This window comes from Anser anser, assembly GCF_964211835.1.
Source record: "Anser anser genome assembly, chromosome: 9".
NCBI lineage: Eukaryota > Metazoa > Chordata > Aves > Anseriformes > Anatidae > Anser > Anser anser.
The window spans coordinates 26,654,999-27,126,805 of record NC_139729.1 but is presented as its reverse complement, the minus strand read 5'-3'; the positions used below and the strand labels follow the sequence as shown (position 1 = coordinate 27,126,805).

The 471,807-nt window shown below is 44.7% G+C and overlaps 13 protein-coding genes and 8 long non-coding RNA genes across 55 annotated transcripts in view; 13 read left to right on the top strand and 8 right to left on the bottom strand.

Moving 5' to 3' along the window:
* The window catches only part of RSRC1 (arginine and serine rich coiled-coil 1), a 145,184-nt gene extending 121,675 nt beyond the window's left edge, over positions 1–23,509 (top strand). For all 6 annotated transcript variants that reach the window (XM_083848076.1, XM_083848072.1, XM_083848074.1 and 3 more), the window contains 3 exons: positions 19,425–19,531; positions 20,469–20,615; positions 21,851–23,509. In XM_083848076.1, the coding sequence (XP_083704202.1) occupies positions 19,425–19,531; positions 20,469–20,615; positions 21,851–21,943 (347 nt within the window). In that variant the 3' untranslated portion in view covers positions 21,944–23,509. The remainder of the gene's footprint in view (positions 1–19,424; positions 19,532–20,468; positions 20,616–21,850) is intronic.
* Positions 23,358–28,359, bottom strand: LOC310903965. The gene is made up of 2 exons (XR_014587974.1): positions 26,818–28,359; positions 23,358–24,719 (listed from the first exon to the last, which is right to left on the bottom strand). It is a non-coding gene; the product is annotated as an uncharacterized lncRNA (long non-coding RNA).
* A 5,292-nt stretch (positions 28,360–33,651) lies between these two features.
* Positions 33,652–48,968, top strand: MLF1 (myeloid leukemia factor 1). Of its 4 annotated transcripts, none has more exons than XM_083847966.1 (8): positions 33,652–33,847; positions 37,986–38,148; positions 40,727–40,771; positions 42,927–43,016; positions 43,879–44,007; positions 45,108–45,267; positions 45,832–45,964; positions 46,771–48,968. In XM_083847966.1, the coding sequence occupies exons 1-8, from the start codon at positions 33,840–33,842 to the stop codon at positions 46,871–46,873; spliced, it is 831 nt and encodes a 276-aa protein (XP_083704092.1). In that variant the 5' UTR covers positions 33,652–33,839; the 3' UTR covers positions 46,874–48,968. The 4 variants fall into 4 exon arrangements, with proteins under 4 accessions (XP_083704092.1, XP_083704091.1, XP_083704094.1 ...); XM_083847965.1 differs by having other exon boundaries at positions 33,652–33,859; XM_083847968.1 differs by lacking the exon at positions 40,727–40,771 and having other exon boundaries at positions 33,655–33,847.
* Positions 48,969–49,999: 1,031 nt separating this feature from the next.
* On the top strand, positions 50,000–73,009 carry GFM1 (G elongation factor mitochondrial 1). The gene is made up of 18 exons (XM_083847963.1): positions 50,000–50,154; positions 50,629–50,781; positions 51,426–51,558; positions 51,768–51,972; positions 52,721–52,837; positions 53,414–53,564; positions 57,743–57,897; positions 58,982–59,066; positions 59,699–59,836; positions 60,523–60,624; positions 61,291–61,347; positions 61,737–61,874; positions 62,869–62,951; positions 69,142–69,304; positions 70,228–70,372; positions 71,071–71,231; positions 72,110–72,163; positions 72,632–73,009. Exons 1-18 carry the CDS (start codon positions 50,095–50,097, stop codon positions 72,761–72,763), a joined length of 2,232 nt encoding a protein of 743 aa, XP_083704089.1. The 5' UTR covers positions 50,000–50,094; the 3' UTR covers positions 72,764–73,009.
* LXN (latexin) lies at positions 63,062–68,845 on the bottom strand. The gene is made up of 6 exons (XM_083847964.1): positions 68,305–68,845; positions 67,513–67,575; positions 66,769–66,943; positions 66,045–66,181; positions 63,873–63,935; positions 63,062–63,283 (listed from the first exon to the last, which is right to left on the bottom strand). The coding sequence occupies exons 1-6, from the start codon at positions 68,767–68,769 to the stop codon at positions 63,194–63,196; spliced, it is 993 nt and encodes a 330-aa protein (XP_083704090.1). The 5' UTR covers positions 68,770–68,845; the 3' UTR covers positions 63,062–63,193.
* A 2,684-nt stretch (positions 73,010–75,693) lies between the features above and the next one.
* Positions 75,694–84,174, bottom strand: RARRES1 (retinoic acid receptor responder 1). Its single transcript, XM_083847969.1, has 6 exons — positions 83,833–84,174; positions 79,179–79,241; positions 78,074–78,248; positions 77,255–77,391; positions 76,363–76,425; positions 75,694–76,269 (listed from the first exon to the last, which is right to left on the bottom strand). Exons 1-6 carry the CDS (start codon positions 84,064–84,066, stop codon positions 76,111–76,113), a joined length of 831 nt encoding a protein of 276 aa, XP_083704095.1. The 5' UTR covers positions 84,067–84,174; the 3' UTR covers positions 75,694–76,110.
* Positions 84,175–84,321: 147 nt separating this feature from the next.
* LOC310903912 lies at positions 84,322–98,649 on the top strand. Of its 2 annotated transcripts, XR_014587919.1 has the most exons (4): positions 84,322–91,345; positions 91,500–91,551; positions 92,851–93,050; positions 95,887–98,649. It is a non-coding gene; the product is annotated as an uncharacterized lncRNA (long non-coding RNA). The 2 variants fall into 2 exon arrangements; XR_014587920.1 differs by having other exon boundaries at positions 84,322–91,551; positions 95,887–98,648.
* Positions 98,650–107,635: 8,986 nt separating this feature from the next.
* MFSD1 (major facilitator superfamily domain containing 1) lies at positions 107,636–120,181 on the top strand. Of its 3 annotated transcripts, XM_083848037.1 has the most exons (17): positions 107,636–107,807; positions 107,933–107,985; positions 108,442–108,554; positions 108,891–108,933; positions 109,239–109,306; positions 110,083–110,191; positions 110,386–110,488; positions 111,225–111,323; positions 111,956–112,067; positions 112,903–112,959; positions 113,448–113,604; positions 114,125–114,222; positions 114,531–114,643; positions 115,153–115,200; positions 115,927–115,987; positions 118,335–118,449; positions 118,703–120,181. In XM_083848037.1, the coding sequence occupies exons 1-17, from the start codon at positions 107,672–107,674 to the stop codon at positions 118,760–118,762; spliced, it is 1,545 nt and encodes a 514-aa protein (XP_083704163.1). In that variant the 5' UTR covers positions 107,636–107,671; the 3' UTR covers positions 118,763–120,181. The 3 variants fall into 3 exon arrangements, 2 of the variants coding, with proteins under 2 accessions (XP_083704163.1, XP_083704164.1); XM_083848038.1 differs by lacking the exons at positions 118,335–118,449; positions 118,703–120,181 and adding an exon at positions 117,333–118,150; XR_014587931.1 differs by lacking the exons at positions 115,153–115,200; positions 118,335–118,449; positions 118,703–120,181 and adding an exon at positions 117,333–118,150 and having other exon boundaries at positions 114,531–114,674; positions 115,909–115,987.
* A 21,377-nt stretch (positions 120,182–141,558) lies between these two features.
* LOC310903937 lies at positions 141,559–149,903 on the top strand. Of its 2 annotated transcripts, XR_014587933.1 has the most exons (3): positions 142,261–142,464; positions 145,656–145,810; positions 147,403–149,903. It is a non-coding gene; the product is annotated as an uncharacterized lncRNA (long non-coding RNA). The 2 variants fall into 2 exon arrangements; XR_014587932.1 differs by lacking the exon at positions 145,656–145,810 and having other exon boundaries at positions 141,559–142,464.
* A 2,671-nt stretch (positions 149,904–152,574) lies between these two features.
* Positions 152,575–292,570, top strand: LOC310904274 (schwannomin-interacting protein 1; the record flags this gene model as incomplete). 9 transcript variants are annotated; one of them, XM_083848752.1, is made up of 12 exons in its annotated part: positions 156,573–156,775; positions 184,844–185,028; positions 195,224–195,288; positions 196,169–196,249; positions 198,088–198,235; positions 256,467–257,060; positions 284,314–284,432; positions 287,397–287,514; positions 288,201–288,398; positions 288,519–288,642; positions 289,639–289,732; positions 290,328–292,570. In XM_083848752.1, exons 4-12 carry the CDS (start codon positions 196,182–196,184, stop codon positions 290,377–290,379), a joined length of 1,515 nt encoding a protein of 504 aa, XP_083704878.1. In that variant the 5' UTR covers positions 156,573–156,775; positions 184,844–185,028; positions 195,224–195,288; positions 196,169–196,181. The 9 variants fall into 9 exon arrangements, with proteins under 9 accessions (XP_083704876.1, XP_083704878.1, XP_083704877.1 ...); XM_083848751.1 differs by lacking the exon at positions 184,844–185,028; XM_083848750.1 differs by lacking the exons at positions 156,573–156,775; positions 184,844–185,028; positions 290,328–292,570 and adding an exon at positions 152,575–152,631 and having other exon boundaries at positions 289,639–289,736.
* On the top strand, positions 257,474–268,270 carry LOC310904275. Its single transcript, XR_014588174.1, has 2 exons — positions 257,474–257,781; positions 257,816–268,270. It is a non-coding gene; the product is annotated as an uncharacterized lncRNA (long non-coding RNA).
* Positions 290,822–297,016, bottom strand: LOC310904276. Its single transcript, XR_014588175.1, has 2 exons — positions 296,057–297,016; positions 290,822–295,293 (listed from the first exon to the last, which is right to left on the bottom strand). It is a non-coding gene; the product is annotated as an uncharacterized lncRNA (long non-coding RNA).
* A 246-nt stretch (positions 297,017–297,262) lies between these two features.
* IL12A (interleukin 12A) lies at positions 297,263–307,605 on the top strand. Its single transcript, XM_083848160.1, has 6 exons — positions 297,263–301,228; positions 301,334–302,156; positions 303,459–303,566; positions 303,674–303,715; positions 303,819–303,914; positions 304,280–307,605. Exons 2-6 carry the CDS (start codon positions 301,932–301,934, stop codon positions 304,433–304,435), a joined length of 627 nt encoding a protein of 208 aa, XP_083704286.1. The 5' UTR covers positions 297,263–301,228; positions 301,334–301,931; the 3' UTR covers positions 304,436–307,605.
* Positions 307,157–319,263, bottom strand: LOC310904009 (uncharacterized protein). Of its 6 annotated transcripts, none has more exons than XM_083848157.1 (17): positions 319,150–319,263; positions 316,922–316,953; positions 316,624–316,711; positions 315,911–315,976; positions 315,341–315,391; positions 314,813–314,842; positions 313,577–313,627; positions 313,430–313,497; positions 313,276–313,325; positions 312,691–312,911; positions 312,361–312,611; positions 311,648–311,782; positions 311,188–311,326; positions 310,619–310,672; positions 310,414–310,497; positions 308,870–309,142; positions 307,157–308,324 (listed from the first exon to the last, which is right to left on the bottom strand). In XM_083848157.1, exons 3-17 carry the CDS (start codon positions 316,661–316,663, stop codon positions 308,308–308,310), a joined length of 1,530 nt encoding a protein of 509 aa, XP_083704283.1. In that variant the 5' UTR covers positions 316,664–316,711; positions 316,922–316,953; positions 319,150–319,263; the 3' UTR covers positions 307,157–308,307. The 6 variants fall into 6 exon arrangements, with proteins under 6 accessions (XP_083704283.1, XP_083704284.1, XP_083704282.1 ...); XM_083848158.1 differs by lacking the exon at positions 319,150–319,263 and adding an exon at positions 317,398–318,802; XM_083848156.1 differs by lacking the exon at positions 316,624–316,711 and having other exon boundaries at positions 319,150–319,231.
* A 3,608-nt stretch (positions 319,264–322,871) lies between these two features.
* LOC310903906 lies at positions 322,872–331,486 on the top strand. The gene is made up of 2 exons (XR_014587917.1): positions 322,872–323,990; positions 326,169–331,486. It is a non-coding gene; the product is annotated as an uncharacterized lncRNA (long non-coding RNA).
* On the bottom strand, positions 331,173–378,443 carry IFT80 (intraflagellar transport 80). Of its 2 annotated transcripts, XM_083847956.1 has the most exons (20): positions 378,284–378,443; positions 376,244–376,328; positions 375,284–375,506; positions 367,623–367,733; positions 365,256–365,324; positions 360,187–360,296; positions 359,520–359,609; positions 358,553–358,690; positions 349,489–349,668; positions 346,781–346,899; positions 345,838–345,912; positions 344,077–344,240; positions 341,609–341,673; positions 340,916–341,051; positions 340,212–340,359; positions 339,252–339,423; positions 336,743–336,832; positions 336,472–336,644; positions 335,222–335,345; positions 331,173–332,414 (listed from the first exon to the last, which is right to left on the bottom strand). In XM_083847956.1, the coding sequence occupies exons 2-20, from the start codon at positions 376,277–376,279 to the stop codon at positions 332,301–332,303; spliced, it is 2,337 nt and encodes a 778-aa protein (XP_083704082.1). In that variant the 5' UTR covers positions 376,280–376,328; positions 378,284–378,443; the 3' UTR covers positions 331,173–332,300. The 2 variants fall into 2 exon arrangements, with proteins under 2 accessions (XP_083704082.1, XP_083704083.1); XM_083847957.1 differs by lacking the exons at positions 367,623–367,733; positions 375,284–375,506; positions 376,244–376,328; positions 378,284–378,443 and adding exons at positions 361,149–361,229; positions 362,598–362,746.
* Positions 378,444–379,016: 573 nt separating this feature from the next.
* Positions 379,017–415,843, top strand: SMC4 (structural maintenance of chromosomes 4). Of its 6 annotated transcripts, none has more exons than XM_083847953.1 (25): positions 379,018–379,229; positions 380,224–380,407; positions 380,991–381,182; positions 382,321–382,499; positions 383,105–383,296; positions 385,027–385,203; positions 398,482–398,646; positions 399,696–399,823; positions 400,318–400,458; positions 401,279–401,429; positions 402,708–402,872; positions 403,081–403,314; positions 403,889–404,074; positions 404,930–405,091; positions 405,744–405,969; positions 406,068–406,147; positions 407,218–407,370; positions 407,518–407,644; positions 409,039–409,228; positions 409,569–409,713; positions 410,388–410,561; positions 411,766–411,948; positions 413,059–413,291; positions 413,921–414,104; positions 415,480–415,843. In XM_083847953.1, the coding sequence occupies exons 3-25, from the start codon at positions 381,053–381,055 to the stop codon at positions 415,651–415,653; spliced, it is 3,879 nt and encodes a 1,292-aa protein (XP_083704079.1). In that variant the 5' UTR covers positions 379,018–379,229; positions 380,224–380,407; positions 380,991–381,052; the 3' UTR covers positions 415,654–415,843. The 6 variants fall into 6 exon arrangements, with proteins under 6 accessions (XP_083704081.1, XP_083704080.1, XP_083704079.1 ...); XM_083847952.1 differs by having other exon boundaries at positions 380,986–381,182; XM_083847955.1 differs by lacking the exon at positions 380,224–380,407 and having other exon boundaries at positions 379,017–379,229; positions 382,324–382,499.
* A 1,519-nt stretch (positions 415,844–417,362) lies between these two features.
* On the bottom strand, positions 417,363–423,299 carry TRIM59 (tripartite motif containing 59). Of its 3 annotated transcripts, none has more exons than XM_083847960.1 (3): positions 423,159–423,299; positions 421,673–421,809; positions 417,363–420,662 (listed from the first exon to the last, which is right to left on the bottom strand). In XM_083847960.1, the coding sequence occupies exon 3, from the start codon at positions 420,657–420,659 to the stop codon at positions 419,424–419,426; it is 1,236 nt and encodes a 411-aa protein (XP_083704086.1). In that variant the 5' UTR covers positions 420,660–420,662; positions 421,673–421,809; positions 423,159–423,299; the 3' UTR covers positions 417,363–419,423. The 3 variants fall into 3 exon arrangements, with proteins under 3 accessions (XP_083704086.1, XP_083704085.1, XP_083704087.1); XM_083847959.1 differs by lacking the exon at positions 423,159–423,299 and adding an exon at positions 422,807–423,106; XM_083847961.1 differs by lacking the exons at positions 421,673–421,809; positions 423,159–423,299 and adding an exon at positions 422,807–423,107.
* A 15-nt stretch (positions 423,300–423,314) lies between these two features.
* LOC310903905 lies at positions 423,315–425,997 on the top strand. Of its 2 annotated transcripts, XR_014587915.1 has the most exons (3): positions 423,315–423,522; positions 423,810–423,895; positions 425,255–425,997. It is a non-coding gene; the product is annotated as an uncharacterized lncRNA (long non-coding RNA). The 2 variants fall into 2 exon arrangements; XR_014587916.1 differs by lacking the exon at positions 423,315–423,522 and having other exon boundaries at positions 423,529–423,895.
* A 6,146-nt stretch (positions 425,998–432,143) lies between these two features.
* Positions 432,144–457,307, bottom strand: KPNA4 (karyopherin subunit alpha 4). The gene is made up of 17 exons (XM_083847958.1): positions 456,966–457,307; positions 449,620–449,664; positions 448,758–448,847; positions 448,642–448,671; positions 448,508–448,560; positions 446,756–446,851; positions 446,551–446,636; positions 443,890–443,976; positions 442,852–443,021; positions 442,709–442,753; positions 441,212–441,343; positions 440,849–440,977; positions 439,132–439,236; positions 437,463–437,534; positions 436,606–436,768; positions 435,855–435,949; positions 432,144–434,053 (listed from the first exon to the last, which is right to left on the bottom strand). The coding sequence occupies exons 1-17, from the start codon at positions 457,032–457,034 to the stop codon at positions 433,955–433,957; spliced, it is 1,566 nt and encodes a 521-aa protein (XP_083704084.1). The 5' UTR covers positions 457,035–457,307; the 3' UTR covers positions 432,144–433,954.
* A 226-nt stretch (positions 457,308–457,533) lies between these two features.
* LOC310903907 lies at positions 457,534–469,148 on the top strand. Its single transcript, XR_014587918.1, has 4 exons — positions 457,534–461,776; positions 464,250–464,429; positions 464,753–464,823; positions 468,140–469,148. It is a non-coding gene; the product is annotated as an uncharacterized lncRNA (long non-coding RNA).
* Positions 469,149–471,807: the final 2,659 nt, after the last annotated feature.

Sequence of the window (471,807 nt, the reverse complement as noted above, 5' to 3'; positions counted from 1 at the left end):
GCTGTCCTACAGGATTTATACGTTTTTATGTGATTTCCCACCCACTGTTTCTAGATTTAGATGCCTTTAATAAGCTCCAAATTGTGGGACTTGCAGCGAAGTATGCTGAATGTATTTCAAAACTCTAATGTAATCTTTATTAAAAATTCATGCAATTGATTCCCTTCATCTGTTGTTTGTTTTCCAGAAAATAGTTGAAATTCTTGTTTTGCATTACCAGGTTAATCTAAGGGAACTAGCACTAAGGGAACTGCTTAGAAAACAAGCTAGAAATCCCCAAGTTCACCCAGCTGACAGAGGATGAAATGGGCACCTTTGTTTCTTCAGTTTAGCCGTGTGCTGGCACGCTTTTGCCAGCGGTGTGCGATGGAGCTTTATTCGGTGCTAACCGCTGTCCACCCGTCAGGCTCAAATTCGGAGGACTGGTTAATCCAGCAGGAAGCTTTCGCTCATATCAGGTTCCCAGTAATTACAGGCTTATTTTGTTCCTGACAAAGTTGTTGCTGCTGGCCCTGCATGGTTTTAGGTGTAATATTCAGGTCTCACTGAGCATCTTGTACCTAGAGCCCCCGCTGTGCTTGACAAAAATGAAAAATAGGACATAATTATCTTTGAAAAATTTGAACTAATCAATTGCATTTCTTTCTCTGTTTGAAAGAGGTTGGAGGTGTTCACATTTAATAAACTTTTAGTTTAATGATGTTTAAAAAACAGTGAGATGGATGCTAAGCTTTTTTTCACTTCAAAGAGTATTAGGCAATCATTACATCTGAAGGGAACGTTTTCTTTTATGTTAATTTTCTAATTATGTTATCTGGGATACTCTGTGAGAACGTGTTATAGACACATCGATGCTCCTGCCCGTTACACCTAACTGGGACAAATGCTGGTGCACACCCAAAGCAGCATCGCCACCTCCGCGCCAGCCAGTTCACCCACCCGGGACGGAGCTACGGGGCTGCAGACCCCTCTGGGAGCTGGGCTTCCTGGGCAGGGGGGCTACAGATTAAAGCGAAGTTGGGAGCAATTTAGTATCTCAAGTAAAACTTGCTAACATCATAGGTTCGTGGACAACCGCAGCTTCAAAGCAGAAGGCTTCTTCCTGCTGCTTGTCCTGCAAGAGTTGCAGGCGCTGTAGGTGGCTCGATCCCTTTGAAGTCTATATTTTTTTTTACTTAAGCCACACCAGGAGTGTATTAAGCTCTCCGTATAGCTCTTTAAGTAGACACTTAGGTATGAAAGAGGTCTTTTTGTCTGTAGGATGCTGATGAATCCAGAAAAAAAGTCCCACATTTGCAATGATGGTGTTTCAGATCTGTGCTGCCCTGACGCAGCCGAGCATTATAGCTCCTCTCATACTTCGTGGCTATCTAACAGAGCATCCAAACCACTTGTTTATATACATGTAATAAGATTTGGACATGATTTATGGTGATTTTCCATAGGGAGTACACACCAAACTGCCATGCCGTGTCTTTAAAAAGATTCCCTTGCTCTGAAGAGGCTTCATAGCATGCATTTTATATATATGTGCGAGTTATGTATGTATAAATGAAGACCTGTAAAAATCTGTATGAATTATCTAGCCTATCAAAATGGAAAAAACAAACAAAAAACCACCTATGTGTTCCCATACACCGCTCTCCCTGCATCTAGTGGCTCGCTGATGTTTGCTCCCCTCTTTTTTTAGGAGCAAAGGACCGCTCCTAAGATGAGGGCTGGAAGCGGGTGTTTTGCTCTGTTCTCTAACAGCCTTCGCGCTGCATCTTGCCGCTTCCATCTGTCGTGCGTAGGCTTTCGGTAGCTTTCTAGGAGGATTAGGTGGAGCAAGATTATATGAATGTCATTTTAGCAAATTGGTTAGTAATCTAGGAACTCAGATTAATGAACTGTTCTCGTGTTCCTGTGTGGTTGCGTTCTTGCGGGAGAAGTCTCTGTCTTGTGATGGCTCCAGATGGCTCAAAGTTCAAGTGATCTCTCTTCCTACTTGTCTGCAAGATGGTACTTGAAATCTTTGTAATTCCCCTTCTGATCATTTAAATGGGCTGTGAATGAGCGGAACTCATCTTTTCTGCCACGGTGCTTATGGAGGATGGAGGTAGAAGTTCCTTCAGATTTTTTTGCTTCTCATAACTTCTTCCTAAGCTGGTCTTTTTGGAGTATGGGCTAATTCAAGAGGTTGCCAGTAAGCTCTTGCAGAAGTTGTGGGTCCCCATTGATCTCGCAAGGCACTAAAGCTGTGTTACGTTGGGGGGAGCTGTCCTTAGGTCCGCTGCTCGCTGCTGAATTGCTGAACTTTGCTGAGGAGCACCAGACCGCACGGCCAGCTTTAAATTCTTCCTCACAGACAACCGGAATCCAGCAGTACGGTTCCTAAGGAAAGGATGAGTTATGTGCAGAGCAGCGAGTTTTACAGATCAGATTTCCTTGAAGCTTTTCGGCGCTCTGAGTACCGTGCCGGGTCCGTTCGGGATGGAGGTGGCAGCCCACGCGGTGCTGCGAAGCTTTGGTCTGCCTCGGGGAAGGGGAGAGCGATTACTAAACTGTGTTTATCTCGACCCACGCATTTTTTTTGCATCTTTTCTTCCTTTTCTGTCCCGTCCCACTGGGGCTGAGCGCCAGAGCCGCCGGCCGGGGCCAGCCCCCCGCAGCCATCTGCCTTCTGCGTGCGCGGCCGTGGGGAGGGCTCGCTCGCCGCGCGCAGGAGACGTTCAAAAAGCAAGCGGCTATGACAGACGATCCTATAACCATCCATCTGGGACTGATCTGTGGTTGATTATGAGATTAGAATGTGTAACCAGGAGAACGCAGCCGTCTAAGGCCCCTTGCCTTAGGTGACCCCCGTACCGAGCTGCGTGGCTGTTGCACAGTGTAAATTCCCCTGCTGCTGCGTTCGGGCTGGAACATTTCCGGGCTGCATACAGGAATGTATTTCATATCGTAGTGATGAAGATAGCGTTTTAGCAGATATCTAATGTTCTTGATCCGGGGATCTCTACCAAGTCTCTCAAAATGAAGTTACAAGCTCTGCGGAGTTAAAGCTTTGTGTATGCTTTGAGACTTCACGCAGGACCAATTTCCCGAGGAAGAATCGCGTTATCCCCACTCGATGACCCAGACGCAGTCAGCATCCTGACCAAACTGATGTTACTCACCTAGAGGTATAGACAGCTGCAAAAACAAAGCATCCTTCCCAGGTTCCAGACATCTCAGTTCAGCTTTGAGTCCACACGGTGATGTCTCTTTGGAACTGGAAAAAAAGCTACTTGGTAAAGTATGGTAGTTTATCTTAAAATACCTCAAGCTGGCTTTTCTGGTTCTGAGGAAAAAAAAAATCATTTTTGAAACCCTTAGCTCTCAGGGTTTCAAAGGCAATTCTGAAAATTTCAACTTCGCAGAACAGTATCTATCAGGAAGGAAAGTTTAAAAGTCTTCCACGCAATTTTCCATGTAAGTTTGGATTTATGTCCAAAGGAAGCTCAGGAAAATCACCCTTCTTTCGATTCGTGGCTATAGTTAATTTCATTCAAAATCAAAATGTTCTCATTGTTTATTTTGGTTTAGTTTGGGACTCCGAGATGCTAAGAGGAATTAATTTTTGCTCCCCCTTAGAGAACATAAGTATGATACTGTGGAATAAATGGGAGATGGAGAAGTGGGATAGCCGGGGCCTTTTGTCTGGGCAGGGAAGGGAAGGAAAGGGGCGCTTGGAGTTTGGGATAAGAAGGGGGGCGCAATCGGTGGAAGTCAGGCGGTGTCGGGATTCATAGCAAAGCCCAACCAGGGCAGGAGGTGAAGGTGGAAGGGAGCTGACTCGCGGCAGAACCACAGACCTGCACCGGTGTGTGCTCACAGGAGCCTGTGGGTTGGTGAGAGCACAAGCAGGGAGGATGCGCCTCGTCTGTCAGTCCTTCGGGGAGGCCTCACTTCTAAACCATTCAGTTTGCCAGCAAAATAGGGCAGCGTGTGCCCCTTCACAGCACGGCAGCCGGGAGGGGCTGAGCTTAAAACCAAACCAGGAGATTCGCTGCAGAAGAGTGGGAGACAGCCTGCCGGCTGGAGGCCGAGCGGCCCGGCGGCTCGGCCCTGGTGAGGTGACTTGGGCTGCCCTTGGACACGTTAGCAGGCTGTGTTTTGGAAAATACATGTGTGGTTTTTCCTTATATCCCGTTGTGAGGAACTCATATGCTAGCAATTGTTTTGCCTACAGGAATTTTAAAGGGTGAGAATAGAAAGGCGAAGGAAAAAATTGTTGGTTAGCAAATTAGAAACAATGGTAAGTTACAGCAAAAGCAGGAGGTAAGCTGCTTTTCAATTTATTAATAAGCGTCGTAAAAAGCGTCCTGTGGAAAAAGTTCTGCAGAGAACAATTATGTGTATTTTTGATCGTGGGATTTTTCCTAAATTAGCTTCTATTGAGTAAGTGGGGAAAAAAAGTGAAAAATTATTTCACGTTGATTTTTGAATACACGCAGTGGTTTTATTTTGTGCTCGATTGACCATAGTGTTTCCCTGCCTGCCCTCCCAACCCTTTTAGCTGAAATTTTAATAATGAAATTGTATAAACCCTGCAAGGAATGCCCAGTTGTAAAAGTCACCCTGCGTTCTGGCAGGCGCTGCCTGGTGATCCTTACTCTGTCTGCTCATATTCAAGCACGAGCACTTGCCTCGGATTGCCATCGATTCGTCACCAAAGCGTGGTGAACCATTTTCAAAGGTCTTAAAAAAAAAAAAAAAAAGAAAGAAATCAAAATTACTAATTCTTCTAATTATTGCGTCCTGGTGTTCAGCGTGTTGCATTGTGAAGTGCAGCTCTCCAAGCTGGGAGCGAGGACCCGCAGCACGACCGGACCCGGTGCGAGGGAAGCGCGGAGCGGCAGCGCGGCAAACCCAGCGTGCCACCGAGCAGCAGGTCCTCAGCTCGTCGCCACCAGGCGTTCGTCCCCCGCCCCATCGCGAGGGTGTCTTAACATTACTTTTATTGTAATGTTATTGCCGAATCAGGTGTGAGATTAGATGTTGGATGTTACATGTAATCTGCTCAGAAATCAAATTATTTGACCTCCAAGCCCACCAGTACACCCTCCTGCTGGTTTGCTGTTAAATATGCAGCGTTTTCCTGTCATGAATACAAATAGAGGACAAATTAGAATCTACAGACAGCTGACCTGAGCTCCAGATTAGAGACTAGGGGCTTGTGCTGTTTTAAATGTTTTAATTACCATAGTCCCTATAGCCAGTTGAAGGACACACACAAAAATCATTTTATTTTTTTTTTGTGACAAAAAAGCGAAGAAAGAAAGAAAAAGGCTCCCTCCTTCTCATTTGAATTTTTCAGTTTGATTACATTTGCACTTCCATTGGCTCTATGCTAATTTGCTGCATGAAATTAGGTCTATTAATAAAGAATGCACTAGTTTAGCAAGAGTATTTTCAATGGAGGTCTTTTTCTACTTTGTTTTTGTTTACTTGCTTCCATTTGGGGCTGCCTGAAAATGACATCAGAATCTGGAGGGAATTTTCCTGCCAACCTTTATTTAACTCCAGGCCTGGCAAGGCAAATTCAGAGTAGCTGACGTGTGTAATAGCAGCCATGGAGATAATGCGTGCAGCGTGCTGCGAAATAAAAATGTGTGTCCCTTCAGTAGTCACCCAAGAACGTTGGACTGCATTACTGCAAGGTTTTTGGATCGTCTGTCCTAGCGTATCGTGCATAATAATCCTATAATTTTTTTAATTTAAAATACAAGTTGTCGTGAAACACGGGTTCCGCAGTTGCACGGAGAGGCAGAACCGGGGACCCTGCGAGGCAGCCGCCGCTCACAGCAGTACGTTGTCCGTAGTGGGGAGGCACAGATGGAGGGGTTGTGGTGGATAACAAGGCGAAGAAGTTTTTTTAGAATGCAACTAAATAAGGTTCGTTCTTTTTGAACCAATCAATAAATAAATCAATGTGGCTGTGGTGCTTGCACCGGGCGGATATTATCCCCATGCCTTCATTCTCGGATTTGCATTTTTTGTTTCTCATGTGTGTTGGCCCAACGCTGAATTGATTAGTTATGCCTAGCTAGTAAGCAGTGAAACATTTTTATATACTCTAGGGAAATAAATTTGGCAGAAAATCAGCATGAGTAGATTTAATTATCACTCTGAGACCTTTTCCTTTTCTGGCTTAGTGATCCTGAAACTCTGTGTGTTTCACTGAAATCTGTGTGGACGCTAAGCTTCGCTTCCCAATTTGTTCCTCCACGCAATGATAAGCCAAGCAATTACTGGTTTATTGATTTTTCATCATGGCAAATTTAAAGTTGATTTTTTCCTGAAAAGGCAGGGGTGATTAAGTGTTTCCCCTCGGTTTAGTACAAGAGAGCTATGTGGCAGAATCTAATATCCTGAGGTCAACCTCTGCAGGCAGATAATACGGTGTCTTGGCCACGTGTTAAGGAGAGAAATCAGGGCTACAAATGTGATAGGATATATGTGGAGACAGTTTAATTTGCTCCATTTATATGAACAAGTCATGTGGCACATGCTTGGAAAACATCATTTTGAATAGGCTTGGAAATGAAGCCCACGTGGGTAGGAGGAATGAGGAAATGCAAACAAGAGAAGCATTAAAGCACTTAGTGTTAGAAGAAAATTGACTTTTAAACAGAAATAAAACAAACCTTCAATGCTTAATTCAAAGATTTTACTGAAATTTTTGTGTTACTGTAGTGTCACCGATACTGCAGGTTGACCCTCGCATTAAAAAATAAGTTAAACTGTTCGAGTCCGAAAAAGATGGGGTTTGTATCTGAAGGATTCTCGTAGCAATCCTGGTATGGAATGGCACCAAACATTTTATGGCTTTCTTGGAACATGTGGGTTAACGGGATTTAAATCAGAATGGGAAAATTGTGCTTCACGCAACAGATGCAATGCGTTACCCTAGCCTAAATGGACTTGTAGAGTAGTGTGTTTTATGGATTGAGATAAACGTGTATTTATCTGTGCATGCGGTAGGTTGGTTTAAAATAACTTTTCTCCTATCTTTATATTCTAGATCGAGTAAGTATCTAAATCTAATTCAGAATATTTTAAAAAGAATGCTAACTTGCATGTGCTGAAGGAGGTGTTTTGATCAGTTTGGGAAGAACCTCAACACTTTCCCAACTCTCTTCTGGCATTTAACTCAAAGCTGTGGAGGACAGCACCAGTAGCAGGTTGCAATGAAGGCGTGGTAGAGAAAAGAAAGTAGTAGAGTTTTAACAAATCAACGTAAAACGTGTGAAATGTGGCTTATATAAATGTGATGGGCCCAAGCTATAGTATTTGAATCCAGATTTGCAGTGCCTCAAAGTCTGTATTTGGTTTGCCTGAAGCTTTATCATTAAATCAGTCTGGATTCGCGTCCTGAATCAACCCCATTCGTTCCATAGCCTCAGACTGCGCTTTTGATCGGGAAGTCTCGTGCTCAGCTAGTCTCAGTAGTAGTGTTAGAAATGCAGAAGTGCCTGCACACAACTCGCTTTTTACTAGATGGTGTGAATGGAGTGCTCTTTTACTAGGTAGGACAGTTTAATTGCATACTGAAGGCATCAGACATTTGCTTCCGCTGTGCCTTCTGTGTACGTGTGCTGCCTGGTATCTCGCCAGCGTGATGCAATTAGCGCTATCCTTTCAGCTCCCACCGGCTTGCCGAACTCTTCAGTGGCAACAAACTGAGATCAGAATTTCCTACCAAAAGTCCTCCCTCGAAAGCTCGATCTGCAGGGAGTGCTCCCCTCTGCCTAACGCACGGGCTGAATTCACCCAGCGCCTCCACCGAAGTGGGTACCGGGGAGGCTGAGGACATAAAGCCCGCGTGGATTCTCAGGGATTTGGTGACACAAAAGAAAAATTGTTATGTACAAGAAAGCCTGGAGCACTGAACTATTGGAAGATTATTTAATTTTAAATTCTGCACATATTCCAACCTACAAGCTCTAATTTTTATACCTCCCTTTAACCTGTTGGACAAGAGTTTTCGCAGAACGAATCTAACCGGTAGGGTAGTGTGTCCACGGCAAAGCCACGCATGGCACACACCATTTTACTTAACACTTCCTTCAGTAAAAGTTGAAAGGCTGTACCTTGGTATAATTGATAGGAAAACCACCGGCTGAATCTGCTACAAAAGGATTTGATTGCATGAGGTCAGGCCGTGTAGCTGCAATAAGTTAAAGTGCTTTACTCAACGATACAGAAATATATTGGGATGCCCTTAAGTTCATTAGGTATTGCCTTAGGTCATAGCTTACATTCAGTAAATTTTATCCAAGTTCATTTTTCTGGCAGTGACCTGAACTCAGTCTGTTGAGTCCCCAAGTTATTTAGTACAGATACCGTGAACGAAATGCAGCGCCTGCTTTCATCCGTATGCCGAAACGCTCCGTGGTCGTCGCCCCGCGCTGGGTGCCTCGGGCCGGGAGGTGCCCCCGTCTGCGAGGAACTGTTGGACTCCCTCACACCGCGTAGCTGCAGGAGGTCGCAGGGTGAGATTCTGCAAAATGAACGATTGAAACGCTTGCAAACATTGTTTTATTCCCACGGTGAAATTTCATCCTGTCTTATCACAACTGTAATTTCAAGTCCTTCCAGATTTGCCTTCGTAATGGCAGATTTTGAGCAAAGCGCAGGTCTCTGCAGCTCCACCCTTCGCGTCCCTTGGGTGCGGATGTTGCTTCATTAGGCTGACACAAACACCTGGTGTTGCGCTGCCGGTCTCTGGAGGCAGTTTCAGCATCTGGCACGCACTGTGATCTTTTTTTATGTGTGTTTAATCTTTTTATTGACGTTTTATAATTAAAAGTAAGCAGAAACAAATCAAGGATAATATAAAAAAAATGTGAAGTTTTGTGCAGTTGCGGTGGCAAAGGACAGCATATTAGGAAAAGCATCTAAATAGTAGTTAAAAACGCGAATGATAAAATTGCTGTGTGAACCTTGGCGTCCTTATCGGCCGTCTTCCACAGCGCAGCTGATCACCATCACTGGGGTCGATGCACCCCTGAAGATAATGGCTTCTTCACTAATCAATCCCGGGGTTTCTATTAAAGCTTCTGTAATTAATAACCACTTTGGAATGTGTTTCTTAAATTCGGGGCTGCTTTGTGCCTGTCCTTCGTGCAGAAGATGGTGGCCTCCTGCAGCTTCCCGTCTCGTGCCCCCCTTGGCCGTGCGCCCCCGCAGGTGCCAAGGCTGTGCCCAGCTGCGTCCCAGGTCCCCTGGCAGCCGTGGGGGCCTCTCCCCACCCCATCCCAAGCACATGGGCACGGTCCTGCTTCGTGCCGTGGTGGGGCAGTCGGGCAGTGCCCAGCGGGGAGGTTTGGGGGAGCCAGAGCAACGCCAGGGGGTGGCAGCGTAGGGCCTCCTTGGCTCCCGACGCCCTGATTCAGCGGGGCGTGACGAGCCCTTGGCCTAGAAAGTGAGTTCATGTCTTCGTACCACCAACACAGTTCCCTAAAGAGCAGGTGGGATGTTTGGTTGAGTAATGGTCATCGTTCATGTTGTGCAGGTGGTGCAAATTATTAGTGATACGGTAAGGTAAACGTATGGGAAATTATTGCCTGTTTGGCCATGCAGGAAAGCAGGACTCCGCGCTGGCAGCTCCCCCACATCTACCCCTTGCCTAACTCGGGTGAATGCCCAAGTTCAGCGAGCTCCTTTTAAAATCGCCCTGAAACGATGGGTTTTCAAATGGCACCGTGGCCTTTTGTGAAAAACCGTGGGATCTGATGGGCTGACACAACTGCGGTTTGATTCTAGGAAAAGACAGAAGCACGGCTACTGGTCACGTAGCGCACAGCTCCTAGCGTCAGTCAGGCTTGTGCCCACCTGCAGGCAGCTGCACTTGGTGGAGGGAACTGACGCTGCTTGAAATATTGCCGCGCTTTTTCAGTGTTATGAGCGTTCATTCTTCACCTGGGAAAGAGGAATGTTTTATTTTAATCCTTGAGTTTGCATATGAATAGTCTGAGATTTGGCTTTATTGTGTGCATTAGCTGAAAACCCATGGAGCAGAAAAGCAACGCACAGAGCCTGTGGATAGTTAGAGGGAAATTGCAATGCGCCCTTATTTGAGGGAAAAGTAGATTAAAAATAACTACTTCCCTTATATCATCTGTGGAAGTGTCTTGTTTTGCTTCTGTATTAAAATACAAAGCAGCATTTATCTGTTTTCGTACACAGTTATGGAGGGAAGAAATCAGATAAATTTTCCTTTGGAATGAAGCCCATTAATACAGGGGATCCTTTAAGAGAGACGGAGTATCAACAAGGTGTGCAGAAATATTAAAAATATTTTGCAGCTGGTATTTGAAACGTTTTATTTTAGCAAGGACTGTGGGTATAATTAAAGTTTTATTATCACACCCGGGAGGATCAAGCCCTTCATAGGTAGGTAATGCAGGTTCAAAGCTAAAACCTCACCTGACAAAGTTATTTTCCCTTCCCTCCTATCCCCCAAAAGAAAAATGCTCCTTACTATGGGCATGTACTATATCATCAGCATCGTGTTAAAAACGCCTCTTTCAAATCTCTTCCAAATCCTTTCGAAGGCGTGCTTTAGATCAACCAGTTAGCACCTCAGTTCTGTTCCGTGCTGTCTTTGAGAAGGTGCTGGAGGGTGGCACACACGTACACAGTTGCAGAGGACCAGCAATATTCCGATTTTAACTGCTTCTATTCTAAAAGTGGGAATACAGATAAACTCATGTTCTGTCTCACAGGGCAATTTATGACTTTTTTTTACAAATTAAAAGTCTTGAAATTGTCTTCAAAATTTAAGACAGATGAAAAATAAGCATTGTGCCTGTATTTCATTAATGTTGCGTATTTTACCGTCGTCTTCATGGCCTTTCTTTGTGCTAAAGGATAAGTCTGAGACAAGCATCAGTTAAGGTAATGGGACTGTAAAGCAATCACGTAATTAGTTATCTGACTTCAATCATTTAAAAAAATTTATAGCTATATATTGAAAAGCTGCGTCTAGAAGGGAAAATAAACAAGGGTGTGTGAGACGGAGCGCGGGGGAGCCCTGGCAAAACCGCCGGCAGCTCCCGTCCTGCCGAGCCAGAAGGGCAGCCCCAGGCCCCCAAAAGCCCTCACGGTGGGGACCGCAGCGGGGTGTCCCCCGAAAAGCAAAAAGGGCGGTGGGACATGAGGGCACCAATGCCGTCATCTGCCCCTCCTCTGGGTTACGCATTTGTTTTGCAGAGAGGGAGAGAGAGAGAATCCTGCTGAAGGGGAAGCTGAAGTGCGTATTTGTACCGCTTCTTCTTAGATTCCAGCATTATTTAAAAATAAATAAATAGAGCTCGGAGGTAGGCGGGGGGGTTGTGAGCTGCTGGTTTCCAGCTGGTAGCAGACATCAGCAGCCAGGGGACGGGTAAGTACCGCTGCACCGTGCACGTGGTTCGTCTCTGCGTTGTTCAGAGAGGTTGGTTTTGCAGCGGTCCCTTTTGAGGAGCTGGCATCTCGAGATCGCTGCTCCATGGCGCAGAATTCCCTGCCTTGGGGTGCCAAGAGATCAGCATACTCCTGGGAGCTTCCCTCTATTTACTTATTTCCCCGTGCAAGAACCAGAATTCTCCAGAAACGTAAGGCATCTCTGTTCATCCATTAAATATTTCTCTTAAATCCTGAGGTTTGGTCTTTAAATTTCCATTAATTTGCACTGTTTGGTCTGTTGAGGTTTTCATTTGTCAAAATTGTTAGCTCTTGGGTATTAGTTACGCAAATATTGATGTGCAGCTTTGGCCTGTTGGCTATCAATTGAAATCAGAAAATCAATGGACTTAATAGCTGCTCATTACGCAGTTGATGCATTTGCAAGGCTGAGCCGGGTATTGTCAGCGAACAATCAATTCAGTCAGAAACTATTACATGATCACTGCCAGAAACGGTTTCATGGTGTTTTGGTGTGTTTAGAGTTGACCTTAGCTTCCGCAGCGCTCGAGACACAAAATAACCCCCCTGGGGGGTCCTGGGGAGCAGCACGGGTGTGCCAGCGGGGGCTCCACAGGGGACCCCCGGGGACCCACAGCGGGGAGAAGGCGAAGGCAGAACCATTTTTTCGGTCTCATGTTTATGGTCGCGTACGGCAGCGCTGCCTTGGCTGCCCGTTTCAAGAAGCGACTGTAACGCAGTGCGTGGCGCTGGGCCTCGGAGGCTCGAGGCTCGCATGCCAGAGGACACGCGTTCCTTCCTTCTTTGCACCTTTGGGAAATCACAGCCGAAAAATTGTCGGCGTGTTAAAGGGATGCTTCCTAAACGCTGTGGGTCGTTTCAGATCGCGCAGCCATCCTGGCGAGTTAGATATAAGGAAGGCACCTCGTAATTAAACCTTGTGAAATAGTGAAAAAGCAGGAGGAGTCAAGTATATCAGTAATATACCATAGCTGTGGTCTAACTTTCTGTCAAAATGTGTTCTTAGACAAGTAATGAATCTGTTGTTCAGCTGAGGAATGGCCCTGTGGATTCTAAATGAATTACTTATTTGCAGCCAGAAAAAACTTACCTTTGTGATTTGTACTGCAGTCCTGCAGAAACACACGCATTTGGTCGAAGTTCCCATGCAAGTCCTCACACCGAATTGAAAAGAAATCCATCAGCTCAAAGCACCAAGCATCTACGTATCTGCCAGTTGTTATTTTTAAGTCTATACCACTGTTCCCCAAAACAATTGCTAGAAAGTCGTGTCCTTCATTTTAAGCAGGTATTTTTCCCAACTGGAAATAGATTATTAAGGGTTATATAAAGTAATGGGTTATTAAAGTCAAAGAAAAATCCAGACACTCGGTAAACACGTAGGATGAGTGAAGTACAGACTAAATTAATGATACTTAAGATGACATACATAATTATAAGAGAAAGGTCAGGGTAGGTGGCAGTTTTCCCAAGTATACAGAGTGTCAGAAAAATCCCCCAAGTATATATTTTAATTGAGTTATGTTTTCTTTCCTTCACGTTGAGGCATTAAGGTATTACCCCATTGCTGGGTCTGCGCTCCTAGAATTTACCATGGCAAAATTCCCAGAGCTACATTTTGACAGTAAAACCACATCACGCGTAGGCTCCTTCCAGGAGTGACATACAACCTTGTATTTGCCTCCAAATCATCGCCGTCATTTTTTGTTTTTAACAAAAATAGATTTAATACACAGGAAAACAGATTTGACAAGAGTGAAGAGGAATCGGAAGCTAATTAAGACGTGTGAGAGACCTGTGAGAAGTGTAAGAAGCCAGCAGCTCCGACACGAACAGAAAACTGCGGCAAAGAGCGCACGAACCGCAAGCAGACGGCGCGGCGCGAGGAGCCGGCTTGGTCTCAGAGGCGCCGTGAGCCCCCCGCAGCGCAGCACCGGCGCTCCTCTGCTCCGCTCCAGCGTCGCGCCCAGGTCCGGCACCTCCAGCGGGGCCGGGGCCAGGCTGCGGGTGGAAACCCTTGCGGCAGCAGCCAGCCACGCGCCCTCCTCTTGAAGAGTTACGCTTACTGAAAAGGAAAACAGAATAGAAAAAAATGGCACAGTGCCACAGTCAGCCGCTCGGGCTTGGTTTTCCTGGACAGTCTGGCGTGAAGCTTTTGCGCCAGCAGAAGCAGAAAGCTGGAGGAGCTGGAGGGACGTTTCACCCAGCCTCAACCAGCGCCAAGGCCTTGTCTGCCAGGAGGGGAGCCCTCAGGGGCTCCTCGTACCGGCACATGGGGAAACTTGCCTCGCTACACATACTCCCCAGAGGAGGCAGGTATTAGAATTGTTTTCTCCAATAACAATTGTAAGAAAGTGGGTTTTTTTTCATTTTCTTTTAGCCTTTGATTTGCCGCCAGCCGCCGTCCCACGTGCGCTTTGCTGCTCCCGCCGTGTTGAGGAGGAAGCGCTCGGGGCGTGTGTGCGCAGCTAAAGCACACCTCTGCGCTGAGGGCAATCGAGCACGTGGAAATCAAGGAAAAAAACCACAGAATTAAACATTATGACTTTTAAGTCCATAATTGCAAATTATCCACTGAATTTCTCCCTCAGTCAGTGTTGCTTCCTCTTGGACAGTTCAGTTAGTAGGAACTATCAATTATTTTACAGTCTCGTTACTAAATAGGCAGATCCGTACTTTATTTCACTGTAGCTATTCAAACCTCATCTTAAAAACAGCATTAGGAATTTGTTCACAGGCTGTTCTGGGGGCTCACCACTACAGGATCTGCGTGTTCAAGCTGTTGATGTTTCATCTTGCGACGGCCCTGCGAGGTGAGCGAGCGTTATTCCTTCAGGGATTTTAAGAAGAGAGCAGAGACAGCAGCATAGCAGGGCGTCAGGTTTGGAGAGCTTTAAAGGCAGAGCGTGCCGTCTTTCCTCACCGTCATCTGCAGCAGCTGCATTTCAAGTAAAGTCCGGGGGGTTTAGCTCGTGGGCGTGCTTTGGACGTGATTGTGCAAGGCTGGGTACAGGAGCTGGGAAAAGCTTAAACCCACCTCAGAGTTCGGGCAGAAAAGTACGACGTCTCGGTAAAGCAGGAGCAAACGGGATCATTTCCAAATGTACTGATTTGCCTAAACAAAGGTGGATTTTGACTCAGAGGAGAAAAGCATTCTTGGCACTTGGCCAATGGGTTGAAGAAGCAGGTTCGAGCCTTTTTCCCCCTGAAAAAAAAAGGCACGAATTAAGGAGCCTGTGAAGTTAGGGGAGACTGCGTATTGGCTAAATTCATCAGGAATTGGATCCATTTGTATGAACCACAGCCCCTTGTGTGGAGCCTTTTATATTCTGTTAAAAGATGTTGTTTTGTTGATCTCCATGACTGTGCCACTGTTACACGTGTACTTACCACGTGTCAAATGCGCATTTATTTGGACAGCCAGAATGAGTCCATGGGATAAGTGTGAGACTTAGCTGAGAATGCATTTTCTCATTTATGCTGGCTGATGCCTCAGTGTGGTGGGATTTTGAATACATGCGCCTAGCACCAGTCAAACATGACATATGTTTAGTTGGCATGAACGGCGTTGTTTCGTGTACCAACTAAAGGCCTGGCCCAGTGAAGAGCTGGAAAAGTAATTTGAGAAAAAAATACAATTTTTGCTCAGCTATTTTTCATTTAGCCACTTAAATTGTGTTCGGTGTTTGAGGGTAACCAGAGGTGGTTCTTGCTACTGTGCATTTCCCCTGATGTGTTACTGAGAATCAATATATGGACTGGAATAAAAGCCTGGAAGTTACTGCTATTGACACCAGCATCATCGTGGCACCGTGTGTCAACGTGCAGTGCTGTGGAATTGTTAAAATACGCATATTTCATAGCTTCTCTGTAAAGCCTCCGCAGACGGTACCGCACGCTGCAGCGTGCAGGAGAAAGAAATCACGGGGCGTGTGCAGTCGCCCGTCCTCAGCTTTCAGCACGACTTTCTGAAGAGCAGACAAAGAGAGGTCCATGAAAAACCCCGCGAGGGGGCACGGGCCCAGCGCTGCTGTCCTGCGTGTGCAGCCGTGTGCCTCGCCACGGCCCACGTCCAGGTACTCGTCCCGTTCCCTGCAGGTCTCTCATGCACCCGTCTTTTTCCGCGCGCCCAGCGCACAGGACCAGAACGGGACCGACTTCGATTCTGCTGGTTCGGTGCGGCTGCATCCCTGCCTGCGACGGGGTGTGGCTGGGCGTGGAAATACTTTTATTTATCCGAATGTGTCCGAGAGACGTGTGTAAGCTCAATATAGACAAATTGTTACATATTCAATGTATATGCAATATATCCACTCGTTAGTTTGTACATACAATACAGAGGTTATTTGGGATACAGATATATAAAAGATAGAAGAACCCAGTAATTGCCTTTAAGATCAGAGCACAAAGCATTACCTTGGATTTTACAAGGCCAGCGAGCAACAAAAGAGCAGTAATTTATGAGCTCAGCGTAAAAGAATAGCATAATTGCATTAAAAATTAATGCTAATGAACACTAAAATGGGGAAGGTGGTTATGATGAAAGTTTGTATTCATCTTCCCTGGTTTGAATGATGGCTGGTGGCTTGATTAATGGCTTAATTTCTATCAATTAGCGGGGAAAAATCTCCTACGAGACAAGGGTAAATTGAGCATTGAATTACATATCTTGCTTTTGTGTGCGGAGAAAAAAGAGCAGCGTACCCCTGCTATTAGCCACAGTGACAAATGCGGTGTGCCCTGCGACGTCGGCAGGCCCTGCGCAGGCTGCAGCGCGGGGCTGGGCTCGGGGCAGCCCCGGCTGCCTGCGCCCTCGTGTAGCTGCTGCTCACCGGCACGGCACGAAGCATCCACCGCGTTCAGCGCCGTGTCCTAGCGCTCTGCGAGCCGACTTTGGCTTGCTCCTCGGTATTTGTAAATGCCCTGAAAGGCTGCGGGGTGTGAGCGGACGTGGGGAATGGCGCACGTGGAAAACCCGCAGGGGTGAATTTAGCGCGGGTGCAGAAAGCCGGCTGTTCGGAGCTGCCTCTTCTGGACTTCGGAGCTCAGTTGCGAAAGTTTCCCCATTTGATTTGATTTGAGCCCTGCTATGTCTGTTCTGCTGAAGAAAGGATGTTACTGTGCAGACTTGTTTTAAAATACCACAAAGGGTAGATTATATGGCTATAGCATATTTAAGCAGTGGATCGTAGGTGTGAGAGTACTTGCAGCTGAATTACAGCTGAAGCAGTACGCATGCAGTAGGATCAAGATTCTGTGGTATCACCTAAGGGCACCCAAAGTAATGCCAGGTGAAATGTAAAATAATTTCCTCTTCAGCCGATTTGTCTGTTTGTGCTTTCTTCTTTTCATCCTCAGCTCATAAACAAAAGAGCAGAAAAAATAGCAATTTGTTCCGCAACTATTTCCAAAGATTTCACTTAATGTGTATTATATTTTCAGTGGGTCAGCTAAATTAGCCAAGTATACCCCTTTAAATGAAATTAGTTAAATATGAAGAAACATATATTCTGAGGAACATCTTAGGTTTATTTTGACGTTGCCTTGATTCTTAGGGAGTTTTCGTCAAGCAGGTCTAGCTTAGGTAAAGGGATCGGTTCATTTTCCTAGTCAGGGCTATAGATTAAAAATGAATCCAGTGAGCGTTTTACATTTGCACCTGAATGTCATACAAGAAATATATAAAATAGATTTTTATTTGATTTAAAACAGTTTAATGGGTCACTGACAAGATGCTAGGTGCTTCTGTTCCAAAACCTGTTAAATTCATAGCAGGATTCATCAGCGGTTTTGTCTTTAGGAATAAGCAAACAAATGGGAATGTGTCCGGTGGAGCTTGCAGGCAAGTTGCTTCTTCCTTTATCTGAGTCCCTGGCGTTTCTAATTACTGCGTGTGTAAAATTGGGGGATAGCATCTCAGGGATTCATCCGACAGAGGTATGCATTTTGTTTCTAAAGGGACATTTCAAATCACTGCTAACACGGACTAACCCAACATGAGACAGCAGCCCCAGAAACCCCGTGTGTGTTCGCGCCCACCCCTCGCGGGAAGCGTAAAACACCAAACTGCCACCGGTGCCCGACATCAAATCCTCCGTGGCTCGGGCAGCCGAGGCACAGGGATCCGGAGATTCCTCTAACATTAGGTTAGGTGAAGGCTCCGTAGCAGAGCCGGCTTTATGGTGGGAGGCAAAAAGAGCGACAACGGCCACTGGTGCCCGCACGGCGCTGGGCAGGGCCGTCCGCTGCCCCCGCTGCTCCCGGTGCCGTGCGTCGCGGCGCTCTGCGCGGCGTGCTGTCAGCGGGCCCCGGCTGCTGCCATTGATCATCGTTCTTGCTGCTGCTGGGATGGCCTATTTATAAAAAATGGCCTCAACAATCCCTAACGCGATATTTAGCTTGTTTTTTTCACGGTAACACAGTAAAAAGACTTGCTGGGCAATGAGTTAGTATTGATTTATTTTTTTTTTGTCTGTAGCCTCTTAGCTTTCTGACTCCATTATTTTTGATTTTACTATGAAATACATATCCTTTCCACTGACATCTGACAAACAACATATGGAAGTCATTTTATCTACCAATAATGCGTTTGTCAAAAATATCATGCGCTAATGGGTTCTGCTTCCTCCAGTCCATTTTCCCCAAGTTAATGTCACTGATGTAATTCTAAACATTTAGTGATTTTTGCCCCCTTAATAATTTGTCATTCCTATAGGTTTGGGTAAGAGTCGCATAGGATACTGTAGCAGGCTGGGAACTGGCCGTAGGTTGTGCGTAATAAAGCGCTGAGCAACTGGTTTTAAAACTGCATTCACTGGCTTATCTCTGATCCTCGGTTTCAGTCCTGTGGCTACCAGGACGCTCACCGTTCCTTTCGTACCCTCAGACCAGGTGTACCCAAGAGCTCGAGGAATTACGATTTCCTCTCTCTAGGAGGGCATTGGTATATTTGGTTTTGTACTTCCCATGGGATCTTTAGAAATCTTTTTTAGAAAAGAAGTCCTTAGCACCAAGCCAACAGAACTTTTAAACACAAGGTTAATTGTAAGCAAGCAATTTTTTCCTTTTTAACCCAAAAGAATTACGCTTAAGTACGAACTCAAGCTTTGCTGTAGCGCAGCTGCTGGGCTGAGCTTTGCCAAAGCTGGAGCTTTTTGGAGGCTTCCTGCAAGTTGTATCTCTTTTGTCTGCCTCACCTGTGCTATAGTGCGCTTCACAGAGACTGCCCGCTGCTGCCCGACACTCCGCCTCGACCGTCTCAGGGCGGCCCCAACATACGGGTGCAGAAAGCATCTGGCGTTCAGAAGTAAATAAGCTGGAGATAAACTGGTTAACGTTGTAAGCGGGAGCATGCAGTTAGAAGAATGAATTCCAGATTTGCTTGTCACTGCAGTTAGACACAGAAGTTGGTAACGAAGATTAACTGAGCTCTGAATCTGAAGAAGCAGAAAATGAAACCGGCAGTAAAGCAAACACTTTTTTGTCGGCTGTACTGCAATGAACAAGCCGTACAGAACTCATGATGTAGCTTGTCACGAGAACAGGGGTGGTGGCACGTCTCTGGGCATCCACAGCCAAAGCAAAATTCCCCTTGGTACAAGGAGAAGTAGTTTTACTACTGCACGCAGACTGGACTCCACCGTGTTGGTTGTTCTGGCCACGATCCCGTACCTTCTCTGGGAAATTCCCATGCCATAAATCTCGCAGTTGTCCTGCAAGGACTTCTCCAGCGAATTCTTAAGTTAACATCTGGAATGGTGTCGCCTTCAATGGTAACGGCCCACTCACTGTTGTTATTTTTACTAAAGGAGAATGATTTTTTGTGTAACAGGATATTTTAGGCTGCATTGCAAGTTGTTTTTTTCCTTTTCCTGGTATGCACTGCAGTAAGATATATTCAAGACATTGCTTAGACACGGCTTTTATCCTAGGCTTACAGTAATGTGTACTGACATTGCACCTTCTTTTTGTAGACCAAGCCACCCTAGTAGAGCAAGTGAAACGAGTGAAAGAAATTGAAGCTATTGAAAGTGACTCCTTTGTTCCACAGACATTCAGATCAAGTAAAGAAGTCAAAAAGGTAAGTTTTCAATATCCTTTCTTGGTGCATAATCCTTTCAGAGTCAGGTGGAATCTACGCTATGAATACAGTTTCCACTGATGAAAGAGCATCGATGTTGACAACCCTAAGTCCCACCACTGGAGTCAGAGTTTGGACAGCGACTCTCTCGTGTTCTTGTGTGGTGCGCAAGGAAGAACACATCTAAGTGTGTAACAGTTTCGGTGAAGTCCACTGGTTTGATTGTACATTGTAACTAGGCTGCACAACTCCGGTTTTTAAAAATTATTTTTAAGTCATATCAAGTCATGAAGATTTTTTTAAGGCAAAGCAGAAGGATTAAAATCCAAAAGTAATCAGACACTTACATTGCAATTAAGGGTAGAGATCAGTGTTTTTAATTCTGCTGAACTGAAAACAGAGTTCAAGACCATTTTTACTCCCTGAAATGAAATGGCTTCATTTTCAGACAGCTTTCCAAAAACCTAATGTGAGACATCCAGGCTTCAGAACTCTGCCTGCATTTTGGCTGCCAAGTTTTCTAGGGAACTCGGGCACTTTTGTCTTTGGCAGTATGTAAGCAAAGTGTTGGTTCAGTTTTTCCACCTGACAGCAAAGGATTTTGAATCATCACTGTATGTTTCCCCAACATGCAGTTTATTGTTTTTCCAGAAGTATCTGAGAAGTTCATGCAGCTTCTTCAGAAGGCGATCCAAAAAATAAAACAAAGGTACAGTTCTGCAAACTCTCTCCTTGCCTCTGGCAGTACTTCTTCCTCTCCGTGTGTTCGGTCCGGAGGTGTTAGTCCATGCCCAGTCGGTTCCTGCTAAGCACGCTGAGAAGTATTCGCATGAGGATCCTTTTGTGGGCATTCAAAGAAAGCTGAATGCTTGGTTAAGATCCTGTCATGGTTGGGAGTTTGAGGATAAAATACTCAGATGTGTTTCTTTCTTTTTAGTCAATAGAGCCTACTGAACTAAAACACGAACCTGTAACAATAGGAGCGGGAACTGTTGAAGCATCTGCTCCCGAAAAAGAAACAGCACCTGCCAATATTCCTACTGCCATCAAATACCAGGACGATAATTCCTTAGCACATCCAAATGTAAGTGTGTCAATATTGACGTTATCTGTAGAACAACGCAGCCTGTTCAACGAGAGCAGGTTCACACGACCTAACAACAGTTTTGCCCATCAAATAATCTGTGGTCTGGAGACTGTTTACTAATGGGCCGCTCACTGGCTCAAAAAGGATTACTTTCCTTGCATAATCCAGCAGAGGAAAATGACAAGAGGAGGTTCACCAGCTTCTTGGCTAAAAGCCATGTGAATGCAAGTGAAACATCTTTTTGTCTTTTTTCTTTTAATTAAAAAAAAAAAAAGAAGACTTTTCCCTTGCATTTTAACTGATATGTATTTTAACAGACATTGCTGCTAAGTCCTGTTACTGATTGAGTCACACCTGACCTGGACAGTAAAACAAGTGCTTGGCAATAGAAATGCAAGAACATATACTTAGGGATTTAGGAAAGTTAGATAGGAAAACTAAGCAGTGAAAACCTGTATGAACGTTTTAAGATTTTCTTAGAGGGAATTGTGTTGAGAAGCTATCTGAGCATTGTAAAAAAAATTAAAAAAAAAAGTTCTAAGTTTTATTTTCAGCTATACAATGGGAAAAATATACAATCAATCACACTCATTCATCCAGTCAAAACACCAAGTTCTGTTAAAAAATGATGCAGTTTTTGAGTTACAAACACATTTTATAACCAAGTAGCTCACTTGTTGACTGTAGGGGAATTTTAAATCCTTTCCATGTCCATAAAAATTCAGGAAAATTGGTTTTGGTTTGTCCATTTGGAAAGATGATAGAAGACTCAGAACTTACCCATTTTACCAAATCCCAAGGCTTTAACTACCTGATAGAGTTAATAATATTATATTATTGGAGCTAAACTTATGCAAATTCCTTTGTGAACACTTTTAATTGGAAATACGAGTATTTATTTATTTATTTTTAAGAATTAGCAGGTTAAAAATGACTTGCAGTAACTAAACTAATGCAAGTTTTTAATACTGGATATGGTTAACAATGATGCAAGACCTACACAAATCAACAAACTCACTGTTTCAGAGGGAGACAATGTAGAATATCTTGGCTTTCAAATTATTGGAGTCTCAACCTTTACTACTGTGTTTATTTCACTATTTTAACACCCACGTGCAGCTGAGCTTCTGTTCTTAGCATTGAAATAGTCAGTATGTATTTCAACACACTATAACAAACAGAAAGTTTAACGACTTTTGACTACTTTTCTTCTTCCCCCCTTCTCCTCTCAGCTGTTTATCGAGAAGGCAGAAGCAGAAGAGAAGTGGTTTCAGAGGCTGATGGCACTTCGGCAGGAAAGGCTGATGGGCAGTCCGGTGGCCTGAGCAAACTCCTGTGGCCATCGTATACAAGTTCTCGATGAATGCTAAGAAATTCTACCATTAAATGTTTTATTTTTCTCTTTTGAGGGGATTTTAATACTCAGTATGAGACGTACAGAGAATAAATATTTCATCCGAATAAACAAGAGTGTTCTATCCTCGGTTTTTTCCCCTAACTCATTGCTGGGTTACTTGTAGCGCTGAGAAGGGAAGGCTATCGGAGCAGTGTAATTTGCTTTTTCTGTACTGGATTCCTCTTGGGTGCAGACTTGACAGCCCAAGGAGACGTAGTTTTATACCTCCCAATCCCCCCAAATATATAACCGTGTAGCAGTTTAAAGATAAATGAAAAAAATAAGACTGTCAAAGAAAGTTCAGATTTACCAGTGCGCAGACAGCAGGAGTACAAATGATACCGCCCTGGGCCGTTAGATCTTTTGCAGCCGAAGAAGGATTCAGGGCAAATTATGCTGCTGTTATCTCGTCTTGCTTCCGCTTTGCGTTACGGGAGCAGCTTTTGAATCCTGAACATCTGTGGACGGTCTCCTCGCTGAGGGGCTGTTCTGAATTGATGCGCTCATCCGCCCGCTCCAGCCTTGTCCGGGGTCCTCACTTCTAGTGGTTCTGAGTGGAAAGAAATGTTTTAAATTTCCCTGAATATCTGCCCGCTACTGTTAGCATCCTGGAGCAGATGTAAGGAAAAACTATGTTAACCTTTTAAATAAATTTGTTACATTTTCAGCAGTTTTCAATAACTATTTCCTGTGCAATTTTAAGCATATTAAAACGATCGATAATAAGGAAAAGAGAGTCTTCTCTGAATTCTTAATGGGAAATAACATAAAGAATGTGTCTTCTGATACAGACCTTTGTCAAAAAGACTAATGAAATACCTTTTACTCTACAGTTTTCAGTATATGAAGTTTCCATTTGTCCAAGTGTGACTTTAAAATAATTAGTCACATTTGACCATATCAAGCTTATCCCTCAAGTATATTTAAAAAAAAAATCTGTCCATCATCTAACTAAATACCAGAGATCAACCAAATAAAATACAAAAGTATTTCTTTTGAGGTGTCTGGTAAATCTGTGAGAAACCTATTCCATCAAGGGAAGACTAAAATAAGCCTCCAACTACTGGACATAAATATCTCATTGAATTACCTGCCTGGGCTTTCCTTTGGGAATGAAGAAATTCGTAAGGCCTTTTTTTTTTTTAAGTTTACTTTTCCTTGTTCTCAGATCTGCAGTGAAAACAATCAGAGGGAAAAAGATTCTGGAAATGTACTTCGGTCGTCTTATTTTTGTTTAGATCATTGATGGGAAATGTATTAAATTTGCATTCTAACATGTTTTTAATTTTTCATTGTGAACACTGTTAGTTTTATGTGGTCCTGCATTAAAATGGCTATCTGTGTTTCAAGACTATCTTGTCTGCAACAAAAAGTGGAAAAAAAGTTGTTTCTCTTGTTTCATTTCAGCATTTTCAGTGGCAAATATCTGTCATTGTCCTGTTTTCTAATTGCTTTCTATGTTTCTTTCATAGTAAATAAAAAACTGTGTGATCCCTACATAAGGTGCAGGATTAAATTCCTCTTTTTCACACATCATGTCAGATAATTCCAGTAGTTTTATTTGACGCAAAATGATTCTTTTTATTTAATTTGCATCCCTACATGTTATTAAGAAAATTCTACAAACCAGTCAAAGTAAATAAGACTTAGTGGTAATAACAGGGTGTACGTACTATTTCTAAGCAATTGATAATTAAATTTGTCCGTGCTGAAGGAGAATTGTGAGCCAGATCTGGAAAGAAAATGGAAATAGCACTTAGATCTTCTGAAATGCCCTGAAAGGCTGAATATACAGTCCTGTACTGAGATATGCCAAACATAATTTGAGACACGGAGCAAATCCTTGTCAAGTTGATTTCTACAGTTCCAGTTGCAGACTAGTGTTCAGAATAACCAATAAAAGAACCATTCAGAATTCGGTAGTTTTAATGAAATATTTAACTTGTTTATTGCCCCGGTGTCTCTGTGGAAACAGTTCATTTAAGAAGCAGTTTCTTCTGCTTTAGGCCCTATATTCTCTCACCTTCTCCCAACTCCTATTTTGAACATTCATTACGTGTACTTACGTTTATGAAGTTGGTGGTGCTGGGAGAAGGACTTGTCAGGACTGGGTTTTTAACTTGGTACCATCTGTTACAAATTAGCAAGTGCACTATCCTTCTTGTTAGAAACCTGTGAATTCATACCATACAGATGCTTACAGATGCCTAAATCGAGTCGGTGATGCTCAAGTGTGCGATTAATGAAGGTAAGGTTTCACACGGAGTTGAGTAGCAATCTGAGCAATGCCAGGTGTTGCATCTTGCAGGTGAGTTGCAATCTTCTTGTGGCTCCCTCATTGCCTTTGGTGAAGCTGGATGTTCAAAGCACCGATCCTTGTGACGTTCGTGGCCTTCTGCAAAATTCGTTCGCAGTGGCTCTCGGTGCTTTCCAAAGCTGAGCCTATTAAGGGGCGCTGGATCAGCACTCCGCCTTTCTGAGAACCTGCCGTTGCTGATTTTACAGCTTAACTTTCAGCAAAAATAGAAGCTGTTCCACTGAGTTTGCTCTTGTAGAGTAAAATAAAGGTTGTATAAGGCCAATCCGTGGGGTTATAAGTGTAAATGTTTACCACAGCACTCTCGATTCAAGTTGTGTAAACTCTCTATTTCCTTCTCTTGCTTTTACTTGAATAGCAAGCATCCTGTGATAAATTATTCATTTTCCTGTCAAAGGTAGACAGATATTTGAACATCAGAAATGAAGTATGGAAGAAGGCAGCAACATTACAAATAAACTTGATTCTATAACCAGCACTGCAAGACTAGAGAGAAATTAGAAAAACGTACTACTTAAAATTATTTTATAAGCTTCAGGCGCATTTTCAATGGTTGTGTTGAAATACATGTGCTCTCCACAAGTTCCACGTGTGGGGTGTGTTCACTTTAGGAAAAGACAGAACGTGTTACCTAATCAGATAGCCAGATACTAATTGTATTAACTGTGTTGTAACACGGGCATGAAACTCGTATCAGTGTACACCGGTGTAATTTAATAAGGCAAGAACCTCTTGCCTGTGAAGACCTTATTTCTTTGTGTCATATTTTGCCATATTTTGTCATATTTTGATTAAGAAAGGGAACGAAAGAGCTGTTTGTTAGCTGTCCAGCCAAAACATAGAACTATTAGGAGGACTGTGCAGCCCTGAGAGACAGCTGCGATAAGGTTTTGTCATTCAGGACGTGTGACAGTGTGTCTCTGATACAATTGGCTGTAACACAAAGTTCTTCATAATACCAAAGTACCTTAAATCTGACTTAGACAAATCATGTGTAGGAGTGAAAAGATAATGCTGTAACTTGATCCGTTCAGACTTCTGGTAGTCAGCAAAGACCTCTACCCCTAGAAATTACATTAGCAAACTCATTTCACTTAGCCTGCTGAACAGCCACCATCAATTAAAATCAAACTCGACTGATTTTGATTTGATAACTTTCAGGTAAAATGTTTGCTGGCCCTTTCTGATTTCGTCAGTCATCCAGCATCTCCACAACTATTTTTTTTTTATTATGATAGTTGCTTGAAAATTAGCTGCGTTTACTTTTAAATTACGGTGGTTACAATATTTTAGAAAGATTTTTTTCTACTAAAATAATGTTAGCTCCAAAACCACTGCCAGCCAGGAGATCAAATGTTGCTACTTCTGCTGCAACCTCTCAGATATGAACAGGACTGAATGATCCCGAAGGCCGTTTTGCCGTCAGTAACCCAAAACCAACCTCCTTGGTGATTATAGTTTTCCATTTGTCAAGTTACAAGAAGCAGGTTATTTTTAGTGGAGATCCTTGAACTCTAGAAACCTGTTTCAGAAGAGATCAGCTTGAACCCATGACTTAATCCACCTATGATACAAGGCTTCAAATAGTAGCAGTAATAAAAAGCAATGCTGTGAGTATTATTAGGGCAGAATTTAAAGTTCACCATTTGTAATTTCGACTTAATGTAGTATTTCTTAATTATTTTTTTTCCTGACTCTGTTCCCTTCCCTCCCTGTCTTCCTCCTTTGCTGAGACCTAGATTAAAAAGAGTAGCAGTGGCCAGGCCAGATTATGTGACACAGGGGAGCAAGACTTAGACACTGAGTCACTCTGGAATTGCCACTCCAGGATGAGATGTGACACGATACTTGCACTCTTTCTGACACGATACTTGCACTCTTTCTGGAGTTGAAGCTCAGCCCAGAAAGGGGAGGAGGGAGCTCAGCTCCTAGGGCTAGTGCAGAGCTGTCCTTCACTCCTAGCTGGGCTCCCACCCATCAGAGCGTGCTTCACAAGCTGATTTTTTTTTTCTAATGTTACTTAAACCCAGGTGAAAATGAAAACCGTTACTTGGCTATTGCTTTTGCTTCTTTAGAAATACAAGACGGATTAGGACTGCATAGCTGTAGTGCTGTAGTGGTGATACGAGAAGCCTTTCAGCCCTTGGGGACCATTTCTGAGCGCAGTATTTTGAAAAGGCTGTAGTTTAAAAGGTGCCGTCTCGCGCTTGCTGAGCTTCCACTGTAAAAATCTCGTTCCCACTAGATGTCTCTGCAGTCCCAGCGCAGTTGTCGCACGAACCTCAGTGGCCATCTAGAAAGGCTGTATAAATAAATGCACGTAAAGCGAACCTGCCTTTTTGTTTCCTAACTGGAGCTGGAGTTCAGGTATCAAGACAGAGCACTGCTGCCTTAGAATCTCAATCTTTTCAAATAAGAAATACTGATCAAACAGGTAAAACCCAAGCATGTACAATGTATTCAGTGCAGTCCCTGGGGGACTTTACCGGAGGAAAATGTATCCTCTCTGTCCTAAAGCAGCTTGCCACAAGGTCAGGCAGTGAGCTCTGTGACGGGCAGCTTCTGGCACTGCCTGCTGGGGACAGGACTGTCACCTTCCTCTGGGCGCCGCAGGTGCTCCCGGCTGCTGGAGGCGACAGCTGGATTTTCAAGTTACAGTTCTGAAAGGAAGACATAAACAAACCTCATTCATTATTATTAGTGGGACCTGAATGCTGCTAACATTTGTAAAAATGTCGAATGTGGGTTTTTTGGATACCTTTTCAGTGATTTCAGAGTATTTTTCTGTAAGTTATAGCCCTCTCATTTCAGTATTCATACGAGTTACAGAGCTGGGTGACTATGTGAATTGATTATACATTTAAATAAAATATTAATGTAAATGTTATTACATGTCTACCGCTAGTTGCTTGTAGTAGAATGATGCTTTTATCTGACACTTACCAACAATTTATAACAAACTGCTTTTGCAAAATACTCTGCGTTGGGCTGACGTTACAGATGGAATGCAATCAGTTTTTTAACAACACTATCAAAAGGCCACTTCCACTAAAAAATATGCCTAAGCCTCTGGAAATTGCATTGCGTCTTTAAGCCTACCTGTAAAAGACTTTAACCGTAAAAATGGAAGAAGTAAGGATGCCTCATTTATGCCAATACATTTTAAATTTAAATAGTAACTGCTGAGCCTTACAAAACTGACTGGGGATTGAGCACTGATTGTCTGAGTCCTCTCAAATTACCTTCAACCTTGCTTCTGACATTGCTTGGTTGTACAAGGAAGGCTACAGTGCAGAACTGATCGGAGCCCCCAAGTGACCTGTTACCAGGTTTTTTTCCAAAACAGTTCAGAAAAAGGACTTAGTTTTAATACACTGTGCTGGTCCTCAACAGATAATCAGAACTAAACTTTCCCTGCACTTTTGGAAGTTAGGGGCTGCAGCAAATGTAATTAAAAAGTAATTGTGTAATAAAAGTTGGCATTTTCTCTTTAGAACTGATTAAACCTCTTCTTGACAATTAAAATTGACAATTAATTCTTGCCTTACCTGTGAAACTAGTCATATGCCGTGATCATTTCTGAGCTGTATAAACGTGATGTTGTGATAAGATGTGCATTTAATAGACTTGTTTTCTACAGGGCTAATTTAAATGTGGCTCTCATATTCTCTGTTCAACGAGCAAGATTCGTTTTTAGTTTTAGAGACAAACAGCCTACGGCAGGCAAGACCTTTCGAATTAGTTCTGTTATTTGAACAAACAAACACGGCACTGTCTGAACTGTGGTCGCCAGTTTTAGGTAGTGGAGAAATCTGGCTCCAGGTGGTGCAAACGGCCTGAAGCTGGGAGGAGCCCGGGTTTAGATTCCTCTGGAGGTTGGCTGCTGCCGGCAGCAGGTACATCAGGCGGCGCTTGCTGCCTAGCTGTCCTAGCCCCCGGGTGTGTGACACCATGCGATGTGCACTTTTGTTTGGCTGACTTTACATCTTGGTGGCCAAATCCTCAGCTCAGTTTTGGCAGCCTTCACTACTCACCCGGTACAGATTTTGCCGCAGGAATACGTTTGCTGCGTTCACTCCTGGAGCCAGCGGTTTGTGAATCTCAAGGCAGAACGCCTCCAGTTCCGGCGCGCAGAGGAGCCCCCATCAGCTCTCACACGCGTTGCCGTTGGCCACGTGCACTGCTGAAGGAAGCATCAGGGCAAGCACCAAGTGGCTTTGCCCCAGTCATCAGAAAAAACATGCGGCTGCGATGGTGCTGCTAGTGGAGTATGAGGTTGTTTTTTTTTTTTTTTTCTCTCTTCTTCCCAGTGCCAGAAAGATCAGTCGCTGCGATTTAAGAAATACATACGTCACCTCACAGAAGACTGCTCAGGTTCAGCATCTTCAACATTTATTGTCTGGTGGTTTGGCCATTGGGAACAGCAAAATGAGATAGCTGCGAATTACTGGAGTAACTCAGGAATAAAATCCCCTCTGCTCCCTAATCCTTTAATGTGTGCTGCCGTAGTGCTTATAATTAAATAGTTGCTGTACATGATGGCAACGGAGCCCACTTAAACAAATATTATTTTTGGACCAAATCCTGAAATCAATGATAAGCACTCCACTGCGACCACGTTTTGACTCTTTTGTTTGTTTGTTTTCTTAATTTTTTTTACGAATGAGACTATATAGATTTATATGCCTCCATTTTCACCCTGCTATACAAAAAATAAGAACAGAACAGAAAATTAGGGCTGGTTAAAACATGCAGTTTCACTTCATGAAAAATAAAGCCAGGAAATCATTGCTACAAGATGTACTTAACGTCAAAAGCTTAGAAACTCTCAACTGGGTTTATAGTTTACACAGAGGATGTGAAAAATGACATTGCAATAATTTTTAAAAGAAACAAAAAGAAAACCTTAAAAGAAAGGTTTCTTAAAAGAAACCTTATCCTGCAGGTCTTGGAAATGAATTTGTATTACAATGCTGAGCTATTGTGAGGGCAGGCTGTGTCACGTACCGCTGTTGTGCACTTTCTAGCAGTTTCTTACGGAACATCTAGATCTGGTAACTCACAAATAAGACACTGGACACCACACATTCTTATAAGGTAATCCAATCTGGCAATTCCTACAGTTCTCACACTGGTATTTTGTAAACAGCTACTAAATAAGTAAATGAAATCAAATATAGATTTTAAAGAGGGAGCAGATCTCTGACATTTCTCTGAATCTAACAGAATATATTTCACCAGTTCTTTCAACTATCTCAAAGAAACACAAAAATCCCATCCTTTTACTTCGCTGAAGCCTTCCAGATACGAAAGACTTCAAATGTACTTGACACAACGCGAGGACCTGTCTCGCAGTCTACATGATATTTGCTGCCCTGACAGCAGCACACAAGCATTAGTTATTAATTCATACATTATTGATAATCCTCTAATTTGTGTGCGATGGGAGGAAGTTGGTCTGCAAGTAAGTTATAAATGGAAGGTTATCAACAACTTGCAGAGGCCGGTGACAATGCTATATATAGCTCGTCCCAGCACACGCTCTGTTGATGCCACAAAACACGTTTCTTACCCACCAGTGGTGCGAGTACAGAGTTAGGAATGAGCTTCTACAGCAGCTAACGTAAAATACTTGCTCTTTTTCTTAATCAACTTCAAAGACAGAACAGTTGCTTTAAAGGTTATTTCCTGATGGAACGAAGAGCACAAAGTGAGTCTCAGACTGTACCTGTATACAGAAGTGTTTGCTATCACAGTAGTACGTGTACGTCTTAACATCTAGCCAGCAGCATCGTCCTTTGGTGTACAATCTTCAGATGGGTTCTGGCTCTCATTCCAACAAACCAGTTGCTGGCTGGCACTTTGCCTAGTTAAACATGTATGCAGTTAGGCAATTTTCACCTCCAAGTGTTAAGCATGCCTACTGCTTAAACGTAAAGAAAAAACGTAAAGAAAGCTACTGTTTGTAGAAAAACAGTAGCTGATGACTACACAGATAGTCAGAAATATTTCTGTATTTCTCAGCAATTGCACCAAATGTCTTTCACATATTTTAATATACCTTACATAGCTCTACAATACTAAATAAGTTGATCACAACCGGGATCTCTTTTCAGCCTCGCTATAATTGATTTGTGCTCTGGATGGAACAGGAAAAAAGCCAAAGTGAAACTGCTCCAGAAAGGAGCCACTCAGCGTGAAGAGTTAAGGTGAACACAAGTGTTAGTAGGAAATGTTTGGGGCAGGAACCTAAACAAATATCTGCGGAACTGAGAGAGAACAGAGCATTATAAATACCAACAAGACGTCAATATGGCAAAATGACCTTTTGTTCTAGATGAATATGTTCAACAAAGCTCTGAAGTCTGAATCAGATGTAAACAGTCATATCACCAAAATGAATAAGAATTAAGAAGGTAAATTAATTCCTAAGGGAAATCACTGTAGATCTCATTAGTTCAGGAACAAGATACCTTAAAACTTTTAATTAAAGATAATATTTACTGCAAATGAATAAGAGTTGGCAGGTTTCAGCAGAAACCATAATCTCATTTATGCAAAGTTTTCTTATATTAAGGCAGACATCATTAATCTCATTGGAGATGCCCTCCAGACTGACAGTGCTGTAGCGCTGAGGTGATTTCTTACAGAAGTCTTTTTATCTACACAAAAGAAATCTAACTCAAGCAGACACAAACCATAAGAAGGCCTGAGCAATTAGAGATATCACTCTGTGCAAATAGAGTACTGACTTTATCGTGTTAGTGAGCCTCTCATAATGAGCTGACTTCTAACGGGGCCCATCTTCCCACTAGCAGCCAAAAAATTAACAATAACTAGAACTCATATTGCTCAGTTATCTGCACAGTAATCCATCTCAGGATCTGCTCTGACTTGGAAAGAAATTTCATCTTCCAGAGTCTGACTCCATAGAAAATTAAATAACAAACTGTAGATGATACGATGCACTCTCAACAGCTGTTGGAAGGCTCCACATTTCCTTTTTATCATTGTACAGAAGAGGCAATGGGTTTCTTATTACAAGGCAGAATTCATACAAAGGCTGCCCGGCACTAACTGAACGTGCAGTCTGTTTTGTGCCATGTTCAGAAACCGCAAGAAAATATTGTCAAAAAATAGTTAGTTAGGTTTTGGTAACTGAAAACAAGTTAACCGCCCTAAAACATACATTTTGAGAAGATAAAGCTCCACGTGGGTAAGAATTTGCAGGATTTTATATCTGACGTGCTGGTTATGTTAAAAAAAACTCGCCTTGCTGGTTTGTAGCAGGTATTAAATACCCACCTAGCACACCATGTCATGGATATTAATGAACTGCAATAAGAGCAAAAAAAAAAAAAAAGATCCACGGTATCTGTCTATTAATCAAAATATAATGACAAGTAATTAATAAATGAGCACTGTATATGACCTAGTCACTATGGCAAAGTTACTGCATACTGCATTTCCAGTACAAATACAATCTAGCTTCAGAGTTTTAAAGAGCTTTAAAATCTGTAGGTTGAAAGACTAACTAGAGTGCAAAAGATATTACAACGTTTGTAATATTTTTTGTGTGCGGTTCAAAACAAAGCTTGAATTCTGTCTCTGAGCAATAAAAAAGTTCTTTGATAACATCATAACTGGCACAAGATTTTGTTACAAAAAGCCCCAAAGCACTCGAGTTCACTTCCATGACTACAGCCTGATTTGTTTTATTTGCTAATCTTTCATCAGAAATGTACAAACAGTTCACAGACTTCACCTGGATAATCAATGTGTAACCGTTTTTCTGTCATGCTTCCCTGCCCACCGGTCAGTCAGTATAAACATTTTCACTGTAACAACTGTTCAGACTTGGAGTGCATCTTAAGGCTGCAATATCACCACTTGCTAGGATCTAAAGAGAAGTCTACATCAGTAGACAGCAAAATCAATGCTCACCCGATTACAGATATTTTTCAAAAATATTGCAGGCTCAGTTCATTCATCTTTTATGTCGGTTTTCCACTTTGGGCCAAATACCAGCAGGGCTGCTTCTGCAGTATGATGGATCTTAGGGGGACTAAGGATCTGCTTTCATGACTGCCATATAAACACTCTCATGCTCTCTCGTCCCACCTCGTTGTCCAGGGCACATTTTTTGTCTTTCCCCTAAAAGCTGGGAAATTGAAAAAGAGGTGAGGAGGGGAGGAAGGAGCCTTCGCCGCCTCTCTGCAGGAGATGTGAGAGGAAACAACCTGGGGTGCGCAGCTCCGAAAAACTTTGCCATTTAGACCAGAAGAATGTTTCCTGACACACACACATTTTTCTCTGTAATTCTCCCATTTTATGAAGAACAGTGAGATTTCTGTAAGCCTGATTCCTGAAACTACCCTCTTTCAGGACTAAGTTTATGTATAACCGCAGCTTTCAAACACACCCACATGTTCACAGCCACTCTGCTCCCCAGGAAGCCTAGGTAACGCTCCCCATATATTTGCTCCTCTCTCTTACTGAAGCCTTCCTTTGAAGCCCAAGCCCAGTGACAGGTTTTACTGAGGGGTTTCTCCCTTACAGAAGGCCGTGGAGCTGATTCTTCCTGCGGAGAAGAGCTATATTTCCCTTTCTGTTTAAGCAGTAACCCTAGGCATTTTCGCTCTCAGGGCCGCACAGTTAGGCAGTACAGCAGGAACTGCCGGGCAAGGTATGGAAGGGAACTGCTGCAAAGCCTCAGCATTTGGATCTGTCTTGTGAGTGCCTTGGAGATGTGGAGTGAAAGGTGTCGGGGTGTACACTGCCTGTCCGTGTCCCCGACAAGCGGGTTTTGCCCGCCTCGGCCTCGCTTTTGTGTAACGCTGCACTTTATGCGACAGTTCGTCACGGCGCGTTTTAACGCCAGGCGGTGTGAGGTGTTTTACCGCTGCCCTTCCTGCGGCAGGCGCTGCCGCACCACAGCCCCTCAGCGAGCTTTGGGGGGCACTGCCTTCCCCTCACGACGCACGGACTTTATTTGACTGCCACCTAGTGGAAAAAAATTAAATTGAAAAACAAACAAAACCCCACGATTATTTTAAAAAGTACTCCAGCCACGCTCCCCGCGGCTCCCGAGCGCAGGGAGCAGCCCTGAGGGGCCCGTCCCCTCACGGGGCTGACCGGGTCCTCCTGGATCTCCCCCTCAGCCCCGGGCCCGCCCCGGGCGCCCCCTCAGCCCCGAACCTTCTGGAGCGGGGCCGCGCGCGGGAGACCCGCGGTTGCCATGGCAGCGCTGCCGCGCGTCACGTGGCCGGGGCGGGGCGGCGGGCGCCATGTTGTGTGCCGGGGGCGCCGCTCGGCGGAGGGGCGGGCGTTAAAGGCGGGGCCGGAGGCGGGAGGGGCCCGGCCGTGAGGTGAGGTGCCGGGACGCCGTCCCCCTGTCCTTCCCGTGCCGCTGTCCGCTCGTCCCGGCCTCGCAGCGCCGCGGGGAGCAGCCCGCTGAGGGGACGCCGCCAGCAGCCGCCGCGCTCCGAGCAGCGGGGTCCTGGCGAGGATGGACAGGTGCCGCATGCTGTAGGTTTTGTGTGGTATTTATGTGGGTTTTTTTCACTACGGGGGTGTTTGCGAGCTCCTGGGGGGCAGTGCGGGTGCGGGGGGGCCGGGCCCGCGGTAAGCCCCCAGGGCTGTGCAGGGGGCCCGGGGCGCACGGTGGCCTCGGCGGTTCCTAATGTTTAAATACACGGCACTTAGTATTGCCAGCAGAGGTAAGGGCTGTGAGGGCGAGGGAGGCTGAGCGCCAGGCCCCGTGGTGCGGGTTTGTTGCCGTATCCCCTGGTGACCGGGCGTGCTGCTGGGCTGCCCCGGTGCATCCCTGGGGGGAGCCCGGCCCCGGGACAGCCCCTGGGGCTCTGCGGGGCTCATGGGCACGATTGGCTTCTCGGACCAAGCCTGCTGTGCTAGCAGCTCTTCGTTAGATGTGGGACGTGCAGGAGACTTGGCTGTGTGGATCCTCTGCATAGCGTGACAATGTTGATGGAGATTAAGCTTTGTTTGCAGTGTGGTTCTGTGATCCTTTGATACATCAGCTGCTCTCCTTCTATTTATTCACTTTATTCGTTTTATCCTAGCTCTTTTAAAATGCCTCATGCAGTTCAAAAGTGGAGGAAAAAGATTGTGGAAGATAGAGGAAGGGAGCGCGTGTGAAAAAGATCGATGTTGAAATTCATTTTCTTGGCACCATCCTCGTAAATCTGTTTTACATATAGTTAAGGAAATGAGCTTCTTACTTCAGATAAGATGAGCTTCCAAAGCAGCCTAACAGCAGGCATCTGTTGCCCCACAAGGAGAGATTTGGACCGCTGAACTGGAAATAGTGTGTGGGTGAGAAGTAAGGTCTCCATCTGCGAGCAGCTGCCTGGGGAAGCAGCAGTCACTCAGCCCATGTGCTGCCCGGCCAGCTGAGCTCTGGCCCTGCTGCCTCAGACAGGTGCAGAAGGTGGAGCTCCTCTGCCCGGTGCAGCTGTCCCGTGTATTTAATTTACTGGTAAGCAGCTTTTGTTTTATTGCTGCAAGTATTATCGTCGGTGCTGTTCTGCAACCTCAGTCTTATGTTCTATCCTAACTTAAAAAATGTGGTTAATTAAAAGTGCAGTTTTCAAAAATCCTGAACTGCCAATTTTTTTTTAACTGAGCAGGAGCATACACTGAAGTAAGAAGTAGCAGTTGCAGTACTTCTTGTAGTACTACTTGTACTTCTCCTGTGCGCTGTAACAGGTTTCAGCAGGAACTTTGGAGCTTAAGCCTGAATTGTACAAGACCTTACCAAGTCAGCTGCATCTTAGTGAAAATCCTCACTAGCATATGTGCTAGCAGCATCGGTCCCTGCATTTTCAGCATCTATTTCTCCATGTAGACTTACTTACTTGTTCGAGACCTTAACGGCCTAAGAAGCTGAACATTCAGTTCCCTTTGATCCCTTCAAATATATATCAAGTAAAAGTCAAATGAACTACTTACAAGACAAAAGTGCAGGTTCTGTTACTGCAAATACTGGAATGACAAATGTACAAATAGTTTCCATTCAGAACTTAATGTTGTGAATAATTTGTGGTGCTTAGCATGTGAAGTGCACAGATTCAGTGTGTGAAATCCTTACAGAGCTTCTTTTCTTTTTCCTCCTCACCTTTACAGTATAATAGTGCAAAGTCTGCAGAAGTCATGTGTGTCTCAGCCAAAGTACTTCCCCCACCCCTGCTCAAATTTAAAATTGGGTGTCATCAATGGTAATTAAACAAGGTTGCTCTACACCTGTTGCTGTCCTATGGTCTGTGATTGGGACAAAGGACTTAAGATCTTGCATCCTTTATTGGGGATATTAAGGAGACTTTGACTTGCCTTATATATATGTTTTATAAGGGTGATTATATTCCTTTTGTAATTTGAGTTTGTCATAAGAAACATCAAGAGGATATGGTTAATTCTTTTGGAAGCCTTATGTTCCAAAAGGATTCTGACTTCCCATTGTTTGTGCCCTGCTCCAGAGCATACAGAAATTAGGCTATTTCTCTGGAAGCTTGACAATGCTAGATTTTTTTTAATAAATGTTTTCCTAAAATCTCTTTAGGGAGACTGCAGTTCCAAAACAAGTTGCTGCATGGTATATATCCTGCTTCCCTGTCTCTGGTGCTTAGAAGTTGTTTCTAAATTCTTTCCTAGACCTTTTATCTTACCTAGGACAGAAAAATATCCCTCCCCATTAGTTTTCCCTGCAAGTATGAGTATATCAGATAGTTGTACGAAGGTGAACGGCCAACAGAAGTTGCCAGAGATATTGAAAGAAGGCAAAAAGAAAACTTCACAAGGTATCAAGCATTGCTTTGTCTGGTGACATGTATTACTACATGTTATGCACAATAAATTCAACCAATTTTTCTTACCTAAATTAAACCTATTGAATCTTATTTCACTTGTGTTGTGATAACTTAATTGTGGGTGTCCTAGTTCTGAACTGGAAGGGAATGGGGAGAAATTTTCTTCTAAGCTATTGATGGAATGCAGTTCATATTTAGTTTGCCTTAATAACCACACCAGTCTGAAGTTTGTGGTGTTGAAAGAGACTGGAGGCATGCACACGCTGCGGTGGTGTGTTCATGCTTCCCTCCTCTTGGCTCGTGCAGTGACTTTCTGCATCTGTTCTTCATCCTGTGAAAACCAAGCTGGCTGTATGCAAGCTGCTTATCACACTGGATTGAAGTTAAAGCTGGCTGTCATGTGAGTGGGGGAGATTAGGGCCTGCTTATGGCAGTGGAAAAACTACTTCTGGGCTGTAACGGCCTGTCTGCACCAGAGTGCGTGCGCATCGCTTAAAGGGATACTGGTGGGTTAGCATCTTGTTTGGAAATTAATCTAGCTTTACATTCCTAATCTAATTTCTGTTAGTGCATTTCTCTTCTTTACTTAAAAGGAAAAATTAAATTACATGCAACTTTCTCATCAGAAGAGACAGCAAAGGGATCAGAGTGGCCACGCGGTGTGGAAACTGGTACTTGTGGTCTGGAGGAGAGGGGTGGGGATCAGAAAGCCTGCTCAGGAGACTCGCAAGGGATGAGTGGGTACTAAAGAGGTCAGAGGAGCAGCCGGGAGCTTTTCTTAGGGGCACGGGATGTTACAGGAAAGGTGGTGGTGCCCTGGAGAGGAGGAGGGTGAGAGGTGTCCGGGGAGTGCCAGGAAATTGGTAGGAAAGAAGATGAGGTGCTGCTAAGCCTAGGTAACATATCTGGGAAATGACTGGTAGTGCTAATAAAGCAGCTTGCAGTGGGGAAACTAGACTGGAGATGAAGGGAGGAAATGAAACGTGGTTTTTGTATGAAGTAATCACTTCCAGCATTTGGACCACAGGCAGCAGTGTTATTCATGTAATGTCATATTTTGTCTGACAAAATCACACTTTCTTCCTCTCCTGGCCTCAATTTGAACTCCTTAGTTGTTGGCCAAATTAGAGAATGCAAAGAACTAAGTAATAAGGGAGAGCGACACTAGCAATGTTTTACCTGCAAGGCAAGCTTTGGATTACTGCTGGGGTTCTGTTGGTTTTGGGAGATAGATATTGAGTGTTTAGAAAGGGGATGAAAAACTTTTATCTCTTTTTTGCTTTTCTGTTATTCTTCCTGAGTGGAGGAAAGGGCTGCGAGAATGTAATTTGTGAAGGTAGAGGAAGGGAAAGGCAAAGGTACAATGGGTGGGGGATTAAAATAAAGGGGATGGAGTTGGCGTGAATTTAAAGGATGGTATACAATATCAGGGGTTAGAGGTAAAAAGCGATAAAATATAGGTCAGTCTGTAGTTCCTGGCAGATAGGAAGTCCAGGATGGAGTAAAATGTCTGCAGGGGACGGGTTATTTTAGAGATAATGCAGTGTGGACACCTGAGAACACAGGAGAGCAAGGAAGGCATCTGATTAGACAAAAGAACTAAGACACCCGCCCACCCTGAGAGATGGGAAAGACTGTGAAAGAAGTGGCAGCTCATGAGGAACAGGAGGGTAAAAATGACTGCCCTGTTGGGTCCTATTCTATAAAGAATATGGATAGGGCGCCATATGGAATGACATGAAAAACTGAATTTTAGAAATTTCAGCTATTTTACATTGTTTGGAATTAAAAAAAAAAAAGTGACTTTCTATGTGGAATGTCTTTTTCAGTGATCCTTTTGCCGCACATCATGAATATATGCGGCAGATGATGAGAAGCTTTTCTGATCCCTTTGGACGAGATCCATTTTTCAGTATAACAGATGGTGGGGAGAGAACAGTAGATCGAAGAGCGCGCCAGGATTCTCAGGTTGCTCTGAGAGGAAATCGCAGAGTAAGTCTTTTCTTAATCTCTAAGGATTGCTACATGGAATTTACATTTACTGGTAATATGGCTGGCTTCACATTTCCATACCTACTAAACTTGGACCAGTGGAAATGGAGCCAGGCTCAACTGTTACACCCTTGGTCACATTGTCGTATCAATGAGTAAAATGTGAATATATTTTTGATTAGTTAATGGCCTATATTGTTTAAGCATTTATAACTGAACACTGACAAACTTGTTATGATTTTAGTTTTGACAGGACCAAAATTGTCTATTATTGAACACTGTTCATTTAGTTGTGTTCAACAAATATTTATCAAACACTTGTTTTAATGAAGATGAAGTATTAAATGTTTCTATTGTAGAAAGGCATTGAAAAATCCAAAGCCAGAGCCTTCTCTGAACATGCATTTCCTTTTTATACTAACTTGACTTTAAAAGGTACATCGATATGTTGGTGACTTTACGCTTGAGTTATCTTGTGTCTAGTTATTTATGTTGAAATTTGATTTAAGCAAAACCATAGTTTCAGCCACCTAAATAGTTTCTATACAGGTATGTTAAACCCTGTTTCAATTTCTTTGTTGTGAATAAAGGCTTCATGTTTTCTATTTGGTCTGATTCTCTTTGGTCTCCTCTGTGTACATGGCAGGTAAGTATTAAAGATCAGGGGAATTCATATGGAACCTAGTATTTCTGTAACTACCAGCTGCAATTCAGAAGTGGGTAATAATGTTTTGCCTGAAGTACCTTTTCAACTGTCTGGGCATTCAGGATAACTATAGCTTATGCTTCTGTAACGAAGTCTTTTCTATTTTCTGTATTTAGAAAGAATGTACATTCAGTGTTGGTCCCTTTCCTTCCACCAAGCTAAATATTTTGCCTTTGAATGATCTCTTAGTTTAATGAACAATGCTTGGTTTTTAAAAAACTATTGGGACGCAACACATATTGCAGGGATTTGTGGCTGTTGTTATTCAAACCTAGATGTTAAGAGCTCAATAAGCACAGTTGAAACACAGACTGTCACCTACTTGTCAAAAGGGTAACTGTCAGATTCCTTCCTCTGAGCTCATACCTCACCAGTTAGTTTCAAATATAGAGTCAAATATAGATGTCGCTGGATCTAATTGGGGCATGATCTTTTTCTCTACTCAAGCAGATTCTCAGGCCTTGGTTCAGTAGATGCAGAAAAACAGATTGAACTTCTTTTTTCCTTGATATCTTAAGGGTTTGTATCCCTTATTCTTAGCAACGAGGCATTAAAGCATAGCATGCTTTGTGGTTACAGAAGGGAACTGAAGGTGCAAGAGCACTGCGTTATTTGGCTAAGCACAAAAGAATTCCACATGTGCTAAAATCTTTCCAGTATCTTTTAATGTTCCTCATCTTTCACCTAAGAGGTGTAAGTTGTCACAAAAACTATACTGATTATTTGAGCCTTGTAGTTGTCACAGACTGCTTTTATTGGCAGTTGCCTAATCTAACAGCTTTTAGTATGTCTTATAGAATAAAGACTCCATAAACTTTGACTATGACTTAATTTCTGATGATATCCTTTTGTACCTGATACTATCGTACTCTTTTCTGTCACTAGTACATTAGACAGCAGTCTGTAAGAGTTCATGAAGTTATTCAGGAATTGTGTAATTCCGTAGTTCTCTATTTACTGTGAAGAGCTTGGTGCTTCTGCCCGACTGCTCTTTCTTTAGATAGGCTTTTATGTAACCCTCCAATCTTAGTTTCCTGGAAACACCAGTTTGTTTCCCAGCACTTAATTGCCCTGTTGTGTAGGGTTATTCAATACGAGTTGGTCAAACAGGAACTGTACTTGCTGGTGTTTTTAGCTACGTCTATTTATACAGCTTCAGAAGCATGTAACTTGCTCGTGGGGGATAAGCCTTCAGGTGGTTCTATATATGATGATAGACTTACTCAGACCTTCTTTGCAATGACCTTTGAAACTGCTGACGAGTTAGACTTCATTTTTTTTATTGCAGGAGATGTATGGACATTTTAGAGAAATCTTCTATATCTACATTAGTCTGTAATACATAGTGCTTGGGAACAGGTCAGCTGTATCGCTTTGGATTTTACAGCTTAAATATGCTGGTCTTTTGAAATTACATAAATTTACATTAAGTGGGGCTATTGATTTGTTGTTTTAATCAACTTTCAGTGATGGATTTCTATTGCATGAATAGAACAAAGTGTTTTCAGAGCAGTAGGTGATGTCTGAATGACTGTGCCTTAACGCAAATAATTTTAGTACACAGGTTATGTTATACAAGTGTTTCTCAACTTCTAGCTTTAAGGGCTTCTAGTACCTACATATGAATACACTTAAAAACAACAGCTGTCACGACATTTAAAAGCATAACTAGTATTAAATACTTCTATATACCCAGAGACTGCTTCGTATTATGTTGTCATAGCACTCTATGAATTACCAAGGTCCTCTTGAATGTTTTAGTTGATCAGAAATGTTTACTGTCACTTGCTGTATGTGAAGGTGCAAAAGGTGTTTCTGCTGTGTCCCCTGATAGGTACAACAGCTAAAAGACACTTGTCCTTTTTCTTCCAGGCAACAAGCTACTCCCTCATGCCCTTTGCAGGCTTTGGTAGCATGGTTAGTATCCCAGGAGAAATTATTGTGCCTTTTGCTAATATGTGCATACTGTCTGCGTAACTGAAGCATGGACAAGGGCTGGTGTTGGCGTGCTTGCAACCTGCTCTTACTGGTGCTGGGGTATAAGGCACTGTGTAATTAGTGATTGTTTCATATTCAGTGAAAATACCAGGTGTAGGCTAAATATGCTGGTGTGGAGGCTGGAAAAGTTACTACTTAGCAGCTTGCTTTTCTGCTCCGTGGTGTGTCTGTTAGGGCTTGTTCCTGAGTGGAGTTGAATGAAGTAATACCTGGAGCGGGACCCGTACCTGAGTGCTGCCTGTGGGTGACCACTGATGGCTTGGAGCGTGCTTGTGGCCGTGGTGCTCACCAAGAGCTGTAGTGCTGCTCGTGGCTAAGACCAGCCAGCTTCAGGAGACAGAATTTCTGCAGGGGCTGGGCTCAGAATGGTTTTGAGCTGCAGGGTTTGGGGCCTGAATATCGTGTAAAAGATCCATAACACCTATCTGAGGGAAAGCAAATCTATTATTTGCCTCAGAGGTTTTTGCTTCCTTTGGAGGGCTTTAAAGAGTCCTTAGGTTCAAAACCAGTAGCTTAATCAGTGGCTTTTAATTGCAGATCAGGTAAAAATAAGCATGAGTATTTTTGAATGTTCAAATCTAAAAATTACTTGTTTAACTACCTTTTGCAGAGGCACAGAATGGTAACTTGCTCTGCACAGAAAGTGCATCAGCTAATCAGAGCCCTTTTGCTATTACACAGACTGGTTTTATCCCACAGTCTGTAGTGTGTCTGTAGGTACGGCTGACTCCTATGTAATGTTGTTGGTTCAATGTCCAGACTTTTAACTGTAGAGAGCAGTTTTCTGGAGTTACTGATGTTTATAGGTAGTTTGAGGCATCAAATCACAATTATTGCATAGAGGTTTTGATAGCCCTTAAGGATCCAGATTTCTTGCTGCTCAGGACAAAACTTGAAGATTTTCTGTACCTGAATTTTACTGAGCTTTGTGCTTATACTGCAGATTTTTGATTTTAAAATGCATAATTATTTAAGTACGTTTAAACCTAATTGCACATATTTCCAATAGTTGGAAGAACTACAGTCAGTAGCACCTTGGTGATGCCGGGGACCTGCTACGTGCAGCCCTGCACCTGCCTTCCCCTGCCTGCTCTGCAGCCTCCTGCTGAAGCTGAGCCTCCAACCAGTGCTGTGTCTGCAGCTGATCAGTGTGCTCCGGCCTGAGCCGCTGGTGTCAGCGACTGGGCAGCACGGTGGGGAGTTAGAGCAGCTCCCGACTAAAAGTTCACAGTACGAGGGGAAAGGAATGGTGAAAATCATCTCTACCATCCCCACCTGCTGCACTGGAGAGGAGCCCAGAGGAGCATGCTCATTTATTTGGGACTGCATTGCTAGCTTCCCAGGTGGCTGCTTAGGATAGCCTACCCTTTTCCCTACTTTTTCTGTCTTTTTGGTATTTTTTGGTTTCTTTTTTACCAAAGATAGCTTTCATCTGTACAGGCAGTATATGCCATCAGCTACAGACCCTACTAATAATATTCTATGTGTGTAAACCTGTCTTAACACCCCTTGTGCAACACTGGGTCTTCTGCTTTCATCTCAAAATAATGAATGTTTTGTTGGATGCTTCTATAGCATCAGGTAATTAAGTTGTCATTAGGATCCTGAGTTAGGATTCTCTGATCTTTCCTTGTTGCCAGTTTTAGCTGAGTAACCACTTCTGAAAAGGAACTGTGTCATCTGGGATGCATTTTCAGTGTGATTCCGTATGTATTAAGGGATTTGCAGAACAAAGATAATTTGATCTTCAACAAGTACGTAAGGTATGGAGTTAGGTTAGAGCGTATATGGCAATAGTTCTAGCACACTAGCCACAATATGAGCTTACTCTGACATTCTAGCATCAGAAATCTTCCAGTTCTCTTTCCAGCATCTCCAGCTTAACAATTAAGTTCTTTGTGCTACCTTTCATTTTTTCACTTGAGAAAATGCAGTTTGGCTTGTTTGTCTATTAATTGCAGGCTATGAAATATCCTGTTGGTCTGATTTGCAGAAAAAAAAATGCATGTCAAAAACAGCCTCAAATTGAAGAATCACATTTTGTTTTAATTTTAACTGTTGTATTGTCTTTCAGCACGATGCAGATTTCGGGGACCCTTTTTTTGCAATGGACAGAATGATGTCAAATATGAGAAACAGCATGTTGGAGATGCAAAAAAAATTTGTAAGTTTTTTACATTTGTTTTAATTCTCTTTGTAGTGGAGAATGACGGTTATTTAAAATGTTACTCCAAAATTCCTGCTAAAAAAAGTTACTAGTTGGAAGCAGATAGTAAGAAACCACTACTTCCCACACCCACTCTGAATATATAGTGGTGTTATTTCTGTGTTGTCACTGATTATTTGCCAACAACAGTACTTCAAATGTATACTTGATTCTCTAGGGCTTAAAACTTCTCAGAGTTATCTGGTCTCTGGCCGTTGCCAGAGCTGACACCTTAAGTGAAAGAGCTGTCTGAAGTGTTACTGAATACTTAAACAACAAAACACCGAACACCTAAATGCCGCCCTGCATCTAGATCTTCCAGTGTGTTTTATTTTCAGTGCGGCTTCTTTCTTCAGTCTTTGAAGATAACACCGATATCTCTTAAGTGTTACTGAGTGTATTTACTGTATTTCTCTGGCCTTGTAAAATGGCTTGTTACCATCATTGCTCAAGCCCTGTTTCACCTGAACTCTTTGTGTCTTACTGCGTACTGTATGGGGTAAAACTGGCCTTACAGGTTATCTTCATTACTAAATTAAGCCATGCCAGAACAAACTTCTGAGCAGTTGCTTATTGCTGCCCATGCTCTTCATTTGTTGACATGCTTCCTGGCATGGGGAGGCCAGTGCCCAGACAACGCTAGGACAACAGTAGGAGCATATCTAATGCCTGGGTCTGTTCTTGACAGCCTATAACTGTGGTGCCAGGACTTGAGGATTAATTTATCAGGGCTATTCCTTTTATTGATAATCTTAGAATGTGAGAAGTGTCTTATCCACAATATTAACTCTTATTAATAAGAAGTCTGTATTGCTTGTAGGATGAGCTGTCTGTCCATCCAGATGCACACACCTTCAGCTCCTCCTCTGTGATGACATATTCCAAAATAGGGGATGAACCACCAAAAATTTTCCAAGCCTCAGCTCAGACGCGCACAGCTCCAGGAGGTGTAAGTAGTCTCGAGGAAAAGTGTGGTATGTAATTATCAGAATCTAAGTTCATCTATGCCAAACCCCAGTTTCCTTCCAGTTCTTTCTGCTGGAGACAGTTACTCTTATAATTTAGAAAAATGTCTGTGTAAATATAGTCTTTAATCAAGTAAATATAGTATTTAGTAAAGGGTGCTTATACTAATGTGCTGTTTTCTTCCTTGTTGTTTGTATATTTCTAAGTATACAGATAAATAAATTGTATACCTGTCAAAGACTGGAAAACTTGAGTGCCAGAACAGCTGATTTCTCAAGGAGGTCTTGAGGTGTCTTTCTCTTTGCTATAATTCACTTTTTGTGCATTTAAAACTAAAACTGTCTACAGTAGAAGATAGCAAAAGGCAGTCTACTTATGCAAAACATCATTTAAAATCATTCTCTTTACTCGAGTACTTTTAAACGCTTATGTAAGGCTTCATATGAAGATGCCCTTTCATTGACTTCGTCGCAGCTGTTGCATCTAATTCTGCTAAGAAATTTGAATTTGAATTTGAACCCTGAAGCAAGGTTCATGAAAGACTATATGTGAGCAGTAAAGGCCGTTCAGCATGATTGGCTGTGGGATATGTTCAAGCTCAAGCAGACACTCAGTTATCAAAAAGGTTCTAATAATATACTTATGAACACAGTGATAAGTGGTTGCCTGGGTTTCAAGCCAGTCAACATGACAACCTAGTAATTAGTTGTCCCTTCGTGCTGAGAATATTGGCATCAGCTATTACTCATTCTGTTGTCACGGAGAATGTTGAAGACTTGTCTGCATGTAGTATATTTAGACTAGGCTTTTTTCCCAACAATTAATATCCAGCATGTGCGTTAGTTATGGAGCTTTAGATGTTCTTGTTTAATCTTTCGGTCTGTTGGCAGAAGGAAAATAGACTTGATCTGTGTTGTGGTGCATTTCCAGCCAACCCAAGAAGTAAGGCAACTGGAAAAGCAAGTAAAACCTAACTTTTTCAAAAGTCAGATATAAAAAAAAAATTGAGGAAGAAGAAAACTGATAGATTTGGTTTTTACCTTTTTGTTGTTGGAAGGACACTTATTTCCCTTTTTTGTACAGGTTAAGGAGACAAGAAAAGCACTTAAGGATTCTGAAAGCGGACTGGAAAAAATGGCTATTGGTCACCACATTCACGATCGTGCCCATGTCATAAAAAAATCAAAGAACAGGAAGACTGGTGATGAAGAAATAAACCAAGAATTCATCAACTTGGATGAAAGTATGTCTTTATGTGGCTTTCTGTTGTTTTACACTGATACAAGTTTTGAAGTAGTAGTTCTAGTTCTAGTTCTTGGCATCTTAAAAGGGCAGTTTTTCAGAAAGTGCTAAGTCTGCAAATCAATTCTTTTACTCAAAAATTCAAACATCTGAGGCTAAGGTAACCAGTTAAATTTAAATGTTCTGTTACAATATACCAGCAAATAGTGCCAATTATAATAGCTGTTTGTATTTGAAGGTACTTCAAACAATTTTTCACAGAATATTACTATCTGCTTTGCATTAATTTAAATGGCTATACTGCTCATGTTGGTAATAGAAAAAGATATATTTCAGAGATGTGATTAAAATGTGCAGGTACTTTCACAACACTGACTTTTCTTTTATCTTCTAAACTTAAGCCCAGCAATATTTTAGTTGTCTCTTACAGATACCTTAGAAAAACTTTGTAGGTTGAGTACAAAATCATGGACCATACTGTGCAAAAACCTGCTTTTGATAAATGTTTTTTCCTATCTTGCTTGCATTGATTTAAAGATAAAACTAAACTTTAACTGTTTTTCAGCTGAGGCCCAGACATTTGATGAGGAGTGGCAGAAGGAGATAACCAAGTTCAAGCCGTCTAGAACCAGATACAATTTAGAAGCTCCAAAATACAGAAGTATTCAGCACATACCTAGGGAAGATGGATTAAAAAGGTAAAAATAGTTTCTTACTAGATCAGGGAAATATTAGCAAAAATGAAAATTCAATTCTGAAGCAAGTTGTTTATGAACAAACAATCCTTACTGGCAATCTGAGGAGAGAGCACTTTTTTTGCTCCTGCTTTTCTGATGCTACTGCAATTAATACAAAGCACTATTTTATGAACTAAATCTTGAAGTTAGTATTTTGACTGTGCAAGTTACTTTGAGTTAACAGGCTAAAATGTTACAGGACTTTTTTTCTAGAGCTGTATGCTAGTGCTCTTAGCTCAACTATATATAGATGCTAACATCCCCTCCCCGAGTCATTAAACTGGGTTAGCTGCATTAAGATAAAATCCTCACCGAGGACTGGGTTAATCTGTTCTCCTGGGTAAAAGGAAAGACACCTTCCATACAGTTGAAGACAGAAAACCCCCTCTCTTCTGGGTTAAATTTCAAATGAGACAAAGGTGTAATGCCTTTATCAGTTGTGTCTTTGGTAGAGAAGAAGGCTGCCGAAGAGGAATATTCCTGTTCTGTAAGCTACACAGCACTTCTCTTCTGGCACCTCTTCAGTCCTAGAAGCTTACTTAAAGGGGCTACTTTACCTTCATTTTTCAAACTGAGCTGTTTCATTCTTCCCATCAAGTGTGCGGGAGGAGGAGGCAGTTCAACTCTGTGGTAGTAACAGCACAGGTTTGGAGGGAATCTGTTTTACAAACAATAACTAGACTTCTGTATCAGTAATAAAAAAATGTGCATTTCCCCTCCCCTGTATTGTATGGTGGTTGTGATTTTGTTGTGCTTCTTTGTTTCAGAGACAAACCACTCGTATCTGTGGGTTCCAGGGGGCCCAGAGTTTCCATGGAGAACCTCAGTGTGAAAGGAACACATGTCCCCATCAAAAGCAGCAAAAAATAAAATCTTTCCATTGTCCATTTGGATGGAGATTCTTCAGAGAAGATAATGGTGCTGCACTGCTTATGTTCATATAAGTATACACATGTATGACCAATCTCTGTCTTTTGTTTTAGTGTCTTGCTACTCTAATCTATTGACTGTTGAATGTTTAAAACTTCAGCTCCTAGGTTAAGTCAACTAGTGTCAGTAAATACAGAAAAGACAACAACAACAACCTTTCTACTTAAAAGCACTTTAAACAGAATTACTGATAAACTATTAAAAATATATGCTTTGGTTAGCAGAGTCTTTTCTCCACTTAAAACTGCACCAGTCTCAGACTTCTAAGCCTGATAATTAAACTTTTTTCCCCCCCCACATTGTGTGACTTGCACAGAAAGCAAATTCTGTTCTTACTTTGTGTGGCCAAAATAATTTGTTCTGGTGATACAGCAATCAATAGCCATTTCAGTACCCGGTAGCCACTGTATATAGAGCTTTAAATTCATACTTTAAATTGGTATAGAATCCCCAGATTCATCTTGATTTTTAAAATAAAAAGTGAGAGGAGTACTAAAATAACAAATACTACTTTTAAATTGTTTATCAGGTTTATCAGCATTCTTACGTTCATAAGCTGCACTTGCATCTCTCATCTCCATCTCTAGCCTGTTAATCTCATATTTCTGGTCCTTTGTATGTTTCCTTTGGAGGTAGCCCATTATTCTTCATTCTTGAAGGTTCTCCATTGAGGTTTTCCATTACTCTAGAATAAAATTACTGTGTCCTAAGAAACTCAGATGTAACTATCAGCTCCTAATTGGAAAAACATGTGAGAATTGGTTTAGTAATGTGCAACCATTCATTATCCCATTTCTTGTTCTAAAAAGCTAAAATATCCCTACATGCAGGAAACCATCTCCCCCCTCAGCTGAGATGAGTTCTTATATTATTTCATGCCCTGATTTAGTGGATGTAGAAGAATCCTACACCTAACATTTGACCTCCCTTGACACTTTTCTCACTGTTGTTTGGTGAAAGGGTCTGGTGTTCTATAGGAAAGCAAACTGTGACTGAGAACAGGAAGTGTCTCTGTATTAGAAGTGTTAAGTTTGTGTGCTGTCTCGTTACTCTGATCCCATGTTGTAGAATGTTGTATCTACAGAAATTTACTCTAGCATTAGCACTAAAGCATATATTTCAAGGCTAAAACATAGTGTAGCCTTCAAAAAAGTCACTATGTTAAAATTGTTTAAAAAGTTTAATATTCATGGCTAAAAGAAATGGTCTAGGTTGTATCTTTCTGCAGATTCTTCAGATTATTTAATGTTGCTTATTAATGTGTAAAAAAAAAAAGTACTTTTTTTGAACTGATGAGAAAGACAGTAGTTTCTCTGCTTGTTTAACCCAGTGGCCTTATTTCTATTAGAGCAAATACTAGTAGCAATAATTTTTTGCTGTTGCACTGTTCCACCAGCAGTCAAGGTAAGAGGATTTACTGTAGTAGGCAGCGTGTGTTGTAGCTCAGACATGCGCACATCCCTTCTGCTGCCGATGCTGTGGGAGCTGAAATCTCTGACAGGAAAACAGGCAGAAAGCCATGTGTACTACCACAGTAATAATACCTGCGGAGGATGTCTGCCAGAACCCTTAATCTAAGGATGCTTTTATTCTCTTCAGAAGGTAAGAGTACAGCTTAGGGCCTGATCCTTCATTCACTGAAGACAACATCAATTTTGCAATTAATGTAAGTGAGAATATCAGGCCATAGAGGCATTTTTCAGGCATGTCACTTAAATTTCCTAATGATAAACAGCAGAAAACAATATGTTGTAACTTCAGCAGAAATCTGAATTTTGAGAGATGTTGCTATTTAACAGAAGACAGAATTCATCTGACTGCTTGTATTTTTGCCTATGCTTTACTGGGATGGATGAACATAAACAATTGAGAAAATGAGAACATCATGGGTTATAAAAAATCTTAGTAGAAAGGGGCTAATAGTCATTATAGACTACTTTGTTATGCAAAACAATGTTAACGTTATGCAAGAGAAATTGTTCTACATAGGAACATCTGAAACTATAGTTCTTTAATAAAGAGTTATTTATTATTTATGTTTAGTGTTTGGCTTACTTTATACCACAATGATTTGTGCATTACTTAGTTTGGGCTGCTCTAAAATATTCTTCCATGTGACATCAGTAGCAACACAGCAAGGGAAATGGGTCTCTTTCCAGAAGAAAAACATGCATTTACTACAAACAAAAAAAAAAAGCTTTGCAACAAGAAAACATTTGGTCATGGGCCAAGTGTTTCTTACATTAAAGACTAACTATGATTATACCAGGAAAGAAAAGTATCTCTACTCTCAAATATTTAAATAAAATTTGCTATATACATTACTTCATTGAGCTATCATTTGAGTGTTAGAATGTCATCTCTTCCAGCTGCTACTTTCCAGTTTAGACCATGTGACTAAGTGCACAGTCTGATCACTTCTTAAATTCAGACACGCTTGGTGCAGTGACTACTTCACTGGGGAGCCTGTTCCAGTGTGCGTTTTTTTCATAAAGTATTAAATAAGCTCAGTCCCAAGAAGCCCTTAAAGAGCAGGCCAACTCTCCTGTCCCTCTCAGTCACTGCTGTCTCCCAAGTCCTCAGGCAGAGAGGTGCTGGTTACCACAGTCCCATAAGTGCACACTGAGCCTTTATATGCCATAACCCAGGCCTGTCTACAGCCATGGTTCCCTAGTATAAGTAGCCCTTATTTTCATCTGAGTCAATATCGTTTTTTGGGGGGAAGATGAGTTGTATTCTTTTTAGGGTCTCACATTTACATGTCAAAGCCCCCCAAAAGCAGGAGCCGCCTTGCACCTCCCATTACTCCCCAACGTGCCCGTGCAAGGTGAGGGCAGGGCAGGGTGAGGAGGCTGGAGCAGCTTCAGCATTGGTTTAAAACCGAGAATTCCGGCAAACGTGGGAACGGCGATATTTGAACACCCCCGCTTTCTGCGCTTTTACCCTTGCGCTACCCAAGGAAGCGCTCAGGCCTCCTCCTTGCCGGCGCTCGCCGAGGGCTGCGCGTAGGCGAAATCCCCTCAGGCGGCCCCGGGGCGCCCGATCCCGGGGGCACGCAGCGAGCCCCGGCCCCGCTCCCGGCCCCGCTCCCGGCGGCGCCGGCCCCGCATGCGCCGCGCTCTGGAAGCGTCGCGTTGAGGCGGCGGCGGGCGGCGGCGGCCATGCTCCGGGCGCTGCGGGCCGGGGCGGCGCGGGGCCGCCAGCAGCGGCGGCGCGGGCAGGTAGCGGGGCACGGGCGGGGACCGGCCGCCATTTCGCGAGGGGCCGCGGCGGGGGCCGGGGAGCGCCCTGACAGGGCCCGGCCGCGGGGACGCGCTGAGGGGGAGCGGGCCTGCGCCGGGCCGCACCGTGACCGTGACGGGGCGGGAGGGGGATTGGGGAAAAGAGGCCAAAAGTGGCAATTCTGGGAAAAAAGGGTTGTCTGTATTCGACCTCGAGAAGTCCCTCGTTGGTCTGAAGGCGCCCGACTGGCGGAGGAAAGCTGGAGTGGCTCTATCAAGGGGATAGGGATAAAGGACAACACGGCGGGCCTTGGCCTGGGGGGCTGCCTGGTTCCTGGGGGCTCTGGAGGGCTTCAGGATGCTCGGAAAGGCCCCCTGGGAGCAATTTGCTGCAGAAGAGCAGGCTGACCAGAAGTTTTTTGAGCTGCGTTTGTATCTGCTCTTCCCTAAAGCAGCAGTGATCCTCTCTTCCAGTTTCTCCTGAACGTCTGTAGGCACTGCTCCTCAGGCATCCTTCCCAACGAGAGGATCCGCAATATCGGCATCTCCGCCCACATCGACTCGGGGAAGACAACGTTAACGGAGCGAGTCCTCTTCTACACTGGCAGGATAGCACAAATGCACGAGGTCAGTTTTCGGGGGATGCCAGAGCAGGGTGGCTCTCTGTGGGCTGTGTTGGGTGCCATCGCAGCGGTGCTGGGACTTGTTCATCTGCAGCCTGCTGTGTGGGGTCAGGGAGCTGTGCCTACAGACCCGGTGGGCACGCTGTCCTTGATGCCCCTTTAAAAATAAATGGAGAAGAAGGGAATCAAAGTGATCCCTCATTTGCTGCAGTGTTCTCCCTCTTCCAGAATACTTAAAATCATATTTCAAGACTTCTCCCTATCTCTGGTAAATATACCATGGGAGATACATGTTTCTTTTAATATTGTCAGAGAAGGCTGTGAGAAACTGAGAGAACATAAGGATATAGTTTTTACATTCAGATATATTAATTTATTAAATTAACAGTGAAGCTTAATTTGTGGCAGATTTTTGATAACCTCTTTCAGGGTGATGATCTTCAGGAGAGCAAAACACATTAGCGTAGTAGATGAAGCTGCAAAAAAATCAAGCTTCTTTGCACTTCAGGAATTAGTGATTCTCTCACATCTCCTTTTCATTGCTGCGTGGAGGATGATGCTCACTGTATGAAGGATCACTCCTGCTCCTGTAGAATTCTCAGTAAACTCTTGGAATAATTTTTATTTATTTAATTATTTATTGCTAAGGTGAAAGGTAAGGATGGAGTTGGAGCTGTCATGGATTCAATGGAGCTAGAGCGGCAACGTGGAATCACGATCCAGTCTGCAGCAACGTACACCATGTGGAAGGACACCAACATCAACATCATAGACACGCCAGGTAATGGCAGTTCTGAATGCTTCAGGGTTGCTCTTCCTTCGTATATAAAAAACATGGTGCCATCTTTGTGCTCATTAGTGACTGACCTTGAGATTCGGTATGTCTGGAGACCGATTTCATTGGGTGTTGCTGTTTTCTGCAGCTGTGAGAAAACCATTACTACTTTTTATCATCTATGAATAACTTTTTCTGTTGTTGTTGTTATTTAGGACACGTAGACTTCACAATTGAAGTAGAGAGATCTTTGAGAGTTCTTGACGGAGCTATTCTGGTTCTCTGTGCTGTTGGAGGAGTTCAGTGCCAGACAATAACCGTGAACAGGCAAATGAAACGTTACGGTGTGCCGTTTGTAACGTTCATCAATAAACTGGACAGACAGGGCTCTAGTCCAGCCAGAGCAGTCCAGCAGTTGAGGTATCTATCACTTTAACTTACCTGTGAAGTAATTCTGAACTGTTCACATAGCAGATTAATACTAAAAATATTGAAAACATTCTCTTGTGGAGTCTGTAATCCCGTTTTGGGAGATAATGCATGGCTCGAGGTTAAATCTTACTCTGACCTATAACAACTCTCCCTTTTGTCAAGAAAATGGGAGCAAAACAAATGTTAGCGTCAGCCCAGACTTGTACTGTCTGAGAGTTGGGTTTTTGGTGTTTATTTTGATGCTGGAACTATATTCAGAGCCACTTTAAAAAACAGCCTTTTAATTTTTCCTAGGTACTGGTAGGAAATGTCGTGTAGCTCACAGCAGGGCAATGACACAAGGTTGGGCAGTGTCTGGTTCAAATACCAGAAGTTCCGCGTGCCTCTTACCTGCCACCTTTCTGTGCCTAACTTCATCTGTGCGATACATATGTTAATGTGCAGCAAGGGAGAAGGAACTCCCGTAATCAAGTAATTAATCTGAAAGCAGTTTGTGCTGCCTTTTTTCCCATGGAAGTTGCTCACTGTATCTGTTGGGATATAGAAGTCAGGCAGTTACTCAGGTTAAAATGCAACTAGGCGTTTTTCATCAGTATTGGTAGTTTTTGGCACTGCTAAAAGAACAGAATATGGGGATACGGTGTAGGAATGGGGTGTCGTTCAAAGACTATCTGGAGCACATGTATGGAAGTGACTGTTTTTTCTTCAACTAATCGATGTTTCCTCACTTTTTCAGATCCAAGTTAAAACACAACGCAGCTTTTGTTCAGATTCCAATTGGTTTGGAGGGAAACTTTAAAGGAGTTATAGATCTAATTGAAGAAAGAGCTATATATTTTGATGGTGCATTTGGGTAAGGTTTGGAACTTGCATATTTCTTGTGCTGAAGTCACTCTTTGAATGTGTGATGCTACCTATACTTTTTCTTCAGAGATGAAGAAGTCTGCTGTTTGGAAAGTTAGGGATGCAGCTTGTGCCAGGGCTGAGCTCTCCAGATTACCGCAAAATGATTCTGCAGTCAGGTTTAGTGACTGGTCGCTTCAGCATGAATCTCTGGCTAACTGCGGCGGTGTAAAGGGGTGGTAGCAATACATGCCACCCAGCGAGCTAGGAGACTTGCTTCATAACGGAGCAGATAGTGTAGATTTGGCGTGAGCTTACTGGGATGAAGATAAGATGTGGGTGAGCTTGTTGATCAGGTTGTCCTGCAGCCTTGCAAACTCCTACCGTGAGTGGGAAGAACGCTTTCCTGCTAAACCATCAAAGCATCAAAGATAGCGAGTTAATAATGCAGTTATTTATTTATTTTTAATATCCATGCCAACGGTAAATTTTTCTCGGTCAAGCTGGTCGTCACGATGACTGCTGATTGAAAGGCTGGCCCATGTGGTATTCCTTCAGAGTGGTTGTATTATTTGTGTGTTTTTAGCCAGACTGTTCGGTACGATGAAATTCCAGCTGAATTTAGAGCAGAGGCTGCAGATCGGCGTGGGGAATTGATCGAGTGTGTTGCTAATTCGGATGATCAACTTGGGGAGCTGTTCTTGGAAGAAAAGATCCCTACAGCTGCAGACTTAAAGGTAACTTTATGGTGTTTCTTCTTAATGTCGTGTTCTTTCTGATTTTTTTTCCCTTCTCCCTAAAACATTTCTTGAAGTCTTGAAGAAATTCTCTTTGGCTGAGTTCTGTAGGACGTCACCTCCTGCAGGTGGACTCCCAGTCCAATCCCTACTGAGGGCCCATTCCAAATTTGGCTTTTGATTGGAAAGTCTGAGCTTGTGGGTGTCCCTTTGAGCCATTTGCTTACCTCTAAGGTACATCTGCTTGTTTTTGCCATTCTGTTACCTGCCTGCAGTGCAGCTATTGATGTCTGTGACTTACCTCGTATCCTGTAGTGAATCAGTTGTGAGATGCTGTAAGTCTTCTTTGGGCCTAGGAAATCCTGCCTTGATTTGTATTTGTGTTGATGACATCCATCTGGGGTAAAAGGAGCAGTACACTAGAAAGAAATGGGAATGACTTGACTTGGAGACTCCAGAGGAAAGGAATCTAGGTCAAAAAAAAGATTTTCAAAAGAGAAGAAAAAACTAATTTCTTGAAAGATGCGGAAGGCTTGTACGTGATTTATTTTATGAAATACTTTAAATACCAAATGGCAAACATGCCAACACAGAGAGATGTGCACAGAAGTGAGGAAGAACACTATTCTTCCTACATCAGATGGTCATAGACTGAAATTTGTTTGTTCCCAGGGCAGTTTGGTATCACTGTTTTTTCAAGTGCATGTCCCCGTAACAAAACGTGGTGGGGAGGCCTGCGAAGCCCAGCTGCTGCAGCTCTGCGTTATTTTGCAGGTCCTGCAGCCGTTTGCTCCTGGGTGAGATCTGCTTACACTGTTCAGTGGAGGCTGGAGAGTAGACACAAACGTGTTCTTTGTTTTAGGCTGTTTTGTGTCAGGCTTGGCGACCTGCACGTCCTGTAACGGCTTGTTACGTGGATCGCAGTCCCTTCCCTGAGGACTGCAGATGACTAATGACTGTGGTGTTAGCTTTAGTCAGGACAGGCAGAAAAGCTTGCCTACCCCAGTCAGCCAGAGACAGCCTGTACCACACGTGGGCTCGCTTTTCCTGTGCTGTGAGCGGGGGGTGGCCTGAGGACAGCTACCTTAGGGCACTGCTCAGCAAGTTGGCATGCGCCACGCAGCCCCCGCAATGGGTGTGCAACTCAGGGCAACAACGTGCAGCCGTTGGCACACAGCGAGCTGTTGGGCTTCGTGTCGTGACAGCCGGTAGCATAAGGGAGCCGTACTGAGGGCTGTATTGCAGGCACAATTCCAACGTGGTCGCTTTCTGCCCTTTCAGCTGTGTTATGGCCATGCAGATTGAGTTAATTCACGCTTGGTGCAAGTGTTTGAGTATTTGCCGCTACCTCTTGCTACTCTCAGAAGTCAACTTGAACACTAATCTTCCAGTGGCTGCTATTAACAGTTATTAATCAAAGATTGAATACTGCCACAGGGGACCAGTTCCTTCATGTGATAAATAAATAAAAAATAACTACAAAAGTGCTGTGTGAAGTGCCGGTAGCCGTGGCAGAAGTGTCGCAGGCAGACTGCTTTTCCTAAGAGAGCTGCTGGTGAAGTTCAGGTCAGTTTGTCTTAGAGCAGCGGAGCGTTGCACAGAGCCTCACTGGGGGCCGAAGCCTGCCTGACGTGACACTTCCCACCTCCTTTTGCTTTTCCCCGCTGGGTGCTCAGCGGGCAGCTGCAGGAGCCGAGCCGAGCTGAGACGTGTTAGGAGCAGGAGCTATTTCTGTGAGCGGAGCCCGCCAGGCCAGCTGGGCTCGGGTCAGGTGTGATCAGAGTGTTACTTTAAACAGAGCTGTGACATTGAAGTCCTCTTCTGAGCATTTGTCTCCTTGGCAGGGCCTGCTTGCCTTTGTGCAGTAGTCCTTTTTTCCTGGTAAGATTCGCACTGCTTGCTTTCCTGGAAGTTGCCCACTGTATCCGTTAGGATATGGAGGGCTGGCAGCTGCTCAGAGCTGGTGGGCGCTGCAGGTCCCCCAGGGGTAATTAATTTGAATCTTCATGGCCGCTAAACTTTGATCATTTTTAACTTTGTAACAGGCCTTGGGTTTGAGTTTAAAAAAACAAAACACAACCCACGCGCCTTGTTTTTGGCTGTCTGGGTGATTTACTGGTGGTGAGGAGTAGGCAGGAATCTGAATATCCCCACCTGGCTCGAGGTGTAAAAGCAAAGGGCCTTTTTTCAGAAGTACCAAAAAAATGTAGCTCTTATTGATATAACCATACATTTAGCCATTCTGGTAATCAAATATTATTTTATGTTCATGTTTCAAAGCAGCCCGTCTCTCTTAGGTAAAGATAGAAATAGAATAGCAATTCTGGAGACCTGCAGGGACCAGCCCTCCACCTAGAGGAGGGAACGGTACAGCTGTGAGTACACCAGCACCGTGAGAGGTGGCAGACTTTGAGCACCGAGCTATTTTTGATAGCTCCTGCTGGGATGAAAATCTGTTGCAAAAATGAATTTGTCTATTCAGCATGCATCTGCTTCCCACTTCTGAAAGCCAATTAATTACAGCTATAATGGCTGTAGCATTGCAGGCGCAGGTTAATTCGTACTAATACGTCCCCGAAGATGGATTTTCTTTCAGTGGCCAGCAGCCAAGTCTCTGCTGAAAAGAATCTTTTCGTAGGAATGATGCTAAGTGTTGCTCCTGGATGGCACAGTCCTCGCACGCGGTGGTTGCTGCAGATCAGCTGGCTCGACATCACCCGGTTTGCTGCCGTCCGTAACGCTGCGCTCAGGGGGCTGACGTGCCCCAGCTGCTCAGTGGGGCACGGGGTGACAATAATCTCTGTAAGGAAGTAAAAGGGCGCCTCCCCCGCCCCAAAGATAATTGTTGGTGAGGGTAAATTGCAGTCACGTTGCTCTATTTGAAAACACGTGGCCAAATAGAAACGCTGGGCATCAGCTCAGGGGTGTTTGCAGCGTTGCAGTGTGTAAGAGCAGACGTGGGCCAAAGGAGCAGAAGTGCTGATGTAGGAACTTTTTCCTTGTATCACTTTTGTGAAATCATTAAATGAACAAATCGAAGGAAACACTTACCTCATTCTCAAAATGATTTTAAGGAAGGATATTATGTTTGCTCTGTCAAAGGTTTTTGTTTTTTTCCGTTGTCACTTTTGGCTCAGACAGCCCACGCTGCGCTCTCCCTTGATAAAGATAGTTGAGCCTTCTCTCTTCAGGTTCTCTAAATAACTCCAGGTTAGGTGATGTGATATATCTTAGTCTGTTGAGGAGAATCCATTTATCTCAGTTTATCAAAGCAAGCAGGAGCTGCTTTCGGTTGGAGCGAGGCCGCCGTGTCCGCGGGGAGGTGGCATCCTCTAGTGGCAGGGAGAGGTGAGGCCGAGGAAGCAGTCCTGGCTTCAGTAACTGACTGGGGTTAGTTCCTTCCTGCCCACCTTTCCAAACCTTTACAGACAGCAGCGATAAAAGCCGTTCTGGAAGCTGTTGGTGCTCCGTTAAGCATCGCATGACATTGCAAAGCGTGGGTGGAAGGCACTGAGTAAGCAGGAGGCTGGTGTGCCATTAGGTTTTTTCTCAGCCCCCTAGGAGATCCTGGAAGGATTCCCGAGGCAGCCACACAACTTCAGCAACTGCAGATGGATGTGAATAGGTTCTTCTGCTGTGGTGTTAAAAAACTTCTCATCAAAAAACGGTGATTCCTTGGGCATGACACTTATCCAAATATCTCTGTACTACCGAAATTTCTCTTTCAGCAGAATTTTCCATATTTTAGAGAAGCTGAAGCGTCTCATCTTGCTTTCACAAATATCCGTGTATTGTTTCCCAATGAAGTTAAATATGGGGAATGAGAGGCCTTAGACAGACTTGAAGAATCCTGACTTTATCAATGCAGAATCAAGGACCTTTTTCTGAATATTTTGGGGTTACCATTGTATTTCTTAAGCATTATCAATTCTAAGTTGAATTTAGGTTGTTGGAGGGCGTGGGGGGGAATTCTCTCGCTTCAGTAGGATACCAGTGAGCAAGGTGTCGTGGGGGCTTTTGTGGGGGGGCTCCAGCAGGCTGTGGGAGTGGCTGCTTTACTGCAGGAGTAAAGATAGCCAGCGTGGATGGAGGGGATGTCTGGAATGCTTCACGTTGGTGCTGCATCAGACTCCTGAAGCTGTTGCAGAAGGCCAGTAATGCACTGATAATTTTTCCAGCTTGCAATCAGAAGAGCAACACTGAAACAGTCCTTTACCCCCGTACTTGTGGGAAGTGCTTTGAAGAACAAAGGAGTACAGCCACTGCTGGATGCTGTCTTGGAATACCTCCCAAATCCTTCAGAAGTTGAGAACTACGCTATTCTTAACCAGGGGTAAGTACGTTCGTTAACCTTCGGTGAGGTCTTAGAATAAGGTTTGAAAGCAGCGCAATATATAGTGGGGAACTTCAGTAACAAAATACACGGCCATTTACCATTTGCATTAATTAATGCAATTATAATTCTGCGCCACATTCCAAAAGTAGGAGAGCTCACCTGTCATTGCAGGGTTGCTGTTTATACTTGTACTTCTAATGCGCACTAACTATTTTTCAAACGTAACATTTATATGCTGAGACAGCTCTTATAAATTAATGATAACCCTTGAAATCATGCCTACATTAGAGGAGAGAGCACATCTGAAATACGTTAACTGATGTTTTATTCATTTGGACGTGGCTGTTGAAGTAGATGTGCCATCACAATTAAGAAATATGAAACCCGACATCAGAGGCAGCAAGCAGCCCTTCACATTCCAGTCGTGGCTTAGGGGTGGTCACCAGGCCTTCTTAATGCATTCGAGTTGTTCAGGCTCAATGAGAGCTAAATAGAAATGATGCTAATAAATACAGTTTATGGCTTTCTCCCAGCGGTCACCTGAATTTTTGAGTCCTCGCTGCTGCTGGGCCATTCCCTACATGTTAACGTCTGCCTGCTGGGACGGGCTGAAATGCCTAATGTGGCTTGTGGGCACTGGCAGAGGAGTTCTGCAGCATCCCTTCCCTGTGCTTCTGCTTCCACATTGCAGTCTTACTACAAAGCTGCGTTGCAAAGCCTCGAAGATTGGCATGTTCAGCTGCTTTTAGGTCAGCCGCTGGCTGACCATTTCCTGTTATATGCCTTCTTCTGTACCTGCCGGTACAGACAAGTTAACCTGTGACATGCAAGCTGCAATTCAGTGTATGTAACGTGCTCTTGTTTTGTGTTTTGGTGGATAATCCCCTTGCTGGCACTTACTGAAACCTTCCTGTTTTGCAAATGCAAGAACAGAACAACCCAGCATCTTCTAAGCCTCAGCTATAAAGCTGTGAAACCGAGGGCCCTTGGGACTTTCCAAGACTGGACTTGTGTTTAGAGGAGACTGCTGTGTTTTCTTCTTAACATAAACTCCATTTCCATTCCTGTTTTTTTTTTTAAGGGATTCTGAGGACAAAGCCAAGTTCCTACTGAACTCTGCTCGAGACAATTCCCAGCCTTTTATAGGCCTCGCTTTTAAACTAGAGGTAAGCTGTTTAATGTTTTTCTCCAATGCAGCAAAAACAGTAGAGAACAGTAGAAAACACGAACCTGGTTTCCAACCATAATATCCACAAATGTATCAGACACTGCCAGATTTGGAAGTCTTAAAATGGATTGTGGGCCTCAAATACTTCACAATTCTCTTATTTTTCTTAGTTAAAACCTGAAAGTGTTTTTTGTTGGGGTAAGTTTGGCTTATTTCAATACTTTCAGAGAAAAATCCAGTTTTTGTTTAAGCTGAAAATAATGGAACATGAGAGAGACAAAAAGGAAAAAATACAGTTTTAACCAAATGGGTTGCTTGCTGCCCAGATAGTAGCAGTTCAGATTTTCATGTGGAAAGTGGCTGACCAAATTGTTAGCTAATGTGTGCCTCTGTTGGGAAGGCTCAGCACTGCTAAAATTGGTGAAGTAAAGAAAATAGCCAATAAATGTCAAGCTCCTTTTCAGAGCCAAGTGAAAGCTGAGACTATGCTAAACAAAATTTCATTTTTGTATCTAGTGTGTAAATTCAAAACAGAATCGTTTGGTCAGTCAGTGCAGATCATACTTCACATAGTAGTTGTCTTGACTCCCAGAAGGATTATGTTTGATTTTTAATGAATTTTGATTTCAGGCTGGCCGTTTCGGGCAGTTAACTTACCTTCGAGTTTATCAGGGGATGCTGAAGAAGTCTGATTATATTTATAACACTAGGACTGGGAAGAGAGTGCGTGTCCAAAGACTTGTCCGAATGCATTCAGACAACATGGAGGTGAGTGAGGGGCAGTCCAGGCACACGGGCCACCTTTTGAGATGCTCTTACTAAACACGCTTCTCACTTTTCAGGTATCTCTGAATGATGTGGTATGTCAAATTTCTGCTTTTGATGTTAATTCGTATTTGCCTGTAGCATTTAATAGACGTCTACAAGAAACTGAATGATCTTCAGTGTATTATTCCCACTGAAGTGGAATAATCTTTGCCCGGGAAGCATTATAAGATGGCTTTGAGATGACAGCTAAAGAAAACTAGCTGTGGTATTATTCCCATGTTCCATGCTTGTGGGAAAAGGGAAATAGGATTGGCAAAACACAGAGCAGTTTTCTTTCATGTGATTATTGAACACTATTCTTAAACTGAAAATTGATTCTCAAACTGCTGCAAATGCAACCCATTCCTGTTTAAAATTCCTTAACTCTATTCCTTAACTTAAGCTGGATCACGACTGCCTGTAAAAATGTTTTGTTGCTTGCTTTGCATCCTTACATTAAGTTAGCATCCAAGCTGAGATACACTTTTTGGGCATTCGCTTTGAAGAAATGGATAGGGGAAAAAAAAGGAGCTTAACATTAGGCTTTTAAATATGGTGTTTATATCTCTGCTTAAAACCAAATGTAGTTTGTAATACACTAATATCTTTTTCAGTGTCCTCTAAACAGTAAATGTTTCTTTCCTAAGGATGTAAACGAAGTTTATGCAGGAGACATATGTGCGTTGTTTGGAATTGATTGTGCTAGTGGGGATACGTTCACTGATAAAACGAGCACTGACATCTCCATGGTGAGTATGCCCCCTCATCTGTACGCCTCATCACGTACAGTAATTTACTAGGATTTTGTTGTAAATTTTTTAAATCATTTATCCTGTTTAAATATTTTTGATGTATTCACAACTGCAAATATTTTTTGTGATTGTTATACCTCAGGAAGGCTGTATATGTAGAAGTATGGTACACTCAAGAGATGCACATTTGTTTACTACACTTGACATCAAATCCACTATTGCAGTGTTGTCAAACTGTTCAGGGCTGTTGGAAGCATTACTGCATCATTTGCTGTCCGTGGGTAACTGGATACTACTGAGCTATGTATTTGTATACAGATGTAAAGATATCATTTTTATTTATACATACATTTACAAAAATTGATGGAAAGCAGAGTCAGAAGTAGTGTGAATCCATACAGAGACCAGCTTGCCTCTAGGTAAGTATTGGAAATGCTGTGGTTGGCAGCATGGCATTTATTAAGCCATAGCCTTGTAGCAATCCTGAGGAGAATTACATAATTTTGTTGTACTTACACAATGATATTAGATTCAGGTTGCTAAGTAAAGCAGTCATCTGTTTGTGATGAGTTCAGAGTTCTTGTGATCAACATTTTCTGTAGAAGTTGTGTCACTAGGTGTAGCAAAACCTGACTGAATGATCTCTTCCTTCATGACTTGCAGGAATCAATTCACATCCCTGATCCTGTCATTTCGGTAGCTATGAAGCCTTCCAACAAGGTAGGAACCTGTGAATCAACCCTCTTCTGACCGAGTTGCCTTCTTTCTGCCGCTTTTATTACTTTGTGCTGGTTAGCAGTCAAATACAAAATCGTATAGACTAAGGTGAGCATTGTTGTGAAATATTCTTTTGAAAGTACTTAAGAACATATCCACGTTACCTGAATGATGTGTTACTTAACCATAAAGAACATGTGTGTCTTTGAGCTAGGTAAACATGGACTTCAAATAACTGGAGAAATAAACGCAGCTCTAAATGCCTGGCTGTTTCAGAAAATAATCTCGTGAGATTAGAAGTGCTAAGCAGTCGACAAGAAAATTTCTGGTTTCTTTGTGTGACTTCTGGATGTTCAGTTAATGTTTGCTTTGCATGTGTAATTGTTTTTTAGAATGACCTCGATAAATTTTCAAAAGGTCTGAGCCGCTTTTCAAGGGAAGATCCCACCTTTAGAATCCATTTTGATGATGAGAGCAAAGAGACCATTGTTTCTGGAATGGGAGAACTGCACTTGGAAATCTATGCCCAGGTAATTTGGAAAGCAGAATCCATGGACTCTGCTTTTGACTATTTTGCCAACCAACAATTCTTCCTTTCTGGTGGAGACATTGCATCGCTATACAAAAATTCATCTGCAGATAGGATAATCGATGCCAGTCTTTAGGCGTGATTTTGGCATTGAGTACTTTAGGTCTCTTCAAATTTGCAGGATTCTTTGCAGGTGCACAACTAAACTTACTTTAGTGTAAATCATGGTTCTCATGTTACAGCTATTTTGAGGTTTTCCTAGCAAAAAGTACCACGGCATTAATGTGACCACTAATAGCTGCTTAGGGAAATGCTTAACTTCTTAGTCCACTTCTGAAGACTCTTTCTCTCTAGTGGATCTATTTTGAAGGCTTATAATCTATTTAAATGAAGCTTCTGTCTAGAATATTTTTACTTTTTTTTTTGGTTCAAAGACATTAAAATGTTGTATTAAGCACTATACTTTGCTTTAGCAGCCTTTGCTTATAATGAATTTTACTGTTAATTATTTCCTACAAGAAAAGAGAAATATTCTGTTTCCACCTTTAAAAAAAGGTATCATTCCATAATGAGAGATGATGCAGGCAGGAGGGAATAGTTACTTGCAGTGATTTATTTGTTTCTTTCAAGTTGATACCTATTCTGGATTTTAGTCTAGATACAGCAGATGTATCTGAAATGTTGAAAGACTGAAGAAAAGATGGCTTTTGTTTTGGAAGACGTAAACTTGAATAAAATAATCACATGGTTGCTTTTCCCTGTGTAAAGCAATAGCCCCTAAACATGAATGACTGCAAAACGACAGTACATAATTTTTAACACTGTTTTCTTGAAGGAAAGTAAAAGACAAAAACAGAAACTTCCCAAATCAGTCCACTCCCAAACTGAAAAACTGGTTAACCCTGATCAAGTTTCTCATTTCAAAAAGTTTTGTAATAAAATTATTGCTGTGGTGTAGGTACAACTCTATTTCATTCTTTTTTTTTTTCCTGCAGCGAATGGACAGAGAATATGGTTGCCCTTGCACCATGGGAAAGCCAAAAGTTGCCTTTAGAGAGAACATATCTGCACCTGTGCCGTAAGTATTCTTTTTAGCAACAACGGAGTTTTTTTGTTTGTTTTGACACAGAATTTGACTACAAAGTAGAGAAAGTGCCAGACTGAAGCACAACATAGAAGGGGAAAATGTTTGTTTGAACAAAGGCTCTTTCTTCATAGCTTTATTGTGTGTCCACCCCACCGACTTACATATCCCCCTCTTGAAATGCTTATGGTAGCATCTGAGCTTCTTCCATTGCTGTATCAGATGCTGCAGTCGTCCTATACGTGTTGTGGCTGACGGCTGTTCTGTGTTACTTCTGTGCCATGCTGCGGATGCCAAAGAACTGTCATTTGCCAGGGAATAATCTCCTGTGGGTAGAAAGTAAAAATGCAGGAAGTGAGAAGGTGTTTTCTTTGAACAATATCGAACTGGAACTGACTGCTCTAACAGCCATACCTGGGCTGGCTTTAACTAGGTTGATCCTGTACCAGTAATGCTGCAGAATAAGCAGCACAACACACAGTCCTGTCGAATTGTTCAAGTGTTTTAAGTTCTCCTGCAGGAGCACTGTTCACAGCTCCAGCCAGAATGCAGTTAAGCAGTCCAGGATGCTGGCAGCTTCTTCTTCCCTTTATCCCTGGCCAATAGTATTTCCCAAGAGGAGGGAGCTGTGAATGACCACTGTATTGAACCTCTGCCATTTGCAAGAAACAGCAGGAAATCGGTTGAAAATTAGTCTCCTGACACAAATTGGAGACCTGTTCTCCCCTGCCTGCATAGGGACAGATGCAGGTAATGCTGAGACAGATGGGTGATCGTTGCCCTAACCTCCCCCGTTTCACCAGCTGACCTCCAGGCACCAAATCTGTGAACGCCCCACCATCTGCATGTCCAAGTTGGACATTACACAGCTGGCAGTCTCCAAAACAGAAAAGCTTTTTAGAAATAAGACTTTACCTGGGACACATTTTCATGAAGTAGAATCTTGTAGTCAAATTCAAGATACTCATCACTTCTTTTCTGGAAAGATAAGATGAAAAGGGCTGAACTTAAGACTTCCCCCTTCCTTAAAAGTAGTGAAACAGTTCGCTTTGGTTATAGTAAAAAGTCTCTGATACATTTCAGATGAAACTGGCCGCTCATGTTAATGAATAAAGCAGATGTAGCTTAGTCATTACAGTAAAACAATAATGTTTTGTTTGTGAACTCTAAAAATCACTTTTGAGACTGTAGATAACATTTAAAACCACGCTAATTCCCCCTTTAAAGAAGCTAGACACATCATAACTTTAGGAACTTACTTGGAAAGGGAATATCTGATTCTATAAGGTGTCAGTTTAGCTTGAAAATTCATGAATAAAATTGTCAACAGAGTAAGATTTACAAGACACTCCAAATGCTTTATAATGCATAGGAAGTTATCAGTGAATAACAGAATACCTACTGACCTTTGGAACATGCTCTTTACATAATTACTCATCAGGCAGAAGGAACAACATTACTAGAGAAAGATTATAGCTGGCTTAATAGCCTTTTGTCTTCCTTATCCTTAAATTCACCTGGTTTGTTAAAGAGGGTTTTAAAATCTTGCACGTGTGTAGCCCTGCACCATCTGTGAACTACTTTAAGATAGCCATCAGAAGGAGCAAAGTGTTAACAAATCCTGCTCCCAAAATGAGTTTCTGCCTTGCCTTCATACCCAAAACTTCATGAGAATTCACTGGCTGTGCTGGGTGGACAAATACTTGGGCTCTGAAAGTCTTTCTTTACGGAAGAAAACCCAGTATATTGAAAATCTAAACAGGAGGTCCGCTTTCTCAGATCTAGCTTACATACTACATTTAAAGTTGACCATCACTGTAGGAATTATTCTTAACTCACAGTATATTTTCGCCTGTTTGAATAGAGTAGAACTGAAAGAATCTACAGAATTCTATTAAATTAAACATTTTTGCTCTGATAGTAACTTTTCTGAAAACAGGTTGCCTTTCCAGGTAGAAAGCCTTCAAGGCCTGTTGATGATGGCAGCTGTTGACTCAGTTTGAATAGCTGCATTAAGATTTGACAGTTGTATTTATTTCTGAGCTTAGGGTAGATTTCTGAGCTTAGCTGCTCGGGATTAACACAGTACTTGTCATCACTCAAAAAATAGTGAAATATAAAACATTTAATCCTGAGGTATTCCGTTCCCTCGCCGTCTTGTGATGTGTTTTCCTGAATGCAGTTTCCGTATCATAAACTTAATTGATGCTTATCATGATGATTTAAGTCTAGGAGCAATGCTCCAATTGACTGAACTTTAAACATCAGGTAGAAAGCTCACCCTGAGGTAAGTGTTATAGAAATTGTTAAATGGGTCGTTTAACTCTTTAAAAAAAAAAAAAAAAGCTTTCCTGCAATACGAATGTCTCATCTAAAAATTAATTTATTCCACTCCCCCCAAGTAAAAAGCAGCATTACTAAGGATAAGTTTGGGGAAAAAAAGTTGTGTGGAATTAAATCAGTATTTTCTTTCTTGATTAGCATTTGAACTAGCAAATGAATGGAGACTGGAATAGTATAAACAAAAAGCAACGTAGATTGTATTTTATTGAAGTTGAGATGCAGCCCATTGCTGTTTGGCTAGATCTTGGGTACTGCAGAGATGTCATGCAGTATTATGGTGACTGATTGCTAGATCTTGATGTAAATCAAGATTATTCCAATGCCTGCTGTGCAGGTGCAAGATTACTGGCAGATCAGCCTGCACTATAGATGAAAGGCAGGAGTAATGTAAAACTGTAAGCAAAGGGATGACCCCTAAGTGGAAAGGAAATTTTTATTTTAACTAAATAAGCATAGAATACTGCTCTCGCAAGAAGACTGCTTCTAGAAACAAAATTCAGGAAGAGAAGAAGTAGTCTAAATAAACAGGCAGTCCATCGATGAAAGCATTCATGACTTGGTAGAGGAAAGGGGCAGGTGGAACAAAAAGCTTAAACACTGGCTTCAAAATGAACCAGACCAAGCAGCTGAGACACAGCTGAGGTTTCTTGCTTAAGAACTTTGCCTCAGCTGTAGTTCGGTACATGCCACAATTGTTTAGCTCCTGAATATTAAATTTCTTTCAGGGCACTGATGGTAACTTACCACTTGCTTCACGTGTTTTATTTGGGCAAGTTGGTACTTAGTATTTTCAGTTGAGTTCTGCCATATCACGTAGCCAGAGGCAGCCCAGGCTAGCGCTCTGATGGGCTCCATTTCTGGGGGCACATTGCCGTAACTGTCTGGGAAACAAAGCAAAAAATACACATCAAGCAAGATTCATGGAGTCGCAGTCATTAATGGGATGATACAGCTTAGTAGATAGGGTCTGGTGCTAAAACTCGGGGGACCTGGCTGATGTTTCTTGATGTTACAGTCCTATATGATCTTGGAATAGCTGCTATACCACCCCTGTGCCCCACTTCTTCCTCTTAACACACATTCTGTAAGGTCTTCAAGGCAGGGGTTGCTCTAAAGTAAGCGCAGACCAGAGCAGTGCAGTTTGGCACCTGGTGTGCTACCAGGAACAGATAAAGAAGAGGTTAAGAGGTAACACGGTTTTCAAGGAGCAGTCACGTGCAAATCATGTATCAGCTCTGCAGTTCAGAGCTGATGAATGAACTTGGCGATGTTGTAATTGACACACCATGCGGAATAAGGAGGAAGCGTGTATTCAGAGAAGGGCTAACGGCCCGATCCCCCTTGGTCCCAGCTCCTATGGTACGGGCTCCCACGTGGATCATGGACCACCACCACGTTAGCTCAGGTTTGCTTCTGGCCATGGAACACGTTCTCTCGCTTCTTTCTCACCCAGGTCCCTTCTTTGTACCTGGTACGTTCTCTGCCACAAGCTCGTTTTTCAGGCTCTTGATTCGATTGTAGAATAGGTTATCTGCTTCATCTGTGTTCTTAAGTTCTCCTTCAATTGTAAATTGCACATCTGGAGCAGCGTTTTTGTTGCCCAGATGATAAAGAACCTCAGCAGTGCAGTTAACAGTACTGTCCTGTTACAGAGTTAATTAAGGTATTAATATTTGATTAAATGCATGTATAATATTAGTAATTTGCATTTTAAAATGTATTTTTTTATTTTCTTAGAGTATGGCCCACAGAGATTTGTGATTATTTAAGACAAGATTACATTCATAGCATTTCCGTGGATATACTTTAAAGGCACTTTTCCTTCTGTAGAGTTCTGTAAGGCAATGGTTGTGCAGAATGTCACTCGTGTTACTCGGGTGGAGTCACGGGTTCTCATAACTTCAATTTGAAATTGAATGACATTGTAATGCCCTTGTCATTTCCCTCAATTTGATGTCACAGCAGTAAGCATCAGATGCTCAGGGCTTGTATGGTGTAGGAAGTGGTGATTCCCTTTTGGTAAAATTCAGCCTTTTTTTCCCCCTCCCTCTGATTTGCAATGTAGAAAAATCTGAAACACAATCCCCAGGTATTATGGTGTGTCCACTGGCCTTGGCTAAGATCAGCAGCCTGGAGTTTTGGCTGTTCAATACACATCAGTAGTGCCAACTTCTGCCCGCAGAATGTGTTAACGAAGTAAATCTGAACTCACTTTCTCAAAGATGTCTTCTAACACAAACTCCAGATGGTATTTATGCCCGACGTCATCAATATCCTAAATAAGGAGAACATTAAGAACATTTATTTTGTAAAATGCTGAATTTCTTTGCATTCTGGAAAAGTTTCTAGTTATTATGAAACAGACCGCAGCAGCGTCACTCTGTAATATGCATACAGAGCTGAGCTATTCTTTTATTTTTTTCCAGCCGTTGTCAAAATTTCTCATTCAACATGCACCTGGTGCAGAACCCGATTAGTACCGCCTCTTCCCTTTCTAGTCTTGCACACTGGTATCCCGGTATGATTCTGTCCTGTAACGTGTACTGCTTGGTTAAACTCTGAGACAAGAATCTTACTTGGGCTCCTTACACCGCATACATTTTGCATTTTGTTAGGAATTGCATTAAGTCTTTTTACAGGACCGGCTATCTACAGTTAAGCAAGCGTGTTAGCTTTGCTAGAGCACGGGTTATAGCAGGCTTAGGGGCAAACCAACAACTCTGTGGTGAATTTTGTCTCCCTGACAGCAGCAAAAAGAGCATCCTCCTCCAAGTGAGCGTGCTTCGGAGGTTCTGTAGGTAGGGCTTCCTTGATGGAACACCGTCTGCCCGGAGAAGGGCCCAGTCACTGCAGCAGCATTGTCAAAGCGGGCAAGGACACAGCTTCTATTTCGTACATCGCCCCCGGGCGGCGTCGCCTCGGGGGTGCCCGCAGCTGAGGGAGGCGCCGCCCGCCCCGCCCCGCCCCGCCCCGCGCCCCCTCAGGCCCCGCGGCCGGGCCTCACCTGGCGGCGGGCGCGGCTCAGGGCCCTCAGCGCCGGGCCGCGCCCGGGGCTCCCGCGGCGCCACGCGATGAAGGCCGCGGCCAGCGCCGCCGCCCGGCCGGGGAGGCAGTGGGAGGGCGGCAGCTCCGCCGCGGGGCTCGGTCCCTGCGACATGGAGGGGCGAGGAGGGCGGCCCGGCACGGCAGGGCTGTCCCCGCCGGCAGCAGGAAGCGGCGGTGTGGGGAGGAGCGGTCCCGGAGCCGCCCTCCTCCTCCTCCTCCTCCTCCTCCTCCTCCTCCTCCTCCTCACCACCACCATAGCCCCTCCTAACATCCTGAAACCACACAGCCAGGGTTGAATATCGCAAAAAAAAACTAAATCCCTCTCAAATCCCTCTAGTTTCCTTAAAAAAAAAACCAAAAGTATACCACAGTTTGGTGTTTTTTTTTTTCCCCTAATCACTCTTGCCCAGTGTGCTCCTAACATCAAAGTACTTTGTGGGAGGAGACCGTGGGTACGCGTGGAAATAAGAGCTTGTGATTCAGGCAGGCAAGGAGCCCGAAGGTAATCCGGCTTTATTAGCGTTGCTTGCCATATACAGAAGTGTTTTGAGTTGTTAAATCAGCACAGGCTCGTAGGTTCCAGCTTGCAAGATGAAGAAATGCGTTGTTCCTCCTTTGAGCACTTGAATATTCTCAGCTGTTTCAGCCACACAACATTCAGCCTTTCTGATTAAGTGTAGCTAAACGGAGTGGAGCAAAATGCACAACAGTAACTTCTTCCTTATAAAACCATGGTTAGAGCGTAACTTCTGTAATGAATAACATAGTGTTCTGTGGGGTTTTTGCTTGGTTTTAGGTTTGAATATACACACAAGAAACAGACTGGTGGAGCGGGCCAGTACGGCAAAGTTATAGGAGTCCTTGAGCCCCTGGATCCTGAAGACTACACAAAATTAGAATTTGAAGACAGAACTATTGGCACAAATGTTCCAAAACAATTTGTGCCCGCTGTTGAAAAGGTACAAAGCGATTTGTGTATGTCTGTGATATAAGAAATACTGATTCTTGGTTTTTTTTTTTTTTTTCCCAATATTCTGTTAACGTTTACTATGACTGTCTTGCCCCAGGCAAGGAGACTTTTCCCATTATTTCAGTGGAAGCAGAATCAAATTTCTATGCTTTTGCTTAATATCTTACATTCCTAACTTTTCCACTTAATTTAGAAGCTGCTGTTTGTTTTCTTTGGTAGCGTGTGCTTGCTCTATTTCCATAGCAGTGCCTTAGTACGAAAGGTAGGCTTTCGTTTCTGACAGTAAAACGAGCCTCCTTCTGATAAATCTGCTTTTTAATTTCCATGTTCTGCTTCTGATTGTGGCCGTATAATTATTATCCTTGGTTCTGAAACATGCAACTTTTTTGTGATTTCTCTGAAACCAAATACATAGATAACTGTAGTTAAGTTAACTTAATGTATGAGTTACCAACTATTCCTTTTTTTTCCTCCACTTCTGTGGGTTGCTTCTGTTCGTGTAACCGTATAATTTATCGTATACAACTTTAATACTCTTCTCTCGATCTTGTCATGATCTTTGAAATCCTCAATCAAACTAAAAGAACTCTTTCATTATTCCATGATGCGACACTTCAAGATTTTTCCCAAGTCCTGGAAAAAAAAACCACGCAGTCTCAAAAGAATCTTGTTTTTCAATCCAATAGTTGAAGTAGTCATTTTCCACGTAAAGCATTCTTTCAGTCTTTGATCATACAGCCCCTTAACAAAACAACGTCCTGAGTACTTTCCTTTTCCTTGTCTTCTATCTTATTACATGATTTCTGTTGTTAAGGTGACCCAGTTTAGTGTCTTTTATAGGCCGTTGTTAATAGCAATCTTTGTAAAGCTTAATCTCAGTCTAAAAACTAACTTTAAGATGTTACTTGACAGGGATTTCGGGACGCATGTGAAAAAGGTTTAACGTCAGGGCACAAGATATCTGGAGTCCGATTTGTCTTAGAAGATGGTGCACATCACATGGTGGACTCCAACGAGTTCTCTTTCATCAGAGCAGGAGAAGGAGCCCTAAAGCAAGGTATAAAACTAGTAGTCTGAATGTGTAGTCCTACTGGCTTCTTTATTGTTGGAACAAATTTTAACGACATCATTTCTTTAGGTTGGTTTGTTGCCTGGTGTATCCATACGTATATTCAAAGTCTGGCTCGTTGCGTAGAGCAGAATATGCGCAAGAATTCATAGAAATTTTGAGGAAGGCAAAGTAATCTTATAGTTGTATGAAGAAAGTCCTTTTTCCTAGGTTAGATTAAAAAAACACCAAAAGCTTCATATTTATTAGGGTAAAAAAATGAAAACATTCTATCAAACTACGTGCCTGACAGCATTACCATCTCTGGAATAAAAGGTAGCGGGGCTGGAATTCCAGGTAGTCAATATTGTTCCCCCCCCCCCAATAAGAAACATTCAGCATTAACCATTAAACAGTTCTTTGCTATCCATAGGGGTATTCTGAATGACACCAGGCTTGTTCTGTAGTTTACATAGCTGCCTGTGAATTTAGTTGGAAGTTAATTTATGCAGTCTTGCAAAGCACAGCTTAATGTTCCCGCTAACTTTTGTTGTCCTGGATCCAATAGGAAGCATGTCTTAGTTGTCACTTCTGGCCTTACCACAGGAGTGGCTTTGGGTGGCTTCTTGCAAGACCAAATTCAGAATCATTTAATGGGTACGATTTAGATAGGATTAAGAGTGTATTTCATGTTCTTTTTACTCCAGCTATGGAAAATGCCACTGTGCGTATACTTGAACCCATTATGGCCGTGGAGGTGATGGCACCCACTGAGTTCCAGGGAGCAGTGATAGCTGGAATTAATCGCCGGCATGGAGTGATCACAGGGCAAGACGGCTTGGAGGGTTACTTTACTCTCTATGCTGAGGTATGTGCTGGTAGCTGCTTCCTGACCCTTTCTTCTCCACTGTTTTCTTTTGACTCTGTTACTGGTTTTCTTACTGGCTAGAATTTTAAACGTTTTAGTCAAGTTATTCAGCGGATAAGCTTATAATGAATTTTCCATTTGTAGAAGCATATTGTGCAGTGTTAGTAAACCTATTGTAAACCTGTCCTGCTACAGAGAAGTGTATTTATTAACCTAAAATCATGTAGTGTCAGAGAAAGGAACAGAACGTGATTTTTGTCAAGACTGGCTGGCTGTGCTGCCTTGGAGTGAAACAAATCTGTGCAGCAATAGTGATGCACAGAGTTAAGGGGGATCTTTTTGGCAGCTGTCTTCCTTCAGCTGATAACTGCATTAACTGTAGTAATCGCAGATAAGCGCAAAGGATTTTTCTTCACACCTTTCATGTCCCTTATAAAATATATTCGTTCTCATGTTAGATCATGTGAAATGTACATCTAACAGTGGTGGTAGGGTAAATCCTCTCAGCAAAGCTTTAAGTAATGACAAACGATACTGTGCATCACTCCTGCTTCGTAAATTGTATTTAGAGCTGCAGCCTTCGATACTTCAAGTGTCGTGATCTCTTGCTAGGTGATGCAGGTTACTGAATTTGGCACACTCCAGTATCTGGTACGTTCAAACTGAGATTATGGGGATTTTCTGCTGAAAATACATTGTGAATATACATTAGTTGAAATATGAGGTATTTACAAAAGCAGATAATAAAATCAGTATTGTTTACAAAGACTGACAGGTTTTACTGTCTCTTCATATCATAATTGAGATTAGTTGGATGATAACCAAAAGTAGATGGAAAAATATTTTGTTCCTACAAGAATAATATGCTTGGATTTTAGGTGCCACTGAATGATATGTTTGGATATGCCACTGAGCTGCGGTCTTGCACAGAGGTAAGTACTCTAAGGATTTTTCACTAGAAGATTCTTACTTCTGTGAACCAAGTGTGCTAATTTGCATCAGCGTTGACCTAATACATGCAGCAGGAAAAGTGATAAAAATGGAAACAAATAAAGAATAGGAAAATATCATTAGAGCTATTACTGTTACTTTAACAGTTTTTTAATTAACGTAGCTATCACTAGCTGTATAATTATCAGACAAAAAATCCTTGCATACTTCGGGGAGGGAAGACATTCAGAGTTGTAAATAATACAAAGCAACAATATCAAAGAAACAATGTTCAGATACTGTTCGTTTATTTTCGTATCTTACATCTACATGCCTCAGTATACAGTGCTTGTATACTTCGTTGTAAGTTTTTGCTGCATGTTATTTCACAGATTTGGGTGAGGCCTACAGCTAAATAAGGTTACTCGTTTAGCATCCTAACTTTGACTATTTTCTTTCCAACTCTTCAGGGAAAGGGTGAATATACAATGGAATACAGTAAATATCAACCGTGTTTTCCCAGTACTCAAGAAGAAATAATCAACAAATACCTCGAAGCAACAGGACGACTTCCTGCAAAAAAGGGCAAAGCAAAGAGCTGACTTTTTTTTTCCTCTTGAGTACATTGAACGGTTTTTCACAATCTTCTCAAAAAGCTCAGTTGCCCAAGCCATACGAGCAGTCAATCCTGGCTGGGTAAGTGCAGGCTTCAGTGGGACATGGACTTGTAATTTAACGTAATATCCTTCCTTTGTGGTATGCTCAGAAGTCTCACCAGGAGATTACAGCTGAATTGTTCAGATGTAAATGCTGCTCATTAACAAAATACAGAAATATTATAACATTGATAATAATTTGTCTTGAAATTTGTCTCAATCCATTAAAATAATTTTATTTTTTTACTTGATAAATCATTGTTTTGTAAGTAGGCTAGTTACTACTTCTCTGTCTTTGAAAGTTTAAAAATTTTATGTTAGCGGGCTAAATACTAACTCTGGATAGGCACGGAGGATGAATTGTCATCCAATACCGAGTATTTTTCATGTCAGTGCTCCAAGCACAGATCCTTTGCTCCTGCAGCTCACTTACAGCATATAGTCCAGAGGAATGCCAGTATTTCTTCCTTATTCTTCAGAAACAATGCAAAGAACCTCCAAAGTCGTAACGAATTGACCAAGGTCATCTGTCAGTGCTGCTTGCTTATCACCAGCTCTGCTTATCACTTGCTGTACATGGCATTTGAAAAGAGTTGACAAGAACGTACATACAAGTTAACTCTTCACAAAATTATGAGCAATATGGTTTTATTTTATATGCTTGCTTTCTTGGCTCCTTTTCAGAAAGCCAAACAAGAGATTACTTTTTTTAGAATTTTACAGTCAGGAGAGCATGTTGCTGATGATGCTTAGGTCGCTAATCAGTTAATGAGATCTTGCTTGCTCATAAAGAACAGATAAAACAAGGATGTTAGAATTAGGTGAGAAAAAGAAGATACCATTTTCATTTAATTATTACCAGAAGATCCACTCTGCATTTTGTTTGCGTGCTCTCTCTTCCTGACCTACTCAGCTTAACAGCATTTTTGCAGATTTCCAGTAAACAGAGGAGGAAGTTCCAGTTCAAAACCAACTACATTCCTGGCACAGGATCATGGTTGATGTTTACCAGACGCAGAGAGAACTGCAATGGCTGGGCTTCTTTTCCTCAGCATTCACAGAAAGACAGTGAAAATTACTCATTTTAAACTTGGAATGCGTACAGTGTCAGAGATTTGTCGGTGGCATGTAAATGCTAACTCAGTGCAGGCATAATGTTGTATGTAAGTACGGTGTTGCTTTGGGCCAAATCCTTCTTGATTCCCTTACATCCGTAGCTTTTATTTTTGTGAAAATGTTCAGCTGGAACGAGTTTCAAGAAAAGCCCTGCAGGTTCTCTGACATTTGGAGATTTCCTTAAATAAGCAAACGTTATAGCACGTTTGCCAAAGTTCAAGGATGCCTTATGCAGTGTGAATGCAATGTAAGGAAAGAAATGGGGGCTAGTTATTATTTTTGGTTATATTTATGGCTTTTATGTTACGCTTTTTAGAGGCCAGTCATGATGTGAATTCTTGGCTGATAGATTCCGCCAGATGTGTGCTGGTTCTCCACAAATCTAACACAGATGATTAGACCACAGCCTCAGGTTGCAGGCACGATGTAGGGATAGCTGAGGCACGGTGAGGTCTGTTGAACTTAAATATGAGGGAGAAAAATCTACAGGCAGGCGGGAAGGCTACTGGATGTGGGGGACAGTGGACGAAAGAATGATGAAGAAACACTAGCAAGAGCTTTATTTTGGAGATTTTATTTCTTCATGTGTGTTTTTTTTAACATCAAATTTTAGGTAGCACTTGTAGTATACGTGATGTAGCTGAGCTCTTTGACATATGCTGTTCTTTTTTTTTTTTGTGTGTGTAAAGCATTCACTGTGAACCAGCTTGAGCCTCAACACACGTAACGTCTGCGTTGACTTAACCAAGACTTTTGCTTCAGTGCAAACTATGTCATTTCAGGTTCTGATCCATTGAGTGAAATCTTGGCCCTAAAGAAGTTGGTAGAAGTTTTGCCTTTGTATTCCAACAGGGTTGCTGCTTGCCCAGAAGTTACTATGTGCAGGTGCTTAACTGCCCTAAGTTGCATTATTCATATGGAATCAAAGTAATCCTGGTCTGGGAAGTTGACTGTACATGACCCTCTGTTCTAGGTATGGAGAGAGTGGCAAAGACACAGTAAGGAAATTAAACTTGTGGTTAAGTGCATTGCTGAAGTAGAGCCCCAAAGTGCAAAACCTATGCTATTTTCTTGTTTTAATTCTAAAATATATTTTAATCACTGTTTAGTTTTTTTAACTAATGTTGCCCTTAAAAGCGCTGATTTCATGCTTTTGATGAGAAGTGTTTTGCTAGGACAAAAGAAAACTCAGTATGTAAAATGCTGCTTCACTGAATGTGTTGTAATGGCTGTTATGTGCTGATACAAAAAGCTTGTCAGCAGAAGTTGTATCGGGCACTGATACGCCTGTGTAAAACACCTGAATCTGGGGGGTTATCAGATCTCCCAGCCTAACTATCCCCCAGATAGAGCCTTCACGTTAACTCCTGAAGGTAAGAGCAAGAATTGCATCTGTAGTGCAAACAGACTAAGACAACATTCCCAATTTCCGTCTGACTAACGCTGCCTGGCAGTGTTCTGGACTGGTGAGAGATGTGGCAAGACGACAAAACATGTTTTTCTTGTATCAATATTTTTTGAGTTGACTTCACAAATACGAGAGAAGAAACTTTCTTTTTATGTAAGCTTACAGAGCAGGGAAGAGCCGTGCATCAGCAGGACTAGGACAGGGGAGGTGCTGGTTACTGGCTTCTGGGTGGCTTTGTGGGGAGAGGTTTTGCTGCCTCTACTCATCCACATCCTTTCAAGTGCCTTGTACTGGGAGAAGATGGAAAATTAGGGTCAGCAGCATCGTGAAAGAAAACCCAGCTTCCACCATGTGTAATGGTATTTGTTTTATTGGAGATAACTTAAAAATCATATAGCATATATCTACCTCAAAAAAAGTCAGCAAATATTTCTTAGTGACAGATTAACACTTTTCTCAAGATTTTTATCCAAATATATTACTTTTGTTCACAAACTATGTTACTATAAGTAACAGTAAGTTAGTGACACAAAATCAACTTGTGTATGTTTATCTGTATATATATATAGTAGCAAAGTTTTAGGTAGATCTCTAGAACATGAATTTAGAGAAATATATTCATTTTGGAACAAACAGACTAGTGGAAGCAGTCGAATTTCCTGTAGTGAAATTTACTGTAGTGAGACTCGTATAGAAGAATTACCACAACTTCAGGCCTATTAACACAAAGGTTTTCTATTTAATATGTGCGTAAAGCTGACAATCTCTTTTAAAAGTTTTCTTCCCTTTCACGTATAATTCCAGCAGCCGATCCAGATTCCATTCCAGATCCATCTTCGAGCCGATGATTCTCTGAATCACAGGTGTATTTCACTTTCAGAGGGTGACCAGGAAGCCAAATGAGGCGCATGTGACACGAAATCATTTCCTGGAGAACAGATTGTAAAATATTTGTCTTTTATTGTCTTCATGCTGCTTTTCTGTTGGTGAAGGTAGGCATTATATGAATATGCGTTCTTACCTGTGTTGGCATTTCATGGAGCAGGATGACGTAGTCAAACTCAAGGGAATCATCTTTCCTCATCTGGACATGTAAAGGAAAATAAACAAACAAGAACACAAGTTATATTGGTGAAGTTCAGAATTTACCCTGATTTACTTGACTGCAGTTAGCTTGCTTTGGGAGCGAAATGAATAGGGCTCACTTACGGTAGCTGGCTGGAGTAACACAGGTTTTTGTATATGGACAGAAGGGGAATTAGGAGCACTCACTGCGTAAGAACTTTGAAGGCACTAACTACAGTGTGGCTGTAGCCTGACATGAAACGAGGCTTACACAGATGGAAATGAAGTGAGTTAACTGTCAAATAAATTTGAGAGTTTTGGCTGACTATTGAAATCGACTTTGGAAAGATGCCATTCTATGTAACGTGGGAGTAACAACTGAACACACTGTATATTGATCACGGATGAGAGGAACAAAGCTTTGGGAACTCCTATCCCATGTGCTGTAGGTGTAAGGTACGTGCACCAGAGAGCACTAACTGGACTGATGCTCCACGTAAGCTGGGCTAGAAGGGCAGACAGCACCAGGAGTGACTTAGTGTGGAGCCGATGAACTGCAGGACCAGATGTTCAAATTGTCTCCTGATTAAACCTGCAGAAAGCCAACAGACCCACTCATGCGAACAAGGAAGACCAAATTTTATCCAAATGACTTAAGTTTTTTCTGCCAAAACCTGGATTGGCAAAATAATTTATTCTGATGGAGATACTTGTATGTTGTGAAGCCGCTGGGATTTCGGAAGAATCACGCCTGTTGCAGTGTGTGAGGCTGCTGACAGCCGTTTTATTTTCTGCTCGACAGACTGTCAGCTTCTGCAAGGCAGACGTGGAATTTCCATTTCACTTACCCACTGCTTCACAGACTTGACTTGTGTCATGAAGTAACCCACTTTCTCTGTTGATTTCTCCCACATCATGTAGCTGCTGCCAGCAACAGCCAAAGCCCACACTGGCTCAAGGGCAGGTTCAATATTTCCAAAGCTGTCTGAAAGACAGTAATATAAAAATGATTAATTCTGGCTGTTCCTTAGAAAAACCAACAACCACAGAGCACTTTTGCCTGGCATAGCACTACGCCTGCAAATTGGTTCTTTTTTCAGACACGTTACAATCTTGAACAGGGAGGAGAATGAACTGGTGCTAAACCTACTGCAACCACAGAACTATGAGAGCATGATGGAAGTGAAAATTTCCAAGAGACATTACTCACAGGTTCCCCACGGGGGGGTGAGGAACCCAGTGTCCACAACAACAGAGGTCATTGCCACCTGAAGGAATGGAGAGAGCAGGGCGCTTGGTTTCCAGGATGGAAAAATTCTGTTGGTCGTCCCTTGTGAATTTCTGTCCACAGCTGGGGAAGGTGTGTGTTGAGGCAGTTGATACTACTTGAGGACATTTTGCATTCACTTTACTGTAAAATTGCATGGTCTTGTTTTTAAATCCAGAACACCCTCACAACATTGTGGTGACTCCCACCGTTGCTAAACATGGAAGGTCTTTTTCTCCCCAGGAACTGCTGGCAAGGCAGTTGTTTTGATAGCTTTATAGTTTTGGGGTTCCACTGCGTGTTTCTGCTTTTTAAAACACACACATGTTTGTTTGTATCCTCTAGTGTCCAAACTCTTTGATGTGAAATGAAACACAGCTGATTATTTGGAGGAGCATACCTGGAATATTGCTTCCAGTTATTGGTTTGGTTTGGCGCTTAAGTTTTTGGTATAATCTGTTGTCCTCTTCTTGGATTTGCTTCTGGTCTTTGGTGTTTATGCACTTGATATTGACAGCAGGTGGAGACTTTTTCTTCGGATACAAGACTGTAGCAAGGCAGCTCCCAGCATTTTCCTATAAAGGTAAAGATAAGTTTTAAATTCTAATTAACATTTTATTTACGAGCAACACATTCTTAAAAGAAAATCTTGGCATTAAGATGTCAAGTATATGTATGGACTAAGTACATGAGACACTTCGTATGAAGCTACACAGAGGTCACAGAAAGCCTTTAGAAGGATATCTTTTTTTTCCCTCCAGAAAGGTAAAGAAGTTAAAACAACAAGACTAAACTGATTTTTTTTAAAATATAATAATTAAAATGTAGCAGAAATGCACCAAGTAATCTTGGAAATTCATCTGCAAATTCTCAAGAAATAATATTAATTGATAATGGGGACTTTGATTGTATGATACTTCTGCCTTGAAACAAAAATGCTTCATATTATGTGGTACTTAGGGACATGGTTTAGTGGGTAATATTGGTACGGGGACGGTTGGACAAGATGATCTTGGAGGTCTTTTCTGACCTTAATGATTCTGTGATTAAATTCTAAGTATAATTTGAATTGTATAAGAAGCATGCAATAGAAAGATATATGCTTATAGTTAAATTGCTAGCGACAACTGTGACAGAATGAATGGAAAGAGAGTTATAAGTAAAAACGAAGCAACTGTCAATATTTACTCTCTTTGGTGCGTGGACACAACAGGAGCTACAACGGGATAACGAGGACCATACTGTGACACTGAGTTTGGATCACCACAAGGTCTGACTCAGAAGCTTGGCTGCTTGATGTGACATAGGCAGGACAGCCTCTGCAGGCAGTGAGCAAAGCAGCTAACTGCAGTGCCTGCAAACCACGGCCCGTGCTGGGAAGGTACAGCCATGAAAGTAAGGCCTAAGTTCCATTTACAGAAGCCCTTAAATATACTTTGTTCTGAAGGAGTTGGACTTCATGTAATGCACACAGTAAGAGGAAACGGGGGGGACTGCAAACTTACCCTGCTTCTGTAGTCTTCGGTAGTGAACTGCAGGTAACACTTCTGACCAACTCCTGGAATGCTCTGAAAGAGAGAAAGAGAGGAGTCAGCCCACAGGGTAGCTGTAGTCTTACGCTCTGTAACTCGCTGAGGTGTGCTACGAGCACGGAGGAGGGAACCTGAGGGTGCCTTGGCTACCTCATGCCTTGTAATGCCACGAAATTGGCCAGGTGAGGGCCACGGAGCTGATCCTAACAGCGAACGCTAAGGATCTTAATAATAAATAACCTTTATAAAAGGATCTTAAAAACAACAATAAATAAAGCAACACCTCTGTTTGGTAGTCTGATCTCTTTTCTAAAGACAATACTCTTCAGGTAAACAGGAGGGGCATTCTGGCTGTTTGCACAACGCTGGCAGTTAGAATCCAAAGGAAATGTGCACGTATTTTATTTATCTACACTTGGCCCTTTGTGTTCCATCTCATACTTTCTTCCACAAAGCCATTAATAGCGTACTGTTAGCAGAGTTTCATTTACAGGGCAAGGCCATCAGCCCAGCACCTGCCTTTAGTACATACACGTTAGGCACTGCAGATAAGAGGAAAAATTGGTTTAGTCATTTGCTCTACCTTCGGGAAATCTCCTCTTTAAAGAGAGCCAAGTTTGGAGTTGGGCCACGTAATACCGTGAAGGGAATGAAAGAAACGGAGGATGAGTTCAGACCTTTATAACCTTTTCTCTGCCCTTCTCTCCTGCCCTCATTTTGTGCACTGGTTAAAACATTGTCCTGATCTACTTAGTCTTCAGTCAAAATGACAGGTTTTTACATGTTAATACAGTACGTTTTAATCTTAGCATAGCAAAATGGTAAAAACTAGCTTTCTGAACTGCAGGTTTATGAAAAGGGTCTAATCTCTTGTAATCGCTGCGGTTAAGTCTAAGTCTCTAATTACTGGAAAGCTACCCAAAAGATGTTATGACTACAGCTTTTTTTTTTCTAGCATTCTTCATTTGATCGAGTATTGGTATTTTTAAGCACAGTGACCTAGGCTTACTCCTTTTGTCATCAGTACTACAGATAAGAGAACCTGAAATAGAGTCAGTCAGACTACGACACTCCTGAAGCAGAAGCTTAGCTCTGGATTAACTGACGATAATGGAGGGGTTTTCCTGCTGAACCTCTTCCTCAAGCGGCACAGTACAGCGCCCAGACTGCACGCTCCCAGTTACAACATCAGGGACTTGGTCCTTAACAGCAGCTCTTCTATAGTTAGGTCAGATCTTTGCAGTCCAGCATATTCAGTCATTAAGAAAAGTGTTCAGCTTTTCTTCCAAAATTACTTCCCTTGCACTGGTTTCACCTGCCTTGTCTCCTAAAGAAAAAATAATTTTTATGGCTCTGATAACTTTGACAACAGTAACCATATTCTGACAAAATATCTCAGGAGTTTCATTTCACTTGTTTGATATCGCGCTAATAAAGAAAAGATACAGTGGAACTTCTTATTCAGTCTGATTCTTCTTCAACAGAAGAGATTAAAAACTCTTCATGACTAATGGCTTGTTAAACGCTTACTTTAAAAAAGAACACACAATTCTGTGCTTGTGTGGTTTTGGAGTTGGTATTCTGTCTTCAACATCACCACCACAGCAGTACTGCTCACCTAGGAAGCTTTCAAGTGGCACCACGCAGCTAAAATACATAGGATATGCATACCTGAGAGCTTCTGATCTCTCACCGGGGAGATCTTACATTTGGCATGAAATAGTTTTATTTTTTACAAATGTATTTCTAGTTTCTAAGAAAAAAAAAAGCACTTCCACAATTACTTTCACTATCACCCCACAGTGCGTTACTGTGAACTGTTGCATAGTGTGAATTAAATAAGGGCTGAGGGATGTTGTACATGACACAATGATGGCAGGCTGAAAGTAGCCGAAGATAAAAGCATCCAAAAGAAAAGAAAACAAGTGAGTAATTCATTTTTCCACTGAATAGCTGGGTCACGGGATTGTTTTATTACCAGGCTCAAAATTAATGCAACTTTCATCGCAGATTTCTAGTACAGTAAAGGCCAGAGCAGCTATTTAAGAGCAGTTTCATTCCAGGTCCTGAGGGAGGCAGTTTGACAACGAGTTTACACTGCTCTAACCCTCTGCTGGCACAGGAAGGGGCGATCCCTCTCACGCCTTGCTGCACATTCCCATCTCCTCCGTTTGCCCACCGGCCTGCGTTCACTCCCAGGGTCAGGGGGCTCACCCGACCCCAAAGCACGACGCAGCCGGCACTGCTGCTGCACACTGCCGCGGGGTCCTGGGGGGTCCCCACCTCGCAGCCCTCCACTGCCCCTGCAAGCCGGCTCAGGTGGCTTCTCCCCTGGCTACTGGGGAGGGAAAAGCCAGCAAGGATTGCCATTTTCCTCTGCCTCTCAGTATTTTGCTTTTCCTAGACAACCTACCTACCCTGCCACTGATCTTACCTTCCCCACCCTAACTTGGGGTCCTGACAGCTGGGAATTCACAGAAACCTTTTAACTGACTTTAATATCGGGACCACAGTCCTGACGTTACACTCTCTTGTATCAAGATGAGCTTGTGAAGAGAGACTTCCATCCATAAATTTCTATTTGTAACCCAGTTTAAGCGGTTGCAGTTCAGTCAAGGGATCACCCGGCATTACCTCTGCACCTGACCTGCTGATTCACCGACCTGACTGCGCAGTTATGCTTTCCAGGTCAGGGGTACAGGAGACTGTTTTGGGGAGCCAGCGTTCTGAAAGTTTCTCTCTTGAATTCTAGGATCTTCAGCTGGCACGCACTAATGCTTCTCCTCTCAAATATGTATTTCAAAGCACAACTGTCAACAATTCCGTGAGATGCATGCTGCTGTTCACTGAAAGATACTTATTTAATTAAAAAACTCTCACATCGATGGGAAGGGACAGAAAGAAAAATGCAACCAATAGCAAGGTAGGAACCATCATGTTAAGCACACGCCTGCTACTTTTTGCCAGAAGAGGAAAGCACTGAAGTCTCCTTTTATCTGAACTTGAAAAATCCTTCACATCTAGCAGAGTTACTGTCCTGGACACTGTTTCCACTCCTGTTTCCAATTAACATGGTTTCACTGGTCAGTGGGCTAACAATGTTTGTTTTTAAATGCAATGCTCATGATTACATTTAATAATAAAATTATCCTATTTTTGCTAGATCCAATAATATATTAGCAAATAGGTAACTAGCCTTCTTGAAAAGAAACAATATTTCTGTCTCTTATATTCACATTAGATAGCACATTCCTTCCAGGAAATTCTTTTCATTTTTTACAGTGGAGGACAGGAAACAAGGCAGTGACCATGTCTGCAGCGTTTCTTCTCTTGTTTTTACAGAGTATGCAGAGAAAAAAGGGAAGTAAACGGCATAAATCGGTTACAGCAAGCTCCTACAGCATCGAGTACTGTGAGGAAATAATGAGGCGTTTCATTTCTCCATAACGAACCAATTTTTTCTTTCCTGTATTAAAAGGCAGGTAGGCAATGCTAGGTGGAGAAACTCCTTTTCCCTCATTCCAGCTGAAACTACCTCGCAAATACCCAGTTACACTGGGGCTGGAAAGAGGATCTGCACCAACCACCTCCTTCTGATACCTGTCGGTTTACAAGGGAAGTGCAGTGCTCCAGCAGCACACGCTGCTCCCAGAGGCAGTGTTGTTGTGCTTAAAAGAGGCACAAGCATCTGTAAGTGTAAATATGTACGTATGCATGCATGGTACCTTGTAAAGTGCCCGGTAAATACAAAAGGGCCACCGGTACGTTTCAAGAGAAGCGTCAAATATTGTAGTCAATTTCTGTCACTGATTTCTGCAGCAAGTTCAGAGGAAGAATGAAACGTCACACTAGCACATCCATCTTCAGCATCTGTTAAGCCGTACGTTTACCGAAGCATTTGAGAGCGATGATAAGCACAGTAAGCTACCTACAGGCTATGGTCTCAGGTAAATCTATACTGGGACACCTCACTGGCGTTCCCAGACAGGTAACGTGGCTAATGCTATCGTTCAGCCTCATCTTACACAAGGTAATACACAAAATCCAAACTGTTATGCAGTAGTTCACGTTTTGTCAAATTTGTGCTGAAAACCATAAAGGATAAGAAAGCTGAAAATGTTGGCTTATCTACCCCCTCTCCCTCAGGAGCACGCCCCATGCATCAGTTTTCCCCCTCCCATCTGCGCTGTGGTGCTTCGGGTCCCAGCTTGGGCCACTCAGAGCTATCACAACCAGCATATGGGGCTTGAATTCAGGGGATAGTTAAGTCATCAGGCAGCTAATTAATGACCTTTCGGCAGATCCTCCCTCCCTGCTGGGGGACCCGGGTGCCCTGACCCTGTGAGGGGAGAAGCAGCGCCCTGAGGGGACGTGGCCGCGCCGAGCCCCCTGAGGGGAAGAGGAGGCGGGAGCGCGCCCAGCGCCTTAGCTCGGGGCGCCTTCGCTCCTGCCCACCGCCCCATTCTCCTACAATAATTATTTTACTTTTTCGTTTCCCGGCACCGCTTTCTGCCCTCGCAGCCCTCCAAGCGCACCGCTGCGGGGCGCCCCCCGCGCCCGCCCCGCGCTCCTCAGGAGCCGCGGCCACCCCCGCGCCCCCTCCGCCGCCCCGCGGGGGTGCCGGTACCTTCACGGTGGCCTTGCGGACCTGCCCCAGCGCCCGCAGCCCGCTCGGGGACGCCGCGTGGAAGTTGTAGTTGTGCAGCGCCACCCGCGCCGCCCCCACGGCCAGGCGGCTGCTGGGGTCCAGCGCCCGCTCGACGCCCGGAGCCCAGGGCGGCTGCTCCGCCACGGCCGGCCGCGGGAGCTGGGCGCTGAGGAGGAGGAGGAGGACGGGCAGAGCGGCACCGAGCCCCTGCATGGTGCCCGGCAGGCGGCGGCTGAGCACTGAGGCGGGCTCCCGGCAGGGCCGGTACTAATAGAGGGGCCCGGCCCGCCGCCTCCCGCCCTCCCTTCCCCGCCCGGGAAGCGCCGGGGAAAGTCCGGGCTCGGCGGCTACTCCCCTTCCCCTCAGCCCTCCCACCTGCTCCGGCCCGCCTGGCAGCTCTGAGGGGGCTGAGGGCAGCCGGGGGGCCGCAGGGCTCCCCGCAGCCCCCCGGGGCTCCCCTCAGGCTCCCCCAGCCGGAATGCCCCCCCCAAGGTGTGATGCGGCCCCCTTCTCAAGTACCACGCGTGAAACACTTGTAATGACAGATAGCAGAAGAAATACAGACCGTTGTGCTACAAAAACCTGTTGTCTCCACCATTATTACTCTACGCTTCCCAAAAGCTAAACCTGCTCTCTCAGAGACACCCTGAAGCCGTCTCTCCAAGGCACAGCTGAAAAATTCTGGGAATGACACACAAGAAGCAGTTAGACACATCGCCATCCTGGCAGACTCAGGCCATGAGTTCACCCAGCCCAGTGTCCTTTGGCAGTGACTACCCAGAGAAGACTGTAGGAATGAGGAAGAAGAGGTGACGCTTCCCAGGATTACTCCCAGCTTCTCACCACTTACAACTCCGGGATTTCCTGAGGTGCAAGAGGTATTTTGTGTGCTTGGTGACCTGCAGAAGATTTCTCATCTGCACCAGAATTGTATCCCATATAGAAGGGTTAACTTTTGGTTAACTTGCCACCTCTCCTGGTTTCACAACGCACTGCTTGACTTAATGTCATATCTGGAGTGATTCTGCCGCTTTTCAGAGAGAAGTGGCATTTTTCATATATTTTGGTTGGGGAAATGTTTATAGAAATTTGCAGAGGGAGCAGGCAAATTATTTCCTTACGCGAACACTTGCCATGTTTGTCTCCAATATTTTCTGTTTAGCTGGAGGAAACCACCACGTTCCAGCCTTTCCTCATTTATCTTCACTGCGATGACAACTCAGATGTTACTTTTAAAACGAAATACAAAGCATCATTCTCCTTAGCTGACACTGGGAGCCTGAGCAGTGCCAGTTGTTTCCTGATGCTGCCAGCTTGCTTCACGCACTTCGCTTCTCACAGCAGCGCTCCGGAGGTAGGACGAGCAGCGGAGAAGTCACTTGGGCAAAGGGACTGCAGGCTGCTGAAAGGCCTCAGTGAGCCACGGCGTGAAGCAGGGATATCTGGTGAGAAAAGCTTTGGTGCAAGAGGCGTAACAGGGTGGGCAGGGAGGAGGTTAGGACTGCTAGGTGCCGCCTTCTCCAACACACAGCATTAGTACGCTCATGTGCCACAGCTGTTCCCGTTCAAGGGAAGAAGTTAGAACCACCAGCAGAGGCTTCACATTCACAGTTTTGGTGACTTGGATTTTGTGGTAGTTCAGAGTCCTAAATATGAGGTAAAAGTTTTAATTACCTTTTGTAGATCTGGGCCTTTGTCACTAATGCTGGAAAAGCCTGCAAGTCCCTGATGTCTCAGTGCTGAGCCTTGAGGCTTTGACCCCATCCTTAACTTCCTATGTGCTTCCTTTTCCCTCATATGTTCTCCTCCTTTTCCTGCTTTCTCTGTCAGCATCCCTGTCAGTGATACGGTTGTTTCCTTCCTCCAGAGCACAACAAAGACTGTGAGTAACTGAGATCTGGGGTCAATACGGACAGAAAACCTGTATCACAGAGCAGGGACAAAAAGGAATTTCCATGGCAATTTCCTAAATTGCTGTAGAGATTATGTTGCTATAATTTGCTGTTGATCTAATATGACTCCAAATTTAAAAACATTTTGACTTGGAAAAATAAAAGCTCAAATGCTGAGTAGGTCTAGGTCAGGGTTGGGGACATGTTCCTAACTAAATATATACAAACACAGGCGTTTGCTGCTTTCACAAAATTTTGAAAATGTATTTAAAGCCCTTATTGTAAGGGAAGTTATGGGGCCCTTAAAGGTGGAAAGTGCCTCCTGTAAGAGGCAGGCCTCAAGCTCTGCTCTGCTCGTTTGCTTCAGGCTTTTTGGTGACGGCGAAAATGAAGCTCTACAGTGTGCAGTATCTGAACAGAGAGAACAGAAGCTAGCGATCCAACTCGAAGGGGTATAGGTACTCCAGTTAGCTGGAACGTGGCGCAGGCAGTTGTTGTTCTATATCTTTATACCTCTCATCCCGGTTCACTTGGTCCAGGTTGAGACAGGAGGGTGGTGGTGTAAGTTACATGTTAATAACCCCCCTCTCACTCTTTCCTCTGTAACGAACGGTACGTTATGGCAGGTTTCCCAGCGTCAACGCTGTGCAGTAGTTTACATCACGCTTATGTCACGTCTGACTTGGGCCCTTCAGAAATGGAAGCGAGGGTTGTTTTGGGCAGCTGGTCTAAAAAGCGTTCTGAGGTTTTCGTTTTCTTACCATCTTTTTCATACATCAAATACTTGCTTAGAGGCCAGTTATTCCTAATTTGTTTCATATTTGAAGACTATTTCTATATCCTTTGTAAGCATTTTACAACAGACCTCACTGGCTCATAATCACTAACAGATGACTGTAATATAATACACTGAATTTGGACAAAATTCAGTTTATTTTGTTTTGCAACTTTTCTAGTTCTAACTTCAGTGTCTTGCTGTAGTTAAAAACAAGCTCTTTATGGCCCTCTTACTTAATTTTAAGGGAATTATGCATAGCATTTTTTTTACACCATCAATAACTACATCTTGATTTTTACTCTCAATAATTAATCACAAGACCTTATTTTCTGTGTAATGTCTCTTTTTATTTTTTTTTCCCCCCGATAAATAAACCTTTTAATAGTTGATCATTTAATGCATTTCTAGGCTGACCTTGCCTACGGTTAAGCTCAGACTTAAAAATATGTATGTCATTTTTAGTGTGGCTCATTTTTTTTCAGGGAAATTTGGTTTTAAAGGCTTCTGACTATTTTTAGGTCTTTCTGATCATAGATAAGATTTTTTTTTAAAAGATGAACGTATATATTAAGTGTCCCAAGCAACAGTTTCCATTTTTGCACATCCAGGTAGCAGACTTTTCCCAGCGGTTTGTGTGTATGTGACTCAGCTCAGACTGTGTTTTCCTGCAGATGTTAGTGCTTAAAATTCTTGATATGTGTTGTATTTTTCCGAAAAGGGAGGCAATGTTAAAGCCAAAGTGACACCTTCTATACTTTAAGTGAGCATATAGTAAAAAACTTTTCTAAAAACCTGTGTATAATGTGTGTTGATTGGACTAGGAGGAGGTTTGCAGTGTAGCTGTAATAGTTCCATAGGGAACTAAAAAAAAAAAAACAAGATGAGAGAAAGCAGTTGAAGGTAATTCATGTCACAGTGAATATTTATTGGCTTCAAGGACTCTGACTTGTTCTCCCATTAAATTTATGGGATTGTTTTTGACCAGAACTGTTGGAGCTGGGATACGAAGAGAAGTGTAAGAACTTGAAAGCTGTTCATTACTTAAATACAAGTTGTTTGGGTCAATACAGGGGAATAACGCTTGAAATGTGAGGGATTTTGATATCTGTGTCAGTCAAGAAGGTCTAATAATCCATAATCCCTCCTAGCCAAAATATGCAAATTGATCAGTGCTATCTGCTTGCATTGTTTTGTGTATTTTGTGTATTGCCTAAAAATGTGTGCCAATATCCTCTAAAATTCAGAGTCAGGAGTAAGCTTCAGCGTTTTCTTTTAACTGCTCCTGTGCTGTTGGCAAACTTCTCCAGTGAATTATCCATCAGGACTTGGAGGCTCCTCTAGTTCAGAGGCTATGTCTGGTGGTGTAAATCACCTTTAATCTCCCACCGTACTCTCTTCTGCACAGCTGTTTGAAGCCATGTGGCATTTCTTGCAATTTGCTGTAGCCTTAGTGTATCAGATCAATACCTTTGACAGCCCATCAAACATTTAAATACAGAAAAACTTTGTGAACCTAGTGAAAGAGGAAGAACACAGAAATTCTCAAGCACACTATAGGATTTTACTGTGTCAATGGATTTTAGCCACTATTTGTATTGTCTTCCCCAAGGTTAGCAACATTTCTTCCCAAAATACGAACAGTGGTTGCAGTATAAATGTGCTAGCATCAATTCTAGTAACAGAAAGTGCGTGCAATTTGGATCCATTTTCCTCTTCATTTAATGGTGGTATCTCATGTATCTGGGGAATTCAGCATGAAATTGCTTATCGTTGGGCTGCATCTTTAACTATTTCAGGTGGCTACGGCAATACACATCACCGATTCTTTGGGATTTTCTTGAGGGTGTACCTCATAATAGGACCACGTTTAAAGTCATCTACGCTGGGGAATAGTCCCAAAGCTACGATGTACCACTTTTACAGCTACTGTTAATTTCTTAACCTTTGTAAAGGATCAAGTGTGCAGACTGATGCCACACGCCTTGCACTGCCAGCATCTGCGGAGTCTGTCTGGGAGAGGGGTAAGCTGCCCGGGCTGTCAGCAGGAAAGGTTTGCGGGGAATTTCCTGGCAGGGACATTGCCTAGGGGTTGCTGGGCTTGAGAAAGGAGAGGAGCTTACAGCAGATGGCTTAATTTAAGACATAAACAATGGAATCAGAAATCATCTTGTGCTAGAAAACGGGAATAAATATGAAATGACTTAAACCTGAGAAAAGTGAAAGGCTGTATGTTACAACAAGGGAGAGTAAATGATTGCAGCTTATTGCTACTATTATTCTAACATTAAAAGGGTGTACAAAACATTTTGCTAATCTGTTTAGATTTTCTTTTGATTATGGAACATGTATGGCATTAACACGCTTGGGAGAAATGTCAGTTTATAGACTGGCCCCAGCAAGCACACCCCTTACATGCCCCGTGAGATATAGTCACTACAGAGACAAGCGTGAGCAGAAACAATGAACAATGCTTCTTAATCACAGTTCTAAAAACTGAACGGATCTAGGGCACATGTTCGGGCCTGTTCAAAAATACATGGAAATTAAAGCAGCCATTTAAAGCCGAAAGTATTGCTGATAGAAGAACAAAGGTAACTGAGTGCTCTGTGCTCCTGGTGGTCACCACCGGAGGAGCTCAGCCAAAAGGCTGGGCAGAGCCGGGATGCTTGGGGGCTCTTTCTGCCCTCTGTGCGGCTCTTGCAGCCTTCCTGCCTCTCCAGAGACACGGAGACAGCGCTCCAGATCTCCGAAAGATGGAGTCTAAAACGAAGCTTCTAAAAGCACTGCTCGTATGTAATTCCTCCTGGCAGGTCTGGGTGGATGCTAAGTCATGACCCCTCGCCTCACGCACACGGTTTTATTTTGTTTGAGGTTAACATTTACCTCATAGCTGACAGCAATAAAAATCACCTCGAAACACAGGCGTTTCTGACACTGTTTTATTAAAGAATCAGTGTATGTCACTGTTAAATAAGCATTGCAACAGAACAATCATTTTTGAATTGTTTAGTTGCTCAATGTTTAAACAAGGCATTAAATGTTTGCACAATAAGGGAACAACGGCTCAGTTAGTGTTTTAAGTAAGGTGGGGACAAATGAGCGAATTCTTACACCGGATTCCTTAACACTGCATCACAAGTTGTCTTCTTGCAGGTGACGTATTCGAAAAGATCCAGCAGAGGTAGGAGCTGAGAGGAAACGCATTTTTCATGTCTTGCTCACTCTGTCCTCCCTTTTCTCCTCAGGTTTGTGACCGCTGCTCTCTGGGCAGGGAGCATTTCCAGGTGTCCGCTCTCACCAGGAGCAGGGGGTGCCTACGTGGCAGGTCCAGCACCTGTACGATCGGAAGGCAAAATGAGCAAAACACTGGTGGAGGCACAGCCGGGGCCAGCCCTACAGTCATCCTGAACAGACGGTGCTGGGCAGACCGAAAGCCTACCCTCATTCTTTTTTCTTCCCCAAAGTTTCTGATGTCTCCCAGAACAAAGATGAAACACACAAACATTCCTCATTGAAAGGTTCCCCAGGTCAGTTAGTGATTTTGACAGGAAAATGAGTAGACTTTATTCGTAATTCTCCGTTAAGAAGAAAGATACAGGTTTGTTGCAGGGAGACATTTCAGAGATCGGTTGATTCATATGTGGAGTCTTATATTCACATAAGGAATTTTGAACTTATTTTTTTTAAGATATACTCAAAGTGAAACACTGTAATCAGTGTAATGGCGTGGTGACAATTGACACGTCCCTGGTTTTACTGTTCTTACGGTGTTCCCTGTAACTCCGGGTGATTCAGTCCTGATGCAGACCCTGAATAAAGGCAGGTTTCTCATCAGGACCTTCTAAACTCATCTCACAGTACTGTGATGTTTTTTCACTGGGAGGCACCTATGTGGTTATCACAGATGCTACTTGTGCAGCTTAAAAAATAAACTGGAGCTACATTTTTACTCTGAGCATTAGATATATAGGGAATAAAAACATAATTTTCTTTAAGAAATTCAGATATACATTACTCCTTTATGTGCTAAGGAACAGTTTGTTCTCTCAGCACTCTCCGGCTGGTCCATGGCAGTTTCCTTCCCATTGCTCCATCTAACGATAATCTCATTTCTTGGTTCTGATTAGGGATAATTCCTTCTTTGTTCCTTTCTGCATCACTGTGCGTTCCCAGAACTTCTACGAAAATGAACTTTTTACTCGATTAGTCATTCTGTTTTGACAAATGCGTACTCATTTCCTCGCGTATACGTATAAAACTGTTTGTGTTTATTTCTGCACATCGTGCCGTTGGGTTTAACCAGCAGGATGATAGTGGAGTCGAAATGGAAATCTCTCTGTTAGGTTTGAGGATTAAAGAAAACATGGAGAAACAACATTGCTTGCAGAGCGCAGACTTCAGAGTGGCCAATGTGGTGCTTCTCATGAGCATTATAGTCTCTTAAACACTGTTTATACTGAAAAAAATCCAAGTCACATTTGAAAGCTATGATCTCAGCAGTGGCTTTGATCCCATAATAAGACTGAATAAAAGGCTCAACAAAAACACAGTGTGTGAAGAGCAGTAGAGGAGCACTACCCAGTAATTTTCAGAGACATTAATGCCAGTTGGAGTGACTACAAGGAGAAAGTCCTCCAACTTTCAGTGCCATTGAATTTAAGAGAACTTGTGTAACCTGGCAGATCTCCAGTGACACGAGCTGAGTGCTGCAGACCCGCATCCCATCACAGCAGACAGCGAACTGACCATTTGCATCCTCGCCTCTCTCTGCATGCCATCGTAAAAAATGTTCTTGTGCATTCGGTCAAAAATGCTCAAATAGGTATTAATGTTTGGTATTTTTCCTTTATATTATGAGCTTCTATGAGAAACATAGCAAATTAAAATAAGTGTTTAATGTCAAGTATAGTCTAAACAGTTGTTCTGTTCCGGAATAATGAGCCTTCGATATATTCAAATGTTCCATATTTTATCAGATTGCTTTGGAATTCCACAGCCTGGTCTCTAAGTTTACACATCAGCAGATTGGTAAGTCAAGCTCTAACAATTTTATGGATTTTTACTGATACTTTACTGATGGGGAATGAGACATTAAATCAGTTTATCTGGTAATGATTGGCGCGTTAACATAGCTCAGGAGACGGTTGTGCCCAGCCCCAGGACGAACCACAGAGCTGCAGTCACTCTGACATCTCGCATAAAGGCGAAGTCACTGGGCAGCTTGTTGTGCTTTTTGCATGCCCAGGGCTGAGCCATAAAGGCACGGAGCAGTCACCAGGTTTCTCCTGCAGTTTGCTGAACACATTATTTGTCACCCGATGAAATGTCCTTCTAGCCCCGTGTTTGTTACCACCGACTAAAAGCCACTAATTCATTAGCTAAGCTCCTTCCAGCAGGGGTTATAATATGATCTAGGAAATTATTCTGCTGTTTCACTAAATCAAAGTGAAATGTCAGGGATTTTGGTTTGATACCCTCCCACGGCTTTAAGAAAATGCAATTTATGGCAGAAACCAGATTAATATTTTATATTTCACAGATGCAAATTTGACATTTTCTGTTGGAAGAGCTCTGGTTCTCCTGCTGACACTAATGCATTAGCAATGAAAGCCTGGGATGAGGGAAGTTCTGATCAGCGGCTGCGTGCGATGCATAAAACAAAGCCCTCTGCCGTTCGGTTTTGGCGGGGGGCAGGGGTTAATGCCGGTGTCTGTACTGAATCAATGTCAGCACGAGATGTGCCATTAGGGTTACAAGGTAAAGCTATCTTCAGGATGCTTCTGTTAATATTTTTAAGAAAAGGTTCATCCGCAATTGGGGGATTTTGCCCTGCCTGATATGACTTACTAGGTGTTTTTATAACGTGCTGAGGTGTTTCTATCAACATCTCGGACGAAAGGGCCTGCTGCCAATTTAAGAGCCCGATGCGATTCCGCTGGAAATCGGCAGCAGGTCTGCTGCCAGGTGGGAACGGGGCTGGGCTGCGGAGCTGTGACACGGCCATGGGCAGCACACCCTGCCACATGGGCACGACACAGAGCTGTAACACACAGAACTGAGGCACTGCTGTGAACACCGTGTTTAAGATTTCCTTCCTGAATCCCTTATCCCATCCACCTGTCCCAGTAATTTTTAACCAAGACTGGTATTCCGTGCTTGGTCTGGTCCCAACAATCTCCAAAATGATTTGAAGAAAATGAACGAGTAAACAAAAGAGAGGGAGAACTTTTACTTTCTTCTGTGTAAGGTACGACTACAATTGCAGCGTTTTCCATGCGGATGGCTCAAGCACATACTGAAATTTTCTTTTGACTTTGTTTTAAACAGTTCTGACTGACCCTGCTTCCAAAGGTGAACATGAAGAACAATGGCAAGAGAGCGAGTGCTGAGCGTATTTAAAGCACAATAATGGGAAGTGCCGATGACCTCCAATTTCCATTGAGCCCTTTTCCTTCCCCTGGCAAAACCTATGTCGTGTCACTGTCACTGCGCGACTGGATCCTGGTGCTGTGAGCCCCTTCAATAAGGTAATTGTTATCAATATTAGGAACATTTATATTTGAGTGGTAACATTTTCAGGGTACGATGATATCTCATCACAATATAAATAAACCTTTTAAACGCATGCATAAGTTGCTGCTTATGAGAGACGCAGTCCAATCTTAAAGAGCAGGTTTCTCTCAGTAACATCTTCCAGCTGAATTTCTAACGAACACTTGGTGAAGTACTAATAATGCGCACTTTGAATAAAAACATCACTGATTGTATACTTCCTGAATTTCTCCTCCACATTTGTGAGAAGCAGGATATTAGGTTTTAAGAAGTCTATATGCTTTTGGCTTCTATGTAATGACAAATCAATTTTAATTTTAATAACTGGACCTTTGTACTGACCATGTTAAAGTATTTTCCAAAGTAATTTGATGTAACACAGCCATGATTTACACTGGGTAGCTGAATGCCAGTTCCTTCATTGCTCCTGTTTCTGTGTTTTCTGCTGCGCCATATTCTGCCGGCTGTCTTTGGGAGGTTAAACGTGTTATTTTTAACTGTTCTAACTTTGCCATAATGCACGAACTGCAGACAGAGATGGGGAAAAATAAAGTGGTCCCATAGCAGCTGGGTGCTTTCAGCAGTCAGCGCTCAGCCCTGTGCAGATTGCAATTGCAAGTTTGCACAGATAAAACGCAGGCAAGGCAAAATGCGTTAATGGACAGAGAGGAGAATGCAAAGGATTTTATAAAGCACTTGTGAGAGCAATTTAGTTTTGCCTAGTAATACATCACTAGAGACAGCAAAAACGGGGAGGATGGTACTTTTTAGCCGTATTCCCCCATGGGCATACGTGCAATCCCCTCTGTGTATTCTGACCATTTGTCAGTGCAGAAGATTTCAGATTTAGCCTGGTGTAACTCGTGCAGGGCTCCCATGCAGCCTTCTAGGTGAAGCCCGATGTAATTATGTGGTTTTGTAACATTAAATCCACGAAGTGTGACCTTGTTTAAAAAAAAGCCTCCGTTGTGCAAGTGCCTCATTGTGACCCTGGCGCTGCTCAGGGAACCTGATTGCAGCGACACAGCGAATTCTCAAATCTGCACGTGTTTAATTGCAGCTGAGGAATTAGCAAAAGAAAAGACTCAGAGGGACGTAGTGCATACAAAGGTAGAAGGAAATGCCTCCCGTTTGCTTTCACAAGTGATGTTGCAAACCAGACACGCTTACTAACTTCTGCTGAAGACAAATAAAAATATTTTTCCATATGCAACCTTGCAATTGTAAAAAGAACAAAAACCTACTGGAAAAGATTAGTTTATGCTGAGATTATGCAGCTGTTATGATTTAGGTATTTCTTTTTAATGACTTGGTTTTTAGCCTTCTGGATGTAACAAACAACCTCGTGTTTGCAGTGAAGGCAGCATTTTAGAAGGAGCAGAGAAAATTTGACATTGGCTTGAAAACTTGCTTCTTAGGCCTGAAGCAATTAACTGCAATAATTAGGCCACCTAAAATGGAGGGGCCTTCGACACAAATATTTCACTTATGAAAGCAGACTGTTGATCCAGAGAGGACCCAATTAGAAGAACATATCGTGAAGGGAGGTCACTGAAATTAAATTAAAGATGATTTGAAATGAGGTAGAGAAAGGAACAGAAATTTGCAGTTCTGTGTTATAAGATACAAGAGACGATGGAAGATCAGCACCAAAAATTACAGACAGCGGGATGGGAACGGACCCGGGGAGGTCGTGCAGCCTGTCCCTGGCTGATTGACCTCCTGAGAACAAAGGTGATTGTTTATCTCAGGAAAAGCCATGGCTTTGTCAGGGCAAACATCATAAAACTGGGACTGGTGATTTAGCACCCGATCTTAAAGCTGAGTGATTTACTTTTCACCTGTGTGCTTGTTAGGGATGCCAGCGCGTCTTGGTGCTGTCAGCCGCAGGGTCAGGGCCCGCAGTAATTGTGTATTAAAAGCATTAAATACACATTAATAACTTGGGTGCACAGAAAGGCACGACTGAAGGCCTAAAGTCCGCAGGAATCTTCCTCTTGCTTTTGCTGGACTCCGAGTAGGGTGTAAAGTAAAAAAACAAACAAACAAAGGAACAAACACACAACCTCCCAACAAACCACTAAAGCAACCCTTTCAGTGTCCCCCAAGGAATGATTTCCTGCTGCGGGTTGACATGGAGACACAAAAAAGATGCAACTCCCACAGTTTTGTGTATTCGGGCCTGCATTTGGAAAGAGGAATATCTTTGCTTCCCTTGTTTTAGTATCGTTATGTTCCCTAAAGCCGTGTTCTCGAGGGTTGCAGCACCAGGCAGACGCCAGTTTCACATTTTCCCAGCCTCGGTTTTGGGAACACGCTACGTATGGCTGTGCACAGTGCGCACTTTTAAAACCACCTTCCTTCTCAGATGTACCAGCTTGGATTTGAGGAATGGTATTTCCACATTTGGGCCCTTTCCCTAGCTGTTATACTAAAATTTTGAGCACTTGGCATGTTTTTGTTTTTTTTTTTAACTAGTGCTTTGACCACCATTTGTCAGGCTCTACGGCTTAGCCTAAGACTACAGTGTCAACAGTAAATTGTCACTTTGGGGGCAATATTGAGTGCTAATTAAGAGGAACTGCAGGAGTGTGGTGGCAGATTATTAATAGTGAGTGTACAAAATCAATCTCAAAGGAGGAGTGTATCTGAGTTTAACAATGCCTTGTTGCTAAATCCGTATTTGCTGAGTAGCCAGTGCACACACGAGTGAGGAAAGCATTGCAACAGCACCAAGATTTTCTTACAGAATCAACAAATCGTCTGCGGCAGCGAGTCATTTACGTCTGGATGCTGTTTCTTTTCTTACAGACCCCCTGCCCCAACTCTCGCTGCGGCACTTGCTGCGTCCAGGCGGGGTGGTGGGGGCTGAAACCTGCCGTAGGCTGCGGCTCAGGGTGCCCCTGGCCCCGGGGAGCCGATTATGACATTTTGAGCCCATTCATTGCCCCGTTTATTTCACTGTTGGCTTCCTTGAAGACATGTGCTGTGAGTGGTGAGTCAGCCGTCAGTTCTTCCCAGTCCCGCAGGACCTCTGGGAGGCTGGTTTCGATCGCAGCGCTGCTCTCCCACGTCCTGGAAGCACTCGGTGTTTGGGGCAGGTTGCTGGGCTGCATGCCTCTGCTGGACACCTTCCACGGCCGGAGCCGGCGATCGAAACGTTATCTCCCGGGCGTAACGCTTGTGACGTTATCTGCCTGAGAAGCCCGGCGCTTCGGCTTTGTAGCGAAAGGACGCTGGGCGTGAGGCTGCCGGTGGGAAATATTTCTGGGGAATAAAGGCCGGAAACGTGCTGAGAGGAGCGCTGCTCTTTCAGGTTTTTGTAAGAAACTTTGGCCCTGCTTGTGAGGCAGAAAGTGCAGTAAATGGGGAGCCAGGGCTAGGAGAAAGGAGAGCAGAAGCTGAAATGATGCTGGGACGGTTAGGGATGGAGACAGGACGGTCCTTTTTGGCAAATCTATACAAAGAGTCACACTTCAGAGCAAGTTTACATCGAGGTGTTTTGTTCTGCTGTAGTTTACATTCAGGAGAAAGCAAAGTCTGGAAGCTTACACCTGGAGTGTGTGTTCCTGCTCCGCCGTAGGCTCAAAGCCTCTTCTGCAGGCTCGCAGGGATTATCGTTGTCAGGAGTTTGGGATTCCCGGCTCTGCTTTCCTTTTCTGTGGCACAAAGTAACTCTCAGGAGCAAGTAACCAGCGCTCACCCTGGGCGTTTTGATGCCACCGCTCTGCCTGGGCTGATCCGCACCTTCCTCGTCATGGTGGTTGCTTTGGTAATTAGCTAATTAGCGGGCCGGCAGTGGTAATAACCACCGATGTAGTTTTATTTTGAGCCTGTTCTTCACAAGGCTCACAGCAGACAGGGATCTCTGGATGCTGTAAATGTTTTTCACGTTCTCAGTCAAAATATTTTGGCATATGTAATATTTTTAATAACCGTGACGGGGCTGCTCAAGCGTGCTAATACACCGAGAGCGATTTGATCAGTGCTCACCACGAAGAGTAGCGTAAGGCACAGAAACGGGCAGCCTTTAAAGGGAAAAGAAAACCTGCAAAAGCAGATTCCAGGCAAAAATGGGTACACAGACGAGGAGCTCTGAGTAGTTTGCAGTGTGACTTTGATGCATGGGAACTCTGGAAAATTTTGGCTCCTACATGGTGCAGATTTTCAACACCTTACTGTCAAAGCTAGAGTTTTGCTCAATGTGACTACTTGTTCACTGTTTTCTTCTTGTTGTTCAGTAGATATTTGTTCACAAATATCTGTATAGTTGTTCACTGTTTTATCTAAATCTTACCCAGACACGCAGGTCTACACCCTCAGTCCCACTGAGGTGCCTGTCTGGATCCAGGACTAAATTACTGGAGAAAACGTAACCCTTGGGCAGTACGTGCTGCTCCGGGCTGAGGAGTGAACGAGGACAGTGCCACTTTCTATGAAAGTTTATGGCACAAAAAATGTCATGGCAAAATGTTCCTTTCTTTCTTTAAAAGAAGAAAAAAAAAAAAAGATCCTGGCTCCTTTGTGAGATTAGCCCTGTGTCTGTTGGCAGCTTGGCTGCAAGAGGGGAGAAGGAAGCACGCACGCCTTGAGCTTGCTGGTCCCAGCCCTGCATAGCACGTACCAGAGCACGGCTGGGATGTGAGAGCATTTGTTCGACCCCTCTCACCTCTGATGAATCTACTGGCCATCTTATTCCCTAGAAAAATCAGGTTTTAAGATGGTAAAAAACCACTAATTGTTTCTTCTCTTCTCGTAGCGATGTAAACACTCCCATGCAGCGCAGGAAAGCCATCCAAAATAACACAGTGCTTACCGGTGCCTGGTAAGACTCCAAGGGGCACATGCCCCAAATAAATTAAGTCAGTTCGTTCACTGGTGGGTTGTATGTAAATTGGTTACCAGGGCAGTTGCCTGGAGCTCTCAGAGGCTAAGCCTGTCCCAAAGCACTTATTGTTAAGAGTGTAACTATAAGCTGGAAGAAGTGTGATTTCGCACAGCTCGCCAAGGGAAGCAAACTTGCCAGGTCTTGTAGAGGGGCCGGGATGGGATGTTGTTACTTGGCATCATTCTCGAAAGCAAGATTTTTATCTGTTCCCTTTCCTGAGTTCAGTTTTCTCTTTCCATTTTACTTCCCTATAATTTTACAAAGCAGTGTGCTTGGCATTTGTTGTTAGATGGTAGATATTTGAAATAAAAGTGTCACATCACTTCACTGTGTTGCTGTATTTTATTTGAATATGTTGTGGTTGTGGCTCACATTGTAGATATGTCACATGAACTGACTGCTCACGTTTCCAGAAAAGAAAAAAAAAAGAAAAAGCCTTTACTTTCCAGATAGGGGAAAAGAAGAAAACTTCTTTTTTTTTTCCTCTTCAATTTCTTCTACATTATGACTTCATCCGATGGTTACAGTGCAGACCCTGGGCTTTGACTGAGATCATAATAAAAGGTTGCATCCCTTGGCGTTGCGTTTGCAGGATTTGGTTCATAACTGCTATTTGTAAGGCAAGTTCTCACCCAGTGCTGCGGGATGTCCTGTTATTGCTGCCAGCCTTTTGCAGTGGAACTCAATATTAAAAAAAAAAACCTCCCGTGTGTTGCTGCAACAGAATTTATCCAAGAAGTTTCCCTTCTGTGAAGAACTTGAGAACTTTATTTCCTGGCGGTGTACATGAGTATTTATGAGCCTGTAAACCTGTTTTAAACTTGCAGTGCTTCGGAGATGTTCAGGTAGGCTGAATTAGCAAGACAGTGCTATCAAACCCTGAGGCTCCTGGAGCAGATCTGTGGGAAATGCAAGCAGTTAGAGGCACAGAAACAGGTGGGAAAGAGGAACTGAAAGAAGCAGTGGATGTGCAGGGGAACCCCTAACAGCGAGCTGGGTTTCACCCAGCCTCTGTGCCGGGTGTGGATTGCCCAGGTGGGGCAGGAAAGGAGCTGCAGCCAGTGCTGGGGCACAGGGCACCTGAGCGGGAAGGGTTTTCGGCAGCCTGGGGTCAGAGAAGCCAGCACAAGCCTTGGGCTGATTCCTGGGCTGGGAACATTCAAAGAGACAAAGAAGAGTTTCCAGTACAGGTGTCTGTGTGGTGTGAGCTCTTCCCGAAGATCAGCTTCCCCTTCAGAGACTTTGGTTCTGTTTAAATAAAGCAAATGACTCATTATAGATCTGAAAGGTATCCGCATGTGTGAAGTCCAAAGAAATGTCCCAAAGCAGCTCAGCGCAGTGCCATTTGCCTCCCTCATCCCGGTGAAATCATGGTTTATATGCCCAGTTATGGTAATTTAGGCATTGACATTGCTGGGAACTCCGTTCCTGACGACGCAGGGAGAGGTAAGGTCACAGCCTTCCCACGTCACTGCGATTCGATTCTTCTTGTGTTGCCCTTCTGCAAGGTGCTAAGAGGATGCCGTAATTGAGGGTTCGCCTAAACAGATGTCTGTACATAAATAAAACAAGTCGTAAGTGCAAGATGATACAAGCAAAGCGCAGTTTCTGGTAAGAACCCTCTCAGAACTTATGTTTCCCCCACACGCTTGTGCTCACACATGGTCATTTCCAAAAAAAACCCCTTTGCTCCTTTTCCCCTTTCCAAACAGAAGCACCCAGAGCCCAGGACCGAACTTGCTTTGCTGCGGGCAGGTCGGGCTCAGGGTGCTGACGGGCGCCACGCAGCAGGACTTACGGGGCGGCAGGAGGGCATCGCTGCAGCCCCGGCCCCGCACCCTGCCCGGGAGGGTTCCCCGCTCTGGGTCTGGGCTGGGGCATTGGCTCTCTCCAGGCACATAAACACACACACGGACACGTCTCCAGTGTAGATGAACAGCATGTAAGAACTGCAGGCAGAAGTATTTGCGATATATGCATATTACCCGTCGTGGGTATATGTGTGTATATATATATATATATATATATCTTAAAGTAAAAATTTAACAAAGCTAGAACGTCTCTTTATTGAAACTTTGGCCTTCGGCCATTGAGGCTTTGGGACAATATTAACTTTACCTTGCATTTACGGAGTATTGATTACCTCTGCGTGCGGCAATGCTGATATTTCCATAGTGCCAGGAAATGGGATTGTTATATTTCAGTTAGTCACCCATACAACTTGTATTTATTCACTTGTCATTTACATGGAGGAACATGAATCTGCCCGATTTTTTTTTTTCCTAATGCTCTGAGTAATATTTATGAAGTTGTTTGTACTTCGAAACCACAAGGTGGTGAACTCAGAGATATAAAAATGCAACGAATGGTAATCTCTAAGGAATGAAAATGTGAAATCAAGTGTTGAGCAAGATGCTTTTAAAGGAAACAATATATTTTCTGAATTATTTTACATGTGGTTCTCTTGCTGTGCAGAATAATTTTTCACTCACTCTTTGAAGGAAAGTAAAAAAGAAAACTGTGTATTTCATCCCCTTCCCCAGCCCCTCACTTTAACAAATGCTTAGGCAGAATATCATGTCCTCATTTTATTTTTGATTATCTGTTTGTGAAATTTTCTCCTTCCCTCTCTGCGTAGATAAACTGCCGGCTTCCAGTTCTTTGCCAATGAGGAAAGAATTACGCATTTTACTTTTATTTTTATTCATCTGACTAACTGTCCTGAGTGCTTTTTGTGATTTTCTCGTGGTATCACTTTCCTGGGGTGACGAAACAGAGCAAAGCCTCATGCTCTCAGAGATAAAGCTGGACAGGACTCAGAATTATTGGCATGATACTGATTTTGCATTTCTTGTTTTTACTTTGAAAAGTCTCAACCCAGTAAGAATATTTAACGTATGCTTGTCAAATACAGGTATAGAATATTTCTTTTTTTTTTTTTTTTTAATAGACTGCTAGGTGAAATTATACCACACTTGTCTTTGTTGGTCTCTGCAAACAACAGGGCAAGATCACCGAATTTTGAGAACACCTGGGGTGGATAAAATACCTTTGTACACTATGGCACCTGCTAGAAGTGTTGCAGCTGGAAGGAGAACTCATGTAAGTGCTGGGGCACTGGAGCAAAGGGAAGCGACCACCAGTCAGGAAAGCAGAAATTGCTAGCAGGGTTTCTCCTAGGATAACAGCAGCTGGATAAGCTCGTGTATAGAGCTGGGCACTGCTTATCAGGGTGTTGTCAGGAAAGAGCCCTCACTGCGAAGCAGGCTGTACCTAGATAAATAGATCCCAAGTGGGAGGTTGCACAGGGGAAGAGACGTTCCAGACAAACAGCCTTGCAGCTCCAAAATGGAAAGCAGCTCCTTGGGTTTGGGGCCTAGCGGAGATGGTGAGAAGCAAATTGCGTAAAGGCGAAATGAAATGTTCACTGAAATGGGGAAGGGAAGCAAGCCGCAGGGTCAGGCGTACCAACAAGGAATGAATCCCAGAGTTCAGAAGATGATGGAGCCACGGGGTAAAGCTGTGTGCTCGGGAAATTCGGCTCGGCGCTGGGCTGCTGTCTGGGGAGAGGAGGAAAAAACCACCTTGCCCTTGGCTTGGAAACTCTCCAGAAAAGTTCAATAACTTGAGGGCAGAGGAAATGCCTGATGAGGAACAGCTTGATGTGCATAAAATACTCGGCCTCGGTGGGGGGTGGGGGACGGGGGACAAGGCAGGGGACGGGGGGCTGAAAGGAGATCTGTATTTGGAGTACGAGTAACTAAGGGAGATTGGTAACTGAAGGCCTTGGTTTGGAAATCACGAGGATTTATGCTGCAGTTTTAGAGTGGGTTCTTGCTGGTTACTTCGCCTGTGTCATAGCCTGCTGCCCAAGTTACCGGGCGGTGGTACTGGTATACATCCACTGAAGAATGGTGCCTGTGTGGTGAACCGTGCACATCGCACATCCACAGGCCTACGAAGGGCAGATGGGAAGGCCTGCAACGGAGTCAGCGGGAACCAGCTTCTTCCTCCTGCCACTTCTGTTACCCTAAATGCTTGTGTTTCCAAAAAACGAGTGGTTGACAGAGAGCCTTTACGCTGCTTTCTGCTGCTCTGTGGCCCGCGGCAGTGACCGCTGTCCCTGGCAGGGGTGCGGACTTCCTCCAGCCCCGGGCGGCCGGGCAGAGCGCGGTGGCGGTGTGTTGCACTACCCTTTGAGCGTTTCAGTCAACATCAGAGCTTCCTTCCTACGCTGCTGGGCTTAGTTATAAAACATTTAGTGTCCATCCTGTTAAAAGAAAGAGTATGCTTCTCAAAAAAAGTTTAAATGTTATGAGAATGCCTCGTCTCACTGACGGAGCATCCGATAAACGCTGTGGTTCAGCGTTTGTGTTAGAGCGCTTCACAGGCATCTCTGCTCGTTTCAACCAACTAACCAGATTTTTCAGGGTTAGCACTGTTAACATACGTTGAGCAAAGTCGAAGTGTTATCTAGTAATTCAGGCATAGTCCTTGAAACCAAAATTCATATTTCCCTCCCCAGCTCTGGACGCTATTTGGCTCTAGCTGCATATGGGTGTGCTAAGCAGCCTCTGATGCACTGTTTTTTTTTGGCTTTGTTTCTTGCCATCCACCTTGGTTAAAGTATCCAGACAGTAATACTAAAGGAATACCTTTAGTAATAGTAATAAAAAGTAATAGTAAAGGAATACCACTCGAAGTGCTGAAGAAGCTGCACGTTGTGAATGACTGCTCTTACGCTCTCACTGCAGGCTTTTTTCTTATGCATTACCTGAGCAGATTTTGCTATGAGAGGTATGGCCTGATAGCCACTTCCCTTAGGGAATGTATAGGGGCTTTAAATAATTTGGGGAAATCTAAAGAGCACTTTTTCTTGACGATCTTAGAAAAAAGAGCAATAAACCCGCGACATTCGGTTCTGTGGTCTGTTGTCTGACTCAGCTGAGCCCCTTCGGCTGAGAGGGGAGGAGGTGTTTGCTTTGGCAGAGTCGCTTTCTGAGCTTCAGGAGGTTTCCTCGGCCAAGATCTTTGGTCTCACGTAGATTTATGGTGCAAAAATGCTTCCTCAGCCTTTTTTCAGCTTTCTCTGATGTAAAATAGTTTACAGAAATTAGACACATCTTAAGGAGATTGCATATAAGTCCAATAGCACTTGAGTGAGACAGGAAGAGCACAGGACGCAGCGAGCTTTATAATAACACATCCCTTACCACATGAGGTGATTAAAAAATGTTTGTGTGCCTGTGTACAACAGATCTTTCGTAAGAGGTTGCTAGTGCACAGCGGAGGCAAAGCACAAGATTTTTCTTTCAAAGAATGGCCAATAGGCTAACGATGGTGAGGTAAATTTAATCATGTTAAATACACTTCCTGCGTCTTCGCAATTTTGTCGTATTCTGAAGCATTTTTGCTGAGGACAGTAATAACTTAGAAGAACCAAACTGTGAAAGCTAATCGTTGCTTCACGTGGGTATTTACTATCCAGAATGTTCAGTGAACTTGATTGATCTGGGCAATGCAAAAAGGTGAGGCCACAAGCACAAGGATTTTATAGCATCTATAAAGTACTGTACACAGTTTTTGCTCAATTTTATGCTGTTAAACTAAACATTTGGTATCATATGGCACTTTAAGTACTTTGATTTATGGTAAGACAGAAATTGCATCTGTAATAAACATTCTAAAGTATGAGGTTAAGAGTAATCCACTGTATTTATTTGTGGCATAAAGTCTCACCAGCAATGCCTTTAAGAATCATCTCAGGCTTAACTCACACTGCACGTTACAGCCACACCGCGCTCCAGCTCCAGCAAGGTCACATCCAAGGTGAAGACTGAAGTGAATGGGAAGAAAGGGGTGGCATGGCAAACATTTTATAATAGCTAGTGGAAAAACACTCTTTTTCTCCAGTTAAATATTCCAGATACATTAATGTAATTTCTTACTCTGCTATAAAGGGCTCTGTGTTATACCTAACAAGACAAAGTACAAATCCAGTCTTGTCTAATACGAAAACATTTAAGCACACAGACATGAAAATAACCTGAAAAACCCACTGACATCTTTGAAAATAAATACCATAAAATTAAATGTGTTTCAGGTTTACAAAAATTCCCTCAAGGATGAATGAAAGCACAGAAACCCATTGTTGTACTAGAGCCTGCCAGGGCCGTGTTCCACGGGAAGAATCTTCCCACCATTAAATTTACTATTTTGGTATTGAATCAATTATACTCGGTGGATCCTGTTTACGAATAACAAATTAAGTAATAATTTTAAATGATTTAGGTAGCTTTTAAAGTAGCTTATCTTAAACCTTCCATCTTTGCATATTTTTGTATGCTAGTAATAGAATGGGAGAGTGGCAATATTGCAATTGGTATTGTAAGGGATGAATGACAAAGGCTTCGTTGGCTTTAACTCCCCTGCACCTTTTTCATAGGAAACCACAGAATAATTGAATTCAGATAGATCCCTTGTGTCCAAAAGCAGGCAGAACAGAGGACAAGAAAAAGCAAGCCACGTTATGAAATCATGAAGTTTTCAGGATAACACAGCTTAAATAAAAAAGACAAATCCAGGATGCCTTTGTATAAATAATAAAATTAGAGAAAGATTTGACCTTTGACGTGATATGTTCTGAAATAGCCTTCTGTCTCACTGTTTTAACAGGAAAAGGAGGGATATGTTGCTGTCTTTCTGTGTTTCCGTTACCTATGGGATCAGCAGTGGCATACTGAATTTCTTACGATAAGGAGACTGTAATGTTACGGAGAGCTGTATAAACTAAAATGGGACAAAAACATGGGAAACCAGTAAAATCCTACTGCTCGGTTAGCAGAAAGTCATGATGATGTTCTTCGCTGAGTACTCACTTTTCCAGGAATACTTTGTCATCATACTTGGCAGAGGCAATTGCCACGGTTGTCAGAAGCTCTTAAAAACACTTTTGCAGAGTGTATTTTTTGGTCTGTAGCATACAAAACACTGCAACAAAGAACCCGGGAAGAAATCCTGATCTGCAGCCAGCTTTAAAGACTGCAGAATATTTGTGTGCTTGTTGATTGATTAATCAAAGTCAGACAAACAAGAGCTGTGGTGAGGATATCTGCAGAGCCTCTGAAAGCTTTTCACTTCTGTTCTTCACATTGACGTACACAGCTGAATCCAGGCCGTAATATCATCATCCTAAATCACAAATTGCACTTTAATATGTTTACTTGCTTTGTGTTTTTGCCTGTTGCTTTGGTTATGGGGCTGGAGAGTCTTTTTGAGACTTAGAAAATACAGTCTACTTTTCTAGATCTTCCTCTGGATATCCTTGGTGATAAAACTGATCAATAGTTACAGGAAAGTTTCTGTTGGATCCTTTAGTCAGGGTGCTGGTATCATGTCACTGCCCATGAGTTACAGAATCATAGAATGGGTTGGCTTGGAAGGGACCTTAAAGTTGAATTCCAACCCTGCTGCCACAGGCAGGGACACTTTCTACTACGCATTGTACCTTGGGTTGATTCGATATTGATGTAAGAGTATTATAGTTTAAAAAACAAAATCACACAACAACGATAAAATATTAAAATGGCACCTTTGTGTGTGTGTTGGCTACCTCTTTCATCTTTAATCATCAGTTCTATTTACTTGTGCCTTCTGAACCAACATTTTAAAATAGTTACAGGGAAAATGGCAATGTATTTTTTGATGGTAATATTCTGGCTCTTTACAGATTTATTTTTTTTAAGTTTAACTTTGTGGGGTACATCAGCTTTGAATTGGTGTCCATCATTTTGCAGAATAGACTGTGCAGTTCGTTTAATATTTCTGAGAGTTTTCTTCCGTGACCAACACTATAATGTCTCAGAAATTCCTGTGGTCAAGATTATGCTCTAAATGGGGCAGAAGGTCTTGGGGAAGCAGCCACGAGCCATAACGAAGTTGGTTCTGTTGATTCTGGCTCTGTACTTCACGATCAGCGTGGCTGGGGCTCCCTTGCTCGTCTCTGGCAACGGGTCCAGCTGTCTCCTGAGGTTTCTCGGCATTTTCTTTCTGAGAATCGTGGTGGGAGGGCAGTTTGGGAATTTCAGACTTTTGCAACATCCATGTTTGCGTTCTGGAGGGAAACTAGAGTGTGAGAATGACCAAAAACGTATTTTCTGTGGATCAGAGAGAGCAAGAAAAGTACTGGGTGACATGACATCGGACTCCTCGAATAATGGGGATAGTTAGATAGGAAATAATATTTTTGTTTTGTTTTGTTTTTCTTCCATACACAGACTTTCACTAGATATAACTTTGCTGCCCAAAGTTATCCCTTTTATGCTTGTATAGGACCGACCTGCAGCTAACTATGCCCCCCGAAAGCTCATGGCAGTCCGTGTGGCCGCACGTTGCCCTCCAGCTCCCTCCAGCGGCCCTGAAATCGGGTTTGCTGGATGACGCTTTTGCAACGAGGCCGTGCAGGTCAAGACCAGGTTTTCAAGAGCAAGCTGAAAGAGCTGCACTAATTTCGAGTAATCTAGACTAGTTTAGGGTGGCTGAAAATGTGACACAGTGATTTCTCTTTTCTGGGAAGACAGGCATTCGATAACATAGCTGTCTTTTGGCAGATGTGTAGCTTTTAGAAGACACACTTTGAGTGAAACGTAAGCAATTTACTGCCAATAGTATTCTGCAGTAGATGCACTACAAGCACGCTATACCAATGTGCTTTGAAAACTTTAGATTTTCCTGAATGGTTACTGATCAAATTAACGACAGAGCAGATGGAAAGTGGGCCTCAGCTCAGAGCAGGCCAGGCAAAATGCAACAAACGTGCGTGCTGTTGATTTGCTTACTGTAGGCCTGCCATTGAAACCCCTTTAAATAGCAAGGGGACTGTGTATATGCAAAAAACTGAAAAGTCCTTCCAAGACTGTGCCTAAGACCCAGTTTTATCATTGCTGAGATATCAGGGACTTTTTATACAGCCGACATCCTGCTGTGTTTTGTGCAGGTGACTTTTCTGATGTTCTCACATGAACCATTACAGTACAGGTTCGCTGCACGGCCCTGTCCAGCGGCGTGAGTGACACAGGACTGAATACCCAGCAGAGGGGTAATACACAGTGTGAGGAAACACACTGGAGAAGGTGGAAAAATAAAGAGGGGCTCAGAGAAGTTGTGAATTTAATGAGAGATATTCCTCTCTGTCTCTTCGCCCAAGTGACAGGCAATAGGACAAGAGGAAATGGCCTCAGGTTGTGCCAGGGGAGCCTGTGTTTGGATATTAGGAAAATATTGTTTGCTGGAAGGTTTCTGACGGGTTTTAAGCGGCTGCCCAGGAAGCAGTCGGTCACCATCCCTGGAGGTATTTAAGAGACCTGTAGGTGCAGTGCTTAGGGGCACGGTTTAGCGGTAGACATGGCTGCGCTAGGTTAACACTGGGACTTGATGACCTTAAGAGGCCATCCCAGCCAGCAGGCTGTGCGGGCACATCTGTGAGTTCATCCTGAGGCAGTGCCCGGGGGTCGCCACCCCCGTCCCCGCGCCCCGTGTGAGGCGCGGCTCCCGCCCCTCAGCCCCCTGAGGCGACCTGGCGCAGGCCGCGCGGGCCCCGCCCGTTGCCACGGCAACCGCCCGCGGCGCCTCGCGGGGCCGCTCACGTGACGCCCGCGGGGAGGAGGGGGGTGCGATCACGTGGCGGGGCGGCCACGTGACGGCGGCGCGATGGCGGACGAGGAGCGGGCGCTGCTGGGCTCCGAGGGCGGCTCGGGGGGGGCCGCCCGCCGCCTGCCCGCCTGCCACCCGCAGCGTCTGGCGCACCGCCTGCTCGTCCTGGCGCTCATGTGCTTCCTGGGCTTCGGTGCGGGGCTGGGCGGGAGGGGGGGGCAGCCCCCGGGCAGGGCCGGGCCGGGCCGGGTCGGGTCAGGGCCTCCCCCCCCTGAGGCGTTCCCCCCCCCTGAGGCCTCCCTCCCCTTCTCCCCGCAGGCAGCTACTTCTGCTACGACAACCCGGCCGCCCTGCAGACGCAGGTCCAGGCGGTGAGTCCTGCCCTCAGGGGAGGGCTGGGGGCTGTGTGGGGCTCGGGTGCCCGCCGGGCTGGTGCTCCGTGGGGTGCTGCTTGGGGGGGGGGGGCTGCCTGGTGTGTGGTGAGGCTGGGTATGGGGGGGGGGGAGTTAAAATAGCAGTGCTGAGCCCGACAGAGGTGCTGGCGGCGTTCATTTACCACGTTCTGGTTGAGAGGAGGTGGGTGGTTCTCTTTTAGATGCCCCCGAGAACATCTTAGTCTCTATGCGGTAAAACAGCGTGCGTCAGTTCATCCTAAAATGTCCCATTTCCAGCAGAAATCTTCACCAAACCTCCTCTTGCACTTTCTGATCAGAAAGCGTGCTTATTTCTAAGTACTCCTACATAGATGCTTATCCCATGACTTTGTAGTTACCTTAAAAGCAAATTATTTACTTACCTATTTTCTATTTCTCCTCCTGTTCCTGTAGGATATGAAGGTGAACACGGCTCAGTTCATGGCGCTCTATGCCTGGTATTCCTGGCCCAACGTGGTTCTTTGCTTCTTTGGAGGCTTTCTGATAGACAGAGTATTTGGAATACGGTAGGTGTGGTCCTGCTGTCGTTGGCGTTTAGCGGATGGTAGAGTTAAAGTGCACGTGGAATTCAACACAGCGTAGTTTTTTCTTTTTTGTTACGCACCACCTAGGAACTTCCACTGGTACAACCAGTTTTTGTTCCTTTTATGTCTTCAGTAAAGTAGCTTTAAAAATGCCAGTCTGTATCTTTTTAACGAAATTGTCAAGCTATAACATTTATTACAGAGAATCTTTATTGGACATCAACCTCCCCTTTTTCCTTGCTGTAGGTCTAATATTGTGTTTTACAGGGGGGAAAAAGAATCTAGCTGTTCATTAAGTTGTTTTATTTTTTCTTACAGGTTGGGCACTATAATATTTAGCATCTTTGTTTGCGTTGGGCAGGTAAGTGCAAATGAGAGGGCGAAGGATGATACCAGAAGCATCTCTGCTGGGAGTGGGATGGAGAAAAAAGCTCGGATGGCTTCGCTGATAGTAGCGTGTATTCAGGGTGGGTCAGGCTGGATTTTGTGTAGCCAGCAGGATAGTGCATAAGGCAGAGGAGTAAAATAAAAAGGAAAGAGCAGGAAGTGGATGTGAAACAGTTCTTTAGGTCCAGAAAGGGAAAATCATCTTGCTTTGGGATGGTTCTAGTTTGTTCCGTGCTCCATATTTGAGATGATAATTTTTCTTAAATGTTTGTTCGACAGGTGATCTTTGCCTTGGGAGCACTGCTTAATGCTTTTTGGCTGATGGAAGCAGGTAGATTGGTATTTGGGTAAGTCTAGAAGAGCGTGCTATGTGCCCTATCATGTAGGATCAGCCTTCTGTGTCCTAGAAGGCTGCTGCTGTGTTTGTGCTCCGACAAAATCGTTGGGTGTTGAGGCATCTTTGAAGCTGAGACGTGCAAAAAGCTTCAGTCGTGTTCGCATTCTAATGTAAGGTTAGAAAATAAGTAGAACTTCTTGGTTGTTCTTCGTTTGGAAAATCTGCCTGCTGATTTCAGAAGTTACGAAACTCCCCAAATAAAGACTTGGCGCTCAGTAGTCTGACAAAACTGGATTAGTCTTTCTCTAATTTTTACTTTCTGGAATAAAGGGAATTCTTAGCAATGACAGATACAACAGGGCTGCTGTAGTGGCAAAAACAAGAGCAAATGTCAGATTGCCTCCTAGTTTTGAATGTTCCACAGAACGAAAATGTTAGAAAATCTGACCAGCTCTGCTGGAGGTGGGCAATTGGCTTTGGGTTCTGATAAGATGCTGCTTTCGGTGTCGTTGGGGTCAGCAGCTGTGCCGCTTGGTTCTTTAATGTTTCTACCTCCGGAAACGAGAAGCTGCTACTCATCAACTCGACTTCCATAAATGACTAAAGACAATTCTTACCTGAATCATGTCTTTAAGGCTTCTGTTGCCTCGTCTATTTGCATTAGATTTGCCTGTTCATAGGGAAATTACTCTGAAATACTGTCACGCTGGTATTGATAGCAAGTGATGGGCTGTTTCTTGTTACTTCCCACGTTAACATGTTTTGTTTTGTGCCTTCCTTTTTTAGAATAGGTGGCGAATCCTTAGCGGTGGCCCAGAACACGTATGCAGTCAGTTGGTTTAAAGGCAAAGAGCTAAATCTCGTGTTTGGATTACAACTAAGCATGGCCAGAATTGTAAGTTCAAAGCTGTGTAGCTTTAATCCATGGACTTTAACGGGCGTGGCTTGTCTGTGTTGCTGGTGCCTTTTATTCCCCGTGTAGTTTTATCTGTCTCTAACCACTGTTCAGTAAGCAGTTTGACTAATGTTGCTTTTGAATTTGCATTATTGTGGAAGACATCGTTCTTTACGTAAGTCTGTTCTGCCTAGGGAAGCACAGTGAACATGAATATCATGGGATGGATATACTCCAGAGTTCAACATCTTCTGGGGCACAGTGGTCACAGCACTCTTGGGCTAACTCTCATGATAGGTTTGTAATCTTGATGTCACTTGATGTTTTGGGTTTCTGAATTTGAGCAGTACGCATATGCATTACTGATTTCCTGCTGACTAGGAAGTACGAAAGAGGCATTTGGGACTGGGAAGAGCGATTCAAATAGTGTTTGTATCAGTGCTCAGTGCCGTGCTTCTGCAGAGCGTATGATTGCTGCTTCTGATAAAAAGCTGTGTGATTTTTCTGGCCGCAGAACTCAATTTTGTGTCTTACAGCAATGAAACGTTCAATGTACTCTGAGTAAAGGGCAGGCTTTGAAAAAAAAATTCTGAAGGGCATCACATCACAGATTGTGTGTAGCTGCCTGATGTGTAAAAGTGGAATTTCAGCTCCCTTTGGATCGGCGTTCCCTTTCTTCAGAGCCATGTGTGTTAGTGTTAACGCCTTGGTGGTGTTAACGAGGCCTCGGCTTTGGTTCTATTATTGCAAGGCGCAGATAAGGACTTCAGCTGTACTGAGTGGGAGCGGTGGTAATATTTGTAGAATAAATATAGTTGGTGTTTGTACTGCAGTTCCGAACAGGTGCCTCATCTGGTAGACTTCAATACTTACACCTTATTCTGAGCTGTACAGCTTGTTGAGTCTTGTGCGTAAACTGGTGTTAATCTGACTGAGCTTGCATTTGATATGTGAAGATATGTTACCCTCTGTGTCTAAAAGCCGAATTACTGCTTGGTTCAACAGCTAACCGTGTTGTGTTACCTTCTTGCAGGTGGCATAACGTGTCTCTTTTCACTGGGTTGCGCGCTAATCCTTGCTTATCTGGACAAGAGAGCAGAGAAACTCCTTTGTAAAGAGCAAGGGAAAACGGGTGAGTGGTGCAGGTAAACGTGCCTTGGACTCGATTCTTTCGTTCTAGAGCAGATCGTTCCGCTTGCTCAATGCTTTATTTATGGAGCTTGTGGAGAACCTTCCAGTTCACACCAGGCTGGGCAGTGCTGTTGCCAGCAGGACTCTGTTTTGTTGAAATCAGTCTTATTTCCTTCAGTGGGTGTGCAGAAACGTGCAGCTCTTTTCCACCAGCGTGGTGTTTTGAGTTTTCCATGTGGGAGAACTTAGAAAATAAACAAAACTTGAGAACCAAGTGTGAGTATATAGCGTGACGTTTCAGGCACTAATTTCACAAGCTGATCAAACTGTTCTTTCAGGGAAGTATTTATATTTAATTCTACTGCACAAGACAGCTTTAAAAAAACTTTGGAGAACTTGTACATCCGGCTTAATGTAGGACATAGTTCTCCGCTTTGGTGCTGTTGATCTAGGACCTGTATTCTTAGCTTTTGCTCACCGTGTGAACTTTATACAAGAACGTAGATAGTGGCAGGATTATAATACTGCAGTAGTGACTCTCGGTCACCTTAATGTTTATTCAGTGTGGATGAATTTCAATTTCAGATACGTTTGTGCTGACTGAAACAATATTGTCTTTTGCCTCCGTTCCAGGTGAAGTGATTAAGCTGACTGATGTGAAGGACTTCTCTTTGTCACTGTGGCTTATATTTTTAATCTGTGTCTGTTATTACGGAGCGGTCTTTCCTTTCATCGGACTTGGCAAGTAAGCACCTCGCATAATGCAGCTTTTTCCCCTTGAGTTTGGCCAGGGTTTCACTGCTTGTAATGTGGTTTACAAGGTAGGAGGTGCGGCTAATGTTTAAAAAACGCAGATGGCTGCAGAACCACTGGTCCCCTCGTAAGTCTGTGCTGCACGCAACTCTTACCCTTCCCTTATCTGCTGAGCTTTGTGGGAAATACCATTCGTTTGTGTAGGTGAGTTGTCAGAACTCAAAAGCATAACCCGTGTTCCATTGCCAGATTAAAACTCTATTTAGACCTGAAGCATGGCACCAATATTTGGTGCAGAAAGTTGTGGACAGTTGTCATATAGAATTCCTCCAATGCTCATTCACCGTCGATTCTGAGGTGGGGGCTTAAACATAGTTACAGCTTTGGACTGAAGCTCTTTTGCTGCTAATTTTAATATATCAAGCTGAAGCTTGAAGTGTTTGTGTGCAGATTTTTTTTTTCCGTGTGACTTGATGTAAGAACTCAATCAGATTTTGAATACAGTTAGAAACAGACCTTGTGAGCTTCATGAGTGTTTTATGTTGTAAAGTGGAGATTTTGAGATTACTTGAGATGTTTTAACAGCCAGCAATGTAGGTGCCTATTTTTCACTTGTGCATGTGTTCCAAAACCTCTTATTGCTAATGTCTCACTACCATGTTATATATTGGTTATGTATTTTTAATGTTTTCTGCAAAATGCAATGTAAATAGTCCTTTGACAAAAATCTTGAGACTCTTAATAGTCTTCTAAATGAGATCTCTTTTGGGGTGTTTGATAATTATTCATGTATGCATCGTTCTAAGCTTGTACTTCTTTATTTCTAGGGTTTTCTTTATTGAGAAATTCCAATTTTCGTCTCAAGAAGCAAGTGCAATTGACAGGTATATTTTGGTTAGTTTAATGAGTAGATGTCCTACTGTTGTGCTTTAGGTGTATATATGTATCTGTATTTTGCTTCAGTGGATAGGTAGAGTTGACATGGGCTGAGGAATAGTTGGGAGACATCTGCTTAAGTAAAGATGTCTTCAGATATGCTGGTTGAGGGATCTGAAAGAAAAAGCTCTATCTGAAGGGAATTACTGTGGAATTTGGTGATTCCCTTCAGAGTTGATGGAAACAGTTTAATAGCAATGCTAAATAAATTTTCCTTGTTTGAAGATGAATTTTGGATCTGGCAAAATGGAAAACACTAGATGGTGTGTGATTCCAAAAGCTCTAAGTACGTTGCTGTTTCCTTCTTGGATGATGAATGTTTTCATGTCCTCAGACGTTTGGGGAATTTTGAGTTCTGGAATCTCTTTTTCTTTGTGTGTGTGGTTTTTATGGCTTCAAGTTACAAGGGAAATTCTCTTTTTTCACTCTTTTGTAGCATTGTGTATATTATATCGGCACCCATGTCCCCTGTCTTTGGACTCCTGGTGGATAAAATTGGAAAGAATATCATATGGGTTCTATGTGCGGTGATAACTACGCTTGCTTCTCATATTATGTTGGCGTTCACCTTCTGGAACCCCTGGATAGCAATGGTAACCAGTGTCTCAAAGAGACTTTGATAGCTAAATCTGACAAAATAAGAAATTTTGCTGCTGATGAATTATTCTGCATGTTTCCTGTCTTCTGACTACGTAGATAGCTTCATAACTACACCAACATAACAAGGGAAAATTTAAATAGGTTTTAAGACTATTAATATCATAATTAAGCCACTTTTAATGGTTTTAAACTGTCTCTAGTGTGCTATATTTGATAGCTGTAAACTTGAAAAAAAGTTTTTGTTGTGAATTTCCTCTTCCTAGTGCCTGAGAAATAGATTACAAAATTAGGCTTACAAATTTTAACGCTCTGCCCACCAGTGTTTCCACTTCTGGAAAAAGTTCTCTCTCCTTCTAAATATGCATATTTATTTAGAAGAGCATAGCAAAAACACCTTACTTTTGCTCTTCTTTTCTGTTTTTGGAGAAGGGGAAAACTAATACATTCATTTATTAGAACCTTATAGCAAAAACACATTTCATCCAGCATCTTGTCGCTTATTTATTTCACCAGAGTTTACTAGGAGTGGCCTACTCCTTGCTTGCCTGTGCCCTGTGGCCCATGGTGGCCTTTGTTGTTCCAGAACATCAGCTGGGAACTGCTTATGGCTTGTAAGTACTGAGATCTGTCGTCTTATGCTGCTCTACAGTGATGATGTCCCTGTACTGTGGAACCACTTAATAATACGAAGTAGTTGTAACAAGTCAAAGGTTGGTGGTTCTGTTCAAGTTCAGTCTGGGAAGAAGTCTCCTGTAGTTTCAGCGTGTGGTTGCAGCAGATGCACAGTAACTTCTGCAAAAACAGAGTCGTGACTCTGCCTAACATATGGAGAGAAGTTAATCTTATCGTTCGATAAAAATAAAATATTGATTGTTCTTGAAAAAGCTTCTACACAGCGGTAATCCTTTGTTTGTGTTAGCATGCAGTCTATCCAGAATCTTGGTCTGGCGATTATTTCTATAGCAGCTGGGATGATTCTGGACACAAGAGGATACTTGTTTCTTGAGGTCTTCTTCAGTGCTTGTGTTTGCTGTAAGTAGTGAAAACACTGAAAATAGATTCTGTACGTTGAGGAGGCTTTGGCTTCTCTAAATATTTCCTGTAACACGCTAGTGACTCCTTTGTGTCCGTGCAGTTGGATAGACGTCTTCAGCTGAAGCAATGTTGAAAGAAACTGATACCTAGTGAAGTACTGTGTGTTTTTTTCTGAAGTGACTTAGTGTGAGTAGTGTGGATGTTTGGAAAAAACGCAGAGTGAGTGAAAGGGTAGGTGAATGATGCTCTTAAAGGCTGTGTTTATATCAGGGGTCTCTATTAATATGAAAAAAAAAAAAACCCTTAAACTTTCTCTGAGTTACCATGCTGCTTGTGAGCATAGTGGAATTTTCAAAAGTGATAGAAATGCTGCTGGCAAAAAGCTCCCTTTTTGTTACAATTGTCATGAAAAAAATCTTAATTGTTTCTCAGTGGGATGTTAAAGCTGCTTTTATGTTACTGTGGTAAACTTTCTGTCAGCTAAAACTTTTTTATTTTATTTTTAGTGTCACTGATAGCTGTAGTCATGCTGTATTTTGTGAATCATCTCACAGGTAAGTGCTTTTAGTGTCTCTTGATGTTTGTTTTCAATCATAATTCATCAAGTTACTAAGACAAACTGTTTACAGTTGGTGGTGTACAGCTGGGCGTCAGATGCTATAGCACATGGATTTGGTGCTGTCCCTTGGATGAGGCTTGTCCTCATCAAATGTTTTTCCTTGGTGCTGTAGCGTGAACCTTGCTGTGATGTTAAAGCTGATCAGCAGGGTGAAGTACCTGCCCCTCCAGCTAACGTGAACAAATGTGTAGGATATTATGCAGATAAGCAGTTAAAGCTATTTTTATGTGTAAACTGCTTGATTGTATGTATCTGCAAATATAAAAACTTGGTAGACTTTCCTTCAAATAGCGTTCTTTCTCAGCTACTTCTTGAAGCAGTAACCACTGAAAGATCTGGAGGGGTTACCTTAGTTTGTTTCTTTCCAAGTTGCTTTCACTTTCTCTAATTTTATGGGGTAGTGTGATGAGTTGCAGAGAAACTTTGTTGTTACTCAGCAAAAACCTGAGTCAGGCTTGAGAGCTTAGTGTAGTTCCTGATTTTACTTGCTTATATGATTATGAGGAAGTTGCTTTCTTCTATTTACATCAGTTTTTATAAAATGAGTGATCTCTTCTGTCAAATGCTGTGAGAATTTCTGTAATGAGGTATGCTATCAAAGATACAGAATTTGAAGCTTTAAAAATTGATGTTTTCTAAGTAGATTTGTCATCTATTGCAGGTGGTGATCTTAACTGGTCTGCAAGGAAAAGGGAAAAGCTGCAAAAAGTAGCTGCAACCGAGTAAGTGTAAAGAACAGCGTCCTTACAAAATGTTGAACCTGAAGTAATTGGGTATATTACTGGCAGACCTACAAAAGACTAAGTTCAGACATTTGTATTGAAAGTCACTTTCTTTCCTTCGAGGTAGTAGGATTTCATACTCTTGCCTCCTGTGAATAATTAGAGGAAGTAACAATGAACCAGGTCTCCCTTCCTGGCACTCCTGCTTACTATTTCTCCTCATTAAATTCAGTAGCCTTCCAGCTCAGCGGAATAGAGGTGCATTTTTAAAAAGTTTGCATCATTTATTTCATAACGTGCCCTTTTACGTGGTGTGTTCCTGACTGAGTCAGCAACAAACATTACTTGGGTTTATTGTCAAGTGATGCATGGACTAATTTTTTTAAGAGTCACATTAAAAACCAGATTCCTCTTCAGAAGAAAGAGAGTCTGCACTCTGGTCCCTTCCCATTCAGCTTGCTCCTTGTGCTGTCTTATTTAGAAGTCTTAACTCAACATGTCTCTGAGAACTGTGGCTTGAGTTTAAATTGCACTGGTAATGTCAAGCTCAGTTTGTGGTCAGATCTGTGCCATAAATGCTGGCTGCAGTGAAAAGCTTTTCCATGACAAATGTTAATATGGAAGCCAGTCACAGCTTTCAGGATAACTTCTGTGGAATTTGAGCTGCTTACATATAAACAATGTGGAATTTCTCTGATACGTGTTCTGTTCTGACCTAATTCAGCTCAGTGAGTCCCTTCAGATCCTGCAGTTTGTTTGCACGTATTGTTGAAATGCTTTACCTTTTTTAATAGCTAACAACACTTTACCTGCAGATACTGTGCATCTCACAGCTTGTATCTAAGTTCTTTCCAGATAAATACCTTGATAATAAAGACACTTTACATATGTACTTTATGGACCTTTATAAAATTTTGCACACGATGATACTTAATATAGAAAAAAAAACACAAACAGCCTGTCAACAAAGTCTTGCCAGGTGACTTGTGGTGGCACGTAACATTGTCTTGATTGTTGTCCTGGTTTATGTTATATATCAGTCATGAGGAACACTGAAGGAAACAAAAGCTTTCCAGAGCTGGTGAGCAGGCAGACTTAATTGTGATGAGTATTGTCCTTGAGGCAAAACATCACAGCCATTTTTTAAAACAAATGAAAGAACAAAAGAACCTACATTGTGCTCGGGAGCAAAGGAGACCTGTGTCCAAACAGAGCCACTTTTCGGTCTGCCCTGACCACGTGCATAACACTGCCAGAATTTACTGTGAAAGATGTCTTAGAGTATACTGTGCGATGTAGTGCCTTAGAGTTATATTTTCAGTAATTTTTACAATGTTTTTTGCAGAAAAGAAAGTTGATTAGCAAATATCATCCAGAAGTGGGGAGCATTTGATCAGCATCATGTCAACTTGAAGAATTTGTGTTGCTTAGTTTGGTGGTCAGCACTGGACAATAGTTCTTTTTCAAAAAACTAACGTTCTGGGAATTTTATAGGAAATGGCTAAGATTTATGCTTTGTAACCAGTTTTAACTAATGCCAACTTATCTCTTAACACTTGAACAAAATCGGTTTACAGTGTTTTACACTGTTTAAGCTGTGTCATTGGAGAGGGCACTCTGCAGCCCAGGACAAACACGTTCATCTTAAAATAAAGACTAGCATAAAGTGCCTGTGAACAGCACTGTACCATTTTGGTGTGGGTGGAGACTTCTTAACAGCATTTTTTGTACTGGAATAAGGTTCATTGCCTTCCTTAGAAGTGGGTCACTGTGAGCTTGGAAGTGGGTCACTGTTACTGCCTTTGTCACTGTCTTAATGCAAACCACTGTCTTAAGCTAAACATGTTCAGAGCTTTGTTCAGTCCTGTTTCCCTCTAAGATTGTGTAGGAAATGACTGACTGACGATGGTCTGGTCAAATAATGACTCTTGTAGGAGACTGCTATCAATTCTGAAGACTGCTGAGCAGTCTTTTACTTGCATTTTTGACAATTGATTCTTTTTGTATTGTAATCTTATATTTTAAGGAGTGAAGACCTGTTCAATAAAGGGATATTAAATTGTTTTTACAAAAGCTCATTGAGCATGTTGTAATCTGTGAAAATCAAAAGATTTATCTTTCTACTGAAGTCTTGCAATCTAAATAAAAGGAAACTGCAGAAAATAGCCTCTCTCTTTCTTTACACTTAGTGTAATTCATTCACAGCTTTCTGTTAATTTAATATCCAAAATTCATCTACAAACATTAGAAGCATTTTTATTTGTAAGAAATAAAACCACTGTACACAAGATAGTTGCTGAGTTTGCACTCTTCAGTGCAAGTCTCTTAAATGAATTTTCTTTTCCAGAGCTGAAGAACAAGAGAGACTCAGACGTCAAAATGAAGATGACTTGGCTAAATTACGGCCAAAAGCTGATGACTTTAGTTTCAGGAATAAATACCTCTCCAAACTAGGCGCTCAGGTATTAGTAACCAAGTAGGGTTTTTAATAGTAATGAATAGAAGACTAAAATGGCTGTTTCAAAACCTCGGTTTATTGTTTCGAATAGCCAGCACATTAACCTCTGAGTAGAATGCTTAATGTATGCTTGTTCTCAGAAACAGTCTCACTGATGGTAGTTAAAAATGTAATGAGGAAAATGGAATTGAATCAGACCAAATAAGCTGAGGAGCGTGCCTCTCATGATGCATGTTTTTAATCTTATTTTTTTGCAGCTACCCGATAATTACTCTTCCTATTTATCGACAATGGCACACAGAAGCGTGTTGAAATAGCATCTTGCCCCACTTGCAAAAGCAGAAACACATTGAAGTTCCTGTACACACAACTTTGTTTCCAGTACTGAGAACTAACGCTGCAGAAGCAGAATCATGCACCACATTTTTCTGCAAGCACAGACCCTATTTTTAAAGTATTTGGCTTAAGCTCCCCTCTGCACTTTGAGGTAAATAACACAGATACTGAGGAAGAATCACCTGGCTGTTTATTTGAACCCGTGGGCATGTGCTACACCCTCCTAAAATACTCAGTGAGTAGCTCAACTCAATAGCTAAGACGTGATCTCCTCTCAGTATACAACCATGGCTGAAGCGTGGAAGCTTTGCTGCGGTAACCAAGTTGCTGTGAAATGAGTCGATGTAGTCATGGAATATTTAACTTCTCAAGTTGGACAGCTTTATTGCCGTATTGAAAACAATCTGTTTCATTTTTATCGTAGAAAATGTGAGGGAAGACTACCTCTTTTATTTTTGGTCTAAGCAAATATTTCTGAAGAAACTGAACCATACAATTCTAATGCTTCTATTCAAAAAGTACTAGCCCTGGAATTTAATGTTAGATCACAGACTTAGCAATAACCTCATGTGAGTCATGATTGACGTGAAAATTGATGTATTTAAGAGGTTGCCACTGAAAACTGTGGAAAGAGTTAACTGAGTTTTGGCACTCTTGGAAAAATGTTCCATTTCATCATGAAAATTACGCTTTTTCTGTAATTTCTGTGGAAGGCTTGTTCCTGAACAGAGCTAGTTTCTAGTAACTCCTGCGGAGTGCTTTATCAGATTCTTTTGTTTTTGTTAACCATAAAGCCTCACTTATGTAATTGGACATAAGTTCTTTCTTACACTAAACTAATCGTACTCTAAAAGGGAAGAGCATCTGGCTTTCTTAAGCACCGGCTGCACCGAGCGAAGAGCTGCTATATGAGTAGATGATGAGGTGCACGGGGGTGAGTGAGCTTTTGGCTGACTTCAGGGAGTTCTTGTGTGCCCCAGTGCTTAAGAAATTTAGACAAGTTGCTTGACTGGAGAGAAAATATTTTGTTAGAATAAAAATGTTATATTTATATTACTTTGCCTGCAGTAACTTAGCCCTTCTGCAACTCATTGTTTTAATTTTTTTTTTTTTTTTAAGATATGACTAAGTGGAGATTTCTTTCATGTTCTTAAAAGGCTAACAGGTTTATGAAAGACTAAGCCAAGACTATTTTGATTAATAGTAATGTATTCTGAAGAACAATCTAGGAAAATAAAGTCGCAGATTGAGCTTACTTCTGAACCGGAGCAGTACGCTGACCTGTGAGAACTCTTACTGGTGCTTTCTGTGCTCCCTTAGAGAACCAAACACTATCATGGTTGATTTTTGTTTGTAGACTTGTGAATTATGGGTCTCTTTTAATAAAAGCTTTAAATGGATGTTGGCACTTGTATTGTTCTTAGTGTTCTGTGATGTGTTGTTGCCCTTGGAGGTAGTTGAGGTTTACTTTTTTTTTTTTTTTTTTTCAAACAAGCACAATTTCTGCTTTCCCCTGGGAAATACATAGACGAAGCGTCTCTTTGAGGATCCAAAGGAAAAATGTCCCCCTGGTTCCATTGCTGTTGGGTTGATGCATTTGTCCTTTTTGGGAAGGGAAGAAATTAGATAATTGTTCTTGTACTGCTCTTTCTCACTTCCTTCAGCTAGCTGCTTCTGCCAGTCACAGATCTCTGCTTCTGGGCTAATATTGGCATGTTGTGACGATAGACGGCTGTTCTGCCGTTACCCATGGATCAGCATTTCATGCAGGACAGTAATGGGGAACTTGGTGTCTTGTTGAAACTTTCAGTTCCTAAATTCTCTGTACTCTTGAGCATCTCGCTAAAGTACTGTGGTGCATTTCTGTATGTGGTGTAACATCGCTGTCAGCTCAGCGCCAAACAACCCAGCCTTTCCTTTCTGAGGGGTTTTCAGCTCAGTGATTAAGTGATTTTTTTATTTTTTTTTTCACCTCGCTTTTCCATTTGTGGCTGTGGAGCATGGGAGCTGTCTGGCTTTTGTTCCTTTGTCACCCGTTCCCCTGATAAATGGAGCCTTCTTCTCACTGCTGTGTCGGTGCTTCAAATTTCCCATGCATAATTTTAGATTCAGGTTTTAATTTTCAAACAGAAAAGGGGAAAAGGGATTTTTGAAATCTGAAATGAAGTTTCTTTTTTGTCCTCTGTACAGTTTTAGCGCTGGGTGACTTTTCCAAGCCTCACACTCAGTCAAGCAGATAGCATCTGCAGCCGGGACGTGCTTCCTCAGCAAGGGGTGAGTCTTGTTGGGGCGCCTCTCCCCTGTGCGTTCACGGCAGGCCTGGCAAGGGGGCCAGCCCGGTGCAGCCTCAGCTCCAAGGCGAGCCTGGCTCAGTTAGTTTGACCAGAAAGAAAGCAGAAGAGGGGGTTGAGGCAACCTTTTGGGCTCCCCAGTGGCCTCCAGATTTTGTAAAATAATGCAGCAGTGTCCTGCTGCATGTAGCTGACGATGAGCAAGGGCAAAGAGAAGAGGTAGCGCAGGTCTGCCACGGCCAGGTTCACCAGGCAGATGGTGGTGCAGGCTGCGGTTGGGGTTTGCTCATCCTCCCAGCGTAGGGGAGATGGAGCTGGACCAGGAGAAGCAATCGAGGGGGAAGATGTGAGCAGGGTAGTTTATCCCAACAAACACTCCTCTGTTCTGGGGTACTTGTCACTAGAGGTCACTACTGCAACATCAACATGCAAGGAAGGTTTTCTGCGTTAGGACAAAAAGTCTTACTTCAAGGCTGCAATTGCTGCTTTTCTGTGATTTACTTACCTGATTCTGGAGGCTGCTTTCAAAAGGCAAATGCTAATACCAATAGTCTTCAGCAGGAAGAGGTCACTTTATTTCTTCTCATGCAAGTAAAATAGGGTAGGGTAACAAAGTGACTAAACTATATAAACATACCTGCACCCACATGTGCATATATGTATATTTAAGCTGAATTGCAGAATGGCTGAGGTTGGAAGGCACCTCTGGAGATCATCTAGTCCAACCCCTGCATTTATAACTGCATACGTCTAATTTCCTGAAATACTCGCACGTTGATGTCCCCTGCCAGATGCCTCAGACTGCTGTAGTTTGCTGCTCTGACTCTGGTACAATTGCCTTTGGTCGAGTTCCTGCCCAGGACACAAATGACTGAAGCTGCTGCCATTCCTCCGGACACGAATGCAGTGAGTGTGGTGGCTGTTGTGTTTTCTATTTGGTGGAGGGGCGGAACCATGATCTTCATCCCCAAACCTGAACTCTTGACTGGCAATGTTAGCATCCTCAGCAAAAATCCTTTTGACCCCAACCTGATGTGTTTTGTGAAGCCTGAATTTGCATAAAATGGCATAGGTTTAAGTCTCTAGCTGAGGTGATCCCTGCCTTGTTGTCTGTTATATATACAGAGTAAACTTATTTAAAACAACTATATCAAAATGCCATCTGATCCATAGATGGAAAGGAAAGTAGTGATCAAAAAAGTCCTCAAATTTTACAGACTAAGACCTAAATTGTGTCCTCTATAGAGAACTGTGCTGTGAGCTCGGTGGTTTCCTATACAGATGTGTGTTTGAGCATGGTGAGCGCTGCCAACCCCTTTTCCAATCAGGATGTGGTGTCCATCACAAAGATCTCTTGATTTCTCTAATTTCACATTCTATTAAGAGCTCATTTTCGTGGCACAGCCTTGTTGGATTTCAGCAGATTAGGGGTTTCTGAGCGGTTCTGGGGTGCATGTTGTCACATTGGGCTGGAGTGGTGCTGCTGGAGAGGTTCCAGCTGGGCTGTGAAAGCAGACCTGACCTGCGACGGAGAGTCTGCTTACCCATCCGAGGTCATCTGTGCATGTAGGGCTGAGTCTTTTTGTTCTGCACGCAGAAGGTGGGGCCTTGCAGCAAACAGAAGAAAATAGTTCCTGTTCTGTTTCCTCCAAACAAGCAAATTTTACTCTTTCTGGTATCTTTAATTTTTATATAGTGTCTGCAGATCTGAAAACATCAGGATGTTCCTCAAATTATTAAAATCAATTTTACTATAGTATCGTAATTAATTGACTTGTTTACATGTTTGCAAAGCTCTGTCTGTAGATATAAAACAGCTGTTAATGTCAATAATTCAGAGAGAGTGGAGTTGGCATCCTGCATTTCTCTTGTCAGCTGGAATGATGATTGAACATAACTGGCCACTTCAAATTAAGGTAAGTGAAGTAACTGCCTTATGGCATCCTGGGTGAAATGGGTCACATATGGCTGTTGCAAATTGCTGAAAAAATCTCAGATGTCACTTATGGGAAATTGGTTAACCTACTTAATACTGAAGACGTCAGGCCATTTTTATATTCTACTTTATTCACTGAGCTAGTCAACGTCTTACAGATTGTCTTTACATTTTTTTTTTGGATATTTTATATTTTTAGATGCATTTTTTGATGGAGTAGCAATGAAAACATATCAGCTTATGTCTGTTGCTCAAGATGAAGTTTGTTGATAAAATCTCTCTTAAAACACTTATATGGTGCCTCTTCTATACTGGATTGGTTTGTATGGTTCCTGAGCAATCTCTTCTGGTCACTGTTTTGGGGTGAAACAACCTGGTAGCCAGAGCTGGAAACCAGCTTGTTCACCTCTGCTGATGCTTCAGTGCAGCCTGGCTGACTCGGGGTGCCCCTCATTTACGAGTGCGCTGGCCTGCAATTCAGACCTACCTTGAATGAGGTCGAGAATAAAACTTAAGCTATCAAAAACGGTACTGCTTATAAAAAGAGCTCCCAAAAGCAGATTTTCCAGTCTCTGTGTATAAAATTCACTTAGAATAGTTTTTAGTGAGACTAGAGGTGATATCCCAGTGTATGAAATCTGTCAGAAATGATTGATACACACATAAGAAGCTGAGTGAAAATTGAAGGAAAGATATGGCATTGCCAGGCTTCATTTAAATACAAAAGCTATGCATTTAGATTGATTTATTTTTATGCCGATAGGTTCTGACATAAATATAGTGATATATAATGTATTGACTATAATGTCAACATTATTCTAAAGCTGACTCAAGGAAAAATATCTCATTGTTAGTGCTGTAATATAATGCTTTGTTCTGCTGAAGGGGAAGGCCTATAGAAGTATGATCAAAACAACCTCTTTCTTAAGACCCTTTGTAATGCCTCTTAAAATGACCTCAGGTTTTGCTAGTCCTTGCATCCGCACTTCACGGCACGTTGGCCGTTAGGTTGGTCATTACTATTTAATGCTCGTCCCAGCTTTGTAATGAGCACTGTGCACTTCGTACTGGTTAAACTAACGGGTTACAAGCCTGTGGGCTGTGTGCTCTTGCCCTAAGCCCATGCTAATACGTCAAATGACCTTATCTGAAATTTGCAATGAGGCCTGGATGATCTTTTTCCCTTTTTCTGTTTTCTTTTTTTTTCTTTAAAACTTGTTTTGGAACTGACCTTGCTAAGGAGGAATTACCGGGTGTTTTGGGGAGAAAAGACAGCCGTTCACTGAATGAACAGTCTAATGGAAATGGGATTCACCCTTTTTCTTCAGTGCTTCTGTCAAGAGGCAGGGCCTGTCCCCACAGCTCTGTTGTTGTCCCTGCGGCCTGGTGGCGCTGGGCTTGGCTGAGGCGGCCTCCAGGCCCCGACACGCCGAGCACCAGCGGCTCCAGGAGCGGCCAGTGAAGGCCCCACTTGACCAACAAACACTTCTGTGGGTCGCCATGAGGTGACTTCACCTCAGTGTGTGCCTTAGGGGGCTTCGGGATGGCCGCAGCCCAGCGGTGAAGCAGGGCTGGGGCGAGGACGGCTCCCCGCTGCTGCCCCAGGCCCTGGCTGTGCAGGGAGCCCTCGCGGTGGGACAGGTTCTGCATCAACCATTGACCAACGCGTTGGTAACAGCACGTATACGACCACCACCGTGAGCACAACAACCTCAGCGTCACTCCCGTAACGCTGTACATTTTGGTACGTCGGGTCCGGTGACGTTTCTGTTCGTGTATGAAATGTTTTTGAAGTGTGAGATGGAGGGTGCTACAGATAGATTTAAGTTTTTCCGTTTGTGTGATATTTTTTTTTTTTACTTTCTAATTTTCTCCTGCATTTTTCTACTTTCGTTTTGTACAGGCTGCTGATATAAAGAGTTTATTCATGAGGTTAACCTAATTACTGTCTTCAGAAACAAAGCCTGTTTCTACAGTGAATATCCTTTTGAAATCCATCATCTGAATATTGCCTAATAAAGTTAGCAAATGGCCTCCAAATGAACCAAAATGACTCAGTATCTCGTCTAGCAAAGAATGTATTATGGTTTTTCTGATACTGACAGAAATGTTTAAAATTCTCACTGCATTGCTTTGCTGCTGGATTAATATGCATTTTTCTGTCTCGAGATGAAAAACACCGTCTAGATTTAATGCAACACTTACAAAATTGCTGATGTGAGTCTCAGTTAAAACTATTTTATATACACGCTGGAGAGCGTACTGGAGACAACTGGAAAGTTCACTTTGAGGAGCTCCAACATTTGTAATCAGTAACTAAAATATGTTAGTGGAGTCGCAAGACTAAAAGGCACGAATTTAAGTGCCTTCATCTATTTTCCGTGCTCGGCACAAAGGTGATACATTTTTCATGTAAGCAAAGCTCCTTGGAGTAGAGAGTGCTCTGGGGAGGTGATTAAGGGGGATGGAGATGTGCTGGCTGATGGAGCTGGGGTCCGAGCATGCACTGTCGGCGTGTCGTGACATATAAAAGCCTGTTTTACCCCTTCCTGTTGCTTGTCTCAAGACAAATATTCCTTGCTCTATTCTTTGTGTTTTCTTTTTGGGGAGAAACAGATTTTTTATTTTATTTTTTTCTCAAAAGGCCATCATTTCTAGTAAGTGCATTCTGGGACAGCGGCATTTAAATTTAACTTTCCTCCTCTGAAGCAAAAGCCCCAGGTAATCCTGCTAAAAAGAGAGTAGTTGGCAGCCTTCGATGTTCTCGCTGCTGACTGCCTGCTCGACTCTTGCAGGCATTCATGGGGAAGACTGGGGTGGCCTTTATGCTGTTCTTAATTTTCCATTTCTACCTGGACTGGAACTTTTATAAATAATTTAACTTAATTATAAGATATCTTTCTATCTTGGAAAATATCAGTTTACAGAAAAACATGACAGCATACTGAAGAGCTGCCTTGTTCCACTGACTACAGGAATCCAGCATGAAGCAGTGATGGGCGTTTGATGTGTCCAAAAGAAAATCATTATTTCAGTTACTTCTTAAATAGCTCTCTGGTTGGGAAAGAGTATCTGAATTAATGGTAGCTTGGACATCATTATATATTAATGGGCTCCAACTGATTTATTTTTTCTGGCAGTTATCCATTTGCACAATGTATTATGCCTGACTGATCCATTTCCCCTGCTATTGAGTGGTAGATTGTGGATTAGTACCTCGAGCCAACACCAGTCTGCATGGGAACGTAATAGGATCTTGCATCATTTTTAATGGTGAGTTATGGGCTGTCACACAGAATATCTGGACACACTTAATAACTTTCTGACGACAACTGTAACAGACGTAATGGTAAGTATGTGTTGTCACTGAGCTGCTGGAGAGGCAGGCTTCTGCTCGCCAGGTGCTATTGCAGTGCTCTGAATTGCCTTTGTAGATACTTCTGTAGTTACAAACTTTTTCCTAGCTCCAGTAGTGCTTAAATAAAAAATTGATCCCATGGAATTATATTGCTGAATATTAAAGTTGGTATTTATTTGCAAGAGTCACTTTGGGGTGCCTAATTTGTCCGCGAGAGCAAGGTTTTTTGCTCAGGCTGCAAAATGGTGCAATAAAAATCAGTGATTGATGTTTATTATCAGATTAAATGGTTTAGCTGTGGGGATCAAAGTTATAAATTACAGCACTCCCCAAGCTGTGATTGGCCACTAGAGATCTTTCTAAGTGCCAGCGTTTTTTAATGAGATCGTATATTTTCAAGCCTCTAACAGTATCAACTTTTGTAGTTTATTGAAACTGTGTTTAAAATAACAGCTTACTGGGTGTCAAAAATACTGGATGTGTTTTGTATTTGCGTGGTTAAACGTCCTGGGGGGAAAAGCCATTGCTTTGAAAATGGTGATTTTGATTCCCCACTGAACATTGCAGGTTGGTCTGGGGACCTAAAGGAGCATGAGGCCTTGTAGCATTCACTTTGGGTTTTGGTCATTTCATTTAGAACTTGGGGCTGAATCTGCTCTGGGGCTTTGGTTGGATCGAAGTTTAATGGCCGGCTTTTTCCCTCTTGGGAGTTTGGCCGCAGGGAGAGAGGGGTTTTCCTCCACTGTTCATCAGTGTAGAGGAGACTGGAGGCTGCCCCACTTGGGAGAAAAAGGTAAACACCCCAATACCGTTTGCTTATTGCTGATGGGGTATGACCCTGAATGCCAAAAGCCTAATACTCAAGTCGGAGGCATTCCAGGAAGGGCACACTGAAATAATTGTGTGAATGCTCTTAAATTCTCTGCCTGAAAACTACCAGTCAAAGCATAGCTAAAATTTAGTCTGCCATTAGATAAGGCTAAATTATATTTTGTTACTTGCTAAGGGAGATTTATAATTGGGGTAAAATCTTAACTGTGCAACCATTGATCTCACGAACAGTACTGCAGCATCAAAAGCAAGACGTTGTCTTCCTGTCCCCAGGACGTTCTTTGTCAGAAAATCATTTGTTTAACTCAAAGGAGGCCTTTTTCTCTTTTATGTTAAAAAGTTGGTCTTTTTTTTCTTTTTCCTGCTGGCTGCATTTACTCCTGGGAGACTCTGATTAAGCAGCTGGCTTCAGAAGAGCGTGCGCTGCGTGGCCCTTCTGGGGGGAGAAGTCGCGGGGGTGCTGGTGGCAGCGCAAAGCAGCTCTCGTCCGTCTGTCCTCCTGTGCCGGCACGCCGGGTGCTCTCCCCTGCGCCTCAGGGAAAATGCAAGGCTTTCCAAAGGTGAGAAAATGTTATTTATGGCGATGTGCAAGCATGGGCCGACTGATTTGCAGCCAGTTGCATCTCGTGATTACCCGCATTTTATCAATGTGGCAAGGGGGCGCAGGGGGGTTCCCATTTCTGCACCTTGCTGGGTGCGCCCTGTCTTCGGCTCCCCTGGGAGGACACTGCTGAACGAAGCAATGCTCGCTGTAATTATGGCAGCTTCATGTGTCCTTCATCGAGTCACATTGGTCTGCCTTAATTTTAATTCATTTTTAAAGGCCAAAATGAACGGAGGGGATCTGCGATGGCTGCAGCGCAGGCAAAGCCCGAAGGTGCAGCCCGGATCGGCGCTTAGTGGTGGCAGCACTGCCACGGGGCTGTCGCGGCAGCCATCCCTCCCTCCATGCGAGCAGCGGCCTTTTCTGCTGTAATTGCACCTTTACCTTGCAAGCCCTAGTGGAAAATAATTAAATTTCATGAAAGCTTCGAGCCCCTGAGGGCGTCAATTAAATGTAATAATGGTTTCTGCAGCTTTTAAGCAAATACGTAGTTTTTTTTAAAGAAAGAAAGAAGAAATGAGATGAAGTCTTCTGCACAGCGTGGAGCTGGAGACTTTATTTCCATGTTCTTAACCCTTTGCTCTGAGCACCACTTCAGCAAAATGTCAGGAGTAGCTGTTTACACCCAGGAAGCAGAGGCAGGGAGGATCCTCAGGGTTTCCTGGAGCCACCAAGCGATGCCTGTTGCTTTATGGTGTTCAGCTGGGATAAGCCTGAAGCTGCCTGGGCCAGCTATTGCTGCTCGAGGGGAACTGCTTGGTTATCAGCAGCATGGGTTGCTTTACGGAGCAGTCGAGGAGCAGCACGCACCTTCTGCAAGGTTGTGTCGGATGGAAATAAGGCACCGAAATTATCCTAATAAATTATAATAATTGTGCCTGGCAGCATGCAGTAATTTAAAATAGATTAATCTAACAAGCCTTAAATATGAATAAATAATAAGCATCTTCATGCATTGGGAATCTCATTCGGCCTAATCCTGAATGAATATTAATTACGCCTGTAAACCCAATGCAAAAATCGATCCGTGCGGAGGAGGCACAAGGTATTCAGCGCGCCGAATTGGACGGAGCCCAGCTCGACCTTCTCGCCATCCGTTAAAGCCAGATTACAGCGCTGCGAGGCTCCGCCACCGGCTGCCTCGTGACGAGAAGCAGGCTTTAGAGCGGGGGCTGCAGCCTCGCGTTTTATGTCCAGTTTGGCATTTGGGTTCGTGGCGGGGCTGAGTGGCTGGCTGCTGGGCGGGATGCGGCAGAGGCGCTGTGTCCGACATCCCCCTGGCGTGGGTACCCGCTGGAGGTGGCTGGCTCTCACACTCTTTGGCCGGTCCGCATCAAATCACGTCCTCTACCCCTCCTTTCCTCCCAGGCCTTTGGGTTGAGCCTCCCATCGCAGCCTCTGCACGGACAGGTGCCCCGGGAGGCTTCCTCGCCCGGCAATATGAGCCCTGGGGCTGCGGTGACGGGTGAGGAGGAGACGCGGTGCTTGCCACGTGTTTGTGCCTCTCGCGTGGCACCTGGTGCACCCGTAGAGTGCTGTTTCCACCGGAGTAAGGCCGCAGAGCTGTTGGGTTTTGTTTGGACATATGGAGAATGGATGAAGGGGAACATCTGCACCATCTGCTGTAGGGGAGCGCTGTCTTTGATCCCCTCGCCTCGCCGCCTAGCTGTTGTTTTGGATGACGTCCTTCCTTCCCTCCCATCATCGCCGGGCTCGCAGGGCCAAGCTTGCCTTCTGCGAAACACTTTGCTTCCCACTGGGGCTTCCTCGTTCGGGGTTTCCTCTGCCTCCTTTTTCTCTGCTGGGTTTGGGGTTCTCTGCTCGTTTGGGGTTTCCTCTCCCTCCGTACTCTGCTGGTACGGGTGGAGCGAGGCTCCCGCAGAAAGGGGAGCTGTGGAGGAGAGGGATGAGCCCCACGTGGGCTCTTGGTGACCGGCCGCATCCTGCTGCACCGTGAGCTGGCGGTGGTGGGCCCGGCCTCCATCCACAAACCTCAAATCATGGAGTGAAGGTCGCTCGCTGTAAGGTGCTGGGATGTTTTAAGACCTATCGTAAAATAAGCTGTAGCCTAGGAAAAGCTTGCGATGGTATCTGCTGCAGTCTGCGGCCTCCCCTGTAAGGCTGCCTTGATCTTTGCACGTGGAAGCAATTCGCCACCGTCGTAACGCACCTGAGATGTGCAGATACGGTGCCTGCAAGTGGTCGGAGGCTGCTGGTGTTTGCAGGGCTCAGGGATGAGAGGGGAGGGAGGGAGGGATGGGGGAGGAAAGAGAACCCTGAGCCCCATGGCAGCCATCAGCAGGCTGGGATTTAGTCTGCAAATAAGGCAAGAAATGCTGAAAAACAATTTGAAGAACTGGAAAATGTTGTAAAGTGGCAAGTCACAAAAATAGCCAGTGCCCAGCAGCTCCCCAGGCGTTACGGAGCATCCTGAACGGCGCTCGCCTGGGCGGTGACTTGGTGCCTTGGTGAACCCGCGTACGCCTGGAAAGCCAGAACCCCATGGGAGCGGCATTGAGTCGGTGGCAGAAAGCCAAAAAACTTGGGCAGCTCATGCGCGTGCCGAAGTGTGTGCACGGCTTGGGGACGTGAGGCAAACAGGTCACAGCGTGCATGAAACGCAGGGCATCTTAAGCACTAATAGTGCAGCTCGTCTTCACCCAGGGATTTCTGCACGTACCTGAAATCAGGCAGTTCCCATGAAAGAAAAATTTGTGTTCGCCATGCTACCCTGGAGCCCAGCGGCTGTTTTTTGGGGTACATGGCTCACTATCTGGGGGACACGGCCGAGCCCAGAGCTGGCATTCACCCTGGCATCATGCACACTGCCTGTGTGAGGGCTTGGCAGGAGCAAGCAGCAGCAACGCCACCTCGCTGGGCTTTTTAAGGGCGTTTTTATACAGATCCGTGAGCGAGGACCTCGCGGAGGCTGCCCTCCGTTGGGTGCCTCGGAGGGAACACAGTGTTACGAGTTCGACCTGTCTGGAGCAGCAGTTCCAGCGCCTTGCTGCGAGGCAAGATTTAAATCTGCTGCCGTACTGCATCGATCCCAAGTAATTGCTTTAATAGCGGTCCCGGTGTAAGCAGTGAGTGGGTTGCTGTCACTCAAGAAATGAAATTACACGTACCGGTGAAGGAATTTACCCTGCTGCTCGGCGTTGTCTCCCCGGCCCGAGGATGCTGCGTGCATCCCCCGGGAGAAGAGGGCTGGGGAGAGATGGGGGCAGAGGCTGGGCAAACAAATGATTTAAGACGCCGGGGCAGCTACTTCTGTTGGGCAGGGTGACGGCGAGCTCTTGCTCGTACCGCAGGCTGTAATTCCGACGTGTCTTGGCCACCCGTTGCCTTCCTGCTGCCCGCCTCCTGCAGTTGCTGCCCTTTGGTGTCCCCCTTACGGAGCCCTGCCTGTGCAAGCATGTTGCTCCCGGTGGGAAACAGGTTTGGGAATCCTGCAAGCTCTCCTGGGAACCTTGCAGAGAGCTCTACCCTTCGGCGGAAAGCAAACGAGGAAGATCCCAGCACAAAAAGACCGTCACGCCGCCCCAGCATCTCCCAGCGTCACCACCGCCTTTTAATGAAGGAGCGATTTCCAGTACAGCACTAACTGGGAAAATGTGTACTTCTGGGTCCTAAATACTCAGTAATCTGGATCTCTGAACAGTTAGCAAAATTCACCATGTCTCTATAAAGCACGGAAAGTATATTTAAAGTGTATATATATATATTTTTTCTACAGCATGGTAGTTTCATACAGTTTGATCTCCTGCACGCGGGCTGTTTGCGCGTGATTTAGTGCAATATTTATGGCGTTTCTCATTGGCGTAAGTAACTGAAGTAGTGCTGGCAATCCTTGTCATTATTATTAATGCCAGAAGTAATGATTCTGTCCACCAAGCTGTAGGTTTCCAGCGGGCAGATACCTAGTTAATATAATGTATTTGACCTTCACGCTCGGTGGGGTGAGCTCCGATGGTCTATCTGTTGTGTAATTGCTTTTTGATTATTACTCACAAACGCCGGTATTGTTTAATGGGCAGATTGGTATCTTGCTTGGGAGCTGGGGCTCACGACCACGGCCGCGCTGCACATCGTGGGGTTTTGTCCTTCGTGAAATTGCCATAGTAACATCGCAGGGGAAGCCGTGTGCCTGAGAGCTTCATCCTGTGCTGAAATATCCGGGCTGGCTGATATTCGTCTTCTTTTTTTCCCCGTATCATCTCCAAGACCCCCGTGCCTCCGGTTTGGCACGGCCGTGGTTTTTCCGTGGCTGTGGGTGCAGCCGCGGGGGCAGACTGAAAGCCTTGTGGCAGCAAGCAACCTGTGGTCAGATGGCACCAAACGAACCCGTTTGATGTGATCGGGGGGCTTGGGCTGAGTTATTTCAGTGCTGCTCCCCGTGCCCTGGTGGCACCATGCCCGTGCCATGGGGCAGCCACCGCAGGGTTCACCTCCCGCGGGAGATCTCGGCAACAACTTCCACGGCCCCCGCACCACCCGCACACGTTCGTGTTGACGTTCGAGAAGCAGTTGTCCATCCAGACGGGTGTCTTTGAAGGTAAACTTATTTTCCTCCCCTTTCTTTCAGGGAGATGGAGGAATTGAGCTCCCCAGCAGATGTGTGTGTTCTGGGTGCAATGTGGGTGTGTGAGGCGCTGCGGGGTGGCACCGCGCGTTATGGGAAACGGGAGCGAGCTTCTGTTCAGTAACGCGCTGCTGAGTTAAACTCCGCGAGTCCGAAACCAGTGGTTGGGTTGCCAGTGTGTGTTTAAACAAGGGGTAAATTATATGTGATTTTGGCATGCAATTTCACCCCTGCTGGTCCAGAAGCTCATTACCAAGGTAGGCACGATCACTAGCCAAGGGTTCTGGCTTCCTTTCTCTTTCCAGTATGACTTTATGCCGTTGCGTTATCATCTTCGGCTGATATCAGCACGTATCATGCCCTGGCTGCCACGGGCGATAAAACGTTTGACAGTTTTCCACTTCCCTGTTAAATTAAACTGCAGAATTGTAAATCCCATGGAGCAGCGGGGTGCTCTGCCCAAATCTCTCGGTGATGCGAAGGCGAGCGGTGGCTGCTCCCAGCGGTTTGCTGACTGTTCTGGGGGTTTCTGTGTGTGTTTGAGGGGGAAGGTCGGGATATCAGCTAGCAGAAATTCAGAGAGGGGAGAAAGCAGGGGCAGCTCCTTGGGCTGTGCTGGACTTAAACCTTTCCCGTCCTGTGCAGAAAATGCTGCTGGAAGCCGCGATCCCCGAACCGTTAGGAACCCGTCTGCAGAGCTGACGTTGGCACAGCTGGCGGTTTTGCTTCGGCTCCTGATTAATCAGCGGCAGATCTGTTCCTGCCCCGCTCCTCGCGGGGAGCAGCTGTGCCGAGCAGAGCGCTGCGGCGGTGCTCGGGGCGAGAAATCCTCTCCTCCCGCAGCAGCTGGCGCCGGCTCCCGCTGGGTGCTGAGACCAGGCCAGGGCTGCCCGCGTGGGCAGAGCCAGCTCCCACCACAGCGAGCCCCTGGGTGAGGTAGGAATGACTCGATACCAGCCCCAAAATCACAGAAAAACACTCAATGTGTGAGTGCTTAACGTCAGGGAACTCGTGCATCCTCAGTGTTTAAAAATCGTCGTGCTTGTTGTTACAGCTTACTGCCGTTCTTTTGCTCACTGCTCTTCTTTATGCATTTTGGTTCGTTTGGGAAATGCATTTCTAATAGGCTGCTCCAGCCAACAGGTGGGTTTATTTGCAAAAGCTCCCCTATAGACCTATATCCTACTTCTCTTCCTTTTTTATTTATTTATTTATTTTTTCATCCTGGTGCTCTGGGTTGCTTGCGTTAGTGAGTTCTGCCTCGGAAACACGCTGAGAGAAATGGACTTAGCATAACGCATTCAAAACGGGGCTTAAGGATCTTGCAGAAAAGTGAACGGCGCGTGATTTCATTCCCAGGTCACGTTAAGTGCAATTACATTTATGCGGCTCTGAATCAGTTTCCTTAAATATCTCGGCTATATATTTAACTTCCCAATGAAATGGCTTATGCTGTAAATATTGAGGCCATCCGGTGTGATTAAATATTAAAAATGACATTTAAAGAAAGCCCCAGCTGCTGCGTGAGCTGAGCTCGCCTGGCTTTTGGCAAAGTGCAAGCTGAGAGCCGAGCTCCGCGTCTGGCCACTGGTGCTTGTTTTGGGGGGAAAAAGCGAGAAATCCTCCAGGAAATCCCACCCAGGGACTGGGGGTGGGCAGCAGAGGACGAGAGCAACAGGTCCTGAGCTCGGATGGCTTCTCACTTCTGCCTGGCGCAGCCAGCACCTGGCCAAACCTGCCCAGCGTCGCAGAGAAGGAATAGAGAAGCAGGTCCTGAGAGCAGTCCCGGGGAGGGAAGGGAGCTTTACAGGGAAACCTTAAGCCAGCATTCTTGCTCCAGGTGTTGCAAGGTAATTCATCCCCCCAAGGTGCGTAGGAATAAGGATGAGCTCTCCTGCCCACCGCTTGGCTTCTGGAGGTCAGGGCTTCCACGGGGAGAGAAGCTGCCGAGCAATAATTTGGGGAGGACGTGCCTTACCCCAACACCAAGTCCTTCTGTAGGCAACAGGGACCCCGTGCACGTGCAGATCAGAATTAAATCACCTGGCGGACACTGCTTGGGGTTTGAAATTCCAGTTGTACCGTCCCGTTAAACTCCACTCCCGGGCTAAATGCGGACAGGAGGAGCTGGAGGGGAGGCAGGGAGGGAGGGAGAATTCCTTGGGGGGTTTCCTGTGGGTCTGTGCATGGGGTACGCAGGACGCTGCCCAAATGGGGGGGGTCTCAAGCAGGGGCAGGAGGGAGGTGGGGTGGCTCCAGCACAGCGCTGCGCCCTAAATCCGGCCAGGGCCTCCTGGGGACCGAGGGGCGAGCAGAGGCACCAGGAGAGCACTTCTCAGCAGCGTCCGGTGACACCGAGCATAACTTCCTTAATTATCCCCTCTGACAGGGCTTGCTGCTCGTCAGTCGTGAAATAAAGTAGTATTAAGTCGGAGATTTACGGGATCTGCGCGCCCATGGGAAGGCTGTAATTTCAGGGCATTGATTTAAAGGGGTATAAATCCCGAGGGAAAAATAAATAGAGTGGATGTCAAGTTTAAGATTGCAGGTGACACGCATTTTATTTGGTTGGGATTTTTTTATTTATTTTATTTTTTCTTTCTCTGAACAGTGCACAGCCATCATCTGCCTTAAGTGGAAGCCGTCCTCGCAGGCCGCCTGCTGCGAGCCAGCCGCCGACCGCCTCTGCTCCTGGCGACCCGAAGAGACCCGTGGCAGCTGCCGCTGTCACACCAGCCACGTACCGATGGTGCACATACCCGACGCAGCCGAAATGCTGACATGTAATCGTCTAATTGTTTCGGTATTTACTGGCCATGGGAGAGAATAAAGACGTTGCTTGCTTTCCGTGTGGGTGGTGGCATTCGATACAGCTGTGCTCACAGCAGCCGCACAAGTGAGGTAGGGTGAGTGAGTGCTGGCTTTAATTCTCCACCTGGAAACACCCCAAGAGAAATGTGAAGTGTCCTCACCGCACTTTATCGCGCCACGAACTACCCGAGGCTTTTGGAGGGCTCGGATTTGACAAGACGTTCACAGAGCGGCTGAAAGCCATTTACCAAACCAACATCAACACGCACGTTAGATTTTCAGGCTTACTTCTGGAGCCAGAGGCCTGCCGACCGTGCTCCCCTGCCTTTTCTGGATCACTTCTCGTGCTCTTTGTGGCCACCCAGTGTCCCCCCGGAGATCAAGAAGCACGGACGTGCTCCCCCTTCGATGGCTTCCCATCAAGGACAGTCATGAAGCATTCAGGCTTGACCTGGATCTTGTGCTAGAACATGGGCCTGCCCCCAGCTCCTGGTATTTTCTTTACTCTTTTATTTCCAGTATCTTTTAAAAATTCATCTTGCCATACATGAATAGAGTGAGCGCTTTTTAAAAATCTATGTATTATTTTTAATTTATTCCAAATGATCTTTAGATCTGCAAAAGGAACTGCAGGCTTTTTATGCTGTTGTCCCTTCTCCCATGCCCCTGTGTTAGGTCTGTGCAAGTGCTGGGGTCACGCTGAGCCCTCCTGCCTGCGCCGGAGTGACAGCAGTGATGCTCCCCGAGGCGGGGAGCAGCTCCCGAGACCCGCTGCGGTGCCAGCCCCTTCCTTTCAGGGCTCGGCCAGGTCTGCTCGCAGCCCCCAGACCCACATAAAGGGGATTCAAACCCCCCACACCAGGGGCTTGCTGCTGAGTTGTCCCTGGTGGCAAACGAGCCGTGCAGGTGCGTAAAACCCCCTTCTGCGGGGGATTCCCCGCACAGGAGAGGTGGCCCCAGCCGCCCCGCTGCTCTTTGTGCTGTTTTGGGGTGAATTCCTTCCATTCGCACACATTGCTCTGAGAACTTGCTGAAAAGTTGTGTTAACAAGATTTTGTTTTCTAGGACTGCAGTGCGAGGACAGATGTTTGCGGCCAGTTTCTGAGCTGAACGCTCCCTTCCCAGGGAGGAGCCATCACGAAGGTGTGTGGGCACTCCCGGGGAAATGCCAGGAGGCAGAGCTGTCACAGCACGCGTTTCCTCGTGGGGAGGAAAATAGGATTTCCTTGCTTCTGATCTGAGTGGTCTGCAGAAGGAAATCTGACTGTCAGCATTAGCAGGGACTTCTGCCCAGCTCCCCCCTTCCGCTCCGTGGGACCACCGAGGGTGGCAGCTCCTCACGCCTGCCTCCCTCCCTGCCGCCAGCTATGCACGAGCAAGGTGGGAAGTGCCAGATTTATCTTAACAAACACATTTCAGTAAATGTTGCTGGTAACACTGTGGGTTTTCTTTTTTTTTCTTTCTTGCTTTTTTTTTTTTTTTTCCTTGTAAGGGTCTGTAATACTGCAGAATCTCCTGGGGTTGTTAATGCAGTTTAAAAAACAAAACTGAGCAGGATAATAGCATTTAAAATAATCCCAACACTGCTATTTAACGTGTGAAGTTGCCTCTGGCTTTGTTCCAGTATAAATCTACCTGGCTATTAAATCTACCGTGACTGATGCAGCCCTCATTTTTCAAGGATGCATTAAGGGAGCTGTGATTGAAAGATGACACACAAATTACGCGGTGTTGCTGCTGAGATGGCTCTGATTACAGCTGCCTTGTACATCTTCTGTAAATTCCCGCGCTCGCTGTGTTATTCCCCTGCAAGGGTTTGTAAGTATTAAATTAATTTGGCAGTGTGGGGTTGTAAGGAAGGAGATGTTCGCGTGCCACGAGAAGCTGCGAGCGCCACCTTATCGGAGCTTTGTCTGCCCCTCGGAAACCTTTTTCCTGCGCTGGGAAATCCACAGCCTGTAAGAAGCTGAAGTAAAGGACCTCATTCAGGGCACAGCTGGGGGGCTGCTGACTGAGCCCAAGGGGATGTGCTAGGGCAGGAGTGGGTCCGATTTAGTTAAACTTCATTTTTCCTTGTGTAGTTTCCCTGAAATTTTAGGGTTTATCCAAAGCACTCTGCAAATGCTGCATATTTTCATGTACATGCACTCGTGCCTCGTTTGTTGGCTGCTTCTGTGGAGTTTCTTCCCTTTGATATCAAGGACATGGGGCGGCACCAGGGGGGTTTTGATATAAAATGCACGTGACGCCGGTCACTCCGATATTAATGAACAGTTTTCTGGCACACGCTGGGTTCGTCGCGGCTTTTTCAGGAGGCTGACATCGAGTAACAGGTGAAGGTCAGAGCCGTGTAATTGAAAACTAAAACGTGAGCCCAGCATCTGGTTTGCTCTCTGCTGCAGTGCGAGACCTCACCTCTAACTCGCTAAATAGCTCTTAAGAGAGATTATCATTAAAATCTGGCAGCAACTCAACTGGAGTACATCTGTGCGCTGTAAAATAAAATCGTATTTAATGGCGGAACAGTTGGGCCAGCTGACGGCCACGCACACGGGTTAAAACCGAAGGAAACCCGTAGAAGCGGTATTAAATAAAGGCGATTTTGGGTACAAAGCCCAAATGACGAAGGTGAGGGGGAAGGAGCGGGTGCTTGGCGTGGTTCCCACCCATTTCCCACCTCTGCCTCCACCCAAGGAGCAGGGCCCTGCCTCACTTTGGGAGAACCTGGGCAGGGGGAAGGAGTGGATTTTTCTGTGTGGATTTAAATACCCGACTGCATCCACACCTGAGGCAAAACTGCTTTTGTCACCCCCAGGACTCGGTGTCATGTACTGTGCTACGTGGTTGTATGTGGTGTAACAAACGGAATGCTTTTAATGAGGTAGCAGCATGGGTTATTAACTGGCCTACATGCGGGTAACACGCGTGCCATTGCCTCTGCACGTCTTATTTAGCTGAAACTCTTCTTACAATTAGAAAATTCGCTGTAGCAACAATTTCTTTAATTGCTGGGCCCAGAGTCCGTAATTAAATTGATTCAATGAATTATTATTGTGAGAGCAGAATTACTGTGTGATTAAGAACATAAATTAATTTTTGTGTTGATGATAATGCCCAAACTTGTGTATTTGGACTCAACAACATTTGCTTTTAATATTTCAAAGCCGTTGGCTTCTGAACTGTGTGCCTACAGGAAAGGGAACGCACTTGGTGCCGAAGGCTGTGCGGCGTAGTCTATCCCTTGTCGCTGTCTTTCCCCTATTCTTCATCTTCAGATAAATAAATGGAATAAAAAGGGAAAAAGCAGTAAATGGTTGAACAGAAAACAGTGGAAGACAGTTGTTCAGTCTACATTTTCACTAAATAATTAAAGAAGCTTTTCCTCTTTTTAGATTTTTTTTTTCTGTAATATTTTTCCAGTTATCTCAAGTGTATTAAATACATTTTGAGTAGTTACCTAAATAATGGCAATCTGCGGAAGCTAACATGCTTGCAACTGTTTTTTTCCAGCAGAAATAACCCCAAATTTTGTGGATGCTGAAAGTTATGAACCTGATGCGTGCAATGAGGCAGAATGCTGTATTTTAGGTACGTGCCAATTTAGTAGCTGAGAAGAAGAAATGAGGGATGAAGAGTGCTGCTTTTGAATAAATATTATTCCATTTCCCTCACTGACTCCTGACCTACTGCAAAATTTCTCTTTATGAAGATTGGGTCATTAATTGTGCATAAAAATAAGATCCCGCTACACGTCCCATCTTTAGCGAAGAAACCCGGGACTGCACGAGCTTTACCCCATTAAAAATGCAAGCTTTTCAGCTTCTTGCTTCACCACCTTGTCAGCTGCTGTTGAGCTGCCGTGGGAAGGGGAGGGACGGCTCTGTCGGGTGTCAGGCTGGAAACGCCTCGCCCCCACGGGGGTTCTCTGAAGGGAGGCTCTGCAGCGCTAATCGCTTCGGGAGGAAAGCCTGAACGCTCCTCGGCTGGGAGGAAAAATTATAAATACAGATATCGGAGCAAACACATTTCTGATGAGAGAGGCTTTAAGACCCCTCGGAGGCGAGAGATCCAAGTCATGATCGGGCAAACCTCGTCTCTGAAATTAATTGACGGGCAAATGAGAGGGAACGCTAATGTCGGTGGAGTCCTTGGTGTGACACATGGTTGCTGAATTCCTGGGAAACGTGCAGCACTGTCTTAGCAGTGAGCTCCTGAAAAGCCGAAAGGATTAGATTCGGGGAGAAAGACGAGATAAGAGCGATGAGGTGGCTGAGGAGCCCGGCGGAGGGGGTAATTGCTCACTGTAATTGAGGAGGAATATCAAAAGAACTTGACACGAATGCTTGACTTAAAACAGTGGGTAGAATTATGAGACTTGAGGAAAAGTAATTAATTAGGGGGGAAATTCTGTCTGTTTTGTCGCTGGAAGAAGTCATTTAGACATTTAGCTGGTCCAAAAACCTTCTGAGCTTTATCCTGTAGACAGGTAACGCAGCGTCCCTCCAGTCGGTGCCAGGCGCCCCTGCCCCGCGATGGTTCGTGGAGATGCAGCTCGGGAAAGACCGGGTCCAACCGCATTATTCTTTGAAATGGCACTTCCCCTGTGCCACCAGCTTTTCCCCCAAATACAGCCCCAAACGCAGAGCTTCCAGTGCCTATCATCTTTTCCTGCGAAGATCCTGTTTGAAGGGAGATCTCTTTAGACATTTCGCCTCGGCAGTGTAGGAACTGGCTGCCTGGGAGCGTGTCCTTGTGCCTGACAGCACGTCTTCTCCTCCAGACGTTTGGGCCACCGCCGACCACGCTCCTGTGCCTTGGTGCAGACGGAAGGAGGTGGCGCCGGGGCAGCCAGCCTTCGGAGGTTGGGCTTCTGGGCTGAAGCTTTCCTAACGAGAGCGAGTGAGAAAGTTGGTGAGATGCGCCCTGCATCCTATACACGTGTACACGTGTATGTACACACATGCATAGAAACCAAAGCAAAGACCGTGTACGTATGTATATGCGTGATTATAGGTAAATATAAAATAAAGTAATTCTTGAAAATGACTTTGTAGTCTTGTGTTCCCTCTGCTCCCCTCCTGTCCCTTTCCTCCGCTCAGCCCTTCCCCTGCCGTAGTGCTGTGCTTGGGGCTGAGCGATCAGCAGCTGCACAGGACTCCTTCTACAGGTGAAAATCAAGGGAAAACGCAGCTTTTTGTATCCCCAGGAGAGAATTAATGCCCATTGTTCAGAAGACAAAGGCAGATCAGTAGATTTGCTATGATGAGGGCATTAGAGATCATAGCTTGGCTTTGGGTGCTGATTACGAAGGGGGCCTCCCCCCCTTCCCTTCTGCGGAGCACGAAGCACAGCTAGGCTCACGAGAGAAGCGGGAGGAGACGGCCACGGGCGTGTTTTTAACAAGTGGGTTTCCTGGGCAAGGGCTCAGTGCTGGGCTCGGCTCCTGCTGGCCTGGGGGCCGGGCACTGGCACCGGCTCAACGGGGTCCTCAGCGGGCAGCAGGGGACCGTGTCCTGCTCCCCTGCTGGCTCCTGGGGGCCGGGAAGAAGCCCCTTTCCTAGGAAACCCCAAACGGCACTGGGAAGAGCAGAGAGGGGAGGCTGGGGGCAGGTCTCCTGCAGGAAAAGCTAACAGATGATGTGGCAGGACGGAGCAGCGGGGACATAAGTCTCTTTGCGTCTTCACCGCTGGCTTAAGAATCGTGAATTTAAACAAATTTGGTTATAGCTCAGTCTGCTGCTGATGCATGCTGCAGTTCAGGTCTTTTGCATTTCAGTTTATAAAGCCCTACTTAACACACAACAGTCAAGCTGTCGTCGGTCAGCCACAGATTTATTGTTCAAACCACAGTTCATCACACGTCTTACTTCCTTCCAGACACTTCCAGGTTTGGGCATGAATCTTTATCGGTCCCCGTAATGAGAGCTGCGAGGATTTGCAGAAGTGAGGACTAGTTCACCTTGGCATTGATGAAATGTCAGTAGCAATAAATGCCTCGCTTTCTTCACGGTGGAGGAGAGGCCGTTTCCCTAATGAGCTAAGATACAAATGTAATAAAGAAGCTATCACAATTTTCTTTGATACATGAATTAACGTGTTATTTAACATTGCTTCTGTACATTATCACCCGTGGTGATTTATGTTCTGAAGCATCCACAAGCACGTTTATTCAAGCCCTCCCCAACCCCCAGCTATCTGCTCCTACAAGCGGCTATTTTTTAAATACCAAGTCTTCCATTTAAATTCTATCAATATCTGGTGTAACTATAAATTGCCCCTTATTTGGCTGATAATCTTCAGCTGCTCTCTATGGTACTTGAATGCTGCAGCAAATTATGAGAACAAGTAAGTATTGCCATAGCTGTTGGGAGGTGTTGGTCTTCTGAGTTTGACTTTGGAGAGACTTTGTGGTATCGTACGTGCCTCACATCCAAACCCTTAGAACAGACTATTTCATATATAATTTTGCGAGGGGTTGTTCAATAATACAGGCACAGGAGGCAAGTCTGATGGAGAAAAGATAGAACAGTCCTCAGAGTGAAAATTAAAAAATAAAATAAAATCCAGAGCTCTGTAAAGAACAAGCGGTTGTGCAGAGAAAGGGCAGATTCATCACAGGAGCTGGTAGAAAAACAAGAATTCAGTGGAATACAGTCACGCTTGCGTTTTGGACTACCAGCTTTAAGTACTGATGGGGTTTATTACCATCTAAAACAGCAATAGGATTAATTAGGGGCTTCTCTGGGGGCCTATTGCTATATGCTGCTGTGGTCGGAGAAGCGTCCTGCTGGGAGCTCCTGTTCCCCACCGTGTCGTTTTCCCTGGTGTGCCCAGGAGCAGGTGCTGAGCACAGTTTGCTGCAGATGGTGGTGGAGGTGGCGGCTCTTCCCCAAACGTGGCATTGAAATTGAATCAGAAAAGATGTTATCACGACTCAAAAAATATCAGTATTTTTCTAAATTAGAACTGATATGGTGAGTTTTCCCAGGTGACATTTAATTCACATAAACAATAATGAATTCAAAGTTTGCGCACCTGTTACTCCATAAAACAAGGTGTCACGCATTAGGTTTGGCTTCGCTCTGATTTTATTAATGAACTCGTTAGCGAGGAGTAGACACAGCAGTGAGCCTCATCTGCACCTCGTGAGGCCGCAGCTCTGGGCTTTGATGGAGGGGAACCACAACGAAACCTTCATGAACACCTCGGTGGAGGTGCTCTGAGTTCTGCTGGTTTTTGGCTTAACACCCCTGGACTTGTGCTGCTCAGGGTATGGGGTTAAGGGGGGAAGGACGGGGAAGGGGCTGGTGCCGAGGTGCGTGCTGGGGTCTGCCACGGTCTGTGCTCTGCTGCATGCAGGACCCTGACCTCGTGGGGCTGGAGGAGGGCAGCAAAATATCTGCGTCCCGAGGCACGTGCCGAGCAGAACACCTGCGTGCCGAAATGATGATTTCTTTTTTAGCCCGCCACGTAGCGTGTAGTAACAGACCGCCTCTAGGAAAAAACCATCGGTGCTGTGATGTGAAAGCCGTCTCTGGCGTTAATCCAGGCTGATCTATACGGATTAGCATATTGATCCCAGCCTTAGATAAAGGAGAGCCTCTTGCAGGGGTGAGGGGTGTGAAGAGGCGCGCAGAAATGGGTGGTGCAGAGGTCTTTGTTCAGTTTGCTGAAACTCATCATGGGCTTTCTCGCGTAATCCGGCATTATGCGATTTCATTAAAAAGAAAAGTTGAGTATCTCTGAGGGTGGTTCCCATAATTACCAAATTTCTTTGAAAACTCAGTTAAGAAGCCATCTGGCCTAGGGATTTTATTGACCTGTCACTGGCTAATTATGTTGAAAATTTAATCTCTTATGATTATCATTAATAACTGCCCAGTGCTTTGAAAAAAAACTTTTTTTGTCTTCAAGTGTTGCCGTCTTTAAATTTCAAAAAGTAATGAGGGGAATGTTTTCTCAAAATTAGAGGAAATGTCCTCTTACGAGTGAAATCCAATAGATTTCACATATAATTGAGACGCGCAGCAGTCAGGAAATGCGGAGGTCTGGTTTTAGAGCCTAGCGCAGCCGCCACGTGAAGGGCCCGGACCTGCTGCGCTTTCCCATAAAAACATGGGGGCAGCGGGAGCAGGGGGGGTGATCTCTGAGCCCGGGGGAGGTCCTGCTTCCAGCCTCAGCTCTGGGTGAAGGGAAGCCGCCTGTCTGGGGCCGTGGGCTCCGTCCCCAGCCTCCAGGACCCTGCCAGGCCCACTTCAGGACAGCTCCATTTCCCCGCTCGCTCCTCTGGTGCTGATGGTTTGACATCCCGTGGAGAGTCCCTCTGTCCCCTTGCCGTTAATTATGAATATTGTGCCGGCATTCTCAAGTGTAAGCTAATTAAAATAATTACATTCAGGTGGGCATTAGGGCATATTGCTTTTGTTGTGAGGGCAGCCTGCTGCCGGCTGTGCTCCCTGAAGCATCTCCGAGCATCTCACGGTGCTTCTGGGCACCAGCACCAGCTTCTTCTCTCCTCAGACCCCTTTCGTGTAGCTTGCAGAGGACTTCCCGAGGCACCGTTTTGGAGCGGACGGTCTCACCACCAGTTGCTCCTCACACACTGTGGTCATTTTGGAGGCACTAGGGGTAGGCGGTAGTCGATAACCATCTCTGCAGGCCCAAGGGCTGCTCGACAGGGAAGGCTTTCAGCTCTGGTGCTCCACAAACAGGTGGAGCGTGGCAAATTATTATCTTTGGTAAGGATTCTGAGGAAAAAAGGTTTCCATCTCACCTAGCCTTAACAAGTATTGAGCAAGGCTGGACTGCACACAGCAGCCCTTTCCCTGCTCTCCCATTTACCTTGTTCACCGTGTACTGAATGCCTTGCCGAAATCTGACAGACACCTCTATAGAAGCAAGAGTTCATCACAAGGAGGTTTTGTGCCCATTGCCCATCGTTTGGGAACCCCGTGCTGCCTCATATCCCCTCGTCCAGGTGTTCTTCCCCCTCCCCAGTCCTCTTGGGAAGTCTCACGCATGTTTGAGGTCAGCCTAATGGGGCCCAAGCTCTTTCCCTCCGTGTCTAAATACACACGATGCATTTGGAATTCCTCACTGAAATACGGGAAATCCTCAGTTTGCCGGATGCAGAACCAAGTGATGAGTTCTGGGCTTGTTTTAGGATACATTGGGTTAAAATATTTACCGATTAATGACCTATTATCCACTGGAGTCCTTTAATATGGATTGCTATTATCAAAGAAGTACTATTTTATCTGGGTTTACAGTTAGCCTTCCTCCACTGGCTCCTTAGTGCAGCTAATTTAGCAAAATTGCATTTAAATGAGTCCCTGATGAGAGACCCAGAGTTCACATTTTTCTTTTAATAGACATGTTAGTCTTCCCGCATGCTGAAATCCCACAAATGGCCCTTCGCTCCTCACCAGCAAGGCAGCTATTGTGTGTCAGCCGGCGCGCTCTGTGCCTGGCCTCCCCCTGGGGAATTGCCCAGCAGTCGTGGCATTTCTTTGAGCTGAAAGACAGCGTTTAAAATTGGGTAATTTATATTTATATAGCGGTTGGTGTCCTTTATCAGAGGAGTCTTGCTATAAGCTTCTTTCAGCAAAGTTCATTTCAAAAAACAAATTAATCCAATACAAATAAGATTGTGCCTTTCTTCAGGCCGAGGCCTCTGAAAGTTAAATTGTTTAAATTTGGGGGCTTGCTGGGACATCACGCGGTCCCATGAAATCCCACGGATTCTGTGCGAAATGCTTCTAGCTGCTAAAAGCAGGGGGATGCTGCCGGAGCCCTCCCCTCAGCCCCAGGCAGGTTCCCCATCCTGGCTGGGGACAGAAGGCGTGAGCTGGGGGTGCCTGGGCCCGCTGGCTTTGGAGCCGGCAGCAAGAGACCGATTTCTTTTCCCTGTTCCAAATTGTTTTATTTCTAGGGTGACCACCCTGTTCACTGAGGTTTTGGTCATGGAGTTCTCGTGAGCCGTGTTAAATTTGTGTTTGGCAGATGTGGATGCCTGTAAAAGATCAAATTAAAAAAAAATAAATAAAATGAAGAAATATCATCCTGCTGCAAAGAGCAACTCCCTTGTCATTGCATTTCCTTCCTTCTCCTTGCATTTCCTGCCCCCCGCTTTGCTGTGACATCCTCGGGTGTCCCTTCAGGCTTTAGTTACGCATCACACGGGGATGCTTTGTTTGCCAAGCAGGTGCCTGCTGCCCTGCCGGTGCCAAGATGTGCACCACACCACCAAGTTGGCGCTGGGTCCCGCCGTGCCCGGTGCTCTGCGGGGCTCCCGGCGTGTCCTGGTGGCCCCGGAGCTGCTCCGGGCAGGGCAATTAGTGGCAAGCTAAGGTTTTATGCTGTTTAGACCGATGCAATCTTTTACATTTTATAAATCAGGAGAGACCGTTTATCTTGTTCCCCAGGCGCCGCTAACAACTAATTAAAAACCATAATTAACAGGAGTGAAGCCACCAGAAGATGGGAGGCAGAGGGAGGGCTGCTCCCAGCCGATGGGAAGAGCACCTGGGGGCTCTCCGAGGAGGGGCTAATAAATACACTCAGCACTGTGACCTCTTCTGGCCGTTTGCTGTCCAGCATGAAGTTTTAGTGTCAAAGTAAGCCAATTAATTTTTTCCAGATCAGTTTTGGCTCAAAATTCAGCAAGGATGGTGGACTTAGTTCAGAGTGCTTAAAGTAATAGAGCCGATGGGCTGCTCTTCCCTGAGCAGGATAGTTACGCAAGTGTACGGTGATGTCTACTCCCAGTTATTTAAGGGCTTTGTCTCCCAACAGCAGCCAGAAGCCCTCCAGTAATGCTCCAGTAGCTGCTCCCTATGGGCCTGAGACTTCGGGTTCCCTTGCAAGGGGCTGGTGCGGGCATTTTAGAGAACTTAACCGGTGTCGGTAGGAACCCGGAGGGCATTTTAAAGTTTTCCATTCATTCTTACTCGGGACTGACAGATGTGATGTCTGGATTTGATGTAAGCTCTGTGGGAGTTAGCGGGGATCTCGCCGAGCGGCCGGCGGGAAGACAAATGCTTGCAGAGTGCTTCCACTTGCTTCCTTGCGCAGTGCGAGGACTTTCAAAACAAATATTCTTGAGATAAATGAGCTTGTAAAATGCATTCTTCACTCAGTGTAGTGTTACACGCTGCTCCGAGAAGCCTCTCAAATGAAAGAGCACTGTAAAGCTTTAGATAGAGCAGGATTCACAAGCAAATCAGAGGGATGGAAGCGTTGCTGAAATGGGCCTTGGGCAGGTGACTTAATTACAAATGGCCACTAATAAAAGGGGCGGGAGTGACAGTGCTGACTTTAAAGAGAAATTACTGCGACTCTACATTACTTCTGCTGCTTTTCCTAGCCAGGCTGGGCTTTGCACCATGCTGCCCTGAGGCTGCAAGGGGCTTTTGTGCTACAAATGTGTTGGTTTAGCAATGGAGATGTTGAAAATGTACCATTATTTCAAAAAAGTACCATTATTTCAAAAATTGGTCCAGCTGTGGTTGAACCAACAAATATATAGCAAACCGAACCAGCAACAGTGCCGTGGGAAATGACTTCTAAATTAGTTGTGGTGTTAGAAGAATAATTAAGCAGTATTTACTTACAATTATATCCAATAACTTTTTAATGCTGTGATTAATTAAATTCTAAGATTTCCTCATAGTCTCTGCATATATTACAGATGGAAATTAATTTTCTCCAGCAACTCATTAAGGTCCTGAAATGCTGTGGATTCCTTTTAATCAGTTATTCTTTGCTTTGCATTGTAAATCTTTACATGTGCATCAATCAGCCCGAGCTCCCAAACCGAGCCACGGGGAGCTGCAAATTAGGGCTGGAGCCGCTTACCTTTGCTTTTATAAACTAAATTCTAGCTCTGTGTTACCAGCTGTGGTTTTTCAGAAAATAAAGCCTCTTCCTGCTTTAGCCAATAAAATCTTTTGGAACATTGGGTTTTAGTAAGCTGAAGATAGGGTGGAAGGTGGATTTCATGCCACCAAAACGCAGGCACTGAAGGTAGCTGCTGATGGAGATGGGAGCACGCAAAGTCCTCTCCAAATCCAGTATTTGCCAGGTGTTTCTATGTGAAATTGCTTCATTTGATATTAGCTGTTTAATCATAAAAGCTTATTCAAATACACAATACTTCTATATCATACATGACATAGGAGAAATCTGTTTTTTTTTTTTTTTCATCCAGGCAAGGCAACCTGAGGCAAAACCTAGGGTTTGAAAGCAGCGAGTAGGAGAGCTGGGGCTGGGGCTCTGCGTACCAGAAGAGGAGTTTTACTGCATGTGCCCCAGGATAGGGGGTGATCCCCACGGCTGCCGGAGCAGCACCTTCCCCGAGCATCCTCCTCCCATCCACTGAAATGAACGCCCAGCACCAGGGACATCTCCCAGAGAAGCAAAGCCGGATGCCGTGATGACACCGGTATCTTCTGCAAGCCTCTGTGCACTCTAGGAATCCGCGTTCTCCAGGCTTAAAATGAAACCTGCAGTTCTGCAAGGAATTACGGATTCAGACCGATACCCCGGTGTGGCGCTGCCAAAGCGAGCCAGATGCAGGGCCCTTTTTGTTGGATAAATATGTCTGGAAGCGACTGAGCGCGGGCGGGATGAGAGAACTTCTGCTTAGCAAAATATTTGAATTAGAGAGGCAGTTCAGTAATTGCATTTTTAACTATATTAAAGCCTGTTCCTTGAAATTTGATGAAGGCTGTTGGAGCCCTCCAGTAGCTTTTGTTTGGCTGTGTTATCCAGGAGTTGAAATCACAAACAGATACGGTAATAAGAGATTGCTGTAAAATTTCGGCAAGTGCTTCCTGGCTAATTAGCTCCCCAGAGGGATGGGATTTGAGCGGACAGAGCCAGCTTTGCTCTCCTTTTCCATTGGCATTCTAGGAGTGTGTAGCTGAAAACCTCCACCCATAGCTGATCTCCATAAAAGATTAATATGCTATTTATAGGATACGTTTTCTTTAGTACACAATAAGCGCGTTTTAGCCAGCCTTTCAAGGCTTTTAAAACCAGATTACATTGAAAGTCTGCTTGTTGCGTCCTGTTGGCTAAGACCGTAGAGCAATTCCCCATGTAGCCTTACAGCCTTGGGAAGATGCATCGGCACAGCACATGGGACACGGCCCTGCTCTCCTCCTGCTTCGTGGTGGCAGGGATGGACCCCACAGGTCCCCGTTTGCCGGCAGGGAACCAGGGGCCCAGGAGGAGCTGTGGGTCCCACGGGTGACCCAGCAAAGTGGGGTGAGATGTGCCCGGCTCCTGCCCGAGGCCTAGAGACTGCGGGCACACGGTGCTCCCTCGGGATCCGCAGGGGTTGGGGATGTCGGGAGGAGGGCACGGAGAGGGAAGGGAGCAGGTTCTGCCTCTGATGGACCCGGTATCTTCATAGAAAGAGGTTCTCCTTGCCTGATTGTAACTAGCCTTCTTTAACTTACATTAACTGGCAGTTAACTTTAATATCTGATAAAAATTGGATAATAAAAATCAGATCCTTTTTCTATTGAGGTATTATGATCTTACAGATAGAGCAATTCAGCTTATTAATTATTCGAGGACACCCAAAGCTTCTTTCCCTTGAGAAGAAGAAAGTCCTCTTGTCCTTTCCTCTGTAATCGTGTCTGGGAAAGATTTTGTGCAAGTTGCCACCATAGGTGCCGTGGAGCTGTGTTTTGCCCAGTTCAGGTCCCACGGCTGGGAGGAGAAGCAACAGGCGACACCGGGTGCCTAAAGATGTTTGGGGCCGGGGCCCAGGCGTAAGCTCACTTCCACGCGGAGCCCCAGCCGCCCGCGTTTGTCACGGTGGGGCCACAAGAAAGTCACTTTCCTTCTCTGTGCAGGTACTGGCACGTGAGAGGGCTCAGCCGGGGCAGGCAGATGGTTGCAGCGTTGCTGTCTACTTTGTTCTTTCTTTCTTCTTCTGAATTGTTTTTATTTTTTTTTCGTTTCCGTTTCAAAATGCAGAAAGGTGATTATGAACAAAAGCTCAGAAAACTGGTGAAATGCAAATCCTTGTGACAGGGTGCGTAATGCTAGGCAAAGCCGTCTTGCCCCGTTTTTGACAGCATGGGAGAAGTGCAAAAGACGTTTTCCTTGTTGTTTTTATCAATGATACCGCTCTCTGCTTTAGTCGTTAGTGAGACTGCTCGGAGCGGGGAGGCGGAGGCTGTCAGTCGGCTGTGAGGGAAGGAAGGGCACTTCGTGAAGGGTCTGGGGGCAGAAATCCAAAGCCCAGGGAAAAATAATCTCCCATAAAGGATGTGTAACGGAGACCTTGACGCAGTTTCAGTCCAAGGTGCTTTGAGTTCTGTCTTTGCTGTGAGAAAGATAATTGTGCGTCCAGCTAAACGACGTGCTGGAGCAGTGTGGTTGTGGGGACACCGGCAAAGAGAAGCGGTGTGCACAGCAGACTGTCAGGCAGCAAATACAAAAACAGCAACAAAAATAACACTCAAATGGCACTGGCTGGGAGCAAAACATGCTTCATCAGCCTGGCAACTTTCATTACCTCTTGGTAATGATCTCTCTTCAGTCCCACGGAGACAAAGGAGAAATTAAAAAAAAATATACTGAACATGTTACACATTTCAGACTTTCGGTGCTATATGGAACTTAGACAGACTCCAGGTCATGAAAATCCCTTGTGTGGCTAATGCTCCCACACCTCTCTGCTGGCACAGCACCACGGAGCGTGCAGCCCTGACGGCTTGTGACAGCTTCAGCACCCTCCCCGTCGGAGAAGTCCGTGTTTCCTTTCACACGCCAAAATAGTTGTCAGGACCAGGCGTGCTAATGCACGACCACTGCAACAGGGAGCAGTGCTGGGGACAGGATATTTGCAAAATATTTCTTCCTCCTGCTCGTCGCGAGGCGGTGCTGGGTTTGCAGGGCTGGGGGTCAGGGCACGTCAGGCACGGCGCGTGGAAAGGCCTCGCGGGGCCTCGCTGTGCCGCGGCAGTGCAAGGCATCTGCAGAGGCAGGGAGCTGGCAAAATAAGATGTATGATCCTCCCCTTCCCGGGTCTCCCAGGCATCGCTTCCTCTGTGCAATCAGAGCTTTCATCCATCTTTCTAGCCCTGATGCTTTGTCTTAGTTTTGGCTGAGGTTACTTGCAGATGGTGGAGCTGGCTCCTCGGTCTTCGTGTCGGTCGTCAGAGTGGTGCAAATCAACCAGGGCTGAGGGTCCTGCTTTACGCCAAATATCTGCAAGGTCCCCACGTGCCCGTGCCCAGGGGAGCAGACAGCCCAGCTGCCCTGTCCCCTCTGCCCCGTGCTCTGACAGGAGCTGGAGGTGCAACGTTTTCCAGGTTTCAGCCATCCCTTCCTCCCATCGACGCTCCGTGCCCATTTCCTGCACTGTGCAGAAAAACCCACGAGCCCCATCTTCAAAGTGGAGTTTGCCAATGGTTTTAGACAAAGCACCCAGCATCAAACTGGCCATGGCGGTACACGGACTGTCCGAATCACCACTTTGGCCATGTGGCTGGACCAAGTGCTTCACGTTCTGAAACGCCTGATCTTTCCTACCTCGTTAGGCTAACGATGCCATGAGCACCAGGCTACCCACCCGCAGAAACGCCCTTATTCCCTGGAAAAAAGTGCCCACGGGCGACGCAAGCCAGACAGCAAGCTTTTGGGGAGCTTATCTGGCGCCTGGGGAGCTGCGTGCCGGGGGCTGCGTCGTGGTGGCTGGGCTGCCTCCCCCTGCCCGCCTCCCCGACACACTGCAGTGGTGGGGACACCGGGGCTCTGGTGCCCGACAGCCACCGGGAGCCTTGGGAGCCTGATGTGGGCACAGCTGGCACCTTTCAGCCGCCCCATCTGCAAGACTGGGTCTGAAAACCATAGAGGAACCCGATGTCGCAGCACACTGACATGAAAGATGTCGCTGCTTCTGTGTATCCAAAAATAAGAGGCAAATACTTTGCTCTTTGTCTTGGAGATCTTCTGTTTTCCTCGGCACTGCCTTCTGTGTCACTAATGAATTCGTGTTTGTTTGTTACTGTTTGATTTTCTTCCCAGAGAGGACTGATTTATTAATAGGAAGAAAACAAGCAATAGAGAATCCCTCCAGTTATTTAGCCTAGCTTGACTTCTTACTCTTCTTTGTTAGCTAAATTAAAAGCAATCCAAATCTACAGGAACCTTACTTCTAATTTTGAGAGCTGTAATTATTAGTAGCTATATTTACCAAGACACTGTCTGAACTTGTAACTAGATTTTAAATTAGTGCATTATCAGTGCAGGGAATAAAAGAAGCTGAATTTGGCTACGCAGTTTAACCCACACTGCGTGGCGCCTCTTTTCCCTTTTCATGCCAAGGAAGTGTTTATTTACAAATTTTTTATGAGTTGACATTCATTTTGCATACATGCCTGCAAAATATCTAAACACAGCAGGCTGCGCATTCCTGAGACGTTCTGGGGCTGGGGTTCAGAGAGAAACACCAAACTTACCCATTTTCATGAATAATACAGTTTTTTACATTTTCTACAGGTCCAGGTGTACACACCAAGTGATCTTGGTTACCTCTGCCTTATGGAGCCTTCTGACTTGTGTATGAAAAACTTGTGACTAGCAGTATTTCTTGTTATTTCAACTATGGACTTGGGTGTCTTGGTTCTATTGGCTTAAAACGCGTAAATATTTGGACAAGCTCAGTGTCAATGTGCTGACACTTTTGCCATGTGCTTGAAAACATGTGAATTATCTTTATAAAATGGATTTTAGCTTCCTGGTACTGCTGAAAACCCTGAAAACAAATTTGCTTCTGTGCCTAAACAGCGCTACGAACCGCTGTGAATCCACCTGGAGACAGAAAAGGAATTTGAGTTACCTTTGTGCCAGACGTAATAACCTTCACAGCAAATAGCTGATGGAATCACCATTTGAAGTTTGTGCTGGCATCCTGGCTTGTAGATATATATATATATATATTTATATGTATTTGTGTGTGTGTGTGCGTGTACCTTCCGTGCTGGTTAATTTCTGATCCAGCATTGTTCCTGGATGAGCACTATAAAATGAGCCGAGCTGCAACCTGCACATCTTTGCAGAACGATTAGAGCAGGATCCAGACCCATCTGTAAATCCGAGTTTCCCTTCATTTCCATGGCTATACGTCTCTGAATGACAGCGAATTCATTCCTGCGCTGGAGAGTTGCCAGAAGTTTCTCATCTCGCTGTCTGTGGGCTGCTCGCTCGCGCTCTGGCTCTTTTTTTTTTTTTTTTTTTTTCTTTGAGGTTTTCTGATGCCTATAGAGTGAGCTCAACTCCAAGGTTTGCAGCTTCGCTCTCGTCTGCTATTCTGTACGAGCCAGCCTGGGCGCCGCTACAGTCGGGAGTACTGCGTGAACGTCAGATTTCTCTCTCGTTTCCCTGCAGGTGACTCAGAAACTTCACAATGCGTCTGGTAACGTATTTCATTTTCTAAATAAATACCGAAGCATTTCTCTTGTGCAGCTTTGTGAGCTTTCGGCTAGACGAGTTTCCTTAGAACTAATTAAATGAAGCGATGTCGGGGGGTGGCGGATGCCTACTGGGACATGGATGCTGTTTGTTTTACTTGCCAGCTAGAGATGCACAGGCAGATTTCCTTGAGGAATCTTAAATCAAGCAGCACTTTTTCCTTTAGATAAGGAGGCTTGCACAAATACAGATTAGCAGATGCAATTCCTAACGTGCACAGAGCTGCAGTAAGTTTATGAGAGAAACTGAAATTTAAGACCGTATTATGTTGTAGGCTCAGAAATGAGAGCATCATCTTCACGTGATAACGATTTATAACGGTGCTCGGAAAAATGCCTGAGGTTTCGGAGGGCAGTGGTCATGCTGCTGTTGCAGAATTCCTCTAGGTTTAACTGCCCTTTTATTTTTGCTCTGCAATTATTGGAAAAAAATGTGGCTATGGTTCATGGGGTAACCCTACAGGGCTTTTAAGCCTCGGTGTTCAGCAGGCATTTCAGTTATTTTAACTACGAGCCCTTGAATAGTAAGCAGATCAATATAGGGCTCCTGTAGCCCAGAGTTCAGCTGTTTGTCAACATGTAAAACCTCACGGATTTTGTCGTGTGCAGTACAGACAGACTGCTAGATTCGTATGAAGTCATCCAGGAAATGCTGCGCTGACCAATCCTGGCTATGACAGTGGTCAAAGAAATGAAGTAATTAATCTTTGATTGATTTTTTTTGGCATTCCTAAGACAATAGTTGTAAGAGGCAAAGATTTATTTCAAGGGGGCTAGTTTATGCATTTAACGTCAGAGCTCTTTTTAGATCAGATTCTGTTTTTCTTCCTTTAGAAATACTTCCCCCAAGACCAGCTTACACCTGGTGCAAAACTATACATCATTTCACTACAATGCAGAAATAGCCCATGAGGCTTTTTCATTTTCTTCTCCCTACAAGCAGACCACTTAAATGTTGTATGCATCATTAAAAAGCTATCCATCAGAAGGCAATGCATGGAAGCGAATATATGTAAACACCACAGGGTAACAAATAAAACAAGGTGCTATTAACTCTGCAGAGAGATAGTAGATGGAGACATTTCTGAGGCAACCCGTCGGAGTTAAAGCTGCCTGTGGATGGTAGCACAGGCATTTCATCGCGGGGCCCGGAGGCAGCAGGTGAGGCTGAATCCTGCCCGGGCGACACCTCCCCGCGTGGCATCCTCTGCTCCTCGTAATTTAGTGGGAGAGGAGGAGGAGGAGGAGGTTTAGCATGTTGGTATTGATGTATCTGACATAGCACAGAAGATATGGCTCTTAGCTCTAGCGTGGGTGGATGTAAATAAGCAAATATTGAATTATAATCCCTACAAAGCTAAAATTAATCTGAGCTTTTATGTTTTCCAGGACAACTTGTCAGACAATGTAAACTAATTTGCCAAATTGCACAGGAAAAAAGAATGCATTAGGAATATCTAATTTACCTGAAGCTGAATATATTTTGATTCCCTTTACTGCCTGCTTCAAGTTTTTCAGCCTTTTGGTAGGCTTGATGAGCTCTATAGGTAGTCTTGTAAATGAGAAAAGTACATAAATAATTTACCTTAGTAGTAAGATGCTGGAATTCACTCGATGTTCACAAAGCAGTGCTGTAAAGCCTCGAATATGGTGCCAAACGCTTTTTCCACCTGCTTGCACCGTGCATTTCAAAGTACAGATGTTATACGTGACCCTCGCTTGCTTTAAAGCCCTGCCCTCTTAAAACTCCAGGTTTATGTCACTGAAGGGTCCTGCAGGTTCTTACTCTTGCGGGTTGTGGATTCACATAACCTTAGTAAATCTGAAGGTGACGGTCGTACTGTTTCAAAATGCCTTTAGCTTCACACAGACCTGCAGCTGTGCCTACTCTTCCCTGTCAAAGCAGCATTCAACATGTGGAGAGCCTGGGCTGTAGCTGGCAGCGGTGCGTGTGGCAATGGAGGGGAGCAGTGCCCAGGGCCCTGCCTGCCGCTGCTCACCATCACCACGGTGAGCAGCGGCACCACACCTCGTCTTCTTCTGGCCTCGTCCGAGAGCCCCATGGGGGCCCGGTGCCCGCCCAAAGGCAGCTTCATACGTGTTTATCCAAGTTCAAACACGCCCCCGTGCAGCAGGTTTGATGAGTAAATACGGTATGCAAAACCACCCAGACATAACGTTCACGTTTCTGACAGAACAGCATTGTCAGGAGTTTAACCGGGCTTTGGTCGAGGGACGGGTGAGGCGGGCCCTGCTGCCTCTGAATCCGGCAGAGGTTAGATGTGGGGACGTTTTCTCTTGGTCAGGTCGGGTTCTTCGAAGCGTACATGGTGTGTTTTTGGAGAAAAAGCAGTGCTAGGGGAGATATCTGCCGGGCAGGAGCAATGATGAGCTCTCTTCTACAACATCTCTGCAAGAAAGACAGAGTCAATTGGACTCAGAGGATACTTCATTTAAAGGTATGTCAAGTAAGTGAAGACAGACGTAACCTAAACCAGTCCTCAGGAAAGCTGTGAGCGGTGATAAAATGGCGTTGGTGGAACCAGGCTAACGTGATGTGGTTTGTACGGAGGAGCCGAAATGGGCGTTAAATCGGACTGGCCCATCTAGACGGAGCTGTTGGGAGGCAGGGAGCAGAGAAGCTCCCAGCCGCAGGCTTGGGTGGTTTGCGCCCCATGTGTACAGACACCCGGGAGCAGCAGGCCTCGAGGCGGTGTGGCTGCCTTTGGAGGCGGTGTTTCTCTTTGAGCATCCACCTCGGCTGCCCCCTGGCCGCGGGCAGTCCTCCCGCCAGCCACGATGGCTCAGAGGAGCTGGTTTTTGGGAAGACGCTGAGTGAAATACGTACAGTTTAGCTAAACAGGGAAGGGCAGGGAACAAAAACTACTCAGCAGTCTGAAACTGTTCAGTTTTTGAGGAAGGGAGAGGAATTATTTATCATATTATGAAGAGACATAATGAAAAAGATGATAAAGGCATAGTTATGCTGAACAGAGGAAAACTTTCCTGCTGTAGGGTCTTTTTTTATGGTATGCAAAATACCCTCTGCAGGGAGGCAAATGAAACTTTACTGCTTTAGTACTGAAAAAGAGCTGTGACAAGCTCTGTCCCCGAATGAATATGGCACATATTGGATCAGGAAACTCAACTCATTTTTTAAATCTCTATTACCATTCCATGGCAAAAGAAATTTGTAGTAAAACTTGAAGTTATTTTCAGAATTCAATGAGGTGTTTAAATAGGGCTATTAAATTATAAGTGTTTAAAACACCTATAAACTGTAGGTGTTCAACAGAACTGTTAAATGCAAAGTGTAGCTGAGGTGCATTTCAACGCCAGCAATGCCATCCAACCTTCCTGGTAAGAAATCAGACTGATAAAATCAGGAGAACATAGTAAAGTTCTCCAGTAATTCTTGCACAGGTCAGCGAATATGCTATCTGGACGTGGAGATCGGTGCAATCAACCCTCCATGCCCAATTTTAACTGACAGATCTGAGAACAGCCGAGTTGCTTAAATGTGGAGGTGTTCCCAGGGAAGTGCTTCCAAGCCCTTTGCCTGTCCGAGGGGTGGCCACACGGTTGCCGGTCACTTGATGGAGTGACCAGAATGTATTTGTGCAAACACTTTGTATGGCCAGCACGAGTCACGGTGGTGTAAGCTCACCGCTCCCCCCAGGAAGAGATTGTGCTGAACTTTCTCCTAGACAAACAGCACAGGGGCAAGAGGAAGCCAAACCATCCAGGGTATTGAAGCAAGGTTTGGTTTTGCGGCAATCCTGACTTTACCTCCCAAGGGTTTATGAAATACCCTCCCCTACCTCAGTGCATGGAGCCAGAACTAGGCGAGATTTCTGTTGTAACGACTCCGCTGCTGCACCTGCCCGGCCTGTAACAAGCCCCGGCTGGGCGGCAGGAACCTGGCGGTGGGGTGGGACCTGCCGCTGCTTCCTTCCCTGCCTGGCCCCGGTGAGAGCTGGTGGCTCCAGGAGCTGGGCTGGGCGGCTTTCCCCTTCTGCTGCTGGATGCTGAGGTTGTCCTTTGTCTTCTGTGTTGTTGTTGCACCAGAGCGGAGGTGGGGAAAAAGAGGTAAGAACCCCCTCTTGGTGGGGCTGGGGGAGCTGCACCCCGTTGCAGGGGAGGGGTCTCCTGTGTCTGTTTATCTTTCACGTTTGTGCTTTAAAGTGTGTTGGGGAAAAAATACGTAACTTGTCTTATAGAAACATCCTCTGGGCAAAGGAGAGGAGGTGAGTGCTTTCCTCCAGCACTCCCTGCCTGTGCGGGTCCGAGGACTTGGTGTGCTGCTGCATTTACCCCGGGGCTCTCTGGCGAGCAGCCTTGCTCCCCAGCGTGCGGTGGGCATGGGAAAGGTGTTGAGGTTGGGCAGGACCTGCCCAGGCAGACTGGGGAGCTGAAGCAGGGGGTTTGGTTCCCTCTGTAGCTCCAGGGCAAAATGTTTTTTCGTTCCAGCACCAAAGATACGCTGGGTAGTGCTGTGCCTTGCTGAACAGCTGCAGGGGTTACCCGCAGTCAACTTAATTGCAGATAAACTAATACTTCTTGTAAGCTGCTCTGCAGTTACGTTTGAGTGAGATGTGATATGGTGTAGCACTGTAAAGCCTGATATTAATTTTTAATAATCTTTGGATATGCTTTTGATGGATGCCCTCTGTAGAATATTAGTCCTTGTCCTTCAAAGCCCCAGCTTTCCTGCTGGATAAGCTGTACCGAAGCATACGTCCTGTTCCAGGTGCTCGCAATCAGCTCGTACTTGTTAGGAAGTAAATGGCAAGGGCTGTGCAGCTCGTGTCCAGAGGCATCTGTGGTTACAGCTGGTCAGGATGGAGGCTTCTGGTTATAGAAAACAGAAGTTGTTCCTCGTCTGATAGGAGTGTTTTGATAAGCTCCTAAGGAAAAGGTAAATCAGTTCATAAGAGACTGAAAGATACTTTTTTCCTTTAAGGATATTTTTTTTCCCTTTTGTAGCCTTTTCTGTACTTGCTTTGTTAGCTAGACCAGAAACACCTTTATACAATGATAAAATATGCCCAAAAATGCAGATTCATACAGCTCTTAGCTCTGAGAATGACCAGAGATGAGGAAAATCCTTTCAGAATGACTGTTCCCTCCTCCCTTCCCCCCGACAAGTTCTGCCGTACGCTCACCCACATTAGTGAGCCCTAAGTCTGGTATGTTAATTTAGTGCGTCTTGCTTATTCTTGATGAGCATGAAACAAATTAGTGCATGTTAACATCTACTGCAGCGCTGCCTCAGGTTGCCTCTTGGCAGATATCCCTGCATCAATTTCTGCCGCACTGAAGGTAGCTGAGATTGATCTTTCTCTTGCCATCCTGGGCATAATCCCAGAAACATTAGGCTTGGAAATCTTTCAGCAGAAATGACTGGTGATTACGCTCGCTGCCTGCCAACGCAGCCCTCACCAGGAAGTGGCAAGGATGACGGTCACACCTCGACAAATGGCCTGACGGTCTGAGTCCGTGTCGGTTCGGAAACAGGATATTTGTGTGCGTGCAGCAAGCCCAGCAGCTCCTGTGGTTTCCGTTCCTCGTCAGTGCGCTGTTCTCTGGGTTGACCGCTTCTGAATAACCAGCGTTGACCACTTCTGAATAAACAACAGCTGCTGCGGTGGCACCTGAGCACCGGTCAGGCCCTCCTGTGGAGGGGCTCGAGGGCTGACCGCTTGTGCTTTTGCTGGTCGCACAACATAGGATATTGCAGGCTTTCCTATTTAACCCAGGAAAGAAATTACTCTCATAAAATATCAAGGAAAAAAAAATCTCAAATGCTAGCTCAGTGGTAATGGATGGTGGTGGGGCATCACAAGCTGTAAAACAGCAAAGGAGAACCAAGGCGATGTTCTTTGTGGGCTGTTCCCATCGCTGACCTGTTGGTGCCCACTGTGGATATGAGGGTGTGCCTGTGTCGCCAGCTGTAGGGCTTCTCTTCCCCTTTTTGTTCTCACGTCCTTCTCCAGGACGAAGCTGCAGCTGCAAAGGTCACCAGCCGTCAGATGTTACGAGTCAGTGTTGTTATCCTCGGAAGAAAATTGCATCACTTAAGCTAATTACCAAATGGCATTTCTCCTCTGAAAAATTGCATACCTGGGCTCTCTAGGAACACAGAGTGCAGAGCTTTGAAAGCAAAGTCATTCCGAAGGCTTTTTGAGCAATGAGATTTTGTTAACCCGCTTCCCAAGGCACGATCGAGCGTAGCTGAATAATGGCTGTACAGGCACGACCTTCCCTCACAAACGCCAGCCCTCGCGCGTTTAGTATTTCATTAAGCAGGTTTGTGCAGCGGCTAATGTAAAGTCATTGCTCAAGGAGGCGCTGAAGTTACTCCCTGGGAGGGTGAGCTAATCTCTGCTCTCGCTTTCGGGCTGGGGTCAGGCTGGCTGGCCTGCGGGAGCCGATGGGCATAGCAGCCTCCCTTACATTTCTCAGCCTAGTGGAAAGCAATAAATTAAAATGTTTGGGTTTCAGGGGTAGTTTTGCAGAGGTGGTTGGGAGCGCTGGATGCTCTGCAGGTGTCTGTTGGAGGGGGGCAGGCGGAGCAGCTTGTGATGCTTGTGCATTAGCTTTGTTTTGTGATTTATTTATTTTTTTCTTTGAGAGGATGGGTGAAAGGACTGCTCACCTTTTCATGTGTCCCAGCAATTCACATCTTGCATAAATTCCTGCATAAGCCTGGCTGCTAACAGCAGTGGTACAACCCAGTAAAGTTTGGTCCTATTTCTGAGGACTTCGAGGAGATCTTAAAGCCAGATCCAAAAATTCTTAATGTGTCCAATTCTTTCATGTGACGCTTCCTATTAGAACATCCTTCATTAATAAAATAAAGCTCCCCTTATCAGTACAAATAAACAAATATTGAATGCAGCAGTAAGCAAGTAAAATAAATAATGTAACCACAGCTCTTATTTGTCAAGCCAGGAGTTTGTCCCCAGGTCTCTGGTGTGAATCTCAAAGGCAGGTTTCAGAGTAGCTTTATGCCATCTCAGAACAAACAAACAACCCCCCCCAAAATCGCAGCAAATTATGGAGAGGGAAGCTTGGCTAAAATCACACTCTGCAGATCTGCAGGGCTTTTTGCCTCAGACTCGCTCACAGGATTGGATTAGATATTGTTGATGTGACTTCTTGCTTCACACTTTTAATGAAAAATATCTTTCTGTCCTTCTCTGTTTGCAGAGGATAGCTTACAAATGTGAAGTCCAAAGGCAAATAAAACACCAATATTTACTGCTGTTCAGAATCTTTTTTTTTTTTTTGAGTTTCATGACATTTGGTGTTTTGCTTTATAGATTTTAAATGATAATATATTGTCTTTGAAGTATCTTGCAAATCACTAAAACTGCATGAGATTGTGTAAGTCAATCATAAATTTATAAACCGCCATTTGAGAAACATTGATTTTCTTTTTCTAATATAGAATTATATCTTCTGTTTTGAGAGATTTCTTCCCATCTCATATTACTTGAAGGTTAAGGAAAGAAGAAATAGAAAGTAAAATTGGAGCCTTTGATGTCAGTTTTCCTCTATTTTTATCTTTCTCCTCTCTCTTTCTCTCCTTACCATTCCAAGATTTTCATGCAATTACTGAGGACGGCATTTCTCATCTTTCGTTAAAAACGAGCTCACCATCTATTACATTTTATACAATTGCTATATCGTCTAACCATCTAGATTTACCAGATACTATGTACATTTTACTGGCAGCGCGCTGTCTTCAGGAGGAAATTAAAAACTAAAAACCCGTTCCTCTTATTTCCCATTTGTTGCGTCCCATCGTTCTGGCTCTTGCTGGAGCTGCAGGCTCGGGGCGCCGCGTGGCCATCGCGCAGCCTGGGCCCGCTGCTGAGCCCTGCCTCCTCCCAGCGAGGAGCTCCAGGCCCGCTGGGTGGGAGCGTGCCTTCTGCTCGTACGTGAACTTGCTGCTTCTGCTGCACTGAATGGCAGTGTCCTGCCCTGACCGTCGCTTGCCTACGGTCCCTGTGACGTGCCTTCTGACGGGGGCAGCTCCAGCGCTCCCTCTTGGCAGGAGAAGCTTTCTCCAGAGCTTGGCCATTGCGGTGACTTATCTCCAGGGTGCTGAATCTCTGTGAGCCATCCTGGATCCGATATTCCTGCCACACCAAGCGTTGCCTTCGGATGCAACAGTGATGGGAGGGATCCGGGCTGGTGTCCTCCTCCTTCCCTCCCCGCCTGGCAGGGCCCTGTCTGCGGCGCTGTGGGGGGCAGAGGTGCTCTCTGGTTTAGTTCTGATTTTATTTTTTTGTATCCCTCAGGTCACAATGCAAGTAACTTAAAATCAGACAAGTTTTGCAAATAAATCTGATTATATCTTCCAGTTTCTTTTGTGGTTCATTTGTTAATAGTGAGTTTAATCTGGCCTCAAGTTCACGCAATTTCAGTGTTCTTTGTAGTCTCCATTAGGTTTGACTGATTGCTGTTACCATCTGCAGATCTTGACCCTTTGCTCATCCCTTTCTCTACATCAATAATAGAAGTAGTACCATGGAGCCTGTGAGCCCAGGCTGTGAAAGTTTTGCTCATTTTATTCCTGAATGCTGCACATGTAAGTCCTGATATTCAAGCAGGGAATTCATGTTCATGCTATCAGCTCAACTACCTCCATTTTATCCATTTATCGTAATATTATTTACATTTATTAAAACCCTATTGGACTATGTTTTTCTAAGCTAGTTTCTTAAAAAAAAAAAAAAAAACAACTAGCTGCTTTCAGAAATATATAGGCGCTTTGGATAAACTTCCCATTAATACTTTAAACCACTTGAATTTAACTTATTTTAAAGCATTTTACATGCTCATATCTTAGTAAATGAGCAGTTCTTTAAGCAAGCTTTTGTTTAAGATAATATCTGCAACTGGGGCTTCTATGGAAATACGTTGTTGCAGGATGAGAGTTATTCCAGGTGATTCTGCATTTGCTCTCTGTAGCAAATAGTCTTGATTCTGGTAAAAGGTTACTGGATTTTAGGCATATCTTCTCTCAAGGAATTTATTTTCCTTGAGCAAAAGCTTGTTGCGCGAGGGTAATTTGGTACCAGCAGCACTCCTGGAAGGACAAGTTTTGATTTATATGGAAATAAAAGTGGCGGAGCAATGTTATTTCCCACCTTAGGAAGCATCTCCCCTGCCGTTCCGTCCTCGTGCTGAACGAGGCTGCTCCTGCTGGTTCTCACTGCAGACGCCGAAATGCTCAGAACCTCGATGTCCTGGCCCTTCTGTACCAAATCAAATGCTCGAGTTGCTGCGGAGCTGTGCTTCACGTGGGAAACGTGCCATTGTCGCTGTCTGGTCTATGCAATGCTCACCTGGATTTTAGGTGTGTAAATGTGCTGCACAAAATAGGTGGGATCTCACCGTGTAAGAGAGCTTTTTAAAAAAAAAAAAGTCAAGTGATGAACAGTAGCCCGCAAGCTTCTCATTCTCTCTGTTCTCACTGAGGTTAATGCTGATTTTTCTGTTAACCTTCTCAGGAACAGGCTAAGGCAAACAGTGAGAGCATTGGAAATTCCCTTCAGAGTATTTAATATAATGCTAAGAAAGATGTCAGTGTCACAGGAAAAATTAAGTATATCTTCTTTTGGCTTAATTTTTGCGGTAAAGCTGACGTCCTGTCATAAATCGCACAGCAGCTGAGCGATCCTCTGGCTTTCTAAGAGCCATACGTGACCATAGGGCCTGTCTGGCATGCCCTACGTGCTTTTGTGAGGCAGGAGGCAGGCCGTGCGGGTAGGCTTCTCTCCCAGAGCTGGAAGTCAGCCTCGCGGCCTGTGTAGACAGAGTGGGATTTTGCTGCTTAAGTTCTGTTGGTGATTTTCAAATGTAATCCAAATAGCTGAAGTCAACCACCCTCTCTTGTGTTACTTTGGATGCTAGCCTGGTGTGGTTTTGCATCCTCCATCAGCGTGATGGGTGGGAAAACCCGGCTGGGTGCAGAATGGGCCCTGCTTTCAGAAGAGCCCTTAGGAATCAGTGGGTGCCTTCCCCAGCTCTTGTCCTCGGAAAGGCTTTCAGATGGCCCACAGCACCTCCGTTGCAGCTCGTTTACCCCCTCTGCTCCTAAAGGGGGACGCGTGTGTCCCCAACGCCTGACTGGAGACTTGCTCGTGGGGGTGCCCATGGGTGCCGGGGCAGCGTGGCGGCGGGTGGGTGGGTTTCAGGGGCGCTGTCTGGTGTCCGGAGCACGAGGGGAGCGACACCGAGGCCTCACATGCTGCTTCTGCTCAGGAGACGACAGTAGGACACTGCTCTGACCACTTTTTGGTTTGCGTTTCAGTAAACTCTTAGTCTGGTGTCAAACTCCTCATCCCTCTGATCCCAGGAAAATGGGGTCTGCTTGCACACGACAACAAAAAGCTGCACTGGGTAACGTTAAACTGGGATGTCCAAACTGAAGTGTCTGTCCCAGGCATAACAATCAGTCTTAAATTATCCGTTTAAAAACATGCAGCCGTAACTTTGCCTGCTGCTAATTGAAAACAATTCTCCGTGGAGGCCTTAGTTAAATGCAGCATCGCAGGAAACGTGTGGACGTGAGATATGACTAATTGTAAAGTGATTGTGACTTTGGGCAAACTTATCCTTTCGTGAAGCCTGAAAGAAAGGTAACATCATCTCTTGCTTAGTACGAAGAGCACCAGCAAATTGATGTCACTGAAGCAGGGAATTTAATGGCTGTTCTGCAAATTAAAAGCTACATTCTCCTTACGTTTATGATGAGAAGTAGCGTTCCTGAGTGGAGCAGAGTAATTAAAAGTAAAACAGAGGCCTGAGGATGATGGATGTGACCCGTGGCGCTTGCACGCTGAGAAGTCTGTATGATTTTTCCCCAGCAGAAGGTAAATGGGAGATTCATCATCAGGACAGCAAACATCCCCAGGCGGGGGTGGGGGATGCAATCACGTATAGACCTGTCACTCTAAGAAGCCTATGAATATTCTTACACACATTTTAATTTAAAATATTGGTTTTACTGTCAGTCGTGAAACTTCAGGTTCACTTCATAAGCAAAGCAATGAGTTCAGTGATAGATGTGCCCCGTCAGACTGGGAGGTGTTCTCTGCAGGGAGATGAAGTGGCCAAAGACACTGAGTGCTAGTGGAGCCTGTCACAACCCCAAAAATAACAGCATTAAGTAATTTAGCGTCTTACATTTATAATTGAGTATGACTTATCCAGTGATCTGTGACAGTGTAAATTGTATTGTACTACAGGAGCTCAAACCAGTGGACAAGATTAATGGTCATATAATGGAAAGAGATGTCTGAAAACACTTTCTTCCTACAGAAATTAAGAAGCATTAATTTAGACATAAAAAGCATAAATGTTTGAAGACATTGGCTTCCTAGGAGTGATAACATGTATAATAACAGCACTTTTCAAGTTTATTACTGTTTTCAGTATCACAGATGGCTGCAAATTGTAGGGCTCTCTCCTATTGTGTATTTCCCCTCTGCCAAATTAACAAAAGAATGTTAAATCTTGGCTACCCTTAATATAGTGCATATGTTAACTATGGAAATTACTTCATTGTGCTGCTAAATTGAAGGAAGCAAGACAAGATGTGGGGAAATGTGTGTGTTTCAGTTGGTACTGGGTATTATTTTGGGATTCAGACTTATGTTCTGCACATAGTGGGGCTCTTTGGCAATGAGTACATTTGCATTTCATGTTTGCCAGCACATTTCTGTTTTGAGTGCTTTCATGTTTCAGTTGCTACTGGGTATATTTCGGGACAGAAACTTATGTTCTATATAAACCGGAGCTCTCTAGAAGGTGAATAACTTCATATTTGGCAGTAAGTTTCTGTTTTGAGTGATTTCATCCTGACTGGCCATGCAGACGCACATTTTTCTGATCAACGTGTTGCTTTGAATTATAAAGAGGAGATTGCCCTGATCTCAGTCTGGCTTCTGCTGATGGGGGAAGCAGAGTACGAACAAGTCCTGCAGATAAAGCAGGGCTATAATATGCTGGAGGTTACAGCTGGCAAGGCCTTATTTCACTTGTTGCAGATCCTGGAAAGTGCGTAGGCGAGACAAGGGTCTGCCGGCAGATGAAGAGCAATATCCTAGCTAATGGACCCGAATGCTACCGGGGGATCTTGTCTTCTGAGCTTGTCTCAATGGCAGCACTTGTGTGAAGGTCACTCCAGTCGTGTGTTTTGGAAATCCTCGTGTGATCTGTGGTTTTCTGGATGCTCAGTTTATGACCCTGGGGCCTGAGGACTCCCAGTTCCATCTCAAATCTGAAATCCACAGGTACACCCGAGCGTTCCCCAGTTCTCCCTCCTTCCCTCCACAACACAGACGGCATACCATAAATGAAGGGAAAACTTTGCTCTTGCTCTCACCTCTGAATCACTCTGAGGAAAGGCAATTTCTTCCCCAGAATGGGTAATGAAATGCACTGATGATATTGCGATGAGCATATAGGAAAGATCAGAAAGAAGAAAAATGATTCAGAGCGAGGTTTGAACTGTGTGTTCAAAGATGTTGGTTCCCTCACCAAATAATGAGGAGAAAACAAGCCGTGGAATAGTTTTGTCTGTTATGAAATAAAAGCTTTTTTGTGGAATATTCCTATTTTCAATGACTCCATCCTATGAAATAGGGTGGGGAGGAAGAACTGGGTTCTGTAGTGTAGGTTTTTGGCTTTTTTTAAACAAAAATTCAGGAATGTGTGAGGGGGCTGAGTGTTTGGGTTAGGCTACTTTGATTCAGGCATTTAATTTCAATAACTGTTAATTCCGACATTTAGCCTGACATCAGCTTTGTGCTATATGTATAAGGTCTGAGAACTTTCCGCTCATCCCAGCTTTCCAGGGAGGTGTGCAAGTCACATCTCTCCTAGTTAATTACAACTATCTCTGGATATTTGCAATTTCTTCCAAACAGACCTGCCTCTGCTGTGGGGAAGTGGTTCCTACTTCTCCCTGCCCCTGGGCTCAGAAAAGCAGACCCGTGTGAGAGCGTCGCCACTTTGCTCTACAGTGCTTTAACGTCACTTTTGTGCAGCTTAAGTTGTCCTACTAAAAGTCTTGAATCATGTGTTTAGCACTTCCTTTTTCCTCATTTTATGCTCAGCGGGAATAATTGGATTAGATTTGTCCATGATTTCTTGCAGAGTGAGCAATTGGGCTTTCTTGCAGCCAGTCGCCCTTAGTGTTCGACAAAACATGGCTCTGTTTTTACTTAGTATGCACCTAAACCATTGTGAGTTTTGACTTGCCAATCACAGGGACATTTTCACACCCGTGCCCATGTGTGCATTGCACAAGTCTGAGCAGATCTCCTTTCAAACCCCATCTGCAGTGGGAGTCTGACCTCCTGAAGATCCTAATGGCTCTCTGAGATTTTTCTTAGTTTATTTGGAGCTGCAGGAGCATGATTTTCCAAATAAAGACCAGAGTGCTATTCAAAACCTGACACAGATAGGTTTCAATAGTTTCAATGACAAAATATTTTCAGGGAGGTATATTGCATTTTCTTGAAAGCCAATAAACAGAGCTCTAAATGGTAAACCTGTTTAAATAATAAAGAATTAATTACATTTTGTGTAGGGATAGAAAGGAAGAAGATAACCGGTATTAAAGCATATTTTTTTCAGCCTGCTTGGAACATTACCTAGTTTGTATCTTTGCTCGGGAGAAAATCCAACTGTGTAACCAGAGGATTCCCTTGACCTTCTTGCACCCAAGCAGCCGTGCAGCTATGTCTGCTAATGGAGTTCACTTTAACACCTAACGTGGCTGCTTGGAGCGTGTTCAGATATGAATTATGGCCACCAAGAGATCTCCTCCTGACTCAGCTCCTCCGCCTGCGGAGCTGCGCCGTGTGCTCCCCGAGGCCACCTGCGATCCATCCCCGCACCCGGGCACCGCCGAGACCTCGGGGAGAGCGGCATGGGGAGCTGGAAGGAAAACCTGCGGTGTGTTGTCATGTAATTTATGCTAGTAAGCAGATTTAAATTATGTAAATTACTGTCTGCACCGAATCTGCCATCTGGAAAAAGTTATGCATACAAAAATCTGTCGGGGCAATGCGAGGGATGGAGTATCATTGGAAGGGGAGAGGGTTTGATGGAACAAAACCAGCCCGCTCCGGGAAAATTTATTCACCTGCTACAGTCCAGTGGTAAAGCTATTCTTCTGTAATAGCCTGTTTAATTTAGTGGGACTGAAGCGATTGTTTAAACCTACTTTGTAGTTTGAAGACCTCCTTGTTATCAGGACCAGAGCGATGCTGGTTAGCATGCAAAGAAGCAGCAGGGCCAAGCTGGTGTAGCTGGGGCTGCGGGTGCACGGGGCTGGTCAGCACCAGGAGGTCTGACTGCGGAGCTGGGGCAACAAGGGCTGGCTTAAAAATTTTTTGGGGAGGGCACGGGGCTGAGGATGGGTTCTGAGGATGCATTCTATGCATAACAATTCCTGAAGGAAGAAAAAGAAAAAAAAAAATAAAATTACAGGGGTGGAAAGCTGCAGTATTTGTTGTCTCCCAGGCACATCAGCCTTCCTGGTATCTGGAAAGTGAGAGCAGATGCTTTGGGTGAGAAGAAGAATCCAGTCACAAGAGCTCCTAATGCCATATGTAATATGTTTTCTGAGCAATACATCCCTTTGTAAGCAGTTATTGCCTTATCTTCTGCTCCCAAGAGGTCCCAGGGTAAGAGCATGGTCCCAGGTCTGTAACATGCAGAGCATGTTACAGAAATCAGTGCTAGCAGGGGAATAAGGACTTGTAAGGGCGCCTGGTGAGGGAGAGTTTTTGTTCTTAACATAGGCGCAAATAGCAAAGCCTCTTGTTCTTTCAGCAAACCCACTAACATGTTTCAACTGGGCTACTTCTGTGTGACTTCAGTGTAAAGAAGCAGCAGGCTCTCGGTGACATGTCATTCATTACAAGAGCAGCACAGCACGCGTATTAGTAATATTCCGTAAAGCAGAGCAGTAATTACAGAATGCTTTGTCAAATTTTATTATCTGCTACTACAAAGTGCGGTGTGCGCGGTTACAGGAACTTACAGAGGATCCTCAGTGGCTGCGCTCCTGTTAGCTCGGTAGGCACGGCGTTTAATTTAAAAAAATAACAGTTGGAGGCTGTCAGCGATGCTCCCATAAAAAGTGCGCCAGCTTCTGCTGCAATGCAGAAGGGAAACAAATGGTTCCCATTTAGACTTGGCATACTGTAACCCTACAGAGCTGACTTTACCATGATAAACTATTGTCATTGGATTGTATTCCCACAAGCCATTACTACAGCCTATTTAAAAAGCGTAACGCAATCTCATGTATTTCTAATTATTTGTAAGATGAAGGGATAAATGCTTCCCAGCGCTATTTTTTGCTTACCGTTCTCAAACTTGCAGGGCAGCACTGAGTGCTTTGCTTCGTTCCACTGCTGTTTATCAAACTGCTTTTTAATGAAATGGGTCAGCGATATTTGTGAGACACCGAGCTTTTACCTTGGGCTGCCAAGTCTGTGTTAACAGCTGCGGCGAGCGGCTGCTGGATGGCGGAGGAGCAGCAGCAGCACTTTTCAGGCAGCGGTGCTGGTTAAATCGAGGGCTTCAAAGCTTGGAGGAGGGCCGCAGCAGCTCGGAGCTTTAGCAGGCTCACTCTTCACAGCCTACGCTCGCTTCTTTGAGGATTAGCTTATATGTTGCCGAGCTAATGGACTGGCAAAGTTGGGTCTGTCTTCTGAGGCCAGCTCTGCGCGGTGGGCTTTGAAGAGCATGTCAGCAGAGCGGCGGTGGCGGGGATAACAAGAGAGGGCACGCGTCGCCCCGTGCCGCACGCTGAGAGTCACTCCCGGCTCCTCCAGAGCCTGGGCAAGGCGGAGCTGGACGGGGAAGGACTGGAGGGATAAATCGGTCTTGCGGGGAGGCGGCCTGGCTGACAGTGCAGGCTCGGATTCCCTGGTTCAGCTTCTCTGATCCTTTGAAGAGGCTAATCACTCGCCACCGTGCGTTTTGTGCTTACGGTGGGGCGTTTTCTACTGGATCCTATCCCATCCCAACAACTCCACGCAGGGAGGTCTGTAGTCCTTGCAGGCAGCCCCAGAAGGATGCTGGTTGTGCCTGCACCCGAGCTCCCATGGGAGAGCCCGGCTGGGAGGGGTGCTGCAGCGCGTCCCCCTCGCAGGGCGCGCTGCCCAGCTCACGGCTCTGCGCTCCCCACCGGGATGGGCTCACCCAGACACCCCTATCGCAGCTGCTGGAGGTGAATGCAAGTAGAAAACAAGGCGAAAATAACACGAGCTGTACGGATAACCAGTGCCCAGAGCCATACGGATGGATGCGGTGCGTCCTCTCTAACTGGAAGCCACCTCGCTAAGCTTTGGTACCTTCCTACCAGTGGCTTCTTAAAAGGGGGTTGTGTTCTCCAGTGCTGGGCTGGGCAGGGGGATTTCTGTGTGCTCTGCCAAATAGGAGGTGAAAATAAACAATCAGCATTGCTTTGTGTCCTTACAAATCCGCTTTACAGAACTGCTATGAACGGTTTACTTGGTGCCTTGGTGTAAGACCCAGCAGCCTGTTCTTCCAGCTGGGTCAGCGTCTGGATCCTAGACGGGCGAGGGTCTTAAAGGTGCTTGGCTGGATTTATAAATGTGTTTTCCAACCTTATCCCACCAGGTCCTTCTATTTAAATGTAAAGGTAGAAAAGCTCGTTCTACCCGTGGGAAGAATCAGGGCCAGCAGAAAGCTCCTCCATCTGCACCGTGGGCAGGGCTGTCACTCCAGGGTGTCTCACAGCGCCTGTGCTACCAACGCTCAGGTTCTGAAAATGTGCGCCAGCCGAATTATGATGGCAAGGAAAGTGATGGCTCTACCGTAGATACAATAAGTATTGATTAAATATATCGCACTGCTTCTCTGTCTGGTGAAATTAGAAAGGGAAAACGTAAGATTTAAATAGAAATCCATTTACTCTCTCAATAGGTTTACTGCCTCTGTGCTAAATTTAGTGATAATTAAGTTCTCTGTGCTTGTAACAACGCACTTCCTTCCCCTGGTAGCTCTTTCCCAGTGGTCAGTTCTTCTGCTGAAGCACAAGTGTTTCTCAGCACCACGTAGCACTGTAACAAGCAATAGTTCATGTTATCCTGCAGTATGGGGACTAGAGTCTGGAACATATGATCCGAGAGAAACCTCTTCTTTTTATTTTTTTAAGCGTTAGATTTCTCAAGTAGGCAAGAGAAGCTCCTTGAAAAATTCCTTCATTTTCCTCTAAGCACCCAACATTATTCTGGATGTAATGTTTATAACACAAATTCAAATATTTGTATAGCCCCTTGTATTCTGCCCTGAAAGCAATAAATCATAAGGAATCCATACTGATCTGGACAGGAACCTTGACTGATGAGAGCCAGGCTTCCTTTCGGTACTTCACACTTAAAATGTAATTTCACTACTAAGTAAATCTCCTCTTCTCCGTTGTGGCTGGCCTTTTTGGGGCAGAGAAGGGCTTGGCTCTGCTCATAGATGAGGACGGCAATTTTTATTTACCCCGTAGGAGGCCACGAGCCCCCTCGTAAGGGAGCATCAGAGCATCGGGCTGGCTCTGGGGCTGTTCCTGGCTATTCGGGAGGGGTCGGGGTGGGAGCATCTCCCCTTCACATTCCCAGCCCCAGAGGGTGCCAGCGAGGCTCAGGCGCGGGGCTTGGCTGAAGTTGCTTGGGTTGGGATTGTGCGGCTTTGGGGTCGTGGTGCTTTTGCATCTTGGGTGTTAGCTCCCTCTGCCTATAAACGTGGATTGCCTACCAAGCGAGTGCTCTAAAATCCAGGGAAAACCTTTACCTCTGAGAGCCGTTTGATACAGCTCTCCTTAAGTCCTAGCCTTAGGGCTTCTGGTTTGTGGTTGCCTGTAATGCTTTACCAAAGGGTGTGATGGAGAACTACATGTTTCAAATTCACCTGGTGCGTATCCCGTTCACCCCAAGAGCTCAGCAGGGGTTGTGGAAGGGATGGCTTCCTTTCCGCATCCAGTACCCTTGTGTGTTCAGAACTGTCCCAGCAACGAAGCAATCTTTGCAGCCTTTCAGATGGTGAGCATTGGCTGGCTCTGAGAGATTACATGGCATTATTGATCTGACCTTTCTTTCCCATCGCCAAAGTTTATCCACTTGTAAGGAGTTTTCTGCAGAAGTAGTGATTTGACCTTTACCGCTTTCAACAATCCACGATAAATGGAGCAGATGAACACCCAGTGCCAACATTTGCTTTTTTTAAAACCTGAATCTCCCAGTTTTGACAGATATATCCTGTTAATACCGCAGTTTCCAGAGAGATAACCGTAGCATTAAGGCAGCATCTTCAACTTAACATTTATATAACATTTCGCTATAGCTTCCACCCTCACCCCACCATACGCACACATCCCCAGACTGAATCTGGAGGGATGCGACTCCTCCTGACCGTTTGAACTTTTCTGCAGCTTTTGAGTCAATAAAGTTCACTTCTGTGACCTTATTGTAGCTTGGCAGTGGTTCTTTGTTATGATAGTGGTATTTCTTACATCCTCGTAGCATTAAACCTGGTGCAAATGGGACGTTTCACTTGTAGGTTCAGCTGTGAAAGATCTTTGGTGTAATAGGCTAACTTCAAAAATTGGAGGCAGTATAAAAGCACCTTGAAAAGAAGATATATAATCAGGCGGGTTCTTTCATGTGTGAACTGAAGGGCTCTATCTTGCTTTCTGATGACAGGAAATTTCAAACTTCTGGTGAATTGATTTTTTGTCCTTTCTGTCACTTAGCTGGGGGAAAGGTGCAGGCATTTAAAAGCAAAGTTTCTTGCTGTGCTCTGCCCGGCTTAAGTTCAGTCATGCGGTTCTGCTACTGGGAACCCAAAGCGGAGGCTGCCATGTCCTACCTGGCAGAGACCTGTGCAGTGGTACTGGAAATTGAGCAAACAGATTTCCATGTTGGCAGGAAGTATCTGGCTTTTCTTTCACCTGGAAGAATTATTTTAACACATTTGTTTAGTTTGGAGAAAGGGTGGCTCTGGAGCAAGGTGACGCTGGTATTTTCTAATATAGCTAACACTGTTGATACGGTCCCTGGGGTTTTTCAGTGAGAGAAGAGAAGTGAGGTGGTATTTTTGGTGGTTTGTAGGGTTGTTTTTGTTGGCTTTTTTTTTCTGAAGCCATCCAAAACCTGAAATTACCGTTATCGCAGTGTGCAAGCTGCAGCTGTATTGCATCTTTCACAGCAGAGTGAAATGGCAGTCCCAGCTGCACAGAGTGTCTCAAAGCAAACCCTTATGAATGTCCCCTGGACTATCTGGCTTTGCACGCCGCATCAAAGACTCCAGTCTCTCTTCTTCTCATTGACCAGCCAGGCTTCTTTTAGAGTACAAATTAATAGGCTCATTAGTGGAAATGGAGACTACGTGTCCTGCCTGCCTGATGTGCTAATGATGCTCAGGTGTCTTTCTGCTGATGCTCATCACTTAGTGAAAGAGATGGAAAGTATTTACAAGAATATATTGAATTGAGGCATGTTTCTTTTTGTCTTTGCCCTGGCTGTTTCTCAGAAGGCACGTTCACTGTGGTCTTCTGCTTGCCATGAGGGAAACGTTGCTTGGAGCGGTGGTGGGGCCTACGGAAGGATGACGAAGGCCTGGATGCCCACCAGCAGCTCCAGTAGGTGCTTGAGAGTTACCCAGGGCAGTTTTAGGCTCAGAACAGCTCCCTTGCCCTTTACCTTGGGGCCCTAATGGACCTATGGCTTAGGTGCCAATTCACTTCCCTGAAATGGTGATAGATTTCAGTGTTAAAATGGATGGGCTGTTCTTACCTTTCCTAGCTGATGCCATCTGGGGCTGCTTAATATGTGAAGTTTTTTGTTTGTTAATACCGTGATTTGATTTTCTTTCCTTTTTTTTTTTTTTCTTCTTTTAATCTGATTTTGTGATGTTTGAGAGATGGGGTATTAATTTCCTGTCCTGCTTAATCTGCGTTCCAAAGCTTCCTAGGAGTGCATGTTTTCAGAAAAGTGACAGCATGAGAAGGGCCCTTATGTACATTCCAGCTGCAAAACCGCAGCCATAAATCTCAAATAAGGAGTGCAGAATCAACTAATTAAATCAAGATAATATTGTGTCTGGCTGAATTAGCTGAAGGTACTGCAGGTCCTGAGGTCACCTTTGGATTCCACAGTAAGTAAATTCAGTGGACCAAGACGGGATGCTGCAGGAAGCCAGCAGGCCTGAAGGACAGGCTTTTTGCTCTGTGCCTGCAGAACCGAAGTTCCCTGGTATGTCTCAGCTGGGATTATTTGCTAGTAGGTTCTTGGCCAAGCAGCAGCAAGTGCCGTTTTATCTCTCAGGGAAAGCTTTCACCTGCTTAAAAACTTGAAGCAGTTATAATCTCATCGTACAGGGGACTCCCACAAAGGCAGGCGTTTGTAGCTCTGCTGGCATTGCAACTGCTGGCTAGGGCAGAGGCACGAGTGGGCCCCAAGGCAGGCTTGGTTGATGCACTTGTGTAGAAATGTAACATTGAGGCTCCGAGCTGCGTGTTTGTTGGGGTAGAAAGACCTTGAGGAGGAAGAGCTTTTCCTGAGGATGGAGCAGCTGCAGAAATTTAATGAGATGCTGAAGGAGCGTTCCTGCCAGCTCTGGGTCAGCCCAAGCAAAGATAGATAAAACTCCTGGAAGCTGAGGAGCGGGGTTAGGGGACCTAGAGACTTCCGAAGAGAAGGTCCGTTTTAGTCTGCCTCCTGTGATCGTGATCTGCTTATCCTCACTCTAGTTCTTCAGAGTGGCAAGTCTGCAAAGTCAAAACAAAATTGCTCTGAAGACAATCCTATTTCAGCATCCCATTAAACATCAGTACATGTTTTTGTATTACTTGAAAACATGTGAACAATTAAATGTTGGCATGAAATAATGTGTGGCCAAGGCTTAGGGATCTGTACACTTAAAGGAATCTGCCAAATGCTAATACCAGGACTAGGGTGATGTTAAACAAGTTGTTCTGGAGTTTTCTTAAATCCAGTCAATTCTCAGTGCCTCTGGCCCTGTCATTTCAAAATCTCAGTGAATCCTACCCAAAAAAACAAACAAACAAACAAACAAAAAAAAACGTTGACAGAAAAGTCCAAAAGGAGCTGGGCTGCTGCAGGAAGCCTTGCACCAACTCTGGGTGCTGGGGAATGGGTTGGGTGGCTGGAGTTACTGGAGCCCCATGGTGAATCAGGGCTTTGGAGAAAGGATTCAGTGTCTTGCTGTTGTGAGTCTTTCTTCCTTTTTTTTTTTTTTATACTGGAAACTGAGCTGAAATGGAAAAAAAAATCTTCATACAATGTGCAACAGAAAGCCAAGTGATTTTTTTTTTTCTCTTTTTAATCAAGCAGAGCAAAACGAACAAAACCCCTGTGGCTCTATCAGATTGACATTGTCTAAAGCCATAAATATCTACAGCTCCATCACCTGCTGCTTTCCAGTAGGTGCTTTTCAGGCCCCAAGCTGCATTTCAGCACTGCAGGGGTGCTAACCCTTACGCCAGCCAAATGGTGGCCTAAAGACTTGCTTTGTGCTGGAGGGTTTATTTCCACCCCCCTCCTCTCCCTGCTGCTCTCACCTGAAATGAGGTCTGGATGGGTGGATTTACTTCAAGAAGGCCACAGAAGAGTTGATTTTTATTATTGCTTACGCACATGCACACACACACTTGGTGCTGGCTAATCTGCTAAGCATGCTGATTTATACAAGATGTGTTAAAAGATTTGCTGGAATCTTCTTAGTACTGTACACCTACATAGCTAGAAAAATAATTGCAGCACAAATAGCAGTCCTTCTTGAGCCACTGCTCTATTTTGATATTGTTTCCAAACGTGCGTTGACAAATGGTGCATTATAGCACGTTGCAGTTTGACATGGCGTAAACTGCGTACCATGACCCTGACTTAGCAGTGCAGGGTCTTAGATTATTAAAACCCCAATACTCTCGTCCAGGGTGACATGTAGGAATGTACGAAAGGAAGACATCTGCAGGGGAAAAATGTCTGTGTGCTTCCACGTGGCCTGTGGATTTGTTTCTCTGAGGCCAGAGGCTGACAAGATCTGTAGCCCCTTTTTGGGTGTGATTTATCCTCCAACACGACCGAGCAGTTGAGCCGGCTCATGTCTAGACTCAGCCTGTCCCCGTTGTGCTCCAAGGTTTTCTCTCCGTGCCTCCCTTTTCCCCCAAGCCCTCCTGCAGACCCACGGTGCTTCTTGCTGCCCCCCCTCCGGCTGCACCATGCGGAGACCTCTGCAGCCGCTCATCCCACAGAGCTTGGGCTCCATTTCTCTGGGGACAGGCAAAATATCGCAATATTATCAGTACATGTTTCTCAGTAAGCACTGAAGCAAAACAGGATATTAGAAGTCAAAACAAAAAAATCGTTTTTGCTCTAAGTCAGGATAAAATATCAACACCAAAATGAAGAATTGCACTGCAAGATATCAACAACTTCCAAGTGCACTTCAACTCCTGCCTCAAGCAAACTGCAAGATGAAGCTCAAAACTTGTTTTTAAATATTGGTTTTTAGCTTCTTTTGGGGCTGTTCTGTAGGTACAAGTCTGTTTTCTGATGTTAGGACTGCAGGAAAAATGAAAATCCTTAGACAAGATTTTAAGTTTCTAGAACAGTTTATTGCAATGTGAAGAATAATAATTTGGGGGGGGAGGGGAGGTGATTCAGGCTAGAACAAGGGCTTTTCAGTAAGAATTTTGGCTTGCACTTACAGAGCTATGTGCAGGTCTGGATGTACAGTACAAACACATGCACAGATGTGGTGCAAATGTGTGTTATGTTTGGGCATAAAATCCAAAAACTGAAAGACGGTAACAGGATGTTTCTTATCAGGCTCGTTCTCTCTCTGAGGGGGGAAAATAACCCTGCAAGACGATGTGATAATACTAGTAAAAATGTATTGTGGTAGTGGATCAACCAGGTTGATATTGATTTGGTGATGAATGACAGGATGCGTTTTCCTATCGTGTTTAGCCTGGTCTTGAATCTTGAGTTATGATACCGGGATCTCAAGTGTAGCTTTCCTTTCTGTTTGCTGTGCATACCTCTCATCTTCCGACTGCACAGAATTTCCATTTTCATAGGCAAAATCAAATTCATTCTCCTTTTAAAAATGGAGAGTTGTGGGGTTTGTGTTGTTTTTTAACCAGGAATATGCTTACTATTTAAGGTCCAAATGATTAAGAATGCTTTTCCCCAGGTGTTTGAAGTCCACATTTCTGTTATTCTTCAAACATTTCTCTTAAATGCTGAGTGGAACAGATACCTCTGCTCAGATCGATGAATGATGAATAATGAAGCAAGCTAGCCTATCTCCCTTTGGAGTTCTGAATTAAAATAAGCATGATTATCTAGTTGTAAACCTGCAATTAGGAAGTATCAGTGTATTAAATGGTACTAGGTGACAAACTAGATATTCTTCTTTCCTTTGAACCTCTTTCATAAAAATGTACATGTCTAATTAGAATCTAATTTCTCTGCAAGTCTGTCCTGAGAAATGGGCTTTTACTTCAAGATTAGGTCAATAAGTAGGCCTAATTACCACTTTGAAGTTTCAGCATTGGATGATACAGTGACACTAAGCTTTGAAAAATAAGTTGCTGTTATCTGAAAATTTATTTACTGCCTTATCACCTGTCAATGCACCACCTATTTTACCTCAAATTTTAACATTTTTCCATGACTTTTGGAAAAAAAGAGGTGACAAAGGTTCCCAAGGGTGCTATGTTGTTCAGGTTAGTAAATGTGTTTAATTACGAGGAGCAGCCAAATGAGCCTGTGAACCTGACTGGCTGGGCATTACATTTGCAGACAAAGTCTGTTATGGAGAATGTAGATTGATGCATACCTTGGGGGAAAATCTACTTCACATATGAAATGTTTAGCACTAAGATTAGTGTATAAAATGATTAGTGAAAAGACACTAGAGTTGCAATAGATAGCTCTCTGAAATGTTAACTCAATGCTTGGGAGGAGCAAGAAAGGCAAAGCTGATACTAGTAATTATTAGGAAAATAACAGAGGAGAAAACATGATGCCGTGATGTTGATGTATGCAGTGGTGCCCCTGTGTCCCAACAGGACAGGGCAGAACCAGAAACACTTTAGAGGAAGGCAGCAAACATGATCCCATCGTGAATACATTCATCTTCCTCCAAATTAAAAAAGAATAAATTTTGACCAAAGATAACCATATGCGTGCCAGTCACACTTTCCCCAGAAATCCCAAAAAGGAGTCAGCTACTTCCATAGCTCAGAGCCTGACTCTTTCTGGGCAGCGAGTAAGGTTCAGGTTTTTGGAGGTGAGACATTCTGGGCCCGTGTGAAGGTGTTACTTTAAATAAATGAAATCAGTCAACAGAGCATTCAGAGAACGAGGTTTTCCTGTTAGCAATTATAACTGTAAATATAAAGAATGAAATTGTTTGGATGATTTGTGTGGTGTCAGTTTGCTCAGCATTAAGACTTATTAATAGGGAAGTGGAGATAAGGCAGCTCTGGTAATCCAAATGATAAATTATTAAAATTCCCATTTGAAAACAAGGAACCAGTGTTCGGAGTTACGCTAGTGTGCTGGGGAAGCTCCACTTGTAAAACACCCTTCAGTGCAGTGTTGCTGTCTCAGGATGTGTAGAAGCAAAGGAAAGTCAACCAAACTCTTGAAGCCAAGGTTCTTCACGTTCACAAGCCATGGTACAAGCAACCATCACCTCTGATGGTACTCATTCCAATTAGTGAATTTAGCTGTTGGGAGGTATGCAACTGCATGTGAATATTTTCAAGTTCCCCCAAAGTGCACATTCTGCTCCAGCAAAAGCAAAAAGCAAGAAGCTGGGCAGTAGCAGAAGTACTCAGCTTAATGCACGGGGTCTTTGCAGAGCTTCCATGGGTGGAATTCAGCACAGCTGAAAGGGGACAATCCATAACTGCTGCCTAGCAGGATTTTCATCTTGGGTGACTTCAATAGAAGAATTCAAAGAACCGTTTTGAGTATCTTGTTCTCACAGCACTGAAAGCCAAAGAGCAGGGAGGTGGCAGTGCACATCACCCAGGAGCTGTACTCAATGCCTGGCTTCAGTTTCTTTCATTAAGCAAATGTTTAAAATGGTAGATTACGGAGGAGCTGTTTAAGCCTCAGAGAGGGTGCAGAGAGCTGAAGAGAGCAAATGTTGTGTATAAAACATTCCCAAGTGGCAAAAAGGTCTCCTCGGTGTCTGAGAGCTCGATGTTTGGTTTAGTGGAGGCCTAACGTGGCGTGGCCTTTGAGCTGCCCCGTTGCATTAGCCAGCCTAGCAGAAGTAGAGGCTACCTGTGGCCCTTCATCTTCTGCCCTCCTGGAAATCTGACCTCTAAAAGAGGCAGCAAGTCCCAGAAAAGAATACCTTAAACCATTGCAAATTGTTTTTGTGGGCACATAGAGGATGTGGAGCTGTGCAGGAACTGATGGGCTACGGAAACCTTCCTTTTTAACAGACCCTTTTGTATGAAAAATCAGAAATTCCTATTGCGCATCATACGCATCTGAATGAGAACACATCCCATAAGGTTGTTCAGATTTATCAACCTCATAAATATTCACCATGACAACCCAGTTTCTAGAGTTACAAGAAACTGTGAATTCATTTTGGGAATTAGTGTTGGTTATTATAATTTCAGTTTGGGGCCCAAATATGTAAATAACTTCTACAGAATTCTGATGCTAGTTATTTGTATCTTGTCCTTATACAGTACCAGTTATGCCAGCTAAAAGAAGCGAAGGGTTTCTGCTAACACTGCCAAGCCCTACTTATAGTAGGGGTAAATTGTTATTCAAATTAATAGATTTTTTTTTTGGTTTTGTTTTGTTTTTCAAAGATCTGATCTGAGAAACACAGAGTAAGTAGCTTGGAATCCTCCTTTTTCCATAGTGTTAGAGAGCAGACCTTGATAGCTGGTCTTTCTAAAGGTGAAGTTCTATTTAAAAGTTACCTGCATTTGGGATTCTTGTTTATGAACACACTCTGTCCACATTAATTTTCTTTAAACTACTGTATTCACACAAGTCCAAAGGGAAAGCAATCCATGTGATGCCAGAACAATGCTTGAAACTATTTAAATCCATGTTTTTTCACTTCGCAATGAAGGCTGCTAGAGTTCATAAATTACTTCTGTCTTCTGAATGCATCTGCTTCCTGGTGGCAAAGTCTAAATTAACACAAAACTTAATTTGTATGAAGATATTTCTAGTTAGATGGAAGTTCTCCTTCCTCATTATGTTGCAAAAGAAGAGAGGGGAGGAAAAATTCTTTTTCCAATCTGCTTTTACAACCTTTACCATGTGCTGGCCTTAAATGTTCTTGGGTTTATTTTTGCCGTATGTGAGAAATCCTCTTTTCCATTAAAAGTGCTTTGGACCTTGATTAGTTTCATTATTTCAAAGTGAACAGAGATGGGCTGGTTTCCAGCCACAGGGACATTTGTGGGCTCTTCAGTTCATGGCCAAAGTGTCCTGGCTGCTTGATATGCAAGTCCTTCATTCGGTGTTTGGCCAAGGGGTTCAGGAGTTGCTGGACTGATGCACAGGTGCATGAACATAGGCAGTGTGGTGGTTATATCAGTGATGTTCCTTTTTTTTTTTTTTAAATAAACAACAACAACAAAAAAAGATTGTTCAACGGTTGTTTTCCATATGTTTTTTCAATACGCTGAATTTCTGCGTATACAAATGCACATACACTGTCTACAAAACTGTGCTTGAAAATACGTGGGTATAATCTTTTCCTTTCCTCTCTTTTCATTTTATTAAGGTTCAGAGGAGGACTTGCAATTTGTCACAATAGGCATAACGTGAAGTTCAGGATTTACTTGTGGGCAGCCCTGTTTTTTTCTACCCAACCGGCAGGGCCCTGGGGCCCCACGGAGAGGCGTAGCAAGGTCACTGTACCTCTCTGTGTAACGTGGAGCATGAATCATTGGTTTAAGCTCACACTTGGGCGTTGTTTCTGATGATGACTTTAATGTGCTGTATTTGCGTTAAGCACAGGTCAAGGGAGGAAACGTGCTTTTAATGAACTGCTTAATAAAAAAGGGCTTCTGCTTTCTGCCATGAACTAAATTTTAATTCAGAATTGCAGTGTATTTTGGAGGGCTATTTATATTAATACTTATTATGCGGCAAAATGAACGCAGATAAATGGATGAAATTAGTCTGCCTTGCTGTCTTGTAAGTACTCTTAATGCAGGGGCCAATTCTGCCGCCAGCTCCAGCGAACCTCCCCAGCTGCTCAGCGCCCCGTGCCTGCAGCACGGTGCCACCTCCTCCTGGGCACCCGCGCGTTCGGGTGGCACCAGCTGCTGGAAGGACTCGGGTAGCCCTTGCTGCTCTTTATTTCTCCAAACCCAGGCTCACTAGCGCAGCTGGAGGAAGGAACATGCGGCATTTCTTTTGAAAAGCTGTAGTGGTGCTGTTTGCTTTGAGGATCAACCCACTGTAACTGGATTAAGGTGGTGCTTGTACCAATGTCAGAGTTAAAGACTCGGGAAAAAAGAAAATTAACCCATATCCTTACGTGTCATGTTCAAATTAAATGCCAGAAATTCTTTTTGACATAACTTTCTCTGTGGTGTGTTGGGCTTTGGGGTTTTCTTTCTTTGTTCTCATCTTAACACCTTAGGAGACGTTATCTTGTAAACAGCTTTAAATATTTGGGAAAAGAGGGACTGGCATTACAAACGTGATTATGGTTTCCATGTATTATTTTTCTTCTTAATTTGCTGATATCATTAATTATCTGCAGCCCTCTGTAGCTGTCATGCAGCCCATAGCACTGATTTTTACATCCAAAGTAACTAGGAATGTGGGGGGGAATGTTGCGGATTTCTTTTCTAACCTAAGATGACCTTTTAGGTACCGGAATCGCGCTATGTTTGTGGTTACTTGCTTTCCTTGGCAGCCTATCTAGGACATTTTTGTTTGATTCTCATCTCTTATTGTGTATAAAAATTGGCTGTATAGCTAATCAAACAGCATAGCTGAAGACTGACCATGAAGGACATGTTCCTCAGTATCCAGCGTGTGGTGATGGGGGACACAACCTCGGCACCCACAGAAAGGGCCATCACTGGTTGATGTCTACCCAAACACACTAGGACCAGGTGAATATTGGTTTTATTGCAAGTGAATGACGTATCGTGGAAAAATTGCTTGGCGAGTGTGTTTGGTTCGCCTCCCCAGGATCTGGGGCTGGCAGCAAGTGCAGATGGGCTGAATAAACCCGGGTGCCCAGGCCATGGTGGTGTGGGAGCTGAGCAGCACCAGCCCCACAGCTAACTGCAAAACGTTGGTCCCGCTGTTCTGGTGTGGAGGGTGAGGCACAGGCCTCGCTTCCCAAAGAGAGAGAGCTTGCAGAAAAATGTAACAAACATTTAAAAGTTGTAATGGATAAACGGCCCTGAATACGTGAATACCACTCGTGAGCATTGCCTAGGAAGCCCACAGCGGTTCTTGCTGTGCGGTGTGGGTTCTTGCTCTGGGTAACGTGGTGACACTTAGTGCTCAGGTTTTTCTCCGAGTGGCTAAATCCAACAGCGGATATTAAAATGGAGGAGATCCGCTGTCTCTGAAACCTAGCATCAAAGAGGAATGACTGTGTCTTAATTTGGAGGTAAACGTCCCGTGGGCTGGAAGTTCCTCGGGAGGTTAAGGGCACAGCAGCACGCTGGGGAGCAGCGGCTGAATTCTAGCATGGGTATGGAAACGATCCTTGACTTCATCTGTAGATAAAGACCCAACAGCCTATCTTCCAAAGCATAGCTGAAAAATATCCAAAGGCATATCTGCAATTTAGAAACCCAGCATATGCCACAATGTCTCGGCAATGGATCTGGGCAGTAGAATCCTATTTCTATAGACATTACATAAAAGTAGCCATAGCAATGCTAATTTGTGGGTTGTCTAGGGAGCAAACACAGATCGTCAGAACAAGACTAATCTCACGGTGTTTTTTTTCTAATAAAAAGGAAGAACACTAAATAATTAACATAAACAAATGAAAACTAATTTGCCAATTTTTAATTTTTACCCAATTGCATGATCCATGTTAATGAATAATTTACAAGTCAGAAATGAATATAAAATTAAACTATTTCTCTGGGGTCTGCTGTATATGTTATCTGAACATCCTATCTGACTGTTCGTTTATACAAAAAAAAGAGTGAAAAATAACCCCAGAGAAAACAGTATTCGGCATGAACCAGGCTGTAATAAAAAGAGCTGCAGACTCCAGAGGTTTTACTATTTCCTCATAGACCTGGGATCATTTGTCTGAGGCTGTTTTTGAATTATTCATATAAACTGTGGCTCTTTGCTTTCAGAGATTGAATGCGACCAGCTTCTATCATATGGTTTCACATGCTGCTTTTTTGTTTGCATTTAAGTTTTTTATAGGGTGCCCTTTATACAAAGGCTCTGCTGGATGCTGCAGGATTCTATCAGCTACGCATTAAACATTAAGAACCTGCATTGTGGTTAATACTGAGGGTTTCACACAGCAAATAAGGCATCTGGTGGGAGGGTGAGCCAAGGAAACAAGGGAATGTAATAACTGAAGAGATAATAAACCTTGGAAATAATGGATAATAATAATAACCAATGGAAATTATTATAATGGAAATAATAATAACCGATGCCATAGTTCTGCTTTGACTTTGAACTGCTACCACCAAGAAAAAAGTATTTATTATTTTTGTTCCAAATGCAATATGTTGACTTTACAAATCTTCTGCATCTCGATGCCGTAGACCTACGTAGGGCTAAACGGACATTAGATTGACACCGGTAGCTCAATGTTTGCATTTTAGTTTGGATCAGGAGGGTGTCTTTGAAGCAAGTTTCCTGATGGCTCTCCTTTACTGTACGTGGACTCAGAACATTTGGCAATGCACAGATTACATTTGTCACGGCTGTCATGGATGGGATTATCAATACCCCAGACTGCTTGTCAGACCCTTGGCTTTGCTGTGCAGATCTGCTCCTGTTCCATCCCCTTGCTAATGTAGACATCACAATGTCTACGTGCATGAGGGTGTCACACCACCCCTCCGACCTCCCCACAAGAAACTTGTGACACTACAGGGATGCAGTGCTTTAACTTTCCTACGTTACAGCAGCATCCTCCAGAAACTGGACTTCAGCAAATAGCTCAAACTGCCGCTGAGCTGGTAGGGATGTCCTGGGCTCGCTACTTTGGAGTGCTATTAGGAGATGTGGCATTCTCATCATGGCTGGGACATGTTCCTGACTTGCAGTGGATGGGAAAAAGCACGTGGATCTTTTTCTGGGCCTCAAAGGGTTAATTGGTCACCATGCACTGGACCCCGATATAGTAAATCACTGAACACAGCTGAGTAAGATAAAATGTTAACATTTATCCTAACATCATGGTGCAAAGATGTTGGAAGTGAACTATCCGAGGGCTTAATACCTTTTGCTAGAGACACAGCAGTAGCACAACAACCGGCTCTTAAACAGCTTGTAAATGCTAGTACAGCGCAAGTCTTTAAACAGTAATGTCCGGTTAAGAAAGTTATGGGGAAATCTTTTTCTCTTGGTTCTAGAAAATGCCTTTTTTTGATGCTTTTCAAAGAATCATAGGCCTGTTGAGAAAAACATCTGTGCATGGTTGCAACTCCTCTAGTATTTTAACATCACGTGTACAACTGCAATAAAATCTTTCGAGTAAGAAAAATCCTGCCAATGCTATCTCCCTCTCGATAAGCTCCAGTTGTGAGAAGCAGAGGGAAGCATTTGCTGGGCGGGAGGAGAAGGGAGCTCCTCTAACCTGAGAATGAGTTTCATTGGGTTTTCCCTGTTGATGGGTATCAGGTTAGAAGCATAACTTCTGCAAAAGCACTTGCAGTTTACGCTAGCCAGCTATTTCATTGCCCCTAATCAGATCTGTAAAGTGCCGTCCTGATGTTTATCTGCTCCAGGTGAAAGGCATTGCTGCGGCACACGGGATGCAGTTGCTAAGCAACTGCCTTCAATTAAAACATCTTCGTAGATATCTGCAGTATACAAGGAATTAGATTTAACTCCTCAGGAGCTCAGGCAGGAACAACCCCTGGACCTAGCAGGAACTGCTGTAGATCCCCCCTCCTTTATGCCGGCGGTGGCTGTTGTATCACCAACAATGCAGAGCTTGGGAGTGTTTTATTCCTCCCTAGGCTAACAATGCGGCTCCTGCACATACTTATCATTAAGTATTTTCAGAGTTGCAGACACCTGTCTAAAATCAGACAGCTCTGAAGAGGGAGAGGTGCTGGAGCCAACCTCTGACCTTAGGACTTGGGGAGTTTTGTCCTGGGAAGCACGGCTATCAGCAGGCTCACCCCCAGCCTCAAAACCGCTCAAATCCAAGAGCTGGAGGAATGCTCATTTTAAGTAGGCTCTGAACAGATCAACTTTTCGAAACAAATTTTTAAAAGCCTAGATTTTGATAGGAGTTTGTGCAAGCTGCTCCCACGTGGAGCCCATTGCTGTGGGTCAGGGTTTGAGCTGCCAGACCCCCCAGCATCTCCTGTGCCTCAGTAGAGATCGCTGCATATTGTCACAGCCAAACGATGACAAACGCTCACAGCAGGCTGCTTATGTGATCCAGCACTCACTGATGCACACCTTCACCTAAAATCTCGGAAGCACAGCCTCCTGCGGGCCACAAACTCCTGGGGCTTCCTCCCAAAAGCAGCGCGAGGTCGTTTGTTGGGAAGCCCTGGCAGTTTTAGTGCGCCTCCCTAAAGCTGGAGCAGAAATACGAGGGGGTTTCTGTTACAAACTAGGGGCGCTTGCTGCCTGCTTTTGCAGTGGCTGAAATTCCCCAGCTGGTTTCTTGTTTGTGGAAGACAAAACAAAAGCAAAACAATGGAGAGCCCTTGGGAAGGTGATGTGCTGCTGCAGGGTGAGGAGGGGTGGAAGCATGAGGATGAGAGGCCTTTTACACGGGGAAACTCAATAATTATAAACTCTGGAAGTCCGGTTTTCTGATCTCCAAAATGCTCAAATACTTAAATTGTTTTGAAAACAAATAGGATCTCGGTGTTTTTTCTCGTAGCCTATGAAAACCTTACCTGAGCTGCCTGCAGATCCCAGGCAGGACCGTGGAACTGTTGTGGCCAATGTTTCACGATGTTTTTGTGATACCTGGGTTAAAGCAGTCTCCAAAAAGGAGCTGATGTTTCATACTTCTGCATGCTGGATTTTGGAGACTGATACTAGGAAGCCTAAGTACAGAAAAAGGTAAACATTTATTTCATTATATTTTTACAAGGTCCAGTGCTTTCACCTTTTCCATTATTTTGAAACTCCAAATACTTGCAATCATCCTGCACCATGACAGAATATAATTTGAATGCTTCGTAGCAGGAGAAATTTAGCATAAGCAGTGAAGTAACTAAATCCTAGCTTTTTAAATGAAAGAAGTTTGTATACCTTTTGCCCTCTTTTGGTACTTGTTCTGCGTAGCTATTCAGAGAAGAAAAAAGGCTCTGTGGTTTTCTCAGCTGCTGACCAGAGAACCCCACAATCTGCAATTATATTTAATATAATAAAAATGTAAATGTAAATATATTAATATAAATATATTAAATGTAAATATAAATTAAACATAGTTGCAGAAAATCGGGTTGATTTCGATGGGTATACTTGCTCTGAAACCTGCTATGTTCAGTGACTTTTTTCAGGATTCATTTAGCTATAGCCAATGTGCTAAAAACACAGCTGAGGAGTTTTGTAATTTGCCTCTGAGACTTCTCTGTGGCTATCTTTTTAATGGGATTGTAAATTATATGCACTTTATAAGGGGACTACAGTAGACTGAACAATTGTGTTAATGACTCTTATCAAGTGATTAACTAGGAAGGCAGGGTGTAGAAGATTAGATTATTTCACCTGTGAGACTGCCAGGGGAGCATCTTTATTACTTGTCTAATTAGCTTGGTACCATTTTACAGTGGTTCCCAGTAGTGCTACAAAAGTTAGAGGAATTTCTGCTGCCATCCCCTTCTGAAGTCGCAGTGCGGCCATTCCAGTCACGCTGGGGTGAAATGCTGGGGCATTAAAAAATAAAAAATCTTTTGGAGGAGCTTAAAAGAATCACTTAGCAAGGTGCTCAGTGTATATGAAGCCTCATACAGGCAGTGACTTTTATCAGAGTGGGGCCCCTACCTTGATGAATTTGCCACCCAGAGCAAAATGTATGGCATACAGCGAGCTGGATACAGGAGAGGAGAAAAGCAACCTCTGCTAAGTCAAACTGATCATTTTGGTGGCTTTTAGCTCAACTCTAAAATGCCGTCAGTGCTGGGATGCAAGAAGGACCACGGGGTTCGTGTTAGCCCAGGCAGCCCTTTCGCTAATCTTCTTCCCGATTTAATTGACCTGTGCATCTCTCTTAACATAATTATGCCCATCCTTAAAATGAATATGATGCAGATTTACTTCTTGAGAGTGCTGAGAAAGCTTTAAGGAACTTGTGGTTAGATCTGCTCGGAAAAATGTGAATGTTTGTCAGTGTCTGTCTGCTGGGAGTTAAGGTCTGGGGGATGTTGGTTGGGCTGATGCGGGTGCTGTCCTGCTGGAGGGATTTGCCTTCGGAGGACTTCTTTCCTGTTGAAGTTGTAATGATCTTTATGGCTGAGCAGTTGCTGGATATTAAATATAAACCACTTTCTACTTGTATTAGAAAATAGTATATTATATGATCAAGAGATGCTGGGAATGGACAGGAAGGTAGCGCAGGGGTGGAGGCTGACATAACTTGTGTCTGCTGCCTCTAGTGAGCACAGCTCAGCTGGCAAATTAATACGTGCATCGCTGCCTTCTTAGCACGTTTGCAGAGTTATAAGCATCAGAATGAGCGAGTAGTTTCATTATTATCAGCGTGGAAAAGCTATTTCTCATGTTGAAGACAAACAGGAGAGCGTGTGGTGGAAATTACAATATACGTAGAGATTAAGACCCTCATCAAAACTGCTCGGTCTGTAGTTCATCACAGGGGAGGAAATAATGTTTCTGTGGGTGTGCAGGGTCCTCCGTGAACCTGAAATCTGTAGCTCCAGCTGCTCTTCTCTGGGTCCTCAACAAGAGGCTTCGAGTGGCCCCCTCCTGACCAGGGATGTGTGTCCCCATGTGTGCCATGTCACAGGGCAAAGCTTCCTGGCACCAAACCCCATACATGAAACCCCATAGACGTGTCCTACAAGCACAGGCGGTGGCTGTGAGGGTGGTGGTGTGGGGGCCATTGGTAGGTGCTGCCACAGCGCGGTGTCACAGATACTGGTGCACCCTTTCCTAAAAGCATCGCCTTCGGTTATGGACCAAATACATCGTTCTTGGCCTAAATGAGACTTTCCGAGATGTGAGAAGTGTAAGAAGGCATTTCTGTAATAGACGTGTGGTTTTTTGCACAGCAACCTCCTGATTCCTAAACTAGTACATCCGTCTTCTCTTTTGTGCAAATTAGTAGACAGAACCACATGCTGAAAAGCTGAAAATTGGATTAATATCTTTCTTTTCAGTTTTAAAACAGTCATCTGTTGTTGTCATTAGAAGTAATAGGCTCACGAGCTATAAAAAGAGCTGCTTACTTTTTCTGGGGGAAACGAAACCTCCGCTGGGAGTTCGGGAGATGGATCTGTCATGTCAGATTTTCCCCCTGCCTTCCCCTTCCTGGCATGCTCAAATCCACGCCGGCCTGGTTGCAATCTCATCACGTGTCTCTCAAAATTAAGCTGGACCAGCCGTAACTTGCGATGAAAACCTTCGTGGGTTACGGGGTGCTGGATGGCGGGGGTTTCTTCCAGGGGGTTGGCTGCAGATTTGTGTTCTTCGTTTGTAAAGGAACTCGCTTTGAAAAATCACTTCCCTGCAGCACACCAGTTGCTGTCTTGACCAGCTCCAGCTCCGTGGAGGCTGTCACGGTAGTAAAGAATAGTGGGCAACGTATACGCAGGTTATTTGCTTAAGCATAGCTGCAACTGATGAGGCTTTGCACTGCCACGTTAGGTCTCCTAAAATGGGATTAAAATCCTAGAAGGGGTTATAGCATCTCCTCCTTGCATGAATGAACGATGCGGTGCATGCTGCCGCTGGCAGGGCAGCTGCCGTGTCTAAGTCCAAAGCTTTCTGGCCTTCAGCGAGAAATCAGCTTTCTTGCCATGCGCTTGAATCCCAGTGTGTATATTTGTGTGCACATGTACAAAATATATATATACGTACCTATATTTTTGGCTTGACACGTGGCCTCTCAGATGCCTTCCTTGCAGGGTCTCCTGTAGCACTCGCGTTGTTCCCGACGTTTCCCTCGCTGTTCAGCCTGGCTGCAGTTTCAGAAGCGCTGCAGCTGCAGAAAAGCCAGGATGTCAAGAGGCTTCCTTCTCGTTAGGTGGTTCTGCCTGCAAAAGTTAAAAGCTTGTGTATTTTGAGGCAGAAGTGGTGCCGTTGAAAGCCTTGACCACAGTGACTGCATCAGAAAGAAGAGGCTTTTTAAAAAGAATCTAACCTGGCTTCTTAATGGTGGTCATCCCTGTGCAAGGTTTCCAGAGCTGCTGCAACTACGAAATAATGCTCCGTAGCCATGATTCAATAGATTACTCTTCCTGAGGGCAGATCTGAAGGAAGAAAAAAAAAATAAAAAAAAATACAACAATTTATTGATATCACAGAAAGTGGAGAAGAGTTCCACGGGTCATCCTGTGAGTGCTCCTGTCCCCTGGGAGATATCACCAGCTTCGCCGCGTTTCCGTTCTGGCCTTTCACCATCGGAGGAATTAATTTATCAGCTGACCTGGGCATCCTTGCATAGCCAGGATCGTAGCAAAAGGATTAGGCACCAGCGTAGTTCAAATGTCTGAAGGCCAGGACTTTCAGCAGTTTGTTCTCTGTGCTCGGTCTACATTTAGTTGATGCAGTTTCCTTTCAAGCCCTATCTTGATTAGATGACGGTGAGGAGAGAGCATCGTGATTTACAAGATAGGGAAGAGAAACAATTAGGTAGTGTGTCCATGGGGTATAAAAAGGAGGAAGGGGGTTTACATAAAGAAAATTAAAATATCACCAATTCATGTATTGTGTGATGGAAATGTCCTGTGGAATATGAGGCAATCGCATCCCATGGGAACTCTAAACAGCAACGAGTAAAACTGACAAATGATGCAGTGTGGAGTTTACTAGAGCAGCAAGGTTACTGTTCTGCCGAAGATAAACCCAACTCATTGGGTTTTCAGAGAAAGGACCGAGGGACATACCCACAACCCAGCATTGGTTTCCAGCCTCTGAAGCCCCAGACAGCCCCAGCACTGCTGCCTGGGTTAGTAATTTGAATCCTGCAAAAAGCAGTCCGGGAATAATCAGAAATGCTGGGGAATTTTGGTTGTGATTGTTTTTTTTTCTCTGTGGGACAGTCTTACAGGAATTCCTAATTGAAATGATCCCAGACTTGCACCCCTAGCTCCACCCTGAAGCCCTGTGGGTAACCTCAGAAGCCAGTCTGGGAGCAGTTCAGATCAGCATGGTGCCTGCAGGGACAAGGAGTCCCTGAGGCAGAAGGTTTCTCAGTACTGGCGTTGTAGGCAATGCTGGATGTGTGGGGACATCATATATATGATGGAAATGACCAAAACCGATGGTGCTGCTGGATGTGTGGGGACATCATATATATGATGGAAATGACCAAAACCGATGGTGCAGCAGATTTCTAAACACACAAAATGCAGCAACATCTGTAGCGGAGGGACTTTGGTCCCCTGCGCTGAGGATGGGACGTGGATGGGAAATGCAGGCGGTGTTTGATGGGAGAGTGATAGGAGAGCCTGAATTGCTTGCTATTAATTAGTGGTTAATAACCACGGTCCATTTTAGCTAATCAAGTTCAGAGCACCGATGTACAAGCAAACAATAAGAGCTGCTCCTTCCGTGAAGGTGTCCTGACCCAAATGGGCAAGATGCACCCAGAAAGAGTGGGGGCCCCGAGGTGCCACCGAAGTCAGGGACAGGCGAGGGTGCAGGATCCGACCTGGTCGCCCACGCTGCGGCTCTCTGTACCAGCTAGCCCACTTCAGCAAGGCTAATTCATAGTTTGTTTCTAAATCTGAATGCGCAACTTGTTTAAGTAGGTTTAGGTAACTCTGTTAATGGCATGATTTTTTTAATGTGGTCTGGTAAATTGCTCTGACAGCTGTGGATCGCAGGGCCCCTGTAGCTATGTTAATCTCGTGCAGTTAATGTACTTTTCTTGCATATTCATAGCTAAAATGTTCAAGGTCCCTATTAGGTTGCCTGGTAGGGTTTCCCCCTCCCACCCCCGATATACAAAAGCCACTATCATCTGATGTGTCTTTTGTTCTGAGATATGGAGCTGTTGCCACCATCTGACATTTAATTACTGGCTTTACCAGATGCTCAGCGTACTCAGGGCATCGCATTAGCTTTTATGCTCCAGCCCCTAGATGGGATGCAGAAGGCTCCCCGCATCCCTGAAACGTGGGCATTAACGCAGATCTCTGGTGTCTGCCCGAACAGGGGCTCCTCGTGCCTCTGCTGTAGCCCCACTCTGGCACACGGGTGCCACCAGAGATGCTGCTCCGGGGACAAGCACCCCGATGTGTACAGAGAGGTGGCAGCAGCTTTAGGGGGCTGCTCATGAAATCCAGCACGTTTCCCATGGGAGCAGCCCCTCCACGCCAGCCCAGAGGAAAGTTGAGTAAAAGCCTTCACCACAAAGGATCCTGATCTTCCTATCCTCTTTAGACTTGTCGTATCACGCTTAGAAGCTTAATGAAGTCGCTGTTTTACAGACCCTGTCAGACTGAAACGTGGACGCTGCATCATTTAAAACAGGGGCCATTGTCTTCCATGGGAAAAGTGAGCAAAGCATATTTCTAGATTTTTTCTGGGGTGTTAGAGAAGCAGCTGAGGCTGCTGCTTCTGTGCTGGGATGCGAATGGCAAAGGGATCGGAGCTGGTGCCGAGCACAGCTTTGGTGACGTCGTATGGAGATTCTGCACTAAGGAACCAAATAACATGTGGCATTTTTTTTTGGCTATTAGCTCAAGTCTAACCCAGCTTCTCCCCTCCCAGCCTGAGCATGGGGAGCAGCACAGATGAGCAGCACGTCTGCGTTTCATGGAGAGAAAGGAGCAGAGAGCCCGGGATGCTCCTGGGATGCGGGAGCAGGTGGAGCAGCGGCCTCGGCTCCCAGCTCCCCGGGCTGGGGCGAGGGGCAGCAGCAGAGGGGATTTCTTTGTTCTGTACCCGCCTCTGATGACCACGGGAGAGGTAAATGGCAGGAGGCGACGGTATTTAAGGCTATAAATTGGCTTCCTGATAGGTGAGGGGAAGAGGCACCAGGTGGCCTTGCTCGGGGGAAGGATGCTGCCCAGCTTCTGGTGCTGGCGGCCACCAGCGTTCAGCTCTCTCCTACCAGCCGTGTCGTGCTGGGAGAGGGACCACCAGTGGGTGAGTGCTGTGGGGAAGTCGCAGACGTGCTTTAAAATGCCGTGGAGTGTTGGGATGGGGTGCCGAGCTCGCTGGCAGGAGCAGCTGAGAGCACTGGTGCTCCCCGCTGGTATTTGTGAATTAAGGTCTCTGCGTAGCGAGGTAGGCTGGTGACACGTTCTCCTTCGTGGTCGTGGTTGGGCTGAGCCTGGTGGGTAAGGGGAGGAGGAAAATGTGTCTGAATAACCTCAGTCTAAAATAACCACTGGACAAAATTTCAATTAAAATTTGGAAGCACATCAGCGAAATAGAGAGCTACCCGAAGCTGACATGTTTGAATAATTGCTGTACTTGCTCTTAATTATAAAATGGAAAAACAAACCTTTTCTGCTGCTATTTTCGGGCTGTGGTTCTACTAAAATGGGAGCTTTCTGCTCCAATCTCCATCTCTCTGACCTCTCGGGAAGCACCGTGGTACCTTGGCTCGGCAGCGATGGACAGACCTCTTAGGCAGAGATGCTCAAACAATAGCACGCGTGTCCAAAAAGGATTTTGAAAATTAATTTTTAATATGTGGCCTCTGCCCTGATTTCTCTGCGCTAGTATAAACCCACGAGTATAAATAGCTCCGCTGATCTGAACGGATATTTTGGGGGCACAGCAACAACAAAGCCTCGTTGCCTGCTGTTCGAGGTAAATATGTATCCAGGCGTGATTTAATGTCTGCACATTTCTTTCCTTTGACTTTACACCAATAACAGCTTTTTTTGAAGCATGCTTCTCCAAAAGGAATTTAGGGACTGGTGCCTTTCGATTGTTTGAATATTTATTTCCCAAAGGAACCCGTGGCCTAGAAACATCCAGGAAACGCGTTCCTTCCTCAGTGGCCCTGCGCACAAGTCACCGCTCTTTGCCTCGGCCGAGCAGGAAAGGGGAGCCCCGAGCACGGCGGCGGCAGGATTTGCAAACTCAGCACTGGGGGGGCCTCCCCACCTGGGAGGTGTCGATGCAATGCAGCGCGTGTTGTCCGTGGGCTCCTGGGCTTTACGGCTTCAGCACCTCCCAAACCCACTTTTGTGCTCCTCAGCATCTGGTCCAGCCCCAAGCACCCCTCATCCGCCGTCTCCACGGCTGGTCAAAAACATGAGACGGCTTCACCGTGTGAGGCTCGACAAGGAGCAAAGTCTGTGGCAGAGCTGTTTTGCTCTACCTGTAAGCTCTGGCAGCAAAGCCCAGGCAGGTTTTTGTAGCATGAGGACAGTGCTGGGGCAGCTCAGTGTGGCTCAGGACGGCTCCTCTGTGCTGGGTCCTCCCTGGTGCGAGGCTGCAGATGGAGCGCCGTGGGCTCCTCTGCCCGGTAGGGTTATGGGCTTCCCCCTCACAATGTCATTGCGAGAGCCTGGGTTCCTAAAAGTGCACATCTACCGGCTGAAAAATAATCAATGCATAAACAGAAATACACATTAAAGGCTAGAAGAGCCATTTTAGTTTGCTTTCTAAACCAGTCTTGCACTTCGGGCTTTCACTGCTTTCTCTTCCTGAGGTGCCCACGTCTGTCTGCAGCTCCCCGAGCGCCGCTGATGTCCGCATCCAACTGGAGTAGGAAAACGAAAGCCGCAGTAAATTTTACAGTATGTTTACATTATAACAAGGTTTATAGAGGCACGGTAATTCATGGTGTGTTCCAACAGAAGTATGGATCTCTTCCAGTTCAATTTTCCGAAGTCCGAGCTTGCAGCTGGGTCGCTCCTGGCGAAACGTGTGCGGCGCCGACCCGGGGCTGCGAGCCCCCAGCAGCAGCCGCAGGCACCGGGTGCCACGGCGGGCCCCAGGGCACGGCGTTGGCCACGCTTTGTGCGGACTGGCTTCGTAAACCTGGCTGCGAGGAGCAATAATCAATACTTCGTGTTTAATGACGCAAAACTGAAATTAGTATGGATTTTGTGTCTCCTTCTCTTCCCAATTATGCAAACGCTGCCGTGCCTCTTTTGTCGCTGCCTTATGCTACGGCTTTTATACAGACTGTCTGGTGATGTTTAATTGAAAGACTGAATAGTCAAAAATGTCACAACCAATTTTAGTTTTTACTTTTTTTGTTCAGTCTTCACCCTTAGGTTAATAGAAAATGATGTCAAACACAAGAAATGATTTATGTAAGTCGTGCAGGTTTCGTCACCCAGGGCTATATATAAAGTCAATTGCAAATTGTTTTCACATTCTAAATTACCTTCCATGGCTCTGGGATACACTGAAAAAATGACCAGTGGAATAATAAGGGAGAGTAAAAGGCTATCTTCTGAACTGAACTCTGCTTCAAAGAAAATAATTTTGAAAGTTGCTTATTCTTAATATGTCAGGAGATGAAGTTCCTCAGAGCAGGCAAAAAATAAAAATATATTAAAAAAGGAAGGCAAAAATAAAAAGAAATTTCACGTCTGCATCATTTCCAATGGTGGATTATCGGGAAGCAGCCAGGCCCCCCTGAACCACGCGTGGTGCTTTATCAGCTTCGGCGTGTCAACAGGACGGCACTGCAATTAGAGGCCCAGAGGGCCAAAGACTGGGGCAAAGACGGAGGAGAAATCCAACTTGTCAGCTTGACAAATCTAGGTTATGCATAAAACATATTTTGCAGTAATAGCCCGTCCAAGGCTGTGAGGGAATGAAAGTTGCATTAGGAGTAAATCAGCTACCAACTGTGATCTCGTTTCATGTCGAATGGCGCAGAACCTTGTACAAGATTAAAAAGCACCAGGTAAAATTTCTCTGTTTCACAAAATCAGCTGTATTTGAGAAAGCAAGCAGTAGTGCTGGCTGATCTGCTGGGCCCCTGGAGACAGCAATGGTCTCATTGGAAGCAAAAATGCTGGATTCATCCCTGGGTCCGATGAGCTATACGAGGTGAAAATACCCTCATTTTTTCCTTTTGTGGTCTCAGCCTTCCTAAGAATCCCACTTCTGCCTGCAAGCTGTCGGTCTCCTGGCATCATTTTAGCACAGCTAAAAAGCGACAGTGCTGCCCCTTGGAAATTCTTGAGCAAGATATTTCTTTTATGTGTTACGATCAGGGCAGAGAGATGCACCTTTAGGAGTAAATTGGGTGGGAATGGGGCAGGCAGCCACCTCCACCGGTGGCTTTGGGAGCGAGCCAAGCCAACGCTGCAGGAAACGGCTCTGCCACGTGGCCTGGCATTCCCCGTCCTGCTGTGAGCCACCTTGGTGGCCCACAGGTGTGTTTCGGTAACAGGAAAACAATGTAATATGGAATACAGCCTGCTTTTAGAATTCTGTGTTTGTGCCTGCTTTCTTTAAAAAAAATCTTATTTATTTTTATTACATTTCATCAGTAATTATTTGCAGCATTTTTCAGTTTTAGGTCAGTTACAGATCTCCCCCATCCCTCAACTCCTACCCCTTCTGAACAGCAAAGCCAGGCACAACTTAGTTTTTAAGCCCTATCTCTGTGCTGAAATTCACGGGGGGCTTTGTCCCGGCCCCATAGCATGGACGCAGGGAACCCCAGCTCCGCAGTTCAGTCGGTGGCATCTCTCCTGTTGGAACAGGATCTGATGCAAATAGCCTGGTAAAGGTATCAGGCTGTAAATCTCAGCCGGTGACACTCTTAATTATGCAATTGAATACAGTTTGATTGCAGAACAAAGAGAAGCGCCTGTCAGTACGGCTGGTGCTCGCTTGCCTCGTACCAAGACCATCTCCTCCCAGATCAAAGCAGCCACACACTTAACACATGGAAGAACACTTTCCTCTTTCGCCCTGCCTATTGTCTTTGTAGGTCTGATATTTTCTTTCACAGTTACGTGCTGGATATGCTGATAAATGCCTTGGTTTCTGCGTAGCTGGTTTGGATGTGCGGCTTGGGAATCGCACCCTGCAGACGTTACCCGAGGGAACGCAGCGGTGGGAGCTTGAGGGAAAACCTCTGGTGTCAGCCAAGGGCACCCCGCAAGCACACTGAAACCTTTTTTTTCTCTTCTTGTAGGAAGAACTCAAAAGGCTCCAGAACACCCTGGAACAGGTCAACGATGGCAAATACTTGCTTCAAAGGTAACTCTGTGATTTCCGCGATATCGCGCTTGTGTTACAGTGAAATGGCTTCTATAAGGCAACACGTCCTCTCTGAGGCCTTTTTGTTGTAATTATTTCTCACTAGCTAATATACTGAATATTCAAGATTTCGCATCTATTCCATAAACGATTCTTATTTTTAGTTACAGGAGGATAATTTCTGAAAACTGCTGCTGACTGAGTGATGTAATTAAGTGTCCAGTAAAGTCCCAAAAAAAACTCCACAGGTTGGGGTCTAATCTTACAAATTTCCATGCAAAGGCCTTTCATTCATGTTTCCAGTCCCATCCTAAGCAGCGTCCCAAGGTGTTTGATTTTTATCTTCTAGCATTTTAAAATTGCTTTCTCAAAGCAATCAGTTTGCAGCGCCGATTCCTTGGTCATCATTTATTACAAAGAATTTTTTCTTCATATTCTTGTATGGCTTTTGCTGATGTAATTCATTTGCTACCAGCATTACCATTGTTACCTTCCATTTTACTCTCCAGCTTTTCGAATGTAGCCCCAGGGATACAAGTTAATTTAGCAAGAATATCTACTATATTTGCCAGTGTTTTTATTTGCAGCAGCTTCTTTGCTGGGTGTGCCTGTCTCTGGAGCTGGCATCTGGAGGGTTTAGTGCAGAAATCTGCAAGGATTCAGGGAGGCTTCAATCTGAAAAGTGGGTCCAAATTCCTACTTTTTGTTAACAGCCAAGCGGGGCTGGACACGGGGACCCAGATGCCTTTCCCCAAAGACAGCAACACTTTAAAATAAGCAGCTCTTGTATGGGCCTGTCAAATTTTCTGAATTAATTCACAGTGATTGCAAAAGTGTCATGCTGAGATGCATTAAACCCATTTTCGTTTCTTTTTCATAGCCATCAGCTTGCCATGGATGAAGAAAATAATATTGAAAAGTATCACGTCAACTTACAGCCCTTGGAATCAAAAGTGAAAATGTAAGTACCCAAGAATGGGGTTTCTGCATTTAAATGCAGCCGGGTTTGTCAGATTCCTGAACCTCGGAACCCAGATTGTGTCCATCCCAGATTTCTGTGTAACTCTAAGTATAAAAAAGCCTCAATTCAGGAAGGTAGTTAAGCTCTTGGCTGGAAGGCGAAGCAGCAGCTAGCACTCAGTCACGGCGCACACCTGACGCTAAGAAACTCCTCCAGCTTCCCAAACGCCATCATTTTATCCTTTGTAAAACATTTCCCATGTGTTTGATAGTTTACCACGGGGTCAGTTATTCTAAAAGGCTTGTCTGTGCTGTGTCAGGACACGCGGAATACCAGGGATATAAATTAGCACGTACGCAGGTATCCATCAGAGCTCTCTGCTTCTGCTGCTGGTCTTCCCAGCAGAAAGCTGGAAACCAGGCTTCACTTGCCTCAAAAATATGAATGCCTTTATGCTGAAGCCCTAAACAATTCAGTAGCAAAATTCTGAGATGACAGGCCCGGGTGTAGTGCTGCACAGAGCCGTATGCCTTGCTGCAGCGCATGCTGAAGTTTGCTTCCAGTTGAAAACTGCAGCTAACTCGCTGTAAAGGTGGTTAAAATATTAATGCCGTGTTAAAATATTTAAAGGACAAGAAGTTTCGAATTAAAATCCAGCCAGTGTCTTTTAGTCATGCAAATTTAAGGCTGATGAAAGAACAAATTTTCAGAGAGCTTTTGAGAGGGGTAAAAAAAAAAAATATTACTCATTTAAAATGGAAAGTGTGTGTAAATACGTAAATACTACTTGATTATATTTTGCAGTGGAGCACGGAGCTGAGACAATGCAAAGTATAAATGCTTGAGGTGTGAAGGTGTGATTTTTATAAAAAGCAAAGTGTATTTACTGCAATACAGTTTGGCTGGGTGCTGAGCGTGCCGAGGCCATTGGGAGCACGTGGGGCTGGTGCCCACATTTATATTAAATATTTTCATATTTATTTTGAATAAAATCTCAACCGCTTAAGCATCCTGCGAGGAGCTTTTTCAGCCCTGTTATGCTGCAGCAGCACAGCTGAGTCTGGGGTCAGAATTTAGCTCTGCGTTCCTGCCACTGCTGTTACAGGCACGGATTTGCTGGGCAGCACCTGCACCAGGAGGGTGTTGGAAATCAGGAGGAATTTCTTAGGAAGAGCGGTCAGGCACTGGGTCGGGTTGCCCAGGGAGGCGGTGGAGTCACCGTCCCCGGGGGTGTTCAAGGAAAGGTTGGACGTGGTGCTTAGGGACGTGGTTTAGTGGGTGACATTGGCGTTAGGGGGACGGTTGGACCAGATGATCCTGGAGGTCTTTTCCAACCCTAATGACTCTGCCTCTGTGATTCCATGATCCCGCACTGCCACCTGCCGAGCCCGGCCCTGGCTCCCCGCTGGCGGCAGGTTTGGGGTCCCCGGCTACAGCAGGAGGGAGCCGGCTGTGAAGGATGCTGCAGTTCCAGCCCGGTCTATGTTGCGGTACTGAAAGCTGGCGTGAATAAAAGATTTTGAAGGCTGTTCACTCTTCTAAGCAGATTGTTGCCTTTTTCTTTGCAAAGTGTAAGAGAATTGCTGAGCTAAGCATAGGCTCAGATTTAAGTCACTTCTGTGAGTTTAAGGCTTCGAAATAAAGAATTGCTTCCACTTAACAAGTATCTCTAAGTAGTGGCTAAGAAAAGGTAGCCGTGTGTCCTAATTTCCCAAACAGGAAAACAAAGTGCGCAAAAGTAAAACCGCCAAAAACCACCTCTTTCATTGAGAATGTGTATTTTAAATCCTTCTCACTGCTGCGTTCTCCCTAACGCTGTGCTTTGGTGTTCGCCCCAGCATCCAGCGAGCATGGCGTGAATACCTGCAGCGCCAGGACCTACACCACGAGCAGCTGGACAAGCGCAGCCCCTCGCCGCCCTCGCTGTCCTCGGACAAGATGAGCAGGTCCATCAGCATGAACACCTTTTCCGACAGCAGCACACCGGTGAGTGCCGCGTCTGGGCGCGTCTTCCTATTCCCTCCTTTTTCCTGGGTTCCTGGACTTCGGATAAATGAAAGCTGAATTGTTGGCTAAGCATTAAGGAGGGACTTATACGGCAATAGTAGTGTCTCAAATGAACATGCAAGTAATGTGCCTCGTTCATGTAGGGCAAAATGTGTGACCATGCCTTGGGCTTGTGTAACTGGAAGACAGATCTCAGCAATATGTAGCAAACTGTGGTGTTTTTCCAGCAAATCAACATGGTTTCTGGTATTGTTTCACTAAAAGAGATGTAGAGAAGTTGATCTGGGGGTTAAAAATTAAACTTGTTTTTGGAAGAAATACAACACCTTGCATACCGGGTGGCAACTGGCTGCAGGCTGTAGTTCTCCTATTACAGTGACTCTAAACTGGAAATCCAAATATAAAGCCAATTTTTGAAAATATTACGTGGCTTTGTGACTGTCCCAGGAGGGGGATTTTTAAGTCAATAAATCAGCAGAGAGATATAGACTCTATAAACGTTGCTTTCAGCTTTGAGACAGAACACATCAGTTTTGAGGAAGCTGTGGACCAGAGTGCAGAAAATAATTCAATCGCTTCCAAAAAACACAGGAGATAAAATTTGCCATGGTGTGTGCTAGACAAATAAATAAAAGAAGATCGATGGCACCATTTGACTGGGCCACGCAGGATGGATATGAGCGGGTGCTTTGGGTCCTTGCTACAAGTGCGTGATGGTCAGCCACGTGAAGCTTTGTTGGCAGTCACGGGGCAGTGCTTGGTGGCTTCCAAATTCACTAGAAGTCTAGAAATCATTGCTAGCGGGGTTCTCAGAGCAGCTGAAGCCTCTGCACAAGGAGGCGGTCATTGTTAGTTTAACTCTGCCTTCACTTTCAGAGTCAGCCAGTTCAAAACTGAAGCTAGGTGGACTGTTTCCAGCTGCCATTGTTTTTGTGACGCCTCGGTTAGGTGGGCTGCACTGGATTTGAAAACATTTACTGAAATATTACCGAGCATCGTTTTATTTTTAGATGCTTCGTGTTCATAGCTGGAGGCGGGGATGATAAACTGTGTCTCAATATTGGGCTATGCGCTGATGTCTCTTGTATTAAACGAGCCGAGCTGCCGTAATGAGAGAAATAGATGTGGGTCTCGTTTTTATCCGCCTCTGGAGCGGCTCGGCCACCACAAGAGGTCCCTCAAACCCAGCGCAAGAGACTCCTGGAAGCTCTCAGGGCTTCTCCATCAGCAGCCGCCTTTGGAAAACCGTTTTCGATGCTTTCAGGTCTTTCGGGAAAATGAGTGCATCTGGGAGTTGCATATTGGTGTGGAAAATGCAGCCGGAACGCCGGCGTTGCCGCTTAGTTGGCACTAAGGCGGCTAATCGCCTCCCTTCTGCATCGCGCTCGTTTAATGCAAAGGAAGACGGCAATATTGTTTTACCCTTTTCTAGCACCGAGTGCCAATAACCTTTGAAAAATCAGGGACCATTGCTGAAGGCCAAGAAAACCCAGTCCATTTAGTGTGTCCTTGACAGGTTTCGGGCAGGGCGGGCATAAGGCCAGAACAAAGCAGGGACAACTAACCTTGAGCTGCTGAAATGTGGATGGGAGAGTAATTGATTGTCTTAGACAAATAAAAAGGCTTGGGCTGAATTAAATGCACCATTTGGAGTGTGAGCTAAGTTTTTTGCTGTAGCATGAGGTAAATTGAGGATGGAGAAAGAAACTTCTGAGCAGAAAAACCACTGCTGGAGCAGTCTGTAATTGTGCACTCTTGAAGTTTCATGTTTAGAAAATCCAAGCTGGAAGCAGGTGAGCAGAGTAAGGAAATTACCAATCCATTTGCCAAGTCCTCAACTTGGCCTACATTCCAGAACAAGGAGTTTGAGAAATGGGGCAAACTCATTACAACTCCATTTCTTTCGCATAAGCAGTGTTGCTGGTGCACTAAGAAATATACTTATGGTTAGCTTTTTGTGTAAAAGTACACTGTGCTGAGCAGTATGGAGTCTCCCAAACAAATATTGGGAGGAGGGAGAAAGTCAAAATGAAACCTAGACCCTCTGGGGAGGTTTTCCTTCTCTTTTCCAAAAAGGCAGAAAGCAACTATGCCAAAACTAACATCCCAAAATATGTTAGCAATAAGCAGTTATACAGATGGGAGAGGGAAATTTATGAAGTATTTTGAGAAACCACTGTCACAACAGAGCCACTTAATTCAGCTGAAATCTAATCCTGGTTTTCAATTTCCTTTCTCAGTACAAGCCTCCCAGTGCTTTGCTTTGCTGGGTCCTCAGCTGTATCTTCAATGGCAAAAAAGGTGGTCAGCTACTTGAATAATGAAAGACAGAAAGGATCTCATGTCCATAAAATAAAAAATTGTTATCCTACAAGCTAACAAATGCAAATTACTGCAGCAGGATGTGTATTGAAACTGTGCACACCAAACATCTGTTTGTACCGGAACGTGGGACCAGCAGTTGTGGCAAGGTAGAATTTGCAACGCTGGCCTGAGCCTTGGCAGATGTAGTGCGGGCACGCTGGGCATTGCTAATATGCTGACACTAATTCATTTGTAATCATTAAAACTCTGTGATATTCCACAACTTCCATGTTAGCGGTTTTCATACGATGGAGATAGCTGGCAAGTGGGCTTTGTCTCTTGCCACTGTGAATTGCCAGCCATGTAATCAATCCATTATATATGGACTGATTCACCGATCTCTAATGTATGTGGCTTTGAAAAGCTGTAGCTTAGCCCTGCTGGCTGTGGTTACCACAGTTCAGCCCAGGAAGACAACCTGATTTGGTGTTTCTAGGACTCAGAAGCTTGATAAATCATTAATTATGATATCATTGAATTGACGTGCTTGAACTTGTTTTGGTTCAGCTAGCTGACTCCACAATTGCAATAAACGTATTTACAGATGAAATAGTTTAAGAGACAGAAAGATTAGTACTACTTTTCTGGGATGCAGTGACTGAGAGAGCAAAATGAATGATTACTATTCTGAAAAATTACTTTGGGAGCATATATATATACGTCATATTTTTAGCTTAAGTACACTAGATTTGATCTGATAATTTGTCACTAAAATATTTTTTCTTTGAGACTCATACCCAATCTACACATATGTCTGTTTAAACTTAACATGCATTCATCTGCCGTCATTCAGGGACGTAATGCAAGGCATAATAAAATGGCACAATGAAAGGCACTAACAATCCCCTATCAGGTATGTAGAAAAAAAAAGAATAAAATGGTGTACTTAGTGATCAAACCCACAACAAGGTAAAATGATTTTAACCCAAAGGTATCAATACTTACACGTGGCTGAGAGTAGACAGGAAAAAGTGAACTTAAATATCAAAGGCATAGAAAATTTTCTACTCTTTGGTCATACAAGGTACCATAAACCACTGAAGGGCAAATGAATGCCTTCTGTGTCATTGCTTATAACTGCCACTACAACATTTTTATATCCATTGTAGAGTTTATGAAGTCTAGAATTTCACTTTTTAGTATTTTGGAGATAAACTTAAGAGGATAAAGATCTGTAAGCATTCACAGTGTGATTTCATCTCGTGTTTCAAATAAATTGATTCTCTTTTTAAATGTCAGGCCAAATTACCTAAGTGTCTGCTAACCTGCTCTTATGTGGATTTGACTCCACTGATTTCACCCATAATTTATACCAGTTATATATTAGTAAAGTCCTACCTGATACAAGAACAGATCTCCCTCCTTTTTTTCTTTTTTTTCTTTCCATTTGGCTTGCTCCTTTGTTGTAAACTACATTGGCCAGCCACAGCAGGACTATCGCAAAGGCTGTCACTGTCTTAAAACATGTTCATGTGCTCAGTGAAAGCACTGTTAGCTCCCTAGCCTCCTGCCAGAATGCTTACTAACCTCTTACTACAAGAACCTTTCAGGTAGATCAAATTATCAGGTAATGGGTCATGCTTTCTGCGTACAAATGGATAAATCATTCTTGACAGTGGGGGAAAAAAGTGATGAGGCCAACTCAGGGTGTTTGTGCCATAGTACACAGTGTTCCCTTGGGCCTGCCTCCCAGTAGAGAACAGATATAATGGGCAGAATGACAGAGAAAGGACATAGCTTGAGTGGTGAGAAGGGAAACACTTTTCCTGTTAGGCTACTGCTTTGTAGGCCACAAAGAAGGGATTTGCCAACAATGTGTATGTAGTACACAGTACAGGCAGTTTTCTTACTGTTGGAAAAGACCTGTTGTCAATCACTTGTTAGATTATTGTATCAGGAGTACAAAAGAAGTAACTGGACAATCTTCAGTTGCTTCTGTTTCCCTTTTGCATTTTATTTTTAATAAGATAAATAGAAGTAACAAAAATAATAGATTTGAAAATAATGTTCTTTATTTCTTATTACTGTGTAGAAAGGAAGCAAAATTTACCTTCCTGTGTGGTGTGTGGCTACATTTCTGCTTTTTTCCCCACAAAAATAAACTGTATCTATAGTTACTAAGAAAAAATGATGATGCCAGATATGTCCTCATGAGCATGTGGTTGTGGTTATGATCTGTCTTTGTGATATCATCCTTGTGTCTCTTCAAACGCTTCGGTCTCAAAGACATAGTCTATGAAAGCCACAGAAAACCTGATAGTCCTCAACAGACAAACGAAAGCTGGTGTGAGACATACCTGCATCCAGGTATGAAACTCTTAGAGAGTTTCTGTGGGATGAAGATTTTTTTCTTAATTTTTTGCTCAGCACCACGGACAGCGGCCCCGGGCCCTTCTTCCGTCCCCACACTCACCTTCCCATACCAGGTTCCTTCTGACGTTCCTGAGGATGGAAATTATTGACTCTGTAGAATGGTCATTTCTTACTGGAGCACGGTGCTTGGGTAGGCTGCTGTCTACTATTAAATCCTCTTCTTAGAGGTATAAGCACGTTTCACGTGCTTTTCCAAATGTGACCATATGATTATTTTTCTAGGCTTTCTCCACTGGTTGAAGTCACAGATAGTAATTTCCAAGGTTTTTCTCCCTCCCTCCAAGCTGGAGTAGCTGCAAATTCAACATAAAACAAATCCACATTAAGCATGAGATTCTGACTTGGTCTCCCAAAATGTCTCAACAATAAAAATAATATTATTGTCTTGGCAATGAAAGTAATGTTTAAGTCCATTGCAGTGTCCAGTACCTAATATTCATCCTCTAATGTTCAGGACAAGAGGCAATGAGCACAAACTGTAGCACAGGAGATTGTGTCTGAACGTAAGGTAATACTTTTATACTGTGAGGGAGACTGAGCACTGGTACAGGCTGCCCAGAGACATTCTGGAGTTTCTCTTCTTTGAGATATTCAAAAGCCATCTGACATGGTCCTGGGCTACCTGCTCCACGTAGCCCTGCTTGAGCATGGGGTGGGACCAGGTGACCTCCAGAGGTGCCTTCCAACCTCAGCCATTCTTTGAGTCTGTAAGATAATGGGAATGAAAGAGTCGGACTTGGAGCATAATATTGAATCAAAGGTAATAAAATGTTTGCAACTGATTGTATTCATAATTAGGTCTCTTATCTGGCTGAATTTCTTATCTTGTAGCCTTGGGAATTTGAGCTGTAATAAAAAAACATTTCCACTTAGTAAGAATTCGCAGATAATGTATTAAGCTTACTATTGGAGGAGGAAAGGATCATCTGTAAAATAAAAAGACACAGGTGTTTGATTTCTGTATAAAAGTTTGTTAATATTATTTTAATACTGGTGCACGTGCAGATTTGCTAGGTTCTACCACTTATCTTGTGCGTATGTCATTTTCTATACTACAGACTTGGAATAGTAAACTTTTTGTGCAGATTTACTAGTAAAATCCATAACTACTTACTGTGGGCAGAATTTAAGTTACTATTTTTCATTAAAACGTAAAATTTACAATGCGCAAGTACTCGCAGTGTGTGGGCGGGTATCTCTCCAGAAATTCAGCAGTTCAGAACATTTTCTTCATAACTTCCAAACTTCTGTAGATGGAACAAAGAAAAAAAAAAAAAAAACCAGCTAGACTGTTACCACATGCTGATCACTGAAAATTATTTAACTCTTTAATAGCAGTTACCTTCCCTTTTAGCTATTTTATCAGCCTATTATTTTAGCTATTTTATCATGCTATATTTAAACCCTGAGTCTCGCTTGGATTAAATATATTCCCTTGTTTTAGTACTGGTTACCTCTGGTGATCTGGGACTGCAGAGTAGCCTGAGAGTCCAGAAATATGACGTTTTCTAGAAGAAAAAAAAAGTCTTGCACAATGCCATGTGTTTTCAAATTTAATTTGCTCTATTAGAAGTTGTCGCCCTTGTGGCTTAGGAAAAAAGTGTCCTGAACAATTTATAACATCATATATTTATAAATCATGTCACCTTTAGCTAAAGTGATCTTGGCTTTGTATACTGCAATGCAGTGCTATTTAGAAGCAAGAAAAAGGTCTGGTGTAAAATGTAGCCTCCACTCACAGCAGCCTTAAAACTCCTCTTGACTTAATGTGGCCAGAGTCCAGCCCCCAGGGCCTGTGTCTGGAAGATGGATGTTGGGATCTTTTTACATTAAAATTGCATATATATTTAAACCAAAACCCTTCTGGAATTTAACATACAAGATTGAAGAGATCCTTTCAGTTCATGAATTCATGCTTTTTTTCTCACGCTGACGGAAAATCATACATCATCCTGCCTGACATAATTTTAAACAAGACATTTTCAAAAGAAAGCTGCCTTCGATCAAAATACTGCTTTTGAGATTTAAAAGAAAGGACTTGCAATAGTGGTATTTCTACCCTGAACTTTCTGATGGGGTTTGGACCCTCTGGCCTGTAGACAGATCGTCTCATTGTTCCCATTTATAGCGTGGGTTGCTTGAATGTTCATTTCGCTCATTTTGGAGGCTAAAAATATTTCTGTGTGTTGCGGCCATGAGACTTTCATGTGTCCTGCTTTATCCTGTCTGAAAGGAACTTGCAACACACTGTAGTTAAAACAGAGGTATAAAAAGGGGAAGTGGCAAACCCAGATGCCACCGTGTGCTTGCTTGCACAAAAGCCTTAACAGACGCTACGCAAACTGAAGGGTCCTCTCACCTCTATCGCTGACTCCCCTAGTTGTCCCGCAAAGCTGTGGCTGTGCTATCCTGCTCCTTAGTGTCTTCCTGAACTTTAATTACTGCTCTGACATAGGACTCACACCCTGACACGACGACACAAACCGTGGAGCTTTGTAGTTCTTACTAGGTAGATCGGTGCAGGCCCCTGAGCTTAGAGTCCCTTGGATGCTTTGAAGCTCTGCTCTAATAACTGACTGAAGATGGTGCAACAAGAAAAAGGCCAGGTTAATCAAATCTGGTCTTTGGGGCTTTCCTCCACATTTACAAAAAAGTAACTGCTTTTTCTTAGCCACACCTCACTCCTCCACCTCCCATTTTTCCTCCCTTTCTGTTACTCCCTACCTCACTGCTTTCTGCAGCCATGCAGTAACCCCCCGCTACATCCTCCCCCTGTGTGAAACTGAATGTTTTCTGTCTTTATTTGACTATAGCATAGGTACTAAATAGTCCTCTCACCACACGTTCTCCCTCTTGATTGAAATGGTGACCCTCAACTGACGCTTTCCCCCTAATTGTTTTTCTTGTGGAGTCTTTTCTGTTCTGTTCCTTCCATCTGCTTAAGCAATTCGTGCCGATCCTGCCCTTGTATCCTGCTCAAAAATGAACAGGAGGGTACACTCTAATGCATTAATAAATACATTGACAAAATTAGAGTTCCACATTTGTAACCAAAAATCATTCTGAATTTCCTCGTCTAACTGAAGTCAGTGACTTTCCCCAGGCGTGTGCTGAAACTGGTTACAGAGGCACATTTTACACGTGTAGAAGTGATGAGAAGACAGCAGAGGTGAAAGGGAATATCAAGTTATTTAAGCGAGTGCAATCATAACAAGTAATGCCTTGTGTTTACAAAGATAGGCATAAAAGGAAGGGGAGCATTACTATGGAGAGCAGTGTCTCGTGTCTATAAGGCTGGCGTTGTGAATCTGAGAGCAGCAAGAGGGCAAAGGAGCTGTCTTTGATAAACATTTACAAAGTGATTTCTGTAGAACGTAAGAATGCAAATCTTTGCTGTTGAATAGCATAGATGGAAATGTAATTAAAGATCAGGAAGACAAATCCAGCACCGAAAAGAAAAGGGTTTAATTAGAAATCAAATATTTGATGATTTTGTGAGAAACATTAGTGCTGGTGTGGGCTATAAGATAACGTTTGAAATGAAGTGAACATGGAAACAAATGTTATTTTCAATCCCTTTAATTTGCTTCAGATAATTTTAGCCCTGAATGTGTAAGAGAGTCTATGTGATGCTTCTGGCCTAATATGGCATTTATCTTTTGAACAGGCATTTTATGGAGAAATAGTTCCTGCCACGTGTTGGTTTATATACGTGTACACACAGAGTCATTCCAGATTGTTATATGTACATCTAACGCTCTTACAAGTAATTTCCCCTGGGGCTTTTTAATGCTCTGATACAAAGGGACCATCTCAATCTGTTTCTGCTGGTGGTAGCAGAATGCCAATAGATTTCTTTTTCTTTGTGTGTGTATATTGAATGTTGACTATTGATGTGGTTAATCAATTTGATACATTTCAGTTTAGTAGCAGCAAAATCAATTCAAAAATGATCTCAGTTGATGACAAAATGTCTAACAAGACATTTCTGTACTACGCTTCTGCAGGAATATTCAGCAGGGGCGTGCTGCTTGAGAGAATTAAAACCTGTCCCAGTGTACTGGCTGGCTTTGGTGTGACATCTAACAACAGGTTTACCGTGTTTGGTATTGATGCGTTTTAAAAATAGCAAGTTTATTTGAGAACTTGGCACTTTAGAAAGTAAGGCTGAATGCTTCATGTATGTTTTCTACGCCAAAGAATTAGAGAAAAATGCTAACTACGGTATCTGACTTATCCCCACTTATAATCCACTTTCTGAGAGCTGAGTACTCTGGTGTTCAGTGGCAGTTTGGGAGCCAGGCAAGGATGAGGAGGGAATACAACAGAACAAACTAATCCCTGTTCCGGGGATGTGCTGGGGCAGAAGAGGCCCTGCCAAACCCCAGCCAGAGTGCCCTGGCCCTTCCCACACCTTGCGGCACAGGAGGGAGACCAGCCAGACCAATTCCCACAGACAAAAATTTATGTAACAGGCAACGCAGTTATGATTAGCAGGACCAGAAGGAATTAAATATATAAAACACATGTAATACAAACTTGTTAATATGCAGGGAGAAGCCTGTTGGAATAGACAGAGCCAGATCCAAATTAAATCAGTGGCTGTATCAACACTGAAATGTGGCAGCATCACTTTAATGGTGTCTGTTACAAAAGAAGAGCGTATCTTTCCAAGTGCATTCAGCTTATAACCTCCCAAAGTAGAGAGTAGTTATTTCTGCTCATAAAATAAATTTTATATGAAATATACCGGGAAGGTGTATTTTTACCTGAGTAAATACCAACAATGTTAGCTGTTTCTATCACTGTCACAAAATTAAGCAACCATATAGCAAACACTGTCCTGATCTTCAGGAGATTCTAAATCTATCTCAGTAACTGCATTTTTCGAGCCAGCTTTACTGCTTATGCATATGAAATAACTTCTTAGGGTCAGCTAAAGTTCATTAGTACGACGTATATGACATTTTGGGAGGAAGAATGTGCTGAATGTTTCTGCCAAAAGAACATACTTAAGGAAAAAGCCCTTATTTTCTTAGGTAATTTCTCTGCAAGCAGTGAATTATTTCCCACTGGAAGAAAAGCCATTGTAACGTTAGCAGGGACAAACCCAGCGCAGCGGAGAAGTGCCTCATTGCCGGTGATTCATTTCCCATCTGCTCCGCACACTGCAGAGGTAAACCCAGGCCAGAAGGGCGCTGATTTTGGGGAGATGTGGCAGCTCTGCCAACTGCCGAGCAGCTCAGCGTGCCTCCAGCATCACGGCCCGAACGTGGCTCTGCTACATCCACGAGTGCACAGAGAGCAGCGGAGGTGATCGGCCGGCCCCAGCACAGCCTAACCGAGCACAGATCGACTTTGTATGAACAGCGTTTTAGGAGCTCTCGGTACTTTTGAAAAGGTCTTAATTTTAACATTAAGATGATGCATAAACTTTCTGTGCAGGAATTATCCAATCTTAGTCACAACTCGAATTCGTTAAGTGTAAATTGCTGTTTGGTTGGTTGGCCTCTTAATGTTATCTATCCATTTTTCCTTTGGTCAGATTCCAAGAACAAATTACTTTATAAAATCAGCTTGATCCAGACTGTCTGTCAGTTTTTCTATTAAAAGTGATCATACATTATTTCTCTGTGCCACTAATGTGCAGCAGAGAATCGTTTCAAAAATGAGTTCTTGCACAACTGGGTGCCAATAGTAATAGGTTTGCGAGCAGGGCCTTTCCTGAGGTAATAACTTTTTACTTAAATGGATTAAGATACAATTTTCTGATGTATTTGGTCATTGTTTTGTTTGAGAAGTGATATTGTGGATATAGGATATGAAATTATCACCTAATTTCCCTGGTTCGCTAACACTTGTCATGGATACTGTGTCAGAGATGACCTGGGTTTAAATAGCGTATATTTTGGCTCCATCACCTCCACCCTATGCATACAGCCACTACACCACGTAGCTCCCCAGCGTGGAAAGCAGCAGCACGTGGGGGTAATGGGGGCACAGGGGGCCGTGACATTTTGTTGGCGATGGCCAGGCTGCCTAAAACCATACTCAGGCTGATGGCACAAACGCTTGGCTTCCTGCACAAGGAAGGAAACGTCAGGGGTGTCTTCTGATATTTTAGATTTCATTCTGCCCTTTTGGAGTGGTTTTATCCTTTTTAACATCTTACCCTTTTACTTGGATCCCATCCTGCACATTGCTCTTTGCAGAGGCCTGTGTTGCCTGCTGGGTTAGCCGTGCCAGCTCTCGGCCCACCTGCCTGTGAGACAGCTCTTACGCAGGGCAGGCCTGGATCTCTCTAATTGTCCCTTGCTGGGGACATTTAATTAAACAGCATTCCTCCTGTTGGACCAGGGCACTTGCAGGCGCAGCAAAACTGAGCAGTTAACATCGGGAGATACACGGGTACAAGGTATACAAAGAGCCATAGCTAAACTCTAGAATATTGCTGTATATATTATATTTGACATTTTACTGCTCTGTCTAATAATGCATTCCTCGCATCTTGTGCAGCAGTCATGTTACTTCATTATTTCAAAATTTAGAAGCTTTTGTTTTTCAAACTAAGACCCATGTTTCCAGTTCCTCATTATGGTGCTGGTTTAATTGCATTATTCCTCTCATTGTGAGATTGAATATGGCCATTCAGCTCGAAAAATGCTGCTAGAATAATGTAAATGGTCGAGCTTTGGTCTTTCCAAGGTATTTAAAATTCTATTGCTGTTCCCATAAGCCACAGACAGTGGGTTATTTTTCATGGACAGACAGTACATCCTTCTCTTGGGGCTTTTACAGACAGACTGTATAAAATGATAACGCAATGAATGGGGCACCTGCCATATTCTATCAGCTGCCTAAATCAGATGTTTCAGACAGAAATTCAATACAGTAGAATATGTTTCAAATAGATTTTCAGGTATAAGGTATAACAAGGAATTTCAGGAGTGTTCTTGATACATTTGCACCAAGATAGCTCTAAAGACATTTATGTTGCTTCAATAAAGATGTAGTTAAGATGCTTTCAAACCATCTTCAAAATAATAGAATGACTTTGGTACTCTGAGGAGCTAAGAAGAATATCATATTATTATATTTGACTATGATAGTGTCCAGAAGTCTTAGATATTGTGCTGCCTGTTGGATAAAATATTACCATTTTAGTGAGGAGTAAAAGGAGCATATTGTTCTAAAGAGCACTTTGGGGATGGAAAGGAAATGAAGGTTTTGCATGCAGGAATAAAACCCTTCCTTGTAATTTTATTTTTAAGTAAAATAAGCGCAATGGTGAACTATAAGTAGATCAACATGTGGTAATACTTTACATGCTAACTGCATGGTATATTTCTACAATGCAGAGCTGTTTATCCTGGCTTGTAAAAACCTGCTGCCCACGTTCCTGGTAATTCAGCAGCCCAGAGTGCTCATTATTTACATTGTCTCCTGTGTTTGATTTCCAAACTTGGAGTGAAAATCCACAGACTGAATCTTGAAGCCAAATTTCAGAAATAGCCTTCCTACCTGTAAGGAAATTGAAGTGTAATATGGATATGCTGTGGAGAAATCAGAGGTTTGCCTCTGGAACTATATTTGGCATCATGCAGAGTGGTGCAAATGATGACCATGACTTCTCTACCAAAGACAGGCAAAATGCTGCAGACAGCATCACTGGAATTCCTGGTGTGGCTTCTTGCCCTCTTGGTGCCCATTGTGTTGTTTCTCTTCCTGATGGTATGATATTTTCTATACTTTGTTCTGAGATCATTTTAAGTTTTGAGTAAGTACTTCATGAGGTTGAGTTACCTTGGTTGTCAGGTGACTGTGGATGTCTATCGGTCCTTCCCCATTTCATAGCATTCTTGAATTTGACAAAAAACACCACCACCAACAAACAGACCTTCACTGAGACATAAATCTTCTCTAAGACAGCATGGTAGGAACCAGTGAGGCTCAGAAAAGCTTAGATTTTGCACATACAAACCACTCACAGTTCGTGTTTTCCTTTTCCATCCAATATGTTTAATCCAAATATACTTAGTTGCTAATTATATCTGCAGTGACTTCTTCATTCTCTTCTAATGAAGCAGATCCTTTCATGATCCTTAACCATAATGAGAGGAAACTTGGCAACTGGTACTTTGAGCACTGCTTGTGACCTTTCCGTCAGGAGAAACTCTTGCTCCCTCCTGGAGAAAGCTTTTGAGGGCACAAATCACCTGCAAATGCAAGCTTGAATCATCATGTTACTAGACATCCCCAAACCCAACTTGAAGCAGTAAAAATATCCCAAAGTTTCTTAACTGACTTCCCAGAAGGAGGATTAATGATCCAGAAAATTAAGAATATTCACATTTTGTCAATGAAGAGATACTTTAATTTTAAATGTTCATACTTCATTTCCCTCACAGCCTTCAGCATAAGCACAGAGCTTTGTTCCTGAGTACTGTCTGTGGTATCGCTGTCCTTTCAGCCGTCCTTGTCTTTGGGAGCGTGTTTCTGCATGCCCCGTGCCACGGGCCTGGCTCTCACTTGGTCAGAAAGGCATTATTTCATGTGTTAGGAGGCACACACAGCAGAAGAGTTGGGTTTCTGTGTAGTCATGCCAAAGAAATTGGAGGCTGTTACTGCTTCCCTCTCACTGCAAAAAAAAAAAATATATTAAAAAAAAAAAAAGTGCCAGCCCCACTGGCCTTCAATGCGTGCATTTTCTAGCATCACTGAAGGGCATTGTTTGGGCCTTCCACAGCATCACTGTCTTTTCTCTTAAGCATTTGCTGTACAGTGGAACTCTTGGGCGATCAAATAGTTGACGCCAGCAACGTGAAATGTGCCGGGAATCGGTGGGATCTCTTTCTGGATGCTTGAGCTCCACTGCACGTCGCGTGTTATCGCATCAGCACGAGCAGAGTGCGGTACTGAGAGAGGCAGGTTGGCAGGGAGCGCTCGCTCAGGACATGCCAGAATTCACCACGTCTGGGCAGGCTTGTTTCAGCCTGGGTGTCTTGGTTTATTCTCAACCGTGGCTCTTCAAAGAGGGATTTATGTTGTTTTTTTTTTTACCATTACCATTTTGTGCAAGGCTAGACTCAATAGGTGGTGGGGTTAAAAGTAATTTTTATCATAATCTCATGTTTTTCTCCTGTTTTCCCCCTTGATTAGGACTAAAAAGGAACTTGAGTGTAAGTCTGATACCGCATCTGTTGTTTTATTCTGCATAGGGTGCAGTTCAGCGTGTGCCCTAGTCCCTGTGCAGCAAAGCCAGCAGGGATACGCGATATTTCCAATTCTCTCAGTGCTTTTACTGCAGTGCTGTTGACTGGGTATTGTGGATTGATTGCTCTCTGAAAGTGAACTCCTACTGTGCTGGCTCTTTGGCTTCTCCTGCGTGTTTTAAACACGCTGTCAGCTGTCCCCTCGAGCCCCAAACCACTCCTCTGAGTTCAGGCATTTGTACTAACCGGGCATCCCTAAGGAGCTGGCAGAGAGTCTCTGCGTGTTTATCTCCTTTGGTAAATAACGACTTGTGCCCGAGATAAGTCTAATTTCTGTGGAACTTCATTTAAAGCATGAAAATGCATGAGTTTTTGAGAATTAACCTTGATGTAACCAATTGGAAAATGTAGCTGTATTTTAATAGAATTATTTATAGCTGAGAAGTAATTTATAATTGCATGAGCAAGATGTTTTCCTATTCCATATAACCTGCATGGAGATGTGCAAAACACAAACTTACTTTTTTTTTTTTTCATTTTTTTTCCTCCTTTTCTTAGGAAGTTGGCACATAATCACGTAATCGTAGAAAGGATTAGGTAGATGTACATATGAGAAGAAAGAAAATATGTTTTGCATTAAAATTCCTAGTCTCTGTGACAGAAACACACATGACCTTTTTCTCAAAGTAAGCTCTGAACAGAACCAGCGTGAATAACGTTCCCAGACAGCGCTGCAATGCTGTGTTATTTACCTTGCTGCCATGTGGCCTTTTCTCCAAGGTTACAAACATCGTACTCGTATCACTGTTGGGCTAAAGAGGTGTGATAGCAAGCTCCTGCCCAAGCTAAGCTTCACTCCTCCCCAAAATGCGACCAGGGCTGGTCACCTGCCTCAATACGAGCAGGGTAAGCGTGGTGGATGTGGTACAGGGGTCCCCAGCCCCCCTGGAAATACAGTATTTGGAGTCTAATGCTGTGACTTAGGGAATAACAAGTTAAACGTTAACTTGCAAAGATGCGTCTGTGAAAATTTAGAGTTAACGCAATAGATTAAGTACCAGGAGAAAAAAATGACACTGTGCGCCGACTTGCTGCGCTAATTTGGCAAGCCTAAATTGCAAATAATCAGTGCTGGAGGTAGGACTGAGTGTACAAACAGCAGCGAGCAGCGGAACATCAGTTCATTTTTCAGCCTCTCTTCATTGATTTCTTATAGATTTAAAACCCCAAAATCTTACAGATTTGAAAATCTAGCCAGACGTTTTAGTGCAAGACAGAGAAGATGGTGTTTTTCTGAAAGAGTTCTGAAATAGTCGGAAAAGAGCGAAGTCGTTTGCAGCAGTAGGGTTTCTCGGCTTATACAATCGTGAGGAAGTTATCTATTTGGAACTAATGTAAAGAGTTTACATTTCATAGTTTTTCTTTATTGCAGAAATATTTTATGCAAATATTCGGGGTAGAAAGATGTTGCCAGATGGAAATGCAATAGTTGTGGAACTCTTCCTGGCGCTTTTGACAGAATATATAATGCCGAATGGCTTTATGCTAATGCCTTGCTCTGGAATTCATATTTTATAGCTACTTTGAAATGCAAATTTAAAAAGTTTTGAAACTGAAAACCTTGCCCTCTAAGAAATACAGTAGTATGCAAAGCAGTATTGAGCTGTGTTGGCTCCCAAGTATTGTCATGGCAGTGTGTAAGGGGATGACCATCGTGGTATGAAAAGTGAGCTGGAAATCCTGAATGCCACCTGTCCTGCAGGGACTTTCTGCTTTGCTGGGCAAGTGCCACAGGAAGCTATCGAGCTTTGGAAGAGCACCGCTTCTTTCCAAGGGGGGCTGCTGAATATTAAGGATCCAAGAGATGTGTAAATACCACCAAATTAACGTGCCGGGTAGTCAGCAACGACCTGATTGTAAAACGGCCAGCGTGGGCACGCGGGGTGTGCTCGCGGTGATCCAGCTTGTAGGGTCAGGGTCTCAGGTGTCAGCTAACCTTAGATATAGTATTGCAGTGGCAAGTATCACGATATTGAAGATCTGGTTTCCTACCTGTTATATCTTATGTGAATTACTGCTAAGGTGAAGCTCTGGGCAGAGTCATAGAAAGAAATAACAGCTGGAGGAAAGCTAAAAGGCAACAGCACTTCACCCACTCACAGCCCGGTCCCATTCCCACATCTCTCCGTTCTCCTGCTCACACATAAAACACTAATCCCTCAGTGCATGTGGTCAGATCTGTTTAAGAATTATTTACTCCCTAACATAAAAACTTCTCAAGCTAGCTTGAGTTTATGTGGTGACTGCAGCGAGTTTCCCTGTAACCTAATGGTACTTAATCCTGCCCAATTCTCAAGCCCGTATTTACCAGAGCAGCAAAGGGATTTGTAGCCTCTCCAGCATTTATTGTATCCTGGCCCCTTGCTGCAGCACTGGCACCAGTTCTGGCAAGGCAATTATCTTCAATCCTCGGTGTTTAAAAAAAATTATTATAATCCAAAAAGTGGAAATCTACACATGCCATCCCGCTGAGCAAAGGAGAGTCTGAAGTATGCTGAGGGTGATCCAAACTTGAGAGTTTTTGGACTGGCATTCAGCCACGGCAATAAATTGCAATTCATAATCTGCTAATATAGTGCCAAATCATGGCTGTGTTCTCAGTTTAATTTATAAAGCGACTATTTCACTGATGTGTAAGGGGTATTTTACATGCTGGAAGTATTAATGCTCATTGTGTGCATGATTTGCTGTTTCAGTATGGTGCAGTCAATTCATTCCCCATCAATGAGCACGCAAAATTAAGAGCTGACAGAAATGAAAGTATGTAAAAGTGGGAGGAGCCTTCTAATATTCACCCATATTGGAGCACAGATTTTCCAATTACTTCTTTAAAATTGTTTTGCTGGAGCTGAAGTTGTGAACTCCATGGGCCACAAGCAGAACTTGTACAAATTACTCCAAAGCAGAAACATGATATATGAGGAAATATGTTCTGTATTTATATTTTATTAAAGTCTTAACAGTGGGAAAAGCTGAAGTCACATTTAAGTTGGTTCATTGCAATTTTTTAATGGAATATAACTAGTGTATTCTCTGCCAATCTGCAGATGAGGAGCAGAAAGGTCTCACAGCATCCTTAGTTGCTGAACCAGTTATTTGTCACTCCGAAAGTCTTAGGACAAAGTCAGAATTCCCATTAATTCTTAAACAGCTCAGAAAGCAATGGAAGAAAAGACCCACCTGGTCATTCCGCGAGGAAGTGGGGATTTTTCAAATTATTTTTCATAGCAGAACCATAATTTCACACATCTGACCAACCTCAGCTAATCAGGAATGAATCGTGCTGCATTCGACACATTTGAGGTAAATTAGGGATCACCATCTGGCAGACAGATTCCCTTAAAATTGTTCTCCTTTTTTAATTAAAACATGCTTTAATTAAAAGCAGACATGTCAAGAAGTGCTGTGCGTCAATTACTTTAGTGACAACAGTTTCCAGTTTTGGAGGGGCACGTGCACTAGGAAAGGATTTTTTCTTGGGTAATATTGTATGCGATCAGGACAAGCATGGGAATAGCCTACTTCCCCTAATCCTATGGCACATTAGCATAATATGTAACATAATCAGTGACCATTTACCAGAACCCAGACTAAACAGGACATCAGGGATATTACTAGTGAGAAATCGTAACTCTATGTTTTGCTATCTTGATCTCAAGTGCATGAGACTAAAAGTGAGGGGGATGGATTCCCAGTGCTCCAACTGGCTTTAAAGGGCGTAGTGTGGGGGGAAATGTGCTTTGGACACAAACTATGACCAGAATTATTAAGATAGCGTGACATTCCTAGCAACCAAATGTGATTTTTTTTACACATTTCATTAATCATCCCGCATGCACAGTGGCTGCTGCTGCCCACGCGAATAATAGCTGTACATGGAAATTAGGCAGGGATGTATGTACGTTCTGACATGCATCGCTTTCAGAAAAATTTCTGTTAGGTCCGAAGCTCTGCAGCAACATCCCCGTTTCATGTTGGCACAGGATGCTCCGTATCAACTGCAGGGAAGGTGCATAAATGTGTGCGTGTGCTTCTACAAACACCAGGAATATGCCATTTTTTTTTTATCGTGTATAAATTATTCTTCAACAACCCACAGAAGAGTGATCTCACCTCATCCAAACGTTAATGTTTTGCTCTCCTGCTGTGTTTTATAGCTGACTACAGCAGGCTCCAGGACACAGCGGGGCTCGTGTAACGCCATCCTCCCAGCTTTGGTCATCGTGGTGATGCCCAAGCAGATAAGCTCAGTGCACTTTCAGGTGCGCCATCTCCATCTTTATCTCAACCCACCAACTGCGAGTTTCCCGTGTTTTCTGTGCCGTGGTCATCACAGTGTTAATTAACCCTTCGTCACTCAGAGCAGGGAGAGGGTAAATCTAAAGGCAAGCTGGGGCTGTGGGAAGGGAGGCTGCCCACTTGCTGACGTGTTTAAGGCAAGTGCTATATGCCCTGAGCAGTTTATTTCGGCAGTTCCTTTTGAGAAAGTAAGCCTAAAATATCCTTAATTGAATTAACAACCTTATTTATTGTTGGTGGCACCAGTCGTGAAATAAGAGGACCTAGATATCATAGCCTGGAAGCAGATTTTTGAGAGCTGGCAATAGGATTTTTATTCATTCACAAAATGCTGATTTATAGCATTTGGAAAAAACATGACAGAAAATATTAAAATCCAACTGTTCATCAAGTGTCCTGGTGCAAACAACTGATCTGCTGGTGAGAGCGGGGGGGATTAGGGTTGTTAAAAGCAGAGCTATCACAGTTTAATCTTCCTCACTAGCTGAAAAGGTTTGAATGTAGAGTTATATTTATTCAAATGACCCTCAGAGCTTAGGCACCTTCCCTGTTCCTCCTTGTGCAAATAGTATTTCATCTTCTCATTTTAGGAGAGTGAAGCCAATAAAAAGGAATAATTTTAGAAATATCCTGTTTTAAAATATTTTCTCACTTAATTACTTGGGATCTTCAGAGTAACAAGGTATTTAAATACCGATGAGAAACTCACTGTACGTATTCAATTTACTTCATACCTGTTGTCCTGAAAGCATTTTACATATATAGGTATAGAAAGGGTTTGTGGAGCTCTCTTGTCTTTAACGGACTTGCATTTCTCTCCCTGACGCATTAAAGCACGAGGGTGTCTGCCTGGTTTCTTGTCTGTCAGGCAGATCTGTAGCACTGTAGTAGTAGTAGGTCCTCCACCTGCATGGCAGTGGCGTCTTTTCACTTGTGGATGATTCTTTCTTGTACGTTTCATAGTTCTCCAACATTTCTGCGTGGATCAGAGGTAAAGAGGTGGCACTTCTAAACTCTGAGGAGTTTAAGAAAATCAATGATTTATCACCAGTGCTTCTTTGATGTTGGCGTGCTCTGAGTTCTTTGCGTTTTCTCTTAAAAGACAAAAAGTGCAAAGGTATTTTCATAAGAATATCAGGCCCTTTTTTCCTTTCTTTCATAAAGTTCTGAAATACAGGGCACGAATCGATGGCATTGGGAACCAGTAAAGATATCTGTCTTGTTGTGCAGGCTGACGAGATGACTCAGACAGCAAGAAATAGTTATATCAGAACAGAGTGAACAAAAGGCATCCATCTTGTCATTATTACTCAAGGAAGTGATCTTATGTGTCATCACATTACGCTTTCTGAAGAGCTCTGAAATTCATTTACCAGGTGCAGGCCTTGGGAACTGGGAAACCACCTTTGGAGCCCATTTCTCATCCCTCTTCCCTCCCTCCGTCAGGGCTCGCCTCGTCCTCTACCTCCGCACAAATTTCTTCCCTCTCTGCACCCATCGTGCACAGGTGAATTGTCAGCGGGAAAAGGGCTGCTGCATCCCTCTTCATCCTCTTCATCCCTCTGCATCCCTTGAGAGAGGTACAGGAAAGAGTTTGAATCTGTCCCGGGAGTGGATTTTCACTTAATACCTGAATGCAGCCCACGGTGTGATAGGTAGAACTTCATGGAAATTGTTAAAAACATGAGGAGAAAAATACTGTTCTCAGAGCTGACAGCGCAACGCTACTACTCTGTTACCAGCAAGTCAGTTTGATAGCCAAAATTAAAGTGCGCGGGAGAAGCAGAAATTGATGGTTGCATGGGCGTCAGGGAGGCTGGGGTTTTAACCTGCTGGAATACCTTCATTATGTGAAGATTTTTATCTTTTCTTTGGTTTCCATCCAAAACTATTTCACTTTTTTCATTGTGATTGATGCTTTTACAGTTGAAAAGTTTTGGTTTTAGTATATAAATACTAAAGATAGAGCACATGAAAAAAAAAAAAAGGGGAAAGTTTGGCTCTGCTGTCCTTGCAGTAACCCAAAACGTCTTCTGCAAATGCAAAGAAAGAGCAAATCAAGAAAACCTGTATGAAATTGAGATTAATGGGAACAGTGCGTGAGCAGAAGAGGTTTAAGTGATTCAGACGAGAAAATCCCCTCCTTACAGGCCAGAGAGCCCAGCCAGGGGTGGTCAGCACCCGCTGGCCTCCCACCGAGCCTTCCCAGGGCCTGGCAGCGGGATGGTGTCGGACCAGGGCTTGGGATGAGTTCTGGGACGTGCTCACCTTCATCATCCTCCTGCCTCTGTAACGCAGAGACCTTTCAGAGCAAGCTGACCTTGCCTGGTGGCTGGCAGGCAGCTAGACGTCCCACATCTAAGCAGCTAAATTAAATGATGTCAGAGCCCTTCTGTGCGCAGCTTGGTAACTGGGACAAAGAAACCAGAATTGGAAATTATAGCTCCTGCAGCTTTTGAAATGTTTGCTACGCTCAGTATAAACTGAAAAACCTGAATGAATTAAATAAGTAAATAAAAAACAGCTGGTTTCAGTGATCAGCAAGCTGGACAAGGATACGGCCATGGTGTGGAGGTGGGGAAGGTGCAGTGAACCTCTCTGATCCTAGACATGAAACCTAGAAAAATGTTTCCACAATGATACTAAAATCTTAATAACCTGTCAAACGTGCTGTTCAGAAGACATTTGGAATGAGAAATAGCTCAAAGATTTCCAGCTGAACAATGCGCAGTTCATTATACATCCATCAAAAGCCAAACTGAAAGTTAATTTAGCTCAAGTCGCTCTGCTGATGAAAGCCAGAGCCTACCTTTTAATGTCAGGGACGAAAACTGGTGGCTTCAGCTGGGACTTCCTCGCTGCCCGCGTGTACAAGGATTATGCTAAGTTCAGGGAGAGAGAAACCTCGCTGGGAGTGGCCAAGTGCTGGGAGGTGTTGCCGTTTCTAGAAATAACTGCTACCTAAATGCACAGATGATGGCGGGGAGAAACAAGAAAGGAGAGGAGAGCTCTGTGAACTGCTCCGTTAACTGCTTCATGGACCTGACAGGTTTAGCTTCGGAATCGCACCCCTCAGGCAATCCTTTTGGACAACCTCATTAGCAAAAACTGATCCTCTAAAATATAGTGCTGAGACTAAACAGAGGAGAAATGCGGAAAAAATTCCGCTGCCATCCGGAATGGCATTGGTACGGCGGCTCTGCTGCATGCCCGTGAAGCTGGCTGGGCCCTCCCGGCACCACGAGCCCCATGGGCAGGGCAGCCAAAATTTGTGTTGTGTGTGATCTGGGGGGGGGGTTGGCCCCAGGTGCTCCAGGCTGGGCACCCGTCTTGTGGGTGCTTTTGGAGGTGCTTCAAACTATCGGGCGAATGGGGCTGTCCTCGGGGAGTTTGCCCCTGGGGATGGGAAATCCATGCCCTTCCCTCCTGTTACATTTGCACAGACACTCGAGCTTTGCGTTTCTGCCTGGTGTCACGGTGTTTTACTTGCAAGTCCTTACTTTGGTTTGGGAAAGCTGATGTGGTCGTGGAAATATTCTTGCTTTTCCTTAGAAGTGGCGTGTTTGTAACAGGGACTTCTTAGCAGACCTGCTGTTCCAGAAAAGAGGCGTTTTAGATCCAACCGAAAGATGGTTTTAGCGAGAAAACTAACAACAGAAGCAGACACACTCCTTGGTTATCCCATTAAGGACAGCAGAAGATCTCTGAATGCTTCGGTGCCATAAGCCCCGAAGATAACTTTTGCGAAGGGAATCTTTAGCAAGGCGGTATGGCCAGATCGGTGACTTACCTTTCGTGTAATTAATAGCCGCTATCTCTAAAGTCTTTGGCAGGGAATAAATTAGGTGGGGACCGAGGAGAGGAAAGAGCCATTACTCTTTAAACAGGAGGTTACATTTCTGAAGTGCGCAAGTAGTTAATTAGGATGTGGAAGCTAATTTAACAAAACAGGAAGATTAAATGAAGGTGCTTCGGCTGCAGATGAAGCCAGGAAATTTGAACTCCTGGAAAAGTACAAATAAAATATTAACGCTGAGGTTGCACTCGCCACCCGCAGTCTCCCCATGCCCAGGGGGAAAATATCCGGAGCAGGGCTTCCTCCTTCCTTCCCGCTTTTGCCTCGCCAGCTTCTGAGTTTCTTTTCCCCAGATTGTTGCTCGTTGTTTGTACGCATGGGACGCAGAGATAGCTAAACTTACGATGAAATCTCTTATTACAATGCTTGTAGAAAAGGTGCAAATTAAGGGTTTGTGCTACGCGTTGCGTGTGAATGACAGATAGATCCTGCCTTGGGCTCTTGCTTTATAATAAAGATATTGGGGGAAGAAGCTGATTTAGTTCCAGCGCACAGTATTAGGTACAGTACTCGCTATATTTCAGGAGATAAACCACAGCTAGTGATGACTCATCCCCGCTGCAGCAGTAATTATAGTTCAGCCAGAAAAGATGTAACAGAATTAATTCAGGAATGTTTAGCCTGAAGGCATCTGACAGCATTTAGAAAACGTGTGAAATGCATTTTCTTTGGGCAGCGTTTTTAGAAGGAAGGCTTTTTGTAGATTGGCTAATCTGTGTGGAATGACCTAAAAAAAAAAAAAAAAAAGTTTCCCACCTACCCGGCCCCAAACCAACTCTTTTTGCTGTTTTTAATGGCATTTGTCATCCTCCGACCACGAGCATGAGCAGCAGCCCGGGGGGGGCTGTCTGCAGCCCCTGATACAACTAAGTGTTTTATGGGCACAATTAAGTGTCTAATATCTACAAAAGCCTTACCTCTGTGCTATGTATTTTTGTGCTAGATACTTCCCCGTTTCCTACATAAATTAGTTGATGACTGTCTTAGCTTTGCCTTTCAGTAAAAGGATCTTAATTACACAATAGACGGAGCACAAAGCCCTGTCCCGGTGCCCTCCCGACAATGGAAATCGGTGATAAAATGCATTAAAGCCTTCACTGGTATTGTTTACACATTTACAGCAGCGGTTGTGGTCTCCAGCGATAGAAAAGGCAATAAATAAAAGCTGTTAGGATTGTTCTTTTCATTATCATATGATTTTATTGCCTTTGGTGCCTTAACCATCCATGCGTAGAATTGACTGATATCACTCGTAATTACTGGAAATAACTACTCTTAATTCTCCCGACCGGTAGTTAAAGCTTTATCTGACTTGGGGAGCCCACCAAGCTGGGAAAAAAGAAGCCAGAAGGAGCGTGCAAGTGTGCAGGCGATGGTGGCAGGCAGGCGGGTGGGTGTGAGCCCAGGCACACTGCAGGGGGGAAGCGGGGGCATGGGCAGAGCCCCCTGCATCACACACAATCCGAAGCTCAGGGCTTGGGGCTTGCTAGCTGTGCCTGGAAAAGCAGTGGAGGATTTGGTTTTTAATGAAAAAAAAAAAATAGGTTTTCTAGGAAGAAAGCTACTTTCTATGCATAATTTCCATTTTCTTTTGAAAAAAAATCAGGAATTGCATTTTTTTTTTTTCCTAGGCTTTTTAAAGAAAACTCAGGAGTACAAATAAACCCCATAATCATCAGCTTTTCTCCAGCCCTCCCAAAGAAGTCTCCTTGCCTTGTACTTGGAGTAATTGCATTTGCAGTTGTTTCTGAAGTAAAATGTTGAGATGTTTTCACCCTGACACCGTCCCAGTTCAAGCCAGGACCATACGCTGAAATGAGGGTGAAGCCTCCATCAATTCCCTGGCAGACCATAATTCTTCGTCATTGCAGATTCATCCTTGGATCTGTTTTATGGCTGATGAAGAAGGTCTGATCGTTCTAATTCATTGATTTGTTTCCACCTTATCTGTGGCTTTGATATAATCATCGTAGCTTTCCATCCTGATAAAATTGCAATGAATTAGCCAGATAATAAAATTGCTTAAAAGCAGATTAATTTATTTAACCTATTTAACCTATTTTATATGCTGCCTTATTCTTTCCTGCAGAAGCATATTCCCAGGGAACATTGCATATGTATAAGTTACACCAGAAAGGAGGCTTAAATCTGCAAAGCTATGTAAAGTGTATTTTAGTTTTACCTTTCACGCAGTCAATCACGCCTGTAAGTGCAGAAATTGTTATAGACCAGCCAGAGATAGACAGTGTCTTTTTTTTTCTTTGCTGCTTTAAAGTCCTCTCAGTTATACAGTATTTTGTGAAAAAGTGATGTCTCGCTAGTCAACATAAGGAATGTGGAGACATACTTTAAAGAGTTTACTTTAACAGTTATGCATTTAAATTGTTCCATTAGAGTGGACGTGCTCTCCCCTCCGCCGATAAAAATCAGTCTTAAGAGAGCAATGTAGGCTCTTCAAGGAATTATTTTTGCTATTTCAAAGCGTAATCTGCTACCCGTTTTATGAAAACAATGATTTTATACAAATGAAGCAGTCTTCAGTTTAACCTTTCTGGCCACATATTTGTTTTCTGCAATTGCCATGTGATGTTATCATCTATTATTACAGATTTACTGAATAAATGAGTTAGCAGCAACTTGATCAGGCCCTGAAGGCACCGTATGGATCCAGACTTCTCGATTACCTGCCCCTCATTGCTCTGTACCAGCCAGCAGCAGTCACCAGGAGGCGAGTAGTTATCCTGAGCATTGAAAAATAGAGGTGGGATATACAACATTCTCCTGCAATGGCTTTTGTCCATATAAAATAATAACAGGAGCTGAAATAGGAGCAGGCAGCAATTTAACACCTGTAGTATTCGGTATTCTAAAGAATTTAAGAGAAATTTAAAGATAAGTTGGAATATTAAAATACTCTCACAGTAATTCATATTATCATAAAGATATTAATACCTCAAAAATACCTCTACAAAAGTCTGAAGCCAGACTCATTACAGGGAAAGGTGATATTTGCAGGACTCTGAAGTAAATCTCTGATGCCAGAGACAGTCTGTATTCGCCGTGTTCTCCATAGGACCCAGAATCTTCTGGGCTGTTTATTGCGTAGCAGCTGGAAGACAGCTCTGGAGGTCTTATTTCTGTGAGAAAAACAGCTGATATTTCCAATTACCACTTATTAAGATATTAAAATAGATTACAACAGTTACAGACAGGATCCAGTATTTAAAAAGAAATAAATCAAACCTGCATACTTTGTATTTGCTCAGTGACAGCTAGAGCCTGCCACGGCATTTCAAGTCAGCTAGCTCAATCATACACAGAAGCCCCGAATCCAGACTTTGATGGTCCCACTTCTTTGCCTTGATGTTGTTCGCAGCAATCGGTGTGAAAGCGATGTGCAAAGCCAGCTAGACCTTCAAAAAATTGTTAGTGTAAAACTCCGTAGAGAAACTTCTAGATTAAGGAGGAGATCAAAGTAAGATATGGCAAAATAAGGACAAGCACATATTTTTAATCATGTTTTTCACTGGGTTTTAATTTGAATTAATGGTCAGGACCTCACGTGCCCAGCCAGCATCAGACATAGCAGCATTGGGGCATTCCAGGCACACACAGGACACACAGCCTGCGTGCACGGGCACGGACATGTATGCTCACATCCCTGCAATCTTCCCAACAATTCCCCTTATCCCCCAGTTCTCAGAGGAATTTGTAAGGCATTTACAACTGTCAGTGCGTGCGAAGGAGCTCAAGCAGCATCAGCCAGCACATGTTTTAAGAAATAGGTGTCTGAGCTTGTTCGTGCCCTGGAGAAGCATATTTCTGCAGAGCCAAGGGAAGCAGCACCCGATTCTTCAGACTTTGGGGCTCCAGCAACCGGAAGAATGCTAATTATGTCTCTGACCGCTGTGCATCCAGAAAACGATCTAATTGTAGGTCCCTTTCCGAGCCTCATGCTCCCTGTGTGCCTGGCAGTGCCAGCTTTCAGACAGCATCCCGGTGGGTACCTCTTGTCTTAAACCAGGTGAAGGCAAACCTGCAGGCTGCCACTTTACGAAGCTTCCCAGGAGGTTTGCTCCAGATTCGGCGGCCTTTTTTTTGGAAAGCTGCTGTTTGTGGGGGTGGAAAGCAAAGCAACCTTTCCAAGGGAAGACGCTGCAGTGCTCATACCCCAGATACCCTCCGCTGCCTCTTGGGGCTGGCTGGCCCTGGCTGGCGTGACGGGTGGCCTGCTCTCTTCTGGTGTCCCCAGGCTTTTTTGCATTCATCTACGAAGCCTATTAGCATTGTTACTCTTTGTATTATCCTCATCTTCTCTTTCTACCTAGGAAGCTATTTGGAAAACAGATTTATTTTTAAGTATCTATGTCTTTTGATTTGTAGTTCTAATTACAAATAACGACTTGATGTGTCACGTTAAAATGATCGTCCTGACGAGTAAATTGCAAGGTTCAAAAGCCGAAGATCTTTCTCACCAAGAGCAGCATTTTCTGGGAAAGAAAGCATAGAATTACACTGAATGATCATTTTCATCGCTGCGAGAAGTACAGCACCATCCTCTTGTGCTCTCCCAGTAATGTATTCACGGCAAATAGCACTGACTTCGCTGCTGGCACTTTCTCCGTGATTTAACGTAGTTCAACATCAGCCCAGAGTATTGAATGTTTTGGGGGTTTATTTTATTTTATCTTATTTTTGAAGAAGAGCTCTCTCTTTTGAGATGAGGTGCTAGGAAATGTGCTGACCTTCAATTAAGAAGGTTTAAGACAGGGCAGCTTTGGTAACTTTTGTTGGCCAGCTAAGCTGAAGAATAAAACACAGTCTTGTCTGTCAGGGATGACATAGTTAAGAAGCTGCAAGTCTGAGCACATGGCCGTACTTTGACAAGGCTTGAAAACAAGAAAATTCATAATCAAAAAACAGCTAGTTTTGAAAATTTTGCTCTCAGTCTGTGCCAGCATGGACCTTTTAGGGTTTTTCATGCGTGGCAAGAGAAGAGGGGGAGAGGCTGCGATCCATCAGAGAGCAGGAGCCACTCGGGACTGGGGACACGTGCGTGGGGTCTACGGCTCGAAGACATCATTGTGCTACTCACCGTGGTGGCTACTGTGACTCTACGGTATTTCCTCTTTACACAGCCTCTGCAAGAGCAACCTCCTACACTTTGGCCTTGGAGTTTATTTTAGCTGAACAGGCCTTCTTCCCCACTTGAACAGTAAGCTCCCTGAGTTTATCTTTTAATTATACTCGCTGAATGGTGGTGGTTTTCTTCGCGGAAATATGAACCCCAATGCAGACAATGTGTTACCCGGCGTAAAGGCCTGCCTCAGAAGCAAGGCACACTTTGCTGGCTTTTAAAGCACTTAATTTGAATCTTTTGAGATAGCGGCCAGAGGAGAAATAATTTCCTATAATCTGACTCAATTTCCATAAGAGCCAGGTTTACTGAAGCATCCCGTGCTGGGGGGAAGCGCGCAGCCAGCCCGGCCAAGCGGAGGAAAGGCAAATTCCTCCTCCTGCATGATAAGGGCCTCCTAAGGGTGCTCCCCGAGCGACAGCATCTGCCAGAGGGGGAAAACGAGGAAACTGAATGCCACACGCTTTTAAATAAACTGGGTAGTATTTCTGAGGAGGTTAGTTGGTATTAGCACTGCGTTAAGTACAGGATGTCTCAGGATGCGTCCCAAAAGACCTCCCCTCTCTGCAGTGGAGACCTAGGCATCCCCAGCAGCTCGGTGCTATCCAGTTTTATCAGCTCAGCCTTTGGAGCACTGAACGCTTGCATAATTCAGCAAATAACTCTGGGCAGAGCCACTAAACAGGAGGCTATAATTTAGGCAGTGCCGTTTATAAAGCAGTTTGCCAAGGATCGACCCGAACCTGTTATACAGCAGCCGTTACCAATTGCAGCTTGCAGATGAATGAGAAGGCAAAATTTGAAGGTTTCAATGGGGCTGGTTGTGCCTGGTGCCTTCCCACCCCCAAAGATCATGTCTCAGCAATCTCCCCGCAGCAGCAGCAGCGAGCCAACAACTCAAAGGCGAGCCCTCAGCCCGCCCTGTGCTCAGCCAAGGTGCGTCATAGTGAGCGTTTAGATTGTGAAAAAGAAAAAGGGGGAAAAGAAAAAAAAAAGAAGGCATATATGAAGAGTTATGACTTTTCGGTTGCCATCTACCTTTGATTTCCAGACTAATTTGTTTCTGAGGGTTATGAGTTTCACTTAGATGGAGGATATGCTCTAAATCAATCTCATGGTTTTGCCAAGATCTTTATTTAAAACATTACCCCTTAAATTACACAGCAGTTACCTGACAGAAAGATGATTGAATTAATGAGGGATTATTACAATATTCTTGATTTGAAAAATTAGAAAACAACACCTCCCTCTGTCCTCGGGAGAGTTGGCTGTTTCATTAACAATTAATAGAAAAAATTGACACTGTGAGAGCTGCAGATCATGCTTACTGTGAGCAATATAAAATAGAGAGTGTTAGTCTCAAATATATTTAAAGTAGTTTCCCCTGAACCTGCCAGCTCTCGTTTGAAAAGGTTCAGTGTCTGCCTGCTATTTTGTCAGACACTGTATGGAGAAATGGAAACCAGCAAAGTAAATTGCTCTTTTTTTTTCCCCCCTGGTGATAAAAAAGTCATTACCGTGAAGATCATTTATCTCTCTGAACAGATATTGTATTGTTTGTTGAGTTTCTTTCCACATAACTTTCCCGGGTAGGGCTGTGGCACTTAGGGTAATCCCAGATACGCCACTCTCAGCTGTTATTTATCGTTTCAATGATAGCTATCATTTTACTGAAGCCAGCTTGAAACTGGCTTCCTCCACGGGAAGCTCAAGCGATGCGAGCATCAGTCTCCCAGCCCACTGCAACCCAGGAGGGCTGGGCTGTGAATTCACTGCTCCATCGTGCCCGTGTGTCCACGACCCGCTGAAATCCACAGGGGTGAAGTGGGACTGAAGGGGGCTCACTGGCACCAGAGCAAACGGTGTCTGTGGAAGATGCTCTTGCCTCTACCACCTGTCAGAGCCCGAGGGGCAAAATAAGGCTACAAATTCTGTAGAGTCTGGTTTAGGGAAGAAAGCAATATACTGCAGATTTCAATATTTTTCACTATATTTAGTGTGTGTATGTGTGTATATATATATATATATATATAAGCCTTTTTTATTAAAAAGAAAGATATTACATGTTGTTTGGCGCCTTGCATCATTTTGCCGTTGCCCCTGAGGATGTGATAACTCCATGACAGTGAATCCTGACTCAGGAACGGAGGCTTGTCGGAGGACTGCCATTTTCGGTCAGACACTAAGGCTTGTTATTGATAGCATAAGGAAAAAAAAAAAAAGAGAAAAAGGAGAAAAAAATGGAGAAAAGTCCTGTGGTTGTGAAAAAGATGAGAAGTCGCTGATCAGGTGCGTCACTATTCTGGAGGTGTTATCTGGTGTCTCTGGGCCCCATGCTGTGATCAGGCGTCTGTGAGCGGGCAGGGACAACTCCCCTCGTATCTCCTGGACATCGTGTCCGTGCCTGAGCACAGGCAGGCGATAGGTGCTATCATGAGTTGCTTCGCTCTTTCTCTTCTTAATATTTTATCTGTTCTGCTATGCAAATAGATTCTAGTGTCTGTCAGAGGAGTATTTATTGGCACAGATGTGCTGCCCACGGGCAGCTGCGCTACGCACCCAGGCAAGGGCCATGGCTGCAGTTCTTCACAAAGAAAAATCCCTTGATCTAAAGCCCTTGATCTGTGTGAAAGCTGGGCTGGTAGAAGATTTTGATGCAGGGTAGCTTTTCTGGGAAATTTGTAAAGGTGCTGGCCCGTATTTGCATTATTTCTTTTTAGTTGCAAGCGCCATAGAACATATTTTGACTCAGCCTTGCCAGCATAACCACCACAAATTGTAAGGATGGTGTATTTGCCTTGTCCTTGCTGCAAGCACATTTGCAGTGGCTGTTCCAGCAGCAGAAGGAAGCGGTACCATCAGATCCACAGATCTACCTGCTTTTTAACAGGGAAGGCACAAAAGTGCCTGGAACTGATTTTTCTCTTCATTACTGCAAAGAGAAAGGGCTCAGCAGAGTTTCTGCGGAGAAGGGGAGGAAATTTCTTTCAGAAGTATCTCCAAATCTGTGAATAAAATGTTCTGTCGTATCAGCAAATAGCGCTGCCTGTTTATGGGAAAGACTTCTGCTTCAGCTCTGAAGAAGGATTTAAAAACATTTTCAAGGCACAGCTTTTACACTCGCTGCAAATTATTAAATTTCCGTCGCCTCTGACAGTGCGTTTGACCAGTGTGTTTGATGTCTGACCATAAAAGTGGCAGTCAAGGGTTTTTCCAAGGGAATTTCTCATGTGGCTACACGGGTGCAGCAGTACCTGGGCCCAGCGTATCGGTACCCACCTGGTCCACCTGAGATCTTTCCTTCAGCCCGAACAAGAACAAGAATCCCTCAGCCGACACATCCTGCACATACGCACGCTGTTAAGGAGCAATGAACCCAGCCTGGAATAAGAAAGGCTCACGATTAAAAAGAAAAATCCGTCATGCCCTTGGGGACACCGTGCCAGAGGAACAGGTCCTGGGGGTCACCAGACTCTGATGGGCAGGAGGGCATCGGTGGGAGGTGTGAGCTGCTGGGACCTGGCCAGGGGAGAAGTGAGAGGCTCGTGCCTCTGCCCGGGAGCACTGCTCCTCTGCAGCGGCTGTGCCTCTGCCCGAGCTCACTTTACATTCAAGCCAGCAGGTCAGTTAAAAAGTCTCAGGCTGCTCTACTGCTATTCACATTCATTAAAATTAGGCTACTCCGTTCCTATCGTATTAACCTTAAAGGGGGTAAATCGATGCTGTATTTTCACTTGGGCGTGATGCCGGGTAGGCTGAGCATTCGCGCTGCGTGCCCTGCCCCGGCTGTGCTCACCTCCCCAGGAGGTACCTTATAGCTGAGGGCCAGGGGGCTGTAAGTGCCTCCCCCTGCTATTTTTTTTTTAAATACATGTATAAACACACAAACACAGTTGTTAACATGTGAAATGCAGAGCAGATAAAATCGCACTTCAGCTTCAGCTGCCTCAAAAGACAAACTCAAACCCACCACCGTCGCGTGCTCTATTGCTGCGTTTTCCCTCGGAAGCTGCCGCCAGCCCAACGCGCATTTTTCAGCGCTTCCCTTCCCACCGGGCTCCCTCCAGGAGCAGAAGCACCGCGTCCCAGCATCGCTGCCTTCCTGCTGAATGCATCGGCGGGCAGACGGAGCCCCCGTGCACGTCCCTGGCAGGCTCACAGGGACAGCGGCGTGCCCGCAGGCACACGGCCACGGCTGCCCCCAGCGCTCCCAGTGCTCCCCATGAGGCAGCCGCTGCCTTCCCAGGCTGCTGCACCGCCGAGCCCCGGACCCAGAGACCCTGCCTCAGAGCTGCCAGCTGCCAGGATTTGTACTTCACTGGCTGCAATGCCTTTGGAAAATTTCCTTTGAAGTATATATTTGCCCGGAATTCTCTTCTTTTTCTGAAAAAAAGATTAACTCATTAAGGGTTTGCAGCGAATGCCACTAGATGCCTGGCTATGAGAAGCAGATGAGGTGGGTGACAATGCTGGCTGGACTTTCGGGGTGGAGGGCGGGGGGAGCTCTGCTGTGCCTGGTTACAGTGTCGTGGCTGGTGATTTCTCCTGAAAGGCTGCAGAAAGGCCGTTTGCCTTCATGTTCTTGTACCGGCCAGAGCATCCCCTCCCTGGTGCGCTGTGCAGGGCCTGGAGGGAGGGCAGGCCCAGCCCCGGGGGCTGCGGCCCCTTCTGCCACACCTGCAGCTTGTAATCAGGAGACACCTAATTGCCTTTAATCAATCCCGCCGCCTTCAGTAGTAGCATGGAAATAGTAAATAGGGGAGCAGAGTGCGGGTTGAACCTAGAGCTGTGACGGAGTGCGATGGGTCCGTGCTGCACGGGCTGGTGCAGGAGCCCGCTGGCTTTAGGAGGCCGGCTGAGGGGTGAACGAGGTGGTCCTCAGCCGGGGCAGGTGCGATGGGACGGCTTCTCTCTGAGGTGTGCGGGGGGCTGGATTGCCCTGGGGGCACTGGGTGGCAGGGGGAGGCCGCAGGGTTCACCTGTCAGGTACCTGCACACATCCGGAGATGTGAGGCAGGGCTTTGTGTTTGTGTTCAAATCACCCTCCCTGATGGGCTTGTGTTCCAAGCCTCAGTTCCCATTTCTCCTCTTGTTTTAAAGAAGCATCTCCAACGAGGCTTTCAGGCCCTGCGCGTGGCAGTGCAGGTCCTCACCTCGTGCTACCGAGGGGTTAAGGGAGGAGCAGTAAGGCACCAGAGCTGCGCCTGACAGGCAGAGGCCTGAGGGATGAGGTTGTACTGGGGAAACTGGATTCATGATGCGGGGTTGTATTTGTGCATCCAAGAGGCACGAAGCAGCTGTTGTACCAAAATCTGTTTGTTTATGCTCTGAAAATGCCTTTTTCACAATGACAGCTGGAGATTAAAGCAGCATGGGCTTCAGTATTTCTCGGGTTTTGGGGCAATGCGAGCCTGCGTGTGGCTTTACCAAGTAGCCTGCCTTTCTCACAGTTGTAAGGAAAAAATTAAGTTTGTTTTCCCTTTTTGTTGTTGCTCACAGTATGACGGGGAGCATTTTAACCATCCCTGCAAACGAGCTCTTCAATCACATTTATTGTTCCCCGATGTTCCCGACAGCATCCCAAGGCTCGCAGCTGCCCCGCGCGTTCAGTCCCTGGCGTGCAGCGGGGCTGGGCACTGCCTGCGTTAGAGCTTGGTGGTTTAATTACTGCTGTTATAGGTTATGGCTCGGGAACTGCTCATCAAAAATGGTAATGAAATGTGTGTTTGTTTTTCCTGCTTTTACTATTTTTCGCTCCGTATTGTGCAGCTCTTCATTGTTTCCTTTTTTTTTTTTTTTTTTGGAAAGAAGCGAGGTTTTGACGACAAACAATTGTTGCAAACTTAAGAGGTGCAGGAGCTAGGATGAGGAAATCCGACCTGGATTATCCCTCAGGCTCTTAAGAAGGGATGTTTTTGGAACAGAAGGGTGCGAGTCAGCACTAGTTGAATATACAAGTTTTATTATTATTACTTTATTTTAGAAGCGAGCCAGGAATGAACTTGGCCTTGACTAAAAGGTTTGACGTTGAATTTCTGAGAGTTTTGCTCATCCGTAAGCCTTTTACCAGAGACAACCACACTTGGAGTGCTCAGTACGTCTCTCCGTACTGGCCCGCTCTGCCAGGGACACAGAGGAAAGCGTTGGCTAATTGTCGTAAGCCTCGTGGCTGGCTGTGACATGCTCCTACACATTTACAAGTGCACAAAGTTCTTGGAGCTTTTGCTGCGTGCACCTTGAAGATATACTCTAACAGGTACTGTAAATCTCCAGAGCAGATCAATATTATTTTGAAATCCAGCGTCTTTGATGCATTGCCGTGTGATCGCGTGGATGTTCCCCGCAATACTAATGCGCAGGCATATCTAGGTCAGGCGTTGCTCCTATTGGAGTTGATGAAAAATGAACCATCGGCTTTGGAGGTATAGAGACAGTCTCACACAGACCACAGCAGATGTTATTTAAGATGCTTTGCAACGACAAGCATATGTAGAGTTGACGGTGCACTGCTGCAGAAAATGTCTGCTCTGTAGTAAAGAAGCCCCAGCAATATATCTGGTGAGGGAAATAATATAAAAACTTTTCTAAGAAAATACTATAAGAATTTATAGGCCCAGATACAGTTTGTACGTCAGTGTTTAAACAACGGGTGTTACAATATGGGCTGAACAAGATGTGCAGCTTCGCATGGTAAAGAGATTAAATAAGCAGTGCTAAACAGGCTGCTGCTGTTAAAAGATCTTTACTGTTCATTAAATTATCTGATGCTCCCATCTAATGTTTTAGGATCAATGGTATTTCTGGACTGCATTTGTGCAGCCATTAGCTCTTTGTTGCTGCATTTCCTGTGGATGAAATTCATACGTGTGCCACGTCGACACCGTTTTGCACGCCGCTGTTCCTGCCGCCCAGCAGCTTGGATGAACCCAGCGACCGAAGCCTTTGCTAGCTCATGGATTTTCGTTTCCCTAAGCCTGTCTGTTCACCTGGTGTCCGGATACAGGACCAGTGCCTGGGCACGGCGTGTCCATGGGATAGCCTTGCTGCTGTGACGAGCCGTTAGCAATGCGTGTGTGGCTGGGAGTGAAAGAAAATGTGTGTGTATGTGTTTACTTTTGTTTTCATTTTATATACATAAATGAAAGTAACGCTGACGGGTCATCCCAATTAAGAGCTTGCGCGTTCAGTTTGGAGCTCTTGCCGCTGAGAGTTTGGCTGCGCCGCTGGCAATGAAGCCGCGTGCTCTGCAGCCCCGCTCTCCACCCACTTGCTCCTTGCTGCAAATGCAGGCAGCCCGCTGAGGTCGGAACCGCCCCTCTGTCGTAGACCAAGGCAACTTTCGGGGCGATGCTGATCTTGCCTCTGGGATGCCCTTTGGGAAATGTAGGGCAGCTTCCCCAGCAGAAACCTTCCATCACTTTGAGGGTTGACGTGCATGGTCCAGGAGCTCCCTGGCGCCCAGGCAGCTTGTCTCCCACCCCGTTTGCTTTATGGGGGAGCAGGGACAAGGCCAAACCCAGGGGTTGGGGTCACAAAGGGCTGGACGAGGGGGAGACCTCCCCTTGGCTGTGGGGTTGGTGTATCATGTAAGGACTTCAGCTACCTAATGTACTTCAGCTACCTATGAAACCAAGGCAAAACTTCTCCCACAGGAGGTGGCATTGTCATGATCATCAGATTCAACATTTTTGTGTGTTTGTTTGTTTTTATGTGTGTTTTGTGGGTTTTTTTTCCTCTTTTTTTTTTTCTGAATATAAAGGAATTTGGTAAACAGCTTTTTGTTTGTAATCACTGAAAAGCAAGTGGTGCATGTCTCTGGTCATAACGTTTACTCGGTGTAAGCCTCCTGCACCCCTGCAAGGCAGGAAATGGCACGCCATTAAAACAGGTCCTCGTGGAAGCAGGGGGGAGTGCGCGGTGCCCTCCGGCCCCAAAGCATTTAAGTGAGGTGATAAAACACCAGATCAAGCTGTGGCCTCCTGACATCGTGTAACCGCTCGGCATTCGCTTGCAGTATCTGTTCCATTACAGCCTGTCGCTAATGTTGGGTTTATTAGGTTAGGGACCTTAAAGGGAAACCAGATTGTGTTAGTCTGTCTGGGGGAGCTGAGGGTTTGTAGGGTTTTTTTGGTTTTTTTTTTCTTTATTCTTTTTTTCTTAATGCACTCCGCTGCCTCTTCCTCCTAAGCATTGAATTTCATTTGACTTTCAGGGGCACCAGCCTGGCTTTCCTAGGTCTGTGTAATCCCACAAAATGGGAGCGGTGCTGGAGCTCTGCTTTGCTGGCTGTCACTGGACCTTGCATGCCAGGGGGAAAATCCAGGGCAGCGGCAGGCAGCAAGGCTGGGCCCGGGCTCAGTGGCCCTAGGAGGGGACAGCCCTGCCTGGACTCAGCCCGCGGTTCCTCTGGTGTCACCCCTTGAACCTGGAGGAAGGTGCCCGAGTGCGTTGTGCCTAAAATATCCACTGAGGAGGTAAATGTGGGTGTAGGAGAGGCAGCTTGAAAAGGACCTTGGTTAAAGCTACCTAAGAAACGGTTACATTTCAATTATTTAACCAGAAAATGCCACATAATGGCATCCTAACGGCTGTAGGATTCCAGTTCCTTAATTCTGCCTGCACAGTATTTGTTTAACGTGGAAATGATTCACATGTAGGATATATTCACAGGTTTTATAGCAGATAGCCAAATATCAATCAGAAAATAACTGAAATTACTGATTGACCCGTTCCATGGTTTTTTTTTCCATATATCAGGAAAAAGTTTCACGTAGCCAATTTTTTATATTCAATATTAGCAATTTTTGTTACAGCTGAGTTGCGCTGGGCTTTTATTAGGGACTTTTATTAGGGGTAAATCACTGGTGTGGTGGCAGTGCTTCCCATAGCGGCCGGCGTTTTGGTGGGGGGCTCCGGGGGAGCTGGTGGCACATCCCCGGCAGCTGCTGTCGCCTGTACGCTCCCTGGGGACCCCTCATGTGGAACAGTCCCTGCGCAGAGGCTGCCAGGTGAGGGATGAACATTGCGACGTTGCCACGAGGTCTGATCTCAGCACCTGCTCTTTTTTTTTTTTTAATTTATTTTTAGATACAGCAGGTCTTGCTAAAGCAATTAGCAGCAGAGCTGTCACAGGCAGGCTGTTCTTGGTGCTGCTAGGGCTCTTCTTGAATTAAAAAAAAAAAAAGGCAATTTGGGGCCCAAACGCGTGTCTCAAGGGTCCTTTTTTCGTACGCATTTATTACACTAGCTCAGCAATTATGAATTTGGGCAGCGTTTTAATTGCATCCCCTTCTCTGTAAGCAGCGGTGTAGAATAAGCCGTAACACTGATTAATTTTACAGTTTGATTAAACCATGAAAATGCAACATTTTCTTTTAATCAGGCCGCACGTGCACTTCCGTACGTCCCCGTGGACCTTGCGGTGGGGGTTCAGCAGCAACCCAAGCTGGGGGAGCACCCACTGCAGGTTCACCTGTGACCATCCCTCTTTCAGGCAAGGCTGGCTGCAGGCTCTGCGGCGTGCCCACAGGCACGTGCTCGCCCCTGCAACAGAATCACGCCTCCAGAGAGGGCGAACAACGTCTCCTGCACGTTGCAATCCCTCACGCCGCACCGACGGATGGATGTGCCCCCGAGGAAATAAGCAGCGGTTCCAGAAGTTCAACGCCTGTTTTACATTAGATCTACGTAAGCAGATCAAGCAATTAGCTTTGCCTGCAGCTTCTCTGATGTTGGCATTTTCTCACTTGCGTCTTAAAAAAAAATAAAAATTGTGCAGATAATGATACCAAAAGCACGGGGGAAGCAAACCGGAGGCAATCAGTTTGTGTCGGCGTATGGAGGGGGGGTGGCACGCAAGGGGCCGATGCTGTCGTGGGGCTGGGGAGGGGAGGTGGGGAAGTGTGGCTGGCTGAGCCACGGGGAGCGATGGCTCAGGTCAGCCCAAAGGAACGAAGTCTTAATGGGCTGTTTAACGTTTGTCCTAAAAATAAAACGCAAAGCGCACCCTGCCCGGCTAATAAGGGTGAGATGCTGCAGGACTGGGCACGGTCAAATTTCCACCGGCTTTGCCAGAGCTGGCTGGTTCGGGCTATTAAAGCCATCTGTTTGCAGCTACGCCTTTATCAGGGTCTCTTCTCGTGGGTTCCCTGTTAAAAGAGGGTCTCGCTGAGCTTCGGGCCCTCCACCACCGCGCTCCCGCGCGCCGCAGCAGCCCCAGGGGAGCACATCACACCCCATGAGGTTGGCGTCGCCTTGACCCGAGCCCCGCGTGCCATTAAATGGGGCCCCAGCACTCGTGAGCAGAAAGCCTAGGTTTGCTTTGTCGGTGCTGCTGAGTGATGCTGCCTAAAAAATGCAAATTAACGTGTTTGCTGACTTACTTTTTATAGCTGAATTGAGCTCGCTGATTACCTGAGCTTGCTGGCAAATTAAATATGAATATTTATTTGACTGAGCTAAGAATAGGCTGTTGTAACATTAGGGCAGGAGGGAATACGCATTTACAGTAAGTATTCTTTTGTCTCCTGTGTCTTACAACATGATTATCATTTAGTAAAATAGAATTATCCTATTGATTAGATTTGCATCATCTAAAACCAGGTGGCTTTTTCTTTTTTTTTTCTGTTTAAGTAACCTGATAAACATAAAATAGGTTTTAGAATAAAATAGCTTTAGGATCAGAAGTTTATTGCCTTTAAATATTCAGCACTCCTCCAGGCTCAAGCAGAACATAATTTCACCCGTACAAAGTCTTTAATGCTATGAATTTAAACATTATTTTGTCATTCACTGGATATTGTGAAGTAGAGTGGGGTTTTGGTGTTGTTTTTTTGTTTTAAGTTGCTCTGTTTTGATCACTCAACAGAAAAATGGTGTGAAGGGATTTAATGACAAGCCATGCGTCAGCGGCCAGGATCTGTGCAAAAGCAATCATTTGCTTGCACCAAACTGAAAATGAAGTTAACCTTTTATGATACCTGATCTCTTTTCATTTGCAAAAAGAAGCCTAACGAACCGACCTGGGGTTGCCCTGCTTTTTAAAAATTAGCAGGCACAGTTGTGTTTCTCAGTGCTGTGAATTCTATAGAAATTAAAATCTCTCTCCTTCGTACAAAGCAGAATAACAAGGAGTTCATCAGAAACAGGAATGGCGAGCTCAAGTACCTCCATGCAAGTAGTTGCTGAACTTTTCCCTCTTTCCATTAAAACTTATGCAAGTGTCGATACAAATCCTGCATACTTTCCCTATTAAGTGCTTGTAAAATGGCCTTTGTCACTTTTTTTTTTTTCCAGTGATAAAGAAAATTTTAAATAATGAAAAAATCAGAGGTTTTTGTGGTGGTGGTTATTTAATTTTCAGTGGTTTTGGCCAACAACCTAGAGTTAAATTCTCTACTTTCCGCCCTTTCCCCTCACGACTACCCCGTGCACGTGCACTGGTGCAGCTCTGCAGGAAAGCAGCCCTGCTGGGCACCACGGGGAAGGTTACGGGCAGTTGCTGTTAGAGTGCCACGGCAGGTGAATTTGAATGGATTTTCCTTACATAAAACTCTAAGAAAAATCAACCAGGTGCAAAATAAGTCTTTCATAAGCGGGGCATTTGCTATGACAAACATAAGACAGCAATGTTGTGTTGGCGGTCTATCAAAAACTGGCTAAAGACCTGAATTAAAATGGTAATTATGGTAAGAAGTGATACCTGAAGCCCTGTAGATAACTTCCTGAAGGTTTCGGCGTAACCGTACTGCTCCGAATCGGCGTAGGGCAGCCTCGGCTCGCCCGCTGGGAGCATCAGGGCAACACCGGCTGCCAGGCAGGTGAACGAGTGCTTAAAAAAAAAAAAAAAATAGATCTTGTGTAAACATTTACATTTTAATTTTCTTTTAATTTCGTGAGGCCTGTTACGTGTTTATCAAGGCATGTAACAGCTCTGTGTTAACAGCGCAACGATGCATCATTAAGCGTGCGCCAGCTGCTCGCGCTCTGGTTCCTCCTTCCTGACGGCCCTCACCGGTTCCTGTCGAGGGAGGCAAATGCGTTGCTTCCCTTTCATAACCAGCACCAGTGCTGCAGCACAGGCAGCAACAACAGGAAGGCCCTGGCGCGTTTCTTGACAAAGCACAGCTCGTTAGCTGAGCGCGCTGAGGGCTGGGCAGCAGGAACGAGGGCCCCGGCCGGCGGTGCTGCGGCCGCGTCCGATGGTGGGGTTGCGGTCTTGCACATCCCAGCGCCGCGGGAAGTGCTTCAGATTTTGGGGAATGCTTTGAGGAGCACAAAGCCGTGTTTTTACGCTCACGTCCCCCTTTGAGGCTTTGCCCGTACAAATACTGTAAGGACGCGGGCAGGTGCAGAGAGCCAAACAGGGCCTGAGGTGTCGCCAGGAGCTGACGCGGGAGGTTTTGTTGGAGGGCTTGTGAGGGAACCCTCGGCCTGCTTGGTGCCCGTCCCTGCCTGTTGAAAGGAGAGACCAAACCCACCAATTTAGGGCACCACTTTAGCTGATGCTAAACTAACAGGAGGGAAAAATTACCCCGATCTCATGGCGTTTGTCTCACTGGGGTTGAGCTGTGACAGCGGGGTGTCAGACAACGTTTCAGGCCGCGGGCAGGGCAGACACCACACCAGAGGCCTTTGTTCCCCTCGGGTGGGCACCAGCGGGGTGGGATGGGTCACCTCCTCCTGCTGAGCACAAAGGGACGTGTGGCTGGCTTAGATCGGTCATTAATGTTTGTATTAACGATGATAGCAAGAACATCGTCGTTACTCGCTGGTTAGGCAAGGCTAGTTCGGCAGGAGCTTGGCGTCGTGTTGTATTTCTCTGTTGTTTTCCTTCGTTTTGGCGGACGGGTGAAGTTTGTTATCGCTGCCTCACCTCGAGCCCTCAAACCTTTCAGCAGGGGCCCCTGGCTCCGTGCAGAAGCCGACGACGTGACTCGTTTTTCCCAATTCTTGTGTCGTGCGGTAGCTGTGGGAAGGACGGGGAGGGAAATGAAAACTCAGAAGGGATGGCAGATGGGGAGAACCGTGGCACAGCAATAAAGCTGTGTATTTGTTCAGCTGGAGGCACATGCACATCAGCTCTTGCTGTTGGATTTCTCTGCTTTGTTTTATTGTAACCCAACGTGGGGTTATTCACAGAAGTGGCATTTGGGCCGGATACTTCAGTGCTCACACCAAGCGTGCAGTTCAGTGGCTGGTATTTGTTTGCCATGGAGCAAATAAAGATCTGCGAAACTGTATAATGTTATCTATAAAAGCATTTTAATTAAGCTTAAGCTCCCTATAAAACAGACGTAGCATTAAACGCGGGTGGACGGGGTAAAAGTCTGCGTTGCTGGCAGTAATTGTGCAGCGCTCCTGGGCTTGTGCAGCACTTGCTCTGAAACTTCAGTCACCTTTCCCTTAAACTTGCCATTGATTTAAAGAACTCCTGTTATTACCTGACAAGCTTCCTCATTCTCTGCATTTATTTTGATTTTGTAGAGCTTTCAGCCATGCCTTTATTGCTGCTGAGGAGTAAAATATCTGTTATAGCCAGAACCATAAATCTGCCTCTACCCGAGGACTGTATCCTCGTGACCATAGATCACTTCGGTTATTGCCAAAAAGTGCCATCATATCACATTGCAAATTAGGGGATGGGGAGACAGGGCTTTGCTGATTATGCCTATTATGTGTGTCTGAGGGAAATACTTTACTCCCCCAACTAAGAGGAGACAGTTATAAAAAGTTCAGGGAGAAAATCAGGAATTAATGGGCAGCGGTGGCTCTTTCCTCGGTTTTATCTGAAGAAGAGAACAAAAAAGCCGGTTTTGGCAGCCCTTGGAGAGTTTTAGTGAGCCAGAAGGGTAACGGATGGGGTACTGGGTTAATAACCCTCCTGCCCCCTACATCGCGTCCCCCTGGCCAAAAAAAGCTGTGTGATGCTCAGCCGGGCTGGGGCACCGGCCCGATGCGGGGCTCAAACCCTAACAAACAAACAAAAACCACCCCCAAAAGTGCAATGGCTAAAGAGCTGACTGTCGGAGGCGGCTGAGCTCCTCAGGGTGCCCTTGGGCTGCACAACGTGTGCCTGGCGGGGCGGTGGCAGACAGGGAGGGATGCCTCAACCATCCCCTTCTGTGCAAGGGACAGGGCCATTACTGACAGCTGTGAACCCGCCCCATCCTTCGGGTCCTGCTTCTCTCCATGGAACATTAGTAAAGTAAAGAAATATGAATAAATTAAATGCAACATCAATTATTTACCGATCCGAAGCGTTTCTTCGTGCTTTTTCAGAGCCCAGCATCCCTCCTCTACACCCTGTGCAGCACGGCTCTATTTTATTTTTTAAATTATCTAACATTTCTTTCAATTTTTAATTCTCCCACCATTTAATAATTAATGATCTTACTTTTGCTTTAATATTTTTTCAAGCAGCGCTGCAGGCCTTGGAGAGACCTCAGACAGGTCCCTTTATTTTTATTCTTATTTTATTTGGAGATTTCTGTCTCCCACTCTGTACCTTCTTTATCACCACCATCCCACATCTATTCTGACTCTTACTTCTTTCTTTCTAAGGTTTTTAAGATCCTTTCACCCCATTTTTTCCTGTTGGTTCCTTGAGCGTGGCTCTCCCTCTCACTTTGCTTGGTGGGGCTTCCCACTAGCTGTCTGTGCTGGAGACACTTTGTAGCCAGAATATTTTCCTGATATTTGCATATTTTCAACAGCAGATGGACCCAGAATGCCAAATTATGTGTTGGTGGGTTTTATTTTTTTTTAGTGTAGCTTATTTTTGTTCGATTGGGATACATTTTGATGCTTGAAAATGAAAAATCTTCTCTTGAATGACTTTTTCCCCACCCTTTCTTAAAACCTTCGAGGAATCTTGACTTGGTTTGGTTTGGGATTTCTTTTCTTGCTTGGCCAGGTGGTTACACGTCTGGGTGCCAGCGCTGTGTGAGCACCAATAATTCAAACCACGAGCAGCTGAGGGAAGGGTGGAAGCCACCGTCCTGCACAGCTAACGTGCTCGAGAAATCTTCGTGCAGGGAATAGAGCGTGGCAATTTGGCTTTTGAAAAGCAGTTTTCCTGCTCGTTTTTAACACTGCTGGTGGCAGAGGCAGGGAGGGGACTTCTGGCCGAGGTCTCCCCCATCCCATCCCATCCCATCCCATCCCATCCCATCCCATCCCCACACACCTGCAGGACAGGACCAGGAAACCCGACCACGGGCCAGAAGAAATCCCGAACACACGAGCCCGGGCGCTTCTCAATGCCTGCCCCGTGAGGTGCCACCACTCAGCAGCTGTAGGAGTGGACTTGATTCATAAATTCGAATTACAGCAGTTTACGTAGCAGATAGCACGTAATTGCTCTTTAATACTTTTACATCCTAATGCTGTTATAAAGGACAAAGAATTATCGGGATCTCCCTCAAACGTCTCTTTTGATGAAGGAGATAGGAGCTGGGAGTGCTCGGCATTAATTCGGGAGGGCTGATATAGATGGCTTACTGTAAGCTCGGCTTCTGCTGGCAAAGAAGATATTTCAAAGCCCCAAGCAACACAAAGACACGAAAATGAAGTGACACGGACATCCTGAAAACAGCTGGAGAATAGCTCAGAGAAATAAGACATGGCTTTACCAGTTAAGTCTTCCCAGGCCTGGAAACGCTTAACCCCAGCGCATCTGTATTCAGCCTCCCGGGTGCCCTCAGCACTTTTGCTATCAGGCAGGTGGGTTCCCTAGCAGAGGGTTATTTTGTTTGGGGACAGCCCCTGGTCAGTGCCTTAGCAGGAAGCCTGAATTTGTCTGACCACAGGGGGACACACGTGGGGGCTTGGTGGTGCCACAGAGCAGGGACGGAGTGTGCTGGGCACCCCTGGCCATGCCCAGTGCCTCTGGGCAGCCCCCCCACTACCTGAGCTTGCCCCTGCATCTCTCTTTCTTCCTTCCTTTTTTTCCTTCTTAGCCCCCAGCCAGCACCGTGCACGATCGAGGCACCTCCGTGGTGGAGGAGGTGGCCGTAGCCTGTCCCTCACAGCCACCCTAATGGCACATCGGAGGCAGCGGCACGGCACCGAGCATCCCCAAAGCACCGGGTCAACGTCTGCTGGTGAGCCGAGAAACTTTCAGCTCCTGCCCCTGTCCCTGCAGGTGGCCAGGCAGTGTGGGAGCGCATAGGAAGGCTTCACATCCTGGGTGTAGGCTGCACGTTCATGCGCACGCCTTCGCCGGGCACGTTTGAAAGGTGGCTGCTCCACAGCCAGCCTGCTCCTGAGTTACAGCAAGCCCAGAATAAATGGAAGCAGGCAAACAGAGACTGCAATAAAGACTGCAATAAACGCTAATGCATTTCAACCCGCTCTGCTACCTACCTGCCAATTAAATGTCATGATGCACTTGTGATGAGGAAATAAAACATGGAGGCACGAGAGAGGTCGGACGCAGACGAGCGCTGACCTAAGCATTAGGAGCGAACTGTGCATTTTTCATTGCAAAATTATTATTACTGGATTCCGAAAGCCTGGAGTGGACGAGGAAACCTGCTAACATCAAAAACTCCAGGGAGAGGCGTAATGACTGGTCCTAATTACATAGTGAGGCGTGAGCTGGGAGAGCAGACTGAAACGGCAAAATTTTCAGGAAATAAAAACGTCAGTGGGATTTAATTAAAACAGAAGGGACTGCATGAAACCTGTGAACTTTGGGTAGCCGGTGGCTGCCGCCCGGGCTACGTGTGATGGAGAGGCTGGGGAGGCAGCAGCAAGAGGTGGATTTTTGTCTTTCGGGCCATGCCAGCACTGCCACCTCAGCACTTTTAAAGGTGACTGGATGAAATATGCATGCGGATTCCTTCAGGGCAAGCCGGCCACGCTATCAATTTATGCCAGGTCAACTTAGCGAAGCCTTTGGATTAAAGAAACCTGAAATATGACGCGGGTTTCCTTCGGCAATCAGCCCCTGAGCGATGGCGTGGGGTCTGGGCTTGCATTTCCCAAGGTGGCTGTGCCGGCGGGTGGACGGGGGCACCCAGGGGTGCGGGCAGCACCCAGTGCCCCGGCAGGGCAGCCCCCGGGCTTTGCCCCATGTATTTAATGCTCCGTGTCCCCCGTGGTGCCGGGGACGTGCCACGCTCAGCTGAAGCTGCTGCTGGCTGTTCTGCTGTAAGGCTCATCCATTTTGGTCCGGGACGAGGTCCCACCAAGGGGGGGCTGTGCTTTGAGGGCTGGAAACGAGCCTCCTCGGAGGCAGCTCTGACACATGGAGCCCGGCAAGGCTTTGTCGCTTCTCCCTCGGGCTCAAATACAGCAGGTCAGGCACCGAGACGCCGTCTGTTTTATCCTATTCGTGTGCTGAACTTGTGGCACATCATGAGCCGTTCATTAATTTTCCCTCACGGCGCCGAGCGAGTCAGGCACAAACTGTTCCCAGCCAGGGGGACGGGAGGTCAGGAGCAAGAGAGACGTTTTCCAAAACGCACGTGGCCGGCGGGCAGGGCCCGGCTCCTCCGTGCGTCCCCCTTCCATCGCCGGATGGAAATCGGGAAGCAGCTCCCAGCCGTGTGGTCGGAAATTACCTCCTGGTTCACAACCAGGGATTCCTGAGAGCCCCCTGAAATCCGAGAAACGTTTTCCCAGAGCTTTGGATCACGGCTTTGGTTGCTGCTTGAGGCTGCCTCAAAGTGTACGCTTGCACTTTCAGCTGCTCTGGGCATTTGTGTAAACATTTACAGCGTTCGAATCTTCTTTAAAAAAAATAAAATCAACTGCAGCACACCAAGACCTGTCCCGCTGACTTCTGCGTGTTGCTCAGGCTCCCCAGAATAGGCTGATTTTTGTGATTTGTTCTAAGACAACCACATTTCTTCCTCCTCTCCCCTTCCGAAACAAACTGAATTAAAAGCCCTCATCCCAGCTGGCATAAATGAGCGATTAACCTCAGAACCACCTTAGGGGCATCATGCTGAATGGCTCCGGTTCCCGACGCCTTTCTCTTACGAAGCCAGGTGTGGCTGCTATGTGAAATGGATAAAGTGGGGAATGTGGCTGGAAGGGGGTGAGTACATCCATTTCTTCTCCCTCAGAGCTGCAGCAGCCAGCATGGGGCACTGGGGGCCAGGCTGAGCCCAGCCTCCTCGCTAAGCCCACCTCCAGCACGGAAAATAATTTAAGGGAAAAGGAAAGCCGTGATGCCGGGCTGTGCTTTTATCGGCAGGAGCTTCCTGCAGCTGAGACGCCGTTTAGCTCATCAGAGACCGGGACGGGCAATCCTGCTCTGCCTGCCTGGACCCGATCAGCGGGAGCTGTGGGAAGCAGCAGCTCCCCGTCGGCGCACTAATTGCTGGATCTGACTTTAAATTAATAATCGCCACCCACGGGGACAGCCGAACCACCCGACTGAGGGGAGAGCACTCAGCTGCTCCTGCAAGCCTGGCCTGGGACCCGTGCCGGAGCGGTGAGCATCCTCAGGGCTGTTCTGCTCATCCCCAAAACACAACCTGCTCCCAGGATAGGGATAAATCGCTGGGGAAAACCCTGCGGGCAGCTCCCGGTGTGAGCGGCAGGGACACCCCCGGGGAGCACAGCCAGCCCTGCCACCCCTCTTTTCCATGCTTTTGAATGTCGGGTCCGTGATTTGCCACCAGCTCTGCTTAAAAAGGAGGAAAACAAGCTGTTCCACAGCACCCGGCACAGCCACCTTGTCCTCCCTTTATTCTCCTGGAAGCCTACCCCGCTTCCCATCACTAGAGCGGCTTGCAGGCTTGGGAAGTGCTGCCAAAAGAGCGAAATCCAAACATGTTTTGCACTGCTTTAGATAGAACCAGCCAGCACTATCCCTGCTCCCGGAGCTGTTAAAGTGGTATTTCCCACAAGGAAGGACGTGCATCAGGACGGGGACGGGTTTTCGATTAGGTAGATCAGATTAATGCTAATTAATATACCCACGGTTGCGTTCTTTTTAAAGAAGCGAGTTGTGTAGGGGAGAAGATAAAAGACGAAAAGATGAAAAGTCATGACATATTAATGATTCAAACCGTACGCTGGGGCTGGCAGAACAGAAAGTATTATGAATAATTCAGACGAGACAGGATTTTCCTTGCAAGGTCGGCGAACGTAACAGGGCCGGATTTGGGAGGCTCGGCTCGTGCTCTCCGGCACTGCCCAGCGAGCTCCCTCCGTCCGCAGGCTGCCGAGGAGCGAAGCCCCCCCCCGGGGGCTCACCGTGGAGCCCCTCGGCCGCCGGGAAGAGTTAAGCCTGCATCTCGGTGCCAAATGCATTAAGGGCTGCTTTGGAGCCCAGGTCCTGCGGGAACGGGCAGGGCGAGGAGGCAGCGATGCCGTAGGCGGCCGGCGAGCGACCGGGATTTCTCAGAAAATGGCTTGAAAGAGGAGGGCTGCTTTGGAAGATGCACGTGAGTACCCCGCACGTCAGACGCTGGCGAGCCGTGCTCTGCGCTCGCGCTGCTCCTTCCCTTCTCGTAGAAACGTAGCTGGGGAGACAAATCCTGTAAATAACGTGCAAATGGTCTGAATGCCTGAGAACGTGACTGGACACCTTACAAATAGTGACGTAAGCCGGGAGGTGTCAGCAAAGCCGGGACAGGAACCCCTTTGATATACGGTGGGCGTGGGTGCAAAAAGCCCTTGCCCCATGTGAGGGCACTGCTCCTACAGAGATGTGTTCAGGCAAAGCTGGCAGAGCTTTGGGAAAGATCCGAATTCATCCTAAGCCAACGTTTTTAACCTCGTTTGGTCTACCAATAAATTTTGCATGGACTTTTATTTCGTAAGGGGTCCATCAAGGACACGTGGCCTGAGACCAGCCCCTGTGTCTGGCGGCCGAGAGCGGGTACAGCAAATTACTCCAGCACAGCTTTTTGAGTTGTGGTCATTCGTGTGTGTGAGGGAGACCCTTTGGGCATCTCGCTGCCTCGCAGGAGCCCTTCGGTGCTTGGGTATCTCATTGTGGTGGATTCTGCTTGGGCAGACGAAACCTGCCCGTGTGTGAGGGGAGCACCTTGCCATTACCGCTGAGGGGTTGAGCAACGAGCCCTGCCCAGGAGAGGGGGCTCCCAGGCAAGCGCTACAGGTACTGGGCAGATGCTCCCCCTACCTGGGTCTCCTTCCAACAGGTTTTGACTTCAAGGTGCAGTTCAGCTCCTTTCAGCGGGGTATCAGTGCCAAGGGCTCTTAAATGTAAAATGGAGCTGAATCCTTGGTGTCCCGGAGGGGCTGCATGTCCCAGCCGTACGGGGAGGTCTGTCTGGGGACAGAGTTGCAACTTCTTGGCTGTTTGTGGCTTCTTCTGCCCCAAACTGCTTTAAAACAGAAAAATGGAGGCGCACAAGGAGGCGGCCTGCAATTCCTTGCAACCTTCCCATTTACCTATTTTGAAGCACCGTGTGCCTTTGGAGACGAGCACAATTTAATCTGGCAGCACAGCAGAAAGCGGCGTTTGGGCCTGCCAAAGCAATTCCCTGCTTAACTTCACTGCTGCCTTTTATTTCGGGTATGTTCTCGTTATTTATGGGTTTCCTCTGTTAAATGGGAAAGCTGCGAGGTGTGCTAAAACTTCTAAATGGGTTTCCTGAGGACGGCAATGCTCACGCTGCCTGGGCCGGGGGTGCGGGATGGGAGCTGCCCTGGCTGGAGCTGGGGCGCGGGCGCTGCGGGGCTGTGTTTGGGGCGGGAGGGCAGACCCCACAGCTCCCCCCTGCTCCTCCTGTGCATGCCTGGGGGAAGCTTCTCGCTTCTCCACGGTGTGAAAACCATTGAGAAACACCGAGCTGGAGATGTGAAAAATGTCACTTCCAATTTAAACGTCCTGATGGAGCAGAAGCAAGGCTTGGGGGGTATTTTCCGGAGTGTGGTACACGACGACCCGGGAAGGAACTCAGCTTTGGGGGCAGAAGGAGAGCGGGCCGGCACGAGCAGCGGTGCTGGGAGCTGTGCTGACTCAGTTCTGCTTCCAAGGCGTTTTCTCCTTGGGGTTATTTTAGGGCCCTGGGTTATTTTAGGACCCCTCCCAGCCCCAGCAGCCGTGCGCTAAGCTTCCTCAATCCCCGCTTCCTCCCGTAATTAATAAACCCCCAGCGAGGCTGAGCTGCCGGCGCTAATTGGAGCGCAGCGCGGGGCTGCTAAGAGGATTGCTCGCTTTCTGTGCCGCTGGTTTCCCGTGTCAGTGGGGGCACCTCGAGCACTGGGTCAGCAGCGGGGCAGAGCAGAGCACAGCAGCCCCCGTGCCCCCTGCCTCCTCCCACCATTTGCTCGTTCGGTGCCTTCCCCACTCCTGCGGCTCTCTTTTACCTACTCGGTACCCATTTTGCGTAGGTCATGGAAGTCAGCCCCAGGCTTTTCTTTCACAGATCGCAGGATCGGGCTTCGTAGTGCTGCGAGGGACCTCTGTGCCCCAGCTGCACTAACCAGCCCTCTCGCGGAGCGATGCGGGTGTTGATACCCCGCTTTCTTGCGGCACGCTCAAAAAACACCCAAGCTGCCTACCTTGCCGCTTGGGAACAGCTGAGGATGAAGTTTGTGCCTCGCAGGACTTCTGCAAAATAAACAGAGCTCTCAGGAGCTGGCTTCCATCTATCGCTTCCGCAACGGAGCCGCCGCGCTGGGTGTGTCGTCGTTAAGGCATTTAAACAGGCACCGGTGGTTTATTCGAGATGTTCTCTTGGAGCGGCCGTGGGAGCACGGAGCTGCGGCCTGTCCGCCGCTCGCGTTGGACGGGGTGTCACCCCAACGGCTGAAATTTTTGGACACGGGCATCTGCAGCCGCCCGGAGCTGCCCAGCGCTTCTGGTATTCCTCCAAGCGTTTGCGGCGCACACAGCGCGCGCGCGTCTGCCGCTCCGCGCTGCTGCCTCGCTGAGCCCAAATACCAGCGCCCCTGCCTCGTTTTTCAGTCTGCGGCCTGAAAGCCTCGCTGGGAATCGGATCAGGGAGTGGCGCCGCCAGCAGTGACATCTCTCTCCATCACGCTGCGAGCTTTTCTCCGCCGCCGCGTCGCGGGCTCAGGGCTGGGAACGCCAAGAGCTTATGCCGACGGTCATCCTCTTTGCAGCCGGGCTCTCCGAGTGCCAGCGGTCCTGCCTGCTCCCCACGAGGGGCTTGGGGGCTCACGTCCCCGCCAGCCCCTCCTGAGCGTCGCTTGTCCTCCCTGCGCCTCACCAGGCTTCGTCCCGGGCACAGAGCCGCTTTGCCCAGCGCTGGAGGGGATCTGCTCGCCCACCCTGCCGCCTGCCAGGCCTGCAGCCCGAGATCCTGGATGTTATCCGTGCCCACCGGTAACTCAGCCGTGAAATATTTGCCGTGCTGTTACTCTCTGACGGCCCGGGTGGGCGCCGCTCCGTCCTGGTGCTGCCGAGGAGCAGTCGGCAGCTGGCAGCGATGCTGCTTTTGCACGAAGCTTTGCCTAAGTGGGTTACTGTCGGAGATTAGCTGGAAATACCTCTGTTGAAATAGTGCATGGATTAGAAATAGGCCTTTTCTCTGCAGTAATAGGTCATGGCAATTTGCTTTCTATTTTTTGCCGTCCTGCTCTGGCATTTGTGCGCTGATTTGAGCGTACGTCTGACCCGCAGCTTGGGCAGCAAGAGAGCTCAGACACGGCTCTGCAGGTCTTCTCAATTTTCCATGTGGAAAAAAAAAAAAACCAACCACCACCCCCACCAAAAGCATGTTTCCAAGTCCCTGAGAGCCACGGGCAGGGTTTTGCCCAGCACGAGCACTGCCACTGCCGTGCAGTGACCCTGGCGCCCACGAGAGCTTGTCCTTGTCCTGCCTTAAGCCGATTGCAGCCCGCGTTGGCCGGAGCTCCTGCACGCCTTCACCGCTGTAAAAAATGGCTTCGCAGGACGGGGGGAAGCAGGGATGCTCCTCCCCGCGCTGCCCCCAGCCTCCCGCACCTCTGCAGAGGTTCAGGCTGTGGGGACAGAGAGGTGGCCGCTGGCTCTGCCCGCAGCACCCGGCCTCTGTGCGGTGCCCCTGACGAGCACAGAGGGTGTCCCGGGGAGGGTTTTCTCCCAGGGCATGGCTTTAGGACGAGCCCGCTCCCGTTAACGAAGTGCCGCAGGAATTGTTTGCTTGCTTCGTCACTTCAATTTCGAGCACGCGGATGTTAAGTAAGGCTTCTTGGGGAGAGGAAAATGATTCTCCCCGAGAGTTACGATCCTGTAGAGACAAACAAATTCATCAGGCGCGTTTTGTAAAAAAAAAAAAAAAAAATCAAAACCAAAAACAATTAACAATAATTTCGCTTGACCCCAGTAGCACTAAATGAGATTATGAAAAGCTGAAAAAAATGTGCTCACCGTTCAATAAGGTAATTATATTTGGTACCTGCGCTTTTCCCTTTTCCGGGCGGAGGCTGCAGAGAATCCGGCCCCTGCCTGCACCCGCTGCTGCCTCCCTTGCGGCACGGGCACCGGGCGGGCTGGGGGCTGCTGCCACCCCTCCAGCTGCGCCGACAGGGATGCTCCTGGGCCCTGTGTCCTCAGGCCCTGCTTGTCCCGGGCCGGGGAGCAGGCGGAGGTTCCCCAGCAGTGTCCCCGCGTCCCTGCAGCCTCAGGGATGCGGCAGGAATTTCCAAGCGCTACAAATTATTAAACAGCAGGGATAAATTATAAATGGCGAGTAAAGGACAGCGCAGAAGCAGACCCCGGCTGTTCCTACACCCGCACGGCGGGGAGGCAGCTCCGGGCACGCAAAACTCGGTGTGGCATGGCACGGCACAGCCCCTGCAGGAGCACCAGGCACTTTTGGTGCTGGAAAAGCTCCCAAGCAGGGCCATTTGCAGGAGCGAAGCTGCGCTCGGAGGCCCCAGCCCGGCACTCGAAGGCAATCAGCTAAAAAGAGCAGTGACTGATGTAACCAAGGCAAGACAAAGCACATACAGTTGCTTTCAGGCTAATATGTAGATTTATGCAGAAAACAAATATAAAGAGCTGCATCTGTTGCAAGCGAAGTATAATTCATCATCAGGGAAGAGGTTTTGTTTCCTCGCAGCTACATGTGCTGTAGTTACATATTTTATTTTCCTTGGGTTTTTTTTTGTGCCATGATGTGTTTTTTTTGGCTTTTTTTTGAAGTTGCGTTCCTTATTTGGAATACAGATTGGTAACAAAATACTTCCCAGAGAGGGCCGAGCGGATTCCTAATGTGGTAAATCAGCCGTCCCCGGCCCTCGGCTCTTCGGTACGCCCTGCAGTCCCCGGCAGGTCCGAGGCTGGCAGGCAGCCTCAGAGCTGGCAGATAAGGTTGGCGTGGCCCTGCTGCGTTTGCAGGCTGGTTATTAGTCCCCTGGAATGAAGGAGGGAGAGGCTTTGAACTGTCCCGTAGATTTTGGAGAGCCGTTCGAGGGCAGTTGGCACCAGGCGGGCGCCGGGAGGAACGGCTCGGGCTGCCCGTGGAGCTGCCGTGCCCACGCGCTGCTCCAGCAGGCTGCACGAAGCACATCGTAACTCATCAGAGGAAAGCAAAGCAGCAGGCCGTGCCCCCGCAAACCTGAACTGCGTCGAAATGTACGCCAGCGCGTAAAGACGCAGAGGCAGAGGAGAACCAACAGGCAGCTGCCCGTGGCTGCACACTGGGAATCGGCAGTGGTGGTGGGTTCAGAGCAGGGGTGCTCCCTGGGCCGAGCTCACCGGCACTGTTTGACGGTGCAGGGGATATCCGAACCTTTTTTCCCCCAAACCGTGGCCTGTGTCCGTCAGCGGGTGAGTTCTCTGAGCATCTCGCCTCGTTGTGCCCGAGGCGTGCCACCTCCGATCGGCGACAAGGACAGCTCGGGAGAAATTCCCGAGCGCTGGCTCCTGCTCCCGGTGTTGTCTCCTTGAGCTTAGCCAGCTGGGCTGGAGGCAGCTGCGGCACCGCGGCACCCACGCACTGTCCTCCCTCTCCTCCACGATGCCGCCAGCCCCCAGCTTTGGTGACCAGTGGAGCTGACGGAGGCAGCAGCCTCAGCTCCTCGCCCACACGTCATTAAGGGGCCGATTCCTCCCCGTTCCCCTGCCCTCTGCTCCCCATGCACACCAAGGAGCAGGGCAGGATGGGTTTTGTCACAGCGCTGACCTTTGGCACTAAGTAACCTCCTCCGCGCATGCTGGAGTTCGTGAGTTAATAGGTTTAGGGTGACTCCAGAAATATCAAGATGTGGCGGTGCTGCTGTGGAGTCATGCAGAACTATTTCAGCTATTTCCTCCGCTGCATTCCTTACCAACGTGCCTGTGAAACCAGTTTAGGAAATGGCATTTTTTTTCCATGGCGTTGGTGATTACAGCGAATTCCAGAGGTCCTTGCGGAGATAAGGGGGATCCCTCCTGACCTCGCTTTGTGCTTACCAAGTGCATTTGCTCCGAGTGCTTTGCTGGCTCCTTGTGACTGCCCGGACCGGGGGAAGCAGCCCCAGCAGGAGGAATACCGGAGGAAAGGGGAATTCACAACCTCACTGAGCTTCCATTAACCCCAGCAATGTGTCCTTGCTGGAAAAGTATGTGACAGCGGGCACGGTCCTGGTTACGTTGCGTGAGGAGGAAGAGGAGGAGCAGAAAGAGGAGGAAAGACCATGTTTCCCAAGGTACCAGGCACATCTGCATCACCCATCCCAGCTCCCCAAGCGCTGTGTGCCAGCCCTGGGGACGGGGTGTCACGGGGTGTCACCTCCAGGCCATGGGCAGGGCCGGAGCGGGCAGGGGGAGGCGGGCATCACTCCAAAGGATGAAGGGGAAGGGGGCAGCAGAGCCACGCTCCTCGCCTGCAGAGGAGAGGGCACCAGCGGAGCACTCCGGGGGCAGCGCTGCTACTGGGCTGCTAATAACGTAATTGCAGCCCATTTAGTCCTTGAAGGGTATTTTTTTTTGGTAATTGCCTTTAACGCTGTGTTTGCTTTCTACTGATTTCAGCATAATTTCACTTTGACTGTATTCAGGTGGTAATCCCTGCCTTGCCCAAGCGGTGATAAAACCTCTGGTGTGTGTATCAGCACATTTCCCACTGGCTGGGAATAAAATTAGTCATCCTGACCGGCCGCTTTGGCGTGCTGAATGACAAGTCTCAGGGGTCTCAGCAGTTTTCTATTCTGCCCTATTAAAATGGCCAAGAAATAATTTTAATTGAAGGGGTTTTTTTTCCTCCCTTGTTTCCTCCTTCATAACCCACCAGGAGCAGAAAGGTGCGGTAGGTGCTTCTGAAAGCAGAGGCGTGCCTTTTTATTTCCTTCCCACCGTTATCTTTCAGAGAATTCCCCAGCGCGGAGAAGGGCAGTTTGCCACCGGGCTTGGCCAGGGCTGCATAAGAAAGGAGTCAAATAAGAAACTTAAGAGAGGCTCTCTAAAAATCTTCCTGGTCCATCTGACGTTGCTCTTTCGCTCACCCTCCTGCCTGCAGCAAATTAATTAGAGGGAAACCACTTGGGCACCATTTTTACACCCTCTGCGGGCCTGTTGCGTGGCCGTACCACCAGCATGGCAGTGCCTGCGGAGCCCCGTGCTCTCCCTGCCCTCCACCTCTCCTCCTGCCGGCAGAGGAGCTGTAATAAGACCGCAGTCACTTAGGCTCTAGCTGCCGGGTGTGATTTCCTCCTCTTCGTTAACCCTCCCTTATCCCCTCTCTAAATTAAGCAAAGGATTAATTTGCTAAATTTAAATGTTTAAACCTGCCAACCTGCGTGGAAGCATCCCCGAGTGCTTCCCGTGGCCATGGGAGTGAGGTGCCCCATGCACTGCCTCCGTCCTCTGCCCGGCATCTGCCGTGCTGCACGCTGTTCATTTTTAAGTGGGAACGGCATTATTTTGTGCTTCAGTGTTGCGGGCAGGTGGCTGGGTGGTTACCGGAGCTGCACGGAAGCGCAGGGCCGCCCAGGAAATGCGAAGTGATGCAGCAGCCTTGTGCTCCTCGATGAGCAAAATCGTCGGGGCTGTGGCACGTGGTAGGGCTCACCCAAGTCTGTGGCGACTGCAGCCTGGTGTTGGTGGTTTCTAGAGGAGATGGACTTTGGTGATTGAATAAGCAGTAGTAAAACAGGAAAAAAAAAAAAAGTCTGGAATACCAAAGGCAATGCAACCTTATACCAGGTGAGGTGAGTCAGCAGCACGCAAGGGCATTTGGCTGCTCGAGCTCTGAAAGTTCATGAAGGAGTGAGGGGCCACGAGCGGCTGGCGGAGGGCAGGGCACCTCTCTCCTGGATGTACCCAGAGATGTGCTGCAGCCGTCGCTTCAGTGTGAGTGATATGTTCCTTTCCCAGCAGCACTCAGCCTTAAATTTGACCTTTTCCATTCCCGTGCTTATTCTGACGTCTGTGTAAATCATCTGCAGCTGCCAGCTCAGCTGTAGCTGGGACTGAGCACCCCCGGCACAAACGGGACAGCGCCCGGCACCGCCGGGCACGGGGCTGGGAGCCCTGCAGCACAGGGGATGAAGCCCCAAATCCCAAATCCTGTTAGCTGGTGGTGGGACCTTGGCAAGGCTCATTCTCCTCCAGGGCTGGCCTGTGCAGGAGTTTGCTGAATCCCTCAAAGAGAGCCCGAGCGGTCCCTCCCTGTGCTGGGCGGGCTGCGGGGGATTAATCAAGCAAACGACACTAATAGGAAACAGCAGCAGATGTCAAGCATGTGCTGCTCCTATATATAATTTGGCCTTAAAACACAGATTTCTGAGTTCCTGTTTGATTTCGCAGTACTGGAAGGTGTCTGTCACCATGGTATCTGCCTGCTTGCTCCTCTCGGCGCACCAAGCGTGGTGCTTTTCCCTCAGAAACGGTGCAAAAGAGCCGTGGGAAGGGGCTGGAGGGGTGGGACAGTGCCACTTGGCTTTCCATTGAAGATGGAAGTTGGGTTGGTTTTAAGGAACGACCAGGACTGCTTTCCAGGCGGTCCTTTTCCTTTTTCTTGGAAGGAAATGCAGAAATTGCTGGTGCTCAGAGGAAGCGGGGCATTCCTGTCACGGCAGGGCAGCGCCATTTCCCTGGCAAGGCCCCATCTGCAGAGGGGCAACTCTGCCCCTGCCAAAATTTCAGGTAACCACAATCCAGAAGCATGGGGTTAAGATGTCGGGCGAACGTTTGGGAGCTTCAGGAGGGGACAGGAGTGCTGAACGGGAAGTGAAAGGAAGAGCTGCCACCCGTGCCGTTCCTGCCTCTGGGTCTGGGCGCACAGGCCCCGAGAGGCTGCCTGGGCCTTCGCTGTGCCTGCCTCCCTCCTCCCCCTCCCTAACGGCTTCTGCAGGTTAGCATGAGCGAGAAAGCACCTGAAATGTATCTTAGTATGAGGCTAGAATAGTGCCAAAATGGTAAAATGAAGTAAATTTAACGGCTTATGATAATAAGCAAGTTGCCTTTTAAACCAGCCCTGCATTCATTCGGGGGAAGTAGTAAGGACTCTATTTTTGTGATATATTTCTGTTTCAGAATCAACCCAACCAGCCTTGTTTGTATTAAAACCTCCTTTGCACTGAATAAAATAACTGTAAAGCACATTCTTTCATCTACAAGGGCTTGCGTTCACACCCTCCACCCCGTAAAATTCATATGAATTTCAAGCCGTTCATCGCTTTGGAGAAGCAACTTATTTGATGTAGGCTTGTAAAGGAGAAGAAATTACATGTGTGTTGTGAATAACAATAACCAGCTTCTTCTGAAGGGTCAAGTGGAAACGTAGCCCCCGTCTGTAATTAGGAATGCAGAGGGCCTACTTTACAAGGGTAAAACAACTGCATCTGTCTGCAGAGAAAGTTAAAAAAAAAAAAAAAAAAAAGAGAGAGAAACTTAGAAAATCATCAAGCACATGTATTTTGGTTAACCCAACGAGGGAATGCCTGTGCTTGAAGGAAGGCCCGGGTGTGGGTTGGCAGGGACGGGGGACGAGGACCTGCTCCTCGTCTGCCAAACGGCGAGACCCCATTTTGTCAGGGGCCGCTTTTCTTCAGGTGTCTTACTGGACACATCTTCCTCTCATGTTTTTTTTTTTTTTTTCTCCTTTCACCCCCACTGAGCTAGTTTCACCTGGAATGGGACCCTTGGAGCGAGACCCCTGGGCTTGGTGTCCCTGCGACACTCCAGCGGCTGCTGGAGGCCCAGGCGGCAGCGCCGCACTGCCGGGTGTTGACCTTGCATTGCTGGGCACGTGGCGACTTCTTGTCACGAAACTTGAACGCATTGGAAGTGCAAAGGGAACTCAGGTGACCACAGAAAGGACCGTGAGCATCCACGGAGTCCTGCCTGGACAGGCAGTGCCCTGAGAAGTCAGTGTGCCTCGCGGCAGGGGAGCTCCCTGCTCTTCCCCGCGATGTTAGCCTTACACTTGTCGCAGGAAAGAAAAGAAATCTTCCTAATCAATCACGCGCGCCGTGAGATCCTATAAATAAAGCTTTCCGCAGCCTGTGACTACCAGACTGGAACCGATCAGGCTGCTCCCCCGCCTTGCAATACAGAAATACGCTCAAATACAGAAATACGCCCCACAAGATATGTCAGACGCAACCCCCCAGCCACAGAGCTGTGCAACTGGGACAGATTTTTGCACTGTGATCCATGTCCAGGATGGAGGCTTAGCTCTTGCTCCCTCCTGTCATTCGTTGGGATTATTTTTACAAGTGCACTTTGCACAGTCACTGATTTTATGAGCCCCACGGCAGGTGCCAGCAGCCGGGGGAGGGAAGCAGGACGGGGCGGGATGGGGGGAGCAGCCCTGGCCACAGCTGCTCTGGGTTAGTTGGAGCGTGCCAGGATTTACTCCGTGCTGGGGCCTGGATAGCACCTGGTGACGTCCAGAGAGATCCTGTCTTTGTGACCAGGCTTTCACTGGTGCTGTAGCCCCCTTGCAGCCGTACTGAGCTGTGGCTGGGACGCCGGGTCTGCCACGCCACCAGGCGCAGGTGTTTCCAGCTGCCCAGGAGAGCTCACGGTGTAGGTTTGTCACACCCGGTGTCTATTTCTGGGATCTCTGTGTCACTTGTCCCCTGTCACCAGAGGGATGGGAGCAGAACGGGACCCCAAAATCCGCCGAGCAGATACAATCCCCTAAGCACAGCCACCTCCTTGTGTGTTGCAGATCATTGCCAGTAATAAAGGGAAGGTGGTGGCTGCGTCTGAGCTGTGGAGACATGGATTTGAGATCTCTGTGCTGACGCTGCTCGCCCACTGATAGTGTGTCCTGACCTCAGCAAGCTCCCCCCAGCATTTGTCATCCAAATCTAAATCCCATCATCTAAAACCGAGTATGTCAGTGCAAGCTCTGGGACCAGCCTGTGGGCGATGCTCCCAGGGGGGGTGGCAGAACCGGGTGCCAGGCACTAACCCCTCAATCCCATGCAAGGTGGCATTTTAAAACCCCGTGCAGCCTTAGGGATGTGCTTCTCCCTCTCTCAAAAAATAAACTCCAAACGCGATTAAACGATGAATTTTCAAACGCCACCGTGATTAAGGCGAGCTGCCGGTTCTCCCTCCACCAGCCCCTGGGGCTGCGAGAAGTTTGGTGTCCCCAGCACCCAGCACCCGGCAGGATGCGGCTCCCCGGAGCCCATTTCGGGATGGGGATGGGGGCACCTGCGGGGGGGGCGCGCCTTCACTCCCCCCCCCAAACGTACACGGGGAGGATCCCGCTTTCGGAACGGGGCTGTTTAAAGGCCCCTCGGGCTGCTTTTTTAAAAGGGGGGGGAAAGAAAGCTCCTGTACTCCTCCCCGCCCCTCCCCGGCCGCCCTCGGGGCCCGGCAGCCGCCGGGGGCGCTGCGAGCGCGGGGCCGGCGCCGCCTCCCGGCCGCCCCGCGGCGGCGTCGGGGCGGCTCGGCGGAGGCTCCGGTGCTCCCCCCCCAACCCCCCCCACCTCCAAACCCCCGGCTTCTTTCCCCCCCCACCCCAGCCCGGTGGCCTCGGGTCCGGGCCGGGCATCCCTGACGCGGAGCCTCTCGCTTCTCCCCGGCAGGACCCCCGCGAGGATGGCATGGATTTAGGGAGCGACGCCGGCAGCAGCCGCTCCAGCTCCGAGTCCAACTCGAGCAAAGTGACGCCGTGCTCCGACTGCAAGTCCTCGCCGTCCCCCAGCAGCCTGGACCTGGCGGCGCTGGGCGACTCGGAGGAGGAGGAGGAGGAAGAGGAGGAGGAAGAGGAGGAGGAGGAGGACGGGGGCTCCCTGCCCTCCCCGCCGCCTCCCTGCCGCTCCGCCGATGCCCTCCGCCGCTCCGCTCCCGCTCCCCGCAGCGGCTCCCCCGGCTCCTTGAAGCGCCCCCCCCGCCCCGGCGCCCCCCCGCCCCCCGGAGCCCCCCGCCCGCGGCCGCACCAGCGCCCCCCGCCGCTGCCCCCCCCCCAACAGCAGCGGGGGGGGTCCGGGGGGGGTGCGGCGGGGCCGGGGGGGGGGCGCCGGGGGTCGAAGAGGGGCTCCGGGGGGCGAGGGAGGAGCGGGGCGCAGCCCCCCCGGGACCCGCAGCCACCGGCCATGGACTGGGCGGCCCTGGAGAGGCACCTGGCGGGGCTGCAGTGCCGGGAGCAGGAGCGGGGGCAGCGGGCCAGCCCCGCCTCGGTGAGTGGGGGTCGGGGGGGGGGGTTGGGGGGGGGTCCGGGAAGGGAGGGGGAGGCCCGGCGTGAATCCCCCCCCCCCACTCCTCCCCGCGGCCGCTGCGGGAGCGCCGGGGTGCGGCGGCGGCGGGGAGCCGGGAGCGAGCCCCCCCCCCCCCCCGGCGCCCACGCCCCGCAGCCCGGGCTCGGTTCCTGCCGAGGCTGCCCCCCGGCCCCTCGCGTCCTGCGGAGTCATCTCCCGGCCGCGGGGAGCTCGGGGGTTTTCCCCGAAATCCTCGGCTCAGCAACTTAATTGCGGAGAAATCTGGGCGGGTGCTGGCGGGGATGGATTCCCTCCCAGAGCAGCGGGAGGGCGGCCGCGCTTCCGAGGCCTGAATGGAGTGGCCTCGGTGCTCGGAGGAACCCAGACAGGTAACCTTCGTTCGTGCAGAAACTCAGCTTTTTTTTTTTTTTTTAAAAAAAAGTGCATTTCTTGTGGCTCGGAGGCTTTCCTCTGCAGCGCTATCAGATAAACTCCTGCCGCCCCGGCTGCCGGAAGCAGCAGCGCTGCTGGAAACTCTTTGCCTCCGGTTACGTGCTGTGCGAGGCGAGGTCTCACCTACGGAATCGTGCCCGTAAGGCTTTTCCTGGGCTCACCCCGCCGAGCCGGGCTGTGTGGCCGGGCCGTCAGGCCCAGCACCCGGCGCTGTGCCCGCAGGAGGTCTCCTTCCCTGCCCGCAGCCCGGGTTCCCCGCTGCGCAGCCTGAGCTGGCAGCCCAGGTGGAAACCCCCCCCGTCCTTGGTTTTCCACCCAAACCCCGAACGGAGTTCTCGGAGCCCCAGGAACAACAGCTCCTGTGGTTTGTGGCGCTGCGATGCTCTTGCCCCTCTCTGTCCGGGCACACTCCTGTCCCACAGGAGCCCGGGATGCTCCTGGAGGCTCCGGGACCGGGATCCACCCACACCCAGGACGGGGGGAGGAGGAATCCGAGCTCCGCTGCTCTGATTTCCCCGCGGGAGAGGTGCGTTTCCTCTCCACCAAAGTCCTCTCGGGCCCTGCTGGGGTGGGACACGTGGCCGGGTGGCACCTCCTAGTCCCACAGACCTCCCATGGCTCGGGTTCGGAGTGACGGCAGATGTCAGAGGTGACGCCAGGACGGGGGGACGCAGTGCCTTAACGGCTCGCCGCCGTCAGCTCGAAAAGAAAATCTTTCTGATTGTTTGTTTTTATCCGTGACCCTGACATTTTCCTAAGGTTCGGCATCTTGCTGTTTATGACATAACGTTGTCTTTGTCTTGCCTGCTGGAAACCCCAGCGTTTGTGAGCATGGAAACCGCGAGGTGGACCTAGGCAGTAAGACGATGGGCTAGTTGGCTCCAACCGCGAGACGAATCGGTTTGAAAAAGGGAAAAAAGAGAAATTTCAGCGTTAAGGCCTTGGTCGGCGTGCTCTAGAAGGATCTCGTCAACAGGGACGAGGTAGGGAACTGCCGCTGCTGGGAGCGGAAGCATGTCTTCGGCTGGCATATGTTAACAGGAGCCCAGCGTAGACATTTTATTAAGAAAAACAAAATCCTGAGCAACTGTGAAACTGGAGAGGAGTTGTTTCTCTGCAGGGAGCTACCTCCGGTTGGGTTTCAGTGTGCTCCGCGGGGAGGCTGCGCCCTGCTGCAGCCTGGTCCCGCCGTGCCGCCGTCGGGCGTGCGGTGGTTGCAGGGTGCTGGGGAGGGCAGCAGGCTGTTTGCTTCTCGGCTTCACGGCTCTGCCGCGTCTCCTTTGTGACGTTTTTTGAGAATGAGACTTTAAAAAAAAAAGTGCTTGAGAGCTGCCGGTTCTGGTACGAGGGGCGAGCGTTTCCCGTCCCTAGCCGGGCGAGGTGGAAGGGAAGGAAGGCCGGGTGGAGCTCACGGCGCCTTGCTGCAGCGGGGCCGTGTGGCTGTGCATCCTTCCCGGCTTCCCAGGGGACGGTTTCTTTTGGGACAGGCCTCGCCGACGTGTTGGGGCCACCTGCGAGCACGGTCTGTCGAGCCAGGTCACGCTGCGTTAGACGGCTCTCCCGCCTGCTGGAGGAGAAATCCCGTCAGTTCTCAAAGGGGGTTGAAGGTTGGCGACATGCTCGGACCGATCTCATCAGGCGGCTGCAGGAAGCCCACTGCCGGGGTTTCTCTCCCTGCCCACCTCCTGCCCGTATCAGAGGCAGGAACAAATGTGCCGCGCCACGATTTGTGGCGCTTCAGGGCCGCGGAGGTGCGCAGGAAGCAATGCCTTGTGCTCGCAGTTTCACTGCTGCTTCTAATGAAGTCAAAACCAGCATTAATAGCTTTCATTTTCTTTCCATTGCATCTCCGAGGATGGTAATTACAATCAATGGCGTGTGCTTTCTGAAAAATAATATCCGCACGTTCCGTAGTCGATTAAAAAAACCCTCCCAAGGCAGGAGGTGGCTCAGGCGGCTCGTCTCCGTAACGGGGCTTCGGCGCTGCGACGGCCCGGAGATGGATGGCCCTGCCGAATGAACGGTGCTGCCCGCAGAACAGGCTCCTTGCAGGCAGTGATAAAAGCTTGTCCCTGCAGCCTCCAGGACTTGTGCACGGGTGGGAGTGTGTCGGAGTCTGTATTTTCCCTTCTCATCGCTGGCATGTTCCTACGTAAGCTGCCGAGACAGACAGATGCCAGATACCCGGTACCTTTGGCGGTATATATAACGCGTCGTGCCTCAGCACGGTCTGCCCAGGCTTGTACCTCGCCCTCGGGCGTGTGGGCTCCTGCTTTCTGCAGAACATGCTCACTGTGTTGGGAAGTTAAATTTGTTTCCTTCTGAATCACTTGGCTCTCCAGGCTGTCGTGATTTAGAGGAGATGGGCGCAGTGCTCCTGCTCCGCTCCAAGGAGCGGTTAACCGTGGCCTGCTGCCCATGGAGACGATTTCAAAGTAGATATTATGGTCCAGGATTAAATCTTGAAATGATTTAATAGTTGGCCAGGGCAGGGTCTGGCTCTGGTGGAGTGTCTGGCTGTCGGTCACGGGCTGGGGTCAAACGGGAGCCGCGGTGCTGCTCGCTGCAGAGCTCTGTGCGCTGCCTGCGTGCTTCGTCTCCGGCATTTAGGGAGCGAATGTTTGCTTGGCGAGGTTGGCAGTGGGTTTCTTCTCACTTAAATAAGTAAGAGCTGCTTGATGGAGCTCACTTAAAGCGTTAGGCTCTCCGTCCCTCGGTGACGTGTGATGCTGGCTGAGAGCAGGGAGCAACCGGCAGGGCTGCGACGCCCGGCAGGCATCTTCCCCCGACGAGAACTGTCAGTGCGTTAACTTCTGACACGCTCATTTTCAAAATCAAACTCGTGGCTTGCAAGAAATTGCATTTCTGTCATTCCTGCCGCGTAGGAGCACTGCCAGACCTCCTGTCCCCACCTGGCAGCAGTTGCATGCAGCAGGGCTCTTCCATTTACCGGCTTTGACCGTTAACTCCTCCTACGGCGACTGGAGAGAGGAACGTGAGTGTTTGGGTGAGAGAGGTGCTCCGGGGTCAGCCCGTTCGTTTCGGGGCCCAGCTGACGAGGCAGGCACGCCTTTCGGACAGAGGCGTAACTCGGCCAGGCAGCGGGCTGGCTGCGCGCGGTGTCCCCGCGAGGTGACGTGCCGCAGCGAGGCTGCGCGTGGCGGCCGCCCCTGCATCCAGCTGGCAGCGTACTTTGGCCGCCTTCCACCCAGCTCAAAGGTTAGGCGAGGCTGGCAAGATATTAATGGTCCTGCCAAAGTGTGCTGTGTCATTAAGCTGAGAAAACAGCTCCAGGTACTCTGAAGGGCTTGTTTCGGGAGGAGCGTCGGTAATTACATGGATGGGGGAGATGTATGTTTGCTGCTGCTGAGACCCGTCCGGGCAAAATGACCACGATTAATAATCCTGGGCAAAAACTCCATCTCCGTCGCTGCCGCAAAGCCTTTCATTATAGAAAGTGCTAAATACGTGGGGTGACAGCATGCGGATTTCTTTTTGATGAATGATTCTCCTTTATCTGAGTATTAATATTATGGTAACTACGCTGTGTTATGGACACCAGCAAGCTGGCGGTGCTCCCTGGCCGTTTGGTAAGTGACCGTTTCATACGTTATGTAGAAATCGCCAAAACGAGCTGAGAAGTGGGGTGAGTGAAATGCTGACAGCAGCGAAGGCAGCAGCAAACCCTCTGCCATGTGCTCGTGTGCGATGCCGAAAAACGCCCTTCGTGATGTTGCATGTCGTAAGGTCGCTGAGCATATTTTAAGCAGATTTTGGGGTATTTGGTGTAGAAAATAGCAAACACTGAAGGTTTCTAAAGAGAGAAGTCGGCTTTTATGCAAGTCAAAATCTGGATTGCCTTAGAGCAGGGTTTTGCCAGCGTAACCCCGAGACGGAGCCGTTCTGCCGCAGGAGCCGCGTCCCCTGCCCTCCAGCGCCCCCAGCGCTGCCCCAGATTTCCACTTACACAGAAGCGATACCTGGGGTTGAAACAGCAGCAGGCAGCAGGAACACTTGATAGGATAATAATTATGTACTTAGGCTTTTTTTTTTTTTTTCTTGCATATTGGGTGTGCTAAGTGAAGGGGTTAGCGGTTCTCAGCTCTCGGAATTGGCCTGTGCTGTGCAAAACCCGTTATTTTACCGCTGAAGGACGGTAGCTACTGCAGGGCTGGTGCTTACCCAGGGCTGGTGCGTGTGTAATCATGGTGTATGGGAAGAGAGAAATTACAGGCGGAGTGTATTAACAGGCATAGAAAGACCGAGTATTTATTCAGTGCAACTCAAAACACGTTTCGGATCTGCAGAGGAGCGCTCCAAGGCCAGGCGAGCTGCAGGCCAGGCCTCATGGCCAGGGCCGCTGCTTGGCAAAGCCTTGAGCCCAAGGCTCAAGAATACAACTACAGAGCCCACCAGCCCCTCGGACTCCTGTGGGAACGTGGCAAAAGAGAATCAAATAACCATGGCAAGTGGGAGGGCCGATGGCTGAGCCGGCAGAGGCTACGGGAGCTGCGTGGGCAGGGCACCGGGCACCGGGCAGCCGCTGCCCTTCCTGTGATCCAGCACCCATCCCGCAGCAGCCTCCTCGCTTATTTTCCAAAGTTTGTGCCCAAAGTGGAAGGAGGGCGAGGGCTGGGGGCTGCCAGCAGAAGGCCGGGCCTGGTGCGGGGCAGGGAGCCCGGCGCCCGTCCCCCGCTGAGGCGGGCGGCTTCGTGGCTCTCCCACCACAACCTGGTCTGATGAACGGTGTCTGGGAGAGGTTAGCCCTGCTGCGTCTCCCCCAGTAGCAGAAAGGGGCATCCTGCTTTCCACATGCCTAGTGCCACCGGGGGACAGGCTTTGGTGGCTGTGCCACGGAGCACTGGGCCAGGAGCGAGGGGGGAGCGCGCTGCCCGCAGCGCAGGCCGGGGGCCGGGCGGCAGGGCAAAGCACCACACCGCCTGGAGAAGTGTCCCGTCACTGCCGTCCCACACGATTTATTCTCTGTGTGGGCACACACGCACGCAGCGCTGCCCTTATCTGCGCCCAAGCACGCGCTGTTTTCTCCCTCTTGGCAATGAACTTTTCTCCTCCGGGAACGCGGCCCAGGGCCAGCGCCTCTCGGGGTGGCTGCCTTGTGAAGGACGCTCGGGGTTTGCCTCTCGTCCTAAGAAAGCAAAGGACACACAGAAAGCAAGGATGGGCTCCCCTGCGCTGTGTGATCTGTTTTGTAAACGTTAATGTGTGAAACAAACCATTTTCCAGTCTTTTGGCTAAGCACGTAAAATAAGCTTTCTGAGCGCCCAAGCGCTTTGTGTTCAGAAGGCTGTGCGACTCCCCCTGCTGAAACGAAAGGATTTCTTCCTTGCCTTAAGAAACTCGTGTTTGGCAACTAGTTTAACAAATAAACACGTAGGTTTTGCCATGCAAATTGACCCTCCGCAGGGCCTGCTGCTTGGGATTTCCTGCAGTTGGAAATGGCTGCTCAGCCACGCGTGGTAGCTGCACCCAGGTCTTGTAGGCAGCACGGAGCCAGCCATCGGTGCCCACTGCCAACGCAGCGGGGCAGGAGCTGCTTGAAGTATTACATTTAAATGAAATGGGCATTTTACCAGACAGCACGATGTATTTTAGAGGTTACTTTTAAATATGACATGCTTCTAGGAATGCTGCTTCCACAGTACCCAGCGCTCCACGTCCTGCGAACCTGGCAGTGCTAAACAGGTCTGCTGAAAACGTCGTATTTGGTCAGAAAAAAAAACAGGCTTTATTTCTGTTTTTCAAAGGGAAAGGCTGTTGTTAGGGTACATGTGCTTCCACGGTGCGGTTATGGAAGTCAGCTACAGCTGCCTCTGGAAGGAAGTCTGCTATCCCGGTTTCTCCCCGTGCCTCTGTATAGATATTTATCTCCTACAGCAAGCAGCTGCTCAGGATAATCACATAATCTGGTCAGTTCAGTGATTTCCAGCGTGTGCCAGTGTGGACGGTGAGTTTCTATGGCTGCAGGCTGTTGTTACAGTAAGGTCACCCAAGCCAGGCGGAGCAGGCACAAGTAGCACGGAGGAATAATACTTCTGAGCAGGGGCTGCAATTTCTCCAGCAGTGGGCCTCAGTACATTTTGGCCGCTAATTGTCGGATAATTCCACTTTTGCATGAGAAGCATCCTTAGGTATAACTGAAATAAACCAGCGCCAGCTTTGGAAATCTTTCTTCCAGCTAACCTTTATCCCAAATCAATCCTAATTCTGTAAGCAAAGCGTTAATGGCTTTGGTGGAAATGAGTTCCTGGGTTGTGTTACCTGAGCTTCAGTTGTTGCCTGAGATGGGAGCACTCCGTAATAGCTGCTGTCTTCAAGGGTTTCCAGCTTTTTCAAGTACTTGTATCATTTTCGTCCACTTTGTCTTTCCCTGTCACGCCTATGGAGTCATTTGCGTCACAGCAGTAGTAGATCTTATTTATATCACCAATTTCGGTTTCCTGCTCAGTGATCTATAGATCTCCTTTAAATGAGAAAATTGCACGGAAGCCATTTATTTGAAGCTGTCTGTGCTTTGTTAAAATGAAATCCAAGCGCTCACTTGAGCTGGAGGACATAACTGCAATTCTAAGGGGCTGGGGAAAGGGAAGTGTGGGGATGAGATGTAACGCTCTCGGTTAGTAGCTGGCAATGCAAAACCGAGAGAGAGAGAGAGGGAGAAAACTATATTAAAGTGCTTAATTCTCTCTGCATACAAAAGCTGGTAGTATGTACGGTCTGTAGGGGATTGAAATGCTTTTAGTGAGTTATTAAAAATTTAATCTAAACTTTATATTTAATGTAACTCCTGTATTGAATTTATTAAAGAGGGACCTGGGGAAATACCAGGATTCAGTACCTGGGTCATGTGTGGCCATCGTGTTTCCTGTTTTCCGTGCCTGATAGGAATTTGATGATAAACTGATCTTCGCAGTTTAAAAACAAGTAATCTGTGAATCATGTTTCCTCACTGAGTTCTCTACGCCTTGCATAGAGACGTTAATAGTCAATGTCTAATAGCTTGGCGTGCAGGCTGACACAAGCTGGCTGGCCTTTTCTTTCTTCTGCTGCTTCCTCATCTTTTATTTCTCAGGCTGAAAACTGCAAAGCCAACTTCTAGCTGTGACTTGCAAAGGTGAAAGAGGCCCTTTTTTTATGGGGAAGACTTTTTGTGGGGAGGGTCGGGTGTTTTTTTCTGGATTGGGAATATGAGGAGCTGCTTGAGCCCATTTAGTTACAGGGCTGCACAGCCGGGCGTGGGAGCGGTGTGGCAATGACACCGCAGGGGGCTGAGCACGAGTGACTGGCAGAGGACGGGTGGAAGTTTTCACCTGGACCTTGTGAAATAGGATTTTCTGTTGGGTGAAGGCTTTGTGCTCGAGCCTTAAATGCTGTTTGACTCCAGCCTTCCCCTGGGCAGACAGCTCTAACAAAAAGATTTATGTCGTGCTGCAGCAAAGCAGAGAAAAGAGGAATGTCAAAGTGCTCGAGAAAAGACAGATGCAAATGTGCGCCCTTCTCCCGCAGGGCAGCCGGCAGCTCGGCCGGCTGAGCACAGACGTGCGAGCCCTGGTGCTTGCACGGCAGCACTGGGCTCCTAACTTCAATATCTCCCGGCTCGTCACTTACGGAGGCTGACCTGGGAGCTGTAACCTTGAAGAAACGTCTCCAAGAGCTTCCCAACTGCCTGGTGCTCTGCAGCGGAAAGTACACGCTGATCAGGGCACGCACTGAAAGTCTTGTAAAATACGCGTTCCCTTTTGCAGTGCTGCTCCTGGGCAGTTTCCCGTTCTGGCCTCCCGTGTGGAGCTGTTTTAAGGACAAGGTGCTGTCCCTGCAGAGCCGCCCTGCAGCTCCAGGGTCGCTCCCAGCTCCCATCTTCTCCAGCAGTTTGTTCACAGTCCCTCCCACCTTGTTAGCTGCACATTTGAGTACTAATGAAATGGATTTGGACGCAGAATTAGCTGAAGGTTCGTAACATTGAAACTACTGATATTAATAATAGATGCTGGAGAGCCTCTGCGGCGCCAGAAAGCTCCTGGAGGGCTTTGAGGAGGTGGCCACTGGGTTTAGTGGCCATGGTGGTGTGCACGGATGTGTCCTAAGAGCTGGGACAGCTGGGTGGCCGCGTCCCCGCCGTCGCGGCTGAAGGCACGGGGTGTGAGCACCCCTCTGTGGGTTGCAGAGCTCTCGTTGCACGTCCTGGTCCTGATGCAGAGCCTTCTGGAGCAGGGGATTTATATTCAAACTTACTGCTGATGTTGTCTGTAGGACATGACATACTGCTTACAGTATGCGTGCTAATTACTCTTACGTTTGTGTTTCGCACCAAACAAAACTGGAACCGAGCCTGGAGCTGTCCGAAATCTGGATCAGCCCCTGCCCTCCCGCGGTGCCGGAGGGACAGGATTTCAGCCCTGAGACAGGGGCAGCTGGCTCGAAGCAGTAACTGTAGCTTCATGGGAAGTTTTTTCCTTGATGAAGTAATGTGTCTGGATGAAACCTGGTGAATGAAAACATCCAAGAGCACGTGTTTCATGGGGAAGTAACACCCTCTGGTAAAGTGAACTTGCCCGAGTGCGGGCGACCAGAAATACCCAGCATTTTGGCCGTACCGCTGCCGCTTCCCACGTTGCAGCAGAGCTGCTCCCCCTGAGCATCGGGGACTGACACCCGCCTGCTCCCAGGGCCGTTTATTTTGTAACTGCGGGTTGCCATTGCTTTGCTGTAGTAGCCAGCATTATCATCGCCTTCTCTTTTTCCTCCCACGGCTCAGGTACTTGCCCGAGAGCATCGCCAGCCGTTCCCCCTCTCCCCCATCAAAATGAAAACCAAGCTGTGCCCCCAGCTTCAGGCCAGGCCTGCTGCCTACTCCGAGCTGGTGACACGCTCCGGGGACAGGTCCCTGCTGCCCTGGGGGCACTTTGCTGGGCGATCCCAAAAGCCCGGGCCTGCAGAGGGGCTGCCCCGTAGCCAGGGGCTGGTTTGCAGAGCCCCCAGCCCGGTGCAAGCTGCAGTGGGCAATGTGGCTTCTGCCTGGTCAGTCCAAGTTAAAATGCCATTGCTTGGCCTTCTGCTCACGGCCCGTGGCTCCTGTCGGGGGTGATGGGGAGGGAAGCTGCATGGCACAACGAGAACCTCCTGCCCTGACCGTTTTCTTCCCATGGGCAGCTCTTCCCCCCATTCCTTTCGCAGAGGTAGCCTGGTAAACCGCAAAAAAATACAGCCTGTCATTTCTCTGTAGGGGGAGTCTGAGACATAGAAACAGCTTCTGAGAAAGGCGTATCAGTAGCCGTGCTGCTGGCTGATTGCTGCGGAGCTCCAAAGGCTTCGGAAAAACACGGGTTTGTTTGCAAAAGGTGTGCACGTGAGTTCCCCTGAAAAAGGGGGGCTGGGGAAAGGAACGCGGCCTGCGGCTCCTCTTCTGCTCAGGGCAGCCCCCAGACAGGCAGCAGCCGGCCCCTGCCCGCAGCAGGGCGGCGATTCTCTGCTTTCTGGCCCGGGAACAAGGAGCTGCTGCCTGCCAGCCCCAGGCACGTTTCCTTCCCTCCAGCTGAGCGTTGCTGGGGGAGGCCGCAGGGCCGGGGCTGTCACCTTGTGTCCCCCACGGGCACAGCCCTGCTGGCTTTGGGCCTGGTCGGGTGGAGCCGGGCAGGCTGGGGGCTGCTGCTGGGCCTGCAATTAGTGCCCTAATTGCACTAATGGGGGGAGGAGAGGGGGGTTAGGGGGCTGTCAGGGCTTGGAGGGGTTAACCCGGATCATTGGTGTTTGGTTATCGATCCACCCCTCGGCTTCGGGAGGGAGGAAACACCACACGGAGGAAATACCTCACGTCACACCTGGCCCTAAAAACCCGCAGGCAGGGATGCTCTGTGGTTTGTAAGAGCTGCGGGCTCCCAGAGCTCAGCCTGCTGGCAGCAGGAGCCTGCGGCCAAGTGGGGGAGTGAAAAATGGGAGCTGGGAGGCGAGGAGCATCCTTCTCTTGCTCTTATATGGAGCTGCCTCGCCGCCGGCTGTGACTCCTTCTCTCCATGACTAACGAGGCTCAGCTGGGATCCACCCTTGCTTATCCTGTTATTTTTAGAGTTTTCCGTCCTCACGCTCAGCGTGCCGGCCCTGTCAGCGGCTCTCACGGCACGGCACGCCGTGCTTTCGGCCCTCTTGTGCCTGCCTGCGAGTCCTGCGTGGGGAGCTGAGGCGCCAGGCCCGGGCAGGGAGCTGCTGCTGACGGCGGCGTTTCAGAACGTGCCCCTCTCCTAAATGTGACCCCAAGATTTATTTTGCTTTCTCAAGTCGGGAGTCCAACTCGCAGGACTGACTTTGCAGCCGTTTTCTTAAGGATCGCAAATGTGAAACAGACGGCGAGAGCCGGGTTCTGAGGGCTGAGATCTGGGTTTGCTCCCACGCGGCAATCGCAGACTTCCAAAAAGCCTCGATCTCAGCAGTTCAGGGGGGTGAAGCTCTGTGAGGGCTTATTAATTTTTGGAAAGGTGTGTGCATAGGATAAATAGACCAAAAAAAAAAAAAAAAGTAGATTTCCGCTAGGCTTTGTCAGCAGGAGCTGAGTTACAGACAGCGAACTTCAAAACGGGGCAAGAAATCCCCGCCTGTTTATTTCTGTCGTGCCCGTGACTCAGACGAGGGCTGTCCTGGTGCGCTCCTGCCTGTGTTCAGGAAGCAGTTAGAGGGCACTGCTGTTATCGGCGTGTCCTCGTGCTCCGTGTTTATAGGATCTGGCTGGGTTTGAAAAAGAAACTTTTAATTTCCGAGTGTCTTGGTAGCGTGGTCTGCGTATTTCTTCAGCCTCTAAGTCCCTGTTCCGGGCTTTTACCACCTGCTTGGCAATTCAAGTGAGTTCCCATATAAAGCCAGCCCCTACCCGAGCCTCCCAGACGCTCCCTGCTGGAAAGCAGGAGGGCAACAGAATGGGACAGGCAGGCTCGAGGCGACCGATACCAGAATAATCCCAGAATAATCCCAGAACGGTGCTGGTGCCACCCACATGTGCTGCCCTCATGGTCCTCTGGGCTCGGGGCCTTCGCTGATAACTGGGGGCTGATTTTTGTTATCAGACGAGAGCAGCTACAGCCTGCTGGCATGCAGCACGCCGCAGACAAATGAATTGCCTGTGGGTATAAACGCAGGTTATACGTGTGTCTGTGCTCCTGCATGGCCGGGCTGGAGTTTCAGGGACGTTGTCACAATTTAATCCCAAATTGGGCTTTAATCCCAAACTTGCTCCTGGCTGCCCTGGTGCCCACATCCCCAGGCTGCTGAAGGGCTGCTGGGCGCGGAGCTCGGGGTATGGGGTTTGGGTTTCTGCACCTGACTCATGAACGTCTCCGTGTAACTCCTCGTGTCCCCGTTTGGGGAAGCTGAAGGCCGCACGGTTCTTCATCATCTCAGAGGAAATCTCTCTCCCTCTTCCCCTTCTTCTCATACCTTTTTTTTTTTTTCCTTTCTTCTCATATCTTTGGAAAATGCTCCAATTCTTCTCCTAGCGTGCCATTAAAATGCACATCTTAGTGCAGAAAATGGGCTTTGCTGAGCAAAAACCCGAGAGTGAGAGCTGTAAGTGCCCCCCTACTTTCCCCTACTCCTTCTCGCCATCCAGCTGGATGTTAGGAAAGCCCATTTATTTTGCCTCCCTACCACTCCCCACCTTTGGGCAGGACTAATATAGCCTTGTTTTGTCGGAAATCGAGCAGCAGGGCACGAAAGGGGAAAACTACGATCTTTGGTCAGTGAAGTCGTGTAATTGTCTGCAGAGGGTGCTGAGCGGGCCTTGTGCTTGGTGCTGCCCCGCGTTTGTGCTGCGGGCGGGGTTTAATTTTGGTTCGGGTGAGAGGATGTAGAAATGAGGTGCTGGGACCCACGGGCCGGGGCTTGTGGCAGCTGGTCCCGAAAAGCAGCTTTCCAACATGCATCAGGTCTGCACCGCGCGCGTCTGTGGGTACAGGCCAGAAGCGCGGAAAGTTATTTGTAGCCGATGGAATTCGTTACAAATCCTCTCCCAAAGAAACAGCGCTGCAGAGCAAGGTGGATTGAAGAATTTTAATTTATTTATATTAATACAAAACTGTACAGTTTTATATTGTTCTGTTGGAAAGCTCGCGTTCGCCATAGCATTTTGCATAATGCGAATATCGCATTTCTGAAGGAACAGCTCATTCTTAAGAACATAAATAAAATTGCAGGGAGGCAGCGATAGCTTTTCTGTTGCTATCTCACCGTGCTCATTAGCAATGAGAATGGAGAAATGGTTCTCCATTCATTAGCAGTAAATAACTGGTGGGATATCATACCTACTAATCATCAGGCCATTTGTAAATTCTCTATTAAGCACGTGCGAGCCAGCGTATGAATCGCACAATTGAAAATTTAGCCCATGCAGCTGTATCAGCGCGTCTTTCCAGATCAGCTCCGTGGAAAAGTCTGAGGGTGTGCTGCATGGTTCCTCACTTTTGGATCAGCAGAAAGTTGTAAACACTTGGGTGGCTGAAATTAATCACCCTAATTCGCCGTAAAGCGTTCACCGTCCTGTGCACGGGGGGGATCATAATGGGAGAGCGAAGTTTCTGCAGCCTTCTGCTCTGTGTTTTGAGGGAATAGAAAGTTGTGGTTGGGTCGTGTAAAGCCACAGGTGCTGTCTGGGGGACACGTAGAAAGTTTTCCGCGTAAATCTCTTACCCCTGAAAATGGCCCGCAAGAAAGTTAAGGTTGCAAGATGTGCATCATAACCTCTGCGTAACTTCTGCATCAAAATAAGAACACGACAGAGGATTTTGTGAAGCACAACAACACAACAGCACCTTTCCTGGTGCTCTTTCATTCCCAACTCATACGAATTCCAAAAGAATAGAAATTCACTGAAGAATGTTTTTGTTTTTGTTTATTCCTGTATTTTCCTGATAAAGCCACATTTGGTCTTCTAAGAGGAAGAAGAAGAGTTTTATTCTGATGTTTCATTGCACAAGATTTTATCCTAAATATTTATCTTTGGCACCCCTGTGCTTTGGGAGGGTTTTGTAAAGCTTCTTGCTGTAAAAGGCTGCAGAAACCTGTGTGGAAATAAAAAGTCCATGGAAGAGGGACAGGCATTGTCTGGATTTTTAAATCACCTGAGAATTACCTCCTCGTAAGGAGGAGTAACATGTCCAAAATGATGGAAAACAGCTCAGCATCGTCTTCCCTCAATAAAGAAGCAGTGGTCTACAGCATTACACATGAATGTAATCCAAACAAGTATTTCCCTTTCCAAGGAGATTTCTAGTATTAACCGATTAAAAAAATAATCTTTTTTTTTTTTTTTTTCTTCTTGCTAGATTTAAACCCTGGAGAAGCTTTAGCTTGGCTTAAAGAGGAGCTAAATCCATAACTCCCAGTAAATCGTCAGCAAATGTAGATGAAATCCCGTGATGCCATATGGGATTCCCAGTTGTGTGAAGGCTGGGGCACGCCGTCCTGTAGGAACTCTGTGGGGTTTTCATCGGGGCAAAGCAACCCCAGCGCTGGCCCTGGCTCAGTGCAGGAGCGCTGCTCGCAGGGGCTCAGCGCGTGGTGCGGGGCACGCATAAAAATAGACGCGTGGGGCAGTGGGAAGTTCTGAATACACAAGGAAAGGGCTGGCTGCGGCTTCCTGTGAGGTACCCACATTTCTTCACTTCCTTCCCGCGGCGGTGAGAACGTGCCCCGCTCCCTGCCCGCCCCGGCTACGCAGTCAGGAGTGCTCGGCTTTCCTGCGAGGGTGCAGCTGTATTGCAGGGTCTGCTCCCTGCGGAGCAATGGCTTTGGGAGCGCTGGGAACCTGCATGTGTTCCCCAGCTCCAGTGGCCCCGGGGCTGAGCACGGGCAGCTCTGGGTACGTGCGTGCCCCACGGGTGTGCAAGGGGCCAGTGCATGGGATGTGGTGCTTTGTGATTAAGTGATGGCTTACTGGAAGGTTAAAGAAAAATCCTGAAAGAATCGGAAATTACATATTTTCCCCCAGAACTGGGGATGCCGGGTGTTTTCTCCTTCTGTAGGGGGATAAGCAATGAAGCCCTAACATTTAACCACGGGGATTTCAGTGCCTGGTAAAGCCGCGTTTTCTTTCCATGCTGGGCATAGGAGGAGCTGTCCCCTCTGCAGCACAGGCATCTCCCCACTCCCCAAGCCCTCGGCAGAAGAAGCCTCAGTAGGAAACCCAAAAGCAGGTGGTGCAAATGCCCCCGGGCTTCTCTTCCCCATTGGCAGGGGCCACTGGGGGTCCTGGGGTGTTTTGGGGTCTTCCCGCTGGGTCGTGCGTCTGCGGAGGGCAGCAGCGCTCGGTGCACCCGGGGGCATCGTGCCACACTGACCCGCCTGGACGGCCGCCAGGAAGCTTTCCCTCCATTTAATCAGGCCTTGCATTAATTATTACCTACCCGCCTGACTCGCTGCCGAGTGGGCGATGGCAAACAGGCCCGGAGGAGAGGAGCAAACCCCTGGGCTGAGGCCGATGTCTGGCCTCTTCCGTGTGCTCCCCGCGAGGGCACCGCAGGCCTGGAGGAAAAGCCTGGCTGCAAACCAGACTCTCTTCAAGACTTACAGTATGTTTTTTTCTTTTGAATTTGTTGAAGTGAGGCCCCAATAACTAGGGCTGCCGACACTGTGGCTCACTTTATTCAAATGGAGCAGCCATCTGAGCCTGTGTTCGGGCCATTTGGGGTACTCGTCTTTCGTTTTTAAACCTAATGCCAAGAGGCAGAGCTTCCATGGCTCTTTTCTTTTATTAGCACCTTCCACACGTGGTGAAGCTGCTGATCAGGTGCGTGCGCTCCTGTGCTCGCTTTTCCCAGGGGATTTCGGGCTCGTGGCTGGGCTGAACCCTGCTGTGGTGAGTGGGAGCAGTGGAGCCGGGGTCTCCTCTCCATCCACATCACCGAAACGCACAGCGACCAGGGCACTCCATCCGCCCACCCCTGCTCCAGCTTCTCCGGCCTGGCTGCGTGAAGGAGGAGCCCAGAAAGCCGGGGCAGGGCCCTTTTTCCTACAAAGGCCGATTTTTTTCTGGCGGCGCATCTGGTGCGGGGAATCAAACCCGAGCCGCGCTGTGAGCAAGTGCAGCGTTTCTGCAGTCGTTGCCGTTTCTAACGTGGCCGCAGCTGGCTGCGGGAGGAGCCGGCCACGGCTGGTCCTGCAGCACGCGGCCACCCCAGGACGGAGGGCAGGCCCCGGGGTGCCTCCAGCTGCCGGCCAGAGCACCTCAGGGCCCGCGTCGTGGTGCCCCGTGGGTTCTGTGGGTGTTTCGGTGCTCCTGCGATGGGCCCCATCCAGCAGCAAGCAAGGCTCAGGACCCGCTGTGCCCCAGGCCTTGCGCCGGGGCTCTCGGGGTACCCAGCACCCCGGGGAGCAAGCGGCGAAGCCGAACCGTGGCTGACCCGCAGCCCAGCCCGCTGCAGGTGCAGGGACGGGAGGACACCCGCCCGGGTCCCCATTTTCCCCGCTTGTCACCAGTTTTAGGGCCGTCGGAGCGGTAAGGCCGAGCCGGGGCTCGGAGCCCTCCAGGCCCCAGCCTCCGGCGAAGCCCCCGGCCCTATTTGGGGCGGTGATGGGGGGGGGGGTGGGGGCTCTGAGGAGGGCAGGGCCGTGGGGGCACCGGGGGTGCCGCGGGGACCCCCTCCCAGCCGCCGCCGTGCCCACCCCCATCGCGGAGAGGCGGGGGCGGCGCTTTGCGCAGCAACCCCCCCCCCCCCTCCCCGCCTCACCCGGGGGAGCTTTCATTTCATTTTTTTTCCCCCATTTTCGCTCTCCCCCTTCCCCCCCCCCCCCCCCCCCCCCCCTTTCTCCCGGCGGCGGGCTCGCTCTTTGTGTGGGAGGGAAGGAGCCGGCGGCTGGCGCTGGGCCCGGCGCCCCCCTCATCACCGCCCCCCCCCCGAGCCCGGCGGAGCCGCGGCCGGCGCTGCGCAGGCGGGGCCGGGCGGCAGCGTCCATCTTCCCCGCGGGATGCTCCGAGATGGTCCTGCAGGAGAGCGGCCCCTACCAGGTGCCGGGGGGGGGGCCCCGAGCCTCCGGGGGGGGGGCCCGAGCCTCGGGGGGGGGGAGCTGAGGGGCTTTCGGGGGGGTCCCGTGGGGAACGGGGGCCGGGGAGGGGCCGGGCTTTTGCGGGGGGACAGTGGGAGGTGCGGGGCAGAGCAGCCGGAGGGGTTGGGGGGTGGGGGGGGTGAGGGGAGGAAGGGGGGGGGCTGCGCCTTCCCGCAGCTTTTTGGGATGGTGGTGATGCTGCGGCCCCGCTGCTTCCCCCCCCCCCACCCCGCCGCCCTGCAGCGCAGCGCCCCCGGCCAAATGCAGGGCCCCCCCTGCCCAAATACAGGCCCCCCCTGTCCAAATACAGGACCCCCCCCGCCCGAGTACAGGACCCCCCCCAAATACAGGACCCGCCCCCCAAATACAGGACCCCCCCTGTCCAAATACAGGCCCCCCCCCCCAAATACAGGACCCCCCCCCCAAATACAGGACCCCCCCTGTCCAAATACAGGCCCCCCCCCAAATACAGGACCCCCCCCCCCCAAATACAAGACCCCCCCTGCCCAAATACAGGCCCCCCCCCCCCAAATACAGAACCCCCCCCCCCAAATACAGGACCCCCCCGCCGTGCCAAATGCAGGTGCTCCGGGTTCGGGCCCGCCCCGGGGGTGCTCAGCTCCAGCGGCGGCCCCCAGCGAAGCGGGGGCGGCCCGGGGGGAGCCACGATCCCGGCCCTGAGCCCCCAACAAGGCCCATCCCGGCCCCCGGGGGGGGGGGGGGGGTCGGCAGCAGAGCTGGGGGGGGGCAGCGGCGGTGGCTGCGTGTGCCGAGCATCCTTTGGGTGGGGAGAGCGGGGCCGGGGGCTGCTGCGGCCCCTGGAATAGGGGGGGGGGGGGGGTGCACCTGCCTGGGGAATGGCATTTGGGGGGCTTGATCGCCTGGGGGAGGTTGTTGCCCCCCCCCCTAAATATCAGCGTGCTGCGGCGGTGCGGACGTGCGGTGCAGTGCGTGCTGCAGGATGCCCCGGGGGCACGGCCGGCCGGCGGGGACGGCACCCGAGAGACCGACTGGGCCCTGGCCAGGGCAGCATCGCAGCCTCGGTGTCCCCTCAGCTGCATTTAACCCAATTTCAGCCCGTGTCTCAAGGCAAAATGCCATCATTGTCAAATCCATCACGCAGGGAAAAGATACCGCTGCGAGTGTACGTATATACAGAGAGAAAAGGGTTCAGAAGCTTTGGCAGTGAGTGTTTTCAACGTAACAAATGCTTCTGGAAATGAATTTCCCTTTTTAGCTCCTTTGGAGAAAAAAAAAAAAATAATAATCCCGTTTATTCATTCCCCGCTTGAGGGGATCTGGTTTTTCTGCAGCTCCGAGCCTGTTGCTCTCGTCCCTCAGTAAATGGTGCCATTGTTTGTGCACGGCGGATGTTTTCCCGGCACGCTGAGACCCTGGGGCTCCCGGCTGCCTCGCCGCCCCCGGGTGCCCGGTGCCTGGTGCCCGGTGCCCGGCATCCCGAGGCCGTGCCGGCCTGTTCAGCTTCCCTGCGTGCTGCAGCCCCGGTTCTGTGCCGTGGCAGCAGCGCCGCGTTGGATCTGTTTTAATCTCCGCTTGTTTACGAGCTGCTTTCTCTCCTCCCGAACGATAAATATGAGAGCGGAGGCAGGCAGAAAGAATGCGGAGCTCGCGGAAACGGTCCTTTGAATGTAATCTGTCCCAAAACACTGCGAAGAGGCAGGGAAACCCTGCCCCCCAGGCCCATTAACCTACAGGCCAAGTTTTAATCCCCCCGTGGCTGATGAGCCCGGGTTTGGGATCGAACCGGAGGCAGAAATGATGGGATTTTGGCGGCCGCCCTGGGCACGGCGGGGGGAGGAGGGTGGCGGTGCGTAGCTGCGCTCCTCGCATCCCTGCCCACATGCCTTTTCCGGAGCTGCTTGGGATTTATGAGAGCTGCAAAACAAACAGAGGAACAAGCCGACGCGCTGGGAGAAGCCGAGGGCATGTTTGGTTTAGAGGAATTCAGCAGAAAACCTCTGACCTGAGCGGGGCTGGGAGAAGAGCCCCGCACCAGGAGGGCGCCGGGCTGGACGGGGTTGGGGACCCGCTCGCTTTGAGCTCAGCCTGGTTGCCCCATGGCCAGGAGGCCCCAGCGCCTTTCCTGGGCCACTGCCCGGTGTCAGCAGGTGGCTGCTGGCCTCTCCGTCCCCGGGGGCCGGGGCTGGCAGTGCCAGCTCCCATCCAGCCGCACACTGCTGTGCCCACGGGGCTCCCAGCGATACCCACGGCCACCGCCGCCTCCGCCAACGGGGATTTTCTAAAAACTGATGGAAAAACGCCCCGTACAGACTGCCGCGGGATGGCTAAATGAGGACACGCTCCCTGAAGGCCACAAATAAACCGAGCGTTAGAAAAAAAAGGATAAAAGTGATTTCCTCTTAGTTGTTTCTTTCCCCGTTTCGTACTGTTTAATTCTCCCGTGCCAAATATTTTGTTCGGGGCTCCATTTTTCTCCTACTATTTGACAAGAACAGTGCCGGCTCTTGCACGTTGGGTAGGGTTCAGTGGGGTCCTGAGCTTGCACAGAAGGAAAGCGCAGCGTGCAAATGCGGACCTTAACGCTGCAGTGAAGGCGAAGTTGTTTGCTTTTGTCCTAACGTGTGTTTGAGCAGCACCGCGCTGCCTTGCAGCCTTGGTCGGCGTTTCGGCTTGTCTTGTGAGCGCATATTTTCGGCGTTGCCCAAGAGGTGCACCGTGGCAGGCCCCAAAACCGGGCTCCTCAAGCTGTTGCTGGCCTCATCCCTGCTTCCTCGCCTTTCGGCACAGCGTTGGATGTGCCGGCGCTCGGGTAGGCGTCTGCAGAGGGAGGGCACGGGCGGCCTCGTCCCTCCGCTCGCAGTGCTGTGTTTTAACAAATCTCTGCGGTGCAGGGGCACGGCGGTTTGAAGGGGCTCCTCACAGGAGGTTTATTCGGACCTTTACGATAAAATAAATGTCCTGTGACGTGGTGCTGGTGAGATTTCCGTGAATGATCTGCCTCAAAAATATCTGTGGGGAGGGCGCACAAGCGGCCGGTGCTGGCTGTGTGCAGACCGCGGGGTGGAGGCCACCTTTAGATCCCAGCTGGGCACCGGCACTGGCTTTGTGGGGAGAGTTTTGGGTGTTTTTCGTTGAACTTCACTGGGAATTTGGGGTTTGTACCTAGTAACTCGGTAACCGGCGGTGTTTGGAAGCTGGTCCTGAGCAGCAAGGGGCTGGAGGCTTCTCTTTGAGCCTCCCCCAGTGGAGGAGGCCGACACGTGCCAGCAATGTTTCGGAGCTTTTTATTCACCCAAACAAACGTTAGGTATGCGTGGCCTGGTTAAATTCAGATCCTCGCGTGCTCGTAAGCAACCGGCATGTTTAAAGTGCACGAAACACAAAAGCGGCCTGCTTCCTTGCCTTGCCCGAGCTGACTGGAAGGCTGGCCTCCCCGGCTGGCCTCATCCTTACCGCGGGGCCACCAGCAGCACCCAGCAGCACCCGGCAGCACCCAGCAGCACCAGCAGCACCCAGCAGCACCAGCAGCACCCGGCAGCACCCAGCAGCACCAGCAGCACCCAGCAGCACCAGCAGCACCCAGCAGCACCAGCAGCACCCGGCAGCACCCGGCAGCACCGTGGCACTGGCAGGGGCAGCACGCTCCCGTTCGCGCAGCCCCGAGCTGAGCCGCCCTCGCCGTGCCCGTTACAAGTTTTCCTTTTGTGCTATAAAAAGCAAAGCGGCCTCAGGTGGTTCTGGCAGCTTCTCCCCAGCGCTCCCATCGCCCGTCGCCGAATGGAGGAGCAGCCGCTGTAACCATGGAGCCGCCTCGCAGCTGATGCAATGTGACGTGAGCTCCCCCGTACCCGGGGGGGGGCTCGGCAGCCGGCGATGCCCAGGCCGAGCGTACCTTGGAGCGCGGCCCCGTGCCGCTGCTGCTTTTGTTCGCGGGAGCCCGCCGTGGGTGCTGTGGGCGCCTCTCGAGAGGACGCCGGGTGCCGGAGGGACGGCCGTGGGGCTGGTACTGCGCACCCCTGGCGGCCTTCGGCGTCGCGTGGGGAAGGAGCGGACACCAGCGGCTGGCTCCCTGCGCCGGGACACCCACCAAGGGCCCCCATCCCGGGGCTGAGCTCTCTCCGGAGCTCGGGACGACTTTTTATTCGGTTGCGAGCAGCCGCCGAGGAGAACGCCCAAATCCCCCTCAACAGGGCTGCGGGGGTGCTCCCACCACCACCTCCGGCCACGTTTGGTTTCCCTCCCGATGCCGTGCACCAAAATGCTGGCAGATCTGGGCTTGTCCCCGGGGATCCGGGGACCCCATCTGCGGGATGCTCTCGGACGTTCCTCCCGCACCGGGCTGCTCGGGGGGGGTCCCGGGGGGCTGCCGGGGGCCGGGCAGCTGGCAGGGCCCTCACACGGGGCTGCACGGCTCGGTCACCCCAACAGCACGGCAGGCTGCGGGATCCCGGCCGTAAGCCCTTCTTCCCCTCCCCGGTGCGCCGCCTTCCCTCCCTGGGAGCTCCCAGGCCGATCGTGTCTGCAGAATCCTAAAAAAAAAAACCAAAAAACACCCTTTTCTTGAAGAAATGAGGGCCGGGGCCTACCGGTGTGGTGCCGTAGGCCTCATTGTACTCCGAACAAAGGTGCTCGGAGAAGCCAAGGCGTGTTATCAGAGCGGACGTCAGGGTCCCCATTGTCGGGAGGGGAAGTTAATTTTAGGAGCAGCGGGAAATGACACGGGGAGTCAGCGGCGGGGGGGCCAGAAATAATGAAATGCCCGGACAGCAGCAATTCCCAACCGAGGCGAGGACCAACAAGCACCGTCCTGGGAAAGTGATTGGATTAAACAGTCCTGTGTGGTGGTGTTTTTTTTTTTCCTGCCACTTCAGGGCAGAGTAAGGCGTAATTCGTGTGGCACCGGAGCCGGTGAACTCCGCACGGTTTGCGTTTGGGGTGGGATGAAGTCGGTAGGGCCTGGCTCCGCCGTTTGGGCTGCGGGGCTGTTGGAGCTGGCTGTGACGGACCCGCAGCTGGGTCCCAGCAGAAAGCGGCACCTCTGCGCCGGCAGCGCCACGTTTGGAGGCTCGCGGGGCAGACGGGACAGGAGGGCCATCCTGCGAAGGGTCCCCTATAGAACTGCGCGTCCAGAGCTGCTCCCGCGGGGCGGGTGGCGAGCCCAGGCTGCTGGGGCTCCGCTCGCTACCTCCTAGAAACCTTTTTTTTTTTTTTTCCGCACCTGAGAGAACCGCTTTGGGCCGGGAACACCCCGCTGGGAGCTCCCTGCTACCCGCGACGGACCCACGCCCCGCTGCCAGCTCCTGTTGGGACGATCCCCGCGGAGAGAACCCGGGGAGAAAAAACCCCGTCCCCTGGCGGCACCGGGCCCTGGCTCTGACATAAGACACCGGGATTTTTCCTGCCCTTGCGCAGCCGGCGAGGGCTTGGGGCTATTTTTACCCGGCGCTGCCAGTGGCTGGAGGGAGCCCTCGGCTTTCCTCCGCCGGCTCCCGCTAATCAGCCCCGGCCGCTGCCTTTGACTTTATTAGGGCAAGCCGCGGGTGGGGAGGCGGCGAGGCCCCGGCGAGCGAGGCCCCGTCGCCGGCGGGCGGCAGCGAGCGGGGCGCCCGGGGCCACGCTGCCATGTCCCCGCGGCGCGGCGGGGAGCGGCGGGGAGCGCCCGGCAGCCGGGGCCATGAGCGGGGCCGGTGATGGAATGGCTGACATCATCGGGCAGGCATCCGCGCGGGACGTGGAGGGGAATTATAAAAAGGTAGGGGACAGAAAGGAGCCTTTTGTCTGCACGCTCTGCGCGGCCGGGTGCTGCCGAGCGCCCTTCGCTGGGCACGGGGCCGCGGGGCTCGGGCACGGGGCTGTGGGCACGGGGATTGGGAATGGGGCTTGGGCACGGGGCTTGGGCACGGGGCTTGGGAATGGGGCTTGGGAATGGGGTTTGGGCACGGAGTTACAGGCACGGGGCTTGGGCACGGGCTTGGGCACAGGACTGTGGGCATGGGGTTTGGGCATGGAGCTGTGGGCACGGGGCTTGGGCATGGAGCTGCAAGCCTGGGGCTTGGATATGGAGCTATGGGCACAGGGCTTGGGCACGGAGCTACAGGCATGGGGCTTGGGCACGGGGTTTGGGCACAGGGCTGTCGTGCACAGGGCTGTGGGGCACGGGGCTGCAGGCACGGAGCTTCACGGTGCAAGGAGCGCAGAGCTGGGCTGCCTGTGACATGCCGATTTCACGTACTCGCTGATGCCCTGTCCCCAGTGTGATGTGCTGCTTGGCAAAACTGCCCCCTCCTCTGGGTGTCCTCGTCCCAGCTTTTCCCTAAAAGAGCTTTCCAAGCACCTTCTCATACCGCGAGACCCGTAATTTTTAAGGCACCGTGCCACGTGGCTGGAGAGAATGTGAAGGTTTGACCTTATTTTGTATTTTACGGCAAACCCATCCATCAAAACAAGTGTTGTATAATTACAATTTCTGTCGGTAAATCCAATCATAGCCTTTGTACTTCACTGAGATAAAAAAAGGCCCCGTGTACGGGCCTGGGACTTTAAATATAGTAATTGTCCATGTCTGGTAATGACAGACCCCGGCAAAAAATAGCGTCCGTGGCCTGGCTGTGCCTGGCGCTCCCGTGGGGACCAGGCAGCCCTGGGCTGGTGGGGCGATGTCCCCTGATGTCCCCTGATGTCCCCTGATGTCCCCCACCTTCACAAATCCCTTTTAACCCCTCGGTCGGACAGGAGTGGCACTGCCCTGCAGGCGCTTGGTCCTGCCTGGATATTTACGGCATCCATCAGCTTGGTATTTGCTGCGTGGCTCTTTCCTTCTAAACATTTTGGGCAGCGTGCTAACGGCCCCTGCCTGCGCTCGTCCCTGGCTTGTATCGATCAGCCCAGCCCCAGAAACGTCCCCGCCAGCCGCCGCTGAAGGTGGATGGTCCCGAAGCGCGATGGTGGAGCCCGGCAAAGTGCTGCTACACCTGAATCGCGGATAAATATTTCGTGCGCGCTCTTGCCTGCTATTTTGGGGGACGTCCGCGATGAGTGAAGGCCGCTAATACAGCCGCCTGCGTGCTAAGTAAGCCAGCCAAGCGGGGTGGACGAACAGAGCGGCCCCGTTGCTGCTTCTCGAGGGACATAAATAATACAGCCTGAGGGATACGGGGCGGGCTTCTCTCGTCTTCCCAGAAAACACAGAAATCCCGTTGGGATCGCCTCGATGCGCCCCGCAGGACAGGGCTTGTGTGGGAGGCAGGCACACGTCGGACAAATTCGGGGGCTTGGCCAAGGGCGGGATTTTCTCGGTGCCTCCACATTTAAATCAACACGCCGTGCCTACGGGTAGATAGGCATGAACGTCTGTGTAAGCCGAGCGTTGGAAATTCCCATGCTCACCGATTGCATGTGCAGGAGAAATATATTAAAAAATGGGTCAGGAAGAGCTAAAATGGGTCAGGCAGCCGTAGCGGCCTAACGCTGAGGAACGGGGCGGCACTCGGCCCCCGCCACGCGGCCCGAGCACCGGAGGAGCTGCGGGAGGCAGCAGGGTGCTGGGACAGGCACACGGCCGCGGGCAGAAAGCATCGAAAAATCTCCCCGTGTCCCAGGCAGGATGGAGGCCGAGGCCACCAGTTGTTATAAAAGCGATTAAAATTGAAGGGGCCGAGACGCGGCCCGCGCAGGACGGCAGGGAGGGACCCTGGCAGCGTCAGGAGGGTGCCACGGTGCTGCCGGCCGCAGGGCGCCCCGAGGCTTCTGTCCCGATTTGTGTCCTCAGGGCCCGCGTCCCACAGCGTCGCTGCAGGTGCCAGCTCAGAGCTACGGAGCTCCCAGCTTTCCAACACGGCGTGAAGGTGTGAAGTCCTCATAAATTCACAGCTTTCCAGGTTTTTTATCTCATCAGCTTCCTATCAGATTTTTTTTTCCCGCTTATCAACCCAACAACTTTTTTTTAAAAAAAAAATATGTATTTTTTAAAATCTTTTTCCACTGGCTGTCCTGAGGGTGGCTCTCTCCAAGGAACGCGATGGCCTCGCCGCGAGGATGAGCCGGGGGCCGGGGCGCCGCGATGCGTCGGGGCGGGCGCACGTGGAGCGGAGCGGAGCGGTGATGTAGAGCCCAAATCGCTCTGCATCGTCAGCAAAGAGCGGAGAGAAAATTGCAGCAGACGTGCGAGCGGCAATAATTGCAGCGTCTGGCGCTGCTGGGCCCGCGCTCCTGCCTTCCTGAGCAGCTTCAGCTTCTCCCGGCGAGTTGCCTTCATCTCGTGGGGGCTGCGCAGCGCCGCACCTCTCGTGGAGATGCTCCCACCTGCCTTGGGGACCTCACCCGCCGGCGTGGGGAAGCAGGAATTCCGCCTCGTCCCGTAAAAACCACAGGCTAACAGAGCAGCCTTCAGCGACACAGCGGGCCCCCCGTTTGGAAACACGTGTATTTTTCGTTTCAGTGTCAAAGTGCATATTTAAATAACGCGGTTTTATATTTTCCTTGCTAGTACCTTTACATTTTATTCAATGCATTATTTTTTATATACAAAGTGGGTATGTTTGATAGTCAAAAAAAAAAAAAAACCCACATGCAATTTTCCTTCTCGATTTCCAGTTTTCGGCGCTCCGCTCAGGATGTATAATGCAGCTGGTGGGTAATTTGTCTAAAGCATAAAGTTCAGTTCCCTCAGGCATATTATATTTCTTAGTAACTGTTCCCTACTTTATAATAACAAATAGGGCTCTCGATTTCTTTATGGTCATTATCCTGTGTCTGTTTTATAAAATGGGAGACGCTGAGTTCGGTACTGGGAATACTGTTATTTAGTATCCTCAGTAATGGCCTGGAAGAGAAAACAAATTGCACATTGATTAACTGTACAGATGTCAAACGGGGAGCAGCTGCAGCCTCCTCGGGACACGGAGCAAAATTATAAAAGCTCTGGAGAGAGAGCACCGGCTGAAGGGGGAAAAATGTGTGAGAGCGCTCCGTAGATCCGCGTGTTTTAATGCAAAACAGCGATTTTCTGCGCGTGCTGAGGGGTGGAGGGTGGGGTGGGATGGGATGGGATGGGATGGGATGGGATGGGATGGGATGGGATGGGATGGGATGGGGTCCTCTGTCCACCAGCAGCCCATGGAGGTGGCTCTGGCTCCCGGTGTCTGGGCGAGACGAGAATGGGCATGGAAAAGAGGCAGATGGGAGGGTAAGGGCGAGGATCGCCTCCGTGGCAGAAGGGGGGAGGAGGAGTATCCGTGCTTACATGAAATATTAACGTGCCTTGGGGACGTACCCGGGGATGCATCTGGCACTCGGAAGCAGCTGAGCTCGGAGCCGGGGCATTAGTAAGCTCTTTCTGAAGCAGGGAGGCTGCAGGGTGTACGTTTACCGGTGCTGCTCCCAGCCCTGCTCGCGTGTGGCCGGGGGGCCGCGATGGGCAGCACGAGGGACACGCGTGGGCAGCCCCCGCCCTGCCCTTGCTCCGCTGCAAAACCCGTTCCCCCTGCGGTACGTCGTGTTGCTTCGTCTCTCCTTGGTTGCTCCTCGAAACAGCGGCTCCTCTCCCGAGTTCCCCGAGGGCTGGCAGGCTGCCGGGCCGGGAGCATCTTCACTACACGGTGGTTTGCATGGGGAACAAAACAAAAAAAAAAAATCATTTGAGGGTGTTTGCTTTATGTTCTTCAAGCGTTGTCTCTGGTCGATCGGTACTTTTGTCTCTGTGCTGCTACCGCCAGCAGGGCTGGCTGTGTTTCCTCGAAAGGCGACTCAGTTCGGGATTGTTGGCTGCTGAAAGCTTAAAAAACAACAAAAAAATATATATATATCTAGGCGTAACTTCCAAGAACAGGAGCTGAACGTGGAAAATTCAGTACCCCTTGATGCCAGGGGGGTTACTTTTAATATTTTAAGTTATTTGTAGAGGTGAAAGAGGAGTTAGGTTACAGATGAAGCGTGTGTGTTGGTAAGGGCTTGGCAGTGTAACGGGCAGTGTGCTGCTGTAAGATAGGCGGCCGGTACTGGAGTCACATTAAATGATTAGCTATTTTTAGCTAATAATTCGCATTTCATTCCGTGTCACTTCCTTCTGTCAGATAAAGATACTTTGTTTTAGTCGGGTAAAATACGGGAGGCACGTCTATATTAGCAGCGTGGAGTGCGGTCCGTGCCTGCCTGGCACGTCTTCTGCCGTTGGGTATCCCTGAGGAGTTGTTCTGTGTTACTTTGCAATGAAACGTTTCAGGGCTCCCAAAAGTTCCTTCTGCCAATTATTCGCCTTCTTTTAAGAAGTCGTTGCCAGCATCGGCGCATAATCCGTTGCCGGCAGCCCCCCGGTGCGGTAGTGCTGTTAATTTGGGCGTGGATCCGTGATTCTCATCTGTCGCACGCCGATTACTCACACCGCCCTCTCCGTAGCCATCGATGGGTGATTCCTTGTAAATCGTTGTGTAGCCTGACTTTATCCCAGGTACGCACACGCGTGAATGCATTTTTAAAGCCATGGATAATTTGATGGCAAAGGTTAAAACCCGCCCTGCACGTCGGTTGCCCAGGGGGCCGTGCAATTTCGGAAAGTGCCGCTGGGGGAAGTGGAGGCACTGCTGGTGCCAGCACGGCCTCGGTGGCTGTGTGTACCCCCAGGTCTCACCAGATATAAGCGCAGACGTGCATCAGGAAGGCTCCCCGGGTGCTGAGCCCCCTTGTGCACGGGCCTGGCCGCGTCCCGCTGGGCACGGTGACCCCGCCGCCCGCCTCACGCCGCCCCGCGCTCCTTCCCTCGCAGGCGCAGAAGAATGAGCGCGAGTCCATCAGGCAGAAGTTGGCGCTCGGCAGCTTCTTCGACGATGGCCCGGGACTGTACACCAGCTGCAGCAAGAGCGGCAAGCCCAGCCTCTCCTCCCGGTACGTGGGGCGCGGGTGATGGTGGGGGGAGCCGGGGCTGGGGCCGGGAGAAGGGCCGGGTAGCGGGGTTTGCCACGGGAGTCTCTGAGTTGAGCTGCGAAATCCTCAGAATTTGAATATCGTAGTGGAAGACGTGCATGCCCGAAGCAGGAGGGGCTTGGTAGTTATTCCTGGGTTAGCTTGGTGAAAGCTCATAAAAAAAAAAACCACTCGGTTGTGAAAACACATCTTCCTTGGGTGGTTCGGGAGGTGGCAGCCTGCTAGAAGTGGATCTCTCTCCGATAATTACCCTGGTGGTAGCGTATTGGTGGAGCTTCTTCTCCTTTGCTGAATTTACCTTCAGCTGCCTCCTGAAATACCTGCAGTGTGTGTCGTCAGTGTTGCCCCTGGGATACGGCAAGGTCTCCGGCTTTCCAGCCAAGAAATTTGGGGAAACGAGCGTGCGGGGAGCAGAGCGGCAGCGTGGTCCTGGCCCGGGCAGCAGCCTTGGGGGCTTGTGAGACGTGGCGTGATGGGGACAGGCCCCAGGTGTGCCGGGGGGGGCCCACAGCTCTTGGAAAGCCTCCCATGCTTGGGTCCCATGCCTCGGCATGGCCAGGAAAAAAGCCGGGAGAGGCATAAAAGCAGGAGGAATGCTGCTAGTACAGCAGAGAGGTGTGCAATTGCAAAATTCGACTGAGCCGCAAGGCATCTGAAAGGGAAAGCTGTGGTGCGCTGCGTAGTTACAGCTAAACCAGTAACCACTACCTCGTAATTATGGTGCAGGTCTAATTAACACTGCGCAGCAGGGTTTGGCAGCTGTGCCCTGAGAAAATACCGGGTGTACCTGAGTGCTTTGGCATTTTGTTAGTATTTATAGTCCAGGCGAAGCGCTGGTACACGCTGCACGTGTCAGGACACCTACAGGCTTTCAGAACCAGCAGAGGCTGACCTGCTCCCGGAGAAGGGGCTGGCACCGCTCGGCTTCCCGTGGGCCACGTTTCCGGTGCCACATGGACACAGGCTGGATGTGAGGGGGGTGGCAGTCCCTGTACCTCCACGTGGTGCTCCCAGTCCTTGTCCCAGTACCACGAGGCAAGCACAGGGCGCAGCCACGCACTGCAGCACCCTCTTCCAGGCCGGTCGCTGCCTCCCAGCTGCTCACCGCTTTAATCCAGGCTTTTTACAACACGGCCAGCATCCTGTTCCTACCGCTCCCGTGCTCCCAGAGGTGCCTCGTCTGCCTCTCTGCTAGGAGACGTGTGGTTTGGGCATTTAGGTCACGCTCTTGACACGTAGGCATCCTGCAGGCCCCGTTTTGCACTTGCTCTCCCCTTTCTGCGTGAAGCAGTTTTAAGCCAAGCCGAAGGCAGCATCCTGCTCCCCGTCCTGGGTACCCACATGTATTTAGCTTGGCTTAAAAGCTTGTGCGTAATTGTTAATGCTATCGTATAGTGATGATGAATAAAAAATACCACTAAATCAAATATAAAATTGGAGTTTGCTGCCTGTAAGTACCCATATAATCCCCCTTGTTGCAGAGTTTGTGCGTGGGCCTGCCCCATCTTAGGCACGTGGTGGTGGGGCCTGGTGGTGCTGACCCCAGAAACCTCTGCCTCCTGGGGATATTTTTTAATATGAATTTGGAATAAGAGCAAAGACTGAGCGGGATCTGTAGGAGGCAAATGGGCCCGGCCCTGCCGTCGGGTGCCCAGGACACGCAGCGGGAAGGCTGATAATCGCAGTCGTCGGCTGCTGTGCCCCATGAACGCCAGTGTGGGGCTTCGCAAATACGGTTTTGTAAAAGGAGTTGCTACGAGATGATTATCTGGCCAGAGGCACCAGATGAAGTGGTTTCACCCGGTTCTCGGTGCACCACGGCTGCTGCTCCAAACCTGCCCCGGCCAGTCGGCGGCACGGGCCTGACTGGGATGGCGACCTGTGGGAATGGCTGAACTGGGAGCAGCCCGCCTGCACTCAGCAGGGCCGGTGCTGGCTCCGGAGGGGTCGATGCTTGGCCTGAGGCTGCTGAATGTGGTCATCGATGAGCTGGAAATAATTGCAATATCACAGCTCGTAACGCGAAGGGTAGCGGGAGTGAAATCGTCTGGGATTCGGGCGGCTGCGCTGGGTGACAGGGGGGTCTCCCCACCTCCCTCCTGCCCTTGCCTTGCTCAGCAGCAGGGTTAGGGCTGTGCTGCTTCCCTTCTCCCTCTCACTTAGGAGCTGATCGCTAACTGTGGTTATTTGAGCAAAAGCCGGGAAGGTTTCAGCCGTAGAAGCAGCCGTGCGATGCAGCAGTGCCTCTTGGCCACGAACAGGCTTATTACCCTCCTAAATAAATCATTTTGGTCATCCCACGTTATCTTGTATTAAAGGCCGCCCGCGATGACGAAGCTCTGCGGTATCTCGGCAGTTCTGAAGTTCATCAATAGATGGTGGTAGAGGCTTTGTATCGTTGTGGAGCCGGGCGTTTTCAGTCCCTTGGGGGATGCCCCTTAGAAACGCTGGCCTGGCTCAGAGGAGGCAGCCTGCCTGGGACCTGTCCCCATCGGCACCAGCATTTGGCCCTGGTCTGCTGCTGGTGGGGCTTTGGGGCTGCTCGGGGCCGAGCAGGGCATCGCTGTGCTGCTGGTCCTCCGCGGGGCATGGCCACGGGGGAGAGGCAGCTGCATCGGGCCGCAGCCTGGCACCGAGGTTGTTCCTCTCAGCGCGTGAGAGTTGAGGTAAAAGGGTGTGTTTCCACATCAAATAATAGCTCTGGGACCGTCTTCGTAGGGAAAAAATGTGCAAGTGGTTGTATTTTTCTTAGGTCAATGCAAAATCAGGCAAGCAGGGCCTGCAGCTGCCGGTGCTGCAGCACCTCGCCTGCAGGCCTTGTCGACACGGTGGGGAGAAGCGCAGGATCCCAGCACAGTGTCCAGCCCTATTCCTGTCCCCGTCCCCGTCCCCATCCCCGAGTTGTCACCTCTCCTTCCCCTGCAGGCTCCAAAGCGGGATGAACCTGCAGATCTGCTTCGTGAACGACAGCGGCAGCGACAAGGACAGCGACGCCGATGACAGCAAGACAGAGACCAGCCTGGACACGCCTTTGTCGCCCATGGTAGGTCTGGGAGCGCCTCTCGTAGGGGTGTAGGGCACAAAAACCTTAACGCCGTCCCTAAGGGGAACCCGTGGAGAGCGGAGCCTATTAAAACTGCAGCGCTAAACCCCAGAGCAGCATCTTCAGTCGTCAATAAAAGAAATGCGAGGTGCTGAGAGGCAGATAGCACATTGCCCCTGCGTAGCAGAGACCTGCTGCAGACACCAGCCGCCTCCGTGGGCAGTGTTCCTTCTCTGCCCTCCTTTCTCTGTGGGTCTGATAATTGCCTGGGCAGTAATGGATTCGAAGCCATATCAGCTCCCACCAGCTTTCCTCTCTTCTTTTCCTCTGCGAATATAACACAGAGGCCCCAGACATGTGCTAGGCTTTCCTCCAGAATAACCAGCCTGTCCTCTAAACACCTATTGATCTGCTTGGCTCTCCTTTGAATTTCATGTGCTCAAGCTGCCGCTGGTACTCAAAGGAGGCAAAATCACTGTTTGGTTTTTAAAAATAATCTTGCAGAGTTAATTTAAAAAAATAATAATTTAAAAAAAAAAATGTATGTTTCACCTTGTCTGTAGAAATCATACCATTTGTGAGTGTACCAAAAGGCGATAAGGTGCAAGCCAAATGCTTTGCTCTGTCCCCACTGGCGGCGGCGGTGGCGGTGCCGGGCTGTAACGGCTGCGTGTCTGCTTCCCTAGAGCAAGCAGAGCTCTTCCTACTCCGACAGAGACACGACCGAGGAGGAGTCCGAGTCCCTCGATGACATGGATTTTCTCACCAGACAAAAGAAACTCCAAGCCGAAGCCAAAATGGCCTTGGCTATGGCAAAGCCCATGGCCAAAATGCAGGTGGAGGTGGAAAAGCAGAACAGGAAGAAATCTCCGGTAGCCGATCTTGTAAGTGCGGGGCTGGGACCGCTGCCCATTGCTCCTCTGGCTTTATCGTAAATAATTACAAATAAAAACAATTACAAATAATTCAGGGAAATAATTAAAGAGTTGAAACTTTATTTCCAGCTGCCACATATGCCTCATATAAGCGAATGCCTGATGAAGAGAAGCTTAAAACCCACTGATTTGAGAGACATGACTATCGGGCAGCTACAAGTGATAGTCAATGATCTCCACTCGCAGATAGAAAGTAAGTCGTATTTGTTTAATTCTTCTTTGGCGTGTCCCGTCTACTTCTGGGTGTACATAAAAATGTTGGTAAATGTACAATAACACAAATACGAGCTGCACTGCGGAAGCTGGAGGTGGATTTTTTGCCAGATTTGGCTCCTTTTTCCCTTCTGTTTTTTTCCACAAAGCACTCGGAGTGCTCTGTAATGTAGCGATGGTGGTGGCAGCATTGCTCCAGCAACTGACACATCATTTGTAACTCAAAACCTTGTCAGGTAAAAATAGTCTCGGGACATCTGGAAGATGCTGCCAGTTCTATGGCTTTATGCAGCTTTATGGCTGCGTTTTCCTATGACGCTGTGCTGTGGCATCAGGAACATCCACAAGGGGGGAAACTCCAGTCTAGTAGGCAGCCTGGGCACGTAGACTCTGGTGAACGTGCTGCTCAGGCAGCTTGCAGCGAGTTAACATGTTTCATGGGGCCTTGCGTTTGCCTCCTTGTCTGTCTTTGCTCTCTCCAAAGGATGCAGGGTTTTTCCCCCAGGCATCTCCACCTTCCAGTGCCAACAACTAATTAATCTTGGAGGAAACTTCTCTGGTGGCTGTAGGTCAAAAAAAATGAAAAAAATGTTTATTGGGCTCCCTTGCTGCTCTGTAATTGCTCCCGTTCGTTAATTAGCATCCCTCCTGGCAGCCTCGCAGCCCTCTGCTAGGGATGTTGAGCTGCTCGGTGACTGCCCCTGGTTTCTGCCTGCAGGTGGGCAGCAGCGGCCGCTCCTCTTCCCGTGTTCACACCACAGGCAGGGATGCTGCCCGGGGTGCAAGTGGTGCCTAAATACCCCCAGGCTGGATGCTTGCTGCAGTTTTTATTGCTCAGAACTCTTCCCCATGAATACACAGAAGCTGTAGCACTGGGGCTCGAGCCCCAGAAGCACCAAGAAATTTATTCAATTACAATATTACAAGCTTGCCCCCGGGTACAGCACCAACTCCCCGCCTTTCTCTCCGGCCCCAGGCTTGAACGAGGAGCTGGTGCAGCTGCTGCTCATCCGGGATGAGCTGCACACGGAGCAGGACGCGATGCTGGTGGACATCGAGGACCTGACCAGGTGAGGGGGGCCTGCATGTGTTTCCCTTCACTCGGGACCTGGCTCCCTGGTGGCAACACGGACGGAGCTTCTTTTAGCAGAGTTTCAGTCCTAGAGGTTTTGGGTTGGCGGTGACAAAGCACTCAGGGTTTGTGGGACAAAATCCCACACAAGCAGGAGCTGCAGGGAGACGAGCGCCAGAACAGCAGGCTTGATCCTGCATAGGTGTCTCCTGTGCTTTGGAAAAACACTTTGCTTCCAAAGTGCAGTGAGCGGGGGTTCAGTAAGCAGAGGAATTTGGCAGCCCGGTCAGCGCCGTGGTGGCGGTGCCGCATCCTGGCATTGTTTGCGGCCGGGGACGCCTCAGTTCCCTGCAGAAGGGGAGGAAGTGCCCGAGGCTGAAGCAGACCCCGCGGGGAAGGTGTTTCCTGGCGGAGGAAGCGTTCCCTTCCTGACCTGGAGCAGCCGGGCCAGCCCGCCCGTGGCCTCGCTCGGGGCTGCATTTCCTCGGGAAGCGCTGCCAGAGCGGCGCGGCTGTGGCCGTGCCTCCGTCGGGTGGGTTTGCCTCCCTCCCACTGAGTACCAGTAACAGGGCAGCTTCTTTCCCTCCTCCCAGACATGCCGAGAGCCAGCAGAAGCACATGGCAGAGAAGATGCCGGCAAAGTAAACCGAGACGCCATCAGAGCAGAGATGGAGCTCGCCTGTCCTTCGCTTCTGTGTCTGTACAAATGCTGATGTCCACGGTGGCGCACCAGAAAATCAGTGTTAGTCATTGGTCGTGTCCGAAGCTTTATGTCCGGTGATTGGCCTCTGCTTCTTAATTTATTTTAATTTTTTTACTCGTGCCACTAAATATCAGGCATTTTAATAATATTATTACAGAAAATGTACAGTACTTATAACATTATAAATCATGGATGAGAAGAGAGGGTAGTTTAACTTTATTTTTGTTTGCTTAGAGATTTTAAGTTGAACAATATTTTACCATTGACTACTTTTTTATCCTTCACTGTAGTTTTAAATAAAGAGACTGTACTTGACGGTGCTATACAAGTCAAAAAATACATGCCTGCCTCGTAGTGAAGTTGTAGCTTTCAGTAATATGTACATTTTAATCAGTTTTCAACATTTTGTGAATGTTGACTACCTGACATTCATTTTTAGATGTGCTATTAACATTCGGTTGGATTCAAAGAGTTACCTTGGAAGTTTTATGTATAAAGATGTAAAATAAAAATTTAAAAAATTGTTTCATATGATATGTCTTTTTGTTGACTAGTGGTTGACTTGGTGATGCACCAGTAATGTACTCGTCTAACTAAATGTGCAATTCCTAATTTGCCATCACCAGAAAGAGCCTTTTTTGCCTATCACATAAAACTATGGAGAGAAGACAGGATTTTTGTAGAGTTATTTATTTGTAAGTTCATAATGTATGTATGACATGGACTTAAGATATTCTTCTATAATAACATTCACCGGGCCCTAATATTGTGACTATTGTTAGAATCAGCAGGCACATACAGTAGATGTTTTTATATTTTATTGTCTGGGCTAAATATTTAAATGACTCACCAGTGTCAGAAATAATAATAATAAAAGAAAAAAAATCTATGTTAAAAATCTAAGCAGCATATTAAATGTATTATATATGGTTATTGCTCACCTCTGCCTTTGGGCTGGCCTCACGTCTGCTATCCGTCCCCACCACCGTGGTGTCCGTTGTGCCCCCCTCTGCTGCCCCCCGTGTTTTTAGGAGGACGGGCACTGGGCGAGCTGGGAGCTCTGTCTCCGGCCTTAATTTCTCTGTCCCAGCGCCGGAGCAGGGCCCCAGCTCCCACCCCAGGGCTGGCCGTGGCCGGGAGCAGAAAGCTCCGCTGCCTGCACTTCGATTTTTTTTCCTCAGTGACAAATTCCTCTTAACCAAGTGTTGGGCTGATGGCTTGTTCGGGGTGTTTGCAGCAACGCATGAGCTGCATTAGAATTCCATCCCCTGCCATAAATGTGTTTTACAGAAATGATTTATCGCTTTTTTTTTTTTTTTCCCCTTCTTTCTCAGAAGCGGCACAGGCCGGGTTGTGTGAGCGCCAGACCTGCAGGGCTGGGGTCCGGGGCCCTTTGGGGCTGCCTTGCCTCGCCGAGGTGCTTTCCAAGCCCGCTCTGACAGCAAGATGCTCGCCTGCAGGCTGGCAGCGTAAACTCCGCTCATTTCACTTGCGTTTTTGGAATCTATGCAGAAAAAAAAGATGCCTGTGTTTGGGGGGTGTTTGCTTCCCTGCATCTCCTGGTTGTCTTGCTGCTGTTACCTGCATGTGGCGATAGCTGGCTGCTGGTTTTGTATTTCTGCTCTGTAAAACGTCCGTGTTTTCACCTCTGAGGCCAAAATCCCCACCCTCCGCGGGGCGCAGAAAAGCTTGGGCTCAGCTTTAAAACCGAAAAGCCCGGAGGCGTGCCAGTGGGGTGCAGAGAGCGGGGACAGTGCAGGGTCCCCACCGCCCCCGCGCCCTCCCCGCCGTCGCCCCCGGCCCCCCCGGCTCGTGCTTCAGATTTTCGGGCACTTGGGTCAGGAAGCCTGGTCAGCCCGGGGTTGTGCTCACCCGATAAGTGCCTTTAACTTGCTGGCGAGAAGCGAACCGCGCGCGTTCCGCTAACCTGCTGTCGAGGACGGTCAGCGGTTTTTCCATCTTTAAGGGTTTGGTTTTTAACAAAGAAAAAGATTTAAAAAAAAAGAAAAAAAGAGTATTGCTGGGTAACTGCATCTTCTTGGATCTCTGTCCAGTGTACTACGGTATCGTGCTGGTGTGTATGATGGCAATGCTGTGGAATTAATGGATTAAATTACGTTTTTGAAAGAAAAATGTGTTGTGTGGTTTCTGAGCTGCTGCCCCAGCCCCAGCATTTGCCTCCGGCTCCTGTGCATGGCCGGGGCCACCCCTGCAGCAGCGGCACCGAGCCGGAGCGTGGCCGAGCAAATGCTGCTGGAGCCAAACTGCACAAACCGTATGGTGCAGCCCGATTCAGTGACTCCGGTCTGCTGTTTATTCAACACTGAAGTAATGAAAAAGTTTGGATGATTTGCCCATGCCTTTGGGAAGCCGGGGGGGGACTGAAGTCCTTGCCTAAATTTGCATGTTAGGGTACCTATTAATTAACATAAACCTAAAAATAGACTTCCCCAGAACATGTACTCCGTCATCCATTCCTTTCCCAATTTTTCAGTCTCCCGCGTGTTTTCAGTTCCCCTGCACTCCCTCCCTTGGGCTGTTTCTCAGTCGGGAAAGTTTCTTTCTGTCCGTAGCAGCTCATTGATGCTGAGGCTCTACCGGGCTGTCCGTTGCCGGAGCCTTGGCTGCCGTGATGCCCGTACGCCCACGGGGAGCTGCTGCTTCCTGCACTGGGGGAATTTGGGGTGCTTGTGCGCGCCAGAGATGTGGGGATTGTTTTCTTTTTTTTTTTCCTGACGTAGCTTTTTTTGATGCTTTCCTTCTATGAATGGGGCATTTACACGGTTCCACTTAGGACTCCCATTATCAGTACTCTGACCGTGGAGCCAAATTCCCCAAAAGCGATTGAAAGAGCCCGTGGTCAGACGGTTTCTTTCGAGGGGGTGACATCAGCATGGGTGGTAGGAGGTGGTTTCTGACAGCAGCAACGGTGCCCACCCGGGCTACGAGCACCCAGCATCCCACCTATGAGTGCCCAGAACAACCCCATTGTCCCCCCTGCCCACGGGGACATCGTCGGGAAATCTCAGTTTTCAGGCAGGAGTCCCCAGATGTCACAAGCAACACCCAGCAAGTTATGTACAGGAGATGCTTGGGCCACGTTCTGTGCAGATAAATACAACCCTCAGCTCGGATGTGGCCAGCACCTGCCCTTTGCACCATCGCCCCGTCCCACCTCGTCTTGAATGAGCAGAAGAAAACATCCCTGGCAGTGGCTGTTGAAGGAAAAAGGGGGTTTGGTGACAGGCCGTCATTTATTTACCGCAAGTGTTTTAATTCCATGTGGATAAAAGCAAGCACACACTGCACAGCCGCCCTCCGTTGCCTTAGGACACGGCACCCTACGAGCCCTTCACCGCTGCGGGACTTGTGTGGCCCCGGTGGGCCCCGTTGCTGCAGGGGCAGTGACAGCACAGAGTGGGAAAAAAACGGAGGCAATTCCAGAACTTGTTTTTAGCTATTGAAATATATATTTCCTTTATGTTTGTATATATATATATATATATATATATATATATATATATATTTTATGCTAGTAGAAAATCCGCTGACTTTTCATACAATCATAGAATGGTTTGGGTTGGAAGGGACCTGAAAGCCCACCTAATTCCACCCCTCCGCCAAGGACAGGGACACCTCCCACCAGCCCAGGTTGCTCAACGCCCCATCCAACCTGGCCTTAAACACTTCTAGGGACGGGGCAGCCACAGCTTCTCTGGCAACCTGTGCCAGTTCCTCACCAGCCTTGGAGTGAAGAATTTCTTCCTTACACCCAATCTAATCCCTCCCTCTTTCAGTTTAAAGCCAGTACCCCCGTCCTATCACTACACTCCCTGACAAAAATTCCTTGCTGTCCTCCTCCTGGTCTCACAACAGAACATTTCATTTTCTTTGTGTTTTAATTCCGTCTCTTGGTCCCAAACTCATCTGTGCTTGAAAAGCATGAAATGCTACACTCAATAAAATAAAATATATATTGTTTTAAATTTGAGACAGCTGCAGGGATAACTTCCCTCCAAAATTAAAGCAGTCCTTTGGAATAGAGATGTGCTTTATAAGCCAGCTGCTTCCTGTCAAGCAAATATTGCCATTTAGGTTCCCCTTTTTTCTCCCTTTTTTTTTTCGTCCACAAGCATCACCGTGATGTGCACGCAGCCCGGGGAGGCCCGGCCCTTTCTGCACATCAGCTCCCTGGGCACTGAGGTGATGTGCAGGGAGTGAGGGGAGCATGGCGAACCACAGCAGAACACGTGTGTGAGGCCTTTTGCTGCTGTTGTTTTCTTGTTCGAAGGGAGAGGAGCGATGGGTGTGGAAGTATCGCCGTGCGGCCCCCGAGGAGGAGCAGCCCCGCGGCAGGGCTTGCGGAGGGCACCCCCAAGGAAAAGCCGTCAGGGAGCGCTTACGGTCCGAGCTCGCTTCCCTGCAGGAGCCCACGCCCAGCGCCGGGGAGTTTCTCTTCCTTCTTATTGTAAAACAAAGCGAAACCCATGCGTGCGGGACCCTGCGGCCTTCGCCTGACGCCGGTGCGGGATGCGGGGCCGGCTCCTCGTGGCTAACACCGAGCAGCACAAAGGCGGCGGGGAACACCGGCTGCAGGCCCTGCGGCTCGGCGCGATGGCCTCTTCGTCTTCCACGGGCCTGCTCAGGCCGCCACCAGCCTGTCAGCACCTCTTCTCGGTCCTAAAGCTCAGCATCTGGTGGCAAACCTGGACCCTGGTGTCTCTGCCAACAGCACCGAGCTCCCCTCAGCCTCCAGGGCCTGCGGTCTCTGGCTGGAGCCACGGACAGCAGAGGCCGGCCACCGTGCCGGTCACCGCCGTACCCACCTAACCATTGGCTTCCTAACGGCGGCAATTCTGGGGAAGAAACATGCTTTCAAAAGAAAAGTGAAATACGTAGCATTTTATGAAAAAGGGAATTGCAGAGTTTCGCTCGGATCGGCCGGGCCGGCGGCCCGCGGCAGCAGGCGTTTCCAGTCAGCCTGCTCAGCACTTCTCCGGCGGCCCGGCCGTGAAACCGCCTGCAGATGTGGAGGTGTGGGGGTAGGAATTTTCCCAGGTGTCAGCTCCTGGAGGTGCGAATGTCACAGGGACCGCGCGGAGAAAACTCCCAGCTCCCTTCTCATTTTGGGCTAGCAGCCGTGAGGGCGGGTTGTCTGCTGCCTGCAGGTACACATAGCTATGTTGGAGCTTGGCATCACCCTGGCAGCCTGCCCTCGCCCCATCCCACAGCAGAGTGACCTGGCTCTTTGCAGAGCAGGTCTAGCAGCTAGATGTAAGTGTAAGCAAAAACAAAGCCTCCATGCTCTTGGTGCCTTCACAAAGGGAGAGACATCGCCTGGAAGTGCCACCAGCCCCCTCCGCATTGCAAACTGAGGGCTTCTTATTCCCTAGAGTTGATTTTGCTCCTTGTGGTCACTGGTTTTGTGCCCTGAGACCCCCAGGACCTCCCATCCTGTCCATCATTTTCTCCTGCCACACCATTTACCTGGACTGTGCCACCATTCACCACTGTCCCCAGCCAGGCAGCTCCCCCTGGCACCACCCCAGAGGTGACACACAGGACCCGCGAGGGTCACGGACCTGCCCCACGCCGACCGCGCTCACCGAGCCTCCTTACCGGCAGCGGCTTCCTCTTCCAGCCCGCTCTGCTCAGGAAGGCTCAAAAAAGCAGCAAGGAAGGAAAAAAAAACACCTTCCCACCACACACATACAGCTGTCCAAGGGCTCCTGGTTTCAGGACCAAGCCACGCGGCAAGCGGCAAAGGGCTCCCGGCCACCAGCGTCCCGGTGCCAGCCGTCACCTCCCCGCCACCGCCTCCCACCGCCGCTTCCCCCGAAAGAGCCGCCGGCCGCAGCCGAAGCTGCCGGGAGCTCTGCAGCGCGGCCGGGCTCCAGCTGCACCCAGATGCTCCGTGGCAGAGCCGTGGTGACGACATGGAGGGAGTTCTGGCTTAAGTGCAGCTGCGAAGAGGTTAAACAAAGCAAATCCGGACATTCCTGTTGCTTTGATTACCTTAAAGAAGTGAAACAAAACTTGGTGTGCCTACGTTAAAAATAATTTCAAAATCACGTCTGTTCTGTGAATACTTTTGCCCATTTTTCAGCCATTGCTGTCCGTTCCCCCAGCACACAACTGGCAGACAAAGCTTGTTCTGTGGTTTGCAAGTGTCTAAGTTGTTTATCTGAACTTATTTTTAAGCTGGAATATAAATAAGAGTAAAATGCAAAGCGCTCTGCTGCCATGTGCTGCCAGAAGTGTTGGGTTTCTCCTACAGACAGACATTGCTTTCTTCCGATAGTTGCCTTGGTGCCAAAGCACACGGTGAGGTCCTGGGCACCCCCAGCACGAGACTGGCAGAGCATTTCGGTAAGGATCCGCATGCACTGAATCACCCCGTCCAGCCCAGCATCCGCACCACGGATACCTTCCATATTCTGCTCCTTCAGGACGAGGGTGAAGGCCTGAGTTCATCGCTAACATGATTCAAGCAATCCTGTTGCTTTCGGGAAATGCAAGAAGTGCCGCACCTGCGCATCACCTGGCCAACAAACCTCAGTGCCCCTTCTTACGGTTTGCTTTAACAGGCAGCACAGCCGAACGCCTGATTTTCCTTACCACCATCCCTTCATTCATTTCCAAGTTTACGTCCAAAGGGCAGAAGTTCTGCTTGAAGGACAAAACCTTGGTAAGCATGAGAATTGCTCTCAAGAGCGGGCGTGTCCTTGCTGGACACGTGCAGGGCTTTTTGTGAAAAGCCCTTTTTTTGTGGAAAAAAAGCTGAACTGACGAACGCGGACCCCGCAAGAAGGAAGCCAGGCTGCGCTCGCCCTCTCCGTGGTTACAGCCGTCCTGCGTGGCTGGCTGCTCAGAGCCACAGAGCTGAAACTGCGTGAGCTTTTGCACCCGGGGACGAAAGATAAAAGGGACAGATGAATGGAAAGAAAAAAGCACCGGGAGGGCAGAAACGCGGCAGAGGGTGGAAACAGAAAGCGAGATGAGCGGAGGAAGTGAAAGCCGTGCAGAGGCAAGCACCCAGCGCCGCGCGCTTTCTTCTTGCAAGCAGCTCACCGGACGCAGCCCCTTTTATTTCTGTTCGTGTAGCCAAACTTTAAACCAAAAGCCCCAGGGCTGGACTGGTTTCACCCACACCACCAGCCCCGTTTCTGCAGGGAGGGCTCCCGGTGCTGCCCGCGCCATGCGGAGCCCGCACAGCCCTGCGCGAGTAGGGCAGGTGCCGCGGCTGGCACCGGGCTCCCGGCCACGGGGAGGGGCAGGGGCAACCGCAAAGAGTTTGGGGTAGCAAGAGTCACTGTGCACCTCAGCCCCTCTGTGCTTGGCCTGCGTTTGTTTTCCACTAAAGAGATCTCTCTCATTCAGCTTAATACAGATTTTTCTTCTCAGCGGAGACTGAAAGAATCCCAGACTGTTCATAGCAGCGACTCAGAAAATTCTTCATTTTTTTTTCCATTTTCTAGAGCACTCCTAGAACAATCCTGCCACCTGCGTATGAGAAGTTACTCATCCCCAGCGCGACCAGTGGTGTACCTGTGTGTCTGCACAGTGCTCACCATCAGCTCCGTGCACCGCCCCAGCCGGCCGCCCTGGGGACACAAAGCTGCCAAGAAGGAAGCTCGCTGTCAGCGAAGCCACTTTGGTAAGCCACTTGAACATTAATCTTCCCCCAAAAAATACACAGGAGCAATAAAACGTTGCCCACGACCAGTGCCCCGCATATTCCAAGAGCTGCAAAAAGTACAAAAATTAGCTTTATTTATTAGAGCATCCAGAAGTCTGGTTCCACACGAGTAGTGTCTGCCTTGGCATTTTGCAGTTCTTTTTATGCAGCAGCGATCTACAATTAACTGCCAGCCTGGCTGTGATTTATTTTTATTGCAGCTTTACTTATATATATATAATTATTGCATAATTATATACAGGCACGTAATTATTACATAATTATATATAATTATAATTACGGGAAATAGGACTTTCCTACAAACAACCCAGCTCTTCCAGCTGAAGACAAGGTACAAGTCCACGTGCGACACGACCTTCGCGAAGGGCTCGGGATTTGGCCTTCTGATGAAGAACATTCACATCAGCGAGACAGAAGTAACACGACATAACTGGGAGGCCCCTAAAACTCTTGCCCCTGGTGCCAAAACACTTCCCAGGCCGGTGAGGTCTCCGGGAACGGGTGGGAATTAGGCAGTAAAATGGAAGATCGGCCAACAGCCGGGACTCGCCTTCTGCCCAGAGCTCTGGAAAAAAGGTGATTTTTGTTTAGTTAGCACTTGGAGAGCAAGGGGGAGGCGGAGAGGAGAGTCCTGTTTGTAAGGGGAGAGAGAGCAAGCCAGGACTGACACAGAAGGTTAGTATCACAACCACTTATGTCATCGCACATTTACAGGAACTTCCTAGTTTTTTAGAACAGTGTGGCTGGAGAAGATCCTATTTCTCATCACTCGCATAGGCAGTCCTCAAAACTAAACTGAGCAAAGATCCTCGGGGTTTTGGTTTTTTCTAATTGGGTTTCTTTATTATTATTATTTTTCCTTTCTTTTTCAAATAGGATTTTAAAGTATTGTTTTGATAGCATGCAGCACGGTGAAGAACACCATTTAGCCCAGTTTTGATTACAGGAGCATCCTGAAAGGCTCCTATTTTTCTCTGGAAGTTAATTTCAGCATGAGCAACTTATGATTGAATTAAAGGCAGGGAAATTACAGTTTCTCATGTAAACTCGTAGATCTTTTAACAGTTTTTTGATACACAATCATTGCACTGTATTGCTAAGTGCATACGTGATGTATCCCTATACTTGTTGCTTTAAAAACAAAAGTATTGCTCCACCTTCATAACCCTTCTTTCACCTGACAAAATGGGTATCTGCGACCAAGACAACATATGCAATAAGAAGAACATGGATTCGTGGATTTTTCAGTTTTACAAGAACGTAGGGGTTGGACTCAAGGCTCCTCGTGGCTCCCTTCCAACTCGGGCTATTCTGCGAGGCTATGAGGCTATGAGTCTGCAAACTTGTTTCTCTTTTTTGCATACTGGTTCCTTGCACAAGAGCACTCCGCACACAGTCACTTGTGGCTGGGCAGGGGGCACAAACATGGCACAAATCAGGCAAAAGCAGCAGGAACTGGCCAGGCTGGACCTGCAGCCGACCCCAAGCAGCAGAACAAGAGCTGCTGCACCGCGGTACCCCCAGGCAGCACCCGTGGGTCCCACAGCAGTATCTGTGGGATTGCTGCTCCAGGGAGGTTTGGGTCAGCACAACATCATCGCCAGTGCTGGAGCTGCCCCGGATTGAACGTTTCTTACCTGCAGTAGGTGTACAGGGTCTCTGTCAGACCCACGTGGGGAGGGCTTCAGATTCGGGTGAAAAACTTCACTTGAATTTATTTTCCTGATAGGAAAACAAACGAGTGCTGACAATCACATCGGCTGGGCAAGGCTCTTTACACATACTCGAGAAACAGCTGTAAAACACCACACGCAGCAACACCTTCAATTAGTCCTTATTCTACCAAGGGAAAAAAAATATCTCTGAGCAATGCGACGGCATCCCTGTCATTAAGATATTTCCCATTGTATCAGCAACTGCTGAAGCACACCGAAGGGGTGGGCTTCCCGTGCTGGTGCAGCAAAACCAGGCGCTGCTCACCCCGCGCAGGGACTCTGAGCCCCACGAGGCAGTCGCGGCACGCTCGATGCCGTTCAGTGGTTGCACGCAGAGCCCCCGCCCGTCCTTGAGCTCGGCATCGCTCCTCTCACCGACTTCCCCGTGCTGTGGAGCACTGCACGATTAAATGCAGCCCAGGAACGCCACGAACGAGAAGGTGTTGGCCGAGCCCTGTGCCAGCACCTCGGGAGAAACCTCCCCCCCGTCTGCTAAAAGGCAAGGCTACAGCGGAGAGCCGGGCAAGGAAACCTGGAAAGCCAAACTGGTGCCTTTTCAAGAACGTGCCTGCCTATTCCCAAAGTCTGTTTCACTTCGTGGTGAGAAAAACAAGTCTCCTACACAAGATTAAAACCACAGCCCACAGCTTAATGACTAGCACAGAAATGGAAAACACACAGTAAAACTGGAAAATCATACGGCACCGGTATGCTAGCAGGCTGGGGCTCTAGACACACCACAGCCTTCTTAGGGGAAATAAGATGTCAATTAAAATAAAAAGAATCTGAGAAGTCAATAAAAAACTCTTGATTCATCCCGCTCCTTTCTAAGCTAACAGCAAAACTCCCGTGGACTTCGTGGCTGTCCTGGTGGAAAACGTTTTCTGCAGCCTTGTGGCCAGGCTGGGAGCGGCCGTGTAAGCACGCACTTAAACACCAAGCCATCTGGTGGCTGTGCCAAGCAGGTCAGTAAAAAACAACTTCCCAGGCAGGTTTGTATAAACCTTCATCAAAGCCACGTCGTTTACAATTTTTAATAATAAAAAATGGAAATGCTTACCTACGTGTCACACGAATACTTGAAGTAATTCTGTTTTTTTCCTGAAGTTTTCCTGAAAAAGATTTTTTTTTTTTTTTTAATGTAAATTTCAGTTAGCAACCCAGGGTGGGCCGGTGGGAAGAAGCAGAACAGCAGCGGCTCGGCGGTTGTGACGCCCTGGGGGGTGCAGGGAGGGCTCAGTTCTCGCTGCCCCCTTCGCATACCGCACTTCTTGCGTTGTGGGAAGGGAGATGAAGACCGGCGTGGGACAGCGGGGAGCTCAGCGCCCGCTCTTCGGGTGCTCTGCAGGGATTTGAGCAGCAGGATTGTGCTGCCAGGTGAGCAGAACAAATCCCCAAATCCGGCTGAGTTGGGAAGGGCCCTCCGGAGATGCTCTGCTCCGACCCGCTGCCCAGCGGGGTCACCCGGAGCACCTCACGCAGGACGGCATCCGCGCGGGGGCTGAATACCTCCAAGAAGGAGACACCCCCCCCCCCACAACCCCTCTGGGCAGCGAAGGACTGTGCAGAAATCACTGGCGATCCAACAGGCGGCCTTGGAAATTCTCTTTAAAACGGTGACACTGGGGCTGCCGCCCCTCTGAGCGTGGGTTTCGGGGGGGGGGGCTCCCCCAGACCTTGCCCCACCTGGGGCTGCTGTCCCGCTGCCCCTCTGAGCGTGGGTTTCGGGGGGGGGCTCCCCCAGACCTTGCCCCACCTGGGGCTGCTGTCCCGCTGCCCCTCTGAGCGTGGGTTTCGGGGGGGGGCTCCCCCAGACCTTGCCCCACCTGCTCCCAGCGCAGAGACGCGGCGGGCGCGCTGCTACCCCCGGGCATCCCCGGGCCCCCCGCACCCCCCGGGGCCCCCCGCACCCCCCCGGCCGCCCACGGGGGCTCTCTGGGTGCCCTGCGGGATTCCCGGCGGCCCCGCGGCTTTCGGCTCCCCGCCTGCAAAAGAACAGCGCCCCGGGGAAGTCCTGCTCCGCCGCCCCTATAAAGGCGGCGCGGCCCCGCAGAGCAGCCGGAGAGCCCGGGGCAAAGCCATGGAGGAGCGAGGAGCCGCCAGGGGCACCGGCACCGCCAGGGCCACCGGTACCGGCACCGGCACCGGCGGGGGCTCGGGGCGCTGGGCGCTGCTGGCCGCGCTCTGCCTGGCGCTGCCCCTGCCCGCCCCGGCGCTGCCGCCGCCCGGCCCCAGCCTGGTCCCGGAGCTCCGCCGCTCCCGGGCGCTGCTGGACGCGGCCAGAGCCTCGCTGCTCAGCCTCAAGGTGGGAGACGGGCGGGGAACGGCCGGTGCCCGGGATGGGGCGGTGGGGCGGTACGTGGGACGGACGGGTGCTAGGTGGTGGGGCCCGGGATGGAGGGATGCTCGGTGGTGGGACTGGGATGGAGGGATGCTCGGTGGTGGGACCCAGGATGGGGTGGTGGTACTGGGATGGAGGGATGCTCGGTGGTGGCACTGGGATGGAGGGATGCTCGGTGGGGGTACTGGGATGGAGGGATGCTCGGTGGGGGTACTGGGATGGAGGGATGCTCAGTGATGGTACTGGGATGGAGGGATGCTCGGTGGTGGGACCCAGGATGGGGTGGTGGTACTGGGATGGAGGGATGCTCGGTGGGGGCACTGGGATGGAGGGATGCTCAGTGATGGTACTGGGATGGAGGGATGCTCGGTGGTGGGACCCAGGATGGGGTGGTGGTACTGGGATGGAGGGATGCTCGGTGGGGGCACTGGGATGGAGGGATGCTCGGTGGGGGCACTGGGATGGAGGGATGCTCAGTGGTGGAACTGGGATGGAGGGATGCTCGGTGGTGGTACTGGGATGGAGGGATGCTCGGTGGTGGTTCCCAGCTGGGAGGATGCTCTGTCTCAGCTCCCTGCCAGCCTTTCTAACCGCTCCTCGCACCTTCCCCGAATTTAGCACCTGGGTTTGGGCAGGTGCCTTTCTCAGCTCCGCCTTTCTCAGCGCAGTGGCAGCCAATTGCACCGCTCCCAGTTTGGAACATGGTTTTTCTCTGACGCTGCTACACAGCTGGCTCTGGGAGTACCTGCTCCCGACCTTGGCGTTGCATTTGCGTGCTGTCACTTTGCTGCCCCAGCACCCTCCCGCACCAAAGCTCCCTGGCAGCAGCACCAGGGGGACTTTTTTTTTTTCTTTCCCTTTTTTGGCTAAAATTCCCTGCTATTGTTGCAAGCTTCATCTCAGAGAAGCCCTAAAGAAAGCCACTGAATAGGTGTAGTGTGGTTGGACAACGCTTGTGGTGTGTCACTGAGCACTGCTAAGTGCGGGTGGTATTTGCTATTTCTGACTTCCTAGGAGACAATTTTACATCTGAAATTACAGTGACACAAAGTTCTCCACAGATTCAGCGTCTGCGAGAACAATTTGTGCTGCTAAAGTAATGGAGACATGCACCCAGCAACAGCACACAGAACAAAGCCTGAGCGTGTTTAGCACAACTGCCACATTTTCCTCAACTTCAGACACTTGGTCCGTTTGCCACCTTCTGGAGCTGAATCAATGACCCCCATTTATTTATTTATTTATTTCTCTCTCTTTTTAACGCAGGAACATGGGACACTGGGATTTGAATGTACCCTGGAAGAGGTTGATCTCAAAGATATCACTAAGGATAAAATCAACACGATAAAGGCGTGCACATCTGAGGATCCAAGGGTAAAAACAAACGATCAGGATTCAGCATCCCAGTGTCATGGAAGAGCCATGAGGAAACTCACATTTCCACATTTTAATGCATGTATCGTTTCTTCCTTCATTTGCAGACTGGAAACTGTCCAGTGCTGGAAAGTTCTACTTTTGATAAGGTAAACTGGAGGTTTCTCAAAAGAACCACTTATTTTGCTTGGTTTGCATTTGAAGCTTTTAGCAACAAATTCCAGCATTTCTTAATAATTCTGACTTTTGCAGCGTAAATGCCTGCGGGGGATCTATGAAGATCTGAAAGCCTACAGGGCAGAGCTCAGCGACCAGAAGGTGCTGACGTCCATTGACGAGATGATGAAAGTAAGCGTTTCTGCCTCGGTCCTTTCTATTATTTCTGCCTTAAACCAGAGCTTTAACCCAGAGCGTTCTGTTCTGCAGTTAGTTGTAGAGTGAATGATCATTTCTGATAATTTAGAAAACTGTCACTGGTTTTTCTAGAAGGTAAAGGAGGCAGATATTAAGGGCTCGTTGGGTTTGCTAGCTTCACAAAAGCTGATGGAGGGGAAAAAAAAAATCGTTGCCTGTGCATCTTCAAAGAGGTTGGAGAGCCTCACCACCGCAGGGCTGACTGCAGAGAGCTTCTTAGGGATAGCGGGAAGAGTCCGTGCGCCCCGATGGACACCTTGGTCTGGGAGGACGTGGAATTAATCCCTGTCCCCCCTCAGGCCCTGCAGCCGGGCAGCCCGGGCGCGCTGCAGCCGCCGCCCAGCGCGGCGCTGACCTCCTTCAAGGACCGCATGAGGCTCTGCGGCGTCCTGCACGCCTTCCGCATCCGCGCCGTCACCATCGACAGGATGATGAACTACCTGAGCGCCCTGTGAGCCCCCCGGGCAGCCCCCGAAGCTGCCTTGGAGGGTTGCAGGAAGAAGACATGGCGCGGTGGGTGTCCTGCGACTCGGCTGGGGGCTTTGTAGGAAGCGAGCACGTCCCATTTTACCGAGTTTCTTATAAGGCGTGTTTTAGTGAGCTGTTGCCAGTGCCTTTTAAGCTATCTTGTTAAATTTCTACACTTCTAGACAATAAGCTATATCATACGATAATGTTCTCAGACCACCGAACACTCAGCTGTAACCTGTCTTATATGTTTTATTTATTCAGGTTTCAGAAACTGAAATGTATTTATAATATTCCTGATTTATTTATTATGAAGTTCCTTATTTATTCTATTTATTGCCTAATAAAATTACACGTTGCATAAAAAAAAAAACACGGTGACCTTTTCTTCCTTGAGTTATGACACAAATCGATAAGGCAATTGTATTGATCAGACTCTTAAAGTGCTTGGCTACTGCCCCCATCTAAGCAGCGTACCACGGTACCACCCAGCCCTGGGGGCAAATTCAAGAATCCAATTTCCCTCTTGTTCCTTCCCCCAGCTGCGTTTCCTGTGGATTGTCTCTCTGGACTGAGCCATTCTTGTTCACAGCCCTTTCCAGCCCCTTGCACGGTTTCCTGGGTGAAAAGCCTGGCCCCGGGGAAAACAAGAGCTGCGCTGTTTAATTCAATGGTGCGAGAATTTGGGGCAGAGCTCGTAAGGGCAGAAAGGATGACTGGGTGATTATTGTCCAAGTTCTTCCTTCCAGTGCTAAAGCCGGCCTAAAAAGAGGCGGGGTGGGAGGAGGACTGCTCTTCTCTGCTGGGATCAGCTCAGACAAGCTACGTCACTGCTGCTCTTTGTCCCACCAGCATCAGTGTCACCTGCATACCATGCCAGCCCCCACGCTGCCATCCTATAACCTCCCCCAGCTTGCTAACTGAACCAGAGCCGTGGTCCTTACCCCTACAGCGTGCCCATAATGCGGACGTAAGGCAAGAGCAGCCTCACACCTCGGTGCTCTGATGGCCTTCATTGTATTGCTTCCATTCCTCCTTCCTGCAGGAACAGCAGTCACACAGACAGAGCCACAGCTGAAGACCAGGAATACAATATGTGTTTTTCAAAAGTTTCTTGATTTTGATTTAAAGAACTGCAGTGTTGAAGTATTGTATCTTTGGACCATCTGCTGCACTGCCCCCGTTCCTACAAGCAGGCAACCCACTTCCAGCTGTGTTTGACCCATTTCTGCTTTTGGCCAGGGAGTCCTATCAGAGCACTGCTTGTATCAGGTATCTTAAAATCCTCAGGTGCTGCGTAACATACAGATTTTGAGAACAAGATCTTTTAGTTAGCAAGCAAAATCAGCTAGCTTTAAAATAAGAGCCCCTTTGGAACTTCTTTTTTTTCCCTGAGCCACATCAAAATTACGAGCTGAGGTTGGCTTTGTAGACAACGAAGCTTCTTGCCAAAGAAAAGTCACAGCAACTTACCTTTTTCTTTCTAAAGTCTGCATCTCGTCCCCTCTGCGTGCCCTGGCAGCTCTCGCAGCAGCTGGGGCACACAGGAGCAGCCTTCCCCTTCCTCCTTCTCCATTACAGGCAAAGTCTTGCTCAGTTTTTGCAAACCCCTTGATTTTGCATGCTCAGAAAGACTCGTTTTTGAGAATCTAGCTAATTTGCAACAAATCACCACCAAGTACGTGCAAATGGCTGAGAGCCCAATGCAGCCTGCCTGAGAGATCACCAGTACAAGGGGCCTACACGTTCACAAAATATACAGTGGGGGTATGCCTTACCTTTCTAAACTCACTAATATTCTCCAACAAAAGCATTTTGTGCTGTAATTTAGCATCTGCACTCAATAGAACCATTAGCTAGCAGTAAAACTAGTATTGACATTTTGGGAAATTATCCCCTTAATGCTCCCTTTTATGGGATAAATTGCTTTATTCATTAGTAGAAAAAACCAGATAATGACATCTGCATTTTTATTATTAGTGGATAAGCATTGCACATGTGGAACAGCACGTGTTTAAATCACTACATAGCGAAAAAAGAAACCCCCTTGCCATTTTGAAACAAGACCTGAGGTTTAAATTGAAAACCCAGGGAGGGATGCGGGGACAAACACGCTCCCGTTCCCTCTTCCAAGCTCATCACTGCTCCGCTTACTGACAAGGGGTCTCCCACCACAAAAACAAAAAGAAATAAACAGTTTTCACTGCAAAAGAAGCGAAAACTGGCAACTATGATGTGAGGAACTGCAGCCAGCAGGAGACTGCCCTCGGAGGGACGGGGCTGGGGACACCAGCAAAAATTCCAAGCAAAATTCCTGTTTGCTTGGCGCAGAAAGAGCCAAGGACAGCTCTGCATCCACATGGGGAGGCGTACAACACACCTGGCCTGGTTTTCCCTAAACCCCCCATCAGCAGAAGAGCCCACAGGGCTTGGGGCACTGCCACAGCCTCTCCCTTGGCCAGCGGAAACCTCTCGGGACTCTCCGTGGAGAAATCCCTCCTGGAGAGGGATGGAGAGAGAATGCTATTGCTGCGTGGCAGCTCACGAGGGCTGGCAGATGTGGACGGGAACATGCCCTGACCCGACAGCGTTTGGCACAGCAGCACTAAGGGTGGACGAGATGGCCCATGGCAGGCAGCCAGCAGGCAACCTCTAAAAGAGGTGTATTTCATCAAACACTTAAAATAAAAAACGAAACACAAGCAGTGTGAATGTTTCCTTTTTAATCCTGATTTTTAAAAGTATGCTTTTCCTTTCATAAACATACACAGGGGAAGATGATCCATAGAACTGCGTGTCTTTAAAAATAAGACAATCAGGTAGCTGCTCTCTTCTGCAAATGACATTATTTTCAGATCTCTTACTACTGTACTACTTACAATACTACGGGTATTGCCCACAGAGTAACACTCTTCTTGGAAAACCTGAGTTTTCCAAGTTGAGTTTTCTAAAACTCAAAATATGAGGTGGGGTTTTTTTTGATTTTTTTTTTCTATTTCAGCTTAAGCACCTCATTCTATTCAAGTTAAAATTGTTCATGTAAAAAAAAATGTATAAAAAGTTCATAGTACAAAAAAATTACACAACAAAAAATATAAAAATTGAGACAGACTATACAAGACAAGAGTGAACAAGAAAATCCCACAGAAAATTCAAAGCTGCCTGTGGTTAGTAGTAGTGCTACTCTGAAAATGGTCTTTTTTTTTTTTTAGAAAACAGAACCACAGCCCAACAAAGGCTGAGCATGCACAAATATATACAGTGGCTACATATATACAGCAATTATGCAAACAACTTTGTCTGCAAATTTAAGAGTATTCTTCCCTGATCGTAGGCATCTGTATGAAATGTAACTTACCTCATGATTTTGACAGTTCCATTATTTTTTAGGGGGATGAAAGTTGCTGCACAACTCTTCTCCCTGTCTTTCCCTGATGTAAACAAAATGTTTCAAGATAATAGTCTTATACCCAATAAAGGTAAACCAATTTCTCCTAGTGTTCATTGTCTTTTAGGACTGGCTCGAACAAGACAAAATTCTGTAGCAAATTTGGGGCACGTGAAGCCTGGCACTTCCATCCTGACTCGACGGCTGCGATGACAGCATCCAAGCGCATGAGTAATTACTCCTGAAAAAGCCACATGAGTAATTACTCCTGAAAACACTTCTTGCACTTACATCAGTGCAAAATTTCATTCACATTTCTTTCATAGACTCTGTCTAAACTTTCCACTGACTGATTATGACTTGCATCTTCATTACTGAATCACAGTGAAATGCCAGGGAAACAGCTTGAGAAGTTTAACCATTTGGATGGGGAAAGTTCCCGAGCTTTTTATCAGCTTCTTCTTGAACTCATCACTGAGCCATAAAGCCTGGGGAAATGAACACACACAAGCACATTAGTATTTTAATAACTTCTAGAGATCAAATAGTATATACGTTGAATAATGTGTATAAAAATGTACAACAATGCAAGGTATGGCAATATACGTGTTTGCAAGGGTCAGATGAGTGAGTGAGGAAACAGCAGCAGTTGTCTTCCTGTTGGAGCCAGGTTGCTTTTATGGATAGCAAAGTAAGAACAAAGTTTTGCCTGTTCCAAAACCATTATTTTTTGGACTTCTTTGGGCTTCCTGATACAAACCAACAACCTGCTTGGGTATATAATGCCAATTAGTCTGGTCACGGTCAAGTATTCTGAACAGTCAATACAAAAAGGTGACTCGTTTTATATCAGTTTCTGAAGGGAAATATACAAATGCTACAAGAAAGTAAAGCATTATTAATGTTAGAAAGGAGACAATTTTGACCCACACAATAAAATATGCACTAGGTATTTAGTAAACTCTCTGACGTGAACTCTTAAAACACATCTGAGACACGGTGATGAAATTAAACAAATATGAGAAGTGGATACCTTCTAGTAACTGTACTATATCATATGATACTTTTTCGCCGAGTCTGTTGTACAAATTTTGTGCGGTTCCGTTGCTTTGCTCTCTTTCTCTCCACTTGCTTAACAGCAGAAATTTTTGCATATTGACTTCCTGTTCCTTCGCCTGAATCTGCTGAATGTCCTTCATTTCCATCTGAAGGCATTCAATGGCGACTTCTTTCCACTCTGCACCAAACAACTTTGCGATCGCCATCAGCTGTTGATCGGTTAGTAAGTTCGTTGTTTTAATTCCATCTGTAAACACACAGAAAAAAAAAATCAGATCTATTATTGCTCTTCTGATTAGCCTTCTAACTAAATGACACTATTGGCTCTGTGCAGGGCCAGGGGACATACAATGAAGGGGACCTTATTAGTCACGCAGACAAAACTGGATTATAGAATCACCTAGAATCACTCAGGTTGGGAAAAAAAAAAATCCAACCCTCTAAGATCATCAAGTCAAGCACTGTAGAAAATCACCTGAAGAATTAAGAAGCCTGGCTCGTAAAGATGCTAAGTTCTGATTTTGTGCTGTATGCTCTGAAGGCTTTTTTCCTCCCCTCCACTTATAAGCAGCTATTCCTCTAGTATAAGAACTGTATGAACACAAACCTCCTTCAGTATGTTATGTTATCAAGCACCCAGAGATTTTGTGATGTATAACATCAAGGCTTAGCACTAACATGCTAAGCATTCGCCATCACCTGACTACTTCAGATGACTGCTTTTCCTCAAAACCTAACAGTGCTCCAGGAGGTTGAGGTTTGTTTTTCTTTTAATTACAGTAGCTAAGAAGTCTCAGCCTACATGGTTATATGGACTAAGCCGTTTTCCTTTTCTGTATCACCATTTAAAAATGAAGTTTTGAACGATGAAAGCTCTCCCTCTGGTGGCTACATGCATCCATAAATAAATACATACATCATGCATGATTATTTTTGCTGACATGTGAAGCCTGATGCCAGCTATATTATTTGATTCAGAAAGTGACTGTGATTTTTTTTTCCGTATTTCTTTTTCTTTTTTTTCTTTTTGAAATGACTATTAGTAAATTAGTAGTTTCTCTCTGGGAGCTCCCAGACACCAAACATTTCTGAACATCAGGACATTATATGTCAACAGGAGATGGGAGCTGATTTTTTTCAGCCTGTTACAGCTAAGGACATATTCTGAGTACAAAATCTGAGACATGTAGTGGAAACCCCTTTTAAAAGCATCCCTTATTTCCCAGTCTAAGAAGACAACACCATTTTAGCTGCCCCTTATAAGTCAAGTTCCCTAGCTGCTTCTCCACATTTACCTGTTGAATGAATGGCAGTGTACAGAGGTATACAAGTGAGGCACACACAAATTCTGTAGCTACAAAAGCAGCAATTTCTCCTATATTTCATGGTCAAGTTTGTGGAAGTGTATAAAAAACTCAGCGTCACTTCAAATCATGGGATTAAAAATAAAAAAATAGAAAAGAACACACAAAAAACACAACCCAAACTCAGTATTTTAAATGACACAGAAATGCTTACCTGTAGTACTGTTAGACCTTTGCTTTTTGCCACAGTGTGTCTCTTCTTCGGAAAAGCTGTTGGTTGATTTCCGTCTTTTGATGCCTAAGGAGCAAGGAAGAATCGATGTTATTTCATTCATTTCACTTGCACATCACTTGAGCAACAACAGCAACTGAGGCACACAGAAGACAAGCAACTCGGAATTATCTTCCAATGGACTTACTGACTGCATTCCGTTTTAGCTCATTTTTGTTCTGATCATAATGTATCCAGTCACCTGGAAAACAGTTTTCAAAGAAAACAATAGGTCAGGTAGGAATTTCTATTGCTGTGCCCTATATCCAACCATTGCCATGCATGAAAACAAACTATTAAGTGGATTTGTGTTGCCGAGCTAAGATTTAAAAGAATGAGATGATTTCTCCCATTTTACCATGCCACTTATAAAACATATATTGCTCCTGGTACATACAGCAGAGCACCCTCGTGTCCCACCCCACAACACTGACACTTTTGCCTGCAGGCTGAAGGCACCTGCTCCAGCACAGGCTTCAGAGACACTACTTTGTCCATCGCCTTGACGTCTGTGCTGCGCAGGGGCTTGTGCAGGTTACTCCAAAATCAGTATGCAACCTCTTGGATCTCTTCTTATCACTTCCAGTTCCAAACCTCGCAATTTTAACAGCAGTAATTGCAGTTATTTAAAGAATTTAATCTACGGGCTGAATTGCATCCCAAACCACGCTTCTTTTCAGCGGGAACAAACTGCTACTCAGAACACAAAATACCTACTTTCTCTTAGCTTTGCTTTCCATACAACTGCTTCAGACTCCAGTTCAATCAAAGACAAGGTGAAGTCTTCATGTTTCTCCAAATAGACTTCAATGTAACTTTTTAGTTTCAAAAGAGATCCATCAACAAATTCAATTTCCTGTAAAATGTTATGTTTAAAATAAACATTTATCCAAACATAAATTAAACAGGACATATTTGGCTGGCGGCACTGATCTGATCCAAACTCCTGTCTCCCCAGAGTTTTGCCATCAACTTCAGCAATGTTAAGGATTTCATCCCAAAGTTTTAGGTCTTTAAGAGGCAAATGCTTTCTGTAGCAATTGCGAATGGATGTGAAAACTGCCCTTAAAGCCAGAGCAAGCCCCACACTCAGCAGAAGTGCAAAGGAAAAGCCATCTTCTATCATGCTTCAAATCAAAATGGGATGCACAACATGACAGTTATATGAGGAACTTACCTCTGGAGTTACTTCAGCTTCTGGTTCGCAGAGTAATCTGTATCTCTTTCCTTTCTGTAGTAATTTTTGGCACACAGGGGGCTTGTCGATTTTAATGAACTTCTTTTTTGAATGTTTTACTGCTTTTGCTATATCCTGAAATTTTAAAAAGACAGTCTGTTACACCCCTCGGTGAAAGGAGTCACATTTACAACCTGCACTACTTGGGGCTCCTTGTGTTTTTTTGCCACCACAGCTCTAACAAAATGGCCACGGCCTGTGCCACACAGCAAACCCTACCAGATGCTGTGTACCAAATCCAACGCTTGTGGGGGCAGACGCCTCCATTCCTCAAAATAAATAAAAATAAAAAATGAATTGTGCTACATCAGCGAAATTAGAAGGGTTTTGCAAGCCAAATGAAAGCAAGCACTGTTAGCTGCTACCCCCTTCTCCTGCTGGCCTAAGGGGGGATTGGTGAGAGGGGACAAGTGGTGCAGATCTGAGCCCTGCTAACTTGGAGGCAAACATGTTTCTGATGTGTTGTCATTTTCTGTACTTTTCACAGCAGCGTGTGAACGAGCAGGTGGGCGAATACAACTGCTTACGTATCAAACCCTAATGTGCCAGAGCCTTTTCCCATGTGGAAATGCCACCAGAGCTTCGCGTGCACAGACTGCAGGGAGAGAAGGGCGCCTCTTTGCCAAAGCACCACCTGACTTGGCCAACCCCACCTTGATAAAGGATTCGTTGTTCGTGGCCACGTAGACCCGGAACAGCAAGGAGGGGTCGCTGTCGACGGCCTTGTACAGGACAACAGCGCCGTGGTAGAGCAGGGGCTCCTCGCTGCGGATGAGCGGCCCGACGGGCGACAGCGAGCTGACCAGCCACCGCACGTGCGAGGCCGAGTAGTCCATGGACGGCTCGATGGCTGCGCCCGCGCCCTTGATGTGCAGCACCTTGAAGGCCGGATGGGAGTCACCATCTGTGGGGACACGCGGCGTTGGTATCGGCACCCGCAGCCTGGCCTGCCCCCGCCACCCGCACCGCAGGCCGGTACTCACCGCCGAGGCAGAGGGAGTGGGGGAAGGCGATGGAGGTGAGGGCGGAGGCCGCCTTGCAATGCACATCGAAGAGGGGGCCGCCCACCACCCACGGCGGCTTCACCAGCCCAGCGTACTTGCTCCAGGACAGCAGGGAGTAGCTGATGGTGACCGCCTCGGTCACCTCAAAAATCAGGCCCGTGACGCTGCACTGGTACGTGCCGTCCGCGTCCAGCTTCAGCCTGCCGGGACAGACCCGCCGAGTTAGCCTGGTGCCCGCCGCAGAGCAGGTGCTAATTATTGTTATTAAATAAATAATGAATTATTTGTATTGTAATGACTCACAATTATTAATTAACATTAATTACTGCAACGAAACAAGACGCACAAGAAGCCACCCTGAGGGCGGTCCTGGACAAGGATCTACCGTCAGCGCCGGCAGCTGGTGCAAGTTGTTTGCTCTCAAGGACTTGGGGGCATCTCTTGTAATAGCTACAAATGCATTTGCGTAGGGAATTTTTTCCCCCGCTTAATCTGAAGAAGTATCTCGATGGGAACAACAAAAATGTATACCCATTATATTAAAAAAAAAAAAAACACACATACAAATATTGTCCTCCAGCAAGTCTCCTAGGGGTCACCTGCTCCCTCTGGGCCTATATAAATAGATAAAAACACATATTTTAAAAGCTCAAGAGAAAACCTGCAAGTTGTAATTCTATCTCGTGAAAAATACATGGCTTTCTTTTTCTAAACATACATTTTCATTTCTGCAGTGCTCACAGTGGGGCAGACAGTTCACTCCTAGGGAGAAAACAGGAAAATCAGCTCATTAAAATCAAAGCAATTAAATGCTCAGAAAAAAAAGGAGGGGGGAAGGGGGGGAAGAACTCCAGAGCTCTCTTACCACCAGATTCATTGCGGTCTGGCTGTGATTCTTTCTTTTCTTGCTCTTCATCTACATAAAGCAGTTTTAAAGGCACATATTAATACACATAGCGAAAGAGCTCCCTGAGAAGGGCCATCTGTGGCTTTTACATAACAAAAGGACAGTGGGGACAGACGTCTCTGTTCCCGGTTCTGCCCACCCAAGCTTCCTGGGATTTTTAGTATTTGCACCCCTCTCAGTGGGGGCTGCAGTGATGCACGGCCTAGCAAATACATCCATCAGCATCCAGGCAGGTCTCTGCTCTCATACCCAGCAAGGACAACACACCAATTTCATCTGCTTACTTAAGAAAAAAACACAAAGGAAAATATTCTTAGGCCTACTGTGCCTGCACACAGCTTGGGGATGAGGCTGGGCACCAGGATAGATTTGTCCAAAGCTCACAGCTTGCCCAAAGGCCTGGAAACGTTCATGGCGAGGGGGAAACCTCTCCCCAGGACCTCTCATCCTGCCAAGTACGAACGCCAACCACCTGCATGGAAGCCGTGCACCACGCTCCCCAGCGAGAAGGGAGCCACGCTAGAGCGGCACACTTGGCCCTAAGCGGGTTTTGAAACACCTGGATCAGCCTCACCAAGCTCCAACACAGAAGCAAGCAAGCGGAGCTGACACGAGGCAAAAGTTTTTGGCCTGAAGGTTCGAATTGTGCAAACGCGACTGGCAGAGCTCACGCCGCAAGGTGTGATGAAATGCAACCGCCGCTGCTGCCAGCCCAGCCACACCAGGCTGCGGGCAGGCCCTCCCCGTCATCCCGTCACGTCAACACCTCCCAGGTAGGCACATGTGGGAGAGGAAGAAAAATCTATTATTATCCGACGCTGTGCTGAGCTGCCTGGAAGCCATCACAGAAACACCCAGGCCATGACAGCGAGCTGGACCCCGTCCTGGAGCACTATTTTGGGCACGGAGCGGCCGCTGGCATCGCTCCGAGCCCCGCGCGGGAGAGGAAGCCTGGCTGAGCTCCGGCAGCGCTGCTCATTAGTTAGCAGTGCTGCCATGCTCGCACGCACCACGCATGCACTCGGCCCGCGCGATAATGCCCTCCAGCAAGTGTCTGTGCCAAAAGAAGGGGCCCTGGCTGGCAGCGGCTGTGCCAGCGCTCGGTCGCTGTCTGCCTGCCCTCGCGCATCCCGGTAAGAAGCCGTGTCGGCTTCCTAAGGCAGGTACAGGAAAGGAACAAAGCAGCACACTCACCCGACCGTCTTGTATCAGACTCCTCAGTATCTGATGGAAAAAAATAATAAAACAAAAAAGCTTTCTAATTCTTTAGTAAAGACTCTCAGTCTTGTATGAAAGCAGAATAAACTGTTCGTGGTGTAACCCGCGCAAGCGAAAACCCACACGCTTTTCATCAACGGCAAACACTTCCTTTAATTCTTTTCCTGTCCATCCTGTTTTGCCACTTGTGCTGCCAACTTTTATGCAGATTTATAGCCTCTCGGTCTTTGGACGGCTACTGCGGTGTACAAACATCTGCAGGCATTGTGTGAGCGAAGGCCAGTGCCACACGAGCTGCCGCTCCTCTATTATTGCGAGGCTCAGAACTGAGTGACTAGGAAATAATGCGCTCACAGAAATATCGTTCTGCTTTCCCACATTCAATCATCGAATTAACAGCACTGTACAGTAACTTCGAGACTATTCCCATAAGGAGCAGCGTATTTAAACTGAAGTTACGTTTTCCAAAGAGGGAAATTAAATAAACTGGAACACAACACTCACCTGAGTCATCTTCTGAGCTACTGCTGGAGCTGCTTTCGGAACCATTCTCTCCTGAACAAAATCACACCCCGTTAGTGGCAGGAGGGAGTAAGTAAAGCTATGCCACAGGTAAGTAAGGGATACGTTAAGAAGTTTAAATACATTTGTTTGGTGGGCAAGTTAGGTAACACGACAGAGTAAGAAAACACTGAGCCATGCTTAGGCACAGACTCATGTCCCAGCATCGGAGACTTCAGGGGTCGCACAGGCCCTCCTGAAGGGTACACGTGATATTCAACGTTTAATTTTGATCTATGATGTCCTAAACAAACCGGGACTGTTCTGGGCCCTCCCTTCGCCCCGGCACATCCCACTTCCCCCAGCTGAATCACGGTTTCCCACGGCACGCACAAGAGCCGGCAGAAGCACCGGCGGGGACGGGTGCGTGCCACCAGGGAGTGCCCCGGGCTGGGGCTGTGCCACGCACGCCTCTCATAAACCACTCGTACAAACGCGAGTTGAAGAGAAACCAATATTGGAAAACAAATGACCCGGTTCCCAGCCCCACGCGGCCGGGCTGGTGCTGCTCACCTGCTGGGAGCTCCTCGGCGCAGCCCTCGGCGCAGCCCGCTCCTTCCTCGCAGGAGGCCTCCAAGTCTGGAAGAGGAAACCGGTGGGTTTTACGCGCGTGTTTTGCATGAGAAAAAGGAACTTCTGAACACCTATAATCAAAGTCTCTGGGGCTGTCAGCGTCACACGCTTCACACATCCTCAGCCCAGGAAAGTGACGGAGCCACCGCTTCCTGTGCTGATAAAACCTGAGCAGGTTTTCTCGCTTTGAATTAAACCGGCGTCTGCAGCGGTGTGCAGGGCTCTGCACCGAAGGTGCAAAGGCAAGGAGGGAGCAGCACACGGTGCGCTGCAGGGCAGAGGGGCTGCAAGGACGGCCACGGACCCCCCCCTTCCACGCACCCACCGCAGCAGGCAGAGCAAAGCGCCAGCCCACGGCTGCCGACTCCCAACAGACACGAAAAAATGTGCCCAACACCAGACTGCCATCATCAGCCAAGAGGAACCACAGACATGCGGCGAGGACCGGTGTCCCACGTCCTCCACCCCACACCAGATGTCCCAGCCAGACCGCCTCGACACGCACGCCTCCGTGCTCCGAGCAGGGGTGTTAAGAGATTTCACAGAACCATTTAGCAGAATAAAAGCCCTCTCCGCATGATCATGCACTGATTTTTTATTTATTTTTTTTGCACGAGGTCTCTGGCAGGTCCAGCTCTGCCCATGGTGCTCACCGAGTGCTCCGGCTTGGATGCACGGAGATTCGGCAGCCATCTACTGAATTTTCAGTGCAAGACTAGCTCTTCTCCTGGCATTTTTGCACTATGCAGATAAGAGGAAAAGAATAAATAACAAAATAACATGAATTTTGTAAACAAGTATAAAATCTCAAAAATCTTATCCATGAAACTAAAGCATTACACGTTTATTTTTTTATAGCCAGTAGTTATCAAATTGTGATTTTCTCTCAGAAGGATGGGAATTTCTAACAACAAACCCAACGAAGCCACGTACTTCACAAAGTTACTGTACCTTGCTCGTCTGCAGAGAGGGATTCGATTCCGCTGGAAGACAAAACGGGAAATGCATGAGAAGACCTGACAATCTTCTGCCACCCTTCCATACAAGCCAGGGAATTTGAGGAAACTGAGCAGGTTTTAAGGCAAGTTAAGCAGTAATGATAGGGGGACGCTGCTTAAAAAATGGTTTTTCTCAATGCAACCAGACCCTGGCTCTTGCCCTTGCTGCAGGGATGCTGGGGACGCCTGGCTCTGCCCCAGGGGTTCCCACGAGGACAAGCCCTTGGTCCCCAGCCCCTTTTGCAAAGCCAGGCTCTCCAGGGCACAAACAGCTGCTTTGACAAGCAGCCAAGAAGGTTATCAGCGCTCCTAGCGCAGGGAAGCATCAGGGTGAGTACAGCAGAGCAAAGGCTTGCTGAGACAGCAAAGGGAAATAAGAGGAGAGAGCAGGAGCAGGAGCCTGTCCACAGCCCCCGATGTTTCTGAGACCTTTGTTCAGTCTTCAGGCTGGGTGGAGCAGCAGGATGCTGACATTATTTATCTTCTTCAGCAACACATGGAGCTCAGACAGCCTTGATGACCCCTAAGTGGCAAATTGCTCCAATCCGATCACCTGTTGGCGACCCAAGGCCAATCCAGACCCAACTTCATTGTCCTTTTTTTTGCTTGAAAAGGGGAAATTTGCTGTTTTTAATCTTTCATGGATCTTCATCGGATCTGGAAACCTCTCCAGGGAGCTCCACAAAGCTCTCTAGCGCCGTCCCCGCTGAACCACCACCACAAAAGCATCCGATTAGGAAGGGAACCGCTCCGGGTGCAGTTACCGCGAACCAGCAGGTGACATCCAGCTCTGCTTCGCTTTGGAATCAGAAGCCAACACCATCCAGTATCTCTGCTTTCCCAGCAGCCAGCCCGAAGCGCGGCATTGCGCGGGCGACGACAGCAGCAGGAAAACAACCCTTAAAACTGGGGGCTGAGGAGCGAGGAAGCGACGCAAGGAGAGGTCCGGGCGAAGCGCGGCGGGGCGGGCGGCTGGGCAGGGACACTCCCACGCAGCCCGAAGCGGGAAGATTTCTCCATCAAGGCCGGGGAAAACAGAGTTAGACGCGGAGAGGCATCTGGGTGAGAGTCTCACCGCGGGCAGGAGCGGGAATCGTACCCAAACTGCCTTGAAGAAAATACACTAGGAGTATCTGCAGCATTGGGAAAAAGCCTGGACAGAGCCCAGCGCGCGCCCGAGCCAGGGGCTGCTTGTGCAGCCGTGCACCAAGTGCTGCCCTGCTCAATAAGGTTTACAGATGGCTTCCAGCCCCGCGCTTTGCTCCTCCTAAGCTTAGAAAACACGCGGCGAGGAAGAGAAACAGGCCTGCTCGGGCTAACAAATTATTGCCCCCAACCAGTTAATTACTCGCGGGAAGAAACGCGCTTCACAGCCTCAGCTCCTGCCGCGCGAGAGCTGCGCGGCTCTGTTGTTCGGCCCCTGCTGAACCAAAACCAAAACAGTTTCACCACGCTGGTGCCCGCAGCTTTGCAGGCAGGAGATAAACACGCTCGCCTCTAGACCGCCCCAGCTGCCCCCCGTTTTGGGAAGGGCACGGGGTGCAGCGGGGTGCTGGGCGCAGGGAGGCAGAGCGGGAGCGCGGTGGGCTCGCCGAGCGCTTTTGTTTGCCGGAGGAGACGACGGCGAGCGGATCTGAGGATGGCGGGCGGCTGCACGGCCGGGCCCTGGCCTCCAGTGGGGGGCCCGGGGAGCCCCCGCTGCAGGTGGCAGGCCAGGATCCTGCACCCCACGGCCCCGCAGACGTCCTGGGGGGTGCAGGATGGGTGCCCAGCGGCCGGGCCATGCGCCGGCGCGGGATGGGGTCTCTTTGCTGGGATCCAGGCGATGGGGGGGCGTTTGGGGATGGGGGGGGGTGTTTTGGGGATGGGGGGGATAATGGGATGGGGGGGACAATGGAGAAGGGGCAATGGGGAGGTGGAGGCAACGGAGGGGGCAACGGGGAGGTGGGGACAATGGGGAGGGGATGATGGTGGGGGGGCTGCAGAGGGGGGTGAAGGAGGATGCTGGGGGGAGCTGGGGGTTGTTGGGGGATGCAGGTGGGGACCACGCTGGGAAAGGGGGGGGGGATGCTGGGGGAACGGGGCTGGGCTGGGTCTCGGGGTGCGGGGGGCTCGGGGGTGGGTGGAGGCTGATGCCGGGGGGCGGAGGGCTCCGGGGGGGGGGGTCCCGTCCCCGCTCACCTGTCGGGCTCCTGCCGGCGGCGGGACATCGCGGCGGGCGGGAAGCGACCGGGGGGAGAGGGAGGAGGGAGAGGGGAGGAGAGGGAGGAGGGAGAGAGAAGGGACCGCCCCCGGCCCCCCCTGCCCCTCCCCGCAGCGCGGGGGGGGGGGAAAGGGAGCAAGGGGGGGGTATTTGGGCTCCCCCCCCCCCCCCCAACACCGGAACCGGGCTGCCCGGCAGGGGGACGTGCCTGTGCAGGTGGTGCTGGCACAGCTGCTAATGCACCAAAAAAAAAAAAAAAGGAATCAAGAATAAAGCCGGCCCAAACTTGCAGCAGCACACCAGGGACGTGTTAATTAAACAAGAGGGTGATAGGTAGAAGCTTCTCCACCTGGCGCGTTTTGGTGGCGGGGTGCTCCCGGAGTCCAGCGAACACCCGGAGCCCCCTGCCCTGGGTGCCGGGGGGGGGGGGTGCTGCGCCCAGAAAAAAGCCTCCTGGGCTCCGGTTTGTGCTCGGAGCCTCTGCCCCTGGTGCCGGGCACCCCTGAGCTCTGCTCTGTGCTTGGGGGAGCTCCCCGGCTGCCACCTCCTCTCCGGGCTGAGCAGCCCCCGCTCCCGCAGCCTCTCCCCGCAGCCGAGGGCTCCAGGCCCCGCTTGGCGGCCCTGCGCTGGGCTCCAGCGGCTCCACGTCCCCCCGGCACCTGGGAGCCCAGAACAGGAGCCAGCGCTCCAGGTGCGGCCTCACCGGCGCTGAACGGAGGGGCAGGATCTCCCCTCGGCCTGCCGGCCGCACGAGGCCTCGTGCCACCAGGCACCGCCAGCCTTCTTTGCCTGAGGGACACACCGGTGTCCACCAGGCCCTTGGGGCCGTGGCTGAGCCCTTCGGAAGGGGGTGTTTCAGGAAGCGCTTCAGGCACGTCCATTTTGAGCTGTCCCGTTTGCCAGAAGCCCCCCGGGCCCCGATCTCACAACCGTCCTCCTTCCGCTGCGTTGCCCCAAGCGCGACAACCTCTGACCCTCTCCTCTCCTGTCAGCAGCGGGGCACAAAGTCCTCCACGGGGCACTGCGCTGGCGTGTGCGAGCGGGTGGCACGGTCTGGTGTCACTGCCCCCTCTCACGGGCAGCTCCTGGGCACAGCTGGGTACCGCCGTGCACACCCCGCTGCTCGCGCGTCTGCCCCGAGCAAAGGACAGAAAAAAAAAAAAGATTAGCTGTATAAATAAGCACAAGTATTTAAGTAAACACAGTCTCGAAGGCTGCTCTGGCGCCTTTGAAGTGCTCAGCTCCCATGCCCTCCCATCCGGGGGTCAAATGGGCTGGAGCTGGCCTCGGGAGCCCCCCCGGCACTGCCCCTGTGCCCTCACACCCTGCCAGCCTGGCTGCGGCTGCGCACGCCGCCAGTATTGTTACCCCCAAGGGTCTAAATAGCTCTGGAAAATCCAAAATGCTCGTGCAGACATTGCAGGAACAAGGTGCAAGGCCTGGGCTGCGAAGAGCGTTCATAAAAGTGTGATGGAAGCCTGATGAGATGGAAAGCAGCTTCACATGAAACACCAGAAAAGCGACGCACAGGGGTCAGTTTGGGAAGAAGGAAAAGGGTGGCTGTGTTGCCATAGGAAATCCCCTGGCGATCAGCACCGGGAAGTCAAGCCTGTAACAGAGTGAAAGAGGCAGAAGAAGTTCAGTTCCTGAGCGCAGGAGCAGGAACAATGACAGGGGTGTGTAAGTGACAATAAGTGCTCACAAAATAGGATACAATGAAGAGTAAATAAGAAAAGCAAAACAGAACAGGAGAAATGAGAAACCAAAGACAGCCATATAATGCACAGCGTTTGCGCTTGTGGCTTTGCCTTTCCCAGAAAGGCTGTAGGCTAGATATAATCAGCCGTTGAAGAAAAGCAGAGTGTTTATTTTACAGCGAAATTGCAGGATACTGCTGGCACGTCCTGCTGTCAGACACTCACGGGTGGGAGAGCTGGAGGTGGTGCACGGGGCATCGGTGGCTTGGGGCTGGCGTGCTCCTGGGCCAGTCATCAGGTAACCCAACCAGTGCTGCCAGGGGGCTGCAAAGTGCTGCACAGTTGGACAGGGGCAAAAGCAGAGCCGATGGTCCTGGCGTCGTCCCTGGCCACCGAGCAGCTTGCTGAGGGTAGCTGTCTGGAGCCATTATTTTCCCGACTTTTTCCAGGCACCCTCACCCGGAGGTGAAGAAATAGATCCACGCAATAAACACCCTGATAACTATGCCAACACAAAGTATTGTTAAATTATTCCAATGGCAGGCCCAGCCCAGCACACATTGTTTGTAGAGTCACAGAGCAGCTAGATCGCCTTTCAAAGTGCCAGCGCCCGGTCCAAAACACTCAAACTAAGCCTTTTCCACAGCGGGCCTGATTCCCCAGCGCTGGATACTATTCCAGCGTTGCATCAGCAACCCTTCACCAGTTTAAACTGGAGCCACGCAGCAGCGGAGCAAGGCCTGCAGTCAGTTTTGGAGGCAGAAGTCATCTTTCTTTCCAGGACAGCAGACAATTAGCGGTGATTTATGGGCAACCGTAACGGCACTTGCTCTTTCTGAGCAACTGGGACTGGGAACACGTGCCCAGCTGGCCAGCACTGCTTGCAGGATGATTTTCATCCTGGAAGAGGCTTGGGGTACCCGAACCTGGGAGCTGCCGTGGGCCGGAGCCCCAAGCTGCTACCTGCACCATGGGCACCTTGCGGCAGGGATCTCCTCGCCAGGAATAAATATAAAATAAATAAATACATACTATCATATATACTACTATATAGTTATTATAGTCAGTCTACACACTTTCTTTCTGAGCAACTAATGTATTTGTCGATATGCTGTAAAAAAAAGAGAGGGAGAGGGAAACACAAAGAAACTGCTACAAATGCTCCCGACTAGTGAACTTGGTGGTCCCAGAGATGTTCCTGCCCAAGCCAGCCCCAGAACACCAAGTCACAGCACTGCAGGATTTTCAGAGCTCCAATTTATTGCCTACCCCCACAGCGGGCTCATGTTTTTTTAAGAAAAGCTAAGTCAGCATTTGATTCTGCTGCTGCTTTCGGCGCGCTGTGCACCAGCACAAGGGTGCGTGTGTTCCAGAGATGTATGGGGATCCTTAAAATGTATGCAAAGTGGGAGAATTTGCCTGAATGTACTCAAAGAATAGTGGCTCACATATTCATTCATACAGGCGGCTGTGAAAGCGTCCTGTGCCAAGCTCGAGATGTGGGCTTTATTGTTCGCCCAGGACAGTACGTTGTACTGTGCTGCTGAGCGCCTTCTGTCAGAAAATCCAGATCTTTTCATCCCAGCGACCAGTGGGGCACGCAACTTGCACAGGAGCCCTTCGCTGCTGGCTTCGGCCTGGAACGGGCTGCCTTCAGCTCCGGAGGCAGCGGCCAGGAGGCCTGCTGGAGCCTGGTGCTTCTAGGTATAGGTATAGGAATAGATATAGGCGTATAGGTATAGGGGTAGGTGTATGGCTATAGGTATAGGTATAGATATAAAGATAGATTAGGTATAGGTATAGGTATAGATAAAGATAGATTAGGAATAGGAATAGGAATAGGAATAGGAATAGGAATAGGAATAGGAATAGGAATAGGAATAGGAATAGGAATAGGAATAGGAATAGGAATAGGAATAGGAATAGGAATAGGAATAGGAATAGATAGGTATAGGAATAGGAATAGGAATAGGAATAGGAATAGGAATAGGAATAGGAATAGGAATAGGAATAGGAATAGGAATAGGAATAGGAATAGGAATAGGAATAGGAATAGGAATAGGAATAGATAGGTATAGGTATAGGTATAGGTATAGGTATAGATAGAGATAGAGATAGAGATAGAGATAGAGATAGAGATAGAGATAGAGATAGAGATAGAGATAGAGATAGAGATAGAGATAGAGATAGAGATAGAGATAGAGATAGAGATAGAGATAGAGATAGAGATAGAGATAGAGATAGAGATAGAGATAGAGATAGAGATAGAGATGGATTGATATAGGTACAGATAGCTATAGGTATAGGTGTAGGTATAGAAATAGGAAGCCTGACAGCTGGCGTTACCAACTCACCCCTCTGCTCTGCAGCCCGTGCAAGGTCCCGAAGCTCCCCCACGAGCCCCCCCCGGCCGCCCGGTAGCGCGGCGGCGCCGTGGCAGGGGGCACAGCCCCGGCCCCCCCCGGCCCTCGCCTCCGAACCGCCCGCGGGCACGGCTGCAGCCGGCAGGGGGCGACGGCTCCTCGCCTGCAGCACGGCTCGGCATGGCACGGCTCGGCATGGCACGGCTCGGCTCGGCACGGCTCCACGGCACGGCACGGCTCGGCACGGCACGGTTTGGCACGGCTCGGCACGGCTCGGCACAGCTCGGCATGGCACGGCTCCACGGCTCGGCACGATTTGACTCGGCACGGTTTGGCACGGCTCTGCACGGTTTGGCATGGTACGGCACGGCGTGGCTCTGCACGGCACGGCTCGGCACAGTACAGAATGGCTCGGCACGGCTTGGCATGGCACAGTTTGGCATGGCTCAGCACAGCACAGCTCAGTTCGGCACGGCTCCGCGTGGCACGGTTTGGCACGGCTCAGCATGGCACAGCTCGGCTCAGCATGGCTCCCCGCGGCACAGCACGGTTTGGCACAGCACGGTTTGGCACAGCTCGGCTCGGCACGGCACGGCTCGGCACGGCTTGGCACAGCATGGCATGGCACGTGTGGCAGCGGGGATCTGCGGGTTGTGCCCCAATGAAGCACCAAGGTGCTGCAGGCTCAGCTCTCCCGGCGGAGCAGGTGCTGCCGGCTGGAAATAACGGCAGCGAGCTGAGACCTTTCTGCTGCTTTTGGTGCTTTTTTATTTACTTTCCTTAAAATTTTATTTATTTTCCTTAAATAAAAGGCAGGGACTGGCTGCTCCTGGCTGCTGTGGGCCAGGAGGGGACAGAGGGCACGGCGAGGGGAAAGGGGGCCGGGAAGGGAGCGGGGAGCGGCAGGAAGGCCGGACAGGGCCCGGCCGCGGCCCGTGGCAAACAGGAAGCCGGGCCGCAAGCCAGGCCGCCTGCACGCGAGGGGGAAATGAAAATGAAAAGAGGAAAAACGGAGCTCTAGCCCCAGACACATCGGTTTGAGCAAATGTATCGAAAGGGGCGGCGCTGGGTTTGGGGCAGCCGTGGTCAGGGAGCCAGCGTTTCCCATCCAAATGTCATCCAGAGACCCCCCCAGGAGAGCAGACAGTGGGATGAGCAAGGCCACAACAAATACCCATGGATTTTAGGGGTTTTAGGATTTGGGATGCATCCATCCTCCCGGGACCCACACACCCAGCCCCAGGAGGGGACACCCACTGTGTCCCTGTGCAGAGCCAGCGGCTTTCCAGGGTACCAGGCCCCTGTTTTCAGCTCCTCCATGCACGTGGTGCGTCACTGCAGCTGCAAACATCCGATTTCTCCTGCCCTTATAGCCCCTGCGCCCATGCATGGTGCCAGGTGAGAACAGGACCGAGCTTCACGGCAGAACCCTTTACACGGCATCCTGCAGTTTTCCTCTCTCAGCAGCAAAACCGTGATGCATTTCACATATTTTTGTCCTGACTTCCAGAACATAAATGTCAGCTGCCCCAGATGTGACTGAATTAATAAATCCGGCGTGTGCAGATGCCCAGGGCCGGTTCAGAGGTGGAAGGGAGATGGCAAATCAGCTATTTCGGCTTCACGGGACCCACGCGCCTCATTTCCCAACCCTGAACGTTTGCCCTTTCACAACAGGGCCCGGCGCCCCGTGGGCTGCCGCAAACAGCCCCGCCGGAGCCCTGCTGGGTGGTCACCGGCAGGAGCCCACGAGGACGGAGGGGCCGGGGGCCACGCCGAGGCCTTTCCTGTTTTTGCGAGCCGATCGCATCCCCGCTGCGCCGCCTCCGTGCCGGCACGGTTAGTTACGGCGAATAAACGCCGCGGTAAAAATAGCAGGGTCAAACCGCCCCCGCCCCACCGTCCTCCCCCGCGGAGGCCGAGCCTCCGTTCTGCCCCCGTCACCGCAGCCTCCCCGGCCTCGCTGCTGAGCTCTCCGTGGTTTTTATCCAGCAGCATCGCGCAGGGATGCTTTCTGTGGGAGCGAGGTGGGATGGCCGCCAGCCCGTGCCGGGGCTGAGCGCGTCCCTCACCTCCCACTGAAGCCACCGGCATTTTTTCTCCTTTTTCTGATTTTTTTAACATCCTATTGACCTGCTACTCAGGTGATGCCCTGACCTGCCTCGTTTCGGGTGGACGTTGGATTTATCCCCAGCAAAAACCCCGCATCCTAAAGGGGATGGAGTGGTGCTGGCAGCACTGGGGTGGGAAATGCTCTGCTCAATGAAAGCATCTTGATGCAGAAGGGAAGGGCAAGAAGGGAAAAGGAGAGGTTTTCCAGCTTGCCTGGGGCATTGCCCAGCTCCTGGTGACCCCCTGCTTGGCAGGGATAAAAACTGGGGCACCTGAAACCCCTGCACGGGGATGCAGCAGAGTGGCTGGGACGCGGCAGGGCATGTGGAGCCGGAGGAGGGCAGGACCGTCCCCGTGCCCCCGGGCTCGTGGCACCCCAGCTAACCCCCGGTTGCGAGCAGACAGACATTATTTCACCTCCCGATGCTCGGGGTGACCTCGGGATGTGCGAGCGCAGCCAGCGAGGGCCCGGCCAGATGGGAATGGCTCCTTCGTGTGCCTTCTGACTCATGCGATTCGTGTGGGTGGCAGAGAAACCGCTCCGAGAGAAGAAGGAATGGGAAAAAATCCGCTGCTATATTTAACCACAAATAATAGGAAGAGGCTGAGTTTTTGGGTTAAGTTGTAAATAACAGTGAGATGAAATCATCTCAGAAATTCATGACTGTATCGCTGCCGCCCCTTGAGAACCGGCGTGACTAACGAGGACTGTGGCTTGGAAAAATGTTGCCCCCTGTTTAAAAAAAAAAAAAAAGATATTTCATTATTCCAGGCCACGGCAGCGATCCTTCCAACCGTGACAAATTGTTCTTTATTGCCTTTCAGTTGTTGCCGCGCTTTAATGTATTTCGGCGTTGGTGTGTTGAAGTGGAACACCGCGGCCGGCAGCGCGCCCGCCCCGATGGGCTGCCAGCAGGGGCCTCGAAACGAAACCTCTGCTCCTGGACGGTGCTGAACCCCGGCCATAATCCTGGATCATCTGCAGAAATTAATACCTTTGGCTCAGAAGGCAAACAGCCATGGGAGCAAATCGTGCCTGTTACACGAGCGGCTTCACTGTGTGAGTGTTGTGCGAGGAGCCGCTCGCTAGTTGTAGCGCTGGAAGCCTCGGCCAAGGCCGGTGAATGAACGGGAGCTTTCACAGATCGAAGGGTTCGAGTCCCAGTCGCAGTGAGGTATTGCAGGGGGAGAACTGGCACGATCCAACTTTGCTGATGCTTATTTTGAATAGAAGGAATAAAAAGGAGTAAGTTAACTGCGACATGGAAACTGGGATGCCTGACAGCACGCTTGATATCGATACAAGTTTGCTGCGATATTTCCACATTTTATTTATTTGAAGAAAACACATTTTGCTTCTGGAGAACATCCAGAATCGTTAAGCAGAAGAAATGACCTAGTCTGGGAAGGAATCGCAGTCATGCATGAGTGTTTGAGCCTCTCTCTCTCACTTTCCCTTTTTTTAATAGTCTAAAAAGAAAATATTTGCTGGCAGTAGAGATTTCTGGGCTGTGAGGTAATGGCTTTTTTTTTTTCATACATATGCAGAGTCATCTTCTTGTTTCCTAAGCCTTATTGCAGTTACAGATGTGCTCAGAAAATATGAAGTAATAGAGCCCAGCTATGTGTTTTTAATTCAAGCAATTCAGAGCTCGCCCAAACTGAGCAGCGCTCGAAAGCAAGCTGTGGCTGGGCATTTTTATGAGCTTCTGTTTTTACAGAAATTTTTAAAAATACTTGTTCTTTGGCAAAACGCTTTGAACGTTGTGAAGACCATCAAGGGTTGAGCTCGTTTCTGTCACAAACCTAGATTGTCATCCACGAGCCACGGGATTACTTCTCACAGTGCTGCTCCCTGCGCTGAGGCTTCCAGGGTCTTGCCAAAAGGAGAAGCCCCTGCTTCGGCGTGCTTTCTCCCAATTAGTTTTCCCATATTTGGAGGAAACATAAAAGAAAAGGAAAGGCAGATGTGAAGCATCGTTCCAAAAAGAGCATTTTATGCAGCGGGCTCCCGTGAAGACAGGTTTGGAGTTACACAAGTGCCAATGGTCGCTGGGAAAATTAAGCCGACTATAAAATAATTACTGTGCCCGGTCAGCTCTTTGGCACCATTTGAAAGATCTGGAGGTCAAGTATTTAATGACCTGCTGCTCCAAAGGGATCGATGCATTTCTGCAGGGGTCATTTGCAGGATCGGTAATTGCACATCCCCCAAAAACTGGAGGAAAGTGACTTCGGCGGCTCCTTCACAGAAACCGCTCGGCAGCCCGGGCATTTGCTGGAGCCCCGGGCACCTGCAGCTCTGAGGGCAGGCACAACGATGAGCTGGCGATGAGTTACCTGTGCTCAGCTCGTTGCTCGTTGCAGCCTCTGCCCAGTGCTGCTCTGTAGGGAACCTTTTCTCACCGTCCTTGATCCTGAGCCCTGCAAAATCTGCAGCAGATACGGTCGGTGTGAGACTACCCAAATGCGAGGATGACAGCAGGAGTATCGCTTACGGGTATCAGCACTGAAATCACTGCGGGTCGAGTAAACAGGACAAAGGAAGCTGACCCGGCACACGTGACAGCACGTAGGTGGCTTAGCTGCTGCGTATCAGATCTGGCCTGATCGCCTAAGAGGAAGCCAAGCAGAAAAGTGCTGGTCATTTTTTGCCATGTTTCACGTTAGTAAGTTTTTCCATGGCTGGAACAGAGCTCTCGCTCCTCTCCCGGTTGCCTGAGGAGTTTTGCAGTTGAGCTGATGGGAATCAGCAAAAAACACAGCTGAGGTCCAGGGTTACTGTGGAACACGTGGACGGATACAGGGGTGGATCGGGCCCCCAGCAGCACGGGCACTCAGGGGTCAGGAACTGCTCATCCCCATGCCCTTGGGTACCGCTCAGCCCCGCATCCTCGGGTACATCCCCGTGTCCATCCCCGTGTCCTCAGGTACCGTTTGTCCCCACAACCCCAGGCTCATCCCCATGCCCTCGGGTACCACTTGTCTCCACATCTCCAAGTACTGCTCATCCCAGTACCTCGGGTACCGTTTATTTCCATGCCCTTGGGTACCTCTTGCCCTTGGTACCGTTTATCTCCATGCCCTTGGGTACCTTGGCAGCTCCCATCCCTGCCCCAGCCCTGTTTAATGCCTTGAGTCAATCCTGAAATATTAATACATAAATAAATGATTTTTTTATCATTTTTCCTTCTATTTCTAAATACTACCAACATTTACCACGAGATCTGTTTTAAAAAGCTGCCAGCTCTTCCATTATTTGCTATTTATAGCTTTGACTATTCTGAAGTGAAATAAGGCGACTGAAAACAATGCGGCTTTAACGAGCCAAACTGGCCTCCCAGCGTACCATGCTGTAATGTGATTGAAATGTGTCCCCTTTTCAAGCGGCAGAACACAGTCGGGTGCTGCTGGGGCTGCCGTGCTCACCTCGCAGAACTTCACCTCTGCTTCTGCAGCGGTTTGCCTCGCGCCCCTTGCTCAGCCTCAGTTGTGGGACCAATTCTGCTCAGTTCTGGCCTCACCCAGCTGCGCAGAGACAGCCGCGTCTTGCCAGAGCGCTGCCTTCTGTTCTTACGTGGTGAAAATTCCCAACTTTTTTCTTCCTTTTACCGGAGAGCTAAATGGTAACAGAGGTTATCATTTCGGTCGAGTGGCCCAAAACAAACACCGTGCGGGCTTACATTAATTTTCGGGCAGATTTGCCAGATATACCCCCAAAATCACGTAACGGCTGGCACCAGGCCGTTAGGATACAGCTCTTAAATTACTTCACTGCTTGAAGGAGTGGAGTTCACAGCTTTGAGGCATTTTCCATTCCTAGGACCCACTTTGTCAGTGTAACAGCAACTTTTCGGTTCCTATTTTGCTTCTTTTGGAACCCGAAGCACCGACACATCATAATTCTATGGAAGGCTCTTTTCTGTCCCCCTTCTACCATCAGTATTTCCATTCACTGTTAAATAGAAGCTACGTGCTTTCTGAAGAAATAGCAAGACCAAGTCCCACAGGATTTCAGGACATTTTTTGCTATCTACAAGAGCAAATTTTATCTTTTACCAGAGTGCAGGCTGACAGGTTTGGATGACATCCCAGTGCAGCTTAAGGCAGAGCCGGGGAGGCTCCCCGCACAGCTGTGCTAACTGTATGCATCTCACCGAAGCCCCTCGCCTCTGAAACCCGGGTCAGCTCCTTTCTGGGCAGTTTCTGTTAAATTCGGTGAGAGCTGCACAGCTGCAGCTGTCCTCTGCTTTGCCAACCGATTCCTTGGCCCATCAATGGTCCTCACCAACTGCGCCAGTTTCCAGCAGGGACGAGGATGCTCCCCTTCCAGCTCTCTTGGGTAGGGCCAAGCTCAGCGGGCACAGGGAGCCTGGGCCAGCTTGTGTGGATGAGCATCTGGCTGGATGAGCACAGGTGAGTGACTTCATCTGTCCAGAAGGGAATAACAACACCGGCCATCTTCATCAAGTGCCATGCCATTCATTAAGGTTTCCTGGTTTGGGGGGTTGAAATCCTTCAAAGTTACAATTTGCCAGCCTTTCCGCTCTCCAAGCACATCACACACATTAACTTCTTGGAATCCCCAAACCCACGCTGCAACAGCCAGCTACAGGGCTCCCACCTGCAGACGGCAAAAGCGAGGCTGGGAGAGGCCACGGAGAAGCCACAGGTAGAGTGGAAGCCTGGAGCTCCCAGCTCCCACCTCTCGCTGCTGTTGCCTCTCACCTCCCTCAAGGCTGCTGCTACGAGACAGCTTCTGGCCCCCTGTACAAACACAAGATACCTACAGTCATCTTACCATTTGCAGCACCTGGAATAAGCGCAGCCAAGATGGTAATGAAAGCTAAACGCGATGCAAAGCAATGTTAAAGCAGCAGTTCCTTTTATATTTTTTATTTATTTTGGTAATCCACGAGGATGTGCTAAAACCTCTTGTCACTGCTCTTCATCAGTCACCACTGACGCCTACCCCTGCTTTCATATTCCCTTCCAAACCATTTAGTATATAATTTTCATCAATTTACACCTTCAAGTTGTCAGCTGGTCATAACATATAGCCCTCAAGACAGCAACGCTCAATGAGCAAGTTGTTACCTACAATTTCTTTGTTTTTCTATTTAGCACAAACGTGCTCAGCATAGCACGTAGCTCAGGTCTGGAAGAGCACAGAAAAGAAATGAATCTCAGTGGCAAACACCTTTAGGTCTTCACTGTGCTTTCGTCTAGGTACAGAACCACCTTTTCCATCCCCTAAATATACAACACTTCTTCATACTTAGACATGGAAAACCAGCTTGCAGTACTGCTGCATCACTGCGGACAATGCAAACACCAACCTGAAGGGCAGACACTTTAACACAGGATCTTTGCAAGCACGACATCCATTCCCTCGTTTTATCTCAGACTTTACAATTGCTAATTGTTGCACCAGGCATTTTGAAGAAGCTGAACAAATTTGCTGCTTCTACTGCGCTTCCAGCTGGCCCAGGAATAGAAGAGCAAGACTGAGTTGAGATACTGAACTTTTTATCACCACTAGCTGGTTTTCACAAATTGCTTACATTGCATCACAAATATAAGCCAGGCTTTATAAATCTAACATTAAACACTTGCCGTTAGTGATATTTTGGGCTCAATTCTGGAACTAGTAAGTGCTCTCTGCAAGTCAATGGAAGGTGAAGAAGGTGTTCGCTGTCACATGTACTTGATGTATTTGGGAGCTTGAAAGGAGCTACACCGAAATTGTTGTTTTATTTAGCAACAAGGCAAATCAATTAGGCGATCGCCTAATAATTTATCTATCAGCTACATTAAAAAAGCCCACACTTATTTGATTATTTTTATTAAGAAAATGATGAACTGTGCAAAAGAAGTGTCACATAGTCATTTATAAAACACAAGAAATTCACCTGATATATATTTAACATTTTGATGGTAACATTTGAAAGATTATTCTAAAGCATCAGTTCTGAATAACCTGCTCACATCTTTATACTGCAAAGGGCTCCTATAAAGAGCATCTAACATATGCAGTCACTTTCTTATGTAGAAGACAAAAAAGTATGTACTGATGAAATAGCACACATGTAAAAACAACATTTTAAAATCAAATGCTTTGGGCAGAGAAAATACGTGTAAAGCTCTTGCCTATTTTAAGTGAATACGGTATTTTAACCTTTAGGAAGCTCTGAGTATCATTCTCAATTAAATGTGCTAAATGCTACAAAACCAACCCATAATGCTGTTCATTACTTCAAACAACAGTCAAAGCAACTTCCACAGTATATTGAACAATTTACACTACCTTGGAAAATACTCTTTATTATGAAATTGTTTGCTAAGAGACAAACCTGAGTTGCTGAAGCAATCTGAAATCATCTATTGAAGAACTTGCTAATAGATAGATATTAGCAGAACTATGTACTACCAGAACCGTACAACTGCAAGTGAAATGTTCTGTAACTGACAAGTGCAACCTCTTTTTTTTTTAATTCTCAATGCTTACAGTTCATTTCAAGGCAATTTAAACACATCTTCTTAGAGGCTCCCTGAGGTTGCAGGAATAACCAGATTATAATACCCAGATTAGTTAACTGGTTGCTTAAACAGGGAAATCAGTACTCAACTAGGGGCAACCAATGTTAAACAATTTTAACGGCAACGAAAATTTAAAAGCCAATAATGGAAAGACAAAAATTAACTTCCCCTTTTTTCTTGTATGTACTTATTATGGACTACGGTGTAACTATTCACTGGAGTTAGGGCATCAGAAAGTAAATCCAGCCCGAAGTGACACTGTAGTAAATAATTCTGCCTGTCATCCAACAATTAACAAGAACTACATCAACTCGAACTCCCGTTCCCTGCAAAATGTTCGTTGATTTTTACTTGTTTGTCAAAATATGCCAGTACAAAATACTCAAGAAGCACTTACTAATATTGCCAAAAGGACAATTATTGCTGCACAGTCACACTAGCTCTCACTGTGGCACTGGCTGCTGCTCGTTCTCTTTCTTTAGCAATTTCCATCTCTATTTTGGCTTTGATTTTATTCCAGTCAACTTCCAGCTGCAAGAACAGAAAAGCGAGTACAACAAGGTCAAATAATATTGTATAGATAGGTCAGACAGCTATTCACTGGCAGGAGAATCTGAAGTTATGAAGTGACCTTACTGCTCTTTATGTAGCTCTTCATGGATGTCAACTTACACTAATGGAATGTACCAAGGCACAGTTGAGTTCTAGCAAACTGAGCTTTCCACCTCTAAATTAAAAGAAAACTTGACATAATTTAAAAAATATTTACATCTTGATGTGTAAAGAAAAAAAAACACCAACAACATTAAAACAGGAAAATAACTTGGATCATCTTACATCTAACTTAAATGTAATGAAATGTGTCCTATTACTCAGATTATACCTTTATCAATAATACATGCAGTAGTATCTTTTGAATGCACCTAAAGCCCACCAAGTAAACTGTTGGCATATTACACTAGTTATTTAATATAACAGAAATCAGACTTCTGCTTGAAATTTTTCTTCTATATCAAGAAGTGTTTTAGCTTTATTCAGGCTTTTCTCCAGCAGCAGAGAATTGTTGTCTTCTGGTTGTATTCTACTTCAGTGAAACTTCAGGCAATAGATACAGTACGATATCCATGGTACAGCTGGGTACAATAGTTGTCTTTGTGTCAAAAATGCCTGACAAGAAAGCATGGATCATGGTGCATTTGATGACTACAAAAACATGTCCAAAAACTGGACAAAAAAGTAATTGCAAAGTTCAGTTTCCCTGCTGGAGAATGAAGACTGTCAAAGATGGGATGGGGAAAAAATCTCAACTGCTGCACAGGGAATTTCCAGAGTAGCTGTTATCCTGTTAACTAAGTCATGAAATAAGGAAGATTCTCTGCCAGGGAAGATGTAACTGCAATACCCACATTCTCATGTGAAAAGGTTAATCCCTCAATTCAGGATGCATTTGCTGGGTCCAGGTGCTTTGGATCTGATGACTGAAATCTTTATGGAGCTCTAAGAAAGAATGTGTTTGCTTTAACAGATGTCACGCAGATGCTAAACATACCATGGAAAGGGCTAATTCTACCATCTAGCCCAGAGAGCTACTTGCCAGTGAAGCCAACAAGCCTTGCCAGTGACACCTAGTAACTGCCAAGATATGGATTCTCAGTATACATATTAGGTACATAATACCTTATATATAAAGATGTGAGATATAACAACTAAGCACATTGTTTAGATTCCGTATCTGATCGCAGATCAGTGGTCTCAGCTGCAGTATAGAAAAGACATAAAGACCTCGGTTCTTAAGCCTGGAGGAGTTTTTGGTGGTGAGAAAAAAAAGCGAGAGATCTTTCTTTTCCCAGGGATGGAATAGCAACGCAAAATCTTGATTTTTCTCTTTGTCGTCCTCATCATTTTATTCTAAATTCGCTGCTTGAGTTTGACAGGCTGCATTAGGAATTCAGTTACCACAGTAGCCAACAGCATCAAACTGACTTCATTAGGTAGGTCCCCTCCTAGCTTCAGATCCAGCAGACGAGCTCCAGGACATGGACAGGGAATACAGCTCGAGGACTTGTTGACTCCAGGAACTTCCCACACTCTAACACCCAATCTTCAAGACTGAGTGTAAGGTGAAACCCCTGCATAGGCTCTACTCACATCACTCTGCTCACACCCTGTCACTGACAAGATGTTATTGCTTAGGAACCCTTCCAGCTCTCTCGATGATTTAAAGACAAGACAGTATTATCTAAAAAGTGTCTTTCAGAAGCATCAGGGGATTAATATGATTTTTGCTCAGTAATGGATCTAAAGTACATAGAAGGCATACTTTTGGCTCAGCAGCTGAAAATGCTGCACAATAAGAGTGGTTGGAATCCGTTCTGTTATTTTTCTGCATTTCCTAGGTAAAGTACTGTAGAGCAGTTCATCAGGCAGCTAGATGTTGTGCAGATTTTTATTCTTGTTTATGAAGTGAGACATCCTCAGAAGTGCTAAAAGTTAATGACTTACATTAGAAATCAAGCTTTATTGGAAGTAATGGGCACCGTCCAATTAAAGGATCTGAGCTAACAGCTCAGATGCAGTTCCTGACCCATCAGGGACTGTGGCTGAAAGGATCTGTTGAAGTACACGTCTCATTTCATAGCTGCACCCTCAAAATGCTAAGAAACAGCAAGGGGAAGAGCAGGAGGGACATAAGGGCTGCTCAGTGAAATTGCCACCTAAGGTACACATGCGGTACCTCTCATCAAGGTAACGCACTGAAGATACTCTGGTGGAATCTGAGATACTTTTAGCTTATGAACAGTAAGATCTCTCCTCAGTCTTTAAGATCTGTGAAATGCTAATACATTGAAATAACCAATTGATTATGGAGAGACTTTCCAGAGGTTTGAAGAAATATATATAGCTATTTATCATATTTGGCAGAACAGTTCATAATCCACTCTTAACATATATATGGTTACTTTCAAAGTTTGTTATCGTTGCTATCCATAAAAGTATGTAAAAATGCTGAAGACATTTAAGAGGTCTGCATTCAACTATACTAAGTTCTAGCTCCCTGTTTATAGAAAACAACTGTGCCTTCATTTGTACAATCTTTGCCAGGTACTAAATATGTACATTCCATATCTGTGCCTTCAAATAAAACACACGCACAACGATGACTAGGCAAGTAGCCACACATCAAGCCATGAATTTGCACTCAATCAGATGTAAAATCTTGAGATTTGTGTCCGCATTTGAACCAAAGAAGGAAAAATGCAAAAACAACTCCACCCTCACAATGGCTACAAAGAACAGGCTGACCTAAAGCTGTAGGAATAATCCCAAGGAATACTTACACCTTCTGCATACTGCAAAAATCTTTTGTTTGTTTCTTTTTTACCAAAGTCCTCTAGGAACTTCTGTCGATAAGCCAGGACTGTGTCAACATGTGTCTTGTGCTTTACTGCTAGCTCTAGCGCCCTGGAATAAAACAGAAACGGGCTTGTCAGGCTATATAAATGTTCTGGCACAACTACAATCACCACGGTTTTGCAAAACAATATGCTGAACAGCATTTGGGCTGCAGGCAAAGATTCTTAATCTGTAGTGCCAAGCGGTTTCACATTAGTATCAATCACGGGTTGATAGGTTAAAAGTAGCCAGTGAAATGTGACTGTCTACTTTATGATGCATGCTATGAAAAATATCCAACAATTTATTTCTGTTGACAACCTCATCACATCATTGGAGCTTGACAATAAGAATCTTTACTTCAAGGAAAAGGAATAAGAATGCTTAGAGTTCAGCACTTGATAAAAGGGGCAAAATTAATCATTTTTAATAACGTTATAATAGTCAGGAATTAACATATGTATTTACAGCATAGGCTACAAAGCACTTAAGAATATTATATAGGTAGGAAAGATTAGCCATTGGACTAGGATAATTGACTACCTTCATGTCTGCTTTCATTTGAATTGTGTAAGGAATACTTAACACTTGAAAAGCTTACTTTTTACATGATGCTTATTAAGCAACACGATCAAAAATACAGATGTGAGGGGGAAAAAATGTTTTGCCCACAGCAAAATGCACATAATAGCAGGGCAATTAGTAATAAATAGCCTCAGAAGATTCTTTTAGAAAACGTGGGGTTCTTGTTTAAAGGAGAAATTCCTACTTTGTTTTCTCATTCCTAATTCATATTTCATCCACCTACACAGTGCTGGGAGTCTGAACAGCCACACACCTATTTTTAGCAACAAGACATTTCAAAACAGCTTTAATTCTTTGGGGGTCACATACAATTTGAGGTATTGCTAGGGACTTTTCTGTGTTAACAACATAAAAAAGTAAAATGTTACTTAAACATGCTTCTAAGCATGTTTCAGACTTCTTATCACAGAATAATTTTATCTTCTAAATCTGATAGAAAACAATTAATTTTACTTCTTTAGTTATTGTGATCATCTTTTTACAGCTTGGGGCAATTACAGACAGAAAATTAATGAGGAAAGCATCTGCAATAACACAGTTGAACTAAAAAAATTTACAGGTTACCTTAGTAAGACTGCTTATAAACATATTGTGTTTAAAGAAATACTACCTATCCCAGTTGTAAAGATTAATGTTGACTTGAATAGCTTGATAAATAAGGCCTGTCTGAAGAAGCAGGGTTTCAGCTTCTTGTGTATTTCCACTGAAGAGGAGTATATGAGCCATCCTTGACTCTTTTGATGGAAGATCTTTGATGGAATTGATATACTGAACTTTGTCAATCTGTTAATGAGATTTATAATAGTTTAATAAGGGAAATCAATTAATTAAATCATTTTTGCAGCTATTTAACTCGGAAATAGTTAACTCCATTTTCTTACCTCACCAATTGATGCATAGGCAATTTCTGCCGTAGCCATATTTTTATTGGCAACTGCCATAGCCGCTAAACATGCCCACATAGTTTGATCCTGAAATTAAAAAAAAAAAAAAAGAAAAAAAAGTAATTCCTCAAACTTCAAATATTTAGCTTTATACCAAGAATGACTTCTCAAAGCAAGTATATAGGTTCTGAAAATAATGTAGAAAAATACAATATTTCTCAGTATGCCATTCACTGCACTGTGGTCTAAGTCTCTTATTAGAAATCCCCTATGTTATTATTTTTCAGAAATTCCTTACTATAAGAACTCTGATGTTGTGATCAGCTGAGATTGACAGTGTGGCCGAATGAATCATTAGTTTTCACCATCTCAGCCAGTAATGAACTCTTGCCATAGTATTATTTTACGACCTCATCATCGGTGTCCCCACCACTACTTGTGGAACTACATTGGACACCAAAGCACTGAAGAAGGTTAAAATAATTATTTTAACTTGGTTCTTACCAACCCGGCTTCACAAATAACTACTGGAACCATAATGCTGACAATAGCAATAATTGTTCATATATAGTATGCTTACGATAAAGGTAGGAGAAAGAAACAAATACTTGATAGTGGAACAGATTATGAACCTGCTGAAAAGTAAATAAGAGCTTCAAAATTTCCATCTCCTTTGTGATATTTTCAGTTCATTTTATGTTTAGAATTAAGAATTAGAAAAGCTTGGTAGTAATGGTAATAATATTATACCCTGTTCTCTATTTTCATGCCTATTGCTTTTTTTTGGGCATTCTTAAGGAAACCCCACAGACTCAGAAAAACATTTAGGAAAATCCTAACATTTTCGTGTCCTCCTTTTTTACGTTTAACTACACTACAACAAAAGACCTACTACTTAAACATCTTAGAGTATCTTAGGATACAATATCTGAAACCAGCAGGTGGTTATATATTCAAAAATATAATTTTGAATGCACTTGTCAGTCCATATGCACTCAGAATTAAGTTGTTTTTAATGTTTTTGTTAAGCATGTTTGATAGTAAATTTGAAAATAAATATTTTTTGTAATGTAAATATGTTTTTAAAAGCTGCAGAGAGAACTGCTGATTTAAGTAAGAATAAACAGCCACACTGAGTATGCTCTAAACATATTCCCATATCCTGACTTATAATCACTTTTGTATGAAAAACAACTGGTAAGACCCGTAAAGTCAATGAAATACAGAAAAGTTTACCTACAGCTACAGCTTCACTATCAACAGAAAGAAACAATACTATTAATATTACTACTTACACAGAGGTTTTGTTTTCTATTTTTAAAGATGCTGCAATTAGATTGTTGAAAAAGTTAACATTATACTATATTGAAAATCCCAGTTCCCACTAAGAAATACCAGAACAGAAGCCTACTATTAGAAGGGCAACACAAAAAATAATTATATTTCTCAATTATTTGGATACGTATTGATTTATAAAGCAAATACACGTTTCAGGTCATGATAATCATACAGAAGTGCTAAGCTCTTTTCTAGGAGTAGCAAGCAGAGCAGCTAGAATAGCTAGAGCTACCGTGCCCTCATGAGCCTCCACCTGCACTGCTGCGTCCAGCTCTGGGGCTCACAGGCAAGAAAGAGACGGACGGACCTGTTAGAGCGTGTCCACGAGGCTGGAGCACCTCTCCTATGAAAAGAGGCTGAGGGAGCTGGGGTTGTTCAGCCTAGAGAAGAGGCGACTCCGGGGAGACCTTACGGGGACCTTCCAGTACCTAAAGGGGGCTGCAGGAAAGCTGGGGAGGGACTGTCAGGGAGTGCAGTGACACAACAAGGGGTAATGGCTTTAAACTAAACGAGAGTAGGTTTAAATTAGATATTAAGAAGAAAATCTTCACTATGAGGGAGTGAGGCATGGGAGCGGGTTGCCCTGAGAAGCTGGGGCTGCCCCATCCCTGGCAGCGCCCAATGCCACGCTGGATGGGATCTGGGCAGCCTGGGCTGGTGGGAAGGGTCCCTGCCCACAGCAGGGGCTTTGAGGTTCCTTCCAACCCAAACCAGTCTATGAATCTATGATTCTATTAAATAGGGGGAAGGAGGCATGGTTTAGTGGGATTTTTCTTTGTTTAAAGACTGCCAGACTCACCTCATCTGTTGCTGTTGCCTAAATACATACAAAAGAAAGCGAAGGAAAAAAAAAGTGAAATAGAATATGAAAAAATACTAGACAACTGTATGTGGAGATACAGAATATTTTTAATCAGTTGTATTTAAGGCCTAAAACTTAAGCTTATTACCAGCTTCCGTGAGTACCTGTGCTTAATCCATTGGAGGTGAGAATAAAAATAAGATTTATATAATTTTTCACCACCGGCCCCCAATCATCAACAACAAAGCAGAATGGAAATAAGATCTAACATCTTACATGCAATCACCATTATTAAAGTAATATTCGAAAGCAAACAAAACACATCAATGAAATTGTATCTGAATGTTGCCAATTATTAAAATTTACCTTGACGAAGCGACATAATCTGACAGCATCTTCCCACTTAGAACTACTAACATACTCATGAAGAATCACAGGGTAAGGTGAAATATTAAGGTGAATAAGTGAACCATCTGCTCTTCTAATTGTTATTTGATTTCCTACAAAATGTACAATCTGGGGATTTTTGCTAAACTCACTGTGTAGAGAAAGAAAAGTCAGTTAATATTCACTTCTTTTGTACTGAAAAGAACATTAGCAACTTAAAGGAATCTTTGTTTATGAAATTACAGCATGATTATACTTTATTTTCAAAGCATATACAAATTTAAGCACCTAGTTATTCAACAGTTATACCTATTGTAGTTCTATTGTTCTCTAAAACTAAAATGATAGCTATGCACATCCACTGGCTGTTAGGCAAATGCGAACCGTGTATTTGTGCAAAAACTAGTTTATATATGTTTTTTCAGTAGAAATATATTTAGGCTCCCATAACTCTTAGAATGAAATTATGAATTCAGGCATTCTTTATGAAAAATTTCCTATCACATATACATGCTGAATTAAACATGGAAAGTAAACACGATGAGCTAGAAATAACGTTATGTGTGACCAGATGTCCTGATACTATTGATTTACAACAGATACTTTAAACTGATCAGTTTCTTTTTTTAAACAACTAAGACATTATTCTGAGATATCTGATTAAAATTTTGCTTCTGCATCAAGATGTTACTCTACTTTTAAACTGCGCATCATTACTTCAACTCCAAACTTTATGGTATACTTCATAAAACACTTTTTCCTCACTTCCTAAAACACTTTTCCCTTACTTCCTAATCAAATAACGTTAACACTGAAGTAATTTTGAAAGATGCGACCTGCCTTCTCCTCCTTCAACTGCCAAAACTAATATAATCCTTTAAGGAATGAGAAAACTAGTTAAAAAAATATACTACACTTTGATCAAAAAGGATATATTACCTTGCATCTTTTTCATATAGAGTTTTTGTCAAAAGATCTTTATCTACATAGACCGTGTTGGGGTAGTACCAGACTGTAAAACGGGTATCCTGAATCCCACAAAGTATGTTAGATGTGTCATTCCAAGCCAACGTTTGAACCATTGTTCCTTCATTTAAAGGTAACAGAATAAGAATCAGTTGCACAAGAACCTTCAAAATAAATGTATACTTCTTGAAACTCTACTGGAGGAGTAAGTACTTAGTACTTACTGGATCATGCATCTGTCTACAGAATTTTGACTTTTAATTAAAAAAATATAAACCGAAGTGTTTGCTTTTACAAGAAAATGTCTGAAATATTCTGTATTCAAACAGCTTGAATTATTCTGAAAAATACATCCCTCTGCTATATCCTCTTAGTTGCTTACCCTGTTATGCAGTAACATAATTAATACATAATTTAAAACATAATTTAATTGCAGCAGCAATTAAATGTTAACAACTCCTTTATATGTAACTGATGAAAGAGTTATCAGAATTTAGATAAAACGTATTAAAATTGTTGCTATCGCTGTATTGTATGAAAACCACAGAACTATTCCCAATGTTTATTCAAGTCCAATCTCACTAATAATTACAATGCAAAATTTTGTCTCTTATACTAGATAAAATCTGTTTCCCTGGTAACATGTTGATTAAAAGTTATTTAGACTTTTTTCTCACCTATTTTGACAATCTTCTGTTCTTTCCCAAACCTTTTAACTGAAGTGATATAAAGGTCTCTGTTCTTATCAATAAAAGCTATTTTTCTTTCACTTGTAAGTCCTTTCTGGTCCAAAGCAATCTCCATGATTTCTGACTAAAAAGAAATATGAAAATATCTAATTTTTATTTTGGAATTTCATATCATGGAGAACATGATATTCAAACAAATGATTTACTAAAAACAAGACACAAAACCCTTGAAAAACTGGATTGCGCAGACACTTTTTTTAATGTGTCTTCTCTATTGAATGAAGCATTACATAAATTGAATTTCATGCAGAGTGGGATAGAACTGCAGCAGAGAAGAGTTCAGAGTTTAGGAATTTACTACAGAAGACTACAGAAATAGAAATGGCAGTCCAAAAGTAAAAGCAACATAAATGTTGATCCCCCCTGTAGTTTCAGTCTCTCAAGTGCAGGTGAAAAACTCTCCAGGAACTGAATATAACCTAGAGTAAATCCCTTGGTACATGAACACTGCATAGAGAATCTAACTTTTTATTTTATAAGAGTAAACTAGAGTTGTCAAGCTGCTCTGTATTAAGATCATAAACTTTAGTAGGTTATTAAATATATTAACATCAGGCAAAGCATTATTGATTATTAATTTCAAAATATAACAAAAAAGAGACTTTCTAGCTTTCATCTTACCTTATGGGTTAGAGGCTTTCCATCACCCAGTGGCTTTCCAGACAAAGCATCAAATATGTAGATAACTGAAGGACAAAAATATGGTTTATTAGCTAAAATCAACAGTTCTTTACAGACTTTTCAATAAGTTCCATTCGTTTTCAGAGTATGATAGAACTGTAAGTGGATACATATTACTGTGTGCTTAGTTTACCAAAAACTTTCACGCTCTGGTCAAACAAGAATCTTAGTTTGGAAAATGCAGTCATCATAGTCTGCTGAGCACAGGCAGGAATATTCTCATTTTGCAGTCAGAGTATTCTGTGAAAATTCCCAAACATTGTTATTTTCAGGGCACTGATAGCCACTGTAATATATAATGAGAAAATTAGCACTTTACTGCCTATTTAAACTCCAATTTAAACACTCGATTCAGCATCAGTTCATGGAAAACACAGATGTGACAGCATTTCAGATGCTTGATAACACATCCCACCTGAGGATTTGACGTGCTACCTGTAAGCACACACCATAAAATGAACATGCATGCTCACTCCAAAGGATGGCGATGTTAACATGTTAATCCTGCTGCGTCTTTCTCTCACTAGGACACAGGATGTTGCTTTGAGGTCAGTGGTTATTTAGGCAGGAAAAAAAAAGAAACTGTAAGAGCAGGTGTTCGAAAAGCATCGGTCGAGTTTGCAGAGGAGGAAAAGAAAGGGTTTTGCACAAGCATTACTCTTGGCAGCTGGTTAAATATACAAAAGAAAATGAGCTGTTCCTGAGAAGTGGTATTTTTCTCACTTTTATGCATGGCTCCCTGCATGATGTTTATTTTGATCTTGCTGTACAAACCAATTCTGCTGCCACTATAATAGCCATAGGAAGTGAGATTAAGGGGGGTAAGAGAAATCTGCTGTACCTAGCTGGCAAGTGAAATTGATTAACTTTTTCTATCTACAATGCTTATTATGGTATTTCAGGTAAGTGCGATTTTGTGTATGTGTGTGGTTTTTGTTTTTTTAAATCTTGAAATCTTAACATTACTTAGAAGCTAAATTATCTCTTTCACCAGTCCGAGAAAGAACAGCTCTTGTGTGCCTTCAACACACACGTATTTTCATGGAATAGCTGGTCACAGCTAGGGCCAGGAGCTCCTTTTTCAGAACAAGCTCTCCTCCCTCCTCCAGCTTCCCTAGAGAATGAGGAAGGACACTAAGTGCACAGATACACATCTTTTTTTTCTGGATTACTGGAAGAGGGAGAGTATCCACATAACGACGCTGAAGTTATGCCTGTCTGTGTTTGGGAGTAAATGGGCTTGTAAAGAGCTCCTGGCTCTGATGTGCAAACTGCTTCCTGCAGCACGCTCAGCTCTTAGATATTTCTATAATGCACTGCATTATGAAAAACAGACCTGCCCTCAAAATAGGGCAAAGAAAAAAATGCTTCTGCTAGGGTGAGTTGAGAAGAATAAACAGGCCTAGATAAGCCACAGCTTCCTGTGCCAAGAATCTGTTTTCCCATGTGCTGGCATATTATAAGGCTTTTTACCACTACTGGTGGGATTCGTAGCAAGAATAGGGAAAAATAAAAATACAAATCCCTACTTATTAGCAGAACAGAAGCTGCTATCAGTAGTTTCATTTGGTGAGCTTATTTTGAAAACATAGCCAGATACCCAAGCTCTGTAAATTACAATTTTGATGAAGATCAGCCTGTGTGCAGAACTGGCTGACAAGATTTTCAGGACACTAATAGCAATGATTTGGAGCTGGAGATGCTCTTGGGTTTTATTCAGGATGATGGCCAAAGGAACAGGGCCAGAGAGTGGATTTACCATCAAAATCCAAAGTTTGTGTAGATACAGATACAGACAGCAGTCAGTATTCTTGTATGAATTTTCCATGTTTTCTTCATTTATCCATAATACTTCTACTGTTTTTATCCTAACTGCATCAAAGGTGTCAATATGGCAATAAAGTCTGTTATACATACTAATATATAAAAAACCATACATACACTTGTGCAATAGAAATACACAGAGTAAAAAAGACCAGAAAAAATCCAACTTTTCACTTACCTGTTTATAATTGTTTTGAAAACCACTTATTTCTTCTGAATACATTTCACTAAAATATATTGTTACTTATAAAAGTCCATTTTATTATTATGGAAGAGCCACCGTGCAGGTATTTACTGCAAATATTCCATGGTTTTCCAATGCATTACATGCAGCTGGAAGTTCGGAAACATATATATATTCTCATTCAGTTTTTTTTTAATCAAAGGTATACAAGACCCATCATTTTATGTCATTTTTATTATATTATTATATTTGATTTATACCATCAATAAAATCTTCATGCTCTATGCTTACGTTTTATAATAATTATGCTAAGCATGGAAAACAAAGTTAAATGCACAGATGCTGAAAACTTCACAATAAATTATTAGCAAACATGGAACTATCAGAACTGAGAACTTACCCTTTTCATCAGCTTTGTCTTTTACTGCCAGAGTATCATTACTCAGAGATACTGTCTGGGCATTTAAAATGTCTGTTCTCATTCCTGGAAATTTTGGAGAGGAAATTAATCTCCCTTCATAGGAATATAAATAAAGTCCTCCACCATCTACGAGAAGAAAATGCCTAAAAAAAAAAAAAAAAAGCTAATTGTTTAATAATATAGAAAAGAAGGATGACCATTTCAACCATTTGAAGACAATTGTCTATTATTCTGCAAATGTTTTCAGTTAAATGACATAATTTCTAAGCCTTACATAGTTGACATTCTGAAAGCTCTGAGCAGATGACTTCAGTTTTAATGTGAATGTTATCTTTTTCCATAAGAAATATTTATTATCTGGAACTACTATGATTTTATCAGTTATAGATATTTTAAGATTTAATCTTATGACGCCTGATGACACAGCATATAACTACACACAGTATTCCCTGCACATCACCACACAAGAGAACCCTGACCATCGGTTTGTGTACTTTGTGCATATATTTGAGAAAAAGCCCTAATATTTAGGGCTAGCTTTGAAAGAGTATTATCTGCATCATTTCCTTCACTATGACTGGATTATAACGTAAAGAAAATAGAAGACACTGTTAACAAACTGCTTGCCATCTATTTAGATGTAGAGCTTCAGTGAAATAAATGATTTGCCAGAACACGTTGCAATCTTTTATATAGAATATAAATACTTCTGCATAACAATAATTGTTTGTTAAGTACAGTATCTATAGTTCTTAGACACAAAATACATCCATTAAAAAAAAAAAACAGTCGGTAGACTCCCAACTATTGTAAATATCATTGCCATTGGCACCAAATGAACCACCATCTGTTTGCACACAGATCTGCCAGCGTAGACATATTTTACTAAAATTTTAGGTTCAGTTCTGTGGAGTAGGGATCACCTTCACTGCCACAGAACCTGTATCGTGTTTGCAAACTATACTTTCAATTAGCAGCACAAAACTTCAAATCTAGAATTCGATCTTCAGAATCCTGGCTACTTGCTTCCCCTTCCTGTACTGCAGTCTCTCTGCAGTCCAAGACACACGTGTTTAATCTGGGGCACTCAAAAATGCAGGGTGTATTGCACTGCATTATGCTGGAAAAGCTGTCCAAGAATACTTGCCCAAGAGAATTAAGACTACAATTGAAACTGAAGATTTTTGAATTCCGCTCCTGTTCGTAGTCCTTTAAAAGACTCTCCTACAAAAGCACACGTAAAGATCTCTGACAAATGATTTTCAGGAAATACAGATTAAAACATTTTTAAACTGAGAAAAAAAAATGTAATTTCTTGTAAACATAGTACATATATGTAAGAAAAATGAAAGCATCATTTATTTTTTATTTTGCATACCTGGCAATGTTTCTAATAAAACTCGGAGGCCTAAGATAATTTCTATAAAATATATTCCACTTCAAAAAAGCAATATAGAACATAGAAAAGAGACGTTACTGTAATATAGGAAGATTTACTTTCTTCCATAAATGAGTATAACCATACACAGTAATATATGATAAGATTCATTACCACCATCACAGATGTATGTCAAATACACTGGCTATGCCTTCAGAAGCTACTTACCAATACTGTATATTTTTGTCTATTTCTAAAATCTCCTGTGTGTTATTTTGTTTTGTTTCCTAAGAACTTGGTGGCAAAGTTTTTCAGAAACACATCTCAAGAAGTATCTAATAATGAACATTACAGTAAGCTACCTTTCTGCTTGTAGAATCAAAGTGACTGTTCCTTCCTTCAGGTCAAAGATAAGTGGTGTATTCCAGTTCTTTGTACTACAGGAAAAAGAAATTCGTCACTTGTTAAAACCATTATCGTAACACACCATTGTAAATACAAAGTTGAATTCACTAAGTAAAGCACACACATTTTAATCATTTAATATTGTTATAAAGGGAGTTTTTCAACAAGGAAAACGACATATAAGAAGCCAAGTAACACTGATAACTGTGCAGTATGATCCAGTAACACTTCTGCTTTCTTTTTTGCATCCCTTCACACTAGCTGTAGCTGACCTAGGTGTCTGAGTGAACAGAAAAATCACGTTTGTATGAAGCAAGTAAATTTTTAAAGTACTTCTAAATCGCAGCTCAACTCTTAGAGTGATCTGGAGTCAGGATGCACGCCCTGTTACAGGCTGGATTATTGTTCAACATCAGTCGTCTCACTGAGCTGATTGGTTGCTTCAGCAGTAAACTTTAGATCTCAGCATATGAAACAGAATATCATGTTCTTAAAAAATGATGTAGGATTGAATCATTCTGATTTTATTCCAAAACAACTGGCATGCCAGAAGCAGTATTCAAATAAAGTCACTGGATGGAGTCACCTAACGGGGACAAATACATTTGCATCCAGTCATCATTATTGCTGCCTCTATCTGAAAAGAGCAGAAATTTTTGTGGCCACATGTTGGTGCGCTGACTGGCTGTACAAGAAGCTAGAAGAAGCTGGAAGAAAGGATGACAGAAGGAGGGCAACTGTACTCAAATACATTTTGTTGTATATGATGCTAGATAGAGTATTTCAATTAGTTTCAAAAACAAATAGGTCATGAACTACTGTACTTCAAATAAAGTTTCTGCTGCTTTCTTACAACAGTGAAATAAATTCAAAAAAGCTTCATGAATACGTATTACTTACGAAAATACATAACACTGAAGAGAAGTTGAGACAACCAAATGCCCATAGTTCAAAGAGGCCTTGATAACCCTGTCACGGAATTCCAGCAAATCAACTGCATCATTAATAACATTGTGCACCTAATTGAGAGAAATCTTTAGATGAATAAAATGGCAATAAATGAAATGAAAGTTGTTAAATATTATATTCTTTCTTATTATAAGCACATGCTGATACTATTATATCATTAGTAGAAGAACACAATTATGTTGGAATAGGCACTTGCACAGTACTGGTGGAAAACTTAAAATGCAAAGGTTCTATAAACTCTGAATAAACAATGAATATGCTTTTGAAACAAATTTTGGGAAAAAAAAAGAAATTTTGCTTTAAATGTAATTTTTATCTGTTAATTTTCTGTCTTTGTGAATGGATGTTCTATTCAAAAATCAATAGCATAATCACAGCTGGGTACTCCAAGAGTCAATCGTTAAAAACAGAAAAAGCACAACAGCAGGAATGCTCAAGGAATAAAAATTACTCAAGAGCTGGATAGACTTCCTTAAAAGAAAGAAATGAATAATTAATGCTTAATTGGAACACAGAAGGTATAAGCAAAATATAATACATGGAGTTGATAAAAGCATCTGTGATCAAGGATGTCTGAAAGTTCCCATTTTAACGCTCACTGTTCAGCTGGTTAAACAATTTGAAATGTAATAAATACTTCAGTGATCCCATCATGATCCCATCTGAATACTTAGCAATAACCAAGGTTTTGATAAAGATATGCTGTCTCGTTATTAAACAGTTCTGGCTATTTAACATACTTTAAGAGAAATTTAGGATATGACCTTGATTAAGTAGGCCGTGTCATTTCTGTGAAAATTTGCTCAGATGACAATGTTACAAGAAAATCACAGTTTGTAACCAACACAGATTTTTGAGCTCAAAGATGTCTTTAGATTGTAGCTTCATGAAATCTACTAGGGTGGTAATTTCTCCTTGATTTTCTCCATTCTTCAACCAATTGCAAAACAAGGATTGAACTCAATTATTATGGAAGTCTAGAACAATTTCCAAAGGCATATTAATTTTTGTGTTCACTGCAGTGATATGTCCATAACTAACTTTGCTATTGTAATAATAAGGACAAAGGAATGCATCTAGAAAGTTTTTGTGGGTAAGATTTTTCTATATAAATATATAGGAATAAAATAAAATAAAATAAAATAAAATAAAATAAAATAAAATAAAATAAAATAAAATAAAATAAAATAAAATAAAATAAAATAAAATAAAATAAAATAAAATAAAATAAAATAAAATAAAATAAAATAAAATAAAATAAAATAAAATCTTGGATCAGGGTTAGCTATCCTTCCTCAGTTGTTTGCATATTCAAACTCCCTGGAGTTATTAACAGAGCCCATCTGTTACGAGTCGATGTCTGGGAATGAAAGAAGAAATATGAATTTTTACCTGCTAATTTGTCTTCTGTGTTCCCAGACACTGACTCATATTATCCCACCCACTAGACACAATTGTTATACAGCATTCCTGTTGTTACAACTTTTCCCAATTACATAGTCAACATGAAAGAATTGAGACCAAAAAACATTTAAGGGCCTAATTAGGAATTTAGGAACTTGAATTTGATATTGAAAATATTGGCCTGGTGTCTAATATCAAATGTGTAATTTGGAAAATTTGTAAGATGGAAATCTTATATTACCCCACTGTCCACTGAGCAAATGTTGTGAGTCAGTGTCTGGGAACACAGAAGACAAGTTAGAAGGTAAAATTCATACTTTTGTATTAATTCCCAGATATTTGGTAACCTAAATGTGGATCCGGGCCAAGATTTTTCGAAGGAAGGATCCTGAGCTTAAGCTCCAGAAACCACATGTAGGGCCTGCTGGCTTCCAGCAGCGCTGAGACTTGGCAGCTCCCCCGGAGCTCGGTGCCTATGGCTCGGCACTCAGGGGCTGGAAGCACCAAGCCGGTACCTGATGTGTGATATATGATGCATGACAAAGTTCTGTACCTTTGGAAGATCTGGATCTAGGCTGCGATACAGCACGTGGTGCAGATAAGCAGCTACAGCCAGCAACCAAATGTATCTGGAAATTCGCTGAGACAGCGACATTCATCATAGCTTCACTAACGACATGGGCACAGCACGCCTAGCTAAAGGATCAGCTGTTACGAGGTGCATCAGTCCCTCCAGCATCTTATGAACGCAGGTAAGGCAAAGAAAGTTCCTCTGTATTGCCTACACTTGGTCAGGCAGCTTCATCTTTGCTGACAGTTACTGTAACACTATTGAAATAATACCATGCTTTGGTTTTGGCCCACGTATTTGTATTGTTTTCTGCATAAACATTTTCATTACACTTGAAATTATCTCTCATAAGCTGCCTCCCACAGCTAATTTCACATGTTCTCCAAATGGGCTTTATTTTATTCTGGAGGATAAAGTACTTCTGGCTCATCTGGCAGTATGGTTTAGTTTACAGAGATCCGATCTTCTGTACAAGGGATAATTATTTACATTATTTGCTAACTCTGGCCATTTTATGATCTTAACATTTTCAGTGATATATACATGGAAATAAAGGATAGTCAATAATATTTGTTACTTGAGGATTAAAAATTCAAATCTGGTACTGAGAAAAGCCTTAGAAAGCGACTACTCGGGATGTAGAGTTCTGCATAGTTAAGATTACCTGCATGGTTCTCCTCTTAATCAATGTTATTTCAAAGTTCTTCCACTCCCAGCGCTGCTCCACAACGTGGGCAAAGATGACGTGCCCATTGCCACATGCTCCAGCTAGCTGAGTGCCGTCAACAGACCAAGCAATATTAAATATGCTGCCAGTGTTGGGCTTCTCTAAAGCATAGGACCACTTGCAGAAAAAAAGAGAAAAGAGTTCTTAACCATTTTGTACTTTTTTGGAAATAATTGATTGTAATAAATAGTTACAGAGTTATTCACATTTTTTAACAGAAATGTATCAATGGCATAACTTTTTATCACAGTTTTAACAAGCAAACCAAAGAGATTAGATTCTTAAATCAGATTACTTGAAAAGCGGGGACACAAAAAAAGGAAACCATCAGATACGGCAGAAATGAAGAATGTCCCAGTGCCTGAAGTACAGTAGGTAAAAGTTAACTAGACAAGGTATATTTAAAGCGTACCTAGCCATCCATAAAGCTAGGCAATCACTACATGAAAATTAAGGAAGCACCCTTAGAAACAATGACACTGGTAACGCTGGTACAGTAGGCTACAGTCCTAAGTGTGTGCATTCAGCTTATGCTGCAGCGGCGGCCGTTCCTGCACACAGAACTAGCACTGCCCAGGCAAAATCAGCTTAGAGCAGCCACTGCTGCTGCACAGAGAGCTGCCGTTGCTCCTCACCATGCTGCCAACCTAAGCAGATGGAGAGAAGCACTGAAAGAGATGCCTACGCATCGCTCTCCTAGCACGGGAAGATGCTAGATACCTTGCCCGCCTTTCTCCCTAGTCTCTGTTATTGTTATTTTGAAGGGGAAAGATGTATTAACGTTTCCAGTTGCTATGCCTGCAACAAAAACAAGAAGTTGAAACATTACTGCAACCACAGTCTGAGATCTGGCCTAGCCTTGGAGAGAACTAGAGCAGCTTACATTTAATGCTAAGCTTAATTTTATTCCTTTCCCATATTTACATTTTCTCCAGTGAAAACCTTTATTCTCAAATTCACTCAGCCTTATGCGCAAGACTCCTCTAAATTTAGGTGGATCCTTGTCAATACACTCTTGTCAAAAACTAGAATTATCAGACCAAGACACCCGTCTTCTCTTTCTTGCATCTCAGAAACGCAGTTGAAACAAGTCATCCCAAACCTGAGAACAAGCGTTTCCCTGAAAGTGGGTGACAAAAATGAAATAACCTTTTTATGGACTTCTAGGAAGAATTTAAACCAGAGTTTAAAAGGAGAAGCAAATCTCAACTATAGCCCCTTCAGAACTGTATAATAGAATATTTTTAATAGCATTTAGCTCTTGCAGAACTACCTGAATATTCAAACACATTTGAAAACTTAAGAATCAAATCATTAAGAAAAAACATGTGATCGAAGTTAAATGTAGACATTGGATTCTCGTGACTTTCAGATACATGATATTACACCAAAGGGGAGACAGCTGGAAGAAAATATTCACCTAATGTTTCTAACACATTTCATACTCTGATTTCTTTTGCAGTACCCATAAGACCAAAGAAATATGAAGTCCTTCACGCAAAGTCTTTGTATGACTTATCCAAAATGAAATCACAAAAATCGTATTAAAATAAAGGTGTCGGAGCAACTTTCAATAGCAGGGAAACACAACGGGATGAAATTCAAGCTCCCAGTTGTGCTGACGATGTGCAGCGCACTCTCTGAGATGACTTACTGAGTTACGGCTCTTTTACGGCCGAGGCACACGAGGGCAAGTGAAAGACAATGTCAGCACTGACTGACTTTCCAATTTCAAGCACTCAATTTTAAGGTTTCAGCTTCCATGCCTCTTGGCTCAGACACACCATTCACTGCCTATATAATCTGCAGTTGGGGAAGGTAATTGCTTTTTACTTTTCCTTTTTTTTTTTTTTTCTTTTTTGGAGAAAAGTCCATAACTTACTCTTCTGCCTCAACAGGATGAGCTCTGTATGAGACACTCCGTAGTAATTAAAAGCATATCTTTAATTTGTGTCTGACATCCTTACATGGGGAATGAGTAAGCTCTTGAGTTGTAGGGCCATGCGATGATTGCAACAGGCACACTCAGAATGCTCTACATGTCCTCCTACATCTGAGACATTTTTCACAGCTGGCCAGATGTGGTCTGAAAAGAGTGTGAAGAAGCACTATTTCAAAGCTGGGTATTAGGATCTTCTCAAGCAGACAAGAGTTTTTTTCTAAGGCCATTTACGTCAGATAAAGGCTTCAAGCCATCAACTAAGAACCACATCATGGAGCTTGAAGCATCTGGCTTTAGGGCTAACTTTTTTATGCAGAGCAGATAGACTGCACCTCTGAAAGAGCATACATTTCCCAAATTACCTCTTTATAAGACAAAAGTCTGCTTTTCTTTCAGGTATTTCAAACACTTACTAACATGTTTCCAGATTACAACCTAAAATACATACATTTTTAAAAATATAAAACAGAAAGTTTTATTTCCTATTCCTTTCAGAAAGCACCTGATGTAATTCAGAGCACTCCTGTGATCCGTACTCCCTGAAGATGTCTGATACATCATGCACACAAAAAGCTCCAATAAATAAAGATAATTTACCTCTGCATTTGCAAAACAGAAACAATTTCTACAAACTGTTATACATCCCCTCCATACACTGAGTTAAAAAAAAACAGGATATGGCTATGACTGTATGAATGACTGTACGAATGTTCTTCCAACATTGTCCGAAATGCTGCAATCTTATCCTGTGGTATTACTCTTTGGCTTATACTTCTCCTGTGTCATAATTAATTCTTTATTGAATTCAATGAACTACCCTCAAGAACAAAACCAGTAGTTATAGAAGTTTCATTATATTAAATGAATACCTAAAAGCAATAACTTAAGCTTCCCTTTTCTGATTACACAATGTAGTAAAAATAGATGAAGCACTGCGGCCATTGAATATTGTCTGACTTCCAGAAATGGAAACGGAGTAGGCTCTTGAGACGTGGGTCAATTTTAATGAGCAAATTCAGAGGAACAAGGATAGCCTTTCAAACGCATAATATTGATAGATCAAGACTCAATATGAAGGATCGAGTTAGTTATTATTTCTGGACCGAGTGCAGTAAGTTAAGAATGGTTATCCACATAATACCACTGCATAAATACATTGAAAAGAAACGTAATGAAGAAAGAGCATTCTGTTATATTTTAAATGATAAAAATAATACTAATGTCAACCGTGGATGGTTCGTTGTTCCTGGCTGGTCTCTGTTCAGGGTCTCTTTACAAGTGCGCGGAGCTTGGTGCAGGGAGCACTGACACAGGCTGAACTAAAGCTGATACTGCTGAGCCTCCCCATGAAGTCAGAATCTGCACAACATACCTAATCAGCCGGCTTTAACTATCATCTTTGCTAATTTTGCCTTTCTTTACAAAAAGAAAACACGCGATCTCCCCTGCAGACCACTCCAGGATTCATAGAGCAGAAGGGACCAAGAGGAACCGCACGCTCTTGGCCCCGCGCAGCCCGACCGGGCTGACATTTGCACAAAGGCTCAGCTCCTGCTAAATAAGAACTTTTACTTGTTTATTTTAAAGTGAAGGACCAGTCTGGCTTGTGCCCTGCTGGGGAATTCACATTAGTGCACTGGTAGCTGATATCTCAAAACTTACTGCAGTCTGCATGCCCATTAAGGCTGGCAAGTGATGTTTTAGTGCAAACTGCCTGGAAGCTTCACTTCAGAAAATGCCTATTAATTTTATCATATAACAGAAGACACGTCAAATATTACGAGATTATAAAATCAATTATCCAAAGCAAATCTATACTCGGATGCTTTAGAAGCACCTGAATATTCATACACATACAGACCTAGCTTGTAGGATGCGTATGTCTCTACGCGACTCCACCCTTATTTTACTGAGTATAAAACATAAGGCTTATTGTACCAAAAACACCCTTATCGGGCTTCCAACTCCCACCACACCAGCATCCACAGAAGATCCTGCAGACCACAGACAACACGCATAACTGGTGGTAAGGAATCCAGAGCTACGGGTGGAGATACAGCAACTTACTACCTGAGAAGGAGAAACTTTCCTCAACGTGTGACTTGAAGAAAGCACAGGACTAAGGAGGGTTCCTGCTGCCTTCTCAAACATTTGTTGGAATTAGCTCTAGTAATTAAAGTTAATTATCAAAAAAACGACTAAGCCAGTACCTCCAGGGGAGGTATTATGCTGCTTTCCAAAAATTCTCCTGAAATCCAAGCACGCTCTCGTAATTATTGGACCCCAGAAGAACTAAAAATAGGATGACAAACTGTCCCATATAAATTCTTAACCTTAGAAAATGAAACATTGATGTAATTCTTTATATAGATTATTACTTCCATAGATGATCCACATGTTTTCATTTTCTTCCAGAAGTCACATTAGCCAATTCTAATAAATTAAAATATGTCAGCTTGGAAAGAATTGGTCAGCAACATAACTCCATGGGAAACCCATCTGTAAATTTTTTTATTTTATTGAGCTACAAAGAATTCAGAATCTTGATTGTTAATAAAGGTAGATGAAATAGAGACAGCGCAGAAGAAAAAACACAAAAACTTATTTTGCTACACTGCCAAGTGCATATCTGTGAGAAGCAAGACTAAATGTAATGGGATCAAAGCTCATTGTAACTCTATAGGAAACAGATTTGCTGTGATTTCTACAGTGCTGTAGTTTAGGACAATTCTGAATGGTATGAAAACACACGCATTGTATACAGCCACTTTCAAAATCTTGCCATCTTTTTTATATTAGTCTAATATCTAATGGTAATATAAAAGACATATTATAATGTTAATTTTACAATAGTCACACACTTCACTGTCCTGAATGGGGATCATGGTTTTAAAGATAAATCTTAAATTATTTTCAAAGCTTCTCTGTAGATACCTGCTACACTGTAGTTTTAAAATCCTTAGATGCTTTTTTTCCCCTCATTTATCAATAGTTTAAAAAATAAGGAAAAAAAGAACACCGCTAACTATTTAACATATGGCCAATTCTGGATATCAAATAATGCAACAAATAATGCAATAACTCTCATTATATTTGTCTTCTTGAGAAAAAGCTGAAAAGAACCATGTAACAACAGAGCTCAATAGAGCCATAGCACCATACTTCCACTTGCTTTAAATGGGGTGAGGAATAGCTGTTACACGTGCAGATCTTTTTCCTTTATTTTCTACAGATATTAGGCAATGTTCCCTACATTTTATTGCTGTGGTTTTTATATTATTCTTCTACTCTCCAAAGCATTCACAACACAACCTGTCTTAGGAGCAGATGGGTAGGGTCCATTTTCTAAGGCACTTACGTGGGAGTGGAGTGGAGAAGGAGGAAATCAGTGAATTTCAGTCATTCTTACCATCTCTTACTGTGTAAATATTTTGACCTGATCAGTAATGTCAAGGGAAGCACGCAGAGCCACAGGAAATAGCTTACATAAATGAACTTTTTAAGCATTGCCCTCCATCCAAGTGATTAGATTCGGAAAAGCTGCGAACACCAGGAGGGTTCAAGTCTATCTCTCAACACATCCAGCATTACATTTCAATATTTATGCCTTAAAATTAATCTTAGTAGCCTCTACAGGATTAATGATCACAGACACTAGGGCAGACAACAAATTCCAACAGTAAATATATTTTGTTTGTTATTCTGTATGGTAGCCATAATAATTTATTTTAGATAAATAAAGCTATCAAGAGCAAAGGTGATTTTTAAATGAAGAAAAAAAACTTTTCTAAGAGTTACTGCTATATTTTTAGTTTTCTTTCTTAACGTACAGCTGCCAGAACAAAGTATCCAGGAAGAAAAAAAGAATAGGAGAAAAGAACATACACTAACAGAATTTAATTTAATTATGTCCCAAAACTGAACACATATGCTAGAGAAGAGTTAATGATATATATATCGCCTGATGGCTCCCTAAGGAGCAATTTGCCAATATAGCTCCATTACATCAGACATAATAAAAATGTCTATGTTGACCAGTAAAAGCCAGGTCTGGTTCTCTTCAAACTCCATCACTCTGGTGGTATGTGAATCATTCTTCCTTTTCCCCCATTACTAGCAAAGCTAGTTCTTTAGTAACTATTTACATTTAATGTCAGGAAAGAAACTTTCATTAAAAGTCACGACTTTTGAAGATAATAATTTATCATTGCTAGCTGCTAAATAGAGAAAAACATCTGGCACTAGCTACTGTACATGCCTTTATTTCTTTGAGAGTTGAGTAATAAACCAGGTAAAAGAGCCCTTAATTTTGTGAAAAAATAAACCTATCTGCATTTTTTTAAAGTCCACAAGCAGACTTCTTATTATATACTGATTAAAAAATTACTCATTTTTAGTTAGTAGGAGTTTCAACTGTACTTACAATAAATTAGATTATATAATGGCTAGCAAGAAAAACAGTAATGCCCTGGAGATCAGAAACAAAAGCTATACAAAACAGCCTACAAGATGGCAGAAAAAAAATATCTAGTATTTGTCTTCCTTTTCCAGTACATCAGTCTTCGTCACATTTAAGCTTAAATCTATGTTGAGTGCAAAATGTTATTTAAATTGCTGGCACCACCCACAAAAGAGCATATGTATTTCAGTTTACCATTTGCTAATATAGCTCTGTAATCCCAGTACTCAGAAAGGAGGCGGAAAGTGGTTGTGAATGAAGAGAGCACGGTTTAAAGTGCTCTTTGAGGAAGAATACTAGTGGTAACGGCTGGTCTGGTTGTTTAAAGTCCTGTGTTACATAACATCGTCCAACACAGATGTAGTTGTACTAGCATAAATATAACTTATTTGGCTGCAAAATATGCTATATGTATAGAAACACTTCTACAATGGCATATTTATATAGGCAGATGGAAAGGCAACAGAGCAGATTACTGCTTTAATTACGTTTTAAATAGAGTTACTCGGCATATTAAATGGAGACAAATCCTCTTATCCACTTCGCCTAGGAAAAAAAAGTTTGGGGGCAGTCAAAAAGACAATGCCACACTCTCCACGCCTAACATTAACCCGACCAGAAGGATGCCAGGAGAAGAAATGATGTCCCCACCGGCGATAGAGACTGTGAACAGCGATCTGAACGTCCCACCGTCTGACAGTTGAGAGGTGACCGCACAATCGTTATGATTGCATGCACAGAGTATTTATCCATTTTCTTGAGAGAGGCAGTATTTAACTCTGAACAAAACATAGGCAGAGAAATCTAACAGTAAGATATACCTGCTTTTAAAAGAATAGTTTCAATGATGAAAAACATTACACGATGGAAATTGCAATCGATTGTAACGATGTTTGCACTGTTTAATATGCATTTTCTCTGCTTTGTATAATCCACGTGAAATGTGAGGTGATAAAAGGAAACTTCTCACAGTATATTTGTTCTCAAAACATATACCAAAGAGAGACAGGAAATACCTTTTTTACTTCTATATTTTTTATACCTACTTCAGTAACTTTTTTTTTTTAAACCTATGTGAAAGTTACCTGTTTTCGTTTGCACAAGTTAATAAAGCTCCAACTCAACTTTACTCTTCTGAACTTTCTAGTGTGCTTTTAACACATAGGTGATAAAAAAAATCTCCTTAACGTAAATATCTGAAAAAATCAGATATAAATAAAGCAGATTAAACAAAACAATCTGCAGAGTAATGCTTTCCAGAAGAAAATTGCATGTGAGGTGCTTTCCTTCAAGACAACTGTACACAAATTTTACTTATACAGATTAAGTAGCACGAGGAATTTCTCAAAGCAAGAGGGAAAGGCACAGAAAATTGAAGCAATCCCCGCTTCAAATTTAAAGGCCTCAATTACATTTATTTTTTTTAGGGAAGATTACCAAAATCAGAATCAGTACAGAAAGTGAAATACGAAGACTCAGAGATCCTACCCTGCACGCCTCTTCTCGTACAATTTTTAAAGGCTATTCTCATGAATGTAAAACTACCTGAAACGTGCCGTCCCGGTTCACAGCAGGGAAAAACCCGAGGTACTGAGGATGCCCCCAGACACCACAGCAAACGCTGCTTTCCCAACCTGAGCAAAAGTGCAATGAATGCAACAACAAAAGAGGTAGAGAATGGGTCAATGAAAGTCCCAAACCGGCAAGGTTTGATGCAATTCGAGTCTGAACAAAAAGATGCAGAACCACAGGAAATCCACAGAGACAATCAGGTCAATCTGTGCTTTGGGCTAACTTTTTTAGAATACCAGCGAAGGCAGATGAAACCACATTAATTTTAATTGAAGACCAAGTTGGAAGAAAAAAAAATACTAGGTCAGCAACAGCAAACTCGGAGGAAAGCTGCAAGTCAAAAAAAAAAGCAAACAACAACAAAACGAGAGTTAGCTCCTTTAGGTGCGTCTTTCTTCTGTTATTCTACAGTCAGGTAGTAATAGAGAAGCTCAGATGAGAGGTTTAAAGTATATCTTAGCTAGAATAATTATGACCTGTCCATCCATTAGAAACAAAATCATAAATGTTCTCTTAGCTCCTCTTTTACTACTGCTTTAGCGTTATCATTTCTGATGTCTGACAATTGCATTTTGTGATCTTATAAAATATGCCTGTCAATTCTTAGAATTTTTTAAGGAAAAATAAGCTAAATAATATATGCATAGGAAATTTTATTCTTTTTTTTTTTTTTCCCCATGGACATTGTTCTTTTATCTCCTTTTTTAAGACAGCTCATTGTCATTCACTACTTGCTTTTTACAGTTAGTAGCATTTCATTATAGCCTTACAGGATATGCTTGTAAATTCTTACAGTTTTAAAGGAAAAAAAATTTTTTAAAAAAAGCAAGCCAACAAACAAACAAGCAAACAAAAACAAAAAAGTATAATGTCCTGAAAGACAATATTATTTAAAGAATTTTTACCTACCAGAACATATTTAGATGTGCAGCTAGGCAGATCAAGAAGTATAACCCCAGGAATATTTACTGTACTATCAATAAATTTGCACAGTTCTACATCTGCCGTTTCTCAGCATTATTACTTACCCCAGTTTTATCACATAGACGTAAAGTATGAAAAGACCCCACAGCAAATAATTCTCCATCCCCAGACCAAGCAATGGATGTTATAGGATATTCATGGGGCTGTGAGCTGTACAGTAGATGCCCATAACTGTCCCATACCTTAAAAAAATATATTAAAAACGTTATATGACCACACCTTGCATGCACCTCTATGTATTCTAGACCTAACCCTCACAATTACAAAAGTTAGAGCAATACAGTCTCCTAGTTACTTTAGTGTGCTGTTGTGTAACTGGAAAAAAAAAAAATCACACATCGTATTATAGTTCATCTTTCATTATAGGCTGCTCCTAATCAATATTGGTTAGTTTAATGCAATGGACTTGACTTTGCTGCTATGGCAAATATTACATTATTCTCTATATAAAATATTTTGATATAATGAGTTTTGTTTCCTGTACTTTACTGTAAGTCTGTAACATAACGACAAGGTTTATTTTATTTGCACTTGCTTCCCAAAAATGCAAGGTACTCCTCAAATTTCTAGACCAAACAGATTTTCTCACTGAATGTAACCACTAGAAGACCAAGAAGTCAATTAATAGCGTCAAGTCATTTGCAGTGGCTTTACCTCCTCTAATTTTGTCATTACTCCTTTCAGATATGTCAAATATGTCATAGGTTAGGTTACATTATTCCAAGTACTCATTTTTACAGTTCTACGTATTTTCCTGTAGGAGTTTATTTCAGTTGCATTTTACTAATTTTTGTTCTAGCATACCTTTTCAGACACGCTTCTAATTTTATGCTACTAGACAGAGTGAGGCTTAAAAATAATGTAAATAGAGTAACAAGTTTTTCTTGAAAACTGAAAGCCTTCTCATTTAATTTTGAGCTTCTCAGTGGTATTAAGATTAGAAAACTTCAGAATGCCTACGAATATGTTTTTGATAATTTAGTTTCCCCTAAAAAGTTAACCAGTACACACCTTATATTTACAATCTTCACCTGCAGAAAGAATAAGTTCATTGACTGAGTTCCAGTCAGTTTTTAAAATAAGGCCATCGTGGGCTTTCCACTGAAACAGAAAAACAAAACAAAAACATAAATGCAACAAGTCTGAGAATTTCTATGTTTAATACTTACCATTAATTATCATTTAGTAGCATTCACACACTCCAGTGTAGATCAAGGTTTCCAACAATACAAATGCACGGGCTTATTCTCTTCTGTAGAAGAATAAATTAAAGACAGCCTGGAACAAGGCCGAATGAAAGCCTAACAATCTGCACGAAAAGAACGTTCCAGAGGACTGCTGCTGTATCTTTCAGCCTTTTTCTAACAAATAGAAAGGGAAAGGCTCTTGCATCTTTCTGCTTCCTCCTTGTTCATTTCTGTAAACTAAAAATTATTTGACAATTTCTATTGTGGATATTCTTCAGGCATGTGATTAAGCATTTCCCTTTTTGTAAATACTTTCTCTCTCTCTCTCTCAAAAAAGGAAGTTTTAGTTGAAATAGGAGGTGGACAGAAAAAAAGAGCCACATGCATGCTGCCTGGAAAATTTTAGCACAAACGTTCAATGTTTGGCAAAGCTATAGATAACTGAAAAGAGTTTTCACATGGGAAGTGAGACCTTAATGTATTAATGATACCTGTAAAACTTTAACATTTGGTTGGAGAGGTTTAATAATCAGCTGCTTTCCTGAAGTATAGAGAACCTTTTCAGAATCAGGTCCCCAGGCTACTGAGTACACCGGTGTTCCTGTAGACACAAAGAAAACATTTCTTATGACTTAACTGATCAAATTATGCAGAAACTGCAACAGCCACTTCAAACTGGTTACTTCAAATCACACATCAAAGATTCAGGAGTAGCAGAAAGCCAGCCTACAGGCAACCATTTGTCCTCCACATGTGTCTGTCTGCACTCACAGCCACGTTTACTGGTTCACTTCATGTTTTAGACAGCCAGTAACATGGACACGACCCCGAAAACCAGCCCTGAAGACCTTCAGCTCGCACTGCGCAGCCTTCCCGCACTCCTCGAGGGAACAAAAATACGCGGAGTGAAGCCCTGGCAAATCCACTCGAGAAATGAACACCTACCACTTTCAGTTGGACCACTCTAAAACTGACCTCTGAACAAAACATCTACACTTACAAAAATATATAAATAATTGATGGCTTTTCCAATGCTACACCTGGGTTACGGAAAAATGTATACGGATTTATTACTGTTGTAGGCAGTTTTGTATTGTACCAAAAATATTTTTTAAGATGCCCAGGATCCATAAAGAATCCTCTAACATAACACATTTTTTTTGGTTTGCTGCACTTATAAAACAAGCAAGCGTTGCACATACAAGCAGCTTACAAAATCAAATGACAAAAGATAACACTAGAAAGAGTGGCCTGCAGACTTCATAGATTTTTCCCAATTAACTGATTTTTTTTTCAGGTTGAAAACTCCACAACGAGGTATCTGGAATCAAACTGACTGTTCTGTTTTAAACACATGTTATGTTACAGCTTTTAAATGACCTTTTTTGAAAATAGAAGAAAGTGAAAAATTGCACTGAAAAAGCATCCAGGAAAAAAAAAAAATCAGACTTGCCAACTATGCAAATATTTTCCGTAGTACTTGACAGGATTAGTCTCCCCTCAAGAAGAATCAAAGTATTACCGTGCTTGATTCCTTGCAAATAGAAGTAAAAAAATAAGTAAAGAGCATGTCCAAACGTTTGTTTCTATCACAGCAAAAGCCCTGTAGCAATGAGCAGCAAGTTTCAGCACAGCCTCAACAGTACAAGACATGGAAACTGTGCATATAAAAGTGCAGGGAGACGGACTGGGCAGTAAGTCCCTGTCAGATCATTGTTCCTTTTTGTAAGACTTGCTTCAGCATCTTCTGAAATGGGAAAGAGAAGCCTTATTTCACGCCTGTTTTTCACCTACTGACTGAACATCCTCACTGGCAGAAATAAGGCCCTTGAAGACGGGTTCGATTGCCTAAAATTCTACCTGAGAAATAAGAAACCTCAGAAAGAGTAGTTGTTACAAGCTAAATATTTGTATTTGATGACTTCATAATTTTAGAAGAGGAACACAGAAAGCAATTCTCCTGAATTCTCAGAAATCTGCACTTCTTAGGGATTCCTGCATATTTTAGCTGATAACTAATTATCAAGTTGATCAAATGAATTAATATTGAGTAAATAAACCATTTTTAGTATAGCTATCATTTATGGTAATTAAAAAAAACAAAGGCCTGAGAAATGCTCGTAGGCAGTAAACTTTCCAAATATACTTCTGGCAATTATGCTCCATTTCAAAAAACAAATGACTTAGGTATTACCTCTTAACGTGAATATTTTGAGATTTAGACAGCTAAGTAATTGAACTGACATATCGACTTTCTTAAAATCATCTAATATCGTACCACTTCGGTCTTCAGATGTTCTCTCTGAAGAGAAAAAGGTTTTATTATGGCAACGTCAATTCAACACACTAAACTTGATTCGAGCTTCCACATACTCAAAAGTCTAAACTGCAAGTGATGTCATTGTTCCTGAATATTTCTGTACCTTGCGCATTTGCTTTTATGAAGTCATTTATTCTATGTTACTTGGAAATATAGGATGATGTAATTTTTGTTGTCAACCATGATAGGAGTCAACTCAGAAACATACAGCATGCATTAAGCAAATCTGGCACTAGCTATTATCCTACTGGCAGCAATCTATGCTTAAAATGACAAATTCTGTCACCAGCTGCACAGAAATTCTAAATAAACTAATTTTTGTCCTGCTCTGATGCTGATTTAACAATCAGAAGACTTTTAGATTTAAACCAAATGTTTAACTTTTTTATGATGGCTGACTACTTAACCACAATTTCCAGGGCTTAACAGCAGGAGCTAAGTTAACTCATTTCCTTCTGCACTTAACAAGAACTTGGTTGGGAAAAGACTGCCAACACATTGCACTGCTGTGCAGAGAAAAGTTCAGCAGGACAGAAACTGCAGTGAATTGTACTGGTGATAAACAGCTTGAGGACAAAGTACTGTGACAAAAGATGTGATAAAAGCAGACAAGGTGGACTGAGGGAAGATCCGAAGAAGGCGTATCAGCACGAAGCATGCAGGGTGGGCTTCTTCACATCTCAGTGCTCTTCTCGCAGATGTTAATCCCCAGCGATTCATCCCAGCGGCCACTGTGTGTAGCAGAGAAGGAGCTAAGGTTGAGTGCCAGAGTGATGGAGCAGCCACTCAGACGCTTTCAGCCACAGCAGATACTTTGGTATGTACAACAGCAAGTCTGTGTGAGACCTCTCCCATTCACAGGAGTAGAAATATAATTCATACAACGTATGTCTCTATTGCAGCTCTATAATAGGAGTGTCATTTTGAGTACATTTTGAGTTTGTCCCCTAAAAAGTAAGCTCCACTTCATAACACCTTGTAATTAGACTGTTTCCAGTCCAGATGTTGTCAGTTTGCTTCCAGTAGCCAGAAAGGTAAAGGAAGAAGATGAAGATACTCTACGGGTGAAAAAGCGAGCTCGTGCTCAAAGAGCAATACAGCAACGAGAGCAGCACACGATGGCCAAAGGCTGGATGCAGCAGAGGCCGTGGGCTCACACGAACTTGACTCCGTGCATTGGCACAACGGAAGGACACGCGGCCACTGCACTCCATATAAGTTCCGAAAAAGCAAAAAAAAGGGGAAAATATATGTTCATGTTTTTCTAGTGAATAAAAATCCAAAGATAGAACAGGCACGTAGACCATCAACCAAAGATAAGAGCCTGAAAATTTATTCCTAATACAAAGAGTGGAATGACTAGAATGTTAGCAACAGTAATCCTTGCATTTCTCAAGATTATCGATAATGAAGTGAAAAATTAGCTCAAACCCAATATAACCCTCTTAAACAACATACACATTTCTGCAGAATCCTATTCTGACCTTAGGTATGTCAGCAGCTTACAGAATGGTCTGTGGGAATCTGATCCTATCACGTTTAAAGGGCTTTGGAGCCTCATAGGTCCTTATCTTAAAACACAAATACATAAATAATTATTTCAAGCAGACCCAATTCTTATAGCGTACCAGAAATTCTAACAAATCAATGGAAATTCAACTTGCATATTTCAAACTAGAATGTCTCCTACTTTAGAATCTACATGAAACCTCAAATAAGCATATAAAAACACACAAAAAAACTTGAAACATATCAACTGAAAAATAAAGATGAGTTTGTGCTTCAAGCATTTTTTTCCAAAAGTCACAGTTCAGTTAGCTTACCTTTTTACATTGTAAGCATGAAAAAAAATATTACATCTGAATATGAACTTCCTCAACAAAATTGAAATACATTTTACATTCACTCCTGTGGTTAAGATGCCTTCAACAGGTTGAAAGAATTTAGATAATTTGTTTTAGAAAGAGATAAGGGTCTGACATTTAACCCAACCCCAGGTGCATGTGGTTTCTTAAAAAATGTCAAAAGGTCACATGATCTCAATGTATGAAGTCTGAAAAACAAAATCTAGCTCAGTATCTTCACTGAAATAGTACAGAAATGTTAGAAATTGTAATTATAAGAAAACAGCATTTCAAAAATACCAAACTGCATTTGTATAAATACGTATTTTCAGCTTGCACTGTTGTATTTTTACAATAATGTAATTTTAAATTGATTTAATAAAAATAACTGAAATGTTCTACTATGCATAGAACTGTAGTTGCAAAGCCAAGATCAAGGTTAGGTCTCCACAGCCCCAGTTCAACAAAGAAATGAAGTACAGGAATGGTTTCACTTCTGTAAGACTGTTTGCATATATTCAATTAGTTACTGAGTTAAATAGGGCTGTTAAGAGTTTTAAAGGGCAGAGGAACTAACCTATATACATTTTGCATCTTTCAAGCATTCTTGCAATGCTCTTAGTAACTTTTTTTTCCTCAGTTTTGCTGTAAGAGTCTGTGGCTTAATATTTAAAACTGATTCTTCTTATTTTTAATTCTTTAGTCTCTCCAGAATCCTTAGCGTGGAACTGAAACTATTGTCTGAAAATATTGCAACAGTACATTTAATTTTACCTTTTTTTTCTTGAAAAATATCTTATTGAAAATTCAAGCTACACAGTTTTTCCTTTAAATTTATCATATAAAAAAAACTGTTTGGAGGGAGGGATCGAATACAAACCATTTCAGATAAAAAGCAAACATTAAAAAAAAACAAAACAGGAGAACTGGAATCTATAACAAACTATTTCATACTCAGAACTTCTAATCACAGTTCAGTAATAAAAATTAAATATATATTTTTGCCATTTTCCTTACATCTTAGCAATTTATCCAGCCCAAGACAAAACAAAAGGCAAACACCCACTGAGAAACTTCTACAGGTTGTAGTTAGCATGTCAGTAGGAAAAGGTGATTGTGCTCTATCCTGAAAAAAAATAATCACTTGACAAAAAAATTCATAAGAGATACGATATTCAAAAAAGACAAAACGGATAATAGAAGCTCTTCTTCATTGCAGAGAAGCTCCTGCTTTGAAAATATTTGCTGAAAAATGCCATGATTTATCTTTAATTTTAGTGAAGATTATCTGGGCCTAAAGATCATTAACCAAACCAGGCTTAGGATCTGTTATTAAAATATATTTTAGATGCCTCAAATTCAAAGATCTAACTGAACTTTAAGAAAATTAACTTACCTTGCTGAGCTAACGTGGATCTCAGCATTCCACTTTTAGACCAGATTTTCACTTGCCCATCTTCACCAACTGAAAAGTTATCACAGAAATCAACTTAAAAGCAGTAATAAGTCTAACAATCGTGGCAGTTGTAAACTTACGGCATTTATTGGGAAGTACTGAAGTTAAAATAAGCCTGGATCTTTACACAAGTAATATAGTTTTTACATAGTCTTCCTAACATGCAAATAGATAGTATTTTAAAGAAAAATATTTAAGTCCTTTTCTGCTGTTATCAACAAGTCTCTTCCTCTCCTGAAACTCCTTATGGTCTTATCTGAAGCTGCTCCTAGCAAGAGAAAGTCCATCCCTATTCAAGTACTCTAAGTTACGTATTTGTTATTTAGCATCGCTAGTAGTCTGCATCTATTTACAGTTCAATGTCCCAGAGGCTGATTAAATGAATCTCTTAAGAGTCCAAAGAGAGAAGGCGCAGATTTTAAGTATTAAACTGGAGGCTTCACAGTTGATAAATGGTGAAACTGAAGATAACTGGGGGCTCAATTTGGAAGGCTTAAATTTCATAACATAACTGCATGCTACCAAGAAACTTAATTTACTTATCAAAACTCTTATATGCTATACAGCAGATTTAGTTATGTACATATAAAAGAACAGAGATTTTCTAAGGTGTTATCATATTTAAAATGCACAGTTCTTTGCCTTTATTTAAATCCCCCTGATTCGACTGATCGGGAAAAAGGTGCACCTGGACCCTTGATGCCATTCTTTCTTTTGAAGATAATTTACTTCCAGACTTCAGGTTTTTATATATGGAAGATTTACCTCTTAGATAGTATTAAAAGTGTAACAAACACAATGAAAAAAAATCCTGTGCCCATTTGATACTGTAAAAATAGAGCCATAAAGAACATTTAACTGATACAGTATCACCGATTCTCTATTCAACTCTCTTGTTGCAGGAGAAGAGCGGTTGACCTCAGAGTGCGCTATTTGGATGTGGAGGTGAATTCACACATTCCCCATAAGCATCATGCAGTTTTTCAAAAAAATAAATAAATAAAAAATAGAAAGGCAAGTTTGACTTTTTCTTTGGAGAACTTCCTGAGGCAAATTTGCCTTTAAAAAGAACAATATTTCTATCCCTCTGGGATTTTTAGGAACATGCCAGACGGAGTCCCTTAAAGCACCATTTTAGAGACAGACTGAGTCTGGAAACAAGCAGATCCAAAATTATCTTCAGTACTTCTGGACTGAGTTGGATCTTGTCCAAAGAAATCAGCTGTGCTAGATCAACAGGAGGCTGCAGAAAATTCTGACACCAGCAGAAATCAAGGAGAAGTCTATCACAGGAAACACAATTAGCTTCCCCTTAACATCAAGATAGGTTTTCTTGAGGAAAGTGACAAAAGCAATTAATTACCAAAAGATTTAGGGGAAAAAAAGACACGTAGAGATGCAGACACCAGGAGATCACTCTTCCAGCACCGACAGAGAAAAGAATTAGACAGCAGCTAGACTGCGCCACTCCAAACAGTCAAGGAAGAGCTGCACAGGAACATCGAAGATGCTCTTGAGGCCTCAGTAAACTTTGCTGGCCCAAAAGCTCCAATGACATGTGCAGGTATAAACGTGCCAACTTAGCGACCTTTTTTTTTTTTTTTAACAGACAAGAAAAAAACACACAAGTATTCTCCTTTACAAAGTACTCAATATTTACAAAAGCCTCTAAGCATTGATATTAAAAACATTTACTTTCAAGTAAATAGGATAACTTCTAATAAACAGCATCACAATAAAACAGAAATGTTTTTTTACTCACTTTTGTATTAAGGTAGCGAATCATATTCTAAAACATCATTGATCAAACAGCACAAAATTAATTTATATTAAACAAAGTGATAATACCTCGAGTGATAACAAAGACTTAAAAAAATGCAACTGATTTTGGCACACTTTACTTGTTACTGATTTTGTGTTTCCATTTCCCCCCTTTCTCACAAGGGAGAGAATTTCAAGCTAGACCACTATGTGAACACTTTAATAGACTCAGTTTTATTCATTCAAATTCAATATAAGAAGAATACCTGCCAGAAATCTGGGACTACATCTTTTAAATATATGTCAGGGATTAAGCTATGTTTCCAAAACATTTTGTTGGGTTTATCCTATAGTGTAAAGCTCATGCTCTACACATTTTATTACGCACTAATGTTTCATAAATTTTAATACTACATTTTTGTACCCTTTCACTTCTTCATGGCATATCATCTACGTATATGAAAAAAAACACAAACGGCTTTATTTTGCGAGCTCTCTTCTGTTATTTCAGTTTTCAAACCACTTCATTTCCTCAGGAGCGCTTACCTGTGGCCAGCGCTGTTCCCTCGGAATTCCACCTTCCTGCAAGCACGGCTCCGCAGTGGGCTTCCACGCTTTTCTCTACTCTTCCCGATTTGGAAATTAAGTGGAACTTCCCTAAACGAAAGTTCAATACAGAAATTGAGTACCTATTTTTGCAAATCGGTGTTTATTTTCTTCTCTTCTGTTAACAATGCACACGCAGAACGAGATGAAGAAACCAACAGAAACAAGAACAGAAAGCGCAATTACATTGTTCACAACTATGATTAGCCCAAACAAATGAACTTTTGCAGAAGAAACATTTGTAAACGAGCTAAAACATGTTTTTTTTTCCCCTTTTGGTATACGTAATCTTTGTTTTGTCTACTCATTTTGCTTGTGCCCCTCTAAAGTGTGCGCGTTTCTCTGGGGACGCAGCCGCCTGCTGTTATTTCATTGTCCGAAAGCTAACAAACAGAGGTACGCACGCTGCAGCCCAGCAGAGTCCTTGGGTTTTCTTTTTTTTAAGATCTGAAAAATCACTCAACACCAAAAGGATAATGGAAAAGCTCCTACAATCTGACCATCAGCGAGCGCGTTTCTCTGAGGAAGTCCTACTGCTTGCATTATGGGGCTGTTATGGAAATTCACAGAAGCCAAAAAACAAAGCTATTAATGATTTCAACAGAAGCATGAGGAAGTCTTTCTTTCCAAATGAGGGATGTTGCTTAAATCCAGGAAGATCAAATTTAAACTGGACCAAAGAGCAGACAAAGGAGGGCTTGGAAACATGTGGCAGAACAAATGTGTGGCTTAGAATAGTTCAGCAACTCAAATTAACTACTTTAAAACCAAAACTCTTTTAAAATTATTTTATCTAATATCTGCCAGTAAGCCCCTAAAAGCTATTTTCAGCGTGAGCAGAATTCTTTGAAATAAACACTACACGGCTACCTCACACCAAGTGCACGCAAATGCTCCGTCACTTCAGATGGGATCAGTTTTCCGTTAATAACATACACATATGAGCCTCCTGCTTGGGAGTATGAATTATAGGACAGGCCACACCTGGTCTGGTTAAATAGCGGGATCCCAGAACGTATTGAGAAAATGCAGAGAGAAAGGGGGGGCATATTTTGAGTTAAGAACGGCGTGGAAATAAGTGCCCAAAGGTATTTTCGTTGGTCATTGCCCTTATGACAAGCTTGAGGGAGAGGAATGGATAAAAAGAAGGCAGCTTAACCTGCCAAAATGAGGTATCTCCTGTGCAGAAGAACTAGATACCTAGCTGGAACTACAATATTGACATCAGCAAAAAGACCCTTCAGCAGTCACCAGCTAACGGGAAAGCTTCCAGGAGAGCACCGCTGCGCTCAGCGCTCCGCGCTCCTTACGGAAAAGCGCAGAAGTCGGCTGCCTCTTGCCGGAGGTGGAGGAAGGCTCTCTGACCTCAGGGAAGCTGGTAGGGTAGGCTACGGCCCCTGAAGTAACTGGATGATGGAAGCCATCAGCAGAGGTGCCAGGAGCATCTCTAGAAACCCCAGCAGCAGTGAGACAGGGCCCAGCTGAGTGCAGGCAGAGGCGGCTGCGCCACCAGCACGGGCCGGGCCTGGCACAAGGAGCTGGGGGCAGAAAAAGAGACTAAAAGCCTGTCCATCTTAGTAACGAAACACGTTATCAAGGCAAGTATGTGTGTGCAGGTGAGAGTGGAGTTAGCTATGAACCACACAGAAAGTAAAACCTTAGACACCACCACACTAAACACACTAAAAAAAAAAAAAACTTCACCAATCTTGGCTACTGTGCAAGCGGCCTGCGCTTCCAGGAGCCTGAAGTGACTTTTATTGTGTTTTATTTTGCACTTCAATTTAAGAAACAAAACAAAAACAAAACTTGAAAACAAAAGCAGACTAAAAGCAAACACAAAGCATTCTGGTAGATCTGTCAGTAAATAAACATCAGGCGGACATCAGCGCTCTTCCTAGTATTATTCAAATGAGTACAATTACGCTTTGTCTTCATTTTAAGCATATAAACAAAAAGGCACAAGCATCCAGCCAACTCTCTGCCAATGCAGGATTTCCAAGCTAAGGACTTAATACTGAAGAAAAAGAATGGTTTGTATAAATCAGTTTATTTGAACAGACCATTTTAAAGATCACACACTGAACTACACATTTTGGCTTTTCATTACCACTCAGTAAAGGCCTCGGTACTCCTCTAAGACGCCCCCGCAACCTGACAAAAACCAGGAAACAAACAAACAAAAAACAAAGAACAACAAAAAAATTGACAGTTGGCAAGCGACTGAGTATTTGGGTTTAAGTCACATTATCGGGAAAACAATGGGCCATGTCACTGTACAGGATAAAGCCCTGTGACACTGGGAGGCATTCAACTCGCTGATCCATCTTCTGCACCCCTTCCCGGTCTGCCAGCTCCTACTTTTTCACAAGGCATCTTCCAAATAATAAAACGTAGCAATTTGTGGCCTAGTAGGAAAGAATACATTTTCAAATAAAAACAGGTCCATCTTTGGTGCTAAGAATTCATCTGGAAAGAGGATCGTGTGTTTAAAAACTGTTCAGTAATACCTAAGCACAAATCAAAATCTTCAAGGTTGTCATCTTTATTTCTGTAATTTCTTTACTTTTCCAACATGAATTTACAACTTATGATAGTCAAATCAATGCGACTCATTAAATACATTTTTTTCATTGCATTCTTACATGGAAGTTGCTCCAAAAGCAATTTTCAATGGATTTCTCTGCCTTCTTCTCTCTTCTGTTCTTCAATTTAACATTCAAGTAGTAGAGGCTTTCAAATAGAAGTTATTGCCTTCTTATACACAATTAAGAAAGGGAAAATTTTAGCTATATGCTTGGAATAGATAGAAGTGATTCAACTTAACCTTACTTTAAATCTGAGATTTGTAAAATACTGTTCCCTGATTTTTATGAAGTACTGAAGCCAGAAGCTGTCCTCAAGCCTAAAGTGACTCTCCAGTTCTGGAGGAATTTCAAGTGGGAGATTAGCAGCCTATTTAAATACAGGATAAAAAAGATGTATGTTTTGTTCATTACTTTTCACAGACTCTTAAATGCTGACCTAATGCAAAATTATTAATAAAAAAAAGAGTTAAAAAAATAGGTCTATTCCCTCATGATTTGTGCTTAATATCCAATATAAAACTGAACATATTCTCTATTTTTGTAAATAAAGTAGTAACATAATCAATGTAAGTAGGAAGTAAAAGAACAATATCCCACAAGAGATGAAACTCAGAAGAACACCCAAGAGGATTAAATTTACATTTGCTCTAATTTCACAAACATCTGGAGTTGAACCAGGAATTAAATGCAACCCTGTAAAGACATTATACTCAATTTCCATCAGATTCAGCAAATTTCCAGGAATCCTTATCACAGAGACGAATTAGCTGCTGCAGGAAAATTGCAGGCTTGACACATAAGGCATGATATATATGTAGTAGCTAAACAAAATTTCAAATTTTACTATTAAAAAAAAGTAATTCAGAAACAAAACTTGATTATACACTTACAATGCAGTAATTCACTCACACATGCATAAAAAAAAAAACAAACCTTTGCAAGATAAGTTATATCCATTAAAAGTGCTAGGTTACAGTAGGAGAAAAACTGAAAATTTCTGCATCAAGATTTATCTCCATTTATTCTTCTCCAAATTAGGTTAGCACTGTTTTTTTCTATTTCTATTTCATTGGGTAAAATTGAACAAAACTGTGATTTTTTTTTGACTAATACATTTCAGGAACAGTTTTCCAAAAATCAACTTTTCAGGCTGAATTTACCACTCATTGCTAGGAGCTTACCCCTTAGTCTGAACAACAGCTACTAGGTTAAAAAAAAAAGTCTGTGAGAAAGCAGATAAAGTGCTGACTTATACAAGACAAAAAACATGAATTAATTACGATAAAAATAACTAACTCCATGATTAGCAAAGCTAATCAAATTTTACTGCCTAAGAAGGGAGTCCAGCTGAATCCTCCCAGCATTGCGGGGATGGTGACAACTCTTCCATGTGGACTGTCACCAGCCTGTGCCACAGCTGCCCCCTCGTTATGGCGTTCAGTAATTCAGTGTTTTTTCATCACGTTGCTGCCCCTTTCCATAAAAATTGTAGGGATGGAGGGCACTCTGTCTCTCTGGAGCTAGCTCCAAAGTTATTGATTACCTGGCAGCAAGCCCCCTCCGAGTCTGACCATGGAGTCCCACTTTCTTTCTTTTCTTAGGGAGCAGGAAAAAAGAAGTTTCTAGGTCAGTTTTTTCATTCAGTTTTAAATTTAGACTCGAAGCTTATATACAAATTGGGATTTACTCTATTCAGTTTAATAAAAACTACATCCTATCTTCCTTATGCAATATCCTATGTTACCCTCCTACCTCAGGGTGTCCACTGCTCTGTACAACCTTCTGTCACCCGAGAAACAGGACAGGCCAGGAGACTGCAGACTTTGAATGGACAGTACCTATTCCAGCTGTAACACCGTTAAGGTGATAAGCCTTAGGAATGTGCCGAGAACTGTACAATCCAAAGGGCCTATGTGTTTGTAAAAAGAAAAAAAAATTCCACTGAGCAATAAAAAAAATCCCTCTGCAAGTTGGCAGAGGCAGCCAAATTAGTTTATACTGCATGCAAGAAACAGCTGCATTAAAAGAAAGTGAAAGTTAATCAAGCTGATCTCCAGAAGCTGGACAATGACAGTTTACAGACTCTCAAGTGCATATGGATTCTGAGACAGAGTTACATGATTGTTTACATGTTTTATAAAAAAAAAAATCCCCCCCCCCCCCCCCATTTTTTTAATATGGAAGAGACAGCATTCTTCCTGGCCCTTTTGTCTCTATTCCTTGCAGCTGAAATCTTTACGAAGTACTCCAACATTAGCTAGAATCCCAAAATGACAACTTTAGGCTAGACAGAATACGTTTGGTAAAAGTTACAAATGAACAAAAAAAGTCTTATCAAGGAAAATGCAGATCAAGATTAAGGGACTGGTTTAGAATTTGTTGGTCAGACAACTAAAATCTCGTGCAGCAACAAGAATCATCTGCTAGGCTGCAAGAACCCCTCACTATAAACCCCTGCAATTGATTTAAGTCACTTAGAGTAATCCCAACCTCTAAGAATTAAGTGACAGCCTTAAAAAGTCCTAACAAATCCCAGATAAGATTCGGGGCCCTACCTATACATGATGTTATTCGTGACTCTTTATTGCTAACGGGCAGCTCTGTTGCAGTTCAATTAACCCACTTGCAGGAGAAGGGCACCCCTACCTACTAGATGTTACATCAACTAGAACTGCTACCTTACCTAAATTTGTATGGGGTATAGACTAAAGCATGTCAGAAGGGATGCTACCAGAACGTGCTTTTTTCATTTTTTATTTAAGATTTCTGAAAAAAGTAAAACCAGATTTTCAACCTTTCAATTAATCTATGGATACAATTTATTTTTCCTCATGTATCTTACTGATACAAAACCCAGAGGAAAATGAGAGGAAAAAAATTGCATACCGGACTAAAGTCATCTTTTTCATGAAGGTATTTGTAGCCCTTATCTACATGCCGAATACCTCGAAGAGATCGTGGCCTCCAGTCTGTGAACTGAACTCTCATCCTTCCTTATTGTAACGTGCAACCATTGCTAGCAGCCAGAGAAATTGACAAAATTTCATGCAAGGAATGAATTTTCCCTGCCTTCTTCAAGCACGTGTTATCTCTCCCCATCCATACAGAAAGCCACAGTGGACACACCAGCTCCGGCCTGCTAATACCCAGTAACAAACCCTCTATTCCCTACCAGGCCCTCTGGGAAGCTAGGCGCACAAGCAGCCCTCACAAAGGAAACGTACTAGACCCACAAATCCAAGGTTCTGGCGACAACCCGGGCAGAAGTTAACTGGAAATCATCCACCAGTCCCACTGAAACCATCAATAGGTCCCCGTGAAAGCGATCGATAAGGTCAGGGACTGATGGCCATTATTATTCTGATGGGAACTCTACAATTGACCACGATCTGTTCTGCCTGAAAGAGCTGGCAGGGATTTAAAGCAGCGAAGTGCTTTGAGTTCACTGCTGAGAAACTCCCATCGCTGCCGTTTGTGTCGGAACGCAGCCTTACCACCAAGACCTCTGACAGCTGGCAGAAGAATATAAACTCCGTTTAGTAGATTCATGTGATCCGCTTCTTTGTGCACATAATTAACGCTGTCAGCAGGACAGTTAATTGACTTATTCTGAAACCTTTCACTGAGTTTTCAACGGAATAAAACAAAGGTACAAGATGTTAGGATCTATGTAAGGACTGCCCAACTTCTGCAAGCAAGTCACAGAGCTTTTCCAAGTCCCCCATTCACCATGTTCTTGGATGCACCACATGGAAGTGTTAGAAACCCTTCCCAAACTAACATCCCATCAGCAGGCTCGTGGTCAATAACAAGGTCAATGTAAGATAAAATAAAAGCAGATTTCATAAAGGATCAAACACCTTGCAGTCTTAGTTTTAAAACTGACAGGTTCAGGAAGAAACACCCTAGTCTAAATTACTGGCTTTCCACACCGTAGGTTCTTTACAGCAGAAATAAAAAGGGGGTGGATGAAAATTTCTCTTTGCTGTTATTTTTCATATTTTCTTTTAAAAAAATGTAGAATCCAAGTGTTTTACTTAACAAAGAAAAGGGATAAGAGAAGAAGAGAAAGGGAAAATATATGCAGAAAACTGTCAATGGCATGGATCATAATCCCAATTGCAGCACCAGGAAGAAAGGAGACAAGTCTGACATGACTTGAATGGACTGCTTCATAATAAATGTAAAATAATAATGAAACTAGTTACCTAAGATTTCTTCACTGAAACAGGGATATGAAAAATTTGCCATCATACAGGAAAAATTTTTGACTGTGTTTAAGTTGGACAAAAATTAACGTCTCTTTGGGGAGGAAGAAAGAAAACAAGCAATCATCAAACCTCCTGGCTCCTGCTTCCCTTCCACAAAGCAGAATCCGCGCACTGGAATACAGTCACTACCGTCATAAAGTCCAGTCCGGTACACGACTACACTGGAGACACAGCAGCACACAGCAGATATATGTGTATACACGTCTGCCACCATAGCAGACACACAGACTAGTCTTACAGATCTGATGACAGCCAGAACTAGCTGCTTCAGAGGGACATTCAAGACTCCAGAGAAAGCAGATATGAGACGTGTTCTTGTAGTATGTCCAAGATATAGCCTACGTTGATATTAAACATAACAATTAAGCAATTTCGGTATCTTCTGTTTTGATAGCTGTAAGTGATCTGGGATCTATGTTGGTGAGTAGTCCAGACATATTTAAAGCTACTGGATAACGAAATAGACAAATGGGAAACGAGCTGCGAAATATGACAGAATTTAACTTTACATATACAATTATGTATCTGCTGACAGAAGTATGTCTAATAATGTTGTATCAGTGAAAACTATACTAATACAATGTATTAATTTTGAAACATCTATTTTGTTACATCAGTGCAACTCCTATATAGGTATTTGAAATTGTTTTATTGAAGATTATTTACATGCAAATAATTCTGTGAGTGTTTGTGACATAAGCACAAAGTGGTATAACATTATAAGTATCTTTAATTGACTTACCATCAGAACTTGTAAGAACAAAGCTCTCAGCATGGGACTGCTTCTTCCCACCTACACTTCTGGGAAGCCAGTGAAGATCTATGGGATAAGTATCATCTGGGAGTTTCACTACTCGAGTAGTCTCACTAGTTAAAAGGTTCCATTTCATAATTTGGTGGTCATCACTGCAGGAATATAGCTCATCAGCTGTAGTCCATCCCACACAGCTAACTAGTTCCTTATGTTTAATTAAATTAAGGAAATCTGAAAATTTTAATCATTAAAAATGGACATAAAATATCTCAGTACAGTAACATTATTTTCATGAGATTACATAAAATGTTTTGTATATAGGAAATGTAATTCTTCATTTTTTTCTTTGCTCTTTTGTGTCAAGGAAAGAGATGACAGAAATTAACCAAGATATAAAGCAGACAAGCCATATCATGCAAAAATAGAATTATTATGATATAATTTATTTATTGAAACATTGCAGAACTGTTGGGTTACACCTGTACAGCATCTTAGTGAACAATACAAGTGCAAATCGCCCTGTTATTGGTCACATCAACACACGTGGTGTTGGTTTATTAACACCACAATGTATTTAAACTGTTGACATATTTGTTAAGAAATGTAATATCACACTTTTGTTTATATCTGCTATGTGTGCATCCTCTTACAAGCAAGTATATAATATCACTACTTCTATTTACTGCCTTGGAAAGATTAAACATCACTACAAACAGGAAAGAAAAACTCAAAAGTTAGTAGCAAAACATTGACAGCTTCTGAAGAATGTTCCACATCTCTTAAAACACTGCCCTTAAAGACTGTACTAGATGGTGAGATTAAAAAAAAGCCACCTGCAATTTACAAATATTTTACTACAAGGTTTAAGATAAATAAAATCCTTTCTAGAAAAGAAACTAAACAAAAATGATATGTTTTTCTGTGGTTTATTCTGAGACAAAGGATATGCTTTGGTTCCTTTAAAAGTGAAGTCTTCAGTCTCATTTCAGTTGTTCAGATGTATCATTAAAAACGGTACGTAGGAATATTATAACTGTAATAAAACAAAGCAAACATATATAAGTAGCCAAAACTAAAAAGGAAGATACCAACAGCAAGACAAAGTTCTGAATGACCAGTATTGCATTAGCACTGTGCCAAAATAAGCACCAAAATGAACCTGAGCTTTAAGGGAATTCTGTTTGTACAGTACCCAACTGCATACTTAACGTGATTGCTGAGTATAAACACTGGGCAATTTAAAGAACAACTCATGGTAGGAGCATTTTGCTGGAATGTTGTAAGCTGAAACACCGACGTTGCCTTGTGCAGACATATAGCCATGACAGTAGCAAGGGAAAACCTGGAATCACAAACTTTTCAAGAAGCTTCGTGCTTAGTGACAGCACTATGAGAAAAACTATGTTATGAAAACAATCCTGCTGTGACCAAATTATACAATATCTTACTCTGTCACCCACCGCTATTTGTAATGTTCATGATACTTCACTGCAACGCAGTAATTCCATAACCAGTTCAAAGAGGTCCCGCAGTCCCATCCCCTTCCCTCTTTTAACAGCAAAAGCCTTGCGAGTCTGTGCCTGGACAGGATGGAGGCACTGATCCGGGTTAAAACGCATTCTCCCTTCAGAATGGAAAGAAGTGAGTGCGAGAGGTTTGGGGCAAACGGTATGCTCCAGGAGAGCACAATGACACACAACGCGACCTTCTGAACTCCTGGAATTTTTTCCATCATAAAAACGACCACGTGTCAAACAGGTACTACGCAGAACTTAAGAAACATTAGAAGTATGCCCAAAGGATAAAATAACTTAATTTTCAACCCTACTTAACTATTGCGTGTGTCAATCGATGTAATTTTTAAATAATTCTCTCTCTCATATTTGAATGTCTAATTTCGTTCTCATGCCTTAACCAAAAACTGCGTGGCAAACCAAAAAACTCACCATGCAGGCGTTTAGAAGGGGCCTAAGTTTGTGCTCAACTTCCAACTTTTAATCAAGTCCCTGACTTCCATATAGTAGTAAAGCCTTTGCTCAGCGGGGCCATATACCTGTTCAGCCTACGCTGCAATGTTTTCCACACTTAACCCCACCCTTTCAGCTGCTTCTTGGTAGTTTTTAACTTCTTATTTCTCACTTCAGAGTTTCAGGAGACGTGCTGGTATGGCCAGCTTCCACCGCAGGGACACCCCAAACAAATTGTCATGTGTCGTCATGAATTCACATTAATTCTGTTAATTTACTTTCAAGGAATGAAATAATTATCGTGATTTTTGAAAAGGCCAGTTCGAAACACTCCTTACGTGCACCTGAACGGCACGAACGCTTCCCCTCGCCCGAGATACTCGCAGAGCGCTCCGCGGCCGTGCGGCTGCACCTGTCAGCGCCAGGGGAGGTGTGAGGGGCACAGGACAGCTCGGACAGCGGCGACTCCTCTCACCCTACACCCTTCGTGCATGCATTCAGGGCAGGAACTCAGCGGAGCCTAACTGCTAGCGCATCAGCTGAAAGCATTTCCTACAAGCTTTTAAAAAAGATACGGCAATAAGGAGGCGGCTGGGCACCAACTGCAGGCAGCAAGTTGCTCTACATGAGCTCGGCTCAGCTTCTCCCGGCCTCAAACTGTTGCCCTTTTTTAAAAAACCACCTCAGCCCCGTGCCTCCTCGTCGCAATTCCCATCCTGCGCTCTCCTCCCCTCAGCTGCTCTCCCTCCGGAGCTGCTGGACGAGAAGTGAGGGCTCAGGGAGGGCCCAGAGGACAGAGGGAGGCAGAGGGACGCGGCCCCCCCTTTTCCCTCAGGGACAGGGCCGAGGCCGGTGCCCAGCTCGCTCCCCAGCGGCCGCTCCCTCCCGCCAAGCACCCCCATGGAGCCGGGGGACCACCGGTCCCCAGCCGGCCGCCTGCCCGCGGCTCTCCCCGCACCCCCGCGGGTCCCAGCTCGCAGCCCCCCCCTCACACCGCCGCCCCCTGCCCGGCCGCCTTTACCTGCGCCGGGACGGGGGGAGCAGAGCGGAGACAGCCGCGGCCGCTCCCTCAGCGGCCGGCCTGAGGCGGCCCCCGGCGGCTCCCGCCTGCCTCCCGGCACAGGCGGCGTGTCCGCGGCCCCCCCGTCTCTATAGCGACTTCCCGCGAGACTTCGCCTTCCTCCTCCTCCTCCTCCTCCTCCTCCTCCTCCTCCTTCCTCCCTCCTCCTCCTCCTCTTCCCTCCCTCCCGCCCCCCCGCCACCTCACGGGCCCGGGCGGGCCGTGACAGACCAGGTGACGCGGCCCCCCGCGCCGCCCGTTCATTAGCGCCGACTGAAAACCCCACTCCATTTTTATTATTATCACTTTTTTTTTTTTAATTAATTATTATTATATTGTACTCGTAAAAGCCCCGTCCGCTCGGCCCAGCCGTCCCGCCGCACGCCCAGGCGCCGCCCACTGACCTACTTCCAAAACCCGACCGACCCCCCCCGGCCCCTTTGCACGGGGAGCGGCTGAGGCGCCTCAACCACCGCCTATCGCGCCTCAACCTCCCTCGTTAAAAAGCCGTAAAAAAATAAAATAAAATAAAATAAAAAAAACACCCTAAAAACGGCCCCGAGCGCGGTGAGGCGCCAAGATGGCGCCCGGCGGGGCTTTTTTTTTTTTTTTTTTTTTTCCTTTTTTTTTTTTCCCTCCTTTCAAACGCGCGGCGGGCCGGCCCCCGCCCCTCCCAGCGTGCCCCGCGCCTTTCTAACGAATTTCGGTTCGAGTTCGCCGTTTGGGCGCCATTTTCGAGTGTGGCAGCCGCCGAGCCGCCGCGGCCAGCCCGGCCCGCAGCCCCGCTGCCGCTCCGAGCCGCCCCGGACGGGGAGCCGGCGGCCGGTCCCCGGGGCAGGGGGACGCGGGGAGCTTCCTGAGGAGGAGGCGTCCCTGAGGAAGGCGAGCGGCGGGGGTCGCTGAGGCGGTGAGGAGAGCGGCCGGGAGCGGGGGCGGCGGGCGCTGCCCTCAAAGCCCTGAGGGGCGGCGGAGCCCCCCTGGCTGCGAGGGGCTCGGTGCCCGGCCCCGCTGCGTGAGGGGTTTTGGGGGGAGAGGTGGCAGCGGGCTGTCCGCAGCCCCGGGGGTAGGGGAGGCAGCGCTCCCCCTGCGCCCTAGGGACCGGCGGGGGGAGCGGGGTGCCGAGCCCCGGGGTGCGGAGGCCGGGCTTTGATCCGCTTATAAAGCGGGGACCTTCCCGCAGCCAGCTCCGCTGCTCCTCCGTGCCCCGAGCCCGAGGGCTAAGCCGCTTGAAAAGCCCGCGGCGGGGCTGCAGCCGCGTCCCTCAGGGCGAGGGGCGGCTTTAAAGGCTCCGAGCTGCTCGCTGACACCGGCTCTCGGCCTCGGAGCCGTGAGGGAGCCTCTCTGCCCGGCTCCTTCTCGCTCTGCCCGGGGCAGGGGGTCGCCGAGAGATGCTTTTAACCCGCACCTCGGGGCTGGCCTGAGGTGGGGGGGGGGGACTGGGCACGGGCTTGGGAAGTTCGTGAGGGAGCCGGCGGCCGCTTCATCGCGGTTTGAAGGCTGAGGTGAGGGATCGGGCTGGTCCCTCCTGGTGAAGGCTGTGCGGCTTGGAAGGGGCCGATAAGGTAGATGGGTCCGTATTGCGCCATTCCGCTTGAGCGGAACGGTTTTTTGAGGAAAAAAATAAGTAAATCTGGTGCTCTGAGAGCTCTAATTGTCTGAGACAGCCATTGCGGAACACTTCTGAACCGGGGCACTGACTCAAATTGCCTTAAAATGAGATCTCTCGCTCGTTTCCCCCCCTCCCCCATTGTCCCAAATGAAGGGCTCTCATGAGAGTGTGGGCTGGGGGTAGGTCTGAAAACGTCAAATGATTGGCACCAATTGTAAGATGACTTTCTAACCACGTCAGTTTTTTATCTTGTGAGAAGTAAACTTTCTCATGTCTGTTTTTTTCTGCAAAGTAACTTCGCCACTTGCTGCGATTTAAACTCTTTGGGGAGAGTTTCGCTCCCGCGGCCGTCTTTCTTCGCATCGGTTGTTTTCTATTTCTACTTTTTTTGGGGAGCTGTGCTTAAGTGCCAGCTGATGGACTTTCGTACCGCTTCCTTCTTGATCAGATAACGTGAACATCAGAACTAGATGAAGGTATTTCGTCTTGCTTTCTCTGTTAAATGCTGAATGCTAGCAGTAGAGGCTGTTATATCTCGTGAAACGAGCGTATTGATTTAAACCGCTTAAGAGCCAAGCGTTTGCTATAATTACACGGCTCTTTTTGTTTGTGTACACGCATACAGCCAGCATGGAGTGTTGAAAGTAAAGCGGGTGTCAGGTCTGAAAGGTGTATGTGAAGAGCGCTTCCAGGAGAGGGGAGACATATGGCTTTTCAGTTTGTTTTGCAAATGCGTCTTTAACTCTTTGGCCCCCAGCATCACGGTTGCTTTCTCTGAGCGTGCTAACTCCACTGAACATGGCCGTGTGAGTTTTCAGTAGGTAGATTCGTACTGTTTCTGCAGATTAGGGTGGGTCCGTTGTTTTTTGGGGTGATGGATGATATGTTTGCGAGGCTCAGCCTTTGTTTTCGTTTCGAATTTGGATTTTTGCCTTCAAAATACATCTAGTCTTTAGTTTCCACGATAGTCAAACATCTGGATTAACACATAGGTATATTCCTTAGGGGATTGTAGTTCAACGCGTAGATCACAGGGTTTTCTTGTTTATGTCAGAAAAGGAGGTAGATCCCTTCAGTAGTTTGATTGCTTGGAGTTGGAGGGGAGCAGCCAACAGATAACCATGGCAAGCAAGAGCACCAAAACATCCACAGCAGCCCATCAGAAGGGCAGGAAGCCTTTAGAGGATTCCGCCAGTGACATGGAAGTGGAAAAACAAGGAGGCAGACAGCTTGGTGAAGTACGACCACAAGGTAGGTCTGAATTTTGTGGTTCCGATGGCATGTAAACTAGACGATAGTGCATGTTTAGCAACAATGCTCAGTTGAATTTACTGATTATGCCAGATGGGGATTCACTCCTTTCTCGTCTAGAAAGGAATATTGAAAGCCTTGACTCCTGGCAAGTTTAAACTGCTTTTAAAGTGGTAAAGAGGGTTTGCAAAGAGTTAAAGTGTTTGGACCAGTGACACAGTACAAGTGCAAAAGCAATTTTGTAGGTTTTCTCCTAATAAAGCCTATTTCGTATTCCTGTTCTATAACATTGTACTTAAGATTATGATACAACAGCAGGATTTTTCAAATTTATATGCAGCCAATGGTATGGGTTTTCTTGGAATGGAATAAATGTCAAGTTTATTTACTTAACTCTTAAAATGATTTGACTTTCTTTTTCATGAACCAGTGTGTTTTCTTGTGTTCCTTGAGGTTTTTGTTGAAAATGTCTGGAAAAACAGCAGCGTGTGTCTTTTTCGGTAGCCAGATAGGCAGTTATTAAAGCAAAGGTATTTGACAAATGGATTGATATGTTGAAATTGGTGGCAAAAACTGCTGTCTATTTGAAGAAAAAGTTGCTAGTAACTGTTGAAAAGCTGCTTTGCTTACAACTAGCAGATATCCAGGGGGCCAGTTTGTTTTCGTAACAAACTTCCTGTCTTTGCAGAGTAGTTGTGCTGTCATTACAGCTTTCAGAGCATTGTGCAGCGATCCCCAAATCTTGCAGAGTGACTTGCGAGCACGCTTGAAATGTGGCTTTGCACTTATTAATTAGAAAGACTTTGCCTGTTTCAGATTTGTAGGCTTATTGTGACGGTTGTAGCAACTGTAATTACAGAGTGCCTATTAAAGTGTGTTAGAATAAGAATTACATAATGAAAGAACAAACCCACTAGTGAATCGATGGGACATCTTAAGTACCTCTTTTTAAAGATTCAGTTCATTGGAAGGAGGATTTTAATACCACTTAGCTTATTTTAATAATTGCACTCAAATGTACAGGTCTGGTTAATATGGAAACGATGTTTGCTTATCGAATTGAACACTTTACAAGGTGTCTAGTCATTGAGAGCTTATAGTCTTAATTTTCTTTCTGCTTATTTTGGATGGTTTTTAGCAGTCTCAGATGAGGTGCTTGAAAATCGAAGTTTAGAAGAGATTTTGGGTAGCATCCCTCCTCCCCCACCTCCAGCAATGACCAATGAACCTGGTGCTCCTCGTCTCATGATAACTCATATTGTAAACCACAACTTCAAATCCTATGCAGGGGAGCAAACTTTGGGACCTTTTCATAAGGTATCTTTCTTTTACCTTAATCATTTCCTAAATGAAGGTAAGACTTCACTGTGCTGGTATTCCTTCCTGTATTTTCACATAACCTTACCTCAGAAAAACTGAAGAATATTTAGGTTTTAGAATTGCTTCTAGGGTGATATTCTCTATTTTAGTTGTTGGACAGAAGAGAAAACAGTTAAGTGCAACTTTCTGATAATGTACAATTTTAATTTGTCAGTAAACCTTAAAAAAGCACACTTTTCTCTTTATTTCGTTTACTGGGGAATTTTTAGGGGTAAGTCTGAAGAATGAGAATATTTTTTAGTGCCCACAAGAGACTTACGTGGCTAATCATGAAACTTTCCTTGCGAACATGCTTGCTAAGTGCAGTATCGTTTTGAGTTAACAAGTTAAAATTTAGAAAGCTGAGCTGAGTTGAGGTGTTTTTTTTCTTAAATAAATTGTACTGCTCTACCTTTGGCAGTGAAGATTAAGCTATCAAATAATCTGCAGTTTTCTTCACTAGAAATAGTTGTTTTAAACTATTCACAAATGAAGTAGATGATGTTACACTGGCCAGGATCTATTTCCCTTTGACTGTCACTTTTTTTTCTTTTACTATGCAGCGTTTTTCATGTATTATTGGGCCAAATGGCAGTGGAAAATCCAATATCATTGATGCAATGCTTTTTGTGTTTGGGTATCGAGCACAAAAAATCAGATCCAAAAAACTCTCTGTGCTGATCCATAGTTCTGATGAGCATATGGACATCCAGAGTTGTTCTGTGGAAGTCCACTTCCAAAAGATCGTTGACAAGGTATGTATTCCTCTATTCAGAGCAAGGGAGACTTATTTTCTTTAAGGATTTGACGGCTTTAATAATTGATTAGTCTGAGCTGGGGAAAACTTCATAGCATAATTAGTTTACCATTGGGATGTAAAACATCAATTCAAAGTTTAGAATTAGCTTAAAAATCCTCTATCGAGTAGTGCACTTCTTAAAATATTAATAGGAGCTCTTCTCTTTTTTTTTTCTGCAACACTAATATCTGGAACATGTTCATTTTAAAGCTACTTAGAAATATGTGATAGTCATTTTAAGAAATCGTTTTAGAGTTGTCATTTCTTTTACCTCAAGTAAATAAAGCTTTTTTCTGAAATTAACAACACCTCTAAAAATTTTTAAGTCTACATTTGGACATGTTGCATATTCTTAAGCTTATATTATAAGCATATAGATTAAGAGATAAAACCCTTTTAAGCAAAACTTTTCAAACCAATTGAAAGTATTTTAGAAAATTTAGAAAATGTAAAATTAATCTGAAACTCTTATTTACACTTCATATACTATAAACGTGCCTGCAATTTTAAAATAGATTTTTCGTAAAAAAAATTCTACACTTCACACCCTATGAGTAAACACTTCTGAACCTGATATTTTGTTTGAATGAAATAGAAAGTGTTGACAATTTAAAAAATATTTATTTTGTTTGCCACTTCACAAATTGGTTAAAAACTTCTGTACAATTTTGTTGACAATTGTCTGTTGCAGTTACAGTGCAAACAATTTATTTTACTTGATTTTAATTTAATTTTTGTGGACACTTAGTCTGGCTGAAGTATCATCTTGAGTTTGAGGTTAGTCAATATAGTGGGAAATGTACATTGAAGTTTCAAAACTTGTGGCAATAAGATGACAATATATACAGTCTTTAAAGGAACTGTTTTAAAACAGAATTTTTCTTTGACTTGATCTACATTTACACATCTTTTGCTTCTGTCTGTAAGAGCCAGATTCAATAATTATTTATTCTTATTTTTGACTTGACTTTGTTAACATCTAGAAGCTAAATTTATGATGTTAAAAACTTCTGAATGCATTATATACAAATTTCATTATGCTCTTGGGGCTTAATCTGGGAAAGTGGCAGGGCGATTTTAGTCTATACAAGAAGCATGCAACAATTTGAACTTTTTAAAAGTATAGTACCAGCTTTACTGTAGCTGCTGCTTTTTAGGTAAGTTCTTTTGAAGCTGATGATATCATATTTATCACATCTCTAATGTTTTGCTTTTTTGTCTTCTACAGTTTCTCTTTAGAGCTCCTCAGCTAAGAGTAACTTCTTTTCCTAGCACTATAAAAGAGCTTAAATGTAGACGGTGGCAAGTCATTCAAGACTTCCTAAACTAAAATTAAAAGGGCAGAATATCAAAGGCACTTTAGAGTTGAAGTAGGCTGTTTCTTTTGTGATGTGAAGCAGTGGTAAAGAGAATAATTTACGTATTTTCAAAGCAATAGCTTCTGTTGGAGATGGGAAAGGCATAATATGAGGGCCATGCTGTTTAAACAATTTGGGGTATTTTTGTCCAGTTCTCAAGATATTTTTTTGAGGTATATATCTTTAAGGCAGTTCCCACTTCTATTGGACCCCAGAGTGCAGTAAGCCTAAGCCTTAACATGATAAAATTTCTGTGCTTAATTGTGAAATATGAGGTAAACCTGTGATATACTAATTGTTCTTTTGGCATTGTTTTTCCTCAAAACAGGAAGGAGATGATTATGAAGTCATTCCTAACAGCAATTTTTGTGTATCTAGAACTGCCTATAGAGATAATTCTTCTGTCTATCACATTAATGGAAAGAAGTCAACATTCAAAGATGTTGGTATTCTTCTTCGAAGTCATGGAATTGATCTGGACCATAACAGATTCTTGATTTTACAGGTTGGTGCATGAATAAAAACAATTTTAAGCAAAACTGTATTTCCGGTTACAGTTACCAAAATACCGTTTAGGATTTGAGTCTTATATTTGAGGCCTTAAAGTACTCTAGCAGCACATCATGGTTTGCATGCTCTAATAAAGATGCGAATCATTATTTGCTGCTTTAGAAATTTAAGGAAGAGAACCAGTTGAAGATGCTAACATAAATTTTTCTGTTAATGAATTTGTGTTCCTGACATGTGGATGAATAGAAGAGTTGTCATACTTGTTCCGCCCTAGCAGCACGTAAATATTGGTGTAGTAAAATAAACCTTAAACCCCAATATTATTGTGCTGCTTAAGCGTGGCAGAGATTCAGCAACTTGTCTATACTTTAGATAAAAGTGCATCAATATGAACTTAAATCTTAATGATTCTACTGTTAAGTTACGTACAGTTCTTATATTATAGGCATGGTTTTACTGTGGAAGCATGTATATAAAAATTAATTGCTTAAAAAATCGACTACAAGAAAAAAGCACATGAAGTGTACTTTTTATTTACATTTATTTACCAACTCCAGGGTACTCAAAGAAGAGCAGCTTTATAGCCAATTCAAGATATGTTTTAAAAACTACAGTTTACAACACATACTGTAAAAATAATAGAATTTATCAACATAACTTATATTTGCATTTGGGTTTAACATTATAAGGTTCGCTGGCATATGTTTGCTGTTTAAAAGACAGGCTGAAGAGAAACGCAGTAATTTTTCTTGTGCTTAAATAATCTAGAATTTTGCTAGTGCTAAAGAACTACTTAAAATTGGGTTATAATACTTCATGGAAATTTTTAAATAGTCAACTGAGTAAATATATGTGCAATTACCTGTAATTATTTCACTACTAAGTCCCAAATCTACTCTGAAGGATCATGGCCTAGAAAATTAATGAACAGCGGAAGCCTCCCAAGATCTGAAATTTTCAATAGAGATTATTTTAGGCCTGTTTTTGTCAAAGGAGCTTCCAGTTCCCCTCTATCAAAAAAAAAAAAGTTCTCTTTGCTTCACTTCCTCAAGTCTTCTTGTGCCGTCCTTTTTTACAGTTACACCCACAAAAAGAGGATATGTCTGTTGTGAAGTCTCCATGCCAATTAATTATTCCATCCAACACCTTACTCCTATTTTCTGTTTTAACTTGGAGGGAGAAGTACCTCCAACCAAACAACTGGTAGTATACACTTTTTTCTCTCTATAGCTGTTCTTCAGAATTATCATCACAGGAAAATTTCTAACAGGGAGAGACTGCAGTGAAAGATTAAACTTTGGTAGAAATTATGGTGCAGAAGTATCTAAAGCTTGTTGTTGGAGAGCATGCCCTTCCTCTATTGGGAGGGGAAGGAAGCATTTTAGAGGGAGTTTTGCTAAACAGCTTTTCTTTTTAAATGTATTTTTTTTACCTAATTTGATTTTTCTTCTCCCACAATCATTTCCCAGGAATTTACCAATGGGAGGAACATATCTACTCCTAAAAGCTTGAGTTTCATGTTTTTCATGTGTATAATGGAAAATCAGGGGAAGTATAATCAATATTAAGACATCAAGAGATGGTTCCAACCATGTTTTTCATTCCACTGAACTTTGTGGATAATGTGTTACAATGAACTGCAGAGGAATCCCCATAGATATTTTTTGTTTCTTAGTGTCACTGAGGCAAGGGCCTTTTTCTTTTCATGTAAGTTTGTGTCATTTTTGTTTTTAAGTGAAGTCTGTGGATTGGGCCATACAGAGTTGAGTACTTTCCATTTGGGAAATGCGGCGGTGTTTGCCACATAATGACAGCAGAACTTGAAAACCCAAACACTGAAAATTATAATTAGAAGTAAATGACACCATGTCAGAAAGCTAAGGCTACATACTACTGTGACAAGCATTGCCCATTTTTCCCTAATGTTTTTCAAATTAAGTTTGAAGAATAAGTGACAGTTCTATTATGCTTTTGCTTCTCTCATGTTATAGTTCAGTTAGAATGGCCTGGTTTAGTTCAATATCAAGTCAGAAAAATTTCCCATTAAAATAAATCACATCTCTTTGATTTCTGACTGTCAATAGGGTGTAATTAAAATATTTCACTTTTAATAGAGGTTTTGGGAAAAAATGTTAGTTAAGCAGTTGTCAAATGCTATTTTCAATCTGTTACAGAGTATTCAGTAATACTAAAGGAAAAGTTGTTAAAGAACAGGTTATACAAATAGTAACAAACACTTCTAGTTACTTTATTAGTGTCCTGCTAGCATTTTTAGCATTACTCAATAGCAAATATGTGTTCCAGAAGACTCTCTTTTTTTTGTTTGTTTCTTTACCCACCCCCATTTTACAGTCTTTCTCTGACATAGCAGATTTTGGTGCTTTTTAGGATAAAGTTTGAAAGCTTAGGCCAGATCTTTTTTATTATTTTATTTATTTATTTTAAATGTTGGGTAAGGCAGGATATGGGTACTTTTGATGTTGTACTGAAAATATTAAAATCAAACTGATGACTTCTGAGTAACATTGCAAAAAACACCTGTGTAAAAAACAGAATATATAACACTAATTGAGCAGTTCTATAAATATTATAAGTTCTGTGCCTGAACTAGCTAATTAGAAAAATCTTATTTAAAAATCTATGTATATTTTTGGTTACAATGAGATGTTGCCAACATTTAACAGAAATTTGTTGCTTGTGATCTTTAGGTTCCAACGCTTGCATATCTTATATTTTTTTAATAAATTGCTGTATGCTGTTTAGCACTTTGGGAACAGAAAACTGTTCAGTGCACCATTAATGAGCTTGCCACAGTCTGAAACTGCAACAGAAAAAAAATGCTTCTTGTCACTTTTTTTTGAAAGTATGCTGAGCACTGCGGTAATATCTATCATCTAGCTGCTATTTTTTCTCTCTTCCACACTTAATACCCCAGCTTCAGTAACTTGTATATCTCTAAAGAATAACAAACAAAATCATAAGTCTTTTAGCTTTTCTTGAATGCTTGGAACATCAGTGTGCAGAAAACTGTGGGTTCTGTGCACTAACCGGGTTGGGCAAAGCTCAGAAGGTAAGTGTGTTTGCTGTTGCTCAATAGTGACTCCTCCAGCAGGTTAATCTTGAGGCCAGACAGAAATCTCAGCCTCTTTATCATGGCTGGCTTGTCTCTCCAGAATTATTAAATAACTAGGGAGAACTTGAAGGAATGTCAGTTAAGGACATCCGTGGGGTAGGCACGTCTGGGGAGTAAAACAAGCTGTGGACAGTAACTGTTAACACCTGCTGAAATGGGCTTTTGATATATTTCAAGGTAAGAGAAGTACAGTTAATATAAACTTTTTAAAAAGAAAGTGGATTTTCATAACCAACGCCTACGGAGCGGCTTTGCAGATGAATATTGTGGAAATAGTAAATATTGCAAGATTTTGAATTGCTTTCGTGCTAAATAAAGGACTTCTATGAATTGAAATCAATTTACTTTAGACCTTTATCTCTTTCAAACTGAAATGTTTTAAGTAATTCTTTACTAATTAGTGTCACATGTTTTTGATAGACAATTAAAATACTCCCATGTAATCTTAAGCAAGTATAAACAGCTACAGTGATTTTTATATGCTTTTTTTTAACTGATTGGAACAGCGTTTTTAATGTACTAATAAGTCTTATCCTATGGCAAGTTTGTGTTGCCAGAAAGGAAGTTTAGTCAAGTTTTTCACCTGCTGCTTTGTGGAAATAACGTAGGAGTCGCTCTTCCAGTGTATTTGAGAGGAAATGAGGGGGAGCAGATTTTCTTTTCGTCTTGAGATAAGCCAGAAGTTCCCAATTGTTGAGGTCTGCTTTCCTAATGAGGCACACCAACACTTGAGCTAAAGCATCTAAGGCAAGCACAAGCTGAAAAGCTCTACTGGGATTATAAATGGACATCTATGCTGCCAAAGTTGGTGGTGAAGAGAAGTTTGTTCTGGAGAGGTCAAGGACAGTTCAGCTGAAGTGGTAGGGAGAATTAAAACAAGTATGATAATCAAATGAAAACAGGTATTTTTGAATAAGATGTTATGTAAAAATAGAAGCTTCACACTTGATGCATAGAGTACAGAAGTAATTTCACTGCTTAAATATTAAGCTTTGTCCTGATGTGAATACAGAGCAGTACAAGATACGCTGATACTTCTATACTTGCAATTTCAAAATGAATTCTCTTGGTATCAGAAAACTTGTTGCTAGTTTACATGATTTTTATTTTGCAAATTCCGAATGAACACTGTAACCAATGTTTATTAAACTTTTTTTTGGAAAAATAGGGAAAAATGGAAAGAGGACGCGAAAATGCGCTTTCTTGGTGTTATTGAGTGATCAGTTAGGTAGTTTAGTTAGAATGTACCAATAATCTTAAAACAGTCAAACACTGTACGCTGAATTTGCAATAGCTGACTTAGATTCCAAAGTGACTCTAGACTTGCACTCAATTTGTATTCTTGTATTGAATACAACAATGTCCTTAAGAAAGCTTCTAAAATTAGACGGACGTGCAAACAGCTTGACAAAGGCTACTTTTAAATTATTTCCAGAATGCAGAATAGTACTTTCGTGCAGACAACTGAACGCTGTATAACAGGCTAATTCTAAGTTTTTCCTCCATCTTTGGACAGTAGTGGCATTGTAGATTTGTGTACTTTATTACTTCTTTCCCTTCCTTGATTTCCCACCTAGTTCATAACACTTTCCTTGGATGGCAGAAAACAAAGTTGAATATTTGATACGTAGTCTTCTGCTTATTTGTCATCTGGTAAAATTGAAGGACAGTAATGAGAGATGACTTCAAGCATTAAGTAACAGCAGCAATAACACAGAATTGGAAGAAAGTGTTGTGGCTTACAAGAGGAACTGTGCTACAAATTTCCAGGAGAAGAATAAGCTTGCAGAAATTAGTTATCTATGTACGTCATTTCAAAGGCTCAGTGTTGCGTAGGACTAGAATTCATAGTCAAAACTTTACATGGAGAGTGGAGTATGGGCACACTGTCAAAGTTGAGTCAAATTGAAATGACCACTGTGGAAGACTTGAGGTACGCAAATTTAGCACTTGGTTTTTGACACTTCATACCGTATTCTTGCTTAAAAAGTGAGATATGTCATTTTGATAAAGTGAAAAATAAAGTTGTGTGAGCACTGTCATGCGAGTAAAACATAAAAAACGGGAAAGGGGTTGAAAACAGTGCAAGTAGCATACAGGGAAATGGGAAGACTCATCTCGCATTGCAACTTAGTGGCTCATATTACGTAAGATAAAAGTGCAATCAGGGCACCTTTGTTATCAAGGAACTGCATAAAATACACTGGAAAGAACTTCGTGAGACAGCCTGTGTCAGAGAAACTGAGAATTAATCAACTTCCAAGCTAGCACTTACCAAGTGATACAAGTTGATACTCATTACTGCTTTTCATCTAATTTTGTTCCTGACTGCAGTAGTTCTGAGTTGTCAATTAATCCTGTAGAACTGGAGCTGCACAACAGAAGAGCCCACACCCTAGTAGCAGCAGTTAGTGTTAGTCCTACTTCTGATGTCAGTGTTAAGTGGGTTAGAATAGAAGACAAAGGATGGAAAAACAGTAACTGGAATATACTGTAAGTAGTCTTTGTAGAAATATGGCTCTTATAGTAAACATTCTAGATGTTCTAATGTGGCTTCTCCTTCAAGCAAATCCCTGATGTTACTGGTTTTGTTCCGCTGGCTGCATGAGCCATTGCTGTTCGTTATGCTGGTGATGCTAAGAAGTTGCACGTGCTGAATTTTCAACTCTTGTAGCTCACTGATGAAATACTTAGAAAATCTCTTGTCCACATTCCCCTTGCCTGGGAGAAATGTTTTAAGGGAGAAACGGAAATAACCTGTGTTCTGTGAAGTAAGATTCAAAATTCTAAGCTTTAATATTATTTTAAGAGAACTTTGTCTTTTGCCAGATCGCTTCTGTCTAGCATTCCACGTTAAAAAGTTAAGAAGGGAAATCAAGTTATGACATTGATCACATGCTTTTCTTCAGTAGGAGAAACAATGACAGATTCAGACTACTGCTGCTATAATCCACTACAAAACTTTGAATGAGAGTTGGTTGTTGTAACTGCAAGTACTATTTTCTCAGCATTCTGGATGTGCAGGCTACAAGTCCACTATTTGCTTCAGTTTGGTGCTTAAGGGACAAGTTCTGTTGACTACCTGTTGCATAATAAAGACAATTCTATTGTTTCTAAGCTTAATGTGGTATGAATTTTCCTCCTGACTTGAATAGCCCTTTTTTGGGGGGGGGAACAAATATACTTGTTTAAACCATTTTCCTCTAAAATTCAATGTGCTTACCTTGAATCTTACGCATGCATATATAATACACTGTCACAAGCATCACAGGACCATTAATCTTTTGTTGCTTGACAAAGGTAAATGCAATAATGGTCTTGACTACTGTCTAGATTTCTGCATCACTTAAGTCAGTGGGATAAATGAAGCAGAATTGGTTATTACCAGAAAGTTGCAAACTGTAATTCACTTAATCAGTTAGTTTAATAACCAAATTAAATATACCTACTGATAGTATTGAAGAAGTTGCAAGATTATTATAATTGTGCTGCAACAGGTGTTAGATTCTGGATTACGGTGTAGTCTACAGATACTCATCACTCCAAGATTTTGGGCTCACTAACAAAACTTCATTTTTGTGGGTCTTTTAAGGAGCCTTAAAAGCTAGTACCTTATCAAGGATGTGCCACTATTACAGTGAAACCAATACAATGTTGTTCTGAACGTTAAAAAAGTGATTGCCTTAAAACTACCACTGGCTATAGCCACAGTTGTCATATTTAAAATTTTGTGAAACAAAATTACCTGTTTTGAACATAACACTAGTCAATAGATTTCAGTCTTTAAATATTTTAGCACTTTGGTCACAAGGCAGGAGTTAGCAATTGGACAGACCACAGTAGCTAGGTTTATTTTATTTTTCTTTACTCCAAACAGTGATAGCAAGATAATTCTGAAACAGCTGTCCCGTTTATTGATGCAGCACCACAGCTAGGTAGATTGGACACCCAGGTTTAGGGAGTTAAATCTGACTGCTGAAACTTCAGGGAACTTAGTATGGGAGGAAAAATACCTAGGCTGTTACAGGAGGTGCTCCCTATTTGCAGTGGTCATCTTTTGTACAGTTTGAAGAAGGTGGCTTTGCTGCTGCCCGGTGCCTCAAAGGTGGGGAAAATATAAACAAAAAGAAAAGCTGTATAAAGAATTTATCTAACTTACTCGTATCATGGAAATATGTGATTTTTTTTTTCTTTTTTAAGCCTGGCTTCAATATACAAAGCATGTTAAAGTTCCATAAAGGATTCAAGAGCCTTCTTCTGTGTTCTACTTGAACAGTTCAAGTGCAAAAATGAGGCAAATAGAATGTCCTGCTCTCTAAGATAGTGCCTCGCTTGGTCTCAGTGATGTATCAAAACATGAGAGGTTTTTCCAACATAAAGTATTGCATCCTGGAGGTAGTATTTTCTCTAAAACTTTCTAATGAGTATGGCTGAATATAAATTTCAATTCAGTTAAGTGTTACACTACTGTAACTGTAGTAGTTACACTACACTAGTGTAAAGCAAACAAACAAAAAAAGACCCTGTCCCAGAAACTTCTCAAAAGAAAACAACCACAGAACTGCCCAGTACTCAACCCAGAATTCTGTTCACGTTTGTCTACTGGATGGCAAACTACAAAATATTCCAAAACATGTTTTATTTTGTCCATGCTTCACCATGCTTCTGAAGTGTTGATGTGTGGGTTTTAACACCCAGATGTTAGTCTAATTTGTTAGATTGTATAGGACCATGCTAATTTATCTTAAGTTATTCAGCACTTTGTTTCACAGCTTCAGACTATGGCATAAGAAAATGACAACCCCAGATCCTGGAAAAAATATTTTTACCTATTTCCTGCTATAATTCTTCAGTGGATGTCTTAGCAAAGTAGATGTCATGCATGCTGCATTAACGGTTTAGTTGACAAAACTTTGTGTTGCAAGACACTGCCTTTAAAAGTTATTTTTCACAACTTTTCATGGATGAGGAGGCAGTAATTGGTAAGCAGGCATCTTTCTCTGTAGGCTCTCCAGAAACCACTAGTCATAACGCAGATAAATTTTCACAACAAAGAAAGGTATTGTTTCATCCTTCATGAGAAGTTTTAAGACTGCTTTCAGCAATCTTTCAAATTAAAAGACTTACTAGTTTCATACCACAATTTCAAAGGGGAATCTGAGAGCTTTATTCTGAACCTCCTTAATCCCAGCATTACGACAGATGGAACTACTTCTGTCTGTACACAGTGCAAAATAACAACCTCTTCAATTTATCACCATTTGGAGCTGGATAACGTCAGTATTAGGATTAGTACGTTACAGCCACTGGTCAGACTTAGTAGCTTTAGGACTAGAGTTTCAATTCACAGGCTCTACTCTCAGTCTAAAGGGAGGTTGCAGGAACATGATGCTACTGTCTGCCAAAATCAACAAGCTAGGAGTTATCTGCAAAAGTGAAAAAACTCTGATTTCAGGACTGGTGATAAGAGTTGAAGAAAGGCAGCTTAATGAATGGGTCGGAGCAGTTTGACTTTGCTTAAAATTCAAATTTTTATTTGGATAAACTCTGGGTAAGCTGATTTAAAGCTTTCTGCTCTGCGGAATTAGTTGTTTTAAGAACTGAATGTATGATTTTAGAGAAAACAGAGGTAGTAGTTCTAAGAAATTAGGTGATGGAGAGTTTAGGCATTTTATTGTCCCACCTTTTGAGGGCTACGTGGCAGGTGAAATTCTTGCCCTGCACAAATTGGTTTTAGAAAGGTACATACAGCAGCAGAGTGACTTCTTAAGCAGGCTGCCTGTACTATCTGAGATGTGCTTGCCCTGATGAGAATTTTAGTCTAACATGCATACAGAAGAGTGCATGCAGTGTGAAAACTGAAAATTAATGGATTCAGCCTATAGTAGATATCTTACAGTGAATGTATAGCGTTCCCCAATCACTCAAAGGATGCAAGTTTAACTTCTGCTGAAATGCACAGAACTCAAAATAGACAGACCGCTGACTTGGCAGCCTGATAACTAAATAGCGATAGATCACAGTGATTTTGGCACCTCTTCTGGCAGTTCAGCAGACATCTTTATGGGTACCCACCCACCGTGTCCTCGTGGGCTTGAACTTGACAGGCAGAGCAAGTCCAGGCTCTCCTGTCTAGGGTATTTACTGGAGCTTCTCCACCCTTTGCTGACCCCCTCAGTGTCCTTACCCGAGGCGTTGGTTTCAAATGGTTCATTTGAAACTCTTATGTTGGTTTTTGAAGGCTTTTACAGTTTACTTGCCTTAAAGTTTTTTCTCTGTAATATTACAATAGAAATTTGCACTTAGAAAGTATCTTAAACATCGTGGCAGTGAAATAATTCAGCTGTGCAAGGGAAGGCAGAATCTTCTATTTCAAAATTCCTTGAAGTTACTCCGTGTGATTTTGACTAGAGGAAATGGCTTTCAAGTGAGAAAGGTTCTTGCTTTTTAAAATATATATAATTTGGTAGCCATCTGTCACATGAGTTTTCTGATTGTTTGCCACAGCTGTCAGAAATTTTTTACACTGATTGACTTGTGTTCTCCATCAAAATGCACCAATAACTGTTTTCTGATAACTAATCTGAGACGTTCTATGGAAACTGTTCTTTATGTTTATTAGGCAGTGTCTGAGTTGACCACTTCTGTCACTAGTAGTGTGCCAGCATCCCAATAATTTCAGTCTGTCACAATGCAGAAACTGAGAAATTTAGTTTGTACTTCCATTTAGAAATTTTGCACCGAATGTGCAGCCTTCTCAAAATGTTAATCGGATATTTGGTGGGTTTTCATACTTTTCATACATACTTGTATATATGTATTTCATGTGTATAAATGTTTCATTCTATATTTCATATAAAAAAGGATGTTTTGTCCTCTGTTAGCTGTTTGTCAGCGTCACCAATTTCTTAATGTTAACATCCATTTTGATTGTCTCCTCAAATAGAGGATTAACTTTTTTTGCACATTGCTCCCTCTCCCCTAGTGAATTCATGCCTGCAAGCGAGAGGAAGGTGGCTGAGGCAAATAGGTAATGTGATTTCCTGGTGGTCAGTTTTGCGACTTCTCAAGTGTAGGTGTGACAGCTACATTATGAAAACACGCTTGGGCGTGCTTTTCAACAAATGTCTGCCTGCTGTCTTCTTAGTTTCACTTTCAGAAATGCTGTCCGTGTTTTGAAAGATCTTCTACTAGATAAATGAACGGCGATATATTTTTGATACAGTGCAGATAATAGTGGATCAAGTGTTTAAAAAATTAGAGAACAGTTAAATTGACTGTATCAAGTTTTAACAGAATGCAAAGCTGCAAAACATTTTCTTCTGTTGCTCATTGTCATGACTACTTGCAAGAAGATCAGGTACAACTTTTTCAGTCTCCTTTATCAATGCTAATAACTGGATACCTTTTGATTTCTTAGCGTGCTAACTATAGGGATAGCCTAAACTGATTTCTTAACAGAAAACCTGGTGAGTAATTTAAATATTAAATAATACTTCATAGTCTTAGGGTTCAGTTATCATATAAGTAGTCCAATTGTTTTCACTTTTACCCTTCATAAGAAAAGAATTTAAAAATGTAAGTACCTAGTACTATCTGCATGTCTTTACATAAGATCTGAACGCTATGTAATTCTAAACTTGTTGCCTTTTTTAAGGCAGAGGAGTTGCATATAAAATTGGCACTACTCAGCCCAACAAGTTCAGTTTGTGTTTATCATCTTCTCACCAGTACCCAATTCACTTCAACTTCTCAAAACTTTGTTGTATCGATTTCCTAAACTTTACACACGGGTAAGGTTGTATTCCTCGTTATGTGGTGATGTATTTATTCACCATGTAGACCACCAAAACTCTGATTTCTTAATTTATGAGATTAGACTCAGATACAGTAGGGTTAAGCTTCATTACTAATGTGCTATATCATTAAGCATGTTGTACTGTATTCAGTTATATTTAGTGAGCTGTGGAGAACCCTCACAACTACGTTATCTTTCTTAGATATTCATGATTTAAAGAGGGTTAATTATACTTATTAAAAGCCATGTTATGAAAAAATGTTGCTTTATGTTCCATGCTTGTCCACTTAGAGTAAAATACAATTGCTCTGCTTGTGTTAAATCCAGCATCATTTTGTGGTTTGTGCCCAGTTTAAAAAGAGAGGAGGGGGGAATAGAAGAGGAAAGCAAGTGCAAAGTCAAACTGCAGCACCTACCTTGAGGGTGTATAACATGGAAGATGGATTTTCAGTGACAATTTTTTCTTGGATGTAAACAGAGGAATCAATTACAATGCAGGAAGAAACAGTATGGAGATTTATGTGACAATTCTGCAGAAATCTGGGAGGTTACAATGAGTGCCCTATCCATGAGCAACATGGCACTGACACGTGGTTTTGGTAGAGAAATCATACTTATGTTGGAAGGAAACAAATGTAGTTGGAGTTGTACATAATGCAGCTGCAATTATTAGGAAACTAATTGCTTGCCTTTTTAATACCCATAAGAAGTAAAAAGTGAGATTTTTGTGTCTTGGCAAACCTATTCACTCTTCTTATAAACAGTAATTATCAAAAAATAATAGCTTAGGTGCATTTAACTTCTAGAATTTTAAAATAAATTAAAAAAATAACACTTTGGCTTCTGTGTTTTAGTTTAACATGGGAATTTCTTATGTGTAAGGAATTACTAGTTCTCATTTTTAAAATTTGCAAAACTTCACTTTTTCCCTTCTACTCAGCCAAATGGTATTTACTGGTTGGAAGAAAAACAGGGCCGCTAGGTGTCATTGTGCACTGAGTAAGTGGAACAAAGTTACTCTGGCAAAAAAAATCTAGTGCATTCGTTAGTCAATGTCCAGGAGTACCCCGTCCTCAGCTCTCTTAGCTGCTTACAGCTCTGATTCATCATGCTGGCCTAGAAATCCTAGCCGTTGTCGACTTCTGTCAAAGCAGTCCCTTCTGGTTTTCCAGCAGTCTTGTTAATCACTCCATCTTCTGTGTGTTCTTGAGAATTTCGTCCTTATCCATACTTTGTAGAGACTTGGCTTCAGCTCAAGCAGCAAACAGTGACAACTAAATTCTCGAGTGCGTTTTCAGTCTGTGGACGTTGACTTACAGGCCTTTTTTACGTACATAGATTGGATGCTAGAATATAAATCTTGTTTTTAAATCTTAACAGTTCTAAAACAAAATCATATTAGAACTTGTTATATCATGGGTTTAAGTACATGTCACAAAGGCCGATACAATCCTGCAATATTGTGTATCTGTTTAACAAAGAAGGTGTCTTGTATGCCTAGCTCTCCAAATTTTTGAGTAGTGAGTAGTTTGTACTTGGTCTTCTCTTTATTTAACTTTTGCAGCTTCTGTCACATCTATTCTTGCTTTAGACATGACTTTAATATACATATATTCATATTCATGTCTTTACCTTCTGATATATGGCAGGCTATTTACAAAATATAATCCGTACTTTGAAGATTTCATGCTGCTCTGTCCTAAGCATAAAATACAGCAGATTTTTTTTTAATTAGCTAATGCTAACATCAGTAAAATAAGCCATCATTGTCTCAGTTTAATCTTTGTTAAATCTTATTTTGTAAAAATCAAATTGCTGTTAGTGTTCAGCTTAATAATGTAAAGCTAATGCTGTATATAGAGGAAAATGAAATAAACGAAGTCTAATACCTAAAGTGTTTTTTTCTAACCATCAAGTCTCAGTTATATGAATTACAGGTGTTTTCTAAAGGGAACTTTCGTGGACTTCAATCCTGATTAACGACTATTGGGTGCTACATGACCTAGAGGGCATGCTTTATTCTCTTCTTCTTTTTTTAGGTTGGGGGAAAACATTTTGAATATTTAGAGCAATGAAGCAAAATTTAGACCTGACTGTGGGCTTCAAAAGAGATGCTGTTTTTCACGCACATCATCATGCACTGCTTGGAGGAAGTCTGTTCATTTTGATCTTTCCCACGTGTTGCGACTATGATCAGTCAGTTCTGACTATTTTGTTCTTCTCTCATAATGTTAGGATGCGGCCGTATACGTGCGTTCCAAAGGCGTTTGTGTGTTTTCAGAATGCTAACTCTTTCCTCCAGGAAAAAGAGTTAAGAAAATATTAAACTTTTCTTTTCCAAGGGGGAAGTTGAACAGATTTCAATGATGAAACCGAAAGGCCAGACTGAACATGACGAAGGCATGCTCGAATACTTGGAAGACTTGATAGGGTCTGCACGACTGAAAGAACCTATCCAAACTCTGTGTCGCAGAGTAGAGGTTTTAAATGAACAGAGAGGAGAAAAGGTGAGTCTCATAAAGTTTGGTTTGAATTATAAGTTGAAGATATAAACCTGCAGTGTTTCATTATTAGATCTTTTAGAGAAGAAGTTAACATAAAGACTTGTTGGGTAAAGATTTGGCACTCTTTACAACAGTAGAAGTACCGTGAAACTTAACTCTTTATTGCATTTAATATTTCTGTCACTAATAAAAGTGGGCAGTCAATGTCAGTTGCCTTTCTTTAAACGCTTACAAAGCCGTTGGCTTCTGATTCCCAAAGGTTTGCATGAGTTGGAACACAAGATTTTACCTGCTGAACATCTCTGATCACATCTGCATGTGTTAAATGCTTCTGCTCAGTGACTGAATAGCAAAACAGGTTGGCGCTAGCTGAATACATACAGATATAGCCCTGCCTGAGTCGTATTGCAAAACAGCAAGTAGGAGAAGTAGGAGGGAAACATAGCACTGCCACCGTGATGCACACCCAACTGCATGAGGAAACTTACAGAAAATTAGTCGTGACTTGAGCTGCACAGATCTGTTGCAGAAATTGCTTTCATAGCATCCTACTTGCGCATTTAGTTCTAAAAGTAGTAAAATATAAAAGTTCATTTTTACTTCACTTCATGTATCCTTGGTAAATCCTAATATGTTGTAGATTTTTTTCTTTTAAGCTGGAAAGGAAAACAAAAGACGTAGTCACGGGATTTAACTTGAAAGGGGCTAGTGAAAATAGGTACAGACTGTCTGTGTAACTCCTTTTTATTGCTCACCTACTTTTCCTTGGTTTGCCTGAGCTGTTCCTAGCATCTGTAGGATTCCTTTTTAGTTTTAAATTACTGTTTGAATTGCCCTAAAATACAGTCTCTGCTCAGTCTCTGCTCAGGAAATAGTGATCTCTTATTTCAGAAGGTTTACAGTAATAAATAGACTTGCAGAGTTACTTGTGGGACGGCATCTCTCCAGAGGTGTTATCTGTGTGTTATAAAGGGTCTGGAGCTTATTTTTCTCACGGTTTGTTCTTCTGTCTCCTAGCATTAAAATCAGCTTTAACTGTCTGTTTTTTCTAGTTAAATAGAATTAAAATGGTGGAAAAAGAAAAGGATGCTTTAGAAGCGGACAAGAATAAAGCCATTGAATTTCTTTCTTTGGAAAATAAAATGTTTAAAGAAAAGAATAAAATCTGTCAATACTATATGTAAGTACTTTTCTGAAGTTTAGATCTGGCTTTAATGTGGTAGTGGTGGAGTTAAACTCTGCGTCCATATCTGTAATAAGAAATTTTTCGTTTTTCTTGACAGACATATCAGCTATTCAAAGTTAGTCGAATGGTATGAGACTAGTGATTTTTAGCTTCAAGTGACAAAGTTAATTCTCAAATAATGATAGATCATTTTCATTAAAAACTTAAAAACAGAAGAAAACCTGCTTGCCAGCTTCTTACAAGCAACGCTAGTTTGGCAGATTAACCTCTTACAGCTTTATACTTAAAATGAGAAAGTAGATAATTTAAAGATTATTTTTATCTGAAATGTCAATATAGTTTTGAATTAAATTGGCAATGTTAATGGATATTAGGATATAATATTTGACAATCATTTTATTATCCGTCAGATTGTTGGAAATATATATTCATTAAGAATGTTGATTTTATCTAAAAATGATGTTTTTGTAATACTTTTTTTTTCCTAGCTATGACCTACAGAAACGAATAAATGATTTGGAAATGCAGAAAGAAAAAACACAGGAAGAAACAAAAGATATTAATGAGAAGAGCAGCAAACTTGCAGATGAAATGAAAGCCAAGAATAAAGCTGTAAAAGAACTTGACAAGTAAGTATTTTAGGTATGGATTCATAAGCTAGGAGTACTGTGTTTTATATGTTCTGCGTATATATGGTGTTAGAATTACCAGGATTTTCAGAAAAAAATCAGATTCTCCCAAGAGTTGGACTCAATGATCCTTGTGGGACCCTTGAGTCACTTATAGGATACATAAAGATTTTCTGGCATGTATCAAGTGGTATTTTACACAGAAATAAACTTTGATATTTTAGTTGGATTGATTTGGTCCGACACTTTGCTTCTCTTAGAGAAATCTGTGTAATATCCACAGTTAACAACAGGAAAATATCTGTTTTTTTATGGACATAGAAGTACATACTTCTTTTTTCATGCTAACTGTACAGAAAAATAACTGGAATTTTGTTTCAGTTTTTTATATACATACCTATAATGCTTAGGTACATGAATGGTAGGTATTTTTCTCTGATTTCCATATGAAACTCTAACCTTTGAATTGAATTTCCCTACAATTGATTTATCTGGGTACTATTCTTCAATCTGACTACAGTATGAACCTTCTCATCCTCTGAGACCATAGTAATTTGAGAGACGTGAATCACAAATATTATTGTAGAAAAAGATAAAGTTCCTGAAAATGTGTTTAATATTGCTTTTACTAGTTGATCTTTGCTGATTAAACAACATTTACCTGGGGAAAACACTGTGAACATAGTAAATGTTAGATACTGTTTTTCGGAAAAACTGACTTAGTATTGCTTTAAATCCTGTGTGCTCACCAAGCCAAGCTCTATTGAAATTACTTTTTTTAAGATACAGAGTAGATAATTCTTTCTTCTTTCCCTTCTAGGAAACTCAAAAAAATTACAGCGTTTGTGGAGGAAAATAAAGCAAAATTTACGGAGTTGGACTTGCAGGATGTTAAAGTAAGGGAAAAATTAAAACATGCTAAAAGCAAGACTAAAAAATTGGAAAAGCAACTTCAAAAGGACAAAGAAAAGGTAGTGTGAGCTACAACTTGTTTTACTTAAAGAAATGTAATTGGTTGCTGTAGATAAGAACATCTTTGTGAAGCTGGGTAAAGGTAAACAAAAAGGACACCAATTCTACTTCATGCAGCAAAGAAAACCTAAAAATGTTTTAAATTTTTCAGCCAGATATTTTCTGTCATTTGGCAGCTGGGATTTTTGTTTGCAAAACTGTGATGTATTTTTTTTATCCCTTAAATAACTGTTCCTTGCACATCTTACTATGGGAGACTGGCCAGCAGTACCAGGCTGTTTCCTGCCTACAGGCAAAGTCAGAAGCTTTCCTGTTGCTTCTCAATTCTGTTGAGTGGTCTCATGTCTTGAAAAGCATCTTTTTGCCATATTTGTTGAGATTACAGGGATATTGTTCTCAAAGTTTTTACCCTTTTAAACATTTTTTCTTCTCTTTCCATAGTTAATTACATGAACTTAATGGATATATTTTATCAAGTTGGCTGCTACCATTTGTTTTAGATCTTAAGTCACTCACTGAATCAAAAAATAGCCTTTTGAAAGTAGGTATGAAAGAATTAAGCCTTATTGTGGCTCAGATACTTTTGTTCCTATGCATGAAGCTACAGCTTGGCTCTACAAGTGAACAAGACTTGCAGGTAAAATCCAGGCCTCTTGCTAGAGCCACGATGCATCTAATCTTAAAAAAAAATGTGATCTTCATTAATGTGGTACTGCCACACCATACAGGCTGATTAAATTCAAAAGTGTTTGGGTTCTCTTAATTATATTCTTGCCCAGTGTGCCTCTGAAATGTTGAGAGAAGCTTGTCAGTACCTTTAAGGAATCTTCTTTTGAACCTACTCTGCTGTCGAAAAGAAGATTGCTGTCCAAAAGAAGATAAGATGCCTTGTAACTAGACAGAGAATATAGAAGCCTCCAGTATGCTAAAGACGAAATGATAACTGCAAGATGCGTGCTGATTACTGGAGCATAAGGCAATCCGCAGGACATGTATTTTTTATATATATATATATATATATATATATATATATATATATATTATATTATATTATATTATATTATATTATATATTTTTATATATATATATATGGTTCTTCATCACGTCCTGATGCCATTTTCCCTTTTCATTCAGTAGATAGAAATACCAGGCAGAGTCAGCCTATTGGGCCTCACACTTTGGCTTCCACATAGAAATTGAAAGGCGAAGGTTTAAAGATAAGGCGAAAGTGTTTTGTTTCAGTGGGAGTGAAAGTTAAAAATCTTTTCCTTTTGTAGGTAGAAGAACTGAAAAATGCATCTTCTAATAGTGAAAAAAGTATCAGCGATGCAACATCTAAGAAAGAGCTTCTTGAAAAGGCAAAAGATGAAGAAGAAGAAAAACTCAAGAAGGTTATGAATAGCCTTCAGAAAGAAACAAAAGGAATTCAGCAAGAAAAAGAGGTTTGAACTGTTTTGATTTCGTACACTCACTGTATTACCCAAGTTTGTTAATAAATTCAGATAGACTTGATCTATTTAACTAACAGTTTTCATATCTATTTTCTGCTACTAAAAAGAACGTGCCTATTTTCTTTTTTTTTCATATAGCATGATTGGAATAATAAATTCCACAGTTGTCTGTTTTGACTTGTAACGTTCGTTTTTGCAGGCCAAAGAGAAGGAGCTTATGGAGTTTAATAAAACGGTGAATGAAGCACGTTCAAAGATGGACGTAGCACAGTCAGAGCTTGATATCTACCTCAGCCGTCACAACACTGCTGTGTCTCACTTAAATAAGGCAAAGGAGACTCTGACGTCTGTTTCTGAAACTCTCAAAGAAAGGAAAGCTGCTATCAAAGACATATCTGCAAAATTACCCAAAGCTGAACAGGAATTAAAGGAGGTGAGACATAACTTTCTCATACATTATTTCTTTGAGTTATAATTAAATGTTGTGATATACAAACCAAAGTCCTAGTGTTTGTTTTAGCAGTTATCATGGTGAAAATAAATTAAAAACTTCCTCCAATCAAATAGCATTAAAAAATACGTTTGGATACTCATTTAACAACTGAAGTTAAGTCTCTGCTTTCAAATGTTTTTTTGCATTAAGAAAATGGTAACATTAAGTACGGGAAATTAAATTCTGTGCATCTCAGCAAGGAAATCAGTTTAAATACAATAATTAGACATGGTGAGGTAAATAAATGGCTATGTTTCGGAGCCATTTGAATTTCACTTCTTCCTCCACTCTCATTCGCCACAGAAAAAAATCCCGATACCTTGTTCTAAGCCCAATTCATAAGCTATTGTACCATAACAAAATATACTAAATCTCAGCCATGAGCCATTCTTCTGGTTTTGCTACCTCTCCTTGTCAATAGCTACTTTCATTGCTTACACAGTCATGAATCTAAATGTCCTTGAATACAGGAGGTTTTCTGATGCTAAGATAACGTCTTTCTTTTAACTGTTAGAAAGAGAATAGGCTTGAGAAGCTGGGAACAGATGAAACAGAAGTGAAGGATCTTGTTCGAAATCTGCGTCAAAAAGTAGAAGAAGCCAAAAGTTCTTTAGCACAAAATCGCAGTCGAGGAAAAGTGCTCGAGGCTCTGCTTCAGCAGAAGAAGTCTGGAAATATTCGTGGAATATACGGAAGACTGGTAATTTTTAAAAGGCCATTATAGATTTATTCGTAAAATTTATGCCGACAGAGTATTTTTGTGTATATAAGTAAAAGGTAGAATTTCTCAATTCTCTTATTAATTTGGACAGAGTTGCAAATCCTCTGGGCTTGGTATAAATTTTAAAAAAAAAAAAAAAAGATTACTGAAATTCACTATCCTTGGGACTAAGGAAAGGCAGTGGCTACGAGAAAGCTTATGTTCAAGCCAAGTATACTAACAAAGTCATGTAACCTCCCCGTGCTTTGGTCCTGCCTGTGCTTCTGAGTTTGGGCTGTGATTGACAGCTGGGGTGAATCCGATTCCTTTGACAATTAGGATCACCTATACCAGAGAAGTGGAGTGGTGTTTTTATCTTCTGGTACCACAGAAGGTAGAATTAGTTGGTAACCATCCATTTGGTAAATGTCATGTCCGACCTAGCTGACCAATATATGAAATGATTTTGTTAGGCCAGACTGCCTCACTAAAATACTGGCATATAAAATTTACCTTTTTCTACAGACAGTAAATACGTGCTACCACATTGTTTTGCCAGGCTTACCACTTTTGAAGCTCTAAATATATGAATTTATCTTCTATCATGGAAACAAGTACGTGAGAAATATAAAAGTAGCAGTGTGCAGGAGAGGTCAGGCGTGATACTAATTTGCAAATTTTAACTAAGGTTTAAGTTTTTTGACAAAAAAAATAAAATAAAAATTTTATAATTTGTTTTCATCTCATTTCGTTTTATGTAAAGTTTTGGTCTTATCTCTCAATACCAAGACAAAACTTTGATGCCAAGCTAATCAGAGTACTTCTGCTTCTCCCCTACCACCTCTCAATTATTAGGGAGACTTGGGAGCTATCGATGAAAAGTATGATGTTGCTATTTCGTCATCTTGTAGTGCCTTAGATTACATCGTTGTCGATACAATCGATATTGCACAGGAATGTGTGGAATTCTTAAAGAAAACAGGAATTGGAGTTGCCACGTTTATAGCCTTGGACAAAGTAAGTATTGGCACTCTGGCAAAACAAATTATGTTGCTGATTTACCCCAAGGTGCACAGAGTTAATACTGTATATTGCAGATATATTATGTATTAATATCTATATGTATAAATATGACTTATATTGATATATTACACTGCATATATATTAATACATGTAAAGGTAGAATATAAAACATTTCAATAGGATGTTGGTACCTTAGAATATTCTACTAGCAAAAAATAAAGTTTAATTACAGAGAATTACAAAGCTTTTTGGATACCTGCATGTGTACAACAAATATTTGGTGTGTCATTTAGTCTATTCTTTTTATTTATGTATTTTGTATATATATATGTAATTTTTATATTCATTTTTTCTTAAATTAGCAAATTTAATAATCCTAGTAATATAGTAACTGTAAACTATGAAACTTAAGCAACAAGTTTGGCAAGCAAAGGGACAAATGAATTATCAGTGAGTTTTTAATTATGCTGCAAGTAAGTAGAGATCCCTAAGGAAGGAAGCTTTCCAGTTAATTACCATTCTGAGAAGTATTGTTACACTTAACTAGAGAATGATTACATTTGCTTTAAATCCTTAACGTACCTCACAATAATGAAATGACTTCGTAATTTATCCTCTCACTTGTTTGTTTACTTTTTTGATGTAGATGGCTGTATGGGAAAAACATCTTAAAAAAATCCCAACCCCTGAAAATGCTCCTCGGTTGTTTGATATGGTGAAAATAGAAGACAAGACCTTTCGTGTGGCTTTTTACTTTGCGTTACGTGATACCCTGGTAGTTAATACCTTGGAAGACGCTTCCAGAATAGCCTTCCAAAAAGATAAAAGGTGGAGGGTTGTAACGTTGAAAGGGGAAGTCATCGAGCAATCAGGTATTTAAGTGCAAACTTACACTTAGATATTCAGCGCTTCATAGGTGATATCTATGCAAAATTAGTACGCTAACTTCTTTTCCTCTTTTTTACTTTAGGAACAATGACTGGTGGTGGAAATAAAGTAATAAAGGGCAGAATGGGCTCCTCGGTTGTAATTGATGTTTCAGAAGAAGAGGTTAGTGCATAATCTTAATTAAAAGTGGAATTTCTTCAAAGTTCCTTATGTTTTGGCAGTTCATACACATATGCCCTATGTCCTTTTAAATCTGTGTGAGTAGTTAACAAGATGCAAGACACACTCATAGTGATTTATAAAGCTGATGCACACTTACCCACACTTGTTCACACTCCTACCATTGTATGCCTTCTTAATTTTTAGTCGCATCGTGCAGCCTTTTAATAGCTTGGAAATTAATTGAAGGTAAGTGTGAGAGTGTGGAAGAGACAGACCATAAGGAACAGTTGCAGTGCAGAGCTCAGCAGCACAAAAGACAGATTTGGTCCATTGCTTTGTAACATTATAAGATTTCTCAGGAAGTGGCAGAATTCTTCTTCAATTTTTTTATGACAAGGATATTTTTGAAAAAATCAAAATACAGCTTGCCTTCCAAATTTATTCTGAACAAAGGTTGAATATCTGCTTACCTCTGAGGACACAGAAACAGCAGTTTGCTGAAGTATATCCGTGTCTGTGCCTATCAGGCAGTTCTTTATATGTAGAAAAAGGAAATGGGCTGAGATCTGAAATGAACCACTACTCCTCCTACTCTTGAAGGTGAATTTCGAGACTTGGTCTCCTAGTCAGTGACTACATGCAGAAGCCTGTCTTCCTAAAACCAGCTTACCACAACATCCAACGAGCACCAAATCTTACCAACTAAAGAACAATAGAAATTGCATCTAGCTTCTGCTTGTATCTTTTTTGGATTCTGCCTTCATTACTGACTTAAGCTTTCCAAGCTTAATCTCTTTTTACTTCCGTGAAGCAATTTTCTATTACAAGCTATTTTGACAGGGATCCTACAGCTTCTTTTTCCTTATGCTTGCTCCTCTTTATTTCACTTCTCACTGATCTTCTCAGCAGTCGGCCTCCGTGTTCTGTCCAGCTACAGCAAATTCTCAAGTTTTTACTTCACTTTCATCTCATGCTTTAAGAAATCATAGACTGTCTAGCACACGAATGAGAACATGCTGTGTTTTGTGGTGGTGACACGAGGCAAGTGATCACATCTCATTTTTGTGTAGATCAGTAGAATGGAATCTCAACTGCAGAAGGATTCCAAAAGAGCAGAACAGTGTGAAGAAGAGAAATTGCAACTCGAAGAAGACGTACCAAAACTACGCCACAATGTTCGGGAAATGAGAAATACTTTAGAAAAGTATACAGCAAGTATCCAGGTGAACAAGCTTCTTATTGAGGCACTATCTGGCTTCTCCATGCATGTGCGGGAGACCAGTTTCTCAGCCTCAAGTTAATACAGGCCTTGTCAGTGTCAAAGATCTTTTTTAATGCATGGAGTTCTAACACAGCTGTGTTTTCTGTAGAATTATTCTGAACAAGAGGTTCTTCTAAAAGGCCAAGTTAAGGAACTTGAAGCAAACGTAATTGCTACTGCTCCGGACAAAAACAAACAGAAGGAACTGGAAAAAATCATTGATGGTTACAAAAAAGGTACTTGTTGTGGAAAAAGGGATTATAAATAAAAAATGGAGTTATGATCAGTTACTAATAAAGGAGCAAATGCTACGGCTTTGTTCTTCCAGATTATTGGTGCTGTACAGCATCTTGGTTTGGAACCTCTTCTAAGGGCTGGGGGTGAGGTTGGAAAGCACTTCTTCTAGAAATTCTCATTTCCAAACCTTTTTCTTGCAATTGTTTGTGTTTCGGTCAAGCTGAAGTAAACATAAATTTTAGTATGTTTCGATTATTTGATTAGATTTTTTTTAATTGGCTTTATTACATGTAGGAATGCAGAGATTCTTTTAGTTTCGCTAGGAGTAAGAATTGTTAATGTGGATAGTAATGACATTAAAGTCAAGTAAAGCCGTTTGCCATGCTCTAATGGGACTATTATGTGATTCTATGAAATAAATACTGTGCATTTTGTTGAAGGTATGCTGTACCCCAGGGTTTTTGTGAAACTGAATTTGCTTTCAAAACTTCAATAATAATTCCCCTGAAGAAATTAGTAGCTTAGGAAAGTAAACCTTGACTGCTTGGTTGTATTTCTTACTTGGGGAATAATATGAACACAATAAAAACACAATTCCCTTCCCCACAGTTCTTTTTCAACGATAAACGTCAGGAGTGTAGGAATGCTTTACTTTTTCAATCACGCTAAAATTTGAGGTTATAAATATCTTCTCAGATATTTCTGCCATATGATGGAGAGACACAAACCTGTGCAGTCCTCTGGAGAGGTGACTGCACTCTGCCTTTGAAGGCTCTCTGCTTTTCCTCTTCCGTCCCCAAAAGGAAATTATAAATCTGTAGCAAACTTACTGTGAGACTTTTATTTTGTTTTCCCCTTAAAATACCATGGTGCCAGGTATCTTGATTTTTGAAAGCTGTTCAAATCACCAGGATGGTTTTGTTGAGTTGCAAGTATAAGCTGAACAAGGAAACAAATCTACCTTGAAGGTGGAGTAGGCTATCGTACTATTTGGCATGAATCTAACTAAGTGGTCATACCAGCTACTGAACAGTAGTGACTAGTTCTTATAATTTTACCCCTTTGAGCATTTTCCAATTAAAGGAATGCAAAGAATGAGCTTGGAACATGTTGCTGCTTCTGTATTATACATGTATTTAAGTAGTATATAAACATTATAGTGATGCTTTACACCAAAAATGCTTTGGTGGTGTAACAGTTGTCAGAAGGATGTGGGTAGTGTTTTTTGTTGCCACATTAAAAAAAACACATTTTTTGCAGTACAAAGAAATACGTACATTTCTCAAGATGTTAACACAGCAGAGCTTTTTGTCACATGAATCTTGATGTATTGCAACAGCCTGGTGCTCCTAGAGACAGCATAATGACATTAACCCCATTTTGTTTGTGACAGATTATGAGCGCGTTGCTGAAAAAGCTGGTAAAATGGAAAGCGAAGTTAAAAGATTACATAAGCTCATAATTGATACCAATAATCAAAAACTTAAAGTACACCAAGACAAACTTGATAAGATCAACAAAGAAATAGATGAACATACTTCAGCTATTACTAAAGCCCAAGTGGCAATCAAGAGCGCACAAAGGTATGGTAGACATCGATGTGTTCAATTTTAAAGCCTAGCAATTTTGTATAGCCACAAGTCACGTCTGGTTACCGTTAAATCTTCATCTTCACGGGGGAGATCTGTCAGGCCGGAGGAGATGTGTGCTCACTTCTTTATGGCTAGAGGAAAACTGAGGGAAGGAGGTCATAAGCTCTTTCTCAAAACTGACTTACCTCTGACTCACCTCAAACTGAGACTATTTATAACGTGTTGGGTTATCAGCAGCTAGCGAACAAGCTTTCTAAGATCATGTTTCTGGATTACGTTATGTCGTATTTGCACTCGTGTAAAGTATACAAATACTTTGGTATCCATTCAGAAACCTGAAAAAATCTGAAGAGGCTGTTCTTCGCACTGAGAAGGAAATTGGAGATAATGAGAAAGAAATTAAAGACTTAACAGAAGAGTTGACTGTGCTAGAAGACAAAGCCACTGAGGTTATGAATGAGCGCAGGCAAGCTGAAGTAAGCATAATGTTTATTTGGTGTATTTCTTCATAGAGAATGCACTCTGAAATAAATTGTAGATAGTATTTGTTGTGCCAAAGGTGTCCTAATTGCTGATGTCTGTTAAACTTCATCCTGAGACATTCCAGGCAGGCCTAGCCATATGGAAATGGGTTGGTTGCATTAGCTGGTAGCTTCATTTAAAAAGCAATTTGAACTTCAGACTTGATGACACTGTTCTAAAATGCCTTTTTTCTAAGTTACTCTACTACTCATTCTCCAAAAATTCATATGAGAATTAAACAGCAAAGAATGTTCTTTTCTCTGTCCAATAATATATTGTGTGCATTCTTACAAAATTGATCGTTAATGAAAAATAATCATTAATGAAATGTGATCTTTAAATAAAAAATAAATAAAAAATAAAACAGTCCTAGTAAATGGTCTGATCTTCAGGTAAGGATTTGTTTAATCCAGATCTAGATTAAAAACGTAATCTGTGGCATATTTTCACAAGTGGTGTTCCAGAATTCAGGGATCAGGTCAACCTAATTACAAGAGTGTATTTGGTTACATCAATACTTAAGACTGTGGAGAGTAAGCTCTGTGAATAATATAGTGAAAACAAACCTGAGAAACTGGTAATGATTCACAGGCAACTGATTAATGCATTTCTTTTGTCATTTCTGTAGGAAGCACTGCCAGCAGTTCAGGAGGAGCATCGCAGTTTACTCCAGCAGATAAGTGCTATTCAAGATGATGAACATGCACTTCAAAGGGAAGCTCTCAGTGTAAGACTTAAAATCGAACAAATTGACGGTCATATTTCTACACACCAATCAAAGGTTAAATACTGGCAAAAAGAGGTAAGGAAATTGTTTAGTTCATAGAACTTGATCTATGAGATCCCAAAAGACTAATATGTTACCGTGTAGTAGAAAACAGATAATTTAGGCAAAAAATGATATTTAGCTCATGATTTATTGGTGTTTGAGCTGTAAAAGCCAACTCTAAAAAAGATAATATGCATGAAATGGTTCAGCTTCTGACTTTTTTTTTACTTAAGAAAGAATTGTAGGCTACCTGTAACTGATGTAACACTATCTAAGACTAATTAAGAGCATTGAGGGAAAATTGAGGAGTGTGACGCTGATAACTAAAAGGCAGGTTATATATAACCATATTCAGTGCTGTATCCACTGAAATGCTCTTTAGAACACACTAAGACCTTTCCCTTGAAAACATCTCACCAGAAACTTGCAGCCCATTTGGTGCAGCAAATTCACTCCCTCATTGTAGATATGTGGGCCAGTAGGAATTCAGTGGGGCCAGGGAGAAACTCTGCTAGTCAGAGTTCACTGCCTGAACCAGCTCATAAGTTAATTCAGAGCCAGTAGGAACAAGGAATTATGAACTCGAGGTGCTACAACAGCTAGCTTCTTGGATTTGGGGTTGGAGCAGGACTGCTGACAGCCCGCACTCAATGTGAACACAGAGGTCGCCTTTTTACAGACCTTGTTGCTTGCCACTCAAAGCCCATTATGTCCGTTTTGACTGTTTCAGTTCTTAGAACAAACCAGTTTTGAGCATTGTCTGATTCTTGGTGTGTTAATTTCATCAAAAACATCTCTGATCAGCTTTGGGGTAGGGCTTTTACATTCTTCTGGAAGCAATTCTGCACAGAATCCTGACTTTTTTGGCCCACAGGCTAGTTGAGTGTAGAGAGTCAACAAGAGACTATGATAGGGGTGGCTTTGTTTTGTTTTTCCTGATTTCTGGAAAGAGCAAAGATCAGGCATGTGCACAGAGAGACACATTCAGGAAAAACAGGTCAGTTAGTTGGAATTTTGGAGATCATAAAGATACATTGTCATTGTATTATGTGTCCTTCCTACTCCAAATTTAAATCTGATAATTAAAAATAAATCTTCATTTTAAAGAGAATTAAGTGAAGAAACTTGGAATGTTTGGAAGGTTCACTATATACTAATACAGAAAATGTTATAGAAACATGTTCATGTGATAACTGATATGATCTTTAAAGTTTTCTTGTAACTTTTTGAATTTTAGATATCAAAATTATCACTGCACGTCATAGAAGATAAGCCACCTGAAGAACTTCCAGTGCTCAGTCAAGAAGAGCTTGAGGCTATCAAGGATCCAGACATTATCACCAATCAGATAGCTCTCCTGGAAGCGCAGTGTCATGAAATGAAACCAAACCTCAGTGCTATTGCAGAATTCAGGAAGAAGGTAAGCTGAATGACCATCGTGTAGTGGTAGGATTTGCCTTTCTGATACCCCACTGCCTGTCAGCGCAATAGCGTGGTACACCCCTCCGCTAGGGCAAGGCTCTGTACGTGGCTTTATGTTTTCCAGTGCGTAAATCTTGATATTAATATAATTATTAATTAGTGAAGTACAGAGATAGCTTTCCAATCATGCATTTTTCTTCAGGTGACTGCTCAAATGGATCTTGCGCTTGAATTACATGCAAAAATACACTCCTTAGCTAAGTGAGAAGGGAAAATACCTATAAGCATACAAGGAAAATGTGGTCCTGTTCTTCATTTCCCTTGTGTTGCGCCTGAAAACTAAAATGGAACACTTGATTTTTTTTTTCCCTTTTCTCCTCTGCATGCCGTGCTGTTGCTAGCATGCAGAATATTTGTTAGCTCATATTGAGCTACTTGTGAAGGTTGCATCTAGGAGCTTACAGACTGCTTGTATATTTGATGCCATAGATGCTAGGTGAAGACAAGTTTCTTATGTGAAAGTTTGTTTATTTAGAGTCAACTAGTTTTGACTGGACAGATGCACACTGTACTAAGATCTTTTTCTCCTCATGTACTCACTTCAAGCTGCTGGACTGTGCAACAGATTATTTTTTTTAAATGAGGATTTTCTATCTGCTCTCTAAAGCCATCTCACAAAAATATAAAGATCCTTATCATTGCTGGCAATAAATATAAAGACAAAATAAGTTATTTTTAAAAGTGGAGCCAGAAGGATTTTAATATTCCTGCAGAATGTTTGAGAGATGATCTACACCAGCTACGCATAGTTTTTACGAGCAGAGAGTTCGTGAGCTATAAGGTTACCTGAAGCACAGAGCTACGAAAATAGACACTCGTTTAATGAGGACTTCAAGTTAATTAAATGGCTGTAGGAGTCCGTTTTAGAAGTGAACAAATAAAAAAGGGAGGGTATGTTCTTGTCTATTTTTTTGTTTCAAAGCTGTTAGTCGTTCAGGGGAAAATGAGTTTTCAAATATTAAAAAAGAAAAAAAAGCTTAAAATCTCAAATAGAGACAGTTTCTTTAACTGCACTTTTGTTTGTTTTGTGTTTCTTTTTTTTCTACAGGAAGAGTTATACTTGAAACGTGTGGCTGAATTGGATGAAATTACCAACGAGAGAGACAAATTTAGGCAAGCTTTTGAAGATCTGAGGAAACAAAGGCTAAATGAATTTATGGCAGGATTCAACGTAATAACGAATAAACTGAAGGAAAACTACCAGATGCTTACTTTGGGAGGAGATGCTGAATTGGAACTTGTAGACAGTCTGGATCCGTTCTCCGAGGGAATCATGTTTAGGTTTGTCAAAATACTTGATATTGCTGCAATTCTTTTGCTTTATTGCTTTTTTGACTTTCTTTAAAGTAAATTTTCTGTGGTCATCAGCAAACCAAGGCGGTCTTACTTCTTAGCAAATACTGGGAGATGCTGACAGAAGCCAAAACTTTTTAGCATTGAAGAATGAGGAGATTCGTTTCGCTTGGAGAAATAAGTAACTAGCAGCAGTTAGAAAGCTTTGACTTTGAAGTGATTTCCCAGATTTGTTAATTCCCAAGTCGTTTAACTCTGCCTAGGGAATCATGTCAGTCATATGGGTAAGTGGGGATTGTTCTGTCATAAATGGTCCTAAGAGTACGTTCATTACTTAATAGAATAGTACTTTTGAAAGGTAATTAAATAGCAATTCTTAAGTGTTAGGCCTCCCCCAGAGAACAGCTGAGTGAGCACCCCCAGAGCTACCCGTGGTGAACAGCTCAGTGCCTCCCGGTTGTGGAGGACTGAGCATCAAGCAGCTCATCCACGGTTTGTCTGGCTTCTTTAGACGCCTGTGTCTTCCAAGAACTCCCTCCTGTCTTGACTCGCTTTTCACACAGCACGTTTATTTTGATCGTGAACAGAAATAATGCACAAACTCTAACTTGTTTCAGTGTTCGGCCTCCAAAGAAAAGTTGGAAGAAGATCTTTAACTTATCAGGAGGAGAGAAGACTCTAAGTTCACTGGCTCTAGTTTTTGCGCTTCATCATTACAAGCCAACACCGCTTTATTTTATGGATGAGATTGATGCAGCACTTGACTTCAAAAATGTGTCTATTGTAGCATTTTACATATATGTAAGTATTTAACTACTACAGTCTATTTTTTCCTAAGATTTTTTCTTCTCTGCTCATAAAGACAAAGTGGTATCACCGTTACAAAGCAGACTTAAATATTATGAGCGGTGTGCTATTTGCAAATAACTGTGCAGAAACTACGTACTAAGCAGATTTCCAGAAAGGTGCTTAGAATGTAGCTCTCTGCATATTTTTTTCTAAGCTGCTAAGTTTGTTGCTGTCTCGAAATGAGGCTACTAACAGGATATACAGGTTGTCTTCCCTCTGACTGTAGTTTCAGAAGCTGTCTAAAGAGTGCTGGAGCTTGCTGGTGGTGCTGTATTCCAGCCTATCCTTGCGTTACTCCTTCCTCTTTAAAATACACTTTCGCTGATCAGCTCTAGTCGGCGCAGATGCCCTTAGTGTAGGTGTTCACGTACCCAAGCTCATGACTTCACTCTGAGGTGTGGCCGAGGTTCCTTGGTTTTATGCTTCCATTTCCTTAACACGAGCCGTTTCCCTCAGGCTTCAGTGAGGAGGCTGCGTTGATCTGTGTCTTAGTGCCTTTTGTTTCAGGCCCTTAGAAGTTCTGTCATGGCCATAGTTAAGCTGAGCAAACATTTACATGGCTGCATTCCTGACTGCTGATTTAAACTTAAAATTTTCAGAATTATCTAAAGTATAACCACTGGTTTTAGGAACAGCCTAGAAGTGCCAAAGATTATGACTTAGGTATCCTTGAATTGCTTTCCTGATTTTAAGTAGCTATCTGCAACTGTTATTTTAAACTTTGCTTCAGCAATGCATTACTGTCACACTTGTGAATTTACACTGTTACTCCTGGGTTCCTAAAGAAAACTGGTGGTTTTATTTTTAAAGCGGTAACAACTCTAGGTATTTTACCTGTTTGTGCCTTAGTGTCCCAGAACTACAAGCCTTCAAGGCTTGTCCCCTTTATCAAAGGGTGTGTGGAGATAGGTTTGTTTTGCTTTGTGTCCCTAACACAGCCCTTGTTAGAGCTGTTCAGGTAAGTTAGCAACCCCCACCTTCAGTAAGCCTGGTGGAGTTCACATTAAAACTGTGATGAACTGCATGTCTGCGAAGCTTTAGGTACGTTTATATTTAAACAAACTCACTCGAACAGGTCATGTAAAAGAGGAAAACAGGGGAAGCTCGTGCTCAAGTCAACTGCAGTGCTTTGTGCTGAAAGCCAGGCAAGCTACGAGTGTGTTGTGAGGTTTTGAGCAGTCATCAGCTGTAGATCTGTTAACGATACCGTGACTGATCGGCGTATTTATCGCCAACATCCACAGCTCCTAAAACCTGCATACAGACACCATGCAAGAACATAGCTGTCTGAAATCCTGTGAGCTAATGCAAATAACTTATTTTTCAGGAACAAACAAAAAATGCACAATTTATCATCATCTCCCTGCGAAACAACATGTTTGAGATTGCAGACAGACTGATTGGAATATACAAGACTCACAATACCACAAAAGGCGTGGCAACCAACCCAAAAGTCATTGCATCTAAAGGACTGGCCGAACCTTGGCAGTGTTGTACGTAATATAAAAGTAGCATGAATGAAAACAAGAATATGAAATACTTCTCAATGTCTATTTACATTCTCATTGCTGCTCACTGTGTCTTTTCTAATAAAACTTTGTATATTGAGATTTTTTTTCCTTTAGTTTTAAGGCTTCTATTTGAGCTTGTTAATAAAACTAGTCTCTAAATAAATTCCTTTATCATCATTATACAGTCTATGGGGGTCTTAATTATATGAATTGATTAGAAAAAACAAAGCTTTCTCTAATTACACACCACCTAGCTGCATTCTAATATTCCATGGGCAAGCTTTATGTCAATGCTTGGGTTCTGCATGAAGTTATAAAGGCCTGGTTTTGTTTTTTTGGTTTTACTGTAAGTAAATTGCCTTTAAATGCCATCAAAGAAAGAGCACGCTTATTTATTAATCCCGCAGTAACTCACCTGTTGCTCTTACCATCGTTTCACAAAGGGCTGAACGATTCCCGCTGAGGAGGCATGGTTGTTCAAATCCTCACCCTCCTCCTGTCGCTCGCCCAGCTGTTACAGGAAGTTTTCCATACTCGGCATCAGCGCTTCAGTTCACGTGGTGTGCTTTGAGTCAGAGCTTTTTCGTACTTTAAGTACTGGAGCTGTATGTGTTACTCCACAAGTCAGGCCAGTATCTGGCACGTTTTCAGTAATAACTGATCCCTGAACTAGACGTGGCTCATACGGTGGGATGAGATGCTTCACTGCTGTATGTCAGAATCTCCTTTGGTCAGAAAATAATTGTACGTTATGTGCTACTTAAAGTCGCTCCTGTTAGTCAGCAGGGCTTAGCCAAATATTTATTATCGCCTTAAAAAAATAATTAACCACTGATGTGCGTATAAAATGGCTGTTAGTAGAAAAGCTTGCTAAGCATAGTTCTAGAACGGCAGTTTGTTTTTTCTGTGCTTAGTCCTTGTTTACATTTCCAGCTCTTTGCCGTTTTCATACTAAGCGCAGTTAACAAACCTGAGTTAGTTTATCCTGGGTTTTGTTGTCACGTCCTGAATAGGGGAGTGGCGCACCCAGTGAAATACTGCGTGAAATCACAGAGCAGCAACAGTGAGGTGCACAACAGCAGAAGACAAAAATACAAGGCATTTCCTACCCATCCTAACGCCAGCCATGCGTTTTCTCCCCATCTCAAGCTGACTCTAGACCACCTTGAAGTACAGCTCGAGGCTCAATTTATGGTTTCAGTTTGTTTTTAGTTCTCACTATCTACTCCCATACCAAGTAGCAGGCACTTAGTCTTCCCCAGGGTGAATTGGTTTTGGCCGCAGCAGTAATTGCTGCGTGACGCCCCTGCCCTTACCTCAGCCCTCCAGCTCCTCTGCCGAATTTTGGCCCCGTCCTTCAGAGGAGGGGTGGGCAGCTGGCACCCAGCTGAAGTGAATCCACCACGCCATCAGGCAGAAGTGAAAGGGGCCCAAGCTGGATAACGCAAAACAACACGAACTCTGCATCAAGCGACTAAAGGGCTTGCTGCGTCAGAGACCCTTCACCACGTCTGTACTACAAAAAATGGGGCAAGGGGAAGCAAAGGAAGCAGACCCAGCAGTGCCGGATACCCACGTTCTTGCTCCAACGACAGTTGCTGCTCCTGTCGCGTGGCTCCAGCTCAGCCCCATGCTCCGGCTCTGTTTAGGATTAGAGGGAGACTCTGTACAGTAAAGAAATCAAGGTGTTAGCCATCCCTACTGTAAGAATACATTTTATTTGTATGTGCATTTATTAAAATATATAGTACATAAGTACAAGTACTAAATGTTTCAATCAGTGATAAAGGCATCTTACAAATTCGTGTTGTCTGGAAAAATAAAATTTCATTATAAAATTTTCATAAGATTTTTAAAAGTTAGGAAAATAAAGGACAGGAAGGTAAGTCAAAAAAGAAGCCTCGTGGTAGTAGGCATACAGTTAGCACCAGGATTTCAGAGACTTACACGCCAAATGCCAGCCTTCTAGCAGAGTTTTAGAGAAGAACAACTAGCCCGATTCCAAAGTGTTACTGGGAAATCAATGTGCCGCTTTAGCCAGTCCCCGGATACACCTACACACTATTTCAAACCCTGACCGGTGGTATCACTGGGATTTGACTCTGTAACGCTAAAAGGCACGTCCAAATTACAGAAACCGAAATTCCTCTGGCGCACTGCTGGTTCACACCTTTCAGTCAAAGCCACACAACAGAAACCCCCAAGCTGCAGAAGGGTGCTGCACAGCAGCCCTTCGCTTACACCTCACATTTTAGCAATGCAGCAACAGCAGGACATCAACATTCGTCAGACTTCACTTAGGCTTAAGGAACGCACCAGCATCACAGCGGGGGGCTGAGCCGGCTCTCACCTCTCGCTGCAGTCAGTGGCAGCGGTTGCTATTTCGCAGGAGCCCCCACCGGAGCCTGCTGGTAGCAACACACAAGTTTGGGTTTGCGCACGGGTTTTAACGTGTCACGTAGCGAAAGGCTACCCACAGAACTAAATCACTATTTAAACACCTCGTATATTTTTAAATAATAATAAATCAAGCACCCAAGGAATGCTGCTATCCTAAAATATACTATTATGTTTATGAAGTCATAATTAGACGTATAAAGAGTGCATTTTTGGTTTTTATAAATCATTAGTTCATTGTAAACTCCTCTGTGTTCTGCTGTTCTGACGGCAGCGCTTAAAGGCTGTTTGATTACAGCTGACTCAGTAACAACTGAAGGTCAAGGGCTGCTGCCATTGTGAATTTCTCAGAGCACAGCTTAGTACCTCTTCAAAAGAAGTAAAGCATGGTACTGATTATTTGATTGCAGAACAAAATGCTGTCATTTTTTCTCCTAGGTCAAGGTAAAGACCTCCATTATTTGTGCTGAAAGCCTGAAAATTTACTCATTTTCAAGATATTTAAGGGCTCTTGACATTTGAAATCCTTACACCACCGATTTCAAAGGGAGTTTTGCTACTTACTGCAATATGTATCTATTTTCACTACATATTAATTCTTTCAGCAAAAATTCAAGGCTCATTTTAGGAAGTGGTGCAAATTCCCCGTTAGCCTAAATAAATACCTGATTTGTGCGTAGGTGGCACTAAAACCTGCATGCAATACTTTACCACAAGTACTGCAGATACTGCTCTATAAACTGGAGATAACTATTTAAAAGAGATTTAAAAAACACAGATTATAAAAAAGGATGAAATCATGGCACTAGTAACCAGAAACATACAAAATGAAAACGAGGTCCATTAATATATGATTTAAAGACTACAGATCAGGTATGTCAGTTAAATTACCTTTAGAAAGAGGTCGATAAAACACTAAATGCAAGCTTCACGTACACCAGAGCTTGTAACCGACTGACTTGTCTAGGACCAGCCACTTTGCCACCTGAGATGCTTTTTTTAAACTTTTAATGTTGTGGTGTTTTTATTAAAAACATAATTAGATTATGTTACCATTAAAAAACCGTAGAGGGTTGAGGAGTTTTTACAATCAGGAGGCTGCCTACAGCTTCCTCACAGACATTGCTTCTGCCTAGCTTCCAGTTTTACCAACCACCTACCTACTTGCTGTGCGAGCAGATGAACACGTCTTTTTGGTTATAAATCTTCTCATTTAACTAAGAGTTAAATGATGAAACCTATACAGAAAAAGGAAGAATATGGAAAAGAAAGAAAAAGCGTATCGTTTTAACAACCCAGCTATTAAGTAGAAACTTCAATTAAAAATAAATCTTGGGGATTCCTGCAGTAAGTTCTAATTTAATCATTGAAATAGCCAAAGAGGAACAATCATCCCTAAAAACCTCACCAGTAGATTAAATTTACGGCACAGCGCATCCGCTATAGTCTGCAAATGAGCACAAAAACCTTGATAAATAGATAGCAAGAATTCTGAAATGTAAGTGGGAACAGTTTCAATTCCAAATGACGATACCAGTTTGGGAAATGCAAACAGAGCTATGGCTACTATTACAAAAAGAAGCATGACTGTTAGAGGATTTACAGCCTGGAGGAGTTCTTTAGATTTTCCTCTTTCTTTTTCCTTGCTTTTGCTCTGTAATTTCCTTTTTGGAATCAGTTTTATTTTTGGAGTAAGGATCTTGTTGATCTGACCAATTTCGGTTTTAGACCACACATCCTTCAACAGGTGACCAACCCTGGGGTAAATCTCAACAGGTTTAACATCCGGTAGCTGCTTCTCTTTCAAAGCCTTTATCCGTTGATATACACCATCCACCTTCTCAAGAAAAACAAGCGGGGACTCTTCTTTCTGAATAGACGTGTTCAGTGACATTAATTCAAGCTGTTCTTCCCTCATTTTTTTTAAATTCTCAATGAGAGGATCATATTCTTCCAAAATCTGTCTGTTGATTTCATCCAGTGCGGAGAGCAGAGCTTGTTTTTTATGCTCCAATGTATCGCTCAGTTTCTTAAAGTACAGAACCACTACTTTTTTATCATCTTGAACAACGCTTTCACACTGGGATTTCTGTTCTTTCAGCTTTTCAATAAGCAAATATACATCCACCCAGTGTTTATCAGTCAGCTGCTCAAGAATTTTTCCAGAAGACTGCTTCTCTTTTATGTAGGCACTGTAGAGGTCATCTATGGGATGCCCGTTGTGTTTTCCTATTGTAAGGCAATGACCACACACCATTTTTTTATCCAAAAGACAGTAAACGTTCAGCGGTTGCCTATAATGTTCACTGCAAGTCGCAACATCAGAATGATCTTCCTGACGGTATTTCTCAATAATAGATTTCAGTGCAAAGTTGATAGGCAGCGATTCAGTGCCAGAGTCGGGAATCTCAACGACGGTCCTACAGTTTGGACACTTCAGAAGAATTCTCAAGGGTCTCCAAATGGAAAAGTTGCCTGACAGATCAAGAACACCTTCCAGACAATTTCTACAGAACGTATGGGAACAAGGCAGAACACGGGGATCTGTAAACAGGCTGTAGCAGATGGAACACGTTAACTCTTCCTCAAAGTGATGCATGTCCTACAAAAGAAAAAGAGAAAACCATTTGAACTCTTCTTACAATCATTTAAAGTTGTCTTATTAACCTAAAGGCCTCAATGTGAAATTTAATAACCAGTAGCCTAACCTACGCTGGCATTTTCATTGCCAAGGGGAAAAAACATGAAAAATGCAAGTGATCGATGGTTTAAAGAGCTAAGCTATGATCTTCACATAGATGAACACTGTCTACTCACGTATTTCCAACTTCTGCCTTAAAAAGACAGAAAAAGCAACTAATCTAATACACTGGCTACATAAGTGTTGTTTTTTCTAAATTATTAATTACTGTAGGAAATACATTTAAATGTATATATTGATAAAATTAAAGTGAATCTTAGGAAAGTTACTTCAACTTAACTAATTCTTTAGGTTTTGCTCATGGTTAGAAAAAAAAACACGAATCCTTAGCAAGTACCCTCATTCATTATTTTCTCCCATAGATGTGTAAATAATACAACTTAAAAAACCCTCTATGTCTAACACCACTTCTTCCCGCCCCCCCCTTAAATGTAGGGCTGTAAGTTCCCTTCAAACAAAATGTTCCAGGAGGGAAATTTTCTTTACAAAGCGTGTCTACGTTATTTGATCTATGTAAAAGGCAAGATAAAATTAATCTTCAAAAACTGGTTTTAATTGCAAAGTACCTGCCTGCTACCAGAAAAACGAAGGAGCCAATTTCAGGCTTTCCTTAGCACTATCACGAACCACCTCCAGGCTCTGAAAAGCAAGCAGCTGCTGGCGGGGCAGCGCGCAGCCCTAACGGAGGCACGCATTGCAGCACGGCTGCTGGAGCTGAGGCAGGAGCGAGTCCAAGTCAGGCCAGTCCCGAGGCCTGCGCGGCTCCGCTGCCTGTCGCGCCCCTCTTCCTCCCCTTCCAGGCCGCCTGGGCGGGAGCTGCCACGCTCTGCAGCACTGCTGCCCGCAGCCCCTCTGGCCGGGCAGAGACCGGGCTTCTCCTGCCCGGTTACTCAGAAGTTTAAAACCATTACCCTGATTGCCAGCAGTGATCCTCGCCGTTGGTGCCCTGTATTGTTTCCGTTCGTTCTAGATGATTACTCAGCAGCTGTGCTGGGGAAGCAGAAGGTAGAAGCGCCTAAATCACCAGCAGCAGGGTGGAGAAAATAGCCTGCACGTGAACAACAGGGGAAATAAGTTAGTAGATGGTTACCAGATACAGAGCTGCTGGGAATGCCAGGGAAAAAAGATAAAGATGACCTAACACCAGAGTTAAGCAAAGAACAAGAAAAAAAGTTTCCCAGTGAAAGAAAGAAAAGGCAGGAAGCTCATAAATGCTTTCCTGTACCGAGCAGATATTTTCCTTAAATATTCCAAACAACTCTGGTAGCAAATACACACGTGTACATAGGTATTTATACTAGGAGAGTCATTCAGTGTAAGCAAATCACAACCCAGAAGATATTACAAAAATTCAAAGAGTAATTGTGCCAGTAACACACCCGGTTTCAGAAATCTCCTAACAACAGAAGGCCTACTTCGTGGCATTTTGTCCTCTTCTAATGAGCGATACAACAGATGAGATGAAAGCATGTAATGCAGCATGCCTGCTACAGCTACGTTTCAAAAATGACTAGTCTGACGTTCTTTGTACAGACTTCACGGGTATTTTTTTTTTCCCAGCACAGCTTTCATTTAAGCAGGTCAAAGTAACAGGGCGTGTTCACTGACAGCACTGCACTCCTGACCTTGAGAGCCAGACACCCTTCGTTTCGTTAATTATGCAAGCCATTGTTTAGAAACAGTTCTATCTGGTTAGGTGGTAAGTAAGTAACCACTTTACAATAAGAATCAGCTGTAACAAGCTGACAGACCCCATTTGGCTCCGGAGGGTTTTAGAAGATGAGTTTGGCAGCAGGTTACAGCCGAGCCAAGCAAGGGAAGCGTCACAGTGGAAGGTGAGGCAGAGCTGGGTGCTGCCGGGCTCCCTGCGCTCGGACAGGGAGGGGAAGGGACCGCGAAGGGACCTCGCCGCGCCCTGCTGCCCTTCAGCCAAGCCAGCCTCAGAAGCCCCCGAGCTGCAGGGGGCCGTGAAGTTCTCCTGTACCACCAGAACAGAAGCCCAAATAAGAAGCGAAGCGACGCACGGCCAGCGTCTCCCCACTTACCGGCTGTTATCGCAGTAAAGGGTGACGGAACTCACTCTCCGGGAAATAAAAGGCCCGGTTGCGGCTCCAGTACCTGTTGAGCCGCCAGGACGAACGGCATCGCCGTGCAGCTCCCGGCTCCGGTGACCGACCACGGGCCGGGCACCAGCAGCCACAGCTCGGGGCTTTCCTCCCGGCCCTGCCGAGCGGCGTTCCCGTCACCCACCCCACGCCCCCTGCCCTGCTCCTCCGCCGGGCGACCCCTCCTCGCCCACCGCTCGCCCCAGCGCCGGGGGCACCGCTCGGAGCCCCCCCGGTCCCCTCGGAGCCCCCCCGGTCCCCTCAGAGCCCCCCCCCGGGCCCCGCCGCTCACCGCCGCCGGCCCGGCCCCGCCGCTCCCCTCAGCGCCCCGAGCCGCGCATGCGCCCGGGCGGCGGCGCCCAACGGCCCCGGGCCGCGCCGTTCGAATGGTAACGGTCGGGAACGGCCCCTAACGGCCGGTAACGGTCGGGAACGGCCCCTAACGGCCGGTAACGGTCCGGAACGGCCCCTGACGGCCGGTAACGGTCCGGAACGGCCCCTGACGGCCCCCCCGCCGCGTGTGGGGGGCTCTGGGCAGAGCGGGAGCGGGCCCCGGGGCGGCTGACAGGGACTCAGCTCCCCTGCGGGCTGGGACGGCTCCACCGAGGCTTTGGGGCTGGACGCAACGTTGCAAACCGTTGGGGTGGGGCCAGGAGGTAATTTGTGATTAAGAAGTCATTTGGAGTTAAAATGTACATATATAAGTGTATATATAGTATATACTTGACTGAATTTTCAAGGTTGAGGGAAAGAAACACGTGTATGGCAAGACACAGGAGAAGGGCTAATCAGGAACAACACACCTGAGGTCATCATCATCAGTAATGAAACATGAGGCGTTCACGAAAAGGGAAACACCTCGGCATACAGCCGTGTTTTCCTTGTCCACACCTTTGCGTCAGTGTTGCAACCGGTGCTTTACCAAAGCCCTTTGTCTTCGCAGTATGGGATAAATTCACCCTGAAGCTGGAAACTAAGAGAGAGAAGTCTTCTGACATCTGCTTCAGGGAGACCAGGAACAGACCTTCGGCAAGTACTAATCAGAGAAATACAAAATAAACAAATAAATAATAATAATAAAAAGGCGGTAAGTATTAAGGTTCAGTTTAATGTTAGGCTTGTTTACCTACCTTGGCTCCTAAAGGCAGTGAAGGTACTTTAAGTGAAGCAAAACTGCCACTGCCATACTTTAAAAATGGGCAGCCATAATGAAGACTGTAGAGTTTGTCTTCTCCTTGCTGAGCAAAACCAGAGATTGCAGTAGAAAGTGAAAGGATTAGGATCACTGTTACTGACAGTGTTTTACTGCCATCTGTTACACTGGTAAATCAATTAAAGTACCCAATGTGTAGACTTCTCTCATACTCCAGAATATTCCATGCTTATTTACAATCCATTGAACTACGCTAAACCAAAACTGTACAGTTGTTCTCAGGTGTTACTTTTACAGTGCATCTGAAAAAGGAATTCCTTTAATGTTGTAACGTAAATCATAATACGTCATTATTCAAAAGTTACCTAAACATCTGTCTTAAAACTGGCATTTAGAGGACCTTACATAAATATCTGGGAAACATCTGGAATTGTGTTTGGAATAATAGAAATATCATACTATAATGAATTAACCATCACACTTTAGCAGATAGGCATGCAGTTTATAATTTATACTGTAATTGGTCTTTGTGGAGGGAAATGCATTATGACAATACAAGTCTTAAATTCATTTTTATGCTAGTTACACCACTTCAGTATCGAATATCCAACACTTTTAACTTCTTTGTATCCTATCATGTAGGAATTATTCACTATTTTCACCTTGAGTAGTGCTTTCTGTCACTGTAGCACTTTCTATCACTACTTGTGGCAGTATAAAGGCTGTCATCCACGTGCAACAAGCTCAAAAGGAAAAAGGCTCTAAGGAAGTATACATTTCCAAGTTCTTATATTGTTTCATGGTGTTTGTTACAAAAACTCTTGGCTGGTGATTATTTCTGCTACCTGAATCTAATTGGTTTCTAATACGTGTTCCTTGTGGTCATGCCTTTGCCTACTCTGGCTTTCCACACAGTCCCCACAGAAGGTAGGTTGCTCTTATTTTTGCATTCCAACAGCAAATGTGGAAGGATTAAAAATATACGCCTTTTATTCCCCTCTCGGTGACAGAGGGGAAGAAATACACAAATATTTTAGTGACACTCAGCTAATTTGGACGACCTAATACGAATATCATGTGCGATTTGACGTGTTACCTGGCAGCTCCAGTTGCTTCTGAGTACGCCTGATACAGGGCCTGGGCTTAGAGCACCACTGGCCATATATCACGAGGGTTTTCTCTCAAGGCACAGCACTTGCTCTCAGCAGGACTAACTGCTTTTCTCCGTTTTTCAGCACCGTGCTTTTCCTGGAGTTGTTGACCCAGCAAGGCCTGCCTGCTCCACCACCCAGACGGGCCCAGTGCTGAGGGCCAGGACGTGTGGCCATGCTCCCCGCTTCCGAGCCGCCGTCCTGCTCCACAGAAGCGGCGATGCGTCCCGTGTATCTGCACACCAAGAAAGGCAAAAGGCGAAGGGGCAGCTTGGAGGCAGCTGTAGTCCAGAGCTTAGCCCTGGGGGTGACGTGCACGACTGCAGCCTACCCCAGCTGGGTTGTGGTCAGAGTCGACTCGCTCCATTTCGTGCTGGGCATTATCTGTGTCCTTAATCACGTAGAGCCCTCTTCCAACTGCCACTTCGTGGGCCGTGCAGGACTCGCCTTTATGAGCTTGACAGCTCTCTGCTGCCTGCTGGCCCTCCTCAGCAGCTGCGGGGCCATGCTGCTCGACATCCTGGGGCTGAAGGTGGGCAGGGTGACCGCCCCTTTCCTGCACGGCCTCGTTGTCCTGTTCACTGCCATGGCAGTGCTCTCGTCCTGCGGTCTCTGGGCATTGACGAGGCACGGCCTCCGCACCGCAGAGCGCCCACAGCTCTTAGGCCACTCCTCGGTCTTTGGCTCAAGCTTCTACTTCTGTATCCTTGCTTGTGCCCTAGCAGTCGTTGCAACTGGCTGGAGCTACGCCGCCTGGGCACACGTTGATCTTTCCGTGATCCTCTGCCTCGCCAGCACCAGTCGGCAGCAGTCGCACCCGGTCCCTGTGGATGAGCACGGCAGCGCTAACAACATACACTGCTTTGAGACTGGCCTACCCCTGGCCGCATGCGTTGCCTTCCTCCAGAGGGAAACGGAGTCCCAAGCAGAACCAGGTCTGCCCTCCAAGCAAGGAGGAGCTGAACCCCCAGCAGAGGAAGGTGCCCACCTCACCCACGAGGAAACCAGCCTCCAGCTAGAGGAAGGTTTGACTCCCAAACAAGAAAATACATGCCCAGATGTCACCGAGGATCCCCATCCTACAAAAGAAAACTGACTCCAGAATAGAAGACGGTTATTCCCCCCAAACAGCAAAGACAACATGGGAGAAAGAAATTTCCATTTAATAGAGGAAAAGGCTAAATGACGCAGGCAAGAGCTCCTCTCTTCATGGAGGTACTGACTACATTGCCCTCTGAGACCTGCCCACTCAACTATCCAGACACTACCCAGTAAAATATTTATCCAAACCTTATGCGTCAGAATTTTTCAGTAAAATTCTTGCTTTGCCATGAGAGGGACTTAAGATGCTGTAAAACAAAGCCTTCCTTAAAAAAAATAAAAATAGTGGTTTGGAGAAACATTAGGTCATTCCTTACTTGAAAACAGGAGTAAAATGTCTTAAAATCTTCCAAAAGAAGGCATCCTTCCCAGAAGAGATGCAGTACTGCAAAGTGAGACGAAGAAAAAAAGTCAAAATACTTAATTCTAAAATAAGAAATAATTTACTTATAAAATTTCCAAAATATGAGATATGGTTCTTCAAATAATTAGTTCAGTTTAGGTTTGCCTTAGATTTGTGGAACTGAAACAGCGAAGGTTAAAACAGCAGGAATTTTGTTACGCTGGCTTTATTTCCATATGGGGGCAATTTTGCATATTGGTATTGTTACAGTAGGGTTGTATTTTATATGTTTGTTTTGCAAATAAGTGTTTTTCTTATTGTTCAAACATGGTATATTTTTTCTCAAACTGTGTCGCTTCATTTCATATTCCATTTGCCTATTCCGTACATCCCAAAGTAGAATTGTTGCTAACAGCATTCCTTTGGTCCCTTCACATGCCCGGACCTTCCCCAGGAACAGATCAAAGAGGATGCTACAAGACTGCAGGTGCACGGTACATTTTTTCCTATCATGCTTGGCATGAGATAAAATATGATCAATCCAGAGCTGGTGCTAGTTGTTGCTTTCCTACTTTGCCATGTAAATAACCGGTACATCTGTCAGCATTAGTTTCATAGGGATTTGGGGGTGAACTGCCGCCTGCAGGTCCCCCTTTACTTTTTACCACCTTACAGTCTCATCCTTTCAAGGCAGAAAACCGTCTTAGCTGAAATCACCAGGTTTTAGAAACTGATTATTTAGTCAAAAATCATTCTTCAAATCCTGGTCTTCCCCTCAGTTACAGGCAGACAGATCCCTGACAATAGCGCTCATTTTGCCTGCTCACGGTACCAGGGACAGGACCTGCAGGTTCTGCTGGACTTGCCCCCTGCCTCCACCTCCCCTAGCAGTTTCAGGCCGGTCTGCGCCTATCACACAGTTATTACGATTCCATTATGCTCGCGCAGCTCTGTGGGCTTGCTAAGTACCTAGCTAAAAACCAAACCAGAAAACCGTTTCTCAGAGGACTGATGTACTGGCTGGAGGATTACAGCACATCGTGCCAGACGGGTCATCACTGAACCAGCTGATGTGGGTTTGTCAAGATAATGATAGCTCATTTCACAGAAAGTCAGAGATGAACCTCCACACAGAATGCGAGCACTCACTAACTGATCACTGAGAGATCTGTAATCTACTTTCTATTACAGAAATATCTTAAATATTTTATTTACTATTTGAACAAGAAAAATACTAAGCCAGATACACAAATCTTTACATCCAAAAGTTTCTTCTGCCCTTCTCTCTGATGTACAAAGGAGGCTGCAACCACGCGGATGTTCTGTTGCTAGCATTACATTAACTGCATCACAGTGCAAATCTTTGCAAATTAAATTTAGGGAACAAGTTGTATCTTTGAGCAGAATTCTGCATCTGACAAATTGCTATGAACAATTGGCCACTGCTCTATCTGCACAGCTGACAGTCTGCAACGTGCTAGTGCCAGAGCCCCTGTGACAGCATTAACCTGAGACAGCCCCCTTCTAACCGTGTTGGTAGGATCTGCGGCAGTAACAACCCGCTAGAGAACGTTTCTGCGATCTAAATTGGATGAAATATGAAAATTGTAACAAAGTTTTGAAGACGAGTAGCTAGTAAAAAATAAGCATCCCACAAGTCCACAAACATAAAATAGGCATAGCAACACGGACGGCATTTGTCTCAGCACAAATCAAGTCATCTGGAACATACTTTTTTAGGGGGCGAACCACTGAAGTCTGTATTTCTGTATTTACACAGTTCTAAAAGGTGTTCGTGGGACAAAACGCACACAAACAGCAGTTGACAGAGGAAAACGGTAAGAACAAGTGATATAGTTGGAGAAAATGCAACACTCGGCAAGGAAACACTTCTTCAGGCCTAGGATACAACCAAGCTGCAACCCTGAGGCTTTGGTTCCACCACAGAAGTCTAATTGCTGGCTACCACGCTTCTGGTTCGTTACAAGCCAGTACTGTCAAAGGCAGTACAACACCAGGTATGAACTGCGTGGTCTGAGCGAAGGGGTCCAAAGCTGTCAGAGTGACAGACTCCAAACAGTTTAAATGAGAAAGAAGCAAACTGGGCATGTAGCTATGGAAAAAAAAAAGGTTGTAAGGAGGGGAGTAACCGCACATAACAGATGGAGCAAAAGTTTACTGTCACGGTATTGCTCGGGCAAGAGTTTTAAAGCTTCGTACCATGAGAGCCATGCACAGAACGTGATCGGTAACAGACAGTCACTGCAAAAAAAACCCTTGCAGCTGATGAAGCACTCAGACTTTGGCCTTGATTTCAATGCCAAACCAACTACTAGAGTTACATGGGCTCCTCTTTCCACGCACAGAAGATAACCATGGCTCCTGGGCTAGCGAAGTCTGTAGCTGTCCATGGTATTGGAGTGTTCCCCCGCTCCCCTGCCCCAAGCTCATGAAGGTCTACGTTTCGATTTCATGTTTCTTGAAAGAAGATTCTCCACCTCCTCAATACTCTAATTTCTGTGGTGACGGATGAGAACATGTTGCTGCTTTACTAAGGGACCTACGCTAAGCCCACTGCGACAGCAGGAAACACCTCTTCGTAATCCACAGTGCCCAAGAGTCCAAACGGCACGGACACGCAACCTGGAAGTCATTTTGTTTCTGGGGTACAGGCACTACGTAAGACTGAATAAAAAAATTATCATAATTTCCCCTCTACTACTTCCCACCTTGAAAGTCTTAAGGAACAAGTTACAGAAGTAGCAGCCCAACCAAGGGAGCTTTTGTTGATAATTTACAAAATAATTGATGATCAGAATAGAATGTAATTAGTCTATAGCCAGTTTATTCTTATGTACTTAAAAGAAATAATTCTCAAGATGGAACAACATTTAATGTTAAAAACTACCAAAGAATGACATTCTTACTGTGATCTAGCATTGCCAATACAAAACCTGACTCCAGACCACATGCTTTTCCATCAAATTGCAAAGCTTCTGTAATGGATTTACCAATAGATTGTATTTAGAGCTTCCCACATCTCATTTTCTAGTAATAGTAACTAACGTTGTTTTATAGACACTTAGAAGTCTATCAAAGGTATTTTCTTCAAGCTATTAAAACTGTCATACGTAGAGGTCTCTTTACCTTTGGAGCACACACCAAAGAAGCAGAATAAATAGAGGAACCCCATTTCACAGGATTTACAAGTAAGAATGGAATTTCTTTATGGAAATTAAGTTTCCAGTCACTATTCTGTGGGTACTGAAACAATGTTAACTCTTTCAACGAAGCCTGTGCCTTCCAAGTTTCACTCTGGCAGTAGCTAAAACTTGCTACTACTAGGAGTTTGTAAACTTTACACATTTTCTGCTACTAAGTTTCCTTTCATAAAGTCTATTTGATCCAGATGCATGACTTCTGTAATTGTTTCCAGCATTGTGACCAGCATTCCTGCCAGTAATTTGGTGACAGGCAGAGTTGAGGAAACATTTATAGTTAAAAGTGGCAAAGAGTCTGCAAGTATTAATATGAAGACATTCTTAATTTTAAAACAGCTGAAGCAATTCAGTAAGTTATGCAATAAACTGTATGATAGGAGTTGTTAACAAATACATGCAGATTTCTTCACTGTCAGTTAGAAAAAGGCACCCCCCTCTTTCTTCCTGGCACATTCGCTGTTTTCAGGAGGGTTTTGAAATTGTATGAAAGCAGATCGCTTGTTAGAGAGAAGCGATCAGGGTCTTTTCCTCAGGACCAAGTTACCTTAGCTGCCAGGTAATTTTGCTTGTCATCCTTTTATGTTGCTTGGTAGCTTAACACGCTACCCAGAAGTTGTTTTAAAATAGCAAGCCCAGCCCATTTCACTACCCAAACAGCAGAAATAGACAACTTACTGGGAACACTCGTGATCCACCCAATGATACAGCTGTACGAAGGAAAGATAAAAGGTATTTCTCTGCTCAAGCTTCACGTCTCCAGTGAATGGCTCTCCTATGCTGAAACGCCTCACGCAATCAGGGGCTATTCCACATCCAGTAGCGGGAGAGAAAGAAACAGGGTCAGCTTCTCTTGAGCTATTTGTTCAGATTAAATTTAATATTCTTCCCTTCACAGAACTCTTCCTCCTGGCTAAGTCAGCTAAGTCCAGTCCTAAAACCCCAGGACAACTATTTGGTCTTCGGAGTAAATATTCTACTGGGAATCATTTATACTAGGGATTAACTTTTGACCTTTTAACATTTCAGGGTCTTTTTTTTCCTCCTCTCCAGCTCTCTACTATCTTAAGTTCAACATAAAAGTCAGTTTTCTACTTCAAAATACTGACAAGGCAGATTAGTGTACAACCTCACCTCTGCACGTCTGGTTATTTATATTAGAATTGAACAGTGACTAAGAAGTTATCAACTGCATGATTACAGACTCTAATTATCACAGAGCAGCATTCTGCTAATGGACAGCTTGAGAAGCATACCCAAAAAAAGAAAAAGTTCCTTCTGAGTTCCTTCTGCAGATGAAGCATTTCCACCACTCAGTAAAGTCAGAAGCTAAAACGTATCCAACATTGCACGTAAGCAGAAAATTAACCTGGGACTCGTATCACAGCAATGCCAAGTTGTACCCTTAAGTAACTCTGCCTTATTTTTTTTTTATAGTCTTTGTCATCCTGACCAGGCTCCTAAAAGTGAACCTTAAGGTGAAGTTATCCCTTTTTTGTATCCCAAACATCCCATGCAACTCCCCTTTCCCTAGGAATTTAGTTACCTTACACAGTAACTTCTGGGGAAAAAATGGCATTACAATTTCATTTCAGTTTTGCTGCTGAAGAACTCTGTACACTGCCCCCTTGTGGATGCGAGAATTTTGAAACTTCCAATAATTTGGTGTATTAACAAGGCCAGCATCTGCTGTGAAGCAGATGACAAGAATTTCCTGCATTTTAAAACAAAAGCAAACCACTATGACAGCTGTAAGAAAGGACAGGCTGTAGGTAGCACAGCATTGGGTTAAAGTAAGCCTATTTAAGTATGTAACATCTGAGGAAGTGTCAGGAGGAAGCATTTACTGCTCTATGACCTTGCCACGGTGTTGATTTTTTCCCCCTCCAGTTTCAAACACACAAATTGCTACAAACATCTGTTTTTCTCTTTCTCCAAGAAGAAGGGGGTCTAACAATGCAGCAATTTTCTCCAGTACATCCTTCATAGGCAGTTTAGTGTGAAGTTAATAAAAACGAGTAATTTTACTTACATCAGCTTCTTTTAAAAAAGCCACTATACCAAGTTAACCCTTCGAGGAGGTAAAATGGTTATTTTGATTTTACTATGTAATTAGGTAAAGTAGCAATCTATACCAAAAATATTTCTGTCAAGCCTATGTAACACACTGCACTACACTATGCTTGGCATGTAAAAAACAGTCAAAGATTTGGAAATTGTAACAGCAACACAACATTCTTCACATAATCTTCAGCACCTTTTCACGAAAACTGGAGCGTATATGCAAAAAGACACACCGCACACAACACCGTTGCAAGTTTTAATGTTTATTTCCCCAAGACAGCCTAGCCTGCACTCTACTTGGATAAATTTCACAAGCTAGTTTCCGCTGCTTCTAGTTTTAAACTTTAACCATGTTTCTGATGACAAGGAATGCTGCAAAAATACTCTAGTCCAACAAAGAGTTATGATCACAAAATAATCTTTATCCATTCTACAGTGTTTCAGAATTACCAGTTGATTTTAAAACACAAGGTAGATATAGATGCTAATGGTGGCTAATCTGGTATGTTTTATTATAGCAAACTGTTGTTCATGCAACACTTGTGCTCAAAGGGGAAGGCACAGCATTTCCTACAATGAGCCACCTTATAAAGAGTTCATTTTGTACAAATTTGTAATGTCACCTTTAATTTAGTGTGCAGAACCTCAAAACTGAGGCATTACTCCAATTATAAAAACACTTGCATCCCTTTTGTGCAAGTTTTAAAAATACAAAGTTCTCTCTAAAGTGGCTCAAAATAGATTGTTCATGGCTGCCTACATCTAAGATAAAAAGAGTCTAAAACAATTGGATTAGGCATATTAAAGGTGTTCAAACCATGACTTGATTTGTACATCTATTCACACCTCTTTTCGGTCTTTATTCGGCAGTACATATGCACCAAATTCCATTTTTAGAAGTTTCCATATCATTTTCATAGAAAACAAAGTTTGAAAACAAGTAACATTGAAACACAGCACGGTATTCTACCACAACGGAAACATTTGGTTACAGGACTCAACAAAATCTAAAAATGAACTATGCTGTAGATTACCACATGCAAAGGTCTTCATGTTATCTTTGAAAATGAAAAGGATGAGATTTTATTACCACATTTTACTGCTTTCTACTATTATGGTAACTTGTGTACTGCAACACAGTCTATTTGAAGGGAAATGTATGATTTTTTTCATGCAAAAATCTACAAATTAGTTTTGATGATATGGAAAGCTTTTCATAACATCAAACATTCATCTGGTGCAAATGCACAGGGAAGCCTTCCTGAAATTCTGACTTTACAAATAACTAATAAGCCATACAGGAAAGAACTTAAAAATAACTAAAAAGAAAAATAAGAGGGGAAAAAAACAACAAAAAAGAAACACAGGCTGCAGGAGTAAACCAGAGTCTGCTGCTAAACCGGTCTTTGTTTTTGTGTCCAGTGTAAGTTAACACTTATGAACTCATTTTGATGATTTACTAGGTTTATTATCAGCCCCCTGAAGGCGAATCAAGCTTGCATGCGTTCACATACAGCATCACAACCATACTCTCGTACACACGCCACTCCAGGACTAGGAGTCTGCTTCATGACTGAAGAGCCCCAGATTTGAAACATGAGCCTGGCTCCACAGCATCGAGTCCAGACATTCATTCAATGTTGTCCATTCACACGGTGCTTCATAGCAAGGCCTGGGCTCATTCTCCTTGGACTTATATGGGCATCCTATTCTCTTATGCTTACAAGGCTTGATGATGATAGCACTGCATTTCCCCCCAATTGCTCTAGTAAGTCATTGTTCCTTCTCAGGCACTGAAGATCTTTGACCTGTAGCCCTTTTTCTTTGAACAATCTAAATAAGCATTCAGTGTGAAGTTTTTCATTACATTTTGCCACTCATTCTCACTCGCACCCACTCGCCATCTTGACTTCATTTGGGCTTTTCTGTGATTCCAAATGAAATCTTCACATTTTCTTTCCCGATTTAATGCAGCAGCGGATCCCATGAGCCAAGATTGATGGATCAAACCTTTTTTTTATTCAGTGCTGCATTGTACCTAACTTCCAAAATACCACTCTAAAACTGGAACCCTTCTGCTGGTACATTGGCAGATGAATTGAAACCAAATGTTCCGCCTTGTATTGCTTCTGGTACAAGGCTAGGATCTTCATCAATCTGTTGAAAGAACAAGAACACCGTAAGAACGAACAGAAACACAAAAGCCGCACTAAAAAGAGACAGATAATCTTAAAGAACTTTTCTCCCTTCAGTTGATCTCCTTCGTTGCATAAATTCCAGTTGATCTTTCTCAACTTAGTAAGAGTACTATTATGACACATTAAGTTAGCCTGAAATGGTTTAGATTTTATTTAGTAGACAGGCTACATGGCACCCAGTAGTCTCACTTATGAGGTTTTCACTCTTCGCAAGCATTCTGTCAGTCAAACATCATACTTATTGCCAGTTTATAAAGTGTCACTGTTCTTAGAAGCAACCAATATCACTAAATCAAGTAAGGAATAAGCTGAAACTACAGTTTCAATTTAAATAGGTAGTATACAGGTTACCAAATTGGTAGCATATTAAATTCCAAGTCCCGAGGTATGCACAAAATCTGAGTTCCTAAGAGGGACCTCTGTATTACTGTTTGTATAGAAATGGGACTTTAACAAAAAAACAACACCTCCACTTGCAAACATGCCCTACCGAGTTTTACCATTTCTGCAGTAATCTGTTCCTGAAAGCTGTTCAGCCAACAAGAAAACCCTCGTTTCATGATGCAGACTGACATTATTGTATTCCCCTTCTATGCAGTCAGCTTGTTTTATGATTTAAAGTGCATACAAATCTAAAACCCTCTTTTGATTTGTATTACATGTTTAAGCTGAAAACAACATTCTTGATCAGCCCATCTTTATTTCCACTTGATGCACCCTTACTTTCACTTGACACCTACCTCTGCAATTACTATTCAGAATCTTTTTTTCTTAAGAAGCAGAATCTCAGATTTGCTACTCAAGTCAGCAGGGAGCTTATCAGATGTGAAAACCAAGCTTAGTCAGAAGCTGGCAGTTCAGAGAACTATTTGAAGGCTAGTATTTCGTTCCCTCAGGATGCAGCTTAAATTGCCTATCAGAACTTTAGATAGGTCATCATGAAGAATGGAAGATATGCAACAGGTTACACAAGGGGCTCATTTGTCACTGACTCTGATGAAGTTTTAAGCAACTAGTTCATGCTATTGACACCAGCTAATCCAATGCTATGACACTTCAAGATGCCAGTGGACAACTCAATGCTTTTCTCTCCCAGACTAAAAACAGGCAAGCTTTTCAGAACCCATGGTTATAAGCACAAGATCTATGCAAGTAACCCAAACAGTGAGGGCAAACATTCAGCATAATAAAGTTGTCCCGCTTAAGGCCATAGTAATTCATATTCATCGGTTATGGTGGTAACATCCAGCAGGCTGTTTACATGAAAACTCATCCTATTTCTGCTATCCATGCAACTGTACCACTCAGGAATACAGATCAGGACAAGGCTTTTTATTTATTTAAACAGATGTCCTTCAAAATCCTAAAAGCCTCTCATCATTGCCTATAATCAACTATTCAGAAAGGCCGTGGCATCTAGTTAAAAATTCCATGAGCTTAATAGCCCATTTTAGATTTTTATTTAATCACATTTAGAATTGGTTTTATATTCTGTCAGTACTGGTCTGATGGAATTTTAATAAAGAATGCTAGCTACAGTTTCAATGAATGCCCTGAAATAAGTCTGTAATTCTGCATACATATGTGCAGCACTAATGTAAGTGCTCATCAGTGAATTGGGTAGAAAAAAATTCTGAAAAAAAAAGAACAAGCGCTTTTCTATAAAGCGGTCTTTAGAGCTGTTGTCGCCCTTTTGAACCACGTCTATGAAAACAACCAAACGATTACAAAAACAGATTTCAGAGCTATAACACACTTACATCATCTGAAGAGAAGAACTGATCAATGATCTCATAAGCCAGTTTGTAGATGTCTTCATTTTCGTGATTTTGTAGCTGTTCGATTTTCTCCAGGCCTACAGGAAACACACAAAAGACAGTCAAGTTAAAATACTGAGTTCAGACAAAAAAAACCATCCCTCTCCGTAAGGCCTCATCATACAAAATCATTAAAAACAAACCTAGGCATAAAGTGAATCTCAGTAAGATGCTATTAAAACCCGCTTGACATGCTTAAGCATAAAAGCTTCTTAGAGATTCAGCAAAGTCTATCAGAGGTTGAGGAATACACACTACAACAAAAAAGTACATCCGGTCATACTACAATAAAAAAAAGTCGTAAGGTCAATGCCAGCAATGATTGTTTTCTCTTCTCCTCCCCCTGTGAGTGGTTGGGGGAATCTTTGGAGATAAGGGGGAAGACCGGGGGCAGTAAGTACTAGCTCATACTCCCTTTTCCTAGGAACATCTTTTCAACACCTGGTGTGGTTGCCATGACCTGTGACATTCCAAATCCACGTGTTTTTGGAAGCAGCAATACACACCAGTTACTGATCCGTAGCTCGATTACACAGCAAGTAGCTCCAGCATGATGTAAGTTACTGGCAGACAGGTGCAGAGCACACAAGAATAATTTGCTTAAAACACCTGTGCCAGTACACACAAAGGCACGTGGTAGGAGGCTAAACAATCAATTTCTGCAAAACAGTATAAAAACAATTAAGCACCATACCTCCACACTCTTCTATAAGATTGGCTATGGTTTCTGCTTCATCTTCAGCCATTTTTAATATATTACTTAGTCCATCCAGAACCACTTGCACTACTTGTGCATCTTTCACTGTTAGCAAATTGCAAAAGGGAGGAATTACATTTTGTTGAATTAAGTATGCCACCTAGGGGAAAAAAAAACAAGTGGTGATCTCAAGAGTGTGACAAACTACGCGCCAGAAGCACACAAACAGACAAATTTAATGAAATCAAAGCACTCAGTTACCAAACAGGATAAGACTAGTTTGTAGCAGTCACTTTCAGAATTGTTTTTTATAGCACGAAAAGGTAACATCTCTGAATTATGTTATTTGGGTATATTATATTATATATTATTATAGCAATATATATATTATAGCAATATATGTGTATACTGCTTAAACAAGTAGTAGATACTGTAAGTTTTTCAGTATTAGAAAAGTTTCAACCTCATCTTTGGAAGACACACACCCTCGATTTAATATTCTGGGTTAACAGGGAACTAGTGTATTTCTACTCAGTGGCTGCCATCATTATAACTATCACATTCTTAACCAAACAGGAAAAAAATGGAAAAAAGGTACTAGTGCCGAATGACCAAGATTCTTGTCAGAGCCTGAACGCAATTATTCATACCTACTAGGCCCCATCCCAACAGAAGTGTCTCCACCCAAATCCCCACTGACATGCCTGATCTCAGTTCATTCCAAAAAGAGAAACTAAATTCACTCCTAAATCCCTTGTGGAAGAAGGGGAAAAAATTACTGAACTGGAGAGTAATCTACACATTCATAATGCTGGCACAGAAGTCTGAGGACCTTTTCTTAAGGTTTGACTCACTTGGTCTTTTCTTCCGCTGATTGTTAAGTTGCTTATTGCCCAAGCAGCTTCTTTCTGGGTACCAAAGTCACCCTAAAATTACAACAGTAAATAGAAGTAAACATTCCAGTTCTTATGTGATGTAGTATTTTAGTAAAAGCTTCAACTCTCCACAGAAACACCATATCAGTTTTCATTAAGGAGGGAAGTTAACTAACAGATCCCGTAGATGTTTGAGTCTACTTGCAGCGTGTTCATCCCATCCCTGCAACCATGTTTTTATTGATCTTCCAAAGGAAATTTGTTTGTAGCACAGTGAAGAAAAAAACATAGCACTCCCCTCTCCCACATTCCTTATCAACAGCTGTCATATATCACAGGGAGCGATAAGTGGCAAGTGTCCATTTTGATAAACATACCCTATGTACTATATTAGTACATACTATAACTGTCTGCTTCTGAAGTTAGTCAAGTTTTCTAACTTTTTAAAAAAAGAAGTGTCCCATATGCTTTTCTCAGTGACCAATAAGTTAGCATTTATGAATGCTAACAAGAAAAGACAAGTATTTCTTCAGTCTTAATCCCAGCCTTTATTCAGGTGCAAGACATTCCATCTTTGTCTTGGCTGAAAACATCACAAGATTGGTATTTCCAGCTTCCTTCCACACTTCAGGAAAGAAAAATCAAGTCATAGGTAAAGCAAAAAGTAGGAAACTTTTGAAAGATAACAACGTGGTACTGTTTCCATTCAAAAGCATGCTTTTAGCTCCCTTCTTTCTCATACGGCAGATCCTTGGAAACACAAAGCAGTTTGGATACTAGTGTTTTAAAAGACACCAAGGTTCTACATTTGAAATCCAAAACAGATATTTGAAGCCCAGAAAGATGACTGATTAGCATTCAAGCCCTGGTACTCAACAAGCAGTGAGAAAACTGAAAAAGCACGAGAAAAGCATCCAGAAGTGTTTGATAGCAACTACGTGAATTCACTATTTAATAAAAAGGGCAACAAAAGCTTCATCTCTGCAAGCTTATGTATCACTGAAAAGCAGCGTACATCTATACAGGCATACAGCGTGTTGCCATTTCCACAAATAAACAACTGAACACCACCCACAGTTATTTCCTACACCCATCTACTTTTTGTTGATAGGTTTACTTGTTAAAAAAATGGACGGGACATTCCCATTCCATGATCTAGTATTACAGTATCATTACTTGGACTACTCTCAGACTTGATAAATGTCGCAAGTGAACAGGTTAATAAATGCAACTGTTGAGCATGTCTTTAGGTTTCCAGATAATGCAGGGGAAACACAAAGGAGAATTAAGTCCTTAAACTCTGGCAAAACGTTGGGAACTACCTTACTGCTCCCCACCCATACCTCTTTGTCTTACATTTGGGCACAGTTCTGCTCCCTGTCTTTTCAAAGATAAAAAAAATTAAACAAGACTAAGAAGGAACCAAGAAGGACTGATCTGCTTCTTTCCCCTAATACATTCAACATGCTGTTTGTGAAAGATCATTCGAAACAGTAACATACATCTTGCAACATATGAAAATGCTAAGGGTAGAGATTATCATTATCACCCCCCCCATTTCACAGTACTATGTAAAACAAAGCAATGAATTCAGTGTCATTTTCCCCACTTAAGGAAATGAACAGTTAAATCCTTCTTGTTATCTAACCTTATCTAGAAGATGTATTATCATTGGAACAAGGTTTGCATCTATTACTGCCTGAACTTGCTGCTGATTCCCTGCAGTGATGTTAGATAGGAACCACACTGCTTCCTGCAAAATAAAAAGATTAGAGAAATCATTAATTTGGATACTATTGTATACTGTATTTTATTTCCACCAGCAAGTTTTTACATTCATATTTTTTGGATCTGCAATTCATGCAATGCTCAAACATAACTAAGAAATGATTGTACATATCTGAATGCCTAATGCAAACTAGACTTGCAGGAAACAAAGACGACAGTCTTGCCTTGGGAAATACTGCAAGACTCTTCAGTCTTTCACTGTAACCAAGTTACAACCCCCAAACCACAGACAAAGTAGAAAAAGTATTTAACAAGGCTACATATGAGCATTTCTAATTGATTCTGTTACTGAGGACAGTACAGCAGTTTTCAGCTGATGGTCAGAAAAGCTCCAAAATATGAACCAGCACATTTTCCAAACAAGTGGTAAAAGATGTATTCTAACTGCTCCACAACATTACTCATTTGTGTCAGTCATTAAGAAAATGCACTACCTATCATTTAAATGCTTGTTTTTTTTTCAGGAATGCTGTAAAGTTGTAGGACCCTTCTATTAGCCCAAGACACCCCTTCAACAACAGAAATGGAGGTGTCTAGGAAAATGTTTAAGCCAAGTTTTTCCCTCCCTTGCGAGTATGCCCTCCCAGTGCTCACATTTAAATGGTGAACTAAGCCAAAGACTATGTATGAATTATGTTAAACAAGGAACAAGAGCCCTTCCCTGCCCACCCACCTCCTAATGCAAAGCCTATACTTTAGTCAAAAAATAATGAACACAGTTTCACATAAAATTTGTCACTGTTTCAGACCATCTCCTTGTTTTAATCTTACAGTTGATATACTTCGTTGCCAGAAGCTTCCCATCACTCTCTTGGTTCCCCTCTCCTCTCAACTTAACCAGGATGAGAACTTTGTGGACAATTATTTCTCTCAAGATGAGATTCAGAAATTCATGCATTCCCATACTTGAAAATTCAACTGAGTCTCTTGGATCAGATCACAGGATCACTTCTATTAATGAACCTGTTAGAGATTTAAGATGCCTAGGCCTGTCTTGGTGAGCTTGTTTTGGGCTTTAATCATCGGCAATGTCGGAAAACAGGACCCCAGAATTTAACAACATGCCTCAGATGCACTCCGGAATCAGCACTTCATTATCAGTGCCCCCATTTAAAGCCTCTTCTATACACGCATGCACACGCACACTCACTTCCCCGCCCACCCACCCCATTTCAATGCTATTTATCACACACTCGCCATTCAAAGAGACATCCAATTATCTCTATTTCATCACTTCCAAGAGAGTCAGTTTAATTAAAATGTTTCACGTATCAAGAACTCTAACTTTTAAGTCAACAGCCAGAATTACAAGATAAAGCTTGAATTTTTATGAAATTAAACTAGAAGAATCAGAAAACAACCTTTCCTGTCAAGTACAAGTTTGCAGCTCCTCAGAGATTTTCCTACAGATCTGAAATTCAAGAAAAAAATATCACCACCCTATCTGATCTTGACATAAGCTGGTATTTTGTAATTAGTTACTCAAATCTCTACCCTGCTACATTATGTGGGTCTCAAGAGAGCTAAGCCAAACATAAAGGAGTTACCAATCACGTCCAAATTCTGCAGTGACATACCTTATTAATTTTTTCTTTGGGATGTGTCAGAAGTGCTGGAAAATGTGAAAGAGCTTCACAATTCAGAACTACTTGTGTCTGTTCATCGGTACCAGTGACAATGTTTCCTACAGCTCTCAGTGCAGCAGTCTGAAACAGAACACATTCACTTCATTCACACAAAAATCTTTTAAATGGAAAGAACAAAGATTTTTCTAACTGAGCACATTCTATACCTTCAAATGGTTAAAAAAAATTTATACAAATGCCACATCACACAGGAAAAGGTACTTTTACACCTTAACACAGTTTATAAATAGAAACCAGCTACTTTCTCTAGTATTGCATTTTGAGTAACGCTTCCTTCACGTTATCTGAACTTACTTGCACTTTAACTTCTTGATGACTGAGAAGAGGAACCAAATGAGGGACTATTCCAGAGTCTATCACCATCTGGATCTGTTCGTTGCCAGCATCCGTTAGATACGAAAGTGCCCAGACTGTATCTACCAATATCTAACATAAAAAACATTTATTTGTAATTAGCACAGGAGCATCAGTCTTACAAAAAATATATTTAAACCAGAACTAATGAAATACAGCAGATTCATATCCATAACCTACTTTGCTCCACAAACTTCATACCTTTCACTCTAAACAATTCAGAACTAGACCTGCTATTTGACCTATTCTAGCTCCTAAGAATACAGAGACTAAAACCAGCTGAACAACAGCTAAATTGCTGATTACAGCTAAAATTTTAAAGGATATGAACGCCATCCAAAAAAAAAAAATCAAACATCTGCCCTTTTCATGAAGCACTGTTGGACAACGTGAGATATGAAAGATGGTCCCCTGGAAATAAGAGAAAGCCCTAGGAAATAAACTAGGGGCATTTAGCATTCTAAAGCAAGTGCTCCACACATCATGTAAGATCAAGTTATTTTCTTGGCATCATGCCAAAACATTTAAGAAAAAAAGCTAAAAAGTTTCTTGAAGTCTGGTACAGAAGCAACTTAGAATTTCTTCTGCTTAAGAATTCACACAGAGAAGCAAATTTCAGCAACAGTAGATCTGGATATTTCAAGTGACAGCTTACAAAAATATGACTGAGCTAACAACTTCTAACTGATCCACAAATACAACGATTTCAAGATACTTGTATAAGCTTCATTTTCACCTGTTTATATACACAGAATTAGCATATAGTACATTAGTTAAAGTTCACATTTTAATTATATTTAAACATTTTGGTAAAGCACTGCTGCCATAATTTAAACAACTGAGCTACAACTTCACTATAGCAAAGATTAAATCTTAAATAGTTCTGACTTAGGTCAGCTTCTTGCCTAAACCAATCTCATAATTTTAGTGAAGTCATTTACTTCAATATTAAAATAACCTAATGACCATACTTACTGTCTCAGGTGTATTAACAACACCTAATACTAGCTAACATTTCTAATATTTTATATATGCAGATACCCATTTTTTTCTTCTTGTTCACACAGATTTTTCATTACAGCCACAAGCTTAAGTGCTAGTCAAAAATCTACGTACATCTGTTAATAAATGCTCACAGAAAAACAAGTGAAATTGTAATCTGATTTCCTATCAGGATGAACTTAGGAAAAACAGAGAAAAGCTGGGATAAATGTAGGGAAAGCACATTCAAGTAAGTACATGTAAAAATATAGAGAGAAATATAAGGCAAAATTGTAACTGTTGCTTAAAAACAGAGATATCAAAATAAGCTTACCATAATGTGAAGGAACATATTTATCTTTTTAAAGAAGAAAGTTACTCAAGTATGGCAAGCTTTATGATTCACGTAAAAAACTACACCAGAACACAAAACTGTCTCAAAGTGGCATTACTTACATTTACATCTGTGTGGTGAATTAAAACACAGAGAGCTGGAAGGATCTGAGGAGGAAGAGAACCATCAGACAGTTATTTTTAAGGCATTCAGACACTCAGCTTCACTTTAGTTACACTGACTGAGCAGTGAGTAATTCAGTCACCTCCTGAATGGTTTCCATCGGCGGAGGAGGATCTTTGTGACGGCACAAGTTGACCATGACCCAAGTAACATTTCTTAAGAAAGTTATGGGAATAGATGGGCTGATAAAGGACAGCAGTGGTTTCACTACTCCAAGACTAATAACGTAATCTCTACACTGGGGTCCATCACCTGTTGAAGATATCAAAGAAGTATGAAGACAAAGATCATCACATTCCATTCACAAAAAGTATCACCTCAAAATTATCCTCTTAAATTAAGAACAGGCTGCAAATCCCTAAAGATAACCTGAGGACACTGAGCTGTAAAGCATAATATAAGCACAAGTCCAACACCTTGTTGTTTGGGAGACTAAATTGCATCATCTGGTTCTGCACACATCCAACAAAATAACATCTAAAGAATTATTAATAATGGCTACTTAGTAAAATAACACTGGATCCACTCTTCAGCATCGATGCTTATGAAGGAGTCAGTCTCCTGTAACTTCTGTGTATTTAAGACTCCAATTATTTGCAATGCATACAAAGTTTAAGAATATGAGCTTTAGAACTATGTAGATATAAATATCTACATCTATCAATTACATGCTTACATAAAGCCTACAGCCTCCTGTCCAGTTGATTTTGAACTACTCATTAAAAACAACTAAATTCTTAACAGAAAGGTGTTAAAGTTTGCACAAAAAAAAAATCAAAAGACCAAGTGATCACAACTCATCTACAATTCTATACAATGTATGTGAGCTGAGGCCAAATTTCAGAACCCAAAGCAAGTTTTCATTCTAACAATCTGCATGCCTGTTTGCCAATAATTTGTTTTCCTGCACCTGCAATGAAAGTGTGGAGGCATGTTTTTGTGTGTATACTTTAGCGCATGATAGAGAAAACAGGAAGAAGTTAAGAACAGGGCGACTGCCAGCAACAACTGCTTTTTATCTTACAGTTGTACACCTCCAAGTTCTAACACAAAATCCTAGTTAGTTTATTCATTCAGTTTCTAAAGGAACTTAGTTTTTAGTGGCAGGAGTAACACAAACCTATGATATTTCCTAAAGCCCACACAGCTTGTTCGCAAACATTTTGATGAGGCGAATGCAGCAGTCTCAGAAAAAGTGGCACAGCATCTGAAAAATACAAACAGAAGTCCATGCAATTGTTAAGAAATGTATCTCTCAAAAGACAAAATAGTTGAAATACTTAAATAAAATTTCAGACCGCATGAGAAATTTCTCCCTTTGTTGAGTATTGGTCAGAACTTTATCTTCCCAGATGATACTGAAATAAGTCACTGTGTATTTTTCCTCTCGTTATTTCCAGACTCTACACTCAGCATCTTTTGACAATCCTTATGAAAGTATATGTACTGCAACAGTGGCTGTTTCTGTGAAGGTAGTCGTCTTGGTCTAATATGGATACCCCATCCTCAACTTTAAGTCTCATTTTAGACCACTAAGTTCTGACTGTATTCGATTTGAGAGCTGTAATCCAACATACTGGGACAACCTAGCAGATCTCTGCAGAACAGATGATTTCAAATGCTGCCATTACATGACAAAAAAGGGAGTCAGTTGATTGAGCAGTAACAAGGTTCCAAATGATAACACAAACTCCCCAAACTCATCAAGGCAGCTACATTTCTACCTCATGCTGGGGTCAGACAGAAGAATACTCCTAATGTTTAAAACTAAAGCTGATCCAATATTTAAAGCACATTCTGTGTGAACCACACCATACTTAAGTAACTAATCTCTTTTCTTTAACCCTAGCACTAAAGGTGTTTGCTTACATTAATGACAAAGTTTAGTCTGAAATAAACATTCATTTACTTTAGAACACATGAAATTTTAAGAGATGCTGGTATTTTGTAGTAAAACTTTCAATGTAGAACTTTTTTTGAAAAAAATACACATCACAAGAGAATTCATATTTTCTACTAAAGAGGTATTTTACAATGCCTATATGCAAGAGAAGAAAGTCGTCCCCAACAACTATTAAGTGCTTTCAGAAAAACGACAGACCATTTTTTTTAATTAAAACATTCGTTACAAGACATAAAACATACTTTCATATGTTTTAAATATTAGGTCAGCTAATATAGAGCACACATGCAGACCTAGCTAAAAATCAAAGACCATCACAAAGATAATTACTGTAATTGGCACTTGTCTTCAATCCATCAACAAGCTAGGTTTAAAAAGAGAAGTGTTCTAAGTCATCAAGAGGTGTGGAACAATATATACTAATTAGGTTTCCTAAAGAAAATTCTAGATGCAACTGCAAATCACAAGTATTAGCAACGATACATACTTTGATAAAGCTTGGATTTGACCCTTGAAGTTAACAGGCTCTTAACAGAGCTTGTAAAAGCAAGGGTAACCAATCTTGCAAACTATGCAGTCTTAAAGCATACGTTCATTTAAAATAAGTCCTTAGACTGACATCACCTGCCTTAAATTCCTTCAAATTTGCTATTGATAATTAACCTATTTTTCCAATTAAGAACTGATGAAACCCACCCAACCATCTAACAGACAAGATGGTGCTGGTGCTACGAACTTCCTTGTGAGAGAGGTATATACCTCTTACTTTAAAATATAAAGCCAGACAACACACAGGTTGTGTGAAGCCTGTAACTGCTTAGCACTAACAATGAAAAAGAGACAATCTACCTCAATCACTCAAGTTAAACAGTCAGTCATGGAAGATATGGAAGAAACTGATATTTCATCACTTAAACCACAACACACATTTTAGAATTACTTAACAAAAGAAACATTGGTATTTCATCACTTAAACCACAATACACATTTTAGAGTTACTTACTACTTTGAATAGAAGTTCCAAGTAGTCAATATATAATGGTGGTGTTGGGAAAAAACAAAATTAGGTATAATTCTGGGTCTTCTCATTGTTGGAAGCATAGCATGTTTAACAGTATCAGCAGCACAAACTGCAATACAACACTAATTCCAACCATTAAAGATAATGGTATCTCACAGTGCAATTTTTGTGGATTTCTTCCTTGGATTTTAGACAAAGTTTTGTTTAAACGCATGTTTGATTCTTCCATGGGTCTCAAGGAAGAAGCTCTCATCACACTTCTGTTTTGCCTTTTCAGATCACTTAGGCCACGTTAAAAGTACAGAAGATAGCTTGCAGTACTTGGCAATTGAGATTTCAAGTACAATTCCACCCCAAACTTCAGATTCCTCAAAACATGAAGGCCAGCGTAGTGTTTTTGCTTCAACTTCATTTTGGAAGAGAGCTGAATGAGGTTTTTTTTTGACTTTTTAATATTTGAAAACTGAAAACCAGCAGATATAACTCTGCTACAAGTGTGAGTTCCCAGAAGAGATTACTCACCATCATGAAACCCAACTGAATTTAAAAATCTGAGAAAATGAAGAACAAAAGCGGGTGTGCACTTCAATTGATGCTGCTTGCCAGAGAAGAAGTAGAACTTCTGGCAGGACACTTCATGGGCAGGTCCTTCAGCGACGGGCCTGTGATTGACAACTCAATTTCAACCATCCTAGCTATCTCATGAAAGGACCAAGCCTATCACATGGATTGGTGAACATGCTTGAGATACAGAGAAACAGGAGTGTGGATGCTCTTTACAGTATCATTCAGATCTTTTTATTTTTGTGGAAGCTACAGCGCATGCTTTATCAATGATCAAATACTGTTGGACTTACTAGATTGAACTACGGCCTGTGTTTGTTCAGAGGTTCCAGATGCAATGTTTGTCAAAGCCCATGCAGCTTCAAACTGTAAAGAGGGACTACAAAATAAGAAAAAAAATATTGCAACATGAGTTTTCAACCGGAACTCATAGGCACTTTAGCTAAATTCCGAGAATTCTCACAACAACATAATATTCCAAGTTGCAGAAATACTCACTTGTCATCTCTTTCAAGACAGTGCACTAAAATAGGTAATATTCCGGATTTTATTAGATCATCAATTGGTGGATTGCGATCACTGGAAAGCAGCTTTCTGTTTAGGAAAAGAAAACACAAAACTTAGACAAATCATACAACAAGTGAGGACTAGAAAGGATCTCAGGAGGTTGTTTAGTCCAGCCTTCTGTTCAAAGTGCAGCTATTGCTAATGCTTAATCAGGTCGGTCATGCCTTCAACCTCCATGCAGGGAGATTCAACAACATCCCTGGACAAACTGTTCCAGTGTTGCACTATCTTCTGGCAGAGAATTTTCCTACCTAGTATCTACCTCAATCTCAAAGATGAAACAGGATTGTTTTCAATAATAAGGGAAAATAACTAAGCCCCAAAACTGAAATTACTGAAAAAAATGAAGTTACTACATTCATTGCCTTTTTCAGTGACTATGTTTTCTCCGGTAACAAACTTCAGAATTAGTCAGTCAGTAAAATACAGATCACCAGAGTAACTCAGTTACACCCTCCTGCAGCTTCTCCCTCCCTCGCCCACAAAAGGAGATAAGACGATCCTGGCTGCTTTGACAGGAACAGCAGAAGCTTGTTTCTTCTTCTTGCTCAGTGACAAAACTGTCACAGTGCAGACTATTCACAAACCACCTGCTCAAACAGGTAGAGAATTCTTATTACAAGAGCCAATTAAAGCTTCAGGTTTTGGGAGTGTGGTTTTTAAAAATTTATTTTAAAAAAAAAGCATTTCTAATCAGTTTTCTATCCCTGTTATTCCAGCTGTTTGTTTTGGGGGGTTAGACGTGGGCAAGATTTCTCCTTCCTGCTCCAACTTCAGACCAAAGGGTGGTACAGATTAATTAAGGCTGAAAAGCATTTGTTTTCCTCTAAAAATACTTAAGGCCATTCCAACAACTGTGCTGACTTAACTTCAAAATAGTTTTCAATTTAAAAAAATTAAAGTGTTAAGACATTCACATGGATGTTCCCATTTCCTTTTAAAACAGGCTTAATCCACTATATTTCAGTCTAACTTGCCTTAAAACAGCTCTAGTAAATAGCGTTCTACACGATACTACCCTGAGATGATAGAGCTTTTTGAAGAAGGCAAGTTGCCTAATGGAAACAAGCATAGAAACTGCTCTTTCCCTTATCTGTTTTAAATACATTAACTCCCAAACATCAAACTGACTTCCAGATATAAAAGAAGTCAGGTGAAATGGAAGTCTTCCCTTGCACATCCCCCAGCCACATCGGGTAAAAATGCAAAGCTGTAGCTCTCTGCTACAATGACAAAGCAGGAGGTTCATGAAACAGCAGTTAAATACTGAATTTATGCAAGCAAAATTTATACAAGTATTTTAGGATGCTTCAACACATGCAACTACAGAGAATTCCTCTCAAAACAAGAGGTGGTTTTAGTGGCCTAATCCATGACAGAACTAGCAAAAAGGATTTTGCCAGTTCTTTCTGTATTTAAACGTAAAGACTTTGTAGCCCTGCTAGCTATATTTTACTGTACTATGGAGTACTGAACAAAAATGAATCCTAGTATTTATTTGTACATAACAAAAATGTTGACTGCTTCAAAGACCCAGGTATTTTATTTGAAGTTCTATTTATCACTGATTTTAATTTTTTAATCAGTAAACGACACATTTTTTCCAATTAAGCTGGAATACGTTGTTTGAACTCAAGCGCATAGTAAAGAATGAAAGTAGTATATTTGAGAAGAGCGTCTTACCTTGCAGCCTGCACAGCACTTAGCTGTATACCCTGGTTGTCACTTGAAGCATTCTGAAAGAAGACAGAATTTAGACCTTTCAGAATTTATCACCGTGATATGTATCATGTTCAGACAATTTTTTTTTTTTTTACCTGTACTATTGCTTCCAAAGAAGTGTTTTGCTAGAAAATAAATAAAACAACAGTTAGAAATCAGAAGTCTCTGAAGTAAAAGTAAAGACATGGTTTAAAGTTAAGTTAATTCTTACCACTCTAAAGTCACCATCTATATCAGAATCTTCACAGATATCCTCATGAGGTACATTTCTCCTCTTCAGAAGATGCTCATCTCTTTTGTTCTTAAAGAGAAGGGGAGGGGTTGTTAAGAATGGAAGAGAAGCTTCTTTTTTAAACCAGCATCATGGACATTCTTTCACCGCTACTGTTAAAAGTTCCAATGTTCAAGAAGTTGGAAAAAGCAATAGAGGGAAGCGCATTTTGGAAATCACTTTTGCTTTGAAAAATTCTCCAACTTTATCTAAAGCATTAACTGTACTTTTGTTGAAGTTTCATATTCACGTATCCATCACTGACACTACAACTTATTTGTCAGTATTTATAACAAGACAAGGCCATTCCCAGAAGCTACTTTTCTGTTCATCCCATACGTAATTCAAGTTATGACTACATTTCTCAGGAATTATATTTCCAATGACTCCAAACAGTGCTGAACTACAGTTTTGGGAAAGAAAACAGCTTTATGTCTCCAGACATAACACCTGGTTTTGAAAGGAAAAAAGGTAAGCCTTTTAAAATCTTTAAAGTTACAATCCTTAGAAATAAAATCCTTGCTGCAAAAGCAGGAATTATTCTCCTCAGTAGATTACAAATACAATTCTGTTTTTCTGGACAGAAACTGAAATACAAAGCTTCTGGTACGGGGTATGGTAAGTCTAGAGCTTCCTTCTAAACCAAAGCACCTCTACAGAACTAGCAGAGACAATTAGTTTAACAATGGTGTTCCTGGTGACCTGCAGCGGAACACACAACAGGTTTTGTTTTAATTTTTATTTTTTAAAGAGCCAACATAGCCAAATACCATTTTGTCGAAACAATACTAGTTCATCTCACCTTCCTCAACTCCACAACGACTTCATTCCTTTGTCTTCTCATACTCTGAAAAGAATCAAAACCAAAGTACGTTATGTTCTGAATTTTTTTCAAGTGATTAAGCTTTTGCACAACTATTTCCAAGTTCTTGCACTTTAAACAGTACTTATACACGAGATTTCATTTTCACTATAGAAGTAGCAATCAAACAGGAAGTTGAAATAATTACTTTTGTCTGTATTATTGCATAATAAAACAGTCTCTCCTAGGTCTGTGTTGAAGAAAGAAAGTATACTGAATGGGAGAATAAACAACTGTCTCAAAGGGCAATGTTGAAAGGAGTTGTATATAAAGCAGAACAGCACCGAAAGTATTACAAGCATGGCAAAGTAACAAAGCACACTAAGTTTGCCTGGTATTCATGACCCTTTCTTGATTCAAGAAACTATAAACTATACTGAAAAAGCAGGCTGAAGTTCAGATTGCGCAGGTAATCCTTCGTATAAACAAAGTACAGCTGCTAAAGCAACAACTGACAATAATTAATTCTTCAGAATAAGCAGATCCAGACAACAGCACGCCCTTTTCCACACGATGCCACCAGGCTCCTCGGACCGGCGTACCCGTGAGCGTCCTCTGCCACGTGAGACATGGCTGCTTGTACCGGAGCTCTGCCTCACCCCAAGGCCAGGCTCCACACCACCACTTGTTTCTCCCAGATACTGCAGCAAATCCACAGATTTCAGCTGTGCACATTCACCACTGTACGAAACAGAACTAGCTTTGTGCCTTGGGGAATAGGTTCCTAAACAAGTTCAAATTAAGAGACCTAATAAGCACAGTTGAACTATGAAAATATTATTTAGAAATGAAAGCCACATAAAACCCTTGGTACTGTAAGAACAAATCTGTTTGGTTTTCTACAGCCTCCCATTTACAGTATCCAGAAGAAGATGGAATTGTACAGGCACAGAAATTGGTTTACTAGTGCTTGTGTTACCAGAGCGTAAACAGAAAAAGAAAAATCACTTGATCTAGTCTGCAGTGATTTTATTCCATACTTCAAACTCTACAGTGAACGAGTAGAATTAAAACAACTGCGTTTTTACTGATCCACTGGCAATTCCAGAGCATAAGGGACTGCATTAATGCAGGATGCGAGGAAGAGGAGCAGCTAGGATGGCTTCTGGGTGGTGGCAAGAAACAGCTCTGAAGGTAAGGTTTATGGCTCAACTTTCAGGATCGTAATTTTTTTTATTGAAAGGAACATGCATTTTATCAGAATCCAAACTTGGACTCTGAGCAAGATACTTTACCTTCTCAAAGGATGGAGTTAAAGGAAAAGGGGGCAAGAAAGGATGGGAGTGGAAAAGCAGGCACGGTTCCGCACTGCTTTGGAGGTAGAGCCCTTCATCGTTTGAGGACCAAAATGCAGTTCATCATGAGAAAAACAGGCTAACGACAGCGGTGAGGAACACCCACACCCAACAGCTTCCCGTGATATAAAAGGCAAGGCACGTGCCTACCTAATGCAGCTGCAGCACCTGGAACCACCGGGGCAGAGGCACAACAACCAAGTACACACTGCCTGTCCCACACTAAAAAGCACCAAAGCAAGTAGCCAGAAAATATGTACATCTTCAGAGAATTACTAGGTCAGTCAAAACTAGAATTAATAGTGGAGTCCAGCGCTGCTTAGATTCACTGCTAGGACTTGCTCTCCACAACAGATAAGCTTTTCAGATGTTTCTTAGAATTCTTCAGGTGACGGTGAGAATCTCAAAAGTGCAATCTCTAAAGAGGGAAAAAAGTGTACTTGATAATAAATGTTTATGAATCCAGCTCTGCACCAACAGATGTTCTCTGCACTGCTGTAATACTTCTCTTACAAGTACAGAAATGAAGCTTGAACATTTCGTAGTGGCTCCAACTCACACCTATACTGACACAAAACACAGAAAAGTTCCTTCAGCACCTATCTCCCCGCACGTGCGCTTGTTAAACGCACGCTGCAGGCTGCTGGCACCGCCACAGGGCAGCCCACGGCCCAGCACTGCGCAGCACATCACGAAGCACACCTCACTTTGGGCACGGGGAAGTCCCTGCCTGCAGCGCAGGCACCGCAGGATGCTGTGCCCACGGGAGCTGCGTGCCACTCGAGCCCAGCAAAGCGTGACCCCGGGATCCCGGTGAAGATGAGCGGTGGCTCCGAAGACCAGAGCTGAAGGCGAGAAGCTCTCGGTCGTTTATCCGCGCACAAAGTGCTGCTGCCCTTCCAGAGAACCTGATGGCGGTCACGCTCCCGGATGCCACCCGCCACGCAGGGGCTTCGGGAAGGCGCTGTGATGTTACAGCCACACATCCTGCTGGAGGCTCCTGCTCTCAGCCTCTGACGTAGCGTTCGGTGTAATTTCTCCAGAGCCTACTGACCTGGCATGCTCAAGTACAAAATAAAATGAGGAAAACTCTCTCAAAAAGACTGCAGAATTGTACCAAGCCCCCGTGATCTCACACAAGTGAGAATGGACAAACACCTTTACGTCCATAACAGTTACGGCAACGTAATGAATTAGCATACATAAAGATGGATCACAAGAAGAGATTCTTCTTGCCAGATTTAAAATAGCGACACTACCGTTCAAGCCCTGCAGCTGATCACCCAAATCCTGTGTTAGCTGCGGGATCCTGACACGTTCCAGTGTTTTTCACAGCAGCACCTGATTCAGAAGCATTCCACCCTTTCCCAGGATACTGGCACATAGCTGGAGCTTGTTCTCAGCTGACGTGCCCTGACCCCTCTTCTACTTCTCTCTGTATCCCTGCTCCTCAAAAACCCAACCCTACCACGCGCACAGTCTGTCTCCATCCTTTTTGGGGGGACGCTACTATAAAGTATTTCACCTGAGCAGCTGTTTGTGCACCTTCGACAAGAAAAAGGTTTGACAGCACACATAAAACTATCAAACTTTACCTATGTCCCCCGTTCCAGCAAACGCTTTGCCAAAGGCACTGCTCCTATAGCAGGACTGCACAGGCACGAGTCGCTGTAGGGCAGAGCTGCTTCAGCCATCTCCCTCCCTACAAAGCTGCGCTAGCACCAGGCTGGTCTGCGACCCCGCTGACAGACACCACGGGGGAGTGGGGGAAAGGGAGCACTCCTCCAGCACCTTCGGCGGGCTGTACGGCACTTTGAAGCTTTTGTCAAAGGCGCCACTTGCTACGGCCCTGTGCGCGACTACTGTACAGTTCGAGAAGGCTGGTCTGTGAGCCAGGCTGCCCAGCGCAGTGACTACGAAACCCGGTCTCATTCTTCACAGAAATAAATGGTGCTGAACTGCAAAACTAGGGAATTACTCCTCAGAGGTGTCTGCAAGCTCACATCTGGATTTGGTAAAACTCCAGAAAAGTGAGTTAGGCCCTCCCCTATCTACTATTTCCCTCTTATACTAATTTGTGTCATTTGCAGACCACAGCAATAGTCTGCTCTCAAGATCACGGATTAAAACCCCACAGAATTTTAATGCCCACAGTCTCTACAAGGTGCCACCTGAAAAACACATCTCAGCAACTCCACCTGCTCTGGAGTTGTAACAGGGACTCTCAGTTCCAAAAAAAAGAAAATCAATGACATGGTGCATGCTGTCACTCTAGTTTTTCCTGAAGAAGTATGACTTTTTAAACAAAGTGTGTAAGCTTCATCACAGAACTGCAAGTCAGCATAATGGAACCTATTTTTAACTAGCTCAGAGTGAAATTCCTGCTCTCCTTCAGTTCCTTCCTATTGGAATTGCAACCAAAGTACTTTGTGTGGGACACAGAAAAGGTTGAAAAGCTTCTAACCACCTGGGAGCCAGTATCTCTCATGACATTACCTTCCTTTCAATCCTCTAAAGCTTCCTTGGTGTTTCCAAATACATCGCCAGTATTACGAGCCCAGTGAACTCCAGTGGCAACCCTTAAAAGTCCTGCCGTAGCTAATCTTCAAGCACCCAGACTCAATAGCTGCTCCAACGTTGGTTTTGAAGTACCCTGCATCACATCGCTAGCCTCATTTTGCATCACGCGTTTCTCAGTTACGGGACAGAAAGCTGTTTGACACTTCTCCTGTGCTGGCACTATTAAAGCAATTCTTAATATCTCACCCAACCACACAGGCAAGTAAGGGAAGAAAAGGGCAGCATAAAATCACCAGTTTCTTCCAGTCTTTCCAAAGGAATAATACGTAAAAAATACAGCTCTGATTTCATTTCAGAAAACCTAAACGTCAGTTAAACTTGAATGCTGCAGTAAGCAACCAAAGAAAATAAAATTTCTAATCATCTGCTGAAACAAAAACAGCAAAAAAATTCTTTTCCACCCTTCCCAGGAGCGAGGTTATTTATACTTGAGACCCCAGCATGCAGCACCATCAAACAGAATGACACAGAAACAGCTCATTCACAAAACTCTTTCTACTGCAGATGCAGTGACCAACTTGTATCTTTTCTTTGTAGAAAAGAGAAAGACCTAGCATTTGATTCCAAGGTCTATGGTACTACAATGAGAAAAATGTTAGAAAATAAATTTCTTATCACAAAAACAGAAAACAGCTCATCCATTCTTATTCATGGGAAAAAAAAATATCAAGGCCAAGTAAAACCTGTTTCTCATGGAAGAGGAAAGATGAAAAAAGTAAAGTTACCTTCCCTAGCTCTCCTAGCAAACAAGCATTTGCATAATTTAAGACAACAAATAAGCACTCTTTTCAGTATGATTTTGGTTTTTTTTTGATGTTAACAAGTGACCATTCCTGCTGTTCTGTAAGGCCAGCTCCTTCTCACTATGAAAGTGCAATTTTTTTTTTTTTGCCCCCACAGCTCTGACTCTTAAATCTTGGAAGAGCTTAGCAGCATCCTGCACCTCCTAACCGGGACTCGTACATAGAGATACTGCCCTGGTGTCAGCCACAAATTACTGCTCTCCCGCCACAGACTCCTCAGATACTGAGCATTATAACCTTTTAAATATTTCCTTAATCAGTCCTATAAATAAGAAAAAAAAGAACAAGCAAACGGTTTGTGTTTCTCTATTCCCAATGTTGTCACCAATCTGTCATCTCAAAACACATGGCAGCAATTGCTCACAAGATGACATGTCCGTGCACGCATGTTTACCCAACGCTTAATTGTACGAAGGAATTGCACTAAACGCTACGTAAAACACGTGTTTTTGTTCTTTTTTTCAAGGCCAGACTTTGTATTTTTAGAAGCACGTTGATATGGACTGGAAAATGAAAATCCAACTTTAACTCGGTAAGTATTCAAAAAGCTAAATAAATGCTTAGCATTTCTGAAGCTAAAACACTGAAAATCCCCTTTCTGTATTTTACAAGATACACAATAACCTTTCTGGGAAGGGAAGACTGGGAAGCTAAGCACAATGTGAGAGCAACTGCTATGCATTTAACCATAAATGGGCTGATTTGAGCAATGTGTAAGCATATATATGTTATTTTATAAGTCTGTAATTTGCAACATGCCAGCCCTCACAGCCTCTAGAATTACCTGTGAATTTGGCATTCCCAAATCTAATACTGGGATAATTTTTCAGTTTTTCTGATATGTCAAATGGAGGCAAACTGTCATAGAACAGAAGGATCACCAGCGCTGAGCAGAAGTAACTAATGGCTAAAAGCACAACTTCAGCCGAGGTTAAACGGGGGAAGAGTGAAGGAGGCAAGATGAAGGGAAGAGATAAAGATCAAACGCTGGCTTCCTATGCGAAGTAAATAAGCCATCCTTCTGCTAGAAGCAGCGCAGGATTGCCGGCGCTGGGAGCCAGCTGAATATACTCATTAGCAACTGTTGCTGCCATAGGATACTTGGCTGGGAGCAGACATCACCCACACCTCACCCGCTAACGACACATGTGGCGCGGAAGCAGTTAACGAGCGATAGATAGCCATAAGCCTGAGCCATCGTATGAAAAATAACCATCCCGGCTAGTTATTTTAAGTAGCAAGCGTATGCTCCAAGAGTTGCTGGGTAGATGTCAGTATCTAAAATTTAACACGGCCTACCAGGGCTTCTGTCACGGTGAGGAAGGCCGCTTAAATGCTTCAGCAAATTCAGAACAATACTGAAGAGGCTACCTGCTTCCTGAGGCACAAGTGCCCAACTGTTTTTTGTTTTGTTTTATTTTTTTTTTTTTGTATGTGTGTGTCCACCTTGAACGTTCCCACTTCAGGTGATTTACCTCAAACCTCAGTACGTAGGCACCACAGGGTAGAAAACACCGATGAGCTGCAACCTGTATTTTCCCATTACTTTCATTTTTAATGTGCTAGCACGTGCTTTACCGTGCACCCTTCTAAACTCTCCCTGCTTTTAGAGTTATCTATTTGATGATAACAAGACAGTTTATACAAAAACAAATGAACATCTTAGCAAACAGTTGCTAACAAAGCTAACAACCCTATCAGTAAACACTGCAGCAATTATTCTCACTTCCAACTTTTTTGGCATCACCGAGCGTTGTATGTAACTGAATAATACGTTGTTTGATCAAAGTTATAAACTGAGGCATTACTGATGCCTGGATTACCCAAGTGGGAAAACGTGGCAGATGTTTTCACGAATGACAGCAATTCAAACGCTGCCTTTATTTTAAAAAAATACCACACTCTGTACGTCACGTTTAAGGCTAGGACGTGGTGTCACGCTAACCACAGGGACACGCAGCGAGGCCGGAGGAAAGCAGAAACGGGAAGGCCGAGGCCCGCTGCTGGCTCACAACCTCACCACGCGCAGGTTTCCCCAAAGAGCGCTGCTGGGCGAGGCGTGGTGCCCAGTTTTACCCCGTGAACGTCTGCTAGGGCAGCCCTAACTCCCTGCTCCCCTCTGCTTCACGGCCGGGCCGCGGGGCTGGCTTCCTCCAACGCGTGCGCAGCAGCGGGGCCGCCCAGAAGTTCACAGGCCGGGCAGCACAGCCCGCGGCCGCCTCCGCCGCCACCCGACCGGGCGCTACAACACCGCCGCTCGCCCTGTTCGGAGGGAAACGAAAGCGGGTCGGGGTGGTTATTTCTGCGATAAAGAGGGGAAAAACAGGGAATTTACGGAGGCTCGCAGCGCCCCGGGGGAGGCCCGGCGGGGCCGGCGGCGGGCCCTGCCCCTCGCTGAGGCGCCGTGTGGCGGCGGGGAGCGCAGCGGGGCCGGGCCGGGCCTCCCGCAGCCGCCGCTGCCCCTCACGGCGGGGCCCAACGGCCGCGTCCGGGCCCGGAGCGCGGCCTCCGCCTTCCTCCCCCCCCCCCCATCTCCTCCTCCTCCTCCTCCTCCTGCCAGGCGGATGCAGGCAGGGGCAGGCCGGGCCGTGCCGCCCGCGGGCCCTACCTCCAGGTCGCGGCCTTTGTTCTTGAAGTTCTTGAGGCGCTGGTTGTCCAGCTTCTCCTGCTCCGCCATGGCGGCGGCGGGGGGGGGTGGGGGAGCGCGGCTCCTCCGCCTCCTCCGCCGCCTCCTCCGCCGCCTGCCGGACCCGAACCCGCCGGGATGGGTTCCCCTCCGCTTCCCCTTCCTTTCTCGGTCCTTTCTTTTCCCTTCTCCGCTCCCTTCCCGCTGAGGCGAGGCCGCAGCCGCCGCCGGGCCTGCTCCGGGCGCCGCTGCCGCCGGGGCCGGGCGGAACGGGCCGGGAGGGCGCTGAGGGGAGGAGGGGGGGGGAGGGGGAGGGGCAGCCTCGCTCTGGGCCGCCCGGCCGCGCCCGCCCATTGGCTGCGGAGCGCGCGCTCGCCGGCCAATGGGAGGAGGGGGAGGAGGAGGGGAGGGGGAGCGGCGCCGCCGCCGCGCGGGGCCGTGACGCGAGCGGTGACGGGGAGCGGGGGGAGGGGGCGCCGTGAGGTGCTGAGGGCCCGGCCCGACGCCATCTTGGGTGGCGGCTGCGGCGGGGCGGGCGGTACCAGGCAGTGCCATACGCGGCCCTACCGGGCCGTACCGGGCCGTACCAGGCTGTACCGGGCCGTATCGAGCAGTACCGGGCCGTGCTGTGCCGGGCCATGCCGCCCCGCCGTCCCCGGCCGCTGCCCCCACCGAAAGCCCCCTGCCGGCTCTGCGCCCGCCGCCCCCAGCGGGTGCTCCCTGAGGGGAGCGCGGCCCCGCGCTCCGCGCCGCTGCTCGAGCGCCAGTTAAAAACAAGAAAAACACAGTCCAAAAAAAAAAAAACCCACGGTTTTGATCAAAAGCTTTCACTCGGGGCCTGGCGGTGCGGGGCGGCCTCTGGAGACGCGGGTAAGCGTCTCCAGAAGAGCCAACAACCTCCACACGCAGCGGGGCTTTGCAATGTTCTCACCTACACCACACAGCAGCTGTGCTCCAACTCCCCAGCAAAATTTAGGGGGAATATTTCTGATGGGGATGAGCAGCATTGAGAGCAAAATTATTTTTCCGTAAGATCATATTTCACAGCACTTCCTAGCCTCGTGACATGATAAAGAGAGGCTAAATTGGCTTATTTATGTCCAATATAGGTAGCTGTCAGTTTTTGGATGGCTACCTCAGAATTTTTTACAGGCCCACGTCTTACCATCTGATGATGACAGTCAGGTTTTGTGGCAGTGGATTTTGGCCAGTAGTAAGTGCTGTAACTCACTGTCAGGTGATGTAGGTGGACACTCTTTTCATACTAATTATGAGCTATCAGGACATAGGTTTCTGAGGTTTGAGTATAGTCATCAGCGTTACATGTTTGTTAACTCCCTGCTTCCTTCCAGGATGCTTTGTAACACAAAATGTTACTTAGGTGTTACTCAAACTGCCGTGAGTTGCAAAAAGCCATTCCTGAATTTGTATTGAACATATTAGCAAAGGGAATGATACCAGGAAAATTCCGTAGAGGTGCGTTGTTTGTACACAGCCTGAGACATTTTGTTTACACCAAATAATGTGCTTCTCAGACTATGTCCCTGTCTTCATTTTGGTAAATCCTAATATATATATATATATTTATCAGGAACTCAGAGCTGATAAACTATGGCCTCTTGACAGTGGCTCTTCCAGAAAGAAGAATCTCCCAGTTCCACAGCTTTTCTGTGACACAGCTGATTAGACTACAGAAAACATCTAAAAGGTAGAAATCAATGATGTTCAGGGAAAAAAAAGTATATAAAAAAAGTATTTTCTTCACAAAACATCTAGTTTTTTTCTTCTCAAGACTCACTTGGTAATGCGTGTGACATCTGAACTCAATTTTAATTTTGGAGTAAAATATGCTCAGAGCAAGACCTGTTACCTCCAGTCTCCCAGAACATTAGAAAAAAAGCTGCTAGCCAAACTGTTTAAGCTAACCTGGTTCATTTTGTTTCAAAGGAGATGAAGAGTACTGAAACGAATTGATTCACTTGTAGACCAGAGGAGATAGTAAATTCTTTTCTCCTAACATAATTTAATTCTATACATAAGTAGAAATGCTCTCTGGAATTTGTAGTCCCGATCATACCTGCATGTAGTTTGTACTCCTAGTGACGAGAAAAGTAAGTCAGGAGTTGTGGGGACTCTTCTCTGTTAAGCCCTCTATGTTGATAAACCTCGTGTCATCAATGGCCTTTACAGTTGTTGAGAAAAGTCAAAGCTATGATAGGAGATGTAGTCTCTGAAGTGTGTAAACTAAGTCACTCAGAGGTAAGAATATCAGAGAAGAGAACTTGATACACGTTTTATGTTCAAGAAGACACAAAGATGGTAACTACTCGGACTATGGGCTACCAGGGAGTGTTTTATCTCTGGGAGATTTTTCAGTGGATGAGGCTCCACTCACAGGCAGAGAGAGTTCCAATCAAGACTGAAAGTGACACGAGTCCGAGTCACCACAGCCACATAAATATAGTAACAATGTCACAGCAATATGGGTAGGGTAAATTAGGCTTAATTAGACCTGATGTCATTCTATATAGGCATAACTAGTTGTCTCCCAATATGTAAACCATCTTGTTCAAAGCTGGCTTTGGTACAGCAACCCCTACGTGTTGCAGTCTGGATAGACAAGAAAGACATTTTCTTGACATGGCTATTTGCATTTTTAAAAGTGATGCTGTTTATCCATTTGATAATGATTCAGGAGACTACTTAGAGAAAAAAAAAAAAAGGAAAAAAAAAGGAAAAAAACCCATCTACTTAGCTAGTTCTCATTCATTTTTTTGATAGCACAGCTGGCTTAAGAAAACAGGATGTTTTAATGGTATAACCATGCCAATACCATACCTCATTGTTTCCAAATTAATGTATTTCAAATTGATGCTGTCATTTCAGAAGGAAGTCTTTACTAAAGAAACAAGAAAAATATTAACATAGTTAAAAAGTAGAAATGTGTGAAGTCTGGGAAACAAGAAATTCCATCAGCCTGTTCAATTTTATAACAATTGAACAGAACTGACAGAGTGTCTCATTAGTTTTAGGTTCTGCATTTACTGTTTTAAGGAAATGATTAACAGGTAAAATATATTGCGTTACCGAATCAGAAATCTCTTATATTTGCTATGGCTTTTGTTACACCGAGTAATCCTGTATTTACATCTGAATGGCTTGAATTAGCTGAAGTGAAACTCCCTAGATTAAATTTTCAGGCATATCTTAAAACAGCCGCCTCCTTTTGTGATGAAAGATTGTGTCGTATGTTTCACAGGGACATGCAAAATCCTGCATCTTCTTCATTCTCTGTCATCTTTGGAATTGCCCTTTCTGAGCATACCTATTGTAGTCACATCGTTGGTGTGATGGAAATAGTATTACACTGGTAACCATGCCCTAATACTTTTTGCCAAACCACAGCTTTTTTACATAATAAGAGTATCTTGAAAGGAATACCTAAAGATAAAAAAAGGTTTAACTAATAAATATTACAAATAATGTGAAAATTCAGGGTAGAACACTGTGAATCTCTTATTCTGACTGGCTGATCTGTTTGTGCAGCTAAAATTCAGCTCCTCCCGAGGAAATTATGCACAGATAGATGGAAATACAAGACTTTTAAAAAGTGTAATAGCTTTAGAGCTTTGTCTGAAAGTATCACTTAAAATATTGAAAAGTTACTGTTAGAGAACAGCATGAAGTCATCGGTCTCAAAATTAAAACAAGGACACACCTATCAATAATATGCTGGTTAGTTCTAACATCACTTCTTTTGAGAAACAATTTTAGTGTCCCCGAGAAAGATTTCTGCAGAGTGATTTTTAAATTTTTGTGGTCCAAAAAAGTTTTCTTTGAGAATCAGTATCTTAAGGCAAAGGAAATTCCTGACCATGCCTTAAGATCACAAGCAGTCAGGCTGTGAAGGTGGGGAATATACAGTGTCTAAGTAGTTTGTGGAAGGGAAAGAAAAAATTTTTTGCCCCATCGCTGCTCCTGTCATAGTTACCCTTTCCTTGTCTTCATTAACCCAAACATATTGAGTTATTGCTCATCCCACCTCTGCCACCTCCCTCTGTCACCACGCTTAGCAATAGCTGATGATGTAGCATGAGGTTTGGAAAAGATGGAAGTGGAAAGCCAGCACATTCTCTAGCGACCAAAACTGACTCAATGCCCTAACTAGTAACAATGACCTTTTAGTGAAGTCATCTCTCTCTTAACCTTCCCCCGTGTTCTTGGAAAAAGATTGACAGAGACAAGGACTGAGCAATAGTCATGTCCTTTCATGAGTAACCATTTGAAAATAACTGAGAACCACCAAGCTGGTGTTCCTTGTAGGATCTTCCTTCAGATTGACACCTGTCATAAAATCCCATTGCTGCATCACCAGATCTAACATACCCTTCTGGCATGAGGCATTTTCTTACTGTGCATCCTCGCATGTAATGTAAGAACAGGCTCTGCTCTTATGAAATTATGTTCGTTTGGAGGAAGACTGTCCTTCATCAGTCTTTGATCTGCACTTCTGATCTGGTATCATCTGAAGAATAATTCACGGTCTGACTTAAGTGAAGACATAATCGGAGATTAATCAAGTGCATTTTGTTTAACTGTAGTCTAATTAATCTGTTTAGCTCTCAGAGGAACAATTACCAAGTTATTTTGTATTGGTTTGATTTTACCTCAGATGTGCAGTGCAAATCTCCCAGCACATGGAGGAATAGTTCTGAAGACGAGTTCCCATCTGAATTCTTGATCTTGTGGCATTGGTCTGTCTGTTAACAAAACAGAACAACAACAAAACACAGGTATTTTCATTCTAAATTAGTTTCTCTACAAGGATATGGTTTGGTTTAATGTAGATGCCTACAACATAATAAATTATGCACATAATGCAAATTCTCTTGGCATGCTGATGTTAAAACATCACATGATATTACAACCCAAAGCTGTATATCTTTTTCATGTTTTTGCGTATTCCTCAGATTGGAAAATAATACTAATGCAAATATAAAGTTGTGAATTAGGTTTTCCTCCTCTTCCAGTCCTTCAAGCATTAACAGGAAAGATGCTGAGAGGAGCTGGCTTAACCTCTTATTAATGAGTGGCTCCTGGCACCTGAACATAAAGTTAGGGTAGCTTGAGGTAGTTGCAATTTGTGCAGGATTTGAGCTCTCTGGGACTGTATAGGTGGTAGAAAGGAGATTCCACTTGACGAGGAAGAATTTTTCTCCAACAGGAATTTCTTGTAAGCAATTTGGTCACTTTTCAGAGCTCCTGACACAGAGGGTTTGCTGCTTGCGTGTGGTATGAAAATTCTGCCTTGCCAAGCACCTACAACACGGAGAGGCCATGCTGGTTTATAGCAGCGATCCCTTGGACCCTCGGGGGAAGGCAGAATATGTGGGTTGGAGATGGCTTTTAGCCACAGCTGTCCCTTACCCTGGTTGTCACTTCCGTGCTGTGCCTCCTACGGGGTATAAAGCAGAATTGGTTCTTCAGCGTTCCAGGTCATGCTGCGAGCCTCCCCTGCTCTCAGATGTTCACGTACTTAGGTAACTTTGCTGAGCCAGGCCCTGCTTCGGGTCTCCCAAGGAATGGTGTTTTATTTGCTGGGTGGCACAGCGGGCAGCTGGGCCCTCCTGCACGTTCCCACTTCCAACATCCTTTCCTTGGGGCTGGGACCATGAGCAAGTGCAAGCTTCCCAGCATCATCTGGGAGCTCCATTTCACAGGAAATACAAGGAGGAGTACTCACTATTTTGAAGCCGCTTTATTCTCAGTCTGGCATAGTAATCATACTTTAGAAAGCTAGTCTCCCTCTATTTTTTATTTTTATTTTTTAATTCTTCCTTTCTTCAGCTAATAAACTTTGTTATACAGGTTACTGAGCTTCATATACGCATACATAGATGCATCAGAAATAGTTTACACTTACAAACTTGTAACGTTTATAATTTTGAACTTTGCACTTGATTATACAATTAGAAAATGTGTGATTATCAAGTTATTATATTGAAAATCTCTTTCGAGTAATAATAGTGATTGATCTGAAATCATTTACTAATGTATTTTGCCCTAAACATTCAATAAAGTAACATGAATTACTGAAAATGGCATCTCATAGCCAGCAAACTGTCTCCCTAGGATGAGAAACAAAGTATTATGTGAAGCTGAGAAGATTTGTTTCACAAATAAAAATGTTTATTAATCCTGGGGTTTATCTGCCTTTCCAGACTCAAAATGGAATAGCTAGTATTAACAAAAAAGTAGATCACTGGACTGCTGGTGGGATATTTTATGACAATCTTTCATCTGGTATGCAAACGCAGCTAGTTGTTTTCATTTTACACACATCATTCCCAAGCCCGGAATCCAACCGCACTTGCTGGACGTTGGAACAGCCATATCACATAATACCTAAACTTAGCCTGGGATCAGCTGTGCATATTGCACCAGATGAAAAAGGCTTAAAAAAGCTGTCACGCAGAAACAGTAAATACACAGAACTGAGCATCATAGAACAGGGACTTTGTTATAAAAGGGACATTTTTACAAAAAGCGACTGCCTAAGATTGAACAGGACCAATTCAAGTAAGGCACCGTGGATTTCTCGGGCTCCATGAAGCAGCTCAAGTTCTTTTGCTGCTTTTTTTCTTTTTCACCTTTCCCCAAAGTAGCTCTGTAGCTCCTTAGCATCCAAAGCCTTTTCTAGAAAGAACTTGAGGTGCTGACAGACATTTTCTGCTGAATGAGAGGGCAGCTGGAGGCGTAACTATCCCAGAAGCAAGTCAGCACGGAGCCCTTAGCATCAGCTCATGCAAACCCTGCACCACGCAGCAATAGGCTGTGAGCAGCACTGCTGTGCCTGCATTTCAGACCTCCCCGCTGAAGGAACAGCAACCACAGGCTGATTTCAGGGGAACTAATCCAAAGTCACACTTTTGCAAAAGACAACACAACTTTTATGGTTAAATCTAGGAAAAAAGAGATGATTTCTACTCTCTGAATGTGACTTTTGCATTTAGTCTTTTATGTCATTGTGTTAGAATCATGCCGTTAAGCAGAAGCTGTGTCTAGGATCTCCCCTTTTAGTAGTGTTTGATTTTATTTGAGCCTCTATGTTCACCTCTGCTGTTTTCTTATTTTACCCATTTGAACTGTTTGAGCCAGACTGCAATTTTTTCTCTCTTAGAAAGCATTCACACAAACATGAAGTTCTTTTCCGGATTGCTTTGTTAGCTGATTCTTTATTTGTTGCTCAAATTTGCTTTGTTCCAGTCGTAAGCCATTTTGCAGTGAAAGGCCGTACATCGAGTATCTGCAGCATCTACAACAAATCCACGAGAGTTCCTGCTGTCGCTGCTGACTCTGCTATCCTTGCTTTACTCTTGCTATTGTCTAGAGGCATGCGAAAACAGCAGTGTGACGGACTATGCACTGAAGACACATCTGGTGTGGGTGCGTGTTATCCCTTTTGAGCTGCTGTCTTCTTGGATAGATTAAACTTAAAATTAAATACAGCATTCTGCCCTGCTTCTCTTCTCACTTAAAAAAAGAATTGATATGCAATCATTTCAGCTTATTTCTCTACTTACTTTTCAAATTGTTACCCTAACAATTAACAGTTTTAAGTTGCTTTTTGATGGAAGTTGGCTTAAGTGCTTTGCATGACAGTAGGAAAAGCTGTGGACCACAAACTCTTGACTACACATACTACATAGTACAGTAGTCTAATGTTTTGAAATTTAAATACCACTGACAAGTGTCTTTGTTCCTTACAGGCCTAGAAAGATATCACAGTGCTGCTCTGTGGCCAGGGCTGGGAGATAAATGACTTACCCTGCTTTGAAAGGTAATATCGCCTGTATAACCAATGGCAGGTGCAACTCTAGGGCATGAACAGAAAGAACTTTTAGGTAGTTTTCTGCAAGCAGTTGCAGCTCTCATATCTTTGGGCTAAATTCATTCTCATGCAGGGGTCACTCTCCTGCACAGTGGGACACTTCTGTTGTATTCAAAAGCTGCAGAGTTCCCACACATGTGTCTCCTTTATTTTTCGGTGTCCATTTTACAACCAGGATTTAGAATTATTTCTTATATTGTATTTTAGCTTTGCTGTATTTTGAAAAAAAAAATTATTTACATGTATAAAAACTACCCTTTAGTTGGAGTGGTACTTGGAAACCTACTTTCTAGCAGCACAATTACTCAGAGTAATGAACTGCATAGAACCGAAAAAGAAAATCAGCCTAAAATATTCTAATATGTCCAAAATTCAGTAGGATTCAACACCTTTCCACTTATAACACTTTAATCATGTTGTACAATACACTAAAATCACTAAGAGATGTTCTTGAACTTGGTTTCAGTAATGGCCCATATCAGATTTTCATGAAACCAGAAGCTTGTTGATATCACTGTGCCAAATTAGTTTTAGTGGTCTCACTCATTTGGCACTGTCCTTCACCAGGCTTTCTTTTCTGTGCTTACTTTGGACCCAAGCATTATAGATGCCTTGAGGATGTCCTCCTACATGGCCTGTTTGAATTCGAACCGTGTTAATGAGCACTTTTTTCTAGTTAAAGAGCTCTAGATATTTTCCTTTTTCATTTTTTTTTGGAAGCTACTGCATGAATAGTTATAAGATAATGCACAATATTATTTTCCCTCCAAAAGAGAGCCTGCAAAACAGATCCCCAGATGGTACAAATTAAAGGTAGTTCCTCTGGCTTCAGTGCTAGTTTGCTGATTCACATCAGCAGAACATCTGCTCTTGCGATTAGAAAATAAACTTAGGGCTCCCACATGACTGCAAACGCTAAGCAGCAGGCAGTCGTGTTAAAATTTATGTTCAGAGTTTCAGAGCTATCTCTGAAATAGTACACGAACCTATGTCTGATCTTAGTTATTCTGACTTAATTTAACTTTAATATAACCTTTTATTTGGGGATTGCTTTTGATTTACCTTGGTGATTTTTTTCTACAGTTCTGCTTATATACATTCAGCTCTTAATGCATTAGATCAGATCATTTGGAGACAAACTTACAGATTATGAATTGACCCTTGCTAAAGAAGTTTCTTGGTGCTGGAGCTGGAGTTGATCACAAAATTCATCAGCTGCAGACAGCCAAAAAAGAACAGGAATCAAGCATGAATGAGCAGATTGCAGGGCTGCATTTCCTGTCTTTGTCTTAGCAGCTCTACCATTCAAACAGAACAATTTCCTAATAAGTGCAAAGCAAGAAAATTTCATTTGGAATAAAAAGTGAGGAAACAGTTGCCTAAAGGAGGTGTTTCAGTGTCCCTAATACCTGCTCACGGGACTGGGAACGTCAGTATTCTGAATTCTGTTCCCCTTGAAGGCTGGCTGTCTGCAGCAAGGGTAGGTCACATATCCTTAGTTTCTCAGCCTTTCAGACGGAAGAGTGATACTTGGATCTGTATTTTAAAAAATAATATATACAATATGGTTAGCTAATTAAATACCAGTATGAAGTATTAGGTAATATGAGTTTCACGTTGTACATGAAGCACTCGGGCACTGGAACAGGCTCCCCAGGGCAGTGGTCCCAGCACTAAGCCTGCTGGAGTTCGGGAAGCATTTGGATAATGCCCTCAGACACAGGGTTTGGTTTTTGGCCAGTCTGCATGGAGCCAGGAGTTGGAGTCAACGATCTTCGTGGGTCCCTTCCAACTCGGGGTATTCTATGATTCTGTGACTAAAAGGATCACAGAGACAGAGATGCTTATGGGAGCATCTAAATTGTAAGCTGTCTTACTTCTGGCTGTTAACAGTGCCAGCAAGCAGAATTTAGCATATAAAATGGCATTGGATCCAAGATGCCTCTTTTATGCAGCAAAAATGTAAATGTCCAGATGCAGATTGCTATTTTCAATGCTGTGTTTCAGGCTAATTTTGCAAGGAAACTAGAAAATATAACTGACTTAGGAATTTCGGAAGGCTGAAGGATTGACGTTGAGTAGAGATGCGAAAATACACTAACTATGCATCTCTCTTTGTTAAACTCTAATGAAGAAAATGAGTACTTCTGAGCAGCAGCACTAATGAGGCCCATTCTCATAAGGACTTGAGACTGATCTCTCCTTGATTTTCTGATGTCTGATAAGGGGTAATATTTCTGTTTCAGCTTTTCTTTTGGAGGGGGGATAATGGCCACATAATTTTCCCGAAATATGTAGAGTTTTAGTACCTTTAAGAACTCTACACCTGTCAGATCACCTAGATCAACTCTTTTCTTTTAGTGTTCATTACTTCTTTTTATATTAAAATTTCCTTTTAGGTACGAACTGTAATTCAAGGCTCTGATAAATCACTACCACCTTCACGCGAAAATTCATTTTAAGGTTAATGGCAATTCCGATTTAGCAGCACATCATTATAATCTAATAAGCTGGGGAGTAACTATTGTCCTTTCTCCACCATGATATTCCGAGTCTGTGAGACAGGGTGGAATATTGTTGAGTTCCTGCAGGAGAATAATGCTGCTGGCACAGCGAAGGAAGCAGAGGAAGTGAAACGGCTGAGGAGTGACAAGGGCCTGGGAGAATGGCGGTCTGGCAGTCCCAGATGCTGTAGTGGCCAACAGAATATTTTTTTTTCAGTATTTTAGTAGACTATGAGTAATACTTGCCCACAACCTAGGAAATAGAAAACTGAAGTAAAGCTGGTTGCACTCCCATCTGTTGCAGAGAAGACTTTGAGGCAGACTTACCTGCCTGAGGATTTGAGTACATAGCTGCCGGTGTACGTTTTACTCTAATGGTAAAAATTGATTTAAAACAAAAACAAAAACAAAAACAAAAAAAAGGAGAGAGGGAAAGAAGAAGGGAAAAGGAAAACCTCACAGTAGCCAGTTAGGAAGAGAAGCAAGGGTGTCCGCAGACAAGTTACCTCCTGTGGGCTCCTCTACAGTGCAGCGCGTGTTCCCCCGTAATACCTTTCCTGTAGAAATGAGAGAGTTTTCATGCAGATCCACTCAACCCCCTATTGATTGTTCCTGCCTTTGATGCTCTTGGTGCAGACAGGAGCACACTTTAATCGGGAGCATGTGTTGCACACTAATGGGTTGTTAAGCTTTGGCATCTATATTACTGGGTAATGCATATCGAATATTAAATGACTATTGTCTATTTCTCCCCCCCTTAGCGTAAACCAAAGACTACAACTGAGAAATGGAAAAAGGATGGGGAGACTAGGAGATTCCCACCCTGGTGACATTGCCTCCCCTGGAACCCACCCCAACAGCCATTCGGGGCTTGTAGGTGCACAGCCGTGAGAGTGATGGGACAAGGTTTCTTTCTGGGGAGGTAAGTTTGGTACAGTCGGAGGGGGGAGTAGGTTGGGATGAGTGCTCTTGAAGTTACTAACATGAAGTAGTACCACATACCGACAGCTTAGTAGTCAAATAGTAAGTGGAGTTTCTTCCAGAGTTATCTTCAATTCTCTGTAACTTTGAAAGATGTTTCAAATAAATGTCAGGCTTGTTGTTTTGTTAGCCTTAGCTCATTATTCATCGTAAGCTATCCTTGATTTGAAAATCACTCTTTCTTCTATGGAACAGATTGCAGGAGGGATTCCCATGAGATATAAACACTGTTTTTAATCCTCTCAGCATTTATATGCTGTAAATAAATCAGAATCCTGTGAAGCAAGTATGAAAAACTTAATACAATTTGCTGTATATGTGAATTATATTGCTAACATATTTAATGGACTTTTAATTACAGAAAAATATACAATATCTTTGTGCCCGCTGGGTTAGTGAGGTTGATAATAACAAGCCCCCCCAAAGCAAATGAAAAAGCATATAGAAGAAGGTCCTGTGTTACTGCTGCAAATCATCACGTTCAGAGGGTCTCCCTTGTCTCCAAGGGTGTTCTTTTGGCAGCTGGGTGCTAGTCTTCCCTCGCTGGTTATAGCTTTCCCTAGCTGGTGGTACTGTGGGTTGGGAATACTGCGAAAGGAGGAGATGATCCAAAAAACTAAAAAGTTAAGGTCAGAGGCTATACTGCTGCGGTACCTTTTTCACATTAAGGTATTCTTTCAGTGTGTGATACTGTTTGTATTTATTGGCTAAACAAGTTTATGAGAAAAGCTACAAATACTGATTTAACTATAGCTCATCTCAAAAATGTTTGCCTTTTTTTTTAAATGAAAGCTTGAAGTAGAAAACAACAGAATAATAAGACTTGTTAATGAGATAATTGTCAGAAATAATTTCCTCAAAATAATTTATCTTTAAAGAATTTTTTTGACAAATTTTTTTGAACATTTGAGTCTATAGAGTTTCGAGTTGAATTGGAATATTTAAATTTTAAGGGACTTAAACCAGCATTTTTGGGATCAAATAAATATTAAAGCAAATGCGTTTCTCTGTTTTGACACACTTCTTTGAGAAAACAGTAAGTTGGACATCACTTGCTGTTATGAAGTTTCTGTTCCCCAAAGTGCTGTAGCTTTGAAACATTCGTCTTAATGTGGAAGGAAATGTACATATTTCCTAGAGTGCAGAAATTAGAATTTAAGAAATTGTCACCATTGGGTTGTAAATACTTCATGTCTGAAAATATCTGATCAATGTTGTAATTAGGAGCTTTGGGTTGAAAAAGTGAGGTACAGATCTGTGACTTAAACATCTCAAAACAGAGAGATCTCAAGATCATGTTGTTGCCATTAGAATTTACAATCAGTTTCAATTTTATTAACTGCAGTATGTCTTATGTGCCACAAGATGTCTCAGTGCAGAAATACTAAACTTTATACAAGTACTTTTACAATATTACTCAATTTAGGTAAGAATTTCCAGTATTTGGCTTGGGTTTTACCTAATACTCAACAGGGGCTTTTTAGTAGCACATGAGAAAGAGAAGTGGATACCTATTTACCCATTAGCAGAGGCAATAAATTATTATTTTAAATGGTTAATGAACAAAATGACTCATTGGAAAATCTTAATTTTAAAAAAGGAAGGGCTGAGAGTATAGCCCTGAGATAGCAGGTGATAGCTGAGAAACATGAACGTTTTCCTATGTAGGTTAAATGGAAAAACAATTTTTAACTACTATATTTCATTTCCACATTTGATTTTAATAAGATGTTACATATTTTAATTAATCATATTCAGGATTAGTATTGTTTGAGGTTGCTATAGGGAGTCGACTGCATAATGTTTTCTCTAAGGTGACATTGTCTTTGGGGCCTAATGTTACTAAAATCTATTAAAAAAATGTCTTTTGCATGTAATATATGTTCAGAGAATACTCGTGTAGTTACATGTATGAACAAAAGTAGGAATCCTTGCCTCCATTAAATGTTTATTTTCAAATAAGAAAATAAGAAAAAAAGAAAGAAAAAAATAAGAAACGGCTTCTTAACATACTTATTACAAGAGCAGAATGGGAAGTTTTCTCACCAATTTTTCTTTTCTCTATCCTTTCCCATTGTGTTCTTCAGCTTATCTTTTCTCACTTCCTCTCCTGCCCAACTTTTTATATACTTTCTCTGTAGCAGACTATTTCTTATTTTATTTTACCTTCTTAGATTAGGAGATAAAATAGAATAATTCAAGCTGTGTTTGTATGCGCTCATGCCGGTGTGCAGCATGTATAAATAACTGATGAATACAAAAGCATTTGTATTGTGAACAGCTGTATACATTTTAGGTACATTGAACCTTTCATTGTAAAGCCTTAACAACGGAAAAAACACGTGAATTCAGTCAAAAGCCATTGCATTGTGCTGCGGGTACGTGCAATGATAGTAGCCAGCGGTGGAGCCCTGGGCATGAGACCCAGCCGATAAGGAGAGTAACATTCATTTCTCAGAGAGCTGCTACACTGTTTACACAAGGCCTTTCCATTTTGCTTTGTATCAAAATGAAAAGAGGGATTTTAGCATGAATCTATGACGGTCCTAAACAAAACTAGAACGTTTCAGAATTATGAATCAGTTAAGAGAAGGCTGCAAGACTGGCTTTCTTTAATGATTAACGTGTATGCCTTAGATAAAGTAACTGAAAACTATTGATTAAGGCACAGTTACCCTTTAACAGCCGAGCGCAGTTGTTAGGGAGATTAGCTTTTCTTTGGATCAATGAAGTTGTTGCTGCATTCTCCAACTACATTTGCTAAAAAGGAAAGGCTCAGGTTTTAGAGCTAGATGATTTATTTAAACTCACAAAATTACGTATTTTAGCCAATGTTCCACAAGATTCGGGCTACTTATAGCAGTCGTATATGGTCCAGAAACTCTTCTCATCAGTCAGGCACAACAAAAAGATGATCTTTGGACCAAAGAAAGCATATTCTAAGGCTAAAAGGGAATGGATGAATAAAATAAGGAGTACAAGGAAATAATAAAAGAACAGTCTCCAAAAAAATATGGTCCAGGGCCTTATCATAAAAGTGTAAGAGCTATTGTCAGGGTTTTTTGTATACATCATGGGAAAGGAGTGCTTTAAGGAAGGACCTAGAAGAAAACAATGACGCAATTTCGTAAATGTGTTTGGTTTATTGTTTCTAAGTATAAGGAGCAGCATGAGAGCACGCACAAAAACACCCAATGAAGATCTAACAAAAAGACCACAAAAACTGTCATCACCACTCTGATAGCTACTGAAGGCCAGGGAAAGTGAGAAAATATCAGCTGTGCAAAGACCTGCAAGTGTCACTGGCAAGGGGGGCGCAGAGGAGACAGGTGAGGGGAGGTGTCTCGATGGCAGCCCAACTTAGCTCTAGACGTGGTACGGTTGCATTGCAAACTGTGAACCAGTACAAGTGGTTCAAGAACATCACAGTTTGAATGCTGTAGAAACT

What these genes read in the sequence shown, in the direction of transcription:
- LXN (XM_083847964.1), bottom strand. Translation starts at nt 68,769, where the DNA reads ATGTTAGGAGCACACTGGGCAAGAGTGATTAGGGGAAAAAAAAAAACA. An exon ending in TGAGCCGCGCCCGCCGCCAG is followed by an intron (nt 67,576 to 68,304) that starts GTGAGGCCCGGC and finishes CTCCTTATTTAG; the next exon opens with GATATTGATGACGTCGGGCA. An exon ending in TAGAAGACATCTTTGAGAAA is followed by an intron (nt 66,944 to 67,512) that starts GTGAGTTCAGAT and finishes ACTCTGTAACAG; the next exon opens with GACAGTACTGTTAACTGCAC.
- GFM1 (XM_083847963.1), top strand. Translation starts at nt 50,095, where the DNA reads ATGCTCCGGGCGCTGCGGGCCGGGGCGGCGCGGGGCCGCCAGCAGCGG. An exon ending in TATTTTGATGGTGCATTTGG is followed by an intron (nt 52,838 to 53,413) that starts GTAAGGTTTGGA and finishes GTGTGTTTTTAG; the next exon opens with CCAGACTGTTCGGTACGATG. An exon ending in CGAGCACTGACATCTCCATG is followed by an intron (nt 60,625 to 61,290) that starts GTGAGTATGCCC and finishes CATGACTTGCAG; the next exon opens with GAATCAATTCACATCCCTGA.
- SMC4 (XM_083847951.1), top strand. Translation starts at nt 381,053, where the DNA reads ATGGCAAGCAAGAGCACCAAAACATCCACAGCAGCCCATCAGAAGGGC. An exon ending in GGAAGTCATCGAGCAATCAG is followed by an intron (nt 405,970 to 406,067) that starts GTATTTAAGTGC and finishes TTTTTACTTTAG; the next exon opens with GAACAATGACTGGTGGTGGA. An exon ending in TTGTAGCATTTTACATATAT is followed by an intron (nt 414,105 to 415,479) that starts GTAAGTATTTAA and finishes CTTATTTTTCAG; the next exon opens with GAACAAACAAAAAATGCACA.
- KPNA4 (XM_083847958.1), bottom strand. Translation starts at nt 457,034, where the DNA reads ATGGCGGAGCAGGAGAAGCTGGACAACCAGCGCCTCAAGAACTTCAAG. An exon ending in ACAGGCCGTAGTTCAATCTA is followed by an intron (nt 443,977 to 446,550) that starts GTAAGTCCAACA and finishes TGTATTTTTCAG; the next exon opens with ATGCTGTGCCACTTTTTCTG. An exon ending in TTCACCACACAGATGTAAAT is followed by an intron (nt 441,344 to 442,708) that starts GTAAGTAATGCC and finishes TTTTTATGTTAG; the next exon opens with ATATTGGTAGATACAGTCTG.
- RARRES1 (XM_083847969.1), bottom strand. Translation starts at nt 84,066, where the DNA reads ATGCAGGGGCTCGGTGCCGCTCTGCCCGTCCTCCTCCTCCTCCTCAGC. An exon ending in CCGAAGACTACAGAAGCAGG is followed by an intron (nt 78,249 to 79,178) that starts GTAAGTTTGCAG and finishes TTACCTTTATAG; the next exon opens with GAAAATGCTGGGAGCTGCCT. An exon ending in AACTGGAAGCAATATTCCAG is followed by an intron (nt 77,392 to 78,073) that starts GTATGCTCCTCC and finishes ACTGTCTTTCAG; the next exon opens with ACAGCTTTGGAAATATTGAA.
- LOC310904009 (XM_083848154.1), bottom strand. Translation starts at nt 317,012, where the DNA reads ATGGAAGGGTGGCAGAAGATTGTCAGGTCTTCTCATGCATTTCCCGTT. An exon ending in AAGCTGAAGTAACTCCAGAG is followed by an intron (nt 311,327 to 311,647) that starts GTAAGTTCCTCA and finishes AACATTTTACAG; the next exon opens with GAAATTGAATTTGTTGATGG. An exon ending in GAAAGCAAAGCTAAGAGAAA is followed by an intron (nt 310,673 to 311,187) that starts GTAGGTATTTTG and finishes ACTGTTTTCCAG; the next exon opens with GTGACTGGATACATTATGAT.
- MFSD1 (XM_083848037.1), top strand. Translation starts at nt 107,672, where the DNA reads ATGGCGGACGAGGAGCGGGCGCTGCTGGGCTCCGAGGGCGGCTCGGGG. An exon ending in TGGGCTAACTCTCATGATAG is followed by an intron (nt 110,489 to 111,224) that starts GTTTGTAATCTT and finishes ACCTTCTTGCAG; the next exon opens with GTGGCATAACGTGTCTCTTT. An exon ending in GAAGCAAGTGCAATTGACAG is followed by an intron (nt 112,960 to 113,447) that starts GTATATTTTGGT and finishes ACTCTTTTGTAG; the next exon opens with CATTGTGTATATTATATCGG.
- IFT80 (XM_083847956.1), bottom strand. Translation starts at nt 376,279, where the DNA reads ATGAGACTGAAGACTTCACTTTTAAAGGAACCAAAG. An exon ending in GTCTATGTGATAAAACTGGG is followed by an intron (nt 349,669 to 358,552) that starts GTAAGTAATAAT and finishes TTTTTCTGCAAG; the next exon opens with TGGTCCTATGCTTTAGAGAA. An exon ending in ACAGAAGATTGTCAAAATAG is followed by an intron (nt 340,360 to 340,915) that starts GTGAGAAAAAAG and finishes CTTTAAATGAAG; the next exon opens with GAACAATGGTTCAAACGTTG.
- IL12A (XM_083848160.1), top strand. Translation starts at nt 301,932, where the DNA reads ATGGAGGAGCGAGGAGCCGCCAGGGGCACCGGCACCGCCAGGGCCACC. An exon ending in GCACATCTGAGGATCCAAGG is followed by an intron (nt 303,567 to 303,673) that starts GTAAAAACAAAC and finishes CTTCATTTGCAG; the next exon opens with ACTGGAAACTGTCCAGTGCT. An exon ending in AAAGTTCTACTTTTGATAAG is followed by an intron (nt 303,716 to 303,818) that starts GTAAACTGGAGG and finishes TGACTTTTGCAG; the next exon opens with CGTAAATGCCTGCGGGGGAT.
- TRIM59 (XM_083847960.1), bottom strand. Translation starts at nt 420,659, where the DNA reads ATGCATCACTTTGAGGAAGAGTTAACGTGTTCCATCTGCTACAGCCTG.
- MLF1 (XM_083847965.1), top strand. Translation starts at nt 33,840, where the DNA reads ATGGACAGGTGCCGCATGCT. An exon ending in TGGAGATGCAAAAAAAATTT is followed by an intron (nt 43,017 to 43,878) that starts GTAAGTTTTTTA and finishes TATTGCTTGTAG; the next exon opens with GATGAGCTGTCTGTCCATCC. An exon ending in ATTCATCAACTTGGATGAAA is followed by an intron (nt 45,268 to 45,831) that starts GTATGTCTTTAT and finishes ACTGTTTTTCAG; the next exon opens with CTGAGGCCCAGACATTTGAT.